General features: G+C 40.6%; 1 protein-coding gene and 1 pseudogene across 4 annotated transcripts; both read left to right on the top strand.

The window, feature by feature from the left end:
- The first annotated feature begins 153,700 nt into the window (after nucleotides 1–153,700).
- On the top strand, nucleotides 153,701–522,513 carry cntfr (ciliary neurotrophic factor receptor). 4 transcript variants are annotated; one of them, XM_060829263.1, is made up of 10 exons: nucleotides 153,701–153,779; nucleotides 210,984–211,040; nucleotides 294,789–294,867; nucleotides 321,467–321,703; nucleotides 422,787–422,904; nucleotides 436,373–436,539; nucleotides 450,438–450,601; nucleotides 505,033–505,216; nucleotides 507,742–507,862; nucleotides 520,157–522,513. In XM_060829263.1, coding segments are annotated over exons 3-10 (1,071 nt in total). In that variant the 5' UTR covers nucleotides 153,701–153,779; nucleotides 210,984–211,040; the 3' UTR covers nucleotides 520,158–522,513. The 4 variants fall into 4 exon arrangements, with proteins under 4 accessions (XP_060685246.1, XP_060685218.1, XP_060685228.1 ...); XM_060829235.1 differs by having other exon boundaries at nucleotides 321,464–321,703; XM_060829245.1 differs by lacking the exon at nucleotides 153,701–153,779 and adding an exon at nucleotides 154,520–154,689 and having other exon boundaries at nucleotides 321,464–321,703.
- LOC132819547 (heat shock protein HSP 90-alpha A2-like) lies at nucleotides 166,147–166,863 on the top strand (annotated as a pseudogene).
- Nucleotides 522,514–576,716: the final 54,203 nt, after the last annotated feature.

The following is a 576,716-nucleotide window of genomic DNA, read 5'->3' as shown; positions in this document are numbered from 1 at the left end:
CAATTTTGATATCATCTGCAAACTTACTAACCATGCTTCCTATATACTCATCAAAATCATTTATATGAATGACAAAAAATTGTGGACCCAGCACCAATCTTTGTGGCACACTGCTAGTCACAGGCCTCCAATCTAAAAAAACAACCCACCATCACCACCCTCTGTCTCCTAACTTTGAGCCAATTTTGGCTAGTTCTCCCTGTATTCTATTTGGGCTAATGTGGTGTAATTATTGTTGGCTAACGTGGTACACTATTTAAGAAAGGTGGTAAGGAAAAGCCAGGAAACTATTTACCGGTGAGGTTGACATTAATGGTGGGCAAGTTGTTGGAGGGAATCCAGGTGGACAGAATTTACTTGTGTTTGGAAAGGCAGGGACAGTTTAGGGATAGTCAGCATGGCTTTGTGAGTAGAAAATTTTGTCTCACTAACTTAACTGCATTTTTTGAAGAAGTGGTGAAGAAGATTAATGAACACAGAATGGTGGACATGATCAATATGGACCTCATTAAGGCATTCAACAAGGTAGAACTGGTTAGCAAGGTTGGATCACATGGACTACAGGGAGAACTAGCCATTTAGCTATGTCACGAGGTCCTACGTCAATGTTGAGGACTCCCAGGACAACTCCTTCCTGACTGTGCCACCACCCAAGCTTGGTCTACCCTGTTAGTGGGACAGAACATATCCAGGGATGGTGCTAGGGGTATCTGGGACATTGTCTGTGAGGTATGATTATTGTTGTTTGACTAGTCTGTGAGACAGGTCTCCTAAGTTTGGCCCCTAGCTGTTAATAAGGAGGCCTTCACAGGGTCAAAAGAGATGTTTCTGCCATGCCTTTTCTGGTTGATGCTAGTCTGTCTGGTTTAATTTCTTTGTTGAGACTTTATAATGATTGATCCAACTGAGTGGCTTGCTTAGCCATTTGAGGGACAGTTGAGAGACAACCACATTTATTTGGGTGTTGCCTGATTTGGAGAATATTAGTTATGAGGAGAGTTTGGACAAACTCACTTGGTTTTCTTTGAACATGGAGGCTGAGGGGCTATTTGATAGATGTTTACAAAATTACAACAGGCGAGCATAGAATAGATAGTTGGAGTCTTTTTCCCCAGGTAGAAGTGTCAATAATTAGGTGACATAGGTCTAACATAAAAGGGGGAAAGATTAAAGGAGATGTGAGAAGCAAGTTTTTTAGACAAGTGCCTGGAATGTACTGTTTGAGGAGATGGTAGACGCAGATAAAATAACAATATTTCAGAGCATCTTGATAGAAACATGAAGAGGCAGGGAACAGATGAATATGGAATGCTTAGAGGCAAAACGTTTTTAATTTAGCAGTCTTGGTGGCCCGAAGGGCCTGTTCCTACACTGTACTCTTTGTTCTTCGTAAGCATTTTATTTAATCATCAATTGGCTATTTAAGACATAGAGCAGATAAACAATCAGAATGATATGTGGCCTGAAAACATGCAAAGGAGTTGGTGACTCACCACCCACGAGTATTATTGGACCAGAAGCAAGCTCAGAAAGAGCAAAATGTTTTCAGAGAAACCACAGAAGAGCCCCAACTGACTACTAAATGCTTTTAAAAAGTAACTGCTACCATTATGGTGCTGAAAGCTTTAATTTAATTTTAGTAGTTACAATCTTTTGTTCCAATATTGTGGTCATTACTGACCTTAAAGTAGTAACCGCAATCTCCTCTCCAACATGATGTTTTTATACTGCCAATTTGTCAGAGGTTTTTAATGAAATAATAGGGCTAATTTTCATCCAGCATGCACTTTGGGTGGGCAGTGGGAGAACTGATTGGACCACCCGCCCAATGGCATGAATGACAGGCCACATCCAAGTTCATTGATAGGCTTCATTGAAATTCCTTTGATGCAATGCAAATGTTCAATGAAGTCTAGCAGCTCCCTTATGGACCTTAACTGGAAATTAAACAATAAGCAATCTGGAGGCCATGTGGAAGGGCTCGATTACGGTTTAGTAGTCAGCGGGCAGTAAAGTTTGTTTGAAGGCCAGGAATTCTTCTCCTGGTTACAAAACAATCAGTGGCACTGAGGTTTGTTCTGATCCTTGTTCAGTTTTCAAAAGAATTTTACCTCATAGCTGACAGGATAAAGTATTGAGATTTAATAATTTAAGACTGTATTATACAAAACAACATTGTTGTAAGCAACTTACACTTTAAACTGAGATGAGGAGGAGCCAATGTTGGACTGGGGTGGATAAAGTTAGAAATGTCACAACAGATTATAGTCCAACAGGTTTATTTGACATTACAAGCTTTCAAACTGCTGCTTCTTTGTAAGGTAGGTACATAGGACACAGAATTTATAAATAAAAGATCAAAGTGTCATACAACTGATCCGATGTAATAGACAAACTATATCCAGTCCCATTAGCTACCTTACGGAGGAGCAGTGCTACAAAAGCTTGTACTTTCAAATAAGTGTGTTGGAATATAACCTGGTCTGTCATTTTTAACTTTAAAATACAGAACAGATTTTTCCTGATTTCTTTTTAACAAAATTGAAAAATCATTTTTGCACTGTCCCTTATATAGTTGGTTGATTCTGTTGGATTCATGCAGTCCAAATGAAGCTTAGCTTGCTCATCTCCTGCTGATCCCATTGTCCAAGATCCTGGAAGATTGCCTGTGCTGATGAATTCTAAGAATATCTTAGACACTCTTCTCCTTTCAAAGCCATTCCTCACAAAACACAGGACTTAGTATCCAAGTAGAAATGCTAATTAGCTATCCCTTAGGCCCCAGCTCTCTTTAATCTTTGAAATGAATGGTTTTTCAAAAAAGTTTAACTATTTCCAAAATGATACTCTCACCAACATTTTGTACTTTGGAAACTGGGACTAGAATCTCATAAGGGTCTGAGTGATGTGGCGATGGAGGAATGTGACGACAAGCTAAGCAAAGTCAATCTCAACATTAGGGTAGCATCTTGTGTCATCCTTTATGTTTTTCACAAGCAGCAAGGCAAGTGTTGGCAAGGCTAGGCAATGGAGAGTTACCAGTGAAGGGGGATTATTGCTTGTTAAACACCTTGTTGATGCCACAACCTGCCTTACTAATATTCAACTTCCTATCTTACAAATCACAGCAAACAAGCTGGATCCTGTGATCAATTTAGTTCAGAGCATGACCCACAGGCAGTAGCCACATGACCCCTCATCCACACATATTGGCATCCTGCATTTGCCAACCCATTGCAAAAATCATGACATGTCTCCAATAATCTTGTAAGCCACTTGCAAAGCACAGATTTGCAATGCAGGATGCAACATTGAGCAGCATTGAAACACTGCAGCAGGGACACTTGGTGCAAATGGACATCACCTCTCATTGACTTATCTGACCTGCTACCATAAGGAACCAGTGGACATACACACCAAGGTCCCCCTGAACCTCAGTGATGCCTACAGCTCAAGTGCATCACCTCAAACTTACTTGCATTGAATTCCACCAGCTCGTTTATATCCTCCAGTAACCGAAGGTAATTCTCCCTACTATTTACCACTTCAGCAATTCTTGCATCAAGAATTAGGGGCGGCACAGTGGCTCAGTGGTTGTCACTGCAGCCTCACAGCACCAGGGGACCAGGTTCGATCCCAGCCTCAGGTGACAGTCTGTGTAGAGTTTGCACATTCTCCCCGTGTCTGCATGGGTTTCCTCCCACAGTTCAAAGATGTGTAGGTCAGGTGAATCGGCCATGCTAATTGCTCACAGTGTTAGCTGTATTAGTCAAAGTGAAATGGGTCTAGGTGGGTGACTCTTCAGAGGGTTGGTGTGGACTGGTTGGGCCGAAGGGCCAGTTTCCACACCGTAGGGAATCTAATCTAATTATAAGAAGTCAGAATGCAGTATATACAGCAAGTAAAATTGAACATAAATGGACTGCAATGAAAAAGAAGGAAATCATAGAATCATAGAGTGATGGGACGTACAATTTAGCCTTTCATACTTATTCTGGCTCTTTGAACGAGCTACAAATTTATCCCTCTTTCTTGGTCTGTAAATTTCTCCTCTGTAAGTATGTATCAAGATCCAATGTATTTGCATGAATATGCCAATATTCTGCTTCTGACTTTCCTTTATCTCTTTATGAAATGTTTTGCTATTAACTTTGATTTGGCTTATCTGATTTGTCTTTATATTCCATTTTTGCATATGTCATTAGCTTCTGCCTAATTCTTTGTGGCCTTAACGGCTCTTGGCTACTGGATTTCCAATTTTATTTGTGACAGACTATCCTAAGTTCAGTAATGTCTATCACTTCAGTTCTTGAGTAGGGTGGACATAAACAAGACGACCGAATGGGTTGGGAGGAGATGACATGTTCAAGGATGAGTTAGCTGTGCAGTGTTTGGCAAGACCAGAATCCAGATAGAATAGTGACAGTGAGGTGGATCATTAAGAACATAACTTTTCAAAGTTACTATTGAATCTGCCTCCATCACCCATTTAAGAAGTGCATTCCAGATTGTCTCAACTCACAAAGTAAAATAATTTTGCTTCGTTTTGTTTCTTTTGCTCACAAATGCTTTTACATTCCTGTCCTTTAGTTATCAATCCTTCTGTTGCTATAAACCTGTTCTTCCTATTTATTTGTCAAAGCTCTTCATGATTTTGAACACATCTATCAAATACCCCTTTACATAAAGTAACAGATTGTTCAATGTATTTTACGTTTGTTCTCAAAAACCACATCTTACATTTTTAAAACAAACATTTTCAGGATACTTCATAGATCAGGTCAAAATTGACACAAGGAGAGATTAAAACCAAAGAGTTGAAATTTGGTTAAAGTAGTAAGCTTTAAGGAGTGTCTTAAAAGATGAAAGGAGAATGGAAAGGCAAAGAGATTTAGGAAGGGATTTCCAGAGATTAGGTTCAAAATGGCTGAAGGCACAGCTGTCAATACTGGAGGAAAGGAAGCCAAGGATACACAAGAGGCCAGAAATGAGAAGAAAGATGAATTATTGGAGATTTACAATAAACCTGACTGAAAAATATGTCAGTATGAATTTCAAGAGGGGACGGGATTGAGATTATGGTAAAACAGCCTAAAGACACAGGTTGCCTAATCCTTTGTATCTTGTAGGCACAAGAATTATACTCCAGTGAATTGTTCGCTCTTTAGGAAAACTAGGCTTTGTTTTTTCTCTTTGTTAGACTTGACATACTGGTTAACACTCTTCCATTTGATTCCTGTTTGTTTTGTTAAAGTGGCTAATGTGCGGCAAACAGAATGTTGGAAGAAGGGAAAGAACCATCAGATTTTATTCCAGCACAAAATATTTACAGTCCTACACAGTTAACTTAATTAACACACTTCCCCTATTATATCTATATCTTATTAAGATTTCTCTTCATTAAATACTCATCATTGGACATGATGTCCTCACTGCCAAAATTGTAGTGGTGGAGTGGAATCATGAGTGTCCAGGACCATTATCTTTATTTAGTTAAAGAATGGACAAAACAAATGATTCCAGAATTTAATAATATTTCAAGATTTCAGACAATAGTGTCAGTAACAGAACAGTAATTCTGCCAGTTTGATCATAATGTGGACAAATGTCAGACAGAATTTCTTCTGCCTCTTTCTGTTTTACTGATACAGCAGCGGTATGTGTGATCGATTTACTATTTCAAGCTCATTGCAAAATATATTTTATTTTATAATTTATTTTATATTTCATAAATATACCATTGATCTTAAATAACAATACTGATTTTGAATGTTTTTGTCTATATAATGAGCACACTTATCACTGCAGACATTGATGTGTTGTTATCAAAATGTAATTTAATATTTAATTAGAAAGGGTTATTAATGTAGTTATTAACCTTTATACATTAGAAATTGAACTGATAGAGGACATACCATGCGATCATTTTTGTGTCCTAATAATTTTAATGATATTCACAAGCAAACAGCTCTTATTAAAAAGAAGATGGGTTAATATGAAAATTAAGTTTTAATTTTGGCTTTGAATCATTTGTTTCAGTTGAGATTGTAACTAGGTAAAGGCTTGGCGATGTTGCTGAGGGCACAGAGAAAGATCAAAGATTATGGCTTCAGCTTTCTCAATGAATAATTATGTGGGCAGATGAGGAAGTAGGAAAAAGCTCCCTTCTTTTTGATACCACTATTAGTCAATTGTAAAAGGTTATAAAAACAACTCTTTGCACATGCGTACAGCATGTGGTTAAGTAGGTCAAAATGTGGTTAACTAAGTCAAAATGAAGAATTCTCTTGAGTAGAAGAAAGAAGAATTTTATTAACCGCTAATCTTGAAAAATAATCAAAATGTGAAATCTAATACATGTAATAAGTGTAAAACTTAGGTGGGATAGGGTGTCCAGTGCAGACAGGAAGGTAAAGACAATTGCAGTTTAAAGTTCATCGTGTCCTTGAGTTGTGAAAGTGCCCTGAGTCCTGTCCATTTAGCTGTGATCTTGTTTGTTCAGAAGTGAAGTATGCAAACATCTTTAGTTATCAGTTAAATGTTGCCCTTTCAAGTTCCTCTTTTTATCAGGTTCTGATTATAAAGTTGAGAGAGAGAGAGATATAGAGAGGGAGAGAGAGAGAGAGAGAAAGAGAGGGAGAGAGAGAGAGAGAGACCGGGCCTTGCTGTGTCTTTGCCTTTATCTTTAAAGTTTCATTGACTCTGCTTTGTTGTTCAAAGCGGTTGTTGATATAAGTCTATTTGCATATTCCTCAAGCTTCTATATTGTCTTTCCAAGTTGACAGTTGCGAATAACCCTTTCTTGCCCAATATGCAACAAGTGACACAGAATGCTTTAAATTTTCTTGACACTGAGTCAGTTATCTGGTTCAGTTTTTAAGTGACATGGCAATCATAACCTACCCTTTTTTGATTACTAGTGGTATTATTGCTGAACCAGTAATCCAGAAGCTTAGTAAATGTTCTGGGGACCTAGGTACAAATCAATACATAGTGCTTTCAAAGTACCTTCACAAATAGACAGGAAGGAGTTGTTTAGTACACTTGCCACCATTGCTCAGAGCATTGAGTATAGGAGTTAAGACATTATGTGGCACTGAACGGGACATGGGTGAGGCTGAATTTGGAGTACTGTGTACAGTTCTGGTTGCTCTTCCATAGGAAGGATGTTATTAAATTGGAAAGGGTGCAGAAAAGATTTACAAGGATATCACCAGGACTGGAGAGGTTGAGTTATAAGGAGAAGCTAAATAGGCTGGGATATTTTTCCCTGAAGCACAGAAGGTTGAAGGGTGATTTTACAGAAGTTTATAAAATCATGAAAGGTATAGGTAAGGTGAATAACAAAGGAATTTTCCCAAGGATAGAGGAATTCAAAATTAGAGTGCGTTGGTTTACAGTAAGAGGAGGAAAGATTTAAAAGGGACCCGAAGGAAAATGTTTTCACATCGAAGGTAGTATGTGTATGGAATGAATTGCCAGAGGAAATGTTAGAGGCAGGTACAGTTATAACATTTAAAAGACATTTGGATAGGTACACGAATAGGAAAAGTTTGAGGGATACAGGCCAAACATAGGCAAGTGGGACTAGTTTAGTTTAGAAAACTGGTAAGGATGTATGGATTGGACCAAAGAGTGCTGCGTGATTCAATGCTTCTATACATCTCACCTCACCTGGTCTGGCAGCACAATGGAATCCAGTCAGGGGGAGATCTCTTGGCAGTCCCCAATATTGATTCCAGACCCAATGAGGTCTCACGGCTTCAAGTTAAAAACAAAAATAGAAATTGCTGGAAAAGCTCAGCAGGTCTGGCAGCATCAGGTTCTGAGGAAGGGTCACTGGACCCAAAACATTAATTATAAATTCTCTCCATAGATGCTGCTAGACCTGTTGAGTTTTTCCAGCAACTTCTATTTTTGTCTCTGATTTACAGCATCTGCAGTTCTTTTGGATATTATTTGTATCAGGTAAGCATAGGCAAGGAAATCTCTGAGTAATTACCATGTATTGTCCTCCCTCAGCTGATGAATCAATACTCCTCCATTTTGAACAACACTTTGTGGAAGCACTGAGGATGGCAAGAAAACAAAATGTACTCTGGATGGGGGTTTTATTGTCTACTACCAAGCGTGGCTCAGCAGCAGCACTACTGACTGAGCTGGTCAGGTACTAAAGGACACAGTTGCTGCACTGAGTCTGCAGTGGGAACCAACAAGAGGGAAAATTGCACTTGACCTCATCCTTACGAATCTGCCAGCTGCAGATGTATCAATCCATGATGGTATTGGTAAGAGAGACCACTGCACAGTCTTTGCAGAGATAAAGCCCTGCCTTCACATTGAGAATAACCTCTGTTGTGCTGTGTGGCACTATCACTGTGCTAAATGGGACACACTTTGAACAGATCAGGCAACTCAAGACTGGGAATCCATGAGGTGCTGTGGGCCATCAACAGCAGCAGAATTGCATTCCAGAACAAACTGAAGAATCATGGCTTGGCATATCATCAAGCCAGGGGATCAACTCTGGTTCAGTGGAGAGTACAGGAGGGCATGCCAAGAGCAGCACCAGGCACACCTGAAAATGGGATATCAACCTGCTGAAGCTACTAAACAGGACAACTTGCATGTTAAATAGCATAGCAAGCAAGTGATAATCAACTAAGTGATTCCATAACCAGTGGATCAGATCTAAGTTCTGCAGTCCTGCCACATCCAGATGTGAATGGTAATGGAGAAGGAAACACCGTGTGGGCGGCACGGTGGCACAGTGGTTATCACTGCTGCCTCACAGCGCCTGTAGACCCGGGTTCAATTCCCGACTCAGGCGACTGACTGTGTGGAGTTTGCACGTTCTCCCCGTGTCTGCGTGGGTTTCCTCCGGGTGCTCCGGTTTCCTCCCACAGTCACAAAGATGTGCGGGTCAGGTGAATCGGCCAAGCTAAATTGCCCGTAGTGTTAGGTAAGGGGTAAATGTAGGGGTATGGGTGGGTTGCGCTTCGGCGGGTCGGTGTGGACTTGTTGGGCCGAAGGGCCTGTTTCCACACTGTAAGTCTAGTCTAGTCTAGTCTAGTCTAGTCTAAACTCACTGGAGGAGGAGGCTCCACAAATATCCCCATCCTCAATAATGGAAGAGCCCAGCACATCAGTGCAAATGATGAGATTGAAGCTTTTGCAGCAATCTTCAGCCAGCAGTTCTGAGTGGATGATCCATCTCGGCCACCTCCAATGGTCCTCAGCATCATAGATACCAGTCTTCAATCAATTTGATTCACTCCATGTGCTATCAAGAAATGGTTGGAGGCATTGGATACTGCAAAGTCTACAGGGCCTGAAAGCGTTCTGGCATTATTTCTGAAGACTTGTGATCTAGAACTTGCTGTTCTCCTAAAACAGTTATAACACTGGCATATACCCAACAATATGGAAAACTGCTTAGGGTTGTCCTGGATACAAAAATCAGAACAAATCCAAAAGGCCAATAACAGCGGCATTTGTGTACTCTCGATCATCAGGAAAGTGATGGAAGGTGTCATCAACAGTGCTATCAAACAGCACCCGTTCAGCGATAACCTGCTCAGTGACACCCAGTTGGGTTCCACCACGGCCACTCAGCTCCTGACCTCATTATAGCCTTGATTCAAACATGGACAAAAAAGCTGAATTCCAGAAGTGGGGTGAGTGTGACAGCCATTGACATCAAGCTAGCATTTGACCGGGCGTAGCATCAAGGAGCCTTTGCAAGACAGGGCATTGGCGACAAACACTCTGTTGGCTGGAGTCATACCTGGCAGATAGGAAGATTGTTATAGTTGTTCAAGGTCAGACATCTCAGTGCCAGGATATCTCTGCAGTTCCTCAGAGTAGTGTCCTAGGCCAAACCATCTTCAGCAGCTTTAACAATAACCATTCCTTCCTCACAAACTGTGAATTGGGGATGTTCGTCGATGATTGCACAACATTCAACACTATTCACAACTCCTCAGATACTGAAGTTCATGTTCAAATGCAACAGAATCTGGACAATATCCAGGCTTAGGCTGACATGTAACAATCATGTCACCCAAATGTCAGGCAGTGACCATCTCCAAGAAGAGACAATCTAACCATTGACATTCAATGATACTACCATCACTGAATCCCCCACTGTAAACATCCTGGGGATTATCTTTGACCAAAAACTCAACTGGACTTGCCGCATTAACACAGTGTTGAAAAATGTGGTGCTGGAAAACCATAGCAGGCCAGGCAGCAACCGAGGAGGAGGAGAATCGACGTTTCGGGCATAAACCCTTATTCAGGCTACAAGGTTAGGGGCTAGGAATACTGCAGTGAGTAATTCACCTCCTGACTCCCGAAAGCCTGTCCACCATCTACAAGGCATAAATTAGGAGTGTGATGGGTGCCCTCTTGAGTGCAGTTCCAACAAGATTCAAGCTTGACACCAGCCAGGACAAAGCAGCCCACTTGATTGGGACTACATTCACAGTCATCTATTTGCTCCACCACCAACACTCAGTAGCAGCAGTAGGTACAATTTACAAGATACACTGCAAAACTTCACCAGAGATCCTTAGACAACACTTTCCAGACTCACAATTACTTCCATCTAGAAGGACAAAGGCAGCTGATACATGGGAACATCTTCGCTTTCAAATTTGCCTCCAAGCTACTCACCATCCTGACTTGGAAACCCATCGCTGTTCCTTCACTGTCACTGGGTCAAAATCCTGGTATTCCCTCCTTTGGGGCACTTCCTCCCTCACAGCACATGGACTGCAGCAGCTCAAGAAGGCAGCTCACTGCCACCTTCTCAACAGTAGCTAGGGACAGGCAATAAATGCCAATGACACCCATGACCTACAAATGAATACTTTAAAAGAAATTTAGGTCCATATTTGACCTTTTTTTTAAAATCACATGTCTTTGATGGCCGCAGATATTAAAAATCAGATGATGAAAGTTGTAAACAATAATCTCTGTTTATTAATGCCATATTGATAATAGAAGGAAATTTTATCTTGTCCAAAACTGGCAGTCAGGCATACAGGCATGGAGGCAATTGAGAACTGGTCACGAGAAAGATACCACATTGTTTCTGTAGTAATTCTGCTGATACCAGATTTGTTTTTATATTTTGCAAAGCTGTCAGTACAAATGCTGCATTGCTAATAATGCCATGTTAGCCGTGGTGAATGTATTGATGTTGCATTATTTACATTGCAGAGCTGCTGATAGAGACATCAGTGCTCTAATATTTATATTGCAATGCAGATACTGGAAGAAGGGCAGCCAACAAACGATAACACAAATATCGCAGAGAAGTTTATGTTTAATGTCAAGTTATTTGACAATAACAAAGTCTGAAATATTTATATGATCAGCCAATTTATCATGTTACTGGTTGTTTTTACACCCTGTCCTCACCAACTTCCATATTGTTACATTCTATTTACAGCAGAGAGAAAAAAAACAAGCCGCTTTGGTCTGCTCTGCCCAGTCCAGTGTTTATGCTTAACAAGAGCTTCCTTGCTTCCTTTCATCCTTCTTCATTTCATCCTATCAAAATATTCATTGATTCCTTTTTTTCCCACATGTCTTTATCTAGCTTTTCTTTAAACACATCTGTGCTGTTCTGCTTAAATATCACGATAGTGTTCGATACTTAAACACATCTGATTAACAAAATTAATATAGTTCCATGTCAGGCTCGTATGTGGCTTGGGCAGTAATTTGCAGATAGTGGTCATCTGCTGACCTTGTCTTTCAGGATGGTAGAGGTAATGGATTTGGAAGACACTGCCTTTAGAGCTTGGGTGAGTTGCTGTAATGCATCTTATAAATGATATGTACTGCTGACATTGTACGTTGGTGTCTAAGGGTATGAATGTTGAACATGTTGATGGGGTGCCAATAAAGTGCACTGCTTTGTCCAAGATGGTACCAAACATCTTGAATGCTGTTGGAGCTGCATCCATCCAAAAAAAATGAAGTATATTCCAATATACTCCTGACTTAGTGTCAGCAAGGTCTACATGGCAAAAAAGGACCATTTGGTCCACTGATTCTGCATTGTTCAAAATTAACGACCTAACTATTCCAATCTTACTTTCCAGCACTTTGGCCCATAATCTGTATGCCCTGGCATCGCAAGTACACATCTAACATTTCCAACATCTAAATATTTCTTAAATATTATGAGGGGGTTTGCCTCTAGGACCCTTGCAGACAGTGAGTTCCAGATTCCCAGCACCCTTTGGATTTAAAAAAAACTGTTTTTCCTCACATCCCATTTAATCCTCCAGGCTTTGCCTTAAAACTATGCTCCCTGGTCATTGAACCCTCCATGAATGACAGAGGTCACTTCCTGTCCAACCAATCTATTTCCCTGCTTACTTGAAAGGGAGAAGGATCTGGTGAAGACTCAGAGCTGCGCACTGCCCCTCCTCCTCCCTCTTTTATTGACACTGCCTGCTTGAGTCAATATTAGGAAGCTTCACCTGACAACCAATCAAGTGGTCAAGATTTTACTGGCTGGAAACCACAAACTAAAATTAAATAAAGATCTCTCTGCTGTAGGAAGGATATTGTGAAACTTAAAAGGGTTCAGAAAAGATTTACAAGGATGTTACAAGAGTTGGAGGATTTGAGTAATAGGGAGAGGTTGAATAGGCTAGGGCTGTTTTCCCTGCAGTGTCAGAAGCTGAGAAGTGACCTTACAGAAGTTTATAAAATCATGAGGGGCATGGATAGAATAAGTAGACAAGGTATTTTTCCTACAGTAGGGAAGTAGATTTAAGATGAGGGGGAAAGACTTAAAAGGCACCTAAGGGGCAACTTTTCCATGCAGCGTGTATGGAGTGAACTGTCAGAGAAAGTGGTGAAGGCTGGTACAATTGCAACATTTAAAAAGCATCTGGATGGGTATGGAAATAGGAAGAGTTTAGAGGGTATGGGTGAAGTGCTGGCAAATGGGACTAGATTAATTTAGGATATCTGGTCTTCATGGACAAAGTTGGACTGAAGGTCTGTTTCAGTGCTGTACATCTCTATGACTCTATGACATATTCCAGTGAGTAGAAATCACAGTTAAAGAAATCCAAGCAGCTGCATCACTGTATTTTCTGCATTCCAAAGCAATTAAAATGGAGACATTAAAATGCAAAGTCAGCATGATTGAGTTGGACTGAAGGGTCTGTTTCCGTGCTGGGTAGAACAGGAACAGGAATGGTTCGTGCTGTTCTGGGATTTAGTTATTTCAATAAGAACAGAGAAAATGGTAAAAGGGGGGAGGGGGGGTGTGGCATTGGACAGTATTACTGTGGCAGAAAGGATGTTTGAGGACTCCTCTATTGAGGTTGTATGACTGAGATTAGAAACAGGAAAGGAGAGGTCACCCTGTTGGGGGTTTTCTATAGGCCTCTGAATAGTTCCAGAGATGTAGAGGATAGGATAGCAAAGATGATCCTCGATGGGAGTGAGAGTGACACAATACTTGTTATAGGGAACTTGAACTTTCCAAATATTGGCTGGGAATACAATAATTCAAGTACTTTAGATGGGTCAGTTTTTGTCCAATGTGTGCAGGAGGGTTTCCTGACACAGTATGGAAGGGAAAAAGGGGCAAGGCCACATTGGATTTGTTTCTGGGTAATGAACTTGGCCAGATGTTATATTTGGAGGTAGGTGAACACTTTGGTGATAGTGACCACAATTCAGTAATGTTTACTTTAGTGGTGGAAAGGGATAGGTATATATTGCAGGGCAAGAGTTATAGCTGAGGGAAAGGCAATTGCGATGTAATTATGCAAGATTTAGGATGCATAGGATGGGGAAGAAACTACAGGGGATTGGCGCAATTGAAATGTGGAACTTATTCAAGGAATAGCTGCTGAGGGTCTTGATAAGTATGTACCAGTCAGGCAGGGAGGAAGTTGTCGAGTGCGGGAGCCGTGGTTTACTAAGGAAGTGAATCTCTTGTCAAGAGGAAGAAGAAGGCTTATGTTAGAATGAGACTTGATGGCTCAGTTAGGGAGCTTGAGAGTTACAAGTTAGCAAAGAAAGATGTAAAAAGTGAGCTTAGAAGAGCCAGGAGAGGACATGACAAGTCGTTGGCAGATAGGATCAAGAAAAACCTTCAGGTATCAGGAATAAAAGAATGAATAGAGTAAGATTAGGGCCAATCAAGGACAGGAGTGGGAAGTTGTGCTTGGAGTCAGAGGAGATGGGGAAGTGCTAAATGGATACGTTTTGTCAATATTCACACTAGAAAAGATAATGTTGTCGAGGAGAATATTGAGATACAGGCTACTAGACTTGATGGAATTGAGGTGCATAAGGAGGAGGTGTCTGGAAAGTGTAAAAATAAATAGTCCCCTGGGCAGGATGGGATTTACCCTAGGATTCTCTGGGAAGCCAGGGAGGAGATTGAAGAGCCTTTGGCTTTGATCTTTATGTCGTCATTGTCTACAGGAATAGTGCTAGAAATTGAGAGGATAGCAAATGCTGTTCCCTAGTTCAAGAAGGGGAGTAGAGACAACCCTGGAAATTACAGACCTGTGAGCCTTACTTTGGTTGTGAGTAAAGTGTTGGAAAGGGTTATAGGAGAAAAGATTTATAATCATCTAGAAAGAAATAAGTTGATTAGGGATGGTCAACACAGTTGTGTGAAGGGTAGATCATGCCTCACAAACTTTTATTGAGTTCTGTAAGAAGGTGACCAAATAGGTGGATGAGGGTAAAGCAGTTCATGTAGTATATATGGATTTCAGTAAGGTATTTGATAAGGTTTCCCATGGTAGGCTATGGCACAAAATACAGAGGCATGGGATTGAGGGTGATTTAGTAGTTTGGATCAGAAATTGGCTAGCTGAACGAAGACAGAAGATGGTAGTTGACAGGAAATATTCATCCTGGAGTTCTGTTACTAGAGGGGTACCGCAAGGATCTGTTTTGGGTCCACTGTTGTTTGTCATTTTTATAAATGATGTAGGTGAGAGCATAGAAGGATGGGTAAGTAAATTTGTGGATGAAACTAAGGTCGGTAGAGTTGTGGACAGTGACGAAGAGAGACAAATAAGCTGAGAGGTGGCAAATGGAGTTTAATGTGGAAAAGTGTGAGATAATTCACTTTGGAAGGAGAACAGGAATGCAGAGTACTGGGCTAATGGTAAGATTCTTGGTAGTGTAGATGGGCAGAGGGATCTTGGTGTCCAGGTACATAGATCTTTGAAAGTTGCCACCCAAGTTGATAGGGTTGTTAAGAAGGCATATGGTGTGTTAGCTTTTATTAGTAGAGGGATTGAGTTTCAGAACCATGAGACCATGCTGCAGCTGTACAAAACTCTGGTACATATAGTTCTGGTCATTGCATTATAAGAAGAATGTGGAAGCTTTTAAAAGGGTTCAGAGATTTACTAGGATATTGCCTGGTATGGAGGGAAAGTCTTACGAGGAAAGGCTGAGGGACTTGAAGCTGTTTTCATTCGAGAGAAGAAGTTTGAGAGGTGACTTAGTTGAGACATATAAGACAATCAGAGGGTCAATAGGTTTGACCGTGAGAGTATTTTTCCTTGGATGGAAATGAGACTTTGGCTGTGAAAATAATTTATTGTAATTGTGTAAGACAGACAGCTGGAATCCACGATGGCAAATTGTGACAAGATAGCTCAATCTTTGTGTGGTTAAGCATCTGTTTTTTCTTGAGACCAGCACAGCAAATGTGATATTAAAGAAGCAACTCTCTCTCCACAGTTAATTTGCAAGGTTTGAACCCTGTCTGTTGCTATTCATTAGCCATGTGCTGCAGAGAGAGCCACTTTTTAAACACTTAAACTCAGGTGATGTCTTCACGAGAACAGATAAATCACTCCTCTACACCTACAACCTGCTTTAATCATGAACCTACAAGGTCCACCAAGTTTAACCTGACATCAGCCAAGTTATCAACTTTCAAGAGTTGTATACCTTTACATCTAGGGCCTTTAAATTACCTAACCTATTGCCCCAATTTTGGAATCTGTTTGGATGTGCTGGTGACTTTGTAGTTTTTGGTTTGTGAAAGTTGATTGAAAATGGAAGTTTTTGCTCTTGAGGTCAAGAAATTCCTTGTTAGCTATTGAGCACAATTCTCCCTACTTTCTTACCAATGGCCACAGTGTCAGTAACTGGGGAGATTCAGCCCCGTGGGAGAGAATGCAGGTCCATCCCGAACATAATCTTGATTTTGCTTCGATGTAAGAGTGACCACTTCGTTCATGGAGGATGTTACATGTGAAGGTGGATGTGAGACCACATTTCTCATGGTCTGGATGGACATTTCCAGTGTCCATGTAGGGTGTGCTTTACCCTCTGAAAACTCCTCCAAGTCCTTATTCATCTTACTTTGAACATTCAACATCTGCACTTCCATACAACTCCTGGAGCTCATTACCAGCCTGAGGTTCAGTTGCTGCCTGGTCTCCCACATTACTCCATATGACAGTGACCTGGACTGTGGGTGCCACTGACTCCAACAGCTTGCCCACTGCATTTGTGATGCTTGAACCAGCTTGTGCTGCAATATCTACTGAAGCTTTCAAATCCACCGAGTATCTGAGCTTGCGTAAGGTACAGCGCATGAATGGGATGGGTCACTGTGAGGTCCTTGTTCTTCCTCTGAGTCCTTCAGGTTTGTGGCTGCCAGACACAATGACTGACCTGTCAAAGAGACCAAATAGATGTGTAGCATTCAACATTGCTGATGAACACTGAGAAAAGTCACCATATCTTTAATAGATGCATCCCAAAAATCAGACCATATTGAGAGAAGGTTTCTCAGATACCCAATAATCCTGGCATGAATTCTGGCCTCTTGTCCAACTGATCTGCTTCCCTCTTCACTGACTAGATCCAGCATGTCCTCCTCCTTCTTCATCAGCACTGCCAGGTTTCTCACTCACCTACCAATCCTTTTCTTCTTGGGCATTGTTGGCCCTCTTCTCCTGCAAAGACAGCAGAATACCAATGAGTTCCATAAGGCCATCAGACATAGGAGCAGAACTAGGCCATTCAGCCCATCAAGTCTGCTCTAACATTCAATGAGTTTACAGCTGATCTGATAATCCTCAACTCCACTAACATGACTTTTCCCACAACTTTTGCTTCCCTTATTGATTAAAAATCTTTTACATCATTGAACGACTTAATGAGCCAGCCTCAACAGCCCTTTGAATACATTAGTATTCCACAAATTCTCTTCCCTCTGAGAGAAAAAAAGTCCACTTCACCTCTATCTTAAATGTGCTACTACTTATTCTGAGATTATGTCATCTGGTGCTAGTCTCTCCCCCAAGGGAAAGTAACCTTTCTATAAGTACAGGACCAACCTACTCAGCATCCCTCCATAAAACAGTTCCTCCTATCTGGTGTCAGCCTAGTCAATTCCCTGCGTTGTCTCCAATGCCAGTACTGTATATCTTTCCTTAAATAAGGGGACCAAAACAGTTCACAGTACTCCAGCTGAAATCTGACTAGTGTCTTGCGTTGTTTTAGCAATAACTTCATACCTTTATACTCAATTTTCTTTGAAATAAAGCCTTACATTCCATTTGCATGGAAGGATCAAGCTTCAGTACTTGTGAGAAACAGAACTCACTCACAAATCAGCCTGAGACAAAGCCTTGGAAACAAGAACAATTTATTACGGCCTTGCAAGTACCGGACGCCTCTGCAATCAAGCAAAAATGCGCGCAAAAACAAAGCATGTAAGCATTCTTATTCAGTTTGCAAGTTGCGGAATCAAGCCTCCCTTTTCCCATCCTATCATAAGCCAATTACCTCACTTGTTTTTTTCTCTAGTTATTTTCTTATCTGGCCATCCTGCTGTCCTTGTATGTCTACATTCTTTGTTCCTTGTTTGTTACAGCTTGTTCTTTTATCCAGTTTCTCCTATCATACTATAAGCTTTATTGTAAAATGCTCCTCCTGCTTCTTTTGTGGTCAACTACAACACTTCAAAGTTATTTCTTAGTTTAAAACTATTTCTTAAACAAAAACCTCTATATTCGCTAAAATCTAAGCCTTAAGTATGCTGCAAGAATCCCGTGACCGTATGTGTAATGTTTGCCTTCCCCACCCCCACAACTCCCCCACCTGCAGAAACTACATTTCTAACCTCTCACAATTTCCCCTTTTCTTTTTCTAAAAACTGTTTCTGCACTTATTAAGTCTCCTTTAATCCATTTTCTTATATTCTGCCCTCTTACGCCTTTTGGCGATGAGGTTCACAATCTTACATTTTACATTTGTGTTGTTCGTCCCTCGAACTCTGGAAGCATTCTTTGACTGTCTCTTTGTTGCATATCACCTGTTGATTGTAAAAGCATCTGATGATTTATTTGGGTTCCTTCCCCAAGGGATGTCATCAGTCGGCACATTACCCATTTTAGGACATTGAACCCAACCACCAGACCCACTGATATCAATAATCCATAGATAGCTAGATTGACTAACCACATTCCCCAACCAGTCAATCCCCAATTCCCCTATTCCCATCCTTTTTCGTTCTGGTACCGATTACCATCCTCCCTAGTCTTGGTGATTTTGTCTCGCACATGTTTGGAGATATCAGTAATGTTAGAGGACACCTCAGGTATGTACGTACAACATTCCTCTCCAATTAGTGCACAAGTACCACCCTTCTGTTCTAGAATATAATCCAGAGCCATCCTGTTCTGAAGGGTCGTTAGCCTAGTGGCAATCATTTCGGTCGTTATGGCTGCTACTTGGGATTGGGTTTCAGCCAACGCATCAGCAGTATTGTTGGCCAACTCTTCCAGGGAAGCCGCTAACTTTTGTATTTCTACTCCTGCTCGAGCGGTCCCATACATACATATCAAAGTCCAGAGGAGGCAATCTCCTTTGGTTACTTTCCGGGTTACTCGCCTTCCTCCCTGTTTATTCTGAGGTATTTTTGGGGCTCTCTTTAACAGCCTCAAGTGGGAAATTATATAGGCGAGGTAGCAGCAACCACTCCAGCACTTTCTGACTTTGAGGCAGTGTTTGATCAACCTCATAACATGCATGCATTCCTATACATTCAGTCGCGCGAATGTATTTTTCCCCGGGAATAAATGGATAGGCCTTCAGGCCGCATACACAATATGTTCCGTTTAATATTCGGGGAATGGTCATGGCAGTGGCTTGGCTGGTGTAGACACAAGATGATTTTCTAAATCGGAAGGGTGAGGTATCATTCTGATTACAGAAACAAGTGGTATTTACTGCTCCTTTCGGTGGGGAAATTCTAAGGCCATCGATAGCACCCAGAGTTTTCGGGGCTGGCCGAGGGAACCATCCCGCAAAGTTATAATTACCCCTTTCAGATCTCCATTTTGTATTGTTTGAGCCCGAGTCAAATTGTTGTACATCGTACACTTCTTCTTTGGTAAGTGGTCTTACCGTGAGAGGAATTCCTGATTCCCCATGGTATGGGATCTCCGTACATACCCAACAGTCGGTATGCCCTTTTAGTTTAGCATAATTCTGACATAAAGTGGTAAAATGATTTTTCCCACCCCCACCCCCCCCCTTGGCAGCTAGCGCCAATATTATCGTGACAATATAAAGCTGACCACTCATTTCAGCTCACAACCCTATCTGTCTATTCCCTAACCCTTTGAATGCCAGGGAGGAGTGAGTCCATGCAACACTTACAATTGTTTCAGGATACAGTTTTTTTAACCAATACTAAATAGTCTCTGATCTCAGTCCATTCTTTTTGCTCAGCTTGACTTTCAGAGGGTTGTCTGTAGGATGAGCTTGCCACTCCGCAGAAGGGGAAGGAGCATCCACGGGGCTCTTAACACGTGTGTGATGACTCCACCCTTTTTCAGCAGTTGGGATGGCTGTTTCAGTAGTCAGGAGGGTTAGGAATGGTCCCTCCCAGCTTGGGTGCAGTTTGGTATCTTTCCAGGTCTTTATCAGGACCCAATCACCCGGTTGTATTCGATGCACTGTGAACTCAAGTGGAGGTGTCTAGGTCAACAGACCCTTCTTCCTAAGGACAAAGAAGAGCTGAGCACCACAATATAGTTCTTTAAAAACTTATCATTGAACTCTACAGTTGGTAATCCCCCTCTTCCACCCAAGAAAGGTAATCCAAACATCATCTCATAAGGAGAGAGGCCAATATCACACCTAGGCGCAGTCCTAATGCGTAGCAACGCGATAGGTAAACATTTTGTCCATGGCAATCGAGTCTTTAGGACTAGCCTAGACAATTGCTTATTTAAGGTTTGATTCATTCGTTCCACCCGTCCAGAGGAAGGCAGGTACCAAGGAGGTGTGGAATTCCCATGAGATTTCTAACCCCACTGTTAGCGCGGATGAAATGATCTTCAGTCCAAGCCCAGAGTGTGGTTCGACAATCAGTAACTTTATTAAAGTATGTAACGCCGGCGGAGACCAATTGAGGTTTGAATCTCGATTGCTTTAACGTTTCCTGTGAGATGTTACAAGTTATATACTTCATGAGTCAGGATGTAGGAGATTGGGTATGAAATGAGTGTGAATGGTGGTACTCATGGCTGGAGTAGGTGTGAATGTCAAGCTTCCTGCGGTCCTCGGAGAGTTGGCAGCATACACAAAAGATGTGTTGTTCATTTTTATGTGAATGGGTCCGGGTGCTATCGGCTTGTCTCTCCGTGAGAGCTAAAGGCTAGCATTTAGCTTTGTTACTTCCAAAGTGTTAGGTTCATCCTTTTGTGTAGGACTATTTTACATGATCAGGTTATGGGTGTGTGTCAGTTGGAGTCTTGACGAGATTATAAGGTGGGTTTCGATCTGTAAGTCATGACCATTGTCTGGTCTGGTGTGTATTTGGATCTGTCTCTGGGTCTCTTCTCCCAATACTGTTTGCTTTAAAATGGATACTGCTGGCTTAAAATGGATACTGCTGGCTTAAAATGGATACTGCTGGTTTCCCCGATGTGGGCCTTGCTCCACGGTAAACACGGGGCGGTTTATGCCTGCCTGCACCACCATTACTTCTTGTAGGATCTTAGAGGTAAAATGGCTACCTTGGTCTGAATCTATACTTTCCACCACACCATATCGATGAATTATATGTTCTAAAAGAGTTTTCACTACTCCCTTCGAGGTAGCTGAGGACATTGGAAATGCCTCCACCCACCCAGTTAGGTGATCCATTAGGACTAATAAGTACTTTTGTTTCCCTACTGGGGGTAATTCTGTGTAATCTACCTGTATTCTTTGAAAAGGTCTTATCCCAGGGTTTCTTCCACCTCTTGGCCCCCCCCTCTCGTTACTTTCTTATTAATCTTTTGGCAAGTCGGGCATCCTGCGCATTCCTGCTTGGCTAATGTGTATATCCCTTTACATTCGTACTTCCTTAACACTATGTCACACATAGCTTGGGAGCCCCAATGACTGCCTTGGTGCAAGGTGGTTAGGATGTTTCTCATGGCTCCATAGGAAGGTAGTTGGGTTTAGACAGGTGTCTGTTGCTAACACAAGGTCATCTCTCTCCATCAGGATGGCTTTGTATTTTAAGATTTGTGAATCTGTCAACCATCTCCCTGCCTTTTGGTTTAACACAGTTCTAACTTGATGAGGGGTACTAACGACTAGTGCCTCTCCAAAAGTAAGTTTACGGTTTCCTCTACCAGTATGGCAGTGGCTGCTACTGCCTGTATACGTTCAGGCCATCCTCTCGAGACAAGATCCAAGATCTTGGACAGGAAGGCTATGGTCTGTCTCTTTCTCCCTCCTTTCTGGGTTAACACTCCTTAGGCTGTTCCATCATTTACTGTCACAAAAAGGTGGAATGGTTTATCTAGGGAGGGAATACACCGGAGCTCGTATTAGACTACGCTTCAACTCATGTAACCCTTCCTTTTCCTCTTCTGTCCAGTGCAGTCTTTCATGTTCAGATTCTGTCAATATGTAATATGTAATATAACCCCTTCGTTTTCTGGGCGTATGCTTTTATCCATAATCTACAATAACCCATCAGCCCCAAGAACTTCCGTAGATCTCGTTCGGTGGTCGGAAGGGGCAGTTCTACTGTCCCTTTAATTCTCTCAGGGTTAATGTGCCTAGTGCCCTCACTAATGAGGTGTCCTAAGTATTTCACCTCTTTCTCTACGTATTGCAATTTATTCCTAGATACTCTTAAACCCTGTTGCCCTAGGAAATTTAACAGTGGTTAAACTCACGTCATCTCTCTTTTGTCCTGATACAAGTAAATTGTCCACATATTCTAACAATGATGTTCCCCGAGGCATTTTATGTTGTTTCATGAACTGTTCCAGTACTTGCTCGAATAGATTAGGTGATTCTGTGAATCCCTGGGGAAGTACCGTCCATCGGAACTGTTGTTTTCTACCAGTGTATGGGTTTTCCCACTCAAAAGCAAACATGGCGTGGCTTTCTGGGGCCAGAGGACAAGCCCAGAATGCATCTTTTAAATCTATTACACTAAACCAGCAGTTGTTACACGGTATTTTGCCTAGCAGAGTATATGGATTAAGTACCACCGGGTGTCATGTTCAAACCAATCGGTTCAATGCCCTAAGATCCTGCACCAATCGATAGGTTCCATCTGGTTTGCGGACGGGCAGTATTGGGGTATTAAAGGGCATCATACATGGTTCTAACGGTCCAGTTTTTACCAAAGAATCTATAACTGATTGCAGACCTCTACAGCCTTCCAACGATATAGGATATTGTCTAACCCGAACTGTCTCATCTTCTCGAGTCAATGTAATCACCAACGGAGTAATAGTTAGATGTCCTGTGTTATCCACTTTCGCCCACCCGTCAGGGCTGATTTGTTTTTCTTCACTAGTTGTTAACATAGCCATTGCTACAGTTACTGCACTATCCTCCACCCCAATTTTTAAGCCCAGCAATATAATCAAATCCCTATCTAATAGGTTACTTCCAATGTCAGGAATATATAGTAATTGTCCTATCACTTCCTCATTATTTCTTCTAATTAGGGTTGGTTCAAAAATAGGCACCAAGAATTCTTCGCCTTTTACTCTGGAAACCTTAAGATACTCCTTAGACAATTTAACACAGGTAGGTCTAAAACTTAGGGATGATTGTGCCTCTCCCGTGTCCACCAAAAATACTGCCTCCTCCCCTTCGGTCCAACCTTTAAATTTATCAAGGGTTCCCAGTGGGTCTCAGGAGGAAGGAACCCCTGACTCCCCTAATCTTCATCTAAGGTCATTAGGGAAACGGCTTCCCTTTCTCGTGCTAATTCCGGGCATTCCCGTTTAAAATGCCTCACTTTCCCACAATGGTAACACCCTGCCTGTTGCCTCCTTTCCCGGGTATCTGACCCTTGTCTTTCGTGTCCTCCCCTACCCTTCCTGTTATCCCTTGATCCCATTCTCCTTTTTGTTATTTCTTCTACTGCCACCCCCATCATTTTGGCTTTCTGTTTCTGCTTCTTGTCTTCCCTTTTCACATACACTTGCTGTGCCTCACATAATAGTTCCTCCATCTGTCTTTCACTCCATCCATCTAATTTCTGTAATTTCTTTTGTATGTCTGGCCATGATTTAGTTACAAACTGGACCTTTAAGAGTCCCTGTGCTATCAGATTATCGGGATCCATTCCAGAATACTTCCTTGTGGCCTCCTTGAGCCATTTAAGAAATGCAGAAGGAGTTTCATCCTTCTCTTGTCGTACTTCAAAGGCCTTAACAAAGTTTTGTGATCTAGGTGCCGCCTCTTTAATTCCTAATATTACCATTTCTCATACATCCTGCATTGACTCCGTATCTTCTCTATCATTATTTTCCCAAAGAGGGTCAACATTTGGGAATTTCTGTTCTGCTGGGACCCCTTCTTCCCCAACTGGGTGCTTCTTATCCCATTCCTATAAAGCTGCTCTCCTAATCATACCTCGTTCTTCCCCTGAAAATAAAGTTCCTAAAATTGCCATCAGTTCTCCCCAGGTATATAAATTAGGCCCTAGGAATTGATCTAATTGTTCGGCTAGTCCAACCGGATCCTCTATTAAACTTTTCATTTCCTTTTTAAAGACCCTAACTTCACTGCTAATTAAGAGAGCATTTACATATCCGATTGTACCTTCCCCAATCGGAACCTCTCTTAAGGGACATAATTTTATATTTTCCATTATCTCTGCCCCTCCTTTACGTGTGGTGGCTCTGGGCCCCCGCCCCCTAGGTTCTGCATCTTTTAGTTCAGAGTCCGTTCCCCTTTCTGTGTCTGGACTCGGTTCTACTTCGGGAGCTGTAGGCTCGTTCCGGGGAGTAGTATATGGGGGAGGCAAACACATTAAGGGATCCCATTGTGGCTTCCCTTTTTCATTCTTTTTCTGTTCTTTCCCTGATTCCTCCGTATTCATGGGACATAATTTCACTCCCGCACTCCCTATCCAACAAGCTGCATAATCGCACTCTTTTTGATTGTACGGTTCTTTTCGATTGACATATATATTAAGATCTTGACACAGCCAATCCTCATTGGACCTATGTTGGGCCAAAAAAAAATACCAGGCGCCTTAATACTTTCTCTAGTCCAAACGAAACAACAATAGTTTATCATTGTAGCCTTATCTTTCTCCCACGTCCGGGAGTTGTGTTCCCAATTACCCAACATTCTCCACAAAGAACTGTCGGGCAGGATATATCCCCCTTTAACGTTATTTGCAGATCGATCGTTACACAGGCAACTCCTCTTGCCTCCCATTATTGCAAATTTAATTAATCTGGCCAATTATATGCTTTTTGAGACTTCAACTATTAACATTCAATCACCAACAAACAGATGTGCATTCAAACCAAATCACAAAGGGTTCATCTTTCTACCAGCTCTTTCTCTCTCTTTCTCTCTCTCTCTCTCTCTCTCTCTCTCACACACACACACACACACACACACACACATACACACACAGACACCGTGTCTCACAGACAATTTGAGCTTCCCACAACGACTCCTCTAGCTTTTGAATATTTTTCTGGACGTCTGGCCATAAGTTAGTTATGAAGTGTACCCTCAGTAGCCCTTCAGCTACTAGCCGTTCTGACCTGGGTTGTTTTCCATTGACATATGCTTTATTTTATATGTCGCCAATTCCCCGTACTTTCCGTACGTCCCGGTCACCAAGGCAATACTTAAAGGTCTCTTTTCTTACCTTGGGCTGTGCACAGAGTTACCTGTTCATTTCAGTGCGCCCTGTCCCGCGGCAATTCCTGCAGCAAATATCGCTGCCCCCGGTCGCCCGGATGTATCATTTAAGACCTTTCCCTTCCCGGGTCTTGTGCACAAGAGTTGCCCAACCGAACCCGCCGCATCTGCCCGCCTTGTTTCCAGGGTCTCCCAGTCCAGATCGTACTCACCCAAACCGCGAATGACAAGCAAGGGAGTCGGAGATCTCCGAAATTGGTGAGGTGCACCTCTTCCCCGTCATCCCAAGAGTGTCGAGCAGTCGGAGTTTTGGATCCCAGAACGAGGCCCCCAATTGTGAGAAACAAAACTCACTCACAAATCAGCCTGAGACAAAGCCTTGGAAACAAGAACAATTTATTACAGCCTTGCAAGTACCGGACGCCTCTGCAATCAAGCAAAAATGCGCGCAAAAACAAAGCATGTAAGCATTCTTATTCAGTTTGCAAGTTGCGGAATCACACCTCCCTTTTCCCATCCTATCATAAGCCGATTACCACACTTGTTTTTTTTCTCTAGTTATTTTCTTATCTGGCCATCCTGCTGTCCTTGTATGTCTACATTCTTTGTTCCTTGTTTGTTACAGCTTGTTCTTTTATCCAGTTTCTCCTATCATACTATAAGCTTTATTGTAAAATGCTCCTCCTGCTTCTTTTGTGGTCAACTACAACACTTTAAAGTTATTTCTTAGTTTAAAACTATTTCTTAAACAAAAACCTCTAAATTCATTAAAATCTTAACCTTAAGTATGCTGCAAGAATCCTGCGATCATTTGTGTAATGTTCCTCTTTCCCTCCCCCCACAACACCCCCTCCCCCATCTGCAGAAACTACATTTCTAACCTCCCACATACTCTACCCCTGTGCATCGTAGGAACCCTCCCTTACCTTCCCAGCCTATGACACAGCCCTGGAAAGCCAGGCAGTATGTTAAGGCTCCTTGAGTTGGCAATCTGGCCAAGCGGGCTCTAATTAAGCCATTCTCCTGACGAACACTTCCCACTCACAATGTATGCATACCCTCTCATCGGGTGCGCCCACTTTGAGATTTGGTTTTCCAATCATCCTTGCAGCATGGAGAAGGTTGGTCCCCTTTATGTGGTTCTGTAGTCAAGTCCTATAGCTATTGCCTCCCTAAGCCAGGTTTTCCCCAGTGGGAGGAGAACCTCCTGCCATTCAGTCACAAGCTGGAGGAAGGTATGTAGGGAGACATCATGAAATTGCAGAGCAGCCCATGATATTTCCCCAGTCATTACTCTAGTCGTATATGATATTATCCAGAAGTGGTGAACTTACAGGAATAAATAACTGTGGTATGCACCTCAGATTCATTGCTTTAATGTTATCCAAACAGCTAATTCCACCATCAGTATATTACCTTGCTACCAATCAACCTTACCATTGCCAACCTTTCCATATGATCCATGCACCCAAATCATCATAAGAACATAGAACATGAGGAGGCCTTTCAGGCTGTTGAGCCTGCCCTGCCATTCAAAGCAATCATGACTGATCAAACACATCTTTACTCATCCCATCTCTTAACTCTGTATACCGCTTGTAATCAGAAATCTATAAATCTCCATTAGACATATTCAAAGACAAAGCTTTCACAGCCTTTCCGAATCTACACAATATTGGAACATAATCAACAATGCATTAATTCTCTCTATAGCTACCTCCTTCAACACTGAGATGTAAACCATCAGGTCATAGAGTCATAGAGATGTACAGCATGAAAACAGACCCTTTGGTCCAACCTGTCCATGCCGATCAGATATCCCAACCCAATCTAGTCCCATCTGCCAGCACCCGGCCTGTATCCCTCCAAACCCTTCCTATTAATATACCCATCCAAATACCTCTTAAATGTTGCATTGTACCAGCCTCCACCACTTCCTCTGGCAGCTCATTCCATACATGTACCACCCTCTGCATGAAATAGTTGCCGCTTAGGTCTCTTTTATATCTTTCCCCTCTCACTCTAAACCTATGCCCTCTAGTTCTGGACTCCCTGGCCCCAGGGAAAAGACTTTGCCTATTTACCCTATCTATGCTTCTCATAATTTTGTAAACCTCTGTAAGGCTACCCCTCAGCCTCCCACGCTCCAGGGAAAACAGCCCCAGCCTGTTCAGCCTCCCCCTATAGCTCAAATCCTCCAACCCTGGCAACATCCTTGTAAATCTCGGTCCTGAGGAATTATCAATTTTCAGCCCCCATTGACCTCTCCACAACAATCTTCCTACTACTACTAATTTCCTTCAACTCCTCATTCTCCTTAGAAACTTGGATCTTTCCTTCTGGGAGATTTTTTGTATCGTTCTCAGTAAAAACAGACACAGATAATAAATTAGCCTCATTGCCATTTCTCTATTCCACATTGAGAATTCTCCTGACTGCCTGTAATGAAGCCTCATTCGTTTTAGTCAAACATTTCCTTTTCACTTACCTATGGAAGCCTCTGGAGTCCATTTTTCAGATTTTTGCAGGTTTGCACATTATATTCTTTCCTAATCAGTATCTTGGTCATCCTTTGTTGGATTGTGATTTTGAGAATTACTCTTATTTCTGACAGTATTATAGGCCTTTTGCTGGAAATTTTATACAATCCTAAGCCATGGTTAGGCTGAGATTTTCAAAGATTTTGCACCTTGATTGCTGTAAAACATCAAATAGCTCTTGAAAGACAATCCATTGCTTGTGTACAATTATGCTTTTGAATGTATTTTTCCAGCCTGCCATCCTGTAACTTATTTGTTGCACTTTATGAACCGCCTATGAAAATGTAACAATCTCCTAAATGTAACAAATTTCACAGAAGAGAGAAAAGAAAATAGTCTCTTAAACACAAACTGGGAGAAAGTGAGGACTGCAGAGGCTGAAGATCAGAGTCGAAAGTGTGGTGCTGGAAAAGCACAGCAGGTCAGGCAACATCTGAGAAATAGGAAAATCGATGTTTCGGGCATAAGCTCTTCATCAGGAATGAGACTTGTGGGAGCTTCAAGCCTCATTCCTGATAAAGGGCTTATGCCCGAAACATCAATTCTCCTACTACTTGGATGCTGCCTGACCTGCTGTGCCTTTCCAGCACCACACTCTCGACTCTTAAACACAAACTCCTAACTTTCCCACTAAAGATTAGAAATGTTGACTCTTGCTCTGAAAATTTTACTTCTTGCAATAAAAGTTAATTAAAGCACCTCTGCCCCAAATTCCTATATTAATCCAATATTTCTGTGTCACCCTGGCTAAGTTACCCTCACTCTGACCATAGGCTTCGTATAATCAACAGTTTTGTAGTTCTCTATATGGTACTCCACAGAGATACATCTCCCTCTGACTTGGCAGCATCCACTTCCTAACCTAAAACTAACCCCTCAATCTTTAATTGTAGTTCCGCCAAAATTAGTGCATAGAATGTTGCAGGACTCTAGGGAAATCTTGTAAGATTTACAACAAATTCATTAGAATGAGTTCTGCTGTTAAAGTGCTGCAAGTAGTTACAAATACAAACAATTTCTTTAAAGCGTTCCTGCAATTAGCCTCCAGCTCCTAAGATATTAATCATATTGCTGCCAAAAGATAATTTTATCCCATTTTAGCAGTAATCCCTGACTAAGTCAGAAACTCATCCTTTTTGCTTTCATTTAGCCACAGAAAAAAAGACATCCTTGACTTTGTCAAGAGACCTGAGGCATTTATAAAGAGTTTTATGAGGATTATATTTTTGACAGTTATTAAATATGAGCTATGAAGTCTTCCACAATAGTTGATGCCTTTTCGAACATTGATTTTTTTTTAACACTTTTAATGTTATTGACAAGATAAGACTTGTCAAATTTCCTTTTGTATTCAAAGCAAATTCTTGCTTCGATGGAACTGGTTGCTGACATTCTAAGTCATGGTCAGCAAACAAGACAATCGTCCAAAATTTATATTTTGAAAACACTATGTTTTCTGAAGCAAATGAAGAAGAAACAATTATCCCAATTCAGCTTCATAACTTCAATATATAATAACTAAAGCTGTTCATATAATCATTGTTTGCAAAGTGTAGTCTATCCTAAGTTTTATTGGCAAATATGAAATCACCAATTAAAGTAATATACTGTTGGGTGCTGGGGATCTGAAATTTTTTTAAAAAGCCAAATTCTGGAGAAACTCAGCAGATCTGGCAGCATTTGTGGAGAGACAATAGTGTTAATGTTTCAAGTTCCACGACTCCCATTCTAGAGAAAAGTTATGGGACTCAAAGCATTTACTCTGTTTCTGTCAAAACAGATGCGGCCTGACCTGATGAGTTTCTCTAGTCCCTTCCTAAAAATCACCATGATTTTTGGAAAAACAAGTTTTGTGAAGTAAAAATATACTGGCAATGTTGCTTAGGGAAGATTACTGAAAGATTTTTGAAATTAATTGAAGATAATTAATTGGGAGAATTTCCTGTGTCTGACAGTGTTCCTGCTACACTGCATGTTACATGGCTATGTAGCCTTCTGGAAGATACTGTGTAAGTTTTTTTCTGTAGCAAGTACTGCTCCAGTGCACAGCTCTCATGCAAACTATTTGAAGTTCCATTTGTTGAAGAAACTCTTCCCAGATCAAAACTTTATACAAAATATAGGAGGTTCCCTGACATCTCAATATTTCCCAGTAACATTGTTAGAGGAGCTGTACTGTCTCTGAGTCTTTTACATACCACTGTAGCTTAAGCAATGCAGCTCAAGGGTCTATTTTCTGCTTGTTAATATTTTAAGAAAATTACATTAGCTTTATTAATACAGATTCAAAATGTAGCCATTGTTTTAATGGAGGAAATATGGCAGTTTGTTTGCAAATACAAACAGTAATGTGATAATGACTGAATATTATTTGTTCCTATGATGTCAGTAGAAGAATAGGTCTTGGACAAGACACAGAGGAGAGCTTTATTGCTTTCCTTTGGGATAATGTCATTAGAATTTTTTACGCCTACCTGATCCACATTATTACATAACTCAGCATGTAGCATGCCCACAGTACTGAGCTGAAGTATCTGTCTAGGTTATGTCCTTAAACCTCTGTATTGAGCCATGAATTCTCAGTCTTTGACTTAGAGGTGAATATATTCTCACTGAGTAATGGCTGATGGTGAGAAGAATGAATTGATGCCTATATTAATTAACAATTAAATCATTAATGCAAATTTTCAGAAACAATAACTAGGATTTTCCATTTGGGAGGTAAAGTATGGGTGATTAGGAACAATCCGGTTTCCCTTCCTTATTTAGCCATCCGCATTCCTTCCCTTGTGAATGTCTTTCTTCCAGACCCAAGTGGACTTGTAGGAGAAAGTGAGGACTGCAGATGCTGGAGATCAGAGCTGAAAATGTGTTGCTGGAAAAGTGCAGCAGGTACTTCCTGAAGAAGGGCTCATGCCTGAAACATCGACTCTCCTGCTCCTTGGATGCTGCCTAACCTGCTGCACTTTTCCAGCAACACATTTTCAGCCAAGTGGACTTGTGTTTTAAAATAAAATAATTTACCTGGTTTTCTTGAGTTAAGAGAGAGTTAAATGCAATAAGAATTCATAACACAGCACATAAACATGAATTAGACATAAAAGATGAATCCAAAAATTAAAAGCTAAAACAAAACACAGACAGATTTCTGACTTGTTCATGAAGGGTGGATAGTTAGACATTCTGAGTGTGTAATTGGAATTTGTTGCTAATGTTGTCATTGATAATTGAGCAGTCTGCATCATGATCCTTAGTTTCACAGATTGTTTGAGATTCTGAAGTTCTGATTCCTTTCAATCATAATTAAATTCTAGCATTCAGGGTGAGAGAGAGAGAGAGTCTTTTTGTTGTCCTGTTTTCCTTTTGGCTGGCTGCTAGCTAGCTGACCTCTCACATTCAGAGAGCAAGGGAGCATCTTTATTCGCAACACAAGAGTACGTCAGTGTTTGTTAATTGATTATGACCTTCACAGCATGCTATTGTTTGAACTCAGGCTTTTGAAAAAAAGGAACATTCAATCCCACTAGCATCCTACAGTAGAGCTGAAATTGGTTTATTAACCTTTGTCCTTGTATATTCTATGCAGGGAAAACACAAAATGTGCCTGAAGTTTTGGGCATAATCCACAGCAAATTATTAGCCCTTCGTTACATTTGTAATCACAAGAGATCAGTGTCCAGTCTGTTTTGCTTTGCCTCTTTCCTCTTATGAATGACTGTTCTTTCAAGTTCACTTTGCATCCACAGGTGTGACATTCTGTCTGTCTGTCTGTCTCTCTTTCTAAGCAGCCATACAATTTACATTTGCAGTCATTGTTGGCTGTATCACTCTTTAGGAAATTTTAGAAATATGTTTTAAAAATGTACACAGTACTTCTGAGTTCTGTTCCATCTTCATGACTCTGGAACAGTCCCTACAGATTGGAGAATAGCATCTCTATTTCGGAAGGCAGGCAGAGAGAAAACTGAAAATTATAGAGCAGTAATCCTAATATTGGTAGTGGGGAAAATTCTAGAGTGCATTACAAATGAAGTAATGGATAAGCATTTGGAAAATAGTGGCAGAATCAGACAGAGTCAGCATGGATATATGCTTGACAAATCTACTGAAATTCTTCGAGGACGTAAAATTCTTCAAGTACAAATAGGGAGCTCCAGCTACAGCTGCTAATCTCTAGTATGTCATTAATCTCCTGCTGAGCTTTGGCCAGCTTTCTTGGATGTAGCTGATAGTGATGTTGCCTTATGAGATAGGCTTCCCCCATGTCCACAACATGTAGAGCCAGGGTGATGCAGCCTGGCTTGTCTCACCATAGCCGTTAATGTATTGAGCAGTTTCATTAAGTCTGCCCACTGCTCTGCCTCTTATTGAGTGAATAAGGAGTCTAAGTTTGCCAGTATACTTTTTTTGCCAGGTAATAGGGGCTTCGAAGTCCCTTACATCTCCCTCCAGTTCATCACCACTGATATATTCATTCTCAAAGTATTTGCTTAATTGCCCAATCTGAGATCTGAATCAAGCAATTCACTTTCCCAAGCTTCTTTGCTAATCTATGGGGTTTTAAAAGGTTTACCTGGTGCTGGCAGGAGCATGAAGCTGCAGTGTCCTGATTGAAAGGTTCAGGCTGTGGCATTTTGCTAGCTTTTTGCTTCGTCACTACTTGAGGGATTTTCAAGTATCTTGGGCCACCTCACAGGCTCATGAGTGTCACTCTCAGAACTTGGCTATGTGGAGACTTGGAGCCATGGACACTTTCTCCTTCTGTTCTAAAAGCCTGTCTCAAAACCATGAGTAGTTGGGGTGGCACAGTGGCTCAATGGGGTTATCACTGTTTCTTCATAGCACCAAGGACTGAGGTTCAATTCCAGCCTTGCGTGAGTGTCTGTGTGGGTTTTCTCTGGGTGCTCCAATTTCATCCCACAGTCCAAAGATGTGAAGGTAGATGAATTGGTCATGGAAAATGCAGAGTTGTAAGCATGGGGTGGGTCGGGATGGGGTGCTCTTTGGAGGGTCAGTTTGGAGTTGATGGTTGAATCTGCTTTAAACATATCCCAGAGTCAGTCATGATTGAATGGTGGAGCAGACTCGATGGGCTGAATGGCCTAATTTTGGCTCCTATGTCTTATGCTCTAACTGAGAATCATTGTTTGAAAATAAGGGGTCACTCATTTAAGGGAGAGATAAGGAGAATTTTTTTTCTCTCATGGAGGACCATGCATCTTTGGAACTCTCTTCCTCAAAGGGTGGTGGAAGCAGAATCCTTGGGTATGTTTAAAGCAGAGGCAATTAGACTCTTCATTAGTATAGGGATGAAAGGTTATTAGAGGCATGGGAAAATGGAGTAATCAGATCAAAAATAATCATATTGAATCATGGGCAGTGTGGCCTAGCCCTACTCATAGTTCATAAGTTCATTAGCAAATATATTCTGATTGCTTTGTAGTAACAACTCTATTGGTGCAAGTGTATATAAATCTCAGGAGAAGGTAGAATTATGCTTGCCTGTGTTCTTCTCTCATCCACTGATTCAGTATTATGAGATAATCTTGCCACACACATATAAATTTGCTATTGAACAGAAACCAATAAACAAATAGCTGCAAGGATTTTAATACCATTTTAAATCAGTGCCTTCAAAAAAGACGAAAAAAGAAAGTTGGAGAGCATCCAACCTATTAGCAACTTAGGATTTAAAATGCAATTCACATTTTTCTCATCAATAGTAAATACAGCATTTATTCTATAGAAAAAAGATATTGGACATGTTAGAATGTGAGAACTATAAGAGAATCATTTTATTGTGCTACAGAACATTAATGCATGCTGCTTTCAGGGGCCTGAGCTAGATGAAGGATTGTATGAATTCTCCGTTAGGTTTCTCAATACTCAAGCAGAGGAATTATTGTACACCAGAGGTCACGTTTTCCAATTTAGAAGAAATATTATGTTGCTTTTTTGAAGCTTTTTCCCAGAAAAAGAACACCAGCGCTGTTTGTTTTATGGCTCCCTTGAGCAAAATCCCATGTCAAAAAGGAAAAGGAAGTCAGAAACACACATCTGGCCTAATGGTGGCAATTGTTTTAAGTACGTGTGTAGCTGTGTTGGTTGATGTCAAAGGGCAGAGGTCCTGCCTTAATGGTGTCAAAGGGCATGAGTCATAAAGCAGTTGACCTCTGGATAAAATTGCATAGAAACAGTGGGGATTTCTCAACTTTGAGTTATTGCATTTCTAGTGTTTCCAACAGTAATGTTCATGCATTGGTGTGGAATGTGAAAGTTCATTTGGGAAGCCTGTTGGTAACAAAAAACAAATTATTGCAGCAATTGTATTTCATTAAAAAGCATGCCCTATGTTGTATGTAACAAAGGAAAGTTTAAAGCTTCATTGTCTGCATTCCAATCATTTAAAGTCTGTAAATGCTAAGTTCCCACCAGAGTGACTGCTTCAGTGTTTGACACTGTAAGGGAAAAAGTTCATATCATCAATCACCAGACACTTGCAGGAAACGTAAAGAATTGCATATGAAAAAGTCTTTTGCTGCTTCATAGTCGGGAACGATATATACAGGGTTCACTGCTTTGCTCATTAGAAATAAACAAATGCCAAATTTTAAAGAGAGTCTCACCATCAGTGCAGCCTTCATTAAATAAAACCCATTACACAGCAGTATGATTAAAGGAATCCTCGAGGCTGCCCTTTTAAACATCAATAAACTAGACTTACTGCTAAATGCAAAAGATGCTGTGAAGTTTGACATATCTTAAAACTCTACAGCTGTGAGCAGAAAGGTTTTACTGTGATCTGTCCAAGTGTACATTTGCCTGTAGGCCAAATCTAAGTTCCTCTTGTATGTTGGCCGATTTTAACCTGTACAATTTAACTATTGAAAATCGAGACAAAATTTCTGAGCTATATTTATCTATTAAGAACTCAGTATTTAATATAGGTGTTGACAGCTTGCATATCCATAGAAAACTTAAGACTTAAAAAGTTGAAGATAAATGCAAAGATGTGTACGTCCACCATGCTGTGTGTTAACTTAATGATATTGCAATGATGGCATTGTTGAGACTTTCCCTTGTCTGGTTGATGTTCAATAACTAAAACCTAAAAAATATATTTCTAATAAAAGCCTCATTCTCACAAACAAGGCTGTAGACCAATTCACGTCCAACAACCTGCACTGAAAGACTGCTCATATTTTGGTCACTCTGGCAGATGAGACGACTCATAACATTCTAAATCAAACAACTCACAACCTTTCCCTTCCTAACCATGCTGTGGATGTACCTGTACTGCATGGACTGCAATATCTCAATAAGTGGGCTCAGCACCACCTTCTCAAGGACAGTTCGAAATGTTTGTCTAGCGATAAGTCCTATTTCACGTGAAAGAAGGGAAACAAATTAAAAAGTCAATACATCCCATCACCCAATATTAAAGAATATTTTTGAAAATGCCACGATCTGGATCTACATCTTCGCCAAAAGCCAGTTTCTTTGGGTCATACTCTAACAATGTACCAATCGTAACTGAAATCTGTCAATTAATTTTTAAAACATGTTTACAAATTGAGGTAGAAGAAGCTAAAGTATTACAGTAAAAATAATAATACTGTTTGGAAGTACACTTAACAAGAAAAGTAACCCACTAAAGATATCTTTTAAAATGGGCAAAACAATACAAAAACACAGCATTCTTTATTACAGAAGCTAAAAATCAATCCCTCCCACGGTTAGACACAACTGAAGAACAATCAGAAAATAATAAACTATTCCCAGCATCTGTCAATATTGTTAATTAGATTGTTTGACTAAATTTTATGTTAAAAAATTCTACTATCTTAACAATATTAAGAGGTCCTGTTGCACCTTGGGTAGTGTCTTTAGCTATGAGCCAAAACTCCAGGGCTTGATGGTCATGGAAGGTTTGAGCATATAGTGGCCAAATGGATTGATTATCAATCTATGAATTCTTCCAGTGCAAATGGCATGTGCAGGAGAGTTTCCTGGTTAATGTATGCATGATGTGGTTTGCAATCCCTCAAGCTCTAGGATTGTGACCTGTTGCTGGTAAACCTAGCAATCAAAACAAACATAAGCATGCGCCTTTTCTACATCATATTTCACTGACATGGGAAACCTTTGAGTCTAATGTTGAGAAATTTCCAGACTGTGCAAGCATAACAAGTAAGTGGAAAAATCATGTACCTAGAATGGAGGAATGCAGTTGCATGTGGAAATGTTATTCAATCCCAGAGCAGCTAACCTGGGATGAAGCTGAACCTCCTGTTTATTTTCTTTTGCTTGGAACTAAAAAAAATGACAGTGGTAAGCAAATTGCCATTCCCACTCTCTTACTGAGACAAACTTTTCTCTTCTGTCTGTTCATTGTTCAATACTGCAGGTACCTATTTTAATCCTGCACTTTCTCAATATTTAAAAAAAAAGTTGATCAATTATTTATCTAATGCTTCCTTAAATATCATGATTGCCTTCACTTCAGTAAGTGTAGTAATGCATTCTGTATTCTATTACCTTTTAGTTCTAAATGGGAAGCTATTGACTGTCAGCATTGATTCCGAGTTTATGCCACTGTGTTCCTGATACCATTTGGTATACTCTTTTACTAGTTACCCTCTCAGATTGTGAATACTTCCCTTTTATTCCCTCCTTAGCTTTGTAATCATCTCTAAAGATTTATGTAATACATTGATTATTAGTATGTTAGTCAAGAACAATGCGAGTGTAATGTTTAAGAACAACTACTCCAAATATCAACCACAGTAAACTCCAGTGAAGAAGGATCTGAGCTCAATCAGTATGCAGAGAGACTGACCTTAATGGTCCTTCCAGGAACCTTGTAATGTCAGGCCATTGTAATGACTAAGCCAGTAATTCCCTTTTCTCCCTACTCCTGGCACCTTTCTATGGCTCCTGTATGGAGGACTCCAACTTTGACTGAGTTGAGAGGGATTAGTTTCTTCTCTAATACAAAAGGAAAATACTGCAGATGTTGGAAAGCCGAAATAAAAATAGACAAGTTAAAATCTTATGATGTTCAACAGGTTAGGCAGCAGTTGTGGAGAGAGAGAGAGAGCAGTGAAACCAAATTAGAGATCAAATTCATTCTAAGTAAGTAGAGATGAAGGGAAGGCAGCAATCTACCCATCCTGAGTATCTTTGGGCTATGGGAGGAAACCCACACAGACACAGGGAGAACGTACAAATTACACACAGACCAAAGGTGGAATCAAACCCAAATCCCTGATGCTGTGTGGTAGCAGTGCTAACCACTGAGCTACCATACCATATGTATCACACATGTTTTTTTGTAAAGAAAGCTAACCTGTCTTCCATCTGGACCCAAGAACTCTTAGAAAATGGCCCTGAAAGGCACATGAAAGTAGACAATCAAGTCAGTGATATCTGAAAAGCCAACCACAAAGGGGCATTAATTAATTCATGAATTAGCACTGTTTCTTGAACCTATAAAATGTTTGAAGATTCAAATGCTTCTGTAGTTTTGAAAAGAAGAGGGAAGGATCACAAAGTTTCCAAAAAAAAACTTTGTTAATGGAACAACAATTCACCAAAAGTTAAAATTTGCAGTCATTTGTTTGAATGTGATTGAGCTACTGAAAGCGCTCATTTTGAGGAAAATGATCTGAATACCATGAAAAAGAAATCCTGAAGCAACAACTGCTTCTCAAAAGGAGACAAGAGCAAGGCATCCAGAACTGCTGTACTGAACTGAGCTACCAAAAGTAACAGCCTGCAGTGCCGTATAAGTGAAACAAAGGTGCCTTCACTCATTTCCAGGATGAGTTCAGGCTGCTCATTTCAACTGGGGAGAGATCACCAACTATGTGACTACAAAAGCCATTGAAGCTGCTGAAACTGACTTAAGGTTTAAATCTGTTCTCTTACAGGAAGAAACTACAAGCAAGCCAAACCTAAAACTATAATAAGGCTGATCATATTTTCATCTTTATACATAACATTTATTCCTCCTTACTTTAAATCTTTGCATTCATATTTTAGCTAATAATATTAACAGACCGTTGTTACATAGAATGCATATATAATACATGCAATAATTGTGGAATAAATTCACATTTTATATTCCTGAAGTATACAACTATGTTACTTTTTGTTTAAAAATTTAAACAATCAGTAATTAAAACAGGACTACAAATGAGTATCTATAGATTGTTAGCTTACAGACTACTCAGAGGACATAATTGATGTATTGTCATGCCATAGGTGAGGTACAGAAGGATTGGTTGATCCAGACAGGATAAGAACAAATGGGCACAGCATTTGTGAATACAGAAATGCTTTTCCTTTTATCCATTCTGCTTGTAGATACAAATACTTGTTTCTAAGTGTTTCTCTGATCATATTACAGAAAGTCGAACCCAACCATACCTTCAAGTCATGTTTCTTCAATTAGTTATAGTCAAACCTTCTTAGGAATTATTATACTTTTCCCTGTGGTCATAGTCCTGTATTCCATAATTATGGAGGATGAGCAGTGTCACTAGATGGAGCACAGGAGATTTAGGCAACATTTACTGCAAGAAATATCATCGCTCATGTCATCACTAAAATTGTCCTTTGCCACTGCCAGTTTGGGCTGGAAGGTGCACAGTATTAACACTCATTTGCTAGGTTTCAGAGCAAACTAGAATGTTGATGCAACGACCCAAAACTGGAGAGTATAACTTTGACATGAGAGGAGAAAGACTTAAAAAGCACATAAGGGCAATTTTTCACACAGAGGGTGATACATGTATGGAATGAACTGCCAGAGGATGTGGTGGACGCTGGTGCAATTACTACATTTAAAGACATCTGGATGGGTATATTATTGGGAAGGGTTTTCTGGGATATGGGCCAAATGCTGGCAAATAGGACTAGATTCATTTAGGATATCTGGTTGGCATGAATAAAGTGGACCGAAGGGTCTGTTTCCGTGCTGTACATCTCTATGACTATGACACTATGACTATGACTATGACCCACAATGGTGTTCTGGATGGCAAAAGATGTGTTGACAAAACATTTGACGTTCAGAACAAAAATGGAGACACAGTTGATACTTATTCTTTTCACCAGGAGGCAGAGATTAATATTTCAGGGATTTCTGTTCAATACACCCTCCGCTATTAACTTTGGCGAAGTGTGAAGTGATTTTACTTTTATGATATGGGTTCAGATCTCATTTCAGACATGTGAGTACAAAATCGAGGCCATCAGTCTAGTGCAGTATTGAAGGAATACTGCATTTACAAAGCTGACAAATCTTGCAGATGAGATTAAAAGGTAACGTCCTGTCTCCTGTCTCCAATAGATCTTACGGCACAATTTTGCAGAAGGGCAAGGGTGTGGCCTAGTCATAACTTATCCCTTATCCTTATTGGAGTATCTGTTCTTGCTATTTGTGAGATCATGTTGTATACAAATTTGGGTGCTGCATTTCCTGTATTACATGGTGACTTTATTATCTAGGCAGATATATGTTGGCTATAAAGGACATTGGAACATTATAAAATATGTTTTTAAAATGTAAATCTTTCCTTTTAATGTTAAGTTGAATCAAAGATTTGGAGGTGCTGGTGTTGGACGGGGGTGTACAAAGTTAAAAATCAGACAACATCAGGTTATAGATTAGCAGGTTTAGTTGGAAGCACTAGATTTCGGAGCATGCTCCTTCATCAGATGGTTGTGGTTATACTCCACAACCACCTGATGAAGGAGCAGTGCTCTGAAATCTAGCGCTTCCAAATAAACCTGTTGGACTATAACCTGTTGTGTGTTTTTTAACTTTGAATCAAAGAGGATAACAACAGTTTTCTCCAAGGGGGATGTTCAACCTTGATACTAGCAGTAAAGTAAGAAAGCAAAGGAGACATAGGAGCAAAGAAACTTTAGGTCAGGCAGCATCCGTGGAGAGAGAGCAAGCTAATGTTTTGTGTCTAGATGACTCTACATCACAGCAAATGACTGTGATGTTTTGAGTAAGGACTAATGGGCAAAAGGAGAAAGTGAGGACTGCAGATGCTGGAGATCAGAGCTGAAAATGTGTTGCTGGAAAAGCGCAGCAGATCAGGCAGCATCCAAAGAGCAGGAGAATCGATGTTTCGGGCATGAGAAGAAGGGCTGAAGAAGGGCTCATGCCCGAAACATCGATTCTTCTGCTCTTTGGATGCTGCCTGATCTGCTGCGCTTTTCCAGCAACACATTTTCAGCACTAATGGGCAAAATACATGAGAGGAGAAGTGAAAGATAGAATGGCCGAATGACAGGTGGGGGATGAGCGGGGAAAGAAATTGAGGGAATAAAAGAAGAATGGACCAGACCTGGCTCAGAATTGAGTGAATACAAGCTGAAAATAGTCCTTTTCTAACATCCCACTCCAGTATTAAATAAGTACAAAATGTGTTGCTGGAAAAGCGCAGCAGGTCAGGCAGCATCCAAGGAGAAGGAGAATCGACATTTCGGGCATGAGCCCTTCTTCAGGACTCCTGAAGAAGGGCTCATGCCCGAAACGTCGATTCTCCTGCTCCTTGGATGCTGCCTGACCTGCTGCGCTTTTCCAGCAACACATTTTCAGCTCTGATCTCCAGCATCTGCAGCCTCACTTTCTCCTTAAATAAGTACAACCTTTGTTTTATTAAAATAACCTATAATCACTGCAGAATTTCACCAAATTAGCATGAGTACCCCTAGACTACCTGCAAGAAATGTATGATCATGTTAACTTCCCAATGCACCTTTGAATTTTTCTGAGCTTCAGATTTAAGGTAGTCATCAATACCCTTGACATCAAAGCAATATTTAGACTAAATTTGCAACAAAACTTGCCACAAAGCTGAAGCCAGTAGGAACCAGGAGAATACTCTTCACTGTTTGGAGCTGTATTTAGCACAAAGAAAGATGGTTGGAGTTATTTTTGAGGTGATTTATCTCAGTGCAGAAGCTCCTCAAAGTAGCATCCTCGGCCCAACCATCTTAAAATGCTCTAACATTAGGAGTCATAAGCTGATTTTTATTTAATATTGATTGGACTCCTTAAGTTTTGAAGAATTGTGAAAATATCTTCATTTCACATTTTGTGGAAATACCTGGAATGGTTTCTTGAATAAAAGGCCATGGAAAGTTCACTGGGGGTCTTGAAAGTTTGTTTTTGTGAATGAAGTGACTGGTGCTAACTGTTTGTTTTGCTGGAAATGCCTGCTGGGTGTTACTGGGTGTGGAAGGTTTGAGTTACAAAGAAAGGCTCGATTTGCTGCGACTATTTTCACTGGATTATAGAAGATTGAGAGATGATCTTATAGAAGTTTCTAAAATAAGGAGGGTTATAGATAGCGTTAGTGGTAATTGTTTTTACCCAACGGAGTGATTTCAAAACCAGGAGGCACATTTTTAAGTTGAGAGGAGAAAGTTTTAAAAAAGACATGAGGGGTAGTTTGCATATGGAATGAACTTCCTGAGGAAGTGGTGGATGTGAGTACAATTATAAATTTTAAAAGACATTTGGATAAGTACCTGTATAAGAAATGTTTGGAGGGATATGGGCCAGCAGCAGACAGATGGAACTAGTTTAATTTGGGATTATGGTCAGCATGGACTGGTTTGACCACAGGGTCTGTTTCCATGCTACATGACTCTGTGGTGTTGTTTTGAACATTGACTAGCTTGGAAAAGTATTTGTTTTATCTGCTTCCATTGTACGAAAGCCTGTTAAATATGATCTGGAGGGAAATCTGTTAAGAACAAGTTGCCCAGCTGATCTCCTTCCAGTCTGAAAAAAGGAACCCTTTTGTTGATTTCAGAGTAAAGCTTATGTGTTCTTTTGAGAGTGTGATTGTCCTTCCTGAACAATTTGTGCCTGTAAGCTTTCAGACATAACCTTACATGAATAGTGACTTCACTACACTCGCCAGAATATCAAAGCAACAGACTCTGGAATATTCTATGATTTATTCTTTTGCCTTCAAGAATTGCACTTTTTTCCCCCTGAAAGCGAATCTCTGCAAGATTCTCTTTTTTCCTCTACGGAGATTGTGTGTGTGTGTGTGTGTGATAGTTAGAGGCATAGGCATTTATACTTTTACATCACTCAATCTGAAGGTTAGAAATTATTGTCTCCTCCTTCCCTAATGGTTTTCTCAGAACTCCTGTTATATATACTATAAGAGGCTCTTCTATCAACCTCTGAGGTTTTCCTCTACCAACCTCTGAGTTTCCTATACTTAAAGAGGATGGTAGCAGTAACCTTCATAATGAGCAGTTGCTCTTACAGTTTGGTAAGCTGGAATGCCAACACATTATTAATCATCTTCCTATGGCATTAAATAGCACTACCATCACTGAATCCCCTACTGTCCTAGGGGCTATCATTGACCACAAACTGAACTTGCTCAGCCAGTTAAGGGCAGGCAGAGATTAGGAATTCTGTGGTGGGTAACTTTCCTCCTAATCCTACATCTACAAGGCATAAATTGGAATTGCGATTGAATCCTCTCCACTATTGGTGGGTTAAGATCCAGAATTCCCTTCCAAACAACATGGTGTGGTACCACATAGATTGTAGCATTTCAAGTAGCTCACAACCACCTTATCCAGGGAAATTAGGGCCAAGAAATATTTGCTAATATAACCAGACATGCCTACCAGCCATAAACCAGTATTAAAATTAAGTGTGGGAGTTGGGAAAGTAGTGAATGTTACAATATTATTTCAAGAAGAATTGAATAGAAAATCAAGGAAGTATTGCCACAAGGCATTTATGAGAACTTACCTGGAGTAATGTATGAAATTTGTGTCTCTGTATTTATAGAAAGCTACCCAGAAGTTGGAAGCTGTTCAGAAAATGCTCAATGCACTGATCTTTGGGATGAAGGATTGACATCTGTAGACAGTTGAAGTAGGCTTGACCTGTACTCATTGATATTTATAAGAAGAATTGATCTGATTGAAACATGTAAGATTATGGGGTTGCTTGTCAGTGTAGAGGCTGGAATTAGGGAGACCAGTTTCAAAATAAATGTTTCCCCATTTAAGAAGGAGGTGAGGAAGAAATTGCTCTTTCAAAGATGATAATGTTTGGAATTCTCTTCCCAGAGACCAGTGAAGGCTAGATCATTGATTATATCAAGGCTGACTTAGACACACGTTTTCTTTTGTCAAGAAAATTGAGAGTTACAGGGAAAACGCAAGTGAGTGTGACAAATGTCAGATCAACCATGATCCAATTGAAAGATGGAGCAGGCTCAAGTTCCTATTTCTTATGGTCTTCTTAAAAGGTAGAGCTGACACAAGGGACTAATTGCCCACTCCTGTTCTAATTTCATATGTTCTTACATGTTCTGCTTGGTGATATAGAACTCTAAGAATCCAGAAAAGAATCCTGTGATGATTGCTACTTGATGCAATGCTAGTTGGTCTGAACCCATGTGACATTTAGGAATGTCAAGATCAGCTTCAATGCTCCTTGACTGTGTAGTTTTGAATGAAATGCTCCTGGTTTTTATCACCATCTAATGACCCCTGTTAGAGTATAAAACAATGTGACCCTTACACAGAAAAGGAGGGAGCACTGAGAAATACAACCAGATGCAAGACCACAGGAGTGTTAAGAGACTAATGGAGAATACATACGTATCTGATATTTTGTGCATGGTATATTCAATCAATATAATGCTATTTTGCACACAATTAGCACTGCACACATTTCCTGATATCAGTATGGTTGGTTGTAATTCAATGATATCCACTGTTAAGAGCAAAAGTGATTGAAGTTTGTCATTTTTTTGATCAAGTGTTTGTACAATCCACAACTAAACTGTATTTCCTGAGTACCTCTGCAGTACCTGTTAATGAGCTTTTAAACAGCTTAGTATTAAAACCAGCAATGGAAACAAGTTTTAAGCAACATTTCATAGTCTTTTCCACTGTTGGACACTATGTAAGTTAATTGGAATGTTCAAGGAAATGTCAAGTGTAAAAGTAAGCTGATCAAAGACTTTTGGAGAACCCTTTGAAGATTTATAAATGAAAATGGGAGCATGATTGTTTTGACACAAGTTTACAAATTTTATATCTTTGCATTGCAGACAGAAAATTCAACATTAACCAGTCTTCTAAATCAAATAATCAAAGCTGCAGCAAGTGTAGACGGAGTCAATGGAAGGAAGATTGGTTTTTGTGATGGACTGGGCTGTGTTCACAATTCTCTGTAATTTCTTGAGGTGTTGGGCAGAGCTATTGCCATACCAAGCTGTGATGCATCTGTTTAGGATACTTTCTATAAAAGTATCTATAAAAATTGGTAAGAATCATCGCGGACATGCTGAATTTCCTTAGTCTTCTAAGAAAGTAGAGGCGTTGGTGTGCTTTCTTCACTGCAGTGTCGACATAGATAGGCCAGGATAGATTGTTGGTGATATTTACTCCGAGGAACATGAAGCTCCTGACCACCTCAGCACCACTGATACAGACAGGGGCGGGTCCTCCACTCCGCTTCCTGAAGTCGATGACTAGTTCCTTTGCTTTGCTGACATTGAGGGAGAGATTGGTGTCTATATACCATACCACTAAGCTGATGATTGAGAATTGACAAATGGGTTAGGGTTAGGGTAAGGCTTTCATTATTTTGCTTTTATGAATTGGATATACCTGGGTAACTTCTCACAATGTTGGGTAAATGCAAAGTAGTAACTCTGCTAGAATGGTTTAGCTGGGGACATGGGGTAGTACTGGATCACATGTCCTCATTTCAGCAGCAAGGATGCTGTCTGGACCCATAACTTTTTCCACATCCAGTGCCTACAAGCTACTTTTTGGTCTGACTTGGATTGAATCAAATTGCATGAAGACTGAGCTGTTGGAGATCTCAGGAGGCAGTTACTGTGGTATTACTTAATAGAGGGTAATATTGAGTAGGAGTGTCTGAAGGACTCATGCCACAATGTTACTGATAATTATGTGTACAGTACTTTGTTCTTACTTGCTCTTTCTTTCAGACACCCATCAGCTAGAGCTGTGGACATTTTTATTGTGCTCATCATATTATTCTTTATCTTAGGTTTATATTTATTACCTGTTATAATATTACCTGAATATTTTCTCACTGTAAGTTGTACTTCAGTCAGTTAGAATTGAGAGGTGAGAATACGCCTTGATAGAAACTGATAAAAACATAGAAAATAGGTGCAAGAGTCGGCCATTTGGCTCTTCGAGCCTGCACCACCATTCAATATGATCATGGCTGATCATGCAATCTCAGTATCCTATTCCCACCCTCTCCCCATATCCCTTGATCCCTTTAGCTGCTAGGCCACATCCAACTCCCTCTTGAGTATATCTAACAAATTGGCCCTAACGGCTTTCTGTAGCAAAAAGTTCCACAGATTCACAACTTTGAGTCCTGAATAGCTTAGCCCTTACTTTTAGACTGTGATCCTTAGTTCTGGACTTCCTCAACATCAGGAACATTCTTCCCACATTACCTGTCCAGTCTCATCAGGATTTTATATGTCTCTATGCGATCCCCCCTCATTCTCCTACATTCCAGTGAGTACAAGCCCAGTCGGTCTAGTTTTTCTTCATATATCAGTCCCATTATCCAGGAATCAGGTTGGTGAACCTTCGTTGGACTTTGCTCAATAGTAAGAATGTCCTTTCTCACACTAGGAGACCAAACCTGCACACAATACTAAAGCTGTGGCCTCATCATAGCCCTGTATAACTGCAGCAAGACATCCTTACTCCAATACTCAAATCCTTTTGCTATGAGCCAGCATGCCATTAGCTTTTGTCACTCCTGCTGCACCTGCATGCCAACCTTCAGTGACTGTTCCACCATGACACCCAGGTCTCATTGCACCTCATCTTTTCCTAAACTGCCTCCATTCAGACAACAATCTGCAGTCTTGTTTTTGTGACCAAAGTAGCTAACCTCACATTTATCTACATTATATTGCGTTTGCCAAGTATTTGCCAACTCAGCCGATCTGTCCAACTTACCCTGCAGCCTTTTAGCGTCCTCCTCACAGCACACACTGCCACCCAACATAGTGTCATCTGCACATTTGGAGATGTTGCAGTCAATTTCTTTGGCCAAATCATTAATGTATATTGTGAACAGCTGGGGTCCCAGCACTGAATCCTGCGGCATCCCAATCATCTCCGCCTGCCACCCTGAAAAGGACCATTCATGATCTATATCCATAATGTGATGTAGTGTTTTTAGCTTTGGGAGAAATAAACCAGGCAGTCACTGAATGAATATACATACTTCCCATCACCTATGCCTCCAGTTAAATTTGTAGAGTTAAAATAATGCCTTGTATTCTTATCTGTCAGCTATACACAATACCTTTAACACAAAGTATATGTATGGATATTCCTGGTGTAGAGGGAACTAGCCTTTGACTTAGTGAGACAATTAGAATGAGAGGAAGCCAGCACTTCATATCTTTTTGTCCAAAGCTAAGGAACAAACAACAACATTGTTATGTGAAATCATGAAAAAAGTCCAAGCAAGGAGTACAGAATAGAAGAAAATAACTAGCATTTGTATAAAATCCACTCATCCTCTAAAATGCTTCCTTCACAGCAAATATATTGTTTTCAAAGTGCAATTAGTCTTGTCATGCAGGCAAATGCAGCAACCAGTTTGCAGGCAGCATGCCCTAACAGACAGTAAGTAAGTGAATGGCCAAACAAGCAGAGCCTGATAGTGTTGGCTGAAGGAACATTGTGGTCAATATATCAGGTTAACTCCTTTTCTTTTTTAAATAGTATTGTAAAAACTTTAAAGGCACCCAAATTAGGCATCCTAAAGAGGATACTTGCAATAATACATCACTCCCTGACAATACTGGTTTGGGCATGGGAATTATGTATTTAATAGAATCAGGAGTGGGACCATTCAGACTATTGGGTCTTTGTCTGTGAATATGTAACCGTCAGCCAAAACCCATGTTTCACCTCTTAGGAATGTTGTCAAAGGGGCTTGGGAATACTTGGCTATGAAACACAGAAAGCTAACATGCAGGTGCAGCAGATAATCAGAAAGGCTAATGGAATATTGTTCCAATTTCAAGGAGGTTGGAGTATAAGTGTAGGGTCGTCTAACTGCAACTCTACAAGGTGCTGGTGTGAATAAATCTGTGAGCAGTTTTGGCCCCCCATATTGAAGAAAAGGTATTGTTTCATTGGAAGCAGTTTGGAGAAGTTTTGTTGGAATGATAACCGGTATGGAAAGATTTGCCTTATGAGCAAAAGCTAAACAGTTTAGGATGTTATCGACTGGGGTTTATAAGAATGAGAGTTAATATCATCGCATCATATAGGAGTCTTATGGGGCTTGACAGGGTAAGTGCTGAGAGGAAATTTCCCTTATTTGGAGAGACTAGAACCAGGGGGCTTAGTGTTAGGAAAAAGTGTAATCAGTTTGGGACTAAGATGACAGGGAATTTGTGGTACACATCAATACCAATGACATAGCTAGAAAAAGGGTTGAGGACCTGAAAAGTTAATATAGGGAGTTAGGTTGGAAGCTAAAAGGCAGGACAAGCAGAGCATTAATCTCAGGATTGCTACCAGTGCCATGCGTTAGTGTGGCTAGGAACAGAGAACCAATGCAGCTGAACATGTGGCTGCAGAGCTGATGTAGGAGGGAGGGCTTCAAATATGTAGATCATTGGGATACCTTCTGGGGAAGATGTGACCTGTAGAGGGAAGATGGGTTGCACGCGAACTGGAGGGATAGCAATATCCTGGGCAGGAGTGTCGCTAGAGCTCTTCAGGATGGTTTAAATTAGTTTGGCAGGCAGGTGGGAACCTGAGTTATGGATCGGTGGATGGGGTAACTGGTGAACAGGCAGATACAGCATGCAGAGAGTCTGTGAGGAAGGATGGACTGTTGATAGGGCAAAGTTGCAGTCAGTGTGATGGATTGAAGTATGTCTATTGTAACACAAGCAGTGTCAGGAATAAGGGTGATGAACTTAGAGCATGGATCAATACTTGGAGCTATGATGTTGTGGTCTTTATGGAGACTTGGATATCACAGGGGCAGGAATGGTTGGTTTGATGCTCTGGGGTTTAGATATTTCAAAAGGAATGAGGAGGGAGGTAAAAGAGGTGGGGGAGTGGCATTGCTAATCAGGGATTGTATCACAGCTGCAGAAAAGGAGGTCATCGAGGAGGGTTTGTCTCCTGAATCATTATGGTGTAAGTCAGAAACAGGAAAGGAACAGTTACTTTCTTGGAAGATATCTGTAGACCCCACAACAGCAACAGAGACATAGAGGAGCAGATTGGGAGGCAGAGTTTGGAAAGGTGCAGAATTAACAAGGTGGTTGTCATGGGTGACTTCAACTTCCCTAATATTGATTTGAACCTCCTTAATGCAAATAGTTTGGATGGAGCAGACTTTGTCAGATGTGCCCAGCAAGGATTCCTGACTCAATATGGAGATCAGCCGACTAGAGGGGAGGCCATAAAGGATTTGGTGCTTGGCAACGAATTAGGTCAGATGTCAGATCTCTTGTTGGGAGACCATTTCGTTATAGTGATCACAACTCCCTGACCCTTACTATAATCGTGGAGAGTGATAGGATCAGTCCGTATGGAAAGTATTTAATTGGGGAAGGGGGAATTACAATGCTATATGGCAGGAACTGTGGTGCATACATTGTGAACAGACATTCTCAGGGAAATGCACAACACAAATGTAGAGGTTGTTTATGGAGCACTTGCTGTGAGTGCTGGATAAATTTGTCCCACAGAGGTAAGAAAGGGATGGTAAGGTGAAGGAACCTTGGATGATAAGAGATGTGGAACATCCAGTCAAGAGGAAGAAGGAAGCTTGCTTAAGGTTGAGGAAGCAAGGAACAGACAGGGCTCTAGAGGTTTACAAGGTAGCACAGGAAGGAACTGAAGAATGGACTTGGAAGAAGTAGTGAGGTTAGGCTGGTCAGGGATACTGGAATGAACATATGCCTGGAGTCGGAGGATGTATGGGGAGGTCCTTAATGAATACTTTGTTTCAGTATTCAGTAGTGAGAAGGACCTTGTCATTTGTGAGGGCAGTGTGAAACATACTGAAACACTGAAACAGGTTGATGTTAACAAGGAGGATGTGCTAGAAATTTTGAAAAACATGAGGATAGATAAGTCCCGTGGTGACTATGAGAAGTGAGGGAAGATATTGCTGCACCTTTGGCGATGATCTTTGCATCGTCACTGTCCACTGTAGTAGTACCAGATGATTGGATGGTGGCAAATGTTATTCCCTTGTTTAAGAAAAGGAATAGGGATAACTCTGGGAATCTGGATCAGTGATGCTGGAAGAGCACAGTGGTTCAGGCAGCATCCAACGAGCAGCAAAATCGACATTTCGGGCAAAAGCCCTTCATCGAGAATAAAGGCAGTGAGCCTGAACCGTGGAGAGATAAGCTAGGGGAGGGTGGGGATGGGGAGAGTGTAGCATAGAGTACAATGGGTGAGTGGGGGAGGAGATGAAGGTGATAGGTCAGGGAGGAGAGGTGGAGTGGATAGGTGGAAAAGGGGCTAGGTAGGTCAGACAAATCCGGACAAGTCATGGTGACAGTGCTGAGCTGGAAGTTTGAAACTAGGATGAGGTGGGTGAAGGGGAAATGAGGAAGCTGTTGAAGTCCACATTGATGCCCTGGGGTTGAAGTGTTCCGAGGTGGAAGATGAGGCGTTCTTCCTCCAGGCGTCTGGTGGTGAGGGAGCGGCGGTGAAGGAGGCCCAGGACCTCCATGTCCTCGGCAGAGCGGAAGGGGGATTTGAACTGTTGGCCACGGGGTGGTGTGGTTGCTTGGTGCGGGTGTCTCGGAGATGTTCCCTAAAGCGCTCTGCTAGGAGGCGCCCAGTCTCCCCATTGTAGAGGAGACCGCATTGGGAGCAACGGATACAATAAATGATATTAGTGGATGTGCAGGTAAAACTTTGATGGATGTGGAAGGCTCCTTTAGAGCCTTGGATAGAGGTGAGGGAGGAGGTGTGGGCACAGGTTTTACAGTTCCTGCGGTGGCAGGGGGAAGTGTCAGGATGGTAGGGTGGGTCGTAGAGGGGCGTGAACCTGACCAGGTAATCACGGAGGGAACGGTCTTTGTGGAAGGCGGAAAGGGGTGGGGAGGGAAATATATCCCTGGTGATGGAGTCTTTTTGGAGGTGGCAGAAATGTCGGCAGATGATTTGGTTTATGCGAAGGTTTGTAGGGTGGAAGGTGAGCACCAGGGGCGTTCTGTCCTTGTTACGGTTGGAGGGGTGGGGTCTGAGGGCGGAGGTGCGGGATGTGGATGAGATGCGTTGGAGGGCATCTTTAACCATGTGGGAAGGGAAATTGCGGTCTCTAAAGAAGGAGACCATCTGGTGTGCTCTATGGTGGAACTGGTCCTCCTGGGAGCAGATACAGCAGAGGCGGAGGAATTGGGAATACGGGATGGCATTTTTGCAAGAGATAGGATGGGAAGAGGTGTAATCCAGGTAGCTGTGGGAGTTGGTGAGTTTGTAAAAAATGTCAGTGTCAAGTCGGTCGTCTTTAATGGAGATGGAGAGGTCCAGGAAGGGGAGGAAGGTGTCAGAGATGGTCCAGGTAAATTTAAGGTCAGGGTGGAATGTGTTGGTGAAGTTGATGAATTGCTCAACCTCCTCGCAGGAGCACGAGGTGGCGCCAATGCAGTCATCAATGTAGCGGAAGAAGAGGTGGGGAGTGGTGTCGGTGTAATTACGGAAGATCAACTGTTCTACGTAGCCAACAAAGAGACAGGCATAGCTGGGGCCCATACGTGTGCCCATGGCTACCCTTTTGGCCTGGAGGAAGTGGGAGGATTCGAAGGAGAAATTGTTAAGGGTGAGGACCAGTTCGGCCAAACAAATGAGAGTGTCGGTGGAAGGGTACTGTTGGGGACGTCTGGAGAAGAAAAAACGGAGGGCTTGGAGGACCTGGTCATGGCAGATGGAGGTGTAGAGGGATTGGATATCCATGGTGAAGATGAGGGGTTGGGGGCGGGGGAAACGGAAGTCTTGGAGGAGGTGGAGGGCGTGGATGGTGTCTCGAATGTATGTGGGGAGTTCCTGGACTAGGGTGGATAGGACAGTGTCGAGATAGGTAGAGATGTGTTCAGTGGGGCAGGAGCATGCTGAGACAATGGGTCGGCCAGGGTGGTCAGGCTTGTGGATCTTGGGAAGGAGGTAGAACCAGGCAGTGCGGGGTTCCTGGACTATGAGGTTGGAAGCTGTGGGTAGGAGATCTCCTGAGGTGATGAGGTTCTGTATGGCCTGGGAGATGATGGTTTGGTGATGGGGGGGTGGGGTCATGGTCGAGGGGGCGGTAGGAAGAGGTGTCCTTGAGTTGGCATTTGGCTTCAGCGGTGTAGAGGTCAGTGCGCCAGACCACCACTGCGCCCCCTATATCTGCTGCTTAATGGTGAGGTTGGGATTGGAGCAGAGGGATTGTAGGGCTGCACGTTGTGAGGGTGAGAGGTTAGAGTGGGGGAGAGGGGGTAGACAGGTTGAGGCGGTTAATGTCCCGGCAGCAGTTGGAAATGAAGAGGTCGAGGGTGGGTAATAGGCCAGCACGGGGTGTCCAGGTGGATGCAGTGTATTGGAGGTGGGTGAAGGGGTCCTCGGAAGGTGGGTGGGAATCCTGATTGTGAAATTAAGCTTGGAGGTGGAGGCGACGGAAGAATTGTTCGACGTCACGGCGTGTATTAAATTCATTGATGTGTGGACGGAGGGGGATGAAGGTGAGTCCTTTGCTGAGGACTGATCGTTCGTCCTCAGTGAGGGGGAGGTCAGGAGGGATGGTGAAAACTCGGTAGGGCTGTGAGCTGGGATCTGGTCTGGATGTGGAGCTGGGAGTGGGTTCGGAGCCAGTACCTGGAGTGGGTGTGATGGTGGGGGGAATGAGGGTGGAGTCATGGGCAGGGGTAGTGTTCCCCTCAGGGTTCTGGGGGGTGGGGATAGTGACATTGGGGTCTGTGGGGGGCATGTCAGCAGAATGCAGGTGAGTGGCGCTGGTGGGGGCGGAAGTGGTGGCAGACACGGCAGTAGGGGTGGCGGAAGTCACTGAGCGTGTGGCATCAGCGATGATGTGAGGGCCGTCAGTGGCTGTGGGAGTGGCCATGATGAGGGCGGAAGTGACATCATCAATCAGTGTGGGGGTGGTAGCTGCAGCAGCCACATGGCTAATGGCGTTTCCAAGGTCAGGGGAATCTTCTGGAATGTTTGAGGAGCGCTGGTTATGGAGGTGGGTGGATAAAAGTTTGTTGTACTTACAGTTTTTGATGTTTGAGATGGAATTGAAATACTGTTTGTTGAGAGTATGAATTCTCCTGAGGATGTAGTACAGAGTGGGTCCTTTGCAATTCAGAGAGAGTATGGCCCTTAGCTGAGGTAGGGCTGACTGTAGAGAGGTTAGGTGCTGGTGCATTGCTGCAAGCATGGAGTGGAGGATCTTGAAGGAGAACTGTTGCTGGTGTTTTATAACCCTGGGAATTACAGACCTCTAAGTCTTATGTTAGTGGTGGGCAAATTATTGGAGAGGATAGTGAGAGATGGGATTTATGATTATTTGGAAAAGCATAGTTTGATTAGAGATAGTCAGCATGGCTTTGTGAGGGGCAGGTCATGTCTCACAAGCCTTATTGAAACCTTTGATGAAGGTAGAGCAGAGGACGTGGTTTATATGGATTTTAGCAAGGCATTTGATAAGGTTCCCTATGGTAGACTCTTTCAGAAATTAAGGAGGCACAGTATACAGAGAAATTTAACTCTCTGGATACAGAACTGACTGGCTCATAGAAGACAGAGGGTGATAGTCGATAGAAAGTATTCAGCCCAGAGCTTGGTGACCAGTGGTGTTTCACAGAGATCTGTTCTGGGACCTCTGCTCTTTGTAATTTTTATAAAGGACTTGGATGAGGAAGTGGAAGGGTGGGTTAGTAAGTTTGCTGATGGCACGAAGGTTGATAAAATTATGGATAGTGTGGAGGGTTTTTGTAGGTTGCAATGAGACAGAGACAGGATACAGTATTGGGCAGAGAATGGCAGGTAGAGTTCAACCTGGAAAAGTCTGAAGTGATTCATTTTGGAAGACCAAATTTAAATGCAGATAGAAAGCTTAAAAGCAGGATTCTTGGCAGTGTGGAGGAACAGATGGATGGTGGGGTACATGTCCATAGATCCCTCAAAGTTGCCATCCACATTGATTGGGTTGTTAAGAAGGCATGTGGTGTGTTGGATTCATTAGCAGGGGGATTGAGTTTAAGAGCCGCAAGGTTATGCTGCACTTCTGTTAAGCCCCAGTTAGACCACACTTGGAGTATTGTGTTCAGATCTGGTTGCTTCATTATTGGAAGGATACAGAAGTTTTAGAGAGGGTGCAGAGGAGATTTATCAGGAAACTGCCTGGACCAGAGGGCATGTCTTATGAAGAAAGATTGAGGGAAAAAGGGCTTTTCTCATTGGAACGAAGAAGGATGAGACATAACTTGATAGAGATGTACAAGATGACGAGAGGCATAGATAGAATGGATAGCCTCAGACTTCGTTCCAGGGCAGAAATGGCTATCACAAGGAGGCATAATTTTAAGGTGATTGGAGGAAGGTTTAGAGAAGATGTCAGAGGTAGGTTCTTTACACAGAGATTGGTGGGTGCATGAAATATACTGCCAGCTATGGTAGTAAAGTCAAATACATTAGAGACATTTAAGCAACTCTTGGATAGGCACATGGATGATAGTGAAATAAAGGGTATGAAGGTTAGTTTGATCTTAGAGTAGAATAAAAGATCGGCTCAACATTGCGTGCCGAAGGGCCTGTACTGTGTTGTAATGTTCTATGTTGTATGTTCTATATTCATCTTTGGAACTCCTTGCCAAAGAGTTCTATGGGGGCAGAGCCCTTGTGTATATTTAAGGCTGAAATATATCGATCTTGATCATAAGGAGAATCAAGTGTAGTGTGGAAAGGACAGGAAAGTGGACACGAGGAATGTCGGATCAGCAATGATCCTGTTGATTAGCAGAGCAGTCTTGAGGGATCCATTGCCTAATCCTATTCCTATTTTCTATGGTCTTACTATCTGTAACTTTTCAAATTATGGCAATTGAAGAGCAAATCCAAGAGCTTTACAAATATTATTATGGTTTCTGCCTCTAGCACTCTGTCAGGCTGTGAGTTCCAAATCTGCACCACTCTTTAGGGGAAAGACTTCCCCTTGGATTCCTCCTTCTTCTTACCCTAAAACTTTGCCTCAGATTTTCAATTTATCAATCAATGGAAGAAGGCCTTTCCTATTAATTTCATCTAGACTCCTCATTTATTTTATGCACTTCAGTTAGGTGTCCCCTCATATCTTTTGTTACAAAGAAAACGAGCCGAGCCTATCCAATCTTTCCTCATGACTAAAATGTATCAGCACAGTCAACATCCTCAGAAATCCCCGTTTGCAATGCAATTCCATCTTTCTTATATTGTGGTGACTAGAATAACTTGCATTCACCAGGTGTGTCTTGAATCATCTTTTATACAGTTGCAGCATAACTTTCCGGATCATATTAAATTACCTGTGATGTGACGGATTAATCACAAGATAGGGATAGGGAGCAGATCTGGGTGGAGTGCTTTCCAGAGAGTCTTTGCAGACTTGATGGGCCAAATGGCCTCCTTCCGCTTTGGCAGGATTCTATGATTCAGATATAGGGTTCCCTCAACAAATCCTGACAAACTGCCTTTGATTTGATTTCGCATTTAATCCCTGATTACAAGGTCTGCATCAACCCTTTCGTTTGTGAGAAAAGGTACAAATTAGTTGGAATCCTGCTTTTTATCCATGACAGCAGAACGCACGGGAAAATAAATTGTGACTTACATGATTAAATCAGTGGCTGAGATCCCCCAAGCCCCCTCAAGATTCTGTACACATTAAGAGCTGTACCAACACACTCTGTTTCTTCAGGCAGGTAACCCACATGGTATTTAACAGCTACAGAACCAGAGAAAAATTCCACCAAAGACAGATGTAATTCAATCCATCATGTCTGCACTGGCTGAATAAATTAGCTGCCCATTCTAATCCCAATTTTAGGCACTTGGTCCATTGCTTTACAAGTTATAGGCCTCAGGCTCCAGGTCCCTTTTAAAGAGTCCCCTTTTTGCCTCCACCACTAAGCCAGGCAGCAGTTTTCAAGTATCCACTGCTCTGTGGGTTTTTAAAATTAATTAATGGGATGTGGCCATCACTGACTAGATTGGTAATTATTGCCCACAGGGCAGTTAAGAACCAACCACATTTCTGTAGGTGTAGAGACACATATAGGCTAGACCAGGTAAGGACAGCAGTTTCCTTCCTGAAAGCACATTAGTGAACCAGATGGGTTTTTCTGACAATCAACATCATTAGACTCTTAATTCCAGATTTTTGTTGAATTCAAATTCTGCCAGCTACTATAGCAGGATTTTCACCTCAGTCTCCACACCATATTACCTGGGTCTCGCGACTAATAGTTTCACAATAATACCAGAATTCACCTCTCCCTTTTTCCTTATGCACCCTATTCCTTCCTTAGTCACTTGCTTGCTCTTTTAGTATTTGTTATTATAAATCTTCAGCTTTTCTTTGATTTTACTTGTCATCTGCCTCTGTTTGGCTAACATCTTGATTCCATCCTTATATTTTCTATTGAGTCCTTTGAATCTGCCATAAGCTTTCTTTTTCTCATTATCCTTCCCTTAAGTCTCTTGACATTGATTGAGTTTGGATTAGTTGGATCAACTCTTTTTTCTAGAATGCAATATAACCTTCACTTATACTTCATTGAATGCATTCCAGTGATCTGGGTCTGATTTTGCATAAATCAGCTGCATCCAGTCCACTTTAAAAAAGTTACATCTTCGATTATCTGTCTACCCGTTGAGAACTTTTATTCTTGGTCTATCCTTTTGTATGGCTACCCCATATGGTACGTGTATGGAATGAGCTGCCAGAGGATGTGGTGGAGGCTGGTACAATTGCAACATTTAAGAGGCATTTGGATGGGTATATGAATAGGAAGGGTTTGGAGGGATATGGGCCGGTTGCTGGCAGGTGGGACTAGATTGGGTTGGGATATCTGGTCGGCATGGACGGATTGGACCGAAGGGTCTGTTTCCATACTGTACATCTCTATGACTCTAAATGTAACTGAATAATGATCACTTTGCTGAAATGCTTTCCCACTGAAAGCATTTCCAAATAACTGACAGCTTCAATCCTTATACTTAAACTCAGGATTGTCGTCTCTCTTGTTGGGATTACTACATTCTGGCTAAGGAAGTTTACCTGAATTCATTTTAGGCAATGTGTTAGCAACAACTAAGAAGAAAATTAGCTCCACATTTGATATCACAGGAGATTCAAACATTGTCAGCTCTACACCATGCATGCACTAACTACTATGCTGTGGTATGCTTTCAAGTAGGAATCTTTTCTCTTGGCCTCCATAGATCCTCAGAAGTAGTGGGTGGTACTGCATCAAGTGAATCAATCATTTCATCAGTTTGCAAAACTGTCCTTGTCTTTGGGCGGGTTGATGGCACTGAACATTAATGTTTACATCATGACTTGTGTTTGTCATATGTCTCCCTATGGTAGGTGGTGGGCAACTCTCCAACCCTCATGAGTAATGATCCTGATTAGCTTGCTGAAGGATTACAAGGTGGGACATCCGATCGAGAGCAAGTCATGTAGAAACTGCTGTAAACAATTTGTATGGAAATTAAACTTAAATCATTAAAATGTGATGCAGATGGAATAGGTTTTAAGCTCTATCCTCGATCTAGTAGTGTGTAATTTGTTCGCTAGAACCAATTTTCTGCATTTTACAGTTAAGAGGAATGTTTTACATTAGGATAAATGACAAATTATTTTGGTACATTGAAAACACATGCAAACCAAGATTAAATCGCTTAACTGTTGAACCAGAAAATAAGTAAAATTAGCACTAATGAAAATGTAGTCACATCCTGTGCATGTTCTGTATGTCAGATTTCACAAAAAAATGAGTTTATTTTCCTCTCATGCAATTCTTCATTTTCAGATTAACGAAATTCTATTTACAGTTTATCGGGATAGTGTTACTGCCACATTAAAACAATTCCTTTTTTTGTTCCTTAAATTATCATTATAAAGATTAATCCTTTGTCAATGGAACCACCCCAAAGATCTTTCAGCTGGTAACTAATTTTCAAAATCCTCTGGAGGAACTTTCTGTGTGGGGTAAATGAATATGCTCACGGAGCAATGGCTTTCTATTGAGAAGATCTTGATTTGAAACTCAACAATTTATAATATTTAGTCAACACATCCCCCAGTTCCTCCTTCTCTCTGAGGAGGTGAGTTTACCTTTACTAAGAATCCTAGTTGAGAACACATATTCCTGAATACTGCTAAGCTAGGAGAGGTGTGGGCTTTATCAAGATGTAATATTTTGGTGGCTCCAGTAAGCTTTGAAGTGGTAATAGGTGAATAAGGGTTTGAAGGGATAGTAACACCAGACAAAAAGGAAAAATGATGGAATAATTAAGAAAATTTACAAGCACAGAAGATATCGTCATAGTTCAGGCAAATAGTCAGGGATTGTCAGAATGGGTTTGTGTGGAGGAGGTCTTGTCTCACAAATTTGATTGACTTTTTTGAGAAAGTGACAAAGATGATTGATGAGGGTAAGGGCAGTGGATGTTGTCTACATGGACTTTACTAAAGCATTCAACAAGGTCCCTCATGTAGATACAGTCACATGGGATCCCCAGTGAATTGGTAAATTGGATACAAAATTGACTTGGTCATAGAAGATAGAGAGTAGTTGTGGAGGGGTACTTTTCTGACTAGAGGTCTATGAGCAGTGGTGTTCTATAAGGATTAGTGCTGGGACTTCTGTAGTTTATAATTTGTACAAATGATTTGGGTAAAAATGTAGGTGGTCTGATTATTATGTTTTCAGACAACATTAAAATTGGTGGAGTTGCAAAGTGTGAAGAAGGTTCAAAGGATACTGCTGGAAATAGATCAGTTGGAGAGTGAGGTGTAGAAATGTCAGATGAAATTTAATCTGGACAGCTATAAGATACATTTTGGGAGATCAAATGCAAGAGGAAAGCATATAGTAAATGGCATTGATTAAAGGAGAGATCTAGGGGTGCATGTCAACATGCTCACTCCTGTTCTATTTCTTGTGTTTGATTAGACTTTGATTAGACTTTGATTAGACTTACAGTGTGGAAACAGGCCCTTCGGCCCAACAAGTCCACACCGACCCGCCGAAGCGAAACCCACCCATACCCCTACATTACCCCTTACCTAACACTACGGGCAATTTAGCATGGCCAATTCACCTGACCCGCACATCTTTGGACTGTGGGAGGAAACCGGAGCACCCGGAGGAAACCCACGCAGACACGGGGAGAATGTGCAAACTCCACACAGTCAGTCGCCTGAGTCGGGAATTGAACCCGGGTCTTCAGGCGCTGTGAGGCAGCAGTGCTAACCACTGTGCCACCGTGCCGCCCACAGGTTCTTATGACCTAAAATGTGAATTCTGTCTAATGATGATCATGAATCCATTGTTGATTGTCGGGAAATCCCATCTAGTTCCCTCATGTTCTTCAGGAAAGGAAACTGCTATCCTGACCTGGTCTGGCCTATATGTGACTCCAAACCCACAGCAATGTGGTTGACTCTTAACTGCCCTATAGGCAATTGGCGATGGGCAATAAATGAATTTTTAAAAAATCATTGTACCATCTTCAGAAGGGTTGTATTTTCCCCTGGCCTTACATCATGCTGGATTTAAGGGGAATAGTGTCATATGATCCATCAGAACCTGGAATCACACCATGGAAGGCCATAAAATTGCTAACTCTGGGATCATGATGTGTCAAAGCAAAATCCATGCACACAGTGTTCTTTTCTCCAAAATGAGCACGTGACATAACCAATAAAGGTTATGGAGGGTGAATGCTTAGAAAGTGAGAGTGATCCCACAGGAACAGTGGGTCTCAGTCTTAATGTCCTGCATTGTACCAAATTTCTCATCTGAGCACAATGATTTGGTTCAGACTAAATGTCAGGCCAGCCATGATGCATTGTGGGGAAAAGTGAGGAAAATGACAAAAAGACAGGCATCTCTCCATCTTGTACAATTGGTAATAATTAGAAGTGCTGATATTGCCTTTCCATCCTTGTGTCTCTTTTTATTATATCCTTGCTCATCATTGTAATCTTAAGAATCTTTCTTCCTTTATAATGTTAATTCCTACTGCATTGAATATTACATACATCACGCCTCTGTGGCATCAAAAGGTAACAATATTTTAATCAGTACAAATAGAATTCGCCATGGTGTCTGATCAAGGATCCATGCCCTTGTATTCTACTATATGTTTATGTAGCCCAGATTGAAAGGGACTGATAATTGTCTCAGAAAAAGGAGTGCCCATTCAAGACTGAGATGAGGAGGAATTTCTTCTCTCAGAGGTTTGTGAGTCTTTGGAACTCCTTGCCACAGAGAGCTGTGGGAGCAAAGTCCTACTTAAGGCCAAGGTAGGTAGGTTCTTGATCAGTTCGGGAATCAAGTTTTATGAGGAAAGGCAGGAAAATAATAATGACGCATGTTTGCCATGATCCTAATAGATAAAGGAGCAGGTTCAAGAGTCTGAATTGTTCATTTCTGTTCCTGTTTTTAATGGTCTTATGATCTAAAATGTGAACTCTGTTTGTCTCCTGACCTGCTGAGTGTTTCCAGCAGTATTTTGCTTTTGTCTTACTTGAGATTCTTGCTTTTCAAAATCAAATTTGTTTGCATTGCAAATTCAACATTGGGATGCAACTTGGAGAATAAGTTGCTAAAAGGATATCCATTTTCTTTAGGAACAAATCCCGCTCAATAACATCAGGCATGATGTTTTTTCTGTGGTATTTGTGTTCTTGTAAAGTAAAATAAATCACTGAATAATATTTTCCTTTCCTTTCCTTGCCAGTGAAAAGATGTTATCTGCCCAGATCAGCTTTGTGGTGTGCCATCCTCTATTTCAAAAGCATGCATTCTTCCTTCATGAAGGAATGACCAATGCCTGTGCTCCATGGGCCAAACTGTGCAGGAGACAGTGTACCACAAACATCTGGCATGAGACATGCACAGCACCTCCTGATCAGTGTAGGGCACTGAAGTGTACTTTAAACATTCCAAACATTATTTTGATCACTGAATCTGTGTTTCACAGGAGATTGTTGATCATTCTATTCAGTCTGTCAACTCATTCAAACATTTTGAGATGGTAAAGATTGGAACAGATTAAATAAGTCATGTGATACTTCTGGGTGTTTTTTTCATATCATGTGGTTATCATATGCTAAGCATTAGAAACCACTTGCCAACATTGAGTTTAATTTACAGGGCTCTGGTTTCCCCATCACAACACCAGCTCGGCAATCTAGCAGGGACCCCATCCAAATGGCTAACCTGTAGCAGTTTGATGTTGGGAGATATGCTTTAAGGTGAAACCTCTGCTTTTGAGAGCTGCTGGCCAAACAGATTGCCCAGTAACACTGTAGTCCATGCAGGATGGAGGGTGAGTGGCAAGAGGACGAAGAGAGGGTTAAAGTGAGGTTAGAACTGTGGAGGTAGGGTGCTTCCCAGGAAAGCACAACTAATTTATTCCGTTAGTCTTTCAGTTTCTCTTTCTCAAATCAGAAGTGCCAGCTGGGTGGAGCTGTGATTAAAAGCCTGTGGTTTTACAATAGAAAACAAGGTCAACTAGTAACATCAAGTAGAAGAACTTGCAGAACGAAATGACCCCTCTCTCTCACTCTGCAATTTTTATATTGGAACCCTATCTCTGTTACAAGTTGGAATACATCACAGCAGTAGAGAATTTCATAGAATTATGCATGCAGAGGAGGGCCCTTGGCCCACCAAAGGTACTCAACTACCTACACAAGTTCTGCTTACCTTTCATGTTATGAAACTTTAAGTGCTCATTGAAGTACTTTCTAAAGATTGTGAGGGTTCATGCCTCAGTTACAGTCCCAGGCAGTGCATTCCAGACACCCCACCCTGCCTCCATCTACTGGGTGAATAAGATTTTCCTCAAATCCCTCTAATCCTCCTACCTTTCAATTTAAAATTACATCCCCTTGTTATTGAACCTCTACCGAAGGGGAACAGCTATTTTTTAATTCACCACGTCAAGCTTCTCTGCTCTAAGAAAAACAACCCAGGCTTATCGACCATCTCTTCATGACTAAAATGCTCCATCCCAGGCAACAACCTGGTGCATCTCCCCTGCACCTCCTCCAGCGCTATCACATCCTCCCTATAGTGTGATGACCAGAAATGCACAAGTACTCCACCTAACCAATGTTCTGTAAAGCTCCCTGTTCTTATAATCTATGCTACAACTGATAAAGGCAAGTCTCCCCACATGCCTTTTTTAACTACACTATTACCCTGTTCTGCCACTTTCACGGATCTATGGACAAGTACCTCAAGATCCCTCTGTTTCTCTGAGCTTCCTTGTATCCTGCCATTCATTGAGTATTCTCTTGTCTTGTTCCTTCATCCAAAGTGCAACATCTTACATTTATCAGGATTAAATTCCACCTCTCATTGATCTGCCCATCTGACCAATTCATCTATATCTTTCTGCAACCTAGCACCTTCCTCCCATTGTCAACTACCTAGCCTAGTCATTCACAAACTTACTCATCATCGCCCCACATTCTCATCAATATCACCAACAACCATGGTCCCAGCATTGATTCCTGGTATGCCACTGCACACTGGATGTCAGACATCCAAGCAGCCTCCCACCACCACTCTCTGTCTCTTGCTGCTAGGCCTACTTAAAAATCAAAGATACTTCAAGAGCCATCACAACCACTCTGGGCAATGGACTGATTATCTCCAGGAGCTCAGCCAAAACCCCTATTGGAATGTGAGGGTCAATACTGGAATGTATCATTCTTTGAGTTATAAACAGTGTCTTTCATTTCAATACCCCCTGCCCTGTATTCTGAGCACTTGAAGAATACAAAGATAGCAGGAAAGAACACTTAAACAAGGAGTTAAGGGCATTAAAAAGGGCCATGAAATGTCCTTGGCAAACAGGATTAAGGAAAATCCCAAGCCATTTTATACATATCTAAGGGGCAAGAGGGTAGTTAAGGAAAGGTTAGGTCCACTCAAGGCCAAAGGAGGGAGTTTATGCACGGAGCCAGGGGAAGTACATTAGTTCCTTAACAAATATTTCATATTAGTATTCAAAAAGGAGAAGGACATGACGGATGGTGAATCTAAAAGGGTTATATTGATATTCTCGGGCATGTTGATATGAAAAAGGAAGAGGTGTTAGGTTTTTGTGAAGCACTAAGATAGACAAGCCTCCAGAACCTAGTGGGATCTATATCAGAAAAATGAAGGAGACAGGTGAAGAAATTGTTAGGACCTTGTACAAAATCTTTGTTTCATCTTATGTCAACAGGAGAGATGGATACAGAAGTGGATACACAGTTGAGATGGATACAGAATTGGCTTGTTCATATAGAAGAGTAATCTTGGTAAAGTGTTTTCTGACTGGAAATATGTGACCAATGATGTTCTGCAGGGATCAGTGCTGAGACCCCTGTTGCTTGTAATATATATATAAATGACTTTAAGAAGAATGTGTTGGTCTGATGAGTAAGTTTGTGGATGACACTAAAATTGAGGCATCTGTGCTTAGTGAGGAGGATTGCCAGCAAATACAGATAGACTGGAAAGTTGGGCAAAGAACGGGAAGATGGGAGTTAATCCAGACAAATGTGGAGTGATGCATTTTGGAAGGCCTAATGTAGGAGGAAAGTATACAGTAAATGGCAGAACCCTCAGTAGTATCAACATACAGAGGGATCCAGTCATAGAGATCCACAATTCCTTGAAAGTGGCAACACAGGTGGACAAGATGGTCATGAAGACATATGGCATACTTGTCTTCATTAGTTGGAGCATAGAGTATAACAATTGACAATCGTGTTGCTGTATAGAACTTTAGTTAGGTCACATTTGGAATATTATATGGAGCAGAGCGAAGGCTGAATGGAAGTGGAAGCAGACTTGGGACTGCGGGGTAAGTAATCTAATATATTTGAGCAGTGGCTAAACCTGAAACACTACACGAGTACTGTCTCCCACTCATCTTCCTCTAACCAAGAAAAAGTCTGTGTGGAGGGTTGGCTAAGGCAAGTTTTTAAAAAATATCTTCTGGCAATTTAGAACAAAGGAGAAGGAAGCTAGGGCAGTTGCATGCTCCTCTTGCAGGATGTGAGAGGTAAGGGTCACCATTAGTGAGAAGTGCACCCAACTCCATCTCCTCACAGACCACATTAGGGAATTGGAGCTGGAGCTGAAGCGATGTGAATGTCGGATCATTTGGGAGGCTGAGGGGTTGATAGAGTGGAGTTATGAGGTTGAAATCACACCTAAGTTGCAGGATAAAGATAGCCAGGTGACAGTTAGGAGAGGGAAAGGGGACAAACAGTCAATGCAGGAAGAATAGGAGAGTGATATTGATAGGAAATTCAATGGTTAGAGGAACAGACAAGAGATTCTGTGGTCGTGAGCGAGACTCCCAGATGATATGTTGTTTCCTGGGTTAAGGATGTCTCTGAGCGAGTCTACGGGCTTCATAAGGAGGAAGTGTGAGCAGCCAGAAGTTGTGGTACACATCAGTACCAGTGACATAGCTAAGAAAAGAAATGAGAACCTGAAAATTGAATATAGGGAGTTAGGTTGGAAGCTAAAAGGCAGGACAAACAGAGTAGTAATCTCAAAATTGCTACTGGTACCATGGACTAGTGAGGCAAGGAATAGAGAGCAAGTGCAGCTGAACACGTGGCTGCAGAGCTGGTGTAGAAGGGAGGGATTCAGATATGTGGATCATTGGGATATCTTCTAGAGAAAGTGAGACCTGTATAAGGAGGGCGAGTTGCACCTGAACTGGAGGGGCACCAATATCCTGGGCGGCAGTTTTTCTTGAGCTCTTCAGGATGGTTTAAATTAGTTTGGCAGTACGATGGGAGCCAGAGTTATGGATCAGAGGATGGGTTGATAGTGACTGGGCAGGTACAGCATGCAGAGAGTCTGTGAGGAAGGATTGACAGTTGATAGGGCAAAGTTGCAGTCAGTGTGATGGGTTGAAGTATGTCTATTGTAACACAAAAAAAATGTCAGGAATAAAGGTGATGAACTTAGAGCATGGATCAATATTTGGAGCTACAATGTTGTGGCCACTACCACATGGATATCACAGGGGCAGGAATGATTGTTTGATGTCCTGGGGTTTAGTTATTTCAAAAGGAATGAGGAGAGAGGTAAAAGAGGTGGGGGAGTGGCATTGCTAATCAGGGATTGTATCACAGCTGCAGAAAGGGAGATCATCGAGGAGGGTTTGTCTCCTGAGTCATTATGGTGTAAGTCAGAAACAGGAAAGGAACAGTCACCTTAATGGGAGTTTTCTATAGACCCCCAATAGCAACAAAGACATAGAGGAGCAGATTAGGAGGCATATTTTGGAAAGATGCAAAAGTAACAAGAATGTTGTCATGGGTGATTTCAACTTCTCTAATAGTGATTTGAACCTTCTTCGTGCAAATAGTTTGGATGGACCACATTTTGTCAGGTGTGTCCAGGAAGGATTCCATACTCAATATGTAGATAGAGACCAAAAAAAACTGCAGAAGCTGGATTCCAAGGTAGACAAGCAGGAGGCTGGAAGAACACAGCAAGTCAAACAGCATCAGGAGGTGGAGAAGTCAATATTGCAGATATAACCAGGTTATACCCGAAACATTGACTTCTTCACCTCCTGATGCTGCCTGGCTCAATATGTTGTAGGCTGACAAGAGGGGAGGCCATATTGGATTTGGTGCTTGGTAACAAATCAGGTCAGGTGCAGATCTCTCGGTGGAGAGCATTTCGGTGATAGTGCTCACAATTCGCTGACTTGCACTATCGTCATGGAGAGAGATAGGAGCAGACTGTACAGACAAGTATTTAATTGGGGGAGTGGAGATTACAATGATATTAGACAGGAACTGTGGAGCATAAATTGGGAGCGGTATTCTCAGGGAAATTAACAACAGAAGTGTGGAGATTGTTTAGGGAGCATTTGCTCTAAGTACTGGATAGGTTTGTGAAGGAACTTTGGATGACAAGAGATGTGGAATATCTAGTCAAGAGGAAGAATGAAACTTAATTAAGGTTGAGGAAGCAAGGATCAGACAGGGCTCTAGAGGGTAACAATGTAGCCAGGAAAGAACTGAAGAACAGTCTTAGGAGAGCTAGGAGGGCGAATGAAAAAGCCTTAGTGGGTAGGATTATGGAAAATCCCACAGCGTTTTAGACTTACGTGAGGAACAAGAGAATGACCACCAGAGTCAGTGCATGGCTGATCAGGGAAGTGGAGGGAACTTGTGCCTGGTAGAGCAGTGAATATGGATTGATAAGGTTCCCCATGATCGGCTCATTCAGAAAGTAAGGAGGTATGGGATATGGAGAAATTTGGCTGTCTGGATAAAGAATAGGCTGGTCATAGATGACAGAGAGTGGTATTAAATGGAAAGTATTCAGCCTGGAGCTCTGTGACAGGTGGTGTTCTGCAAGATCTGTTCTGGAATCTCTGCTCTTTATGATTTTTATAAATGACTTGGATCAGGAAATGGAAGGGTGGGTTAGTAAATTTGCCAATGACATGAAGATTGGTGGAGTTATGGATAGTGTGAAGGACTTTTGTAGGTTGCAACAGGACATTGACAGAGCTGGCCTGAGAAATGGCAGTGGAGTTCAACCTGGAAAAGTATGAAGTGATTCATGTTGGAAGGTTGAATTTGAATGCAGATTACAGGCTTAAAGGCAAGATTCTTGACTGTATGGAGGAACAGAGGCATCTTGGGGTCTACACCCATAGATTCCTCAAAGTTTCCACCCAAATTGATAGGTTGTTAAGAAGTTGTATGGTGTGTTGGCTTTCATTAGCAGGGGGATTAAGTTTAACAGAAGTGAGGTTATGCTGCAGCTCCATAAAGCTCTGGTTAGACCACACTTGGAATATTGTGTTCAGTTCTGGTTGCCTCATTATAGGAAGGATGTGGAAGCATGAAAGAGGGTGCAGAGGAGATTTACCAGGATGCTGCCTGGATTGGAGGGCATGTGTAATGAAGAAAAGTTGGGTGAGCTAGGGCTTTTCTCATTGGAGTAAAGAAGGATGAGAGGTGACTTGATAGAGGTGTACCGATGATGAGAGGTACAGATAGAGTGGATAGCCAGAGACTTTTTCACAAGGCAGAAACAGCTGTCACAAGGGGGCATAATTGCAGGAAGGTTTAGGGGAGATATCAGAGGTAGGTTCAGAGAGTGGTCAGTGCATGGGATGCACTGCCAGCAATGGTAGTAGAGTCAGATACATTAGGCCTGTTGAAGCAACTCTTGGATAGGAATGAGGATGATAGTAAAATGAAGAGTATGTATGTTAATATGATCTTAGAGTAGGATGAAAGGTTTGCACAATGTTGCGGGCTGAAGGGCCTGTACTGTGTTGTACTGTTCTATGTTCAGAATGATGCCAAAATTTTGGGGTGGGCACAGAAAAGGTTTACCATGGTGTTGCTGGTTTTGAAGAGTTTGAGCTATGACGAAAGATTGGACAAATTTGGTTTGTTTTCACTTGAACCTTGGTGGCTGAAGGATCACCTGATAGAAGTTTTCAAAATTATGAGTGGCATGGATAGAATCAAAAATCAGAAGCCTTTTTTTCCCCAAGAGTAGAAATATCAATTAGTAGGGGACATAGGCTTAAAGTAGAAAGGGGAAAGTTTAAAACATGGGTGAGAGATACATTTTTATACAGATGTGGGAAGTGCCTGAAATGCACTGCCAGACAAGGTGTTTGAAGCAGATATAAAACAATGTTTAAGAGGCATCTTGGCTTGATTTTTACTTAATAGTTTTACACCCAGTTGCGTACATACTGAAATGAAAAGCACATCTCTTTAACAACTCTGTTATACAACCTCAGGATTGGAAAGAGAGGAATGTATTCATTTTGCTGGATTTGGTCAGAACAGTATACCATATAAAATTGCCCCATTCCAAATGGGTTTCACTTGATACATGCCCAACACCTTCCACAGATGGAAGGATATCGACAACAATATTTTCTTGATGTAACCATTGCTGAAAGAACCTGGAGCTTGCCAAGTGGGGTGCTCGAATAACACAGCAGGTCAGGCAGCATCCAAGGAACAGGAGAATGCTGCCTGACATCTTGTGCTTTTCCAGCACCTCACTCTTGACTCTGATCTCCAGCATCTGCAGTCCTCACTTTCTCCTGCTTGCCAAGTTCTTATCTATTTACTAAAAAGCTATGCCTGGGCTCATAATTGTGGTGAATTGTACCTTGGTGGATGCAGGCAGTACACTCTAAATATATATTTCTGGCCTTCTTTGTCCTTTTCCATTCAATAAAGTGATTGGAAATCATTAAAAGTACTATCTTTGTGTGTCAGAAACAGCAAAGAGGAAAGGCTCTCTTTCTACTACTCATCTCATCATCCTATTTTTGACCTAATTTCCTATTTAAACCAAATTAGTAAGCTTTCCATGTCACCTCTATTTTCATTTCATTCCCACTACCAGTGAAATACTGGCCTCAGGGATTACACTTTGTGAAAACTCCAGTACATTCCACTTTTAGCCTGATCCTGAATTAGAAATAATTCACTCATTACCCCTGCACTTGCTAATCTCCAGTATTAAAAGCAAAATGCTAGAGATGTGGGAATCTGAAACAAACATAGAAAATGTTAGAATAAGTCAGTAGGACTGGCAAAATCTGTGGAAATAGAGAAACAGAGTTAGTGTTTTGACATTATGTCTCTTCTTCAGAATTAAAAGAGGTTGGCAAAGAATAGTTTTCATACATTTAACATAGGTGGAGGAGGAACAAGGAGTACAGATGGTGCAGAGGCCCAGTACATAGGCCAAAGGGGTTTCTGACAATGGTGAAAGAGAAATAGAGGTGTAAAATGGATGTCAATACAGGTATGAAAGGGAGGAAATTGGCCCTCACTGCTGAGAGCAAAGTAAATAAATATGAATAGGAACGGTTTGGACAGGCCAAGTGCAATAGGTAGGATGAGTTTAGTTTGGGATTATGTTTGGCATGGACTGATTGGACCAGAGTCCATTTCCTTGCTGTATGACTCTATGGCTCTATAAACAAGACACATACAAGACAAAGCCATAGTGAGGGAGAAATGTAAGCCTTGCAGCAGGCCCAGGATACCTCCATGCAGGCCATAGGAATGACCTTGACCTTTCAGTTGCTTGCCATTTAATAAACTGCCTTGCTCCCATGCTAACATTTCTGTCCTGACTCTGACTGTGAGCAGTGAATACGATAGACCAGATCAAAATAAGTAAAAGTAGAACACTGCTTCACTTGGAAGGTGTGTTTAAGACCTTGCACAGTAAGCAATGAGTACTGTGAGTGAAAACGAAAGAAGTGCAAGTGATTTGCTGCTGATGGTGCCATCTCCTCTACACTGGTGAGACCAAATGCAAACTGGATGACTGCTTTGTGGAACATGTCCCTGCTCTCCACCATGCCCACCCCCAGGAGGTGGCAATACATTAAAGTATTTTCTGTGTATGTCCCCTTTTTTCAATCAGTGAATTTAATTTTATACAATTCCATTGTGACCTTTTTTCAAACTGTCCTTCTGATGTCCTCAAGTGGTTCATCCCAGTCAGCACTTGTGCACACTTTTCTCCAACATTCCTCACTTGGTGCAGAAATATATGCCAAAACACCAAATAGGAACACAAGTAGGAACACAAGTAGGCCGTTCAACTCCTTGAGCCTGCTCTGACATTTATTAAGATCATGATTGGTCTAATTACAACCACAACTCAATATTGCCATCCCTAGCTCTGATAACGTTTCAGCTCTTTGCTTGCCAAGAACTTACCCACCTCGGCCTTAAACATTTTCAAAGAGTGTACTGCAATTGCGTTTTGAGGAAGACAGACCCAAAGACTCAAAACCCTCTGTGGCTAAAAACCAATCCTCATTAATTGGATCTTAACTTGGGGACACTGATGTTTTTAGATTCCTTCACATCCTTTCCACATTCAACTTGTTAAGATCTTTCAGGATCTTATATGTTTCAATCAAGTTGCTTCTGACTCTCTTAAACTCCAGCGGATACAAACCTAGCCTGTCCAAACCTTTCTCATGAGAAAACCTGTCCATTCCAGGTACTAGTCTGATAAACTTTTTCTGAACTGCATCCTTCCTTAAAGAAGATAAATGCTGTACACATATTCCAGATGGGCTCTCGCTACTGGATGTATAACTAATACCCTGTATAATCTTCAAAATGGTAGCAGAGTAGAGGGTGCTGAGCCTGGGGTTTCTCCGCTCTCATCGGCTTTCTTTCTCTTTTTTTCCTGTTTCTTTTTTTTCTTTGTACTTTTACTCTTTTTCTTTTCTTCATTTTCTTTCCTTTAAAACCTGGAGAGTGGCAGGTAAAGGAGAAGGCCTCCAGCAGCAGTGGCAGTGACAGCAGGCCAAGCTGGATACATCTCTGCCCCAACCCTGGGATTTCCTGGGGACCAGGTCCTGGGCTGATTCCCTCAGCCCAGAACTCGCAGCCTGCATCAAGGTACCAGATCCGAGCATCTGAAAGAGTGGAAGCATCTGCAAAAGGATCAGAGGCAGAGTCTTGTAAAAAATCGGATGACAAACAAAAGGCTTCTCTCAGCCCGACATTTCTCCTGGTGTCCTTCACCTTCATCTTCAGTTTCCAGTGGTCCAGCAGGCGGTTGCGTCCAGGAATGGTGGTCTTGGCCCAGCACGGTGGTCTTCTTTGGCAGAGGCTTCTAGCCTAGTATTTCAGTGACCCAACTTGGCGGTCTCATCCAGGAATGGCGGTCTCATCCCGGAATGGCGGTCTTATCCCGGAATAGCGGTCTCATCCCAGAATGTGGTCTGATCGCAGAATGACGGTCTCATCCCAGAATGGTGGTCTCGTCCTGGAATGGAGATCTCATCTTAAAATGGCAGTTTCCTCCCAGAATGATGGTCTCGTCACAGACTGATGCTCTCATCTCAGCGTGTCAGTCCCATCCTGACTATGTCTTCAGGTTACTCTATAGTTCCCCAATCAACTATCCCCAAATGTCGTTAACTGAACTATGATGAACTTTGTCTTAATTTTACTTTTTTTAATTATATATGACTTCTGTCATTAATATACTGTGGTAGGGTGACTTTAAGACTTTTCACTGTATTTTTCATATAAAATTAAATGTGGCAATAAATTTCTACTCTATTCTATTCTCTACTTTTGTTTCAATTCCCTTCATCATAAATGATAACATTCTGTTAGTTTTCCTATTTCCTTGTTTTGCCTGCATTCATGCACCAGGATACCCAGATCCCTCAGCATTTTAGACCTCTGAGTACGATGCATTCATCAGTTCCATTTCATCAACTACACATGTTACATTTTTAATAAGTTAGTTAAACGTGATTTCCATATCACAAAATCAAGTTGGCTCTGCCTGATTAACTTGAACATGTCAAAATGCCCTTCTGTAACATCTATAAAAGGAGCTTTTTACCTTTTCCTTATAATGTAAATGGCCTCTTGTTTCCTGCTTTCTATCTCCCTTCTTTTGAATAAAGAAGTTAGAGATAGGAGTTAGGAAATAGGAATTTCATTTGCTTTGGCTGCACGAAATGGAGCTATAGTCTTAAATCAATCCACATTTTAATTCCGTTAAGCCTTTAAAAGCTTTTTATTTAATTATATATTCCTGCATCTTTCCCACAATTTGGCCCATCCCTCATATATTGAGTGTGTTAAGATATTGAATTGAACAATTTATTATCACTTCCAGTTTAGAATTAATAACACAATAAAATACAGTGAAAAGCTTCGACTGTTGCCATAATCTGGTGCCATTTTGAATAGCTAAAGAATAAAAAGAGTAAAAAGATCTAACTGAAAGAGAGTCGATTTTTTTTCCGCTACCTCCATTATGAGTCCAGAGTCAGCTCACCAGCAACACCAGCACCATCACCCCTCCTCCAATGCTTCACCGCCGATTGTGCTGGACTCATCAATGTAGGAGTCACCACTCTTTGAGCATCATCTCTTCACCGCTGGACCCAGGTCGCTGCCGATAACCAGGAGTCCCAGCCAGACATCATGAGCTCTGCTGCTGCCTCAATGATGCCAGGAGTCCCCGATCTGGGCCTGCTGCAAACAAGAGTCCCTCACTGTTCTGCCAGTCCAGGCCAAGCCACCACCGGGACATGAGTCCCACTCCAGCAGCCCTCCTCCAAGTTATCACATTGCCGGCGCCGCCATATTGGAGAGTCTGCTGCTGCCTCCTCTGATCTCTGCAGGAACTTTGCTGCCGCTGCCGCTGGCTCTGAACACCAGGAGGCTGGCCTTGTTGCAGCTGCTGCCACTTCCAGTCACTGGGAGGAGCTGTAGCCTCTGCCACCGCCACCTCTGGCTGCATGGGGGAAGCTACTCCTGCTCCACGCATGGCGCACTCTCGCTGCTGCGTTGACAAGCCAACTAACCAGGCAAAGAAAAGAAACACTTAAAAAAAAAACAAAAGAAGAAGAGCAGAAGTAAATAGAATAAAAAAGAAAGCAGATGGGAGTGGATGAGCCCTGGGCACTAGCCTGGAAGCAGCCCTGTTACTCCACCGGCTGTTACATTTTTGTTTATTGTCCTTTTTGTTGAAATGTCAATTCATTACCTCCCAAATAGGAAAATTAACATGCTTAACATACAATGAGTGAAAACAGGAGAATTGCTGCCTCTATCATCAGGCAGTGAATTCATATTACTAATGAAAGTACTATGTATGTTGACAAAGCATGCAAAACCAGCAGGCATTCATAATATGTTAGCAGGCAGGAAGCAAAGGATTTCCACAAGTTACAATTTCCCAGTTCCATATGCTTATTCCCATCAAATAAGCACTTATGTCAGACAGAATTTCAAAACCAGTGCTAAGTGACATTCTGTGCAAAAATTTACTAATCTGTAACTACAAATTATCTTAATTGATGATTTGGTAATTTCCCACTAATGCAAACCATCTGTGCTAAATCAACTGTAGAAAATATAATTTTGTGGTAATTATGGTGAAAGAATTGTGAATAACAGCCTCACAATTTGGGCTAATAACATTACTATATAGTAAAGCTGATAATCTTTAATTTATATATTAAAAATTCAATTGCACTTTCTTTTGGACAATGGTCAAGTAAATCATTTTGTACCATGTTTTCAGCTTCATTTAAAGTTTATCCAAAGTGTTGATCATTTATTTTGTTGAAAAGGACACATGGACACAAGGCCAACATATGTTTTTGCCCCTGTCCCACTGTCCTGGCTTCATTGAAGTATTGTTTTACACTTCCATTTCTACACTGCTTACTGTTTCTCTTGCCTTCAAAAAATTGATTCTCAGTCACTTTCTTTCAAGGCAGAAAATGTTGTTAAATCAAAAGAAAATCGAGTGCAATATAGGATTTCATGTAGCCATTCTTCATAACTTAGCCTCTGACATTAGAGGCCTTTTCTGCATCACCTAATAGGTTTCAATGTCTCCCTTGTGTCTCAGTAATCTTGGACCATCATACAAAGCTGCCACTGTTTATGCCATTGAGCAAGTCTTCGAAAAAAATGTATTAATACACAGCAGTGAAATATACAACATACAGAGAGGAAGCAAAATGAAATAGATTAAATGGGAAAAAAATAAGGATTTTATACCAACACAAAAGTAAAAATGGTTAACCAAAGGGTAACTGTCTTAGGTTGTTATAGTCAATGGTAGAGTGGATTTTAACTCTTGAGGAGCAGTATTCGAAGAAAGGGGACAGAAATTGATAAAACCCATCTCATTTTGAGAGTGTGATATGAGAGAATTTAATTTGCTCAATAACATCATTGATATTGTACTGGCTAACCGTGGAACCAGCCAGAGCCCAATGGGCATCTTGCCAGGTAAGCAGAGCAAGAGAGAATTTGGAAATAGGATAGACAATCAGAAGGGTGGTGAAAAGTGACTGACAGTGTCAATTTTGCGTCAACAGGAACTATCCTATTAAAAAGGACAGGCCATTTAATTTGATAGAAAAAATTGGCTTCCCTCCAGTATGGACTCCCCTTTCCAAAACCATGTGATTGGTAAAGTCAGCTCTGAAGAGGAAATACTCGTACCCTCTAAGATCTGATGTAGGGTCAAATAGGTTTTCATTTTGGCTTTGACACCCTTTGACATATTCTTCTCTTGGATACTATCACGTGTCTTCAGTTCATTTAGAGAGTATTTCTGCTTACATACCAGAGCTGTGGAAAGCTATTCAACCTGAGATCCAAGAAAAGCGTGCACCAAGTCCTCATCAAAACATTGCTCTATACTGATGATGCTGAAATCTCATTCCATGCCAAAGCACATCTTCAATGGAAAATAGACAGACTTGCTCATGTCTTTAAAGAGTTTGGTTTGACCAACAACACCAGGAAGAAAAATGCTATACCAGAATCTATCAGCATTAACCATGTGATGCTGGATATTGTTGATTGTGAAGCCTTATATGCAAAACTATCACCAGCAATCTTTCACTTGATGTTAAAATCAACACACAGATTTCCTGATCTGTAGCAGTTCTGTCCACACTGAATAAGAGTGCGTGGAACAACAGTACTCTAACTGAAAACACCAAACTGTCAAACCTGTGTCTGTAGCACACTCCTCTGCAGGAGCGAGACATGAACAATATATGTTAGGCAGCGAAAAGAGAGAACCATCTTTGTTTTCTCAGATTCTCAGATTTTCTCATTGGCACCTGTTGACTCGACAAGGTCACCAAATCAACCAACCTGGAGTTTGTTAATCCATTAGCATATACTCATTGATATGCCACTGACACCTGTGTTGGCTTAGTCACATTAATCGAATGGATACATGAAGTCCTTCTATATGATGAACTGGCCCTCCAGTCATGATCTTTTCTAGGTACTTGCTTTCAATGCAAGGACACTGGTAATTCAGCTATGACGATGGATGACATTGACTGCAAATACCCAGTCAACAAGGGGTGTGGCCCCTGAAGGCTGACTAGCTTGGAAGGGAATTGAAAGGTGTAACTAGGACTGAGAAGAGGGCCCAGCAAATATAAAAGCTAATGAATCATACATCTTGTCAGCCCACTGTCTTACTCTGCAGGAAATATGTGAGAGGTGACCACGCATAGCTTATGAGCTTGTGAATTTGGGGTTTTCATTATAGCAGAGGAAGCTAAGAAGAGTTCCTTAGAGTTACTCAAATTGTGAAGAATTTTGATCAGCTGAGTGAAGATCATCATTTCCATTGATTGGGGAGTTTAAGGTCATCACTAAAATCTTAAGAACGAAGTTGGAAGATGATTTTCATGGGGGGGTTATAAGGTCATGAGATTCCCTACCAGTAGCAATGGTTAAAGTGAAAAGCATAATGGCTTTTAAATGTGACATAAATATTTGAAAAATACAAAAAATGGTATGGGAAAGGACAGATAAATAGAACTATAAATGGATTGTTCTTTCAAAAAGCTCATGCAAATGCAATAGTCTGAATGATGTCTTTCTGTGCTGTACAGTTCTATGATTCTATATGCATTCCTGCTTTTGCATTGTGTGACTTGTTTCTCATTTTCAGTCATTATTTTCCCCAACTCTAGGGAGTCAATACAGTTTTAGTGTGAAATCAACACTCATGATGGAATGAATATAGATGCCTTTTGACATTATGAACTGAACAATCATCATATAAATATTAAAACTACTGCTTGATGCATGTACACACTGAGTCTGCTCTTTCCTCCACGTTGTTTGAAAAGAAATGGCATCTCGGAATATACAACAAGGTTGAAGGGTAAGCAGGGGTTCATCAAACCACTTGCATGAAAACATTTACAAAGATTTGTTTCCTGTTTACTTTAATAAGACTGACAGTCTCAATTTTGAAGTTTAGGCTCATCTGGTTTATGATGATTTCATGGGCTTAACAGATCATGAAGTGTCAGAACTTGTCAGAACACACTTCATTTAGCTTAAAGACTATTTATATTTAACACATTCTAAATGTCATTATGAGAAACTGCATTGACAATTGCAGTGAACTCAACAAATTGATTGGCCATCTTATTGTGAAGTATAGAAGACACTTGCTACTTTTGAAATGGCTTTTTTTTTGAAGAAGCAAAGTTCACAGTGAAGGACTTTCTAAGATATGAAATGTATAAGACCAAGAAAAAGAATTCAAGCACAACAACATTTTGTGTAGATGCTTGAGATTGTACATGTGACAGAGAGGGAGTGTTCCCTGCTTGCTAAATACATTTGGATAAAACCTGCAGAATCTCAATCTAACATTAAATTATTCAACTCAAATTGTTTATATTTTATGCATGACATTCTCACGGTCTCAACAAGACTGAAACCATCTGTATTCTGCATAGTCTGTAAAGTGTCTGGTAGTCAACACAGACTTATTCCTGCAACATGCACTTCCATTCATAACTGGACTGTCAATCAACTTTTTTCAAATAGGGTTAATGGAAAACTTACTCATTACGTTCAAGGGAAATGATTCCATTTGCTTTAGTCTGTGGAGAAACCAATCAAATTTTGCCTGAGGCTTTTGCATTTTTCATCTTGTGTTCTGTATACATAGGATCACTGAGTAAATTCAAAATTTTGTCAAACCAAGTTTGTTTGGGTGCAAAGCGAGGTAACTCTGTTTCAGAGGATAGAGTTGGAGCTTCAGCCAGATACAACTGTTCTAAACAATGCACTGAAATCTGGTCAAACTCGCTGGTGACACTCCCAGTTTATATATTTCAGGGTAATGAAGCTCAAAGCTGCTGTCCCATGTTTCCATCATTTTGGGGAAGCAATGCCTTAGTGGTATTATCGCTAGATTAATCTGAAGACCCAGGTAATATTCTGGGGACCTGGGTTCGAGTCCTGCCATTGTAGATGTTGGATTTTGAATTCAATAAAAATCTGAAATTAAAAATCTAATGATGACAATGAATCATTGTCAATCACCAGGAAAAATCCAGTTGCTTCCTTTACCGAATGAAATTGACAGGTTGGGCAATAAATCCCAGCCTAGCCAGTAAAGCTCACATCCTGCGAATAAATAAAAATAAATTCCATCAGAGTATCACTTGATATCAGTTAACCCTCCAGGGGAGTGGCTCGAGTTCACAGTCATGAATGTTCACAAATTCTGTGCTAAGCAAAAATGTAATTTCTCAGTGCACAATAAAGAGAGATTTCTGCAAGTTGCCTTATGGCACTGTCTGACTGTCGATCCTTTTGTCTCCCCCAACATTCTGTCTGGAGAATTTAATGTGGTGTTATAATGACTGTTACCATTCATATCATTATGATTAGTGAATAAAGAGGAGCAGGAGAGAGAAGAATTGTATTTACTTTTTTATGAGCATCATTGGCTAGTCCAGCATTTATTGCACAGATAGAAGACAGAGGGTGGTGGTGGAGGGTTGTTTTTCGGGTTGGGGACCTGTGACCAGTGGAGTGCCACAAGGATCGGTGCTGGGCCCTCTACTTTTTGTCATTTACATAAATGATTTGGATGCGAGCATAAGAGGTACTGTTAGTAAGCTGGCAGGTGGGACTGGTTTGGGTTCTGATATCTGGTCGGCATGGACAGGTTGGACCAAAATGTCTGTTTCCATGCTCTACATCTCTATGACTCTATGACTCTAATTACTCTGAGAAAGTGGTAGTGAGCCCTTTCATGAATTGCTGCAGTCCATGTGGTGTGGGTACGCTCACAATGTTGTTACAAAGTGAGTGCCAGGATTTTGATATTGCAACAGTAATGTTCTTCCAAGACAGGATGGTGTGGCTTGGAGGCGAACTTGCAGATGGTAATATTCCCATACTTCTGCTGCCCTTGTCCTATTAGGTGGTAGATGCTGTGGGCTTGGAAAGTGCCATCGAGAAAGCAGTGTTTCTGCCACTGTGGATAGGACATCAATCAAAATGAAATTCTTGGTGAAAAAAGAAAATAAACGATATGGTAACAAGAAGTTAACTCAGTTTTTGCGCCAACCCCAATGAGGTTCCCTTGACCTATAAAATCTTATTTCCTCATAATGCAGTCATAGAAACATAGAAGGAGAAAGTGAGGTCTGCAGATGCTGGAGATTTACATTCAGAGCTGAAAATGTGTTGCTGGAAAAGCACAGCAGGTCAGGCAGCATCCAAGGAATAGGAGATTCAACGTTTCGGGCATAAGCATTTTGGGCATTCCTGAAGAAGGGCTTATGCCTGAAACGTCGAATCTCCTGTTCCTTGGATGCTGTCTAACCTGCTGCGCTTTTCCAGCAACACATTTTCGGCCCTGAATAGAAACATAGAAAGCAGGAGTAGACCATTTGACCCATTGAGTCTGCTCTACTATTTATTCTATGACCATGGCTGATCCTCGATCTCAATGCCATATGGCAATTTTCTCCCCATCCCCCTTGATGCCTTTAAAATCTGAAGGTTTTGTTCTTGGTCAAGGTTTGTTGAAAGATTTGTAGCTCGGGTGCCAGTTGCAGTTATGGGTATGTTTGCCAAGCTGGAAGGTTGATTTGCAGACGTTTCATCCCCTTTCTAAGTCACATCCTTTGGGGCTGTGAAGTCTCCTGTCTCCTGGTGTACTGTTGGTTGGAATTTATTTGGTTCCATTCCTCCTGCTTTCAGTTGCTGGTTCTGGTTGCTTGTTGCAGTGGTCAGTATGTTGGGCGTAGGTCAATGTGGATGAGTGCATTGTTCCAGAAATTCTCTGGCTGTCCTCTGTTTGGCTTGTCCTATTGTTGTGTTGGCTCAGTCGAATTTGTGGTCCTTGTTACCTGTGTGTGCGGCTACTAGGGACAGCTGGTCATGACATTTAGTGGCTAGTTGGTGTTCATGAATGCGGATCACTAATTCGGCAAAAGTGAGGACTGCAGATGCTGGAAACCAGAGTTTAGGTCAGAGTGGTGCTGAAAAGGCACAGCAGGTCAGGCAGCATCCGTGGAGCAGGAAAATCGATGTTTTGGGCAAAAGCCCTATTCCTGATAAAGGGCTTTTCCCCAAAACATCAATTTTCCTGCTCCTTGGATGCTGCCTGACCTGCTGTGCTGATCACTAGTTGTCTGCCTACTTGTCCTATATAATGTTTCATGGCATGGAATCAAGTAACCATATTTGCCCTGCATATGATGGGTATTAGGTCTTTGGTTCTGGTGAGTTGTTGTCTGAGCATGGCTGTCTGTTTATGGGCTGTCGGAGTAGTCGGAGAAGTCTGGCTGTCAGTTCTGAGATGTTTAGGACAAACAGGCAGACAACTAGCAATCCATATTCATGAACATAAACTAGCCACTAAATGCCATGACCAACTGTCCCTAGTAGCTATACACACAGATAACAAGCGCCACAAATTTGACTGAGATAACACAGCAATAACAGAGCAAACCAACAGAGAACAGCCAGAGAATTTCTAGAAACATGGCTCTCATTGGTAAACACATTGACCTAGACCCAATATACCAGCCATTGCAACAAACAACGGGAAGCAGTGGAAATGAAACCAAGCAAATTCCAACCGATACAATATAGCAGCACTTCACAGGAGGCTCCACAGCACTGAGGATGTCACCTAGAAAGGGGACAAAACACCTGCAAATTAACTTCCCAGCTTGGCAAACATACCCACGGCAACTGCATATTTTTCTTCAATATATTAAGTGACTCAGTTTCCACAGTCTTATGTATCTGTGAATTACGTAGGTTCATTATCCTTTGTGTGAAGAGATTTTTCCTCATCTAAGTCTTAAATAGTCTACACCGTACCCTTAGACTGTGTCCCTTGGTTTGAGTCAATCCAACCAGGGGACACATCCTTCCTGTATCTAAGCTATCCTATGTTAGGATTTTGTATGTTTCAATCAAATCCTCTCTCATTCTTTGAGGCAGCATGGTGGCTCAGTGGTGAGCACTGCTGCCTCACAGCACCAGGGACCTGGGTTCGATTCCAGCCTCGGACAGCTGTCTGGGTGGAGTCTGCACATTCTCCTTGTGTCTGTGTGGGTTTCCCCCCACAATCCAAAAGATGTGCACATCAGGTGAATTGGCCATACTAAATTGTTTGTAGTGTTTGGTGCATTAGGCAGGGGTAAACATAGGGTTGGTGTGGGTTACTCTTCGGAGGGTCGGTGTGGGGCTGAAGGACCTGTTTCCATATTGTAGGGAATCTAATATAATAGAATAAATTCAGGCCCAGTCAAAGCTATCTCCTCTAATGGACAGTCGTGCACCCCTGGTATCAGGTTTGTGAAACTCTGGTGCACTTCCTCTGTGGCAAAATTAGACTTTTTTAGGCAGGGGAACTAAAACTGCATGTAATACACCAGATCTGGCCACACCAAGGCCCAATGGATGCAGTAAGACATCCCCACTTCAAAATGCAAATCCTCTTGCAATGTCGGACAGTTTACCATTTGTCTGAAAAAAGATAAGACAATAAAAATAACAACAGGAGTAGGGTATTTCATTCCTCAAGGCAAAAGTGTGGACTGCAGATGCTGGAGATTAGAGTTGAGAGTGTGGTGCTGGAAAAGCACAGCAGGTCAGGCAGCGTCAGAGAAGCAGGAGAATTGATGTTTCAGGCAAAAGCCCTTCATCAGGAATGAGGTTCCTCATGCTTTGTTGCTCAAACCTGCTCCATCATTCAATAGGATCAAACCTGATTCAATATTTGTCATGCCTTTTTCCCATAACCTTTGATTCCCTTACTGATCAAGAATCTTTCAATCTCAACCTTATATGTGCACAAGGACTCTGTCTCCACAGCTCTCTGAGACAGAGTTCCAAAGACTCAAAACCCTCTGAAAGAAGAAATTCCACATCTGAATTTTAAATTGGCACCTTTTTTTTCTGAGATAATGTCCTCTTGTCTTAGACTCTCTCATGAGGGAAAGCATCCACTCCACATTTACCCTGTGAGCCCTGTAGGAATCCAGATGTTTCAATGAGATCATTTCTCATTCTTCTAAACACCAATCAGTAGAATGCCACTTTGTTTAGCCTTTGCTCATAACACAACCCCTCCATCCTCAGGATCATCCTAGTCAACCTTCTCTGAACTGTCTCCAATTAAAGGATAGCTTCTAAATAAGGGGACCAAAGCTGCTCAAAATGCTCGAGATGTGATCTCACCAAAACCTTGGACAGTAACAGTAAGACTTCTCTATTTTTATACTCCAACCCCCATGAAATAAGAAGGGTGGCACGGTGGCTCAGTGGTTAGCACTGCTGCCTCACAGCACCAGGGACCCAGGTTCGATTCCAGTCTCGGGTGACTGTCTGTGTGGAGTTTGCATATTCTCCCTGTGTCTGCATGGATTTCCTTCGGGTGCTCCGGTTTCCTCCCACAGTCCAAAGATGTGCAGGTTAGGTGAATTGGTCATACTAAAATTGCCCGTAGTGTTAGGTGCATTAATTAGGGGGAATGGGTTTGGGTGGGTTACTGTTCGGATGGTCGGTGTGGGCTAGTTGGGCTGAAGGGTCTGTTTCCACACTGTAGGGAATCTAATCTAAAAACTTTCTAATAGCTGACCGGATTACCTGTGTGCTAATATTTTGTGTTTCATGCACTAGTACTCCAAGTCCCTTTGAGTTTCTGTAGTTTTTTTTATTTAAATAATATTCTGTTCATTTGTTCTCACTTTCAAAATGAATGACTTTGCATTGTCACATATTATACTCCATTTGCCTACTTTTGGCCCATTTTCTTAACCTATATCTCTCCCTAAGCTGTTTGTTCCCTTCTCACAACTTGCCTTTCCACCTATTTTTGTGTTGTCTGTAAATTTGGCTACAGTACAATCACTTTCTTCTTCCAAGTCATTAATGTATATTGTAAGCAGTTGCAGACCCAGCACTGATCCCAATGGAACTCCACTGGTGACAGGCTGCCAACTTGAAAAAGAACTCCTTATCCCCCATTTGCTGTTTCTGCCCATTAGCCAATTCTCTTTCCTTGCCAGTAAACTACTTCCAACGCTGTGGGCTCTTACCTTTTGACTTAATCTTTTGTGTGGTACCTTGTCCAATGCCTTCTGGCAGTCCATATACACACACACACACACACACACACACACACACACACACACACACACACACATATATATATATATATATATATATGTGAGTGTGTGTGTGTGTGTGTGTGTGTGTGTGTATGTGTATGTGTATATATATATATATATATATAATTTTCCAACCATCCAGTCTATTTGAGACTTCCCTGAGAAGCTCTATTAATAATTAGTCAGACATGATACACCTTTCATGAAGCCATGCTGACTCTGCTTGGTTCAGTTGTGATTTTCTAAATGTGCTGCAATTGCTTACTTAATAATTATTCCAGTAGTTTTCCAACAATATATGTTAGGCTAATCAGCCTATAATTAACTGCTTTTTGCCTCACTGTTTTTTTGAATGGGGTGTCACATTGGCAGTTTTCCAAACTTCTGGTACTTCTCCAGAATCCAAGGATTTTTGGAAAGAAATAACCAATGCATCCATTATCACTGTAGCTACTTCTTTTAGGAGCCTAGGATTCAAGTTATCAGGGCCAGGAGATTTATCTGCCTTTAGCACTTTTGGCTGTCTAAGACTACTTCTTTTAGTGATAGTGATAGTATTAGGATAATTCCTCCCCAGTATTCTTCAGTATTAGTGAGATTTTTGAAGTACCTTGCACCAAAAGGATAGGTGCAAAGTGTCTACTTAACATCTCTGCCATTTCATTATTCCCTTTATGACCAAATTCATCAACTGATCAAGTTGCCTTCCCAACTGCTTGCTACACTTGCCTGTCTACTTTAATTGACTGATGTACAAGGACACCCAAATCTCTTTGTCCTATCCATAGTTTCCAATATATCGCCCTTTAACCAAAACCACGCCTTTCCGTTTCCAGAACCAAAGTGTATAACTTCACATATAGCTGTGTTGTATGGCAACTGCCATGTGTTTGTTCACTCACTCGATTTCTCTAAATAACTTGGAAGTCTCATTGCAGCCTCCTTGCAACTCACAATCCCACCCAATTTTGTGTTGTCAGCAGATTTGGAAATGTTATATTTGGTTCATTCATCCAGGTCATTTTTATATAATGCAAATCGCTGGGGCCCCAGCATTGTTCTTTGCAGTAACCCACTAGTCATAGCTTGCCATGTAAAAAATAGCCCTTTTATTCCCATTCTCTGTTTCCTGTCCATCAACCAATTCTTAATCAATGTCAATATATTAATTGCTATCCCACATGTTTGAACTTTTCCCACTGATTTCTTATGAAAAGCCTTATCAAAGCCTTCTGAAAATCCAAATACACCACATCCACTGATTCTGTTTTCTCTATTTTACAAGTTACATTTCAGAGAATGTTAGTCAATTTGTTAAGCATGATTTGCCTTTCAGAAATCCATGCTGCCAAGAGTAATCCCATTAATAATTGTCCAACGTTCTGTTATCATGTCTTATATAATAAACTGTAGCAGTTTCTGCACTACTGATGCTTTCTGTTCTTCGTCTTTTCTCTCCCTCACTTTTTAAAGAGAAGGATTACATTTACATAATCTGTAGAAACTGCTCCAGAGTCTATAGAATTTTGAAAGATGACCTGCAATGCATCCAATATTTCCACAGCCATTTCCTTCAGTATTCTGGAATGTCAGTTACCAGGCCTTGATGATCTGTGACTCTTTATTCCCATTAACTTTTCTTGCACCATTTTTTTTTACTAATACTGATTTCCTTTGATTCCACCATTTTACTCAGCCCTAGGTTCCCTGGCATTTCTGGGAAGTTATTTGTGCCACTTCTGCAAAGACAGAACTAAAGTGGATGTTCAATTCTTTCACCATTTATTTGTTCCCCATTTTAATTTTCCTGGATTTTATTGTAAAGGACCTACATTTGTCTTTAATCCACTTTTTTTCTCTGGACATCCATAGTAGGATGGATATCTAACAACGACAAGTCAAAATATAGAAAGGAGATAGAGGGTTTGGTGATATAGTGCCATGAGAACAACCTCTCTCTCAGTATCAGCAAAGCTAAAGAACTGATCACTGACTTCAGAAAGAAAGGAGGTAAACATCTATATCAATGGAGTTAAGCTTGAGAGAGTGGAGAGTGTCAAGTTCCTAGGCATGATGATAACCAACAACTTGACCTGGACTTTCTGTTTAGAAGCAACAGTCAAGAAGGCACAACAAAGCCTCTTCTTCCTCAGGCAGCACAGGAAATTTGGCATGTTCATAAGGACCCTCAACATCTTTTACAGGTGCACCATAGAAAGAACACAGTCTGGGTACATAACGGCCTGGTAATGGCATTGCCCTACCCAGGACCGTACCAAACTACAGAAAGTAGTGTGTACAGCCTAGACCATTATGGAAGTCAACCTACCATCCATGGACTCCATTTATATGGCTTATTGCTGCAGAAAGGCTGCCAACATCATCAAAGACCCTTCACACCCCAATAATGATCTCCCACAAACTCTTCCATCAGGTGGAAGATACAGAAGCTTGAACACATGCACCAGCAGGTTCAGGAACAGCTTCTTTCCAGTCATTATTAGACTGATGAATGGTCTCTTCAACTTACACTACTGTTGATCTTGTCTAGCACACGTCCTGTGCAACACAATCTGTATGCCTCTGTCTAAGAAGCTTTTTCACCCTATGATCTGCATGTCCTTGCTTACTATAATCTGCCTGTACTGCTCACAAACAAAGCTTCCTACTGTACTTAGGTACGTATGATAATAAATCAATCAAATCAAATATTTATAGAAACATTTCTGGTCACTTTCTATGTTCCCTACCATTGTAATCTCATACTCTATTTTCTCTCTCTTCATTGAACATATTGTTCACTTTTGCTGAATTCCAAAATCCTTCCAAACCAAAGGCTTTTGGAAATTTTTTCTGGTGATTTTATGTCTCTTCTTGGGATCTAATACTATTTAGATTTATTTTTGATTTATTTTTTAAGCCAGTTATCTCATTTGAATGGACCTTAACCTATAATGTTGATAAACATAATTTATTATTTCTTCACATTGGAAAATATGCATCTTTTCATGCTCTATCACCAATAAATAATATGGTCCAAAAACAGCATTGGGAATGTTGGTCAAGTTCTAACAAAAAAAACGTTTGAATCTAATGTCAGTTTAAATAGTTGTCCTTTGTTTATCTGGGCATTAAAAAGCTGGATAGTAGAGGATACGACAATGGTTAATGCCAGAGAATGTTACCAACTTACAGACTCACCTGATAACTTTTGGCTATGGTTTTTGAGGGTGCAAATTAATTTCTCTCTACGCTTCAGGCTCACTGCCTTTATTCCTGATGATGAGCTTTTGCCCGAAATGTCGATTTTGCTGCACTTTGAATGCTGCCTGAACTGCTGTGCTCTTCCAGCACCACTAATCCAGAATTTTAGTGTAAATAAGGTGAACCAAAACTTCGGGAATGCACAGCCTTTTGGAGTCAGCTATCTTAGATCACAGACTCTATCTCTGTTTTGTTCAATATATTTTTGTTGCTACTTTGCCTCCTTATGTTCTTCACAGCTTCATGTTGCATTCAGAGGGCTGGATACTTTTTATGTTTCCTTCTTATGTGCATTAGCACTCTCTTTGGCTTTTTCGCCATAACATGTTTGGTCATTTAATCTATCCTGTCACATAGATTATTTTATTGTCCTTCCCTTTTCACCTAATCCATTGGTTCAAAATCTTTTCATTTCCAGCTTCTTTTCAGTTCTGATAAATGGTCATATCAAGAATATGTAAAATGTTGTCTCTCTGAAATGCTATCTCTGTTTCTCTCTGCAGATGCTGCCTGACATGCTGAATATTTCCAGAAATTTTGTTTTTATTTATAAACCACAAGTTGTTTTTAATTTCAGTGATTTTCTTTTGTGCCAACTTATACATTGCGAAAAAAAATTTAAATGCCACAATCTTAGCGTTCCAAGTGTCATATCAAGTTTATTTTGTTAGCTTTTGAAATGTAAAGAAGGAACAACATTTACCTTCTGGGACATGCAGGTGAGGCTTGGTTTTACAGTGATTCAATCCTAAAGATCAGTTAAGGACAGGGAATAAATGTTGGCCCAGTCAGTAATGCCTGAACTCTGAGAACGAACTTTTAAATAGAATAAGCAGAAAGTGCAGTGGCCTAAAACGTCTCTTCTCACTTACCATTTCATTTGAGTATGTTGTTGATTTAGATTATTTCTTCTTGACATTAGAATGGCAATAAATGCACTTTGTTTTGACTTCCAGAACAACTTGATAGAGCTCATTGCAAAACATAATCTGCAACAAATGAGAGTATGCGGAGAAGATTATAATTTTGTGAAATGGATCAGAAATGGTTGGGAACTTGGAGACAAAGTGTCACGATGTACTTAGATTAGCAGAATGTTTCAAATGAAGTTCCTCAGAGTTACATTGTTAGGTAGGACAGTTAATCATGTGGATGAGAGCTGGTAGAAAGGGGAATTGACAGGTTATCAAAGTGGATAAGAGTACAGCAGATAGTGTTCAATGTCAACTGTAAGATTTGAAGTGTTAGGGTGCTTTGGAAGTCAGAATGACAAATGGAGTGTTTTCTCAAAGATGGTAACTAAGAGCTACGGAGAGGCAAGGGGATTTAGGTATAAACAAGCAGAACTTGTATGCAGTTATGGAAAGTATTTAAAATGTTAATGGAATGTTGGTCTTTATCTTGACAGGATTGCAATATAAAAGTGATGTACTCAATGTTTTAGTTACAAAAGACCCCCATCTGCAATAGGATATTCAGTCTTGGGCATCACACAGATGGAAAGATATTTCAGCTTTGGATTAGGTATGCACACTCACAAGGATTATAAAACATGAATGATTTAATCAAGATGTTTAAAACAAAAATGTAATTTAGTAGGGCAGTTAAAGAGAAACTATTTCCTCTGGTGGAGGAATTCAGAACAAGAGGGCGTAATCTTAAATTTAAAGCTATGAGATTTATGAATAAAATCAGGAAGCAATTTTCACAGAAGGGGTAATCTGATGCTAAAAATTGCTTTCTCAAAAAACTGTGGGTTATGAATGAATTGATTTATTTTTAAAAACTGAGATTGTTGTTTTCACATTGGTTAAAACAAGGAATATGGAACAAAGGTGGGTGAATGGCCTTTGGGTACAGATTAGCCATGATTGAGAGGCCTACTTCTATTGTCTTGTTCAAAGTCAGATATAAAGGTGGCAAGCAGAAGAATCAGGTTTTATTCTTTCACAAGATGCAGCCATTCCCATTTCAGTGCCCATTTGGTGCCTATCTTTAATTGCCTGAGAAGATGGTGGTGAGCTGTATTCTTGAACCAATTCAGTCTATATTGTGTAGGTATACCCACTGTACTGTTAGGAAGGGAGAGCCATCCACATTGAAGAAATGGTAATGCAGTTCCAAGTCAGGAAGTTGTGTGTTCTTGAAGAGGAGCTTGCTCATGGTGTGTTACCATGTATCTCTGCCCTTATCCTTCAAGTAGAGATCTTGTTGTTTGGCTGCTGAGGAGCTGCAGTGCATGTTGTAGATGTTGCACACTGCTACAACTTCATTAGTTGGAATATAGGGAGCCAATTAAACAGGTTGCTTTGTTTAGATTGTGTCAACTTTGTTAGTAGTTCTTAGAGGTGAATTCATCCAAGTAAATGGAAAATATTTCATTACACACCTGATGGTGTGGCTTGTAGATGATGGACAGGCTTTGGGGACTCAGATGCATTACCCGCCAAGGCATTCCCACATTCTGACCTATTTTTGTAGCTACAATATTTATATGGGGCCAGTCCAGTTTATTTTCTCATCAATGGTAGCTTCCAGAAGATTATTTGTGGGTAATACAGCAATGGTAAGATAATTGAATGTAAAAGGGATGTGTTTAAATTCTCTCTTGTTCGAGGTCACTGCCTGACATGGACATGGTGTTTGAGTATGAAAATAGACAAGTCCCCTGGGCCGGATGGGATCTATCATAAGATCCTCTGGGAAGCAAAAGAAGAGATTGCCAAGCCTTTGGCATTGATCTTCAAATCACCATTGTCTACAGGAATAGTGCCTGAGGACTGGAGAATAGCAAATGTAGTTCCCTTGTTCAAAAAGGGTAGTAGAGACAACCCTGGTAATTACAGACCAGTGAGTCTCACTTCAGTTGTTGGTAAAGTGTTGGAAAAGGTTATAAGAGATAGGATTTATAACCATCTAGAAAAGAAGAATCTGATCAGGGACAGTCAGCACGGTTTTGTGAAGGGTAGGTCGTGCCTAACAAATCTTATTGAGTTTTTTGACAAAGTGACCAAACAGGTAGATGAGAGTAAACTGGTTGATGTGATGTATATGGTTTTGAGCAAGGCGTTCGATAAAGTTCCCCACAGTAGGCTATTATACAAAATGCGGAGGAATGGGATTGTGGGAGACATAGCAGTTTGGATCAGTACTTGGCTTGCTGAAAGAAAACAGAGGGTTGTAGTTGATAGAGCATGTTCATTTTGGTGTCCAGTTACTAGTGGCGTACCACAAGGGTTAGTGTTGGGTCCACTGCTGTTTGTCATTTTTATAAATTGCATGGATGAGGGTTTAGAAGGGTGGATTAGTAAATTTGTAGGTGACACTAAGGTTGGTGGAGTTGTGGATAGTGATGAAGGATGTAGTAGGTTGCAGAGAGACATAGATAGGATGCCGAGCTGGGTTGAGAGGTGGTAAATGGAGTTTAATGTGGACAAGTGTGAGGTGATACACTTTGGACGGAGTAATCAGAATGCAAAGTACTAGGCTAATGGTAAGATTCTTGGGAGTGCAGATGAGCAGAGAGATCTCGGTGTCCATGTACACAGATCTCTGAAAGTTGCCATCCAAATTGACAGGGTTGTTAAGAAGGCATACAATGTTTTGGCCTTTATCCATAGAGGGATTGAGTTCCGGAACCAGGAGGTTATGCTGCAGCTGTACAAAACTCTGGTGCGGCCACACTTGGGGTATTGTGTACAGTTCTGGTCACTGCATTATAAGAAGCATGTGGAAACTTTGGAAAGGGTGCAGAGGAGATTTACTAGGATGTTGCCTGGTATGGAGGGAAGGTCTTACGAGGAAAGGCTGAGGGCCTTGAGGTTGTTCTCGTTAGAGAGAAGAAGGTTGAGAGGTGACTTAATAGAGACATACAAGATAATCAGAGGGTTAGATAGGGTGGGCAGGGAGAGCCTTTTTCCAAGTATGGGGATGGCAAACACGAGGGGACACAACTTTAAAGTGAGGGGAAATAGGTATAAGACAGATGTCAGAGGTAGCTTCTTTACTCAGAGAGTAGTAAGGATATGGAATGCTTTGGCTGCAACAGTAATAGATTCACCAAGTTTAAGTGCATTTAAGACGTCATTGGACAGGCATATGGATGTACATGGAATAGTGTAGGTGGGATGGGCTTTAGATTGGTATGACAGGGCAGTGCAACATCGAGGGCCGAAGGGCCTGTACTGCACTATAATGTTCTATGTTCTATGTGCTTAAGTGACATCATCTCTGTCACTCCCACCCCTTCTTCAATGTTAACTCCTACAGATGGCATACAGACAGCATCTGCTGAGAATCATGTAACTGTACTACAGGGCTAAAGATGCATCAATATATCAAGCATGATCAATTGTATTTAAGAGGTGATACTTTAGTTTATTTCTTCTCTGGTAAGGAAGTGACTATTGATTCTGTTTGCATTAGCTTCCAGAGGCATGCATTACCTATCAGAAAAGAAAGATCTACAAGGAGATTCAATACATGGTTTGAAATATATGAAGGGAATTATTAGGATAAAGAGGAAATTATTATTGACTTTGGTTGAGGAATTAGTGATGGATGTGTATTACTATCATATATCATAATGCACATATCTGCAGGTATGAATTCATGTCACAGAATGGAACCCTGTGGTGCTATAAAACTTATAGATAAAGAGTGGCAACACAGGTAATGTCAGAACCCGTAAAATCAGACTTTACACAATAATGTTTCTCTTTTTTAATTAAAATGGTATATGAATGGTTAATAACACACAGTTCTGACTTTGAATTGGATTTGGTATCATAACAAATATATGATGAGTGACGTTTGCAGTGATCTCCATCTTGAGCATAGGTCCCACACCAAATGAAACAAATAGCCTTGTATTGGATCCATTGGATTTAAGCATAATAAAAATATGTATTTAGACAATATGGCATGGTAGCAATTTATGTTAGAACACCAATGCAGTGTACTGCAAGTGGTCCCTAATGGAACATGAATTATCCCATTAGTTATGTGCAGCATGACTTATGATATTGCATAGAAATAAAGTAGTGTATTGCAGAGAAGGAGGCTATTTAATCCATCATGTCTATGCCAGCTGTGTGGTATAACACTCAGGATTATTCAATATGTCTTTGTTACTTTTAGTCTTGACTGTTCCAGTCCTCTTCTGGCCAGTATCCCATCTTCTCGTCTTCATTATGTTTAGTTCTTCCAACCCCTGCTGCCCATGTCCTAGTTTGTACTACGTCCTGTTTGCCTATCATCCTTATGTTTGTTGAAAAACATTGAGCAATGTCTGAACTTCAAAATTCTCATACTAGTTTTTTTTTTAAAAGTCCACCATTGCCCCAACCCTATCTAGGTAACCTCCTCAACCTTTAAAGTTTTCTGTTCTCTTCTAGTGCTGGTCTCTTAAGCTTTTTTCACTTTTAACCATTGGTGCCGTTAGACACCAACACTCTTCATTTGGTAATTCTCTTAACCTCTCTACTTCTGTCCATATACTCTTTTAAAAATAAAATAATTCCTTAAAATTGAGTATTTGGCCAAGTATTTGTCATCTGTCCTACATCACCTTATGTATATATTTTGTTTGACAATGTTCCCATGAAGTGCCTTGAGACAGTTTTATTTTTTTTTCACAGTGAATACGAACTAGGAGCAAGAGAGGCCGCTCTGTCATGTAATGAGATCATGGCTGATGGATTTTATCCTGAAGTCCACACTCCAGCATATTCCCCAACAATCTTTCATCCCTTTGGTAATCAAGGTTTTGGTAATTTCCCTCTGCCTTAAAAATATTTGAAGGATCTGCATACACTACCTTTTGTGGAAGGGAATTCCAAAACTCTCAGCTGTCTGGGAAAAATATGTTTTCTCATCTCAGTTTTAAGTATAAATATGACTTTTTTATTGTTGTTGACTAGTAAAGATTTCTGTGTGCATCTCCACTTAATGGTGTTCTTTGGATTAGGTAGACAAATTCATTCCTCTGATATCCATTGACTTCCTCACCAAGGTGGAAGTACTTGTGCTTGTATCACTGTTATTTTAGTATGTAAGGTAGGACAGAGGCCAGTGTGCATATCTTTGTATTTTTGTATTTCCAATATCTTACTTTCATACTGACACAAAATCAGCTTGGTTTTTGATGCTGCAGTAATGTGGCATTTCCTGGTTAGAAAGATGGACAGTAAATTCACCTGTTTGGAGGTGATAATTTGGAAGTGTACCTCCGAGTAACTTTCATGTTGATTGTGCTTCAGTGTTCTGGCAGCATTGTGTGAGAAAATAAATGGCAGAAATGGCTTTATATGCTGAAGGCCTTGGTCAGTTGAGTGCCCAAAAGCCAGTCTGGCAGCTATCCAGTTTCCATGACAACCATCAAAATGATTGGACATCACTGTCATGTTAATGGACCTGACCACTTGATCCATGTTTGGCAGTATGGCCACCTGCTTTGTGCAAAGTCCTGACACAGGTTGGAGTTGGGTTGTTCTACACTCTGTGACATTGTGTATAAGCCTGCTGGCAGACTGTCCTGTACTACCTTGTGGTCATCTGTCTTCTTATTTGGTTCTGAGTTCTCTGCATCTCTGCAGCAGAGATAATGCATTATCTCATTCTGTGACAGACTGGAATCTGCAGTGTCCTTTTCCCCCAGCTTCACTCTGACACACATCGAATATTTTTTTCACTTGGAAGTCTTAGCTGAAGATCTAAAAGACCAATGGCTGCAGTATCTAAAGTGCTGCTTGCTGTGTTGAGATCAAATTACATTATCACTTCAATTTCTAGCCTAGTAATTGTGTGATTTCGAAAAGCATCGGGAGCCTACAGTTTCGCATTGCTTTCTCCATAGCAATGCCTTGGTCAGTAAGAGTTAACTTGTCAACCAAACAACATGATGTTTCTCCTGTGGCATAAGTTGTTGTGATCATTTGAAGTTTGGTAATAGTTGCATTTCTACTGATGAATGTGATTAGATGAAAAGCTTCAGTAACATGTATTTCTTCACAGAAATCTGCTTCTCTACTACCAAGCAACAGTCTGATATTTCTCTTGCCAAGTGCCTTGGAACATTTTACAATACTGAAGACATGAACTGATTACAAGTTACTGGGGGAAGAAATGAGACCAATGGTTGCTGTCTGTCAGTGCTGTATCTCAGTGGCCTGGTTCCATTTTCTGTGGGGATTCCAATGAAGGTAATGTGACTTGAGTTGAAATAATTGCCTTGGGTGATACAGTTACCAACTTTACAGAATCCATTTGAGAAGGGGGTGAGATGGGAGGGGTTTGTGGCATGGTTACTGGGATGTGGAATTATTTTGAGAAATATCTTTGTTGTTAATGCCATCACCCGCCATTCTTGCTGTTGCTGGGCACTACCTCAGCATGGAAACAGATCTTTGTGGAGAGAGATGGTTTCTTGGCTGTAATTAAGGAAAACGTGCATCATAACTGCCATTTGGTGAGTCATTCACAAGGAGAATGTACAAAGGTACAGAATGTTACAGATTGTGGCTGACAGTCTGCAAAACACAAGCCAAAATATTCTTGGAAGAATCCAAATCTAAGACAAAATGGTAATGGACATTGAAGGTGTTGCTTTGTGAAATTAATGATTCTTCAACCTTCTGGAAAATTGGCACAATAATTGTTTACATAATTATCTTCGTATATAATTATGTTAACCCCTGTATGAATGTACTGAGTATATCTTTAATATAAATTTTGTTCAATAATATTATTTTAAGTAAAGGTGTTTGAAAATGATGTTTTATCTAAGAAATGAAGAAACACTTCAGGGAATATAAACATAGATTATGTTGTTAATTCCACTGACAAGTCAACACCATTCTGCCAAAGTACACATTTTGTCACACTCACAGGCAGTATGCCCAAATTCATCTCGAGTACAGTTTTGCTATTCCAACAAACATTTCACTCCTGGCTGTAAACTAAACTATGTGGAGTTAAAATTCAATGGATATTTATTTTTTGGTCTATGTTTCTGCCAGCTAAACATGCCAGAGATTTTCAGCAGAAGGTACATAGACAGCCTTTCAGTTTGTTCCCTATTTTTGGAAGGTGTTTCCTCTTTCCGGTTTTACCGTATTTTCTGTCCACTGCAGACGACTCCTACCATCAAACCTCCTGGAATCAAGAGACCAGGCAAAGCTGAGAAACCTCTGCTTTTGTGGTTAGCTTAAAAACAGACGTGATTTGAGAGAGTGACTGAAGTGACGTAATCTTTTCCTTCCCTTTCACCTCTTCACACCCAAGTACCAATGATTCACTTCTGTGTGATGTTACAATCTAGTGGTTTCTCAAGAACTTAATAAATGCAGACAACTGATTGACAAATTCATTCTGCTGATCTCTGTTGTCTTTCTTGCCAAGAGGGAAATACTCTCTCATACTTGTGCTTGTGTCACTGTCATTTTAGTGCGAACTGCTAAAATTTGAAATTTGCAATCTTGTGTGGGTTTTTACCATTGCTTTTCTTGGCAGAAAACTGATCTTCATTATTCATTGCTTCAGAAACCAGAGGCAGAAAACTGATGAGTTTTCTTTGTGCACACTGCCATAGGTGTTGGCTATTAGTGCAACAGCCACACAAGATAAAGACTTGGGGGTTTTAATGGCCAGCAGTGAAGGAACAGCTGGCACCATTTATCAAAAGAACCGAGAATGCTGTCAATCACAGACAAAAATAGAGATGGCTGGAAAAGCTGAACTCATGAAAAGCCAGAACTGCTCAGCTTTTCCAGCCATCTGTATTTTTGTTTTTCACCATTTTACACCATTTATTGGCTTATAGCTGCTCACAATTGCCACCCATTCTACTTCTTGTTATCAGCAAAATGATGGACATTGACAGTGCTCTCCAGCTGAGGAATATTCTATTTTCTGATCAGCAGTTTGGATCCACTTTTCTGGGCTTTTGAGTGGCAATGTAAAGCTATTGCAAACTCATGTCAGCATGGCATTCTCTACAGGGGCTCTAGGACCCATGTGATAGCTTGTGCTTTAACCAGGTAGACTGAAGGATCCTCATTGGTCTCGAAGTTGATCTACTTTGTTTTGGTATTGGGGGCTGCAATTCACAATCTGTTCATGCTCATGGTTCACAGTGTAGCTGCTCCTTCTCGTTTACCTGATTGTAACGTTGGTCTGGGCAGGACCAGTGCTGCTGGCTAGTAAGTGTTTAGGGGATCAAAAAGCATATGGTGAAGCCAGCATGCTCCTTTTAAAGGCAATCTGTCCCTCTGCCAGGTGCTATGTGATTGGATTGCTGCTGAATGCTACTTCTGCATAACTGAAGAAGAAAATTATGTATTGGGGAATGGAGAGGCCCCCACTAGATTCATGTATGAAGCTCTGGAGGCATTAGTCATAGAGGCAAACAGGATGACATGGTTCCCTGGAGAGCAGGAGGGCCACAAAGCTCTCAGTCAGAAGGAAATGGCAGTAGGTGGTGAAAGGTCCCTGCAAGAGCTTGGTCCAGAGAATAGTTCTGAGGAAGGGTCATTGGACCTGAAGCATTAACTCTGATTTCTCTTCACAGATGCTGCTAGACCTGCTGAACTTTTCCAGCAACCTCTGTTCTTGTCTCTGATTTACAGCATCTACAGTTCTTTTGGTTTTTATATAGGCCCTGTCTGTTTGGTACCATATAAAAATTGATTTAATACTTACCCTTTTAAGGGCAAATCTGTGGATTGGGCTGCTCACTGTCCTTAGGCCTAGCCTCTCTGTTGACTCCTTCATCATCTCCTCCTGAAAATGTCAAGGGGGATGGGGAAGTTCAATCTCCCACCAAAGTGGCTAGCAACCCCAGATATAATGTGACAATGAGACCTCCTCTGTTTCATCGAAGTCTCGCCTGGTTTCTCTCTCTGCACATGCTGTCAGACCTGTTGAGCAATTCCACCAATATCTCTTTATATTCCTAAAATGTAAACCTTGATATGCCTTTGGATTTCTGTAGCAAAACAGCCTATTGCATCACGCTGACATGAGGACAATTTAATCTGTATTTCTTCCAGGTGAATACATCATTGATAGGGAGAGATGAAATATCAGAATTTCAGAATGACCTGAACTAACTAAGAAATTAGTTTACTGTGTAATTGAAGGTAACTCATAAAGGAAATCAATTTTGAGAAGATTTGTAGCTCAGGTTGAGGTTCTGGAGATAGGTTTGCTCAAAACCTAAACGCATAAATAGAAAGTGGGTCTTGCAACAGTGCTTCATCCAGAGGCTCACTGATAATGTTACCTAGTATAGCGACGAAACATCTGAAAATGAACCTTCCAGCTCAGCGAGCAAACCTACGTCCAAGGAAATAAATTATCTATACATAAAAAAAATCTTACTGGGACATTTTATAATTTGAAATAAAATTTCTTGTGTCTGACATAATTGTGTCCATTGTATGGACATAGTACAGGAGTCCCACTTATTGGAGAAACCCATGAATAATCTTCCTGCTATTTGCAACAAAGAGTGATTGTGAGAAATACAGCTCTAACAGGCAAAGTTCCAGCTTCTTACAGTCCATAGTTTAGAACAGAGATGATGAACTTTTCACATGAAGAGCGCTATTTCCTAATTCACTTCTCCAAATAACTGAAATACCTTTGTTATTGTGTAACATGTTATTGTAGTTTGAAACCTTGTTTTGTATCGCTTAACTAGATATTTTAATTCTATGAAAACATGGTAACTGCATTTGTCACATTACAGATCAGTCTGACTGAAAGCTGGTGATCTCGTCATTTAGACTTGAAGCTTTGCGCTTTCTCTGGCTGGTTTGAGATTTCACAGATAACTCACTCAGAATGAATGAATTTGTATTTTTGTAATGCATTCATGTATATGAGATGAAGAGAGAAATATCATTGTGCTCTTCGTAACCCATTGCAAATCTGATGTGAGAATGTATACTGGCATGCCAATGTCTTTTTGCCTTTCACCATTAACCAGGCAGGTCAGCTGCAGTACATACTCGCTCGCTTGGGAGATCTCCCCACCTTGCACCAAAGTAATAGATGTGCCACTAGCTTTCATGTCCCTTCATACCTGCCTCTGTTTCATTCCAGGATGAAAACAGCAGCAATCAAACATGAAAGAGTCAAGTGGACTGCCTGACATTCGGCTCCTCACCCGTTATGTGGAGGGGATCCAGACTTTGACTGTTTGAACGGTTGGTTGACTGTGTCCAAGCACCTGGACTAGTATCAGAGGCTGTCCTTGATCAAGATAGGTACCCAGCCCGCTGACCAAAAGCTGTCTCACTTAACTTGACTGAGGAATGCTGAAAACCATGACACATTTCCTGGCTTTGTGTCTGCTAGATGACATGGCATTAAAGCAGTACTATTAACCTGATATCTCTGGCTGAGGGGCAAAGCACAAAAGGAAAGGAAAGACAACGCAAGATACTTTGAGCATTCAGGTAGGGTCAAAGTGAATGAGTGCTTTGAATGCAAGCAAACAGCCCAGAAATACAGCCTGGTCCAGCTATGTGCCTGTCCCGATATACAAAGTGTCCTTGCTTCAGCATTTTAATGATGGTTGCCACTGCACCAGGAGGTACAGTATTGAAGCACACATGCATTCTGAAAATAGACTGGAAATGTGCCATAAGGTATCTTGGAAGTAGGCACATGCTGGTTGCCAATGTCTGCTAATATGGGATATGTGTACCCATTGCCCACAGAGCATGTCCTGAAATGTTATACCCAATAGCCATATGGAGGCCCTGTTGGAGCAAGTCAGCAGATGCCTGCTCTAACTTCCATGTCAAGTATTCTGTGCACCTGGTTTACTCACAGCGAGTTGTAACGTGGGAAACGTGGTGAGACATGCTGTAAATAAGGGTTTTAATAGTCAATAATCCCCCTTGTAGGCAATTTTTCTCCCTAGCGAGAATTTCACCTTGATGCCTGGAACTTAGTTAAAAGATACAGCAAATTGCTTTTGACATCAAAATCGGCGTCAGCAAACTTCCTGCATTACTCTGTCACCACAGGTCTTTTAAGGTAAGTTACAACCAAGTTAGTAGATGAAATTTAGTGTTTACAAATAAAAATACACAAGATTCAATTTTTTTAAAGAAACAAACCAAAGTTAACTGGACAAGCTTAGAAAAGTAAGAATTGACAATAGATGGATAACTTACTCTAAAATCTGGAATTAACATCAGGTAAATATGAGTTAATAGACAAAATAGAGACATAGAGTCAAAGAGATGTGCAGCACGGAAAAAGGCCCTTTTGTCCAACTCGTCCATGTCAACAAAATAACCTAACCTAATCTAGTCCCATTTGCCAGCACTTGGCCCATATCCCTCCAAACCCTTCCTATTCATATACCCATCCATTGTAATTTTACCAGCTTCCACCACTTCCTCTGGCAGCTCATTCCATACACGTACCATCCTTTGCATGAAAATGTTGTCCCTTAGGTCCCTTTTAAACTTTTCCCCTCTCACCCTAAACCTATGTCCTCTAGTTCTGGCCTCTCCCACTCCAGGGAAAAGACCTTGTCTATTTATCCTATTCATGCCCCTCATGATTTTATAAACCTTTATAAGGTTACCCCTCAGCCTCCGACGCTCCAGGGAAAACAGCCCTAGCCTATTCAGCCTCTCCCTGTAGCTTAAGTGCTCCAACCCTCATAACATTGTTGTAAATCTTTTCTGAACCCATTCAAGTTTCACAATGTCCTTCCGATAGGAGGGAGAACAGAATCGCAATATTCCAAAAGTGGCCAAACCAATGTCCTGTGCAGCAGCAACATGACCTCCCAGCTCCTGTACTCAATATTCTGACAAATAAGGGAAAGCATACCAAATGCCGCTTTCACTATCCTATCTATGTGCAACTACACTTTTAAGGAACTATAAACCTGCATTCCAAGATTTCTTTGTTTAGCAATGCTCCCCAGGACCTTATCATTAAGTGTATAAGTCCTGCTCTGATTTGCCTTTCCAAAATGCAGCATCTCACATTTATGCAAATTAAACTCCATCTGCGACTCCTCAGCCCATTGGCCTATCTGATCAAAATCCTGTTGTAATTTGAAGTAATCTTCTTTGCTGTCCACTACACTTCCAATTTTGATGTCATCTGCAAACATACTAACTATACCTCCTATGTTCACATCCAAATCATTTATATAAATGATGAAATGCAGTGAACCCAGCACCGATCCTTGTGGTACACCACTGGTTACAGGCCTCCAGTCTGAAATGCAATCTTCCGCCACCACCCTCTGTCTTCCACCTTCAAGTCAGTCTGTATCAAAATGGCTAGTTCTCCCTGTATTTCATGAGCTCTAACCTTGCTAACCAGTCTACCATGAGGAACCTTGTTGAATGCCTGACTGAAGTCCATATAGATCATTTTCACTGCTCTATGTGGACATATATCTCACAGAGCACTTCAAATAGCACATGTGGTCAAAACAAATCTCATTCCTTTACTTATGCACTTACTCAGGTCGAACATGTGATGAGCTTCTTCCAGCAAATGCACATAATGTGATTGTGGTTTTCCCTGTGTTGGTGCATGTAATATATACCACAGAGAATTGGGATCTTATTGAGTTAGATATCTGGAAGTTTATTATAGTTAACAATTTACGCTACATTGATCTCACAGACTTGCACACCCAAATTGCATTATAGAATCATCAATCATACAGTACAGAAGTAGACCATTCAACCCTTTGTGTTTGTAGCATCACCAAAAAGAGCTACCCAGCTCATCCCACTCTCCAGCCCTCTCTCTATGGCTCTCTGACCATAGCTCTCTGGCTCTCACTTTTAAACATATTTCCAACACTCTTTGAAGCCTCCTATGGAATCTGCTTCTACCACTCTGCCAGACAGTGCATTTCAAATTCTATCAACTCTCTGAGTAAAAACATTTCTCCTTATCTCACTCCTAACTCTCTTGCTGACAACTGGTGGAAACATAATATCCTTCTTTACTCTGTCACAATTGTTCTTAATTTTGAACACCTCAATAAGGTCATCTCTTAATCTTCTCTGCTCCAATGAGAATAGGCCTAATTTCTCTCATCTTCTCTTGTACCCAAAATCCTTCATTCCTGGCATCATTCCAGTCAATATGTTTTGAACTTTCTCCAGGTTTTCACATCCTTCCTTAGATAAAGTGCCCAGAACCAAACACAATACTTCAAGTGTGGTCTGACCAATGACTTATAGATTAGTAAATGATTTGCATCTGACCTATTCACTGACTGGCTGAGTGACTGTTCACTGACTGAGTGCACAGAGTGAGATGCAGACCCTTTGTACCAGAACATCACATGGCATGATGTTATCTAGCTGTCTTAGAGGTATAGTGCTTTTCTGGGAGGCAATGTCCTCTTGTATTATCGCTGTACAGTTATCCAGAAACTCAGCTAATGTTCTGGAGACCTGGGTTTGGATCCTGCCATGGCAGATGGGTGGAAGTTGAATTCAATAAAAGAAAATATCTGGAATTAAGAATCTATTGCTACCATGAATCCATTGTCAGTTGTTGGGAAAAACCCATCTTGTTCACTAATGTCCATCAGGAAGGAAACTGCTATCCTTACCTGGTCTGGCCTACATATGACTCCAGACCCATACAATGTAGTTGATTTTCAGTTGCCCTCTGAAATAGTACAGCAACTAATTAAGTTGTACCAAAGTCTGTTCAAGGTTGTCTAGGGACAGACAATAAATGCTGGCTAGCCAGCAATGCCCACAATTCCACAAATGAATTGTTTAAATCACCAAATAAACTGAAACGAAGAAACCATCTTAAGCTCCACCTATCTTCGTGATGATGAAAGAAATCAAAGAATGTGCATTCTGGAAATGCTTCATTATCCTGACACAAAAACAGAAATTGCTGGTCAAACTCAGCAGGTCTGGCAGCATCTATGGAAAGAAAGCAGAGTCAACATTTTGGATTTAGTGACCTTCATCAGAACTGAAGAACAGTGACTAGACCGGGAATGTTAACTCTGCTTTCTCTCCACAGGTTCGGCTAGACTTTTACTGAGTTTCTATTTTTGTATCATGATGATGAAGCTTGCTCTGAGCTGTCCTTAATCTGGCCTTTAGAAATTACTGAACATCATTAAGTTATCATTACCGTAAGCTTTGAAAAAAATCACAGCTTTTCACCAAGCAAGCTCATCATCTGTTTCTATAATTCCAACACTTCAGTGCTGATCCAATAAACTAATATGGGCAACCTTCTGAACTGCCATTTGTTTTAGGCATTCTGACAATCACTTCTTAGCTATTAACTTCTTAAAATAATATGAGCCAAATCATGTAAGCGAATTTGACTTCAAGGTGGTGTAACACAATTAGCCAGTTTTCATCTTTTTGAAGTTTAATTTCTAAAATAAAAAATTACATTCTAAAATACTTGGCAAATAGTGTTAAGGAGAATCAAAAGGGATTCTAGAAATAAATTATGGAGAAAAGGGTAACTAGGGCCCCTTAAAGATCAGCAAGGCCACCTATGTGTGGAGCCACAGCAGAAGGGGGAGATACTAAGTGAGTATTTTAAGTCATTGTTTAGTGTAGAAGGACATGGAAGATAAAGAATGTGGGGAAATAAATAGCAACATCTTGAAAAATGTCCATATTACAGAGGAGGATGTGTTGGATGGCTTAAAACACATAAAGCTGGATAAATGCCCAAGACCTGATCAGGTGTACCCTAGAACTTTGCTTAGATAGTTGTATAATTGATAGTCACAAGTAAGTGAGAGGGGAAAAGCTTATAAGGGACCTGAGGAGCAGTTTTAGTTGTGATTGTATGGAATGAACTGCCAGAGGAAGTGGTGGAGATCGGTACAATTACAACATTTAAGGAGTATATGGATTGGTATATGAATAGGAAGGGTTTAGAGGGATATCGGCCAAATGCTGTCAAATGGGACTAGATTAGGATATTTGGTCAGCATGGACAAGTTGGACTGAAGGGTCTGTTTCTGTGCTGTGTATCTCTAACCCTGTGACATGACCTATGAATTAGATGAACAGACCAAATGGTAAATGGAAGCAGATTATCTGATTGCAATTGACACTCTAGCAGAACCTGACCCTATTACTTTGAACAAAGAAATCTGAAGTGGGAAAAAAATGAAAACCATAACATGCTAACAAAAATAAGTTTACATAGTGTTTCTAAGCATCTGATGTGAAGAAAGTAAAAGTTATCTCAAGTGTTGTTTTTGACAGTGAAGAAAAAACAACAGCAACATAAGACTGACATTTGATTGTACTATTGCAGGTTTGGCTTGTTCATTGGGTTCCATATTATATTTCAGTCCAATTATATAAAATTTTGTTATTCAGTTATGGACAATGCCATCTATATGGGTCATCCTTACTTGCATTAAAAATAGTAATGGTTGTGATGATATTCTCAATAAATGATTACTTTTTGAAAAAGAGTGGTTGACTAGGCCATTTTAAAGGCATTATTCTTCAATTATATAGCAAGGGAGCTGACTTGTAGGGCCCAGCTGATGGATACGAGAGCTTTCCTTTCTTGAATACCATTGCTGTCTTATGACTTGGCGTACACTGTTGATATGTATAATATACCAAAGTAGAGTAATAAATACTGGATTTCCCCTTGTCTACTTTGCCTTTGAAAAGTAATGGGTTAAAGAATTATTTATTAGAAACAAATGGGTGGCACGGTGGCTCAGTAGTTTGCACTGTTGCCTCACAGCACCAGGGTCCCAGGTTCAATTCTAGCCTCAGATGGCTGTCTGTGTGGAGTTTGCACATTCTCTCTGTGTCTGCGTGGGTTTCCTCCCACAATCCAAAAATGTGCAGGTCAGGTGAATTGGCTGTGCTAAATTGCCCATAGTGTTAGGTGCCTCACTCAGAGGGAAATGGGTCTGGGTGGGTTACTCTTTGGAGGGTCGGTGTGGACTGGTTGGGCCGAAGGGCTTGTTTCCACACTGTAGGTAATCTAATCAAAAGGACCATTGAACACCAGTGATTACATAGTATGGATTTACGATAGTTACAGACTTAACTATTCCTTGTCAAAGATAAAAAAAACCCTTCATTTGTTATGTTAAACTGCAATGTAAAATATTTGAGCTAAACGTGTCCCTGTTGGCAGCCCATGTACTCCCACTGGCTTACCCCCCGTGTTGGCCTCAAATGAACTGCATAATTTAAACAAGGCAGACTGAAAAATACATTTCAGAAATCAACTGGGAAAAATGGAACTCAAATATATACATTGCAAATGAAAAAAAAGCTACCAGTCAAACATTTTTACAGATGAAACATGTGAAAGAGAGCATGCCTTTATATAGTGCCTTTTATTGCTTTCCGGCTATTCCAAGGCACATGACAGATACAAGAAAACCTCTGAAGTGTGGACAGTTTTACTATGTAGGAAAATAAAGCAGCTAATTTGCACGTAGCAACATTTTACCAACAGTAATAAACAAAAGATGACTTGATCTGTTGAAAAGTAACAGCAGTATCGCAATTTAAGGTGTAGGTTTGCTCGCTGAGTTATAAGTTTGATATCCAGACGTTTCATTACCTGGCTAGGTAACATCATCAGTGGCGACCTCCAAGTGAAGCGAAGCTGTTGTTCTCCTGCTTTCTATTTATATCTTTCTCCTGGATGGGGTTCCTGGGGGTTGTGGTGATACAAACCCCAGTAACCCCATCCAGGGGAAAGTTATAAATAGAAAGCAGGAGACAACAGCTTCACTTCACTTGGAGGTTGCCGCTGATGATGTTACCTAGCCAGGTAATGAAACGTCTGGATATCAAACTTACAGCTCAGCGAGCAAACCTACACCATAAACCTCAACCTGAGCTACAAACCTTCACAAACCTTGCAAGTATCACAATTATGTGTAAATGATACAAGTGCCTACAGTTAGAGGAAAAAGCATATTAAAGGCATATGTTAATGGCATTGTTGCTTCTGAGAAATCCCACAGACAGCTTGTTGTGTAAGCTGAATCATCCCTTATTAAGGATGATGAATCAAGAATAGTCAAAGGGACAGGTAGAAATCCCATTCTGTCAGCCCACCAAAGGCTCAGTTTCAAATTAGACAGTGCACTTAGCAACTGGACCATCAGATGGAATTTTATTTATGCAAGCTACTTTACAGCAGGTAATGGAGTGTTAAAACATCTTAAGCATTGCACTTTAAAAGATCTCCTTAAGTGTATTTGTTCAATAAGGATTATAAATGTACAGGATGGTTAATCTTTCTGCCAATGAAAACATACAGTGTCATTTATAAATGTCTGTTTACCAACACTTACAAATTAGCTTGCAGTTGAAAGCTCACACATGTAACAGCTCTCAAGCATTTTTACTCTCACAAGGGCTGACCTGTTCACTGAAACAGCACTTCAAGAGTTGTGAGCACTAATTGAACCTTCAAGTTCATGCCAGAAGCACAAGTCAATGCAACATTCATAACTGGATTTTGCTTGTAACCAATGCATTTTATTTTATTAAGCACATCTTTGGTATTTCTCTCAACCCTTTCTGTATGAAACAATAACTGCTCTCTTCCCCAGTAAGGGAATTAATGAAAGTGTCATTCATGTTCAGAAATAGTTACAAATCAGCACAGGCATGAAATGTTTGTAAGGTTAACAATACGACCTGATTGAGACCAATAAGCATCATGACTTGACTTATGCAGTGAGTCCCAGGCATTAATAATTGCTTGTTTGGCATTATTTGGTTGTAGCACTTATATGTAGGATCAAATCTCTGGCACCAAAGCAGGGAACTCAAGTACAAAGCTACCTAGATTCAATACAATCTGCCTGCATGAAAATGACACCTCTCCAAATGTCTTTTAAATATTGCAACTGTATCTGCATCAGCCACTTTCTCTGGCATTTCATTCCACCAATGAACTACCTTCTGTCTGTAAAAGTTGCCCACTGGGTCCTTTTTAAATGTCTTTCGTCTCACCTTAAAAATAAACCCCAGGAGATCCAAGATTGCGGCAATCTACAAGGATCGCTGTGCTGAGCTCCGCAGCGACGGCAGATGCTCAACCCACCCCATTCAGTTCATTCAGTAAATTATGACTCTGGAAGAGTCACAGAGTCCTAGAACTTTACTTACCTCCATTTTTGCCACCCACAGATGTCAAAGAAAGAAGCTAGCTTGCCCGAGGCCGTGGCTGTGGCTCAACCCACAGACCCTGCTGACTCGATTACTTACCAGGCCTTAGTCTTGGAGCTCACAAAGTCTTGCGAGATGCTGGGGAAGCAGAGTGAGGACAAGCTGGCCCTGATCTCTGCTATGCTGCAGTAGCATGAACAGCAGCTGGGAGACCTCGGGAAAAGGCCGGATCACAAGCTGAGACTAACTCTTCTAAGGCCCAGATCCAGGTCCTAGAGACGCAAGTCCACAATTTGCTTGACTAGATTGATGATCTTGAGAATAGGGGCAGGAGGAAATATATTCGTATTATTGGTCTGCGGAAGGGAAAGAAGGTGAGCAACCAGTGGAATTTTTTGTGGATTGGCTGCTGGAATGGGAAGTCTGAAGATTGAAAGAGCTCACCAGATCACGGCATGGAGGCCAGGTCTGCACCAATGAAGGGTTTTTGCCCAAAACATCGAGTTCCTGCTCCTCGGATGCTGCCTGACCTGCTGTGCTTTTCCAGCACCACTCTAATTTGGACTCTGATCTCCAGCATCTGCAATCCTCACTTTCGCCTCACCAATATCTTTGTCCTATCCTGGTGTGGTTCCATAATTACAGAGATAAGCAGAGAATCATGGAAGCTTCCAGAACCCAGAGGTAAGATCCAAAGGCTTTAATTTACAAGGGCTCAGGATCATATATTTTCAGGACTTCTCCACAGCAGTGATCTGAAAAAGGAAATCCTATGATGGTATCAAGAAAAAATTGAAGGAGCTGGGGATCCAGTATTCTCGAAGGTACCTAACAGTGCTTTGGATTACTGTTAATGAATCCGTACACCTCAGCTGTGAATAAGAGTCCCTAGGAACTATCAGCAATGAAATATTAAAAGTATTAAAACACAGGAACACAGGGTGATAATTGCTTTTCTATACTGCACTAGATGGCCTGACCATCAGTACATTCAGTAGGGAGTGTTTGCTAGTTTAATTTATTTGACATTTGCATCATTTTTTTCCATAGTAGTGAGACAGAGATTTAAATAACCTCAGACCATGAGAATTAAACAGATAATATTGGTGCTTCTGAAAAAAGAACATCTCCCCCGTACAGTTTTGACCCTCACACTGCCAGAGAAGCTTGCAACAGTGGAAATTGAGTCATTTTTGAGTTTAGTGTGAATTTTAAATCGCCTTTCTTAGTTGGGGTTTCATTTCTAAGTGGTTCACAGTTTGATACTTGGGACCTTCCAGCAATGGGGGTTGGAACTCTGGATCCTGGACTCTCTGCAATATTTAAAGGCCTCCAAGCATAGCTTAGTCCAGAGTATTTTTAAAATTCTGCCATAGAATGTGAACATCACCAATAAGACCAGCATTAATTCTCTAGCACTAAGATTTATTGAAAAAGTGGTGGCTTGCTCTCTTGAGACACCGCAGACCATATGGTGTGGGTAAGGACATAGTGTGGTTAGGAAGGCAGTCCCAGCATTTTGATCCAGTGACAGAGATTAAGAAAATGGTGATATATTTCCAAGTCAGGATAATGTGATAATCAGTTTGTTGTTGCTGTGTAAGTGGTATTTCAAAGTACTATTGAAGGAATTGCTCTCAGTTGCTGATGATTATGATTAGAATGAGGTGGTAATCAGCTGGATTGGATTTATCCTGCTTTTTGTGAATATGACATGCTTGGGTGATTTTAAACATTCTTGAGTAAGTGTCTATGTTGTATCTGTAATGGAACAACCTAATTGGAGGATTAGATTAGATTAGATTACTTACAGTGTGGAAACAGGCCCTTCAGCCCAACAAGTCCACACCGACCCGCCGAAGCGCAACCCACCCATACCCATACATTTACCCCTTACCTAACACTACGGGCAATTTAGCATGGCCAATTCACCTGACCTACACATCTTTGGGAGGAAACCGGTGCACCCGGAGGAAACCCACGCAGACATGGGGAGAACGTGCAAACTCCACACAGTCAGTCACCTGAGGCGGGAATTGAACCCGGGTCTCTGGTGCTGTGAGGCAGCAGTGCTAACCACTGTGCCACCGTGCCACCCACGATCTCCCCATCTAACAGCACTATGGGTGAACCTACTTCGTGTGCACTGTGCAGTTTAAGAAGGTGGTTCACCACCACCTTCTCAAGGAGAATTAAGGATAGACAACAAATGCTGATCTCATGAACAAAGTAACATTCCATGAAAGGCAAAAACAATCAGAGCCTACAGCTTTTGCTGAATCAGTGCATTCAGCCAGTTCAGGAGTGAGTAGAGAATTGATTTCTGACATGTGTGTGAAGGTAGGAATCTGAGGAGGTCGTCAAGATAGATTATCTACTCAACACGTCAGGTGAACATGGTTGCAAAGATAAGACTGAAGCATCAGCTCATTATGGAGTATCCTCTTCTGGTTCGTTCATATAATCCCTACAGTTTTGAGAAGCAGGCCATTCAGCTCAATGAGTCTACACCAACTCTCTGGAGAGCATCGCACTCAGACCCACCTCATTCCTCTAATCTTGCATTTCCTATGGCTAACCCACCTAACCTGCACAATTTCCCATGGCCAATCTCAAACAGACATGGGGAGAATGTGCAAACTCTACACAGACAGTCACCCTAGGGTGGAGTTGAACCTAGATCACTGGTGTTGTGAGACTAACCACTGAGCCACTGTGTTGACATGCCACTGTTTGATTGTTCACCATCATACATGACTGGGTATTGTAGCTTCATCAGGTTAATACGTCATCTTTATGACTGGTTCTGCTCATTGGTTCCTTGGTAATATTGAGGGAGATGCCTAGTTGGGTAGATGAGTTGAATCTGCTGCTGCTGTTGGCTGGCAGCATCTGTGGATGTGCATCTTTGACCTTATAGATTTTCTCTGAGTCTATCTCAACTAACACAGTATAGTGCCATAAAACAGAGTGGAGGCTGTCACCCTAGCATGTGGACATTTATGAAAAGGCCAGCACTGACTGACCTGAATGCCCTTCAAATGATTGACTTACTAGGCCATTTTGAAGGGCAGTTGAGAGTCAACTATGATCATTTTTTTGGCCCATTGATACTACTCCTTACATTAGTCCCAGATTAGGCCATAGCCTTGAGTGTTACAACACATCAAGTGTTCATCCAAGTACTTTTTAAAGGTTATGAAGTTTTCCACCTCAACTACACTCCCAGGCAGTGCATTCCAGATCATCACCACCTACTGGGTAAAATGCTTTCCCCAAATTCCCTCTAAATTTCCTGCCTTTCACTTTAGTATTTTGAACTGAAAGGGTCAAAATCTTATACACCTGTCTCAGGTTCCCCCTTAAACATCGCTGCTCAAAAAGAAACTAACCCAAGCTTATCCAATCTCTTTTCATTGCCGAAGTTCTCCATTCTAGGCAATGTCCTGAAGAATTGCCTCCAGTATTGATTTGAGACTGGAGTCACAAGTAGGCCAGATGAGGTGAGAATGGCAGATTTCCTTCCCGGAAGAATATTAGTGAGATTTTCTATAACAAAAGAAATCGTCATTGCATGGCCATCATCACAGGTTTTATAATTCCAGATTTATTTATTGAATACAATTCCACCAGCTATCATGATGCAATTGAACACATATTCATGAAACACAGAAAATAATCACTCCGGTGCAGCATGTAATCAGGAAGGCTAGTGAAATGCCGGCCTTCATTTCAAGGGAATTGGAGTATAAGAGTAGAGACATCTTACTGCCACTTACAAGCTGTTGGTGAGATCACATCTGAGCACTGTGAGCAGTTTTGGTCCCCTTATTTAAGAGAAGACATCATTTGATTGGTGAAAATTTAGAGAAGGGTCACTAGGATGATCCTTAGTATGGTTGGATTATCTTATGAGCAAAGGCTAAACAGTTTAGACCGCTACTCATTAAAAGTTAGAACAATAAGAGGTGATCTCATTGGAACATGAGAATTTGCAAGGGCTTGGCAGGGTAAATGCTGAGACGAAGGTTCCCCTCATGGGAGCGTCTAGGATCAGAGGCCATGTTCTCAGAATAAAGAGATACCAATTTATGACTGAGATGAGGAGAAATCTCTTCTAATGGAGGGTTGTGAGTCTTTGGAACTCCTTGCCACAGAGAACTGTGGGTAAGAGTCCTACTATCCATTTAAGACTGAGATATATAGATCCTGGGGAATCTAGGGTTACAGGGAAAGTGCAGGAAAATGGATGTGAGAAATGTCTTATCAGTTGAGATCATATTGAATATTCGAGCTTTTGAGGGACTGAATGGCCTACTCCAGTTGCTATTTCTTATGGTCTTGTCCCCACAGCTTTAACATGGGCATCTGGATTACTCAGTCCAATGACATTACCATTGTGCCACTGTCTCCTCAAGTCAAGACAGTGAGATGATCATCCTGAACAATATATAATGCACAATGCTGCTATAAAGATTAGATTTCCATCATAGAAACCAGAATTTGGAGTAGACCATTTTGTTCATCGAATCTACTTATTCGATATGATCATGGCTGATCCTTTATCTCAATGCTTTACCCCAACTCTCCCCATACCCCTTGACATCTTTAATGTCTAGAAATCTATTCCTTTCTTAAACATATGACTGACACCAAATAGTAAAATTCCATTGCCATAACTTATCTTTCACTAATTTAGATTTGTGCGAACTACCTAAAGTTTTATTGATCATGATGTGATACTCTACAAAACCATGAGTCATCAGTTACATTGGATAGTCAGCTCTATTTTGTCATAATCAAGTGATGTTCTTCCCTTTCCAAGAACTGTGCTGATAGCGATGACCCACAGGGATCACACAATGAGTGACTCAGCATGATGTATGCTTAGCAAATCACTATTTCATGGGTTAGACTGTTTGTCCCCTCAAAGGAGATTACACAAAAGTTTAGTTTGCATAATCATAGTCATCATCTTTCAGTGAGCTCCTAACTTCCAATTGTTCTTCAGGACCGGAGTAAAGAATGTTTATAACCCTCTAACTCCTTTCATGATAAAATAATTTAATGACCATCACTTTAACTTCCATCACCTGCATGAAGCAAGGGAGACAGATTCTGGTTCTTAATGCAATGTAATAATTATCAGACAGTGCCAGCAGATCCACTATGATGTTGTTTATCAAAGGAGAATGAACCTTTCTAAATTTGCCAGCTGCAGCCTGCGTTGGTAAGATAAAAATGATCATGACTAATTTCCAGATGCTTAGTGGAAATTAAGGCAGTGTTTTTCCATAAAAGTTTCAGAAGTTTGTAAGGTTGAACAATTTCATTGGATCTCCTCATTGCCATTTCTGATTTGAGGAAAACAATCATCATTCATACCATTCTAATAAATTGGATTAGAATAGACATGATGGATTAATCAGTCTTTTGCTGCATGGTACATGATATAATATATCAAAAAGAGCATAGCACACTAAGATGATGGTGCACTCTGTCTGGAGTCTACTGCAGGGCTCCCTATGCCAATCCATGCATCAGAACCTCATCTCCAGTACTCCTGTCTTCTATTCCTGGTCAAAAAATAGGCTGCATTGTTTCTATGTTCCATCTCAAACAGTAGGTTGCATATCTGAATCACAGATATGGTTGGAGTGATTTGCATTTGCCTTTCAGTGATCATCTTTGTAAGACATCGAGATTCTCAAACACAACAGGAAAATTAGAGTTCTCAAGGGTGTAGCTATCATACTATCTCCCATTCTACCCATTGCAAAATATTTAAGAAGGAATTGATGATCATAAATCACTTGCATGTTGATGGAATGGCACCCATTTTCTACTCATGAGTTTGGCTGAGTTACAATATGTTCCTCTAAGCATGACATGTGTACAGTGTTTTGTTCCCTGCACTGGTGAGAATCAATGATATTGATAAATTCTACTGCTAGGCCTGCAGCTCTAAATTCATCACAGGGAAACAAATTGCAGGGGTGTGATGTGGCGTCAATAGCATCGGACACAGTGTTGATCCATCATCGGTGGTCAATTGACAGATTCCACACAGGGCACTAGTGGTTCCTTTAAAAGAGCCAGTCGCACAAAAGTTCAGTGCAGCTGTCACTTTGACAGCCACTATGACAGGATGGTCATCACATTGCTCGAGGTTGTGGGCCCCATCCAGCAGGTGGCATAGTTCAGTGAAGTGTCACTGAGAGCAATATTGACAGCTTGTCCCAACATTGCACCTCAATTATCTGGAGGAAATGGCATTGACAACAAAAGACTTTTGCTCCCTTATGCATCCTGTACATGCTCAGGGTCGCTTTGACTGCATCCAGATAGTATGTCCCTGTTAGGATGAACAGCAAAGATGGTGGGTGAAGAGAATGCTGGATGACTTGAGAAATTGAGGTTCTTACCAAGAAAAAAAAGGAAGCATATGTCAGATATAGACAACAGAGATCGAGTGGATCCCTAGAAGAGCATAAGGACAGTAGGAGTATACTTAAGAGGGAAATCAGGAGGGCAAAAAGAGGACATGAGATAGCTTTAGCAAATAGGGTTAAAGACAATCCAAAGCAATTCTATAAATACATTAAGGACAAAAGGATAACGAGGGAGAGAATAGGGCCCCATAATGATCAGCAAAGTATGGAACCACAGGAGATGAGGGAGATACTATGCAAGTGTTTTGCATTAATGTTTACTGTAAAGAAGGATATGGAAGATATAAAATGTGGGGAAATAAATAGCAACATCTTGAAAAATGTCCATTTTACAGAGGAGGTGTTGACCATATAAAGGTGAAAGATCAGGTGTACCCTAGAACTCTGTGGGAAGCTAGGGAAGTGATTGCTCAACCCCTTGCTGTGATACTTGTATCATCGATAGTCACAGAGGTGCCGGAAGACTGGAAGTTGGCTAACATGGTGCCAATGTTTTAAAAAGATGGTAAGAAAAATCCATGGAATATAGCCCAGTGAACCTGACATTGGTGGTGGTCATGTTGCTGCAGCAATAGCCTGGGTCTATCAGTCATACTAACAATGAACCTATGTGGGAAGCAGAAGAAACAGAACAGGACCTTAGCAACGTGAGCAGTGACAGCTTTGTATAACCGTCCATACAGTGAGTCATGGAGCATTCTGAAAAGGAGGACCATGGGATAACTCATCTCAGCATGTTGACATTGGGTCTTATTCCAATGAATGCACCATCAGTCATGTGGCAAAGAGCTAGTTCGGAGAGTGTATTACTGCATGAGTACTGAACCCATCCCCCAAGACCACATCATCACTGACATCATCATTACTTATGATGCAGTCTTGCATTATATATTTAATTCAGGTTGAAAGGAATAACTCATGCCCCCTGTGTACTCCAGGAGTTGTTCCATTAGCTGTGTGCACTGTGGCCTGCAGTCCCCATTCTAACGTGGCCTGAGATTACTTCTGCTTTGCAGAGATGCCTGTTTTCAATTTGTAAATGCCAATGACATGGTCGATTTGCTTGTGACCAGCATTTTCACCATACACACTTAGAGTCATAGAGATGTACAGCATGAAAACAGACCATTTGATTCAATTTATTCATGCCGACCAGATATCCTAACCTAGTCTAGTCCCATTTGCCAGCACTTGTTCTGTATCCCTCTAAACTCTTCCTATTCATATACCCATCCAGATGTGTTTTAAATGTTGTAATTGTACCAGCCTCCACCATCTCCTCTGGCAGCTCGTTCCAAACACACACCAATTTCTGTATAAAATGTTTCTCCTTAGGTCCCTTTTACATCTTTCCCCTCTCACCCCAAACCTATGCCCTCCGGTTCTGGATTCCCCCATCCCAGAGAAAAGACCTTATCTATTTACCCTATCCATGCCCCTCATGATTTTTATAAGCCTTTATAAGATAATCCCTCAGCTTCCGATGCTCCAGGGAAAACAGCCCTCCCTATTCAGCTTCTCCCTATAGCTCAAATCCTCCAATCCTGGCAATATCCTTATAAATCTTTTCTGAACCCTTTCAAGTTTCACAATATTCTTCCAATTGGAAGGAGACTAGAATTGAATGCAATATTCCAAAAGTAGCCTAACCAATGTCCTGTACAGCTGTAACATGACCTCCCAACCCCTATACTCAGTGCTCTGACCTATAAAGGAAAGCATATCAAATGGCTTCTTCACTATCCTATCTACCAGCGACTCCACTTTCAAGGAACTACCCACTTTCAAGGAAATATGAACTTGTCCACTGATGCCAGTGATAATGTTTGCAAATGATTTCAACCAGCACTCTGCAAGTGTTCGAATGATATAGTTGCTCTTTATAGGATCTCTCATCATTTAAAAATGGAGACTGCGTTTTTGCACTGAAAGCACACAGTGACTCTGTTCACTCATGGTCGCAATCATTTTCTATTCATGTTTAGGTCAATATTAGCACTCAATGAATTGTGGATTCCATTTAACACTAAAAGTACTTGGCTCAGGCTCGGTTGTTATATTCTCCTCCAAACCTTCATGTCTCTTTGCACTCCCTGGACTGTGCACCTTTCTTGAATCCCCACGTTCCCATCCACCATCTTGGAATACAACTTCAACTCTTAACCTGACCCCTGAGCCCCATGACTACACTTTGTAGATTCCTCCGGCCTCTGGGACTGCTCGGATGCCATTAGCTATGCAGCTGGTACAGCCACCATCCCCACGCTGATTGATGATGTCACTTTCGCCCCTATCACGGCCACTTCCACAGCCATTTCTGCCCCTCACAATTCCTCATGCACCACACATCATCACTGATGTCACACGCTCAGTGACTCCACCCACCTACTGCCATGTTCACCACCACTTCTGCCCCCACCAACGCCACTCACCTGCATTCTGCTGATATGCCCCCCACAGATCCCACTGTCACCATCCCTGCCCCCCAGAACCCCGAGGGGAACACCACCCCTGCTCATGACTCCACCCCCATTCCCTCCACAACCACACCCACTCCAGTTACAGGCTCCGCCCTCATTTCCAGCTCCACACCCACACCAGCTCCCAGCACTGCCGAATTTTCACCATCCCTCCAGACCTCCCCTTCACTGAGGACGAACAATCAGTCCTCAGCAAAGGACTCACCTTCATCCCCCTCCGCCCACACATCAATGAATTTAATACATGCCGTGACTTCGAACACTTCTTCCGCCCCCTCCGCCTCCGAGCTTACTTTCACAATCAGGATTCCCGCCCACCTTCCGAGGACCCCTTCGCCCACTTCCAACACAGTGCATCCACCTGGACACCCCTTGCTGGTCTATTACCCACCCTCGACCTCTTCATTTCCAACTGCCGCCGGGACATTAACCGCCTCGAACTGTCTACCCCCCCCCCCCCCTCCAACCTCTCACCCTCACAATGCGCAGCCCTCTAATCCTGACCTCACCATCAAGCCAGCAGATAGAGGGGGCGCAATGGTAGTCTGGCGCACTGACTTCTACACCACTGAAACCAGACGCCAACTCGAGGACACCTCTTCCTGCCGCCCCCTTCACCATTATCCCACCCCCCCCCATCACCAAACCATCATCTCCCAGACCATACAGAGCCTCATCACCTCAAGAGATCTCCCACCCACAGCTTCCATCCTCATAGTCCAGGAACCCCGCACTGCCCGGTTCTACCTCCTTCCCAAGATCCACAAGCCTGACCACCTTGGCCGACCCATTGTCTCAGCCTGCCCCACTGAACACCACCCACGCCCTCCACCTCCTCCAAGACTTCCGTTTCCCTAGCCCCCAACCCCTCATCTTCACCATGGACATCCAGTCCCTCTACACCTCCATCCGCCATGACCAGGGCCTCCAAGCCCTCCGTTTCTTCCTCTCCTGATGTCCCCAACAGTACCCTTCCACTGACACTCTCATTTGTTTGGCAGAACTGGTCCTCACCCTTAACAATTTCTCCTTGGAGTCCTCCCACTTCCTCCAGACCAAAGGAGCAGCCATGGGCACCCGTATGGGCCCCAGCTATGCCTGTCTCTTTGTTGGCTACGTAGAACAGTCCATCTTCTGTAATTACATCGGCACCACACCCACTTCTTCCTCCGCTACATTAATGACTGCATTGGCACCACCTCGTGCTCCTGCAAGGAGGTTGAGCAATTCATCAACTTCACCAATACATTCCACCCTGACCTTAAATTTACCTGGACCATCTCTGACACCTCCCTCCCCTTCCTGGAGCGCTCCATCTCCATTAATGACGACCGACTTGACACTGACATTTTTTACAAACCCACCAAATCCCACAACTACCTGGATTACACCTTTTCCCATGCTACCTCCTGCAAAAATGCCATCCCGTATTCCCAATTCCTCCGCCTCTGCTGTATCTGCTCCCAGGAGGACCAGTTCCACCACAGAACACATCAGATGGCCTCTTTCTTTAGAGACCGTAATTTCCCTTCCCACGTGGTTAAAGATGCCCTCTAACACATCTTGTCCACATCCCGCACCTCCGCCCTCAGACCCCACCCCTCCAACCGTAACAAGGACAGAACGCCCCTGGTGCTCACCTTCCACAATACCAACCTTCGCGTAAACCAAATCATTCGCTGACATTTCCGCCACCTCCAAACTGACCCCACCACCAGGGATGTATTTCCCTCCCCACCCCTTTCGCCTTCCACAAAGATCATTCCCTGGAAGGAAGAATGCCTCATCTTCTGCCTCAGAACACTTCAACCCCAGGGCATCAATGTGGACTTCACCAGTTTCCTCATTTCCCCTTCCCCCACCTGACCCCAGTTCCAAACTTCCAGCTCAGCACTGTCCCCATGACTTGTCCTACCTGCCCTATCTTCCTTTCCACCTATCTGCTCCACCCTCCTCCCTGATCTATCACCTTCATCCCCTTCCCCACTCACCTATTGTACTCTATGTTACTTTCTCCCCACCCCCACCCTCCTCTCATTTATCTTTCCACCCTTCAGGCACTCTGCCTATATTCCTGATGAAGTGCTTTTGCCCGAAATGTCGATTTTACTGCTCCTCGGATGCTGCCTGAACTGCTGTTCCACACCACTCTAATTTAAACTTTGGTCATGCCCACCATTGTGCTGAACAGTCTCATATTAAGATCACAGTGATAGTGACATCCTACCTACACACCCACTTCCCACAACAGTCCATATCCACATGATCACCAATGGTTCCCTGACGGTTTTTGTTAAACATTTCCCTCACTTCGCCATCCTCCACAACCCAATTTGTTGTCTGCAATCTACAGTGTTGAGTCCTTCCACTTCCCTCCCACAGCAGGGACCCCAAATACCACGATACATTCCATTGACTGACTTGAACAGACATCTCTGCTTGATGTGTGACCAGTTCCCTGACTTATCTCCATGATTCTCCCTGACTGATGATCCGCTAATGCCCTGAAAGCTTGCATTGGACCTCCAGGACTGACTGTGTCCCACTCCATGGACTAGTGAGATGACCTCCCAACCAAACTGCCCCCAGCAGTTGACTGACCATGCTGAAGTGTCTGGAGAGACAGTTGATACTGCCACTGACTGACTGCAATGGAATCCCAGTTACTGACAGTAGTCCTCCTTGATTTAACTGAACATCTTTCCCCTGAGACCCGGCCATTTGATTGAAGTAAATGTGGTGTGTTTGCTGCACAGGCTGCTAGCAAATAGGTGTGAGATTGACACATCACTGCACCATTCAGCAAGCCTATTGATTAATCACTGCTGATAGACATGACAAACTGCCTGGTTTTGTGTCTCCTCTAAACAGCAGTGCGAGTCAGACATACAATGGTACTTCAAAGTACAGCTGAGAAGACAAAGCAAGACAGGGCATGCAGGGATGTTGGGAACATGCCAGTAGGCAATAAAGAAATCAATGTCAACAGAGAAAGTGAGAAGCTCTGAGATGCATCCTGGTCCAATCTGCGAATTGGGTGTCTGTCTGTGCAAGTAAAGTATCCGTGAGTAGACTTGTATTTGAAAGCTGCCAGTGCATTCCAAGGTGCAACATTAAAGTACAGAAGTGTATCGTAATTGGATTGGAGATGTGTCATGATGGTGTGGAGAGGTTGAGAGTCCAAGTCCAGGGGCCCAGGGAGCATGCAGCAATTGGACTGGAATGTGTCTTGAGATGTTTGGTAAAAGGTGTCCAAAATAAAGGTCCTAGGAGCAGGCAGAGACCTGGAGTCACCAGATACGCTCACTGACTTTCAGCTTAGGAACTCTTGGTATTTGGTTTCTATCTGACGGTTGGTAGAATAAAGTGAGATTAAGTAATAATGAGGATGATAATGAGCCCTTCACAGGACTCACACGGTCACTTGCGAGAATTTAGTTCTGACATTCAGTACTTAGTTAAAAAATGTTGCTTGTTGGTATTGGCATCAAGAAAGGCCTGAATTGACCCAGAACCATAAAAATGATACAGCACAGAAGGGGTCATTCGGCCCATCTTGTTTATGTCAACTCAAAGACACCCAGATGCCCTTTATAATCCCAACTTCCTGCACACGACCCATAGCCCTGCAGCTTACAGCAGTTAAGGTGCAGATCCAGGTACTTTTTAAAGAGTTTAGGTTCTCTGCCTCCACCATCACCTCAGGCAGTGAGTTCCAGATACCAACCACCATTTGTAAAAAATATTTGTCCTCATGTCTCTAATCCTTCTGCTACTTAGCTTGAATCTGTACCTCTGGGTTTTGAACTCCCTGCCAAGGGAAACAGGTTTCCCCTGTCCATCTGTACCCTCACAATTTTGCATACCTCAAACATGTCACCCCTTAACCTTTTCTTGTTCTGAGGAAAACAACCTCAATCTCTCCAACCTCTCGTTGTAGCTACAATTTTGCAGACCTGGCAACGTTCTGGTTAATCTTGACTGCACTGTCTCCAGACCAGTTATGTCCTTCCTGTAATGTGGTGACCAGAACTTCACACAATACTCCAGTTGTGGCCTCACCAGTGTCTTATACTTTGTTGTGTTTGTTGTGTCACCGTGGTCTTGCCAGGACATAGGAACTGCTCCCTCATTAGAGATAAGTGACTGGTGATGATTTAACGTTTGGGGCATCAATAGACAATTGGTGCAGGAGTAGGCCATTCTGTCCTTCGAGCCTGCACCACCATTCAATATGATCATGGCTGATCCTTAATCAGTATCCTGTTCCTGCCTTATCTCCATAACCCTTGATTCCACTTTCCTTGAGGGCTCTATCCAACTCTTTCTTAAATGAATCCAGAGACTAGGCCTCCACTGCCCTCTGGGGCAGAGCATTCCACACAGCCACCACTCTCTGGGTGAAGAAGTTTCTCCTCATCCTTGTCCTAAATGGTCTACCCCGTATTTTTAAGCTGTGTCCTCTGGTTCAGCACTCACCCATCAGTGGAAACATGTTTCCTGCCTCCAGAGTGTCCAATCCTTTAATAATCTTATATGTCTCAATCAGATCCCCTCTCAGTCTTCTAAACTCCAGACCTCAGGCGAGGGAAGAGTTGAGAAGGAGAGTCCTTCATAGTAGCTCAAACCAGTGATAGGAACTGAACCTATGCTGTTGGCATCACGCTGCTCTGTAAACCAACATCACAGTCAACTGCATCATTAAGTCCCTACATTTGTATTCTATACCTCTGCCAATGAAGGAGAGTGTTCCAGATGCATTCTTTACAACCTTGTCTACCTGTACTGCTATCTTTAGGGACCTGTGCACTTGCATACCAAAATCTCTCACTTCATCGACCCCATCTCAGTATATTCCCATTTATTGTGTATTCCCTTTTGCTATTTTACCTCTCCAAATGCATTACCTCACACTAACCTGAATTAAATTCCATCTGCCACTTTCTTGTCCATTCCACAAATCCATCTTTATAATTTTGGAGCTCACAGGTATCCCTTACATTATCCACTACATGACCAATTTTTGTGTTGTCTGCAAATTTCCCAGTTGTGTCCCCACGTTCAAGTCCAAATTGTTAATGTTGCAGCAAGGATTCCAACACTGCACAGTGTGAAACACCACTTGAAACAGCTTTCCATTCACAAGTGTAGACTTCTCTCATGGTTCTAGGAGAAAGTGAGGACTGCAAATGCTGGAGATCAGAGTCAAAACGTGTGGCATTGGAAAAGGCACATCAGGTCAGGCAGCATCCGAGGAGCTGGTCTCTCCTGCTTTTCCAGCACCACATGGTTCTCCCAGAATTCTTGACACAGCACATCTGCCATCATGAAGGCCTCCAAGCCCCCCACTTCTTTCTCTCCTGCCGACCAAACCAGTACCCTTCCAGTGACACCCTCCTTTGACTGACTGAACTGGTCCTTACTCTTAACAACTTCTCCTTCCAATCCTCTCACTTCCTCCAAAGCAAAGGAGTAGCCATGGGCATCCGCATGGGCCCCAGCTATGCTTGCCTCTTCGTCGGATATGTGGAACAGTCCATCTTCCACAGCTGCACTGGCACCATCGCCCACCTTTTCCTCCGCTACATTGATGATTGTATTGGCGCTACCTCATGCTCCCACGAGGAGATTGAACAGTTCATTCACTTTACTAACACCTTCCACCCCGACCTCAAATTTACTGGACCATCTCAGACTCCGCCCTCCCCTTCCTAGACCTCTCCATTTCTATCTCGGGTGACCGACTCAACACAGACATTTACTACAAAACGACCGACCCCCACAGCTACCTGGACTACACCTCCTCCCACCTTGCCCCAATCCCATATTCCCAATTCCTTCGCCTCCACCGCATCTGCTCCCAGGTGGACCGATTCCACTACCGAACAGCCCAGATAGCCTCCTTCAAAGACCACAATTTCCCCTCCGACGTGGTCGACGATGCTCTCCACCGCATCTCCTGCACCCCCCACACCTCCGCCCTTGAACCCCACTCCTCCAATAGCCACCAGGACAGAACCCCACTGGTCTTCACCTTCCACCCCACCAACATCCATATATATCGTATCATCATCCGCCATTTCCGCCACCTCCAAACAGACACCACCACCAGGGATATGTTTCCCTCACCACCCCTATCAGCATTCCAGAGAGACTACTCCCTCCATGACTCTCTCGTCAGGTCCACACCGCCCCCCCACCAACCCAACCTCCACTCCCGGCACCTTCTCCTCACCTCCCTCCAAGACCCCAATGGATCCTTCCATAACCATCGCAAATTCACCTGCACCTCCACACACATCATTTACTGTATCCGCTGCACCCGATGTGGTCTCCTCTACGTTGAGGAGACAGGCCGCCTACTTGCAGAACGTTTCAGGGAACACCTCTGGGACACCTGCACCAACAGCCCCGTGGCTGAACACTTTAACTTCCCTTCCCACTCCATCAAGGACATGCAGGTCCTTGGCCTCCTCCATCACCAGACCCTGGCTGCACGACGCCTGGAGGAAGAGTGCCTCATCTTCCGCCTAGGATCCCTCCAACCAGCTTTGTAGATTTGTAGATTGTATGTAGATTTCTCCAGCTTCCTCATTTCCCCTCCCCCCACCTTATCTCAGTCCCAACCCCCGGATTCAGCACCGCCCTCCTGACCTGCAATCTTCTTCCTGACCTCTCCGCCCCCACCCCCTCTCCGGCCTATCCACCTCACCCTCACCTCCTTCCACCTATCGCATTCCCAGCGCCCCTCCCCCAAATCTCCCCCCCCCTTACCTTTTATCTCAGGCCGCTTAGCACACTAGCTTCATTCCTGAAGAAGGGCTTATGCCCGAAACGTCAATTCTCCTGCTCCTCGGATGCTGCCTGGCCTGCTGCGCTTTTCCAGCACCACATTTTTCAACTCTGGTCGCCAGCATCTGCAGTCCTCATTTTCTCATAGCACATGTTATTCAGGCTCTAGGAAGATTCCACCCTCCATCTCATTCCATTAGGATAGCTAGAAGTAATGAAACAAAATTCCAGATTATCTATCTCCACAACATTACAATTCTACTATGGCTGGTTATTTTCCATGGGAAATAGTGTAGAACAGAAATGATCCTATCCCATAGAGCACTTAATCGTTTCCAACAATAATTGTACTTAAGACCCTCAAACCAACTTTTAAATTGAGTTGGAAGTAGCAGAAGTTTCATTTGTTTATTTCTTAAGATTGAGTATATAACTTCAGCACAGACACAAAGGACATAATTTACTTTTATTACCACCAAAGCAGAATGCAAATTTCAAAATAAAACAGGGAAATCAAAAAGTTATAGAGATACCCTACTTTTTACTCATTTGTACTCTATCATTGGGCAAGTGTTTCTCCCCATTCAATTTTCCCCATGTCTAAATGATCCTTTATTGACTTTGCATCTAGTTCATTCCTGGATCAATGTAATATTGGCTGCTTTCATCGAAATTTGTTCCACATACCTATTATTCTGTGAGAAAAGCTCTTCTTCTAATCACTGATCTTGCTTCAGATTTATTAATTGCTGAGACCATTTTTTGCAATTAAGGAAAGAAAAGTTGATGCCAGAAATAAATTTTTGAAAATAACTCCTGCCAACAAACCCATGTGTAGAGTATATGGAAGCAGGCTGGTGATGAGCTTTAATTAGGTTTGAATTTAATTTCCACTTACATTGCTGTCACTTTGATTATGTTAAGCATATAAATATTAATATTGTACAGGATTGTACTTAGTACAAGTGTCATGCCAGCAAAATTACATGTTCAAACTTGATCTTTAATGCTTTAATCTTTTTATAATCAAGAAAACATCCAATTGTGGGGTGAACACAATTGAAAACTATGCATCTTATGTGAACTGTAAATAATTCAATTGCTGCGTTGATCAGTACAGCTTGATGCAGCAAACATTTATAACAGGGAAACTTTTAAAATCAGGGAACTCTATTTCTGGATGATTTATTCAAGGTACAAGATGGTATTGTCCAACATTTTAAGTGGTCAGTGTGCATTTGATAAATATATGAATCCCTCCTATAAGTAGTTTCCACTGTTACAGTGTGGTCTTCATCAGTAACATTCAGGAACAGGTCATTTTCAGCTAAGATATTTGAGCCTATGTATTATTACCTTTATCCTCACGTGTGGGACAAATTATGTGTGAGGGTCAGGTAGGTTATGAATTCAGAGGTTTGTAAGGAGCTTGACAAGGTAAATGCTGAGAGGATATTTCCCTTCATGGGCGAGTCTGGGTCCAGAATCTGGACATAATCTCAGAAATAAAGGGGTGCCAATTTAAAACGGATATGAGGCAGGAGATTTTCCCTCAGAGAGGTGAAAGATCTTTGGAACTCCTTGTCGCAGAATGCTGTTGGGGCAGAGTCCTTGTATATATTTGAGGGTGAGATGGATAGATTCTTGACTAGTAAGGGAATCAAGGACTATGCAGGTAAGTAGACGTGAGGAATATTGGATTAGCTGCAATCCTATTGAGTTGCAGAGCAGGTTCGAGGCATCTGAATGGGCTATTCCTGTTCTTATGGTATATGGGCTTATAGTCTTATTAAGTTTTCAAGTAGATTCCTACTTATTCTAAGGGTAAGAAATAGATTCAGAGTTATACAATTAAAGAAGGGCCAAGTGGAGTGTACACCCTGTGATATGTGTGAAGTCATGGACATATCATGTGTCACAGACAAACACATCTGGATGAAGCATCACCAGTAACACTAGCTTGGCTCTGGATTTAGGAATATTAGCAGCTGCTGGAGTTTTGCATCTGTGACACAGACTAATATGTGGAAAACTCATATAGGAAGGTGGTCTCACTGCAGATTAGAAGTGTACAGGCAGTTGTAAAATGTAAGGCTGCAGCACTGATCTATGTGACACATCATTTTTTACATCTTGCTAACTCGAAAAATCGCCTACGCTCTGTTTCCTGTTTGCCAATTGATCGTCTATCCACATCAATATGTTACCACTGTATAATCAGCTAAGAACCACAAGTTCCCCACCAAAGAATCTGCATTGCACTCACATGGACAAAACTGTCAACTCTCTTGCAGGATCTAAACTCCAATGCTAATCGGTTTTACCTAGAGTAGATGGTGATATCAGGAACACTGAAAGCCCCATAGCTAGAAAGGACTCTAATAGATTCTACAGACCTACCCTCAGAAATGATTTTCTCCAAATGGTTGTTCAAGGATTGGCCACAAATTTAGCAGCAGCATCTCAGATTCTGCAGGATCTAACTGATGGCATCAGGTTTGCAACTAAAATCCAGAATGCAGCAAAATCTTATTGTTAGAGTCCACTTTTATGACTGTCCTGATATTGGTGGGATCTCTCAAGGCAGAGTCTTCCAGTACTTTAAACATTTTATTAACTGGTACCTGTGGGACCAGGAGCGTGCTGGTTGATCACATACTCTGGATAATCAAGAGGTCCACATAATCAATGTAAAAACACACACTAAGTCATGGAAACGCAATGCAGAGGGTATACACATCATTTTATTTACAGCATAAATCATTTAAACAATAATACAACTTTGCCTTATATAAAAGTTACAATGGGCAGCCTTATCAGTTGTACCCTTAATTGACTATTCGGACATCGCTGAAATCATGATAATTAAGTAAATATCCTATCTATAATTTTCAAGAGCACCAGTTCATTAGGTGCTAGTTAAAATAAACTTTGCTGTACTAGCCCCATAGCAGAGTGGCCATGTGACTGCAGAGATGATGAAAACAGTAAATCCTGTTAACAGCTCTATTGCCAATTTTGAATCAAAGATCTCAACATTTCTGATTCTTAATTTTGACATAGTTATTTTGATTTTGATTTCAATTTTTTGGATTTTTAAGCATCTTATATGCTTCAATGAGATCACCTCTCATTCTTCTAACTCCAGTGAGCAGAGTCCCAATCTGTCCAGCCTTTGCTCATAAGACAATTCCTCCAAAGCAAGGGTCCTCCTGGTGAACCTTCTCTAAACTGCCTTCAGTAAAATATCTTTCCCTAAATAAGTGGATCAAAACTGTTTACAGTACCCTAGATGTGGTCTCAGCAGCACCTTGTACAGTTGCAGTGAGACTTCCTTACTCTTATACTCTAACCCCTTTGAAATAAGGGCCAACAATCCATTCACCTTCCTGATTACCTGCTGCAGCATGTGCTAGTTTTTTTGTGGTTCATGTACTAAAAACCCCAAGTCCCATTGTGATTCAGTTTTATGTATGTTTTTCTCCATTCTGGTCATTTGTTCCCCCTTCGAAACTGAGAGCTTCACATTGTCACATATTATACTCCATTTGTCAACATTTCACCCATTGACTTAACCTATCAATGCCTCTCTGCAAACCGTTTATATCCCTCCCACAACTTGTTTTTCCACCTACAATTGCAGAGTCAGCAAGTTTATCTACAGCACATACACTTCCTTCCTCCAAGTCATTAATGTGTGTTGTAAACAGTTGCAGGCTCAGCCCTGTGGAACTCCACTGGTCACAGATTGCCAACCTGAAAAAGAATCCCTTATCAATCATTTGCTGTTTCCTGCCCAATTATCTATCCTCGCCAATATTCTACCTCCAACACCATTGGGTCTTACCAGATGACATAACCTTTTGTGAGGTACTTTGTCGAATGCCTTCAGGAAGTCCAAATACAATACGTCTACTGACCCCCTCCATCCACTCTGATTCAGATTTCCTTAAAAACTCTAATAAATTAGTCAGACACCATTTCCTTTTCACCAACCCATGCTGACTCTGCTTGACTAGATTATTATTTTCCAAACGTACTAACATTACTTCCTTATAATTGATTCAATACATTTTCAACAATAAATGTTCTGCTGATTGCCCTATAATTAACAGCCTTTTGCCTCCCTCCCTTTTCGAATAGAGGTGTCGCATTATCAATTTTCCAATTCACTGGTACGTCTCCAGAATCCAAGGATTTTTTGGCAAGTTAAAACCAATGCATCCACTATCTCTATAGCTACCTCTTTTAGGAGACTAGGATGCAATCCCTCAGGGCCAAGGGATTTATCTGCCTTTAATTCCATTAGTTTGTCTAATACTACTTCTCTAGTGACGGTGATAGTACTATCCCGTACTCTTTAACTTTAATGGGATGTCGAAGTATCTTCCACTGTAAAGACTGATGCAAATATCTGTTTTAACTTCTCTGCCATTTCCTTGTTTCCCAAAACCATCTCCCCAGATCATTTTCTTCGGGGTCTATGTTCACTTCAACCTCTCAAGTGTTCTTAACAAGTTATTTCTCAGAAAGGTAGAGAAAAGAAAGTCTAGAGACTGAAATACAAACTAAATAGATTGGAAATACTGATTAAATCTTTGCACCAATTAGCTGCTTTCCATGCTGCTACTGCTGTAAGTACAGGTCGGCTTCTTGGTACATGCTTCATTTCCTCTTCGATTCCCCTCTCACTCCTTATTTCTTACAGTAAACTATAATTGTAGTACCATTTCTCCTCCCTGCCTAAAATTTCTTTAATTAAACTTTAAAAAGATATACCATTTGAATTCCTAGTTTGACCCAAATTTCTGGTTACCCACTCTGTCTCAGTCTCACTTTGCCTCAGTCTCCCTCAGTCTGACTGTGCAATCATTCTGACTTAGTGACATGCTGCCTAATGGAGACTATGTAACCACTGTTCTTGTCTTAAAAACCTAACTAGTTTCCTAGTGTCCTCTAGGGAAAGAAAATCGTCATGTTTACATGGCATGGTCGACATGTGATTCCAGAACCACAGCAATAGGGGAGGTGATGGCTAGTGGTATTACTGCTAAACTGTTAATCCTAAAACACAGGTAATGTTCTGGGAACCCAGGTTCAAATCCTGCCATGGCAGGTGATGGAATTTGAATTCAATAAAAAAATTCCGGAATTAGGAGTCCAATGATGACCATGAATCCATTGTTGATTCTTGGGAAAACCCATCTGGTTCATGAATGTCCTTTAAGGAAAGAAACTGCAATCCTTACCTGATCTGGCCTAATGTGATTCAGACTCATAGCAATGTAGTTGACTCTTAAGCATCCTCTGGGTAATTAAGGATGGCCAATAAATACCAGACAAGCCAGTGATATTCACATCCCACAAGCAAATTTAACATAGTCCATTTTGGTAGGAAGAATAAAAAGTATCATATTATCTAACTGGTGCGAGTTTGGATATTGATCCATATGACCTCACAAAATGTTGCTGTGCATTTATGTTGAGTAATTAGGAAAACTAATAGCTTGTTATCATATTGTGCAAGCTGAATTCAGTAGAATAATAAGGAGGTTATGTTACAGTTATAGAAAACATTGGTGTGATCATATCTGCAGTACTGTTTTCACAGCATTAATCTCCTTATTTAAGAAAGAAAGTAATGCATTGAAAACTGTTCAGATGGCTTGTCTTTGGAACTCTCTTCCTCAGGGATGACCTGGTTGGGTTATTGAATACTTTAGGCAGAGGTAGTTAGATTCTTGACTAGTGAAGGGAATCAAAGGATTCTGGAGATAATCAATAAAGTGAATTGAGGCCATAATACTCTGCTCCTAATCTGCACACTCCTTTATGTAGTAAGTTTTTTTGTACTTTTAATCCAGCTGTTGAAACAAATCCTGACCTCTCCTTCAAATATTTTATTCCTTAAAGCATTCTGCCCTCTCCCAAGGGCATGTGAGACATTTCAGGCTGTATTTGGACAGCTGGTGTCCCTCTGCCTATTATAATTTGTTAAGCGTGCTATTTATAGAACCTGTCAATAGCATGACTTGAACATGCGCACAGGTCCCATTTCATTCCCAGTATGGTGGTACAATGACCCAGGGTGATTTTTCTTCATCATGTTAGTTGTTTCGTTCTTCCAAGTGTCAATCCTGCCAGATTCAATTCTTTCTCCAGCCACTTGAGCACACATTTTGGACTTGACACTGCATTGCACAGTGAGGAACTGCTGTACTGTTGTAGATGCTATTGTTTGGAACACATGTTATGTCAAGGTCTGTCCCCTCGGTGAACACAAACCATTTCATGGCACTACTTAACTGAAAGAAAGCATTCTTCCTGGTGACTTGGCTAAGATTTAGTTCTCGTAAAACTGATTATCTGGTCACTAGCAGATTAATGTTTGTGAGAATTTGTGGTGTGCAAATTGACTACTATACTTCCTCCATTATAATATTGACTATAGTGCAAAAGTACTTCATTGTGTGACAACCCAAGCATTGGTGGCAATGGGGAGAGGTAGAGGTGAAAGATGCAACATTAGTGCAAGCCTTTCTTTCTTTTCTTTAAATTAAATTTCGTGGAGTAAAGGTTTAGCTTGACTTAATCAAGAAATTGTTATTGAGCATGTGCATAAGGACCTTTGTCATAATGACATTGGATCACATGGAAATGGAGCTTAGTCTGCAAAGATCCAGAAGATCTCCTGTCTTGCCATCCCTTGTTTAGAGCTGTCTTTAATAAAGCCTGTTAATGTTCATTTAGAATGGACTTGTTTTCACAGTATCTCCAGTCTAACAAGAAAGAATGCACTGTTACATAGTGACCGATATTGACGAGAACCACAGAGCTGAAGTCAAGCAATAAGGAGTATCTGAAGTACAGGCCAGAGTCACCAGTACTACTGGTGAAGAATGAGTATGGTCTAGAGATCTGACTCTCGAACTGGGGCAAAGCCTGAAGAGAAACTCAGCAATGACAGGAGGCAGAAAGTAATAGACTTCAAAGTCCACTAGTCTCTGACAGACAGGATGGAAAATCCACACAATATCTAAAAAGGCCCATAGCAGATAACATAGCAATTAACAATGAAAATGAATTGACAACACCAAGAAATAAATTTCTGTAGATCAGAAAGTCTTACAGAAAAGATAAAGGCAAATGCAAATTATTCATTCCTCAGCCCAGGCCTGTTGCCTTTATGTGTAAAATCCCCTCCTGGTCTCTAATCAGCCTTGATCCTCCTTCAACTACTCTTTAATCTCCCTGTTTAAGACACCCATTTTTGTTAGCTGCTTGTCTTTTCTCTTAATTACTCTTTGCTTGACTTATTTGCTTTTTTACATTCCCTCTGAACCTTCTATATTCCTTTTGGTTCTCAATTTCACCTATCATAAGCATACTGTTTTCTTTTTCTTAACATCTAAGATTAGATTAGATTACTTACAGTGTGGAAACAGGCCCTTCGGCCCAACAAGTCCACACCGACCCGCCGAAGCGCAACCCACCCATACCCCTACATTTACCCCTATTACCTAACACTACGAGCAATTTATCCTGGCCAATTCACCTGACCCGCACATCTTTGGACTGTGGGAGGAAACCGGAGCATCCGGAGGAAACCCACGCAGACACGGGGAGAACGTGCAAACTCCACACAGTTAGTCGCCTGAGTCGGGAATTGAACCTGGGTCTCCAGGCGCTGTGAGGCAGCAGTGCTAACCACTGTGCCACCGTGCCGCCCACATCTATCCTTTTTGTGTTTAAGGCACTCTGACTTTGTTTGTTCGACTTTTTCTAGTTAAGGCAAAATACCTTTGATGTACCCAAATAGCCTCCTCTTTGAAGGTAGCGCATTATTCAGTTACAGATTTTCCTGCCAACTGCTCATTCCAGTCCATCTTCCCCAGCTCTGTCCTTGCTCTATTGAAGGCAGCTCTCTGCCCATTGTTTTTCTGACTCTGGATTGACATTGGTCATTCTGCACCATAGTCTTGAAGCTTTTGATACAATGATCACTGCCTCCTAAATGTCCTCCCACTGAGACCTGATTCACTTATCCCTTTTCTATTCTGAGAATCAGGTCTAGCAGCTACATCCTTTCTTGATGACAGGAAACATAAGACAGGAAACACATAGGAAATGCTCTTGTCTGTAATTCAGGAACACTTGCTCCTTTCTGGCCCTTACACCACTAATATCCCAGTCTATGTTTGGGAATTAAAGTCCCCATTATAATTATGCAACAATGTTTGCATCTCACTATAATTTTGCTTCAGATTTGTTCCTCTATATTCTTTCCACTTGTTGGTGGTCTGGTAGCAATGTATTTGTAACTTTCTAGTTCCTTAGTTCTAGCAAATTGATTCTATCCTTGGACTCTCTGAGATAACTATGGTGGGGTGGTGGTAGTGTCCCTGTTATGTGGGCGGCACAGTGGCACAGTGGTTAGCACTGCTGCCTCACAGCACCTGAGACCCGGGTTCAATTCTCGACTCAGGCGACTGACTGTGTGGAGTTTGCACGTTCTCCCCGTGTCTGCATGGGTTTCCTCCGGGTGCTCCGGTTTCCTCCCACAGTCCAAAGATGTGTGGGTCAGGTGAATTGGCCATGCTAAATTGCCCGTAGTGTTAGGTTAGGGGTATGGATGGGTTGCGCTTCGTCGGGTCGGTGTGGACTTGTTGGGCCGAAGGGCCTGTTTCCACACTGTAAGTAATCTAATCTAATCTAATATCATCTTTCTCCAAGACTGCAATGCACTCCTTAATGAATACTTCCATTATTTTCCCCTGTCCTTTCTTTCATATCTTATCTGGACACCTTGTACCAAGGATTATTTAATACCCACTCTTGCCCTTCTATCAGCCAGGTCTCTGTTATCATCACATTATCAGATTTCCAATGGCAATCTGCACCTATAACTCCACAATTTTAATTACTAAACTCTGTGTGCCTTTACATGCATGCCCAGCAACTCGGATTTAGATTTCATTTATGTTTCCTTTATCTGTCTTCACTTATTAACCTGCTATGCTCTATGCTAATGCTAGCTGTCTCTCCAAGTATTTTGCAAAGCCTGGTATTTTTCTCTGTTATTCTCTCTTGATTCCTACATTCACGTCAAGTTAGTTTAAAGCCCTCCCAATACGACCAGCAAATCATCCAACAGGAATCTCATCTCAAATGAAATCCCAATGAAAGAAACTTAGAGGAGTGAAGGGTGCAAGTAGGAACAAAGAGTTAAATGTTCATGGTTAAATGTTAAATATCAACAGAGTCAAGGATAAGTCAGGGTAGGTAATATATAATTCATTAAATGGTGATGATTAAAAGGGTACAGTAAATAGCCTTGGTGGGGCATGCGGGTGGGGCAAGGGATATGGAGTGAAGGATTAACTATGTATTTACTCTAGGAATAGCTACTAAGCATGTATGTAAAGAACTATGATTATATGACATCAGATCACATGAAACAGGAATCTGTAAGGTTGCAAAAGATATCATCTCTGACCATCCCTCATACATGGTTATGCTTAATAAAGCCTAAATATCAATTGCTCCATGATTGGCTGCCATGGCTTCAACAGATGCAGCCCAATTTCTGGAATTACCTCCATAAACCTCTCCATGTCTCAATCACTTTCTCCTTTCAAACATTCTTTAAAGTTATTTCCCTCCACTAGCCTTTGATTTTTGGTTTTAATATCTCTTTAGATGACTCAGTGTCAAATCTTGTTTGCTATGATCCTGTGAAATACTTTGGGATGTTTTACTATGTTGTTGGTGCTACATAAATGCTAGTTGTCATTATTGATCTCTGGAACCATGTTCTTAAACTTATATTACTATCATTCACTGTGCTTTGAAAACCATCATGAAAATTTGTTCCATCCACAAAGCTTTGAATCCTTTTCTATATCATTTCAGTCTTCCTGCTCGAAGGTCTCTGTCCATTTAGAATAAAAATAGGAAAACATGCTTTTTAACACTCTAGAGACAAAATTACTCGAGGCCCTATTCATTATGGTCAGCAATTTCAACCAAGCCAAACTCAAAAGGGTGCAGCCAAAATACCACCACCACATCTCATACCAAAGGACCGAACATCCTGGACCACTGCTACACAACCATCAACACAACGTCTCCATCCCCCGCCCATAAAATCAGATCACACCTTGTGTTCCTCCTCCCAGCTTACAAGCAGAAGCTGAAATGGAATAACCCTTCACAAAAGCAAGTGCAATGCTGTTCTGTGGCTGTGGAAGAGAGTCCCCAGTTCTGCTTGGAATTGGCGGACTGGACATTGTTCAAGTACACAGTGGAAAACCTAGATGAGTACATCGCCACCGTAATGGACTTCATTAACAAATGCCTGGAGGACTGCGTATCAAAGAAGTCAATCTGAGTGTTCCCCAACTGTAAACCTTGGATGAACCAAGAAATCCACTCGCTACTGAAAACTAGACAAGCAGCATTCAAGTCAGACAACCTAGATCAATACAAAAATCCAGACATGATTTCCGCAAAGCTATTAGGGACGCCCAGGGGCATTACTGGACCAAGTTAGAGGCTGAAACCTACCAGACAGATTCCCGCTGCCAATGGCAAGGCCTAAACATCATTACAGGATACAAAATGAAGCAGAGCAACATAGTGGACAAAGACACATCCCTTCCATGATGCACTCAATGCTCGGTTCAGTCAGAATGCCAATGGCACGATGACACCTTCCCCGACAGCCCTAGACACATCCATCCCTTCGGTTACTGCTGTAGACGTCAGATCGGTCTTCCTGGGAAAGCGATAAGCCCGGACGGTGTCCCCAGTCGAGCACTCAGATCCTGTGGGGACCAACTAGCAGAGGTATTCATCAACAACTCCCTCCTACAACTGAAGTCCCCCCTGCTTCAAGAAGACCGCCATCATTCCTGTGCCTAAGAAAGCACATTTAACATACCTTAATGACAACCACACAGTGGCTCTGACCTTGATAATCATGAAGTGCTTTGAGGAGCTGATATGGCCCACATCAACTCTCATCTTCCAGCCTGCCTCAATCCCCTACAATTTGCCTGCTGATGAAACAGGTCCACAGCAGATGCCATATCCCTCACCCTGCTCTCATCCCTGGAACCTTTATGACAAACTCCTGCTCACTGACTACAGCTTTGCCTTCAATACCATTATCCTCTCCAGACTGATCTCAAAATTCCATGACCTTGGTCTCGGCTCTGCCCTCTGCAATGGGATCCTCAACTTCCTGACCTAAGGCCTGACATCAGTCAGGTAAACAACTGCACCTCCTGCACAATAACATTCAGCACTGGAACACCCCCCCCCTCCCCCACTGATGTGTCTTTAGTCCCTTACTGTACTCCCTGTACACCCATGACTGTGTTGCCAAATTACGAATGAACGCTATCTACACATTTGCTGACAACACCATCTTAGTAGGATAGATACCTAACACTGACCAGTCAAAATACACAAGGGAGATAGAGGTGACATGGTGAAATGAGAACAACCTCTCTCTCAGTATTGGCAGAACTAAAGAACTGGCCACTGACTTCAGAAAGAAAGGAGGAGAACACACCCCCATCGACATCAATGGAGCTGAGGCTGAGAGGCATCCAGACCCTCAGAGTGACAACAACAGAAAACCTGTCCTGGACCTCCCATGTAGATGCGATGGTTAAGAAGACACAACAACATTTCGTCTTCCTCATGTGGCTCAGGAAATTTAGCTGTCCATTTGAACCCTCACCATTGAAAGCATACTGTCTGGGTGCATAACAGCCTGGTAATAGCAACTGTTTTATCCAGGACCATAACAAACTACAGAAGATGGTGTGCACAGCCCTGACCAACCACAGAAGCCACCCCTACAATTCATGGACTCCATTTACATGACTTGCTGCCACAGAAAGGCTGCCAACATCTAATGTAACCAATATGCCTCTGTCTAAGTCCTTTTACAACCTCTAATCTGTACATCGTTGCTTATTACGGTCTGCCTGGTGGATTTCTAAACAAAGCTGTTCACTGTACTTTGGTACATGTAACAATCAATCAATCAATTATTTGGGATTTGCAAATGACCATTGGACCATTGAACTTGCTCATCATTGTGCTCTGTAGATGTGTGTACGTGACAGCAGAGCGGGAGTGTTTGTTTCAAATTTAGACGCAAATGGTACGCTTATCATATTTGGACACCTACATGAGGTAAAACAAAATGTCATCACTTTAACTTTGTTCATTTGTATTTATCCTTCCTGATATTTCATGACCCCTAGTGGTAGATACTGTTCACTACCACACAGCAATATTTATCCCAACATTACCAATAAATATCCAGACACAGCACAGATGCCAAGCATTACCAATAGCTTTCCTTGTAGATTTTAGACCAATTGTTAATATTGTTTAATCCTATTACAATTAGAGTGAGAATCAGATAGAGAATTTGTTTAGTGTAATTCTTTTTTGAAAAGCCCATGTTCGTATTATTGAACTCTTTGTCAGAATTACACACTTATACCATTATAAGCATTTTACAATAGACACTCATTAGAAATTAAGGTTTATCCACTACATTTCACAGTGGAATATTTTAAGGCAATTTTTTGTTGCTGTCTTTTCAAAATGTTTTCTGTGTGCGTATATTTTATTTAAGTCAAATAAATATTAATAACAAAGTTAATTGCACTCTAATATAGCCTAAGTTTGAGAAAATCAATTTATACTGTAAGCATCATTTACACCCAAGAAAGCAAGAAACTTTATCTAAAACTAGGAAACACAGTTTCAAAATAAGGGGTTTGTCACTTAAGTCAGAACTACAGTGTGGAAACAGGCCAGTAGGCCCATCAAGTCCACCCAACCCTCCAAAGAGTAGACCATCCATCCCCACCCCATCTCTGTAACCTTGCATTTCCCATGGTTAATCCACCGAGCCTACACATCCCTGGATACTATGGGCAATTTAGCATGACCCACCCACCTAAGTGAATACCACAGCACCCAGAGGAAACCTATGCAGAAATGGGGAGAATGTGCATACTCCACACAGACAGTCACCTGAGCAGTGCTAACCCATGAACCACCGTGATACCACAAAGATGTTCATCTCCCAGGGTCAGTAGCCTTTGGAATTCTACCACAGTCACCAGTGAAGGCTGAGACATTGAATGTATTAAGATGAGCAGATTGTTGATTGACCAGAGAGTCAAAGATTAGGAGCAGTAGGCAGGAAGATGGAGCTAGGGCCACAATCAAATCAGCCATGATCATAGTGAAGAGACAAAAAAAAACTGCAGATGCTGGAATCCAAAGTAGACAGCCAGGAGGCTGGAAAAACACAGCAATCCAGACAGCATCAGGAGGTGTAGAAGTCGATGTTTCAGGTGTTACCCTTCCTCAGGATCTTAGTGAAGGGCAGAGCAGGCTTGAGGGGCCAAAGGCCTACTCCTGCTCTTAATTCTTATGTGCTTGTGTTAAATGATAATATTATTAGCTACCTCATTTATCTGGCAGTACTTTTATGAGCACTTAATCCCAAGATAATAATATAAATTCGAAAGTAAAATTGAAGAATGTATGATCTTTGTTGTGGCTGTAGTTTCTTGATTTCCACTTTGATGATGGTATTTTCAAAATTATTATGCACAGAAGATAGTTGCAGTCTTGATTTCAAAGAATGATGTCATAGTACATGACATGAGTCAACCCTTGTTTGATGACCTCAGCCTACAGAGTCTATTGATATTGCTAAATTCAATGGGAATTGAAAACTGTTTGCTGGAGTGGAAAAAAATACTGTCCTTATCACAATGCTAAAGATGAACCAAGTCGTCCTAAAAAAAATCACATTTTCTTGTTCCCATCAGGCTGAAAGGCCATACAAATCATGTTATTTTTCTCAGTGTGGGTAGGTTGCACAAAGAGTGCACACTGTCACTGTGGGACCAAGCAATGGCAAACATCTGAGTATTTTCCTCAAATCTGAGGAACTTTTATAACCAAATCACCATGCAAAATATTTTGGACATTCATTTGGAAAAACTAATGAAAGAGACGTTTCGTACCTGTAATGTACTGCAATTTAGTAAAACGTCAAAATTATTCTAGCCTTGGATCAAACAAAGGGTTTTCTGAAGAAGGGTCACTGGACCTGAAATATTAATTCTGCTTTCTCTCCACAGATGCTGCCAGACTTGCTGAGTTTTTCCAATAAATTATGGTTTTGCTTCTGATTTCCAGCATCCACAGATATTTCGGGTTTAGGAGAAGTAACAAGCCTGAGGATTGAGAACTGTTTAGAATTTGGATATTGATTAAGAAGAAAAATTGGATATATTTGGATTTCCAAAAGGCATCAGATAAAGTGCCATGCAAAAGGTAATAAGGTAAGAGCCCATGGTGTTATATGCTAGTATGGATCAAGGAATGGCTAACAAGTAGAAGTCAGAAAGTTGGTATAAGGGTGACATTTTCGGAATTGCAACCTGTAAATAGTGGAATGTCACAGGGATCCATTTTGGGACCACCATTACTTAGAAAGTGCATTAATGACTTGTATGTAAACTAACTGGCCTATATTTAACTGATTTTTCTCACCTTCACTTTTTGAATAAGGGTGGTACATCAGCAGTTTTCCAGTTTTCAGGGAAATCTAAGAATTCTTACAATGCATTACCAGTGCATCCACTCTCTCTATAATTACTTTGTTAATAATCTAGGATTCAACTCATCCAGGAGTCTTATTTGTCTTTAGCCAGATTAGTCTCCCCATATATTTTCTCAAGTGATTTTCCTTGATATTGGCCAGCTGTTTCCTTTCTCCCCTTTTCCCTTTGATTACTTATTACTTCAGAAATGCAATTGATGTATTTTATTGTGAAGATTGATGCAAAGTATCTATACAACACTTCATCCATTTCATGATTTCCATTATTATTTCCCTAGTCTCATTCTCCAAGCTTCAGCTTTTATATATTTAAAGGAGCTCTTATAATCTGTTTGAAATTACATGCTAGTTTACACTCAAAGCATATTTTCTCCATTTTTTTCTTGATCTTCTTTAGGTTTTTTAGTAAACTATCCCAATCCTCTGGCTTAACACTATCCTTTACCACATTGTTGTTCCTTTCAATTTGATACTATCCTTAAATTTCTTGGTTCAGCATGGTTGGTTCTTAGAATCTTTCTTCCTCACTGGGAGAGATTGTTGTTATGAGGTATAAACTATTTTCTTAAATGTTTTCATTGGTCGTTAAATATTTTTTCTACTAATTTTTTTCCTCAATTCACTTCAGCTAACTCTGGCCTCATTCCTTTGTAATTAACTTAAATATTAAATTAATATTTAAGTTTAAAACAGTTTTTTCTGACCCAAGTGTCTCACTCTCAAAGTAAATAATAAATTCTACCAGGTTATGGTCATTACTTCTGAGGGGGTCTTTTGCTCTCGGGTCATTTATTAAACTTGCCACATTACACAGTACCAAATTCAAAATAACGTAAAATCTGGTTTCATCCACAACACTTTGTCATAGAAAGGAACAATTATCAGCAAATCTCAGAGAATTGTGAATCTGTAGAATTCTTTACCACAGAGAACTGTTGAGATTGAATCATTAACTATATTCTGAGATTAATAGATTTTTTATCAGGAAGGGAATCCAGCGTTATGGAAAAATGGCAGGGAAGTGGAATTGAGGATTATCAGATCAGCTATGATCTCAATGAATATCAGTGCAGGCTCCGTGGGCTGAATGGCCTGCTAATTACTTCTGTGTCTTACAATCTTGAGGTCTTAGAGAAATGGCTAAGTCAAGCTGAGTTAGAGGAAGTCTTGGGTTGTATGTTCTTTCCATCAGGAATTGGATTGACTCTAAACAAATTCATTTCAAATTAAGCTGTCAGATCCAACAGAAAAATTGACCCAGTAGTCTTGCTTCAATTTAAAGTAAGCCCCATGAACAATGTGATTCCAAATAAATTTTGATAAGTCACATTCCTCCAACAATTGGAAAAAGGCATTCTCCTAAGGTACATCAATTGTACTCAACCAGCACTCCATCAAACACAAAAAATGGTGAATTTTGCAAGGTGCATGTAGAGACTGAGGGAGAGAGATCACTTCGTTAATAGTCACCGCCGCTTTACAATTTTTAAAATCTGAGTATCATTACACACACTGAGGACAGAAAGAATTATTTTCAAGCTTCAAGGAAATTGAAGTGATGGTGATGATTTCATCACACATTTGGAATATCATGCTGTGTTAACCTGGCTCAGTGGTTAGCACTGCTGCCTCACAGTGTCAAGGACCCAGGTTCAATTCCATCATCAGGTGACTGTCTGTGTGGAGTTTGCACATTCTCCCCATGTCTGCGTGGGTTTCCTCCATGTGCTCTGGTTTCCTCCCACAGTCCGAAGGTGTGCGGGTTAGGTGAATTGACTATGCTGAATTGCCCGTAGCATTTTGGGATGTGTAGGTTAAGTGCATTAGTCAGGGGTAAATATAAGGTAGGGGGAATGTGTCTGGGTGGGTTACTCTTTGGAGGGTGGGTGTGGACTTGTTGAGCCGAAGGGCTTATTTCCACATTGTAGGGATGCTATGAAATTAATATTTTGAGGTGTAAGCATGTTGCAAAGAATAAATGTTTTCTTGAAAAGATATAACATTATAATTTCTTTACTTCCAAGACATCAGACGGTAAATTTTGGAGAGATAATGAATTTGATCATTATCTTAGCATTGGAGTAAAACCATGCACTTCTAAATTCTTTGACATAGTCAGACCTGGTAAAAATCAGAATTCATCCTGCATCACATTGGCTGGATCAGAGTTACAGTTGGGTCAGGTAGTCCAAGATTTTCATCTGTTAGTGGTCCATCAGATATATACGCATGTGGCAAGGGCAAGTAAAGACCGATCAAGAAAAATAAAGACCACTTTACAATTGGCATCTTTACGGTATATGTCATGGGGCTTTCAGAAGGGTGGATCCAATGTTAAAATAGCCATACCTTCATTTAATTTTGAAATATCAGCATCTGATTCCATGCTCTGAAGAAATCTTTAGTTTGTGAAAATGTACATTTTCATCCTCTAGGATAGGTGTGTTGTGGGTGATGGTGGATTACTGTGAGGACTATTGCACAAAACTTTAGGCATCATTCTTTTTCACACTATACATCTTGGGAAGGAATATTAGTTTAGATAGGCTGTGTCCTGTAAAAAAAGGAGCATTGGCTTATCAACAAAACAAATATTTACTATTTTTTCATGTGCCTACATTTTTTATAGTGAGGATATTGAATTTAAAGCACAGACAGCCACTGTGATATTATTCTGCCCAGCATGCTTTGCTTGAAGGAAAATCATTACTTCTCCCTCTAGTGGTTAGGTTCAAACAATGTTACAAACTCTATTTCCTCAAAGAACTTGACATGAATTTTTCCTGGTCACTCAGATCAGTCTACTATACAATGAATCATAAGTAGTGTCCCTACTTCTGGGTCACAAAGCCTGTGTGCAGCTCCCACTTGATACAGAAGTGTATTCTAACATGTTCAATCTGGAAAAATGTGAGGTACTTCACTTTGGTACGATAAACAAGGATAGGGCCGATGCTATTAATGATAGGACCTTGGGCAAAGTTTTGGAACAAAAGGGGTCTGGTACATAATTCTTCAAAGTTTCCATCACATATAGACAAGGTAATTAAAAAGACATTTAGCACACTTGCCTTTATAGCTCAGTCCTTTACATATAGGAGTTGGGAAGTCATGTTGAGGTTGTACAGGGCATTGGTGAAATCTCTTCTGGAATACTGTGTCCAGTTCTGGTTGCCCAGTTATAGGAAAGGTATCATTAGGCCGGAGAAGGTTCAGAAGAGATTTACAAGATAGTGCCAGGTATGGAAGGTTTGATTTATAAAGAAGGACTGGATAGACTGGAACCTTCTTCACTGGACAGTAAGAAGTTGAGAGGTGATCCGACAGAAGTTTATAAAATAACAAAGGATCTAGATAGAGTTAATGTTTGTTGTCTTTTCCCTAGGATAGAGGGATTTCAAGATAAGGGGCCATTTTGTTAGGGTAAGAGGAGAGAGATTTAAAAAAGGACTAGAGGGGCAAGTTTTTTTACACAGAGGGTGGTTCGCTTGTGGAATGAACTTCCTGAGGAAGTAATAGATGTGAGTACAATTACAAAATTTAAAAGACATTTGGATAAGTACATGAATTGGAAGCACTTGGAGGGATATAGGCCAGGGGCAGGCAGGTGGGACTAGTTCAGTTTGGGATTATATTTGGCATGGACTGGCTGGACCGAAGAACCTGTTTCCATGCTGATTGGCCCTATGACTTATGTCTGTATAGGCTGATTATAACTAACTGTAATAGGTCTGTTATGGGCCGACTAAATTTCCTCAAAATGCATTAAGAAAATCATCGCAATCCAAACTTTATCTTATTTTAGAGATAAGTGTAAGGCATTTTGATTGGTTAAACTACCAGACTTGAAACAAAATACACTTCTTACACTATGATTATAATATAGACAAAATAAAAATAAAATAAAAGAACTGCTTAACTGTAACTCTATTGAAATGCTTAATAAAATACTATGTATATTAACTGCTACTAACTAACTTTTCCAAAATAGCAACATCCCATAAACACACCCTTGGCAAAGGCAAATTCAGCAAAATAGATGGTCTCACATGTAGTTCTAGTCGCAGGAAGAGAATCCCAGCTTTTAGCTCTAACAGAGACAAGAATAAAACCTTCCACATCAAGCTTCAAGATTACAGCAACTGCTACTAAAGGCTTACATTAAAAAATCCTGTTTTTGTGGGAGCATGACCCCACCCATTCAGGCTGCTTCTATTGTTTAAATTTGAAAAAAGAAAACGGCAAGGCCTCACAAGCTGTTTAGTTTATTGGCTTTGAGCAGACCACTCTCTACATCTGCCTTAACCTCTCATCATAAAGAAAACCAAGGACAAACTACATCTTTTAAAGCCAGGGTATCATCAAAGAAAAACAAGGACCATCAATATACAAAGATGGCTTTATTCTTAAAAACCTTTAGTCTTACACTGTTAGTACATTATAATACATATTCATTACATTGACTCTAAACACGCAAATATTCGCTACTCCAGTCCATTTCAGTCAGTTTTTTCCCACCACCGAATACCTTCTACTTCCGTCATCAAAGTCACGACAAGGCATTGGCAATTATGTTCTCTCGTCCTGCCAATGTATAATTTTCAAATTGAATAGCTGCAATAATAAGCCCCATCTAAACATTTTTTTCCAAAAACTTGAAAAGTTAATAATCAGTATATACAATTGTCCCAGACACGTTACTGGTAATATAAATGTGAAATGTTGCATTGCCAACACCAGACTCAAGGTCTCCTTTTCAGTTGTGGAATATGTCTGTTGATGGTTATTAAATTTTCTGGAAAAATATCCAATAGATCTTTCTGCCTTCTTGTTGTCATCTTGTAAGAGCACAACAACACCCACCAACACTTGCATCGATAGCCATCTTGAATGACTTTACATAATTAGGTATGGCTAACACTGGGGCAGTGGTTAACACAGCTTTCGGGTTGCAAAGTGTCTTCTAACATTCCTCTGCCCACTGAAATTTTCTGCACTTCTTCAACAAGTCAGTCAGTGAAGCAACCACACTGCTAAAATTTGGTGCAAATTTATGATAAAAAACACTCAATCCCAGGAATTGTAGTATTTCCCTTTTTGTTGATGGCATGGGAAACTCTCCAATAACTTTAGTTTTCACATCCAATGGGGCCATCTTTCCATGTCCAATGACATGGCCCAGGAATATGACTTGGACTTCTATGAGCTCACTTTTTGCCAAGTTTGCCACCAAACCCTCCTCCTGAAGTCAATCGAACTATTCTAATTATATGCTCCAAATACTCCTTCTATGTGTGACTAAAAATCACCAGATCATCAATGTACACCACACAATTTGATAATCTCAAAAACACTTTATTAGTTAGTCATTGAAATATAGCTAGCACATATATCATGCCAAATGGCATGACTTTAAATTGTTGCAGTCCATTCGATGTCATGAAAACCAAACTTTCTTTCACTCTTTTGGATAAAGGTACCTGCCAGTATCCTCTGAATAAGTCCAATTTATAATATAACTTGCTTGTCCCACCTCCGAAATATTGTCTTCCAAATAGGAGATGGATCAGATTTTGTAATTGCATCGACTTTGCAATAGTCTACACATAATCATTGGGTGCTATCTGAGTTTGGCACAATTACTTTTGGTGAGGTCCAGTTGCCGCAACTCACTTCATTTGTGTTGCCTTTGAGCATCTGGTCAATCTCTTGTTGAACTTGTGCCAACTTTAAGAGGGTTAAGTCCATAAGGATGTTGTTTAATTGGAACAGTATTTCCTATATCAACATCATGCGTAGTAAGATCAGCACTTCCCAGCTTATACCCACATATCTCCTCATGTGATTGTAGTAATTCTTTCAGATCATTTTGATTTTCCTCTGGAAGATAGCTAAATAATTTCAGCTAATATTTGAGAACTTCCTCATTGTCCAATTTAATTTGAGGAATGTCTAATTCAGAACCATCAGAACTTGGTTCTTCACTCTGTGTTGTAACTAGCAACACATTCTCCTTTTGCTTTCCTTCCGTATCAAAATGCCTTTTGAGTATGTTCACATCACATACTCTGTGAGATTTCTTTCCATCTGGAATTCTTGTTAAATAATACATCTCACTCAATTTCCTTTTAATTTGAAAAGGCCCACTAAAAATTGCTTGAATATGTGATTGTCTCCATCTTCTCATTAAGATGTAATTTTTTAAGATAGTAACATTTTGGGATACACTTTTTGATGCAACTCCTTTAATTTTTCATCTTTCTATTGTAATTCAGCTAATTTCTCTGAACAAAAAATGTTCACTTTGTCATCCACTTGTTCTTGCTTTTTTGCTCAACTATTTGATCAAACATAATTTCTGATAATTTCAACTTCTTTACCTTTATTCTTTGATTTCTCCTCCTGTTTCCACCTGTGGCTTTATGACCTTGTTCCCACACAGTCAGGAAAAGTCCCAGGATATACTTTCTCTAACACCTCATTGCCTGATTTTCTGTTGGTCATTTCAACCACAGTAGGCATCATCCCACCTGTGATCCAACTATATCATTTGTGAGGATAAACTTAATGTCTGGAACAGAAAATTTCTCTATTATTCCTGTCACCACTTCACCACTTTTCACTAGACTCACAAATCTCACTTTGTATAATGGAACACTGTTCCTCACACCATGAGTTTCACATATTATCATCTTATACTAGCAATACTCCTTTTGAATTACATATCTCCTCATCTCTCACCATCAAAGATTGATTTTCTCCAGGATCTCATAAAATCTTAATTTCTTAACTACTCCTTCTGGCATACGTAAGCAAACCTTAGCCATGCAAGTAAATTCTTGAATGAGATTTGTCACTTTATTCTCAACCAAGAACTATTGCAACTATTTCGCTTCCTGTGTGAATTTCTTTACCACTTCAACAAACTCACTGGCTTATCCAGTTTTCCCACTTTCGTCTTCCCAGTGCTTTTCCTAAACCACCAACACTGCAATTTCATGTAGCCCACCTTATTACAGTGGAAATACCTGAGCTTTTTTACTTCTCTTTCCCCCTCATGAGTTTCCTTTTTACCCTGTGGTAAACAATTTGTATTATCTTCAGTGAGATCTCCTTTTCCCTTTTCACCTGAGGATTTTGCATTTGCTCAATGTCTATCTTTCACAGATTGAAATTGATATCAGAAGCCAAACTTTGATTTATGAACCAACTTATAATCATTGGCCATTTTCATTGCTAATGTTACAGTCTTAACTCTCTGCTCTTCCACATGAGGAAGTGAATTTTTGGACTCCTCCAAAATAACCGTCACTCTAAGAGCATCATATGTTTGATCTATTTTCAATGCCCTTCTCCACCAATCAAAATTACCTTGTTTGATCCTTTGAAACTCAATGTACATTTGACCAGGGTCCTTCCATAGGTTCCTTAAATGTTGTCTGTAGCCTTCTAGTACTAGCTCACAGGCACTTAAGATGGCTCTTTTTCAGCCATCTGCTCCCCAGATACTTCCTTTGATAGTAATGCAAATACTTCACTAGCTTTACCTACCAACTTTGTTTGAATCAACAATACCCACATGGTCACCAGACATTTCATTTGTACAGCCATTGTTGCTCAAAGGAAATGAAAAAGGCTTCTACATGCTTCTTGGTGATCTTTGGCATATTTAAACAGTTCCTGACCAATTCTTTGGCTATGATGGGATTGCTCTCCATCTCAGACCTCATGACTTCTCCTACCTTTCCTCTCTACCTCTGCCGTTTCAAGTTGGGTTTGAGTTTTCAGTAAAAAGTGAGGTCTGCAGATGCTGGAGATCAGAGCTGAAAATATGTTGCTGGTTAAAGCGCAGCAGGTCAGGCAGCATCCAAAGAGCAAGACATTCCTGATGAAGGGCTTTAGCCTGAAACATCGAATCTCTTGCTCCTTGGATGCTGCCTGACCTGCTGCGCTTTGAGTTTTCAGTTCCAACTTCTGAAGTTTAAAAACTCTCCCTTTCTCCTTTTTTTCTACTAGGGCCTTCCTTTCCTTTTATTTTTTCCTGTATTTTTAATCGTATTTCAAACTGTTACATTTCCTTTTCATGTTCAAGCTGCTTCATTTTTGATTGAATTTTAGCCATTTCCAATTGTTCCAATGGCATTTCAAGCAAACGTAAATGACAAGTTATTGCTGCAATTAGCTGCCCTTTCTGCATGAACAAAAGGCAAACCCAACTCCCACTTGTCTGCCAATTCCAAATGAGTAGGAAAACTACAACAAACTGCCATTCCTAGATGTCACAATCATGCGAACAGCCAATGGGGAACTTCAAACTAGCGTCTACAGGAAAACAACACATACAGACCAAATACTGAACTACAGAAGCAACCAACCCAACACCCACAAACAGAGCTACATTAGAATATTATTTCAATGAGCCACCACACACTACAGCACAGAGAAAATATGCAGAACAGAGGGAAATCACCGATACAGTGTATTAAATAAAACAGGTACCCAATGAACACAGTCCACCGATTTCTCAGCAACAAAACCAAACAAGCAGACAATATGCATCCAGCAACCTGAGCCACTCTTCTCTACATCAACGACATCTTGGAAATGACTGCCAGAATACTCAGACCCCTTTGCATCATGGTAGCCCACAAACCCACCAACACACTAAAACAGCAGCTAATGAACGTGAAAGACCCTATACATACAACAAGCAAAACTAATGTCATTCACAAAATACCTTGCAAGAACTATAAGAAACATTACATTGGACAAACGTTCAGAAAATGAGCCACTAGGATACATGAACATCAACTAGCCACAAAAAGACATGACCCATGCTCATTAGTAATTTTATATACAGATGAGGAAGGACTCCACTTTGACTGGGACAGCACATCCATCCTAGGAATACCCAAACAGAGACATGCACAAGAATTCCTAGAAGCATGGCACACAACTGGAACTCGATCAACAAACACATTGGCTTGGATCCCATTATCGCCCCCTGAGAAAAAGAACAGGAAATTACATCACCACAGGAAATGATATCACCACAGGAAATAGCATCACCAACACAAGGAAACCTAAACACAAATAAAAAGCAGATCATACCACCAGTGCTTCACTGGAGGCTCACTTATGATGTTACCTAGTACGGTGATGAAATGTCTGAAAACGAACCTTCTAGCTCAGAGAGCAAACTTACATCCAGAACCTCAGCCTGAGCTACAAATCTTCTCAAAACTCACTAATAAAAAAACACCATTCACTGCCTTTGAGTCAAATAATCTTAAATCCAAACTGGAATTCGGGATTATTATGGACCAGACCAATCTCCTCACAGTATATAAAGAAGACCCTAAGGGCAACTGTAAGGCATTGTTTTCTGGATGCAATTCAATTGGTCAAACTACCAGGCTTGAAACAAAGCACATTTTATTCAAAGGGTAAAAACAAGGACTGCAGATGCTGGAAACCAGAGTCTAGATTAGAGTGGTGCTGAAAAAGCACAGCAGGTCAAGCAGCATCCAAGGAGCAGGAAAATCGACGTTTCGGGCAAAGGCCCTTCATCAGGAATAGAGCAGCTCTATTCCTGATGAAGGGCTTTTGCCCAAAATGTCGATTTTCCTGCTCTTCAGATGCTGCTTGACCTGCTGTGCTTTTCCAGCACCACTCTAATCTAGACACTTTATTCACACACTATAATTAAAATACAGACCAGATAAAAATAAAATTAAAAATTGCTTAATTCTAAATCCATTGACATATTCTCTATGACTACATTAGCTACTACAAATGAACTGTTCCAATGTAGTAACAGCCAATTGGAGGACGTGGATAACATGCCAGTAATTGACATAGAGATGAAGATCGGTGAGGACCTGGAAACAATTATTATCACGGAAGAGGTAGTGTTGGACGAGATAATGGAGCTAAGGGTAGACAAGTCTCATGACCATTGTGGAACGCATCCCAGGGGACTAAAAGAGATGGCAGGAGAAATAACAAGTGTACTTGTGAAAATTTTCCAAAATTCGCAGGACTCTGAGGCAGTTTGAGCAGATTGGAAAACAGCAAATGTGATGCCAGTGTTTAAAAAGGGTGGTAAACAAAAGATGGAGAATTATAGATCAGTTAGCTTAACTTCTGTAGTGGGGAAGATACTTGAGTCTACTATCAAGGAAGGAATAGCAAGGCATCTAGTTAGAAATTGTCTCATTGGGCAGGGGCAGCATGGGGTCATGCTTAACTAATCGTTTGGAATTCTATGAAGACATCATATACATGATGGACAACGATCACCCACTGTGTGTGTCCCTGGATTTCCACACGGCCTTTGACAAAGTGTCGTAGAAAAGGCTGCTGCATAAGGTAAAGATTCATGGGGAAAGTATTAGCATGGATAATGAATTGGTTGACTAACAGGAAGCAAAGAGTGGGGATAAATGAGTGCTATTCTGGCAGGCAACCAGTAGCTAGTGGTATGCCTCAGGGATCAGTTTCAGGACTGCAATTATTTACAATTTATGTGGATGATTTGGATTTGGGGATGACGTGTAGTATGTCAAAGTTTGCAGATGATACTAAGATGAGTGGCAGAGCAAAGTATACAGAGGACTCTGAAACTTTGCAAAGGGACATAGATACTTTAAGTTAGTGGGCAAAGGTCCGGCAGATGGAATACAATGTTAATAAATCTGAACTCATCCATTTTGGTAGGAATAACAGTAAAAACGACTATTACTTGAATCGTAAAATGTTACAGCATGCTGCTGTGCAGAGGGACCTGGGTGTCCTTGTGCATGAAAAACTGAAGTTTCGTCTGAGGTACAACGGTAATTAGGAAGATAAATGGAATTTTGTCCTTCGTTGCTAAAGGGGGTTGAATTTAAAAGCAGAGAGGTTATGTTGCAGCTGTATAAGGTGCTGGTGAAGCCATACCTAGAATACTGTGTACATTTTTGGTCTCCTTATTTAAGAAAGGATGTACTGGCACCAGAACGGGTGCAGAGGAGGTTCACTAGGTTGAGTCCAGAGTTGAGAAGAGAGACTGAGTAGACTGGGATTATATTCATTAGAATTTAGAAGAATGAGGAGGATACAGAAACATATAAAATTATGAATGGAATTGATAGATAGAAGTAGAGAGGATGTTTCCACTGGTGGGTGAAACTAGGACAAAAGGGAATAGCCTCAAAATCAGGAGGAGCAGATTTAGGACTGAATTGAGAAGTTAACTTCTTCACCCAGAGGGTTGGGAATCTATGGAATTCCCTGCCCAGTGAAGTGGCTGAGACTGCTTCAGTAAATGTTTTTAAGGCTAAGGTAGATGCTTTTTTAACAGAAGAAGAATTAAGGGTTACAGTGAGAGGGTGGGTAAGTGGACACCACAAAAAGATCAGCCATGATCTTATTGAATGGCAGAGCAGGCTCGAAGGGCCAGAAGGCCTACTCCTGCTCCTAGTTCTTATATTCTTGTGTTCTAACCCTTGGCAAAAGTAAATTCAGTAAAATAGATTGTCTCACATGCAATTCTGGCAGCAGGAAGAGAACCTCAGCTTTTAGATAAAGCAGAGAGAGGAATAATAGCTTCAAGACCCCAACTGCTACTGAAGGCCAAAACTAAAAAAAAGTCTTGGTTCTGCGGGACTTGACCTCACTCATTCAGGCTGCTTCTATTGTTCTAACTTTAAAAAAAGGGTCTCAAGCTGTTTACTTTATTGACTTTGAAGCACAATGCTCGGCACCTCTGACTGAATCTCTCTTCATAAAAAAAAGGACAAAATGCACCTCTTAAAGTCATAGTATCATCACAGGTCACTGAGTTCTCAGTCACAATAATGATTGAAAGAAAATATTGGTGAATTAACATGTGAATAAACTCAAAAGTACAATTCTACAGTTCTTGAAAAAAAGCTGCCAAAAATATTTGATATTTTGAACAACCAGCAGGAAAGAATAATCGGAATAAGGCTCCCCAATGAATTTGTGGGTAAAGGCATTGTTCAGTATTAATGAAGGTTATGAGAAAGAAGAGAGAATGAGCTTACATTAATAAAGAGCATTTTATTGTCACAGGATATCCCAGAATACTTCCTAGCCAAGCAAATATTTTTGAACTGTAGCCACGCTTAAAGTGCAGGAAGCACAGCAGCCAATTTGTGCACAGCATGCTTTCATAAGCAGCAATGAGATGTGTGTAATAGAATTCCAAGTCCCTAGAATAACTCGATTCAATCTCAGTTCATGCTGATTCAGATGAGATGGGAGTTAAATATTGCCACCATCATCGTTACATAGGAAATAAGCATCAACCAAAAATCTTAGTCCAGATTTCTAAGCAAGTCTAGATAAAGCATTCATCTTAGTCCTTCAGGAGCCATCTTTAGTCAACTTCACCCGCTCACATTCACAATGAAATGATTGCTTTTTCCTTTGCTTTATTGTCTCTGTCCAATTAAGGTCTTGGTATTGCTGACATTTAACTGACTAAGTTAGCTTGATTCGCTTTCCATTCATTCTCAATTTATGCATTTCCCCACCATCTTCAAATAGCTGAGACCGTCACGCTAGCCAACTATCCATTGACTCCATTTACACTTCTTGTTGCTGCGCAAAGGTAGCCAACATCATCAAACACCCCTCCCACCCTGATTATAATCTTTTCCAGTCTCGTCTGTCAGATAGACAAGCTTAAACACATGTGCCAACAGATTCAAGAACAGCTTCTTCCCCGCTGTTAATAGATTGCTGAATGGATCACTCAAATTTCAAATCAGATGTTGATCTTATGTCTCCTGCACAGCTGTATGTTTGTATGCCTTGCTCTGTTCAATCATCCTGTGATCTGTATGTCCTTGTATGTTGTGATCTGCTGTGTTGCATGCAAAACAAAACTTTTCACTGTAGATACATGTGACAACAATAAATCGAATCAAATCAAAGATCAGCCAATTCTCATTTCTGAATGCTATTCAATCACTTCTACTAAAAAGAAATACATGTTTGTGTGTGCACATGTATAATATAACTAGATTCCTTTAACAATGGAAAGAAATAACCCAATCTCTTTCTTAACACAGTCCTCTCAACCTTCCAGTTGAATAGATTTTAGCTCTTGAGGCTATTACATTTATGTTTCTGGAGATCTGGTTAATACTTACTTTGCCTTCTTCTTTATTGTCTATACATGTACAGACTTTGTCACAAACTCCAATTCCAGCTATTTCTAGTAAATGACTATCCAGTCCGCCACTGTTAGATCTGGTTGGATCTGTGTAAATGGTATTGCAACTGTTTCTTTGCGAATCATCCGACTGCTCCAATTTGTTCCAATAGAGTAAAATAAAATAGAAACTCTTAATAACAATCTAAATACACAGCCTCACTTCCATCTCATCCTTTTATTTAAGTCTAGGAGGATGAGATGAGCTGTTTAACTGCCTCAGGATCCTCCACCTACATCTGCCCAACTTGAACCTACCCATTGACCCAGACTTGATTTCAAAATTACTGCATGCCTGCTTCCTCATTTCACACTGTTCTTTCCAGATTTAGCTTACCCATGACACCTTTGCAATGATTGTGTTCTATCCAAACTCATGACCACAAAGCCACACTTATCTCAATGCTTGCTGGCATTGTCAATGACTATCCTTCATCAGGTTCTGTTCCTCTACTATTCAAAAGTTTAAATTTCATATCTTCTTAAAAAAATGTTCAAATCTTCTCCTTCTTCAACTGCTTTTCTTTGCCCATTAACCTTTATTACCTCGTAGCCCTCTGGGCTCAACTTCCACAAACCTCTGTTCAGTTCAGTTTTTAACCTGTTCATAGCAAAACTTTGGTCAAAGTCAATAACAATACTGTGTGGGTGTGTATATGTTGTGTGTTGTGTATATATGTGTGTGTGTGTTTGAGTGTATGTTGTGTTTTGTGTATATGTATGTGTGCATGGTGTGTGGGTGTGTTTTGTTTGTGTGTGCATGTGTGTTTGTGTGTTGTGTGTGTGTTGTGTGTGTCTTCATTATGGTTGACCTTAATTTCTTTCTCTCTTTCTTTCAGTTGCATTACATAGCACTCATTTGGTTCAATGCATTCACTCATGACTAACTCCATCCCCCTATGCCAGTGTGAATAGGCCCGGTGTGATTTCTCCACACTTCTAATTTTTTTCTTTGTTCAATTTTCACTCGCAATGCCTCCAGTTGGAGAATATTGTGGAAGCTCATCGAGGCGAAATCGGGTGATGGTTGAATAATTTGTTGCCCTAATCTGCCAAGTTAAAATGAAGAATAATGACTTGTTGAGATACAGGAAAACTCAACACATCAGATCAGAATATTGAGTAAAGTAAGGTCAGATGTGCAATAAGCATTGATACTAAAGTATTGGTTCAATTAAAGAACAGGGAGGCAAACCATGGTTTCTTTGTAGGTAAAAACAATGACTGCAGATGCTGGAAACCAGTTTCTGGATCAGTGGTGCTGGAAGAGCACAGGAGTTCAGGCAGCATCCAACGAGCAGCGAAATCAACGTTTCGGGCAAAAGCCCTTCATCGATTTCGCTGCTCGTTGGATGGTTTCTTTGTGTTTGCCTGTAGTTCCAACCTTTTGTAATGCTCTTTTATTTTTGGCCTAAATAATGTAACTAATTTTCTACATATTGCTAGGTTCTCTCACCAGAAATGCAAAATCTTGTTGCCATCTGAAGGCACTCCACACCCTCCTGCCTGTAATCATTCATTAAATAGATGCTCTCTCTGAAATCAGCTACCTTGTTCTTCAATCCCTGATGGGTGAAAAATGGCATAAGACCATCAAACACATTATCTAAAATTAATCTACATTGTATGCTTAAACTGTAGACTTTATCACATGTAGGTTACACATAATTAGTTCAATACCTCATCAAGAGCAGTAAATCTTCAATCTTATGCATGGACAAATGTTTGGGATTGATGCTGACATGCCTTGTACTAACAAATGATGAAGTTAAATCTATTACTTGCTATTAAAGATGCAGCATGAATAGATATTACAAACTACACTACTGTTTCCCTTCAAATGTTGAAGATAGTAATTTTCTTCATTTCTCACTTGCACTCTTCTGTCATTCCTTGTTTTTTCAATGTCATTTCTCCTTCCCATTAGCTTTTCCTAATATTCTTCCCATTCTTTCTTCTCATGTTACTCTTCTTCAGTAGCCCGCTTCATTTGTGAGATATTATCAATATTGATAGATTATTTGACCATTATGGTCAATTTAGCTTAGTCTAATCTTACCCTTGCTCAGTGTTTGTACATTGGGCCTTCCAAACGGCGTCATTGCATAGCCAACTGGATTAAGATCCCTGGTTAATGTTCCTATCTGCTAATGATGGCCAAACACAGCATCCATTCAGTTAAAAAAGAATGATATAATAAAATCAGAGTGTGTTGTGAAAAGCACTCCCTGTTTTTTGTTTCAGCATTCAGAGTTCCTTGTGTTTATTTTACCTTTTAAATAACATTTTTCACATTCGGGGCAGCATGGTGGCAGAGTGGTTAGCACTGCTGCCTCACCGCGCCTGAGACCCGGGTTCAATTCCCGACTCAGGCGACTGACTGTGTGGAGTTTGCAAGTTCTCCCCGTGTCTGCGTGGGTTTCGTCCGGGTGCTCCGGTTTCCTCCCACAGTCCAAAGATGTGCGGGTCAGGTGAATTGGCTATGCTAAATTGCCCGCAGTGTTGGGTAAGGGGTAAATGTAGGGGTATGGGTGGGGTTGCGCTTCGGCGGGTCGGTGTGGACTTGTTGGGCCGAAGGGCCTGTTTCCACACTGTAAGTAATCTAATCTAATCTAATCTAAATACAGAATTGTACTTCGAAGTACTTTTGCAGCAGAGTTATTGCTGTGACATAGGACAAATGGCAACTAATTTGTACCTCGCCAATTCCCTCAAAGTCTAATGTGAAAATGATCAGATATTCAATTTTATTGATGTTAGTTGATGGATAAATATTGACCAAGATTCAAGGAAGAACTCTCCTCTTCAAACATTACTATGGGGTATTTTACATTAATTGAAAGGGTTACCCAATTTTAGGTTTAAACTTCTATCAGTTTAAGGTCTCATCTAAAAAAAGACATCAACACTCCAACTGTATTCTTTCAGCACAGCCCTTGAGTGGAAAAAATAGTTTTCAGGCCTTGTGACTTCTGCTGAAGTTGATAGAATCAACATAGACCAGGGATTAAACATGGGATGCTTCTAATCTGTTTGGCACTGTATGCCTATAATTCTAGTGTACTGGGACATGGGATCATGCTGCCGATCACTGATGAAGGATACATACAGCTGACACCAGATAAAGGAATCATACTGATCCAAGTGAATTTCAGTGCCAGCCCACTTCCTGTTCACTCCAGTTGTACCAATTTGGCCGAGAAACAATCAGGCTGTAATCCAGTTGTTTCCCTATGGAGTGTATATCTAGAACAGAGAGTCAGACATTATCAGAACCATGTGTGCATGCTTCTCTCTCATCCTAGCCCAGTGGTTTAACCTGCCTAAAGCTGAACTAGTGCTGATTTACCAGCATGCTTTAAAGCTGTGGTGGCTTACTGAGAACAGGCACCCATGTATCATTTGAAGTTTGTGAAACACCTGGAGTAGTTCCTTCATGCAGATTTGGTGAGGGATTTATTCACACACAGGAAAGATCTTGACTTCCATCTGGTATTGTCATAGTGAGAGTGTAACAGCTTCAAGTTGCAAGTACAGCAAGACTTTCTTCACATTGATCAATCTATTGCAGGCCAGGCACTACTTTGGTCCTCAATAAACTAGTTATGTATCAGGATAGGCAGTTTCCACAGTCACCACAATTCTAATTAATGATCCTATTGAGAAACTTGAAATCAGCTGACACCAGATAAAGGTAAGAACAGTTGTCATGTTTTAAATGATAAAGATCTATATCTGTAATTTTAAATCTAGATTACATTAACTAGTCTTAGTTTGGTGTGGCAATGTGCCACCCATATAAGGCCTCTGCTTTGAAGTTATGTTTGTGCTATGCTTCCTGATCTCAGCCAAGTCAGAGCTTGGGTCAGGAGACTGTGTATTTAAATGGGCCAAGAGCTCTTGAGCTAGGGTTAGGAGGATGCAAATCATCGGTCCTGCTTTCAGTCATCATCCAGTGGCACTTAGTCAGAGTGAATATACATGTGCATTGCTTAAGGACAATGTTAGGTCACGAGATGTCCATGATCCATAATTAAGCTGCAGATATTCACCATGTTGTTTATGAAATGGTAACTTGGCTAAGATCTGATGTTGTACAAAGGCTTTTATCTGTGGGAGTGGAAATGAGAAAATTGAAAAAATAAATTGCTTTTACAGCTGTTAATTAAAAGTTCATGTTCTCAAGCTTATTTTCCATTAATTTATTACCAAATATCTTCACATGCAGACCATCAATTCAAACAGCTGCCAACTAAATGAAGCATATGACTGAGACCTAAACTAGAGCACATCAAGAGTCCATTGAAATCATTGAAAAGCCAAGACTTTGTAATAGAATTGAAGCCACTCAGGACCTCAATCGTTATGAAACTTCCTTTTCCCTACTCAGTTTATTCCCATTTTGTCTCTCCTTTTTTTTTAGTAATTTAATACAGCTGGAATAAAACTCCTACAGTAACATTTTCATAATCTTGCCCTTGTGACAAATCTTTAAACGTCGATCCAGAACATATCAGCAAGCAACTTGATTGTAGTATGCATCACATGTTGGTATGCCCAAATATTGGCCAGACATTTATACTCAAGCTTACAACATGGAACAATAAGTAATGATCAAAAACTGGACTATATCTTCTTCCCACTTTAGCACAGAGATGATCAGATCAATTGTCACACTTCCACCCCACCTCAAACAAGATTGGATACCCCAGCTTTCTGTACCTGGGACCTCACCATTGTGTGTGGCTCGTTAGCATACCATCAATACGGTTAACCATCAAGAAGGCCCTCACTTCTTTAAATGTATTTTAAAGGAATTTTCTATGAGCAATGCAATTATGAAATGGAAAGCTAACAAAAATGTAAAAAAAAGTATTGTTTAACACATGCAAAGGGGAGCAGATAAAATGAGAGAAACTTGGATTATTATTGTAAAGTCTGGCAATAGTATTAGGGTATTACCACTCTGAGCATAAATTACTTGTTTGAGTTTTAATAGTTCTCCTGTTAGTAATTTAGCTTGGAGAATTTCTTTAATGATCAGCACATTAAATACACAAAATGCTGCCAAACTTCAAGCATGCTTTTAGAAGTCTAATCACTTTAGCGTGAAATACGATTTCTTAAGTGTTTTCTGCTATTACTGTTTAGATTGAATAGCTGAGTGAATGATTAAATGCAGTATAAAGATTTGCAAATTGGCTGTTTCATTCTGAAGATTAAAAATCCCCAGCCAAGCATAGCATTTCTTGGCAAAATGGCTATGCATTTATAAGATTCAAATACACCAACACCGCACAAGAGAAAGCATCTAATCCTGTCCCAATTTCAGATATCCTATGGAAATGTTATTGATGCTATCAAAACTTCCAACAATAATACAGAACAACAACATTCATATAACACCAACAAATATCAACTTCAGGAACTAGGAACTGGGATTAGAAACTATTTTTAGCTATGATGCATCCAGGTACTTCATGCCATTTTTATTGCGTTTTTAGAGAAACCTAGGTGAAGGATTAAGCAGACCTCCAGTAAAGTTGAAAAGAGCAATTGTGAAAATGAAACAAAGGAAGTAGAGAAAAGAAGAAAGGGTAAAATAAAAGATCTGTCAACCGTTTCAGGATGCCGGAACATCTTTGTATTGCTTAATAGTATCTACAAAGTTGACTTTCTTTTTGAATCTGTTTTGAAAGCCGGACTACATCACATTGATGGTCTACTAATGGTTTACTGTTGTTATAAGAGTGCGGCTGATAGTTAAATGTATATTAAATCTTGTAAGGAAAGTTTGTCAAAGAGCTATGGAACAAAGATGTTTGAAAGAACGTCAAGTTTTAAGACAGTTCAAATAAACAGCACTCTTAAGTATTTTGAGCAAATTAATACAGCAGCTGTGTGAGAAAACGCAGCAATCAGAAAAATAGATGTTATTTCCATATTTCTGGCATGTACATAAATATGTGTGTGTGCGTATATGCATACACATAATCTCCCCATGCTTGTCAGCTGAGGCAGCAGATAGTGCATTCTGAATGAGGTGGCAGGATCAGAGCTCAATTAGGATAAAGAGCTTCAGAAGAGGCTCATGTTTTATGCAGAGACTTGAAGACCTTTGTTTGTATTGATTTGTTAATGTGTACTGTGTGTTTAGCTGCTGCGCTTTAGAAACCGGCTCTGAGCTTGCATTCCAAGCAGAGAGGGTTAAAGAGAGAAACAAACACACACAAAGAAATAAACTTAAGACTTCCCCAATCAATTAAACATCCAACTCCACCCCATTCACTCTCCAAAATTCCTTCAATTTCTCGCAGGATTCAGTAACCTTGGAACAGTAGATACATATTTGCAATGTGTGTACTTAGAGATATTTTATCTTCCGTGTGTTTGACTGGAGACTGAGCTCGGGGAGGTTTGGCAGACACCAGGGATTTTTTTTCTCAAGAAAGCTACACTTCCCCAAACATTGGCTAGGGGGTGCAAAGCTCGTCTCATAATTTATTCTGCCCATCACAAATGACTGCCTGGTCACATGGTGAGGCTCTGGAGTTTAAAAGTGCTTTAATCTGCATCCAGTGCGGAGCAGCTGGTGGCAAAGTAGCAATAATCTGGCAACTTTCTCTTCTGCTGAGAGGTGCTACTGTGAGAGCGTTTTTCAGTAAGTTTAAAAAAAAATGACAGCAAGCTTGAATGTGCTGTTTATGTATATTTTATGGGCACAGCTTTATATTAAAAAGTGTTGTCTTGGAAATGCATTGATTTAAATGCAATTTTTAAAATCATTTTTGCCGGCACGTTTGCTGGTAAAACATAGAGAGTTAAGTGGGAAAAGCAAAAGAAAACATGAAATAATGAGGATGGAAGATGTTTCACCGGCTTGTCATGAAATGTGCGGGTGTGGTTGGAGCTGTGTTGCTGGATGAAAGTGAAGAAAGCATTGCACTGCTAGACAATTAGCTCGGATTCTCTCATCTTTTTTTGTAGTGCTGGTCTTGTGTTTAGGGGTCACAGAAGCTGCTGACCCAGTGTCAGCAGTTCTGCATGGAAGCTATTATACATTCCTGATTGATTAGACTTAGCGGAAATCCTCCTGGTTTTTCCTCCCTTTTTCTCTCTCCCTCTGCTGTAGTGCTCTATTACTTCCAAAACCTTCCGATCAAGGCACTGCTTAGCTTATCACTGCTAGCTGCTAATGCTAATCTTGCAACACTGTTTATTAACAGGACACGACTGTTAGCTAGTATTAAATAGAGCTTTTAAGCAAACATAAATGTACGCTGAAGGGGATTTTTTTTAAAATCCAGCTGCCAACAGCTTTAGAATATCCTGTTTTCTTTATTTTTCCAAACATGATGCTTTGAGTCAGGAGTGGGTGGACTGAAGGCTAAAGTGTTGAAACTAGATTTCAGTGCGTTCGAGATGGAGAGACATGGGGAAGTGTCTGTGCTTTTCCAACTGACCTGTTGTTATTTTCCGGTAGACTGAGGGGCCTTCTCGGATGCTGCAGTCCTATCATTTTAATAGGAATGACAACTAATTTTAGACATTTTTGGTGGAAAAGTCTACAGGTAATTAATTCTGTGCTATGCTTTTATTTAATGGGGAGCTGTAGTTCAAAACGGAATGACGTGATGCATGAATCACTCCGTTTCACTAACTTGCTGCAGTCAGTCTGCATCGGCAGGTGTATATAAAGAAAATGTCATTGTACTGGGATCGTACCATTCATTTTAAAGCCGGGAAGCGAAGATATCGGATAGGAGATCCGCGAATGAATATTTATTTTTCAAATGTCCCCAGTACCAATGAAAGTCTCTTTCTCATAGAAACACATCGTATGAATGGGGAAAACGTGTATCGTCTATTACAGTTAGGCACTCGGTTTCACGAAAGGAAATGTCTCTCATTGATTTATACTGATATTAGCTTTTCATGTGTCTTCCGGTGGTTTGGAATGTCTTGTGCTAAAATTTTATAACCGGTTGAATTCTTCCCCCCACCACCGACCCTGTCCCCCTACATGACGTGAATTATTTGAGCAGCTTTATAAGCGCAATTATTCAGCAGTTGGCTGCGACATGAAGGTTAACAAGAAGGTGGTTGTGAGAAGTGGGAAAGACTGAGGTTTTCTCTGCATGTGTCAATGGGGATTTGTGAGGGAGCCTGTTTGCACGGCGCAACGAGAGCAGTTGGAAGTGGAAACACTCCAACGGGAGCTGCAAGGTGGATTCCAGCACAAATACATCCCACCGAAATATCCAAATGGACAATTACAGCGGGCAACAGTTCGAGTTGGTTTTATTGCAGTTTCAGTTTATTTGAGATGCACGTGTCTTTTTTTTAGTTGCAATATAACGGCGAGTCGCTTTGATCCAAATGTCGCATCTGATGTTGAGGGCGACTTTTTTCGCTTTCTAATTATCCGGAATCGTAATGCTCATGGCTTCAGCCCCTGGACCATGTAAATGTTCCCCAAGAGGGAGCTCGGCACCCTCTCATTATGCTGCTTGCTCGGCACAGCTTCCACATTGTGGAATATTACCAACTCTAAAGTGTTTTAATGCGCACACGCCGTAGAAAAATCGGTTGCTTGTAGATTATTTAATATTAGAATGTTCTCCATAGATATTATGACCTGACATTTATTCCTGTCTGTTTTATACCTATCTTGTGCTTTGACTATTTGACGCGCTCTCAAATAGAGAAACCATATTAGTCACACTGTATTAGTGTAACATACAAACGAAGGTCTTGAGGTTGATTTATCAAGTTACATTGAACAAATATGGTTGAATTAAATCTGATCTGATCAGGTATATGATACCGACTTTATATATATTTTTAAAGGAGTCTTGAGATTGGTGAATAATTTGGACAGCACCTAAATGATTTGCAAAACTGCAATATCACCTTCACGGAACTGAAGAATTTGACTCGTGCTGATTCAAAGTTTGCAATCGCATAATTCCCCGCCTCTTTAGACGGGCAAACAGTTCCCATGTCTCTGCCAGTCTGCATCTCCGATATAGATTTTGTTGAGGGGCGGGGATGGTGGAGAGCTAAACAATGTCGAGGAAAGCTGCTGTGGTTTCACTTGGTTGAACCCAGTGCAAGCGGTACCCAAAACGTTAAATCGCCGATCCTTGGAACAGCTATCAGTTAAAAATACTGAGCGCACATTGCAGTCTCATTTTTCTTTATGCAACGTATTTCAAACTGTTGCAATGTATCGGGATAGAATCAGCTGACTTTTTTTGTTTGTTTGGACCAGACCATTTGCCTGCTGTCATTAAACTGTTTGTTTATTCCATAAACATAAAGCACATTGATTTTATGAAGCATTTTTTATATAGTTGATCACTGTAGATTGTAGAATCTCACAGAAGAGATTAGTTTGTCTACACCTGTCTCCCACAAGTGTTCAAGTCTTCAAATAGGGAGGAAGCCAAAACAAATCAACCATCACTGACTGATTACTTGTGACTGGTATGGAACAATTAAATGAAGATGGATTGGTAGCAGTCTCTCGGCAATGCTGTAGATGGCAAAGGCTGTGAAGTTTCAGAATATAAAAAATCAGCAGAAAGGCACACAACTGAGCTTGTAAGTAAATCCTAGCTCTTTAGCAGTACTGACTACTGTAAGACACAAAACTACTTTTGGAAAGCTGCAGATAGTGACAATCTTAGCAAGTTCAAATCTAATCTAATCAAAAGTGCCATATTAATGACAAAGGACAAAAATATTAAGACTGTATGTGTACACTGATTGGATGAAGGAGTGAAGACAAGTAGCCGACTTCCTATGACACTAAAATAGGAAGGTAGGTTGTGAAGAAGACACGAAGTTGCAGATAGGATCAGTTGGTGAGCAAAAATCCAACAGCTAGAACCTGACATGGGAGAATGTTGGAAAAAGATAAAAGATTACTTTAATGGAGACTGGTTGGGATCATGTACATGTATCCTAAGACTTGTACACAAATCACTGCACCTTGGAATTCCACAAAGGCGAAAGGGATGCTATCCTTTTGTCACAGGGACTGACAATAATTAAGATGTCAAATTTGTTATATAGGGCACTGGTGACACCATGTACTATTGGCCTCTTTTGAGGAAGGATGTTATGCAAAGGAGGTTAATTTAATACTTGGAGTGAATAGGTTGTCCTCCAAGAAATTGGCTGGCTGGGTTTGTGTCCACTGAAGTTTAGTGAGGGGTGACTTGAAGTGTATAAAATCTGGAATGAGATTGAATGTAGATGGGATGTTCCTTTTGTTGTTTTTTTTTGGGTGAGTCCAGAACATGGGACATGGCTGTTTAAAGTTAGGGATTACTCTATTAAGCCAAATGAGAACTTCCTCAAGAAAGGATTGGGGCTGGGTCCACTACTTTCTGTCATTTTATATAAATGATGTTGGATGTGAGCATAAATATAGTTAGTAAGTTTGCAGATGATACCAAAATTGGAGATGAAGTGGGCAGCAAAGAAGGTTACCTCCCATTACAATAGGATCCTGAGCAGATGAGCCAATAGGCTGAGAAGTAGCAGATGGAGTTCAATTCAGATAAATGTGAGGTGCTGCATTTTAGGAAAGCAAATCTTAGCAGGATTTATACACTTACTGGTAAGGTCCTCAAGAGTGTTGCTGAACAAAGAGACCTTGGAGTGCAGGGTCTTAGCTCTTTGAAAGTGGAGTCATAGGTAGATAGGATAGTGAAGGTGGCGTTTGGTTTGCCCTTCTTTTATTGGTCAGAGTATTGAGCACAGGAGTTGGGAGGACATGCTGCGGCTGTAAGGGACATTGGTTAGGCCACTGTTGGAATATTGCATGCAATTCTGGTCTTCTAATCAGAAGGATTAGATTAGATTCCCTACAGTGTGAAAACAGGCCCTTCAGCCCAACCAATCCACACTGACCCTCCGAGTAACCCTCCCTGACTAATGCACCTAACACGATGGGCAATTTAGCATGGCCAATTCACTTGGCCTGCTCATCTTTGGATTGTGCGAGGAAACCGGAGCAAAGCCACACAGTTGCCCTGGGATCCTGATGCTGGTGCAGTGCTAACCATTGAGCCAACGTGCCACTGTTCTGAAACTTGAAAGGGTTCAGAAAAGATTTAAAGGATTCCCTGGAGCACCAGAGGCTGAGGGTTGACCTTTGAGGTTTATAAAATCATGAGAATCATGGACAGGATAAATAGACAGTCTCTTCCCTGGGGAGACCAAAACTAGAGGGCATTGGTTTATAGTAAGAGATGAAAATGTGTTGCTGGAAAAGCACAGCAGGTCAGGCAGCACCCAAGGAGCAGGAGAGTTGACATTTCGGGCATGAGCCCTTCTTCAGGAATGAGGAAAGTGTCCAGCAGGCTAAGATAAAAGGTGGGGAGGGGTGTTGGAAATGTGATAGGTGGAAGGAGGTCAAGGTGAGGGTGATGGGGCGGAGAGGTCAGGAAAAAGATTGCAGGTTAGGAAGGTGGTGCTGAGACAAGGTGGGGGGAGGGGAAATGAGGAAACTGGAGAAATCTGAGTTCATCCCTTGTGGTTGGAGGGTTCCTAGGTGGAAGATGAGGCACTCTTTCTCCAGCCGTCATGTTGCTATAGTCTGGCGATGGAGGAGTCCAAGGACCTGCATGTCCTTGGTGGAGTGGGAGGGGGAGTTGAAGTGTTGGTTGGTCCGGGTGTCCCAGAGGTGTTCTCTGAAACGTTCCGCAAGTAGGCGGCCTGTCTCCCCAATATAGAGGAGGCCGCAGCGGATGCAGTAAATGATGTGTGTGGAGGTGCAGGTGAATTTGTGGTGGATATAGAAGGATTCCTTGGGGCCTTGGAGGGAAGTAAAGGGGGAGGTATGGGTGCAAGTTTTGGGTGTGTGGAGGTGCAAGTGAAGAGGGGAAAGATAAGAGACCGAAGTGACAACTCTTTCAGAGGATGGTGTGTGTGTGTGTGGAATGAGCTGCCAGATGAAGTTAAAAGTCAACATTTAAAAGACATCTGGATGGGTATAGGAATAGGAAGGGTTTGGAGGGTTATGGGCCAGGTGCTGGCAGGTGGGACTGGATTGGGTAGGGATATCTGGTCAGCATGGATGGGTTGGACCAAAGGATCTGTTTCCATGCTGTACATGTCATTGACTCTAAGTTGTGACTTTGGAACCATCTTAAGATAGGGAGACACTTTTGTTATGTAGAGAATCTAGGGTTATTGGAGGTATAAATGAATGGGAGATCATAACAAACAGATTTATCTTCAATTTCTTTGAATGGTGGAGCAAGTTCTGAGCTGTATCTACTTCTGCTGTTTCATATGTTCACAGCCAAAATGGAATCCCCTTACTGCCTTCAGATGACTCTTTACATAGTAAATTAAAGAGAAGTCGTGGATGTTATGAAGGTGTAGAGGTGTACTGTAACCTTTTTGAGAGAAAGCTAGCAAGGACTGACCAAGCAGTGTACTGAACAAGGTAAAAATGTAACATTGATTGAAACAAATAGTTGGAGTTGCATTGCCATGGAACAAAAACCAATTCATCTGCCAGTCAGTTTAAATTATGCCCCAGATACCAAAATCCAATTTAATTTGAAGTGTTTTGATGACTTTAAACAAATGAAATGATCTGATGTTTTGTGGTATAAAACCAGACATCTTGAACAGTTAGAGAGAAAACTGCAGAGAAAACCAACAAGTATCGATTGCTCACAAAATAGCTCTGAAAATACCTAGTCATATGAAAGACCTGGGAAGCAGAATGCTGAAGAAAAGATGAGCAGAAGATACTTTTCTGGAGGTGTACTGTACCTTTTCAGAGCTGAAGGAGTTAGCAAGCATTGTTGGAGAATTTACAATATGATACTTGATCTTTGAGAAAGAGGTTGTAAATAGTTATTTATTCTGTTAGATTTTAAGCAGTTTAATGTTTGCTTTAAGTAGTGACTAAGATAAGCAGTCATTTGTTTCAGTGAAGTCAGTTCTTGAGCAATCGTCCATCTTTCTCCTGTCACCATCTGCTTGATGAGGAAACCATTTGTTTAGTGTCCCATTGTGATCGACAGCAGAACATGCAATTCAGGAGTGGCAAATTTTGTTTATAAACACTATTCTTTCCTGTTAGTAAGTGGCTTTTTTTTTTATTGCTCAGAGTTGGAGTTTGTTGTCTCTCTTGAAGCTGTATAGAATGGGTAACAAGACAGCCAGATTAGAAGACCCACCTCCGTTAGCTGGGACGCCAATTCATTTCTACATGAGACCCTGAAGTTTCTCTTCTCTGCCACGATCACTATCAAACTCCCTCTCTACTACAAAGGGAACACTTAGTCTCTAGCACTAACTGGAGAAGCTCATGAAATTGGAAGAATCTCTTCTGTTTTTAAAGAAACTTTTTTATATTGTTCAAAACCATCAAGATGAACAAACATGCATTCAAACACCTTTTTTTTAGAGTCATTAAAGAGGATTATCAAGATGGATAAATTTCTTTCCCCCCAACTATAATCCCTGTTGAACTGAGTAATTATCGATGCTTAGATTGCAAGAATGAAATTCAACTGCACAGCTATTTAAACAAAGCCTCATACTAAATACTTTTTGGGAATGACTGTGTCTGTCTGAAATACTTTTTTTTCCATATTGTAAAACCTGAAGAATGAGGCTTTTCTATTTAATCTGTACCAATCAAGAAACTGTCTTAAATGCACTCAATGACTTGGTCTCCACGGCCCTCTGTGGCAGTGTTCCACAGATTCATAACCTTTGGCTGATGAAATTCCTCCTGATATCAGTTCTAAAGGGTTATCTCTTCACTGAGGCTGTGCCCAGATCCTTGTCCCTTCTACTAGTGAAAAGATCTCCACACCCACTCTATCCAGGCTTGTCAGTACTCTGAGAGTTTCAATCAAATCTCCCTCATCCTTCTAAACTCCATCAATTATAGAGCCAGAGTCGTCAATCACTGAGCTGAATAGCCCCTGATCCCTGGAGTCATCCTTGTAAAACCTCTCTGGACCCCCTCAGAGCCCAGCATCCATCCTTGTATATGGGGTCCAGAACTGTTCAATATTCCAATCAGAGCTTTGTACAGCCTTGAGTACATTTCTGCTCTTGTATTTTAGCTCTCTTTAAATGAATGCTGACAGTGCATTTGCCTTCCTAACGGTTAACTAAAACTGCATCGTAACCTTAAGAGAATCCTGAACAAGTGCTATCAAGTCTCAAACTAGATATTGCTGGAAAAGCTCAGGTCTAGCAGCATCTGTGGAAAGAAAGCAGAGTTAATGTTTTGGATCAAATGACCCTCCCTTTGAACTGATGGTAGCTAGAAAAATGGCAGTTTATATGCAGAAGATCAGGGAGGAGGTAAAGAGTGAACAACAGGTGGGATAGAGCCCAAAGAAAAAAGTTAGACAGACAAAGGAGTGGATGATCTGGCTCCAAAGGTGAATAGGTATTAATGGGGACTCAGTGGCTGACCCTCATAATTTTGTGAACCTCAAAGTCACCCCTCAGCCTCCAACGCTCCAGGGAAAACAGCCCCAGCCTGTTCAGCCTCTCCCTATAGCTCAAATCCTCCAACCCTGGCAACATCCTTGTAAATCTCTTCTGAACCCTTTCCAGTTTCTCAACATCTTTTCAATAGGAACGAGACCAGAATTGCACACAATATTCCAACAATGGCCTAACCAATGTCCTGTACAGCCGCAACATGACCTCCCAATGCTTGTACTCAATACTCTGACCAATAAAGGAAAGCATACCAAAGCCGCCTTCATATCCTATCTTATCTACTTGCGACTCCACTTTCAAGGAGCTATGACCCTGCACTCCAAGGGCTCGTTGTTCAGCAACACTCCCTAGGACCTTACCATTAAGTGTATCAGTCCTGCTAGGATTTGCTTTCCCAAAATACAGCACCTCACATTTATCTGAATTAAATTCCACCTGCAACTTCTCAGCCCATTGACCCATCTAGTCCAGATCCTGCTGTAATCTGAAGTAACCCTTTTCACTGTCCACTATACCTCCAATTTTGGTGTCATCTGCAAGCTTACTAACTGTACCACTTGTGTTTGCATCCAAATCATTTACATAAATGATAAAAAGTAGAGGACCCAGTGCGATCCTTGTGGCACTCCACTGGTCACAGGCCTCCAGTCTGAAAAACAACCCTCAACCACCACCCTCTGTCTTCTACCTTTGAGCCAGTTCAGTATCCAAATGACTAGTTCTCCCTGTATTCGGTGAGATCTAACCTTGCTAATCAACCTTCCATGGGGAACCTTGTCAAACACCTTATTGAACTCCATATAGATCACATCTACTGCTCTGCCCTCATCAATCCTCTTTGTAACTTCAAAAAACTCAGTCAAGTTTGTGAGACATGATTTTTCCCCACATAACGCCATGTTGACTATCCCTAATCAGTCCTTACCTTTCCAAATACATGTACATCCTGTCCCTCCGGATTCCCTCCAACTTGCCCACCACTAATGTCAGGCTCACTGGTCTATAGTTCCCTAGCTTATCTTTACCGCCCTTCTTAAACAGTGGCACCACGTTAGCCAACCTCCAGTCTTCCGGCACCTCACCTATGACTATCGATGATATAAATATCTCAGCAAAGGGCCCAGTGATCACTTTTCTCTAGCTTCCCACAGAGTTCAAGGTACACCTGATCAGGTCCTGGGGATTTATCCACCTTTGTGTTTCAAGACATCCAGCACTTCCTCCTCTATGTAATTTGGACATTTTGCAAGGTGTCACCATCTATTTGCCTACAGCCTATATCTTCCATATCCCTTTCCACAGTAAATACTGATGCAAAATACTTGTTTAGTGTCTCCCTCATTTTCTGCAGCTCTGCACAAAGACCGCCTTGCTGATCTTTTTGAGGGGCCCTATTCTCTCCTGAGTTACCCTTTTGACCTTAACATATATTTGTAAAAACCCTTTGGATTCTCCTTAATTCTATTTGCCAAAGTTATATCATGTCCCCGTTTTGCCCTCCTGATTTCCCTCTTAAGTATACTCTTACTGCCTTTATACTCTTCTAAGGATTCACTCGATCTATCCTGTCTATACCTGCCATTATGCTTCCTTTTTCTTAACTAAACCCGCAATTTCTTTAATCATCCAGCATTTCCCACACCTACCAGCCTTTCCTTTCATCCTAACAGGAATATACTTTCTCTGTTGCAGGGGAAGGTGCTGTGAGGCTTTTGTTTGACAGGTGGGGAAGAGGAATGCTGGGTGTGAAGGAAGAGTGGACAGGGGTATCCTGCGGAATGCTGACCAGTGAGGAGAGGGGAAATATAAGTCTCATCATAGAATCCCACTGGAGGTGGCAGAAATGACGGCTAATGATCCATTGGATGCTGGTGGAATGGTATGCAAGGTCAAGGGAGATGCTGCCGGACCTGCTGAGTTTCTCCAGCAACTTCTGTTTTTGTTGGATTTATAGCATCTCCAGTTTTCTTTTGGTTTTTATTGAGGTCTACACATCTATTCTTACCAAAGTGTATAACTTCGCACTTCCCCACATTTGTATTCTGTCTATCACTTTACCCACTCACCTAGCATGTTCTGCAGCCTCCTATCTTCCTCAACACTACCTGCCCCATCACCTATCTTTTATGCCATCTGCAAACTTGGCAACAATGCTCTCAGTTCCTTTTTTTTTTGTCCAGATCATAAATGTATAACATGACTAGTTGTGGTCCCAACACTGAACTCAACCAGACACTCTTTATCATCCTGAAAAAGACCATCTTATTCCTACTGTCTGCCTTCTACCAGTCAATCAATCCTCTATCCATACTAGTACCTTGCACCTAATACTGTGGGCTCTTATCTTAGCAACCTTCTATGCAACACTTTATCTATTAGAATTTTCAGAAGACCTTTTGACAATGTCCAGTAGCTCTCCTTTTGTCTAATTTGTTTGTTACCTCAGAATTCTAACAGATTTTCTGGCATGACCTTCCCTTGAGGAAACCATGTGGACTCTGCCTTATTTTCCAAGAATTGCCCAATCTTATTACTAATAATGGACTCTAAATCTTACCAACAACTGAGGTCAGACTAATTGGCCTGTAATTTCCTGTCTTCAGCCTCCCTCCCTTCAACAGGGGTATTACGTTAGCCATTTCCTAGTCCTCCGGGACACTTCCTGACTCCAGTGATTCCTGAAAGATCACCACAAATGCCTGTACAATCTCTTCTGCTATCTCCCTCAGAACTCTGGAGTATAGTCCATCTGGTCAGGGTGATTTTATCCATCTTCAGATATTTCAGCTTTCTTACTACCTTTTTTTGGTTTTGTGATGGCTACTACACTCTCCTCTGCCCCATGGACTCTCTTGAAGTTCTGGTGTGCAGCTGGTGCCTTCCATTGAAACTGATGCAAAATACATGTTCCTTTTTTGCCATTTCCCTTCCCCATTACTTAGTCCCCTTTTTTACAGCGGTCCAATGTCCCTTCTTGCCCCCCTCATCTTTGCAATTTTCTTTTTACATTAAGAGTCATTCTTCTTTGTCGTCTTCTCCCTGCTGTCCTCCAGTTTTTAAAGACTTCCCAATCCTCTGGCTTACCAATGGTGTTCCTGATTTTCTTCAGCCATGGTTGTCTTGACCTCTTAGTTTGTTTTTGTTTTTCCTCCTTTCTTGGGGATGGATGTGCTTCCCAGAAGCTCCTGCCACTCTACCATCTTCTCTGCTCGGTTTCCATTCCCATCCACTCTGGTCAGCTCCTCCCTCATGTCCTTTTGTAGTTGCCTTTTGCTCAATTATAATACCATTTACGTCTGATTCAAGCTTCTCACTTTTGAAAACTCTATGGTGAATTCTGTATCTATTTTGGTTACTGCCTCCTAGAGGTTTCTTCACCTCAACTCCCTAGTCCAATCTGCTTCATTACACATCCACAAATCCAGATTTGTGGTAAAGCCCAATAGAGGACAGACGAGCTGCTTTTTTTCCTTAAAAATAATCTTGCAGTCATTCACTAATTCCTTTTCTTAATCTGCTACCAACCTTATTTCCCAGTCAGTATGGTCCTGGAAATGCACAGCTGATCAGGCAGCATCCAAGGAGCAGGAGAATCGACATTTCGAGCATGATCTCTTCAGGGATAAGGCTAGTAGTTTCAGGGGGCTGAGAGATAAATGAGGTGTGGCTATGCAGAAGGTATCTGGGAATGTGATAGGTAGATGCAGGTGGGAGAGTAGCGAAGGTGATAAAATGGGTCGTTCAAGAGGGTGGTGCTAAGTTGGAAGGTTGGATCTGAGGTAAGTGGGGGAGGGAGTAGGGAAATGGGGAGAAACTGGTGAAATCTACAAAAGATGGAAGATGAGGCCCAGGCATTGGGTGGTTAGGGTTTGGTGATTGGTGGAGGCCCAGGACCTGCATCTCTTTGGGGGAGTTGGTGTTCAGCCACAGGGCAGTGGGGTAACTTGGTTCAGCCCAGAGATGTTATCTGAAATGATCAGCAAGTTGGTAATCTATCTCCCCAAAATAGAGGAGACCATGTCAGGAGCAACAGACGTAGTAGATGTCATGTGTGGAAGTACATGTGAATCTCTGAATGTGGAAGGAACCTTTTGGTGCCTTGGATGGAGGTGTGGGTAGAGTATAAGCTCTTCAGCCACATTCTGAAGCAGACAGAAGTACATCCACAACACCATCTCTGTCCAAGGCCCCAAAGGTTCCTTCTGAATTCAGAGATTCACCTGTACTTCCACACATACCATCTACTGTATCTGATGCTCCCAATGTGGTCTCCCCTAAACTGTGGAGACAGGATGTCCACTTACAGATCATTTCTGAGAATGTCTCCGGGACACCTGAGCACTTTAACTCCCCCTCCCGGCATCACCTAAGGTGCGAGCTGCACATTGAAAGTTGTTGTGTTTCTCTTTAAAAGAATTGTTGATTGCGAGTGTTTGTTTGTAAGGAAGATGCCTGAACAAACTCTAGTACCCACACATGATATGCCAATGGACTTTAGCCTTGTCATGTGGAAATTGCTAATTTGATGTCTGATCATCAACAGATTTTATTCCAACAAATTTCTGAGAGCTTATTTCCAAATCCTCTGCTTTTGATAAAATTCACTACGAAAGCTTAACTGATCCAAGCAAGCTGGATTCTAGCAAAGAACCCAATGTTCCAAATCGAAAGGCGCACACTTTGCCCATTTGGTCATCCAGATACCAGTATCCCAAAGCTGACCTTATTAACAACCTAGATACCATTGTCAAGTTTGGGGGGAAAAAACATTCATGGAGGCCTTGCAAGCTGGTGAGGATACATCAACAATTGGACAGTTTGGCATAGGCTTCTATTCTGCTTACATTGTTGCAGAAAAATTAACAATCATCACTAAGCACCATGATGATCAGTACATGTGGTAATCATCTGCTGGAGGGTCTTTCACAGTAAGATTAGAGCATGGTGAAGATGTTGACCGTGGAACTTTAAAGTAATCTTGCACTTGAAGGAAGGTCAGATGGAAATCTAGAAGAAAAGAAATTGTCAAGAAACCTTCCCAGTTTGTTGGCTGCCCATCACTTCATTTGTGGAGAATGACCATGATAAAGAATTCAATGATGAAGGGAAGACCAGGAGAGGACGATACTGCAGAGGCAGAAGACAAGCCAAAGGTTGAGGATGTTGGATTAGATGAAAATGGAAAAAGTGACAAAAGGAAAAATCTCTATCAAGAAGAGCTGAACAAAACCAAACCCATATGAGAATCCCATGATTGTAGTATTGGTCCTTTTTATTTCTGGCTCAATCCTTTTTTATTTTAATCCCCACATCCTGTCTACTGCTCGGAGGCCTGTACAGTACACTCAGGGTCTTTTTTTTTTCCTTTGCAGTTCCTCAACGCTACACAGACAGATCTACACCCTCCAACTCAAACATTTCTTGCTATTAATGTTGTTGATTATTGATGGACTATTCTTAACATTGTGGTTGGATAATTCATTTTGGGCAATTTTGCATCCCTGCAGAGGTGACAAATTGGTTCTAGTTTGGAGCTTACCTCCGTATCTCTTGTATTTTGTGGTAAGAGATTTGATTTGCCTTTGAAAAATGACCAACTGTGTTTCAAGTCCTGCCAAACTTCAGAAGTTTTTGTGGTGCTTTTTTCTAAAGCAACATGCTCAGTGTTCGTAAGTGCTGCATCTGCAAACTTCATTTCACATACATATACCAGAACCATTCCTAGTCCAAGAATGTAGACGTTTTTCACTATTTGCAATCATGTTAGATTTTTGTGGGATGCTTGTATTTACAATATATGCTTAGGTATAATGCTAAGCACATCTAAGTAAATGGTAGATTTGAGAACCAATTTGTCAATGTCACATGACTGGTTTTATTAAATACTTCCAACTGTTGAATATTTTATGACTCTATAACTGAATCCCTTAATTCAGACCTTCAGTAATCCTTTTCTGCTCTCTCCCTGAGGTTTAATGTTTTTAACATGATTCACCTATTTGGTTTTTTTTCTAATACCTTTTTTTACTACTAGACTAAAAAAGTCAAATGTTCCTCTTGTAAGTGTTAAAAATCTACAGTACTTTGGTTAGCATTTTGGTCTTTTGTAAGATTGCTGTTTTGGGATTTTTGTCCATCTTGCCCTAAAATGAAAGGAATGAAGAGTTTGTGTCCTGATCTGAATTCTGCTGTTAGCAAGCTTGTGGTTAACTGTGTACAACATATTCACCCCTCTGAACAATGTACCAGCTGTGCTCGCACGGCACCTGGTCCCTAAGCAAAGGAAGGAAGTAGGAGTATCAAGTTTTCTACTTTAACTGTATTCCATCTTTAAGTTTAAAACTAATTGTGGATCTAAAAGATTGGTTAGCATTTTTATCTGTGTACAAAATCTGCAATTCACACTTTTCAACACTACACTGGAGTTGGTGATAGCCCAGTGGTATTATCATACTGCTTTTTAATGTGGAGACCCCAGTAATGTTCTGCAAACCCACATTTCAATCCTGCCATGGCAGATGGTGACCACTAAACTGTTAGAGAAAAATCTATCTGGTTCACAAATGTGCTTTAGGATAGGAAACTGTTGTCCTTTTTACCAGTCTAGTCTACATATGACTAGACCCACAGCAATATTGTTGATTCCTAATTACCCCATGGGAAATGAGGGATTGACAATGAATGCTAGTAATAAACACCTACATCCTGTTAACAAGTAAAAAGCATTTGGGAAGGAGGGAGGCCTATTGTGGAATTACTTTTTAAAATTGTTTTTCTAACAAAACAACACATCCATGAACCTTCCATAATTACCCTGAATAGTCCTGCACCTTGAACAGAGAAAATGCTTGCTCTGCCAGTCAACACTCAATACAGATGGGAACTCACTCCTAAATGAAACTACAAAATTCAGCTTTTTCTTTGTTTTCTACTGCTGCCTAACTGTGGTAGTGCTTATATTTAAGATTTTCAGCTCCTTTGGCAACAGTTGAATCTCCAATTGGTTCCTCACCAAGGAAGTCATTTCTTGGATGAGGTATTCACTAGGGGTAAAAAAATGAGGTCTGCAGATGCTGGAGATCACAGCTGAAAATGTGTTGCTGGTTAAAGCACGGCAGGTTAGGCAGCATCCAAGGAACAGGAAATTCTATTCCTTGGATGCTGCCTAACCTGCCGTGCTTTAACCAGCAACACATTTTCAGCTGAGGTATTCACTAGCTGAGGAACAAAGTCGAACTTTCTGGAGTTGAAAATCATCCTGTTTCCTATCTGGAGAAAGGAGGGACAAAGTTAAATATAACAAAAAGGGATTTTAATCACTTACTGGTTTTTTTTTTAGAAAATGTGAAAAACCTGTTCTCAATTCAAATTTGTTACCCCAGTGAGGATGTTTGGTCAATGTTGCTTTTAATTTGTTTTAACTTAATCCTGTTTATGTTCTTTTGACTTAGTCACTGGAAATTTTGAACTCCTCTTGACAAGATCTTGTTAATATTTTCATTTCACAGCTCACTTTGGCTGAAATGTTAATCTCTAATTGCTGGAAATGCAAACTTCCGGCTTTGTCTTATTTAGATCTTCAGTTTCCCACTTTCTTTTCAACTGACATTTTTGAAGTTTATCAATCTCATTCAGTTTTCTCCTCCTACTGTTTAAAAGAAAAGCCTCCGGCTCACTTTTTTTTCTCTCTACTCAGGAACCCATACTGAAATCTCTAAGAATTTTTGTCAATGAACCAATAAGAATAGTCATCCATGAGCCAGATCAACTTCTTTCCCCCTCATCACATTGGTCCTTTTTATGATCGTCATCAGCTATTTGGGGTAGACACCTAGTTTTGAACTTTTTTAAAATCTATTTTCCTTATTTCATTGGCCTTGCTAGGGATTATCCCATCCAATGTCTGTTGCCCAAATCTAATTTTATTCTCTTCAGGACATAGTCTTCACTGGGCCAGCATTTATTACACATCATTGCTGCCTTTTTAAGTCAGTATCAAGATATCATGCAGTCCAATCCCAATGCTGTTGGGAAGGTCAGGGTGGGGGCCCAGCAATACTGCAGGAATAGTGATATCAGGCTGAATCTTGCTTTTTTTTAAGGCTCCATGCAAGTCACATTGATCTCATTTGGATTGGTTATTTGTTGCAAGACCTAGTGATTTATTTCTCCCTCCATCTCTCAGCCCACCCCATGGTACCACTTGTAGCCCATCTTTCTCTACACTATGTTCCAGACCAAATTACCATTTCACAAATGTAACTTGAGAAGAGGCAGATGGCAAGTCAGGCTGAGACCTGGCATTCCTGATGGAGTGTAGAAATTTTATCTCTGCTGTGCTTCAGAACTCTCTGCCACCAGATCCTGGTCAGAAATCTGCGTCTGGGTCACCTGCAGTCTCCATGGTGTGGAGTAACAGCCATCCGTGCATTTAAATCCATTACCTACACCACTCTACCTAGGGGTAAGTGTCATACTCTTCTCCCTGCCTCCTCTCTCACATGCTACCAGTACTACTGCACCAATGTCCACCAAGGGACATGTTCTGTCACTCTCTGCATGCAACATCTTCCTCACTGGCAGTCACTTTTTTTTTTCCCCCTCACCACGAACACTGCTCAACTTGCTCACTCGCCCAGGACACCTTGCCACCTGCACCAGCACTAACAGTTCTGCCACTGCCCTTCTCTCTCCTTCTAATAGACAGCCCATGATAGGGTGGAAAAGGTTGGGATTGGTGCTGAGCATGTGACTGATCCACAAAATAGATGAAGTGGTTGAGGACACACATGGGATACAGCCTTTGTTAACCAAGGCATAGCATTTTAAGAGCAGGGAGGTAATGCTGGAACAATATAAAGCTTTTTAGTCTGGCCACTGACAAAGAATTGTGTAGTTCTGGAATCTACTTAATAGGAGGACTATCACAGAACTGGAGAGCGTGCAGAGGAGATTCACCAGGATTTTGCCTGGACTGGAGAGCTTTCATTATGAAGAGTTGGATCAGACTGAGTTGCTTGCCTTTTAAAGCAGAGAAGACCGTGAGGTATGATTTGAGTTAGGGTAGACAGAAATATTTTCCCCTCGATGGGGGTATTAATGATCAGGGCTCGTAGCTTTAAAGGTACAGGACAAGTTTAGAGAAAATGGGAGAAATCTTTCCCATCCAGAGGATGGTGGGTATCTGGAACTCTAACTGTAAGAGGGTTTCTGCCTCTTCCACTCTTAATATTTCCTGAATAATTCAGATGGGCACTTTTTCTGTCAAGACATGCAAAGTTGAGCCAATCAAGCAGTAGGGCCACTTTGTTTGTCAGCTGTAGAGATTTGACAATGAGATGATGATCCTGGACCTTGTAAGAGAAGACCCAGGACCACTCCCTACTGAGTAAGTCCCATTCTTTTTACTGAAACCCACCCTGTTGTCAGTCTCTGTACACAATTAGCTACGAGTCCATATCTCCCTTGTGTCTTGCAGGTGCAGTTGGTACATTCACATCTGCAAAGAGGTGACCAAATCCATCAGCTCCATCTCTTACAGGAGTGTTGAAGTAAGCATCAGTAAGGCTGTGGCCTGTACCCCCACCAGCTCAAATTGACAGCTACTTTGGTACACATACCTTCTAGTTTGGGAGCACAGTATGGTGAGCACTTTCCATGACCGCTCCTCTGCAAGCACTGAGGACTGCCCCAGACTGGGCAGGAGTGGACACTAGTGGTATTGACAATTGGGGATGTCATTAGAATGAACGAGGAGTGTTGACAGATATGTAAGGCACAATAGCAAATGTTGCCACATACAGCAAGTCCATGCAGATATACAGACTGTTGGATGACCAGTTGAAAGCTATCTTAGAGCCAGGTCCAGTATGCCATATACTGTAGAATTGACCCCAACTATTTATCATAGGGACAGGGATCGGACAAGCAGTGCCCATAGTAACCTGGCAAAAACTCCTGCAAATGTCCTCTCGGGAAATGGCAGAGGTAGTGGAGTTCTTCACCCTGGCTACCCTCCTTGACTATGTGCTGATACAAAACACAGGGCTTACTTGCCTCCTTTGAGGAAGACCTCAAACGTCTGGGTTGCCCAAGCACACATGTCCCTGGGATTGCCCAACAAACCTCCATGGCCAATGGGCTGCATTTGTAGATCAGTCTCTCTCCACTCTAACTGCAGAGTTGGGACTGCCCAAATATAATGGGAGGGAAAGACCAGTTACTAGTGGTGATTCCGCAAGGATCTGTTTTGGGACCATTGCTGTTGGTCATTTTTATAAATGACCTAGAGGAGGGGCTAGAAGATTGGGTGAGCAAGTTTGCAGATGATACGAAAGTTGGTGGAGTTGTTGACAGTGAGGAAGGATGTGGCAGGTTACAGCGGGATATAGATAAGCTGCAGAGCTGGGCAGAAAGGTGGCAAATGGAGTTCAATGTAGCTAAGTGTGAAGTGATTCACTTTGGTAAGAGTAACAGGATGGGGTACTGGGCTAATGGTCAGATACTTGGTAGTGTGGATGAGCAGAGGGTTCTTGGTGTCCATGTAAACAGATCTCAAAGTTGCCACCTAGGTAAATAGTGCTGTGAAGAAGACATATAGTGTACTGGCTTTTATTGGTAGAGGAATTGAGTTCCGGAGTCCTGACGTCATGTTGCAGTTGTATAAGACTCTGGTGCAGCTGCATCTGGAGTATTGTGTGCAGTTTTGGTCGCCATACTATAGGAAGGATGTGGAGGCGCTGGAACGGGTGCAGAGGAGTTTTACCAGAATGTTGCCTGGTATGGTAGGAAGATCGTATGAGGAAAGGCTGAGGCTGTTTTCATTGAAGAAGAGAAGGTTTAGGGGTGACTTGATAGAGGTGTACAAGATGATTAGAGGTTTAGACAGGGTTGACAATGCTGGAGAACCTCCACAGGTCTGGCGACATCTGTAGAAAGAAACATCAAGTTGCCATTGAATTGATATGACTGTCCACTACTCACTACAGCTGGAAAATGGTGTTTAGCCTGACAGAAGGGGATCAGGAGCAGATAGCTCCGATGCCCATAACACCACAAAGACAGTGCAAATGGTACTAAAATGTGTAAATGAAGGAGTGGGAAAACTGGCTCCCTCTTGCACTGACATGTCCAATCTCTAACTAGCTTCTCGAATGTGGTGTGACTCCAATAGCAGATACCCTGATTTCTATTGACTCTGGTTTTGCTAAAAATCCTTAGTGTAACACCTTCAAGTAAGGTCTTTATGTCTCTGTCTACCTGTGGGATTCATTTGTTTTATCCTTTAATTGAGTGGGTTGCTCAGACATTTGAACAGTTAACTCAATCATACTGCTGTGACTCTCAGGTCATGTGTAGGTCAGAAGAAGGAAGGATTGCAGATTCCTTTTCTCTAAAGGACATGAGAGAACCAGATGGATTTTAAGTATTAATGGTTTCATAGTTACCATGTGATCTTGTTCCAGATCTTAATTGAATTTAAATTTAACCCATGTCCCCTAAATGTTTGCCTGGGTTACTAGTTCATAACTATTAACCAGACTGATCATGGTAATAGCTGAAAGCCTGACACTAACAGTTCATTATTTTAAATATCTTAGAGTGAGGAGTTATTTTAAGTACTTTTCTTTGCAGGGAAGTTATTCTTTAAACTCTAGAACAGAACTGGTGTTTTTTTTTTAAAGAAGGCTACAGATATTGGGTTTTGGTTAACCTACTTTTTAATAAGTAGGCATTCGATTATCTTGGTCCAGTATGATTCATTCTGAAGCATTACTTCTGTTCTATTCTCAGTCTGGTAACTTAAATCCCAGAACTGTGATTCAGTGAATACTCTTCTCTGGCAATTCTTTCTCCAGTGTAAGCCAAGTGTATCTCCCACCTTCCATTTGATTACTCATCAATTTGGTCTTGCTAAATCTAGCACCAGTTCCTACTCCTTCGTATGTCTGACCCATGAACTTGCTATTTTCAGCTTCTGTCATCTGGCAGACTGCATTAAATTTCAGGGATATCTTAAACGCTCCTCCTCACATTGATCTGAGTTTTTTTTATATATGGGTTTCCTATCGTGGTAGAAATGCTGATGGCTTTATCCAAATTCTTATGAATATAAGAAATGAGAACAAAAGGTAAGTCACTTGGCTTTGCAGGCCTGATCTTCTATATAATAAGATTGGAGTCCACTATGGTGCAGGAAATGCACAGCAGGCCAGGCAGCATCCGAGGAGCAGGTGAGTCAACGTTTCGGGCATATTCCTTTCATCAGGAATATATAAGACCAGTCATTCTGTTTTGTCAAGTTCAACATTCCTACCTGCCTCAATTAAACTCCATTCATTTTAATCCTCTAACCCACTCCTGTCGGTTCTGACTGATACCTGAGAAAGCATCCTCTTTTTTTTCAAATCAATCTTGTCATGACCATTGAAGCTTTAAGGATCCTGAATCAAATCAGTCCCTCAATCTTTACTCATTTGAATGGTAATGAGCCTTTTCTCTTCAAGCATCCATATATGAACAAGGAATGGTCTACTGATCCATGGCTGATTCTTACTTTGCATTTCATTTGGTCACCGTCCTCCATCTTGAATTGGGGAATGTTCTACCCTGCATCCAGACTCACCTGGCAGGGGGTTCTACATCCAGTCTGTCCAGCCCTGTTTTCACTTTTAGTCACTGATATTTTTTTTCTCTCTGTTGTTGACCCAGTAAATCTGACTTCCTAGAAATCTGTCCAATGAACCTTTTTTTTGCTGTACATGATGTATGGCAAGTAGCTCCCTTCCTTAGGTAAGGTGACCAATGCACATGACTGAACCTGCTGCAGGTATGGGGAGGGGGAGGAATGTAAATACCTTTAATTTTTGGAATGAGTTAGTTTGCACATAATGTTGACAGTGGACGCTAATTAATTACTTTAAAATCAGAACAAAACTTCTGCTTCATGGCTTAGTCATGAATAATAGTTAACAGAAAATTCCGCTTCCTCCCACTAACAGACAACCGGTGGTCAGTTCAGGTGTTTGACTGCTAAAGTATTGTGGCATTATTAGGGAAGGTAATCTTTCAGGTAGGGAATGGAGTTGAGGGATTTCCTGGGCTTTGAGCCTGCCTTCCAAATAGGTTGGAGTTTCAGTAACCCCTGCAAAGGAATTCCTGCAATTTGACCTTGCAGGCACTGTGCATTAGATCTGGAATGAGATCACATAGTAACTATGAAACCATTAATACTTAAAATCCATCTGGTTCTCTCAAGACCTTTAGAGAAAAAGAATCTGCAATCCTTCCTTGCAGGCACTGTGCATTGCTATTCTTAATCAGAACACTATGCATCCAAGTCCAAACCTAGAGACCTGAACTCCCAACCCAGGCTGACACTCCCAGTGACAGGTGCTGAACTGTCAGAGGTGCCATTGTCAGCCAGTTTTAAAGTGGCAAGTTAGCCAGGAAAGACCTAAAGAGAAAGCTAAGAAGAACCAGGAGGGGGCATGAGAAGTCACTGGCAGATAGGATCAAGGAAAATTCTAAGGCTTTCTGTAGGCATATCAGGAATAAAAGGAATGACTTGTAAGATTAGGGCTAATCAAGGATAGTGGTGGGTAGTTGTGCATGGAGTCATAGGAGAGAGGGGAAACGCTAAATGAATTTATTTTCCCAATATTCACACTAGGAAAAGACAATATTGTCGAGGTGAAGACCAAGATACAGGCTACTGGAGAAGATGTGTTTGAAGTTCATAAGGAGGAGGTGTTAGCAATTTTAGAAAGTATACAAATAGTCAAGTTGCCTGGGCCAGATGGGATTTATCTTAGAATTCTCTGGGAGGAGATTAGAGCCTTTGGCTTTGATCTTTTTGTTGTTGTCTACAGGAATGGTGGCAGAAGACTGGAGGATAGCAAATGTTGTTGTTGTTGTTGTTGTTGTTGTTCAGGAAGGGGAGTAGAGACAGCCCTAGTAATTACAGACCAGTGAGCTTTACTTTTGGTTGTGGGTAAAAGATTTATAATCATCTAGAGGGGAATAAGTTGATTAGGGAGAGTCAACATAGATTTTGTGAAGGGTAGATCGTGGCTCTCAAACCTTATTGCATTCTTTGAGAAGGTGACCAGACAGGTGGATGAGGGTAAAGCCATTGATGTGGGGTATATGGATTTCAGTCTGGCGTTTTGATAAGGTTCCCCACAGTAGGCTATTGGACTAAAATAGAGGCATGGGATTGAGGGTAATTTAGTAGTTTGGATCAGAACTTTCTTTTCTGAAAGAAAAGAGGGTGGTGGTTGAAGGGAAATGTTTATCTTGGAGTTCAGTTACTAGTGGGGTACCACAAAGGGTTGTCTCTTTATCATTTTCATAAATGATATAGGTGAGGGCATAGGTGAGTCAGTAAATTTGCAGATGACACGAAGGTCTGTGGATAGTGCTGAAGGATGTTAGAGATATAAGTTGCAGAGCTGGGCTGAGGGGTGGCCAATGTAGTTTAAAACAAAAGTGTGAGGTGATTCACTTTGGAAGGAGTAACAGGAATAGAGTACAGGGATAATGGTAAGATTCTTGGTAGTGTGGATGAGCAGCGAGATTTGTACATTGATCTGTCCATGTATATAGATCCCTGAGAGTTGCCACCCAGGATGATAGGGTTTATAAGAAGGCATAATTATGTGTAAGATTTTTATTATTAGAGGGATTGACTTTCGGGTCATGCTGCAGCTGCACTTGGAGTATTGCATACAGTTCTGGTCACCACATTAAGGATGTGGAGCTTTAGAAAGGGTTCTGAGGAGATTTACTCGGATGTTGCCTGATATGGAGGGAAGGTCTTGAGGAAAGGCTGAGGGACATCTTGACCAGATGGGCCAATGGGCTGAGAAGTGGCAGATGGAGTTTAATTCAGATAAATGCGACGTGCTGTATTTTGGGAAAGCAAATCTTAGCAGGACTTATACACTTAATGGTAAGGTCCTAGGGAGTGTTGCTGAACAAAGATCTTGGGGTACATGTTCATAGCTCGTTGAAAGTGGAGTCACAGAGTGAAGAAGGCGTTTGGTATGCTTTCTTTCATTGGTCAGAATATTGAGTACAGGAGTTGGGAGGTCATATTGTGGTTGTACAGGACGTTGGTTAGGCCACTGTTGGAATATTGCATGTAATTCTGGTCTCCTTCCTATCGGAAAGATGTTGCGAAACTTGAAAGGGTTCAAAAAAGATTTACAAGGATGTTGCCACCACTGGAGGATTTGAGCTACAGGGAGAGGCTGAACAGGCTGGGGATGTTTTCCCTGGAGCATCGGAGGCTGAGGGGTGATCTTATAGAGGTTTACAAATTTTAGGAGCATGGATAGGGTAAATAGGCAAAGTCTTTTCCCTGGGGTTGGGGAGTCCAGAACTAGAGGGTATGGGTTTTAGGAGAGAGGGAAAAGATGAGACCTATGGGGCAACTTGTTAACATGTATGGAATGAGTTGCCAGAGGAAGTGGTGGAGACTGGTAAAATTGCAACATTTTAAGAGGCATTTGGATGGGTATATGAATAGGAAGGGTTTGGAGGGATATGGGCCGGGTGCTGTCAGGTGGGACTAGATTGGGTTGGGATGTCTGGTCGGCATGGACAGGTTGGATTGAAGGGTCTGTTTTCATGCTGTACGTCTGACTCGAGGCTGTTTTCATTGGAGACAAGAAGGTTGAGAGGTAATTTAATTGAGACATATAATCAGAGGGTTAGATAGGGTGGACAGAGAGCCTTTTTCCTCAGATGGCAATGGCTAGCACGAGGGACATAGCTTTAAATTGAAGGGTGACAGCTGTCCGAGGTCGTATTTACTCTATGCTAGGAGTGTAGAACACCCTGCCTGCAACAGTAGTAGATTCACCAACTTTAAGGGTATTTAAATGGTCATTCCATAAACCTATGGATAAAAAAGAATGATTAGATTAGTGTGGAAACAGGCCCTTCGGCCCAACAAGTCCACACCGACCCTCCGAAGAGCAACCAACCCAGACCCATTCCCCTATATGTACCCCTTCACCGAACACTACAGGCAATTCAGCATAGCCAATTCACCTAACCTGCACATTTTTGGACTGTGGGAGGAAACCGGAGCACCTGGAGGAAACCCACGTGCAATTGAACCCATGTCTCTAGTGCTGAGGCAGCAGTGCTTACCACTGTGCCACCGTGCAGATTAGATGGGCTTCAGATGTGTTTCATAGTTAGCACAACATCAGGGGCCAAAGGGCCTGCACTGCGCTGTAACGTTCTATTACTGTTTCCTTCATTCAAATAGTTAATATTGAACAGCTGGGGCCCAGGCACAGACTCCTGCAGTACCCTGATAGTCACTGCCTTCTACCCTGAAAAAGACCTATTTATTGCTCTGGTTTCTGTCAGCTAATCTGTTCTGTTTATGCCATGCCAGTATGTCATTCCCATATCCATCTGTTGTATTCTTGCACAATGACCTGTTATGTACCATTCCAAGTGCTGTGGGGTGGCATGGTGGCTCAGTGGTTAGCGCTGCTGCCTCAGAGCACCAGGGTCCCAGGTTCAATTCCAGACTTGGGTGACTCTGCAAACTCCACACAAACCTTCTCCCTGTATCTGAGTGGGTTTGCTTCCACAATCCAAAGGTGTGCAGGTCAGGTGCATTGACCATGCTAAATTGCCTGTAGTGTTAGGTGCATTAGTCAGAGGAAAATGGGTTACTCTTCGGAGGGTTGGTGTGGACTGTTCAGGCAGAAGGGCCTGTTTCCATACTGTGTAGACTGTCCTATAACATTTGTAAAGGCATCTTTTGAAAATTAAACTGGGAAATATGGCTCTTTTTGGAGGAGAAAGTGAGGACTGGCGATCAGAGTTGAGTGTGTTGCTGCAAAGGCACAGCCAGTCTGGCAGCATTCGAGGAGCAGGAGAATTGACGTTTTGGACATAAACCATATCCAATGTGGAACTGTGGTGTGTGTGCTTGTAGTTAAGGTAACACAAGATGATCTAACTTTTTGTTGGGAACAGTTTGATATTTTTGAGAAGCTAGTTTTTGAGTTAAAGTTATCACATGGTCAGGGTTTAATTATAAATTGCAACTAGTCAGGCATATAACTATTTCACTTGGTGACCGTTGCAGTAGAATGGATTGATTACCAGCACACACCTCCCCATTAGCATTCTGATATCTTTTTACATTTCCTTACTAATGTTAGGTTGACCTGTAATCCCCTGTTTATTCCCCTTCTGCTTTTCAAAGTGAAGTTGCATTTCAACTATCAGCCATGACTGTGTAGCTCTACTTTTGAAAAGTGCATCAATTGTTCCCATGGCTAGTTTATTTAATACTCTGGGATCTAGATTATCAAGCCCTGGGAATTTCAGTTTTGTAGTCCCATTAATTTCTAGTTTTAAACAGAGTACAAATTTTCTTTTAGTTCCTTTTTAACTAACAAACTTCCCAGCACTACTGGGAAATTGTCTTCTGTGAAGACACAACAGTTTAATTGTTTTATTTCTGTGTTCTCTTTATCAATTCTCCAATTTGCTCTTGAACTGTATAGAAGCTTATGTTATGAGTCCTGCAAGATTAGTGGCTTAATTCTTTTCCTCTCAAATTCCTCCAGACTGCTCTGAATCCTCAGGGTTTGTACTTGTCCTAGCCCATCTTTAGAGGAAGTTTCAGGATATAAAAAACAGTGTAGCTACCTACAGTACATGAATTGCAGCAGTTCAAGAAGGCAACTCACCACCACCTTCTCAAGGGTCATGAGGGATGGGCAATAAATGCTAGTCCAGTCAGTGATGTCCAAGTCTCAAATGAATTTAAGGAGTTTGACTCCTAATAAGTGTAATTTTATCCTTAACATCTTAACTGTGTTTAGGCCACTTTGTAATCAATGACTTACAACTTTTATTCTTATATTTTAAAATGTTGAGGCTTCAAGCTCAGACCCTTGCAGGACCCACCAATCATATCCATCAACCTGAAAAGACCCATATTTGGCATATAGTTTTCTGCCAGCTGTCTGTTGATGTGCCCTCTGCACCATGAACTTTTAACTTTCACATTTAGCCTTTTTTATGTGCATCCTGTTAAATGCCTTTCTGGAAATCAAAGTACAGAATATTGATTTGGCTCCCCTTTCTCCACAGTACATATTAGTCAACTCTACTTTTATTTCGTTCTGCTTTTTTATCTATGACCAAGAAAAAAATTCTGTACTCTCTGGTACTTTTTGGAGGTTCATATTCTATTCTGTTAGAACACCAACTGGTGCCAGTTTTGTAAGTGTAATAGAAAATGGGAAGATTCCCATGTAGAGCGATCTCCATGCCTGGCCAGAAAATTAGCGTGTGTCCCAGCAGCAAATTGAAGAGTCAAGGTGAATGGTGTGCAGCAGCAGTCTGCATAAAAACCACCTCCTTGCAAGGTGAAAGGACACTAACCTTACCCAAAAGGCAACTCTGGGTTCATGGGTGCAGGTTTCATAGACATGATCCAAAATATAATCATGTGTAGAACGATACACAGAACACATACTTTTTGCTGTCCCACTTTTTCTGTTTACTTGGGAGCAAGGCAATATTTATCAAAAATGCCTTGAGCAGTTGGGAGTTTGTCTGCTTTCAAACTTTCTCCTGTGGATGAGATTTGTTTTTGTTTTGCTGTTAGTGGCTTTTCCTTCTGTTGTGGCAGATCTCAGTATTACCATCTAAGGTAAACAATTACATTTTTAGTCTAGTTTGTCAAGATGAGCTTGGCTGATTTATGATAATCCCTTTGGCTATTGAATACTATCAGTTTAAATGAGAGTTCCAGAAGAAATTCTGTCAGAATGCATTACTATTCTCTAGACCAGTAACTTTTTTTCTTTCTTCTGTAAAACCTAAATCTGTGTCTTCGTGGTGTGGCTTTTAACCTCAATCTTTGGGTCGTCATTCACATTCAGAGCTATAGGTTAAATGTCCATTTTTGAAGTCTCTGCCAATCAATCACAGAATTATAGTTCTCTGCTGTTTTACTACTCATTGAAGTGTCAATATTCTGATACTGCCCAGTCCTAACTAGTCTTGAATATCAACTAAACAAACTGATCAATGCTGCTATATTCTTCATGGAGTTTCCGCTTCCTTGCCAATATACCTGGAGGCTGGTATGCCATCAGATGAGCATAATGGCCTCCACGAGAAAGTAAACCCCAGCAATACAGTTCCTTGATCCTTTAAAGACAACAGGTATCATAACTTCTAAGTAGAAGTAAGCCATTCAGTACAGAGTCTGTTTTGCTATTCAATGAGTTTATGGCTGATCTGCTAATCCTCAACTCCACTTTCCTGTCCTATCCCCATAACACTGGATTCCCTTGTGATTTAAAAGTGTCATCTCAGAATTGACTGTACTTAATGATCCAGCCTCCACAGTCCTCTGCAGTAAAGAATTTCCAAGATTCAGTATCCTGAGAGAAGAAATTTTTCCTGACCACTGATTTAGTGGTTTTAATCAGGAAACCACTTCTTCTGAGATTGTCATCTGGCCCTAGTCTCTTCCAAAGGGGAAACAACCTTTCCACATAGACCTTGTTAAGTCTGCCAAGAATCCTGTATGTTTCAATAAAGTTGCCTTATTCTTAAGCTCTTCTTATCTGGAATCTGCTTAGTGAACATTCTCTGTACTCCAATCATTTCTTAGTTAAGGGGCCCGACACCGGTCACATTAAAAGGCAGCAGTCAGACCACAGCTGGTACTTAGTTTTAGTAAAACCTCCTGACTTTTATGCTCCATTGCCTTTGAAATAAAGGCCAACGCTCCCATTTACTTTCCATGTTACTTTGGGACCCTAAGATTATAGGAGCAAAATTGGTCCATTCGGCACATTGAGTCTCCTCCATCATTTGATCATAGCTAATACATGTTTCTCGACCCCATTCTCCTGCCTTCTCTTACTAATCAAGAACCTATATAGAGTCAGACATACAACACTGAAGAAGACCTTTTGGTCCAACTCGTCCATGTCGACCAGATATCCAACCTAATCTAGTCCCATTGCCAGCACTTTACCCATCTCTCTCTCAATCCTTCCTATTCATATACCCATCCAGATGTCTTTTAAATGTTGCAATTACACTAGCCTCTGCTTGCTCTGGTAGCTCATTCCTTACACACAACCTTCTGCTGAAGAATTTTTTATATTTCAATTTTTTCCCTCACACTAAACCTATGCCCTCTAGTTCTGGACTCCTACCCCAGGGAAAAGACTTTGTCTATTTATTCTACACTCAGGATTTTATAAACCACTATAAGGTCACCCCTCAGCCTCCTCTGCTCCAGGGAAAACTGCCCCAGCATATCCAGCCTCTCCCTATAGTTCAAACCCTCTATCTTTGGCAACATCTTTTATAAGTCTTTTCTGAACCCTTCCTTACATTTGTCCTAAATACACTCAATGACTATGGGTCCACAGCCTTCTGTGGCGGAGTTCCACAGATTCACCACACTCTGGCTGAAGAAATTTCTCCTTTATTACAGTTCTAATTCACACTGAGGCAATTCCCTCCAGTCCTAGTTTCTTCTATTAGCCCATGCCCATTCTATCCAAGTCTCTCTCAATATTGTCAGTACCAATTAACTACCACCCTGACCGTTCTACACAAAGAACAAAGAAAATATACAGCCCAGGAACAAGCGCTTCAGCCCTCCAAGCCTGAGCTGATCCAAATGTACTGTCTAAACCTGTCAGTCAATTCCTAAGCATTTGTATCCCTCTGCTCCCCACCTACTCATGTATCTGTCCAGACGCATCTTAAATGAATCTACCATGCCTGCCTCTACCACCTCTTTTGACAATGCATTCCAAACGCCCATCACCCTCTGTGTGAAATACTTGCCATGTGTATCCCCCTTAAACTTTCCACCTCTCACCTTGAAAGCATGACGTCCTCGTTATTGAATCCTTCACCCAGGGGGATAAAGCTTGTCTCTATCCACCCTGTCTATACCCTTCATGATTTTGTAAACCTCAATCAGGTTTCCCCCCTCAATCTCCTTTTTTTTTCTAGTGAAAACAAACCTAACCTACTCAACCCCTCTTCGTAGCTAGCACCTTCCATACCAGCCAACATCCTCGTAAACCTTCTCTGCACCCTCTCCAATGCATCCACATCCTTTTGGTAATGTGGCACCCAGACCTGTACACAGTATTCTAAATGTGACCGAACCAGTGTCTTGTACAATTTTAACAGAACTTGCCAGCTCTTACACTCAATACCCCATCCTATGTGCCTTCTTGACCACTTTATCCACCTGTGCAGCAACCTTCAGGGTACAATGGACTTGCATTCCCAGATCTCTCTGCCTATCAACTTTTCCCAAGGCTCTTCTGTTCTTTGAATAATTTGCTCTAGAATTAGACTTTCCTAAATGCATCACCTCACATTTTTCTGGATTGAAAGCCATCTGCCACTTTTCCGCCCAACTCTCCAGTCTATATTCGCCTGTATTCTGGCAATCCCTTATGCTTTCTGCTCCACCAATCTTTGTCATCTGCAAACTTGCTAATCATACCAATTGCCCTCTTCTAGATTATTTATGTATATTACCAACAACAGTGGCTCCAATATTGACCCCCGTGGAACACCACTGGTCACATTTCTCCATTTCAAGAAACTCCATTCAACTACTACTGTCTCCTATTGCTCAATGAGTTCAATCCATTCTGTCCAGACAGAGGATCCTCAACCACTCTTGAATTTTGATCCCAGCTTTTTTGAATCATGGATGAACACTCTTCAATCCCTCTGCTTTGTAGCTTTCCACAGTTTTTCTCAACTTAACTAATATTCAGCTCATCTATTCTTTCTGTCAAAATGCATAATCTCATTTCCCCACATGGTATTCCACCTGACTTTTTTTTTGTCCACCCACTTAACTTGTGTATCTTCCTCTGCCCATTGTCGTCCTCACCATTTGCCTTCCCATGTTTTCGGGCCATCAGTAAAATTGGCTATAGCATCTTCACTTGTCTAAGTCATTAAAATGTATTGTAAATATTTATGGCCCCAGCACTGATCCCTGTGGCATTCCATTAGTTGCTGGTCTCTGTTCTGATTCCAACACTCCCCTATTATAAAACAAAATTGCGAATGCTAGAAATCTGAAAGATATCAGCACAAACACAAATTGGTGGGGAAGCTGTTAGGAAGAAGTCACGGAACCTGCAGACATGATGGATTAAAAGCTGCCTCTGTACTGTAAAATACCTTGATTCTCAAGGTCAATATATATTGCCTAATTGCTGGTGAGCCACACTCTTGCACATTGTAGTCCATGTGGTATTGGAGAGTTCCAGGATTTTGTCACTCAGTCAATGAAGGAACTGCAATGTAGTTCCATGTCAAGATGGTGTGCGGGTTTGAGGAGAACTTGCAGGTTATGCTGTTTCCTAGGTACCTGCTGTCCTTTTTCCTCCTCCCAGTTTGTATAAGTAAAAGGGTTGGCAGGTGCTGGCCAAGGAAACTGGTGTCCAACTTCTAGGTTGTACATACTTCTAACATTGCTATGCTGTTGGTGAAATTTAATAATTGTCATTCCATCCGCCACCTTCAAGTGACTTTTTTTGACCTGGGTGGTGTTCAGCTTCTTGAGTGGTTTTGGAGCTGCACTTATCCAAGTAAGTGGGAAATAGTCCATTATGTGGGCAAGTTGTAGAGATGAAGTGAGTTACTCACCAAGAATTCCTAGTTTCTCACTGGCTTTTATTGCAGTAGTATTTGGCGAGTCCCGATCAGTTTCTGTCAATAGTAACCCCCAGCATGTTGATTTCCTTCAATATTAATGCTGTTCAATGTCAAGGGGAATAGTTAGTTATATTCTCTCTCATTGGCGATGGCCATTGTCCAGCGCTTGCATGCTGTGAATATTACTGGCAGTGCCTTCAGGTGAAACAGATTGGGAAAGACTTTGGCAAAGACCATCACTTCTATATAGGCAGTGAGTGATGTGACTTCCAACTGCATTAAGCAGAAGAATGCATCTGTAGTATCAAGGTGTCAGCCAGACCAATGCAATGGGGTTAATTCCCAATAGCCCTGTGCATTCTGGCTCAGAGTTGGTGCACAGTAACAGGATCTATTCTGGTGTAATTGGCAGGATCATAACTTTTAGCTTTCAGGCTTTGTCCTGGGTTGTTGACCCAGAGTTTCCTCCTTTTCAAGTCTTCTGATTTAGTTTTAATGTAGAATATAGTGTGACTACAAAAAGTAAAATTGCTCGGAATATTTAATATCCAAGAATTATCCATTCTTCAATTGATAAGATTATAATAATATGCTAATCCTGCATTATGTTAAAATATATCTAAACCTCATTAGCCATCTTGAGGCAAATAAAAATCTATTTTGACAAGACAGACTATAAGTGAGATTCAACAGTGAAAAGTCTACAAGATCTGGTGCGCATGTCCAAACATCATGCATTACCTATACTAGGGACTATGTGCTCTCCTGTGTTATCGGCAAGTGCAGTACACAACTACCAAAACATTCCAAATCTCCAAGATTTTTATTAAGCCTTCTGAGCTTCCAACTACCTTTTTAGAGCTTAAAATGGTTGTTTTTACTATCTTTTCCCACATCTAAACAGTAACAGATGTATAATAAATAGAATCTTGCACTGGTCGCGGTACATTACTAGGTTTAATTCGCTCATGAGAAAGAGCTGACAACTTATTCTTGCCCATGGCATTCATGAGTTATGCGTCTTTCATGCTGATGAAATCTCATCTATTTAGTGTACAAAATCTGAACTTGCATCAGAGGTTACTAAAGGATGAAACAATAAGGTAAAAAAATTCATCTTGAGGATGCACAAAAGAGTTGATAGTAGATTTTCTATTGAGCTGGGTAACTTTTCCCAAGATCCTAACCACGGAGTTGTTTTGGCAAGTACTAGATGTCAATTCACTGAACTGGCATCCTGTTGGATTTTCTAGGATATTTTTGAGTACACATTTTATTCCTGGTTGAATCATGTTGGTTTCCCATACCGCTGCCATTTCTTGGCCAATATAATCCCTTAATTGAGATGCCTTGGTACAAACCAAGAATCAAGAGTTTTCCTCTACAGTACTGTCAGAGTCCAACAGCACAGACACAGGCCCGTTGACCCAAACTGGTCCATGCTGACCAAAATATCCAACCACGCTAACCCCATTTCCCTGCATTTGGCCCATATCATTCTAAACCTTTCCAATTCATGTATTTGTTCAAATGCCTTTTTAAATGTTGTGAACCTGCCTCAACCACTTCTGCTAGCAGCTCATTCCATATGTATACCACCCTCTTTTCTTCTTAAAGAAAATTGTTGCCCTTCAAGTTTTTTCCTTAAACTGATGCCTTCTAGCCTTTGACTCCCCAACCCTGGGAGAAGGACCTGAGTGCATTCAACCTATCCATGCCTGTCATGATCCTATAGAAGTGTGTAAGTTCTCCACCTCCCCACCTCTTTCCCACCCTCCACCTCTGTCTCCTAAGCTCTTCAAAGAGAGAAGGTAAATATTGTAAGTGATAACAAAAAAAGTATTAAATATACATAGGTTGCAAATTAAAGCTTTTTAAAAAAGGGGCAGGGCAAAGTTTTACCAATCATGAATGAATTAAGACAAAACAAGATCTCTACTTCATAGCAAGTATGGAGGAAAGAGGAAGAATGAAATAGCCTTTTCAGTTTTTGGAACAGCATAGCTTGTAAGAAAATGGTGTCAGCTTTATTTCTGTTTTTAGGACTCCCTGTGAATCTTCAGATATGCACAATGAATGACCTGTTTAAAAATTGTTGTCTAATACCACTAGGCCTGTAATTCAAATTTGCTGTTTTCTACAGTCTTTCAGACAGTAGATTTAAAACTAAATTCATTTTGGAAATGTGATGAAGCACAAAGTTTGACATAAACATTTACAACGGCTTATTTTAGACCATTCATTTATGGAGAGATTGAGGCATGTTGAAGCCACTGGGCTGAATTTAATGCTGAGGAAAGGCTCCTGGCACCTCCACTGTTCATATCAGGTGTGACACTGGCCAGGGTGAGACACTTCATCCTACCTTAATTTTGTTTGGGTGATTTCTTTTCTTAAATTGGTGTGAAGTAGGACTTGTATTTGTGTCTTGGAGCATGGTCTTTCTTATTGATTTGCCAATCAATTGTAGGGCAGCAGTTCAGCACAGTGGCAGTGTCACTGCTGTTGCAGCAATAGGCAGAGATTGTGGTTCAGCAATTAGGTAAATCTGAGATCTTGCTGGGGCTAGGCTGATTGCTAACCAGCAACAGGGTGAGGGTATGAGGAGGCGATGATGGAATGTTGTGTAATGGGAAGTAGGATGGACAAAGTGATGCAAAGCTGTTGGAAGGAGCCCTAGTCCTTGAAAATTCACAGCTCTTTCACTGACCAGCAGTCTACAAGGTTATACCTGGTAGGCCACATATTGGACACTGACCTCTCTCGCCGTTGATTGATACAGAATAGCATTGGGATAAGAACCTCTTTAACTGCATGTTAATTGCCTTTTTTAAGGGCCTGAAATGGGCCACTGTGGATGACACCTGGAACCTTCCTGGCCACTGTACAATTATGGACAGGATGAGAATGGGCTACCAGCAGGGACACTAATACAGCACCCTAAGTTGCAAGTTCATCCACCTGCTATAACCTGATGTTGTGATTTTTAACTTTGTACACCCCAGTCCAACACCAGCATCTCCAAATCATCTTTTTCTTTGCCTGTGTACATTTATACCCACTATGTAAATTGCAGCTCCTTTCACTTTAGAGACTCTGAAATCTGCCAGCTAATCGGAAACTATTTCAAAATTCTTCTACCATCACTACCTCTCTTCTGCATATTCTAAATTTGTTTACCCCTATATATATTTTTTTGTAAGAAGGTAACTTAACCTTGCCTAAATATCTCTCTCTTTTTAATCCAACTGTTGTTCAATTACAGTTTTGCTTGAGTGTTTGGATCTAAACCAAATAAATTGGAATCATTCTTAAGCTGTTGAAAATGGCTTTCCATTAATTCTTCTAGATTACTTAGCCACCCTCAACTTATAGGATACAATAATAATTATCTCCTCCTTAACTGACGACCTTCCCAAGTTCAAAGTCAATTAGTGCCTCCTTTTTTTTATTGAATTGGAAGTATATCAATGTGGACATTTTTCTGCTGAACGTTCTCTTGGAATTTTGTCCTTTACAAGGATAAGGAGTAATTCAAGTTTTCCACTATAAATACTCAATATTTGCACAGGGTGGCTCAGTAGCTTTTTACTTGTCATAATAAAAAAAGAGATAGCGTTCCTCCAGGACAGAGGGTGCTACATGGACAGCACAAACTACAAAATCATACATGTCATGAAGTGCAAAGCATGCAAGTTATAGTGTAACAGAAGATTGAGTGGTCATTTTCTAGTAGGAAAATGAAAGGATTTCTGATGGGAAAGAGTCTAATCATACTGTGTTAATGAGCCAGATATCCTGGAATATGTTGCATAGTCTGGCTGTGAGAGACTGTATACTCTGGTATCTTCTGCCAGATGGCAGGTGGGAGAAGAGTTTGAGTGAGGGGTGTTTGGGGTCTTCCACAATGTTGTTAGCCTTTTGGATGCAACATGTGGAGTAAATGTCTATAATGGAGGGAAGAGTGACACTAATTTTCTCAGCTGTCTTCACTATCCGTTGTAAGGTCTTGAGATCCAAGATGGTGCAGTTGCTGAACCAGGCAGTGATGCAGCAGCTCAGGGTACTCTTGATGAAACTTCTGTAGAATGTGGTGAGGAAGGATGTTTGGGAGGTGGGCTTTCCTCTACCTGGGCAGAAAATAGAGATGATGCTAGACTTTCTTGGCTGTGGAGCTGGTGTTGAGGGTCCAGGTGAGATTCTCTGCCAGGTGTACACCAAGAAATTTGGTGCTCTTCACAATCTTCACAGGGGAGCTGTTGGTGTTCAACAGAGAGTGGTTGCTCTGTGCCTTCCTGAAGTCAACAACCATCTTTTTCATCATGTCCATGTTTAGACACACATTGTTGACTCTCCACCAGTCCATTAGCTGCTGCACTTCCTCTCTGTATACTGACTTGCCGTTCCTGCTGATGAAACCCACTACAGTTGTAAAAAGTTAAAAATTACACAACACCAGGTTATAGTCCAACACGTTTACTTGGAAGTACTACCTTTTTGGTGTGCTGCTCCTTCATCAGGTAGTTGTGAAGTATAAGATCATAAGACACAGAATTTATAGCAAAGGTTTACAGCGATGTAATGGAAGTTTTATATATTGAAAAAGACCTGGCTTGTTTAAGTTTCTCTTTTAGAATGACCATGTTGGTTTCTGTTCTTTCATATGGAAATCACAACTTTTTTTTAAGTTATATTTTCAAGAGAACTTTAACAATCGGTGTCATGTCGGCCCTTCAAAGGGGACCCTTCATTGTCCAGTACTTCCCAGCTGACAAAACACTACACCACGTTCTTCGCAACTTGCAACACATTGATAATGAGGTTGAGCACCTCTCCAAGACCTTCCCCACACTTCCTCTCTTCACCTTTTTTAAACAACCACTAAATCTCTAACAGATCATTGTTCGTAGTAAACTGTCCAGCTTTCAGGACAACACCTGTCCCTGTAGACACTGCAAGATGTGTCCGTGTTGACACGGATACCACCACCATGCATGGGGACACCACCCACCATGTACATGGCAGGTACATATGTGGCTTAGCCACGGTTGTCTATCTCCTACGCTGCAGGCAGACTGTTCCTGTCCCAAAGTCTGCCTTGGAAGACAATGAAAAGTGGCTGAGCAGAGGCTGATAGCCAAGTTTAGTACTTGTAGGCATGGCCTCAACCAGGACCTTGGGTTCACGTCACATTACAGGTGATGTCATTGCACTGTACACATTCACAGACAGATGTGCACACAGACACACCTACACATGCGTGCACACCCACACACACTCTTACAGACCCATGCACATTCTCTTACGCAGACCCCCTCATATGCTCACACATGCAGTCTCACATGCACCCTCTCAGATTTGTACCTCCTTATACTCTCTCTCTCTCACACACACATACACAAGTTTGGGGGGTGAATTTGTACTTTCAGAATTACATGGATTCATGCAGTTTTTGAGCAAAGTAAAATGTAAGATTTCGTGAATCTGTTTGTTTTTTAAAATAGAATCCGTCTTACCACTGGCACTGACAGTCTCTCACAGAGAAGCTCACACCTTAACTTCATTATCTGGGCTAACATGACACCAGTTTTTATCCCTTCACCGACCATGCTTAATAGCAGCACTGTATACAATCTGCAAGGCACACTGGAGAATTCACTAACTGTCCTTGCAGAGCACCTTCCAAGCCCACAACCATTTCCATCTGGAACGACAAAGGCAGCAGATATATGGGAGCAAAACTACCTGCAAGTTACTTTCCAAGGCCCTCGCTGTTGGGAATATATCGCTGTTCCTTTACTGTCGCTGTGTCAAAATCCTGGAATTCCCTCCATAATGGCATTGTACATCTATTTACAGCACATGGACTGCTGCGGTTTAAGTTGGCAGCTCACCTCATTTGTTTCAAGGGCAACTAGGGATAAGCAATAAAGGTGCTTGTCAGCCAGCAACACCCACACCTAATGAACAAATATCTTTTTAAAAAGCTGCTTACAAGATTTGAATGTTCAAATTGATCATTGACTCTGTAGTTTTCCACTCTACCAGAGTGGCCTTGAGGAATTGCCAATCTGTCCCAAATTGGGGGCAATGCTTTGCTTTTGCCCCATTTACTTGGAATAAGAGGGAGAGATTGAACAGTAGGTTTATAAGAGTATTCCTATTTATAGACCTTGGGAAGGAGGTAAAAGCTGACAGTATTCATTTGTTTATGGTTGAGAGATTATTGACTTTTTTTCAAATTCATTTGATTCGAAATATCCTACTGAAAGACTAGCAACATTCATTCAAGGATGTAAAGCTACAGAACACATCAATCTAATGCACCATGTGTTTCATGCATAACTGTCCCCTTGCCATAACATTTTAGTTTGTGCACTATTTCTATTTGGCAAATTGCTAGTGATGGAATAATATTAACAATTCCACTGCCAACAATGCTAACTGGAAACATTCTGCTTATTAATATAATTGTTTCTTCTAAATTAAACAATACTTTGTGCAACTTTGTTAAATTTAATGTATAAATACAGGAAACGTGTGTAATATATCCATTTGACTGCTGAGTCCTAATGGTATCACAAAATATATTTTTCTTTCTTGATGTCTGCTCATACCAAGCATGTTTCTATTAATTTTTGTTTCCTGTGTTGAACCAGTGTACAGTGCTGTTCTGCATCAATACAATTTGAAATGTAAAGATAATTATGTCGAGGAATTATGTTGTCAAAAAGTTTGTTCTGCTCTCTAGCTTGCCTCAAATCTCTCCAGGTGACTGATTTTTCCCTGATTAATGCCAAGAGCAAAGTGACCCCAGAAATAGGGTAACAGGAGGTACATGATACCATTTATTGTACTTTTGTTTTAGTTTACCGTCTTTGAATGCATCTGCCCTTTGCTTACTGCCCCATTCTTTCTTCTAGCCAAACTCTACACATCAGGTCCTGTAAATGAACATTTTTAGATGCAAACAGACATATATTTTGGACTTATTCAGAATCCCTCTCTCTGCTGAATTGTTCGAGACGTTAGTTACAGGCAGACTCCAGATTATGATCAGCGTTCATATGCAAGTCAGGATACAGTGCAGAACAATATAAAGCAGCCATTTGTAAGTACAGAAAACATTTGAATGTTGAGTCTTAAAATTACAATATCTGCAGTTCTTTCAGTTTTTGAGATTGTGGCTGATCTGTTTTTAACCACAACTCTATTAGGGAATGCAGGAATAATCTTTCATCTTTTGGTAATCAAGACTCGAGCAATCAATACCTTAAAAAGTATTTGAAGCTTCTACATTCACTAATTCTTAAAGAATTCCAAAGGCTCAACACAGAAAATATTTTCTCATCTGTCTTAAATGGTCAACCCCTTTATTTTTTAACTATGACCCCTAGTTCTGGAATCTCCCATAAGAAACTTTCTTTTGGCATCGAACCAGCCAGTGTTGACTACTGCTCCCAAATGGTGCTGCAAAGCCTCCAGTTGGCTGGCAGCACTTGGAGGCTGGATCACCGTCTTTAAAGGCCACAATGTCCCTGCAACATCCATTAACTGATGAAGGGTAATGTCTGAAATGTCAATTCTCCTGCTTCTCGTAATCTCTGACCAGCTGTGCTTTTCCAGCACCGCACTCTTGACTGATCTCCAGCATCTGCAGGTCTCACTTTCTCCTAAACATCCATTAAATGACTGACTGATTGGAATTGAATTTCACTGGGACTTTGAAAGTGGCCGCAGTGGGGTTGGCACATAGTTTTTCAGCCTGTGCATGTGGGCCATTACAGTCATTAAATTCAGTCTGTATATTTGCACCCTCTTTCATAAAAAGGATATGGAAGCACTGGAGATGGTTTGGAGGAGATTGTGGGCTTACAGATAAGAGCTGATAGGCTGGATCTTTTAATATTGAGAGGTGATCTAATAGAGGTCTTTGAAAAGTTATGCAAGGTTCTGATACTGGACACTGAGAATCTTTCATCGAGTGAGGTTGAGAAGAACTAGGATAAGAAACCATTGATATCTGAAGAAGGGATGTGGAACCTGTGGCAATTCTAAAGCAGTTAGTAGAAATGCTTTTAGGGAGAAATAGCCAAGCATATGAGACAGAGTGAATTTTTGGAAGTATGGTAGTTTTAAGAGGAGTAAAGATTTGAATGCAGCATATACACTAGCAGAGACCAGTTCTGCTGAATGACCTGTTTTATATTTCTTGTAATAGTCTTTGAGTAAAGTAAGGTTTATATTCTACCATTTGGGCTTGTGAAAAAAATCACAAAACCAATGCATGAAAATGGAACAAAGTTGATGTAAAGTGCATGCTGAAATTGGATTACACTAACATTGTCATTGGGCTCAACCCTGACTTCAGTGGAATGCTGTGGTGCAAGTGAGAACTTTGATTCCTCTGTGGTGACATTGGCAATAAAGCCAGCCAGTAATGTATAGGCTATTATATTCTTAGCACTGGCCATTATTATTTTCAAGACCAATGCTCTGAAGTTCAGCTCACATGCACAGATTAGGAATGATATCTTATCTCATTCTCAGTAACTGTGGACATCCATATCCAGAAAGGAACCTTTTGCCATCAAGATCTTCAGATGCACAATTTTATGTTGCTGCTATGTTATTGAATCTGCCTCACAGTACAAACCAGAGGTTTGCAGGTAGAGTCCTGGCATTACCAATACAGATTTTAATGAATTAATTTTTTCAGAGTTCCTGGGGCAAATGCTAATTTTCAAATATCTGGAGGAGTTTCAGAGATCATCAGTTTAATAACTGCAAAAATAAAATTTCAGCAGAATTAGCAAACCAACCCAGTGAATGGGAGTCTGAGTTGTGTTAGAGAACCATGAAGAATCAAATAGTAAACAACTTTTTTTCAAAGGACTTATTAAACGTGTGTATTAGATTGTTAAAGGCAGAAATGTTCCTGCGGAAATTACATACATGCAAATTTCATTATTACATATGAATCTGAATTACTGAATCTAAATGTGAAGAGGATGATTAAAACACATCTGAAATGACAAAGTAGTTTAAGCATGGTGAATTAGTAAGTTTAAAATGCATATGAACTGTCACTTATGGTTTTACTTTCAGATATAATGAAGTTGGGCATAATTTCATCAGTTTTCCAGTTCAGTAATACCTCATCAGTTTCCAGGATGAACAGTCTATGTATAGATCATATTAAATATATTGAAAACACTAATACCAGGAATGGTTTGGACAATTGTTGATACCGCAAGACAGCATTTAAAGAGTGCTAGAACTAATCATGAATCAGCTTAGGGTGGAGTGTAAGGCATTTGTAAGAGAAGGTGGAAAATCTCACGAATTAGCTATATACAAGCTACTTGGGATGGTGGGTAAGGATGTTAGCTCTGTCAGGAAGGCATGGTATTCCAATTCTCGGACTACTGCAGAAAGGCGAATGGAAAGCAGAAGGATCAGCAATACCATAGTTTGTTTGAAAGTTAATAAAATCATGTTTCCTAAATCAACCAGTGTTCTAGAATTTGGATCATTATTCTTGAAGTCGTGACTTCATTATTTCGGAAACTACATGGCCTTGATGATATTCTTTAATATGGATCAAAGTTAACATACCTAGTGTCCTACATGAGTATTCTGAATGTTTTCTTTCATTCTTTGCTAAAGATTTTTAAAGGTTGAGCAGGCTGGATAGAGGAATAGGAAAGAAGCTGTTCCTGCTCATGAAAGGAAAAAGAATGAGTGAGTGGGCATAGGTTTAAAGTGATGTGCACAGGAAGCAGATAGTGATGGTATGGAATGCATTGCCTAGAAATATGGATTTAGTTCAGGCATTTAAGAGGCCATTGAATGATATTTGGACAGAAATGGTGTGCAGGAATATGGCCAAAAGGCAGGAATTTGGCTCAAGCTAGTGCAGGCCTGATGAGTTGAAAAGCCGCCTCCTGCACCCCAATTATGCTGTGATTCTCCAACCCTTTTTGCCTTTCACTTTTCTTTTTGTCGTCGTCCTGCTGTCCACACTCTTTCCTCCTCAATATGCTATTGCTTGCTTGAATAAATTCAAGAATTTGTTGCTCATCATGACCCTGCTCAAGATATCACTTCGTATGCGTCTCCACCACAAGTACCAGCATGACGCTTAACTATAGACAGCATCATGGCTGGGTTTGAACTTGTGCACGTCTGAAACCCCATACATATCCACAATCAATTATGTATTTTGATAATAATCAACATTAAGAAATGTGCTGGTTTTACTTGCTGTAACTATATTACGCTGCCACTATATCACACCCCCATTACCCTCCAGACCAGTCTATTCAAAGGCATTAATCAGTTGTGGTGCTCTTGGCTGAGGGATGGATTGATTGATTGGGATTAGGCTCTGGATATTTCTAATTTGCACTTCTCTGCTAATACAAATTGTGAGTAAATATTTTGGACGTGGAGCAAAAACTTTTAACTGACTTTTTTTTCCTCTGTGCTAGCTGATATAGTTTATGATGGTAGCATACGCTGCAGGAGATATTGTTTAATATTTTTCAGTCAACACGAACAGAAAGCCTATGAACTGACAGCATCAGGAACACAAAGAACACACTTCAGCTCAAATTTTATTTTCCTTCCCTTCCCAGTGAAAGTTCAGGAACAACTATTTGAATACATTTTGACTGTATTTGCAAATCCCACGCTGCAAACATAATTCTTATCCCCTCAAGGAACATTTGATCATCAATAGCCATTCTAATCATTGAACAGGCAGCTTTAATTGTCCTTGATTTTAAAGATCTTGGCCAAAAGTTTCTGCTTTGGTTACAATCAGAAATCTGGATGCAAATTGTACTCAAAATTACACCAATTTTCTGAAGTGAAATTATGGGTCAGGTTTCCATTCAAAATCACTTGCATAATGACAAAGCTTGAAATACTTTATTAACCAACACATCCAGGTAGTGTTATATTTTGTCTAATAATATTTCTCTTTATAATAAAGTATTCCTTATTCAGAGCTGAAAATGTGTTGCTGGTTAAAGCACAGCAGGTCAGGCAGCATCCAAGGAACAGGAAATTCGACGTTTCGGGCCAGAGCCCTCCTTCAGGAATGAGGAGAGTGTGCCAGGCAGGCTAAGATAAAAGGTAGGGAGGAGGGACTTGGGGGAGGGGCGATGGAGATGTGATAGGTGGAAGGAGGTCAAGGTGAGGGTGATAGGCCAGAGTGGGGTGGGGGCGGAGAGGTCCGGAAGAAGATTGCAGGTTAGGAGGGCGGTGCTGAGTTCGAGGGAACCGACTGAGACAAGGTGGGGGGAGGGGAAATGAGGAAACTGGAGAAATCTGAGTTCATTCCTTGTGGTTGGAGGGTTCCCAGGCGGAAGATGAGGCGCTCTTCCTCCAACCATCATGTTGTTATGTTCTGCCAATGGAGGAGTCCTTATTTATTTTGGTAACCTTGTGCAGCTTTATTAAACTCAAAATAGATGTATCACAGAAGTTTTGATAAGCATGTCTAACTCACTTACTAACCTAATTTTTCAAACTTTATGGAAAATTGTTTCAAACTTAATAAAATCATTTATTCATTTCATTGTTTGGTAGTGATTTTCTCAGTAAATTAAATAACTTTTAAACATTCTTCAAAGATTTTAATAGAAAGTAGTCTCCTTGAGTCTTTTAAAAAATAAAGTCCTGAATTTCACCGATGTCCTGAGAGACCTGCAAAAAAGCATGATTTGCACAAATTTGCCACCATTGTGATTGACTTGATCTGGAGAGATTTTTTTTCTCTTTAAATCAGTGGAAATGATTGTGGTGGAATTTTGATGGCCTTGCTTTTGTGTTTTTGAAGGTAGTGAAGGCATTAATTAGGCAGGATGATCGTGTGCATGAGGGCCACCACTTTTCCACAACAAGAACGGAGTCATGGTCACAAAAGTCTGTGGTTGGACCTCCCATTCTGCCATTAAATGGAGTCCTAAATGGACAATTTATAGCTTTCTTTCAAGGCCTCATCGCACTACGATTGGTATTAACCCAATGGTAGTGGGACTGTTATGTACTATGTCACTGACTTTTTATCATCCAAGGGTGGCCGCTCATTCCAAGGCACTTGATACCTGATCAAGGAATGTAACATCAGAAAGGAGTAGCCTGGCAGAAGCCACCCTCTCCTTGCACTGAACACTAGGAGAAAGGTGAGGTTTTCAGATGCTGGAGAACAGAGTTGGAGTGTGGTTCTGGAAAAGCACAGCCAGTCAGGCAGCATCTGAGGAGCAGGAGAATCCAAATGTCAATTCTCCAGCTCCTCGGGTGCTGCCTGACCAGCTATGCTTTTCCAGCTCCACACTCCATTCTTGGCACTGAACACCCCAACCCATTCCATGCTAGAGCCGCCAGCCCCACAAAATATCTTTTACCATTGGTTACTACCTGTGTACTTTTTTTAGTTGTTCCTCAATCCTGAGTCTCCAGTGGGTGGTTGTGGCGACAATCTTGTCTGTTCCATTTGAACTACCTGCCTGATTGACGAGCAGCTCTCAGGCAGCCAGGAAAGACTTTAAGATGACCACTTCAGTGCCTGAGGGCTAGGCTGACAGACCTCCCCAGGGAAGCAGTGTGCCAGCCAGCAAGCAAGATCCTGGAAATTTCACAAAAACCCAATCCTTGTTTTGTTTGCTTGAGCTAGCTTTTTACTCTCCTATTTAGTCACAATCTGGAGAGGTGCACTGGAACAGAAACTATATCCCTTTTCTATTACCATTTAGATGTGAACAGGGAGACTTTCTGTTGTACTATCCAACGTAATATTCATCTGCAGATTGTGAAATCTTTGTGTAAAATGGCTGCTTAATTTGCCTGGTCCTCAAATAATTCATTATAGGTGAAGAATTTTGAAACATAACCATATAGCTGCACATTATTTAATTTTCACTTCCTGGTTATTGTTTTATTATTTCTCCTCTAACTTTTTTCTTCCCTCTTTGAAGGTGGCTCTTATGGGTGTACAGATATTAGCCACATTGCACTCTCTCAACCCAGCGGCTGCATTTCATCTACAAACTTGAATTTTCAATGCCATGCATCAAATATTCTGTAGATATTCCAATTTTAAAGACATCCTATTCCATTTTAAAACCTTAGATGGATAATTTATGGCACAGCCACTGACACCAGCCAAGAACTCTGGCTAAAATTTGTCCCCTCCTTTCGAGCTTAGCAGAACAGAAGACATGCTTTTATTATTGCCAAGTGATTAAGTATAGGCCTGGAGTCATATCTGGAACGTTTCCTATTGTTACGGCTTTATAACAAATACATTGACTCTCAAAGCCAAAGCTGACAGTAATACCATCGCCACGGATTACCCTATGCCCCAAAGAATGTAATTTGGTAGTGAACACTCATTGAGCCCTTTTAAACATTTTGGAAGTGGTGTGCAAGATGTGACATTGATGTTGGCATTTTTCCCAAAATTAATCTTGTGTGGATGGCACTTCAGTTGTTGGATTAAGTGCAAGCTTCACAAGTGTTGAAGGGATACAGCAAACATAATGTATGATTGGAGAGAGGAACATGATACATAATGTGCCTACTCCTGCAGAGCCCTTAATACAGACGTGGGTGATGTAAAGACTATAAAATCAACACCATAAATCTTTCTATCAGTGAAAATGAATTATTACACTCTTTAGATCTGCCAAGTGCATGATGTTGAGAAGACATTAAAGACGAGTAGAAAAACAAAGCTGATGGAAAATAAACAATTTCTGATGGACTCCTAAGGATAAACTCCTAAAAACGATGTAGCATTGTCAGAAGTCATCCAGAATTTTCCAGATGATAGGCAGACCCCTATGAGGCTGAAGCTGATGGATTGAAGTGTTTTACAAGTACCAAATTGGAGTTCTTTTCTTTTTATTTATGGGATTTGGATGTTGCTAGCTAAGTCAGCATTTATTGTTCATCTTTAAATATCCTTGCAACAATTTGTTTACCATTCATTTCAGAGGGCAGCAAAGTGGTAATTCATGTTGATTTGATTTTTCGTTTGATTTATTGTCGTCATATGTACTCAAGTATAGTGTAAAGCTTTGTTTTGCAAGCAGCACATGCAGATCATAGCAAACAAGAACATACAGATCACAGGGCACTTAGAGCGAGCATACAATGTTACAGCTACATAGGAGGTTCACAAAACAAAATCAACATTAGCAAGGTCAAAATTTTTTGAAGTTAGAGAGGTCCATCCAACAGTCTGATAACACCAGGGAAGAAGCTGGTCTTGAACCTGTTGGTGCATGTGTTCAATCTTCTGTATCTTCTGCCTAATGGAAGAGGTTGGAAGAGAGTATTACAGAGGTGGGACAGGTCTTTGGCAGCATTTCCACAGTTGCGAAAAGTATAAATGGAGTCTATGGATGGGAAGTTGGCTTCAATGATGGTCTGGGCTGTGCATATCACTTTCTCTAGTTTCTTATGGTTGGGCAAATCAGTTGCCATACCAGGCAGTTATGCATTCCGATAGAATGCTTTCTATGTTGCATCTGCAAAAGTTGGTGAATGTTCTTGTGGAAATGCTGAATTTCCTAAATTGTCTGAGGAAGCAAACATGTTGTTATGCTATCTTGACTGTTGCATCTACATGTAGGTCCAGAACAGATTGTCGGTTATTGTCACTCAGAGGAACTTGACACCTTTTTGATCCTTTTCTACCTCTACTCCAGATAGGTGTTGTTCTTCCTCATTCCTTCCTGAAGTCAATTATCAGTTCTTTTGTTTCGTCGATTTTGAGAGAGAGAGAGAGAGAGAAATTGTTATCATTGTACCATGACACCATTGCTGTGTCTGATGCCACATGTAGGCCAGAACAGATGAAGATGGCAGTTTCTTTCCCTAAAGGGCATTAGTGAATCATATGGATTTTTACAACAACTTGACATTGGTTGCACTGTCAAAGCTAGATTACAGTTTAAATTCCAAATTTTTCATTAATGTTTCACCAGCTATCATGATGGAATGCAAACCCATGTCCCTAAGCCATTAATCAAGGACCCTGATTTACTGACATCACCTCTCCTTTACTAATGCTTGGTTAGGTTTAACCCCTAACCAAATTTGTAAAGATCATTAGTGCTGTGATCTCGAAGAGCTTCCCCTCCACAGTGATATCCTGGCAATTACAGCCACTTCTGAATGGTTTTGAATGTTAAAAATAAGAAGATAATGCCATGTTGAGCTGCCCTTTCTTTCTCCTACCTGCAGTGGCAGTGCCTGCTTTTGGTGGGACTGCTAATCTTACAGTACTGAGGAGCCTGTGATGGTCTTCTACTCCTGGAAATTCAACTCTTGGAGGCAGCCACTTAATTGGTGGCTTCCTCACTCCTTCTGGACCTCACTGCCAGCATGTGGTCAATCCTGACACTGTATTTCATCCTGATAATTTTTGTGGCCAGATCCAAACACTCAGACCTTTTTAACTCAATAGCCTCCTTTGGCATGGTTTCTCAAACAATCATTAATTGCATCATTTCAGTGCGAGGGACTACATCTGGTACAGATATTTCACAACCACAATGCCAGTTTCTGAGGTATGTTTTCACAAGCCACTCACCATCCTGATTCCTGGAGTATCACTGGGTCAAAATCCAGGAACGCTCTCCCTAACAGCATTGTGGGTATCCCTACACCAAATGGACTGCAGCAGTTCAAGAAGGCTGATGCTGTCATCTTCTCCAGGGCAATTAGGGATGGTGAATAAATGCTAACACAGCTATATCTGCCTCTTATGAGTGAATAAAGAACTGACTCTGTTTGTCCTCCCTCCCCCCGCCTCAACATCACAAATTATTGTACAGATACAAATTCAGTCAAAGTCCCTTTGTCAGCATTTTAACAAAAAGTAGACATCTTGGTTATTTGCGGTTCCTCGAGGGGCTCAGATGTACATTGTCAAATTACCAGAGAGCTTTTATAAAATCTGCAGCTGCTGTCAGCTATAGTGATATGGGAAACACAAGACAATTACAAAAAAGGGTAACTAAAGGTCATGTGAATGGGAAGACAAATGAATTCTAATGGTAATGGCTCATCCTCTCTGAAGTGATAATGACACCATGCATGATTTCTTTCTGAAAGGTTACCTCCAACATTTGCAGTTGTTTAATTGCAACACCATGGTAGTCATTAATTCTTAATTTTAGGAATATCAAGGCTGTCTCTTCAACATTTTTATTTCTCTCTAAAAAGCATTATGCTAATTATGGCAACAAATATTTTGGAGATTAAAATGCTTCAGTATAGTGAAGCTGAGAGGGACAAAATTGCAATTTTTTAATAAATTGTCCACTAAGTGGGGCAAAATCAAGGCAATTAGAATTTGAGCATGATCAATCTGACTGAACAAATTAAATATCAACTGGACTCAGAAGATACTTGAATTAAACAGTTGCTTTTTAAAAAAACACTATCTACTTTCTTTTGATCAGTCAACCTAGCTGGTCACGCACTGAATTAGCATTTAATAGTATGGACAAGATTGCTCCATTGAGAGTTAGGCCTCATTTACATACAGCTGGAGGATTATAAATAAAAACTGGGTACCCAGTGTCATTATTCAATATATAATGTGAATGTTAACTGCCAGTTGTGATCTCCAACATGGGTGATATCCAAGTCTTACATGGTCTAAGTGGAGTTTAATACTACTGAACCAATAAGGTATAGCCTTGGTCCTGGTCTCATGACAGCTGGAGGATGATCTACTAAAGATGTTTACTGATGGAAATCAGCAGTGATGTTCTGGAGTTCTGACATTGCCTTCAACAGCCGCAGCTTTTTCCCTTTGAATCAGGAACAGTTCCTATCTCTCGAGGTTTTTAAAAAATGCCACTGATTTCAGTTTTACCAAGACTCCATGGTGCCAAACCTAATCAAATACCCTCTTGACGTTGGGGGAGTTATTCCACTCCTCCTGACAGTCAACACTTCTACTCATAACCATATCAAGACTGTTTGGGCCGCGAACCAAATTTTATTTTTTGTGAAAATAGAGCATTGTTAAGCACGTTATTGAGTAGTTAGGGATGCTTAAATGAAAGGAAGTGATTGTGTTATTATCTATTGTTCAGCATGGTAACAATCCAAGGTGGATTTATTCTATTTTTTGTGGAAAGGAGATACCCGCCCAAATCCCCAATGTTATTGTGTACTACTTGACACCAATTGCAGTCAAGTTATTCTCTTTATTTGTCACAATATCTTCAAATGGAGGAATTCTAGAATTAAATAGTCAAATCTTCTCACTCCAGGTGAAATAAAACTTGCTAAAACTGTTCGTGTTTTAAAAAAAAACATCTCTATACCAATATAAATTGTCAAGTACCTTATTTTATGACTTAATGATTTGATATTTTTAATCAACCAATTCAGGCATTTCATAGCACTTGTGGAGCAGATAGGACTTGACTAGGCCTAGAGGTATGGACACTACCACTGCACTACAAGGCCCTTGTTTCACAGATATAGTCATAGAGGCATAGAGATGTACAGCATGGAAACAGACCTTTCAGTCCAGCTCATCCACGCCAACCAGACATCCTACATTAATCTAGTCCCATTTGCCAGCACTTGACCCATAACCCTTCAAACCCTTCCTGTTCATGCAGCCGTCCAAATGTCTTTTAAATGTTGTAATTGTGCCAGCTTCCACCACTTCCTCTTGCAGCTGATTCCATACAAGCACCATCTTTTATGTGAAAATGTTGACCCTTAGGTCTGTTTTTAAATCTTTCCCTTATCATCCTAAACCTATGCCCTCTAGTTCTGGACTTCCCCAACCCAAGGAAAGGACCTAGTCTATTTACCCTATCCATGCCCTTCATGATTTTATAAACATCCATAAGGTCATCACTCAGTCTCTGCTGCTCCAGAGAAAATAGCTCCAACCTATTCAGCCTCTTCCTATAGCTCAAACCCTTCAACCCTTGCAACATCCTTGTAAATCTTTTCTGAACCCTTTCAAGTTTCACAATATCCTTTTTCCTATAACAGGGAGACCAGAATTGCATGCAGTATTCTAATAGTGGCCTGACCAATGCCCTGTATAGCCAGAACATGACATCCTAACTCTTGTACACAATGCACTGACAAGTAAAACGCAAGCATACCAAATGTTATCTTCACTATCCTATCTACCTGCGATTCTACTTTCAAGGGACTATGAACATGCACTCCAAGATCTCTTTGTTCACCAACACTCCCCAGGACCTTACTATTAAGTGTAAAAGTCCTGCCTTGATTTGCCTTTCCAAAATGCAGCACCTCACATTTATCTAAATTAAACTCTATCTGCCACTCATTGGCCCATCTGACTAAGATCCCATTGTACTATGAAACTTCTTTGCCATCCACTTCACCTCCAATTTCAGTGTCATTTGCAAGCTTACTAACTATATACCTCCTATGTTCACATCCAAATCATTTATATAAATGACTAAAAGCATTGGACACACATCACTGGGCACAGGCCTCTAGTCTGGGTAAAAACAATGACTGCAGATGCTGGAAACCAGAGTCTAGATTAGAATGGTGCTGGAAAACCACAGCAGTTCAGGCAGCTGCTGGAACAGCACCATTCTAATCTAGACACAGGCCTCTAGTCTGAAAAGCAACCCTCCACCACCACCCTCTGTCTCCTACCTTCGAGTCAGTTATCTATCCGGATAGCTAGTTCTCCCTCTATTTCACATAATATAACCTTACTAATCAGTCTACTATAGTCATTGTCTAACTGGGAATTGTTTATCTCCTGAGTTGAAAAGGCTGATTTGCATCTAGGTTCAATACTGTTCTTTGAAATCTGCCTGCAAGAACTTCAGCATCGAGTATTTGAAGAACCATATGTATGAATCATGTTTCATTACAATAATCCTCCTCTTGTCATCTCTAGTTTCAAAGCAATAATATAATTACCATTTCCTTGTATGGAAGTTTGTGAGGTTTTAAAGTTCAACTCCAAAGGTATGAACTGTGATTATTTTCTAATGGACTCAATTATTCAGTTGACAGCTTTTCTAAAACTTGCTCTTACATCCAGTGTATACAGACTTTTAACACAAATAGTGCTTTGAATAACTTGTATCAAATAATCGTCCCTGCCATTATGCCACATTTTAACGAATTCCATCATTTCCACCACCCCGCATATCATTTTCAGTTCATCAGCTGCAGAAGCAATTTTTTTATCCAGGGTAAATTGCTTATTGATACCCCTTGTATTTTGATGTTTTTATTTTCCGCCCCACTACCACTTACACTTTGCAGCATCATGGCTTCCACGCACTATAAGGATTGGGCATTGTCGGTCCGATAACCAGACCCTCATTCTTCCTTGCACTGATGAACGAAAAGGGTTCTGAAATGAAAACTCCATTTATGGTCTTTATTGGTGTTGTCAAGTGATTGGAACAGCTTTGCCGAGGTAGTGACTAGCTATGCCTTCAACATTACAGAGCAACATTGTCATAACTTTTGCTATATCAGGTGTATTCCTCTTAACATCACAGTGAAACTATTTCACTGGATTTTAATGTCTGTGATGCTGGAGAGACAGTCTTGTCGTGCAGTGGTAGTGTCCCTATCCTTGGATTGAGAGGCCCAGGTTCAAGTCTTGCCTGCTGTATTCACACCTCTGAACAAGTTGATTAGAGAAATAGATATCTGTGATATTCCATTTGATACTTTAAATGAAGATACGTACACAAATCTTCAGCCTTTTGAACTCTTTGCAGTCCTTAGGTGCAGTGACTGCAAAGCTCAAACAATTCCAGTTCTTTTAATCATTTGAAACCACACCCCCCTCAACTTTTTAAAAGTAGTTGCAAATAAGAACATTATCTCAAGACATCAACAATGAGCAACATTACCTTTTTTAAAGGGGGTAATTGTGAGAAATTTGGAAAATACAATGAATGAAAAGCTCAACCTCAATGTGTAGAAAACTGTTATCCTGCAATTTTGCTTTTTCTCGATCATGCTCTGCCGACAACTGGAGAACGCAACAGCTTTCAGCCTGCAGTGGTCTGATTTTGACAATCTAATCTCACCTTCTAATTGATCTGATTGGGTATATACCCAATCTCCAATCCTAACCATAAAATAGATTTTCCTTTTCTTCTCTGCCTCTCTCCTTGTGACATACAAACATTGATTTTATTGTAATGAATGCTGCTCATCAATCGTTATTTTCCCAAAATAGCCTGGTGCTTCATGTGTATGACTCATCACTTTTTTTTCTTTCATTCTCTGCTAGTTTGTTATTCAAAATGCTGCCTCAACACATACCTCCAGGTTCCAACCTCCATCTTGAATGCCATGTTGCTACCCTTACCTCCATACCCCCACCCATACAATAAATATATTCATAGACAAGAGTCTGGGCTGCTCGTAGACTATTTGGTGGAGCACATTTCTATTAGCATGTCATGTTTCAAATGAGCAGAATTGAGATGGAGTATTTGCTTTTTATATCCTTTGGTAGTGATGTCTCAAGCTTGCCCTTGAAAGAATAACACAGGCCAGGATTCTGAAATAGTAATGGACATTTTTAAAAAAAAACACTCATAGGATGTGGCCTTTGTTGCTGGGCCAGCAGTTATTGCCTATCCCTAGTTCTTCTTACGGTGTTGCTGAGCTGCCTTGAGCACTGCAGTCCCATGTGCTGTATGTAGAGCCCACATACTGCCAGGGAAGGAGCTTAGGGTTTTGATGCAGCAATACAAGCAACAGTACATTTCCAGATCAGGTGATGATGAGTGACTTGGAGTGGAACTTGCAACTGGTGATGTTCTCATGTGTCTCTACCCTTGTACCTCAAGATGGTAGTGTCATGGGCTTGGAAGTTGCGCTTTCAGGAGCCTTGATGGATTTTTGTAGTATATCTCGTAGATGGTATACAGTGCTACTACTGAGCATCTGGAGTGCCAATTGAATTGAATTTATTGTCACGTGTATCAAGGCACAGTGAAGAGCTTTATCTTGCGAGCAATACAGGTAGATCACATAGTTAAGTAGCATAGATAAGTAAATAATGGGTAAACTAAGTGGGCTGCTTTCTCCTGGATGGTGTCAAGCTTCTTGAGTTGCTGGAGCTTCACTCATTCAGGCTAGTGGGAAATATTAAATCACTCTCCTGATTTATGACTTGTAGATGGTGGACTGGCTTTGTCGAATCAGGAGGTGAATTACATGCTGCAAGTTTGACATAGGCTATTTAACCCGTTGATTATGACCTGCCATTCATTGAGATCATGCCTGATCAGATAATCCCCAACTCCACTTTCCTGCCTTTTCCTCAAAACCCTCAAATCAAGGGTTTGATTTGAAAAACAATCTGTTTCATCCTTGTATATACTTAGTGACCTAGCCTTGACAATTTTCTGTGGTAAAGAATTCCACAGGTTCATTACCTTCTGAGAAAATAACTTCCTCTTCCTCTCTGTCGGCCCTGCTGTTTTTGGCATCATTTTTGTCTAGCTAACTCAGTTCAATTTCTCAGTACTGATAGCACAGCATTCAACACTATTTCTGGAATGCGCTGCCTGGGAGGGTAGAAGAAGCAGGAATCTTCACAATCCCCACAACTCCCAATTATTGGATAGTTTAGCACTTGTAATTGAATGGCAAGAGACAATAGTTGGCTGCGCTGTTATTGGTGATGGGTTGAGCGTGTGGTGCTGGAAAAGCACAGCAAGTCAGGCAGCCGGAGAACCCTGCTCAGATGTTACCTGTCCTGCTGTGCTTTTCCAGCACCTCACACTCTCTCTAATCTGATCTGCAGCATCTGCAGTCCTCACTCTCTCTACCTGCTATTGGTGATGGCCTATGTGTGGCACTCGTGTCATGAATGTTACTTGCCACTTCATTCCTGATGAAGGCTCCTGCCTGAAATGTTGATTTTCCTGCTCCTCGGATGCTGCCTGACCTGCTGTGCATTTCCAGCACCACTCTAATCTTGACTCTAATCACCAGCATCTGCAGTCCTCACTGTTACTTGCCACTTGTCAGCCTAAGCCTGGATATTGCTCAGGTCCCACTTCATTTGTTCAGGACTCCTCAGATATTGAAGCAGTCTGCAAATGGTCATAAGGTCATACAACACAGAAGAGGCTGTTTGGCCCATTGAGTTTGTGATGATCTATCTACACTAATCCCACTTTCCAGCACTTGGCCCATAACTTTGAACATTATAACATTTCTACTGCTCATCCATATATCTTTTTTGAAGGTTCTGAGAATTCCTGCTTCTTCTACCCTCCCAGGCAGTGCATTCCAGAAATAGTGTTAAATGCTGTATTACCATCTTTTAGCACCTTCACTTTTTTGGAGGGAGGGTTATGACCACTACAGCTGTGATCTCCTAGAATTCTCTATTCCTGAGATGCTGCCTGGCCTGCTGTGCTTTGACCAGCAACACATTTGCAGCTGTGATCTCCAGCATCTGCAGACCTCATTTTTTACATCCTGTTATCTTGTCCATGTCACCATGCATTGAGTGAGTGAACACAGTGTAGGCAGCCATTTTGGATGAGGGGTACAATTCCATCATTTACAATATTGACTGCTTGCGTAAGACAGAAATTGAGTGTCTGACCACATTGTAGCTAGGGCAGGAAATCTGTTGGTGTTCTAATCCTGTATTAAGAAAGGAATAAGCTGGTGTGTGTAGCCACTCTGGCTCACCTCCATTAATTGAGCACAGATGAGTTGTCAGTAATTCACAAATCTAACTGACCAAGAACCTTGGGCAACACATGTAGACATTGTTTCTCTGAAACAGTGCCCAAAACTCAACCTCTTGAAAGGTTCCTTGCTAATACTGTATACATTCCTGAAGAAGGGTTTATGCCCGAAACGTCGAAACTCCTGCTCCTTGGATGCTGCCTGACCTGCTGCGCTTTTCCAGCAACACATTTTCAGCTCTGATCTCCAGCATCTGCAGACCTCACTTAATACTGTATAAGCACTGGAATGACTACTGTAGGAAACTTGAAAGTATCAACACATTCCTCTGAAAATTACCGCGCAGTTAATGTTTCTGTAAACTCAGCCAGAAAGCAAAATTGTCGGGGTATCCAAAATAATAGATAGAAGATCCTGGAAATATTTCACAGGTCTGGTAGCAGTTTTAGGAGATAAACTGAACTGGCATTTCAAGTTGATGACCTTTTCATCAGACCCAGAATAATGGAGAAGAGGCTGCTGTCATCATTGACCCAGTCGAAAACTGTAGAGCAATTTTTCCACAAACCGTAGCAGGAATTTGCTGCCCCAGAGGCAGCTCAGATCCATTGGCAAACTGGCTGGAAATGATGTCTTGTCTTGTGATGCAGTCCATTTGCAGGCAAAGTGAAGCCCTCTTTGATGTCACATAGCTGAAGACATGAGAGTTCAATGGCTCTCAGTTTAAATTATTTAATATCCTGTTAATTGCAGCTCCACCGTGAACCCTACAACAATCTCCCTCAAAATCCACTGTCTGTTGGAGCCGCATCATGAATAGGAAGTGCTGAGATATGTGCCGAATGCTGACAAGTGGGACTAGATAGTTAAGGATATCTGGTTGGCGTGGAGAAGTTAGATTGAAGGGTATGTTTCTTTGCTGTATAACTCTGAGGACTAAGTGAGGACTGCAGATGCTGGAGATCAGAGTCGAGAGTGTGGTGCTGGAAACACACAGCAGATCAGGCAGCATCCAAGGAGCAGGAGAATCAATGTTTTAGACATCACGCCTAAAATGTTAATTCGCCTGCTGCTCGGATGCTACCTGAAATGCTGTGTTTTTCCAGCTCTACATTCTCGACCCCATATAACTCTGACTCTAGGATCCAGGCTGTTAGCAATTTTTCTCTCTCCAGTGTTTTCTGTTATTTGCTTAATATTTTCATCTTCCACTGTACTTGAATATTTTGTGCCTGAATACAAAGTTGCCCAAAGTAGGAGACAAGACCCTGACTAGGACTACAAAATGGAATGCTGGGATGCCAAGCTGAGACAGCGGTGGTTGTCATGGAGCTCCGACCTAGTTGCATCAGCTGTGGTCTGTATTCTGACAGGCAACTGCTCTCACAGCTATCCTGGTTTCCACCACTCTATCTACACTTGACTTTTTTCACTGCCCAACACCCAGCACCCAAGTTCCTACTTCTCAATGGGGTGCTGACCATTTTCAAGCTCAGAGGGTCAGAATGGGAGAAAGTTTGGGAAGCACTCCTTAGTTTTTAACAGGCTTCATGTGCTTACGTGTATTTGCTGCATATTACCACAGTTCCTCAATTTGACATTATCCATTACACCAATATAAATATTAAACAAAATGATTATGAATTTGTTATGATGTTTCCTTCTGTGCTGCAGGATTAGAGATCTGAGTGGCTGATTCTGTAGGGATGATTGAAACATCAGCCTAAATCTAATAAGATACTGAGCAAACCCTTCAAGCACCATTAACGTTTTGAAAGTCAATTGTGAAAAAGTAATAAATATGAGGAACAACATTTTAAATCGGGGATTATAGTTTTATTGCACAATGGTCTGAAAGAGTTAACATGAGGAGTGACACAAGCACCACCCACAATGATGTCATATGGACTTGTGGGCAAAACTGGTTTGGATCTCAAAGGAGTGAGACCTAAATACCTGGCTGTCCACATTCTGAGGGGACTTGACCAGGTGGGTATCGATAGGATGTTTCTTTTTGCAGGAAAGCAGAGAACAGGGGGTCATAGTTTAAAAATAAGGAGTTGTCCATTTAAGACTGAGGTGAAGACCTCTTTTTTTCTGAGGGGTGTGAGCCTTTGCAATTCTCTTCTTAAAGCAACAGTGGATGCAGAACTTTAAATATTTTTATTTGTAAAGCAGACATAGGTAGATTCATCATTACCAAAGGAATTGAAAGATTATCGGGGGAGTTCAGCAACAGAATTGAGCTTAAGATCAGATCCGCAATTTTTTTTGAAACGCATAGCAAGTATGAAGGGCTGAGTGTCCTTCTCTTATTCCTTGTTCATCTGTTTGTTTGTATGGCCTCAAAGTCCCTGTAACAATGTCTCGCGTATCAATGTGGTATTATGACTCACTGGTGGTGTTATAACCCATTATTCCTGGACACATCACAAAATGAAAGTTAAGAAGTAAGCAAAGTTTCCCAATTTACCTGACTTCCAGACCTAGGTTTATGGAATGCACAGACAGGGCTTCTGTACTGAACAAGAATGACTCTTCATTACAATTTATTAGACCCCAGGCTACTTCTATAACCTGTTAGCATATAACATTACTAACTAACTAAAATGGTAATCCCCTTATCAACTTTCCCTTACACACTGACAACTCACTGACATGTTTTTAAAAAAAAAGATATAAACAAAAGGGAAAATCTAGAAAGACAGTTCAATAGTGTTTGTCCCACAGTTCTGTAGTTGAGATGATCCATATGACTCTTCTGAAGGCCAACACATTATTTCACTTGTCTTTCTCCAGGTGATTCCATTGGCTGGTAAGAGACACAAGGCAACTGGTTCACTCATAAAAGATTTCTGACTTGTCAGTTAACATCATACCTTACTTTAACTGAAGCATTTCTTTCAGTTGACAGTGAGTTTTGACTGCAGAGAAAAGAGACCACTCCATAGCTGGGAGTAACTCTCTCTCCAAGTATAAAAGGTCTCTGTAACTGGTAGCTGGTCACTAATCTGTAGACTAATCAACTTCACATTGCTAGTGAAAGCAGGATCTGTGTATCCCTCCAGACCAAGTTGTCTGCAATTCAAATTCCAATGACTGCTTGGTGAAACTGTTCTTTACTGCCATGGGTGTTAGATTACTTGCTTTCAAACCATGGAGCCACCCCTCAAATATTGGTGCTCTTCCTTATTTCAGTCCACAGTTTTAGAATAACAAAAACAAGAAGTCAGGCTGCTTGTAGCAGATATTTTAAATCAACCGATTGAGATGTTGTGATGCATGTCTCGGATAAGTGGGATTTGAACCCAAGCCTTCTGGTCTGCAGATAGACACCACCACTTTGCCAAAAAATACCTTTTTTATCATATCAATTTAGCCTGTAACTTGTTGCTGTCTTGCATAGTAGATCTTATTAAGTGTAAGAGGCTCTTCTCATTTGAACAGGCAGTAATTTGTCTCACTTAAACTATAGCAAGCAACCTCTGTAGTTTCCTAAAGAGGATGGTGGTAGCAACAACCTTCCTTCATGAGGAGAAGCTTACACAGATAAACTTGCAACCTAATTCCCTGGTAGAATTTAATTTTGGAGTCACAGTGGCCCTGACAGTTTATGACTTGATCATTTTCTCCTATAATTTTTAAAGTGCATTTGCCACAGAAAGTAAATGGAGCTTCCATTACAATGGTGATGATCAAAGTACCTTACCTAATCATGGCTATTTCATTTTAAATAGAAATTTTTGTACTGAATTTATTATTGAAATAAAATTTTGGTGATTGAGTTAACTCTTAATGGCCATGGGATGAGTACTTTTCACTTAAGCAATAGTCATAACTTAAATTGATCTGAATTGCTTAACACATCAGAATCAATAACTCATTAACCCTCTTCTGAATTATTTTCTAGGCCACTTTGAAATAACCATATTGGTGTCAGACTGCAGTCATTTGTAGCCCAGACCAGGTAAGGACAGCAGATTCTTTTATTTTGAAAGAATATGAATTAATCAATGTTTTATGACAATTCAAAAATATTATGCTCCTTTTTCTTTCCATTAATTTGTTCTACTAAATTGCAGTTTAGCATGGAAGGGGTTGAACGCCAGTACTACTGAATTATTTTGTTTTGACAACAAATATGCTGCTATACCAGTGCTCACCCCTTCATTGCAGGAGATACCATTTAGCAAGAAGCCAGGCGAAATAGAACGCATCATGGGCATCTATCGTAAGATTACAATTTATGATTTTACCACACAGACTTGTTTTTGTTTAGAAATGAACTTGTTAAATCTTATAACTACCCACAATTTTTTCCATGTTAATATGTTTTGATCCATCGATGTGACTCTAGATTACTAATTCAGTAACATAACCAGTAATAAGCAAACACTCCATCTCGCAGTCCATATTGTCAAAGTGTTTTCATCTCACTATCCTAGACACATGGAGGCCAATTGTTTTGCCCTACCAGGTTAGCTCGACATGAACCAAGACCGGAACCAAGAACCTTTCTGCTTTGTATAGATCAAATACAAATGGAGCAGCATGTTCAGCAACTGTATGCTTTTGTTAATTGAAATAACACTGCAGGAATTTGTGCTATAACAAATGTCTGTCAAGATTTTGAGGAAATTGCATTTTAAATGTATTTTTCCTCGGAAGCAGTGTTATCTAAGCAATTAGCACAGTGCTATCATCTCCCAATGGCAAGAAAATATGATCATGGAATAGAAATGTTTATCAATTCAGCAAGTTTTTAACACTTAGTCTGATCAGTAGACAATCGGACACATTTTATGGATTTTAAGATGATAGCTTTTAATGTACTTGGGCTGGCATAAATATAATACACTCCATGGTTCTCACATGCAGACACATGTGGAAATCATGCACAGAAATGGAATGGGGGGGATAGATTAAGTGAGTTAAGTACAGTAAACTTAACAGTTTATATATTTTGTGAATATTAATGGCTTGATGATTTCAGGCTAAAAACGCAGATCATGCATCTTCCAGTGTAGAAGTGATTTTTAAAATGCAGACAGTTTCATTTGTTCATTTGTGTATAGTGGTGCTGGGTTGATTTCAAATTCTGTCTGGAACCTGGAATAGTTACATGCAGAAGAAAATTACAAGTTAGGCAGAGAGGAAATTACACAGTCTGGGTCTTGTTCCTTCAATGCCTCAGCTGCTGGTGAAATTCTGCAGATAAAAACCAAAGTTTAAAACAAGGAATTAACTTGTCACAGACTTTTTCTTTCCAACTACCAAGGGATCCAAACAAGTTTGTGGCCAGTGTTTCCAATTCTAATTTGGATAAATCATGATTGAGAATCCTGAAATAACCAAGTTTCCATTGTTCAAGTGATAAATCTAATGGCTTGTCACCACCCAGTTGAGGTGACTCGCTGCTGTGCTCATTGTTTAGAGATCTACTTCATTCCTATTCCTTGAGTTTTATTGTGGTTTTTTTCTCTGGCGACAGGTTGACTCCACTCCAGCCCATTAGACTGTAGAAGTTACAGTGATGAAAATTGGCTGCCAGCTCAATTCAATAATGTAATTTGGTTTTAATTTCTCAAAAAATCAATTGGGGGTTTCAGTAGGAGAGACTGTTACCCAAGGGCACGACCCTTTAGGGTTACAATGAGGAAGGTTAATTTGTGAAACTCATTGCTGCAGGAGGCTGAGGTGGCTGAGTCATTGACTGTACTTGGAATATATACAAATAGAGTCTTGATTAGTAAGGAGATCAAGGGATATGGGAATAAGGCAGGAGAATGGGGTTGAGAAACATATCAGCCATGATCAAATGATAAAGTAGACTTGATGGGCCAAATAGTAGGGTAAAAAATGAGGTCTGCAGATGCTGGAGATCACAGCACCTTCCTGATGAAGGGCTTATGCCCGAAACGTCGAATTTCCTATTCCTTGGATGCTGCCTAACCTGCTGTGCTTTAACCAGCAACACATTTTCAGCCTTGATGGGCCAAATAGCCTAATTCTGCTCTTATGTTCTTTCAACCTGGCTCAAAATATATTTTGATGTACAGAATGGTTCCATAACATTTTGCAGTTGTCTTTTTTCTCTAATATACTAGACATTGACCAATATTAAAGGAAATAACAAGTTGTTTTAACTTGCTCATAAATCTCATTCTACTTGCATTTCTTTGCTTGCTGACCAAAATTGTGTGTGTATGACTAACAATTTTCTATCTCACCCTTGTCAATCCTTACTCTTTCCCATCTGAACAACTACCCCCTGACCAAAACCTTGTGGATAATTTTTCTGAATTTTGGCCTTGGTACATTTTTCCACCCAAAATTCCTTTTCCCTTCTATTGGTGAAGCAGCCCTCAGTGGGCTATCCTCTGAGCTCTGGATTTCTTTACATTCTGCATATTTCCTCCTTTTAAGATGTTTGTCAGTCTTTCAGAGAGCTATTGATAACATTTCCTAAACTCTGTTACTTTGGCTTATTTTGGTTGATTTTTGAATATATCTTGAGTATTGTCTAGAATATGTTACCATGTTGAAATTGTTATAATAAATGCGTTGTTGTGGAAGTATATATCTGCTACAGCAGAACCTGATCCTTCTTTATAGACATTACGTATGAGGTACTGCACAGGCAGGACACCTTTATACTCACTCTTTCCTGTGGGGAAATATTGCAATCTCTACTGTTTTCAAGCAGCTCAAGTAAAGAATTGAACAAAGGCAATCATATTGTCCTCTAAATCCAAATACTGCCACCATTGATGAAGGCTTTAATTAAAATTACATTCACTGTTTTACTAGAGTTTGAATAGAGTTTACAACAGGTGATTTGAATCCCTGATAGATGTAAAAAAACTGGGGGGTGGGTGGTGTGCAGCCAAGTACACCTTTATGGCCTTGATAGAAATAATTGATTAGACTGACTTATTAACTTTAGTCTGGCTTGATCATGTGTTTTATATCAGAACTATTCCCTTTAAAGTTTGCTCAGGTTGCAGACTAGCATCCTTTGGACAAAAGTGGTATTTTAACCTGCCGCCAACCTTTTCATTTCCTGCAGAGCTGGAACATATCTGTGGGGATTTAAGTCTTATCTGACTATCTGGAGGCCTATCTGACAAGATTTTATGTTAACTGTAGCAGACAACAGGAGCTTGCCTGTTTTGTACTTTCTTTATTATATGAAGTGAATATATCAACTTTTAATATGTCTACTGCATTCTCTTCAAAAAACAAACTATAAAAACGCATGAATATTGCATCTTTAGAAACTTGCAAACTATTAGGCATGGATTAACATGTAAGCCATATAATCTACTGTTAGATTTGTAACTTGTACTCTAGATGTGTAATCTTTTGAAATATATAATACAATCTGTCACCTTAGAGAATGAGCCTTGTGGAAGTTTTGACACCTTTGGGGCTGAACCTGAAAATAAAATGAAACTACTTTTTACTCTTTCTGTAGCTAATGAAATAAAGTTTTTTTTAAAGTACAATCCAAAGTAATCAGGCTGAACACACAAGAACTAGGCAAGGGTTCGTGAGAGATGGATAATTAAGATTGTTTTGCTGGTCATGGACACAAATTTAAATCTTTGTTTCTACATCATGAGGCTTATAAGTAAGTGGAAAAAATACTTTCTTGGTATCGGATTTACACCTTCAGATATTTCTACTTAGCTCACTCAACTGCATATTTCAAATCCTCATGCATTGGCAGTCCAAATTAGTGAGGCTACAAAATTATTTCTGCCCTTATGAAATTAGGGATTCATTCATTTAGGACATTCCTAAGATTGGACTGTTGTTAATAAATTAAGACTGCCTCATACTTTTAGGGTCAGGATCAGAAAGGAACAAATCCTATGATCTTGTAGGATTAATCTTTTAAAGCTTTTAAACAATAAACTTTATGTTACCTTGCCACTACTTTTTAAAATATCATATCCTTTCAACTGTTTGCTTTTAAACTGCTATTATGTACTGTTGACATGGGTTTCTCAACAGAGAAGTTTGATCATTATTCAAGATCATAGGTTTATATTTTCTGCCAATTTTCTCTTTATAAATTGTAAGTGATCTCTAGATCTCAAGGCTATGTGAAATGATTGATTAAATGAAGACTTAAAATACTTTCAAGCACACAGCTAGAATAATGAACATACTTGGAGATATTTTATATCCAATATCGATGTAATGTAAAGAAATTCCTTGCATGAATTTATTGAACAAGGGAAAATGTATTAGAAAATCCTATTACCTCCACGATTGATTTCAGCTGCTATTCTTGGCACCAGTCTGATGTTCACACAGGCTCCAAAAGCATAATACTTACAAGAATGGATTTGTTTGCTTGTCAGAAGAATCCTATAGAATACTTAATTTGTGACTAGACAGGATGTTGATATGCCCAGAAAAAGGCTGAATCAAAGTACAATCTTTAAATTGCATTTGTCAACTAAAGATAGATTATGAAGGAAGGTTCTTTTTTGAATTCTGAAAGCATAAATTGTCCAATAAAAATAAAATGACATTCTTCATGAAATTATAATTATATGGTATGCTTATCCCTTGACCTGCCAGTGATAGGAGGATTAAATGGCCATTCCTCCATGATACATTTGAATGGTAGCATAAGTATTTGTCAAATATTTGTCTCAACCTCAGTTCTTACTAAATTAGAGGTTCAACAGCAAGGCAGCTTTCACCTTTTATTTGTATCGGAACTATGATGATCATTTTGTATGATTGACTACAATATACTGAAACCTATTTAAAGTTACAATCTTTTTAATCTCCATCAGAAACCAGGTCCTCATTTCAGCTGTTTGCTTTAGATTCAACCCCATGTCTCAGGTGGAAAGTTTACATTTCTATATTCCGTGTCACTATTTGAAAGCTGCATTGTCTGCACTTAGAATTTCAATCCATTAGTAATCTCTAAAAGTTTTAACTTTTACATATACAATCCGGGATTCCTTCTACCTGTTCATCTCAAGTTAAAATCTCTCCAACATGTTTGATCACCAGTAGCTCAAGTATTGTGCTGCTTGGAAGCTATCTTCTGATGCTCTTTTTCTCCAAACTGCTTGACTTTCAACATTTTCTATATTGTGTTGACTTCAGAGCTGAGACATTGCACACTGTGAAGACAGTTGTAAGCAAGTGTAAAAGAATGGACTTTGGCAGGTCACAACATACACTGCTCTGATTGGCAGTCCTTAAAATGAAGGTGCAGAACTTGTACAATATAAATTAGGCACATGGGAATGAGAGGTAATTTTCAAAATCTTGCAGTTTTAATTCTGAACTTTATTGTAGTTACTGATGACCTACAGATTGTGCAAACCCAGATCTCCTTTATCCTCATTTTATCATTAATCTTTCTTTCTATTTTCTACTTTGTTTCTTAATGTCTTATTAAGTCCTCTGACTATAAACCTTTTGGAAATATCAATGAAATTCAGAAAATTATATGCTATTGGGCTTATAGAATATAGTGGATATTTGTAATGTTATACAGAAAGAAAAAAGATAACATTTTTCATCCTGTATAGCATCTTCAATTACCCTCAGTGAAAATATTCTTGAAGTGAAGTCAGGAGGATTGATGTTGAAGTAATAGCTTTTCAGTACTGTGAATACTTTGAGTGTTAAAATGTTGTGAGTCTACCTTTTACATTTTTCTAACCTGCGTTCCTGTAACAACCTAGTGTTAAAATTCACTGATCTATTACTGGAAAGTCTCCAGATTAGCTACATCTGATGGAGCTGTTTTACTACACTTGAGTTGAACATTGGCAAGCTCATGAAGGTACTTAAAAAAAGTCAAGGTTTTCCACTCTAGTGACTTGGAATAATTAAGTGGAAAAACAAGAAAATTCATCAATAAACATTAGGATACCTTAGTGATAAAGGGTAAATTTTGAGTGGCTCCATTCCCATTATGAAAGAAAATATGTCCACTTTGTCATGCTGGTGTTTAAGAACATCTGCTAGATCTTCAGCATCAAGAAATTATTCATAGGCTATTCAGAAGTTTCCTACAATAATGTCCTAGGCCCAACTATCAATTGGTAATCATGAGATGCTTCATCAGTAACTATCCTTCAGAAGAACAAATGCTGATTGTTCAGTTCCATTTGCAACTCCTCAGACATTAAAACTGACAATCGATAAAACAAGACTAGGATAATATTCTGGTTTAGGCTGACAAGTGGCAAGTACCATTAGTCATACAAAGCTGTTTGTCAATGACCATTTCAAAACCAGAGGAAACCCTTAGCAACTTTCATTTGACATTCAATGACATTACAACTCCCGATTCACCTGCCATCAACCTTTGAATTGATCATTGACCAGAAATTTTGCTGCCAAGGCTGCAAAAGATCAGAAGCTGACCTATAGAGTGGTGATTAATTTACTTTGCTACTCATGGCTTTTTCAACATCCACAAGTCAGGAATGTGATGAAATATACTGTACCCATCTGGATGAATACAATGCCAAAAACATTAGAAGGTCAACATATGCAGGATTTTAAAAGCCCACTTAATTGTATGCCCCATTCAACACCTTAAACACTGACCTTCCATTACCAATACATAATTAGTACAATGTTTACCGTCTACAGAATGCACTGTAGCAATTGGCAAATGTTTTACAACAATACCTGCCAAAAATATGGGCTACTACTTAAAAGGACCAGGCCAGCGATGAGATTGAACATCACCTGACACACCATGATGGCATAGAAATGTCACCTTCCCTTCACTGGCACTGGAGAAGAATTTTGGAACTCACTCACTAACAGCACTCTGAATACTTTCACCACACAGATTGTAAGAGTTCCACCACATTCTCTGACATCAGGATAGGCAATAATTATTGCTGTCACTAAAAGTGCGCATATTTCATCAATGAATAAAACTGAAATTATTGATTGCCTAACTACTACTCTGAAGTTGTGAAGAATTACACTTCCAACCAATTTAAGATTTGGTTGAGCCTCCAATGTGATGCTGTTACATGTACTGTACAGGTACCTGTCCTCAACAGAGGAAACATGTACATGCACTGTGTCTATCTCAGCTCAATGAAATGGGTGACAACCGTTCGGTTGATCATTTCTTAGCCAATGTCCTGAGAAATTAAACAAATTAAATTTATACAAAGACTGGCAGTAACTATCAACCATCGTTTAATGTATGCATTGGTAGAGGTATTGCCGTGGAGAATTTGCACTCTCCTCTCATGCAGTACAAGTGTTGGTTTTCCTTTGAATTCTTGTGAATTGTCCTGATGAGCACAAGACAAAAATATTCAGCAATTTCTTGCAGCAATAATAAAAATTCAAACTAACTGGACCATCATTGTTTGTTGTGATTGTCAAGATGCCAAACATTTGGTGATTCTATCTCTACATTTTTATATTGATAAAAAATATTTCAATTATGTTGACTACTTTTTGAAATTCTAATAAAATTCTGAGGAGACAATTGGATTAATGGATATGACCTCTTAAATGCATGTAATTTGTATTTTGGGAATGTGTAAGGGAATTTTGACATGAGGTGTTTTCAGAAAGATTAAGCTGTGCCAATGGCTTATTTGGAAATATTTTATGTGATATCGCATTGAGTCCCTCAGAACTGGTACTTTCATTAATGTTTGATTGATTAACAATTTATAGCAAAGACAATGGTAAGGGCTTTACAATTGGTTTAAAACTTTTGGAATAAGACAAGATCAGTTAGCTCCCTTTCATAATCAGTATCTAGTGACCCCTGCTGGAACTTGTTTGCCTGTAAGTTTGGCTTTATGGCACAAAATACAAAACATTAGTTACAGTGCTAAAATTAGCATGTAAGGGGTTAAAACAGAATTCCAAAGGGTATTTCTCAGTGTAGATAACACTTGTTGAATTCTAGATGAGCTGACTAAAAAATGATAAAATTGGAGTGTCAACTAGCCAGAAAAGTATAGACAATAGCAGTTGTTTTATGGCGGTGTCAGAGAGCACCTTCATTTAATATTGATGCATGGCTGTTTGTTTGAATTAAAACATAGCCAATATGCCATCTGCTATCATGTTTTAGGATCTATGGGTGTGTTTTAAGCCATCTTGTGAATTGAAGAGCATTAGATCTGATTGACAGCTGTTTATTAGACCATTTATTATAGGTGGATTCACTGTGTGGAGACCTATTGGTTGACAACTCGAGGTAACAGGTTTTTTGAACAGATTTTTATAATAGTAGGTCAAATTCAGACATCTCAACAAAAGCTTTTACATAGCTAATGCCTGCAAAACTAGTTGACTTAGCAGCATCCAATGTCCAACTAAGCAGGGAGGTTAACAACAATATGAGGAATTGAGAAACCCATCTTTAGAATTGCATCTTTTTTATATGTTGACTGTAGGGAAATATCAACATCTTTAAAGATGGGGCAGGACAAAAATCTGTCAAGTCCTGTCCTTTTATTTTGCTAAATAATATTTTTGCTTGCAGGGTGGTGAGGTGAAAGTGAATTGTGGCAAGAGATCTAAATACAGCAGCACCTTTTCAGATGAATAGACTTTAAACTGAATGCGTCTCTGCTTTCTCAAGGACCTTATCAGGGTGGTGGTGAGCTCATAAATTTGTGGCATAGACATAAACAATTGCCAAGCGAGGATAAAGGCTATATAAATGTTTTGATGTTTAAAATCTTCAGTTGGCATGGGGGAGGGGAGTGGGAGAATGGGGAGTGAACTGGGCTGACACTGCTTTGATTCACAAGACATAAGGTAGGGGTTTAAAAAAAACCCTGTTATTACTTGTTCCTGTATTTTCAAAAGCATGCACTATTGATAATTTCTCAGGATTATAGTGTTAGATCAATTCATTATGAATGCTTGGCTGAATTTCAAAAGCCCTCAGCTCCCACAAGCTGACAGTGGTTAACATTTTGACTCTTAAAGAGCCTATTAAAATTCATTTTCTTTTTGCTAGTGTATGGAATTTTATGTTATAACAGAATATTGGAGAGTTCAAAATCTTTGGGTTTCATGAATGCTGGTGTTCTTTTCTATATTGTGTATATGAATGAGAATACCTTTAATTTTTTTTAGATTAGATTACCTACTGTATGGAAACAGGCCCTTTTAGCCCAACAAGTCCACGCTGACCCTCCGAAGAGTGACCCACCCAGACCCATTCCCCCACCCTCTATTTACCCCTGACAAATGCGCCCAATACTGTGGGCAATTTAGCACAGCCAATTCACCAGACCGGCACATCTTTGGATTGTGGAAGGAAACCAGAGCACACCCATGCAGATACAGGGAGAATGTGCAAACTCCACACAGAGTCACCCAAGGCGGGAATTGAACCCAGCTCCCTGACGCTGTGAGGCAGCAGTGCTAACCAATGAGCCACTGTGCCGCGCTGAAATTCCTGAGTTCTGCCACTAAGTGAGGGACTATGGTAGTTGCATGTGGGTAACCGGTGGCTTGGAGAGTGGGTAGGAAAGAGGAGTGAGGGCAAGAGTGCCCAGGTTCTACAGAACTGAGGCAGACCTTCGAACGAACCCACCTCAATATTTGCTGACCTGAGTAGCTGTTTAAATTTGGTTCTGGTCAGCAGTCCCTCATATCAACAGAATGAACATTTTATAGGGAAGCATAGAAAAGAGCAGAATTAGTCTGTTTTGCTGTTCCAAGAATCAGTCTGGTGAATGGTTTGTTGCATTTCCTCAATGACGGCCATCTTTTCTTGGGTAAGGAGACCATTAGTGCACACAATGTGGTCTCACCAAGACCCTGAACTACTGCAGGAAAATATCTTACTCCTGTACATGAACTCTCTTGCAATGAAAACCAATGCAACATTTGTCTTCACAACAAAAATAGAAATTGCTGGTAAAACTCAGCAGGTTTGGCAGCCTCTACTGATGAAGAATCCCTTGACTTGACACATTAACATTGCTTTCTTCCCACAGATGCTGCCAGACCAGTTGAATTTTGCCAGCAATTCGTGTTTCAGAACTCCAACGTCCATAGTGCTTTGTTTTATTATAACATTTACCTTTCTACCTGCTTGACAGGTATACAAGGATACCCAGGCCCCTTTTTCTATGTCAGCATTTCTCAAACTATTTCCATTTACGTTTTCTGTCATTTTGTTTCTCAGACCCCAAGCTGCATAACTTCACATTTATCCACGTTGTACTGGATCTTCCATGTATTTGGCCACTCACTCAACTTGAGTAGACTTTCTTGAAGCCTCTTTACATCCTGCCCACCATTTCCAATTCTTCCTAGCTTTTTTAATCAGCAAACTTTGACATAATACATTTGATTCCTTCATCCAACTGGTTGATATTGTGAATAGTCTAGACCTGGACACCTGATCCCTTGCTACTCCACCAGTTACCTCTCCCCTCTTTATTGTTTCTATTCCTTTCTGCTAATCAGTTCTCAATCCATGCCATTATATACGCCCATGTTCATATGTTTCAGTCTTGCAGATTTACCTGCTTTGACAGACTTTATCAAAAGCCTTCCGAAAATCTAAATACACTCATATTCACTGATTCTCTCTTGTTTATTCTACTGGTAACATCTTCAACATTATTAGGTTTGTCAAGCATGATTTATCTTACATAAATACATGTTGATTTTGTTTAATTCTGTTGGTGTCAGATTCTTTATAATACTGCTTGTGATGTTAGGCTAAATTGTCAGTAATTCTTTCATTCTTTTTAAAAATAGGAACATCACATTTGCCAACCTCCCAATCTGGTGGGATTGTTGCAAAATATACAGCAAGGAAAATAACAATCAGTGTATCAACCATTTCCATAGCTACTTCTTTAAGTACCTAAATATTTTGATTATCGGGCCCTAACAGTTTATCAGCTTTCAGTCCCATTAATATCTCTAGTGTTTTTCTTAAACTAATTTCCTTCAATTCCTCCTTCTCAATTGACCTTTGCTTCCTTAAAGTTTGAGAAATTATTTGTGTCTTCTCCGAAGGCAAGGAACTAAAGTGCAGTAGGTTAATTTCTGCACCATTGTCTTGTCCTCTCTGATCATTTTTCCATTTCATGCTGAAAGAGGCCTTCATTTGATTTCAACAATCTCATTGGAAAAATTGGGCTTAATGGAGCCCTTTACAACAAGTAGTCTGTCCCCAACTCTAGCTGACCATTACAGGAGTGGAAATGTGCCCTACATCTGCATTTGATTTAAATATGCACCCAGTCAGCTTCCAAAGAGGACAATTTGTGTGATGCTATGTACAGAGGTACAAAGGTTCTCTGCAATAACCAGCTAATGCAATTGTTTGCTTGAATGCCCCAAAAAAACCACAGTAAAATTGAAGAATGAGATATATGGGTCTGACTTGTTTTGTATAATTAAAAATGTAAAACCAGTACATTGATTTCCTAGTCTTATCAGTTTTTCTCTCTCGGCATAAGAAAGAGGTGTGCTGTGGAACACAATTGTCTAATTATGGGAGGGACACTGAACCTCTGAAAATATTGCAATAATCATCATAGTGATTAATAACTTTTAAAAAGAGATGACTTTCTCAGTGACTGACAGAGAAGGCAGGAGAATAGGGTTGATTGAATAGAGGAGAGACTCGATGGGCTGAAGGGCCTAATTACTTCTAACTGTTTAATCTGCTCCTATATGTTATGTTCTTGCATATTTCCTGGTCAGGGTGAGGTGTAGCTGGAAGGAATGCTTGTTGGTGTTCACCTATATCTGCTTTACCACTAAATTGGTGAATCAAACAGTTTGGATGTTTCTTTTAAAAGAGTTTAGTTTAAACTAGTGATATATTGTGAAATAACTAACTGGTTGGTCTTTTCAGAACCTTAGCTTTAAACCAGTATGTGCTTCCTGAAGTATTAATGGAAGTTTGTTTATATTATGGAGATACAGAACAACAAAGAAAAAGAGTATTAAAATACATTGAATTTAGCTTGCATTTTGGTTTAGAATAATTGAGGATTGATTTTAGGTTAGAAACTCCCAATATTTTTTCTCCACGAATATTTTTGTGCAGTTTGAAGAAGACCTTGGGTCAGTCTCTTTGGAAAAGAAGATAAACCTTTTTTTATTCACTCATGGGACACGGGCGTCATTGGTGAGACTGACACTTCTTCTCAAGACAACAAGGGTAGACAACTAGTGAGCTGCCTTCTTTTACAGTGCCATCCCACCATTCATACAACAGAATGGCTTACTCAGCCATTACAGAGGACAGTAAAGAGCCAATCATGTTATTGTGAGTTCTAAACAGACCACAGCAGGTCAGGACAGCAGTTTCCTTTTCAAAAGGAAACCAGTTGGTTCACCATTAGACTTTAATTTTAGAATTGTAATGAATCCAATTTCCACTATCTGCTGTGGTCGGATCGAAGCTGGGTCCCCAGAAGGCCATCACCTCATCTTTTTTTTCTAAATTTTGAACAGGGGATGTCCTCCTTCTGAGAGGTACTATAAGAAGGTATCAAAAATGATTCCCCATTCTCAATAGGCTCCTTCTTGTATTTATTTCCTTGTGATAGCTGCATTATATGGACACTTATCCAAACTAGTGTTTATCATGACTTTATTGTATTCCCTTTTCAAAATATTCATGGATTTAGTTTTGGTATAGGAGAACCATTTTGTAACTTTCACCATACATCAAAATATTTAGTCATCTCAAAACAAAATAGCCAACGGTAATTCACTCTTCCCTCCACCATCCCATTCCACTCCATCCTTTAACACACAGTATCTGAGCTCACCTCATGAAATGTAAACTACTGGCCAAACCATACCCCAATATGAGTCACTGCTTTTGACAGAGGATGTATGGGAGGAGAGAAACATAAAAACGTATCCAAAGATTTTAAATCTCAAGAGCTAAAGACAAATGATCCAATTGTATTTAAATTATTTTGATTGTGAAAAACATGCTGGTGATTGACAACTATGATTCTTTTGAGGCAACAGCCAGTAAATGTGTATTCTTAGTCTCTGCCTAATTACAGTATTCCTAAATAGCATGGTCTAGAGTGGCGGTAACCTAATTTTTGATACTAAACCAAACAAATAAATGACAAGAAACAAGTAAGATTGACAGTGTTCAAAGAGTTTTGAATCAATTAGCAGATGGGTTAGGGAAAACAGGAAGAAGTTAGATGTTAAGTGTATATTGTAGAAGGGGCGATGAAAAGTGCATCCAGTACATGCAAATAGAGTGTTTATTGACAGAGGAAACAGGAAGAACACTTGGATGCTTTTTGAGCCATTAACTGTAAGTATACAGTCAATGCAAACTTGTTCTTCACAAATGCATCGCCTGGAGGTTTTAACACAAGGACTATTCATTAGAACTAGTTTCAACCTATATTACTCTGCACAGATCACTGACAGAGTAGCATTTGGTTGAATAATACAGGTTTTAAAGAACATTTTCAATAAGCACAATAGAGTTACAAACCTTGCTTTCATTAATACTAAAAAAAATCTAACTCTGTAGAAAAAGAACAAACAAATTGGGCTAATTTCTTTTAGCTTAGTAAAAGCTGCATGGGTTTTTTTTAGACAGCTTGAAGGGATAGCATGATTTCTCATCATATCTTGCCAAACTTGCCTCATTAACTACTTGTCCAGCTCCAGTTGTGTCCCCTACATACACTTCTAGTCCCATCTTAACACACGCCATTCCCAGGACAACATTCCACTCAGCTGATATCCACCAAAAGACAGTCATTCTTAACAGGCGAAAGCAAGGACTGCAGATGCTGGAGATTAGAGTCGAGAGTGTGGTGCTGGAAAAGCACAGCAGGTCGAGCAGCAAGAGAGTCGACATTTTGGGCAAAAGGCCTTCATCATTCATTACAATCATCAACCTTTTAAAGGCAGCAGCGCTGCACCTGGACAAACATTGCCAGTAAAAGTCAAAGCTGGATTGTCAATGTAATGGCCCAGCAGCCATCAAGCCATTCTGCCCATGGCATATAGCACAGCTGACACTCCCTTGCATATACTTACAGATCCAGTTCCTCACTGTAGTCACTGTTTAACCACTAGGCCACTTTACAGGTCCTGGATACATCCCATTTAAATACCCCCTGAGTCCCTGTTACTCTCTACCCGAGAACCATGAGTCACCTGCATCTTGTCTTTGTCCAATAGGGGAACATCACATATAGACAAACCACTCCAATAAATCCAAATATGATCATCTATTGACAACCTTCAAAAGGAACATAGCAGTCAATAGGCTGCAGGCCTCCCGCACAATGCAAGCAAAACGCTGATATCCTCATCCTGATGGTCTTTGGTGGTTTTCTGCATGTCAATGAGGTCCTGTCAGCTTCATAGGGCTTTATGCAGCTGATCCTGAAATGCACGAGAGCATCCTCCACCTCAATATGCTCCTCCTCCTCAGATGACTGCTCCAATTCCCTAGCTCCTCAGCCTCCATCACACTGGCTCATTATTTGCTTCAATTGTGCAGAGCACAGCACGCCAATTTGATGTGACACACAATGTGTATGCACAGATTAGACTGGAAGTTCCCCAACCCCCAGGTCATTTCAAACTATGGAACTAAATGTTCAGCAGCTCTGTACCACTGCTGTAGTTGCGGCATGTGCATCAGCTTGGTGAAGATGCCATGCTGACTGGGTGACCAACTCATTACATCCAAAGGGATTGCCTACGCCCTTCCTATCTCAGACCCATATTAACCACTCTATTTACCAGTGCACTGATTGGAGTCCATTACTTACACAACATTTGATGCGCTAGTGTTTTCCTCAACTAACACAACTTTTGAAAGTTCCAGAAATGATGGGGTGCTTTTGCCCACTATTTGCCACCATTTAAATTGGTGCCAATAACTTCTGCATCACAGAGGTGCCTATGTTAATTTAGCTAGCACAAATAACATTGTACAATTTACAATATTTAACACATTTAACACTCTGCAGACATTGTATATGTGCAAAGAAATGCTTGCAAATGAAATTGAGCTGGAGTTTTCAAACTCATGCTTCATGTATTTGTTGTTTCAATCCCCTGATGTCCAGCAGATGTGGATCCTGTGGCTTTCTTATAGCTCTCACCCATCAGTGACACTGACTTTGCCCATCTTGGGCATTATTCCAATCATCATTTTCCAATTACATTGCACATCGAGAGAACAGCAAGTGGTGGCAGGGAGCCTTGCCTGGCCACCAGGTACTGACCCTCACCCCCAAACCTCCATGCCCCATTTTGTCTCATGTTATCCTAAGAGTCCATTTCCACTGTCTCCTGAATGTGGAGACCAGTCACTTTGAACTGTGCCTCCACCTGTCCTCCATGCTTTCTGAATCTTATGATATTCACTCTGCTACTCTAATCTCCCACCGTAGAGACCGTGGTGGTTGTCAATGTCAATAACCTCCTTCCTCTCCATATTGCTTTGCCAATCCCCCATGCACTTTGAGCTTCCCTTGTCACTATCTTTGTTCCCACCTTCACATAAGCCTGTGCATTCCCCCTTTTTGCTGCCTTGATTTCCCAATCCCTTTTGACATTGATCCTGTTTCTGCCCCTGCAGGCCCCATTTGCATCTCCTTAACAAAAAATGGAGGGGAACCCAGGCCTTGTATTTGCCCCAGACCTTTGACTGACTTCCTTAAGCCGTATTCTGGACGTGACTGAGTACTGCCTTTGCAGCTCCCTGACTGTCCTCTTTTCCCTGGCTTTTTATTGTAAAGGAAAACATTTTTTATTTCAAACATATTCCTTATTAATAAAAAATATCTTTTATGTACATGTAAAGTCACTAAGTAGTTCAGTTCTGTACAGTAGTTTAGCAAGGAAAGAAACAAATATTGGAGTTTGACTCTACCCAAACAAACCAAAAGCACCTTTTACTTCAGCAGGAAAATCTTAGACTGATCTTTCCCCAACTGCACCTTGGTGGCAGCTACCCCAAGCTTTAGTGCATCCCTCAGCACTTGGTCCTGGACTTTGGGATGTACTAAACTGCAACATTGGGAAGACCCAGCAAGTTTTGGGCAAACCTAAGTGTCTTTCACTGAGTTGATGGTCCTCCAGACATAGTTGATGTTTGCCTTGTTGTGCATCCCTGGGAGCAGACTGTGGAGCACAGAGTGCTGCATCACTGAATTGCTCAGGCCAAACCTCTACAAAAACCACTGCATCTCCCTCCAGACTTCCTTCAGAGATGGACACAAACTTCTAGAAGTGGTGAAATGTGTTCACTCAAACCTCATGCTTCCAAACCGTCAGATAATTAGCCATAATAATGTTATTATTGGAAATATGCAGCCTGTCATGTTTCTCTCTCTCTCAATTTTCTGCCATTGTTTCTCTTTTGCTTTAAATTGTACACCTGCACCCTCTTCCACCAAAAAAGTGACCGGCCTCATAATTGAAAAATAGCCTGACTCTGACAAAAAGATTATGCATGTAAGAAAGAATGCACCAGTCATTGAGGATAGTTTTTTAAAATAATCTTTTATCCATGCATGTCTGTCTTGGATGGAAGAATGTCAAAAAATTCTGTGCGTGCACTCCCTCTAACTAATTGTAATAATGTTTAGAAAATTGTGTGCATGGTGCACAGGATTTCCTGTTCTATGCTCCCATAGGGTAGAAGTCTGTGCAGGGATCAAGCAAGCAGAAAATGTGTACATAAGTTATTAAACCATAAAGGAAAAATAAAACGCTATAATGGTATAAACTTTATTCTTCATGGTTCACTTCATATTAAAGTCCGTCTGTATTCCAGGGTTAATGGATTGTTCTGACTCTTGAATAATGCTTTTCTTGTCCCCAGCATCTGTCTTACATGTTAAACATGCGATGGAACATACTGACCACATTTTACAGGCAGTTTGTACACACAGTTATTCAGTGGTTGCTGGTGCAGTTTTGTTTTACACCAGTTTTTTTTTTCTCAAAAATCATTTGTGTCAAATGCTCACTTTTCTCTTTAAAGCTGCACATTTTTCCAGCAGATCGTGGCTATTCTGTACCTCAGTTCATCCTTTACATCCCTTGATATCCAAAAAACTCTGTCAAACTTAGTCTTGAGTACAACATAGTTTTCGAAGGAGCAAGTTCCTTATTTATATTTTGTGTTTAAAAAGTTGCCTCCTGAATTCACTTTAGAAAGGACTAGCTCTCTAATGATATGTCTTGTTTTATGTTCCCAATCAAATGAAGTAGGTCAAATAGAGAGAAACAATTGCAGAATTGTAAAATACGTTTAAAACTACTGTTTCTCAGGCTTTATTTGTAGGAATTGGAGGTAAAAGTAAAGGAAAATTTGAATTTACCTCTTTGTTTTAAACAACTTAAAACAATGTACATTTTGAACTTGAAGTTTATATCCTTCTAAATGGAAAATCTTCTGAAAATATGTACATGAACTGCAAACAAATCCGAGTTCCTGTGTGTGTTAAACTCAGTTAAATATTACAAATTAAAACAAAGCAGACCTACGCCAAACCACCTTCAGCTGTTGCATCAATGACCATCCCTCCATCATAATTTCAGAAGTGGGGATGTTCACCAATGCTCAACACCATTCACAACTCCTCATATTCTGATGCTGTCCAAGTTCAAATGCGACAAGAGCTGGACAATAACTAGGCTTTAGCTGGAAATAGCAAATAGCATTGCCTGGTATTTGTGTGGCATGAATGACCAACTTCAATAAGAGACGATCAAAACACTGAATGTTGACATTCAATGGTGTATCATCGCCACTATTAACAGCCTGGGGGTTATCATCTACTAAACCCTCATCTGGACTCACCATAGAAGTACAGTGGCTACAGGAGCAAACTAGAGGCTAGGAATACTGCAGCAAGTAACTCACTTCCTGATTTCCCAAATTTTGTCCAATACACAAGTCAAGAATGTGATAGTATAATCCCCACAGCACTCAAGAATATTGACTACATCCTGGACAGAGCAGCCCACTTGATTGGCACTACATAAACAAACATCTACTGATGCCCAATAACAGCAGATATAGCACATACTCCCCATCAGGGAATAGAATTCTGGTTTTAAGTGTGACGGATAAGGATACTTGCCACTACATTAATAAGGAGCTGATGCAGTTTGTACAACGTGCACTGCAGAAATTTGCCAGAGCTCCTGAGACAGCACCTTCCAAAACAATGTCTACTTGTGGGCGGCACGGTGGCACAGTGGTTAGCACTGCTGCCTCACAGCGCCTGAGACCCAGGTTCAATTCCCGCCTCACGTGACTGACTGTGTGGAGTTTGCATGTTCTCCCCGTGTCTGCATGGGTTTCCTCCGGGTGCTCCGGTTTCCTCCCACAGTCCAAAGATGTGCGGGTCAGGTGAATTGGCCATGCTAAATTGCCCGTAGTGTTAGGTAAGGGTTAAATGTAGGGGTATGGGTGAGTTGTGCTTCGGCGGGTTGGTATGGACTTGTTGGGCCGAAGGGCCTGTTTCCACACTAAGTAATCTAATCTAATCTAATCTACTTCCATCTAAAAGGACAAGGACAACAGAAACTTGGGAACACCACCACTTGCAAATTCCTCTTCAAGTCGCTCACTGTTCTGACTTGGAAATATATTGCCATTCCTTCTTTGGCATTTGGTCAAAATCCTAGAATTCCCTCCTTGACAGTATTGTGGATCTACCTACAGCACATGGACTACAATGGTTCATGAAGGCAGCTGACCATGACTTTCTCAAGGGCAGCTCAGGATGGATAATAAAATGCTGGCCAGCTAGTAATGCCTTTGTCTCACAAGTCAATTTAAAAAGGAGTCCAATGTGACTCTTTTGCAGAATCTAATGAATAATGGACAACCTCACCACATGCAGATTAGCATATACTGTTGAAATCAACAGTAAAGTAAATGGCATAAAATTATTATAGACCTTTTGCTACACCTGCTGGGAGTTTTAGTAGCTGAATTAAAGGTGAACATTCTCATGACTAATTTGGCTGAGTTGTGATTTGGAGATGCCAGTGTTGCACTTGGATGTACAAAGTTAAAAATCACCTGATGAAGGAGCGTCGCTCCGAAAGCTAGTGCTTCCGATTAAACCTGTTGGACTATAACCTGGTGTTGTATGATTTTTAACTTTGGCTGAGTTGGAGCTAGATCTTGCTAGAACACTAACAGTATTCTAACAATGATAATTATTAATCAACTACAAATCTGCCAGTAAATTCAGAGATTTAAAAGTTGCATCTTGAGTTGCAAATCTCCAGATCTTGCTGGTTTTTGTACTTTGTATAAACATCATCACACACTTGGCCTCCCTTCTATTTTTAAGAACTTGCTGGATTTGCACTTCAATTATCCATTAAACTCCACAGAGGAAGTATGCACTGGTGATTTGCTGTCTGAGTACCCTTTTAGCAATGTGATAATTGTTAATGGAATGCCAATCAATCTGCTTTGCTTAGAAAGAAAACAAATTTGAGATGCCAGAATCTCATACCTTCAGACAGCAAATCATTCTTGGATTTAAAATGTAAATTTTTAAGTTGGTATTTTCATCTCTTCTTTCTCTTTTGTTCTCCACAACATGTAATACTATTGCTAAAAGTCTGTCAGTGCTGATGAATAAATTTGAAGTGATGAATTTTGAATATCAAACTGCATTAAAGCTTTGAATTTGTTTACAATATATTGATGTCAAGATGTTAAATAACGTTAGATATAATTAAATATAATTAGGGATGTAATTAAAACTAAAACATGCATATTGCAGTCACAGATTAATTGCATCAGAACATTTTGTGAGACATTATTTTGATGAGAATTCAAGATAATCGTTGTGAGTTAGAGTTTTAATGACTATCAACATTGTAAATATCTTAGTAGGCTAGCAGGATTGTAGTAATCTTATTATAATAAGATGGTTGGTTGTCATAATAAAAAAAGGGCATATTATTCCATAAAATAAGAGGTTTAGTATTAACAATTTAAGTTACATATAACAAGACACAAGTTGTGTTCTTGACTATAGTCTTCAGCTTGTGATACCATCGCCAGCAAAAATTTGATTTGTCTACGTCAAATTGTGACATAAGTAGCTACAGACTGTGATTATCAACAATAACAGATATTAACTTTTCATTCAAAATACCCAAATGCTCATGCGAATCAGTCTTTCAGCATCAAATAATTTTGTTGTTCATTAATTTTGATTGATTTGATATAAAATAACTACCCCACTTTTTGCATTGTTCAGGTAACTAGAAACACTCTCCTGTGAGCTACACAGTGTGCTGGAAATATGTTCCTATGATGTGCTTATTGAAAAAGACTGTCTTGGATATTTGCTTTGAAAAGCCACAGGCAACAGGTGTTGTAGCATCCGAAGTAAAATCTAGAAATAGGGAATCAAAGCATTGTTTGATTGCATTGCAAAACAAATCTGTCAACTTCTCATTTACTAATGCTAACAGCAGGTCAAAGTTCTGACTAAAGGTGTTCACATTAAACCACTTCACTAAAGAACATTTTTTTTTCTGTTTTCTGCTTTCATTGTAAATCAATTGGGATAAGTTGTCCTCAGTGTAGAGTTGACAGCATTATTTTACAGAACTTAGTTACTGATTTTAGTAGTAGATTAAGAATAAATGGCTGGAGATTTGTTACTCCAAACCCAGGTGTGAGTTCATCGAAACAGTCAAAAACCAGGTTGTAATCCAGATCCACCAGGTGTGGTCTTATCCTGATGTATCTGTGATGGCCTGTTGGGGGAGCTATTAAAGTAATGCTGCAAATACTGAGATTCTTCTGCTTGATCTGGTGATGTGTAGCAGCTCAATTAAGGTGTCTTTTGCAACTAAAGGAGGAGTCTTTCTTTCACATCTCTAGAGGGAAATGATTCACTTTTACAATGTAATCAGTAAATGCAAAGAAATTTGAAATTCATTAATGACAGAAGAGTAACAGCAATCATATTGGATATCTTAAGAAGTAAAACTTAAGACCTACAAGATTCATTAGCAACATGTGAAACACTTTTCATACAATTGGCCTGCTATTTTATGGCCCCCATGCATAATAATAATTCAGGAACAAAAACAGATAAGGAATTAAAATCTTCCTCAATTCAGGGATACTCAATCTAACCCAACATGTACAGGATTTGGAAAGTTAATCCAATTTGTTTTCCTAAAGATTTCATTAACTAAATAATACAAAAGAAAATAATAACTTTTGATTTATGATTGTGTTTTGATGCATCATAGAGTCGTACAATATGGAAACAGACCCTCATGATTTTATGAACTTCTATAATATCACCCCTTAACCTCCTACGCTCCTGTGAAAAAAGTCCAGTCTATCCAACATCTCCTTACCCTCTATTCCTAGCAACATCCTGGTAAATCTTTTCTGAACTCTCCAGTTTAATAATATCCTTCCTATAATAGGGTCACCAGATCTGGACACAGCACTCCAGAAGAGGCCTCACCCATGTCCTGTGAAACCTCAACATAACATCCCAACACCTATACTGAAAGGTCTGAGAGCTGAAGGCCTTCTTACCCACTCTCTATAAATATGATGCAAATTTCAGAAAATTATGTATCTGAATCCCTAAGCCTCTGTGTTCTACAACACTGCCCAAGGCCCTACCTTTAACTGTATAAGTCCTGCCCTCATTTGTTTTACCAAAATAAAACTCCTCACATTTATCCAAATTACATTCCATCTGCTGCTCCCCAGCCCATTGACCCAAATCTATCTTTTTAAATGTATTCACAGGATGAGGGTGTAATTGGACTCTTATTTCCAGATTTGTATTGAATTCAAACTCTAACAACTGTTATAGTAGAATTTGAATCTGGCTACCCAGAAAATTGCCTGGGTCTCTGGACTAACAGTCTAGTGGTAATATCATTAGGCCATTTGTCTCTCCTTTGTAATCTTAGATAACATTCTTCATTGTTGACTATACCACCAATTTTGGTGTCATCTACAAACTTACCTCCTAAATTCTGATCCAATTAATTAAATAAATTACAAACAAAAGTCACTCAGAGAAAGTGAGGACTGCAGATGCTGGAGATCAGAGCTGAAAAATGTGTTGCTGGAAAAGCACAGCAGGCCAGGCAGCATCAAAGGAGCATGAGAAACGACGTTTCAGGCCTCCTGAAGAAGGGCTTATGCCCGAAACGTCGATTCTCCTGCTCCTTGATGCTGCCTGACCTGCTGCGCTTTTCCAGCAACACATTTTTCAGTTCAGACAAAAGTCACTGTATGAATTTGTATTTTTTTTTAACAGATTGGCTGGGGAGAAGGCATAGTTGGGATCTCTTCAAGCTTAGATTTCTAAGTAACATTTTATTTGTCTTACCATGTACCACAATATTTAGTCTATATCAAAACTGTAAGAGGTTCTGACTTTAGTTGCAAATGTGTTGCTGGTTAAAGCACAGCAGGTTAGGCAGCATCCAAGGAATAGGAAATTCGACGTTTCGGGCATAAGCCCTTCATCAGGAATGAGGAGAGTGTGCCAAGCAGGCTAAGATAAAAGGTAGGGAGGAGGGACTTGGGGGAGGGGCGATGGAGATGTGATAGGTGGAAGGAGGTCAAGGTGAGGGTGATAGGCCGGAGTGGGGTGGGGGCGGAGAGGTCAGGAAGAGGATTGCAGGTTAGGAGGGCGGTGCTGAGTTGAGGGAACCGACTGAGACAAGGTGGGGGGAGGGGAAATGAGGAAACTGGAGAAATCTGAGTTCATCCCTTGTGGTTGAAGGGTTCCCAGGCGGAAGATGAGGCGCTCCTCCTCCAGCTGTCGTGTTGTTATGTTCTGCCGGTGGAGGAGTCCAAGGACCTGCATGTCCTCGGTGGAGTGGGAGGGAGAGTTAAAGTGTTGAGCCACGGGGTGGTTGGGTTGGTTGGTCCGGGCATCCCTGAGGTGTTCTCTGAAGCGTTCCGCAAGTAAGCGGCCCGTCTTCCCAATATAGAGGAGGCCACATCGGGTGCAGCGGATGCAATAGATGATGTGTGTGGAGGTACAGGTGAACTTGTGGCGGATATGGAAGGATCCCTTGGGGCCTTGGAGGGAAGTGAGGGAGGAGGTGTGTGCGCAAGTTTTACATTTCCTGCGGTTGCAGGGGAAGGTGCCGGGAGTGGAGGTTAGGTTGGTGGGGGGTGTGGACCTGACGAGGGAGTCACGAAGGGAGTGGTCTTTGCGGAACGCTGATAGGGGAGGGGAGGGAAATATATCCCTGGTGGTGGGGTCCGTTTGGAGGTGGTGGAAATGACGGCGGATGATACGTTGTATACGGAGGTTGGTGGGGTGGTAGGTGAGAACCAGTGGGGTTCTGTCTTGGTGGCGGTTGGAGGAGCGGGGCTCAAGGGCGGAGGAGCGGGAAGTGGAGGAGATGCGGTGGAGGGCATCGTCGATCACGTTTGGGGGAATCTGCGGTCCTTGAAGAAGGAGGCCATCTGGGCTGTGCGGTGTTGGAACTGGTCCTCCTGGGAGCAGATGCGGCGGAGACGAAGGAATTGGGAATATGGGATGGAGTTTTTACAGGGGGCAGGGTGGGAGGAGGTGTAGTCCAGATAGCTGTGGGAGTCAGTCAGTTTATAGTAGATGTCTATGTTGAGTCGGTCGCCTGAGATAGAAATGGAAAGGTCTAGGAAGGGGAGGGAGGAGTCTGAGACAGTCCAGGTGAATTTGAGGTCGGGATGGAAGGTGTTAGTAAAGTTGATGAACTGTTCAACCTCCTCGTGGGAGCACGAGGCAGCGCCGATACAGTCATCGATGTAGCGGAGGAAAAGGTGGGGGGTGGTGCCAGTGTAGTTGCGGAAGATGGACTGTTCCACATATCCTAGGAAGAGACAGGCATAGCTGGGGCCCATGCGAGTGCCCGTGGCAACTCCTTTAGTTTGGAGGAAGTGGGAGGATTGAAAAGAGAAGTTATTCAGGGTGAGGACCAGTTCAGTCAGTCAAAGGAGGGTGTCAGTGGAAGGGTACTGGTTGGTGCGGCGGGAAAGGAAGAAGCGGAGGGCTTTGAGTCCTTCGTGATGGGGGATGGAGGTGTACAGGAACTGGATGTCCATCGTGAAAATAAGGTGTTGGGGACCGGGAAAGCGAAAGTCCTGGAGGAGGTGGAGGGCGTGGGTGGTGTCCCGAACGTAGGTGGGGAGTTCTTGGACTAAAGGGGACAGAACCGTGTCAAGGTATGCGGAGATGAGTTCGGTGGGGCAGGAGCAGGCTGAGACAATGGGTCGGCCAAGGCAGTCTGGTTTGTGGATTTTGGGCAGGAGGTAGAAACGGGCGGTGTGGGGCTGTGGGACTATGAGGTTGGAGGCGGTGGATGGGAGATCCCCTGAGGTGATGAGGTTATGGATGGTCTGGGAGATGATGGTTTGGTGGTGGGAGGTGGGGTCGTGGTCGAGGGGGCGATAAGAGGAGGTGTCCGCGAGCTGGCGTTTGGCCTCAGCGGTATAAAAGTTGGTGCGCCAAACTACTACCGCGCCTCCCTTGTCTGACTTTAGTTGCAGCAAGTCTATCTATCTTCCTGTTTTTACGTCCATATGCTCTCAGTCTTGTTGAGTGTTCTGGTGTGTAGTATTGTAATCTTCTTTCAGTGTTCCAGCTCCACTTGCTGTGATATTTATATCAAGTGAACTGTAGCACCATGACATCATCACAAGGCTCCTTTAGGGTACTAATTCCTATACACAATGTATAGACATATAAGCTGAAAGATTGTTCATTCAGTAAGGAAATCAAGGGGAAAGGCAGGAAAATTGAGTTGAATCTTATCAGATCAACCATGATCTCCTTGAAGTAGACTGGAAGGGCTGAATGGCTTACTTCTGCTCCTACTTTTACAATCTTATTTCACATCTTTGAGATATCAAAAGAAGTTGACTATAAAGCGATATAAATATAATTAATAATGCATGTCCTTTCTTGAAAATGTATATTGGGTTATTTTTCTTGCTCACAGGAGCTCTAAGATAACGTCATTTGAAGAAGGTTGAAATGGCGCTGGGATTTTAGATGGGTTAGATATGATGTGATCATGGTAATAAGGAATTCTAATCCTCTCTGTAATGCCTAATCTGGTGCTGGTATGCTCAAGTCAAATAGGCCCCTTATGTGTGAAAATTGGCCCATGACATTATATCTGTAAGTTTGATTCAATGAAATCCAATTCCTGCACAAGTATATTTTTGGACCTTTGTAGTGAAGTGATTTTTTAACTTTCCAAAAGTGTGTCAGGGTGAACTTTCCCTGCAATTTGTAATAATTCATCAGAGCATCAATTACATGTGTAAATGGAGTATCCACTTCAAATAGTGTGGCAGAGTGTGCGAAATCACTTGCAAAGATTACATTTTTAAAAGTGGAGTAAGTGAGCTTCAAATGTTGGTTTGGACTAGTAAGAAAAGGAGAGAATGGCCAAAACCAATAACTAGATCAATAATGATATTGCTGTAATGTAGCTCCTCTTGTAATTCAAAAATCCAAGCCAATATTCTAGGAACAGGGATTCAAATCCCTCCATGGTAGATGGTGAAATTTAAATTCAGTCTGGAATTAAAAGGAAGACTAATGACAATCGTGTATTTACTGTCAATTGTGAAAACCACCTGGTTCACTGTTCCTCTTGGAGAAGGAAATCTGTTGTCCTTACATGATCTTGGTCTATATGTGACTCCAGACAAACAAGAATGTGGCTGACTTCAAAATCATTTTAAGGGAATTTAGAATTGGGTGACAAATGTTGGCCTTGCCAGTGATACCTGCATCTTATGAAAAATAATGAATACATATTTTTATTCCTATCCAATGGTAGCACCTACGGATAATGCTGATGAATCCCATTGATTGAATTGGGTTGCTGAATTTCACTGACACTGACAGAATTACTATTGTGCCATTAGAATGTGCATTGCATTGATTTTGTAGGAGGAAGTTTTAGATTTTTAATTGACTCTTCAGGGGAAGAAACAGTGCCTTTTAGGATAAAAAAGAATTCCTGTGTCTTTGACTTTCATGTACGTAGAAGATATTCAGGTTTAATTCACTGTTAATTAAAGTCTCATGTATGCTATCAGAATCAACACTTGGCCAAAATTCTCCATAATATATTTACTTGTAACTGCATTACTAATAACAATGTATAAACAATAAACATTTCATTTTTCTCAGCAATGCCTGATGTCAATTGGTGCATGAATTTGACTGGCATATGAGCACAATTGCACCTAAATATTGTGTATAAGCGAGGCTCAGATGAAGAAACAGTTCTTCTGCAAGTGGGGATTTTGTAATTGGAACAAAAAGGATCAAAGCTGAAACAGATTAAAGCACAAATTACATGAATTTGTACAATTATATATTAATGGATAATTTTGTATTTGACTCACAGCAAGTGGACAAACTACATGCACTGATTATTCTCCAGGTCCAGCTATGTGGTGTCAGTTTTGATTGTGGGATTAACAAAGTCAGATGTAAACGTTGTATACAATGTAATTCTGAATTAAGGCAGAGAGATAATGAAGTCCCTGGTTTTCAGTTTCACTATTTCATGTTATGTGTGAGTGTACAATATGACATCAGTTACTCTAAAAGTTAGTTGTGTCCATCATGACACATTTTTCTTAAAATGAAACTGAGCTCATCTCATACTGAGCAGTTTGAAAACATCTGATGACCCTTTTAATTTTAATGACTCAGTCTAGACTTAATTATCCACTGTCCTGGTTAAGCCAATATGTAACTGTGGTGTGGTGGTAATGTCCCTACCCTGGGACATCTGGTCCCACCTGCCCTGGAGGGATGTCATGATATGTCTGAACAGGGTGATTTAAAAGCTTTTTGAGTGAGCTGCACAGAGCAGATGCTTCTCTGAATTGGTTGCCAGACTCTGAATTAACTGTCAGGTGGTGCAATGGTGGTGTTCACCAATCAACTTCCACACCCTTAGCAAAGGAAACTGGGAACAGGCCAGAGTTTTACTGCTGGCTCCTATCTGAGTGACCCATGGAGCATGCATGTGAATGGACTTTATTGGACGATAAACTCGGTTCAACATTGATGTCTCTGCACTTCAGGTCCAGAAGACCATAAGACATAGAAGTGGAAGTTAGGCCATTCGGCCCATCGAGTCCATTCTGCCATTTAATTATGGCTGATGGGCATTTCAACTCCACTTGTCCGCTTTCTCCCCATAGCCCTTAATTCCTTGTGACTAAAAATGATCAATCTCTGCCTTGAAGACATTTAGCGTCCCAGGACTCCACTGCACTCCGCGGCAATGAATTCCACAGGCCCACCACTCTCTGGCTGAAGAAATGTCTCCGCACTTCTGTTCTGAATTGACCCCCTCTAATTCTAAGGCTGTGCCCACGGGTCCTAGTCTCCTCACCTAAAGGAAACAATTTCTTAGCGTCCACCCTTTGCAAACCATATATTATCTTATAAGTTTCTATTAAGTCTCCCCTTAACCTTCTAAACTCCAATGAGTACAAGCCTAGGATCCTCAGGCGTTCCTCATATGTTAGACCTACCATTCCAGGGATCATCCGTGTGAATCTCCGCTGGACATGCTCCAGTGCCAGTATGTCCTTCCTGAGGTGTGGGGCCCAAGACTGGACACAGTATTCCAAATGGGGCCTAACCAGAGCTTTATAAAGTCTCAGTAGCACATCGCTGCTTTTATATTCCAACCCTCTTGAGATAAATGACAACATTGCATTCGCTTTCTTAATCATGGATTCAACCTGCATGTTTACCTTTAGAGAATCCTCAACTAGCACTCCCAGAACCCTTTGTACTTTGGCTTTATGAATTTTTTCACCGTTTAGAAAGTAGTCGATGCTTGTATTCTTTTTTCCAAAGTGCAAGACCAAGCATTTGCTCACATTGAACTTCATCAGCCATTTCCTGGACCACTCTCCCAAACTGTCTAAATTCTTCTGCAGCCTCCCCACTTCCTCAGTACTACTTGCCTGTCCACCTAACTTCATATCATCGGCAAACTTCGCTAGAATGCCCCCAGTCCCTTCATCCAGATCATTAATATATAACGTGAACAGCTGCGGCCCCAACACTGAACCCTGTGGGGCACCGCTTGTCACCAGCTGCCATTTCGAAAAAGAACCTCTTATCCCAACTCTCTGCCTTCTGTCAGACAGCCAATCCTCAATCCATGCCAGTAGCTCACCTCGAACACCAAGGGCCCTCACCTTACTCAGCAGCCTCCCATATGGCACCTTATCAAAGGCCTTTTGGAAGTCTTGATAGACCACATCCACTGGGTTTCCCTGGTCTAACCCATGTGTCACCTCTTCAAAGAATTCTAACAGGTTTGTCAGGCATGACCTTCCCTTACTAAATCCATGTTGACTTGTCCTAATCAAACCCTGCTCTTCCAAGAATTTAGAAACCTCATCCTTAATGATGGATTCTAGAATTTTACCAACAACCGAGGTTAGGCTAATTGGCCTATAATTTTCCATCTTTTGTCTTGATCCTTTCTTGAACGATAGGGTTACAACAGCAGTCTTCCAATCATCCGGGACTTTCCCTGACTCCAGTGACTTTTGAAAGATCTAAACCAACGCCTCCACTATTTCCTCAGCCACCTCTCTCAGAACTCTAGGGTGTATCCCATCGGGGCCAGGAGATTTGTCAATTTTAAGACCTTTTTAGCTTTTCTAGCACTATCTCTTTTGTAATGGCAACCATACTCAACTCATCCCCCTGACTCCTTTTAATTGTTGGGATATTACTCAAGTCTTCCACTGTGAAGACAAGCAAAGTACTTATAAAGTTTTTTTTAGATTAGATTAGATTTACAGTGTGGAAACAGGCCCTTCGGCCCAACAAGTCCACACCGACCCGCCGAAGCGCAACCCACCCATACCCCTACATTTACCCCTTACCTAATACTACGGGCAATTTAGCATGGCCAATTCACCTGACCCGCACATCTTTGGACAGTGGGAGGAAACCGGAGCACCCGGAGGAAACCCACGCAGACACGGGGAAAACGTGCAAACTCCACACAGTCAGTCGCCTGAGTCGGGAATTGAACCCGGGTCTCAGGCGCTGTGAGGCAGCAGTGCTAACCACTGTGCCACCGTGCCGCCCACCAAGTTCTCCAGCTATTTCCTTATCTCCCATCACTAGGCTTCCAGCATCGGTTTGATGTGGCCCAATGTCTACTTTTGCCTGTCGTTTGTTTCTTATGTATTGAAAGAAACTTTGTCTATCATTTCTAATATTGCTGGCTAGCCTACCTTCATATTTGATCCCCTCTTTCCTTATTTCTCTCTTTGTTATCCTCTGTTTGTTTTTGTAGCTTTCCCAATCTTATGTTTCCCAGTGCTTTTGGCCACTTTGTAGGATCTCTCTTTTTCTTTGATATGTTTCCTGACTTTCTTTGTCAGCCACGGCTGTCTAATCCCTCCCCGGATCATCTTTCTTTTGTTGGGGATGAACCTCTGTATAGTGTCCTCAATTATACCCACAAACTCCTGCCATTTTTGCTCTACGTGGTTTTGGATTTTTGTTGGAGTCTGTAGAATAATATTCCTTCAAGAGAGCACCTTCCAAAAAGGATGGGTGGGACAAAATAAAAGGGGGTATGTGTTTTGCATCCTACCAAATAATACATTTTATTGCAACTCTTGGTTGACAAACATGTTACAAAATGCTAGTTTCCTTTCCTACACCATGGTTGGCTTTGATTTAATATTTTTACCAAGCTTTAATTTTGCAAAGGACATTAGCTAAATAACATACTCCGGTTTTAATGGATTGCCTGAGTAATTTGCAGTGAAAGGTCTGGGCTATGGGAATAGAATCCTAATGGCCCTGTCAGATGTTGATGGGAAGAGCTTGGGAGGCCAGTACTTTCGGAGCACTGCTATAAGAAAATAAAACTTGTTTGCTTTCAAAATAGGATACACTTGAAACCCACTTTGAAAGAGATTATGAAAGTGAAACCAATATCTAAGGGTGGTTTCATCGGAAGAAATAGGGAGAGGCCAATAGGAAATAGTGCAGCAGAGGGAGTATATCATGAACAATAGAGTCAGAATTCTAAAAGAAAACATTAACTGTAATGGATACACTGAGATAATATCTCTTTTGTTAACTCTTAATGATCTATTTTAAAAATGGTAAATCTTTACAAATTACTTTTCTTTACGTGGGCATAGATTACAAGAATTGATCTCAATGCCCATTAAGGTACAAATCAAGAGTGCGATGGAATACTTTTCACTTCACTTGTCTGGATGAGTGCAAGTCCAATGATACTCCAAGAAGTTGACACCAACAAGACAAAGCAACCCCTTGATTGTTATCATAGTTACAAACATTCAGTCCTTTTACCACTGAGCAGAGTAGCTCAGTATGCACTATCTACAAGATGAACTGCAGAAATTCACCATGGCTCCTTAGACAGCACTTTCCAAGCCCGCAATCACTTCCATCTAGAATGACAAGAGTGACAGAAACAGAAAAATTGTACTTGTTCATGGGATGTAGTTGCCACGGGCCATTCCAGCATTTGTTGCCCATTGTTAATTGCCTGGAGGTCAGTTAAAAGTCAACCATATTGATATAGGTGGGGAGGTCAAATGTAGAGCAGACCAGATGAGGATGGCTGGTTTAATTCCCTAAAAGACATTAGTATACCGCCTATGTTTTTATAACCATTGACGAATGATACATGGTTATCATTAGACTAGTGTTTTAAAAAAATTGAATTAAAATTTCACCATCTGCCATAATGGGATTTCAACCCATGCCCCCAGGGTAGCCTGGGGTTCTGATTACTAGGCCAGTGACATTGCCACTATCTCCCTATGGGAACACCACCTCTGCAAGTTCCCTTCCAAATCACTCACTCTCCTGATTTGGAAATATATCGCTATTTGTTCATTGTCGCTGGGTTAATATTTTGGAATTCTCTGCCTAATGATATTGTGGGTCAATCTACATATATCAAATGGACTACAGCAGTTCAAGAAGGCAACTCACCTTCTCAAGGGCAATAGGAATGGGCAATAAGCACTCGTCCAACCAGCGATACCCTCATTCTATGAATGAATTTAAATGAAAAGGAAGATTGGCCAGGGTTCCCATGTCTAATTTTGATCAAAGTTCCCTGTAAGCTGCAAGGCCACACGGTCACTCTTCCAGAACAGATGGCTGCACATCGACCTTGGAGTTCTGTGCATTGGAAAGGAATGTTGATTATGATCATAGCATCGATTGACCTTTTCTTGGAAATGCTTGTGGGTATGTTGATTCCAAGAGCAAAAGTATTGGAAGATAGACTAACGTTCTTGGAATCCAACTGCAGGCAAGAATAATTTAACAATATTTTTAAAAACTGCAATTCCACTTGAATTGCATTGAAACTTCACTGTTCTTCACTGTTTAAGCTCACTGAATGTGTGTGTGGCCAAATAGACTCAACAAATACTGGTGCTCTGATTTTGTTTTTCTGCTATATGCCTCAAGCACTATTACAAAACTAAATTATTGCTGAGGCTGGAAAGCTGAGGTTTTTTTAAAAATCAGAAATACTAGAAAGCCTCTACAAGTCAAGCAACATCATCAAATTGTAACATTAATTCTTCAGATGCTGCCTGACCTGAGTGTATTTTTATATTTTCTGTTTCAATGCTATTGCATATGCATAGACATTTCCATGCTCCATTCTCTGTCATTTGCAGTGTATGTGTAGTGTTCTATATTTTGAAAGAGTAAAAGCACCAAAGGAGTTATTTAACTGATGTTGCTAAGTGAGTGATCATGGTTTAATAAAATGAAATGAAGACCTGCAGGTGTTCAAGATCTAAAACAAATTAAAATGGAATGTACTGGAGAATCTCAACAGGACTGGCAGCATCGGTGGAGAGAGAAGCAGAATTGGCATTCAGTGCATTGTTTAATCTTTGCTGTTCCTGTTAATATTCTGTCATTCCCTGTGCCACTTCCCTGTATCCCCTTCTCTCCACCATTTGTAAATGCAATTATATTTTGGGTTTCTTTTTAACTTGATAATCTTCAAGCAAAAAAAATTGCTGTGTCATAAAGACCATTAGACCCCTTGTTGAATCCTGGTTCAATTTTGAGTTAGCCAGTTCTCAATTAGTAATAGTGTTCTGATTTGGTTAAGGAAATTGTTTTCTGATTATCCTATCATATGTGTGGATGCAACTTTCAGTGTGGTATAGGAGGATGAGAACAATGTTGTGTTAAGCTATAATCAGACCAAGTTGTTCCACCTCAAGTTGAATCTCTTTTCATGAGGAGGTGACTTGTGTTGGGCTCACATTGCATGAAATAACGCGTTTGTGAACATATCAATACCCATTATCCACATGTACAAAAGCAAAAGCTAAGAATGTTGAAATTTCCTTTAAGTTGACCTTGTGGCAGTTCTAATGAATATTCATTATCCCACAGAGTTTACTGCCATCCACGTGTTCAGTGGGTAAGCCTGAGTGAGTTGATGGTACTCTAGAATCAGAGAGTACAAGGAAGAGGAAAAATAGTACAAAGAAGAGAATATGTAATTACGCTAATGCTCATACTTTGTTACAGGAGCAAAAAGATAACATAATTATAAAGAAATGCCTTAGTGCATGACCTTGCATCAGAACTCAAGATCATGACTTCAAACGTTAACACTGTTTCTTTTTCCACATATGCTACTAAATCTGTAGAATATTTCTAGCAGTTTCTGCTTTTATTTTTGATGTCCAATCTTCAAAGTATTGTACTTTTGGAGTAAATATTTTCTTAGTTGCTTGTAAAGGAACTTGAGACATTAAACTATGATGAAAATAGTGGAATGGGAGTCAGTCAGCCTTAAGACACTTTTCATTCTACTCAGGGCAAATCTTTCTCCATTTAATTTTCCTGTATTTTGGGTTAGTACACCCAACCAGCAAAAATCTATCTCAGTCTTAACTTCCAACTGGCCCAGTATCCACACACATGCCAGAGGAGAACAACAATGGATTTTCATTTGTCTTTTGTGTGAAAGGTACTGCTAATTTTCACTCCTAGACTTGCTTCAGAAAACTTCTGCCATCAAAGGGAATTTTTCCACATTGACTTTATTATGTCACTTTCAGTACATCAATCACATCATGCATTATTAACATTTTGAATTCGAGAGAAAACACCAAGATTTTCCCAGGCAAGTGGAGTCAGACATGGGTGCACATGAGCAGTTAAATTCCTGAAAGGAATTGAGATTCCTTAATTGAGATTCTAGCATCGCCCCATCGTCCTGTAGGATCCAAATCCCTTTGCACTGGTCATGTAAGTAACTTGAATGACTTAGGAGGCCAGTTAAAAACTACTGTAATCTTCTGTTTTGGATTTGTAAGCCAAGGTAGCTGTTTCCCAGCCTGCCAGTAACTTGCCACGGTCACTTGGGAGGAAGGAGGAGAAAAAGAGCTCCTTCAGCTGACACGTTCTAGCATTGAGAAAGTGGGATAGAGTCCTTATTGTGCAAATAATGGCCATACTGTCCATTGGGTCTGCACTAACCCTCTTAACACCATCCCACCAAGGTCTGTACCCCACCCCATAACCCCACAGGACAATTTAGTAACATCAATCCAGTTAATCTGCATTTCTTTGGACTGTGGGAGGAAATTGGAGTACCCGGCAGAAGCCCATGTAGGTCCGGGAAGTATGTGCAAACTCCACACAGACAGTCACCCAAGGCTGGAATTGATCTCATGTCTCTGGTGCTCTGAGGCAAGAGTGCTAACCACTGAGCCACCATGCTGTTTGGGCAGTCTGCACCTGAAACACGCTGGAACTTGTGTGCTTAGCAACCACATAATTAGAGACATACAGAGGGGTTTCAATTAACAAGGGGGTGAAGGGATCCAACTTGGGTAGGTGAAAGAAATCTTGGGGATAAATTCAAGATGGAAAGCAAAATACTAATGTAGAAAATAAAGGTCAGAGAATGGCAGGAAGGGAAAGAGTAAAATCCGACTATATCAGCAGTTAAGGCTTGATGACAAAAAGATAACAAACAGCTTTGCTTATGGATGTAGCATTCATAACAAAATGAGTGGTTTGGTAACGTAACTCAGAGGTTAAATATGATCTGATGACCATTATGAAGAAGTAGCTGCAGGTTGACAAGGATTGGGTCCTGTATATTGGGTCCTGTATATTGAGGAATATATGAAATTCAAGAAGAATAAGAATTGGAGGGATAGTGCTCCCAATCAATGATGATATTTGTGCAATTCTTGGAGATAACCCTGGTTCAGGAGATCAGGGTATAGAATTGGTTGCATGGAGATGAGGAATATAAGGGAATGAAGTCATTAGCATGAGTGATCTATGGACCACCGAGTAGTAAGCATTATGGGGCACAAGAAGTAGTATTCTATGTTTTTGTTCAAGGAATAGTAATCATGGGTAACTTTAATCGACATGAAAATTGGAAAACAAAATTAAGTCAGCTGGATGAGGAATTTGCTGAATGGTTTTGAGAGAGTTTCTTCCAGCAGTACATTCTACAACCGACCGGACAACAGGCAATACTAGAAAATAAAGAACTGTAGGTGCTGGACATCTGAAATAAAAACAGAAATTGCTGGCAAACTCAGCAGGTCTGGCATCATCTGTGGGGAGAAAATAGAGTTATATTTTGATTCTGGTAACTCTTCGTCAAAGCCTTCTTCTGAATTTTGCTAGCAATTTCTCAGTTTGTTGTGAATAGGCTATATTCGCACCATGTAATGTGGCAGTATCATCACACAATAAAGGCAACTCTAGGTAGGAGTGATCATAAAATTATACTTCCAGTTTTGAATAAAAGTACAGTATCTTGATCCTAAGTAAAGGCAACTCTGTCGGCATAAGCTAGCTGAAGTGAATGGGGATGTTGGCCTAGAGGTAGATCAGTCGAGAAGCAGTGGCAGACAATTGAACGTATACTTCAGAATACTTAGAGTCATAGAGTCACAGAGATGTACAGCATGGAAACAGACCCTTCAGTCCAACCCGTCCATGCCGACTAGATATCCCAACCCAATCTAGTCCCACCTGTCAGCACCCGGCCCATATCCCTCCAAACCCTTCCTATTCATATACCCATCCAAATGCCTCTTAAATGTTGCAATTGTACCAAACTCCACCACTTCCTCTGGCAACTCATTCCATACACGTACCACCCTCTGCATGAAAATGTTGCCCCTTAGGTCTCTTTTCTATCTTTCCCCTCTCACCTTAAACCTATGCCCTCTAGTTCTGGACTCCCCGATCCCAGGGAAAAGACTTTGTCCATTTAGCCTATCCATACCCCTCATAATATTGTAAACCTCTATAAGGTCACCCCTCAGCCTCCGATGCTCCAGGAAAAACAGCCCCAGCCTGTTCAGCCTCTCCCTGTAGCTCAAATCCTCCAACCCTGGCAACATCCTTGTAAATCTTTTCTGAACCCTTTCAAGTTTCACAGCATCTTTCCGATAGGAAGGAGAATAGAATTGCATGCAATATTCCAACACTGGCCTAATCAATGTCCTGTACAGCTGCGACATGACCTCCCAATTCCTGTACTCAATACTCTGACTAATAAAGGAAAGCATACCACACGCCTTCTTCACTATCCTATCTACCTGCAACTCCACTTTCAAGGAGTATGAACCTGCACTCCAAGGTCTCTCTGTTCAGCAACACTCCCTAGGACCTTACCATTAAGTGTATAAGTCCTGCTCAGATTTGCTTTCCCAAAATGCAGCACCTCACATTTATCTGCATTAAACTCCATCTGCCACTTCTCAGCCCATTGGCCGATCTGATCCAGTTCCTGTTGTAATCTGAGGTATCCCTCTTCGCTGTGCAGTACACCTCCAATTTTGGTGTCATCTGCAACTCTTATGCTCACATCTAAATCATTTATGTAAATGACAAAAGTAGAGGACCCAGCACCGATCCTTGTGGCACTCCACTGGTCACGGATCTCCAGTCTGAAAAACAACCTTCCACCACCACCCTTTGTCTTCTGCCTTTGAGCCAGTTCTGTATCCAAATGGCTAGTTGTCCCTGTATTCTGTGAGATCTAACCTTGCCAATCAGTGTCCCATGGGGAACCTTGTCGAACGCCTTACTGAAGTCTAAATAGATTACATCTACCACTTTGCCCTCATCAATCCTCTTTGTTGCTTCTTCAAAAAACTCAATCAAGTTTGTGAGACATGATTTACCCCGCACAAAACCATGTTGACTCTCCCTAATCAGTCCTTGCCTTTTCAAATACATGTACATCCTGTCCCTCAGGATTCCCTCCAACAACTTGCCCACAACCGACATCAGGCTCACTGGTCTGTAGTTCCCTGGTGTGTCCTTCCCACCCTTCTTAAACAATGGCACCACGTTAGCCAACCTCCAGTCTTCTGCAATCACCTGTGACTATCGATGATACAAATATCTCAGCAAGAGGCCCAGCAATCACTTCTCTAGCTTCGAACAGAGTTCTAGGGTATACCTGGACTCTGTGGGAAGTTACTTAATGTACATTCCTACCATAAAGAAAAAGCTCACAGGGAAGACTCACCGACTGTGATTACTGAAAGAAATTAAGGAAAGCAACACAAGTAAGGAGAAAGTAAAGCTGAATGGTAGTACAGATGATTAGTTAGAAAACCATGGACTGCAGAATGACTACAAGTTTAATTGGGATAAATAAATTGGTAAGAAAAGAATCTAACTACAAATCCAAAAAAAGACAGAAGTTTCTACGGGTATCTAAAAAGGAAAATTTATCTGTAAGGTGAGTGTTGGTTTTCTACAGATTTAAAATGGAATTAGGTGTGCATAATAAGAAAAGGATAAGTATAATGAAGAAATGTTCCCTATGTACCCTTTATCAATAAAGGCAAGGATACCAAATGCTGCCTTCACTTTTGCTTTGCTCTAATGCTTTGCTCTCCTGTAGATGCACTTTCTCATTGTCAGCCTTCATCATAACTGCATGGTGCACCTTTGAGGGACAAGTGCTTTAACAGCACCACTGTCAACAGCATCAGCAACAGCAGGAGCAATATTAGAATACTGACATTGTTTCACTTCCCAGTTTCTGTTGAAAATACTTGAGCTGTCATAGAGTCATAGACATGTATAGCCTCTTCGGAAACGGACCCTTTGGTCCAACTCGTCCATGCCAACCAGATATCCTAACCTAATCTAGGTCCCATTTACCAACACTTGGCCCACATCTCTCCAAACCCTTTCTATTCATGTACCCATCCAGATGCCTTTTAAATCTTGTAATCATACTAGTCTGCACCACTTCTTCTGGCAGCTCATTCCATACACACACCATCCTCTCCATAAAAAACTTGCCCCTTAGGCCCCTTTTAAATCTTGGTCCTCGCACCCTAAACCTGTGCCGTATAGGTTTGGACTCCCTTATCTTGGGGAATAGATCTTGTCTATTTACCCTTTACCAACGAAGACAAGCATACCAAATGCCACCTTCAATATTGCTTTGCTCTCCTGTAGATACACTTTCCCATTGTCAGCCTTCATCATAACTGTATGGTGCACCTTTGAGGGCAAGAGGCTAAACAGCACTACTATCACCAGCATCAACAATAGCAGGAGCAATATTACCAACAACACCTTATCCAGTTGTCTTTATTCATAGAATCTCTAAATTTGGCCTATCAAGCCCATACCATTGCTACGACCAGCATCCCACCCAGATCCAACCCTTACCCTATCCTCATAACTCCACATTTCCCATGGCTAATTCACCTAACCTGCACATAGATTAGATTAGATTACTTACAGTGTGCAAACAGGCCCTTCGGCCCAACAAGTCCACACCGACCCATCGAAGCGCAACCCACCCATACCCCTACATTTACCCCTTACCTAACACTACGGGCAATTTAGCATGGCCAATTCACCTGACCCGCACATCTTTGGACTGTGGGAGGAAACCGGAGCACCCGGAGGAAACCCACGCAGACACGGGGAGAACGTGCAAACTCCAACATATTTGGACTATGGGAGGAAACAGGAGCATCTAAAGGAAACCCACTCGGACACAGGGAAAATGTGCAAACTTGACACAGTCAGTCACTGGAAATAGAATCAAACCTGGTGCTGTGAGGCAGGAGTGCTAACTGCTGAGTCACTGCTCTGCCACTTGCCCCAGAAAGCAGAGATAATGGATAAATTAATTAGAATGAATACTGCACTCATCAAATATGAATCTTAATCTAATACTGGGATATAATAAAGAACATGAAATATAAAATATTGTTTGTAATAATAAACATCAGATGAATTATTTAATTATTTGCAGCACAGAAGTGTAAAGGATGGTTTAGTCAAGGGTTTGAAAGTTGTAAAGAATTTCAATACAGTAACAATAACCAGAGGAAATGGAGGTTGGAAATTTTGTTTTGTCACAGGTGAAGTATGATCTTTACTACATATCTTGAACGAACGAATGCCAAAGCAGATTCAATAGTGACTTTCAAAAAATAGTTGAATGAATAATTGAAGGGAAATTTCTAAAGCTATGGGGATTTGAGACTGATTGGATAACTCTTTAAAATACAAGCCCAAGCACTTGAAGAGTCACCCAGACTCAAAACAATAGCTTGCTCTGTCTCCACGGATGTTGCCTGACCTGCTGTGATTTCCAGCATTTTTTGTTTCCAGTACAGGTCCCAGCGTATATGGACTCCTTCCATTGTTCCATGAGTTAGATTCTATGCACTCCCTCACTCTTGGCTTTGAAGGTTGGTGGGGGGTGGGAACTGGAAAAGCTAGTGGGTGTCTTTCCCACTGCCTACATCATTCATGGCCAATCTGAAATGTTTATGGAGCGTGGAGATTTGGGGCAGCTCACATGTCTTTGAATCTATTAAGACCCTTGTGCTACAGAGTTAATGACTGCAAAAGCCTTCCACCACCAAGATTTTACCCTTAATGGGGCAAGGACCACACCATGCAGGAGGCCTGGCAGCTCTAACTCGAAGAATGTGTTGCCCCATACTGGTTCTTCCACTATATCCATGTTTTCAGCTTCCCCTCTGGGTTCTTGTGTCAGAGAGTTGAAGACATGTAGTAAAGATAGAGACATTTTATTTAGACAATCCCCATCTAGTTTCTGTGCATTTCCATCAAATTTTCTAATCCATTCTCTCCAAAACTTTATCTGAATTGAAGTTGTTCTCCTGATATTCAGAGCCGAGAACAATTTGTCCTCCTGAGGAGTAAGTCAATTCTGTTAAATCCTTTGGTGTAAATTGTCCCTGACCTGTGAAAACAATTTAAGTAAATGAAAATGTACAGAATTTTTAACATAATGGTCAAGAAAGACTTCCTTCATCCTCCCTAATAAAAGTAGATTTCAAAGCATTCAGAACCAGTGACTGTCTTTTTAGATTTTGGAATACTAATGTTGTTACAACTTTGTTTGCATATGAATATATGAATTAGGAGCAAGGACAGCCGTTCAGCCCATCAAGCCAGCTTCGTCAATTGAAAAGATCAGGCTGTTCTGATTGTGTATCAATTTTGTTTTCCAAGATAACATTGCTCTTGACATACTTGTGACTACATCTACCTGTACCTTGAAAAGATTTGTCACCCTGCCTTCATTCTGGGGAAGACATTCGACACGTTCACAACCCTTTTGAAAGAAAACATTTCTTCCCATCTCTGCCTTAAATATATTTTTCAACCATCTCCTTGTTCTCATCCCTTCAGAAAAGTCCATTGACTTCTCTTTGATCTTTTCTGTTTAAAAGCATGCTTTTTTTTCCTTCAAAATCTTTTACATCTTGTGCTTTTGTAGATTACGTTATGGAAACTGACATTCATCCAATGGCTCCCTGTACTGATTGTTAAATCCAGCTCCCCCATCTTTAGAAAAGGATCATAGACATATTTTTGTAAGTCTTGACTTTGCAATCTGTAAAAGAAGGCTGAATCTAACTACAAACCAAAACAATAAACTGTTATCGTCTACTCTCTCTTTACTGAACACTGTATACCCTTGTATATAATGTTTGCTTTCATCCTCATTTATTTAGTCATGTTTCTGATATTCTGCCTACATTGTTATTGCCTAATTGTCATAACAGTTTCCAATCTGACATTCTTATTATGCTTATTGCATTCATGCGTGTACATAACCTTACCTCATTTCAAGACTTTTAGTGCCTGCTGAATATTGCCTCCAGCCTATAAGCTTTTATGGGTTTCTATCTCCATGCCCAAATTAATTTACTTTTTTCCTGACAATCCATTACATTATGAAGCATTTTTGGATGATGTCCTTCTCCCCTCAATTCCCCCACTCCCAACCCTACTTAATCTCAATGATACTGAACAGCAGTCCCAATATTCTTTGCGAGAATCTTTAGGATTACTTGAATGAAGTGCAATTGGTTTCTGATTTTTATTTGAAATGCTGGTAATGTTCCCAATTATTTATGAAGGCAAAATTGGTAGGTTTTTAACAATGTTAGCAGCTAGTGATTCACTAAGAGAACTAAGAATGTTCATTCTTATCCTTTCCCAAACATTTGAGGTATCTCAGAATTTTACTTCATTGTTCTATCAATGTTGAGGAAATCCTTGTGTATTTGACTTTTAAAGGCAAATGTATTGTTGCTTCAGTGTGATTTACTCCATTTGAGAACTATCACTCATAAGTACCTTGGAATTTGCTTCTCAACTTTTTCCCAAAATTAATGTTTTAGTTCCAGATAAGAAACATTGTTTTATACCTATTGCCGTTATGAGAGAAATGGGTATCTACATAGCCATCACACATGCAGACTACTGAAATAGTGTCCGAGAGTATTACTGCATGGGAAGAGGCCTTTTGAACCATTGTGTCCACACCTATTATGTAGCATCTATCCCTTCTAATACAATTTAACAACACTTCACTGCATAGAATTATATACTATGCTGTTTCAAGTGTTCACCTAAATACTTAAATGTTGTACTGGTTCCTGCCTCTGCCATTCTTTTAGATGTGGAGTTCCTGATACCCACCACACTATAAGTGAAAATATTTCTTCTTAATTCCCAGAGAACATAAAACATTACAGCATAGGACAGGCCCTTCGGCTCTCGATATTGCATCGAACTCTGGAAACAGTCTGAAGCCCATCTAACCTACATTATTCCATTCTCATCCATATGCCTATTCAAAGGCCATTTAAATGCCCTTAATGTTGGCAAGTCAACTACTGTTGCAGGCAATGCGTTCCACGCCCCTACTATTCTCTGAGTAAAGAAACTACCTCTGACATCTGTCTTATACCTATCACCCCTCAGTTTGAAGCTATGTCCTCTTGTGCTAGCCATCACCATCTGAGGAAAAAGGCTCTCACTGTCCAACCTATCTAACTCCCTGATTATCTTATGTCTCAATTAAGTCACCTCTCAACTTTCTTTGCTCTAATGAAAACAGCCTCAAGACCCTCAGCATTTCCTCATAAGACCTTCCCTCCATACCACACAATATCCTAGTAAATCTCCTCCGAACTTCTTCCAAAGCTTCCACATCCTTCCTATAATGCTGTGACCAGAACTATGCAATACTCCAAATGTGGCCGCACCAGAGTTTTGTACAGCTGCAGCATAATCTCATAGTTCTGACACTCAATTCCTCTACCAATAAAGGCTAACACACTGTATGCTTTCTTAACAACCCTATCAACCTATATGATAACTTTCAAGGATCTATGTACCTGGACACTGAAATCTCTTTGCTCATCTACACGACCAAGAATCTTACCATTAGCCCAGTACTCTGCATTCCTGTCACTCCTTCCAAACTGAATCACCTCACACTTTTCTGCATTAAACTCCATTTGTCACCTCTCAGCCCAGCTCTGCAGCTTATCAATGTCTCTCTGTAACTTACAACATCCTTCGTCACTATCCACAGCTCTACCAACCTTAGTGTCATCCACAAATTTACTTACCCATCCTTCTATTCTCTCATCTGGGTCACTTATAAAAATGATAAACATCAGTGGACCCAAACCAGATCCTTGCTGTACCCCTCTAGTAACTGAACTCCACGATGAATATTTCCCATCAAGCATCACTCTGTCTTGCCAATTTCTGAACCAAACCGCGAAATCACCCTTAATCCCATGCCTCCATATTTTGTGCAATAGCCTACCGTGGGGAACCTTTCAAATGTTTTACTGAAATCCATATGCACCACATCCACTGCTTTACCTTCGTCCATCTATTTGGTCACCTTCTCAAAGGTTTGTGGGGCACGACCTACCCTTCACAAAACTGTGTTGAATATCCTTAATCAACTTATTCATCTCTAGATGATTATAAATCCTACTTCTGATAAACCTTTCCAACACTTTACCCAGAAACAAAGGCTCATAGTTCTATAATTTGCAGGGTTATCTCTACTCCCCTTCCTGAACAAGGGAACAACATTTTCTATCCTTCAGTCTTCTGGCACTATTCCTGTAGACAATTACGACATAAAGATTAAAGCCTAGGGCTTGGCAATCTCCTCCCTGTCTTCCCAGAGAACCCTAGAATAAATCCTGTCCGGCCCAGGGGAGTTATACATTTTTACATTTTCCAAATCTGCTAACACCCCCTCCGTATGTACCTCAATCCATCTAGTCTAGTAGCTTGTGTCTCAGTATTCTTCTTGACCACATTGTCTTTTTCTAGTGGGAATACTGACAAAAAGTATTCATTTAGTGCTTCACCTATCTCCTCTGACTCCATGCACAACTTTCCACTACTTTGGCCCTAATCTCACTCCAGTCATTCTTTTATTCATCTAAACCTCCTGCCCCTTGCCTTAAACCTATGACCCTGGTAACTGACCAGTCTACTAAGGGGAAACATTCATTTCTATCAAGCCTATGTGCCTTACAATTTTGTAAATCTCAATAAGGTTACACCTCAACAAGGAAAATGATTCCAGCCAATGTAGTTTCTCTTCACAATTGAAACATTCCAGCTCAGAAACTATCATTATGAATCTTCTCTGCAGTATTTCACATCCATTGCAATCACATTATTTATATAGTGCAGTGACCAGAACTGCATAACACTCAACCGTGGCCTAACCAACATCTGATACAACGCCATCATAACTTCCCAATTGTATTCAGTGACTCGACTAATAAGCCGAAGTCTACCTTCTTAAGCAATCATTCACCTGTCCTATTGCCTTCAAGGGTCTACAGGCTTCAAGGGTCTGCACTCAGCTACCTCTGATCCTACTATTTGTCATGTATTTCCTTGTCTTTTTAGTCTTCCTAAAGTGCATCAGTTCACACTTTGCAGGTTTGAACTCTATCAGCCACTGTTTTGCTCATCAGTCTTTCTATATCTTTCCTTAGTTAAAGCTTTCTTCGTCACTGTTAACCATGTCAATAATACTTGTCATCTGTACATTTACTAATAAAAGGTCCTCTATTTATATTTCCATCATTAACATGCACTATAAACAGCAAGGGACCCAACACTGAACCTTGCAATAAGCTACTAGACTCAGGTTTCCAGTCAAAAAAACACCCTTCAACCATCATCCTCTGATTCCTGCTGCCAAGCCAATTTTATATCCAGTTTGCCAAATTGTTCTGGATCATATGGGATCTCAGTTTCATAAACAAAGAGCCAGGCAAGATCTTGCCAAAAGTCTTGCTGAAGTCCATGTAGCCTATATCAATTGCATGATCCTCATCTGCAAACCTAGTTACCTGCTCAAAAAAGTTCAGTCTGCTCTAGCAGACTTGATCCCCCAACCCCTGACAATTTTGTCCCTCAGAATTTTTTCCAAGTGTTTCCCTCTCTCTGATGTTCAGCAATGGCCTATGGTATCCTCGTTTTTCTCTACAATGCTTGGTACCACATGAGCTGTCTTTCAATCTTATAGCTCCTCTCCTATGTCCATTGAAGATTTGAAAATTCATGCAATCTTCTTCTTTGCCTCCCAAAGCAGCCTAGGATACACCTCATCTGGACCTGGGAGTTTATCCAATGTTAAGCCCTCTAATACTTCCTCCATCTCCATACAAATTTGTTCAGTTATTTCACATTTATATCTTTACAAATTATAAACTGACTCTTAGCCCAAGCAGCCTTATCCCTCAAATAAAACAAAGAACTGAATTCTGGAGATCTGAAACAAACAGAAGCAAGAATTGTTGGAAAAATTCAGCAGATCTGGTAGCATCTGTGGAGAAAAAAAACAGTTTTGCATCCAATATGATACTTGTAAAGAACCCCCTTCAGTTCCAAAGTAAGGTCCATACTGGACTCAAGATTAACTCTGTTTTCTCTGCACAGATGCTGCCACAGCTGCTGAATTTCTCCAGCAGTTTCTGTTTCGGTTAAATTACAATAACAAGGGAGATAGAAGTGCTTGACACTGGTGAGACCTTCTGGCTTACATACTTCTGGTGCCATATTTAAAACCCATTTGCAGATCACTTTAGACACTGTAGCCAGAAACACTGCATTCCTCAATCCTCAATGTCTCTGAGGAAAATAAGCTATGTCTGCATTTCCAGGACAAGGAACTGAAGGCTCTGCTGGATAGGGAAATAGAGAGGAGGGACAGACTACTTCTGTTTACTGCTAGCTGTCAAAGGAGGCCATACCAACAGACCCAGCCAGCCTGGTCAGAACTTGCAGCATGAGTTAGTGTTAAATCCCACATTAAAAAGGACAACTAGCAATGCTGCAAGGAGCTCGGGGATCCTTTATGCACCACTTGACTGACTGTCACCATCTTTTTTTTCACTAGCTTTCAAACACAGGGACAGTTTTCACTCTAGCATTAGCTCAATGCGCACTTCTCACTAAGATTCCTGGACTACTGCACACGTCATGTCTATTCAAGGGTTTACATCTTCAGTCTCACAAACTACTAACCTTTCTTCACTTCACTTCAGTGCTTCCTACTCACTCATTGGGGTCACCTCACCACCTCTCCTGCTTTTCGCATCACCACTAACAGCTCTTGCATGATACTCAATCCACCCCTTTAATAATTGCACGAAAAACTATCTCCAACTCCCAGACTGACTCAACGGCTCCTGACTGACCTACCTGTAACCCTTGGACTGTTTACACATGTCCTACAGAACTGATGTGGTCAATCACCTATATTGTAATCAGATGAGCCCTTGACCTGCATCCCCTCACTGACAGTAGACCTCCTACACCCCAGAAAAGACTCTTGCCCATTGATAACACACAGCCATTTGCTGAAAACACATGCAGTATTTGGCACATACATTGTTAGCACATGTAGCTCTGTAGCAAAGTGACCATGCCACCTGACTGATGGATAAATTGACTCTGCAGAACTTCTTGCAGTCATAAATTGCGTGCTACCCTCTCCGTGCTAAGAACGTAATCTGAATCAGAGAGAGGCAGGCAGCCTCCAAAGACATGCTAACATGAATGAACTTACTTTCTCAGCCATAAGGAAAGTATATGTGTGCGATGTCAGTACAAAAGCTCTTACATGTGATGCATGGCTTTCCCTGACTACAAAGCAACCTGCAGAAACATGCAAATTGTAGGTGTCAAACAGCTCAAGTGAAGCACTGAAGGGCTGAAATGGTATTGAGTTGGTCCAAGAACAAGCATGAGGCAGGCAGGCAGATTGCTGACACAGAGTTACATTGATGAACGGTTGAGGAGAATAGTGGTTATGGACCAAACAGACACTTGTGTGTGAAGGTTGGTACAAGTATTTGGTGGAGGAGAAAGTGAGGACTGCAGATGCTGGAGACAAGAGTTGAAAATTGCAGTGCTGGAAAAACACAGCAGGCTAGGCAGATTCTCCTGCTCCTCGGATGCTGCCTGGCCTGCTATGTTTTTCCAGCACCACAGTATTTGGCAACCAGGTACCTGGTCTGTTTTCACCTGTGAGGAATTTACACTGTCTAGTTTCTCAGGGGAGGAGTGCAGAATAGAAAACGAGATGTGAATTGGGAGAAACAAACACAGAGAATGCTGGAGAAACTTAGCAGATGTGGCAGCATCTGTGGAGAGAGACACAACACTAATATTTTGAGCCCTATACAACTTTTCCCCTTTTATATAAAAATAGGCAGAGTTGAGTTTTTAATAAGGTAGAAATAATGTTATTGTCAGTCAAGGGCAGATTTGGAAGTCTCCATTTAAAGCTTGAGGGGAAAACTTTCCTCTGAAATCTACTTATTAATTATTTCACTATTTTCTCATTAGACTTACTATAATTTTCACCACATTGACAGGGGAAATGCTGACCCCTGTTTCCTTAAATGGCTTGTGGTTACTGTCTGATATATTGTTAACATATTCTCTCGTGTAAAGAAATGTGTGAAGCCACCCTTCTTTCTAATTTGACCAACCCATGATCTTGACACACCCCTCAGTATAGTTTTTTACATTTTGGAGCTAAACCATTTCTAATTTACCTACTCTGTCAGTCTGTTGCTGTTATGTTCTCAATCTAGTGATAACTTTTACTGAATAATGATGATTCCCTTAGAGACTATGATGTAATTTAATTCTCTTCACTAATTACCTAATTTATGTTCATGTTGTGCTTGGAGTATCATGTCTACAATGTTACAATCCTTCTTTAAGCTTGTTAATTAATAAGCAGTGCTCACATCTTTTAGCCCATCTATTAAAAACAGCATTTTATTAACATCTCCCAGGAATTAACTGTCATGAATGCTTTCTCAGTTTTATTCCCCTCCTTGGTTCTTTTTGAAATTAGATTAGATTACCTACAGTGTGGAAACCAGCCCTTCGGCCCAACAAGTCCACACCGACCCTCCAAAGAGTAACCCACCCAGACCCATTTCACTCTGACTAATGCATCTAACATTATGGGTAATTTAGCATGGCCAATTCACCTGACCTGCACTTCTTTGGACTGTGGGAGGAAACCCACACAGACACGAGGAGAATGTGCAAATGTTATCAATTTTTTTTTAAATGAAGATGGGGCTCCATATTTTACTGGCAAAAGTGAGGATTGCGGATGCTGGAAATTAGAGTCGAGAGTATGGTGCTGGAAAAGCACAGCTGGTCAGGCAGCATCTGAGGAGCAGGAGAATCAATGTTCGGGCAAAAGCCTTTATCAGAAATGAGGTTGTGAGCTGACGGGGTCTCATTCCTGATGAAGGGCTTTTGCCCAAAACATGGATTCTCTGCTTTTCAGATGCTACCTGACCTGCTGTGCTTTTCCAGCACCACACTCCCGACTCCATATTTTTTGTGCTCATTTCCTTTTTGATGATCTTGTGTTAGATACATCCCAAATGAGAAAAGGATAATTACCTACTCATGTGCGATGATGAGTTCTGGGAATTGTTTCTTTTATGAACAGTTATTGCTGTTAGCCCAGAACCTGGATCTGTTCTGTTATCACATTTGGCTGTGGATGGGCTTTTACTTTCAGTAGAGTATTCATATCTGATGATGTTATAGAAGTAATCTAAATATTACAACATAATAAGACATGGGGAACATAATGGATTCAGTAGACTACAATGACAGGCTATTGTGTATCTGGACTAAAGCCAAACAATTCAGATAAAACAAGCACAGCACACTTCCTTCAGTGTGTAATGCTACATGTATGATAGAGAATGAGATCTTTCATATCATCAGGCTGCATGCACTGATAATGTTGATGTTGTGAGCATGTCTCTTTTTATGTGGTGATTTGGAGATGCCGGTGTTGGACTGGGGTGTACAAAGTTAAAAATCACACAACACCAGGTTAAAGTCCAACAGGTTTAATTGGAAGCACACTAGCTTTCGGAGCGACGCTCCTTCACCTGGTGTTGTGTGATTTTTATCTTTTTATGTGCATTGCAAGACACAACACAAAACCTACCTCACCTTCCAAATTCTAATTGGAACCAAAGTTCTTCTCAATATTTGAAATTTTCAGTTGTTATGGCAGAAAATCATATATGGGTGGAATCTTCCCATTCACTGAAGAACGTGAACAATGGTGAGAAAGTTCATGTGGGAATGACAGTGAGGAACTCCTCAATATTGAAAGCAAACATTCCCATTTCCAACCAAATGTGGAATCATGATATGAGATTCTCACTGATAATTAATGGCCTATTTGCGAACATTAGCATACATCAATGTGAAGTTTTCCGTTCTCCCAACTGCCAAGGACAAACAAGGTACTGAGAATTTCTGACATGATGGTCTGAGCAGTAACTTGGTAACTCCAGCTGTCCATTTACTCTTCCAGTCCTCCATTGTGGACACAAGTCATTAAAATCTCAAGGCATGCTCCATTGGTAGCAACCATACACTCAGCCCTCTCCACAGAGTTTGTCAACAGGCACATAACAGTCTTGCACATCATTGTGGTACATAGAGTCATAGTCATACAGCATGGAAACAGACCCTCTGTCCCAGCCAGTCTATGCCAAACATAATCTCAAACTCAACTAGTCCCACCTGCCTGCTCCTGGCCTATATCTGTCCAAATCTTTTCTATTCATGTACTTATCCAAATGTCTTTAAAACGTTGTAATTGTACCCACATCCCCCACTTCCTCAGGTGGTTCTTTCCACACGTGAACCACCTTCTGTGTAAAAGCAAATTGCTCCTCATTTCTTTGATCTGCTTGCAACACAGTTCTGCACTTCAATGCTGCAATCTGAAGTGCATCAGACCTTTCCATTGCTTTTTCCAGGGCACCTTACATATAGGGACAGGTATCCGACTCCTGGATTGGACTGGGGTTATCTTAAGGTTCCTTGTTTGCATTCTCACCACTCACTGGCATTGCTGCCACTTTGATGTTCCTAGCCTCTCTGCATCCCCATTTTGCATTTTGGCCCCTCAGCCAGAGCTTAAAGACTCTCATTGATTCTGTCTTGACAGCAAAAGAGGAGTGGGCATGTTGTTGTATCTCATTGTGCTATATCAATCACACATCTTCACCATATGCCAGCAGCTTACTTGGCACAAACATCATCTGTTTCAACAAAATGGTCAGATCTCCAAGTAGACAAATTAAGGAAGCCACCCCTTACAGCCAGTGGTACATTAAGTCAAGTGTAGCCTCTGATTTCAGTCTTGGGGCCTTTGGCCTGGTCAACTGGCCAATTGGGACATTCAAGGTCAAGGTCCTGGGGATGAGGAACTGACACATGTCTGGTACCCCACACCAATCTTAACTCTTCCTGCCCTTTTGAGAGCCATTTTTCTTCTGAAGTGGGATAGACCCAGATTCAGTCAAACGAAAGTGGCTGGCTCAGGTGTTGCATGTGGGGGAAAGGTGATGAGGGGTCCCAATTGAATAGTTGATACAAGTTGTTAGTGGTATGATGGCATTTTGGTAGGTGAGACCAAATGAGGAAAGATGGTGCATCTGAGAGTGGCAGATCATTAGCCATGATTGGAGGTATGTGCAGTATCAGTGTTAGTGTGAGGCAGTGGAGAGCAGATGGTAGCACTTAAGAACATAGGAACAGGAATAGGCCATTCAGCCCCTCGTGCCTGTTGTGCTATTCAATGAGATTGCAGCTTATCTGTGACTTAACTCCCTATACCTGTCTTTCGCTCATATCCTTTTATACATTTGATTAACAAAAAAAAAATCAGATTTAAAATTAACAACTGATCTACTGCTGTTGTGGAAGAGAGATTCAACCTATCATCCTTTATGTAGTACTTCCTAATATCACTTCTAAACAATCGAGCCCTAATTCCCAGAAATTGCCCCCGGATTCGAGAATCCCCATTCAGTGGAAATAGTTTATCTTTGTGTACCCTGTCTTTTCCTGCTAATGTCTTGAAGACTTTGATCAAACCATCCGTTAAATGTCTAGCTGCTCCCTAAGGTAAGGCAAAAGCCTAGTGGAATTATCGCTGGGCTGTTACTCCTGAGACCCGGGTTCAAATCTCACCACGACAGACAGTAGAATTTGATTCCAATAAGAATCTGGAATTAAGAGTCTAATAACTTGTCAATTGTCAGAAAAGTCTATCTATTTCACTAATGTGTTTTAGGGAAGGGAACTGCCATCCCTACCTGGTCTGGCCTTCATGAGAGTCCAGACCCACAATAATATGGTTAACTCTTAACTTCTTTGTAGGCAGTAAATACTAGTCTGGCCAGTGATGCCCTCATCCTGTGAATGAATGAAAAAATATGAGAAGAAAAGAGGCCTAATCTGTACAGTCTGTTCTCATATCTTTGCCTGACAGATTGAAGAAGGTCTTCCAGACTATGAATGCCACCCTAATCTAAATGCATCCTCGGATGGGGATTTGGAAGTGGGTCATTTTGGGAATTTGGAGATTTTGGCGTTTCCACTTTGGGAAGTGGGTGGCCTTCCTTGGAACCATCACATCTAACAGGATCGCCGATGCCTGGCAGCAAAATGTCTTCTGGCTGGGGCAATTCCCATGGGCGTACAGCAAAACTCTGGACTGACAGCACTTGACCTGGTGCATTGTTGGGCTTTAGATATGGTACCAATGTCAGCAATCCTGGGAGGACCCACGAGTATGTTTGTCTGTAGTGAGGGGGAGAATATGTTGAGCCGTGTCCCATCAGGATGGTGCACAGAGGTGAGTTTGGGATGATAGTGGGATTGTGGAGAGTCATAGAGTCGCAGAGATGTACAGCATGGAAACAAACCCTTCGATCCAACCTGTCCATGCTGACCAGATATCCCAACCCAATGTAGTCCCATCTGCCAGCACCAGCCCATATCCCTCCAAACCCTTCCTATTCATATACCCATCCAAATGCCTCTTAAATGTTGCAATTGTACCAGCCTCCACCACATCCTCTGGCAGCTCATTTCATACACGTACCACCCTCTGCGTGAAAAAGTTGCCCCTTAGGTCTCTTTTATATCTTCCCCCTCTCACCCTAAACCTATGCCCTCTAGTTCTGGACTCCCCAACCCCAGGGAAAAGACTTTGCCTATTTATCCTATCCATGCCCCTCATAATTTTGTAAACCTCTGTAAGGTCACCCCTCAGCCTCTGATGCTCCAGAGAAAATAGCCCCAGCCTGTTCAGCCTCTCCCTATAGCTCAGATCCTCCAACCCTGACAACATCCTTGTAAATCTTTTCAGAACCCTTTCACATTTCACAACATCTTTCCGATAGGAAGGAAACCAGAATTGCACACAATATTCCAATAGTGGCCTTACCAATGTCCTGTACAGCTGCAACATGACCTCCCAACTCCTGTACTCAATACTCTGACCAACAAAGGAAAGCATACCAAATGCCTTCCTCATTATCTTATCTACCTGCAATTCCACTTTCAAGGAGCTATGAACCTGCACTCCATGATCTCTTTGTTCAGCAACACTCCCTAGGACCTTACCATTAAGTATATAAGTCCTGCTAAGATTTGCTTTCCCAAAATGCAGCACCTCGCATTTATCTGAATTAAACTCCACCTGCCACTTCTCAGCCCATTGGCCCATCTGATCCAGATCCTGTTGTAATCTGAGGTAACCCTCTTTGCTGTCCACTACACTTCCAATTTTGGTGTCATCTGCAAGCTTACTAACTGGACCTCTTATGCTCGCATCCAAATCATTTATGTAAATGACAAAAAGTAGAGGACCCAGCACTGATCCTTGTGGCACTCCACTGGTCACAGTCTTCCAGTCTGAAAAACAACCCTCCACCACCACCCTCTATCTTCTACCTTTGAGCCAGTTCTGTATACAAATGACTAGTTCTCCCTGTATTCTGCGAGATCTAACTGTGCCAATCAGTTTCCCATGGGGAACCTTGCCTAATGCCTTACTGAAGCCCATATAGATCACATCTACTGCTCTGCCCTCATCAATCTTCTTTGTTACTTCTTCAAAAAACTCAACCAAATTTGTGAGACATGATTTCCCACGCACAAATCCATGTTGACTATCCTTAAACAGTCCTTGCCTTTCCAAATACATGTACATCCTGTCCCTCAGGATTCCCTTAAATAACTTGCCCACCACTGAAGTCAGGCTATAGTTCCGTGGCTTGTCTTTACTGCCCTTCTTAAACAGTGGCACCACATTTGCCAACCTCCGGTCTTCCGGCACCTCACCTGTGACTATCGATGATACAAATATCTCAGCAAGAGGCCCAGCAATCACTTCTCTAGCTCCCCACAGAGTTCTCAGGTGCACTTGATCAGGTCCTGGGACATATCCACTTCTACGCGTTTCAAGACACCCAGCACTTCCTTCTCTGTAATGTGGACATTTTTCAAGGTGTTACCATCTATTTCCCTACATTCTATATCTTCCATATACTTTTCCACAGTAAATACTGATGCAAAATACTCCTTTAGCATCTCCCACATTTTCTGTGGCTCCACACAACCACCTTGCTGATCTTTGAGGGCCCTGTTCTCTCCCTCGTTACCCTTTTGTCCTTAATATATTTGTAAAAGCCCTTCAGATTCTCCTTAAGGGGAACCAGTCGATGTGTTGTATTTGGACTTCCAGAAGACATTAGACAAGGTACCTCACAAAAGGTTAAGTCACAGGACAAGAGCCCATGGTGTTGGAGATCACTTGTTGGCATGGATAGAGAATTGACTCAGAGGCAGGATACAGTGAGTGGGAATAAGGGTTTCTTTTCTGATTGGATATTTGTGACCAGGGGGATTCCACAAGGATCAGTGTTAGGACTGCAACTGTTTAGATATATTAATGACATGGAGGAAGGAAGTGATGGTTCTATAGCTAGATTTGCAGACAACACAATAATAGGTGGAAAGGAAGGCTGTGATAGAGATACAAACAGTTTACAGAGTGCTATTGGTAGGTTAAGCAAATGGACAGAAAGTTGTTTAAGGAGTATAATGTGGGAAAATGTGAAGCTGTTCATTTTGGAAGGGAAAACAAAAGAACAGTGTCTTATTTAAATTGAGAAGAACCTCAGAAAGCTGTAACACAAAGGGACCTGGGGGTTTCTTGCACTTAAAAGACAGACAGCTAGCACACAGGTGCAGCAGTTAATCAGGAAGACTCGTGGAATGTTGGCCTTTATTTCAAAGGCGTTGGAGTATAAGAGTTGGGAAATCTTACTGAAACTGTACAAGGTGCTGGTGAGACCACATCTGGAGAACTGTGAGCAATTTTGGTTCCCTTGTTTAAGAAAAAATATTGTTTCATTGGAGACAGTCCAGAGAAGGTTCTCTAGTGTGTCCCTTGCTTGGAAGGATTGTCTTATGATTCATAAGGGACTTGACAGGGTAAATGCTCTGAGACTGTTTCCACTTATGGAAGTGCCTAGGGCCAGAGGACATAGTCTCAGAATAAAGGGTTGCCAATTTAAGACTGAGATAAGGAGGAATTTCTTCTCAGAGGATTGTGTCCTTGGAACTCCGTACCACAGAGAGCTGTGGGGGCAATGTCCTTCTGTTTATTTAAAGCTGTGGTAGATAGATTCTTGATACTAGAAGAATCAAGAGTTATGGGGAAATGCAGGAAAGTGGATATGAGGATTGTTAGATTATCCATTACTGAATGGTGGAGCAGGCTTGAGGAGCTAAACAGCCTCTTCTTGTTTATATTTTTTATGACCTTATAAAGCGCAGTGAAATTGGGATTGGACCGAATTCCAGTAAACTTCAGCTTGATTAAATTGCAGTTTCAAAACTAGAGATTGAAAACAATAGTTCAGACATTTGACAATTTGTCTGGTGTACTGAACCATGTGAAAATATGCTTCAGTTATAATTTTTGAAGTTTGCAAACAAAATTGAATGGCCATTTTTGATTAGCTAGATGGGAACTATTAGGCAATATAATAAGATTCATTTGTAGACTTCAGCATGATTCCAGCCATAAACTGCACTCCATGTGCCAGAGAAAGAGATTATGGATATGTTTTTTTATGGAGCTTTGTTGGGACAGGAAGCAGAAGCAAGAGCGGGCTAAGAAACAAACAGTTGTGTATGCCTTGTCCCATGGGCCTGCAGTCTTGGCACAATTTCCTGTCAACAGGCCAATCTCTCACTGTGGCAGCATTGATTTTATTCAGACTCTTCAAAGCCACAATCTTATGCAACAGGAACTGAAACAATGGTTAAGACAATAAATAAGATTTTATTTTATCTTTGTTTCATAGACATAGACATTTTTGACAATAAGTAATTGTACTTAAACGATAGTCAATATTGGATGTGTCAAAGTACTAGTAGTTATCATACACCTTCTTACTCAGTCACAAATTTGTGTGAAATACCATACCACCATTTGGAAACCAATTCCAAATTCCTAATTACTGTCATACCTGATTTTTAGGGGCACCTGCTTTTTATTAATCTAAAATTGTCCATGGCCCTATTTAATGTGATTTGTGTCCTTGTGAAAGTTTTTGACAAATCCTTTATTAAGTGCTTACAAGAACAGAACATCTTGACATTAATCAGACGAAAATGTGCCATTTGCGATTCATTTTATCAATTTGAAAACAAGTAATTTGCTTAGCAATATTTTGTGCATGCAAATTCTTTTTAAAGCGACATCTAATTTCTCAACAGTTGTGTATGTAGTTATTTACTAGATTATTGCAGAGTTAGCTTTGTGCTGTGGAACAAAACAAACAAGACAATTTACGCCAACAATTTTCCTGCATAATTTCTTGGCACTATAAATGTGAGAATGTTTTGGATGAAGGTTTACAACAAAACATACTAAAAATAACTTACTGAGGAAAACAACAACAGCAAGTCACATTTCTGTAGAGCCTTTAACATGTAAAACAGCCCTTGATGTTCCAAAGGAATATTATCAATTATTAATTGATTCTGAGCAAATAAAGGAGATAGCAGGATAGGTGCCAAAACCTTGGTCAGAGAGGTGTGTATTAAAGTGTATTTTATAAAGAAAAGAGAGGCAGATACAGAGAAGAAATCTCACTGTTTAGGACTAAGGCAGCACAATAGGGCATGCTTGTCATGTTAGACAAAAACAAGAAGAAAATGCATGAGACCAAAACTGGAGCATTGAAAAATGTTAAAGTAGTAGGGTTGGGGGAATTAGTGACACATTTCATTGTAAGATCAATGCAGGCCAGTGAGAATAGAAGTACTAGATAAACAGAAATTGGTGCAAATTGGGAAACAGAAGCAGAATTTTAAGTGAATTCCAGTTTATGGAAGAAAGAATATGGGGAGCTGGCCCGAAGTATTGGAAGTAACAAAACCCATGCCTGATAGTTTCTGCAGCAGCTGAGCTGATTTAGGGGTGGAGATGGGCCACATTACAGAGTTGGAGGAGGGTGGTCTTTTGATTGCAATAGCATAAGGTCAGAAGCTTCACTGTGCTTCAGTAGGACGTGAAGACTTTGACTAGACAATAATTTCAGCATTCACAGTGTTTAAGTCGAGGTCATTTTGCTTCATTCAGTGATTGATGTCAGATGAGCAAGTGGTGGAGCGGTAGAGCCAATTGTGTGGAACCTGTTTTTCTATGATGACTGTATAGGTCAGCACTAAATGAAAAATAAGGAGGGAACTACTTCTACAGCCATCCAGAATGTCATTTGTGACTTTGACTCGGGACATCTTGGTAAAAATGGCCTTAATGCACTGCCCTTTTCTCTGTTCTGAAGTGTACGGGCAATGTAATGTTAAATTTTGCAATGTTCTTGGAGTGATTTGTTTAGATTTGATCACAACCCAGCTGGATTGTGCAGCCATCAGCCTCAGTTCTTTCCCCATAATCTTAATGCCAAGAAAAATCAAACCTTTCTCAGTTTCACCACATTGTGGCAATTCTAACCACATCAAAGTGAAACTGATAGAGTCCTCACATTTAACCAAAGAGTGGAGTCTTATTATTTTATTGGCATTGATTGCAACATCATCTCTGTCCTGAGTTGGGCAACCAATTGTGCTTTTGTGCCTGGGGAAGATATGCTGGATTGGAAAGATCACAAAGACCATTGCTTTAAATCTGTGGAGAACATTCCAGACATTCTAGACCCCAGGGTGTTCCTCATCATACTTCAACACCCACCTCCCCTTTCCACTCTCCACCAGCCAATTACAGCCTCCCAAAATTCCAAGCCCACAACCTACCCACCTTGCTGCAAATTTTAAATTCTTGTCGATTGGTTGCTTTGTTACACAGAACCCTCGGTTATACCCACCTTCCAAAATAGCCCTTTCTTTTATTTATGATTTTTCTCTTCACAGATGCTCCCTGATCCACTGAGTATTTCCAGCATTTTCTGCTTTTAATTGAACGTGATTTTTGAGAAACCTGTACTCAATTTGGAACTTGTTGGGCAATCACAGACTGTCATTAAAGCTGCAATTTTATTCCCTGGGCCTGGTTGGGATAGAGTCATTAAAACTGCAATTTTATTTCCTATGCCTCATTGAGATAGAGACAGTTGGGGACTTGGAATAATAGCAACATCCTTGCTTCCTCCCCCACATTCTTTTGACTTCTTGGTTTGATGGCGGAATTCAATTCACAGGCAATGTGTATTTTGTTCTGTGCTGATCACACTTAGATGGGCAGGATAGGATACAATGGTTTCTCATGTATTATTTGAGTAGTTGCATTTTGGATAACATCTTTGAATGTAGGGAATTGAAAGGCTGCTGACCTAAGGGTCCACTCTTCAGAATAAATATTGTGAGATTATCAGTTATATTTGAGGAACCTTATTACCTCCAGCAAGTCTGAACCCTCATGAATGCTACTGATGGTAACACTTACTATTAAGAAGTTTTTGAGACAATTATATCTATATTACCCTATAAGAGGAAAATATTCAGGAGCTAAGACATTATCTGACATGGACAGTATTCCCACACTGGGTGGCATATCAGTATATACTTTTTCTACATTTAGGTATCTCCTGCAATTTGCTGTCAGGGATTAGGTGGAATTTATTTTATGAGGGAGCAATAGAGAGAAATGTAATGAAAAGAACAGGCTGCTTTACTGATGTTCAGTATCCGATGAACAGATATTGTGTTTCTTGAATCACAATGTTGTTGAAATGAGACTGGAAGGCTTCAAAGAACAAAACATAGATTTTTTTTAGGAACAGGCAAACAACATGAGATTAATTCAAACTATTCCTTTATCATCGATAAATTCAGACTGCCTGTCAGACATCCACAATTTGATGGAAACTTCCTCTACTTTTATATTGTGAAGACTGAAGCCAGTTCCATTGCAGCAAGGGTTTGGGATTAAACCACGCTGCTTGTTGACTCATTGGTAGCACATTTTATCTTGAAATGAACCTCTGACTTCATTCATGCCATCTCTCAAAGTCAGAAGTCACATGACACCAGGTTATAGTCTAACAGGTTTACTTATAATCACACAAGCTTTTGGAGCATAGCCCCTTCATCTGGTGCAGTGAGAGAGTAGGGCACACCGACACAATTTTTATAGGCAGAGAGATCAAGGGCATAGAGATCAAAAGATCATTCAACTGGTGTGAGTGGAGTGTCAGATAATGTGTCTCCGCAGGTGACCAAGAGTGTTAGACAGTGTGTAAAGTGTATATAAAGTCAATCAGGCAGAGCGATAGGAATATACAGAAAGTCTTATCTCAGGTCAGACACTGAATTTTAAGTGTGAGGCTTTGTTCAGAACCTGTCTGAGTTTTAACTTGAAATCAGGTTGGTTTTATTCTCAGCTGGTATTTATAAGATGCTACATTTATTAACTGTGTCAACAAATTGTGTGTTTTTGAACAAAATAGAATGTATCTGCAAATAAACAAACATCTTGGATGGAATGATTCACTCCATAGATTTTTTTATATATGTATGTATGTATGTGTGAGAGAGAGAGAGAGTGGGTGTGAGGGAGGGAGAAAGTGTGTGTGGGCGAGTGTGTGTGCGTGTGTGTGGGGGGGGGGGGGTGTGAGACAGTATAATAAGTAATTCAAAACTGTACAAACTAACTAAGATAGAGTGAGCATAACAATTTATCAAGGTGATGCTTCAAAGATACAGAACAATGTGGTGGGGTGACCTGTAGCGTGTCATGAATTCAAGATCATAGTTGAAGCTGCCTTCATTGGTATGGAACTTGGCTGTCAGTTTCTGCTCAGAAATTCTGTTGTTGTGTATCTTGGAGTCCACCTTGGAGATCGGAGGCTAAATGTCTTTGACTGCTGAAGTATTCCCCCACTTAGATTATTGTGTGATGCCCATTCATCCGTTAGCGTAGCGTCTGCATGGTCTCACCGATATACCATGTCTCGGGGCATCCTTGCCTGCAGCATAAGAGATAGATAACATTGCCCGAGTCAAATGAGTACCTGCTGCATACATGGTGGGTGGTGTCCCCACGTGTAATGGCAGTATCCATTACGATCTGGCATGTCTTGCAGTAATTGCTGTGACAGGGTTGTATGGTGTTGTGGTCAATGTTGCCCTGAAGGCTGGGCAGTTTGCTGTGAACCAAGGTTTGTTTAAGGTTTGGCGGTTGTATGAAGCCGAGAAGTGGAGGTGTAGGGAAGATCTTGGTGAGATGCTTGTTGTCATTAATGATGGCTGCAAAGAACATGGCACAGTTTCTTCACTCTGGGGGAAGTACTGGACAATGAAGGGGGTACTCTATCGGTCGTATCCCACATCTGTCTCCTCAGGAAGTCATTACGGTTTCTCACTGTGGCACATCGGAATTGGCGATCAATGAGTTTACATTGTATCGTGTTCTTATGAGGATGTCCTTCAGCACCTTTAGATGACCATTGCACTCCTCCTCTTTCAAACAGCTCCTGTATATATAGGCTTGCCCATAGTGGGTGGCTGTTTTAGTATGTATAGGATGGAAGCTCGCAAAGTGCAGCATTGTGCGATGACTGTGGACTTGAGATAGAGTGAGATACTGAGGTATCCGTCCTTGATGAAGATGCTTGTGTCCCAGAATGAGACTGATTCTAAAGAGTAGTCCATGGTAAGTCTGATGCTGGGATGAAACTTGTTCACATAACTGTGTAGTTGTTTCACTGATTCCTCACCATGATTCCAAAGGAAGAAAATGTTGTCAACGAATCCAGTGCATAGCATTGATTGGAGGTCCTACTCAGCAAAGAAATCTTGCTTGAATATGTGTATGAAAATGTTGGCTTATTGGGGTCCAAATTTGGTCTCCGTGGCTGATTGTGTGTCTGGATGAAGAACTAGTTGTCAAAGGTGAAGATGTTGTGGTCAAGGATGAGGCAGATGAGTTTTAGGGTGGCACCTGGAAATTGATAGTTGTTGGTATTGATACTATCCATCCCAGTCTGACATCGGCACCGCCATATCCCCGACAGTATCGCTGTTCCATCTTCATTCCTATTGTAGCTCAGTTCCCACTGAAATCCATACACAGGCTTCTGTTACCTCTGAAGGTGACTACTCACTTGCACTTCTGGCTTGTCTCACACTTTCCACTCTGCATAAACTTGTTGCCATCGAAAACTGTATCTATGCTTAACTCACAGGTAATCCTGGGTCTGTATCACACCTCTACCCTTTATGTCCTGACCTCTATTGCTTCCTGCTCAAACAGCATCTCAATATTAAAATACCCATTTTTTTTATCAAATCCCTTCAAGCCTTTCCCCTCCCAATCTCTTCTCTCCCCCAACCCCATGACCTACCAAGACATTGTCACTCCTCTAATTCTGATTGCTTCACATCCACACAGAAGAAAGAACAGTACAGCACAGGAACAGGTCCTTCAGCGCACCAAAACTGCAACAATACATGATGACTTTCTAAACTAACAATCTTTTGCCTGCACACTGTCTGTATCCCTCTATTCCCTGTTTATTGATATATTTGTCAAGATGCCTCTTAAACATTGCTCTTGTATCCACCTTCGCACCTCCTCTGACAGTGCATTCCAGGCACTTAACACACTCTGTGTAAAAATAAAATGTGGCCACTCACATCTCCTTTAAACTTACCCCCTTTTACCTTAAACCTATACCCCCTAGTAATTGACATACCCATCCTGGGAAAAAAACTCCAACTATCTATGCCTCTGATAATTTTGTAAACTTCTATCAGGTCCACCTTCATCCTTCAAAGGTCAAATAAAAACAAGCCAAGTTTGTCCAATCTCTCAAAGCTAACAGCCTCCAAACCAAGCAACCTGGTAAATCATTTCTGCACCTTTCTGAAGCTTCCAAATCTTTTTGTTGGTGTGGTGACCAGAACTGGTCACAATATTCCAAATGTGGCCTAACTGAAAGTTCTATACAGCTGCAACATGACTTGCCAATTAAACTATTTGACCTGACTGATGAAGGCAAGCATGCCATATGCCTTCTTGACCACCTTTATCCACTTGTGTTGCCACTTGCAGGGAACTGTGGACCTAAATGCCTAGATGTCTGCTAATACTATGAAGGGTTCTGCCATTTTTATCCTACATTAGATCTCCCAAAATGCATCACCTTGCATTTGTCTGGATTAAACTTTATCTGCCATTCCTCTGCCCAACTCTCCAGTCTATCTGTATCATGCTGTGTCCCCTGGCAATCCTTTATCTGTAGCTCCTCAATTTTTGTGTCATCTGCAAACTTACTAGTTCAGCGACATACAAAATTCCTAACTTTAATACTTCACCATTGTGATGAAGCTTTCGCTTGTGGAGTTCCATGCTGTGAAGTCCAACACTCTATCCCTATTCCATCTTCTAAGCTATCTCTTTAAACCTACCTCTTGTCCAAGCCTTCAGTCATCTGCCCTAATAACTGATTGTGTGGCTTGGTCATACATTTTACTGCACCTTGGATTGCTCTGTGACAAATATAAATTGATTTTGATTTTGATTTTCCACTGACCTGTTTATACTCCTATTCATGAATTCCTCCTCTCCACACAAATACAGTGTGTGTGTCTAGGGCCTATATTTACTGTCAACTTCATTCTCCTTCCCAGGTAGCATTGGACAACTTTACTATCCTTTAAGTGAAAAGCGTCTGACTCTCTCTTCCTTCTTAACAAACTGATTTTTTATTAATATCTCCTGAAATTTGAATTATTTCCAGTTATGAACAATTTGCTAATTATGTGTTTACTAGGGTAGAAAACAATAATTTGAATCTATTTGTACTTAGAAGGGTTTGTTGTACTAAACCAGGTCAAAAACAACCTAGATCAAATGGAGCATATAAAATGGAACCCAATTTTGCTCTGGCCCTTCAAATAACAATGCTTTTCTGAATGCTGCAACTTCAATGTGTTTTTCATTAGGACATATTAATAAGAATTATATTTACTGCTCTGTAGTGGATTTAAGCATCTGGAAATTATCAGTTGCAAAGGAGGCATGTTATAAGCCAGAACAGATAAATCATATCACTTTTGTCATTTTTTCTCTCTGTGTCTTGGAATATTAAATAATCAATACAGATACCTCCTGACTTTTAAGAGCGGAATGATGTTTTTTTTATTTAGAAAATAACTCTATTTTGTCTTCATTCTTGAATAAGAATGCGTCTGTGTTGTGCTGTCATACAGTTGGTCTGGCAGAAACTTATCAGCTGGTTTGTTTTTGAAGCCTCTGAGAAAGATAACATCAATTTGAAAGAAACACAACTGCAGCTTAAAGCCCCTGAGCTGTGCAGTGAGATTGCAATCATTAACTCAGAGCAAGATGGTTGGCATGAAGTTAGATTCTGTTTAAGCAGTGATTCACTCTAGATATCTTTTTGTATTTAGCTGTCCAAGGTGCAGTTTTTATATATCACTTGTGTTTTAAATATTTCTCCCATGTTTCATTTTTTTAACAAAGGCCAATGTTTCTCTCATTGTTCTCCTTTTCTGAAGGTGTTAAATCCTGTTAAGATGTGCTTTCTACAGGTGAATCTATCTTTCAATATTTCATATTAATTGTCCATTTTAAGTATGAGTTATAACAGGGAGACCCAGAATTTTGTGGTGCTGGACTGACTCCGAAGGCCTTTAAGAAGGATAAGCTGGTCCTAATTTGTATGTTTCCTAGTGCTAGACATTTTTGCCCATCTGGAATACCATCTGGGTAACAATCGTGCACCCAGGTTGATAAGAAGCCTCTTGAGCGCTGTTGGAGCTGCAGTCATTCAGCCAAGTGGGGAGTATTTCATCACACTGCTGCCTTGAGCTTTGTAAATGATGGGCAGACTTTGGGGAATCAGAAGGTGAGTTTCTTGCCACAGAATTCTTAGCCACTGACCTACAATACCTGTACAGAAAATACAATATTTGTATGGCTTGTCCAGCTCAGTTTCTTTTCAATGGTTAGCCTCAGGATATTGATCACTAAAGGAAAGTTGCTGGAGTATAATATCTTGTGAAATTACTGTGTTTTCACGTTATGAAAACTGTGTATAATTAATTCTTTCAACTCAAAGTCTTTCTATTATGTTCTTGTGAAATAATCATTGACCTAGCTTCTTATTCAGCATTGTAATCATGTGAGGAGAGGGAAATCAGTTCACTGCTTTAATGCCTCTGAATCTCTCAGTTCATGGCAACATTTTATTTCTAGCACACAGCTAGCACATTTCCAGAACATAACAATCAAAAATATAGTTAACTAGATCAAAATGAAGTAGCCAGTTGCAAGGTTTTCTTGATCAAAAGATCAAAGAATTTCATTATCTACTAATACCAAGAGGGGTAAATTTATAATGAAATGTGACTTTTGTACAGGGAGAATAAAGGTTATGCAGTTTCAACAGCACTAAAGTCTTTGATAGTAATTGTTTTTAACCCGAGGGTACAGTTTTAGTTGTTGACTAGTTTCTTCAGCAGTGGCAAAATTTGTAGATAATCATTCATTTAAACTCTAGGATGTTTCCTCAAATTGTTTTTACACTAGATACTGATGTGAATCTGTTTATAAGATAGAGAGGCACAGAAAGAAGGTCCTTCTTGCTACCAGTTCTTATTCTTCTATGTTGCTGATAAGCATTTACTGAAGTATATTGTTTAGTTTGTATTCCTGAGTCTGGCTGTCTTGTATCTCTAAGCTACCTAACATATAAGTGAGCCTTTCAGCCTTCAATGTGGAAAATCATAATAATTACAATTTTTTTAGAAGTGCAATTGTTTTGACATTGGCTCAGCTGTTTCTATGTTTGTGATTATATAAAAAATGATAACTTCAATGCAGTAGTTGTATTTACTCCATATGGGTGTCATAAAGATTGCCTCAATCTGTTGTCAAGTGACCATTGCAGTCTTTTTCTATCCATGTTTCTTCCTTTCTTAAAAAAACCTGTCAGTCCCTGAACTACCTCTGGTATAACAATATGGATGGTAGTGGGCAGCACGGTGGCACAGTGGTTAGCACTGCTATCTCACAGCATCAGAGACCAGGCTTCAATTCCCGCCTTAGGTGACTGTCTGTGTGGAGTTTGTACATTCTCCCCGTGTCTGCGTAGGTTTCCTCCGGGTGCTCTGGTTTCCTCCCACAGTCCAAAGATGTGCAGGTCAGGTGAATTGGCCATGCTAAATTGCCTGTAGTGTTAGATGTAGGGGTATGGGTGAGTTGCACTTAGGCAGGTCGGTGTGGACTTGTTGGGCCGAAGGGCCTGTTTCCACACTGTAAGTAATCTAATCTAAATTAAAATTCAATACAACAGGTAGATGTGTTAAACATTTTCTGGTTCTGTTACAGGAGTAGACATCTCCTACCCCTACCCTGCAATTTCTGGGGGAGTTGGGACAATTTCTTGAGGACAAGTAATCAGAGGAGTATTTCCCTTTTGAGTGCTTGAGATTGCAACCTGTCAATTTTTCATCCATTTTATTTCTAAAACCATTTATGGTCAGGCTTGGTGGTCTTGGATTATTATTTTTGAATCATAAAGCAGAAAGGCTTGCAATAATTTAAGTTCAAGTTGTCATTTAATTCACAAAATCACTGGATTCTCAACTCACGATTCAAACACACCCAACCAGAGGAATCTCAAATGTTCATGAGCCTAGCCAAACGAGGAGAAAAATGTTGCATCCAATCCCGTATATGGGACAGCATGTATGAACACCCATGTGCGAACCCACCTCAATTCTTTCAGGTTGCTTATTGAAACAATACCACAAAGGGCAGATTAGAATGTTTCAGAACAAGCCTACCTTTTGATGAGAAATGCTGATATGTCGCAACTTGTCAGTTCACAAACTACGGTATTACGAAATAGAAGTACACTTTGACTAATTGATTAACTAACTAATAAACTACTTCCCTAAAGATGACCAATTACTGACCATGTAGAACAAAATGAAATAATGAAAAATATGCAATTCCTTAGAGGAAATATGGTTGTAGTATTCACGAAACAGGCAGAATCCTTGCCTTTCTTACTAGTGTGGCCTTTGCATTTGAATTCTGTTTTGTTCTTTAACCTCTTGTTACTGTTTCACTTTATCCAGCTCTTACGATAGTAAAGCTTTCATTGAAATTCCAGGCTCCAAGCACAGCACAGTATCAATGTAGGGCCGTTGCTTTAGATTAAAACATAAGTAGAAGGCAGCAGATGTCACTGCTTTGGTTTTCATCTTTTCTCAACAGTGATTTTCTCTCTAGGTGGCTGCAGTTAACATTGCCTTTGGCAGCTAGTAGCCTCAATGCTGTAATTTAATGCTTCTCAGACTGGGCAATGCATGAAACAAATGCTCTGTTTTCATGAGAGATCTTCACCTCATTTTCATTACAGAGCATGACTTGTATCACAACACACCTATCTCATCTGTTTTTGCCTCATTTTAATTATTCCATTTTTTGGCAGTTTAATAGAACAAGTAATTGTTTCCCTTCTCAGAATAATGACAATGACTGCAATCTGTTCCTTTTCTGGCGTATAAATTATTTGATCAAATAAATCATGGATAGCTTTATATGAGAAATCTCTTGCTTGCTGGGATCGAAGGAAGAGATTAGCATCTAACCTTTTTGCCTTTTATTGATTTGGTGACCTGGATTGTTAAATTGTGTGATCAGTATTCCACACATTGCCTCGATGAGTTATTTTTAAGAAAGAGGGTTTAATTAGACTTTCATATTCTGGAAAGTATTTTGTTACATAAGGAATTACACAGCAGGTTAACAGATGTATGCTATTATTGATTAATATAAGGCTTGCTTTCTCCCTAAGTGCACATACAGAAGTAATATTTCTAAAACAGTGTAGCTTTATGCAATCACCTCAGATTTACATTAGCAGTCATTTTACTCATTAACTCAGACAGTCCTGAAGAAGAGTCAGTGAACCCGAAATGTTAACTGTGCTTTCTCTCCACAGATGCTGAATCTTTCCAAAATTTCTGATTTTATTAAATTTTCTTTGAAGAAGTTAATCTAGTTAAATATAATATTTGTACTAGTGCTTAGGATTTAGTGTTTAGATGAGAAAAACTGAAACACAATCTTTCTTCCAATGAATTTTATGATTAGATAGAAGAGTCTGTCCATGGACTCAATCTTTCAAAAGGGACAGCAACGTTTCCATGAGAATCCTTACCATGTACCATGAGAGAGTAGGCAGTTCAGTTCAGAAGGCTGTAGATGCTGGGTCAATTAAACTTTCAAAGCAGAGATGTTTTATTAGATGTAGGTAACAAATTACAACTAAACGTTGGTAAATGGAGTGGGCTACATACAGACCAGCTATGATCAATTAAATTGTACAACAGCCTTAAAAGCTGAATGATTGATCAATTCCTGTTCCTATTTTCTTTGAAAAGTACAATTTCTGGTGATGACATTTTCCCAATGGATTGGAAAATGCAAGATTTGAAAATAGAAAACTTAGGATCTGAGGGAGTCAAGAAGTAGCAATGGTCAAGTACTAGACAAATCAGAAGGTTGTGTGATTTGGGGAATAATTTAGACATGATGTTGCTGCTTAAGACTGCTCTTTGTGGTCTAGGATTCTCTGGCAAGCTAGGGAGGAGATTGCAGAGTCTTTGACTTTGATCTTTATGTTATCATTGTCTACAGGAATAGTGCCAGAAGATTGGAAGAAGGAGAATAGAGACAACCCTGGTAATTATAGGCCAGTGAGCCTTACTTCAGTTGTCGGTAGAGTGTTGGAAAGGATTATAAGGGATAGGATTTATAATCATCGAGAAAGAAATAATTTGATCAGGGACAGTCAACATAGTTTTGTGAAGGGCAGGTCATGCCTCACAAACTTTATTGAGTTCTTTGAGAAGGTGACCAAACAGGTGGATGAGTGTAAAACGGTAATGGGATGTATATGGATTTCAGTAAAGCATTTGATAAGGTTCCCCATGGTAGGCTATTGCAGAAAATTCAGAGGCCTGAGATTGAGGGTGATATAGTGGTTTGAATCTGGTATTGGCTAGATGTAAGAAGACAGAGGGTGGTGCTTGATGGGAAATATTTATCCTGGAGTTCAGTTGCTAGTGGTTATTGCATGGTTTTGATTTTGGGCCACTGCTGTTTGTCATTTTTATAAATGACCTGGATGTTGGCATAGAAGGTTAGGTTAGTAAATTTACAGATGACACTAAAGTCGGTGGAATTGTGGACAGTGCCAAAGATGTTGCTGGTTACAGAGAGACATAGGTAAGCTGCAGAGCTGGGTTGAGAGATGGCAAATGGAGTTTAATGTGGAAAAGTGTGAGGTGATTAACTTTAGAAAGAGTAACAGGAATGCAGCATACTGGGCTAATGGTAAGATGCTTGGTAGTATGGATGAGCAGAGAGATCTCAGTGTCCATGTGCATAGATCCTTGAAAGTTGCCACCTAGGGTGATAGGGTTGTTAAGAAGGCATACAGTGTGTAATCTTTTATTGGTAGAGGGATTGAGTTTTGGAGCCATGGGGTCATGTTGCAGCTGTACAAAGCTATGCTGTGGCTGCCTTTGGGGTATTGCACGAAGTTCTGATCTCTGCATTATAGGTAGGATGTGGAAGCATTGGAAAGGGTGCAGAGGAGATTGAACAGGATTTTGCCTGGTATGGAGCAAAGGTCTAATGAGGAATGGCTGAGGGATTGGAGGCTGTTTTCATCAGAGAAAAGAAGGTTAAAAGGTGGTTTAATAGAGACATACAAGATGATCAGAGAATTAGATAGGGTGGGCAGTGGAAGCCTTTTTCCTCAGATAGTGATGGCTAGCATGAGGGCACGACTTTAAATTGAAGGGTGATAGACATAGAACAGATGTCAGAGGTAAGTTTTTTACTCAGAGAGTAGTAAGGGTGTGGAACGCCCTGCCTGCAACAGTAGTAGAGTCACCAACTTTAAGGGCTTTTAAATGATCATTGGATAAGCATAAGGATAATAATGAAACGGTGTCGAATAGATGGGTTTCAGAGTAGTTGACAGGTCGGCGCAACATTGAGGACCGAAGGGCCTGTGCTGCACTGTATTATTCTATGTTCTAGATGATCTAGGTTATCGGCGAAGAAGGTAGAATGCTTTAAATGAACAGAAAAGCTGCATGTTCCTTCAGTAGCTAAGGTGGAAAGAGCAGTTGTTGAGTACAATGGCAGAAGCACCAATGGTTTGTTCTATATATTTTCAAACTGACCTGTCTCTAGGTATGTTACGATACAGCCTCTGAAGCAGGCAGGACTTAAAAAATTATGAACATAGAAAATAGGTGAAAGAGTAGGCCATTCAGCCCTTCGAGCCTGCACCACCATTCAATATGATCATGGCTGATCCTGCAATCTCAGTATCCCATTCCCGCCCTCTCCCTATACCCCTTGATCCCTTTATCCACAAGGACCACATCCAGCTCCCTCTTGAGTATACCTAATGAACTGGCCCCAACTGATTTGTGTGGGAGAGAATTCCACAGGTTCACAACTCTGAGTGAAGCAATTCTTCCTCATTTCAGTCCTGAATGGCCTTCCCCTTATTCTTAGACTTCCCCAACATCAGGATCATTCTTCCCGCACCTAAACTGATCAGGATTTTACATGTTTCTATGAGATCTGCCCCCCCCCACCCCTCATTTTTCTAAATTCTACTGAATATAAGCCCAGTCAAACCAGTCTTTCCTCATATGTCAGTCCTGCCATCCTGGGAATCAGTCTGGTGAACCGGGACTCCCTCAGTAGCAAGAATACCCTTTCTCACACTAGGGACCAAATGTGCACACAATACTCAAAGTACCCGAGACATTCTTACTCCGATACTCAAATCCTCTCGCTATGAAGGAGCTTTCCTCACCACCTGCTGCACCTGCATGCTAACCTTCAGTGACTGTTCCACCATGACACTCTGGTCTTGTTGTGCCTCATCTTTTCCTAAACTGCCACCATTAAGATAATAATTCATTCCTGTTCCTTGGATGCTGCCTGACCTGCTGCTCTTTTCCAGCAACACATTTTTAAGCTCTGATCTCCAGCATCTGCAGTCCTCACTTTCGCCACCATTCAGATAATAAACTGCCTTCCTGTTTTTGCAACCAGAGTGGATAACCTCACATTTATCCACATTATATTGCATTTGCCAGTATTTGCCCACTCAGCCAGTCTGCCCAAGTCACCCTGCAGCCTCTTAGCATCCTCCTCACAGCACACACTGCCACCCAGCTTAATGTCATCTGCAAACTTGGAGATATGACATTCAATTCCTTCATCCAAATCATTAATATATATTGTGAACAGCTGAGGTCTCAGCACTGAACTATCGGCACCCCACTCATCACTGCTTGCCATTCTGAAAAGGACACATTTATTCCAACTCTCGGCTTCCTGTCTGCCAACCAGTTCTGTATCCATGTCAACACATTCCCTCCTATACCATTAGCTTTAATTTTGCTTACTAATCTCTTGTTTGGGACCTTGTCAAAAGTCTTTTGAATGTCCAGATAAACAACATTCACTGATTCACCATTGTCTACTCTACTGGTCTCACCCTCAAATAAAATTCCAGAACATTTGTCAAGCATGATTTCCCCTTTAGTGAATCCATGCTGACTAGGACCAATTCTCTCCCCACTTTCCAAATGCTCAGTTATTACATCCTTAATGGTTGACTCCAGCATTATCCCTATCACCTATGTCAGGCTAACTACCCAAAATTCTCCATTTTCTCTCTCCGCCTTTTTTTTTAAAGAGTCGAGTTACATTAGCTACCTCCAGTCCACTGGAAGTCTTCCAGAGTCTACAGAATGCTGGAAAATGATCACCAGTTCACCTGCTATTTCAAGGGCCACTTCCTTAAGTACTCTGGGATGCATAGCATGAGACCCTGGGGACTTATTGGGCTTTTGTCCCATCAATTTTCCCAATTCCATTTCCTGACTGATAAGGATTTCCTTCAGTTCCTTCTTCACGCTTGACCTTGTGTCCCCCAGCATTTCCAGAAGGTTCTTTGTGTCCTCCTTAGTCTGGCATTGCCATTATCCACCGTCAACCCCTTAAATATCCATCGCCAGTTTATCCTAACCAATGCATGGCCTCATACCATCAAAGTTAGCTTTGTTTAAGTTCAGGACCCTAATTTCAGATTTAATTGTGTCATTCTCTATCTTAATAAAGAATTCTATCATATTATGGTCACTCTTCCCCAAAGGATCTTGCACCACAATATTGCTAATTAATCCACACTCATTATACTATACCCAGTCTAGGATGGCTGGCTCTCTAGTTGGTTCCTTAACATATTGGTCAAGGAAATCATCCCTCATACATTGCAGGAAACCCTCCCCCATCGCATTGCTACCAGTTTGGTTAGCCCAATCAATATATACATTGCATCATCCTCCGCCATTTCCGCCACCTGCAAACAAACCTCACCACCAGAGATATATTTCCCTCCCCACCCTTATCCGCTTTCTATAAAGACCATTCCCTCTGCAACTCCCTCAACAGGTCCAGGCCTCCCACCAATACACCCTTCCCTCCCACACCCTTCTCTGCCAATGCAGAATTTGCAAAACCTGCACCCACACCTCCCCCTCACCTCCACCCAAGGCCCCAAAGGAGCCTTCCACATCCATCAAAGTTTTACCTGCAATCCTACACAGCCATTTACTGTATCCATTGCTCCTGATGCAGTCTCCTGTACACTGGGGAGACAGGACGGCTATTCGCAGAATGCTTCAAAGAACATCTACGGGACACCCGAACCAACCAATCCCACCATCCCATGGCCAAATACTTCAATTCCTGCTCCCACTCTGCCGAGGAATGAAGGTCCTGCACCTCCTCCATCGCTACTCCCTAACCACCCAATGCCTGGAGGAAGATCGCCTCATCTTCCGCCTCGGGACCCTCCAACCCTATGGCATCAATGTGGATTTTACCAGTTTCCTCATTTTCCCCTCCCCCCACTTTTATCCCAGATCCAACCTTTCAACTTGGCACCACCCTCATTACCTGTCCTATCTGTCCATCTTCCTTCCCACCTATCCACTCCACCCTCCCCTCTGATCTATCGCCATTACCTCCACTTCCATCTACTTATAGCACTTTCAGCTACCTTCACCCCCAGTTCCCCCCCTCCCATTTATCTCACCACCCCCTTGGCTCACAGACTCATTCCTGATGAAGGGTTTTTGCCTGAAACATTGACTCTCCTGCTCTTTGGATGCTGCCTGACCTGCAGTGCTTTTTCAGCACCACACTCTGGACTCTAATCTCCAGCATCTGCAGTCCTCACTTTCACTTAGTCCACTCAACATGTAGACTGAAGTCATCCATAATAACGGCTGTACCCGTACTGCATAGATCTCTAATTTCCTGTTTGATGCAGTCCTCAACATTGCAACTACTGTTTGGTGGTCTCCACACAACTCCCACTGACGTCTTTTTCCCTTTAGTGTTCTGTTCCACTCCTACTGATTCTACATTGTCCAGGCTAATGGATTGCCTTACTATTGTGTTAATCTCCTCCTTAACCAGCACCAGTATCCCATCTCCCTTTCTTTCTGTCTGTTTTTCCTGAAAATTGAATAACCGTATATGTTGAGCTGATGAAGGGCTTTTGACTGAAACGTTGATTCTCCAGCTCCTCTGATGCTGCCTGACCTGTTGTGCTTTTCCAGCACCACATTCTCGACTCTAATCTTCAGCATTTGCAGTCCTCACTTTTGCCTTGGACACGCTGGAGCCAGACCTCTGTGATCCCAATTATATCAGATGTATTAATAAATGTTACCAAAGCTAATTCATCCACTTTATTACATATGCTCCTTGCATTGCAACACCGAGCCTTCATGCCATTTGACATTTATTGCCCTTTTAGAATCATTGTGAACTGTAGCCCTTTTGATTTTTGTCTTTGTTTCCCTGCCTTCCACTTTTTCCCTTACTGTCCTTTACTCTTGTCCCCAATTTACTTCCCTCCAGCTTCCTGTGTTGGCTTCCATTCCCCTGCCATATTAGTTTAAATCCTCCCCAACTACACTAGCAAACACTCCCCCTAGGGCATTGGTTCTAGGTCCTGCCCAGGTTCTGACCATACAATTTGCACTAGTCCTACCTCCCCCAGAACTGGTTTCAATGTACCAGGAATTTGAATCCCTCCCTCTTGCACCAACCTTCAAGCCACATATTGATCTTAACTATCCTGCTATTTCTGCTCTGGCTAGCATTTGGCACTAGTCACAATCCCAAGATTATTATCTTTGAGGTCCTACTTTTTAGTTTAACACCTGACTCCCTAAATTCAGCAGTGCCCTCTGTTAGATCCAGGCCTTTTGCCCTGAATGGTGATGATATATTTGTTACAGTTGCAGTTGTGAATATTCCAAGCCCTATTGGACTTGCTCAGTAGATAGTGGTAAGACTATGACAGGGTCTGAAATTCAATCATTTATCATTGCCATTTTGCAGGGTCTGAACCCGTTTTGATCAGTTGTATCTTCGATTCAATCTTAACCTCCAGAATGTTTTGTATTTGGGGACTCAGCACTACAAGACCAACTGAAAATCAAAGGGGGTACTTCCTTATCTTTTTGATGGTCATTACCTAGCACACAGGTGAAATAAATGTAACTTGACACCTGTTGGAGCAAATCCTGGATGTATCATTTTCTCCTCCAGACTTGATGTGGAAGGGCTGGTGTTGGACTGGGGTGGATAAAGTTAAAAATCACACAGCACCAGGTTATAGACCAACAGGTTTGTTTGGAAACACTAGCTTTCGGAGTGCTGCACCTTCGTCAGGTAACTAGTCACTAGCTACCTGATGAAGAACCAGCGCTTTGAAAGCTAGTGCTTCCAAATAAACCGGTTAGACTTTAACCTGGTGTTGTGTGATTTTTAACTTTCTCCTATAGAGTGGCAGGGGCTGTATCATTATCAGAGATATTGAATGAATCTGAGCACTGTAAGAAAACAGTTCCTGACTGTGGAGAAAGACATGGAGGATAGGGAACTTGGAGAAATAAATATTGATGTTTTGAAAACAGTCCACATTACAGATGAGAAGGTGCCGAAGTCTTAAAAACATAAAGTTGGAAAAATCTCTGGGATCTGATCAGGTATACCCCAGGACATTGTGGGAGTTAGGGAAGAAATTGCAGGGCTCCGAGCAAATTTGTATCCTTTACAGCCATGGATAAGTTGCCGGAGGACTGGAGGGTGGCTAATGTTGGCCATTATTTAAGAAAGGCTATAAGGAGAAGTTTGGGAACTATGTAGCAGTGAGCCTGACATTAGTGATGGGTAAGTTATTGGAGGGAATTCTGAGAGATAGAATTTGCATGCATTTGGAGAGGCAAGGACTAATTAGGGATTGTCAGCATGGAATTGTGCATGAGAAATCCTGTCTCACAAATTGATTTTGTTTAAAGATATAATCAAAAAGATTGATGAGGACAGAGTGATGGACATCGTCTGCATGGACTTCAGTAAAACCTTTGACAAGGCTCCACATGGTAGCCTGATTAGTAAAGTCAGATCATGCAAGATTCAAAGAGAGCTTGTCAATTGGATACAAAACTGGCTTGACGGTCGGACACAGAGGATAGTGCTGGAGGGTTGTTTCTTGGACTGGAGGCCTGTGACCAGCAGTGTTCAGCAGGAATCGATGCTGGGTCCACTTTTGTTTGTCACTAATATGAACAATTCAGAGGCATGGTTAGTAACTTTGTGGATAACACCAAAATGACTGGCATAGTTGACTATGAAGGAAATTATCCAAGATTACAAAGGGATCTTGATCAATTGGGTCAATGGGCTGAGAAGTGGCAGATGGAGTTTAATTTGGATAAATGTGAGGCGTTACATGTTGATAAAAGAAACAAGAGCAGGACTTATACAATTAATGGTAGCGCCCTGGGTAGTGTTATCGAACAGAGAGACCTAGGGTTTCAGGTACATAGTTTCTTGAAAGTTGTGTCACAGATAGACAGGATGGTTAAGAAGGCATTTAGCATGCTTGCCTTCATTGCTCAAACCATTGAGTATCAGAGTTAGGATGTTACGTTGAAGCTGGACAGAACATTGGTGAGCTGAAAATGTGTTGCTGGAAAAGCGCAGCAGGTCAGGCAGCATCCAAGGAACAGGAAATTCGACGTTTCGGGCATAAGCCCTTCATCAGGAAATTTTATGCCCAAAACGTTGAATTTCCTGTTCCTTGGATGCTGCCTGACCTGCTGCGTTTTTCCAGCAACACATTTTCAGCTCTGATACTCCAGCATCTGCAGACCTCACTTTCTCCTCCCAAACATTGGTGAGGCCACTTTTTAAATACTATGTACAGTCCTGGTTGTCTTTCAATAAGAAGGATCTCATTTGATTTATTATTGTTGCACATACAGAGATACAATGAAAAGTATTGTGTTGCATGCTAATCAGACAAATCATACCTTACATAAGTACATCAGGGTAGTAGAACCGAATGCTACAGCTATTGTGTTACAGCTACAGAGAAAAGTGCACAAAAAGATTAACTCTAATATATGAGAGATCCATTTATAAATTTGATAACAGCAGGAAAGAAGCTGTTCTTAAATCTGCTGGATATTATTAAATTAGAGAGGGTTTGGAAAAGATTGAATAGGATGTTGTCAGTACTAGAGCATTTGAGTTATAAGGAGAGTTTGGATAAGCTGGGAAATAGTTCACTGGAGTGTAGGAGGTTGAGAAGTGACCTTATAAAGGTTTATAAAATCATGAGTCAAGGATGACCTTGTATTGGAAGGCTTTCTGTTGAGTCCCATTAACTTGATTTTTGCAAGAGCCCTTGATGCTAAATTGAGGTGCCAAACACTGGTGGCATGTGGGTGGGGTAGAGTGTTGTCAGCAATCCTCCTTCCAGCTTTTTTCTAAAATAAAATGTTAAGCAGGGTGGCATAGTGACACCTTGGTTAGAACTGCTGCCAGGGACCTGGGTTCAATTCCAGCCTCGGGTGACTGACTGTTTGGAGTTTGCACATGGGCATATTAGTGTGCTCTGGGTACTCTGGTTTTCTGGATTGCCCTTAGTGTCCAGGGAGGTGTACGTTAGATGGATTAGCCATGGGAGATGCAGGGTTACAGGATTGTGGGAGGTGAGTCTAGGTGGGATGCTCTTTGGAAAGTCGGTATGGACGTGTTGGGCCAAGTGGCTGAATTTTCCACACTGTACGGATTCTATAATTCAGATTAAAAGCCCTTGGTGTGATACTGCAAATTAAAAAGTTCTTATTTTTGTGTTGAGACAAAGGGTCATTCTCATTAGCAGTATGGAGGATAAACTATGACTGAATCATAATGAGAACAAGGCCTTTATTTTTCACAACACAATGTAGTTTATTATATGATAACAGTAGATACAAATTCCATTATGTAGTTTGGCTTCTAATAATCTGTGTAATTATGCCTGAGATGATATGTACCCATTGGGAACGTGATAGACTGCTACTTTTTCACCCGAAGATTTTGAGATCAAATTTGGTGGCGCTTGCTGTGGTTTAGTCACTTTTCAGAACCAGTGCCTTGCATGTCATCTTCTCAAACTGCATTTTGTTCAAATAAATGTTTGCACTCAAACGGCTAATGTGTAATGTTGAAGAGTGTAAACTTTTTAACTCGAGATGTTGATGAGGTTGGAAGACTTCTTTTATCATCCATGGTTGTCTTACTGGTGAACTAGACATTTTCATAACCTTCGATCTATTGCTGGAGGTCTGCTTGCTTACTTAACATTGCACTTGCCGCTGACTTCCTTTTTGGGAGATGAGGAATTAAAATATTGCTCTTAAACTTATGTTGACTCATAATCCATCAACAAAAAATCAAATCGACTGTATCAGTTTGTTCACTTGACAGTTTTGCCAAAATTTGGTCAATAGTTCAAGAGGATTGTACTGCTCATTCTTCACAATATTTGCTTCTTCTAGCAAACCTTTAGCTGGTTGTTGTCTTCTATATTTCCTTCAGTGGTGACAGGTATGGTGGGATTGCTTTCCTTTCCTGTAAAGTCTGCATTTTTACGATTTACAGTATGAACCAACTTTCTTCTGTCAACAAAGTAATATCAATAGGATATTTCATTTTGGGCTCTGCCATAAGTTTAAGAAACCCAATGGAATCTTCTACAGTTGTGCCTTGTTTCATGTAATTGATTGTTCCTGAGCCAGTTCTTCTCCTGAAACTAATTTAACTCCTCCTGCTCTTTCAAGGATGGTTCAGGTTAAAACGTGTGCAGGTTTAAGCTTTGATTGCAAACTGCGTGTGTATATTTTCACCTCTTTGTTCTGGAAAGTGTTTGTTTGTGTTGCTTGTAGCAATGCTTTGCTGTTTAGAGTTATTCCATCTATACCATGGAGATGAAATTACATGTGCATAACTTCAGTTTCTTCAGCCATAACAGGGTTCACCCAATGGGACAATGACACTTGCATTTGTATCAGCCTTAAATTTAATAGAATGTCCATTAACTTAGTTTCTGCCAATATTGAGTATATTGAATCACCAGTTTCAACTAGGAATGTGGAAAAAGTGAGGACTGCAGATGCTGGAGATCAGAGTCAAAAAGGGGGAGAGGAGGGTGGAGCAGATAAGTGGGAAGGGAGTTGAGGGAACTAGTAACATCAACATTGATTCCATGTGGTTGGAATCAACTGTCAATTTCACCAGTTTCCTCATTTCCCCTCCCTCCACCTTATCCCAGATCCAACCCTCCAACTCAGCACTGGCCTCTTGAACTGTCCTACCTATCTATCATCCTTCCCATCTATCCGCTCCACCCTCTGCTCTGACCTACCAGTCGCACCCCCATCCTTCATCTCTCTCTCTTTCTCTCGCATTACCAGCTACCTTTGCTCCCGGCCCCACCTCCCCATTTATCTTGAAGTTCCCTTTCCCCGCCACAACCTTTCCCACTCCCCGTGCCCCCCCCCCCCACACACACACACACATATTCTTGATGAAGAGTTTATGCTCAAAACCTCGATTCTCCTGCTCCTCAGATGCTGCCTGACCAGCTGTGCTTTTCCAGCACCACACTTTTTGACTCTGATCTCCAGCATCTGTAGTCCTCACTTTCTCCTGATGCAGAAAAGACCTGCATTAGATAATATGCTTCCTTTAGAAAAGATATCAGGCACATTCCTATTTGAGTTGAAGAGTGGAAAAGCACAACTGTCAGGCAGCATCCAAGGAACAGGAGAGTCGAAATTTTGGATGTAAGCCCTTCATTAAGAATGAGGCTTGTAAGTCGGGGGGCTGTGAGAGATAAATGGGAGAGGGGCAGAGCTGAGGGAAGGTAGCTGAGAATGCAATACGTAGTTGAAGGTGAGGAATGAAGGTGAAAGGTCAGAGAGGAGGGTGGAGCAGATAGATGGGAAGGAAGATGCACAGGTAAGACAGTTCAAGAGGGTGATGCCAAATTGGGGGTTTGGGACTGCGATAAAATGGGGGGAGGGGAAATGGGGAAATTGATGAAATCCACATTAATCTTGTGTGGTTGGAGAGTCCCAAGATGGAAGATGAGGTGTTCTTCTTCCAGGCATCAGGTGGTAAGTGTTTGGCAATGGAGGAGGCACAGAACCTACATGTCCTTGGTGAATTGGGAGGGGGAGTTAAGCTGTTCATCTACAGGGCGGCAGGGTTGGTTGGTGCGGGTATCCAAGAGATCTTCTCTGAAAGAATCCACAATTGATTGGTTGATGGGGTGGAAGGTGAGGCCTGGGGGTGGGGGTGGGGTTGTTGAGGGGGGGCGTTCTGTCCTTGTTGCGGTTGGAGGGGTGGGGTTCAAGGGTGGAGGTGCACTGGAGGAGATCGACTACATGGCAGAGAAAACTCCAGTCTTTGGAGGCCATCTGGGATGTTCTATGGTGAAATTGGTCATCCTGGGAGCAGATATGGCAGAGGCAGAGGAATTGGGAGTAAGGGATAGCATTTTTACAGGAGGCCTGTTGGGAGGGGAGTGTAGTCCAGTTTTTCTCTAAAATCACTCCTTCCACAATTCCCCAAGAAGTGCAAAACCTGCGCCCACACTTCCCACTCCCCTCACCTTCATCCAATGTTCCAAAGGATCTTTCCACATCCAACAAAGATTTACCTGCACTTCCACACATCATCTACTGTATCCATTGCACCTGATGTGGTCTCCTCTACATTGGGTAGACAGGACGCCAATCACTTCCATCGCATCATCCTCTGCCGTTTCTGCCACCTACAAACAGACCCCACCACCAGCAAAATATCTCCCTCCCCACCCCTATCTGCGTTCCGGAGAGACCATTCCTTCCACGATTCCCTAGTCAGGTCCATGCTCCGTTCCAGCACCTTCCCCTGCTACCACATAAAGTGTAAAACCTGCCCTCTCACCTCCATCCGAGATTCCAAAGGATCCTTGCACATCCAACAGAAATTTACCTGTACTTCCACACACACATCATCAACTGTATCCAATGCATCTGATGTGGTCTCCCGTACATCGGGGAGACAGGACGCCAACTTGTGGATCATTTCACAGAATATCTCTGGCACACTCGCACCAACCAACCGCACAGCCCTGAGGCCGAACACTTCAATTCCACCTCCCACTCCACCAAGGACATGCGGGTCTTGGGCCTCCTCCATCACCAAACCCTAACCACCCGACACCTTGAGGAAGAATACCTCATCTTCCACCATTGGACTCTCCAACCACATGGGATTAATGTGGATTTCACCAGTTTCCCCATTTTCCCTCCCCCCACCTTATCCCAGTCTCAAACTCCCACTCAGCACCACCTTCTTGAAAGGTCGATCTTTTCTGCATGAGCCTCTGACTAAGCATTTCTTTTTTCGCTACTCTGAAACTCTTATTTTGCCCCACTTGCGAAAGTGACCTATAGTTTTTCAGATTTACTTTGTGGTAGCTGGGCACTGCATGTCTGAAGATACTTTGTTCACAGTGCTGACACAGTATCTGCTGTCTGTTTGACATGTACTTTTGTTGGCTTGTCATATGTATCTGTATAGTATTATACTGTTGATGTAGGAACATAGAAAATAGGAGCAAGAATAGGTTATTGAATCCCTTAAGCCTGCTCCACCATTCAGTACTTTAATTCCACTCTCTGCTCCCCCCACCCTCGCAAACTCTTGATCCCTTTAGCCATAAAAGCTCTATCTACCTCCTTTTTGAAAACAGAATGTTATAGCCTCAAGATTTTAGTGCTTCCACAGTCTCACCACTCTCTCTGTGAAGAAATTCCTCCTCATCTCAGTCCTAAAGTGTTTACCCCTTATCCTTAAAATATAACTCCAGACTCCAAACTCCCCAACATCGAGAACATTCTTCCTGCTTCTAAACTCTCTAGTCATGTTTAGAATTTTCTAAATTTCTCTCTGTCTTCTAAACTCCAGTGAATACAATCCTTACCAACTCAATCCCTTCTCATGTGCCAGTCCTGCCATCCCCGTGCATCAATTTGGTTAACTTCTCTGCACTTCCTCAATGGTAAGAACATCCTTTCTCAGACAAGGAGAGCAAAACTGCCCACAAAATTCCAGTTGTGACCTCACCAATACTCTGCACATCTGCAGCAAAACATCCCTGCGTGGGTCTCATTGAGTATTCCCCTCTCTCAATTTACAGCTGTTCAAATAATAATTTGCATTCCTATTTTTGCTACTAAGGTGGATAACCTTACATTTAGCTACATTATACAGCATGGCCTGCCTAATCCACAGTTGTATTTCCTCCTCACTGTTTACCCTTCTGCCCAGCTTTGTGTCACCTGCAAATTTTGAGATATTGCATTTTGTTCCCTTATCTGAATCATTAACATATATTATGAATCTTTGGGATCCTAGTACTGATTCCTGCAGTACCCCACTGGTCACTGCCTTTCATTCAGAAAATCATTATTTATTCCTACTTTTTGTTTCTTGTCTGCTAACTGATTTTCTGTCCAACTCAATACACCATCTTCAATCCCATGCACTTTAGTTTTTATCAGTGTCTTCATCAAAAGCCTGCTTAATGTCCAAATAAACCACGTCTGCTGGCTTCCCTGATCAACTATACTACTTACATCCTGGAAGAATTCCAGTAGATTTGTCATGCATGATATCCCTTTTGTAAATTCATACTGACTGCATTAGATTCCACCATTGTTTCTAAATGCACTGCTATAAATTCCTTGATAATGGAATTCCTCGATGCTTTCCTATTACCTACATTATAAAGTAGATATGTTTTGCTGCTGTCCTGTGGTAAATTTGACCTTCTCTCAGGATTTGTCCCGGTTTTTCTGGTTTCTGCTTCCTAGCGTAATTTGAATAACTTTCTCTCATCCAATCATCTTTAGACTGTAATAAATTCAACCGATACTAATTCCGACAATTCCGGCTCTTATGAGTTATTATCCTAAAGCTCCATAGGCAATTCTCTACCATTCTGTTCATAGAATTATCTACAGTCTTCCCTGGATGCTATGCACTTCTGGAAAATCTTGCTCTTTGAATAATGTTATTTTGTTGTCCAATTAACATAATTAATATTAAGTATTTGAACCTCTTCAAAAGTATCTGTGCCTCCCTTATGTCATGGTGACTTATGTCATCTGCTGGAAGGCATTCTGTATCTACTTGTTCACCTTAAGATTTATTATGTAATTCTAAAAACTGTTTTCTCAACGATGTTCAATCTGGTATTTTGTCTATCTTTGACATTAAATCTTGATGGCAGAATTATTCCAAAAATCTGACAATTCTTATGAAATATTTATCCTTATCAATTAAAGCTGTTTTAAAATTATGTTTCAGTCACAGGATGTGGGCATCTTGGGTTAAGCTTGTATTTGGTTCCAATCACTCATTGGGCAACATGGTGGTTCAGCAGTTAGTACTGCTACCTCACAACATCAGGCACAAGTGTTCAATTCCACCCTTGGGCAAACATCTGTGTGGAGTTTGCACGTGTGTGTGTGGGTTTCCTCTGTGTCTCTAATTTTATTCGACAGTCCAAAAATGGTGGACTAGCCATAGAATATGAAGAGTTACAGGGATTGGGTGGTTGTGTGAATAGGTGAGTCTGTGTTTGGGTGGGATGCACTTTAGAAGGTCAGTGTAGACTCAATGGGTAGAATGGTCTGCTTCCACCTTGTAGGGATTCTATGATATTATTGAGGATGCTGGCGAGCTAGTATCTTGAACTGCAGTCCATGCAATGTATGAATGCTACTGGGGAGTGAGTTTCCGGCCTATCGCCAAACAACAATCAAGGAATGCTTGATAGTTCCAGGCCAGGATGTGTCTAGCTTGGAAGAAAACTTGCAGGCACTGGTATTCCCATGTAACTGCTGCCGTTGTAGCTCTAAGTACTAGAGGTCACTGGCTTGTAAATGCAGTTATAGAAGCCTCAGTAACTAATCACCATGCCCTTCTAGATAGTACACACTGCTGCTACTGAACATTGGTGGTGGAGTAAGTGAATGTTTATGGATGTCATTCCAATCAAACGGGTTTCCATATTCTGCCTGCATTCATCCAGGTAAATGAGAGTATTGCATCAAATTTCTGTCTTGGTTCATGTAGATGGTGTGCTAGTTCTAAGGCTACTCGCTGTAGAATTTCTAGCCTCTGTAGCCAAAATGATTATGTAACTGGTCCAGTTTTTTTTTGGTTCAGTAATAACCCACCCCCCCCCCAAGAATGTTAATTATTTTTGATAAATCTGTCACATCTAAAATATGTTTTGTCCTGTTAACCTTAAAGATTTAATGGCCTTAAAGCTGATCTTGCATTAAGTCAATGTGTTAATCCTCCTAAAATCTATTTAAACTTTTGAAACTCGATAATAGCAATGATCAAGTACATTGCAAATGTTTAAGCAGTACTAAAGCAATGATGCAATTTTTTTTACTAAATCGTCATTCTCTATGGCAATCCTGCAGTGTTTAACAGTATAAGCGATAAATTCAACTACATAGCAAAATTGTTTGGACTATATACAAAGGATTTTCTTGCATTTTTGTCTGGTCTCAATGGTTTTCTGCCCAGATCCTGCAGACAAGATGGATTCTTGCTTTTTTGAAGGCAAGATGGGCATATTTCTAAAATCTAAATTCTAATGCACACCATTTTAAAAATAAACTCATGGCTATAGCCTTAATAAATCTTCCTGCTGAAATTGCATCTTATATCATGAATGTCCTGGTCTTGGCACAATTGTAAAATGTCTTCTCTCTGCCATTCGACTCTGCTTAAAATATTTTAAATTCCCCTTTTATCACCTTAAATGTATTCTATAACATTTCCATTACTGGGCCTCTTTATAAATTAAGTTCTGGCCCTTGTTCTGTGCCTCTTGGAGCTTGCTTGTGATATTGGCAATGCTAGTTTTAATGAGTAAGTACCTCTTTCAACTTCTATACTTTGCAGCTTGAGGTTTTGTGTCATTATTTTGAAGTTGTATCCCCTTGCTTATAAGGATTTCTAACTTTAATCATATAGCTCCAATCTGCTCCCAGTGATTATTCCTCTGTTGGGAATCAATAATTTCAAAATCTGGCTCGTTTTTGTTCTCTTCTTAGCCAATTGTTATTCATGCACTTCCTACCATGTCTGAGACTCAAGTAAAATGAAACAAAGAACAGTGGATTCTGGAGATCTGAAACAAAATCAGAAGGTGCTGGAAAAGCTCAGCAGGTCTGGCAGTATCTGTGGAGAGAGATACAGAGTCAACGTTTCAGTTCCACTGACCCTTGATTAGGACTTCATAGTCTTTCTGAGTCGTCTTAAAGCAGCAATGTCCTTGATGGAAAATTTCCTCTCCTGGTTCAAATGGATTTTCTTTAACCATTGTCACCTTCAGGTATTTGTGCAACATCCTACCTCTGAATACTCTCTCATGGTGCGGAATCAACCATTAGCTTGAGGTTCAGATAAAGTGCTGCCACTAAATCTCCTTTCTACTTTTTAAAATCAGATGGCAACTTTGATAGCTTCTAAGAGGCATCTTCCTTTCTATGCTAAGGGCTATTTATTTTGCAGTGATAAAGGATAAATTGTTGTTGAGTAGTAATATGAAAAGGCACTTATCTTGGACAACAAGATGTAGTCTGTTACCCAATATCATACTGACTATAATTCGCCAGGCATGACAAATTTGTCTCCATTGGGATTTTGTGTTCAATTGCTCGTTCTCCCCACAAATATTGTGAGACATTACCAGATTGTTGAGGCTTGATACAGCTTCAACATTTACTTCTTTCTGGACCATTACCTCATGCAAATGGAGTAATACTCAGTTAAATGCTGTGATGATGTTGAAGGCACCCATTCTTCTTTGTCACATTTTTAGTATTGACATTAAAACTGTGCTGTAGTCTAGAGTTGAATGGTTCTGACAATTTTTTTTTCTGGTTATCCCTTGCATATTCTTCCCTTCCATGCTTAATGTACTTTTCTCATTTCTATTGATCCATTTTCTCTGCCTCACTGTACATTTTCTCTCTGTCAATTCAACTGTCAGCCTCACATACCATCCCCACCCACCCCACCGCTACCAATGGATCCAATCATTGCTTGTTGGCAGTGTCTGTGAATTCTTTTCCATTCTGGAATCTAAACCAATTTAGTTATAGAACAAATCCAAGAAAAGTTGCTGACAACTGTGGTTTTCCACTGCAAGAATTATCCCTATTCAGATGTATTTATTTTCAAAATTATTGTGATAGAACTCTTTATCCTTCCAATGGAAAAAGAACAAATAATTATAGGTTTATATTAACCTTAAAAAGGGCGATTGGGTGTGCTGTTTCCACAGGCAATTAACTTCAAATTTCTACCTGTCAATTTTTCTCATTAAAAGTATAACCAAAGAGGTTAGTTTTAATGCTCATTGTCATGTAGGATGACCTATTATTACTGGTAATTTGGTTTTAGTTCCTGGGGTTTGCAAGGGCAAATCTGAGCAAGAAGACCTTTTTTTTTAAAAAAGGGTGATCTTCTCAATTATAAAGTTTACAAATTAAACAACACCAGGTTATAGTCCAATAGATTTAATTGGAAACACAACAGCTTTCAGAGCGACGCTCCTTCATCAGGTGATAATCACCTGATGAAGGAGCCTCACTCCAAAAGCTAGTGTGCTTCCAATTAAACCTGTTGGACTATAACTATGGTATTGTGTGATTTTTAACTTTGTACACCCCAGTCCAACACCGGCATCTCCAAATCATTCTCTATTATAGCACTTCTCTGTAAATTGTGTCCCAGGATTTCTCTCCCTGACTGATACTAATGATTCCAACTGTTTTCTTGACAGATGGCAAATATTGTTGCTTCTGCCTGCTGTGTGGTGCTGGCTGTTTTGGTGATGTGTGCTGAAGGCCATGGTGGACAGGGTAAGTTGGTAAACAAAGTTTCCTTTAATTTCTCATTCCCAGAGGTTTTTTGATAATCATTTCTACTTGAAGGAGGAAGAAAATGTAATGCAAAATTACAAACAGATAGCAACTGCGTTTCCATTACCTAGTGGCTACTCTTTGAACTAGAACTAAACTATTCAGCTGATGTACATCCTGCTGCTGTCCTCACTGGTGTATTTCACTGATTAAAAAATTAATATTATGTTTGATACTTTTACTATTAATGTGTTTTAAAATTAAACTTATCAACAGATTAATAAAAAGTTGTTTCCATCTGCTTACTCAATAAATTACCCTGGTGTTTGTAAGACCTTTTATCTTAGCCTGCTGGACACTTTCCTCATTCCTGATGAAGAGCTTTTGCCTGAAACGTCGAATTTCCTGTTCCTTGGATGCTGCCTGACCTGCTGCGCTTTAACCAACAAAACATTTTCAGTTCTGTTTGTAACTAAATAAAAGACTACCTTTGGGGAAACACATCTTTCCTTAGATTTGTCATTATGCTTTTTTTTACCTTTTAATCACACTTTTCTAGTAAAAGCAAGTTGTCCATGATATAACTGGATAAGTTGTGAATTAATTCTCTGCTTCTGTACCTAAAACAGAAACATCTTGACATTGTTATTATTTTTTATGTTTTTACAAAAAGCTTTGACTCTTGGTTGCTGCTGGAGGAATCTGAATTTAGATTTTATTTTGAGAATTTGAAATGTTTGTCTATTTAACTCTAAACAACAGCACCTCAAGTCATGGTATCCAACCTGTAAGCTTTCCAGTAAAACTGTTGACACAGATTGAGAATGTTGCAATACTATGAAATTAAAATTCCATAATCTTATCCATGCACAGTTGTGTTAATAATTGTGTTGATGAAATATCAAAAAAGTTAAATCATTCTATGCCAGTTCCCTATCATTACTGAACATGCTATTAATCATTTTAAGTTCATCTTTGATACTTAGGAACATGGAAAAGTATTGGAACAAAATAGATGATTGGAAGAGAATAGATAATTTGAATCCATGGAATCAATATCTCAGCACACGATAAATATCATATTTCTTTGTTTTATAAACAGTTTATCTGATTCTCTATTGAATTTGCTGTGCCAATTTTGCTCACTTCAAACTTTGAGGAAATGCTTCTTGTGGAATCTTTAAAAATATTGAGTTGTAACTGTTTGAAAAATTTTTAGATACTTCATTTGGCAATTTTTTTTCACCAGAGCATTCATCCTTCAACTCAGGACCCTCTACTTGTAACTCTTATCAAATTTCAGCTGTCAATGCATTTGTATTTTGCAGAATCATTTTCGATACCAAAGTATAGTGTACCTAACTTGACAAATGAAGTTAAGTTTCTGTGGAAATATGTTCCATAAAATTTAGGAACAGAAGTAGTCCATTCAGCCCATTGGGTCTGTTTATCGTTCAGTGAAATCATGGCCACAATAATCCCTCAAATCACGTTCCTGCTTTTGCCCTATAACCCTTTAATGCCTTGTTGATTAATGTCTCTACAGCTCTTTCTGGTAAAGAATTCCACAGATTCATCACCCTACATGAGAAGAAATTCCTGTCTTAATTCTCTGTCTTAAATGAGTGATCCCTTATTCTAAGATTATGCACTCTGTTGCTAAGCTTTCCCATAAAGGGAAAACAATCTTTCCGCATCTACCCTGTCAAGGCACCTTTTATGTTTTATGTGTTTCAATAAGGTTACTCTCATTCTTCTAAAATTCAATGAGTACACACCCAACTTACTCAACCTTTCTTCATAAGACAGCCCCTCCTTACCCAAGATCAATGGAACAAACCTTTTCCGACTGCCAGTATACCTTTCCTTAGAAAAAGGGCCAAATTGTCCACGGTATTTCATGATTGGTCTAACCAGGACTTGGATAGATCTAGTAGGTATGCCAAATCTATGTACTCCATTTCCTTTAAAGACCAACATTTGATTTGTCTTCCAGATTAGCCACTGAACTTGGCTGCTTTTTTTTTTGTCATTTATGCACAAGAATCCCAAATCCCTCAGTCCTCTAGCTTTCTGCAGTCTTTCTCCACTTCGATAATGTTCAACGTCAGTATTCTTCATGCCAAAAACCTCACATTTTCCCACATTACAATCCATCTGCCAAGTGTTTTTTCCCCCATACGCTTAACCTGTCTCTGTAACCTTTGTTTATATTATTCTCAAACCTAGCTATAATATATTCACATTATTCATCAAAGTCATTAATACGTATTGTAAATATTTTTGGCCTTAAAGTGTGGTACTTTACTAATTATACTTGGCCAAACTGAAAACGCTCCCTTTATCTCAATTCTGTCTTGTACTCAATAGGTGATCCTCTCTCCTCCAACATAACCAGTCTTTATCTTATTAGCCTAACCTGTATCACCTTTTCAAAGGCTGGAATTAAACCTGGGTCCCCTGGTGCTGAGGCATCAGTGCTAACCACTGTGCCACCCCAAGGTATTGCAAAACAAAATTAGGACCAAGTCAAAGATACAACAGAAATAATGCACTTGTTGTTTGAATGACAATAACTGGATATTTAGTTCCTGAAGCAAAAAGTAAAAATCCTAGTTTTCCTGAAGGCTTAGTTGATGAATTGTGAAACTGACCCACAGAGGAATATAAAGATTTTCTCCCTCATGATTACCTTAGATGTGAATCTTTGCCTCTTAGTGAGACAAAGGAAGAGGAAAGTTAATCAGGTTATACATTGTCAATCGCATTCTGTTGATTCTTGCACATGGGGATTTGACATAAGAATAGAATAAGGATTGATACTGCTCACCTCTACGAGATTAGTTTATCTAAAATGCTCACCTTGGATATGAATCGTAACGTAACTGATCCAATAGAATTGATTCCTCATTCCCGAGATGGCAGACCGAAGTATGACGAGAGATTGGATTGGTTAAGAATACATTCACTGAAGTTTAGAAGAATGAGTGGACATCTCCTAGGAGTACACAGGATAAACACAAGAAGGATTTCAGACCGGACCAGACAAGGGGTCACAGGCTAAGAATATGGGGTAAGCCACTTAAGACTGAGGTGAAGAGATTTTTTTTCAAAGGGTGGAGTTCTCTGCTACTGAAAGCAGTTGAGACAAACACACTGAATTTATTCAAGAAGGAGTTAGATAAAGTTCTTGTGGATAAAAGGATCAAAAAGGATAGACAGAATGCAATAACAGAGTACTGAGTTGGATAATCAGCCTTGATTATATTGAATGGTTGAGTAGGCTCAAAGAGCTCTCATTTTCTATGTTTCTGTGTAACATGTTGGAGAAAGTCCTGTGTCTGTAAGTGCATATCTGATGAAGGGCTTTTGCCCGAAACGTCGATTTCGCTGCTCGTTGGATGCTGCCTGAACTGCTGTGCTCTTCCAGCACCACTGATCCAGAATCCAGCATATCAATCAGTACTTTATAATAATGAGGCAAACTGGTTGAGAAAAGAGTGCATCTTTTTTACAGCAATATGTTAACTGAAAAGCTATAGAAGCTAAAAATATAATGGTCAATTAAGATCGACAGACAGAATAGTTTTCATTTTTGTACCACTATGCTGCAATTGTTAGATGTCTTTGGAATTGTAACCCAAGCTACTGCGCTAGAGACATGAGTTCAAATCTCACCAGGACAGCAGGGGAAATTTAAATTCAGTAAAGCGATTAAGTAAGTATGAAGTGAAAAGCTAGTTACATTAATGGGTTTTTACAACAATCTGGTGGTTATTAATGTTCATTAATGCGCTTCTCCCCACCCAGAGTGCAGCCTGTGTCCTTGTTACCCTCCGTTCTTCTTCTAAGTGATGTTCAACATGAGATACTGATTTATCAGTTGAGGAAAGGGGGAGTGCATGAGAAAAGCAGGATGTTTCCTTATTTAAACATTTTACCTGTTATCTCATGGGATGTGTGCATAGCTGGTTAGGTGAACATTTAATACCTATTCTTAATTGTCCTTTAAAAGGTGGTGATGATGGTGAGTAACCTTCTTGAACATTGATCCTCGAATACTGTACAATTTTCACACTTGAGAGCCAAACTTCAGTGTATTTTGAGGTTCAGCCAGATCTGATGGATGGCTAAACCAGTGTCCACCTTTTTTTAAAATTCCGTGTCTTTTGGATTTAATGGACCAGAGATGAACCTAATACCCAGCAAAACGTCAAAGTGAGAGTGATGATTTTACTGGGAACTTGGTGTGATGTGAGAGTGACTCAAATGTAACCATCAAAATGCTAGTAAAAATGCTGTGGAAAATGCTAGATAATTAGGATTTTGTAGGTGTAGTAAAAAGTGTATTTGGAGATTATTTTTTCCCTTCAGGATAATACTGAAGGAAGTAGGGTTAAGGTGAAGGGAGGGAGGTGGATAATCTGTAATTTAGATTAGATTAGATTAGATTACTTACAGTATGGAAACAGGCCATTCGGCCCAACAAGTCCACACCAACCCGCCGAAGCACAACCCACCCATACACCTACATTTACCCCTTACCTAATACTACGGGCAATTTAGAATGGCCAATTCACCTGACCCGCACATCTTTGTGACTGTGGGAGGAAACCGGAGCACCCGGAGGAAACCCACGCAGACACGAGGAGCACGTGCAAACTCCACACAGTCTGTCACCTGAGTCGGGAATTGAACCCAGGTCTCAGGCGCTGTAATATAAGGAAATGATCTGTAATTGATCCAATGTGACTACCTATACCACATGGGATGACAAAGTCAAAGGGATTGCTGTAAGTACAGGTTGGGGTTCTGTGGTGTTTTACGTTTTAGGAGAACAGGAGAATGATGGAATACTCTGCACTTGCCCAGGTGAGTGCATCACTAAACACATCCTACACCACTGGCACATACATTGGGAGTGTGCAAAATGCACCGTAATAACTCACTGAGACACCCTCAGCAGAGTCTCCCAAATGTGTGACCTCCAATGCTTCGAACAAAAAGGACAGCAGACCATCATCTGTAAGTTCACACTTAAAACTTCCACTATCCTGACTTAGAACTGAATCGCTGTCCCTTGACTGTCACAGTTTTAAAATCTTGGAACAGCCTTCCTAACTGTACCTACATCAGTTGGATTGTAGCACTTCAAGAAAGTGGCTCTCCACCCTTTCACAGAGGAATTAAGGATGGGCAATAAATGTCAGTCCCTCATCTCGAGCGAATAATGAAAAGGTACGAAATAAGAACATCAGTCTGTTTCCCTAAAAACTGTTGCTTCACCTATTTTATATCTCAAGGTTTTGCTGTTTTTGTTTCAAATTTCCAGCATCAGTCTTTGAGTAAATTTCACTTCTGATATATCACTCAAATCACGTGAAGCTGGATTTGCACTCCTCTTCAATTTAGAGTTAAATATTCCAAAGCTGTCAACAACACAGCTTGGATTTGCCTCTCGGCTATGAAAATGGACTGATGAAATCTGATTCTGGGACGTCTTGAGAAGGGTTAAGTGATTCACAGAAGAAAGTGTGTGTCAAGTGGACTTAAAAGTTAAGGAGCTGCCAATGTTGACTGATGAGCTGCCTGAAGGGAATATGAACCAGATGTCTTTCTGTGTATCCTTGAGGAGCTTGTCCCTTAAAAACCAATTGCAAAGAGTTTTGTTTTGAATTTGTAATTAATAAATAAATTAAAATCTTTGCATTTTGGGGTTTCTCTTTTAGAATGCTTTGTGAAACATTTGCAGTTCTGCGAGATAGTCCCATTATTATCAAAATGCACTAAATTATGCAAATATTTGAAGAATTAATCGAATGATTTTTAGTATTATGTACAAAAAGACTGAATATAAAGGTAAAAAAGTAATGTTTAAGCTTTGCAAAACATCAGTTATGTTGCGATGGGTATTATGAGTAATTCTGTAACCTTACTATGGGAATGATATAAAGATCCCATTTACTAGACCGTTGCCAGAAGTAAGAAGATTATAGTTGTGAGAAAAGGTTCAAATGTTGCACTTGTTCCCAGCAACAAGAAAAGTTAATGGACATCTCATAGTATGCAATTTTGATGTTCTGAGGACATGAATAGGGAAAGATTTGCTGAGAAATCTGACTTGCAGCCAAAATGGGTATAAACTTGACAGAATAATGATTCTGTGTGCTGACCTGAAGCCCAGGCCAAATTTGGTATCAGTACCTCATGTAAATGCCATCTAAAAGCTGCACAGCATTGGTTGCACCAAGAGGAAACAATTCCAACACAGAGGCAGTTGGGAAGTCAATTTTGGGATTTGGGAGATAGCAGGAATTGAGGCACGAGTAAGATGATTCAGCACACCAAGATAATTGGAATGATAAGTCACTCACTCCAATATTTCAGATCCTACCTTTCACTTTAAATCAGTCCAGGGAAGCAGGCAGTGATACACTACTGGTATTATTGCTGACTGTCAATCCAGAAACCCAGGTGATGTTCAGGGAACCTGGGTTCAAATCCTGCCATAGCAGATGGTGGAATTTAAATTCAATAAAAATCTGGAATTAAGAGCTTGATGACAACGATCATGTCTGAGTATTGTTTGGAAAAAAAACAGCTGCTTCACTAATGTCCTTTAGGAAAGGCGTATATGTGACTCCAGACCCACAGCAATGTGGTTGACTCTTAACTGCCCTCTGAGCAATTAGGGATGGACAATTCTTGCTGGCTTAGCCAGGGACGCTCTCCTCCTGGGAATTAATTAAAAAAAAGTGGGAACTTTGAAAATTCAGTTGCACTGAGATACTGAGAAACTAAATACTGAAAATCTTAAATTATCAATAGAAGATGTTTAATATTTCAATGGGAAGGTCATTGATTTTGATGAATCAATCTGCCTTTTCCTCAGGCGTTCACTCATGGGGGATGTATCCTCGATCATACAAAGAACAGTATAGCACAGGAACAGGATTTTTGGTCCACCAAAATTGCACTGACGTGTGCTGCCTCTCTAAACTGAAAACCTGTTGCCTTTATGCTGCCCATATCCCTGCCAATTCATGTATTTGTCATGATGCCTCTTAAAGGCTATTGTATCAATCTCCACCTCGGGCAGCACACTCCAGGCTATTTCCATCCATTCTGCGTAAAGAAAAATCGCCTCTCACATCAACTCTTAAATTTTCCCCCATTTAGAACGTATAACTGTACAGCACAGGAATGGGTCCTTTGGCCCACAATGTTGTGCCAAATGTGATGCCAAATTAAACTAATCCCTTCAGCCTCCCCTTGGTTCATAACCCTCCATTCCTTATGTATTCATGTGCTTACCTAAACGTCCCTTAAATGCTCCTGTTGTACCTGCCTATACCACCACCCCAGGCAGCATGTTCCAGACTCCTACCACTCCCTGTGTAAAAAAAAAGCTGTCCCTTACGTCTCCTTTGAACTTTTCTCCTCTCACCTTGAATGCATGCCCCCTTGTATTAGACATTTCAACTCTGGGGAAAAAAGATTCTGACCACCAACCCTGTCTTTTCATCTTATAATTTTATTGGCTGCTGTCAAGTCTCCCCTCAGATTCCATCTCTCAAGAGGAAACAACCCAAGGTTTACTTAGTGCTAAAGCACATTACAGTCATAGTAGCAAACCAGTTGATTTCAATGTGTGTTGCTCACAAATCCAAAACCCAACTTCATGTTACGGCTGTAAAAGACTTTGGTTTGGCCACATTTGGAATACTGCATACAGTTCAGGTCGCCATATTACCAAAAGGATGTGGATGCTTTCGAGAGAGGGCAGAGGAGGTCCACCAGGATGTTGCCTGGTATGGAGGGTGCTAGCTGTGAGTAGACTTTGAGTAGACTAGGATTATTTTCATTAGAAAGACTGAGGTTGAGGGGGAACCTGATTGAGGCCTAGAAAATCATGAGAGGTGTAGACAGGGTGGATAGCCAGAAACTCTTTCCCAGAGTGGAGGACTCAATTACTAGGGGTCACGAGTTCAAAGTGAGAGGGGAAAAGTTTAAGGGAGATATGCAAAGAAAGTTCTTTACGCAGAGGGTGGTGGATGCCTGGAATGCGTTGCCAGAGGAGGTGGTAGGAGTGGGAAGGATAGCATCATTTAAAATGTATCAACAGATACATGAATAGGCAAGGAGCAAAGGGTTACAGATGATTAGAAAATAGGCAGCAGGTTTAGATAGAGGGTCTGGATTGGTGCAGGCTTGGTGGGCCTAAGCTGTAATGCTCTTTGTTCTTTTGTTCCAACAAATACCAGGCAGAGTCGTGACTCAGCACAAGGTGAGTTCAAGGTGGACTCTCCTAAAAGCAAGGTAAACATGTAACATTCAGTATATGCTGATTTTATTCTGATCATAATTATAGTGTTAAAATGGCTGAAATTTCATTTAATCCATTTATATTGTGCTTAATGAGCAGATAATGATGACATCCCGGGTGCAGATTGTTTATAATTACATTGGTAATGAATTGCAGGTAGCTTATTAGCCGAGGTGATCTGAAGGACAGTCCTCTATCTATTTAATTATGTAATAAATAAAGTGTGGAAATTATTGAAATGACCCAGCAGACATGAGATAGCAGGCAGTTTGCACTCTAAGAAATATTTCGAGGAGATTGACAGTGATTGATTGCCTGTGGCTGCAAATGCTGAAATAGTAACAATTTGTGCGACATTGACTAGTCTTAACAGAACTTGGAGCCAGTTACAAAATGATAATTATACTTGGCCTGAAATGTCTGACAAGAAGAGACAAATTGATTTACATATTGCAGTGCTTGTGCATTCAAGACCTTACCACCCTTTAGGAGGGAATAGTACCAGAAAGGATGTGGGGTGGTGGGTGGGCTGCCTTGATGGTTCAGTACTCAGCCAGACAAGCCAGTTTGGTTCCAGCTCTAATCACCTTCACCCTACGTTTTTCGTGATATTTTAAAGTAAGTTGATTTGGATTAAATTCAACACCCCGAAGGTGATTCCTGATTAGCTTTAGAAGGTAGGAATGTCAGGTGAGGACAGGGCCACCCTTGTTATTTTCTCACAGTTGGATCGCTGACTGTAACTTGTTGCTTGTGCTAGCTGTTTGGGAAAAAAAGTCCACTTGGGTAAAATTGCGTGAATGTTTTTAAAGTCTATTCTATTCTGGAATCCATCACACAAGCCAACCTTCCATCCATTGACTCCATTTATTCTTCTTCCTGCCTCAGAAAGCCAACATAATCAAAGATCCTTCCCACACCGGTTATAATCTCTTCCAACTCTTCCATCGGGCATGAGATACAAAAGCTTAAACACATGTACCAACAGATTCAAGAACAACTTCTTCCCTGCTGTTATTAGACTTCTGAATAGACTTCTCAAATTTCAAATTTAATGATCTCACTCTTTGGGCACATTCTCTACAGCCTGACCATTTTATTCCTCACTCTGTTCTTTTATCGTAATACACTTTGTAGGGTATGATCTGCCTGTACTGCGCACAAAACAAACATTTTCACTGCACCTAGGTACATGTGATAATAATAAATCAAATCAAATCAAATCAAAAGGGAATTTGAGATTCAATGACAAGACCAACACTTTTTGTCCATTGCTAGTTACCCGTGAACTGAATGGCTTGCTAGGCAATTTCAAAGGACAGTTAAAAGTCAACCATGGTGCTGTGGGCTCTAGACTCTGTAGGCAAAAGTGAGGACTGCAGATGCTGGAAATCAGAGTCTAGACTAGAGTGATGCTGGAAAAGCACAGCAGGTCAGGCAGCATCCGAGGAACAGGAAAATCAACGTTTTGGGCAAAAGCCCTTCATCAGGAATTCCTGATGAAGGGCTTTTGCCTGAAACATGGATTTTCCTGCTCCTCAGATGCTGCCTGACCTGCTGTGCTTTTCTAGCACCACTCTAATCTAGATTCTAGAGTCTGTAGGCCTGACCAGGTAACTTCCTACAAATGGATCCCCCCACCAGAGACATATTTCCCTCCCCACCCCATCCATTTTCCATAAAGACCGTTCCCTCCGTGACTCCTTTGTCACCAACCGACCCTCCCCTCCCGGCACCTTCCTCTGCCATTGCAAAACCTGAACCCACACTTCCCCCACACCTCCGTACAAGGCCCCAAAGGAACCTTCCACATCCATCAAAGTTTCAACTGTACTTCCACACATCATTTACTGTATCCGTTGCTCCTGACGCGGTCCCCTATACATTGGGAGACAGGACTCCTACTTGCAGAGCGCGTCAGAGAACATCTCCTGGACACCTGCACCAACCAACCCCACTGCCCTGTGGCGGAACACTTCAACTTCCCCCTCCCACTACACCAAGGACATGCAGGTCCTGGGTCTTCTCCATTGCCACACCCTAACAACCCATGCTTGGAGGAAGAATGCCTCATCTTATGCCTCGGGACCCTCCAACCCTATGGCATCAATGTGGATTCCACCAGTTTCCTCATTTCCCCTTCCCCCACTTTATCCCAGATCCAAGCTTCCAACTCAGTTTCACCCTCATTACCTGTCCTACCTGTCCATCTTCCTTCCCACCTATCCACTCCGCCCTCTCCTCTTACCCCCACTTCTATCTACCTATCGCACTCTCAGCTACCTCCACCCCCCCCCGCCCCACCCCCCTCCCATTTAGCTCACCACCCATTCGGCTCTCAGCCTCATTCCTGACGCAGGACTTTTGCCTGAAACATTGACTCTCCTGCTCCTCGGATGCTGCCCTACCTGTTGTGCCTTTCCAGCAACACACTCTCAACAGGTAACTTCCTTCTCTAGGGAGCATTAGTGAATGGATGGGTGTTTATGACAATTACGGTTACCATTACTGAGACTAACTTTCAATTCCAGATTTTATTAATGAAAAGTAAATTCCACCATTCTGCTGTTAGCCTGGGTCTCTAGATTATTTGTGACATTACCATTTAGATTAGATTAGATTAGATTACTTATAGTGTGGAAACAGGCCCTTCGGCCCAACAAGTCCACACCGACCCGCCGAAGCGCAACCCACCCATACCCCTATATTTACCCCTTACCTAACACTACGGGCAATTTAGCATGGCCAATTCACCTGACCCGCACATCTTTGGACTGTGGGAGGAAACCGGAGCACCCGGAGGAAACCCACGCAGATACGGGGAGAACGTGCAAACTCCACACAGTCAGTCGCCTGAGTTGGGAAATGAACCCGGGTCTCAGGCGCTGTGAGGCAGCAGTGCTAATCACTGTGCCACCATGCCGCCCATTGTGCGACCATTTTCCACAACAGTAGAAGTAGTGAAGGTCTTCTGGAGGAGAGTGTAAATTTGGAAAAGAAAATTCAACTGTTTGTTTTGGTTACTAAGCAAGAATGAAATAGCTTCATCTTTGAGATCACGGCCACTTGTATGTTTAACAATGAAGTGCCAAAATAAATGATTTTTTTAGACTAAAGCTTATTGTTCAATCTATTTCATAATGTTTGCAGTGCCCTATTTTATCCATGCCCTGGACTATATATTGTTTTCTTTTCAATTTCCTTTCAGTTTATTGGTATGTATTTTTAAAATCCATTTGGCCCTGCCCACCATTTCTGATTCATGCTACAGAGATGACAGACAACCTTTGGACCTACTGATTTGACTTAGTGGCTAATTGATAGCTGTGAAAATGTCTCACCATGTTCCAAAGCTATTTTACCTGCAGAAGGCCCACACTAGGTGTATGCTGCAGCAGCTTTTTTTAATTTAGTTGGTGTTGGGCAAGAACCCTCCTTTTTGTGAGTCAACTGTGTATATCCATGGCATCCCTGGCTTCCCAAACTCAGCTTCCCTTTCCCCCCCCACCCACCCCCGCTAAGAAAAAATGTTCATTGGAGGAGCATTGCTAAGATTCTGCCACTTGTCTGGCTACAGTGACACTTTCCATTGGCCGCTAACTATAGACTTCATCATGGCTATTCCTCTCACTTGGCACTGTTGGAAACATGGCTGCCAGCCATCCAATTGACCAAAAGTTCTCTGAGGTGGGACAATTTGGCCTTGAGGTGGGCAGTGAGATAGCCACATGTTGCATTTTGCAAGCTCCCTATCCCAATCCCATCTTCAAAGCTGCCAATGTAAAATCCAGTCCCTTGTGTACCAGCTCCAGACTCTTTCTTTCCCATTTCTTTTGATTTGGAAATAATTAGTATCAGCAAAGACAAGTAGAAATGACTGCTACTGCGACACTACAACTAGTATACTTTTGCATGCTGTATTGCAAACTCTCAATCCTGATGAAGGGCTTTTGCTTGAAACATAAATTCTCCTGCTCCTTGGATGCTGTCAGACCTGCTGTGTTTTTCCAGCACCACACTCTCAACTACTTTTGCATGCTAGTTGACTCTTTCCAAAGATTGAAAAATAAAGCATTTTTAACAATGTAAAACCTAACTGAAAGGCCCAGGTGTATGAATTTAGTTATGATTTGGTATATAAAATGTACAGTGAAGAATTTGCAGTCCATTTTACATCCGGTTCACGTTTTTCATTTTTTTGATCACTGCTCCTGTCTAATTTCATTCCCTCTCCCTCTCCTACACCCGTTGTGCAGTATACCATCAAGGCTAAGAGTATCTGGTGAGATAAAAGGCTAGAAATTCATGGCTTAAACAGACTAAAGACTTGAGAGATGAGGAAGGCTGATGGAGTTGAGGGGATCCACAGTTTTAGAAAATGTGGGAAAGAAGTGTTAAATTAGAGACATTACACTCTAATTTGATTTCAGTATGGACTTGGGAAGCAGGAAGATTAAAATGATGGTTTAATCATTCCCAGAGAACTTTTAAAGATTGGTTCACACCCTGTATAAAGTCAAAACCCTCTTGCAATGCCTTTCCATGGTTGGCTGACAATACTTCTCAGTTCATTTCAGGGAATTCAATTAAGTTGCATGTGCTTCTCATTGACACAGAATGCTTCAGCAAATCAAATTGGAAAATTATTAAAATGTCATGCTTTTGAATCAGTTTGCATTCATTATTTCAAATTATTATTAAGGACTGTGACTCTTCTTATTACACTCAGTTTAAAACAAACATGTCAGAAGATCACAGAAATCCACAATCTAACAGAAAATTGAGGGCAAATGTCAAATTGAAGTTTCAAATTTAGACATTCCATTAGTTTATTGTTTAAAATAGTGTCTTGTCAAAAAGTCCTAATTGGCTTTAATAGGATTGTTGAGAGTTTTTGCTTGTCCAAGTCAATTAGAAGTCCAAATTGCCATTTGGAAGTGATTGGAGTGACAGTGGTTTGACCTGTGCTTTTACAGATCATTACCAATCCCAATTATTGCGGAGAGATTTACAAAGGTCTAAGCATCAAAAGGGATATGCGTTGAAGGGACAGCTTTCACACTTTGTAGTAGGTAGTGCCATAGCACCATGAAGTTGTCAAGCATTTTGTTTCTTTAACTGATTTTTCTCCTTTGGAAACAGTGTAGGTTCTTGACATTTATGTTTAAAAGTGTAGTTACAACTTCATGTTTTACTCAAATGTTTTGAATTGTTACACTCACTAACAATTCAGTATTTGAAACATGAGTCATTGTACAAAAGCAATGTGGTCGTGACCTTGTAACCCATTCCACAAAATCATTCCCTTAAATTCCAATAGTCACATTTCATACCGCTTAAAACACACTTCGATTTGCCAAACCTGACCACAGTCCTGACTCTCCAATCAAGGTGATTCCATTTATCAACAATGAACTCATAATGTTTTGAATAAAGTGAACCCCAGTCAGCTAAATATAAATTGTCTGTATCTTTCATAAAGAAAGCTTCCTCAGATCCAAGATATAGGAGCAATGTGCGTAATACAGAATGATATCAAAGTTGAAAAAATATGAAAAGATAGATTAAAATAAAAACAGATTTAACCCAGGCATGAGTTTTAAAAGCTTCTAAATTTTAAAAGTAATGGGAGACAAGGGAAATTTGAACTTCTTGATGATGATGCTGAGAGTTTGGATTTTAACGGATGACTGTGCGTGTGTGAGCCAAGAAGAAGGGACATTTGTAGATGAAAATGTTCAGTCCCTGTTTAGGATGCTCATAATACTTTTTTTTCTGTTCATTTTTAATTGGTTGTACTTCAAGCAAAGGGCTTAGGTTTTCATTTTTATTGGAAGTTGACTTTCTTGAGTGAGATTCATTTAGTCCTGTACTTTAATGTTATATCAGACCACTTTCTCTGATCATTATAGAATATAGGGTAAGGGTAGATCTGTTTCTTAACTTATGTAATGCTTATAGATATAGATATTTGATGCTAAATAGAGTGGCAGCTTGAGTCATTGAAACATGAGCTGGATATTGGATCACTGCCTGATGTCTGATGGAAACAATAAGATGATGGTTGAGGTGGAGGTGATGGTCACCAATTGTTTATGAGGCATTTTTGGGTTGTAAAGATTTGTATTGTGTGTGAGGTCAAGTGTAATGGTGTGGATGGATCTTCTGCTTGGACTTTTTTTTATTACAATTTAACAATTCTTCTATCTATTATCAATTCTTCTCAAACATGCAAATTATCTATTCTGTGTATTCAGAAATATGCCTTAAATGGCCACGCAACATTTCAGACACCCTAACTTTTAACCTCATTTGCCAATTCACTTTAGTTGGCTGTAATTTATTGCCCTTGCAATTGTCCTTAACGTTAAAATGCTTGTCTTGAACCCACTCCTCTCTACTTCAAATTGAATGTGTACACTAAAAGTGTTATAAATAAGTATTAAGCTTCACAAAAAATATAATATTTCACAGAGCTTGGTAGCTGGTCAGACATTTGGGCAGAATATAAGAAACAGCAAAAAAAATGACTAAAAGATTAATTAAGAAAAAGCTGTTTATGAGGAAGCCCAGAAAAAAAATTAAAATGTAGTATGAGTCTTTATAGATATTTAGCAAAGAGTTAATAAAGTGAATATTGCTCCTGTTGAAAGTTAGTCTGGAAATTAATGATTGAAAATAAGGAGATGGCAGATGAACTGAACAGGTATTTTTCAACGTATTTCCCTATAAAAGTAGCATCCAAGAATTATCTGTAAATTAAGGAATAAGAGGAAGGAGCTAAAGAAAATTACAGTAACCAAGTGATAGTGAGCATATTGTTGGAGTCTTTCAAGTCCCTGAGTCCTGATGAACTTCATTTTTGGGTTTAAAAGATGTGACTAGTGAAATAGTGAGTTGATACATTATGTCTAATTTTACGAAATTTCTGAGATTTGTGGAATGTTCTATTAGACTGGAAGATATCAAATCTAACTGCTTTACTCAAAAAGGAGGAAACAGATTTGGATACTACAGACCAGTTAGGATAACATCTGTCACAGGGAAAACATTAGAACCTGTTATGAAAGATGTTATTGCAGGGAACTTGGGAGACTTCAAGGTCATCAAGCAGAGTCAACATGGTCTTGTGAAAGGGGAATCATGTATTATGAGTTTGTCGGGCTTCCTTGAGGAAGTTATGTGCAATGGATAAAGAGAGCTGGTGAATGTATGAACTTAAATTTCCAGAGGACATTTGATCAAGTGCCATATCAAGGTTAATGTGCAAAGTAAAGATTGGTATTCAATGGAGTAATATTTTGGCATGGATGAAAGAGTGGCTAGTTAACTTGAAACAGTACACAAAAAGGTGTCTTTTTCTGATTGACAAAATTTAATGTGTGTTGCGTGCCAGGGATCAGTGTTAGGAGTGCACCATTTTCAAATTATATAGAAAGGGAGGAGATGTGTGCTTGTTGAGTTTGTTGATAATGCAAAGTAAGTATGAAAATCAGTTATGAAGTTGGCATAAGGAGACTACGAAAGGATATAGATATACCATAATGCCGCATAATATCAGAAAATGTGCAATTTTCCATTTTCGCAGGAAGGACAAAGAAACAGGAAGATGCAAAAGATCTAGGTTTCACGGTGTGCGCTTAAGAGATTGCTGCCATTACCTTCTTGAAGTATTAAAAATCACAAAACCTATCTGGCCTAATGTAGTTGAGGAGAATCACTTCCTGATCTAACTCAAAGAAGCTCTTGGAGTTAACAAAATATGGTTTGTTACATGTTAGCAATTAGTTATAGGTAGCCATTCGGCCCATCAACACCACTGACTCATCCCACTCCACCCACCCTATCCGTTGCATTTCCCATGGCTAATCCACATAGCCTGCACATCCCCGGACTCTATGGGCAATGTAGCATGGCCAATCCACCTAACATGCACATCTTTGGATCGTGGGAGGAAACTGGAGCACCTGCAGGAAACTGGAGACACAAGGAGAATATACAAACTCCATACAGATAACTGTCTGAAGATAGAATCAAATCAGGGTCCCTGGTGCTGTGAGACAGCAGTGCTAACCACTGAGCCACTAAGCAACCCCTGATATGATAGAAACTTTGAGGTCAAGATGTTAGGCCTCCCTTCTTCAATATCCTAAGCTGTTCTGCCCACAACTCATATGACATTATCCTGGAGTGGTGCTCATGTGCTTCTTTAGTGTTAACCCTTTGAGATCCATAAAGAAGAATTAACCTTATTTCACCCACTCCAAATGATCTTATATCATTTCCCTGTCCCTATTATAACATTCAACAAATTCAACCCCAGGGTTGCCATTTCCACTGCTTTCTCCAGGGATCTTCCAATATATCTATGACTCTTTTTGTGGACATTTTGATATTGATCCAAAGTGTGACCTTTACCTAGCTTGTTCCTGTGGTCCATGTCCTCTTTGCAAATTGATTTAGTCATTCTCAGAACCTTTTTGTGTCTTATTTATGAAAAGTGTGAGATTTATAAAATTGCCTCAGAGAAATACTGTCAAGGCCTTGTAGTCTGATTTTCTAATTACCGTCATACCTGAGACCTTCAGTGCTGGTGCCTGTGGAAGTGGATTTTTTTGTCAGTGCTTCAATGTCTTCATTGTATGTCGGTGACAGAACTGCATCCAGTGTTCAAGTCTAACTGAACAGTATTTAGCTTGATCATGCCTTCTTCTGACTTGTCTTCTCATGTTTTTTGGCTATGTTATTCAATGTTTCATTAGCTGTTTTGATTGCTGCTGGAGATTTTGACCATTGAGCCTCCTCAACTCCAATGCCTCTTTCAACTTTAGCTTTGGCATTATCAGCATGGACCACTGTTTATTTTACTAATTCTCTCTTAGTCTTCATTGTACCTTATATTTCTGTTGGTTTTAAATTTCATCTGTCATTTCTCACACTTGCATATTTTGTCTGGACCTCAGTGTAGCTGCTGAACTGTCTCCTCTGATTCCGCTGTCTCTCCAAGTTTGGTACCATTTGCAAATATGTTCAATCTGCATTTGTTTTGGGAGTTTAGATTATTGTTGTGAATTAGAAACAGTGTTGGTCCACCATGGAGCATTTCACTCGGTGCTTATCCCACTAGCCTGGTCCTAAAGTGATTTGTCCAGAAGTGCCCAATTGGTTAATTGTTAAACTGGTTAATTCTCCTGATTTGTATCACTGCCCATGGTGCAAGACATTGCCTCTGATTGATATCCCATATAACTACGCAGTTAAGTAAATATGAAGGGTTGACTGTAAGCACACTCAGTGCCATATTTTATTATTGTTCCAACATGCTGTATCATTATAACATTCCAGTCTTAGAACTTTGACAACAACAACATTTTTGCAGCTGTCCTTGCATAACCCAGCACCAAGTGTTGTTTCCTGTGATTTGGAGGCTGGATAAATATCTAACTGCACATCAGCTCTACTCTTCTGTAATCTATGTTACACATAGTATTGATTGTCTTTAATACTGGCAGAAGAGAAGATGATTATTCTAAGAAAACATGAGTGGTATTTCCAGCCTGCATGCAGGCAGAAAACTAATGGCTTTGAATCGGTTGCACATTATCCACTGTATAAGGCACAGTAGACTATTACTGAGCATTTGGGACTTTAACTATCAGTCACCGTGCTAATATGCAGACTCAGTGATCAACATGAAAGTTTCAATAATGTGAAAGGAATTGATAAAGCTGGTTGTTCACCATGGCAATCAGTTCGAATACCATAACAGGGGATGTGGTAGCACAGTATTAGTATCCCTGGTTTAATAAACCAGAACTCCAGGCAGATGTTCTGGGATCATGGGTTTATCTCAGATCCATGGCAGATAGCAAAATTTGAATTCATAACGAAAAAGATAGATGTGGAATAAACTGAGAACCAAATGATGACCATGTAACCATTGTTGATTGTTGGAAAAATCCATCGAGTTCGCTGATATCCTTTAGGCAAGAAAAATCTGCTGTCCTTCCCTGTTCTGACCTTGCATGTAAATCTCCAGTCCCACAGCAATTTGGTTGACTATTAACAGCCCTCTGGGCAATGATGGATGGACAATAAATGCTGGCTTGTCCACATTCAGTGAACATTTTTTTTAAAAAAGCACCCAGGAAATGAAGGAAAGTACCACAGCAATGTTTCAATTTTATTATCTTAATTTGTGGGATGTGGGTGTTGCTGGCTGGCCAGTATTTATTGCCCATCCATAGTTGCCTTTTGAGAAGGTGGTGGTGAGCTCCCTTCTTGAACCATTGCAGTACACTTGCTGTGGGTTGACCCACAATTAAGTGAGGGAGGGAATTCCAGGATTTTGTCCCAGTGACACTGAAGGAATGATGATGTTTCCAAGTCAAGATGGGGAGTGGCTTGTAGGGGACCTTGAAGGTGGTGGTGTTCCCATATATCTGCTGCCCTTGTCCTTCCAAATGGAAGTGCTTGTAGGCTTGGAAGGTGCTGTCTGAGGATCTTTGGTGAATTTCTGCAGTGGATCTTGTAGATAGTACGCTGCTGCTACTGAGCATTGTTGGTGGAAGGAGTGGATGCTTTTGGATGTAATGCCAGTCAAGTGGGTTTCTTTGTCCTGGATAGTGTCAAGCTTCTTGAGTGGTGTTGGAGCTGTCCCTATCCAGACAAGTGGGGAGTATTCCATCACGCTCCTGACTTGTGATGTGTAGATGGTGGACAGGCTTTGAGGGTTCAGGAGGTAAGTTACTCTCCACAGCAACTGACCAGATGGCAGACTCATATTCGTAGGACTATACAGCATAGAAACAGACTCTTCAGTGAAAGTTGTCCATGCTGACCAGATATTCTAAGTTAATCTAGTCCCATTTGCTAACATTTGACCCATTTCTCTAGGCCTAAACTATTTATGTACCCATCCAAATGTTATAATTGTACCAGCCTCCACCACTTCCTTTGGCAGCTTATTCCATACACACATCACCCTCTGTATGAAAATGTTGCCCCTTAATTCCATTTTAAATCTTCCTTTTCTTATCTTAAACCTATGCCCTCTAATGTTTGACTTCGCTACCCCAGGGAAAAGACCTTGGCTCTTCACCTTATCCATGCCCTTCATGATTTTGTAAACTTCGATTAGGTCACCCCTCAGTCTCCAATGCTTCAGGGAAAATAACCCCAGCCTATTCAACCTCTCCCTTTTGCTTAAAATCTTGGAAATCTTTTCTGAACCCTTTCAAATTTCACAACATGCTACCTATAGCAGGAAGACCAGAACTGAATGTAATACTCCAAAAGTTCCCCAACCAATGTCCTGCACAGCTGCAAAATGACCTCCCAACTCCTATACTCAATGCATTGACCAATAAAGGCAAACGTACCGAATGCCTCCTTCATTATCCTTTCTACCTGCATCTCTACTTGCAAGGAGCTATGAACCTACACTCCAAGGTCTCTTTTTTTCAGCATTAAATGTATAAGTCCTGGTCTGATTTGCCTTTATAAAATGCAGCACCTCAAATTTATCTAGATTAAACTCCATGTGCCACTCCTCTGCCCACCAGCCCATCTGAACAAGGTCCTATTGTACTCTGAGATAACATTCTTGGCTGTCGGCTACATTGTCAATTTTGGTGTCATCTGCAAAGTTATTAACCATACCTCCTGTGTTCACATTCAAATCATTTACATAAATGACAAAAAAACAGTGGACCCAGCACCGATGCTTGTGGCACATGTTGGTCACCGGTCTGAAAAGGCCACCACTCCCCTCTGTCTCCTACATTCAAACCAGTTCTGTATCTAAATGGCTAGTTCTCCCTGTATTCCATGTGATCTAACATTGCTAACCAGTTTACCATTTAAAACTTATCAAACGCTTTACTGAAGTCCACATAGGTCACGTCCATTTCTGTTTCCAGCAGCAGGAAGAGTGGGAGCTTGGACTAGGGGCATGTCAGGAAAGGGGAGTCACTGATTTAAAACTTCAAGCAGTGGCAGCACCTCAGAGCAGAGGTGTTTGGGAAAGGAGAGACTTTTTTCCCCCTCAGCTATATAAGTGAGTGTTTTCTAAACCCAAGACCTTACCCTTGAAGGGCCTCCTACCCAAGCATCTCCTCTAACCTTAAACACCAAGGACACATTAGGTAAGCGTCTATTCTTTTTTTTTCACTTTTTGATAAAGGAATAGCATGGCTGGCAGTGCAGGGAGAGGACTGTTCCTCCTACATGATGTTTGAGGTGAGGGACACCAGTAGTGTCCCAGCCAAGTACATCTGCAGGAAGTGCACCCAACTCTTGCTCCTCCAAAACTGCGTAATGGAACTGGAATGGGAGCTGGATGAACTTCGGATCATTCGGGAGGCAGAGTCTGTGATAGAAAAGAGTTACAGGGAAGTAGGCTCTCCTAGGCATGAAGAAAGCTGACTAACTGTTAGAAGGGAGACAAAAACAGTCAGTGCAGGGATCCCCTGTGGTCGTTCTCCTGAAAAACAAGTATACCGATTTGGATACTGTTGGGGGGGGTGACGTACCAGGAGTATGCAGGGGGCCCAGGTCTCTGGCACAGAGTCTGCCCCTGTTGCAAAGAAGGGAAGGGGGGAAAATAGGATAGTGTTAGTCATTTGGGACTTAATAGAGGCTCAGATAGAAGGTTGTTGGGAAGGAAAGACACTCATGGTCAGTGTGTTGCCTCCCAGGTGCCATAGTCTGTGATGTTTCGGATCATGTCTTTGGAGCCCTGAAGGGAGAAGGTGACCAGCCCCAAGTCATGGTCCACATGGGTACCAACAACATAGGTAGAAGGAGGGATAGGGATGTAAGGCAGGATTTCAGAGAGCTAGGGTGAAAGTTGAGAGCTAGAACAGAGTTATTATCTCTGGATTGTTACCTATACCTTGGAATAGCAAGGCGAAGCACAGGGAGAGATATCAGCTGAACACGTGGCTGCATCGATGGTGCAGGATGGAGGGTTTCAGGGAGATGGATAATTCTCGAGAATGTGGGACCTCTACAAACAGGATGGTCTTCACTTGAACCAGAGGGGTTCTAATATCCTGGGTGGAAAATTTACTGGTGCTATTCGGGTGGGTTTAAACTAGCTCAACAGACTGATGGGAACCTGAGGTGTAGTTCCAGTACACAGGAGGATGAGAGTAGGGAGGACCTGGACAGATTATTTATTTCCCCAAGTTCTCTAGCTTCCATAACCTTCACTATAGCAAACACTGATGTACGTAACTCATTTAGGATGTCCCCCCATCTCCAGCTGTTTCACAAATAGGTGGCGTTGCTCTAATGGGCCCAATTCTCTCCCTAGCTACCCTTTTGTCCTTAATGTATTTGTAGAATCCCTTTGGATTCTCCTTATCCCTATTTGTCAAAGCTGTCTCATGTCCCCTTTTTGCCCTCCTGATTTCCCTCTTACGTATTCCCCTCCTGCCTTTATACTCTTCTAGGGATTCACTCGAACTCTGCTGTTTGTATCTGACATTTACTTCCTTCTTTTTCTTGACCAAAACGTCAATTTCTCTAGTCAGCCAGCATTCCCAACACCCACCCAGCTTTGCCTTTCACCCTCACAGGGACATACTGTCTCTGGAATCTCGTTACCTAATTTTTGAAGGCTTCCCATTTTCCAACTATCCCTTTATTTGCAAAAATCTGCCCCCAATCAACTTTTGAAAATTTTTGTCTCATACTGTCAAAATCGTCCTTCCTCCAATTTAGAACTTCAACTTTTAGATCTGGTGTATCCTTTTCCATCACTATTTTAAAACTAATAGAAGTATAGTCGCTGGTCCCAAAGTGCTCTCCCACTGACACCTCAGTCACCTGCCCTGCCTTATTTCCCAAGAGTAGGTCAAGCTTTGCACCTTTTCTAGTTCGAACATCCACATACTGAATCAGGAAATGTTCTTGTATACACTTAACAAATTCCCTTCCATCCAAACCCTTAACACCATGGCAGTCCCAAGTTATGTTTAGAAACTTAACATTCCCTACCACAACCACCCTATTATTCTTACAGATAATTGGGATCTCCTTACAAATTTACTTCTCAATTTCCTGCAGACTACTGGGGAGTCTGTAGTAGAATCCCAACAAGGTAATCATCCCTTTCTTATTTCTCACTTCCACCCAAATAACTTCCCTGGACATTCCATGGAATATCCTCTAGAAGTATAGCTGTAATGGTATTCCTAATCAAAAATGCCATTCCCTCTCCTCTCTTGCCCCTCTTTCTAACTTTCCTATAGCACCTAAACCCTGGAACATTCAGTTGCCAGTCCTGTCCAGCCCTGAGCCACATTTCTGAAACTGCTATGATATCCCTGTTCCCCGTTCCGAACCATGCCCTGCGTTCATCTGCCTTACCTGTCAGACCTCTCGCATTGAAATAAATGCAGTTTGTAGCCATTGTCTTTATGTGGTGAGTCCAGTTGAGTTTCTGATCAGTGATAATCCTCAGGATGTTAATAGTGGGGGAATTCAGTGATGGTAATACTGCTTAATGTCAAAGGGCAGTGGGTAGATTATCTGTCTCGTATTGGTGATGGTCATAGTCTGCCTTGAACATGAACTGCTTCAGTATCTGAGGAGTCATGAATGGTGCTGAACATTGTGCAATCCATGGTGAGCATCCTAACTTCTGACCTTATGATAGAGTGAAGGTCATTGGTAAAGCAGTTGAAGATGGTTGGGCCTGGGGCATTATTCTGAGGAACTCCTGCAAAGGTGATCTGGAGCTGAGATGACTGACCTCCAACAACCAAAACCATCTTCCTGTGTACCATGACTCCAACCATCGGAAACTTTGCCCCCAATACCCGTTGACTTTAGTTTTGCTACTGCTCCTTGCTGCCACATTCGATTGATGCCACATTGTTGTCAAGGACTGTCACTCCCATTTCATGAAGACTAATGAAAGCATTAGTGACTTAAACTAAATGATATGCTATCAGTGGAGAAATAATTAATACCTGTTGGCACGCATGTGGATCAATGTTGTATGACAATGGGAAGGGATTTGATGGTCTTAATGACCTTTATCTGTTCCTAAACGTTCTTACATTCTTGGTAAAGCCTGTGTTGTATTTATTCTTGGCACAGTCATAGAGCAAGATGCCTAAGGTAGTGGAAGCTTTGCCTGATAATGTATTCCTGTAATAATCACAACTGCCCATCATACACTTCAACCATTAGGAAATATTCTGAATGCATAATATTGCATGCTATGAAATATGGAAATATAAGAAAAAGATTTTTAAAATATTTTATTTCTCAGCACTGTGGTCCCATCCAGATGTTATGTGCTGAAGTCATAAATGTACTCATCTTTGAAGCAGCCCTTAACAACAGTATGGCTTCACCATCGCCACCTGTTCTTCTGATGATCTCATTCAAAAATGGAGTATGGGAAACTAGCCTTTAATTGTGCCCTTGACATTTCTTTCCTCTGACAGTAAGCATAATAAGATTTAATCAAACTGCCTGTGCTTTTTCTGGCAATTTTTCACTCAAGGCTCAATCATAGTCTCTCCATCTCCTACTTCCCAGGCACTATTCTGAAAGTAACCCTTTAATCTCTGTCATTGAACATCCAAACTAAATCAGCTTCCTCTATTTTTCATTGTGGTATAAGATTACATTTCAAAGCTGCTGCTTAATTAAATCCCAATGTAACCCTGCAGTGTGGGAGCTAGTTAGAAAGGAGGAAGAAAGGAAAGAAAAAAAAGAGACAAATGAAAGGATAGAAGAGTTACATGGAAGTGAAATAAATTGAGCATTTAAAGAAAACTAAATGTCATCATCAAACATCTATGAAGAATTTCACTGCAGTGATGGTCAAGCATTTTATAGATTCAGTTTTGTAATTACAATAAATATTTGTAAGTGTTATGGAACAATCTCCATGAACAGAGTTTTAGCTTTCTTCAATATTAGATCAGAATTATATTCCGTGACTCAAAGGCATACTGCACACTATGCAGACAAGATGATTTCAGGAGATTTATTGAATGATGTCTGGTGGTTAGTACATTGCTTGTTGCTATTCATAGTTTTGCAGACCAGGTTCAAAGCCTAGCTTTAGCTAATCATAAGAGCTTCAATTTAGCCAGAGTATCTCCAGACCCCAAATTTCAGACGTCCCATCGCAAACCGAGCACCTGCTATTTTGTCAGGGGCTATACTTTTCACATGTTCACAAAGGCATTCGCACAAGGTGAAGCATAAATTGTCTTCTGTCTTCAAACTGATTCAATTTTTGCCAAATATAACTTGTGGTCTTTACAGTTTTCCAGTGAGGTTGGATTTCTTTTCGAAGAGGCAAGGTTTCTTTGTGGATATTTCCAGTGACACTTTAGGAGAGGACAGGTGTTCTTTTGGGAGAGGGAATGTACTTTTATGTGGAAGTCGCTTCCTAATTGGGTTTTCTATAACTGAACCAAATGTATGTAAAACAGATATCAAGGAAACTGTCAAAGTCATTGGAACTAATAACCTTCCAAGGCATTTCAATTTCTTGGCCTTTTTCTTTGAAAACGAAGTCTGCATTAGAACAAAATATCAAGTTTGCTGTTTTTCTCTGTTCATTGACATCAGTTTGAGCATTATTAATCATAAGATTTATGATACTAAACCTATCATTATCACAAAAGAGTGCCTTAAAATTCAACATTTGGTTGAGATCTCCACATACTTAAAGCATTCGACAAGGGGCAATGAATGCAGGTGCTCATTTTTTTCAGATGATTAAGTAGTTGATGAAAGATCTATGTAATAAATGGGTTTCTACCAATTAGGTTTTATTTTAAAGAAAATCATTAATAGGTATTTGGATTTTTATCTTATTTTACCTCAGCCTGGGTATTGCAGTCTAACCATGGTGGAAAATAAATGAGTTGCCACGTGTGATGAAAGAGCTAAGAGTAATGACTGAGGATCTGGGTTGGCATACGTTGGCACAAAGAGTTAGAGAGGGCTATTGGGTTGGGTGGAAGGGGAAAAGGATGACATGGAGAGTAGGGATAGGGGCATGAGGTGACATGGGTAAGCACTGCTGGGGCATGGCCACTGTATGAAATATCAGGAGCGCTGGTAGGTCCTTTTGTTTTTATTATTTCATTAATAGCTATAACAATGTCGCAAATCATCCAAGTTAGCTTTTTGCCATCGCTCACCTCTGTGGTTACCAATGTCATTACCTCCACAATATTTTCAGGGTGATGAATCCAACAGCTGCTAACACTTGCGTCTCTCACCCCCAAATCTGAACCAAAATTCAAATATCCAGGACATTTTCTCCCAGTCAATTTTGCAAAGCTGGGAATTTTCCAAATTCTGCGTTATTGACCTGGGAACAAGAATTCGTGCTCTTGTAGAAATGAGAGAGGCCTTGGAGGTGTGGTTTGTTGTTCAATTGCTTTTAGTGCTAATGAATGCAAAAATCATACTAAACTCCTGCCCCAGATTGCTTCCAGTGAATTGCAGTTGTACAGGGCCTTGGTGATGCCACACCTAGAATATTGTGTGCAGTTTTGGTCTCCTTTTCTGAGGAAGGATGCGCTTGCTCTCGAGAGTGCAACATAGGTTTACCAAGCTGATTCCGGGGATGGTGGGATTGACAGATGAAGAGAGATTAACTAGGTTAAGATTGTTTCTGCTGGAGTTCAGATGAATGATGGGCAATCTGATAGAGACTTATAAAGTTCTAACAGGACTCAATAAGGTAAATGCAGAGAGGGTGTCCCCGATAGTGGGTGTGTCTAGAATCAGGGATTACAGTCTGAGGATTCAGGGTAGACCATTTAGGATGCAGATGAGGGGATACTTCTTTATGCAGAGAGTGGTGAACCTGTGGAATTCATTAGCACAGGAAGTAATTGATGCCAAAACATTGAATGTATTTAAGAGGTAGCTAAATACAGCACTTGGGGTAAATGAAATTAAAAGTTATGGGAAGAAAGCAGGATTAGGCTATTGAGTAGGATGATCAGCCATGATCATGATGAATGCCAGAACAGGCTCGAAGGGCCGAATGGCCTCCTCCTGCTCCTATCTTCTATGTTTCTATATAATTCTGTTTCTTACAGATGGTTTAGCCACTGAAGACTGCTTCTTTTGGTTCAGACAGTACAACTGGGAACCTGAAGACAGTAGAGGCAGCTCCAAGGATAGAAGTCTGTAACTTAGTGGAGAAAGTAGAAGCAGCTTTGGATAAGTAATCCATCTATGGTAACATCACAAATATTTTCTTTGTAATTTCAGAAGGAAGGAAATACTACAAAAGAATTGGCAGCAATGTAACCCTGCAGTGTGAGACATCTGACAGCCATACTCCTGTGGTATGGAGGTTTGGTGGGCATGTGATAGGCCATAAGGAAGAGAAGCTTCTTCAAGGCAGCAACCTCACCCTCCGAAACATCGAGACAGCACAAAGTGGAACCTATAGCTGCCATGAGAAACACAGCGGAAAGTTGAAAAATCAAATAACAATCCAAGTTGGAAGTAAGTGCTTTTTAAGTATTTGTTTTTGATGGAACCCAAAAAATGTGAAGTCTTTTAACGAAACTAGCCTATTGTGTGCATAAATAATCCTGGAATAATGTGACTGAAAAGTCTTATGAAGCAGCTATGGTGAAGGAAACTAAGCCTGTCAATGGCAGAATAATGACCTCATAATAACTGCTGACTATGTTGTCATAACTTTCACGTTTATTAGTAAGACATCAGCTCAGTACAAGAGTGTAAAGAAGCCATATCAATCCACTTTCGCTTAATAAGTTATAATGCCCCACTATTAAGTTATAATGCCCTAATGCATCTAATTGCTGGAGATTTTGGAATCCTATGTACTCTGAAAGATGAAATGCTTAAATTTTATTGAAAGCAAATGAAGCTTTAGGTTTTCCTTTTGAATGACGGTGGATTCCTGAGCTTGTGTCAACGTTAAAAGACAGAGCTTTAACTGTCGGAATTGTTCAGCAGCTTTGGGGTTACCGAGCTTTTATTGTTTAAAGACTGAAACAGTAATGCATACCAGACATGCCCAACAGGCCCATCAGTATCCATAAAAAGAAAAATCAGGTTAGTGTTTTGGCTATAGACGCCTTGTCAGAACTAAAGGGTCTGCACCTGAAACATTGATCTATCTTTTCTGCCTTCATCTACTGAGAGACCTGCATATTTCCAGCCTGTTTATATTTTAAGTTTCAACAGTTGAAGTGATTTTCTGCCTATACTTCATTTAAAGAGTTAGAATCAAGTTAGTTCCCAACTAGAGGTAAATTTACGCTGCTAAAATAAGAAAAACAAAAGAGGATAGAAAACATAAGAATAGACTGCTAAAAACAAAATAGAGAATAAGGCTAATTCTAACATTAAAAATTAAATAATCAATTGCTTGGAATAAACTAAAGTACAATATCCACAAACAATGTAGGATTCTGTGATTACTAAAGTGTGTGTGTGTGCGCGCGCGTTTCTGCAAAGGTAGGGGAGTGCAGTGGTTATGGGCGGTGTGGTTAGTTGCAAGGGGGACATGATTTACACATCTGAAAGTTACATCACATTTGATGGCCATAAGTTGTATAAAATTACCTGTCCCATTACGGCAATTGTCCTTCCATATTTGATTGGAGTGGCAATCTACATTGCTTGCTTAAAACCCAAGGTAAGGTTTGGAGTCGTAATTTTCTTTCGTCCCGCAGTGAAATACTACCACTGGGATGAGCTGACGTGCAAGTCAGGCAAACCCTCTTGACAATGTGTGACAATGACTTGTATTTCTGTAGCCTTCCTTGTTGCAGGGTCCTTTAAAGAGCAACAACAGAAAACAGTATTCGGAATAAGGGGAAAGAAAAGTAAGAGAAATGAGGGCACAAGCAGTTAAAGAGAAAAGCCAGTTTGTTTTGAACAGGGAAAGATACATGCTTCAGAAAAAAATGTTCCAGTAGATTTATATCAAGCTGAAAGAAAATCACTGTCTTTTGACTTGAGAGTTCCTGAGCAGCTTGGGGGAAAGAAAAGCACCTTTTTTAAGACTACTGTTTTATTACTATCAGAATTGGATTCACTTTGTTCCATTTTAGATAAATGTAAGGTGCTTCCTTTTTTTTAAGGCAAATCAGGGCAGGACTTTGTACACTTAATAGTAAGGTCCTAGGGAGTGTTGCTGAACAAAGAGACTTTGGAGTGCAGGGTTCATAATTTCTTGAAAGTAGAGTCACAATTAGATAAGATAGTGAAGAAGACATTTAATATGCTTTCCTTTTTTGGCCAGAGCATTGAGTACAGGAGTTGAGAAATCATGTTATGGTTATCCAGGACATTGGTTAGGCCACTTTTGGAATACTGCGTTCATTTCTGGTTTTCCTCTCACATGAAGGATACTATGAAACTTGAAAGGGTTCAGAAAAGATTTATAAGGATATTCCCAGAGTTGGAGGATTTGAGCTATAGGGAGAGGCTGAATAGGTTGTGGCTGTTTTCCCTGGAGCTTTGGTGGGTGAGGGGTGACCTTATAGAGGTTTATAAAATCATGAGGGGCATGGATAAGATAAATATACAAAGTCTTTCCCTGTGTTGGTGAAGTCCAGAACTAGAAGGCATAGGTTTAGGATGAGAGGAGAAAGATATAAAAAAAGACCAAACGGACAATGTTTTCCCACAAAAGGTAGTGTGTGTATGGAATGAGCTGCCAGAGGAAGTGGTTGAGGCTGATACAATTACAACATTTAAAAGGTATCTGGATGGGTATACGAATAGGAAGGATTTAGAAGGATCTGGTCAAGTGCTGGCTAATGGGACTAGATTAATTTAGGATATCTGATTGGCATGGATGAGTTGGACTGAAGGGTTCGTATCCGTGCTGTATATCTCTGACTCTATATGTCTGAATTTAAGTACTGCTCCTGTGGCAAACTTTGACATTGGAAGAGAAATGTGGTTCAGTTTTGAAGAGAAGCAATAACTACCACATAGCTATTGGTCCAGCTGAAAGTTATCTGATGATGGAAGTTGCTACAAGCCCATTAGTTCTAGAGTTGATAGCTCCATCATTTAATACTTTATTAATTAGTTTTCTTGTTGTTGTCATTTCCTCTGACCCCAAGTGGGACTCACTGTCAAATCTGTCACCAAAAACCTTTTTTTCTCAAAAGCTTTATTGAAGATCCATTCAGTTGAAAACTTGAAGACTACACCCACCCCAGTAATGTTGTTCTAGCATTGCTCAGACACTCTTGGAATGGATACAAGAAAATATTTGGTATTAGATAGATGATCTCTTTTTTGTCTTGCCTGCAACTGTTCTATACCATCAATGGAAGGAGGGTGATAGAACATAACCAAAAAAGGCATATTAACTGCATCTGAGCAGTTTGCTAAACCATCTTTGTTATCTGATAAATTTGTACTTCAAACATACAAAGTTTCAACCTTGATAGGTATCGCCCCTAAGCAAGAAAATTAAATTGCAGACACGTCCATTTGCACATAAACCCAATACACTTAAGCAAATAGACTTTAAATAAATGTTACTGAGAAATGAATGAAAAATGAAATAGGATCCCATTGTATGTCTGAACTTTCATATTCTTTTCTGTTGGCTGAAACATTTTGTTTGTGTTTTCTTCGTAAATTGATAGCTTTTTGTCTCCACAAGTCCTTTTACCACAACTTGAACTGAGAACAAGAATCAAGTTCTGCATGAAGCATGGTTTCTGCTCTTTTGAGTTTACCGAATCCATTAAAAGTGGTAATAGTATGAAACTGTTTGTATTTTGGGAAATTTTCCATTGTAATTATCTAAGTACAAGAAATTGTGCAACAGGAAATTCTTTGTTTAATTCATCTTAGTACACGCAAACTCTGGATAAGTAGATAATACTTGAGAAGAATTGACTTAAAACATTAAGTCCCAAGATTATCCTGTCAGAAGCCAAATTTTTAACAACACACAATTTTTGCTTTATTGAGCAACTTTGATGAAGAGCCAAGGACCATATTCCAGGACAATACCAAAGTCAAAAACAACAACTAAGATGAAAAGGTACATTTGATCATAGCTGTTTGATGACTTCAAGCTAAAGATTTAAGAGGTTGTAAACTGTAGGGCACTTATTCTTGATTTAGTCAGCATTAATACAAAACTGGTGTATAATAACCTTAGATGAGAAACAAAAACAGAAGTTGTTGGAAAAGCTCAGCAGGTGTGGCAGCATCTGTGAAGAATAATCAAAGTGGGTGGCACAATGGCTCAGTAGCTAGCACTGCTGCCAGGGACCTGGGTTCAACTCCAGCCTTGGGTGACTGTCTGTATGGAGCTTGCACATGCTGCCCATGTCTATGTGGGTTTCCTCCCACAATTGGTTTAAGTGAATTGGCCATTCTAAATTGCCTATAGTGTTCAAGGATAGAACAGTACAGGCCTTTGGCTCTTGATGTTGCTCTGACCTGTGAAACCAATCCGAAGCCTGTCTATCCTACACTATTCTGTTTTCATCCAAATGTTTATCCAATGACCATTTAATGCCCTTAAAGTTGGTGAGTCTACTACTGTTGCAGGCAGTGCATTCCACGTACCTACTACTTTGTGAGTAAGGAAACTTTCTCTGACATCTGTCCTATATCTATCATCCCTCAATCTAAAGCCATGCTCCCTCACGTTAGCCATCAGCATCCAAGGAAAAAGGCTCTGACTATCCATCCTATTTAACCCTCTGATTATCTTGTATATCTCAACTACGTCACGTCTCAATCTTATTCTCTCTAATGAAAACAGCCTCAAGTCCCTCAACCTTTCCTTATAAGACCTTCCCTCCATACCAGGCAACATCCTAGTAAATCTCCTCTGAACCCTTTCGAAAACTTTCACATCCTTCCTATAATATGGTGACCAGAACATTATGCAGTACTCCAAGTGTGGCCGCACCAGAGTTTTGTACAGCTGCAACATAACTTTGTGGCTCCAAAACTCAATCCTTCTAACAATAAAAGGTAACACACTGTATGTCTTCTTAAGGTGTGTACGTTAATTGTATTAGTTGGGGTAAATGTAGCGTAATATAATAGGGGAATGGATCTGCTTGAGTTACTCTTCGGAGGGTGGGTGTGGACTTGTTGGCCAAATGGCCTGTTTCCACACTGTAGGGGTTCTATGATTAATAGTTTGGATCTGATGACCCTTCCTCAGAACTGATGGTAGCTAGGAAAATTTATGTGCCATTTCTGTGCAGAAGATAGAAAGGGTTAGGGGGTAATATTTAAATGATAGGTAGGGATAGAGCACAAAGAGACACAAGTACAGTTAGACAAAGGAGTTGATGACGATCTGGCTGGAGGATGAATAGCTGTTTATGGAGACGGTGAGTGGCTAACAATAGGTAGCCTATTGGCAAGCTATGTGATAACAAGGCCTGGTGTGTGTAATAGAGAGCTAGGACATAGGGGAGTTCAGGTCCTAAATTAATTGAACTCGATTTTGAGTCCAAGGAACTGCAGGATTGCCAAGCAGATGTAAAAGCTCAGTATTCAAATTAAAAATATTACCCTCTGAATCAATAACAGTAACACTGTATCATGAAAGGCAATGTGTAAGTTCACATTCATGGTGTTTTCTATTTACTTATGGGTAATGAACATATTGAGTTAAGATTTCATAGAATTCAAACCACCAGAGACTGATGCTTATTAAAGTTGTATAGGTTTAATTGGGGATCCTCATAAATTCTGTGCATTCTTTGTATAATTGAATATCCATTGCATTAAAGACAGGATGCTGAATAATCTGGACAAATGGGAATGAGAGGAAGAAAAAGTAGATAAAGAAAAAAGAATGTGAGACAAATATACAGTTGTCATTCTGTCATTACCCAGAATGACCCAAGTGGGAGTCGGGTATTGTTGTTGTCTTGCATCAATCTTAAAATGGGAAGGACAGAACTCATTCAAACCAGATGATGGAAGTTACACGTTGACCTTCTACATTTACCAGTATTGAAGTAACAAATACACAGAAAAGCCGTCATTTGCAAGTTTGTTTCCAAACCACCCACCATTCTGAATTAGCACGCTGGCTCAGTAGTTAGCACTGTTGCCTCACAGTGCTGTACACCCAGATTCGATTCTCACCTTGGGCGACTGACTGTGGAGTTTGCACGTTCTCCCTGTGTCTACATGAGTTTTCTCCATTTCTCCAGTGCTCCAGTTTCCTCCCACAATACAAAGATGTGCAGATTGGGTGAATTGGCCATGCTAAATTGTCCATAGTATATAGGGATGTGTAGGTTAGGTGCATTAGTCAGGGGTAAATATAAGAAAATAAGGTAGGGGAATGGGTCTGGTTGGGTTATTCTTTGGACGGTCGGTGTGGACTTGTTGGGTCAAAAGGCCTGTTTCCACACTGTAGGGATTCTCTATCTATAACTACATATATTGCTGTCCCTTCAAAATGCTGGAATTCCTTTCATAATGACATTGTGGTCTTCATCAAATGGACTGCAGCGCATTAAGCCATATCTTTCCACCTCCTTCTTGAGGACAATTAGGAGTAAGCAATAAAATACTGGCCGAGCTAGCAATGGCTACATTTCATGAGTGAATAGAAAGCGGTCCCAATCAGCAAGCTTTCTTGTAATCTGCACGTGTGCATGTAGCCACTCCAAGCTTCCATGCATGGTGATTAGTTTTGGCATGGTGATTGTAGCACTGACTTCTGGTTCTAGACATCAGAGCCCTATGCAGTTGGAAGGAAAATGAATGGAAATACTGCTCAGGCCACATCTCTCTTCTCCTTAACTAATTCACTGACTATATCAATGCTACCTCTTACACTCACTATAAACCAGAAGTTTTATTTACTTTGTTTCCAATTTCCATCCTACCCTCACCTTCATTAGGTGTGTCTCTGACTCTGCTTTGCCTTCTTTATTTCTGTTTCCAGAGATAGTATCAACTAATACTCGTTGCAAGCCCAAAGACTCCCACCAGCTACAATTCAATCCATGTGTTCAAATCTCTGCTTCCAGTAAGGGTGATGCCACACTCCAGGTTCTTCGGTTGGGGAGAGGGGTTTCATGGCTTTGAAAGCGTGACTTTCGGTGCAGGGAATGGATGGGTGTAGGTTGTCATCAAGCTAGCCCATGCTGAAAGGTTTTAGAGGCAGCCACATGGGCTGCTGGATGTCAAGGCAAACAGTTTAAAAAGCTTGTCTCCATTGTCATAAAATCTAAGGGAACTCGGGAAGGGAAAGTTGGTGCTCAAGGCTGGGGAAGGTTGATGGGACCACCCCATGCATTACAAGGAGTGCAGAAAAATGCCTCCCATTCTCTGCTGGATTCCCCATCACGTATAGCAGAGACAGTCTCGCAACTGGCTCCAACATAAGTATATTCAATTGTTTGTCACACCTATCCAAGTCAGGGACACTCGAAACTGGATGAAAAAGACAGCAGGCATGAAATCAGTGCTTTGGGGATGTGTTTCTTGCATTTAATTCTTTCATCTTTCCATTGTAACTGCATGATACATCTCGTTTTCTCTCCCTTTTTTCTTTGCATGTGGTTTGTTATACAAATCCTCCAGATGGCTGTAATCCCAATCATTACAGCAGTGGTCCTATCCTGACATTAGAACATAAAAATTGTACCGCTCGTGAGTTCTTGAAAACCACAATGTTCTCTTTCTTTTCTCCCCAACAGCAAATACTGAATTTTATGAGACTCTGTTTCTTCAAGATATTGATGTGGTCGGATTCTGTTTTTTTGTTCCTGTTTAACCATGCTGCATGCCATTATGTACAGAAGGCAAGAAGTCATGTGTAATATTACAATTTACGAGAGTTTTCTATTTAATTGGCTTTCCAGAGGCTTCTGACTTTATTTTTGTTAACTTATAGACTCAGGAATGTCTGTTATTACTTTGATGCAAAGAGTCGTGAAATGACTATTATTAACAGAAAAGACTTGTGCATGTTCTTGATAAAACATCATAAAATATCATAATGAAGTATGAAATCACAGGGTCTGAAATTCTTGGCATGTTGTTGCAACATCAGAGATTTCACAAGCAGGCTTTCTGCCAACCATGATATTTTGGCATCAACGCCATAATCTGTTAAGGGTTCAGCCATGTAACACACAAGGTGTGCACATATTGGAAATCCAGACTACAGTACCGGAGGAAAGCTTGAGGATTGGGATGGGGATGAAAAACTTTGGATTGTTAGAACAATATCTTACCTATTTATTGGTGGGAGTAGCATGGTGAGATTTCTACTTGTGTCTCGGGAGGGAGTCCTGCCTTAGCAGCTCTGTAGAGCTTGCTGGTTGTTCCATCACACCAAGGAGCCCAGGTAAGTCTGTATTTGGAAGTTTAAATGAAAGGTTGAGAGGGGTGTCTGGATTGATTAGAAGAGAAGTTGAGTCTGGCCAGTTGGAGCAGGGAAGGGATGACTCTAATTGATCTAGAGTCCTGTGAAGGACGACATAGCCCCTTGGTTGATGATTTATCTACATGACAAGCAATTAAGCTACTGTTGAGGGGTAGGGTGAGATCTGTAAGTAGTCTTTCAGGGGCATTTAAGGTCAGAGGTGAATGCACTTCCCCTGCCCACACTTGTCTCCACCTCACCGCTTCCCAGCATTCTTTTTAAAATATCAAAGTCAGGGACAGTTGGGTAGGTCATGTAGCCCTTAGAACCTGCTAGAGGGAAGAGTTTAGAGGGTGTAGTAGCACTGTGTAAAACCTTTTGCTGTTAAAAAGAATCTTCTGCTGCTTAATATGGAATTGGCAATGCTATGTGAATACCAATGATCTTACATAGGATGGCAAAGGTGACCAAAGGAAGAACAGACCATTTCCAGGGATTTAGCTTGGATGTTTTCTTAATAGTGATTGGGAACCAGCAGTAGAGGATATTTGAGTCAGAATTTCAGAGACCCAATGCACCATGTCCCTTGAATAAAATGGCGGCTCTCTCTGTGAGTTCTAGATGTCCTATTAATTTACCAGGGCAGCCTATTTTCTATGCAAAACATCTATGTCGAATTTATTTTTAAAGCTTATTCATTTGTTCTTTAGTATCCAGCTTTAAAAAGGTTCTGGCATAAGTCATTGTACTCACATGGGCCTTCTTAGAGGCTATGAGAGATATGAAATCTCTCAGAAGAGCTCAACTATGCAGTACTACCTAGATGATGGTGATAGGAAAATGATTCTGGGACCAACACAAATCTCCAGACCAGAGTTAAGAGCCACCTTTGCTCACATTGAGTCAAGGAAACCATTCCTGACCAGCAGAACCATGAAGTGTTTAAGAAGAGCACAAAGGCATTAGGGTCAGGAGCATCAGTGAAAAGAGCAATTATATATGTGCACACAATAAAATTCACTTTGTGTAATGAGGTGTAGTGTTGAGAGGTATGATTCTATTTTGTTGAATGTTTGTGAGCACTCACTTCACTGAATCATCAATCAGATCTCTCCTAGTACCTCACTAAGGTAGTATTGTGAACTGTGTATTATAATGATGGAGTCATTCCTAATTGGCTACCTTCTGCATTGGTGTGGTCTTAGCCTTTTTCCCCTTCCTCCTGTGTCATTCTGCTTCCATCAGAAGGATGTATGAGAAAGGGCACCGAGAATCCCCAGATATAGGCTATCGGGACAGTAACTTGTGAAGAAAAATCGGCTTTACTTGAAATTGTTGAAGTACAATTTACAGAATTCTTTATTAAGCAGCACAACAGAGAAGAGACTTTTCTAATCAATTCAGTCAAGGCTGATGTTTATGATAGAGCTTGGGGACATTAAAGAGCCTTTAAACTCAATCATTTCCTGATTAGATGATTAATTGTTATTTTCTATGGATTGAAGTTGGCATTAATTAGTTATAAATGGAGGAGTGTCTGGAACTGGAACTATTAGATTTTGTTCCTCCTGTCCCTCCTCTGCATCAGTATGTTGCTTTGAGGACAGAGACCTCTTCTGCTGTAATTAATTCCATCAAAATTAAACATGTCAGAAGCGAGTAACTCCAGCAACACAGTTCACATTCACAGGTTCTTTGAAAGAGGAAAGATTTACTTATCATTTTTCTATTAAGCAAAAATTGTAGGTTTGGATTTGACATTGGAGTAAGAGTTTGCACATCTGAGAAAACTTTACATCCACAAGTGTCAAAAGTCAACGTTGAACAAAACACATTTAATTTCAATTCTACATCTGTGTTATTTGTCAAAATCTGTTGCAGCAATGTTACAATTGGTCCAATGCCCCTGAAAATTGAGGGAGGGGGAAAAATAATGAGCAAATAATGCTCATGATTACCATCAAGGAAGCTATGTAAAGACTGAAATCTTGTCTGTCAAGTGAAGATAGAATCAACTCTGAACTGAGACAAATGGCATGGGAGAGAGTTTTGTATTTTATGAAAATGAGATTGTTTCTGGATGAAACTGAAAAGTACTCTTTAAGATATAATTTTCATTTCTCTGGAGATTGCAAGAGAGGTAGTGAGAAAGGTCCACAATTGGGCGAATTGAACCCAGAGAGACACTTGCCTCCTCGGTAGCTAAATTCAGGTCCAAAGGCAACCTCTCAGTCTGCCACCAGTTCAAAACTGTTGAAGGTTCCATAAAAGTGGCTGATTTCCTGATGGGAAAAACAGGAGACCCTGCCTGCTGGGTGGAGGGGTCGGGGAGGGGGGGGGGGGGAGTGCACTGTATGCCCCAAACTGAGGGGAGCAGGAGATGGTTGGTGGGGTGGGGGTGGGGGGTGCTGGCTGCTAAAAACCAGCATCCTTCCCTTGCCACTGATGTCTCTCTCCCTCCATGGTCCCCTTAAAAGAAAGTCCACTCCCTTACTTGACATTTCAGCCTTTATGCGAGTTATCTCTAGCAGGATGTTTAACGTCAAATGACGATGCTTACTTTATCCCTCACACCACAAACTAGGCATAGATAAAGTAATAGAGTTCTGCAGCATGGAAACAAACCTTCGGTCTAACTCATCCATGCCAATCAGATATCCTAAATTAATCTGGTCCCATTTGCCATCATTTGACCCATATCCCTCTGAATCCTTCCTATTCATACCCCATCCAGTTGTGTTTTAAATGTCATAATTGTACCAGTCTCCACCACTTCCTCTGACAACTCTATACATGCACCACCCAATGTGTGAAAAAGTTGCCCCTTAGGTCCCTTTTAAATCTTTCCCCTCTCACCATAAATCTATGCTGTCTAGTTTTAGGCTTCCCTACACTGGGAAAAAGACCTTGTCTATTCCTCCTATCCATGCCCCTCAGGATTTTATAAACCTCATTCAGGTCAGTTCTCAGCTTCCCGACGCTCCAAGGAACGTAGCCCCAGCCTATGCAGCATCTCCCTATAGCTCAAACCCTCCAACCCTGTTGACATCCTTGTAAATCTTTTCTGAACCCTTTCAGGTTTAACAGTATCAGAATTGCACACAGTATTCCAAAAGTGGCCAAACCAATGCCCTGTACAGCTGCAACATAACCTCCCAACTCCCATACTCAACACTTGACCAATGAAGGCAAGTGTTCCAAATGTTGCCTTCACTAACCTGTCTATCTGTGACTCTACTTTGAAGGAACTGTGAAGCTGCACCCCAAGCTCTCTTTGTTTAGCAACACTCCCCCAATGTTGCGGACATTTATTGCAGTTACTCATAATGCCCTAACATTATATTCACAGACTCATCACTGATGAAGCTTAATAGTATGAAAAGCTTGCTAATCAGTTTATTAATTTCATAACTGGATCTTGGAACATCAAGTTTTCTCACTGGAAGGGTAGGAGTTAAGTAAACCTGAAGTTGCCTGCCTCTGCACTTAATGCTTTGATTCAGGTGTTATCTGACTACATCAACAGCCTAAGAAATTCACATTTTGCAATCTTAGACTTTGCGTTACATCTCACACATGGAATATTTCTGATCCCCAAATAGTTTTGTGGTTATACAAATCCTGCACAGTTCAGTTTATGTCTGACCTCGATGCACAAAAACATAAATTGCAGTTCAACCCAGAAAATTTTAAGCAGCAGTAAAGAATTTGTTTTCTTTCGTCTAATTGAGCAGATCTTTGTTTTAGAAACAGCAACATAATTTAGATTTATCAACTGGCTTGTGTTTGGTTGTCACAGAATATGATTAAGTAGAAACATTCTGCGCAAGAAACAATGGAAGTATAATGAATCTTGAATGACACAAGGGAACACTTGGGCAACAGCCAAGTATATTTGGGTACAATTTAACTTCAAATCAAACTTAGTATGCTAGTCGACCTCTTTAGTCTCTTATGTCCTTCTGTCCAGCCTACAGTCATCACTAAATTTGCAAGTATATGTTCCCTTGTATTTTTGATGATAGAAAGCAAATACTGACCAAACATTATAGATATTTATAACGCATCCATCCAGACATCATTCTTTATTCTGCACACCGCTATCCACCCATTGCTAGCTATTCTTTGTTTAAAAAAAATCTTCCAATTCACATTACTAGTTACTTTGTGTGTAACACAATCCCATCCTTCAGGCAGAAGTTATGCAATGTAAGTTGAGCTTTAGATGCGTTTCTATATCAATTTCAGGTCAGTTGTAGCTTGATGATGTACTTTAACCTAAATAAATTTCTACAACAGAACAAGTTATTTTATTACTTACAACAGGATTAAATTATACAAAAAATGAACAGGAAATTGGTGTTTTAAAATCTATAACATTAAGACAGCTGCTAGCTTCAGGGAATTCTCTACTCTCAAATCCAGCCAATTGGTGCCTTTTAAAGTTTCAGCTGGAAACTGCAGGACTGAATATTCCCCTACCCAGATGTCAAGGGTAGGTTTATGTAGCTTTGTTCATGTTACAATTTCATTTTAAATCAACACGCTACTGCTAAACATACTCATCAATGACATTATAAAAATATTAATACTGCATTCCTGCTTTCTCCTGCAAATTTGCTTCTTCTATTTGCACAGCCTTAACTTTCATTTAGATTATTCCTAAGCAATAGATCAGGCTTCAACTGTGCTATAAGTTTTGTTCTTTATATATGATGAAATATATAAATTATCCAGTAAATTTTCTAAAATTGGTCTACTAGCGTACTAAGTTTGATTTGAAGTTAAATTGTACCCAAATATACTTGGCTGTTGCCCAAATGTTCCCTTGTGTCATTCAAGATCCATTATACTTCCATTGTTTCTTGTGCAGAATGTTTCTACTTAATCATATTCTGTGACAACCAAACACAAGCCAGTTGATAAATCTAAATTATGTTGCTGTTTCTAAAACAAAGATCTGCTCAATTAGACGAAAGAAAACAAATTCTTTACTGCTTAAAATTTTCTGGGTTGAACTGCAATTTACGTTTTTGTGCATCGGGATCAGGCATAAACTGAACTGTGCAGGATTTGTATAATCACAAAACTATTTGGGGATCAGAAATATTCCATGTGTGAGATGTAACGCAAAGTCTAAGATTGCAAAATGTGAATTTCTTAGGCTGTTGATGTAGTCAGATAACACCTGAATCAAAGCAAGAAGCATTTTACTGAATTATATTACAATTCTAGTTAGAACCAGAAACAATAATCAAATTATTTGTTTTTAATGATGCATTGTTTCTGTAAAGTACAAAGTATTGCCTTAGTATGTAGTGTTATTAAAGGCAGTCAGCATGGCTTTGTGAGGGGCAGGCCATGCTTCACAAATCTTATTGAGTTCTTTGAGGAGGTGTCAAGATAGGTCAACGATGGTCGAGCAGTGGATGTGGTGTATGTGGACTTCAGCAAGACATTTGATAGGGTTCCCTGTGCACATGGATAGCAATGAGTTGAGGGGTGCGTAAGTTAAGTTACTATATTTTACATTAGGATTAAATCTCGGCACAACATTGTGGGCCAAAGGGCCTGTTCTGTGCTATACTTTTCTATGTTCTATGTGTAATGATCTCCGTTTTAATTCACTTTCCAACTTATAAATTGCAACTGAAATGTGCAAATTGTTTTGTAGCCAAATATGATAGCCATTTTGCACACATAGTTCCACAAACATAAATTAAAGTTAATTGATGGTGTTGCTGGAGGGTGTTCTAATGGCCAGAATACTGAAGTGACTGCCTTCAAATATGACCTTAATTTTCACAGAGCTAAACAATTAGATTGGACTTTTGTCTTATCCAAAAGACAAACGTCTGTTTGCATAAGTCCCTTGCTACCACACCAAATTACCAGTCCGAGTGATTTGCTCAGAATATACTGGGATTGATTCCTCAACTTGCTGAATCAGCCAAGCTGACAAAAACAGAGCTCTTGTCGTCTTCTCTTAAACCGTGATATTGGTTTTCGAATAAATAGAGAACTTTCCCTTTTGAGGTGCAATATTTTAAAGCTAACATAAAACTTCAGATGTAGTAATAAAGGATAAACTAAGCCGCCAAGGTGATTATGTTTAGTTTTTTGTCACTTCGTAGATTTTTATTAGGTGGTGATAAGGCACTAGGTCTTTCATTTCCACACTGTTCCACACGCATGTGTAAATTTCTATCAGGAGGGAAGGGCATTTCTTTATTGATAGGGTAAGTGTCAGAGCAGTCCTGATTACTCAATTATTAATTTTGATCTGCAGTGATACTTGAGTTCAATTCATTATAGGCAATACGGAAATTTCTCAGAAATACTTTGAACTGTAACTGCATCTCAAGGAAGGGCTGGAAAATGTCATGTAGCATATAAATATCAATTAATCCCTCCTAGTTTCCAGCTTGTGTGTGGTTGTGCCTGCCCTATTCCCATTTAGCTGCTGCAGACCATAGCACATCAGTAATGACAGCTGTCAGGCAGCAAGGAGAGGAGTGCCTTTCCCCTGTTTGGTTTGCCCCTTGCTGCCAGTTGTATGTGACCTTGTCTTACAAATGAGAGGGAAGACCGCCTGGGAGTGTTGTGTAATCTGTTTGTCTGCTGTGGTTATCATGATTGAATAACTGGAAGAGATTAAACTGAAGCTATGAATGTAAGAGATTGTTGCTGGGAGGTGGGAATGTGGTGCACCAAGCATTGTCAGTTTGGTGGGATATGGCACTTGGAGATGCATTCATCTGACCTTGACCACATGTAGAACCATTAAACCTACTGTGATGTCTCAAGCAGATCTTTGTAGCTTCCTACCTGGCAGTAATGCACATGGTTATTTGGCCGCACTGCTTTCTGTGATATTGTGTGCAGAACCTCCTGCTCCACTCTCACCCTGTAGATAGGATTACCCCTTCTCCACATCACCTCAGCCAAGGCCTTGAGTGCAGTATCAATAAAAATGAGAACCCACCCTTTCTAATAGTATGCCTTTGGGTGTGTTACAAGGTCAGAATCAGCTGTGGAATGATTTCCAGCTCCTGCAACACCATATTATACTTCTTCTTTATGTAATAATAGCTATTTTTAATTGGCTTTAATTAGTACAGGCTGAATTTACCTAATGTGAGTTTCAGTTATGGATGCCATGTGGAAATGTACTGTTGTTCCACAGCATGGCTAGGGCCGATCACAAACAACAATCATAGAACTAGCAGGCAGCTCAAAGCTAGGGCACTGTTTACATCAGAAGCCGTGGATACTGGCAAATCCCATAGCACAATCCCAGCTTGCTTTTGGGGGCCATTGAAATTAAGGCCCCTTTATATTTAAATTAGAATGTTTATAAAAATGCAGTTTTGAGCATCTGCACATCAGCCAATTTAATCACACGCTTTGCAAGAATCTGGAATGAACATAATTTCTTGGTGAAACATAATCTTTCAGATTGCAAGTGGCAGAAAGTAGACCCAGATAGATCAATGGTAAAAAAAAATTGAGGAATAAAAGCCAGAGTAATTTAAAAGATTTTGATCTGAAAGCCAGATTATATAAGCAAGTGCTGTATCCCTCTGAACGAGGAATTTTGAGTGTCTGAGAGTGAATGGAAAGCGATATGGTTCACTGCATTTCTGTTGCTGCATCAGAATTCCAGTTGGGATCAGTTTCCTTTATCTGGAGTCAGCTGCACCCCGATGAGCATTGCATAGATGTCTCCAAAGATCTGAGCACAAGTTGATTGTTTTGATTTTGTTCTCTTGTCCATATTTCAATGAAACGTGCTGACCACAGGCTGCCAATTCACAATCAAGTGCATGGTTGGCAGCATTTCAGCCATGGTGTAGGACTGAGCTACATTCAACAAAAGAGAACATTGTTTTTTTTTTGTTGGCAACCAAGATGATTTATATTTTTTTGATTATGCCTAGCAGCTGAAAGAAAAGAATAATGAATGAATTGATCAACTAATTTATCAGAATATCTTCCCTCACTTAGTGTTCATAGGATTATGAGTCTGATTTCCTTATCAATGTCCATTCTTCCAAACAAGTTGTTATGATGCTCTTGTAAATATGGAGAAAACAGTAAACATCTTAATCAAAATTAAATAATAGTGTCTGGCCCAGTGACACTGTCCAGATGTACAGAATTAGGTTGGCAGGGGAGTGCTGCTGAAAGACTAGAATGCTAGAGGATTGTTTCCATTTTTTATGTGTGTATTTTTTATGCTTTCTGGTATAGTTCCAAGTGCTTGTAAGAAATGACTTTTATGTTCTGTATTAACACAATGATGTTAGTATCGTAGATCATGCTCTAGTAATCAGCTCGGGGCGTAAGATGACCCCACTTTTTCAGGCCCCAAAAATCGTGTTTTTATATATTCTCAGAATATAAGTCCTTCTCCCCTCTCACTCGGAGTAACATTTTGTTACTCCCATTAGCAGTAAGCATAAACTTTTTGCCCCAAGCGATAATATTTTACTTACCAGTACTTTTATAACTGGGCATAATGCATCAAACGTTTAGAGCTGTATTACCAAGCAGATCTGCCAAAGTTTAAGCCATGCCCATGTGGAACGGACTACGCTTTAGTGAATCCTGAGAAGAAATTTTATTCTTCCAACAAAATGAATGAAAGTATGAAGCCAGTTTCCAAGTTAAGAGTCATAATGTTGATCAATGCGCTGCAGCAAGGAATTCAGTGTTAATGAAAAGTTAGTGCAGGAATGGTGAAATGATGCCCAAAACCAAAAGTACCATCAAAACAGGGAGTAGTTACTTGAACCCCATATGTTGCAACATTCCAGGGGTTCACCTAGGGACTCATTTAGCAGGCAGCAAATTCCATTCCTGGAGGTTAACTTTTCAACTCTGTATTGCTTGCATTCATTTTTTTCTCTTAAAAATCTTGCCCAAAAGTTTAATATATTTGAAAATAATTCTAGTCCTAATTTGTTGTCATGACAATGATAATGTTCAAAACTAAAAATGCAGTTGAGCCAAGTTGTCCAACTTTTGTAGTTCAACCTTTGGATGGGTTCCTTAACAAGCACTTCAACTATCGTGTTCATTCAGAATGAGATCAGTGGGCAATGTTGAGGTGGAAATAATGTCTGCTGCCCACTTGATACTTTGCATGATCTTAGTGTGGAATCTTGGGATGCTTTTAATGCACCTTGTCATTAGATCATAAGAAAATGCAACTTACACAATGTAGGGGATGGTATGGAAGAAGATTTGTTTTCAAAGGGTGATTGAAGCCTCTTATGGGTGGTGACAGATAATCATAATATCTTTTCCTCCTTTTGTTCATTTCACAACTGAGTTCAACATTATCTATTTTTGAGAAGGTATATATTATAACCATTTTCAATGCTGTTATTGTTAAAGAAGGAAAATAAACATGCTCTCTTATAAATTTAAATCAAAATGGATTAATGCGTGTTCTCCCAAGATCGATAATGTAAATGCAACAAAACACCCACTGACCAAATCTGTAATCTGAATTGCCTCTTTCTGCACTGTATGGATTCTATGATTCAGTATATATATATAGCTCATTGAAGTTCATATCCTTGGGAGTTTCCAAACAGAAAGCAAGCTGATGGAGTTAGCTCCCTGTGTGACACTTCTCCCGATGGAAGCTGGTTCATTACTGGCAGTGATAGAAAAAGGCCCAGAATTGCCTACTTGTGAGTTTCTACAAATGCCTAGCAGGAAGGCCATGCAGAAGCCACACTGCCCTGGACTTGATTGGGCAGATATTACAATGGAAATGATCTCCATCCCCCATTCTCCCAGCTGATGAAATGCTGATGAATTCTTCCATTACGTTTTGCCCATTGAGTCTGCAGTCTTCTCCACAAAGTTGTGGAGAAGCACAGTTTGGAGAGCAGACTGAACAAAATGGTCCAAACTGTTGAGAGCCATTTAGCCAGTGGAGTTTTTATTTGAACTGGTAATTGAAAGTGAGGCTAAGAATGCCTGTCAGTCCTTCACTGTAATTGCTGGCAGTGAGCAAGTTCATGCACTGATCTTATTTTGAAAAGTCACCGTGTAGTTCTAAGAAATAACAGATACCCTGGAGTGATTTTAAAGTTGTAATCTATTTGTGTGGTTGAGGTGCTTGTTAGGTACTATTTGAACTTTGATCTACTGGTGCAGAATATCATCTGCAACCATCAGTTAGATTGTTGCCTTGTAATAGAATTAGAATTTGGTTTATTGTGCATGTGCTCACATGAATGAAGTCCGGGTCACCACTTAAGGCATTGTATAATGTATGAAGATACCTAGATACAGATTCTTAGTTACAAAGCAGAAAAATAAAGAGACAAGATTGAAATTTTTAACGTTACAGGCTTTATTATTAAAAAATAGAGACAAAGAAGCACAGTTAAATGTGCCTGGCTGTGATGGGCTCACTCTCCCCAGTCTGGGGTCAACCTCCCCTGCTTCAAGCTCATCTTTGCCCCCGACAGTCACCCCCCTCCCCCGGCTCTCTGCCCTCACTGCCTTGCAGCCTATTCCTGCTCTTGCTCTCACCACTGGCTCCCACTCTCCCTGCTCCCACTCTCCCACTCTCCCAGCTCCAGGCTGCATGTTCCCGCTCTCTCCACTGGCTGTCCCAGGCTGCATGCTGCCACTTTCCCCGCTGGCTGTTCCAGGCTGCATGTTCCCATTCTCAGTGCTGCTCAGGATGACTGCCACTGACATCGAGGACCTCTCTCACTGCCACATTAGCTTCACACTTCCTATGCCAGCTTGACCTCCTCCACTCTGCACAAACCCACCCCTTTACGGTGTTTAATCTGGCGGTAGCTCCTTAGGATACTTCTCTGAAACAACGTGAGTTAACAGCCACCATCTTCAGAGGAGCTGGTGAACAGCATGGCCTGAGATCTGAGATGCATGCTGTCACTGAGCCAGCTCCTCAGCCCTTGCTTTCAGCTTTGAAAGAGATGCAAAGTACAAAGTTTACTTCAGTTCCTGTATTCTGCTGGTTCATTATTTCCCTTTAAATCCATACACAATAGTCAACATTAGTAAAGTTGCAAATTTAAATGAATGGCAGGGTTTTTCGTCCACCACTGAAAAGGTTGATGGAGCATGCCCCAGCTCTGAACGGATTCGATGCAGTCATTTAACTCACTGAGGAATGACAGTTAGCTGGGCCCTCTGTCCCATCTGGGGAGGGTCAGTGTAAGTAGACTTCAGGCACATCTCAAAACTTCACTGTTCTCTGTAAAAAGAATAAGAATCCCGAAGAGTATGTTGCCTCCACAGTGGCGAAGTTCAGGATGTACATTCAGGGCTACAGAGGAACTTGCGACAGGGCAAGGAAAGATGTTTTGCATAGTCAACATGAAGACTTATGCACCGAATTAAGAAGGAGAACCTCAAAGGATATGATCTTGGCATTATTCTCTGCGTTACATGCAAAGTAGCATAGGGCAAATAACATCGGAGAAATCAATGCATAGTTCAAAGTCAGAAACATAGAATCCCTACAGTGTGGAAGCAGGCCATTCAGCCCAATCAAGTCCATGCTAACCCTTCGAAGAGTATCCCATTCACACTCACCCACACTCTCTTCCCCACCCTGAATTTTCCATTGTTACTCCACCTGGACTGCATATCCCTGGTCACTATGGGCAATTTAGCCTGGCCAATCCGCCTAACTTGCATATCTTTGGACTGTGGAAGGAAACTGGAGCAAGCCTTCGCAGACATGGGGAGAACTCCACAGTCGCCAGAGGCTGGAATCAAAGCCGGATCCCTGGCGCTGTGAGGCAATAGTACTAACTTCTGATGTGGTAAAAGTGGGTTCTGGTTTGTTGCTGGCACCAGTGCTAGGGAATGTGGTGTCTATACCATTGTGATGTCAGAAACATCCTGGATCAGTGTTTTAGTGAGTTGCATAACTGAGGGAAGTAGAGAACAGTTTACTTCAATTACTGGCGATGGGGGATGGGGGAAGAGATAAAAATGGGAAGATGTACTAAATCAAAGAGCAAAGACAGGTAAGAAAGAAAGATATTCATATGAGAAATTATAAACAGACTGTCAGGAAAGGCTAGAAAGTACAAATTTAAGCGTAAATCAACAGATAAACTTGCAGTTTACAAATAATAGAATGAAACAAAAGGCTGCATGTGAATTTATACGACAATCAAAAGAAAGTAGATAAAGTGATATTGTAAATAGAAATAAATACGTAAGACATAGCAATTACAGAGACATGGCTGCAGAATGATACAGATTGGGACTTGAATATTGAAAGATGCATGACGTTTAGGAAGGACAGGAGGCTGGAAAAACAGTGCAAGCTAGAAAATGGTGGAGGCTGGCTCTGTAAATTAGTGATAGAGATTCTGGAATCCAAGGTATTAGTGATGGCATTACCAATATAGGGAGATGACCCAAGTTTAGGAAAGCAGGAAGGTAGAGTGTTTTAAATTGTGAGAAATGATAAAGTCACTTGTGGGAGAGGTGTGCAGACAGCTTAACATAAACAATATGATGGAGTATAAAACGATAAATAATGGGAGGTTTTCACAAAGGGGGATCATGGGAGATTTTAGTTTACATTTAGACGAGAATATCAGTTATCCAAGGAAGTGAGGAGTTCGTAAAGTGTTTTCAGAATAGTTTATTTAAAAAAAAACATGATCTGGAGCAGATCAGAGAGCAGGCTACATTAAATCAGGTTCGTGCTACAAGATAGGATTCATTAATAATCTCATAGCGAAGCCACCCATAGGTAGCAGTGACTATAACATAACAGGCAATTTTCTATTCAGTTTATGATAGAGAGGTGTGTACACAAGGCAATTATTTTAACCTTAAATAAGGGCAATTATGAGAACTTGAAAACAGTAAATTGGCAAATTACATTAAAGTTTAGGTCACTAGAAATGCAGTAACAATCATTCAGGGGATATTTCAGAAAATACAGAATAAGGGAGAGGGAGAGTACTTGCAAAGGGACAATTCACCATCCCGGATTAACTAAAAGAAAAGCTTATAGAGAAACATAAAATTATGCAAAGATGGGGGCAGGTCAGTGATTTGGACAGGCATTAATAAAAAAACAAAGAATGACTCAAAATTTAACAAAGTGGGAAAAGCCAGATCACAAAATAAATCTGGATAAAAATATGAAAGCAGTTAGGATTTCTATAGACTATTAAAAAAGGTTGTGAGCATTGGTCTTATAGAAAGTCAGTCTGGGGAATTAATAATGGAAAATGAGGAGCCAGCAGATGAATTGAACAGGTAACTTGCTTTGGTTCTCACTGTAATGGATCCGAGTCACAACCCAGAAATAGCTTTAAATTAGGAAATAGGAGGAAAGAACTCATGAAAATTACAATCAACAGGGAAATGTTACTGAGCAAATTGTTGGAGCTGTAGTTCCTTGTCGTAATGGACTTCATCCTTGGGTCTTAAATAGCTGGTGAGATAGTTAATTGTTTTTGAGGGTCCAAGGTTCCCATCAGGGAGGATTTCATTAGATTGCAAAGTAATATATGCAACTTATTTTATCTAAGCAGGAGGAACACAGCAGACAGATTACTACAGGCCAGTCAGTTTAACATTTATCATAATGAAGATGTTAGCAGCTGTTATTAAAGAGATTGCCTATTAGGCTATGAAAGTTATTACCAATACGCTTAGAAAAATTCAAGGTAATTAGGAAGCCAACATCATTTTGAGTAATGGAAATCATATTTACCCAATGTATTGAACTTCCTGGAAGAAGTCACAAATACTGTGGAAAATGGGGATCTGTGAATTGGCTGTCTTTGGATTTTTGGGAGGCACTTGTTAAGGTACATTAAAGGTTACTGTGTAAAATATAAGCTTTGCTGTCCATGGTAGTTTATTGGTATGGATTGAAGATGTGCTAGCTAACAGAAAACCTAAAAGTACAATTTCTAGTTGGCTCTCCAGAGAGTGGTGTCCCTCAAGAATCAGTGTTGGGGCCTCAACTGTTTACAATTTATATAAATAACTTAGATGAAGGAATGGAAGAAATGGTAGCCAAATTTGCTAATGATACAAATGTATGTAAAAATCACACCACACCAGGTTAAAAATCTAACAGATTTATTTGGAAGTGCAAACTTTTGGAGCGCTTCTCCTTTGTTAGGTAGCTACTGGCGTAGGATCATAGAGCACAGAACTTATAGCAAAAGATCATATTGTCATACACTGACACGATATATTGAACAAACCTAGATTGCTGTTAAGTCTTTCATCTTTTTAGAATGAGTTGCAGGTTTTGATTCATTAATATGTAAATCATTGCAACCCATTCTAAATGATGGATTTAACAGCAATCTAGGTTTGTTCAATATATTGCATCAGTAGCATGACACTATGATCTTTTGCTATAAATTCTGTGACCTATGATCCTATTCCACTAGCTACCTGACAAAGGAGCAACACTCTGAAAGAGAGTGCTTCCCAATAAACGTGTTGGACTATAACCTGGTATCATGTGACTTTTAACTTTGTCCACCCATGTCCAACATCGGCACTTCCACATGATGATACAAATGTAGATAGGGAAGTAAGTTGTGAAGAGGACATAAGGAGGTTACAAAAGGATATGCATAGGTCAGATAAGTGAACAAAGATCTGTGAAGTGGAGTACAATGTGGCAAAATTGTGAAATTGTCTATTTTGATAAGAAGAATAATAAAGTGGAATGGTTAGAAATTGCAGAGGTCTGAGATGAAGAAGAATCTGGATGTTCTTGTGTATGAACCTCAAAGGCTAATCTGCCATTACAAAAAGTAATTAGGAAAGCTAAAATACTGTTGTCCTTTGAGAGGGGATTGAATTAAAAAAAAGTGAGGTTTATGCATCAGTTATACAAGACATTAGTGAGACCACTTTGTATTTTCATTCATGAGGTGAGAGTATGACTGGAAAGACCAGCATATGTAGCCCATTCCGTATTGTCCAGAGGGCAGTTAGGAGACAACCATGTTGCTGTCTGGATGGAATTACAAAATAGGTCGGATCAGGTAAGGATGGCAGTTTTCCTTTCCTAAAGGACATCTAAAAAAAAATTACATTCATTTCTGGCATGTGGGCATTGCTGGCTGGCTAGTATTTATTGTCCATCCCTAGCTACTCTTGAGAAGGTGGTGGTGAGCTGCCTTCTTGAACTGCTGGAGTCGACCTGCTGTGGATTGACCCACAATACCATTAGAGAAGGAATTCCAGAATTTTGACTCAGTGACAAGGAATGGCAATATGCTTCTAAGTCTTAGAGGTGTATAGCAGAGATTGATAGATTCTTGTTGTCTTGAGGAATTAAGGGCTACGGCGAGAACACTGGTAAGTGGAGTTGAAATGCCCATCAGCCATGATTGAATGGCGGAGTAGACTCAATGGGCCGAATGGCCTTACCTCCACTCCTATGTCTTATGGTCTTAAACAGACCCATCGGTCAACTCGTCCACACCAACTAGGTATCCCAACCCAATCTAGTCCCACCTGCCAGCACCTGGCCCATATACTTCCAAACCCTTCCTATTCATATACCCATCCAGATGCCTTTTAAATATTGCAATTGTACTAACCTCCACCACTTCTTCTGGCAGCTCATTCCATACACATACCACCCTCTGTTTTAAAAGGCTGCCCATTAGGTCTCTGTTATATCTTTTCCCTCTCACCCTAAACTTATGCCCTCTAGTTCTGGACTCCCTGACCCCAGGGAAGAAAATTTGTCTACTTACCCTATCCATGCCCATCATGATCTTATAGGCCTCTATAAGGTCACCCCTCAGCCCCTGATGCTCCAGGGAAAACAGCCCTAGCCTATTCAACATCTCCCTATAGATCAAATCCTCCAACTCGGGTATCATCTTTGTAGATCTTTTCTGAACCCTTTCAAGTTTCACACCATCCTTCTGGTAGGAAGGAGACCAGAATTGCATGCAGTATTCCAAAAGTGGCCTAACCAATGTCCTGTACAGCCACATCATGACCTCCCAACGCCTGTATTCAATACTCTGACCAATAAAGGAAATTATACCACCTTCACTATCCTATCTACCTGCAACTCCACTTTCAAGGAGCTATGAACCTGCACTCCAAGGTCTTTCTGTTCAGAATCACTCCTAGGCCCTTACCATTAAGTGTATAAGTCTTGCTAAGATTAGGTTTCCCAAAATGCAGCACCTCACATTTATCTAAATTAAACTCCATCCTCCACTTCTCAGCCCATTGGCCCATCTGATCAAGATCCTGTTGTAATCTGAGGTAACCTCCTTCACTGTCCACCACACCTCCAATTTTCATGTCATCTGCAAACTTACTAACTATACCTCTTATGTTCACATCCAAATCATTTTTATAAATGATGAAAAGGAGTGGACCCAGCACCGACCCTTGTAGCGCTCCACTGGTCACAGGCCTCCAGACTGAAAAATAACCCTCCACCACCACCCTCTGTCTTCTACCTTTGCGCCAGTTCTGTATTCAAATGGCCAGTTCTCCCTGTATTCCATGAGATCTAACCTTGCTAACTAGTTTCCCATGGGGAACCTTGTCGAATGCCTTACTGAAGTCTATATAGATTACGTCCACCACTCTGCCCTCATCAATCCTCTTTGTTACTTCTTCAAAGACTCTATCAAGTATGTGAGACATGATTTCCCATGCACAAAGCCATGTTGACAATCTCTAAGTATGTGTACATCCTGTCCCACAGGATTCCCTTCAACAACTTGCCCACCACTGAGGTCAGGCTCACTGATCTATAGATCCCTGGCTTGTACTTACCACCCTTCTTAAACAGTGGCACCACGTTACCCAAACTCCAGTCTTCTGGCACCTCACCTATGACTATCAATGATACAAGTATCTCAGCAAGAGGCTCAGCAATCACTTCCCTTGCATCCCACAGAGTTGTAGGGTACACCTGATCAGGTTCTGGGGACTTATCCAGTTTATGCATCAGAATGATGAATGGCTTGAATGGGCATTAGATTAGATTAGATTACTTACAGTGTGGAAACAGGCCCTTCGGCCCAACAAGTCCACACCAACCCGCCGAAGCGCAACCCACCCAGACCCATTCCCCTACATTTACCCCTTTACCTAACACTACGGGCAATTTAGTATGGCCAATTCACCTAACCTGCACATCTTTGGACTGTGGGAGGAAACCGAAGCACCCAGAGGAAACCCACGCAGACACGGGGAGAATGTGCAAACTCCACACAGTCAGTCGCCTGAGTCGGGAATTGAACCCAGGTCTCAGGCGCTGTGAGACAGCAGTGCTAACCACTGTGCCACCGTGCCTCATGTGAAGGTGGTGGTATTCCCATACTTCTATCTTTATCCTTTCAGGTGGAAGTGCTCATGGATTTGAAAGAAGCTGTCTAAGGACCTTTGGTGAATTTTTGCAGTGCATCTTATAGATTGTGCACACTGCTGCTACTGAGCCTCAGTGATGGTGGGAGGGCATACTGGTGGATGTGGTACTAATCAATGTGCTTTGTCCTGGATGGTGTCAAGCTTCTTGTTGTTGGAGCTACATTAATCCAGGCAAGTGGGGAAGTGTTCCATCACACTTCTGACTTGCACCTTGTAGATGGTGGACATGCTTGGGGGAGTAAGAAGGTTTGTTATTTGCAATAGTATTCCTAGGAGAAAGTGGGGACTGCAGATGCTGGAGATCACGGCTGAAAAATGTGTTGCTGGAAAAGCGCAGCAGGTCAGGCAGCATCCAAGGAGCAGGAGAATTGACGTTTCGGGCATAAGCCCTTCTTCAGGAATGAAGAAGGTCTTATGCCCAAAACGTCGATTCTCCTGCTTCTTGGATGCTGCCTGACCTGCTGCGCTTTTCCAATAGTGTTCCTAGCCTCTGTCAAAAGATAGGAAGCTGGAAAAGCATAGCAAATCACATAGCATCCAAGAGCAGGAAAGTCAATGTTTCATGCCGAAACCCTTTGTCAGGACTGCAGCATCTGTAGTCCTTACTGATTCCTGAACTCTGACCTGCTTGTGTAGCCATTATGTTTACGTGGTGAATCCGGTTGAGTTTCTGGTCAATGATGACTCCCCAGATGTTGTTTGTGGGGGATTCAGTGATGGTAATACTACTGAAGGTCATGGGGTGATGGTTAGATTGTCTCTTACTTGCGATTGTCATAACCTGGCACTTATATCACATAAATGTTACTTGCCACTTATCAGCCCAACCCTGGATAGCGCCCAGATTTTGTTGCATTTGAAGATGGATTGCTTCAGTATATAAGGATTAGTGAATGGTACCGTACCTTGTGCAATTACCAGCAAACATCCCCACATCTGACCTTATGATGGAGGGAAAGTCGATGAAACAACTGAAGGTGGTTGGTGCTAGGAAGTTGCCCACTAGTGAACCAAGTGGGATTTTACAACCATCAGCAGCGATTATGTACATGCCAATTTCATCATCTGTCATGACAGATTCAAATCTATATCCCTAGCCTGCTTTACAATGCAGTGATATTACCACAATCCACCACTTTCCCTTACATCTAGAATACTATGTGCACTATTGATCTCTTTATTTAATGAAGGTTGTAAATGCATTGGAAATGGGACAGAAATGCTTTCTGAGGAAAGGTCTGCCAAATATGCTACCAAATATGCCAAGATTCTCCACCAATTTCTGGTTTTGTTTTAGAGATTGGACTAATACCCCTGGTATGTATGGGTTGTCTTGTGTAGAAGGGTTGGACAGTCTATTGTTGACTGGAATCTAGAAGGGTTGGGTGGAATCTAGATAAGCAAGAGGTAACTTGTATGAAACATCCTGAGGGGTTTTGACAGACTGCATGTGGAGCTTTTATGGGTGAAACTTGGATAAGCGATACTGTTTAAAAATACGTGGTCACTCATTTAAGACAGAACTGAGGAGATTCCTATTCAGAACTCTTTTTCAATAACTGATGGAAACAGTGTATTTGAATATTTTTAAGGCAGTGGTAGATAGTTTCTTGATAAAGCATGAATGAAAGGTGGTCATCTGTAGACAGGAATGTGGAGTACACAGGTTAGACATTATTTTATTAAGTGGCAGAACAGGCTTAATGGATCCAGTATTATCCTCCTGCTTCTAATGTGTGTGTTTGTCTGAATGTGGTCCATCTTTTTTTTTTAATCAGTGAGAACTCTCTCTCATTACTTCCCCAACAACACATTAATCAGAATATACCATAACAAAATCCCTAGCTTCTCAAACCTATCTTCATGGCAGTAATCCCTCCAGGACTGATATGAATGACTTTATGGTGTACTATTTTCCACTGTTTTCTATAAGAGATGTTCAAAGTTATTACACAATACTTCAATTGATGACTGAGATCTTGGACAAGTTAAAGTAAAAATCCTTTCTTTAGCTAGATGCCCATTCTTTTATGTGGACCTTATGATAGGGTTAACATTTAATGAGAAATTTCCAAAACCAAAACCACCCCAGGATGGGGTATCTTTTCATTACAATTGTGAGCTGTTTTGCAGTTTTATTTTGTGTAGGACAAATTTGCTTCTATGTTTCATAAAATACATCATTTTACTGTTTTAAGAAGAATGATAAATATTCCAGAATATTTATATAAATATATATTCCGGTCAGTGTGACTTACTCAGATAGTATTAATAAAATGCAGTAGATGTTTACCCACGTCTTGCTGTTCTGTGATATTACTACATGAAAGTTAGCTGCTGAGTTTGCCTGTATTACAAAAATGATTGCACACATAAAATTCTTTTCAATTCTTATGAATTGATTATGATGTTCTCAGAATGAGAAAGCTGCTAAATGAGTTCAAATTATTTTACTAAAAAAACTAAAGACTCATTTATTGCCCCAACTCAAACAGCTATGATTCTGCAGTGGGTAGTCTAACAATTTAGATGTAAGAATAATCAGAGTCAATATAAAGTAACAGATACAACTCTGAAGAGGATGTAGGAGAATGATAATTGGGGAGTTCTTGTGCACAATTCATTGAAGATGGCATGCTAGGTTCAGATAATGGTTAAATAAAAGGCATGGACCATCCTCGGCTTTACAAATAGAGGCATGATGTAGTACAAAAGCAAAGATTTATTATGAACGGTAGCTGCAGTATGTCAGAGTTGCTGGACACTAAAGTGATCTATAGCGAACATATGTTTGCAGCTCAAGCAACTTCGAATCCAAGTTGTGGAGCTGGAGTCTGTGCTGTGGACACTGTTTCACATCAAGGTGGGAAAAGGTACATGAATACTTTGTTGCAGGAAGTGATCACACCTCTTATTTTAGGTAATACAAACTTAGTCTGTGATCGAGGACAGGAGGGTATGATTGTTTGCGGATTCATGGAGTAGATCTCAAGGAGCCTCTGTCCCTGAAGTTGTCCAACAGTTACAAGTTTCTTGCAAGCTGTTTGGATGACTGCAGAGAGGATGAACAAAGTGACCATGGCACTGCGGTACCTGCATTACAGGGACCATTAAAGTTGAAGGAGAAAATATGAAAGTAGTTTTGGTAGAGGACAGTATGACTGGGGGAAAGATACTATTCTCTCCAGCCTGAGTCCCAAATGGTGTATTATCTGGTGGTAGGGTTCAGGACATCTCAGGATCAGAGAGGACTTAAGAGCGGCAGTAGAGGGATTAAGTTGTTGTTATCCATGTTGATCCCAACAATATTGATAAAGCTGGAAAGGAGGTTCTGCTAAAAGATTTTGAACATTCAGGAGCTAAATGGAAAAGCAGAACCTTCAAGATAATCTCAGGATTACTACCTGAGGCATGGGTAAACTGGCACAGAATAAATAAAGTCCCACATTAAAGGAACAAGACATGGTGGGAGAAGATTTCACTTCATGGGACACTGGCTTCAGTATTGGGGCAGAAAGGAGCTGTTCAGGTAGGATGGATTCCCTTGAACTGTGCTGGGACCAGTGTCCTGTACAATCAAATAACATCCGCCAGGAAGTGACAGCATGTACAAAACATAAGGTCAAAGAGGGAAATGTCGTAAGGCAAAATTAATGGTTCTTTACAAGATGTGTATTGGATTCAGAGTAAAATAAATGAACTAGTAGTTCAAATAGTGGTTAATGGGGATAATCTTATAAGCAATTATAGTGTTACAAGGAGATCAAAGGTAAAAACTAAATATTCAGTGGAAGGGGTCTTTTTGAAAGGACCAGAAGTAAAGAAAGTGTAATGGAGTATCTATGCGAGTGGAAGAAGACTAAGTACAATAGCAAGAGAGAATCTAGGCAGATTCTCTAGAATCAGATGATATTGTATATGTATGCGTGGAAATAACAAGGAGAGGAAGACATTGGTGGTAATAGTCTATGGGCCCCTGTTCTGTAGGCTGAGAATAAATCAGATGGGAGGCTATGTTAAAAAAGGCAGTAATTTGATCATAATTTTCTTGTACAGTAGAAAAGCCCAATTTAAAAAAATTAGCCCCAAAGAGTAACTCATTTGACAGTTTCTTAGAACAATATATTGCAGCTCAAACCATGAATAAAGCTGCTTTGCATCTGATCACATCCAGAATGAGGCAACTTTAATAAATGATGTCAGAGTAAAAATCTCCTAGGGAACAGTGACAACAGCAGGAATAGAATTAACATTTTGCTCAGAGGGAGAACGTTGGGTCAGAGGCAACCATACTAAACTTAAATAAGGGTAATTACACAGAGATAATGGCAGACTTGACTGGAATGGACTAGGAAAGGAGTTTAATAGAAAATGTGATTAAGAAACAATGGAAGATGTTGAAGATAAGTTCATAACTTTCAGCAAAGATATGTCCCAGTGAGTAAGATGGCAAATCATGAAATGGAAAACCAAACAATTTCCCCAAAGGCAGAAAAGGAAATCATGGTGATCTTATGGTTAAATGGTATTGTCCCTGTCTCTCAGCTGGAAGGTTTGTATTCAAATTTCACACCAGGACTTAATGGTCAAGAAAGGTCTCTTCATAATGTGACCAAGGAGATTGGCATTGCATTTCTCCAATGTGTGTCACTGGCTGGGAGAAGGACCAGTTGAGAGTCTTGATTGGAATCAACTTGGCGAAAGTGAGGACTGCAGATGCTGGAGATTAGAGTCAAGATGATTTGGATGCGAGCATAAGAGGTACAGTTAGTAAGTTTGCAGATGACATCAAAATTGGAGGTGTAGTGGGCACCGAAGAGGGTTACCTCAGATTACAACAGGATCTGGACCAGATGGACCAATGGGCTGAGAAGTGGCAGATGGAGTTTAGTTCAGATAAATGCGGGGTGCTGCATTTTGGGAAAGCAAATCTTAGCAGGACTTATACACTAAATGGTAAGGTCCTAGGGAGTGTTGCTGAACAAAGAGACCTTGGAGTGCAGTTTCATAGCTCCTTGAAAGTGGAGTCGCAGGTAGATAGGATAGTGAAGAAGGCGTTTGGTATGCTTTCTTTTATTGGTCAGAGTATTGAGTACAGGAATTGGGAGGTCATGTTGCGGCTGTACGGGACATTGGTTAGGCCACTGTTGGAATATTGCGTGCAATTCTGGTGTCCTTCGTATCGGAAAGGGTTCAGAAAAGATTTACAAGGATGTTACCTGGGTTGGAGGATTTGAGCTATAGGGAGAGGTTGAACAGGCTAGGGCTGTTTTCCCTGGAGCATCAGAGGCTGAGGGGTGACCTTCTAGAGGTTTACAAAATTATGAGGGGCATGGATAGGATAAATAGACAAAGTCTTTTCCCTGGGGTCGGGGAGTCCAGAACTAGAGAGCATAGGTTTAGGGTGAGAGGGGAAAGATATAAAAAAGACCTAAGGGGCAACTTTTTCACGCAGAGGGTGGTATGTGTATGGAATGAGCTGCCAGAGGATGTGGTGGAAGCTGGTACAATTGCAACATTTAAGAGGCATTTGGATGGGTATATGAATAGGAAGGGTTTGGAGGGATATGGGCTGGGTGCTGGCAGGTGGGACTAGATTGGGTTGGGATATCTGGTCAGTGTGGACAGGTTGCATGCTGTACACCTCTATGACTCTATGAGAAATATTGACAGGTCAGGCTAAATTTTAAAAATAATAGTAATTCTTAGAATATTGATGCTATTGTCAAATATAGCAATTTCTCTAATTACCCTGAGAAAATGACGGTATGCCTTCCTCTTGTGCCATTGGGAGCAGCTTGGCTCTTGGGTCACCTCAGATAGTAGTTGAGAATCAACACATTGGTACATGACTAGAGTTACATTGAGGTCAGATTGTGTAAGAACAGCAGGTCTGTATTCCCAAAGGTTATTGAAGGACCTGGACCAGATGGGCCAATGGGCTGAGAAGTGGCAGATGCGTGCAATTCTGGCGTCCTTCCTATCGGAAAGATGTTGTGAAACTTGAAAGGGTTCTGAAAAGATTTACAAGGATGTTACCTGGGTTGGAGGATCTGAGCTATAGGAGAGGCTGAACAGGCTGGGGCTGTTTTCCTGGAGCGTCGGAGGCTGAGGGGTGACCTTATAGAGGTTTACAAAATTATGAGGGGCATGGATAGGATAAATAGGCAAAGTCTTTTCCCTGGGGTCTGGGAGTCTGGAACTAGAAGGCATAAGTTTAGGGTGAGAGGGGAAAGATATAAAAGAGACCTAAGGGGCAATGTTTTCACACAGAGGGTGGTACGTGTATGGAATGAGCTGCCAGAGGATGTGGTGGAGGCTGGTACAATTGCAACATTTAAGAGGCATTTGGATGGGTGTATGAATAGGAAGGGTTTGGAGGGATATGGGCTGGGTGCTGGCAGGTGGGACTAGATTGGGTTGGGATATCTGGCCGGCATGGATGGGTTGGACCGAAGGGTCTGTTTCCATGCTGTACATCTCTATGACTCTATGGTGCTGGAAAAGCACAGTAGGTCAGGCAGCATCCGAGGTGCAGGAAAATCGATGTTTCAGGCAGGTGCCCTGATTTTAACATTCACCAGGAGTCTTTATTAGAATTCGACTGTTGCTCTCCATAGGCTCCAGTCTATAACATCATGTTCGTGGGATGTGAACATCATTGGTTAATCAAGCATTTGTTTCCCATGTCTAATTGCCCTGAAGCACTGCAGAGCTTCAGACATATGGGCACCCATTGTCCTGTCAGGAAGGGAGTTCCAGAATTTTGACCCAGCGACAATGAAGCAATTTGTGCTATTATTTCAAATGAGGATAGTGTATGGCTTGGTATGGAATTTGCAGATGGTGGTATTTTCATATATCTGTTATCCTTGACCTTCAGTGTGGGAAAATTCATGGATTTGAAAGGCACGTTCAGAGAAGCCTTGGTGAGTTATTGTAGTTGCTACAAACTGCTACACTATACATAAGTTGTGCTCGGAGCAAATGTTAATGGTGGTGGACTGGGTGCCAATATAGTTGTCTGTTTTGGATGGTTTGAAGCTTCTTGAATATGTTCGGAGCTACACACATCCAAGCACATGAGAATTATTCCATCACCCTCTTGACTTGTGCCTTGTAGGTGGTGGACACAATTTGCAGAATTGAGTCCCTGCCAAATTCCTGGCTTCAGACCTGCTCTTGTAACCACTCTACTTATGTGGCTAGTCCAGTTTCAGATTCTGGTGATTGGTAACCCTTAAATGTTGATCAGTGAAAGATTCAGTGAAAAGGCTTTTGAATGTCATGCACAACAGTTGTACACCTTCCTGCAGTGATGTTCTGGGAATCAGATGATTGACCTCCAACAACTACAATGACCTTCCTCTGTGCCAGATATGACTCCAACCAGTAGAGAGTTTCCCACCTGATTCCCACCAACTCAAGTTTGACCAGAGCTGTTTGATGACACCTTCAGAAGAATGCTGCCTTGATATCGAGGACAGATGTTCTCATCTGATCTCTGGATTTGAACTCTTTTCTCCATGTTTCGACGAAGACTTCATGAGGTCAGAAGTTGAATGGCTTGGAAAACCCAGATTGAATATGAGTGAGCAGTTTATTCCGTTGCAGGTGCTGATTGTCAAAAGGACAGACCCTGGCTTGCACTTTAAAGGAAGAAGCATGTAAAATATCGATGTTACAGAAGGATGTAAGGCAAATTGGAAAGTTTTCTGTTCCTTGATGCCTCTTGGACACATTCTAACGCAGATCTGATTTAAGAGTCCTCACCTAACTTTCCAATCTCACACAGACTTTCAAGTAGGTTCATAAAGCATACTTGAAAAATGTTACAATTCAAGTAATATAATTTAGTTTACTAAGAATCCCAGTTTAAAGATTGAATTTGATCCCAGATTTCCAAGATTGTAATATACAGTGGTGTGAAGTATTTGACTCTGTACCCAATTATTAATGAATTAGATATCAAAATCTTATTGTAAAATGACCCTATACATTGTTATTATACAAAAAATATATATCATTGCAAGTTGTTTTAAATATTCAAAAGATTACACATCAAGCAACAGTTATTGCCTTTGGAGAAGGTGGGACCTTCACGGTAACCTCAGGATGCAGGAAGTGGACGCACGCAGTTGGAACAACTCTGCACCACAAGCTAGCAGACCAACCAACTGAACTAACCAGCCAGTAGGGCTGTGATAAATGGCAAATATGAGTGTTGTTTCTTTGACCCAAATATTTTGTCAGTGATTGATTAAGTTCTCGGACTGATCATTCAGGACAGCAGTGCACTTTTGCCACTGTCTGCCTGTCCAAATGTTCCTTCCTTGGCAGCAAAAGTCTTCAAACAAAAAACCAATTTACATGCAAATAGTCTGTGTTGAATCCAACTTGTTGAGCAAAATAAAGAGAACACATACATATTAGGAAGTCAAGTTCATTGAAATGCATATTAATCATTTAATAGTGTCAATGTAAATAATTCGAAAATAAAGTATTAAAAATAAATATGTATTGACAATATGACTGAACTACAAGTGCATCAGATGTGTACTATTTTGATGGCACCACCATCTTTGCAGTAACTTTTCAGGATGGTTTTCTAATTATCTTCACAGATCGAGCAATGGTCAACATCATTTTATTCACATTTCTTGTAACTAATTGCTTTCAGTTTTGATCTTGTTCATGATCTCAGATGAAAACTATGACCTCACACATTTATGCTGTAGTATGACAGTGGGCATTTCTTTTAGTGAACAATGAAGAGAGCTCACAATCAGAAAACTATCTCAACCGCCTGTCTTAACTGGCTGGTGAGTGGGTTAAAAGCTAGTGGCTGCACTGCATAAATACAAGTGTGTTTAATTAATGTTTCTAAAATCAGACAAATTAAAACAATATGCAGTGATACAGATATGGGATGATTCAGACTTCAAGTGATTCATAAAATAAATGCAATGCCCATTGTTTATCATCTGTACATGAGTCAATAGGAAATGCTAACCTTTGATGACTGATCTCTCTGCTGGTTTCAAAATGTATACATTTTCCTTTGCATAACATCTGGAAAGAAGATTGTGAACAAGTTGGGATGCTGACTATTGCACTGTATGAAAGAGGATACATGTAGAGGATGCATATAAAAGTAGTTTTTCTAAACACAAGAGCTGAATGAAAATGACCAGATGTTAAATTGGAGTTAAACTTTTTTCTGTTATGGTGAGTCTAATGATTGAATTATTGTCATTTAATTGACCGTTCAACTAAAATTGTACTCATTTTAAAGGCTGTCAAGTAAAATAATTTCCTTCATCAAAACATTAGTGAGAAAATGAAGAAGTGTTGAGTATTAGTGAAGTTAAAATGATAAGGAGTGGAATTAGATAAATTAAGGAGTAATGGCTTGGCTGTTAGGGTTAAAAAAACCTTGTGCATTTCTTTTTTGTTGTTTATGAACATTGCTGACAAGGTGCTTCATCTCTGCTGTCCCCTGTGATGGTGATTCACTGCTGCTGATTTGGTGTCGGTACACTCATAGTGCCTATCCAGAAGGAGGTGTTTGGTTTTCAACCCAGTACTAATGATGATTGACAAGGTGTACATCTCCATGACTCTGTGACATGGTGGCTCGCACTGCTAACTTAAAACTCCAGAGACCCAGGTTTGATTTCACCCTTGGATGACTGTCTTTGTGGAGTTTGTGCTTTCTCCTCATGGGTTTTTATTGCTTGCTCTGGTTTTGTTTCGCAGTCCAAAGATGTGCAGGTTAGGTAGATTGGCCATGGTTAATGTGGCATTATGGGTATAGAGTAGGGGGGTGCTGGATCTGTATGGATACTCTTCAGGGGGTTGGTGCAGATTTGATGGGTTGAATGGTCTACTTCCACACTGCAGGAATTCCAGATTCAGTGACCCTTGCAGATGATGGTGTTGCCATTTGTTTGTTTTCTTCATCATTTTGAAGTGGTGGAAGTAACTGGTTTGCAAGGTACTGTGAAGGAAGGCTGGGCAAATTGCTGCAGTGCATCTAAAAGTGCATCTGAATGATATTAAGCTACTTGAGTTTTATTGGATCTGCAGTTAAGCAGGCAAGTGGGTGATATTCCATCACATTGCTGACCCATGACTTTTGGATGATGGACAGGCTTTTGGGAATTCGGGAAAATGTTGAGGAACTCCGACATTGGTGTTCTGGGACTGAGATCATGTGGAGCTACTGGTGTTGGACTGGGTTGGGCAAATTCAGAAGTCACACCACACCATGTTATTGTCCAACAGCTTTATTTGAAATCACAAGCTTACAGAGCACTGCTCCTTTGTCAGGTGACTTTGCTATTGGGCTATAACCTGGTCTCGTGTGACTTCTGACTGGGACTGAGGTGAGTGACCTCCAGTAGCTCCGACCAGCTTCCTTTGTGCTCGTTATGACTCCAAACTATGAAGCATTTTTCTTCTGTTTCCCATTAAGTATATGGTTCCTGGCTTGCAAATACTGTCAGAAGCAATCACTATCACCTCACCTCTACAATTCTGCTCCTTCCTGCACAATTCAATCAAGACTGTCTTGGGGTCTGGTGCAAAAAGGCTCTGCTGAAATCTAAACTGAGCATCAGGGCTCAGAGTATTGTTGAGATAAGTGCTTCTCTGCCTCCCCTTGACACCCACATTCTCCCCACTCACATTTTGAAGGTAGAGGTAATCTCCTCCCTCTCCGAAACCTCCTGAAAATACCTCCTGCCATCCTTGCCCTCCTCTGGTCGATGCCCTCCGCTGAAATCCAGTGAATGAAACTCCAGGATACAGCAAAGAGCCCAATGACCACCAAGCTCCCATTCCAGAACTCTGCCAACCATATTCCACCTCTCGGAACCCCAACACTCAATTATCAAAACCCTTGCCCCATTTCTCCCACCCTCACTGAAAGGCCCTCCCCCTAGTGACCCTATCAATACCGACACTGACATTCTAAGCCACTCACTACTAGTCCAATCACAAGTTGAAACTCTTCTGTGTTTGCTGCTGCCGTTTTCAGCTTGGGAGAGAACCAACCTGTGATTGGAAGAATGACTGTTCACTACTATATTTCCTTCTGTTATGTTTGTGGGGGCTAGTTCTGTCTGATTGATCTCTGCTGTAGCTGGATTTTGGAAACTTTCAGGGACAGGTTTGCTCACCATTACTGTATATGTTGAGTGTTGCTAAAAACCTCAAATGGAAGTTGAAATGGATTATCCTCCTAGCACTTCAACTTCATGATGGCTGGAAATACTGGAGCTCATTGCCACATTATAAGACCTAAAAGATATAGGAGCAGAATTGGGCCATTTTGTCTATCGAGTCTTCTCCACTATTCAATCATGGCTGATACGTTTCTCAATCCCATCCTCTTGCCTTCTCCCCGTAACATGGCAAAAGTGAGGACTGCACTTGCTGGAAACCAGAGTCTATATTAGAATGATGCTAGAAAAGCACAGCAGGTCAGGCAGCATCCAAGGAGAAGAAAAATCAACATTTCGGGCAAAAGCCCTTCATCAGGATCTAATCTGGACACCTTCTCCCCATAACGCTTGATCTCCTCACTGATCAAAAACCTGTCTATGACCTGGCATCCACAGCCTTCTGTGGCAATAAATTCCACAGATTAACCACCTTCTGGTTGAAGAAATTCCTTCTCGTCTCAGTTCAAAAAGATTGTATCTTCACTCTGAAACTGTGCCTTTGGGTCCAAGTCTTTCCTCCTAGTGTAAACATTTTCTCCACATTCACTCTATCCAGGCCTCTCAGTGCTCTGAAATCCCCCCTCATCCTTCTAAATTCCATTTAGTACAGAGTCCTCAACCATTCCTCATTTGACAGGCCCTTCATCCGAGGATCGTTTTTGTAAACCTGCATTAGACCCCCTCCAAGGCATCACATCCTTCCATAGATAATGGGCCCAAAATTGCTCATAATATTCCACATGGGGTCTGACCAGAGTCTTATGCAATCTCAATAGTATATTTCTGTTCTTCTATTTGAACCCTCTGGGAATGAGAATACAAGGCAAATTGCATTTGCCTTCCTAATTGCATGTTGACCTTAAGAGAACTGGAACTAGTATTCTCAATTTCCTTTTGTGCTTCAGATTTCTGAATCCTATCATTGTTAGAAAATACACCCCTAACCATCCTCCCAAGGTGCAAAACCTCCCACTTTCCCCTGTTGTATTCTATCTTCCACTTCTTTGCCCACTCTCCCAGCCTCCCCAAATCCTTTTGCTTCCTCAATGCCACTGTCCCTCCACCTATCTTTGTGTCATTTGCAAACTTGATAATTGGAATATTTGTGGAATTTGATTGTTGCTTAATTGTCTGCTTAAGTTAGTTGCTTAATTGTCCACCACCAATCACAACTGGATGTGGCAGGATTGCAGAGCATTGATTTGAGTGATTAGTTGTGGAATTGCTTAGGTCTCTTACTGTTGTTTAGCATGCACGTCATTCTGTATTGTAGTTTCACTACATGTGGTCCGTCCAGCCTTGGTCTCCTGTCCTGTAATCCACATTGAACATGCTTGGGGGAGCAAAGGACATAGGATTGACACAAATTCAATAGCCACTGGGAAAAGTTACAGAGATCATGATGCCAATTAGCCCATATGCGCAAGTAATCAAGGTCAGTGCTGATGTCTAAAAATGCAATATCGGATCAACTGCACGAAAGGCCTCAGATGTTACTCAATGCATGATGACGCAGTACCCTACCAATAATTTTTGTCAGTCAGTCTCATACATGGCATTCATATGATTCACCTCACCTGCCTGCTTTATACAGATGCCAACCTCACATCCACACCTTATAGCCTGCACTTTCACAAACATGACAGCCACATCAGCTGAACAGGTTGCGTGACACACATAGGTGAGAAATGTCTTTCATTAGCAATTTTGGAGAAAATTTGAAACTCTGGTTAATAATAAATATGTAAGTTAGCTTGCTGAGCTTCCAACACATTTAAACAGTGACTAATGAACCTGAAGGATCCATTAAATACTACCAGCAAAACTAACATCATTTACAAAATACCATGCAAGAACTTTAAAAAACACTACAACGGACAAACAAGCAGGAAACTTGCCACCAAAAGACATGACCCACTATCACTAGTTTCTATACATGCAGACAAAGAACGACACCACTTTGACTGGGACAATACACACATGAAAGACATGCATGAGAATTCTTAGAGGCATGGCATTCTAACCAGAACTCCATCAATAAGCACATCAACTTAGATCTCATCTACCTTCCCTTGAAAAAAAGAACTGGAAATAGAATCACCCACCTTAAGAACCTAAGACCTATAAATAAAGAAGCAATACATACTACCAGTGCTTCACCAGAGATGTTCACTGATGATGTTACTTGGTCATGATGAGGAAATGTCTGAAAACAAACCTTCCAGCTCAGCCAGATAACTTACAAACTTAAATTTCTTTCATCTTGCAACACATGTTGGTAACTGGAGTTAACCGCAGGGATTCAGGCAGGCCTACAAGTCCTGGACTCCATGGTGAAGGTGGTGATAGCTAATACTGAGACTTGCATTGCTGCAGCCACAGCCAGCAGAGGGCTGAGCACATCAAAGATGACGTCATCCTTACACCTAATCCGCCTGTTCACATGCCAGTACTCCTGTCATTCCAAAATTGCTAAAGCACACTCTTGCACACAAGAATGTTGTAAAGAGTTCAGAGGAAGGCATTAATGGGAAAGCCCACAGCTACAAGTTGATGGCTGTGCACAATGATGTATGTGAAGAAATCTTCCATTCAGGCAAATAACATGGGGCCATTATTGGATATGCTTTTTATGCAAGGAAAAGGAATATTTATTGAAAGCAAAAGGCTGATTAATCATCGTCAATCAATGAGAGTAATTTGTTTATAGACATGGTTTGGAATGTTAATTTTTTATTCAGATCTATTTTTGCACTGAGACGAAGCAGATGCTGTGATGGGCAGTGACACAGGGAAGGTACGGTGTGGGACTGTAGGTGAGCAGGGAATTCAGGTTGTAATTATTGAAAATGCACTCAGATGTTCATAGTCAGTCTGGGTAGAGAAAGGGCTTTCAAGATGACCCTTCCTCTTCCTCCTCAACTTTTTGTTTGAGAGTAGATGGCAAGTGCTGCCCCCATTGAAGGTGAAGCTGCACAGCATGTAGACCACCATGAATCTTTGACATCCATTCTCTCAAGTACTGTGAGATCCATCCAGGGTGGTCCAGTCTCTGGAGGCAATGTTTAGCAAGCCAATGTTTTCACATTTTAGGAGGTAGGATGAGGAGAGGACATGCTTTCACACATTGTGCACACATTGTTTCACAAAACAACAGATGCCTTTGGCATCCAGTGTTTATGAGGTGGTTGAAGTATAGCGGGCACAGAATGAAAGCTCCATGATTGTTGCCAGGATACTGGGCATGATTCACGGTCACATAGAACATGGAAAAGTACAGCACAGAACAGGCCCTTAGGCCCACGATGTTGTGTCAAATATTAATCCTAATGTAAAATAAAAAAACTCAACCTGCACACCTCTTGACAACCCTGTTCACTTGGGTGGCAGCTTTGAGAGATCTATGTACTTGCAGACCCAGACCCCTCTGTTCTTCCACATCACCAAGAATCTTATCTTTAATCCTATAATCACCATTCGAGTTCAGTCTTCCAAAATGCATCACTTCGCATTTATCCAGGTTAAATTCTATCTGCCATTTCTCAGCCCACCTCTGCATCCTGTCTGTCATGCTGTAGCCTGCAATAGCCCTTGATACTATCAATGACATCTCCAACCTTTGTGTCATTACACACTAGCTCAATACCGAGCAGATAGAATTACTTACAGTTCCTGTATGAGGCAGAGTTGATGTGGTGCCTGATCTTTCTAGAATATTTCTAAGAGTAGAGGTGAACATATGAGGTGGTTATAAACTTGCTGCTGCCCACGGTCTCCATTGGGAAGAAAGGTAACCTGATCACCCACAATCAGCTTGCTGAGAGGTGACAGGCAAGTGAGATCAAGGATTTTGTTCAATCGCAGGCCTTGACACAGGCAACCTTTGAGTGTCACCAGAAGCTGCCAGCTAGTTGGAGATAGTAAGTTCTGGATCCTAAAGTCCACCAATTGAGATACACTCCTTTGGTGCTCAAGTCTTTTTTCCCTTTTGCAGGGTTTGGAGGTCATGGGGAGAGGTGTTTGTGGGTGGCCTTTCTCCACTATCTGAAATGCTAATTGTCCCCATATTGTTGCAATTGGCCCTTCCCACTCCCCAACCTACCCAGGCTCAATAGATTGGTTACCATTGTTTCATCGTCAGGAAACTAATCACATCTCCTCGCTTTGGAGGCAGGTGATCAGTGCAGTGGTAAGTTGAGGTGTGAAAGTTTTCCATGGACCGTCTCACCTAGAAGGCATGGCAGGAAGATTCATTTTGGAAGGCTGAATTTGAATGCTGAATACAGGGTTAAAGACTGGACTCTTGACAGTGTGGAGGAACAACAGGATCTTGGGGTCCATGTACATAGATCCCTCAAAGTTGCTACCCAAGTTGATAGGGTTGTTAAGAAGGTGTATGAGTGTTTTGGCTTTCATTAACAGGGGATTGAGTTTAAGAGCTGCAAGGTTTTGTTGCAGCTCTATAAAACCTTGCTTAGACCACACTTGGAATATTATGTCCAGGTCTGGTCACCTCCTTATAGGAAGGAGAAAGTGCAGAGGAGATTTACCAAGGTGCAGTCTGGATTGGAGGGCTTTTCTTATGAAGAGAGATTGAATGAGCTAGGGCTTTTCACAACTGGAGAGAAGAAGGAAGAGAGGTGACTTGATAGAAGTGTACATTGTAATGAGAGACATAGATAGAGGAAATAACCAAAGACATTCACCCAGAGCAGAAATGGCTGTCACAAGGGGTCATAGCTTTAAGGTGATTGGAGGAAGGTATATGGGAGATGTCAGAGATAGGTTCTTTATGCAGAGAGTGGAATGGTGCTTGGAATGCACTGCCAGCGGTGGTAGCACAATCACAGACATTTAAGTGGCTGCTGAACAAGCACAAGACGGCATTAAATTAAGGGATGTGTAATTTAGGTTGATCTTAGGTTAAGAGCCTTAACTGTGCTGTACTGTTCGTTGTTCTGTTCTAACTAATCATATTGGTCTTCAAACTGGATGTTTTGAGTATAAAAGCATGAACACTACGCTGAAAATTTATCAAGCTCTGCTTGGGTCTAGTTCTGGTGCTGGGAAGGCACAACAGGTCAGGCAGCATCCAAGGAACAGGAGAATGGATGTTTTGGGCATAAGCCCTTCATCAGGAATGATGAGGGGCTTATACCCGAAACGTCAATTCTCCTGCTCTTCGGATGCTGCCTGACCGGCTGTGCTTTTCCAGCACCACACTTTTCGACTCTGATCTCCAGCACCTGCAGTCCTCACTTTCTCCTTGGGTCCAGTTCTGGTCACCGTACTTTCGGAGGAATGTATGGTCCTTGTGTCGTCACATGGCACAGCTTGGTAGACTGGTCCAATGATCTACCTGCTTTTTATATTTCTGCCCAATTTTCACAACATGCACATTATGGAACCTGGCACAATTTGCAACAAAAATGTGCAAGACTATCATTTTGGGTATCAAAGAGCACCCTTACTGCACTATCAACAGGAATTATCAATCTGAATTTCACCCTTATCATGTTCCATTTCTCCTTGACAAATGGAACACCTTCAACAGAACAATATGTATAGAATGAAATAAAAGCAACAGCAATAGAATTATGTATCCGCAGTATCTCATGTTTCTTAGTGTGAATAGTATGTTTTCTCATGCTTCTGCGAAGCAGACTGTTTGTGTGACTCTGCCTTGCAATGTAACACTGTCTTCTCGATAAGAGTTTTGAAATCAGACCAGGGCCACCGAAATATACCAATAACAATAGGGATCCCTAAGTAGTTTGTTCAAAGCTGATAGTCACTTGATTGTATTCCCAGATATTGGAAACTGACAATTTTGTACCATACCCCATGGAAAATGACTTGGTTCTAAGCAAGTGAACAGAAATAAAGGTTTCAACGTGCCAAGTTAAACGACTGCTATCATACATCTTTATCTTGGTTCATGACACTGAAATGCTAAATAATTTTTTATTGTGGACAGTGGGGAAATCAAAATTCTGTATCTTTCCTCGTCATCGCATTCAGCTGTATTTCCTGTTGATTCAAGAAACTACATTAGGTTTTCATTTTACACTTAATGCAATTTATCCTACAGCGAAAATTCAAGCACTGGAATAATGAAAGAAAAAGTGGTCGCTGCTCCTGTCTGATTTAATTTGTCTGATGCTGTGCATTGTTGCAGTGTCTTACATCTGCTCAGAGGGAGAAGTAAAGAGAGCCTGGCTTGGAACCTGGGTAGCCAACAGGAGATGCCTCAGAGAAGCTTTGTGATGTTATTTTTTTTTTCTAGTTATCGAAATTTTCTTGTTAATGCTAAATTTGATTTCAAACAGGACTGCAGTGTCAGCAGAAAAAAACGACACCCACAATGGTGTGACCAATCTGACCTGGAGTGGGAAAGATGCAGAGTGGCTCAGTTGCTCAACAAAGTTGTACAAAAGCAGCAAAGGTTTTCACAATTAGATCCAACATCTTTTGCACAGCTCTAACCATTGGGAAGGAGGGAGAGATAGAAAGAATTAATTTTATTTTTCTGTGACAAGCCTCATTTTCCAGCAGTATACACTAAATTAAAGCTGATAACAGAGAGAGTTTAATTTTGAACAGAACAGCAAAATAAAATGTTGAGTTGACTTTATTCATTCTCTCTGCCCAAGCTAAAGTAGCACTAGCTCTCTGATTATGAGCGTTACATCCCTGAACCTGGTACTCATCATATTTGCTGGGGATCAAGGACGAGTTGTACTTCGTAAATCTATGGTGCATGGAGGCAGTTGCACATGTCTAAATGCAGCTGCCTGCAAACAGATCCAATTTTTGTTCCCGGAATTTTCAAAGCACACTCAAGGACTCCAGCAGCTTTAGTCATTTTCCTCAAATGTCTAGAGTGGCTGTGGAGGCCTGGTGCCCTTTCCCTTTTGAGGAGAATTCACAGTAGACAAGAAAGTGCATAATAAATAGGTAACTATCAAATACCTTTCTCTGGAATTCGCAAACTGTCAAATTGTTTTAATTAACTGCCCTTTTAAATGGGGTGGGGGGGGGGGGGGGAAGGAGCAAGAAAAATCAACTACCAGTTGAAAGAAAATGTAGTGATTACTATTTCAGTGTTTGTTGACATAAGTGCTACTTGACTGTTTGTTTTTGCAACAAAATCTAAAAAGGGACCTGTAAATTCACAGTTTGATCAACAGTTCCAATTGATCAAAACAAGATTAATTTATTTGGGTCTGTAAGTACTAATGCATATTTTGATGATTGATTAAATACTTGAAGAAAATGTGTATTTTATAAGGGATTAAGTATTTGAAGAGACATGTTTATAATTGGATTTTAAAGAAGATAGTGAAGTCTGCAATACTTAGAAATTCAGAAATGTATTTTTTTCACTTTACCATGGCACCTGACGTCTGCTCATGTTGAATATTATGTGAACTATCATGGTCTTGAAAAGGGTGGTAGGTAAACCACTAAGTATTTGTATGGAGGGGGACACAGGGGTGGTAGATTAGCATAGAGACTATGATGGAGCATATGCAGGAGGATGGGGCACATGTGGTAGCAAGACCTATCATGGGATAGGCTGTGGAGAGTGTTAGTGGTGAGGGCTGGAAGGTATTTTCTCATTCTGTTTTTAAGTATTTGGGAGTATGGATTAGAGCACTGAGGCAGGCCTTTTAAACAGTCTGGCTCCCTCCTAACTCTTTTCAGCCTGATAGGCACAACTCCAATCAATATCCACATACTGGAATGGCAGTCTGCATATTTGGGCAACTTCCTTCGAAGTCATGTTTCAGAAGGTGGGAAATTTCCTGACTCAGCAGTGACAATTCAGTGTTTTGTAAAATGTTCTGCAGATAATAGTGTAAGTTTTGAAACCTGACAGAAGAATTAACAAAGAAAATCAAGTAAATTATTGTTAACTACATTGCAGTGTATCAAGAGTAACATTCTATTTCTTTCTGTCTGTATGTAAGTTACTACTAGGAAAACAAATTTGACCAATAGTTAAAATTTTCTGGAAATGTTTTTCTGTGAGAATTTTTTTTTCCCTATGAACTTTAGCTTCAATATTATAATTCATGATATTGCTTTATCTCTTGTCATAACATGCTGAGGGATTTATTGTTCTATCAATAACTCATGTCCAACGTGTTCACTGATTCATACTGTGCTGCACAGTCTTCATGTTGAAATGTAAGATAATGCTTTACAGATATGTGTTTCCAAACAAGATGCTGTTCCCCCCCCCCCAACACCCCCCTTTGAAAAGCTTTACAAATTGTTCGGTAAATCTTTGCAAAAGTGTATGGACAATTTATAAAGGACAATTTTACAAGAAAGTTGTGCTTAAGGTCAGTAAAATTGGTTCATTTGTCAACTTGACATGATCAAATGAATAATGTATGAAGGAAAAGCTGATTGACTATCAGTCTAAATAAAGAGGACAAGGAAGCAGGTTTCCATGCAATATGAGAACCTTTTAGAAATGCAAACCTTGAGACTGTACACTGGTAACAATAACCCATCCTCTTTTCAACAAACTGCAAGATGAAAGCTTGATTGATTTTGCTCTGTCAAAAGAAGCTTTGATTGGGTTGTAGTCTTGTACAAGACTTGAGTTTTAGTATTAGAATTTTGAGTAATGGACAGACATGTTCACATACTGCCACCACTGTAGCAGACAAAGAACATGAGTGCAGAACATGAACGACAGAGTGAACAAATAAATAAAAAGAAGCAAATGAGACCAGAGATGTCAGAATGAACAGCAGGTGAATGCGGTCCCTTGAGTAAGCTCCATTACCATTCTGTACAATGGCCCATGCATTTATGATGGATCCTATTGCTTTCAGTCCCCAAATAGTGAGATAAATTTGAGATGTTCTTTTTTTATCAAGTACACAGTCTGCTTTAGCACCTATAGTGTGTGGCAAATGACATTGTGAATTTTTCCTCTTAAGATGACTGTATCGTCATAGGTAGTCTAGAACAAAATAAAGGAGGTTATGGCTTTAGCAAAGAGAAAGTGAGGACTGCAGATGCTGGAGATCAGAGCTGAAAATGTGTTGCTGGAAAAGCACAGCAGGTCAGGCAGCATCCAAGGAGCAGGAGAATCGACGTTTTGGGCATGAGCCCTGATTCCTAAAGAAAGACTCATGCCCGAAACGTCGATTCTCCTGCTCTTTGGATGCTGCCTGACCTGCTGCGCTTTTCCAGCAACACATTTTCAGCTCTGGCTTTAGCAACACATGCGATCTGATTCTGACTGCTGCTTACTGAATATTTTTGTTTCTTCCCAAGAACATCGTAGTACCTTTGTTGTTATGTTTTCCCACATTATGTTACTGTTGAATGAAGGTGTATTATTTAACTTCCCTCGTCTTTATTTGTTTTTAAACCTATTACTTTGGTACTTCAGCCTTTCAACAAAGTGAATAAAATAATTAGATAACAGTTGCCAGTTCACTTCATAACTTACATAATTTGGTAAAGTTCAACTAATCTACTTCAGAATTTCTTTTTCTTGGAAAGGAAACCCATAGTTTTTGATCTTTCCTGGGGAAAGGTTGTCAGATTTTGCAAGGTCATTATATCTTCTCATGACTTACTAGTCAGTATTACATACAAGACTATAAAATGAATAATATCCATTACTGTTTGGTCTTGGAAGATCTAAATAATGAACCAATAGACCACTAATTTTTAAATTACTCATGTTATGGACCAGTGGCTACAAATAACATCTAGAGTGGGGTGCTGGAAAAGCACAGCAGGTCAGGAAGCCCCACTCTCGACTCTGATCTCCAGCATCTGCAATCCTCACTTTCTCCTATAAATAATGTCTGCTAGTGCTGAACTTTGGCTCAGAAACAAACAACAGAAGTTGCTGGAAAAGCTCAGCAGGTCTGGCAGCATCTGTGCAGAGAAATCAAAGTGAACGTTTTGGGCCCGGTTACTCTTCCTGCTGAGCTTTTCCAGCAACTCCTGCTTTTGTTTCTGATTTACAGCATCCTCAGTTCTTTCAGTTTTTATTTAGTCCTGAACTTTGGCTCACTGCTACATTAAAATTATTTGAGTAACAAAGCTAACTTCTTCATCTCAAGTCTGCATTATTCTTAAGTTCCAGTTCCAGAGGTGTTCCATAAAGACAAAAGGGTGCAGAGATTTGGAAATTTGTCCATTTTATTTGTGGACTATTTGGTTATGTGAAATTATTTTGTCACGCAGAGTAAACCGTTTTTTTAGAACTCTATATAAATGTAGTTTATTGTGTTTTGTCTGCGATTATTTCATTGCAGTGTCTTGACTGAAAATTGTCACTTTATGAACAATTTGGCAAAGAAAAACACAAACAATAACAATGCTGAAGATCTACAAAGCTTTTTAAGTAAGGATCTGTATCAGAAATAAATTTATTTTAAAATGTATTAATTGTTTCTCTCTGTACTCTCTTATATAATCAATTATATAATCTGTTCTATCTCCTCCATCTCTTTTCTTTGTCCCGTTTCAACTGAAAGCAATGACATTGCCTTGGGCATAGGCAGCCTTCAGATCTCCTGACTTGGAAACCTGGACAGTTAACATCTGCAGTGTTTTCAATCATGTGGATTATTGCAGCTCACACCTGGCCTTGTTTGTATCTGACGCTCAGCAGTCATGTCAGCCACAGGGTAGTGATCATTTAATAATGATTAAAAGAAGGGGATATTGGCCATTTGCCTTCCCTTCTGAAAAGCCTGGAAAACTGGATCATTGCATTGAAATGTGGTTCCCATTGTCCTTCCTGGGACGAGGTGCTGATCAGAGGACAGAGATTAAAGGTATAAGTTAAAAGGAGAAGGCGAGGAACAAAGATGAAGATCAAGTATAATACTTTCAATAAACTTGGTAATATAGTTGTGAACGTAGTTTGCAAGATAAAGGTGTTTATTCTAGCATGATTTGGAGATGCCGGTGTTGGATTGGGGTGTACAAAGTTAAAAATCACACAACACCAGGTTTACACATGAAAGAAGTGAAACTATCACTGTATTCTAACAGATGAAAGGCTTAATAGACAATCAATTTTTCAATGTATGATTTCAGTTACATTACACTGCAAATTTTTGCTATAAATTCTGTTACAATCGAGCCCTCCACAATCACCTGATGAAGGAGCGTCGCTCCAAAAGCTAGTGTGCTTCCAATTAAGCCTGTTGGACTATAACCTGGTGTTGTGTGATTTTTAACTTTATTTTAGCAAGCAGTGAAGTAGATTAAATAATACATTTCTGGACGACATTGATTTAAAGGTAGAGCTGGCTGGGGTTGCATTTTGAAAAGTATGATTTGTTGGGTCCAATAACATGTTACAGTTGTTGCTAATGTGTATCATTATGCTTTCATTCATTGCTTAATTTGTTTTGCTTGTGTTTGAAAATAAAACCATTCTCTTCAATTTTACATTGGAGGGGCAAGCTGGGCAATGCTAAAATACAAACATTTGGCTGATGGTGACAATTGACTATCGAACCTTAGCAATATAGGTTCCGTTCGTTCACTGTCAATCTGCCAGTTTAAATGTGACATTAGAATAATACGTTTCATAATTTTATCAAGGGAAATGGTAAAGCTCAAAGTGTTGACACCCTGTTGCCTTGTAATCGCCTTTCAAAGGCTACATTCTGAGTGTCATTCCTGGCAATGGAAAACCCACAGCCAAATGGAGTTTCATGGGGAAAATTGTGAGGTGATTCACTTTGGAAGGAGTAACAGGAATGCAGAATACTGGGTTAATGGTATGATTCTTGGTAGTGTAGATGAGCAGAGAGGTCTCAGTGTGTCTGTACATAGATCCCTGAAAGTTGCCACCCAAGTTGATAGGGTTGTTAAGAAGGTGTGTTAGCTTTGATTAGTAGAGGGATTGAGTTTCGGAACCATGAGGTCATGCTGCAGCTGTACAAAACTCCGGTGCAGACGCACTTGGAGTATTGCGTACATTTCTGATCACTGCATTACAGGAAGGACGTGGAAGCTTTGGAAAGGGTTCACAGGACATTTATTAGGTTGTTGTCTGGTATGGAGGGAAGGTCTTATGATGAAAAGCTGAGGGTTTTGAGGCCGTTTTCGTTAGAGAGAAGGTTGACAGGTGGCTTAATTGAGACATATAATCAATGTTAGATAGAGTGGATAGTGAGAGCCTTTTTCCCCAGATGGTGATAACTAGCACAAGAGGACATAGTTTAAAATTGTGGAGTGATAGATATAGGACAGAGATCAGAGGTAGTTCATTGACTCAGAATAGTAGGGGTGTGGAACACACTGCTTGCAGCAGTTGTAGACTCACCAAATTTAAGGGCATTTAAATAGTCATTGGATAGACATATGGACAAAAATGGAATAGCGTAGGTTAGATGGGCTTCGGATTGGTTTCACAGGTCAGCGCAACATTGAGGGCCAAAGGACCTGTACTATGATATAATGTTCTATGTTCTAAATTATAAACAACTGCAGTCCCAACACTGATCCCTGAGGCACACCACTGACCACTGATTGCCAACCAGAAAAACATCCATTTATCCCCACTCTTTGCTTTCTGTTAGTTAACCATTCTTCTATCCATGCTAATATGTTACCCGTAATGCCGTCCACCTTTATCTTATGCAGCAGCCTTCTATGTGGCATCTTGTCGAATGCCTTCTGGAAGTCCAGATTCATCCAGCTTGCCATTGTCAACCACGTTCATAATGTCCTCAAAGAATTCCAGTAAATGAGTTAAACATGACCTGTTTACATGAGCCCATCTGCTTCATGGGACAATTTCTATAAGATGGCTTGCTATTTCTTCCTTGATTATAGATTCAAGCATTTTCCCCACTATAGAATGATGAGGGCAGAGTGGTGGACATGATCTGTTTGGACTTCAGTAAGGCATTCGACAAGGTTCCCCATGGGAGAATGGTTAGCAAGGTTAGATCACATGGAATGCACGAAGAACTAGCCATTTGGATACAGAACTGGCTCAAAGGTAGAAATCAGAGGGTGGTTGTGGAGGGTTGTTTTTCTGATTGGAGGTCTGTGACAGGTGGACCGCCACAAGGATAGGTGCTGGGTCCACTCCTTTTCGTCATTTATATAAATGATTTGGATATGAGCTTTAGAGGAATAGTTAGTAAGTTTACAGGTTACACCAAAATTGGAGGTGTAGTGAACAGTGAAAAAGGTTACCTCTGATTACAACAGAATCTTGATCAGATGATTTTATAAACCTCTATAAGGTCACCCCTCAGCTTCTGACGCTTCAGATAAAATAGCCCCAGCCTATTCAACCTCTCCCCATAGCTCAAATCCTCCAACCCTGGCAACATTCTTGTAAATCTTTTCTGAACCCTTTCAAGTTTCACAAAATCCTTCTGATAGGAAAGAGATGAGGGGCATGGATAGGATAAATAGGCATGGTCTTTTCCCTGGGGTGGGAGAGTCCAGAACTCAAGGCCACTAGTTTAGAGTGAGAGAGGAAAGATATAAAAGGGACCTAAGGGGCATTTTTTTCATGCAGAGGGTGGTGTGTGTATGGAATGAGCTGCCAGAAGAAGTGGTGGAGGCTAGTAGAATTGGACTAGATTGGGATGGGATATCTGGTCAGCATGGACGGGTTGAACTAAAGGGTTTGTTTCATGCTGTACATTTCTATGACTCTGTGACTCTAAGTGTGTTGCACCTTTTGACCACAGAATAAAATGTGGCAAATAGAAGCATAGAAATTTTAACAAACTGGTCTGCAAACTCAGGCAGTGTTTTGAGGTTAGGCGCTATATGAATATTTTTGATTTTTATCAGTTTGACTTTGACGACAAATTGCCTCCTTAACATCTGTATTGTTTGATCTGTACTTGCTTGATTCTAGCTTGTAATGTACACAAAGACCAGTGCATGCACCACGGCTGCCAGTAATGTTGTGTTCACAACCAGACACCCCCATGTGAAACATCAAAAGGAACATTGTGCTGACAATATTCACAACTGAATTAATCACCTTTCTAATGTCATACAACAATTATTTAGGTACTTGGTCATTTCAAGGTGTCTCCCCTGTGCAGAAACAATCCTTTCCCAGACCTCACTGCTCAAGATCTAGCTGTCGATTCCTCTCACAGGACTGCAGGGTTTGGCTTTACAACTTCGGCCCCTCATTTAATTCTTTTTTTCCTGGTTGTTTTTGTACCTGTTGTGAGGGTTAAACTCCCTCTTAGTCAAAAAGTTTGGCGCTGGAAAAACACAGCAGGTCAGGCAGCATCCAAGGAGCAGGAGAGTCTATGTTTTGGGCATAAGAGCTTCATCAGGAATGCTGCTTCTTAAGCTCCCTCTTACCTTTGATTGGCTTCCTGCGGTATGGAGATGTGATCGCTTGATGGCCAATCTTGATCCATGTTGATTCTTGCTTTGTCCAAGGTTGATTCCCCCATTGTTATGTGTGTGTTTGGGGGAGGGGGTGCGGAATCCCAGTCTTTTGTGATAAATGTGATTTGGAGGTGCCGGTGTTGGATTGGGGTGTACGAAGTTAAAAATCCGACAACACCAGATAATAGTCCAACAGGTTCATTTGGAAGCACTCGTTTTCAGAGAGGTACCACAACCACCTGATAAAGGAGCAATTCTCTGAAAGCTAGTGCTTCCAAGTAAACCTGTTGGACTGTAAACTGGTGTTGTGCGATTTTTAACTTTTCTGATAAAAGTTTTTAAAAAAATTATCTTAGAAATAAGTCATAGAAAAAAACATTTTACACAACAGTTCAGGTTATAACATGTCACATCCAAAAGACAGCACCTCCACTCATGCAATTCTCCCTTAGAAGTACACTGAGATGTCTCACTGTACATTGTATTGAAGCCAGATTTGAACACACAACCATTTGACATGCAGGTAAGAGTTACAAACCACTGAACCACAGCTGATGACCATCTTGATAAACTGTGCTGTAAATAGAACTCATTGCAGCATCCCATATGTTTCCTACTTCCAAGGATTTGGAAACTTTCCATCACTTGACCATTTTTGAAATTAGCTAATATAATTTCCTATTCATTTTAACAATGAGTATTTTAAGCCACAGTTTTGTATGTTTACTGCGATAATTTTGCAGTGACTTAGTGTGTTTTTTTTCTCAGTATTACCACGAAAACACTGAGTTAGGTGTTGAGGTTCTATGTAAATGTTGCATCCTTGTTTGAATTTTTTTTAAAAATTTGTTGGTTTATTCTAATTGTATTAATTTTCCTGATTTATTTTCTGCCTGTAATAAGCAATTTTCTACGATACTGCACATATGATGAAAGACCAATGTATAAGAGTCATAGATATCCCAAGCATAGAAATAGATCTTTCGGTCCAATTAGCCCATGCCAACCATGTTCCCAATATAAAGCCACTCCCACTTACCTACATTTGACCCAAACCCCTCCTATTCATGTACTTATCCAAATTTCATTTAAATCTTGTAACTGTACCTGCATTCACCATTTCCACTGGCAGTTCATTCCTCACATGAACCACTCTCTGTGTAAAACAGTTACACTTCACGTCCTTTTTAAAACTTTATCATCTCACCAGAAAAATATGTCCCCTAGTTTTGAACTCACCCACTCGAGTGGAAAGATCCTTGCTATTCACCTTATCTATATCCCTCATGATTTTATAGACCTCTATAAGACCACTTAACTTCCTATATTCCAGTGAAAAAAGTCCCAGCCTATCCAGCCTATTTTTTATAACTGGAACTCTCCATTCCCAGCAACGTCAAAGTAAATCTTTTCTCAACCCTCTCCAGTTTAGTAATGTTCTTCCTACAGCAAGGCAGCAATACTCCAGAAAAGGCCTTTCCAATGTCCTGCACAAACTTAACATGGCGTCCCAACTCCAATACTTAAAGGTCTGAGCAATGAAGGCAAGCATGCCAAATGCCTTTTTAACCATTCTGTCTACCTGTGATGTAAATTTCAAAGATTATATAACTGAACCACTGGATCTCTCTGTTCAAAAACACTACCCAGGGCCAGACTATTAATTGTATCTATCCTGTCTTTGTTTGTTTTACCAAAATGCAATTCCTCGCATTTATCCAAATTAAACTCTCTCTGCCACTCCTCCGCCCCATTGACCCAATTAATCAAGATCTCTTTGCAATCTTAGATAACCTTCTTCACTGTCCACTATCCCACCAATCCTGGTGTCATCCACAAGCTTATTAACCATGCTTTCTACATTCTCATCTAAAGCATTGATATGAATGACAAATAAAAGTGGACCTCAAACTGATCCCTCTGGAACACCTCTAGTCACAGAACGCCAGTCCAAAAAATAACTCTCCACCACCACCCTGAATCCCATGCGAACCAATTTTACTAATTAGTCTACCATGCGGAAACTTGTCAAAGGCTTCACTAAAATCCACTGTAAACAACATCTACCACTCTACCCTCATCAATCTTTTTGGTTACTTCCTCAAAAAACTCAATAAAGTTTGTGAAACATGATTTCCCTTGCACAAAACCATGCTGACTATCCTTAATCAGTCCTTGTCTCTCCAATGCAAATAAATCCTATCTTTCAGAATCACCTCCAACAATTTACCCACCACCGATGTAAGGCTCACAGGTCTGAAATTCTTTGGCTTCTCCTTACAATCTTTCTTAAATAAAAGCACATCATTAACCACCCTCCAGTCCTCCGGCACCTCAGTCCTGGTTATACATGATAGATATATTTCTGCTAGATGTCTTGCAATTTCTTCCCAAACTTCCCACAATGTCCTGGGATACACTTGATCACATACCAGAGATTTATTCACCTTTACATTTTCTAAGATCTCTCCAGCACTTCCTCTTCCGGAGTGTGAACTGTTTTGAAAGCATCAATATTTAGTTCTCTGAGCTCTCTCATTTCGTACTTCATATGCAGATTAGATTACAGGGCAAGAAATGAGTGGAGTTCCAACAACACTCAAGAAACTCAACAATGCTTAACACACATCCTGCATGATCCACATTTCATCCATCTCCTTAAACATTCACTCCCTCCACCATCGGTGCACAGTAACAACAGTGTGTGCAACATACAAGATGGACTGTAGCAATTTACTATGGGGCCTTGACTGTACCTTCTGAACTCGCAAGCTCTACTACCTAGAGGGAAAGATCAGCAGGCAAATAGGAATGCCATCACCTGCAAGTTCCTCTCCAAGACTCTGTTGTCTTGACGTGGAACTATATCACCATATAAAATATGTACCAAAGTCAAAATTCTGCAACACTGGTCCAATAGCACTGTGGATTTAACTACATAACATGGACTGCAGCAGTTCAACAAGGTGGTTACCTTCATCACTCAAAATTATGTATCTATATTATTTCTCTTAAAACTTTGCACATCTATATTTATAGTGGTAAAATTGCAAGAGGGTACAATTGGAGTCTATTTACTTAGGATTTGGACTTGGAAATCTATTTAAGAAAAGTTGACAAATCTATACATTTAGCTTCTTTAGTCTAGAGATGTGTACTTTTGTTTTTAAATCCACTACCTTTGCATCTTCCTTTCAAGTTGTAGAAAGATGAGAGGGGACTTGAGAAAGCTCCCTCTTTTTTTTCATCTCGAGGGAGTTGGGTGTTTGGAATTCGTTACCCTGCTTGGTGATTGAGGCAGAATCTCTGAACTCATTTAGAAGGACCCTGGATCTGCACGTGAAGCACTGTAAACTGCAAGACTACAGAGCCCAGACAGTGGAAAGTGAAATCAGAATATGGGGCTGGTTTATAAAAGCCAGCAATGCCATGCCCCACAAATGAATGAAAAATTATATCCTGCTGTGCTGCGACTTCTCTTTTTTATGTAGTTCTATGTATCAGCAGTATTTGCTGTTTTCCAGTTGAGAGATTGGATAAATCTTCTCACAGGCACCATTTTACCCAAGCAATGCACTGATAAATAGTTTAAATGACTTCAGTGTTCCATTCATTTCTTTATGGAAAGGCCTAATGTGTTGTCTACGTGTTCCTTCCTCATACAAGATTGGTATCTCTCCACGTGTTGCAATATGAATCTGTGTCCTATATTGAGTGCTGTACAGAGATCACAATATTTTAGTACTGTGGACTGGAAACAGTTAGCAGGATACAATTTAGCCTATTTTCTTGCACAATAAGATTTAAAAGGTTGTGCAACACAATGTCCAGTCTAACAAGCATGAGTTCATATGGAGGAGAGAACTGTAAAATTTTAACAGACCTTTCAAAAGAGAAACATATGAGGATCCAAAATGGTCTTGTCTTCAAGTTGCAGGCATTGTCACAATTTCTTTTCACATGGCACATAACAGTTGCTTAACTTATAACCTGCAGTGATAATGGAGAGTGAGGATTATGAGTGTAGTAACCTTTTATTTTGATGTGATGCAGTTTATCAATTAGAAAGTCATTTTGATTGAAAGCATTCTTCAGCCGAACTAGCTGTGAACGTACAAAGGGACAGTCAGCATCTGAAGAAAGATTCACAAATGTTTCAAGTCACAGTATCCCTTCAAGAGCAAGCCATTGTGCATTTCCAACATTCTCAATTCTTGTCTCAGATTTCCAGCACATGTTGCTTTTATCTCTGAAACACTCTTCGATTTATGTGCTTTCATTGTCAGGCACACATTGATCTCAACATGTTGACTAATAGTGAGGTTTTTAAAAAAATTACAAATTGGATAAACCAATCGAGAAGTGAGATACCTGAAGTACTTACTTTCCTCCCAGTGTCTCTAGTGAGTTGAAAGGCATTTCCTGTTTTCTGTTTGCCTCAGATCTGTTGTATGGAATTGAATTGAATTGAATTGAAAGCAGAAGGTGTCCCACAGTGAACAGACATTTATCAGAAGTCTGGGAGCATGCAGACTAAGATGTAGATGTTGAGAGCGTTGCAGCCAGCTGTGACCAGTCGCAGCAGCAATGTAATGAATACATTCAGCTGGTTCTTGGGTTGCAGGGAGGACAACTTTGAACAATCATGGATAAAAATAAGACAAATTAATGGAGGGAAATTGGACCATGAAATATCCATGTTTAAGTGAATTTAGTCGAATGAAATGTCTTAAATTGTTTGCTTCTGTATATTAAATTTAAAAAAAGAATTTACATATGCTGATTGTTTTTTCAGATGTTGAGTGATCCTAAATGTTGTCCTTTCCAGCCTTTAAAAATGAATGAAACGTGTCAAAACTAGGTAAATGATCAAAAGCATTTACATAGAAAATAGTGATTAAACCAAAACAAAGCAGTAGTTTTTATTAATGAATAAAGCCAGTTAAAGCAGCCACTACAATTTAATGCTGCTGAACAGACCTATTGCTGAAGCTTTTCATTTTGCATTCATCAGGACTACCTCAAGAATGTCAAATTTCAAGCAATCACAGCAATTTATGCTGAAGAAGAAAAGGGTGCTGTGTGTTTGGGAAGCTGACTCTGATTTCTCATGGTTGAGACATGGATAAATCAGTGCGGATGTATGTACTCACCAAATCATGAGTGATTCAAAAAAGTCGTGCGATTTAACATATTATTTTTGATTTTTAAAGATAGGATCCTACGATAAATGTTTGTCACATCTTGCAAGCATAAACGAGCCATGTTACAAGCTCCGCTAGCTTTTTTATGTTGGTTTTCATTTCAGCTAATATAGTGGACTCAGGACTGCTGAATTGCAGAATCACAACAAATAACAAACATTTTGTTTTGAGTTTTGCAGGCGCTGGTTGAACAAATCAAACAACATGTTATTTCAGTTACTTGTAAAAGGCACCATACAGATCATAATCATCTAGCCTGTGTTTGCAAACAAAATCAGAATGTCCACTGTTAGATGTTTCCTGTGGTATAAATTGTTGCGATTGTTTGAAATTTGGCTTTGGTACATTTGTCTTAATGAGTGCAGGATGAAAAATTGCAGAAATGTGACTGCAGCAATATTCAAGTTCTGTACTACTACAGGACTGAAACTAGTCTTTGTTAAGCAAAAGATTTGACATCTTTCTTCAAAATGCTCGCTGTCAAAAATGCAACAGTGATATGTTTCATGAGTTTGTCTTGGGTTGTAATGATGATATATTCATAGAAAATCAGCAGTTTAAAAGGCAATTTCAGTGTCACTATAAAGTATTCATTTTGTCTGCAGGAACAATAGAGGTGGAAGAGAGATTTAAAATGGTCTGTGTGGGCTTTGGTCAAGGATTGACTTCCCATTAAAAGCCTTAGAGGCTGAAGAGTTTTCTTTCTTCATTTTTGCCTTCTGAAGTGTCCTCATGAGTGACTGAGAACAGCTTTTAACACCATTAACTCTTAAGTGAACATTAATGTGAGTGCATCGAGATAAGTGATATGTTTTTTTTCTCGCCTGAAGCCTTGTATTACAGTATCGTCCCATGATGGCAATCAGATCATCTTCTGCTACCCTGCTGGTATCAGCAATCCTCATGAATATTAGAAAGCAATTTCACTATGGGGTTTATCAGAAAAGAGTGCAACTGCTATTCATGAATTTGTACTCTCCAAAAGGAGTCACTGGATTATGCTCACTCCTTGCCACCTGACATTCTGCATATTTTTTCAGAGATTAATTGTTCTACAGGGCATTGACTATTATGTCATCTCCCACCAGATGAAAACTGCACATTATAGACTGACCTTCAAATGAACTTTTAGATTATTCAGAACTCATCAATCTAATGGTGTCCCTTATCATTCCCAGGACTGTAGAGTTCAAGACAAATTATGCAGACCTAAAGATTGTTCACCCTGGATATATTTCTCAGTTGAATAAAGGGACAGTTACTTATTCTGCTAACAATCGGAAAATTCACTAGCCTAAGAGCTACGTTAGTGAATAAGTATCAGTTGGGAGAGGATTTGCTGAGAGCAATCTTTAGTGACAGACAAGTATTATTATGATTAAAAACTTGGCTAGAAAAATTAAAAAAAGGAAAATTAAACTGTGGCTCAATCAGTATCTTAAAAGAAAAAAAGACTGATGACAGATCCCACATAAAACATTAGTTTACTGTTTTGTTTTTTTGCAATTGTTTGATCTCTTGAAGATCTGCAGCATTGGTTAATTTTAAATCCCGTCAGTGTCATCAGTTCATGAGGCTTTTCAGGTTTTAGGACAACCTGCACCAAATCTAGCATCTTAATAGATGAGCTGCTGAAGTAGCAACTTTGCCAGACGTCTGGTGGGAGGTTGTCAACTGTATCTGACTCTCGGCATCATGTTCATGTCCGATTTGTAAATATAATCAGGTTTATTCAGCTCAAAGGCTCCATCATGGCTGCAATTGTCCAATTCTTCTGTCACTAACTCTAACTGAGACTGACAGTTTTGTTGCATTTTAATAAACAACATAGTTTGCTCTTTGCATGTGGCTGGTAGCTACATTGCTAAGTTGCATTACAGAGCATAATTTACGGAGATAAATTTCAGATTTTGTCTTAATCTGAGATGTGTGACATTGATTCAATTCACATCAACCTACTAGGACTAACATTGATTTTTCAGTGTATGACTTTGCTGTAAATGTTTGTGGGTTTTAGAAGAATGTTACAAAATGTAAATTTCTGAACTCTGGGGACAATGAATGCTTTCTTTTATTGGACACTTCCTTTGGTTACAGCAAGTAGTCATTATATTTGATTATGTTGTGACATTTATGTTGCACAGCAAGGTGCAGTGTACAAGTTGAATTGAATCATTTGAAATGATTTTATGGATGACTGCATTGGACACAGAAATCTAATGTCTGCTCAGTCGTTGTTGAGTTTTGATATTTAGATGTGGTGAGAAATTACTCTTCCGCATTGTGCTTTAATTATATATAAACTCTAGCTGCAGTGCTGGCAGGAAGCCAGGAAAGGGAAACCAGATTTTGGAAAAGTTCTTTGACAGACTCCATCTGAAGTAAATCCCTAGTGCAGAGACAACATTATGGGAAGCCCCAGACTCCCACATGTCATTGTAGGAAACATTTGTGTACAGAGTGTTACTTTTCTGAACTTTAGGGCCAAGCTCAATGGTATGATTATATTAGTTTGAGTGTTTCCATGTAACTAATAACAAACACAAAATAAGGTTTTTTCTACAATTGGTGACTTTTTTTACCCTTGGCAGTTGAAATATCACAATAATTTACTCTTTGTGGTATAGCACTTGCTTGGAAACCAGCATAAGTGTCTGCATCCCATCATAAAGATTAACAACAGAATTTTAGGCAAATTCTACATTATTTCGGTCACAACTAATGCCATTTGTGAAGTGAACAGAGATATTTGAATCTCAGAAAGCTATCATTTCTGAGGCACTGTTAGTCCTGTTAAGAGGGAAGAGACCAGGTAACCCCAGTTGTTCTGAGTCCCTCTCACAAACTGCAGTCTCCTGAATGAACTATAACATTGCTATTCCATTATCTACTGCAAGATACCCAGGACATTGAAATTGCTAGAAAAGCTCCGCAGGTCTGGCAGCATATTTGGAGAGAAGTCAGTGTTAACATTTTGGGTCAAGCGATCCTTCCTCAGAACTGAGCATTTGCTGTGCTTTCACAGCAACTTCTATCTTTGTTTCTCATTTGCAAGCATTACTTGCAAGGTTTGTGAAGGTTTGTAGCTCAGGTTGAGGTTTAGGAAGTAGGTTTGCTCACTGAGCTGTAGGTTTGATAACCAGACGTTTCATTACCTGGCTAGGTAACATCATCAGTGGCAACCTCCAAGTGAAGTGAAGCTGTTGTCTCCTGCTTTCTATTTATATCTTTCTTCTGGATGGGGTTCCTGGGGTTTGTGGTGATGTCATTTCCTGTTCATTTTCTGAGGGGTTGATAGATGGCATCTAGATCTATGTGTTTGTTTATGGCGTTGTGGTTGGAGTGCCAGGCCTCTAGGAATTCTCTGGTATGTCTTTGCTTAGCTTGTCCCAGGATAGATGTGTTGTCCCAGTCAAAATGGTGTTTTTTTTCATCCGTGTGTAGGGCTACCTCTGTTGGGATGGGACATTGTTATGAACAGCCATGGTGTTGGGAGACGATATTGAACAGTAAAAAATAATTATTATATTGATATATCACATTTATATTGCTCCATATTTAAAAATAAGCATTTGTTTGAGGAGGTGATGTCAACCAAGGAAAGAAAGACTTGCATTTAGATAGCATTTCTCAGGACTACCTGACAAATCAAAGAGTGTTATAGCCAAGGAAATATTTTTGAGTGAAATTGTTGTTGCATTGTAGTAATATTGATTAGAAAGTATTTCTTTTATTTAAAGATATTTTGTTTAATGGTTATTTTATTTATAAATGAAGGTATATAGGAATGTACAGTATTTCAACTTGATGTTTTAAATCTGTTTCTTATGGGAAAGGTCCTGAAGTACCTAACTGTGGAGTATTGCTTTTACATTTAATAATTTAGGTCTGAAAGTTATTTTAGCAAGAAATAGCGAATATTGCTTATGTACAATACAAGTTTCAATCTGTATACGTTTTCTTCCAAACCAAAAACATTTGCAGGAACCTAACTCTAACTATAACATTGATTCACATTAAGCTGCTTCACTTGAAGTCATGATGTTTGCAAACATAGTCACAACTTGAAATGAGGGCTCCCTTTGGTGTCACCATTGTACTACGTTTCTGATGATTTGTGCATCTGGTCTCTCAATGGTTTGGCTCTGTAAAGGTAAATTGGCCATAGCCCTAATGGACCAGAGGGCGGCTCTCATTTAGCAGAGAACTGGTGGTTAGTTTAACCTCAGCATCACTATACCTCACGTGTTTGAAAAGGTGGGATCTTCATAGTAGCCTCACTTAGTGGCTTTCTAGTGTTTGCTGTGTGGGACTAAATTTTAAATTTTACAGTGAGAGTTTTGAAGTAGTTACATTCATTGCTTATTTTGGAACACTGTTAAAATGTCAAAGGAATAACAAAAGTGGAGAAGGACGATTTCTGTTCGTCAATTAGCTTTCAAATTTAGAAGAAAGTGAGGACTGCAGATGCTGGAGACCAGAATTGAGAGTGTGATGCTGGAAAAGCACAGCAGGTCAGGCAGCATCAGAGGAGCAGGAGTATCGACGTTTCGGGCATAAGCCCTTCATCGACAACTTTCAAATTTAAACAAACTATCGTTTTATATTATGGTATCTCAACTCCTGAGAAAGTTCACATTTCCTTTTCCTCGTTTTTTGTATATTGAATTTGATGTGCTTTTTTAAATGAAAAGCAGATGAAAGCATTAATACATTTCTTCAAATTTATAAGTTGCAAGCCAGAGAGGAGAGATAAATATTAATAAAATCAGCATTTCTTGGAAAGGTTCAACGCAATTGTGCTGTAAGCATGAATTTGACCTGGATTTTACCACAAAAAAGTGCATGAACTGATCCACACCAGTTTTACAACAAAAGTAAATCGGTATATACACTGACTTTCTCAAATTGATCTGTTAGTCTAAGTTGGTCTAAGGCTATGAAAGCCATTTGTTGCTCATTTATGTAATTCTGTCCATTATGCAAAAGACCACTGTGCTGGAAAATAAATTCTGAGAAAGATCCATCTAATGCTTACTGAAAGGTTAAGTACAGTAGCAAATTAAGCAAGGAAATTTATACATTGACAAAAAAGTTGTAGGAAATGTGACGATTGGGAATGCTTTAGAAATTAGTAAAGGGGATCACCAGAAATCTAATTTTCACTTTGCAAATTTAAGGAAAAGCTCTTATAACCTGTTTTTATGTTCCTGGCTAGTTTACCCTCATTTTTCATCCTTTCAGAGGGCTTTTACATGTTTATGAACAAAGGAAGGGAAAGCTAAAGTAAATATTGGATCATCGGAAGTGGAGACAAAAGAAATTATAATTGGCAAAAAGGAAATGACAGACATTGAACAAAGACTTTGGCCTGAATATTCACTGCCAGGTCTGGTACACAGAGTTAGGAACATTCCTATCTCTGTGAACCCAACCTCTAACAATAGTTGCCTAAACTGGTTTTTCTATCACGTGAGGGGAGACTGAGTTAGATGTTGGTGTGGGTGACTCCAGAAGAGCAAAAGGTTTGAGAGTAGAGGTGAGCAAAACGGGGAATGCAGGAATTTGACAGTGTGTTACAAGTAATGCAAGCGATACCCTCGTTCTGCGAATGAATAAAACAATGTACAGTGCAGAAATTTGCTAAGACTCCTTAGATAGCACTTTCCCAACCTACAGCAAGTTCTCCTTCAAGCTGCTCGCTATCCTGACATGAAACAAATCAGTGAGTCTAAATCCTGGAACTTCCTCACTAATGGCATTGTAGCTTGACCTACAACAAATGGATTACAGTAGTTCAAGAAGGCAACTCACTACCACCTTCTGAAAAACAAGACAAACGTACAATAGCACGGGCTATTACAGCTAGTAACACCCATATCTCATGAATTAATATTAAAAGAAAACACTCAGGACTGTTTAGCAAATACTGTTCAATCATAAAGTCACATATAATTTTAGACATTGTTTTGAGTTTAGCAAGTGCATCTTTCCTGGTATGATCGCTTCCTTGCTGATTATGAATTGCAGATGTGAAATGCTGTTTGATACACTCCATCAGTCTTTGGGACATACTGCCTACATACCAGGCATCACACCAACAGTGAAATACATCTACCACATTACTCATCTGTGTGATAGGCAAAACGTCGTTTTAGCTTGACAGCAGTATTCTGCTAATTGTGAACAGCACTAGTATTGCTACTGCATCGTAGCAGTTAGGTTCATCTTTTGACTTTTCAAAACTTTACACTTCATCCCTTTGTACAGCATAAATGTTATTTTGCCTTTTTTTTAATTTTTCTTACAAAATTACTGTGATGTGTGCAAGGCAAACATTCAAAAACAGTTTCTTTCTTCACGAATGCTCCAGTTCTGTGCTCCCAATCCCGACTATTCATTGATTTATTTCAAAGTGGCAATTTAGCAAAGTTTAATTTGTATAGGTAAATGAGATTTATTACAAACAGTAAACATTTTAAATAATAGTGTGATTCCACCATCTGTGAATAACCCAATTTTAAATTATTGACAACAGTTTCAAAAGAGATTCTGTAACTTTATGGTTGAAATGAAATTACAGAAATTAGTTCTTTAGTAAATTAAAAAAGTGACATTTCAAAAAGTGTATCTAACTTTTTTTTAGATTCTTGTAAAAGGTGCGCAAACAAGTGGAATTAGTGGACGCAATCATGATAAATTCACGCTGGGACAGGTTTTGTTTGTGGATAGCACCTGGTTCTAATGCAATCTCTCTAAACTAACACAAATGAGCTCAAACTCTTGATACACTGAATGCTGTTTGCGATTACAAATCTACAGTCTTATGTGTTGGCTACACTCTGTCAGGCAAATTACGCTGAAGCAAACAACAAAGTCAAATGGAAACTCGAGGCCATATTGTATTTTATTTCTTTCAGATCAATGTAAAGATTAACACACCAAAGACCAACCTATAAATAGCTTTATAAACAAAACAAAATTATTTTCTTCCGTGTGTATTTTAATTTGTCCTGTGATGTTGCCTAATACTATTTGCCCCGAACAACACTGAGTATTGTTCTGCTCCAAATGATCTTAGATAACTGCAAATTGCTAACCACTTCAGTATTGCATCGAAAGTTAAGCCAAAAGTTTTGCATCAGCCGTAGGCCAAATTAAGTAGATCAGCAAGTTACCTGACTTGAAATATCCAAATTTCTTAAACTCTGGGCATTTTTACATTGTTTAAATTTTTGCATATGTAACTAAATCTACTGAATGCAGTCTTACAACGGGCAAGGTTCAAGCTTTGAATTGTGGTGTACTAATCCAGTACCATAATTGTTGTACTTCTACACACTCCACTCTGGTTGAGGTGGTGTTCCTTCTCTTTCATGTGGGTTTAGGTTCATGTTAGGAGTATATATGGTAATTTTAAAAGTCTGTTTGCCTTTTGCCATAATAGAGACACCAATTAGTCCAACAAGGGAATTAGAATAAACAGCTTGCCCTCAGGCCTTGTTGGTAGTGGAGGGACTGGATGTTTGCAATGCCATTCAAGCAGACCACTTTGTCTTGACTAGTGTCAAAACTTCTTCAGTGATTCTGGAACTGTACCCATCCAGGCAATTGGGGTGTATTCCATCACTCTCCTGACTTATGCCTTGTAGATGGTGGGGAGGTGATAGGGAGTCATGAGGTGACTTAATTGCTGCAGGATTCCTAGTCTCTGATATGCTCAGTATGACTAGTCAACTACAGTTTCTGGTAAATGGTAACCCCCAGATGTTAGTACAGGGAAAGTCAATTATTGCAGTGCCATTGAAAGTCATGAAGAAATGGTTAGATTCTTGTGAGGTGCAAATGTTGCTTTTCACTTGTTGACCTAACATTGAATATTGTCTATATCATGTTGCATTGGGCATAGAAAGCTTCAGTATCTATGAATCAGTGAACATCTTTACTTCTGATCTTCTAATGGATGGATGAAGTAACTGAAGCTGGTTGGACCTCAGGCCTGAGAAAGTCCTATAGTGATATCCTAGCTCTGAGATGATTGACCGTCAAAAATCACAACTATCTACCTATGTGCCTGAAAGATTCTTCCTGATTTCCAATGATGTCAGTTCTATGATGCCACAATGACTTCAGGTTAAATGCAGACATTCTCATCTGATCTCTGTAACTCAGCTCTTTTCTCCATGCTTGAACCAAGGCTACAGTGATTTTGGCGATCAGTGTTTATGGCAGAACCTGAACTATTGAAGCAGGTTATTGATGAGCAAGTGCCGGTTTGGGATAGCATTGTTTATGACCCTTCCCATCACTTTACCAATAATCAGGAGTAGATTAATGAGGTGGTAATTGGTCAGGTTGGTTTTGACCTGCTGTTTGCATGCAGAGTATACCTGGATGCCATTCCTCATTGCTGGATGGATGCCAATAGTGTAGCTATTCCGAAAGAAGTTTGATGAGAGAAATGAACTTGGCTAGTTCTGAAATACGTATCTTCTTTGTTATTGTTGGAATATTGTGAGGAGCCATAGTATCCAGTGCCTTCAGTACTTTTTTTTGAAAAAATATACTTTATTCATAAACTACCTATAAGTTATTACAAGTTCAAAACAGCTCCATTTAGACTTTGCAGAAAGTACGTGGAAGTTTGATGTTCCTCATTAGAGCTTCACTCCAGAAGGAGATGTGCAATGGTCTCTTCCCCCTAACAGCCACTTGAAGGACAGTGTGCAGTAGCTGACAGAGTCCAGGTGTGCCTTTCTCAGCACTAGGTAAAAACAAGGACTGCAGATGCTGGAAACCAAAGTCTAGATTAGAATGGTGCTGGAAAAGCACAGCAGGTCAGGCAGATTCCAATGAGCAGGAAAATCGATGTTTTGGGCAAAAGCCCTTCATCAGGAATAGATGAAGGGCTTTTACCATTTCTCAGCACTAGCCAAACTACGTCTTGATGCTTGTTGGAAAGTTCTGGAAATGAGACAGTCTGCTCAGGGAACCAACTGATAGGATCTACCCTCTCCGCAGGGTCTTGAGGACATTGCATGCTGACCATTTCCTAATGCACTTGTCATCAAAGACATTTCCTTTGCACATTTTTCCATCAGACACAAGTGACATAGAATAGTCCAACTGGTTGGAGCGTTCTGCAGCAACCTCAGTATGCAGTGACACTTGATGGTTACGTACCTAGGGTCTATGCATAGTCTGATGCAGCACACACAAAGGTGGCTATGAAGATGAGGGCAGAATTGGGTCGTCCTCCTCCACCTTCACTAGAGTTTTGTACATGATGTCCCTGTGGACAGGATCCATCTTTGATCTCAAGTTGAAGTGGAAGATGGCTCAGGTGACTGATGAAGCTCAGGTTCTGGGAATGGACCAGACCTGTGCCGTGTGCAGCAACACTGAGCATACCTCACACCTGAAGACCAAGTTTTTATCTGCAATGGAGATGAAATAGTGCTCCCATATGCCCAGTTTCTGTCAATTCTTTCAATCATTTCTTGATATCACATAGAGTGATTAGCTGAAGACTGTTATTAGTGATGCAGGAGATGTTAGATGGAGGCCATTATTTGACTAATGATGCCTCTAGCCATTTGCAATAATTTGCTTGGTCACCCCATCATTGGAGATGGAAATTTGTGGTGCCAGGGCCAGTGTTGAGTTTAGGTTTGGTCCGTCATTTTGTGGGATTTTTTAACTCTGCATGTCATAAGTTACATCCACTGTCTGGTGTGCATCTGATTCCATGTTATGGTTTCTCCAATTTCACAACTCATTCACTTGATGCTACTCCTGCACACTTCACTGAGTTGGTGTTGATCCCCTAAGTTGATGGTAATGGTAGATTTTATGATGTATGATGTTGCAGATAGTCCTAGAGATTTTCAGCACAGAAAAATGTCCTCTGACCTATTATGTCTGGTCAAAACCAGCCTAACTAGTCTAATCTTATTTTCCAGCATTTGGCCTTGGTGTCACAAGTGCACACCTAAATACTTTGTAAATGTAATGAGGACTTCTGTCTCTACCACTCTTACAGGCAGTGAGTCTCAGATTCCCACCACCCTCTGTGAAAGTTTTTCCTCACAATCTCTCTAAAACTCCTGTCCCTAACCTTAAATCTATGCCCCCAGTCTTTGATGCCTCTATCCTTGCAATCTGGTTGAGTATGATTCTGCTTATGACTCACAACACCTCATGATGGCTGGTTTTGTATTGGTAGATCTGTTCAAAATCTACCCAACATAATGGAGTAACATGAAAATGGGAATTCATCTTCTTAAAGGTTGTTTGTTGTCACACCTTTCTTGTGGACAAATGCATCTGTGACAGGCAGATTGGTGAGTCAGAGCTGAAAATGTGTTGCTGGTTAAAGCACAGCAGGTTAGGCAGCATCCAAGGAACAGGAAATTCGACGTTTCGGGCCAGAGCCCTTCATCAAGGGCTCTGGCCCGAAACGTCGAATTTCCTGTTCCTTGGATGCTGCCTAACCTGCTGTGTTTTAACCAGCAACACATTTTCAGCTCTGATCTCCAGCATCTGCAGACCTCACTTTTTACTCGAAGATTGGTGAGACATAAATCATGTAAGCTTTTCCCTCCTGTAGGTTCCCTCATCTCCTGCTACCAATGCAGTCTAGCAGCTATGGCCTTTGTCACTCAACCAGCTCAAACAATAAAGGCACTGCTGAACTACACTTGGTGATGGCCATTGAAATCTTCCACCCAGAGCCCTTTCTATGACCTTGTCACCTCAGTGTTTTTTTCCAATTGATGCTCAATGTGGAAGTATACTGATTCTCAGCTGAGGGAAGTGGATTAGCTGATGATGGGTAGCAATCATCAGGATGATGGATTCCAAGCACATGTTTAACTTAATGTTATATTAGATTTATGGGGTCTAAAGACAATTTTGTAGAGTCCCTCCTGATATCTACCCCTGTAAAGGGGGTTGATTTTCTTAGTTGTATTGATGGCTGGTTTGTTGCACAAATTGGCACCAACAGTGTGGGTTCAATGCCTGTACCAACTGAGGTTACTGTGAAAGAGTCTCCTTCTCAACTGCTCCCTTCACCTGAGGCATGGTGGCCTTCAGGATAAACTGCCACAAGTCATCTGTCTCTAATATGAGAGCAGCTATATGTCTGATAAGACCATGGCAACTTCACCTTTCCACTGCGTCGCCACCTCCAGTGCAACCTCCCTGCTGGTGGGACAGTACGTATCAGGGATCATGCTGATAGTATTAAGGACAGTGTCTATAAGGTGTAATGTGGTGAGGACGTATGTCAGGCTATTGCTATATAACAGCCTTTTTGAGGAATGGCCCAGGATGTCCACCTTTGCAGGGTTGACTCAGGGCTGGCTTTGTCATTGTCATTTTCAATTGATGTTGGGTGATCTATGTGGTTTCATTCCTGTTTTTGACTATTGTAGCCAATGAATACAATTGAATGGCTCTTTTGTTCATTTCAGAGGACGGTTAAGACTAAAAACACATAACTGTGGGTCTAAAGTGACCTGTAAACCAAACCAGGTAGCCTGGCAGATTTTCTTCCATAAGAAAGGTTATGTTCAAGGATGTGAGGTCAGGAACAGAAGAGGAGAGGTCACACTGTTGGGAGTTTTCTATAGGCCTCCACAAAGTTCCAGGGATGTGGAGGAGAGGATTGGCAAATTGATTCTGAGCAGGAATGAAAGGAACGAGGTGGTCATTATGGGGGACTCCAACTTCCCTAACATGGATTCTCGTACATCAGATGGATCAGTTTTTGTCCAATGTGTACAAGAAGGTTTCCTAACACAGTATGTCGAAGGGCCGATAAGAGGGGAGGCCACACTAGATCTGGTGCTTGGTAATGAACTAGGCCAGGTGTTTGATTTAGTAATAGGTGAGCACTTTGGAGAGAGTAACCATAATTCAGTAACGTTGAGTTTAATGATGGAAAGGAATAGGTATATGCCACAGGGCAAGAGTTACAGATGGAGAAAGGACAATTGTAATGCAATTAGGCAAGACTTAGGAGGCATAGAATGGGGCAGCAAAATGCAGGGGATGGGGACAATCGAAATGTGGAGCTGGTTTAAGAAACAGATATTGTGTGTCTTTGATAGGTATGTCCCTATCAGACAGAGAGGAAGTGATATGGTAAGGGAACTGTGGTTTACTAAAGAAACTGTGTTTCTTGTTAAGTGGAAAAGGAAGGCTTATGTGACATTGAAGCGAGATGGTTCAGATGAGGCGATGGAGAGTTCCAGAGTAGCTAGGAAGGATTTAAAGAGAGAGTTAAGAAGAGTTGGGTGGGTACATGATTAGTCTTTAGCAGGTAGAATAAAGGAGAACTTTGAAGCTTTCTGTAGGTATGTGAGGAATAAAAGGATTACTAGGGTAGGAATAGGGCCTGTCAAAGACAGAAGTGGGAAGCTGTGCATGGACCCTGTGGAGATCAGAGAGGTGCTTAATGAGTATTTCTCATCTGTTTTCACTCAAGCAAAGGAGGATATTGCAGAGGAAAAGACTGAGATACAGGCTATTAGACTTGAAAGGATTGAGGTTAGTAAGGAGGAGATGTTATCAATTCTAGAAGATGTGAAAGTAGATAAGTTCCCTGAGCCACATGGAATTTTTCCATGAATTCTCTGGGAAGCTAGGGAGGAGAGGGGGACACCTTGGCTTTGATCTTTGAGTCATCATTGTCTGCAGGTTTAGTACCAAAGGACTGGAGGATTGCAAATGTTATGTCCTTGTTCAAGAAAGGCAGTAGACATGACCCAGTGAGCCTTATGTCTGTTGTAGGAAACGTTTTGGAAATGATTATAAGAGGTAGGATATATAATCACCTAGCAATCAACAATTTAATTGGAAATAGTCAACATCAATTCGTCAAGGACAAGTCATGTCTCACAAACCTCATTGAATTTTTTGAGAAGGTGACCAAGCATGTGGATGAGGGTAGGACAGTTGACGTGGTGTACATGGACTTTATAAAGCCTTTGATAAGGCTCCACATGATAGTCTATTAGACAAAATGTGGAGGCATGGGATTAAAGGTGATTTTGCAGTTTGGATTAGAAACTGGCTTTCTGTAAGAAGGCAACAAGTGGTGGTTGATGGAAAATATTCAGCCTGGATTCCAGTTACGAGTGGTGTGCCACAAGGATCTGCTTTTGGGACCGTTGCTGTTTGTCATTTTTATAAATGACTTGGATGCAGGCATAGGTGGATGGATTAGTAAATTTGCAGATGATAAAGTCAGTGGAGTAGTGGACAGTGTGGAAGAATGTTGCAGAGACACTTGGATAAACTGCAGAATTGGGCTGAAAGGTAGCAAATGGAGTTCAATGCAACGAAATGTGAGGTGATTCATTTTGGAAAGTATAACAGGAAGGCAGAATTCTGGGTCAATGGAAAGATTATTGGTAGTGTGGATGTGCAGAGGGATCTTGGAGTCCATGTACATAGATCCCTGAAAGTTGTCACCCAGGTTGATAGTGCTGTTAAGAAGGCATGCGGTGTGTTAGGTTTTATTGGTGGAGGGATTAAGTTCTGGAGCTATAATGTCATGCTGCAACTGTTCAAAATGCTAGTGCAGCCTCACTTGGAATACTGTGTGCAGTCCTGGTCGCCCCATTAAGGAAGGATGTGGAAGCATTGGAAAAGGTGCAGAGGAGATTTACCAGGACATTGCCTGGTCTGGAGTGAAGGTCTTATGAGGAAAAGCTGAGGGACTTGGATCTGTTCTTATTGGAGAGAAGAGGCTAAGAGGGAATTTAGAAGAGATATACAAGATGATCAGAGGGTTAGATAGGGTGGATAATGAGAGTCTTTTTCCGAGGGTGATGTCATCTGCTTGTACGAGGGTGCATAGCTGCAAATTGAGGGGTAATAGATTTAAGATAGATGTCAGAGGCAGATTCTTGACTCAGTGGTAAGGGTGTGGAATGCCCTGCCTGCCAATGCAGTCAACTCAACCACTTTAGGGGCATTTAAACAGTGCTTAGATAAGAACATGGGTGATAATTGGATAGTGTAGGGAGATGGGCTTAGATTAGTTTGCAGGTCAGCACAACATTGAGGGTCGAAGGGCCTGTTCTGTGCTGTATTGTTCTATGTTCTGTGTTCTGGGAGATGAGATTCCATAGTGATGTTATGGTCACCAAAAAGTTAACTTTTAATTCCATATTTATTCATTGATTTTATATTTCACCAGCTGCCATGGTGGGATTTGAACATGACCCCAGAACTTCTACCATTTTTAACTGAACATTACCACTATGAATCATTGTTGTTTCAGTCACAATTTTAGGTTTAATTAATAAATCTTCAATCAAGAATTTGAATTTAATGTCTAAATATTTTAAATCAGTAAAACTATATCAAGTAAAACTATAACTCGAGCTCTTGTACTGCTATTAACCTGCTCCAATTTGAATTGCCATAAGTTGTTAACCCTGCAGTTGAGTTGTGGCTAATGTTGGCATGTTAGTTAATCACGTTTGTATGTTTCTATGCACTCTCATACTAGCTAACTGTAGACTTCTTAACCCGAAGAAATAAGGCCAATAGACCATAGGACATAGGAGCAGAAGTAGGCCATTCAGCCCACTGAATGTGTTCCGCCATTCAATGAGATCATGGCTGATCCGATAATGATCAATCCACTCTGCTGCCTTTCCTTACTGATTAAAATTTTGTCTCTTTCAGACTCAAATACATACAATGATCCAACTTCGACAGCCATCTGCCATAAAGAATTCCACAAATTCACTACCGTTTGAGAGAAGAAGTTCCTCTTCATCTCTGTCTTCAATCTGTGACACACATTCTAAGATTATGACCTCTCGTCATAGACATACCATAAAGGGAAACAACCTTTCCACATCTATCCTGTCAAGTCCTCTAAGAATCTTATATATTTCAAAAAGATAGTCTCTCATTCATCTGTATTTCAATATGGTTTTGGCCCAATCCAGTCAATCTCTCCTTGTGAGACAATCCCTCCATTCCTAGTATCAGTCTAGTGATCCTCCTCGGGATTTCTTCCAATACTAATATACATTCCTTAGACAGTAGGGGCTCAGAATTATTCACAGTATTCCAGCTGTGGATTTGACTGGTGTCTTGTATAGTTTTAGCAAAACCATCCTATTTTTGTACTACATTCCATTTAAAATAGATGCCAACAATACATATGCCTTCTGTGTTACCTTTTGGATTTAAATGCTAGCTTTTTGTATTCATGGGCCAGGATTCCAAAATTCCTCAGTTCTGTAACTATCTGCAGGCTTTCTACATTTAAATAATATTCAGCTCCTCCATTCTTCCTGCCAAAATGCAGAACCTCACATTTCCCCACATTATGTTCTATCTCCCAAGATTTTACGCACTCACCTAAGGTGTCTATGTCTTTCTGCAGATTCTTTGTGTCATCCACCACACTTGACTTCCCACCTATTTTTGTGCCATTCACAAACTTGGCTGTAGTATATTCACTTTCCTGAGCCAAGTCAATAATATATATTGTAAATAATTATGGCCCTAGCACTGATACCTGTAGCACATCATTAATAACAGGTTGCCATCTTGAAAATGACCCCCCCCCCCCATCCCAACTTTAGTTAGCTTATCCTCTCTCCATGCTTAACCCTACCTCCAACATCTTGTTAGCCTGAAATAATTAGTCTGAGCCAAAGTTATCTCTTGTATGAACAAGCCTGTCCAGCTCGACCTCCGTCCCAGCTGCAGAGGACTGCAGGGAGGTGAGCAGCTGGTGAAAGAACAAAACAAAGGGAAGAAGGAAAATCGAAAAATAATTAAATAAGACTGCTTAAATAGATTTGGGCATTTTTTTTCTCTCTGATTTCTGGAACTAATTAACCCCATCCTCCCTTTTAAAGAGATGCAGGTGATAATGGTGCTACGTTCTCTCAGCTCTGCCAAAAAAACAAATAGCGCCAGTTCCTCACATCAATAAATTTTCTGACAACATTGTTCCTCAGATCAATGAACTATCCGCAAAATGCAGCTCATCAGTCTCTGCAGCTTGTTGAAAATGTGCTGCGCAACATCAGGTGGATAATTAAGGACTTCTTTCTATTTGAAGCTTGAGTTTTGGCATAGATCCATCCCCAGTATTCACCCCTATCAGGTTTTAACTATAAGTAAAGAATTGATGTTGGTGAAACACTGACCTGCTTATAATCTCTTGTCTGCATCTAAAATTCTCCAGATGTTGGGGCTCTGGCCCATGTCCACTATACTCAGTGATGCTTCCGGAAACATTTGGTGCTCATGTGAGCCCATTTGCTGTGTGTTTTTGAGTGTGTGTATTTGTGTCATTTCCTTGATTTCTCTGCACGCAAACTCCACTTTCATAAGTAATGTAAGTGTTGCTTTATTGGGTTGCTTTTGCTTAAATCCTTACAACAAAGGGTGGCATGGTGGCTCAGTGGTTAGACTGCTGCCACACAGTGCCAGGGCCCAATTCCAGTTTCGGGCAACTGGCTGTGTGGAGTTTGCACATTCTCTCCATGTCTGTGTGGGTTTTCTCCAGGTCCTCCGGTTTCCTCCCACAATCCAAAAGATGTACAGGTCAGGTGAATTGGCCATGGTAAATTGTGCATAGTATTCAGGGATATGTGGGTTAGGTGCATTAGTCAGGGACAAATAGAGGGGAATGAACTTGGGTGGGATATTCTTCGGAGGGTCAGTGTGGACTTGTTGGGCCTAAGGGCCTGTTTCCACGCTGTAAGGATTCTAAGATTCTAAGAAAACAGAATCCATTATTGTTGTGTTTGAACTCTAGTCTACTAGCACTGAGGTTTGTAATCTTAATAACTTAGTCAATGTTCTTAGATCCACAAAAGTCACTTATAGAAGGGGCATCAGTCTGCTGACTGGGAGCACAGGACAAACAGTAGAGCAAGTTGAACCAGTTTGTTGCCTGATCATGCAGTGTATTTTGTTTTTGCCCTTGGAATCTACCTGGCAATCAGAAATTCTGAGAGTGTAATCAGCAATCCGGGTATCAGATCCGAGTGCCATTTCCAAACAAAATGGCTCCCAAGTCAAATTAGATTTGTTAAGTTAGATTCCCTACAGTGTGGAAACAGGCCTTTCAGCCAAACAAGTCCACACCGACCCTCCGAAGAGCAACCCACCCCACCTCTGACTAATGCACCTAACACAATGGGCAATTCACCTGACTTGCACATCCTTGGACTGTGGGAGGAAACTAGAGCACCCAGAGAAAACCCACGCAGACATGAGGAGAATGTACAAACTCCACACAGACAGTCAGCCCGAGGCTGGAATTGAACCTGGGATCCTGGTGCTGTGAGGCAGCAGTACTAACCACGCAAAACAAAAAGATACTTCATCTGAGAAATAGAAACCTGATACAGCTGATAATCTTGTACCTTGAGATTTAAAGAGCCATTTCTGGACCACACTATAAAAGCTACCTTCAAAACTTTACTTCAGTTTTTCACCTCCCCAAGGGGATCAGCAAGAATTTAGAGGCCTCAATCAGATCTGCCATTATGTCATCAAAAGGTGACATGAGGGGCTGAATGGCCTCTACCTGTGCTTTGTTTGGATGTTCCTGAGAGGTTGCTGTATGTGCACTGAACAATTACTATGGCTGGCTAAAACTCAGGCAGCAGCTTGTATTGAGTGGCTGTGTTTGGAATAAAAGTGAACACTACAAATTAGGTTTTAAAATCATTTTTCTTCTATTTTTGATATTTTAAATATTTTTGTGAATGCCAAAACATTGATTATTTAGTATTGTTATGGTTTTTAATAAATTGTCATCAGTGACAAAGAACCCCCTCCACCCATTTTTTTTATATTTTGACAGCAAAATTGACACCTCTCACAAATAATAAGTGTCTAATTTTAATTTTCAAAATTACTGCAGTAACTGATAGTTTTGACGCCAGGCATGTATAAGGCAATATGACAGAAGACTGAAGCAGACCAGTTAGTAAATGTTGGCAACTGGGCAATTAAGAGTCTGGCTCTGGTTTTGCTGAGCTCATTAAGTTGTACAATTCCCTCGGGGAGTTTGGTTAATAGCCTGCTCTGAAATATTGCAGAACAGGTATCCCCTGCTTTTTGAATGTTCATTTTACACAATTCTGCTTTTACAAAAGACTTACATTAGTACCTGTTTTCACGAATCTGTAGAGGATTTTCGCTTTTACGAGAAACCATATAAATCATGCACCTTCGCTTTACGCCATTTTCGGTTTACAAAAGATTTCCTGAGAATGCTGTACTTTTGAATAGCAGGGACAACCTGTAATGTATTTTGTAAATTTTTATCTAGCTAAGAATCAGACTTTAAATGTCCATGTAAAAATCTATTTTGTATGCAATACACAAAGTTTTTTGTTTGGTTTTATTTGGTTGTTGTTGTAAATTAATAATTGTCTTTAAATAAGTAAAGTTATAACCTAATATTACTTGAGGAAGAAATAAACCCTTCTCTAACATTGTTTCCTTCATGTTAACTCTTCCTCTTACCGGACCTTCTGATTACATCTTCTGATTGCATCACAACTTGCCAACTTGATAATATTTATTGTAGTAATGAAGATGGTGACACAGGATAATGTAGCAAATCCTACTCCAGAGTAATAGACTATTGACAGCTGCAGAAACACCATTTAAGAAAACGTCAAGAGGAAAAAACATCTTAATGCTATTAGCAAGATTGATGGACTACAATAATGACAAAGCTTTGTGATAATTATTTTACAAAGCTGCTAATAAACATAGTCAAGGAACAGATAGTACAGGTTCATAAATTCATCTAGTTATTCTATAATCATATATAGAGTCACTGAAAATAAAAGTTAGGAGATATGTAACTCAGCCTGATAACTACATCTTTATATTACTTCATTTTATACTATTTCACAAAGTCAAATTCATTTCTGTTGAATTTCAAGTTTAGCATACACTCTTCATTGGGATATCTTAATGAAAGTGAAAGAACACATACAATTACCTAAATTAATTGTTTTAAGAACCTTCATTAAAATACATAGGACAGACTATCTCTAAAACAAACCTAATATAAAATGTGAATATTAAGTTAAATAATAGAAATCGGAAGAACTGTTACTCTTGCTGCAAAGCCAGAGATGTTCTGGAGTGTTTAATACAATTTTGGATATCTAATCAGAGAATGCATTTTTTAAGATGCAGTGATGACTCAAGGAATGTTGAATTCAAGTTGTGAGGAATCATTAAGAAATATATGTTTTTGTCCAGACAGTAAATACATTAGTTTAAGAAATTTAAGCAATTTTACAAAGTTGATCCTGGAAAATAGCCAGAAATTTCCAGATTTGCAGATTCCACAATGGTGGTAAAGAAGGTTTCTGCCATAATAATATTCATCTGTTGACAAAAAGAATGTGGTTCAGTTTACTTGAAAATCTCTTGATTTATTTTAAAGCTTTATTTTAAATTAAACTAATTCACACAGGAAAGTGCTATCCAGATACAGAATGTGCCAGAGTGTAGAGAACCTGTCATCATTGGATAACATCTGGATAATTGGCTCATTTTGTACATTATGCTCTTAGATGAGCATCAGTCCAAAGATGAAGGCCTTTTTTTTTCCAAAGGTGGTTCTCAAATGCTACACATAAACATTGGTTAATAACAAAATTGGTTACACTGTGATATGATCTGAAAAAAAAAACTGAGTGAGTATAGAAATATCCATATATCATTTTGGCAGTTTGACAACTCTTCCAGATTTGTTGTGGTGTAACATTGTGTAAGTGAAGATTTTGCCCTTGACATGCATTGACCAATAATATGTTGGTTGTTGTCTTGGTATTTCCTAATATCATGTGGAAAATGTGAGATCATGCACTTTGACAGAAAGAATAGAGGAGATGAATATTATTTAAATGGAGAAAGACTGTATAAAGCCTTAGAAGAAGGTTCCCCCAATCCCTCTGTGCTGCAGTTTATTTTTGTTGGTGTCCTCCATTTTAATAACAAAATGTTTAATAGTAACATGTTTAATAACATGTTTGCCTTCATCAGTTAGGGCATTGAATATAAAGGTTGGCAAAACATGTTGGAACTTTATAAGATTTTGGTCAGGCCACATTGGAAATATTATGTGTAGTTTGGGCTGCCAAACTACAGGAAGGATGTGGAGGCTTTGGAGAGGGTGCAGAAGAGGTTTAGCAGGATGTTGCCTGGATTAGCAATAAGGAGAGTTTGAACAACTCACTGGACCCAAAATGTTGACTCTGATTTCTCTCCATAGATGCTGCCTGACATGCTGAGCTTTTCCAGCAATTTCTGATTTTGTTGGACAAACTTGGATGTTTTTGATAGAGGGGCTACCTGATAGAAATATAAAATTAAGAGAGGCATGGATAAGGGTGGATAATTGGAGACATAGAACTGTCAAATACCAAAGAGTACCGGTTTAAGATGTGAGGGAGAATTTTAAAGGAGATGTGTGAGGAAAGTTTTTTACAGAGAGGATAATAGATACCTGGAAGGTTTTACCAGGGGAGGTGGTAGTTGCAGATAGAAGAGCAAAGTTTAAGACAAGTTTAGACAGGTACATGAACAAACAGGGAAGAGAGGGAAATGGGCCATGTGCAGTCAGCTGGGATTAATTTATAATAGCATTGTGATCGGCACAGGCGTGGTGGACCGAAGTATGTGTTTCTGTACTTCACTGTTCTATATTCTATGTTCTATGTGAAGCTTGAAGCTTGAAGTCACCGATGATTGATGTCTTATCTACTTTACATACCCTCATTATAGCCAGATTTATTTTCTGTCTTACTATTAAGGGACTGAAAGACCACTCCCACCAGTGTTTTCTTCTCCTTATTATTTCTGATTTTCCATTTCAAGAATGTTTCTTCTCTAAGATACTTAGTCCATTGCATGCAAGTAAAGTCTTGCCTGTCCTTTCAAAAGTTATATATCCTTAAATATTTGGTTCCCACCTTCTATCCACAGCTCCATACTGGCTATAAGATTACAACAAACGTTCATCTCTCTTTGTGCCATTAATTGTTTGTTTTGTTCCAAATTGCATGTGCATTTTGGTAAAGAGGCAACTAATTTTGCCTTCTTTACCATTTTCCAGCTTTGATCCTAATAGCTGTTTTTTCTTTACTGTCTGCATTCTGCCCATCCCTGTGGTGTTCTGGGTATCATTTACCCAAATAGCTTCTCTACAATGCTGCCATATCCATTTGCTTTGAAAGCCATCATATCCACTCTTCAGAGCTCCTTACACCATTCCATTTAAAACTTTCTCTACCACCATAATTATTCAATTTAGCAAAATACCAGTAGCAGCAGTACTGGTATCAGTGTCCCATCAACTGAGATCCATTCCTTCACACTAATCTTTCAGCCATGAGGTGATCTGTCTTGCATTCAGCTGGCACTACTTACTGTTGAAACCTAGCTTTCCAGTGAGCTGCAACCATCAATAAATGAAAGTTCCGGTCATACTCTTCTTTGGATTTACCCATTGCAATTATGTATTAGGCAGTGCATATCCAGGCAAGTACGTTTGCTGTAATTCTGTGCATATGTTGCTGGAACACCTCTTGATTGACAGATAAAATGTCTCTGGACACAGTATCTTCCAAATTCTGTAGGTAGGGACTTCCTGAGATTCCTCGGCTATATATAATAACCAATATCCATGATTGGTGTCCAGCATGAAGAAATCTGCACTTGCCACACAACTTGGCTGTTTTCTTTTTCCAGGCTACATGGTCAATCCTGCTTTCTGCACCCTGTAGATCCTGTTGTCCAGCTACAACAACCTGACATTTTCTACTAAAACAAAACAAGCGGATGCTGGAGATTTAAAACCAAAACAGAAATTGCTGGTGAAACTCAGCAGGTCTGGCAGCATCTGTGGAGAGGAGGCAGAGTTACCGTCATGAGTTCTGATGAAGAGTCACTGGACTCAAAATGTTAACTCTCTGCTTTCTCTACACAGATGCTGCCAGACCCCATGCAGCTTTGCCAGAAATTTATGGTTTTGTTTTATATTTTGTGCCATTTGCTAACATTGAATCAATGTTATGCCTTTGATTTTCCTTTCATTAGGAATCCTTCAATACACCTTAAAGCAAATCAACTTCATTATTTGCCCTGACAGTTCAGCCTTGTTTTGATATCCATTGACAAATTGACCTATTGGTTTCTGTGGCTTTGGCCCATAGGACATTAATTCTAAGCGTTGAAAACCAAAGTTGATTCTTACATTCAGCTTATCTTCAATGACTTTCCATGTATTTGCAGAATCTTTTCCTGGTGCTTTTCAGATAAGCCCAAGCTATTGACTCTGTATAGCTGCCCATGATCATATGCTCTGAGTATTTTCACATCTTGTCTAAGCAGTTCAGTAACGAACTGCTTGGTCTGTGAAACTTAGCTACACGTTTTGCTTAAAAATTTTGAATACAGATCTACAGCTTTCCAAATCATGTTGAGGATTTTGCTTGTTTCTGAAGAATGAAATCATATGAAGAATTACTCTGGGGGGCATTTCACATGTTTTTATAAAGCATTATCTCTGTGAAAGTAATTGAGTGGCTTCATAGTGCCAAGAACCAGAAACAGAACCAAGAAGCAGAGCACGAGCTACCACTTCATCTGTGAATGAAGCTGGTCTAGTCGGGAAAATAGAACAAAAATAGTGAAAGAGAAACAAAGTTAATTCAGTAATCAGGAAATTAGACAGAAGTATAATTTTTGCAAAAGCTATATCCCAAATAATATGTAGTTCGTGAGACTGGACTGGATGATGCATTACATAAAAACATAAGAAATAGGAAAAGAAATGGCCCATTCAGCCCTTCAAGCCTGCCCCACCATTCTGTAAAATCTTGGCTGATTTACCTCAACTCTTCTTTTGTGCCAGCACCTCTTAGCCCTCAACACCTCAATTACTCAAAAATTCTATCTAGCTCCTCTTTAAGTATTTCCAGCGATCCGGTCTCCACAACTCCCTGGACAGAGAATTCAAGACATTCATTTCCATCTGATTGAAGGAATTCCATTGAATCCCAATTTTAGATGAATGTCCCCTTATTCTGTCAGAGGTCAGTTAACTCAACTGGACGGTTGGTTAATGATGCAGAATGATGCCAACAGCATGTGTTCAAGACTCTCCTTCCCTACCTCACCCGCACCTGAGCTGTAGTTACCCTCAGGTTAATCTACCACCAGTCATCTCTAATGAGAGAGCAGCCCTAAAGCCAAATAGTTCTAAAACTTTGTTTACCTTCATTCCATGTTTGTGTGCCTGGAAGAGGTCCCCCCAATAGTGGAAACATCTTTTCAACATCTACCCTGTCACCATCTCAAAACATTGTATGTTTCATGACATATTTATTGATCCTGACATAGCTTAATAAATGGATTTGTAGCCCCAAATGGCTTGTCTATGAGGTAAGGCTCACTGTCTTGATAAATTAGACCAGACTTGACAGAATGAATTAAGTGGATCCACAGTGATAACAGCACATCTTTATAAATATATCTAAAAGGGATTTGATGCAAAGAAGCATAAAATTCTGATTATTAAATTGGAGAAAATTCTAGGGATCTCCTTTGTGCTAACCAATGGTTATGGTCACTCGTGATAATCTGAAACAAAAGAGTAAAGCTAGATAAATGAACTCTGGGGTGTCAGCGAGAGAATACTATAAATAGGTCTACAGTTAGACTTAGTACAACTGAATGACTTGAAAGCATTTATACTCAACCATCACTTGATTGCCCTGTAAATGATTTCACAGTAAACCAAATTGTATACAATGCAGGCTGCAAGAAGAGCGACATCATACGCGTAAACAAGCAGTAAAAGGAAAAGCTGGAAATGATCGCAGAGAAGACCCATGAAATACTTACAAGAATTCAGAAGTCTGTGCTAAATTTCCAACTAGATTTATTCACACAGGTGGAAAATGAGGATTGTTGAGATATGGAGGCCAATGAGGAATCAACAAATAATATGTATGTAGAACGTTAGCTGTGCGTTTTTCTATTATTTTATCAGCACTCATTTTAAATGATGGACAGCAGTTCAACAGCTCTAGTTTTAACAATATCTCTGGGAAAAATGTTGCTTGAACAACAGTTTTACATGTGTCTCACTATGTTTGACATTCTGTGCAAGTATTGAAGTAAGTTACCTAACTTTAAGGAGGCTGGGCAACAAACTGAGGTGGCGTCTCACTGAAACAATGCATCCAGCCTGAGCTGAACTGGCACTCCTCAGTTGGTGACAGCAAAGCTTTAGGTATTTTCATGTGCACCCTAATTAAACTGTAATTAGCTATTTTTGTCATGAGCAATACATAGCCGGTCAACAAAGTTTCCTCGAGTCAAATCAAGGCCAAACATATTGACTTAAATTCAAAGGGCCTCATACAAAATGCAATGTCAAGAATACAACCTTCATGCATTCACTTGGGCCCGGAAAAATTTTCTTGAGTGAAAGGGAATGAAATTTTATTACCTACTAACCGTGATAAAAATAAAATTCACACCAAGCGCAGGTAATATGTTTGAAAGTGAGAAAGTGTGTGATAAGGGCAGGAAGCATAGCTTACAATTTTTCTTTTGACAAAATGTCTTATGAAAATGTTGATTAGAAAATATCTCAGATGTTACTACAGGCCCCTGTCACAGATAGGACTTGAACTTGGTTCAGAAATGGGGTCACTATCAGCATGCCCCAAAAACCCTCTCAAGGTTTGTAGAGTGTTTGCAGAGTTAGATTTTAAACCTGAGGCCAGTTTAATTATTAACCCATATTCTGTCTCTGGGGAGTTTGTAGTTCTTGACTTCTCAGTGAATGGTTGTTGATACAAGTCCTTTTCCACAGTAAGAAATAGGCTTACAGAGCCCCTGCTGTTATCAGTTCTTAGTACTATTCCAGTTATTCCAGGTTCTCTTTCCATATTGCTTCTTGAATTGAATTGAATTTCATGTCACGTGTACTGAGGCAGAGTGAAAAGCTTTGCTTCTCAAAGGCTTGACATTTAGTTCCTTTGTGGACTCTAGTATCTGGCATCATTATCTTTAAAGCTGGAAGATCTGCAGGTGATTTCCATCCCAACTTCCAGAAAAGTGTTAATCAGCTAGGAGATACACATCTGCATCTCAGTGCCCTTTTGGCTCACATGGATCTTTTTGACTAACAGTTTTGTGAGCTTGGCTCAAGCTGGTCAGGTGATCACAGAGCCACTGTTGGTCCATATTTGTCCTTTTTCAAATTCATTTCAGTCCATTTCAGCTACAAAAACAAATGTAGAAAGTTGAATATCAATAGCACTTCAATGCCATTATTGTAACACTTTCAAAATGTTCTCAAAATGTTATCCCTTGGAATAATAGTCCCATTGTGTGTTAAAGGGATGCTTTGTTTGGGTCTGTATATGATAGCCATCATATTGGTGCCCAGGACTTTTCAACTAATCTACTCAAATCTAATCAACTGTTAGAAGTTTCCCGAGACTGTGACAGGTTTGGATTATGGGCCAACAGCTAGTGTTTCAATAATGATTTGGAGGGACTGGTGTTGGTCTGGAGTGAACACAGTCAAAAGTCACATAACACCAGGTTATAGTCCCAACAGGTTAATTTGAAATCACAAACTTTCGAAGCGCTGCTCTTTTGTCACATGTGCTTCATCTGACAAAGGAGCAGCACTCTGAAAGCTTGTGATTTAAAATACATCTGGTGAACTATAACCTGGTGTCATGTGACTTTTGACCTTCAATTATGAGGCCAATCAATTTTATTTACAAGGAGTTTTGATAATCCATTGTCAGGATTCCCTTGTTATCCTTTCGTGCTGCTGGGGTAAAGGGGACAGCGGAAGTGGAGAGAGATGGGAGCAGATGGATTGCTGTGGCAGAGAAGAGTATGGGATTGTATATTTGTTCCAGAAATGCTGTACTTTTTCATTCCTAAAAGCAGTTGAAAGTCTCATTCAATTCCAGATGATGCATTTTAATGTCCAGTTAATTATCATGACGATAGTCTTTTTTTTTCTGGATCTGTTAGAGTTCCACAAATTATGCATTAGTTTGAAGAGTTTGGCTCCTTTCAGGTCAGGTGACATTGGCACCATTTCAAAGTATCCCAGCTCATTAATTTCTCACAACTCCAAAGTTTGAGGCTTTTAAGCTAGTTGATGAAATTTCATAGATTAACAGTCCATATTGTCATAGTAGCATGACCATTCTTTGCCTCTCACAATTATTGGCAAATGAAGGAATTAAAAAGAGCACTTAAACAAATTAAAAGAAGGGTAGAAAGGCTGAACCAGGTTGGACAGTTCAAGAAATATTTTCTGCTTAGAAGAATTGATGCAAGCTCAGTTTAGCAGCAGCCATCCACTTGATGCAGAACTTCCTGCATTACTATTAGAAGCAGCAGCCACGATTGATTTCCTTTTTACCAATTTATCTCCATGATGCTGAGGCCAGTTGCAGCACCCGAATTATTGCCTATCAGACTTGATAGCCTAGTAGAGATTGACTGCCTTCCTGTTGTGCATGGTTAAGTTCTACAGTGGGCAATGCATTTACTAATTGAGTCATTGGAAAGGTAAATTGCTGAATCTTTAAATCAATTTAAAACTGAGCTAATTGTTTACTGTAACAGATGTAAATTGTGTTGTAATTTGTCAAGCTTTCAGTCAATAAATTCCAATCAGCCAACACATGATTTGGAGAATCTCCCCAGATAGTTGCCATTTCAACAACAACTGTGAAATGATTTGGCTGGGTTAATGCATGGAGCATTAAGGTATCTCGGTCGGTGCAATGAGTTTTACACTGGCTGTTTCTGTCTAGACCTGAGCTTTATATACAGCATGTCTACTTGTGACTTCTTATTTGAACTGAATTTCGGCTCAGTCAATGGTTAACACCCACAGAATGAGAAAGCTGCTCATCACCTTTACAGAATTATGCATAGACTAACATGAAGGGAAGATGGGAGTATATTTTCCATCTGTGTAAAGGAATTACAAGACCTCAGTGGATAAAAAGAAATATATGGGATGTAAAAAGAGTTGCAATAAAGTACTGTAGGATGCAAGGGCAGAAGTAGGCCATTCCAGCCAATAGGTCTGCTCCATTATTCAATGAGATTATCATTGATCTGATCATTCTCAATTCCACTTCCTTCTCTTTTCCCCATAACCCTTGATTCCCTTACTGTTTAAAAATCTGTCCATCTCAGCCCTGAATGTATTAAGCAACTCAGCCTTAACAGCCCTTTACAGTAAGAATTTCCCACAGATTCACTACCCTGTGAGGGGGAAAAAGACCTGTTGATCTGTCTTAAACATGATCTCTTACTCTGATATTATGCCTGCTGGTCCTAGACTTGGACAATAATCTGTCCTGTCAAGCCACTAATGTGTTTCAGTAGGACCCCTCTCATTCTTCCAGTGCATACAGGCCTAATTTATCAATCTATCTTTGTAAGGAAATCCTTCCATACTTGGAACCAATTCAGTGAACATTCTCTGGACAGCCTCTGATGCCAGTATAGTTAATGGAAACAAAACTGTTCACAGGATTCCAGGTGTGGTCTAACTAGTGTTTGGTATAGTTCTAGCAAGGTCTCCATACTTTTGCATTCCCTTTTGCATTTTCCCTTCCCTTTGAAATAAAAGCCAACAATCTATCTGCCTTTTTTTTATTACCAGCTGAACCTGGATGCTAGCTTTTTGTGATTTATGCATTAGCACTTCAGATCTCTCTGTGCTGCAGCTTCAGTAGTCCTTCCCTAGTTTAGTTTGTGTCCACTTACTTAACCTGTCTGTATACTTCTGCAGATTCTTTGTGTTATCCTCATCATTTACCTTCCCACCTATTTTTGTGTTCCACAGTCTCAACAGTAGTGCATTTCATTATGCAGTATTATAGTTAAAAGGACTGTCGAAGAGTTACTCATTTTTTTACTAGATGCAGACTGCCTGAATATATATTGTAAATAATTTGAGCTCAGCAAGGAATCCTGTGGTATTTTAATTGTTACAGGTAATGTATCTTTAATGTATCTCTAATCCCAACTCTTTCTTCTATTAGTTAGCCAATTCTCTATCCATGTTAATGTATTGGCCCCAATATGCTGGACTGTATGTATTGGGTTTGAAAGACAACTCCTAAGTAACCTACTGGATTCCGTTGTATCTTTTGTGATCATCAGTATGCAATGGAAGATCAAAGAAATTATCACAGAATGAATTTTATCATGGCAAGATGTTATTGAAACAATCCATCATGGTAGATGCACACAACGATGACAAAAGCTTATAATAGAACTTTTAAAATTTGCTTGCAACACCAGGCAATATGAAAACAAATGTTACAGATGTTGTTTTTGCTTTTATGAAGAGATTTTAAGAACATCAGTTTCCACCTTTGAATTAGCAAAGGCAATGAGGGGAAATCGGGAAAATGTAGCGCAAATGTAAAATCAGAACCTCACCATCAAGACAAAATTATCCAATCTTCTCCTTAAGCTTTAAAATTTGGCTACAGTGTTAAGAGTGATGACCTTATGTTAATGCATTTGCATCTTCCTAAGAGTCTAACTCACTTCACTTATATGAAGCTTCCAATTTTCCACTCTGTCCCAGATAGAGTAGACGATGCCTACTCCCAATAGGAAAGTCAGAACAGTATCTGGTGGCTGCTGGTTCAAACTTTCATTCAACTCTTCACCCCAGCATCCCTGAGTCCTTTATGTGCGCTGTCCTCTTCTACCCTTCAGTCAGAATTGGTAATCCACCAACTTTATCATATCATTATACTTGCCGTTGGTGCAACTCTGACACCATTTCAACACTTTAACACTTCACTTTGGAGCTCAGAGACACCTACATCTTCTGCCAGGTTGCTTTGTGCACACACAGGCATTTTCTTCACCCGCACACAATGCACCTTACATTTCTTAGCTTTATCTTTTAGCACTCACTCGCTCACTTTATGCTTGCTTGGAGTTTACCACCCTCTTTAGCTTGCATTGCTTTTTTGCACTTACCGAGAGGCAGGTAGCTTGTCAGAATTCACATCACACAGCAGTCAAAGGGATGGGCATGTTGCTGTATACCACTGTGCAACGTCAGTGTCACACTTCTAGCACAGGCCAGTAGCTGGCATCCATTGCATATGCTTCAAGCAAATGACCATCTGAAAGACAAAAGGAAGCAGTCATTAGTTGGGCCAGTGAGACTACCCTCAGTCAGGGGGTAATGATAAAGTGTCTGATTCCAATCCAGGGGTTTGGCCACAATCTGTTTAGCACTTAATCCAGACAGAGTTCCTGGGGATCTGTATCTCCTCAGGACAGGGATTGGGCCACGATTAGTCCTGAAGTTCAAGTGCAACAAATCTGGGGAACGTCAGTATGTCAGTCAGGGAGCTGTGACTACAACAGTCCAGAGTGTGGATCAATATTTTCCTACAATGAGATAAAGGGAGGATGACAGAAGAGCAGTTAGTGGTGATGCATGAGCAAGAGAGATTGTGAACTGTCCCTAGTGAGTGTGTAGGAGGTGCAAAGGAGAAAATTGGTTAGTAGTTTGGGAGCACTGGATAGGTAAAAATTTTTAAGTGGATATAATGTATACAATAGTGAGAGTTGTAATCCATTAGCCTTGATGAGATACATGCACAGTGGCAGAGTTCAAGTCAGCGATGACCTGCGAGGAAGAAGATGATGGCACTGAACTTGGCAGTGTAGAGAAGATCACTGATCTTCTTTTTGAACTGCTGTACATTCTATTGTATTCAGCCCGGCTGCTATCTCTATTAAAGCAGGCTGGGTCTGGTGGTGACGCCTTCTTTACTAGTCGACAGGAAAATACACTTCACTACACTGTTCACTGGCAGCTCCAGGTCCTTGTTGGTGAAGTCGGGAGCTAACTTGTCTTTCCGGGCCTTGTCCTTTGCGATTACAATGCAGCAGCAAGGGTGAAGTACTGTTCCTGGCTCACATTGTGCAAAGTGGTGTGCAGCTGAATTTGAAAAAGGTGCCAGAGACATGAATGCCAGAAGATCTCTGCAGTGGCAAATACTTCATCTTCTCCTGACATGTGATTCCACATGAAGGGTGCCATGGAGCCTGGGAATGTAACTAATATGATAAGAGTGGAAGGTGTGAGAAAAATTTCTTCGAACTGTGGTAAACTCACTTGAAACTGAAAATGGGAAAATTCAGCACCAAGTCTCTCGATGCCCACGTTGAGAACCTTAATAGGTGTGTCTCCTAACTAGGCCATTTCTTAGATTTGTTCTTATGGTTGCTGTTGAATGTTGTGTCCCACTCCATAACAAAAACACGTTTTTAATGCTGTGCCTTGAAGAAATTGATGCCAGTCTGATGGATTTTCCACAACATTGACACAGTATTGCACTGTTCACACTCCAGGATCTTGAGGACAACTTATACTCTTCTGCCCAACATGTAATACTTTTTGAGTCTGCCTGTTGGAGTAGCTATGCATCTGATGGGAGATTTCCCACATTTAAGTCAAAATATTTACCGCACATGATAATGACTAAACCCTAACAGCAACAGAGGGAGAATATGTTTTCAGGATAGTTTCTACAAATATTGCTCTCATTTCTTTAATAACTCTCAAAGAAAGGAAATCAAGAGAATCCATAAAATAGTCCATAGGATCAACCAAGTATAACCTAGAGTTTAGTGAGTGAAATAAATACGTTTCTTTGCAAGCTGCAGGATTTTTTGGATTGACTGCTTTAAGACATGCTTCAAGACAAGATTAACTTTAAGCCAGAAAGCTGGATATTTAAGTTTTTCAGTTCGAGAGAGCTATAAGTAGTCTATTTTTTCTTAAATGAGTCATTAATAACTTACAATTTTTGATTTTCAATTTTCTCTATTTCTGGAAGTACATTTTCCACATGTAAGGAGTGATGTATTTTGAAAGAAAACAATAGTACCTGATCAAAAATAGGGTTCCACTTCCTATATTATTTCAATGTAGGTGATAATATTTCATTATTCTACACTTTGTCCATTCTGATGTATTTCAACAAATTAAAGTATCTTCTTGGTCACTGCTCAGTTACCACCATAAGTGAGCCATGTGTTTGAAATCCTTCCTCTAAATGATGCAAGGTTCATGCACTCAGTCTTCAGTTCACAAGCATTTCCAGCTGTTTAGGTGATTCTCCAAGTCTTTCTTAATTGTTGGACAAAACAGAAGTTTTCATACTTGAACTACATAGTTATAACTTTAACTACTTACTGTCCTTCTGAGGATGTAATGGAAAATGTTGATATTTAAGATTCTTGTATTCAGTATCCTTTAACAAGAGTGCAGCAGGAATTTCTGCATTAAACAGTAAGTTGACAGAACAACTAGACTGATGACAAAGATTAGAAAATTAAACTTAACAATTGAAGTCATTCCTCCAGTTGCAGCCATAACAATAAAACACAAAAAGAGATTTTTTTCAGCTGAGTGTTCTGGCCAGATTGCGAGATTTAAAACCAATCTCTCTCCCTATTCTCACCACTTATCTGTAAGCAGATCGCAATTTAATTTTCCTTTTTTGTAACACAGCGGCAGTGTATCTCCTCCAGTCTGATTGTGTGAGCATCATAACAGCATGAGAGTCATAGAGATGTACAGCAAGGAAAAGGACGCTTCGATCCAACTCGTCCATGCCAACCAGATATCCCAACCCAATCTAGTCCCACCTGCCAGCACACGGCCCATATCCCTCTCAACCCTTCCTATTCATATACCCATCCAGATGCCTTTTAAATGTTATAATTGTACTAGCTTCCACCACTTCCTCTGGCAGCCCATTCCACACATGCACCACCCTCTGCATGAAAAAATTGTCTCTTGGGTATCTTTTACATTTTTCCCCTCTCACCCTAAACCTTTGCCCTCTAGTTCTGCTCCCCACCCCACCCCTCGGGAAAAGACCTTGTCTACCTACTCTATCCATGCTCCTCATAATTTTACAAACCTCCTGAAGGTCACCCCGCAGCCTCCGCTGCTCCAGGAAAAACAGCCCTAGCCTATTCCATCTCTCCCTGTAGCTCAAATCCTCCAACTCTGGCAACATCCTTGTCAATCTTTTCTGAACCCTTTCAAGTTTCACAATATCCTTCAAATAGGAAGGAGACCAGAATTGCACGCAATATTCCAACAGTGGCCTAACCAATGTCCTGTACAGCCTCAACATGACCTCTCCAGCTACTGTCCTCAATACTCTGACCAGTAAAGGAAAGCATACCAAACACCTTCTCCACTGTCCTATCTACCTGCGACTCTACTTTCTAGGAACTATGAACCTACACTCCAAGGTCTTTTTGTTCAGCAATACTCCCTGTGTATAAGTCCTGCTAAGGTTTGCTTTCCCAAATTGCAGCACCTCGCATTTATCTAAATTAAACTTCATCTGCCACTCCTCAGCCCATTTGCCATCTGATCAAGATCCCATTGTACTCTAAGATAACCTTCTTCACTGTCCACCACACCTCCAATTTTGGTGTCATGTGCAAATTTACGCACTATACCTCTTATGCTCACATCCAAAACATTTATATAAATGATGAAAGGCAATGGACCCAGCAATGATCCTTGTTGCACTCCACTTGTCACAGGCCTCCAGTCTGAAAAACAACTCTCTGCGACCGCCCTCTGTCTTCTACCTTTGAGCCAGTTCTGTGTCCAAATGGCTAGTTATCGCTGTATTTCATGAGATCTAACCTTGCTAACCAGTCTCCCATGAGAAATCTTGTCAAATACCTTACAAGCCCATACATATCATGTCTACTGCTCTACGCTCATCAATCCTCTTTGTTACTTCAAAAAAATACAGTCAAGTTTGTGAGACATGACTTCCCATGCACAAAGCCATGTTAACTGTCCTTAATCAGTCCTTGCCTTTCCAAATACATGTACATCCTGTCCTTCAGAGTTCCCTCCAACAATTTGGTGGGCAAATTAGAACATAGAACATTTTCTATGTTCTAATTTGCCCACCACCGACATCAGGCTCACTGGCCCATAGTTCCCTGGTTTGTCCTTACTACCTTTCATAAGTAGTGGCACCACATTAGCCAACCTCCAACCTTCCGGCACCTCACTTGTGACTATCGATGATACAAATATCTCAGCAAGAGGCCCAGCAATCACTTCCCTAGCTGGCCATAGAGTTCTAGGGTACACCTGATCAAGTCCTGGGGATTTATCTACTTCTGTGCATTTCAAGACATCCAACACTTCCTCCTCTGTAATATGGACATTTTTCAAGACGTCACCATCTATTTCCCTACATTCTATGTCTTCCCTGTCCTTTTCCACAAGCAAAACACCCCCATTTTCTGTGGCTCCACATAAAGGCCATCTTGCTGATCTTTGAGGGGGCCCTATTCTCTGCCTAGTTACCCTCTTGTCCTTAATATATTTGTAAAAACCCTTAAGGATTCTCCTTAATTCTGTTTGCCAAAGCTATCTCATGTCCCCTTTTCGTCCTCCTGATTTTCCTCTTAAGTGTACTCCAACTGCCTTTATACTCTTCTAAGAATTCACTCGATCTATCCTGTCTATCCCTAACATATGCTTCCTTCTTTTCCTTAACCAAACCCTCAATTTCTCTCGTCATCCAGCATTACAATGGAAAAGTTACGTCAGAAATTGGGTGTATTTCACACAATCTTGAACATGGAGAACACTTGCAACTCTGGCATGCTTACAATCATAAACAGGGAGACTGAAAGGGTAGAGAAATTCTTCAATTAGTAAACCTTAAATACAAAACAATTGAGAGCTATCATCTTAGTAATGTCCTCGCTTTTAAGATGGAGTTCAAAAGTGCAAAACTGAAGTTAGCAGTCTGGAATCACTTTGGGGAGTTGGCTCAGTGGCTAGGCAGCAGCTGAACAGTTGTAGGCAGTTTGAAACAAAGATAGAAATTGCTGGAGAAACTCAGCAGATCTGGCAGAATATGTGAAGATAATCTGTGAAGAGAAAGCAGAGTTACTGTTTTGAGTTCTCTGACCCTTCTTCGGAACTGACGGCAGTTTCTTCTGTATTAAAAATCTCTTTTGAAAGTTTTATGAAGATGTTTTGCTGAAACAGAACTTCTACTTCACTGTTTGTTGAAGAGAACACAAATTCAGTTATTTGCTGTGTCTTTATTAGCCAGACGCATTTTCTTTGTAGTCGGATGTTGATATTGTCAGTAGATGTTATGTAGGGTGGTGCTGATCCACGAAACAGACTGCTATTTCAAAATTATGGTTGAATGGATTTTAAAATTGCAGTTAAATTCAGCATCATGGGAGTCATATGACCAAGCTTCCCGGAGAGGGTACTTACCGTGAAGATAAAGGGTTGTATTTCAAGTAACCTCTGCAATGGGACGTACAGTTGATTAATTGGAATGTCATTTATACATCTTCTGATAGAATTGTGATTTGCAATTTTACTATGTCGGGACTTTTAAATTTCTTTAAGATGATCATTTCAGTCGCATAGTATAAGCTCAGCTGGTTAGAGTCTGGTGCTAATAATCACGAGATTGCTGGCTCAGTCCCTGTTTAGAGAAGCTGTTGTGGTAGCGTTCCTACTTCTGGACCATGAGGTTCAAGTTCAAGGGCCATCTGCTCTGGAGATGCATCATAACAACTCTGAACAGATTGCTTTAAAAAAAATCAAACAATTGTTAGCATGCCAGATCCATCAAGAACAAAATAAAATTGAAAGGACTGCAGAAACAAAACCAGAAATTGTTGGAAAAACTCAGCAGCGCAGGCAGCATCTTTGGAGAGAAATCAGTTAATATTTTAGGTCCAGTGGCCCTTCTCGAGGGTGTCCTGTTCTGAAAAAGTACATGAGTATTGATTGTTTTACTGATGATGATGTTTGAGAATTTTCTGAAAGGTGACTGTTAGGTCTGGTCATGTGATTCTATATATCATTGTTGGGCTTATGTATTAACATTGGTTTTTGCTCTGTTCATGATACTTATGAACAGTCCTCAAGCCTTAAATATGTCACTTTGGCCTCTAGTCACTATTTTGCAACACTGAGCTCTCTTTTTATTAATTGTTAGCTCTAATTGAATTGTTTTGGTGTTGCTTAGTTTGCATTCCAGTATGGCAATCAATAGCATCTTGGAAGTGGGCAGCACGGTGGCACAGTGGTTAGCACTGCTGCCTCACAGTGCCAGAGACCTGGGTTCAATTCCCGCCTCAGGCTGGGAAGACTGTGTGGAGTTTGCACATTCTCCTCGTGTCTGCGTGGGTTTGCTCCAGTTTCCTCCCACAGTCCAAAAATGTGCAGGTTAGGTGAATTGGCCACACTAGAGGTAAATGTAGGGGAATGGGTCTGGGTGGGTTGCTCTTCGGAGGGTCGGTGTGGACTTGTTGGGCTGAAGGGCCTGTTTCCATACTGTAAGTAATCTAATCTAAAACTGTCATTTTTGTTTTGATTTAAGTGAGTTGATTGGTTGACCTTCTTTATTCACATTATGATTTGTTTTTCACAATTGGAAGACTGTATTTTAATTTTACTTCCGTTGTAATAGAAAATTATTCTAGTTGCAGAGTGGCAGTAAACACTATGAAGCTGAGACTTGAAAATTAACATATTATTGCACCTGCTGCAGATTATGATGACAAATCAGGTTAGACAGTATCTATTTTATCATCATGTTTATACGTTAAGTTTTTGTGTTCCGAGTGTTTTTACATAACAAACTTACACTTATGCCATCTGATATTGGAGCTAACATAAGTAATTTGGTACTGAAATTTTCAGTGGGTATTTATGACTGCTCCTGACATCTACACATACCGCAATCATAGGTGCTTCTGTGTCTGGTCTAATAATATGTCATGCTGCAAGTGACTATATAAGATGGAGATTGAGACTTTTGAACCATCAGGTGACATGCCCCATGGTATAGTAATGATACCATGAGCATGTCTGTTAAAAGTATATTGCATACTAACTTCAAGGCATAGCACAACACAGTCTAAGTGAATTGTAAAAGGGTCGAGAACTGAGTACTTATGAGACTGTAGATTTTGTAAAAAGAAATTCTACTGTTGCATGCACACAAATAACTTTAAAAAGTGAATGGCAAAAATCACCTAACCTTTGCAACTGCAATTTTGTCAAGCTCATAGAAGCATCCAAGTGATAGCCATTGCACATTTTTGGCAGGTTAAACCTAACTCATTGAAAATAACTTCCTTAGAGGTGTGGATAGCTCTTGCTTACCTCAATGAAACGGAAAGGTTAAGTAGCATTCAACTTAGTGGTTAAGACACTGAAATAATTAATCTAAAAGACAATGGATGGGACATGCTATATAATCTAATGTCTAAAACTGAAACATGATTTGACAGTTTGTGGTTTGAGGGGAGCATGGTAGCTCAGTTGTTAGAACCACTGCCTCAGTGCCAGGGACCTGAGTTCGATTCCACCCTCTGGGAACTGTCTGTATTGAGTTTGCATATTTTTCCACATGTCTGTATCGGTTTCCTCTGGATGCTGTGGTTTCCTTCCACAGTCGAAAGATATGCAGTTTAGGTAGGTTAACTGTGCTAAATTTCCCATAGTGTCTAGGAATGTGCAGGTTAGGTGGATTAGCCATGGAAAATGCAGGATGGGTGTGGGGTGGATCTGGGTGGGATGATTTTCAGAGGGTCCATGTGGATGCAATGGGCCCAACGGCATCCTTTCACACTGTAGGGATTCTGTGATACAATGATCGTAGCTGTGTTGTGGTTTGTACTGCATAAGGCCACCATTTTGTGCAGAGACGTCCGGAGTACCTAGAAAGACTAATCCAGACCACAGTTCTAGTATGAGCAAAGCTATATACAATGTCTTAGAGCTGGGCTTTTCCTGTGTCACTGGCAATCACAGAAGAACATGTCCAGAAAGAATTCTGATTAAGGAATCCAGGCAATCTTCAAGCATTGTGCCAGCAAAATCAATAAGGAAAAGCTTCAGTCATTTCACTAAAGCTGCTTTATCTGCTGAGTCCACCAACAAGACAAGCTCTAGATGATTGCTGCTGCTAAGCACAGCTCTTTGACACCAATCCTTCACTACAAGGATTGAACTAAATTTCCTCTTCATAGGTTTTTTAATCTGTATTTAATCCTTCTATATATTAAGTAAAAGGAGAAAAGCTATTCTCTAAAGTAATTTACAGCAGTGTTGTGTAATGAACTTCTAAAACATTTTTTATTCATTTATGGGATGTGGGTGTTGCTGGCTGGTCAGCATTTATTGCCTGTCCCTATTTACCCTTGAGAAGGTGATGGGGAGCTGACTTGTTGAACTGCTGCAATCCACCTGCTGTGGGTTGACGCACAGTGCCATTAGGGAATGAATTCCCGGATATTGACCGAGCAACACTGAAGGACCAATAATATATTTCCAAGTCAGGAGCTTGAGGTCGTGGCGTTCCCATATATCTGCTCCCCTGTCCTTCTAGGTGGAAGTGGTCGTGGGTTTGGAAGGTGCTGTCATGATGAATTTCTGCCATGCATCTTGTAGATTGTACACACTGCTGCTCCTGAACATTGGTGGTGGAAGAAGTGAATGCTTGTGGATGTACTGCCAATCACATGGGTTGCTTTGTCCTGGATGGTGTCAAGCTTCTTGAGTTTGATACGTAATAAAGTAAATAATAACAACAGTAAAAGTCCTAAACCTTTATCTTGTTTTGGACTAAAGCCTTGCCTTGTTGTGTTCTGCACAGTGGGCAAGGAAACTGACATAATGTACTGAGCTAATGATTTTGAGCCAATGAAAACAGAAGGCCTAGATTCCAATTCTGACTGGTATGTGAGGTAATCTTGGGCAGACAAATAATTGAGAATTTATGGCCTCAGGATCTCCATACAGTCAATGAGGAATCTTGATTATATGTGGACATATTGATACTGAGGAAGTATGGCATGTGTCTAATTGTGATGCATCCACAGTGGTACAGCCTATTGAAGGGGAGGAATATGGAAGGTGTGGAGGTGAGATGGGGCTTTGGAGAGATAGCAGCATCAGATCCTCACACATATGGAAAGCAACAGCTGAACGGAAATGACCTCAATGTGGCAGGTACCATCCAACTGGAAGCCTCATGTCTTAAGAAAAAAATGTCATACCAATGAACTAAACACAGAGATTTCACGTAAAATGAACACATCAGCTGCCCTCATTCCTGGTCTGAAACAATTGATTTAGCTCACCTTCATGTTAAGATGTCATCACGACCTTGCTCTCTGACCTGAATGTTTGTGGATGAAATTCGCATCAAGTGGGCTGCTTTGTCCTGGAGATTGTCAAGCTTCTTGAGTATAACACTTAATAATAAAAGTAATAAACTTTTATTTGTTTTGGATTAAAGCTTTGTGGCTTTGTCATGTAGCCATGATATAATCAGCTGTGATTTTCCAGCACTATACTCTTCGACCATGCGACAATCTTTCTTGCTTTTCTGATGCCTTAATTGTGATTAAGACAATTGACACCATATACCCACCTTGGAGAAAATGGGGACTGCAGATGCTGAAGATCAGAGTCAAAAAGGAGTGGTACTGGAAAAGCACAGCCAGTCAGGCAGCATCCAAGGAGCAAAAGAGTTGACATTTTGAGAATAAGCTTTTCCTGATGAAGAGATTATGCTTGAAACAATGACTCTCCTGCACCTTGGACGCTGCCTGACCAGTTGTACTTTTCCAGCACCAAGTTTTTGACCATATACCCAGTACCACTACGGCCCCACTCCTCTCAACAGTGGCATCCCTTCCTGTTGTTTCCACTGACTGTCTAAAGCTGCAAGCTCTCTGATTGAACTGGAATCATTAGGGACCCTCCTGAATATGTGATCACAAATTGCCAGTTGGGACGCTGCTCCCAGGAAACTAGCTTGATGGATTACCCTATTGGCAAGTGCTGTCTCAGGACTCCCAATTGTCCCTGATTTTGGAGTCCCAAAGCCTGCAGCAAAACCCCAGTATTCACTCTCAGAGACCAGGAATGAACAGTAACGTAAATTTACATAGCCCTTTTAGGCAGCCAAGCACCCCAAGCCACTGGACAGGAATGTAATGTGGCAAAATCTATCACTGAGGTAAGGAAGGAAATACCAGAGCACGCATCTAAAAGCTTGGTCAAAGTGGTAAATTTTAGGTTGGATCTCAAAAGCAGAAAGAGGTGCAGAAGGTTAGGGAAGGATTCCTGCATTGAGTGTAGTGTGTAGATGGCTGAACTCAAGCCAGTCAATGGTGGTGAACAAGGGTGACACAATTGAATGGATAAAATGAGGCTGTATCAATTGAGAAATTTTGAGAACAACTTGGGCCAGAGTTTCTTGGGCCTCACTGAGACCAAATAGGACTGGGACTGTTCTCGTGAGGGCAGGGGAGGGAGTAGTCCATAGAACTCACAACTAAATGGGATTCATAGGTTATTGGTAGAAGGCAGGCATATGGAGTTGATTAGATTAGATTTCCTACAGTGTGGAAACAGGTCCTTCGGCCCAACCAGTCCACACCGACCCTCCAAAGAGTAACCCACCCAGACCTATTTCCCTCTGACTAATGCACCTAACACTATGAGCAGTTTAGCATGGCTAATCCACCTAACCAGCACATCTTTGGACTGTGGGAGGAAAGCCACACAGACATGGGGAGAATGTGCAAACTCCACACAGTCACCCAAGGCTGGAATTGAACCTGGGTCCCTTGTGCTGTGAGGCAGCAGTGCTAATCACTGAGCCAGATTAGCAATGATTTTACTGAGTAGGCTGAAAGGCCTAATGCTGCTCCTAATTCATATGTACATGTGTAACCTATCCAGTTCCATTAACGAGGCAATAGACAGCACTGTGGACTCATTGAGCGTGTGCCCAGGGAAGTTTGTTAATTCTTATGGAGGTGGCCAAACTTCAGTGACACTTGGATTTTACATCAACTGTGTGAAGCTGTGAAGTATGAATTCGAGGCAGGAATGTTTAAACGAGAAATAAAATAGTTCAGTGTCCTTCTCCATTCTAAACTGAATGAGTTGTATGTGTGTTCACTGAGATGAGCTCTAGCAGTGCTATAATTCGATGATGTAACTACCATTAAGCAATGTGTTTGCCAGATTGTCACTCCTGCCAACAGACAAGCTGTCAAATTAAAGATCAACATTGTAAATGTGGGAAGCTGTAAAGATGAGTTAAAAAGATTTTAGAACAATGGAAAATTTACCGTATGGGAAGAGGCCACTGTGTCTGGTGACTGAATAAAGCAGCCACCAATTCCAATCCTAGTTTCCAGCATCTGGCTCGTACCCTTACAGGTTACAGGATTTCAGTTCCTGATTCTTTCTGCATGCATTAAGGGTTCCATTCTCAACCACCAAGCAAGGCAGCAGATTCCAGGCACCCATTACCCTTTGGATAACTATCCTCGTTCCCTTCCGGAACCCCCTCAAATCCCTTCTACCAATTCTTCCACCAAGCATCTTAATGCATTCTGGTAATTTACCCCCTGCTAGGGGATACAGGTCTTCCTGTCTACTCTAACTAAGCCACTCATTGGTTTGTACACCTTTTAAAAGTTTTGTTTTATGGGATGTGAGCATTGATGGCAACTCCGGTGTTTATTGTCTATCCTTGATTGCCCCTGAACTCAGTGGCTTTCCAGGCCATGTCAGAGGGCACGTAAGGGTCAACAGAGTCACATGTATGCCAGACCTCAGAGAATGGTGGGAGTTTCCTTTCCTAAAAGGTATTAGTGAACCAGATGGCTTTTTATGACAATTGACCATGCTTAGACAGTAACCATTAAGGTAGCTTTTCAGTCCAGATTTTTACTGAATTCAAAATTCGTCATCTACCACAGTAGGTTTTGAATCCATGGCTTCAGAACATGAGCCTGACGTGCTGGATCACTGATTCAATGTCATTATCTCCTGCCACCATCTCCTTCAAGCAGATTTAACGGATTTCCTCGTGTTTCGCTTCTGAACAATGTTCAATATTGCAATGATTAGAAACCAAAGTGTTTGCAAAAAAAAAGCTTTGCTTTGAACTTCCTACCATAGTTGACAGCAATTTAAATGTAAGTGTTGGGAGTTTAGAATGTGTTGTAGAGCTAGTGTGCAGAACTCTTAAGAACTTTGTATTATTACTTGGATAATTGAAAATCTTGTGCAATACATTGCTTCGTACAATGATGTTAGTTAATGGTAAAATATACTGCTGAGCTCTAAGTGAGATCAGGCTTGCAGGGAACTGCATAATTGCTGCGAATACTTTCAACTGCAGAATATGCATTCATTATCATCAGCGGAATTCAATGGATTAGGCTCTATAAGGGAATTAACCCCCTGAGGGGCAGAGAGTTTAGTGAACATGCTCTGTATGCAATGGTATGTCAGGTCATGCACTTAATTGTTCCTAGGTATGCACTGTTAAGTCTTGGGGGAATAATTTTCAAGGTAATTTATTTTGCTTAATTGCAGGATATAATATGAAATCCTTGCTAAAAATGCATACTCTAGTCTGGCTTTCATATTTTTGGCACATGTTTTGCATGAATAAAGCTATTTTTGACAAAAAATGGTAGCAAATTAAAACAAACCGTTACATGTTCAATAAATAATGACTTTGAACTTTCCCCTCATTTCACCAAAGTTTTGAAGAGAGAAAAAAACAAGTAAATACTGTAATGACTAATTTTCTTCTTTTCAGATCCTGTGTTGTAATCCATATTGATCACACTGTTTCAAGGTGTGACTCAGTCTTCCACTAGAATCTCAAAATTGCAGAAGCTCTTCCTCCCTTCCCAGGTTACAAATTTGCATAACATATCTTCTTTTGAATGAATATCTGCTAAATATTTTTCAGGCTACTTAGGCTGCACTTATTACTGTCAGAGGAAAGTTCTGTTGAACAATCCAATGGTTTTCCCCATGTGGCAAGTAGCATTCATGCCACACAAATGCCAAACCATGACCATCTTCAAAAATAATCTAATCGCTGCCCTTGACATTCAATGATGATATTGTAACTGAATCCCCCATGATCAACATCCTAGGAGTTACCATTGACCAGAACTGGATTCACTACTTAAGCACAGTAGCTACAAGAGCAGGTCAGAGGCTGGGAATACTGCAAAGGGTAACTTATCTCATGACTCCCCAGCGCCTGTCCACCATCTATATGGTACAAGTCAGGGGTGTGATTGAATATTCCCCATGTCATCCTGGACGTGTATACCATCCAGGACAAAGCAGCCTGCTTGACTGCCACCACACTCAAAAACAATAAGTCCCTGCATCACCTCCGCTCAGTAGCAGCAGTGTGTACCATCTACACGATACATTACAGAAATTCACCAAAGGTCCTTAGATAGCACCTTCCAAACCCACTTCCATCTAGAAGGACAAGGATAGCAGCTACATGAGAACCTGAAAAGCTGCCCTCAAATCACTCACCATCTTGACTTGGAAATATATCACCATTTGTTGACTAACGCTGGGTTAAAATCCTGGAATTGCCTCCCTAATGGCATTGTTAAATGACCTATAGGAAATGAACTTCAACTGTTCAAGAATACAGCTCACCACCACCTTCTCAAAGGCAACTAGGATGGGCGATAATTGCTGGCCCAGCTAGCAATGCCCACAACCTATGACTGAATTTTTAAAAAAATGCTGGCTGAGCTACCCATTATAAACCAGAAAACAAAATAAAAACAAAGAACTGCACATTTTGGAAATCAGAAACAAAATAAGATTTTGCTGGAAAAACTCAGCAGGTCTGGTAGCATCTGTGGAGAGAAATCAGAGTTACTGTTTAGGGTCCAGTGACTCTTCTGAAGAAGGGTCTGATTTTGTTCATTCTCAAACCATTATCATTTCCTTCATAGCTCTAAGCACACTGAGAAATGATTTTTCTTTTCCCAATGACATTAGGGTAGACACTTCAACAGCTGATTGGTATATCTGTATTTGGCAGAGCTCAGATTCTAAACAGATCAAATTACATTACTGTTTGTTCTTAGCCCTGAGTTCTACTGCTAATATCCAGAGCAAATACCTAGTGCCCCATCGATAACTTCTCGATACTATTCGTTCCTGCCACCTGTGGTGAGAGGGTTTTATTATAAAATGATAAGTTGCCATAGGCATAATAACATGAGAGTGAGGAGCAGGAGTGGGCAATTCAGCCTACTGAGCTAGCTCTGCCTGATTCAAAAGGATTTATAATGAAATTACAACGTCAATTAGGTTCCTCAACACCTGGTACAAGTATGTACACTCACTCCTTTTTAAAATTTGAAAATTGCTGTCAGTATCCCATATACATAATCATAGAATCATAAGCATGGAAACAGACCCTTCGGTCAAACAGTCCATGCCAATTATATTCCCAAACTAAACTAGTCCCACCTGCCTAAGAATGGCCCATAACACTGCAAACCTTTCCGATTCATGAACTTATCTAAAGATATTCTAAACATTTCAACTGTACCTGCAACCATCACTTGCATTCCACACATGAACCACTCTCTATTTTTTTAAAAAAGGGTTGCCTCTAATGACCTTTCTAAATCCTTCATCTCTCACTTTAAAAATATGTCCCCTAGTTTTGAACTCACCTAGCCTACGTAAAGAACACTTGTCATTAACCTTATCTGTGCCCCCCATGATTTTATAAACCACATTAAGTTCACCCCTCAACCTCCTGCACTCCAGTGAAAAATATCCCAGCCTATCCAAAGAATGCAAGCCTCCCATACACAACAACATCCTTGTAAATCTTTTCTGAACCCTACCCAGTTTAATAATATCCTTTCCTGTAATTGGCCTCATCAATGTCCTGTACAATCTCAATATGACATCCCAACTCCTTTATTTAAAGTTCTGAGTAATGAAGGCAAGCATGCTGAATGCCTTCTCTGACCATTACAAGTGACCTCTCAATAGAAAAAGTTGAGCTCTCCAACGTTCCATCCTGGTAGCTTATCCTGGAATGTAGTAGCTGGTGCCTCAGCATAATGAGGCAGAAAGGAACACAATTTAAGTTATTACTCTTGCCAATTTGGTTTATGTTTTGAATCCATTTTGAGGTTATAAATATTTGTTGGACATGGACATCTCTGGCTAGGCTAGCATCTATTGCCCATCCCAACTTAACCTTGCAAAGGTGGTGGGGGAGCTACCTGTCTGAACCACTGCAATCCATATGTGTTGATCCCCGCATTGCACTGTTGGGGATGGAATTGCAGCGCAGACAGAGGCCATGCAGTCTATTGTCTCCTTGCTATCTCTTTGAAATAACAGTAGTGCTTAGTCTCATACCCTGTTTTTTGTTGTAAGAATATAAGAGATAGAAGCAGGCCATCCGACCCTTCCAGCCGGCTCTGCCACTCAATAAGATTATGGCTGATCTTTTCATGGACTCAGCTCCACTTACCTGCCCGCTTGCCATAAACCTTTATTCCTTTACTTTTCAAAAATCTATCTTTGCTTTAAAAAAATCCAATGAGGTAGCCTGAACTGCTTCTCAAGGAATTTCACAGATTCACAACTTTTGTATGAAGAAATACCCCCTCAACTCAGTCCTAAGTCTGCTCCTCCTTTTATTAATGCTATGCGCCAAAGTTCTAATTTCACCTGCCAGTGTAAACAACTTTCCTGCTTCTATCTAATCAAATCCCTTCATAATTTTATATGTTTCTATAAGATCATCCCCTCATTCTTCTGCAATGTATGCCTGTTATGTTGTGTAAGTCTCAACTTTACTTTAAAAGAGAGTTGGTAAATGGATGAATATTTTGAACTTCAGAAGAAATAGTTTTGAATGAATTGTGTCAATTACAAGTTGCATTCATTTTGAATATTCTTTTTTTTTGTTCAAAACTAGATCCTCCAGTGTCACCAACCATACTATGCAGATCCAATGCTTACCCAGAGACCTTCTACTGCACATGGCAGCTATCAAGTCCAACTTACATCCCAACTGAATTCGACATCTCTGTAAGGTCTGTCCTGGCCTAACCACCCTGTTTATTCTGGTTTCATTTTCTTATATTTTAAAACTCAAGGAAAAAAAATGCTCTTTATTGATATGGTTAAGGGTAGTAACTTGGTGCAATTTAATGAATACCACTGAAAATGGAATTAACCATAAGAAGTATGAATTTCAATCAGTGTGTGGTCTAGCACCAGTGAGGAATAAATTTTTAAATCAAAAATCACTTCCAGGATTCTATGTAGCACAAGTTACTAGTCATATTGAATCAAAAGTACTTTTTTTTTCAATAAATTAAGAAATACAGTTGAACAGGTTTAAAACAAGTTAAAACAGCCTACTTAAAAGCTCAGAAACAGAGATCCCATGAGTGACAACAGTGATTAAATTCATCTCCAGTGAAACAGGTTAGGGAGCTCAGCATGCTATTCATGCAAGTTTTTTAATGTCTACTGCAAAAATTGTAGAAACTCAATTTACACTGAACATTGCTTTCTGCTTATAAGTTCACAATCAATTTTTGACAGTATCAGGTAAATTCCTTCAACACAACTGTCAAATGTTTAATGATGACTCTTGAATGATAAGTCTGAATAAATACTTAATTTCAAAACAAGGATTTTATGAAAGCCCAAAAGACTTTCCAGGGTGCAATTGAAGAACTTGGTGCCAACAAGATTTGACGTGCGACTATGGTTGACCAATTAGCTGAGATTTTAAGCACACGGCCCATTGTGGAACTGAAGTATGTAGACACTATTGGTTTTGGCTAATCTAATCACCATTGGGGTAGCAGGGCACGCAGTGTCACTGACTTTTGAACCTCTGTGCAAGGAGAACACCAGCCAAACTTTCAGGTCTGTATCACAATTCATTAATTACATCTGGAAAGTACATATTTGTGAGTGCTTGAGAGAAGGATCTGGCTTAAAAATGATGCCACCAGAAGTTAGCAATCACAGTACAAAAAGTACAAAGAATGAGTATGTGGGTGAGATATAAAAAGCAGACAATATTTTGACAATGCATAATCCCGAGGCCGCTTCAATTTTTACCATATTTCCAGAATTTTATAAACTTCTGCAAGGTCATCCCTTAGCCTGCAATGCTCAAAGGGGACTACTCCACCCTATTTAGCCTCTCACTGTAGCTCAAACCCTCCAACCCTGGCAACATCTTTGTAAATCTGTTCTGAACTATTTCAAGTTTTGCAGCACACTTCCTATAGCAGGGAGACCAAAATTGAATGCAGTATTCCAACAGTGGACTAACCAATATCCTGTACAGCCACAACATGACCTCCCAGTGCCTGTACTCAGTGAAAGGTGAAAGCGAAATTCAAGAGTACAGCAATACTCAGGTTTCAGGCTTCAGGCTCAACTTAATTTTTCCACAGGGTTACCTCCCCTTTACGTTTGAATAAATTATATGCACAGAAAAAGGAAGTGAAAAAGAGTCATCCTCGTCTATGAGGGACTGCCAATGAGTCTCATATGTTTCCACAAACAGCAGTGTGCTAATGACCAGATAGTCTCTTTTTGTTTGTGATGTTGGTTTAATACATAAATATTGACCAGGATACCAGTTCAACTCTTTCATAATTACCTTACATTATGGAATATAACTTGAGAAAATGTAAGGTTGTGTTCATTGGAAAAATAGGAGAGTTGAATATTATTTAAATGGAGAAAGACAGCTACAGAACAGAGGGATTTGGGAGTTCTCATGCATAAATCTTCAGAAGCTAGTACTCAAGTTCAACAGGTATTAGGGAAAGCAAATGGAATGCTTTCCTTTATTTCAAAGGGAATAGAGTATAGAAGCAGGGCTATTTTGCTAAAACCACACAAGGCATGAGTCAGACCACAGTTGGAATAGTGTCAACAATTTTAGGCCCCTTATCAAAAGAAAGATATAATGGCATTGGATGAAATCCAGAGAAGGTTCACTTGGCTGATACCAGATAGAACAGGTTTGGTGCTCATTGGATTTTAGGAGGATAAGAGGGAACCTTCTTGAAACATATCACATTCTTGGAGCCGTGACAGGTTAGATGCAGAAAAATTGTTTTCCCACATCACGGAAGCAGACCCTTTTGTTCCACTCATCCATACCAACCTGATATTGTAGAAAAGAATTAATCCTATTTGTCAGCATTTGTCCCCAGATCCTTCTAAACTCTTCTTATTCATGTACCCATCCAGATGCCTTTTAAATGTTGTAATTGTACCAGCCTCCACTACTTCCTCTGGCAGCTCATTCCATGAACACACCACCATCTGCATTACAAAGTTGGCCCTTTTAAATCTTTCCCCCTCACCTTAAACCTATGCCCTCTTGTTTGGATTTCACTACCTTGGGGAAAAAACCTTGGATATTCACCCTATCTATGCCTCTAATGATTTTATAAACTTCTGCAAGGTCATCCCTTAGCCTGCAACGCTTGAAGGAGACTACTCCACCCTATTTAGCCTCTCAATGTAGCTGAAACACTCCAACTCTGACAACATCCTTGTAAATCTGTTCTGAACTATTTCAAGTTTCACAGCACACTTCCTATAGCAGGGAGACCAAAATTGAATGCAGTATTCCAAAAGTGGACTAACCAATATCCCGTACAGCCACAACATGACCTCCCAGTGCCTGTACTCAGTACTCTGACCGATAAAGGAAAGCATACCAAATGCCTCCTTCTCTATCCTATCTACCTGCGACTTTACTTTCAAGAAGCTGTGAACCTGCACTCCAAGGTCTCTTTGTTCAGCAACACTCCCTGATAAGTCCTGATAAGACGTGCTTTCCCAAAATGCAGCACCTCGTATTTATCTAAGTTAAACTCCATCTGCCATTTCTCAGCCCATTGGCCCATCTGGTCAAGATCCTTTTATAGTCTGAGGTAACCTTCTTTGACTACATCTCCAATTTTGGTAAAAAGCTTTGACAAAGGGTCAGTTAGACTCGAAATGTCTTTTCTCTCACAGATGCTGCCAGACTTGCTGAGATTTTCCATCATTTTCTCTTTTTTAGTCTCCAATTTTGATGTCGTCTGCAAACTTACTAACTGTACCTCTTATGCTTGCATCCAAATCCTTTATATAAATTGCGAAAAGTACTGGACCCAACACCGATCCTTGTGGCACTCCACTGGTCACAGGCGTCCAGTCTGAAAAACAACCCTCTACCACCACCCTCTGTTGTCTACCTTTGAACCAGTTCTGTATCCAAATGGCTAGTTCTCCCTGTATTCCATGAGATTTAACCTTGCTAACCAGTCCCCCGGGAGAACCTTGTCCAACGCCTTACTGAAGCCCATATAGATCACGTCCACCGCTCTGCCCTCACCAATGCTCTTGGTTACTTCTTCAAAAAGCTCAACCAAATTTGTGAGACATGATTTCACACGCACGAAGCCATGTTGACTATCCCTAATCAGTCAGTGTCATAGAGTCATAGAGATGTACAGCATGGAAACAGACCCTTTGGTCCAACCCGTCCATGCCGACCAGATATCCCAACCCAATCTAGTCCCACCTGCCAGCACTTGGCCCATATCCCTCCAAACCCTTCCTATTCATATACCCATCCAAGTGCCTCTTAAATGTTGCTATTGTACCAGCCTCCACCACTTCCTCTGGCAGCTCATTCCATACACATACCACCCTCTGTGTGAAAACATTGCCTCTTAGGTCTCTTTTATATCTTTCTCCTCTCATCCTAAACCTATACCCTCTAGTTCTGGAGTCCCTGGCCCCAGGGAAGAGACTTTGTCTATTTACCCTATCTATGCCCCTCATAATTTTGTAAACCTCTATAAGGTCACTCCTCAGCCTCCCACACTCCAGGGAAAACTGCCCCAGCCTGTTTAGCCTCTCCCTATAGCTCAAATCCTCCAACCCTGGCAACATCCTTGTAAATCTTTTCTGAACCCTTTCAAGTTTCACAACATCTTTCCGATAGGAAGGAGACCAGAATTTCACGCAATATTCCAACAGTGGCCTAACCAATATCCCATACAGCCGCAACATGACCTCCCAACTTCTATATTCAATACTGACAAATAAAGGAAAGCATACCAAACACCACCTTCATTATCCTATCTACCTGCGACTCCACATTCAAGGAGCTATGAACCTGCACTCCAAGGTCTCTTTGTTCAGCAACACTCCCTCGGACCTTACCATCAAGTGTACAAGTCCTGCTAAGATTTGCTTTCCCAAAATGCAGCACCTCGCATTTATCTGAATTAAACTCTATTTGCCAGTTCTCAGCTCATTGGCCCATCTGGTCAAGATCCTGTTATAAACTGAGGTAACCCTCTTCGCTGTCGACTACACCTCCAATTTTGGTGTCATCTGCAAACTTACTAATTGTACCTCTTATGCTTGCATCCAAATCATTTATGTAAATGACAATAAGTAGAGGACCCAGCACCGATCCTTGTTGTACTCCACTGGTCACAGGCCTCCAGTCTGAAAAACAACCCTCCACCACCACCCTCTGTCTTCTACCTTTGAGCAAGTTCTGTATCCAAATGGCTAGTTGTCCCTGTATTCCATGAGATCTAACCTTGCTAATCAGTCCCCCATGGGGAACCTTGTTGAATGCCTTACTAAAGTCCATATAGATCACATATACCGCTCTATGGTCATAAATCCTCTTTGTTACTTATTCAAAAAACTCAATCAAGTTTGTGAAACATGATTTCCCACACACAAAGCCATGTTGACTATCCCTAATCAGTCCTTGCCTTTCCAAATACATGTACATCCTGTCCCTCAGGATTCCCTCCAACAACTTGCCTACCACCGAGGTCAGACTCACTAGTCTATTGTTCCCTGGCTTGTCCTTACCACCCTTCTTAAACAGTGGCATCACGTGAGCCAACCTCCGGTCTTCCGGCACCTCACCTGTGACTATCGGTAATACAAATATCTCAGCAAGAGGCTCAGCAATCATTTCCCTGGCTTCCCACAAAGTTCTAGGGTACACCTGATCGGTCCTGGGGATTTATCCCCTTTTATGTATTACAAGACATCCAGCACTTCCTCCTCTATAATATGGACCTTTTTCAAGATGTCACCATCTATTTCCCTATATTCTTTATCTTCCATGTCCTTTTACACAGTAAACACTGATGCAAAATACTCATTTAGTATCTCCCCCATCTCCTGTGATGCACACAAAGGCTGCCTTGCGGATCTTTGAGGGGCCCTGTTCTCTCCCTAGTTGCCCTTTTGTCCTTAATGTATTTGTAAAAACCCTTTGGGTTCTCCTTAACTCTATTTGCTAAAGCTATCTCATGTCCCCTTTTTGCCTTCCTGATTTCCCTCATAAGTATACTCCTACTGCCTTTATACTCTTCTAAGGATTCACTCAGTCTGTCCTGTTTATACCTGTCATATGCTTCCTTCTGGTTCTCAACCAAAACCCTCAATTTCTTCAGTCATCCAGCATTCCCTACATCTGCCTTCTTTTCGCTTTAACCTAACACTTGCCTCCAATCAGCTTTTGAAAGTTCTTGCCTAATACCGTCAAAATTAGCCTTCCTCCAATTTAGAACTTCAACTTGTGGATCTGGTCTGTCCTTTTCCATCACTATTTTAAAACAAATAGAATTATGGTCACTGGCCCCAAAGTGCTCCCACACTGACACCTCAGTCACCTGCTTTGCCTTATTTCCCAAGAGAGGTCATGTTTTGCACCTTCTCTAGTAGGTAAAGAGGAATTTCTTCTCTTAGAGGGCAGTTAATCTGTAGAATTCTTTGCTGCTGAGGGCTGTTGACCCTGAGATTAAGTATACTCAAAGCTGAGGCAGATATTTTTAATCAGTGAGGGAACCAGCATGATAGGGAAAAGGCAGGAAAGTGGAGTTGAGGATGATCAGATCAGCCATGATCTCTTTGAATGGTGCAGCAGACTCAATACCAGAATGGCTTACATCTGGAGAACCTGATCAGTAGTATGTGTTGTCTGGAAGTACACAATCTACAAGATCTCAAAGAGCTGCAACGTTTAAAGAGAAAAAAGGCAAAATAATGGATTATTTTTCCACACTGGTACAGCACAGACATGTGAATATCAGGCCCCTTTAATCCTCTATCAATAACATGAAACTCAGTGAGGCGTTCTCCTTAGTATATGTCACCTATCAAATGAACCAAGTATACTGATTGCTTCTATATTCTGCAAAGACACCACACTGCCAACAGAGCTTCATAAAAATGGACTTTAAAGCACAATTTGGGTTGTAGATCACTTCAATTCTAAGGAATGGTTTCTGTTGGTAAAGTTTGATGTGAATTATTTTATGCTGTGTAATAGAAAGTGTATGGTAAAGTATTTGGAACTTTAAAGGTTAATATTTTTGCGGTTTGTTTGCCACAGTAATAGTCACCTTCCTGCCTGGCTAGCACTCACTGGCTTTGCTTCATTAGTATTTCTCAAATGTGAGTCTGCTTAATGATACTGTCAACTCCTATGCTAATGGAAAGTAATGCAGCCCACTATCCCCATATGTAGAACAACCATTGTCTGAGGAGACACCGAGTGTGCTGTCTGCTAGATGATCATTAGTCTGTGGGTTCCTGAGCTTGAATTATACATATAAAATGTTAATTTCTATTTGAAGCCATTCTGGTGCCAAGACCCTAAATGTGTTTCAATGCAAATTACTATATCAAGGTCATTCTTTAGTAATAGTAATGTCTGTACTGCATTAAAAAAACACAGATCTTAGCTTTCTTTTGCTTCTCAGGTTTTTGAGAGCTGAAAGAGTCTGGTGTTAATGAAAGAAAACTGTATCAATGATATATATCAGATATGGATAAGAAAACTTAAAAATAGTTACATACTACATTAGAAATGTTTAATTATTATTTTCTAACTAAATACATGTTTGACACCTAGGAAACCTTTGTTCATGTGCAAGAACTTCCAAACCAAATTACTGATATATGTAAAAAAAAATGGACCATTTCTACAGACCTTATATGCAATGTATAGCCTTTCCCTTTATGCTTGTACTCCTCAGTACAGCAAGACAGGGAGCTTATTTATAAATAATGAAACACTGACCATAGTGTTAAGCATCTCTCGCTGGGATCATGCAGTTTTTTTGGACACTAATTTTTGGTGATATCTGGAGATGAGTGGAAAGAATTCCAGCTCCAAAGTGAAGGCTTATTTATTTGGGTTCTGTGAACAAGCCAGTTCCCTGTGACAGCAATTAGCCTTCTCTTGGTGCATTGTTTGTTTGTTCAAGCATCTTTGATCTGGAGATCTTGTCAGAAGGCTTTGCTGGATGAGAGGTGAGCAGATTGAGCCATTGTATTGTGCTCAGGTAGCAGCTGTCCAGGGAGGTGGGTCACAGTCACCTGAGGGAGGAAGATTGGGTCATGGCGATCGTAAGGAAGGTCAGAGAGGATGGAGGGAGCTAGCAGGATAATAAAGTCAATCTCTACAAAAGGCAATTCAAACATAACAGAGGAGATAGATGGAGATTTAGGGCATTCAAGTGTGGCACCAAGACTTTTGACTCTGTGAGGTAACAGAGTGCCTGCAACATCCTACCCACGTTGCCATATAATTGCGCAACCATTTGACTATGGACATTTAAGTTGGAGTAGCCATGTGATTCCATATGCCGAGCTAACCTGCCTCCAAGCAGAAGTCGCATTCATCTGCAATCCCACAATTGTCAAAATCGCCACTTCACAATTGTATCTCAGTTTTTCCCTTTATCCGTTCCTACAGATTAGAGGGATAGTGTTTGGTCTTTAAATAACTGATTTGAGCCCTCACTAGATAGATGGTGTGTGGACAAGAGCTATGATGCCTGGTACAACTCAGTAGCCTCTTGAACACTCATGTACATATACCCTGTGATTGAACAGCATTAAGAGCATTTTGGAAATGTAAGCACATGTTTATACTTTTACATAACAGCTGTGCTCCTGCGTAATGCTCAAAGTCAAGCTATATAATAGACAACTAACTTTATCCCTTAGAGCAATTTTAGCAGGGCAGCATGCAAGGTACCAACCATTGTAATGTTCTAGATGTCGAAGTCCAATACAATACACTTTGTTCTCATAATACCTATTATGTTATTCCAGGCCCTTGTGCCAAGGCTTTCCCAAAGAGGTATACAATCACTAGTGCTATTGTCCTCCAAGGTGCTGAGCAACTAATTGATGCAGGCAACAGCCTTCTTTTACTACAACCAGTTACAATTTTTTGGTGTAAATCTTTTTGATTTGCACATCACCTCAGATACAATTCTTATTATATTTAGGTATTAGCTGGAAGACCTTCAAGTCCTCCCTTCTAACCAAGCTGTCACCGAATAGTGTAATGTCTAGTATTGTTTACTGATGAGTTGATAAAAACATCTTTGGTTCCACATTGCATTTCCAGGATATAATATTATACATTCTGTGATGTCCTTTGGGAGAAGAATTAAGAATAATTTGACCTTAGTTTAACCTATTAATTGCAGCTTGTTTTCATTAGAAATAATAGGTAAGCCATAGAAGGAGAAAATATAAAAACTTTTGCTCCTTTTGCAAGATTTTTAATACATTGGTTGTTTGTAATTAATCATAAAGTTCCTCAAGATTATCTCCACACAAACTGCAATACAGTATTACAAGAACTAGTGAGGCAAGGAAAACAGCCCCAAGCATATCGCCAAATGCATTGCCATTGACCCCTCTGCCTGAAGACATTGCCCAACTGGCAAAGCCTGTTCACATCTTTGTATTATTCTCAGACAATGAAAATCTAAATCCTGCAAAGCAAATTTAGCTATTACTTGTGATGAGGTTCAAAAGTATTGTAGTTTCTAGTCATATGTAAAAGATATGATGTTCACTTAATTCAATCAGGGCTGTGAATGAAAAGCCTTTTTGCATATATTTAATTGATATTGGCTTACCTATTATCTGAATTATACGCAAGCCCCCTTTGTCACAACCCTTCTTTTGCCTGCTTAGAAGCACTGAACAATGGAGGAGAACTATTTAAATTGAACTCTAAAGGGGTATAAAATTAATCTAGTATTAGTTTAGTTCAATTGACATCTCTTTTATTTTAAAAATATACATTCATAGTCACTGGAGCAGTTCAATTCTGTATCGTCTTTACGTATGTAGAACAAAGAAACTCAAGGCATTTGTTAATTATACTAGACTATATTTACATGCATTTGAGGTACTGGGAAGTTCTAATAACTGAATGGACCCCCATTGTTCTTTGGCAGAAAGACTTCAGACAGTGGTCTTTCCCCACTGTGCCTCGGCGCTGTCTGCTCCAGACTTTAGTGTGTCCCTCAGCACATAGTCCTTAACCTTGAAATATGCCAGTCTGCAATACTCATTCGAGGTAAACTCATTGCTATGGAAGACCAACAAGTTTCAGGAAGACCAAACAGCAAATTTCACCAGTTGATGGTTCTCAGGCACAGTCGATATTTGGCTCGGTGTGTGTCCTGGTGAACAGACAGTAGGGACAGAATCCTGCATCGTAGTGTTGCTCAGAATGAACCTCGACAAAAGCTATTGCATTTCTCACCAGATTTTCTTTTTGTAAAGACGCATTCCGGTCACAACCCTCTCCACAGCCACTTTGAGGGCAGCATGCAGTGGCAGAGACGGATGGGGTGTAAGTGAAGGATCTCACAGGCAGTACCTTTCTCATGACCAGCCAAGTGTTGTCCCGATGCTGGTTGGAAAATTCTGCCAACTGACTTTGACAGTCTACTCGGGGAATAATCTGACAGGATCCACCCTCTCCTTTCCCTATCGGGTCTCAAGGGCACTATATTTTAACTACTCCCTGATGGACTGGTGGTCAAAGATGTATATCTTAGCAAATTTCTCCACAAAAGATAGGTGATATGGATTGGTCCAAATACTTGGAGTGAGGTCAGACACTTCCTTTGCAACAGCAGGGATAGGTAGAACCTCAAAACATAGTGACACTTGGTATTTGTGTATCGAGAGGCTATGCACATACAAAGATGAACATCAGGATGAGGGCAGCATTGCGTATATTCTTCCTCCTCTTATCGAGAGTTTTATGCATGGTACCTTGTGGACACAGTCCATCTTAGATCCCCCAATGGAATGGAAGATGGCTCAGCTGGCAATGGTGCAGGTTCTGGGAATGGGTCATTGCAAAGTTTGATGGAATTAGACAGGAGCTTGCAGGGGTTGATTGGAGTAGTTTGTTTGCAGGCAAAGGAACCTTTAAGATAGCTAGAGTTCAAGGTCTGTTTGTTCCTGTGAGGGTGAACAGCAAGGTTGGCAGGAATAGAGAACCCTGGATGACAAGATATATTGAGGCTTTGACCAGAAAAAAAAGGACATGGCTCAGGTATAGGCAGCGGGGATCAAAGAATCCCTGGAGCTATATAGTGATTACAGGAGTTTACTGAAGAAGGAAATCAGGAGGGTGAAAAGGGTGCACGAGATAGCCTTGGCTGAGAAGATGAGGATGAATCCAAAGAGGTTCTTTCAGTATATTAAAGGAAAATGAATAACTAGAGAGAGAATAGGATTCCTCAAGGACCAAAGTGGACATGTATGTGTAGAACTGCAGGAGATGGGTGAGGTGCTCAATGAATATTTTTCCTCTGTGTTTATTGTGAAGATATGAAGACTTGGGAACTTGGAGAAGTTGGTAGTGATATCTTGGGGACTGTCCATATCACAGTACAGTAGGTGTTGGATGTATTAGAATGTATGAAGGTGGATAAATCTCCTGGCCCTGACCAGATATATCCAAGAACACTGCTAGAGGCTAGAGAAGAAATTACAGGGGCCCTGGCTGATACTTTTGCATCATTGTTAGCTTCGGGTGAAATCCTGGAGGACTGTAGGGTAGCAAATGTTGTGCCCTTAATCAAGAAGGGCTGCAAAAAAAACCCTTGGGACCTATGGGCCAGTAAGCCTAATATCTGTGGTAGGTAAATTACTTGAGAAGATTCTGAGAGATAAGGTATATATGCATTTAGAAAGACAGGGTTTGATTAGGCATAGTCAGCATAGCTTTGTGCGTGGGAGATCATGCCTATCAAATTTGTTAAAGTTCTTTGAGGAAGTGACCAGGAATGTTGACGAGGGCAAGCTGGTAGACGTCGTCCATATGGATTTCAGTAAGGCCTTTGATAAGGTTCCACATGGAGGGCTGCTATGGAAAGTTACATTGCATGGATTCCAGGGGGAGTTGGCAAATTGGACGCACAATTAGCTTGATGGTAGGAAGCAGAGGGTAATAGTGGAAGGATACTTGTTGTACTGGAGGCCTGTGACTAGTGGAGTATCTCAGGGGTCAGTGCTGGTCCCATTTCTGTTTGGCATCTATATCAACGATTTGAATGAGAATGTCCAAGACATGATTAGTAAGTTTGCAGATGACACTAAAATAGGAGGGATCGTGGACAGTCAGGAAGGTTCTCAGAAATTGCAGCAGGGTCTTGATCAGGGGAGGTGGACCAAGAAATGGCAAATGGAGTTTAATATAGATAAGTGTGAGGTCTGGTAGCTTGGAAAGTCAAATCAAAGTAGGAGTTTTGTGGTGAATGGTCGAGCCTTAAGGAGTGGAGTGGAACAGAGGGACCTTGGAGTTCAGGCTCACAGATGGAGTTACAGGTAGACAGAGCAGTGAATCAAGCTTTTGGCACACTGGCCTTCATCATTCAGGGCATTCAGTATAGAAGTTGGGAAGTTATGTTGCAGTTATACAGGATGTTGGTGAGGCTGCACTTGGAGTATTGTGTTCAGTTTTGGTCACATTGTTATAAGAAGGACGTTATTAAACTGGAAAGAATGCAGAAGAAATTTACAAGGATGTAACCAGGATTCAACAGTCTGAGGTATAGGGTGGGTTCAGGTAAGCTAGGACATTTTTCTTTAGAGCATGGGAGACTGAAGGGGGATATTACGGAAATGTATAAGATCATGAGAGGCATGGATAGGGTGAATGCACTCAGTCTTTTTCCCAAGGCTGGGGAATCAAGGACTAGAGGGCATCAGTTTAAGGTTAGAGGGGAAAAAATAAAAGAGAATCTGGGGGGGCAACATTTTTATACAAAGGGTGGTATGCATATGGAATGAGCTGCAAGTGGAAGTGGTTGAGACATGTATATTAAAAACATTTAAAAGACGTTTAGACTAATACATGGATAGGTAAGGTTTAGAAGTATATGGGTTCAGTGCAGGGAAATGGGGTTAGTGTTGATGGACATTTTGGTCAGCATGGACCAGTTTTGACACCAGGGCCTGTCTCGGTGTTGTAGGACGCTACGACTCTATGAGCTTTACCATGTCCACCAACAGAGAAAGTGCCTCACAACTGATGACGAGGTTTTTGCCAACAATGGAGAGGGAGTGCTGTTTCCAAATGCCCACTTTCTGCCTCTACTTGACGATATACTTCTCTCAAGTTTTTACGCATACCTTGGCTTCTCTGAATCGTATTCCCAACACCCTCAGGTAATCTGATCTGACTGTGTAAAGAATTAAGAATCAGTCAGCCCTGTTTCTAAAGAACATGGCCTTGTTCTAGTCTCAATTTACCTTGGCTCCTGAGGCCAGTTTGATCAGGTTGCACATGCTCAGGGGTCTGTGCACTGACAGCGGAACCGAGCAGAAAATGGTAATATCATCCATGAACAGGGAGGCTTTGATCTTTTGGACTCCACTGCCTGGAATAGTCAACCTCCTCAGGCTCACATCTTTCCTGATGAACTCTGTAAAAGGCTCTGTGCAACACACAAAGAAGGCAGCCTTGCCTGACTCCAGATCTGAATGGAAAGCTTTCTGACTCCCAACCATTCACTAACGATGTTGATGTAGAGTAGTTGGGTCCAATTGCAGAGTCCCTTCCCAAAACCTATTTTGGAGAGCATGTCCCATATATAGGTGTGCAACATCAGGTCAGAGACCTTCTCCAGGTCCAAGCTGATGAGGCAGCCATCCACCCCCTGCCAGGCATGTAGGCAACCATTTCACTAAGGAGCACAAGTCTCTCTGAGATCGTCCTGCCCAGTATAGCACAGGTTTGTTCAGGGTGAATCACCAATTCCAAAGGCAGCACTGCTACTTGGTCGAAAGATGCACCCCCTGGATTTGAATACATAATCTGTGTTAGTTTGTCCGATATACCACTTCAACTGTTCCAATTTTCTCTGCTTGGATCTAGGACATTATTAAACCATTAGCTTTAGTACAACACTCAGTAGTGTTCTTACGAAGGTTTGCATTTCCATTACTTTTTCAAATATTTGTAGAATAGATTTTGTTCGTGATGCGTGAGCTGTACTATGTTAACAAACATGTTATAATGCATCATGACAACTGCACAGTTAGATTTCAGCCCCCAATGAAGATAAATTATTTGAAATTTCTTCTGTAGGAAAATGATAATGGCTTACATAGTATGCTTATTTTCTGACAGCATGACAATTTTTTTTGCAGACATGGGGAGAAGGAAATTGAGACGACTATGGATCCCAACCATAAAAATAGGTGCAACATCAGATTTCTGGAAATGTTTTCTACAAGCAAATACACTGTGACCGTGACCGCAAAGAACGCACTGGGATCCAACTCTTCATCCATCTCATTCAATGAAAATACTATAGGTGATTTTTGACATCTGAACATGCTAAGTGAGGCTTGAATGTGAATGTTAAGGCAATTTTACAATGATGCTAGTTTGTTACGGATCATATGAAATAACATCCATGTGCGAGCTGTGTTTATAACAATAAAACTGACTCATTTCTGATTGTAGTATCAACCACCCATGAAAGTGTAGTTTGAATCTGTCATAAGGATCATGATACCTTGTAAAGAAGAGGAGCTGACACACATCAGTTGTTCTTCACAATTTAAACTAAACAAAAGGGGAGGCAATGGCTGATTAGTAATTAATCCAGAGACCCAGGTAATGTTCGGGGGCGCTGGGCATGAATCTCGCCACGGCAGATGGTTGAGTTTGAATTTAATTGGGAAAAGAAAGTCTAGAATTAATCATCTAAGGATGACTGTGAATCCATTGCCAATTGTCAGAAAAGCCCATCTGGTTCACTAATGTCCTTTAGGGGAGGAAACTGCTGTGCTTACCTGGTTTGGCCTATATGTGACTCCAGACCTACAGCAATGTGGTTGACTCTTAGGGGCAGTTAGAGATGGGCACAAATGCTGGCCTAGAAGCCATGCCCTCATCTCATAAATGAGTTTAAAAAAACAGTACAAGAGTACCATTAGGGAGGAATGCTGCTATTATAGGAGCTGATGAATGAATGAATTGAATTTATTGCCACGTGTACCCAGGCATAGTGAAAAGCTTTGTCTTGCGAGCAATACAGGCGGATCACATAGCTCTTTATATTGTTGTGAGTTCTTAATTTAACCTCGATGAACCAGGTAACAGGTAAGTAAATGTGAATTTAAAAACTTAAGAGAACACTTACTGCAAATGCTGGCGTTTGCACCCCACTGTCCATAACTCAGTGCAAGAGAGGATACTCCCTCCACCCCTTGGCTTCTGTGCATTATTTCGTAATCCCTACCTATATCTGAAAGGATATGAATGCGCTTATGTTGCTGTACCTAGAAAAGCATAAGCATATGGGAAAACTGAAGAGAGTATCCAAAAAGGTGCAACATTAGTGGCACATTTCTATTAAAATTTGGTGACTTGGCCTCTTAGAATGGCTTTTAACTTTGTAGATCTGTGTGTTTCACTCAGTTAAGCAGACTGTATGTTTAATTGGTACATTGTGCATAAGCAGAATTAAGAGATGTTCATTGATTAAGATTGACCTTAGTCAATCCTTGATGAATTTAAGACATTGCTGCTGTCCTTTGCAGCTACTCCTACCAGGAGCTCTGCTGGATTTGTATGCCACACTCTCAACATTGTGCATTATCTTCACATACCCACTGAAGCTTGTTTGCAGCTTCTCTGTGACATGCAGTTTGATTTTATTGTCACACATAATCAAGTACAAAACTACAGGAGTATAGTGAAAAGTGTATAATGTCATCAAATAAGGCACCATCTTGGGTACAAGTACCTAGGTATAGAATCTTAAGAACAAGGCAGATAGAAAGAACACATTTAAAAATTAAACATTGCCTCTGGACAAAATTTCTGCAGCTTTTCAGCTTTGATCAATGATTAAAATGTTGACTTTTTTTGTCCTGGATGTTGTTTTTTGTAAGATTTCATTTTTATATTACAATTTCAAGTACCTCTCCAATAGGCAAGAAAGAGATAAATGCAGGGTTGAATTGTATGTATGTAAATTACAGTATATCAAAAACAAAACTGGAGAACTGGACAGAAGTGTGGCCAAGCCAGAAGAAGACTGGATACTTAACATGCCAGGTTATAAAGCTTTTAGTCAAAATCAGGTGAGTAAAAAGGGAGGAGATACAGCAGGCTTGGTCAAACATTCCATAAACAGTGCTGAAGACTTGTGCTGCCGAACATACCACTCCCCTAGCCAAGCTGTTCCATTACAAGTACAACACTGACATCTAACCGACAATGTGGAAAATTGTCCAGGTATGTCCTGAACACAAAAGCAGACCAAATCCCACCCGGCCAATTACCATTCCATCAGTCTACTCTCAATGATCAGTAAAGTGATGGAAGGTGTCATCAAGTACTATCAAGCAGAGCCTGCTCAGCAATAACCTACTCACTGGTGCCCAGTCTGGGTTCCACCAAGGCCACTCAGCTCCTGACCTCATTCCAGTCTTGGTCCAAGCATGGACAAAAGAAATAAATTCCAGAGATGAGGGAAGAGTGACAGCCCTTGACATTGAGGCCACATTCGACCAAGTGTGGCATTAGGAGCCCTGGCAAAACTGGAATCAATGGGTATCGTGGGCAAATGTCCTGTGTGGTGTAACCTGTATGCCTTATTCTGTCCAAGTTTTTTTTTCATCCTATGATCTGTATGTCCTTGCTTACTGTGATCTGCCTGTACTGCTCGTGAACAAAACGTTTCACTGTACTTAGGTACACATGACAATAAATCAAATCAAATCAAAGTTGCATTGCAGAAATTTACCAAAGATCCTTAGACAGCACCTTCCAAACCTATGACCACTTCCGTCTCGGAGGACAACAGATATATAGAGATACCACCAGCTTCAGGTTCCCCTCCAAAACATTCATCATGACTTGGAAATATATTGGGCAAAAGTGAGGACTGCAGATGGTGGAAATCAGAGTCTAGATTAGAGTTGGTGCATCCAAGGAGCTGCCTGACCTGCTGTGCTTTTCCAGTACCACTCTAATCTAGACTTGGAAATATATTGTCCAAGGCTGGACTCGAATCCAGGTCCCTGGTGGCGTGAGTTATTGTGCCACCCCAGCTTTATGCCAATTTGTTCCTCTTTTAACTTGATGTTTTTTCTTTTCCCCAAAAATAAACTTTAGATAAATCTCACATCTTTGCTGTCAATATCATATTACAGCAACATGTTGATCAACATAATTGAATGCTAATTGGGCATCTGTCTTTGAGAAATCACACTTCATGTTTAGTATACCAGGTTCCTTACAAATTGACTGAATATTTGGACTAACGAGATGGAATTATTTGTTCAGATGCATTGACCTATGTGAATTTGAACTGAGAAATTGACCTGGTGAGGAGGGTCAGTTTAAGTGTTTGGGTAGGTCTCCCAGCAATCATTCAATGTTACCCCTGTCTGCCTGAGTACAGGAGCAGTCTCCATCACCCTGCAGAAAAGTTTCTTCACTCTACAAGCTAAACTCCTTGAAGAGAGTTCACCTCCATCCTGAAGCATCCTGTCTCTTACTTGCATCTCATTACAATCTGCTGCCTGTTAAAAGTTGGAAACCTTCAGATTGGGCCTCGATTTTCAAGAACTCAAAATGACAAACTTGACTCCGGGCCAATTAAGGTGTTTGTGTGTGGGTATGGGGAAGGGTGGTTGGGGTGGAGGTCAAAAAGTGACTGTTTACTTCGTATGGATACTGAAATATTCCAGAGCTCCGTGTCTATTGAGGGACAATCCAGCCCATAGATTTTCCTCTGTTGATCTGAAACTCAGCAGGAATATTATGAACCAATAATTTCTATCCAGTTTATTGTGTAATCTTTTCCTTCGAAGGTCATGTTTTCACTTGTTCCCTTGCCATGCTATTAGAAATGTACTTTTTATCTGGCACTTGGAGCAAAATGTGTCTCTAACATATCAAGGACACTTAATTTATAATTCCCACAAGCCTGACTCCCAATTAAAAAATCTGCTGTACTCTTATTAATGACACATTTTAAATGACAAAATTTCCATACTTCCATCCCACAAGAAAACACCGCCACTCATTCATGAAGATGCTCCAAAAGTTGACTTTATTTTGCCAGTGAGACATTGTGGGATTAGAATATTGCAGTGTGTTTTCAATAAGAGATCTCACCAAAGTAAATTACATTGGAAATATCAATCAGGCCATGAGGCCTTTGTTAGTTACCATGATTCATCCAATTCCACTGTCTTTTTGGATGGTTCAGAAACATTTCTCCATGAAAAGTATCATCTTGCAATTTTTATGTTGTTTGATCTACACCGTCATGAATATGTAGCAAAAAATACTTCAAAAAAGCAATTCAAGCTGCTTTTGCATCTGTTGGAATCCATGCTATGCTCATCCCAGGAAGGACCACTTTGTTTTAAATTTGTCTGACCAGACTTCATAGGCATTTAACAGATTATATTTCTAATGGATTTCATCCAGCAGTTCAATTTAGAAGGTTATCTGAGTGATTTGTATTCAGCTGGCAAAATACTTTTATTTCCGATTAACTTCTTGTAGCAAGTGTCAATACCTTCATATCTTTGTTCTGCTTTCTGATTGAGCTCACATGCTCACATATCCACCTCATTTTTCACATTACTGATCAGACTTCAAGAACATCGAATGACAACCATATCCCAACAAATTTTACTTGGATTTTGGCATTTTCTGCAGTGTCTGTGAATATTGTCCAGGTTTTACTGCATTGTGGACATTATGTTTGACTTGATGTCATGAGATTTTGTGGAGTCCAAGATTAATGCTGAAAACTCCCCAGGCAACTCCCTCCTAACTGTAGACCTCTGTGTTGCCACCTCTGGTGACGTATCCTATTGGTGGTGGGATGATGATGGTCATGTTGAGGATATAGTCATTCCCATAGAATCTGTATGTTAAGGACAATATCAGGCTGTTTCTTGAATATGGCTGAAAATGTGTTGCTGGAAAAGCGCAGCAGGTCAGGCAGCATCCAAGGAGCAGGAGAATCGATGTTTCAGACATGAGCCCTTCTTCAGGAATTCCTCAAGAAGAGCTCATGCCCGAAACATCGATTCTCCTGCTCCTTGGATGCTGCCTGACCTGCTGCGCTTTTCCAGCAACACATTTTCAGCTCTGATCTCTAGCATCTACAGTCCTCACTTTCTCCTGTTTCTTGAATATGTCTCATTTGTGGCATGGACCCCAGAATTTAGCAAAGAGGACTTCCAATGGGCAACAGAGCTGTGAGTGCTGTTGTCATTTTTATTGTCTTTGTAAATAGCACATGGTCTGTCCAGTTCCATTCTTTTATCAGATTTTTTTTAGTGGCTAGTTCAATTAAGTGGATTATTTGGCCATTTCAGAGGGCAGTAAAGAGTCAACCACATTTGCTGTGGTCTGAATTACTAATCTTATAACGTAACCACTGTGCTACCATACCATTAGATTTTCACAAACCCTTTTTAATCCAATAAATTAAGTCTCAAAATCTTTAACAATGCTCTGTCAATTACTTGAAAGAGATCATGATCTGACTGTGCCTATCTTTGAAAGAAGGCATTAATAGCCCCAAGAGCTCAACAGCATTAGCAAAGTTCATGGTGCTTTTACAAGTCTACAGCATTCAAGATATTGAAATTCTAAATATAATACTGACAATGTTTCATGTTACCGCCGTAGATTCTATTGGACGATCCTATACACTGCGTACTATATCTCATCCATAACCCTTGTCTTAACTTCAATTTATGACATCATGCACTTCCAAACATCACTTGACATGAGGGTCCTGTACATACATTTAATAAAAATAATATAATGAAATATGACATCCTCAGAATATTTCTCAAACTTTGAACAATATTTCAACAATAGACTAAAGGATTGAAGAACCATTTCAAATCTGCTGTTAATTCAACAAGAGTGGTAGACAAATATGAAGATTTTGTATCACATGGCATGTTATCTGTACATTCAACCTAATCAGTCTCATGACCATATTTATACTCCACTCAAAGTTAAAGTAGTATTAGCTGAATATCACTGGCATCTTACCAGTACCGGAAGTAGGCATCCCAATAATTGGTAGTCTTCTCCAAAATTAATGCATAGCATCGTTCAGTCAGATGTACTTGGATATTAATTAGGGTTATGTAAATGGGTGGAGAAGAATTTCAGAGAAACCCCTAACTTTGAGTTGAAACTTCCGTCATTGATAAGATCCTCACCCAGAAGTCAGACCTGAATGGAACTTAGACAAACTAAGGGAAGGAACATAGTGTAATATTGCAGTGATGTTGCATGGCCCCCAGTCATAAACTTAGCTGACACTAACTATTCCTTTCTTCCAATAATATATCTCAGCCCTAACTTCACTCTCATCTTTCTTTGTAAGCCTTCCTATAATGTCTGCATAATCCAACAAAGCTGGTCTTGGACCTAACTATCATTTCCTCATATTTGAATTAAAAGGAATATCAATCTCTGATTTGAAATACAAACCTAATGAACATCAATCACCACTAGTGGAAGAGTTGCTACCATCCTCTGTGTATAATACTACTTTCTAATTTTACTTCTAAATGATTTGACTCTTAATTTTTGGTCTATGCCCACTAACTTGTCCTAGACTCCCAAACTAGCAGAAATAGTTCTCTCTCTCTCTTTCTCTGTACCTTAACTGTTTGCCTTAACATCTTGAACTTCAATCAAATTAGAATTAAGTTCTAGGGTTGACAAGGTCAGAAGTCACACAACACCAGCTTATAGTCTAATGGTTTATTTGAAATTACAAGCTTTCGGGTGCTGCTCCTTCATCAGGTCACTTCACATGACAAAGGAGCAGTGCTCCAAAAGCTTGTGATTTCAAATAAACTTGGGGACTGTAACCTGGTGCCGTGATGCAGAGCTGAGAAATAAAGGGTGATTATCCTGCTGGGATTATACTACATGCCTCTCAAGTTTGTGAGGGAGAGAAAGGATTAACTATGTAGGCAAATCACAGAAAGCTGTGAGAGAAACAGGGTTATAGTTGTTGGGGACTTCAACTTTGTTAATATTAATGAGGATCACCTTTATGTGAAAGGATTAGATGGGGTGAAATGTTTAGGAGTGGCAGATGGAGTTTAATGGAGGAAAGATGTTGTTAAACTTGAAAGGGATCAGAAAAGATTTACAAGCATGTTGCTGGGGTTGGAAGTCTTGAGCCTTAGAAAGAGGCTGAATTGGCTGGAACATCAGGAGGTGAGGGGTGACCTTATCGAGGTTTATAAAATCATGAGGGGCATGGATAGGGTGAATAGCCAAGGTCTTTTTCAAGAGTAGGGGTGTCCACAACTAGAGGGTATACTTTTAAGGTGAGAGGGGAAAGATTTAAAAGGGATCTAAGGGCAGTTTTTCACACAGAGGGTGGTGTGTGTATGAAATGAGCTGCCAGAAGATGCGGTGGAGGCTGGTACCATTACATTTAAAAGGCATCTGGATGGATACATGAAGAATTTGGAGGGTAATGGGTCAAATGCTAAATGGGAATAGATTAATTTAGGATATCTGGTTGGCATGGACAAATTGGATAAAGGGTCTGTTCTGAGGAAAGGCCACACAACCTGAAACGTTAACTCTGATTTCTCTCCACAGGTGCTGCCAGACTTGCTGAGCTTTTTCAGCAATTTCTATTTTTTTGTCGAAGGGGTTGTTTCTGTGCTGTACAACTCTATGATTCCATGATTCTAAAGTGTATTCAGTCAAGCTGTTTGAGCCAGTGCATTGATAGTCTTTTAGAGATGGGGCAATACTAGACCTAATCCTAGGAAATGAAGCTGTTGAAGTTTCAGAGGGCAAGCATTTTGTGGATAGTGACCATAAATGTAAGTTTCAAAGTCATTTTAGAAATGGATGAGGGTAGGCAGAAGTTAAGTTTCTAAACTGGAAGAAGGCTGATTTTTAGTGTCATTAGACAGTATCTGGCAAACATAAACTGAGAACAGCTACTTGCAGATAAGACTACATTTGGAAAATGGAGTCTTTTAAGACGTAATAATGTGAGAATCTGGGACCAACTTGTTCTTCGAAAAATGAAGAACAAGTCCAACAAATCCAGCGAATCTTATATGTCAAGAGATATTGAGAGTTTGATAAAGAGAACAAGGGAAGCATATGTCAGATATAGGGCATTAAAAACAGGGAAGCCCTTCAAAAACATAGAGAGTGTAGGAGGTTACTTAAAAATGAAATTAAGTGAGCAAATAGGGGCATAAAGTATCTTTGGCTGCTAAGATCATGAGAAATAGAGCATAGAACAGTACACCACGATGTTATGCCGACCATTGATCCTCATGTATGCACCCTCAAATTTCTGTGACCATATGCATGTCCAGCAGTCTCTTAAATGTCCCCAATGACCTTGCTTCCACAACTGCTGCTGGCAACGCATTCCATGCTCTCTCAACTCTCTGCATAAAGAACCCGCCTCTGACATCCCCTCTATACTTTCCTCCAACCAGCTTAAAACTATGACCCCTCGTGTTAGTCATTTCTGCCCTGGGAAATAGTCTCTGGCTATCGACTCTATCTATGCCTCTCATTATCTTGTATACCTCAATTAGGTCCCCTCTTCCCCTCCTTTTCTCCAATGAAAAAAGTCCGAACTCAGTCGACCTTTCTTCATAAGATAAGTCCAGGCAGCATCCTGTAAACCTCCTCTGAACCCTCTCCAAAGCATTCACATCTTTCCTATAGTAGGGCGACCAGAACAGGATGCAGTATTCCAAGTGCTGTCTAACCAAAGTTTTATAGAGCTGCAACAAGATCTCACGATTCTTAAACTCAATCCCCCTGTTAATGAAAACCAAAACACCATATACTTGCTTAACAACCCTGTCCACTTGGGTGGCCATTTTAAGGGATCCATGTACCTGCACACCAAGACCCCTCTGTTCCTCCACACTGCCAAGAATCCTATTCTTAATCCTGTACTCAGCTTTCAAATTCGACCTTCCAAAATGCATCACCTCACATTTATCCAGGTTGAACTCCACCTGCCACCTCTCAGCCCATCTCTGCATCCTGTCAATGTCCCGCTGCAGCCTACAACAGCCGTCTATACTGTCAACGACACCTCCAACCTTTGTGTCGTCTGCAAACTTGCTGACCAATCCTTTAATCCCCTCATCCAAGTCATTAATAAAAATTACAAACAATAGAGGCCCCAGGACAGAGCCCTGTGGAACACCACTCACCACAGACTTCCAGGCAGAATATTTTCCTTCTACTACCACGCGCTGTCTTCTGTTGGCCAGCCAATTCTGTATCCAGACAGCTAGGTTCCCCTGTATCCCATTCCTCCTGACCTTCTGAATGAGCCTACCATGGGGAACCTTATCAATCACATTTTCTGATAGTGTGGTGAACCAGAACTGCACACAGCATTCCTTCTATGGCCTAACCAATGTTTATAATGTGACTAAATACATTGATAAGGGTAGTGCTGTTGATTTAGTTTACATGGATTTTAGTAAGGCCTTTAATAAGGTTCCACACAGAAAGCTGGTTCGAGCCAATAGGATAGAAACATTTGACCAGTGTGTAGCACAGGGATTAGCCCTGGGACCCTTGCTATTTATTCTGTACAGTAATGACTTGGATGTGAATGTTGAAGATTTAATTAGGAACTTTTTATAAATGACATGAACATTGGAGCTGTTTTTGATAGTGAGGAGGACTGTCTCAGGCTATTGCCTGATATTGTCCAGCCTGTAAATTGGGTGGAGCAATGGCAGATACAGTTTAATCTAGTGTGAAATGGTGCATTTTGGGGAGGTGTAATAGGGAAAGATATGCACAATGAGATTCCTAGTGAGTACTGACGAACAAAGGGACCTTGGTGTACAAGTCCATAGTTCCCTGAAGGTGTCAGTGCAGGTAGGCAGGGAGGTGAAGAAGGCTTATGGGATGCTTGCCTTCATTAATTGGGGCATAGAATGTAGGAGTGAGGAAGTCTTGTTACGACTTTATAAAACATTGGTTAGTCCATAGATGGAATACTGTTTGCAGTTCTGGTTCACCACACTATCAGAAAATGTGATTGCACTGGAGAAGGTACAGGGAGATTCACCAGGATGCTGCCTGGGATGGAAAGTCTCCATTATGAGCAGAGAACGGATAGGCTGGGTTTGTTTTCATTGGAACAGAGGAGGCTGAGGGGGGGATCTGATTGAAGTATACAAAATCATCAGAGGCATAAAGATGAGTAGTTCGTGAGTATATTTAAACTTTGCCAAATGCGCGTAAGCCCAGAGGGCATAAGTTTAAGGCGAGGGGCAAGTGGTTTCAAGGAGATCGGAGAATCCTTTTTTCATCCCAAGGGTGTTAGAAATATGGAACACACTGCCTGAGAGAGTAGTGGAGGCAGGTATTCTCTCAACATTCAAGAAGCATCTGGATATGCACTTAAAATGCCAAGGAATAGTAGGTTGTGGATCAAGTGCAAGTAATGGGATTAATGTGGTTTAGTGTTTGTCGGCAGCATTGACATGGTGGACTGAGGGGCCTGTTTCTACGTTGTGTGACTCTATGACTCTAGTTGGTGCAACCTTTAGAATCCAGTTCTCACTCTTGTGAATCTGTACTGAACTACTTTGAAGATCAATAAATCTTTCCCTAAGGTGTGGTCACTCTTTACTTCTAATGTGATGGGTAGTGTATGTGGTTCTGATCAAAAAGTTCTAGGTTTGAGCTCTAATCCAGAACTTGATGGCTCTGACACATGCATTTGTAAAACATGGTAACTGCAGGAGAGTCTCCTGATCTTCTATTTTTGATATGTAGTGAAATCCTTCAAGTTGTAGCCGCTGATTATAATCTAGCTATGGAAACAGATGTAAGCACATCCTTTTCTCATTCATGCTCTGCCAGGCATAAGAAAAGGGAAGGTGTGTTCTAACAAAGGCTTGAATAGTTTGAAGATGACATTTAACCCTTGTGATCTAGTTCACCGTGTAAAAAGACCAGCATCTCATTAGCCTTTTTGATTTTTTTTCATATGTGTTCATTGCATTTCAATGATCAATAGGTGTGCGTTCACTACTTTTGTGCTTTCATGTGACTAGTTTTTTTCCATTTCAGCATTTAGGAAGTACTTTGTGCTGTCTGTTTTAGGTGACAGACCTCCCATTTGCCTCAGTTTTGCCCATTTACTCAATCTATCAATAATGCTTTGTAATTTTATGCATTTTCCTGCTCACATTACCTTCTAACTCGATGTCATGGCCAAAGTTTGACATGTAGCTTCCAATCCCATTATCTATGTCGTTAATAGATTGGGTAAATAGCTGAGGTCATAACATTAGTCACATCTTGTCAATTTAAACAATTGTCCATTATTTGTACTCAGTCACTTGCCATTCATTCAATTTCTTAACCAGGCCAAACTTTTTCCTGAAATTCCATAGAGCTTTAAATGTCTCCTGTAAGGGTCTTTATCAAATGCCTTCTGGAAACTCCTAAAAATAGTATTCATAAAAGTTCCCTGTCCTTTTCGAACACTCAGTCAGGTTTGACGTCATGATCTATAACGTACAGACTGATGCTGGCTGTCTCTGAGCAGGTGAAGATTTTCAAGGCTTTTAGTCACCTTATCATTATTATAGACTTGAGTTATTTTCTGATTCCCGATGTTAGTCTAATTAGTCCATAATTCCCTCGTTTCCTCTCTTACATATTTTAATTAGAAGACTAGCATTCACAATTTTCCAATCTAAAGGAAAGGTTCTAGAATCAAGAGAACTTCTAATCGCATAGTTTAGGCTGTCAATGTCCTCACCCACTTCATTTAAATCCCTAGAATGGGAGCCAGTGATCTTGGGAATGTATCAACCGTGGTGCTTTTCCTACCTTTCTCATTTGTAAGTGTTCAGAAGTTATTTCATGTAGAACATCAATAACCAACAGAGAAAAGAGAAGAAGCCTAAATGATTGAAGATGAGCTGTCAAGCACAGAAACAAAAGTAGCAAGACAGTGTACTAACTCAGTGAGCTAACCATTCCCACCAGTGGGCAATCTCAATCTTATTCCTAGAATTTATGAACCCAAAGGCCTTAAGTGGGTATGATTCAGCAAAGGTTAGTACTCAATTGGGTTTTACAGTCTCGATTGATATATAGAAAGGAAAAAGAAATCATACTAATATGGTTGGGTCTATTTGCATGCATGAACTAATCATTGAGGAGTTGATAAAAGCTGTGAAAAAAATGTGCAGAAAATGGGAAGATGTTCTATTTCAAAGGCCCTCACTTTTGAAGCCGAAAAGTGCCAAATCCACCTCTACTTTCCCTGGAAAAGCAGTGTCTCAAAGATTTGAATAGGTTAGGCAAGCTATTTCATACTGCTACAATGCAGTTGCTACTAGAATGTTATTTTCTGCTAATAGAAAGCTTTCATCAGTCCAGAAAGATATTCTATCTACAATGCGATTGAGTGGCATTGTGTATGCAGTTCAGTGCTGGTGCAGTGCCAGGTATGTGGGCCATATGTCACATCAATTAAATTGAATTTCGAGCTGAAACCATTCTTTTTCCTTACTGCTGGGCAAATTCTTGCAATGTGCCATGTGTAGATCTACTACCCATTTCAGGAAAGGTTCCAATGCAAGGTGAGTAATTCTCTCCTTTATAATCTAAGGATGAGAGTTGGCTTGTGTCCCTATTAGCCCCTGTAATCAGTCAGCTTAAGAGAAATAAGGCATATCTGGGAAGTGATCTTAATTACCTACTTTCCTGTGGTATGGCCCCCATTGGGACAGAATATTTTTTGAGGCCACATTTATTCTGTGAAGGAAAAGCATACATGTATCCAAAATGAAGTAGCTATGTCATGTTTACTTTCCCATCTTTCTATATAAATTTGCCTACACATGTTGACAGATAACCCTTAACTTTGCCATTTCTTGTGGCCTTTGTACTTGATTGGTCGCAATAACATCTCTGACCATTTCCTAGTCACACATATTTTCCTTAATCTTTTACCTTTCTGCATGCATCTAACCACCCCCAAAATCAAATCAACTGTTCCAAAGTAGCATTTAGAACTGCACTTTCAAATTTCCAGCTTCTAGCCTTTGTTGGAACTTCAATTTATCATGATAATACTGGAGTTGTTAACCTGTTCTGACTTATCTGTTCCTTTACTTCCTTTGTCACTGACAAAACCTTTCCTTTCTTCTATCTTGGTCATGCAACACTGGCTTACCCATAATCAAGGTCAGGACTTTATCAAACTTTTCTGAGCCTCTTTATCGGAGAAAGTGAGGACTGCAGATGCTGGAGATCAGAGCTGAAAATGTGTTGCTGGAAAAGCGCAGCAGGTCAGGCAGCATCCAAGGAGCAGGAGAGTCGACATTTTGGGCATGAGTCCTGAAGAAGGGCTCATGCCCGAAACGTCGACTCTCCTGCTCCTTGGATGCTGCCTGACCTGCTGTGCTTTTCCAGCAACACATTTTCAGCTCTGAGCCTCTTTATCGCCTGTTAAAAACTGCATTAAGGCAGGTCCATCCTGCACACCAAGGAGAATCCCTCTCCTATTCTAGTTTTCAGTCTTGATGACATTCTGCATTTATTGGCATTGCTGATCCTCTAAGATACCTTTTATTTTGTGTTTGTTCAGCTCAAAAGGGGAGGCAATGGTCTCGTAGTATTATCGCTAGACCTTTTGCGTATTCATTCCTGAGATGTGGGTGTCAGTGGCGAAGCCAACATTTATTGTCCATTTACCTGTTGGTAATTATTGATTCAAGCAATGTTAAGATGTTGACGTGCTCCCATTGTGAGCTGCTGATGTTGATGCAAGGTGGGGTCTCTGCATCCAGACACTGCCTGTCAGTCCAATCTCCTTGTAATCTGGGGAACCAATCTACAGACTGTAAACATCAGAATGCGAAAAGCTTCCCTATCAACCAAATAGCCTCTTTTGACCATGTGGTGGCCATGGTGGTGGGAGAGCAGTAGTAAGATTTACAGTTTATGTAGAAATGAAAAAAATTATGACAGAGAAGGTTACAACAAAATATTAGGAATTGATGAGAACAAAAATTTTAATTTTATGCCATTTAAAATTGCTTCACTTCTCAGGGGTGACATTGAATTGAATGTTTTTAAAATATCATGTAATCACGTCTTAAATTTAAAAAAAAGTCCTATTGAGCTGATTTTGTTTTCTCTTTCTAGTGAAACCAGACCCTCCAGAGATAATTGAAGTCAATACAATTCCTGACTCCCCTCGCAAACTGGAAGTTAAATGGAGGAATCCATTAACATGGCCGGAGCCAGATTCAATTCCCCTGAAGTACTTCCTGAGGTATAAACCAGTTATTCTGGATGACTGGCAACATGTGAGTGCGTCTTGTCTCTTATTTCAGCTGCAATGAGTAAAATGGTTTTTTTTTCCCTCTTACCCTCATGTCATTTGATGATTTTATTTTAGACAAAAGAAATGTTCCAGATCTTCGGGGATCTGCATTAGAGAGGGAGCACCTGACACTAACTGTGATTTAATCTGCTAATTTCCCTCTTCAGTTAGATTCTTTGCACTTCATTGCCGACTCTAGCTGCGATGAGTGGAGTTGGGCAGTCAAGTGTTGAGCATGATTCCAGACAAGCAGCACTGTTTTCACTGTTTAAGGTCTACTTTCAATTCATTGACTTACATTGTTCTAAAAGGATCTGTCAATATCAAACTGTCGACCCTCCCTCCATTGATATTGCTAACTCCCCCTGCTCACCTTCCCCTCCACCCCCAATATAGCTCGAAGCCATCCCTCACAGCCCCACACCTCTACCCACCCAGTGCGTGCCATAGTGCCATACCTCCATGTCATGAGGGAAATGAGCATCATCAGAGTGCTGCTGCTGACCTTGTGCTTTGATGCTTCAGCTGAATTATTAGAGTTGTGCTCCAGAGCAGATTTTACATCTGTTTTGAAAAATTCTTAGTAAATTTGTATATAAATCAAGCTAAATTTAGGGCCAATGACTTGTGTACCCCTAGATCTGCCTATCTGACCCACTGTTGTAAGAAGTGTGCATCAGTCTGAGCAGAGCAAAACCAGGCATCAGAAATTTAATCTTCCTGCATGGATATTGTGGATATTGAACATCTTGAGGTCTCGGCACACCTCAGTGATATAACTCACAGTGTCCGCTATTGGAAAATTTGGGCAATTGTTTTTAGTGCACAAAAGAAGATGTTAGAAGTAAACAAGGAAATTATTCATATAAGAGTGTATTGATGATTAATCTTTCTGCACTAGGACAATCCTGGAGAAAGTAATGCAGAATGAGCCGTTGGCATAACCATGTCAATCAAGTACTTTATACTTATAACAGAAACAAAGATCTCTGAAGCAACTCACCAGGTCTGGTAGCATCTGTGGAGAGAAAGCAGAGTTAACATTTCAAGCCTTATATGACTTTTTCAGAACTAAACAAGGGTTACTGAACTTGAAATGTTAACTCTGCTTTCTCTCCACAGATCAAAGTCTTCAAGATATTAACTGGAAAAGACAATGTTGATAAATCTAAATCATTTCCACTGGTTGGAGATTCTAGAACGAGGGGAAACAGTCTAAAATTAGGACCAGACTATTCAGCAGAGAATTTAGGAAGCACTTCTACACATAGAGTATAATAGACTTTTGGAAATCTTTTCCACAGACAGCAATTGATGCTTGATAAGTTACTAATTTAAAATCAGGCCGCAGTTGGAATAGTGCATGCAATTCTGGTCTCCTTCCTATCGGAAAGATGTTATGAAACTCGAAAGGGTTCAGAAAAGATTTACAAGGATGTTGCCAGGATTGGGGGATTTGAGCCATAGGGAGAGGCTGAACAGGCTGGGGCTATTTTCCCTGGAGCATCGGAGGCTGAGTGGTGACCTTATAGAGGTTTACAAAATTATGAGGGGCATGGATAGGATAAATAGACAAAGTCTTTTCCCTGGGGTGGGGAAGTCCAAAATTAGAGGGCATAGGTTTAGGGTCAGAGGGGAAAGATAGAAAAGAGACCTAAGGGGCAACTTTTTCACGCAAAGGGTGGTACGTGTATGGAATGAGCTACCAGAGGAAGTGGTTGAGGCTAGTACAATTGCAACATTAAAAAGGCATTTGGATGGGTATATGAATAGGAAGGGTGTGGAGGGATATAGGCCAAGTGCTGGCAAGTGGGACTAGATTGGGTTGGGATATGTGGTCGGCATGGACGGGTTGGACCGAAGGGTCTGTTTCCATGCTGTACATCTCTATGACTCTATGACTCTTATCTAAGATAGACAAACTTTTGTAAAACAAAAGTACTAAGGGATATAGGCCAAAGATCGGTATGGAGTTAGGCTGCAGATCAGCCATGATCTAATTGAATGATGGCACAGGTTCAAGGGGCTGAATGTCCTACTCCTGTTTCTGTGTTCCTTGGCCCTGAAGGTGGAATTTACTTTACAGGGCTATAGACAGTGGAAGCCTTATTTAAAAAGGTGTAATTCTTCAGAATTTCTAATGCCCACCTGGTTTTCATGACTTTTTTTGTTTTAAAAGGTTTTCTGTCAGAATCATAATTAGATACTTCAGCTCTGATGAAGAGTCATCTAGACTTGATACATTAGTTTGCTGTCTCTCTCTCTCTCTCTCTCCATGGATGCTGCCACACCCGCTGTGATTGCCAGCACTTTTTGTTTTCAGCATATTTAAAGACAGCTCTGTAAGGTTTTATTGAATCCCTACAGAAATTTATCTTACTGTTCCATTAAACCTGTTCAACAGCTACAATGTTGAATGATTTGGAACTGATTAAGCATGATTGGAATCTTGGAACCTCATCTTTCACTTACATTCAGTTGCAACATATTCTGGTGACTAGGCTTCCAGCTATCTTGGTCCAACTGTGTTGTCTGGAGAGGAAATTGTTGGAGTGAGGGCATGAGATAATAGGGCTCCCAAAAAGGTAAGAGGAAAAAAATTTTAAAAGGACACGAGGGGCAACTATTTCACACAGAGAAAGGTTTGTATGTGGAATGAACTTCCAGAGGAAGTGGTAGACGCAGGTACAGTTACAACATTTTAAAAACTTTTGTATATGTACGTGCATAAGAAAGGTTTGAAGGGATACGGGCTAAGCGCAGGCAAGTGGGATTAGATTGGTTTGGGATTGTGGTTGGTGTGGACTGGTAGCACTGAATGGTCTGTTTCTGCGCTATATGACTCTATAACGCAAACTTGCCACACATAACATCCGTGAAAATATCTGGTAGCATGATGATTCTAGCTTTGAAGCTGAGATGGCATCTTTCACTATTCTGGAATAAAAGAGGTAAAGTGGATAGTCAGGATCTAAGGGAAATGATGAAAGGACTAATAGTTATGAAGAACTGGTATTGGAATCATGAACAGTAGCTCCAGTAAGTCTTTACTTTTGGCCAATTGGATATGCTATAATGGTTAAACTTTGAATATTAAGGAAAAGCTAAATGTCGGTACTGGTTGGAATGCTGAAGATGTGTACTTAATTAATAGCCTTGGTGCGCCACTAGTTGTTCCAGTCTAGCTAACATATTCCTGACAAAGGAGAAGATTGCCACATTTACATCATGTCTACAAATAAAGGTAGGACAATTCTAATCTGATCAACTACTTTCACATCAGTCTACACTCCGTCATCAATAAAGCTGTAGGAAAACGTTCATTGTAAAATATTTATCATTTACCTGCACATTGATATTCAGTTTAGGTTCTGTCAGCTCCAAAGGAGTAGATGGCATTATCAATGGTGACACTTGCAGTTTGCATTGTAAGTGGACCAAATGGCTCTAGGTCTCACTCCAGTCTTGTTCCATATGTGGATAAGAGAGTAGAACTAGGGCTGTATATTGCCTAACTTCAAATCAGAAGGTCCAGGTTCAAGTTTCAGCTGCCCCATAGGTGTTTCATACAATGTCCAAACATGCTTTGTTTTAAAAAGCTGAAAGAGTGGATTATAGAGGTGAGGTTAGATTGACTGACATTGACATCAATGCAACATATTATCAATCCTTAAACTAAGGAAACCTAATGAAATAGAGAAACAAAACATTTTGGAAATACTCAGCAGGATCTGTGAAGAGAGAAATTAAGTTATTGTTTCAGGTCATGACCTGGCATTATTATCCATTTATTCAAGAATTCAAGAAAGGAATCTTTTCACTGGTTATAATCATAGCTAATGCAAAGGACAGTGGTTGTGCTTGTTGCAGGACGATCATATCAGTCCCAGAACATCACTGCAGATGACTCTCAGGGAAGTGTCTGAGACTCAGTTGCTTTATCCCTCAATGTATCTTTAGAAATAGGATATTCACTGATGATTACATAGCATTCACATAATGAAGCTGACAGTACCTGCATCTGAGACCTGGTCAATGTCCAGGCTTGCGTTGATGTGTTGCACAAATATTGTTTTCTACTTAAGTGTCAGGCAATGACCATCGCCAAAAAGATAAAGACAAACCATCTCCTCTTAACATTCAGCAGCAACATTACGAACATTATGTAAATTTAAGTTGACATGAAACTTGATTCAAGCCACATACATTTTATCATTCCGAGACCAGGTCTAAGGCTAGATAGAAATGTAGGAGTAGGCCCTTCAGCCCCTCAAACATCCAGTGTAATGCTGGATAATGGCTGACCATCTACCTCATTACCATAATCTCATGCTATACTGGTAAAGCACCATATAATATAGGAGTAGAGTTAGGCCCATTGAGCCAGCTCCACCTTTCAATCATGGCTGATATAGTTCTCAACTCTATTCTCCTGCCTTCTCCCCGTAACCCTTTATCCCCTTACTAATCAAGAACCTATCTGTCTCTGTCTTAAATCCATTCAATGACGTAGCCTGTAAAGCCATCTGTGGTAATGAGTTCCACAGATTAACCATCTTTTGGCTGAAGAAATTCCTTCTCATCTCAGTTCTAAAGAGTTGTCCCTTCAGTCTGAGGCCATGCCCTCAGGTCCTAGTCTCTCCTACTCGTGGAATCATTTTCTCCATGTCCACTCTATGCACTCCTCTCGGAGGTTTCAATCAGATCCCATTCCCCTCATCCTTCTAAACTCCATCAAGCACAGACCCACAGTCATCAACTGCTTCTTATATAATGGCCACTATTCTAGAAAAGTCCTTTTGCAACAAGATTATTGATTAGCTCTTTCTGGTTGCATAATACTAAAGCTAAAATGCCCTGTGCCTTAGTTGACTCCTCAACAGATTTCTCCAGAAAGCTATCTTGAATATATTCCAGGAATTCATCCTCCTTAGCATTTATACTCATTGATTTTACCCAGTTTATTCTGCAGCAAGCAAGTAGGACTCCCCAGAACTTTTCTCATATTTACAAAGCATAGTTACATTAGGTTTGAGAGAATATTTCATTTCTCTCAATGAGTGCAGCTGCTTAAGATTGTGCATACCATTCGGGGCAGAGTAGTACATTTGGTTGATACCCCATCCACCTTCTTAAAAATCATTTTGTGCCGTTATTGAAACATGGTCGTAATCTGCACCAGCTTGAAGAAAAAATTGCTTAAGAACAGAAAGCACCATATTATGTTAAATACTGATTTTTCAGAGTAGAATATGATGTGCATTGGTTTCCCCTGGATTCAGTGCTAAGATTCTTTTGATATCCATAATTGACTTGTATACGGAATATAAATAAAAGATGTTATAAACTTGGAGATGTCATTGACAGTGAGGGTGATACCAATTGACTGAAACAGTATGGGAAGGGAAGTGTCATATTGAAAATAATACAGTTAAATTTGGCACAAGGGAAAGGAAGTAGCAATAGAGACTTAATGGCACAGTTCTAATGAGTATGAAGGAACAATGGGACCTTGAAGTTCATTTGCATAAAACTTCAAAAGCAGGATATATTGGAAAATAATTTGCAAAGTATATGTTTTAGCTTCATAAATAGAGGTTTTGAATAAAAGTGAGGCTAAGCTGAATCGTTATTCAGCCTTGATAAAACCATAAATTGTGCATTGCATCCAGTTCGGATAACCATGTTTTAGGACTGATTGAAGGCATTTAAGATGACACAGAAGAGATCTAATGGAATAACTCCACTGCTGTGGAATTTTAGCCACAACATTAAATGAAGAAGTTGGACTTATCATCCTTGGATAGTTACTGCTTTATCTCTGTTGAACATGTTGATGTGTCATCATAGACTCAACATAATTTTACAGGCAAGGGACTTGTTGATCAAATGGGGAGTTGAAGGCTGTAAGCCGAGCTCCATTCCTTCGTTGTCTCTGTGGTAGACGTTGTGACTTTGGAACAAAGTAAATTGAGAGGTGATTTCATAGCGCTGGACACATTTAGACAAAGGTAGACAAAGGAAAACTGTTTCCTATTAGTTAATGGTGCAAGTACTGGGTGGCAAAGGTCCAAGATTTTGGTTAAGAGCTGCAAAGTGATGGGAGGAAGAACTTTTTTACACAGTGACTGATAATGCCCTGGGATTCATCCCTGCAAGCTTGGCGGAAATGATACGATTGATTATTTCTGCAGGAAGCTGGATGGCACTTGAGGCACCTGCATACAACAGGAAAATTGGACTGACTCAATTTATTACAGAGTCACCTTGGGCTGATGGGCTGAATAGACTCTGTATGTGCCATTATGTCTTTATGGCCGTATCTGCAAGGTACACTGCAATAATTTGTTGAGGTTTTAAACCATCGGTTTACATTGTTGTCCTCAGGACAAGAGCAGCAAGCAGATGGAAATACCACAAGTTTCAAGTTCACTACTTTCATGTTCCATGACATCCAAACTTGAAATACATCACACTGATCATCACTGTGTAAAACATTCTGAAATTTCCGACATACCAACACTATGGGAGCATCTTCACCACATGGACTACGGGAGTCCACGCAGACAACTTAGCAACACCACCTCAAGAGCAATTAGATATGAGCAATAAATGCTCCCCTTGCCAATGATACTGACTTTCCTACTCTGAATTGATTTTTTTAAAAAAAACTCCTGTAATGGCTTCTTCTAACATATAAATTTGGTAAATATAGGCAAATAGTTCTGTGTTATCCACTTTGGTATTGAACAGTACAGTACAGTTAATCTGTGGTCTGAGATGAGTTCATACATCTTCATCTGAACAGCAGTGGAGAGATATAATTTGCCTCCGCCCACTTGAGCCAGAAAGGAGAAGAATCAGCAAATGTTAGCTTCTGGAAGTAAATTCTGAAGTAGAGGATTATTTTCACCTTTGACATCATGTATATCTAAAGAGTTGTTCCAATATTCCTGTCTAATGTCCCACCATAGAATGGTCACTTGGAAAGCTACTCATCCTCCTGAAATCACATCCAAGCAACAGTAAGTTGTTTCAGGGGATGAGTGGAGATATTTTGACAAAAGAAAAATGCAATAGTCTAATATTAATTTTTTAGAGCCAGAAGCAGTTTACAGGAATGTGCAGCCTAAACTGGGCATAAAAGCTTACGTGGCAAGCCCACATGGGATCAGGCATCGTTTAAAACAAAACACAAATAATTAAATATGATGAAAAATTGATTTTACTTAACTAAGCCCTTAAAAAGGGCAAAATAATCCTCAAAGTTAGGTGCAATTTATTAACCATTAAGTATGTTTAAATGTTTGGCATGTATAACAAATTGATCATGCACACAGGATGAATGAACTATATCTAGTCATCAGTTCTGTAACGAATTAACTGAAACACAAAACGCAATGGCAAGAGACACCGCAACAGACATGACTTTGATTTAATGTTTTTCATTAAAAGAATCCTACCAAAATGTCATCTGTTATCAAATTGATGCGTTTTCATATCCCTTGCTTTATCCAGTTTCTTCTTTTAAAACCGGTACATCATAGAAGATAAATGAATGATTACCATGGAAACAGTTTCAGACTGAAGCCTAGGACAATGTGCACATGAACAAAGAAGTAAAATAAAGGTTAAAGAACACAAACAAAAAGGGAAATGTGACAGTTGAGCATTAAAGCCACATATTTTAGTCCGGGACTGGGTGACATAAGATACCTTGCCCAAGTTGCAATGGGATTTAGGCCTTTCAGGACCATCTGGATGTCAGTCTGCGGTGATAATGATCATACATCTCTTGGTAGGAATAATGGCTACCTGCCAAAACTGTATTATTAATGCACACTTGGCAAAATGACATTAGCATGGTTTTTATCCCCTGTGTAGTGCTGGTTGATGTAGAAATCGTCTCCTAGAAAATGGGGGGTTGGGGAGGGGAAGGAAAGACTTTCATGAGATAGCTGTCACAGGAGACAGCTGAATAACTGATTTTTGCAATGCTAATGGTTCCGCAATGCACTGGGTATTGATTACCCATTAATCTGACTGTTGATGGTTGGGCAAAGTGACTTTTGGCAGCAGCACAAAGCCTTTAAGAAACAGACCCAGGAAGAGAGATAGAAAAACATACATCAGAGGCATGTGACTTTGTAAGTCTGTGGCTACGGCCAGATTAAAGAAATGTGCAGTTCTTTGATATAACCTCCGCATTGGCCTTTTCCATTTTTAAAATGACCCTTAGATGATCGGAGCCGTTGTAGTCCAGATGATATAGTTTAACTCCCAGGCTTTTGAGAATTGCAATTCTGAATTGAATTGCTAAATATTTACAAATGTTATTTACTCGGGAAACAAAACCTTATTCTGTTAAAAAGCACACTTTATAAAATCACTACAGACCTTAAAATGCTCATTGGACTGCAGTTTAAATTGCTAAATAAAATAGATACAATTTTTACTCTTATTTTTGAGAAAGGCAGGTTAGGAAGATTTCCAGATCTTAGCAAAGATCATGACATGTGTACACCCCATGCAGTGATCCATTTGTGTGTGTGCGTGCATCTGTCCGTCTGTCCACCCATTGAGGACAATATTAGGTTTGGATGTGTTGCCTGAGCACGCCCATCTCCTGACTCTTTGGAAAGATAGGGAAAGTCAACAAAGTGCTCATGCAAAAATATATTAAAGGAAGTCAGCTCTTTCACAGAATTAGGCATAAAATTAGAAACAAAGGAGAATGAAATAAAAGTAATAAAAATAATTATTTGGATTTTATCATTTCATACCTTGGCCGCATACATATTCAATTTCTAATAGGGTAGAATCAAAATGCTACTTAGTTGGTGGAGGAAAACTCATAGCAACTCATCGAAATGTTAATTTGACTATATTCAGTTATTTTTGAGCTAAATAAATATTTAGTGTGGCTTTGCTGACTAAATCTGTCATGAATTGCTCAGAAAGTAATATCAACTACCATTGTAAATGTCATATTATGAGACAGTGAGTTTAAATGGTTGCAGTAGCTTCTCTATGGATACAATGAATAACTTGCAATAATGTATTTTTTGGCCTTCTAATTCTTTCTTCACTATTCTTGTAGTTCTAGAATGAATTTGCACCAAAGATCTGTGGAACTAGCCATCTCTAATATTGTTGCCGAGACTCTAAGAGGTTATTCTTTGTGCAAAATTGGACAATAAGTGATAGTGACCCAGAAGCATGTTTTCCAATCTCTCCCAATTGCAATTCCAAATGCCAAAAAGCAATAAGACCGCAGCAGTGGGTAAAGTCCCAGCTAAACAATATCCTGTTCTCACCCAATATCCAGACATACCTGCTTTTGACTCAGTGCAGCTTTGTGTAACTTTTTCACTTTCTAGCCCGGTGATACTGAAAAGCAATTGTAGATGCCTATTGGTTCTTAACCAGCTAACTCAACGCAGACTGGAAACTTAAATGTGGGATGTTCCTTGTTCAAATGGCTCAGTTCCATACTGGCTATTTTACTTACCAGCAGAGCCAAAGGGAGAGCTTATAAATTGCCATAATTACCCCTTTCAGCACTGAACGTCTTTTTCAGCTTTGAAGACACACACACCTGTTACGTCATAAAACATCTGCCAGACTGATGTTCTGCACCATTTGAGGGAGGAAAGTTATGATGTAGAATTAGAGAAATGTATAAAACCAAAGACCAGACCTAACTCATTCTGTTCTCAAATAAGCAATATTTAATTTTTAAATATTGACACAATATCACTACTGCAGAACTGACCTATTAGAATCACGCATCTGTGTTTAAAATAGAAACGTTCATCTATCATGAAAATACCCCTGCAAACCTTGCAAAAGAGAATGATTGTACTTTTTCCTGTGAGCGTCATGGGACAATAGAAGAAGTTGAAAAATGGAACAGAATCCCTCATATGAAAGCAATATGTTCCCACACATCAATTTTTCAAAAGAATCGCGAGCATAGTGCAAAACCACCAGAAGCTTTAACGCCGGATGTGATTCTGGTAATATTTTACTATAACTCAAATGACTGTGAACTCAGTCACTCCCATTATGGAACAATAGAGGAAACATTCTGAAATGCTTAAACATTTAAACAAAGAAAAGTGGCTTGGTAGGGAAGGCTCCAATTGTACAGAAACAGATTACTAAGAAGAGGATGCCTGAAACAAAGTGTTTTAGACAGTTTCTGGTATATGGACCCTGTTATATTGCCATCACAGCCTATACCGCATAACAGAATTCCACTGTATTTGTAGCTAATTCAACGCAGATTGGAAAGTTGAACCTGGGATTTAGCCTTTTTCTTGTATTCCTTATTTTGCTTATCCTAATATTGTATTTTTTTTCCCTTCTACAAAAAGACATTTCTGTTGTTAGACAATTCAGTATGGGTGGCCACATTTCACCATATTGCCCAGGTGTTCTTTTAGCATTTGTTGGCCTGCTCAATGAATGTTAAGTTATTCAACAATAGAAGGATCACAGTGATACTCGAACCTGTCTATTACAAATCTGTGGGGAAGTGGGTTCACTAGGAATTCAATTAAAGTGGTCAGTCTTCATTTGTGAGGCCATAAGTTGTTACTCATGGCAGATTTGAGGAGGGACACAGCATCGCAGGCAAAGTGGTTCCTGTCCTCCTCTGAAATGAACACATGCTCATTTTCCATTAAAGATCACTAAATGGTAAAAGCTCCTGCTGATCTTTTTACCTATCTTAACCCAAGGACTTTGAGGCTAACTCTCAAATCTGCCCTCTTCCCTGCATCATCACCCCAGCTAATGTCAGATATCTTAGCACACATCGGGGATCAAATCTGAGACCTTCTTGTCTGTATATCACAAATTGATTTATTTTAAAACAGAAACATGATCTATGCTGTCTTTTTCGCAATAGATAGTACAGTAGTGTTGATGGCAGATTTTGTGACTCTGACATTTTCTTTGAATAGGTTTAACATACAGAAAAGTTGGATAACAGCATCTTGCTTTCACAGTCATGTTTTTGATTAGATGAAATCTCAAGTTAAATGTTAGAATAATTATGGTGCTAATTTTTCTAACCATTGAAACTATTTTATTTAAATATAATACAGCATTATATATTTCAAAATGATGAAATAAATTCACATATTTAAACATCGAGAGGAACAATTTACAAAGGAATGGTGACTTTTAACTTTCCTGTAAGGAGTAAAAGCCTGACCTTCACTCTCTTTTTCATATTTTCTGAGGTATAATGAGATTTATATATATCATGATGAGGTGACTGATGACATGATCTTGAAATCAGGAAGAGAGGAGACACGAGTCTGGAATGAACTTGTGGAGAGAAGTCTTATATATTTGTTAAGTGTTTGTATTTGATAACCTGCAGTGTACAGATTGTAAATAAAGGAGTGTCACAGTACCTAAGAAATGGGAAGTGCCTTACTTAGAGACAAGGAACAAGCAGCCTCAAGGACAGTGTATGTGCAAGATACAACAATCCAGAAAAAGCCCTAAACTAGGATGTTAATATGCAGTTTGCAGTAATAGCTTAAAGCTGAAGATAGAGCACTGTGCACTTTTTCTATTGCCATTCCCTGAGTAAGGTAATTAGATTTCCTACAGTGTGGAAACAGGCCGCTCAGCTCAACAAGTCCACACCAACCCTCCAAAGAGTAATCCATACTGACCTATTTCCCCACCCTATATTTACCCCTGACTAATGCACTAGGGCAATTTAGCATGGCCAATTCACCTAACCTGCACATGCTTGGATTGTGAGAGGAAACCAGGAAACCCACACAGACACAGGGAGAACGTGCAAACTCCACACAGACTGTCACTCATTGATTTGAACCCAGGTCCCTAGTGCTGTGAGGCAGCAGTGCTAACCACTGAGCCACCATGCCACCCATAATGGCTAAGGGATTTGCTGTTTGGCATCAACAAACCTCACCTATTTACTTTATCACAAATTCCAGTATTTTCTGGAACACACTGGTATTTTCCCTTCACAGAAATTCCCATGCCCTGCTGGTATCTCTTTCTGATAGTTTGGCTGAGCTTGAGAATTCAGCTCTCCTGCCTTAGCATGACATTATCAATTTTAGAACTTCACCTTGCCATGCTAATCAGAAGAGCTTCACTCTCGCTAATGCTTTGGCAGCATCAAATTACATGGTGGATCCATACTTTCTAATATTAAAATATGTACATTGAAGATAAGTACAGTGTGAACTGTGTAAGATGTATGTTAATGTTGATTTGTTCACTTTGTCCAATAGTTGCTGAGGGATTGCAGAGAGTTGGGAGCTTCAGGTATTATATTGAGGGGAGAAGATGGCCTAGAGGTATTATTGCTTGTTGATCCAGAGTCCCAAGTGATATTGATTAGATTAGACTTACAGTGTGGAAACAGGCCCTCCGGCCCAACAAGTCCACACCGACCCGCCGAAGCGCAACCCACCCATACCCCTACATTTACCCCTTACCTAACACTACGGGCAATTTAGCATGGCCAATTCACCTGAGCCGCACATCTTTGGACTGTGGGAGGAAACCGGAGCACCCGGAGGAAACCCACGCAGACACGGGGAGAACGTGCAAACTCCACACAGTCAGTCGCCTGAGTCGGGAATTGAACCCGGGTCTGCAGGCGCTGTGAGGCAGCAGTGCTAACCACTGTGCCACCGTGCCGCCCACAATATTCTGGGGACCTGCATTCAAATCACGCTATGCCATATGGTGGAGTTTGAATTTGATAAAAATCTGCAATTAAGAGTCTAATGAGAACCATGAAACCACTGTTGATTGTCAGAAAAATCCACCTGTTTTACTAATGTCCTTGAGTGAAGAATAATTCTGTCCTTATTAGGTCTGGCCTATATGTAACGGCAATGTGATTGACATTGTAACTCTTACCTGCCCTCTGAGCAATAAGTGCTGGTCCAGCCTGTCATGTCTCCAACCCATGAATGAATATGAAAATTAATAAACAACAATGGAAAATATCCAATGTTCCATGCTCCACCTAGGCACTCCACCATTTTCCTCATCAAACTCTATTAGCATTGCCCTCTATGCCCTTCTCCCTAAGAAGCTTATCCAAATTTTTTAAAATACATTTTACTATTCACCTCAATTACTCCCTCTGGTAAACAGTTCCACAGTCTCATTTCTGGTTATCTAAAGAAGTTTCTTCTAAATTCCTCAGTTAATTTCTTGAATTCTCTGATTTCTGAATTGGGCTTTGCTCAATGTTAAAAGTGCATGAAGCGTGTTTGTTTGAACTAATATATCTGTTTAGATTAACAAAAAAGAAAATAACTTACACTTACATAATACCATTCCCATTCTTCAGTATTCCAAAGCAAATGCACAGCTGATTCCTTTTGAAGTGCAGTCTCAACTATAATCAATGGGAAAAATCAACAGAAACTTTGCTGTTTGTGAAACCTTGCTACGTGTGATGAGAAAGATGAACATCTAGGTTTTTAGTGGTATTAGCTGAGGAATAAATAATGGAAAGATATAGTGAGAACTTTCTTGTTATTCCATGAATTGTGCAATGAAAGTTTAATACCTGTTGTCAGTCTATTATAGTCAATTTTAGCCAAATCTTACCTGTTATATTGATCTGGCATCATGAGAATTGTTTTAATAAAGACATGAAAGTGAGCTGAATGAAGCATTTAAATTAAAAAGTGAGAGAGTTTTATACTGTACTTCACTTTTAATGACCGATAATTAGCTGGCAGCAAGCCCAAGTATCAAGTATAATATTTATCTCTTATCTGACATCTACAAAACCAAATCTTTGCTTGTTTACATATTGATTTCTTTGGGACCTAAATGTACAGACTGGCTGCTGGGATTCCCGACAGTGCTCCATGTTTGCTGCTGCATTTTGTTTAGCACAAAGGAAGTTTCACTCAGTCAGTATCTCATTTGAGGTAGTCATGGAGCTATTCCTAACACACTCACCCACACTGTATTGAACCAGTGGTGGTTTTGAGCTTAATGATGAGAAAAGGTATCCAAAATGTTTGGAACTGTGGTTTTATATGTTGTGATCATGTAAAATCTCTACCATTTCACATGCCATGAGTGTATGTGGAAATCTGAGTGACCAAATTGCTGGTACAGTTAATAAATCCCAAGAATTGAATCCTAAGCTAACATATATAGATACTGTTCTGAGGTAGTGTCACTCGACCTAAAACATTAATTCTGATTTTTCTCCATAGATGCTGCCAGACCAGCCGAGATTTTCCAGCAATTTCTATTTATGTGCGGATACAGTTATTTTTAAGTTTGGCTAAAACAATATTTGCCATCATTAAGCTTTTCCTTAGGATTACTATTTTACTTACTCAAAGACTAAAATATTCAAGCATTGTAAACCCCAGTTGCATATACTTTATTTTTTAAAAAACCCCACACTCAACATTTCTCAGTTTAGTCAGCTGCACATTCAGGAAAAACAATTTTCATTTAGTTAAGGCCATGCTTTTCTGACTGAGACTGTGACCTTCACGCACCCTTGCTATCTTCATGAGAGCAGGTGGAAAAATGTGACTCTCAATCATTATCTTAGTATGTGCCACCATTTTCCCTGAAATAAATTTATGTCAAGTTTGAGTGTTCGGTTTTTGAGAGGTGGTGACTTATTTGCATGTTTAACTCAGATTTTAGCTAAATAACAAGAAGCCTGATTTTAAATTGAAGGATTAGTGCATGTTTTCTCAACTTGCAGGATATCTGGGAGAACACAGAAGGCAGATGTTGCTGTCTGTGAAAAAAAAAGTGTCTTTAAAACACATTTTGTGGGCTAGGAGTCACCTTAGAATCCTTGAATAGCTACAGTGTGGAAACAGGCAATTTGACCGAACAAGTCCACACTGACTTTCCGAATAGTAACCCACCCAGACCCATTTCCCTCCCCTAGGTTTACCCCTGACTAATGCACCTAACCTACATATCCCTGAACACAATAGGCAATTTAGCATGGCCAATTCATCTGACCTGCACACCTTTGGATTGTGGGAGGAAGCCGGAGCATCCAGAGGAAACGCACACAGACATGGAGAGAATATGCAAACTCCAAACAGACAGTCGCCCAAGACAGGAATTAAACTCGGGTCCCTGATGCTGTGAGGCAGCAGTGCTAACCACTGACCCACCATGTCGCCCATAAGGGAGTGGAAGAGTTTTTATCCCAGTCCCTCTCCATCAGGGAAGCCCTCAAATTATCTATGCTAGCTCCTCCCAGCCAACCACCTCTGCAAATGGCTTCTCTCTCCCCCCATTCTATGCCACAATCAACCACCGTGAATCCAAGTTCTAATCTGCAGCTCATCCACTTTTCATTGCCAGGGTCCAACCTCAAAGGTCACCAGCTGACTAAGCCAATGGTCTGAATGGTCCACCTTTACAACTTGAATCCCTACTGGCAATTGCTTTCCTTCCTCAGAGTTTGCTAACATTTGAATATGTCTGGATGCTGTATATGATAGAAAGTGAGAACTGCAGTTGCTGGAGATCAGAGTCAAGATTTCCAGCAGGTCAGGCAGCATCAGAAGAGCAGGAGAATCGACTTTTCGGGCATAAGCCCTTCATCAGGAATGAGGCTTATGGGCCTGTGGCTGAGAGATAAATGGGAGGGTGGTGGGGCTACATAGAACATAGAACATAGAAAGATACAGCGCAGTACAGGCCCTTCGGCCCTCGATGTTGCGCTAACCTGCTGTGCTTTTCCAGTGCCACACTCTCTGGCTACTGCATATGGAACAGTATTTTAAAGTTGTTAATGTGGTCCAAATAGGTTCATTTTAACAGAATCCTCCAGGTCCTTCTATACTTTTGGGTTATCTCCAACTGCTGGGATGGTGATCTGTCCCAGACAATGACCTCCATTTTGTTTCTGTTGCACTTCCACTCTTACTGAAAGAATGGGGATTTTTTTGCTTAGTTTCCAATTTTCTTTCTGCTCTGCTGAATGCTTTCTCTGAAACCATAGTCAGGAATCACAAGACGCCAGGTTATCATCCAATAAGTTATTTTGAAATCACAAACTTTCAGAGCTTAGCTCCTTATTCAGGGAAGGGGCCAAGCTCCGAAAGCTTATGATTACATATAAATCTGTTGGACGATAACCAGGTATTGTGTGATTCCTCACTTTGTCCATCCCAGTCCAACACTGCCAACGCCACATCATAGTAACTTACATTTTGTAGCACTTTTAGTCTTATAAATACACCAAGAAAATTCAGTTAAATATTATCAGACAAAACTCAACAGCGAACCACTTAAAACATTGTAAGACAATCAGCAAAGAGCTTAGTCAAAGTGATCAGTTTTAAAAAGTGTCCTGAAGGATGAAAGAGAGGTGTTGGAAATGAATTCTAAAGCACAGGAACTAGTAAAGTTCCTGAAGTCACAGCCAGCAATGCCAGAGCAATTAGCATCAAAAATGTTCAAATACATGGAATGTAGAAAACATGGTTAGTATGTTTGCAGATGACACCAAAATTGGTAGCATAGTGGACAGATAAGAAAGTTATCTCAGATTACAAAGAGGTTTTGATCAACTGAGCCAATGGGCTGAGGAGTGGCAGATGGAGTTTAATTTGGATAAATGCAAGATATTGTATTTTGATACAACAAACAAGGGCATGCATTTGTACAATTAATGGTAGGGTCCTGGGTTGTATTGTAGAACAGAGACACCTTGGGGTTCAGGTACATAATTCTTTGAAATGTTTGTCACAGATAGACAGGGTGATTAAGAAGCTTTCCGTACGCTTGCCTTCATTGCTCAGACTTTTGAGTATAGGAGTTGGGACGTTATGTTGAGGTTGTACGGGCCTCTTGGTGAGACCTGTTCTGCAGTACTGTGTGCAGTTCTGGTCACCCTGCTGTAGGAAAGATACTATGAACTTGGAGACGGTTTAGAAACGATTTCCCTGAATGTAGCCAGGAATGGAGGGTTTGAGTTACAAGGAGATGCTAGATAAGCTGGGACTTTTTTCACTGACGTGCAGGAGGCTAAGGGGTGACAATACAAGTTTATAAACTCATGAAGGGAATAGATGAGGTGAATAGCAAAGATTCATTCCCTGGGGTAGAGGGAGTTCAAAACTAGGAGGCGTATTCTTAAGATGAGAAAAGAAAATTTTACAAAGGACGTGATGGACAAGATTTTACGCAGACAGTGGTTAGTGTGTGGAATGAACTGCCGGTGGCAGTGTTGGATGCAGGTACAGCTTTAATGTTTAAAAAAGCATTGAGATAAATACATGAATAGGAATGGTTTGGAGTGATATGGGCCAAATGCAGGCAAATGGGACGAGATTAGTTTGGGAACATGGTTGGCATGGACTAGTTGGACTGAAGGGTCTGATTACATGCCATATGACACTATGATTCTCCAGCTATCCTCAGGAGTTTTGGGTCTGGTGGTGTTTAAACAGATAGGGAGGAAATGAGAACTTGAAAAAAAAATTAGAATTTTAGAATGCAGTGACTTTTTTGCAAACATTACTAATCAGAATTGTGTCAAAATACGTTTTGCTGCAATTATGACATAGCTGTAGTAGCCTGTGTCAATATTGTGTACTCTCTCTCAAATCTTTGGAGTCAAATAGTGTCTTGATGTTTGTTGCTGTAAATTGTTGAGCCACGAAGTATGTATGAGCCAGAAACATGACCCTTCCACCATTCAATAAAGTTTTCTTTGATTTGATTTTAGCCTCAATTCTACAGCCTTTCAGATCCCCAACATTCTTTCATCCACTTGGTAACCATTGCAAACATGTGTTTGAGTGAAATGGAAATTGAGGAGAAGAGGAAAAGCCAGCCATTGTGGGGGTGATTCTTGGCCACCTTGCTTGACTGATTTGTAGGATCAACTCATCGTTCTTTGTCTTTGTTGGACAAACTGATGGGCCCAAGGGATATAAAGTCAAGAATGAAAGAAGAGTCACCAATTGGGTACTGTCATATCTAATGTTTGACATATGGAAAAAAATCATCAGAAGGTATTTTAGAAAATTGATATTGAACGGAACCAGTCTGATTGGAAACAGGGCACACATCCCATCCAACTTCTAGAAATAGAGAGCCTACCAAACCAATTGAGAGCACACTATAATATGTTGGCTATTGAATCCTTAATTAATGTAAAAATGTTCATGGAATCTGAGATAGAGTCATAGAGATGGACAGCACGGAAACAGACCCTTTGGTCCAACTTGTCCATGCCGACCAAATATCCCAACCCAATCTAGTCCCGCCTGCCAGCACCCAGCCCATATCCCTCCAAACCCTTCCTATTCATACACCCATCCAAATGCCTCTTAAATGTTGCAATTGTACCAGCCTCCACCACTTCCTCTGGCAGCTCATTCCATACACATACCACCCTCTGTGTGAAAACATTGCCCCTTAGTCTCTTTTATATCTTTCCCCCCTCACCCTAAACCTATGCCCTCTAGTTCTGGACTCCCCGACCCCAGGGAAAAGACTTTGCCTATTTACCCTATCCATGACCCTCATAATTTTGTAAACCTCTATAAAGTCATCCTTCAGCCTCCGACGTTCCAGGGAAAACAGCCCCAGCCTTTTCAGCTTCTCTTTATAGCTCAAATCCTCCAAACCTGGCAACATCCTTGTAAATCTTTTCTGAATCCTTTCAAGTTTCACAACATCTTTTCAATAGGAAGGAGACGAGAATAGCCCGCAATATTCCAACAGTGGCCTCACCAATATCCTGTACAGCTGCAACATGACCTCCCAATCCTGCACTCAATACTCTGACCAATAAAAGAAGGCATACCAAATGCCTTCTTCACTATCCTATCTCCTCTTGACACTCAACAGACACAGCATAAGCTAGAAGAACATAGTCTGCTATTACACACCAACCCATTGTTAGCCACTAACAATCTTCATTAATAGCTATTCATTCTCCTAGCCAGATTATTATCCACTCCTTTATCTAGCCAACTGTTCTTCTCTCTCTTTGACCTCTATCCCTTACATTTAGTTATTTTCCCCTCTCCCCACACTATCTTCTGCATAAAAACAGACACTTTCTTAGCTACCATCATGTTCTAAGGAAGGGTTGCCAGACCCCAAATGTTAACTCTGATTTCTCTCCACAGATGCTGCCAGTCCTGCTGAGCTTTTCCAGCAATTTCTGTTTTTGTTTCTGATTTACAGCATCTGTAGTTATTTCAGTTTTTACTCAAAAGATTTTATCAGTTAAGAAATGGTTTTCTTATAAACTAAAAGGAGGTGATCTTCTGGATGTAAGCTTACTTGGTGAGCTGGAAGGTTCATTTTCAGATGTTTCATCGTCATACTAGGTCACATCATCAGTGAGCTTCCAGTAAAACATTGGTGTTAGGGATCCACCATCTATTTGTGTGTTTAGATTCCCTATTGTGTGGAACAGACTCTTCGGCCCAACAAGTCCACACCAACCCTCCGAAGAGCAACCCACCCAGTCCTATTTCCCTACGACTAACACCCCTCACAATGGGGGAAATTTAGCCTGGTCAATTCACCTGACCTGCATGTCTTTGAACTGTGGGAGGGAAGCCACGCAGACACGGGGGGAATTTACAAACTCCACACAGACAGTTGCCCGAGGCTGGAATCGAACCTGAGCCACAATGCCACCCAATAGGTTTCCTTATGTTGGTGATGTAAGTTCCTGTGATACTGTCAATTCCTATTGTGACCTTAGCATTAAAAAAGCAAGATGTAGAATCAGTTGGGTAGAGATAAGAAAAAGGGAAGGTCAGCTGTGGGAGTGATTTATAGCCCCTCCCTTCCCAACAATAATTACACAGTAGGGCAGAGTATGCAGGAAGAACTAAATAGGGTGTGTAAGAAAAGTACTGAAATAAAATCTAAAATCTTTAATCTACATGTAGACTGGCCAAATCAGATTGACAAAGGTTATGTGTAAAATGAATTCAGAGAGTATATTAGGGTCAACAATGAACCAGCTATTTAAGATCTGGTGATAAGCAATGAGATAGGATTAATCCATCACATCATGATAAAATAAATGTACTTTTACATCATAATGATCATAACGCAATAGAATTTAATGTTCAGTCTGGAGGAGGAGAGTGTGCATCTGGAACTCATGGTTTAAACCTTAGTAAAATTAGTTTTGATGGAATGAAGGTAGAGCCAACTAAAGTGAACTGTAATGGAAGGATGCACTGATAGATTATTAAGGAGATATTTAATAACATTCAGCAAATTTCTATCTCAGCAAATAAAATAATCTTCAGAAGGATGCAAATTGAAATAATTGATCAAATTGAAAGAAATATTCTTTAATTCTGCAGTTTAATGGTAGGTCAAAAGATTTGTCATATTGTAAAAGAATGACCAAAACAAATAAAGAGGGAGCAAGTAGAGCATGAGAGAAAGTGAACCAATAATATAAAAAACTAATCGTTAGAGTTTTTGTGAGTATTTGAAGAGGAAATAAGTAACAGGTAGTGCTTATTCTCTGGAAAGAGAGAGAGTTTGAGGAAATGATAATGGAAAACAATAAATGACAGACACTTTGAACAGGTATTTTATGTTTGTCTTTATTATAGAAGACTTAGAAAACTTCCCACAGATATCTGAAAATTAAGATGTGATGGAGAGGAAGGAATTTAAAGCATTCTCTATCATTGGGACAAGGTGATGGAAAAATCATGAGACTTAATGACTGAAAAGTCCTCAGGACCAGAGAGCACGAATACTAGTGATTTAAAATAAGTGGCCTCAGCTTGCACGTATTGGTTATAAACTTCTATAGGTCTTTAGATTATTGAAGGAACTCAGCAGATTGGAAGGTAGCCAATAAAACTGTGTTCATTCAAGAAAGGAGTGAGAAGAAAGCTGGAAACCATTGGCCAATTAGTCCAACACCTACCATCAGGAAATTCCTAAAATCTAATATTAAGATGATTATTGTAGAACATTTGAATTGTAATATGATCAGGCAGAATAAACATACCTTTATGAAAAATTAAATTGCACTAAACTAATTTAGTTGAGCTTTTTGAGGAAGGAACAAGCAAGACGGATGAAGGTGAACCTGCCCTTGGATTTTTAAAGAAACTTAATAAGGTGCCTATCAAAGGTTACTACACAAGCTCTGCAGTAATTTACTCCTACAAGATAAGAGCACTTTGTATAGCAAGTAACAGGTTCACATGGATAATGGACTTATTGACTAACAAACAACATAAAGATGAGATAGATGGATATTTTTCAGGTTATGAACAGACATATTAATATAAGAATAAGGAGCTGAAATGGACCACTGTGCTTCTTGAGTATGCTTTGCCATTTAATTAGACCAGCCATAATTGTTCCATATTTCCAATAACAGTTACTCCTTTGCATACCAAGAATCTATCAACACCAGTCTTAAACATTTTCAAAGACTGCACTTTCACTGCCTTTTAGGAGAGGGAGTTCCAAAGATTCTCATCTCCTAAGAGCAGAATTTTTTCCACATCTATATCTTAAATAGCCAATCTGTTACATTAATTCACTCATGGGCATCACTGGCTAGTCCAGTATTTATTGCCTGTGCCCAGTTGCCCACAAGAAAGTGACGATGAGCTGCCTTCCTGACCTTTAATCCATGAGTTATAGGTAGACCCACAATGATGTGGGGACTGAATTCCAGGATTCTGACCCAACGACAGTGTTTCCAAGTCAGGATGGTGAGTGGCTTGGAGGGGAAATTGTGGGTGGCCCCATTTATCTGATCCCCTTGTCCTTCGAGTTGGAAGTGTTTGTGGGGTTTTAAGATGTTTTTAAAAAAGTCTTGGTGAATTTCTGCAATGACTCTTGTAAATGGTACACAGCTACTGAACATTTGTGGTGGAGAGAATGAATGTTTGTGGAAATGTTGAAAAAGTAAAAACCCTGGTTTTATATTCTCCCACAAAGTAAACCTACTTTCATTGAAATATAGAAAATATGAGCAGCAACAGGGCATTATTAACATGGTTAATCATCCAATTCAATAGTCTATTCCCGTTTGTCCTCTGCATCCTTTGATACCTTTAGCCCCAAGTGCAACATCCAACTTTTTCTTAAAATCTAACAATGTTTTGACTGTGACTGTTTTCTGTGGCAGTGAATTCCACAAGTTTGACACTGTGCGGGTGAAGAAATTTCTCCTCATCTTAAATGGTTTACCCCATATCCTTAGACTATGACTCCTGGTTCTGGGTGCTCTGACAACAATCAGTGCTGTCCTTCCTGCATCCACCCTCTCTAAATTCTGTTAGACTTTTATAGGCTTCCATGAGATCCTTTCATTATTTTGAATCCCAGCAAATTTAATCCTGACTGACTTTCCTCATACATCAGTCCTGCCATCCCAGTGTAAGCCTTTGCTCCACTCTCTCTTTCGGAAGAGCTTGCTTCCTCCAATCAGGTGATCGAGCCTGCCCACATTGTTCCAGGTGTGGTATCAGCAAACCCTTGTATAATTGCAGCAAATTATCTCTGATTCTGAGCTGAATTGAATTGAATTAGCTTTATTGTCACATGTACTGACATGAGTGCAGTGAAAAGTTTTATAAAAACAGAATCCCTGCAGTGTGAAAGCAGGCCATACTGACCCTCTGAAGAGCATCCCACCCCCTCCCTGGAATCTTGGATTTCCCATGGCCACTCTATCTAGCCTGCATATCTTTGGACTGTGAGAGGAAACCCACACAGATGCAGGGAGAACATGCAAACTTCACACAGTCGCCAGAGGCTAGAGTCAAACCCAGGTTCCTGCTGCTGTGAGGCAGCAGTGCTAACCACTGAGCTGCCATGTCGCCTTGAAGTTTGACTGGTGCAGTTTGTGCAGACCTTTCTGATCAGCTTGGTTACAAAAACTCCCTTAGAGCACCATGTTGTTTCCTTTGAGGTGTCCCTCAAGTCCTCCTAAGAACAGGCATTACACCCAACTCGTGCTAAATGTAGATATCGCAAATCCAAGGTATCCCAAAACTCCTCAATTATTTCACTGCTGTAAATGAACAGTGTGCCAATTGCCTCAGGGATTATGAAATTGTGTTATCCATAATTGTCTTTCTCACTGCTATTGTATGTGTTGAGATGATGGCTGTTAGATTTTTATAATTTTCTGTTACTTTTAAACTGCCACTTACAGAGCCATCTTAGGTACAGAGGTACCTAATTACAGCCCACATGCAATTAGATTCTGTCCACAAAATCCCTGTCAAGACCCCTCAGGATCTCATATGTTTCATTCAAGTTGCCTTTTGAATTCATGCAGATATACACCAAACCAATCTAACCTTTATCCAAGAGAAAGTGAGGACTGCAGATGCTGGAGATCAGAACTGAAAATGTGTTGCTGGAAAAGTGCAGCAGGTCAGGCAGCATCCAAGGAGCAGGAGAATCGACGTTTCGGGCCTGAGCCCTTCTTCAGGAATTCTCCTGCTTCTTGGATGCTGCCTGACCTGCTGCACTTTTCCAGCAACACATTTTCAACCTTTATCTACGACAATCCACTTATTTCCAGATATTAGTCCAGTACCTCTTCTCTGAACTATTTCTAGCACATATAAATCACTCTTTAGACAAGGAGACCAATACTGCACACAGTACTCCAAATGTGATCTCATCAATGCCCTGTAAAACTAAAGCATGACCTTCCTCCTTTTGTTTGCAGCTTCCTTGATAGTAAGCCCTAACATTGTGTTAGCCTTTGAATATTTGTGAACCTGCAATTTGTGTATTATGATAACCAAAACTTTTTGCATCTCAGAACATTTCAGTCTCACACAATTTGGATAATCTTTTATCCTTTCTATCTTTTTTTATTTTTCTTGTTAAGATAGATAAGTTCGCATTTACCTGTAATACAATACATGTATTAGATCATTACCTAAAGTATTTGTCTTTCTACTGAACTAAAACTCACATTGTCAATTCTTGTTTCTTTTCTAAAATCTAAAGAAACTCTTACTAACTGATTTCACATTTCTGTCTAGCATTTTCTCATGGACTAATGTTTTTAGATTAGATTTCCTACAGTGTGGAAACAGGCCCTTTAGCCCGACAAGTTACTCCTTATAACTTTTTTATACCTTGTTTTTTTTAAATATTTTGTCCAATCTTCTGACATGTCACTTGCCTTTGCACAACCATATGCCTTTTCTTTAAGTTACTTGCTTGAGATCTTCTTCAAGTTTCTTTCTTGACCTTTTTGCATCCCTTTGCAGCCTCCTTATGTCTTCACAACATACATTAATACCTATTATTGTGCCATCAGCAAATTTAGTAATCTTACTTTGGTCCCTTTGTCCAAGTCATTTGTCTACATTGTAACACTTTGAGGACAGTACTGATCCTTATGTTACATCATGTCATTCAGAAAATTTCCAATTTAAGTTTACTGTCTGAGTCCTGTTAGTTTGGAATCTTCTGTCTGTGCTAATGTGTTATTTTCCATACCATGAGCTTTCATTTTCTGCCTTTGATGTGGCACCTTATCAAATTACTTCTAGAAATCATGTACAGTATTTTTAAATAGCCCTGCCTGTATCCGCAGCACAATACATCCTCAAAGAATTATAGTAAATAGGTTAAATACGATTTGCTGAAAACGTGTTGCTGGAAAAGCGCAGCAGGCCAGGCAGCATCCAAGGAGCAGGAGAGTCGACGCCTCGGGCATGAGCCTGAGGAAGGGCTCATGCCCGAGGCATCGACTCTCCTGCTCCTTGGATGCTGCCTGGCCTGCTGCGCTTTTCCAGCAACACGTTTTCGGCTCTGATCTCCAGCATCTGCAGTCCTCACTTTCTCCTAAATACGATTTGCACCTGTTTATTAACTCGGTTTGATTACCTTGAAAAATGTGCCTTACTATAACATCTTTAAAAATAGGATCTTGTGGTAATGTCTCAGCTTCAGAATCAACATGTTCCCATTCAACTCCCACCTGATCCAATGGTGTGTCATATGTCTGAGCCAATTGCTTTAACATAGCTAATACCTTTAATAATCAATCCTAATATCTTCCCAATGACAGATGCAAAACTAACTGGCTGACAACTTCCTGCTTACTGACTTCCTCTGTTTTTGAATAAAGTAGTTGCACTCACAATTTTCCAGTCTAATGAAACGTCCATGAATCTAGGAACTTTTGTAAAATTAAAACAATGTACAGAGAATTCTGATTTATGAACATCAAAATTAACAAACGCTTGTAGTTACTAATACAGTCCTATACAGGGGTGTAATTATAAAGTCGGGACATACAAACATTTCCTCTACTTCCAAACAGCTGTTTTCCATTGTCCTGCATTATGTTCAAACTTGCAGACAAATCAGCTCATGAACAGACCCCAGAACAGAACCCATTCACAACTCAGGGACTGGCTATATTAGTGGGCGGCATGGTGGCACAGTGGTTAGCACTGCTGCCTCACAGCGCCAGAGATCCGGGTTCAATTCCCGCCTCAGGCGACTGACTGTGTGGAGTTTGCACGTTCTCCCCGTGTCTGCGTGGGTTTCCTCCGGGTGCTCCGGTTTCCTCCCACATTCCAAAGATGTGCGGGTCAGGTGAATTGGCCATGCTAAATTGTCCGTAGTGTTAGGCAGGGGGTAAATGTAGGGGTATGGGTGGGTTACGCTTCGGTGGGTCGGTGTGGACTTGTTGGGCCGAAGGGCCTGTTTCCACACTGTAAGTAATCTAAAGTATGTTTCTTATCGCTTTCTCTTAAGACCCTAAAATGAAATCCATCAGGATCTGGGAACATGTCAGCCACAGCTGCAATAATTTGCCCAGTACTGCTTCTCTGTAATTTTCTTTAATTGTTCTTCCTTTCCATTTCCAGATTTACACCTGTCTCTGTGACGTAACAGCCATCCTCTACAATGAAGATCGATACAAAATACCTGTTCAGTTTATCTCCTGTCTCGCTATTCTCCAGCACTCATATTGTCAGTTTTTGTTTCTTTTCTAAACATCGCCAGAAACTCTTACTAACTGTTTTCACATTTCTATCTAGCCTTTTCTCATATACTAATGCTTTCCTCCTTATTACTTTACTGGATCTTGGCTTTTTAAAAATATTTTGTCCAATCTTCTGACATGTCACTTGTCTTTGGACAAGTGCCTTTTCTTTAAGTTGGTCCTCCTATTGGAATTTTTATTTCTCTTTAGAATGTATCTATTTTGTATATTCCAAATATTTGCCACTGCAGCTCCACCGAGCTATCCCTTAACCTATTTTGTTGACTTTGTAATGTGTTAATGAAAGCTTCCATCAAAACTGTTCGATACACTTTTGGGGGATGTGGGTGATGTTGGTGTGGTAATAATTAGTCTGTTGTTGATATTTTGTTAGTGACTCTTCCCTTTTTCAATATGGTAATCAGAGTTCCAGAAAGGACAACAATGCATTCAGTATTTTGTGGTCCGTGAGCAATCTCTGGATAATAATAATTATTATATGTAATAGCAGAAACTACAGGACATACCCTGCTAGTCAGAGAGCACCTGTGAGTAGAAAGAATTTTTAAAATCTGTCCATTGGATGTGAGCAAACCAACATTTATTACCCATTCCTGTTTGGCCAGAGGGCAATTAAGAAGTATACGCGTTGCAATGGCCTGGAGTAAATGCAAGCTACATTTCCTCCACCAAAAGACATTAGTGGATCAGATGGGCTTTTACCGACAATCAACAGTGACTATATTGTAGCCATTGGGTAGCTTTATATTCCAGATTGTGCTGGATTCAAATGTATCCATTCCCTGTGTAGGGATTCAAACCCACGGCTCTAGAACATTACCTGAATGTCTGATTTACTAGTCCAGTGATGTTACCACAAGGCCAATACCTCCATATGATTTGTGATAAACAGGCAACATTAAATCGTCACATTTTTGGCCCATTCATTTGCTACAGAGCTTGGCAATCATGCCACTGCTATCTGGGTTCAGAGAACATTCCTACGTGTAATTTATTATCACTCAAGCAGTCACGTGAATAGGAACTTTATCATAGTCAGTTGGAAGCCTTGACTGTAAGATCTGCTGTTCAATCAAAAGCTGGCAATTCTCAGGTAGTAATAGGGCAACTAAGAGCAGTAGTGAGAGGTGAGGCCAACCCATACCCCAGCAAGATCACATGGCCATTAAGGTCAACTCTGTTTCTCTCAACAGATGCTACCTGACTGGCTGAGCCTATTACCAGCATTTACTGTGTTTAATTTAACATTTCCAGTGTGCATAGTATTTTCATTTTGTACTACTGTGCATTGTGTACTTTGGATTTAACCCAGTATGTGAAACCTTTGTTGATATCTAATTATGAGAGAGACATTTTTGAGGACATTTGGGAGCAGATACATTGGTGTGTGCTGGAAGAGATAATTTCAAGAAATTAATACTGCAAATCAAGAAAGACTTGTACATCTGTTGTGGAAAAAGAATGGTTCAAGAGAAAGTGAAGCCTAAATAGCCAGAGAGGAGTCACAGTTCAAACAAAGGTTTCAAGTTATGCAAAATGAATATGGTTCTGTTGCAAGAATGCAGCATAAAGAAATCCTGAGCATCACTGAATCAACATTAAGAATGCTAAGCATTAGAGAAAAAGATTGCAGACAGTTACACATTGTTGGCGAGCTTGTTTCTGCTCACACTAGAATTTTTAAAAAAACCAAGGATTGCATTGGTCCGATGTAGTTATTTGTCAAAGTAAGTTATGTATAACGATTAAAGGTATGGCTGACAACTTAAACAGATATTTGGCATCACATTTCACTTCTGCCATAGCACCACGATTACGGAATAGGCTTGTAGCTAAAACTGCTTCATTAGAAGTAACTTTAGAAATGGTCTGAGCTAAGATTAAAGCACTTAAAAGTAATAGTGCCTCCAACTTGATGCCATTAACCCCAAAGTGCACAGCAAAATAGGGGGGATTGTATATGAGCCATTGGCTCTTATTTATTCAATAATTCACAGATTCTCTGTTGCTTCCTATGGATTGGATTGTGGTTCATGTGCTCGAATTATTTAGGAATGGGAAGAAATTGTATCCTGGAAATTACATGCCAGTGAATTTGACTTGAGTATTAGCGATTAGAGGTCAGCAGTTATAAGGAAACGTAGATCCTGTTTCATTAAGCTAATTTAAGTTATTTGAGAAGGTGACCAAAGTGGGGGATTCAAGATAACCTGATTGATATTGTTTATTTTAATTTCCAAAGTAGCCTTTATAAAGTATCACATACACATATATTAGAAAATATGTGTAACTCCTAGGACAGTTGTACTGAATATGTGATTGATTTAAATCACAAAAAGCAGCATACTGGTATAAATCATTTTAAAATTATGAATGTCACAAAAATATGGACATAGATAAGTAATTTGGACCAGGTCATTGGATTACAGGCTGATGAATAAGTTAGCACATTGGCTGGAAGCAAAGGGGAGTGAGGAGTGAAGCTGGGAGCAGAGGAAAGAGAGGGGCGAGGCTGAGAGCAGAGGGGAGAGAGGGATGAGGCTGGAAGCAGAGGGGAGAGAGGTGTGAGGGGGTGAGGGGAGAGCAGGGGGGAGAGAGGGGAGAGGCTGGGCGCAGAGGGGAAAGAGAGGGGCGAGGGTGGTAGCAGAGGGGAAAGAGAGGCGAGGGTAGTAGCAGAGTGGAGAGAGGGGCAAGGCTGGGAGCAGAGGGGAGGGAGGGGCGAGGGCGGGAGCAGAGGGGACGGAGGGGCGAGGGTGGGAGCAGAAAGGAGAGAGGGACGAGGCTGGGAGCAGAGGGGAGGGAGGGGCGAGGGCGGGAGCAGAGGGGACGGAGGGGCGAGGGTGGGAGCAGAAAGGAGAGAGGGACGAGGCTGGGAGCAGAGGGGAGAGAGGGGCGAGGCTGGGAGCAGAGGGGCGAGGGTGGGAGCAGAGGGGCGAGGGTGGGAGCAGAGGAGACTGAGGTGCGAGGCTGGGAGCAGAGGGGCGAGGGTGGGAGCAGAGGAGACTGAGGGGCGAGGCTGGGAGCAGAGGGGAGAGATTGGTGAGGGTGGGAGCAGAGGAGAGTGAGGGGTGAGGGTGGCAGCAGAGGGGAAAGAGAGGGACGAGGCTGGGAGCAGAGGGGAGGGAGGGGCAAGGGTGGGAACAGAGGAGCGAGAGTGGGAGCAGAGAGGAGAGAGGGGTGACGGTGGGAGCGGGGGAGAGGGGAGTGAGGCTGGGAGCGGGGGAGAGAGGAGTGAGGCTAGGAGCGCGGAGAGGGGAGTGAGGCTAGGAGCGCGGAGAGGGGAGTGAAGCTGGGAGCGGGGGAGAGGGGAGTGAGGCTGGGTGTGATTCTTGATGCTGTGGTCACAAAAAAAAACACTTGATTTTGCATTACAATTTTAAGTGGTTAATTGGACAGGTAAGAATGTAATTTAATCAAGCTGAAGCAATTACTCCGGATAAAAATTAAAGAGTCTATTCAATAACACATAATTAATGTTATCACATTTTGTAGATTGTATAATTTATGAAATGATTATTAATAGTATTTAAATCATTATATCTAGGTGGATAAAAGTAAAATGTAGGCCAAATAGTAAGACTGAAGGGTTCGTATCTTTTTTGTTGATTTAAAATGTGTGAAATCTTAATAAGGATTAAGTAGAATATTTAAGTTAATCTACTGATTAAAACAAAGTGCTATCATCACATGCTTAGTACCTGATTGATGTGTAACCAGTGAGTGTTTATTTAACACTTAGGTTAATTTGTTTTGACTTAATTCTGCTAATTCGAGTGTTTCATCCCATGAAATACTCATCCTGTTCCATGTTGGAATTCAATATGTCCAGGAAGCATCATCAGTTGGAGTAGCTGAAGTACCAGGATGCTGAATTTCAGCAATAACTAACATCACTGAACAGCACATTTCGAATGGTGATCATCTTGAAGCTTATGATGTGCAGGCAGAAAAGATTTGGCTAATAATTCGATGGTCAAAGAGGAGAGGGCAGATTGCACATTAACTCCAGAATGCATCATGGTCTCTGACTAGTATTTGCTTCTGAAATCTGGTGCATGTGGTGGCTATTGCAGGAAGTGTAGCTGGTGCTAACCCCATGGTACCACTTAGCCATGCAGGGAGGCAGGAGAAATAATAGAAAAGGACTGGTGGCGGGTGATTCTATAGCTAGGGACAAGCCAGAGTGGAGGTTGAATGATCAGAAGTTGTGATCCATATCAGTACCAGTGACATAGGTAGAAAAAGGAGTGAATCCTGAAGGGAGAGTAGATGGAGATAGGAAACAAATAAACAAGCAGGACCTCAAATGTATTAGCCCCATATGTTCCCAGTATCATGTTCTAGGGCATACTCAAATAAGAGGATAGAATAGATGCATGTGTAATTAGAAAGATGAGGCAGGACATTGGGTTTTGGATACCTGTGATACTGGGGCTGGGTCTTGGAGATGGGTGACATGTAGAAGACAAGAAATCTATGACTCAATTCCTCTGGGGGAGTTTGCTAGTGCTGTAATAGAGGGTTTAAATTAATTGATGGGGAATAGGCACCAGGTCATAACATAAGAATGGGAAGTGAGACACAGAAAAGAGCCATCTTTAGCATTTTATAGGTGGTCTAAATGTAAAATAAAATACATGTTTAAGTAGTGTCTTCCACTAACCAGCTCACCCACCCTTAGACCTACTGAGGACTTACCCTGTCATAATATTTGAGGCTTGAGAAAAACAGAATGAAGGAGACCAATTTGTTACTTTCGCAACTGTGGCTAAATGGTGGGAAGGAATGGGGGTCTTCATTATGGGGCAGGCCCCTTATATGTCCCCCAAGTGCATACTTCCACATTATCCTGCTTTGAAACCCCACTTCCCTCTTGATTCACCGTGTTCTGAATCTCACAACAAGCAAAATTTTTGACTTCCTTGTATCCCTGGCATCACTGGATGATCCTCTCATAGCTCCCCGCAGTCACCCAGTAGTGCTCACTGCTGTATTCATATCATATATTAATAGTTGCAGGCAAGAATGTAGCGCTGAGACCACAATCCCAATCAGAGTTTAGATCAGAGTGGTGCTGGAAGTGCACAGCAGGTCAGGCAGCATCCGAGGAGCAGGAAAATTGACGTTTCGGGCAAAAGCCCTTCATCAGGAATAGATGCATGGAGCCTCCAGGGTGGAGAGATAAAAAGTTGGGGGGGGTGAAGCACGGCCTTGTCAAATAAAGTTTGTGCCTACTCCTGCTTTTAATTCATTCATTCATCTGTTCTGCGTTTATGGAATCACTCAGTTGCCAGCCAAACAGACAGGGTTGGCACCTCTTTAGGGTAGGCTTACTTTCCTTAAGATTTGAGAGGTATAAATCCCATTCTCCCCTTGTGGAGAATGACTCAGCATATCGTCACTGCAGTAGTAACCCTTTTGAAGCTGACAGGATCAAGACTGACTTTTCTACCCTTGAGGTGAACAGTGTGCTCCTCAACCACCACACCACACTCCATAAAACTAACCCCGCAGGGAAGAGAAGGGAGTACTGAGGTGTGTTAAGAGACTTTTATTGAGCAATGTATTTCCAAACCAATGAGGAACAAAGCATTGCTGAATCTGATTTTGACAATGAACTGGGTAAAGAGGATTAAATGTTTGTTGGGGACTTTCTTAAGGAACAGTGATCATTATATCATAAGGTTTTGATTAGCTGTGGAAAAGGCCAAGGAGCTGTCTGAAGTAAAACATACTTAATTAGAGAAAGGCCAATTTCAGTGACTTGAGAATTGAGAACAGGTAAATTGAAACCAAATATTGGCATGCAAAGCTCAGATCATAAGACCATAAGACATAGGAGTGGAAGGAAAGCCATTCGGCCCATCGAGTCCACTCCACCATTAAATCATCGCTGATGGGCATTTCAACTCCATTACCCGCATTCTCCCCGTAGCTCTTAATTCCTTGTGACATCAAGAATTTATCAATCTCTGCTTTGAAGACATTTAGCGTCCCGGCCTCCACTGCACTCTGCGGCAATGAATTCCACAGGCCCACCACTCTCTGGCTGAAGAAATATCTCCGCATTTCTGTTCTGAATTGACCCCCTCTAATTCTAAGTCTGTGTCCACAGGTCCTAGTCTCCTCGCCTAACGGAAACAATTTCCCAGCGTCCACCCTTTCCAAGCCATGTATTATCTTGTAAGTTTCTATTAGATCTCCCCTTAATCTTCTAAACTCCAATGAATACAATCCCAATCAATACAATTCCACTATCAAACTATGATCAAACTATGGACTGCATTTAAGAGAAAGCCAGTGTGCAGACAAGGTACAATCTGACAAGAAAAATGAATCATGCAACCAAACCATCTGCACAATGACTTGGCAAGGTTCTGTCAACAAAACTGTTGTAAAATCTGACTCCAAACTTCTGTCTCTCTAGGACCTGAATATCTGTAATGATCCAGCCTTGACAGCCCTCTGAGGTAAAGAATTCCACAGATTCACCTTATTCAGAGTGAAGAAATTCTTCCTTATTTCCATCTTAAATGGGCAACCACTTATTATGAGATGATGCCCTCTGGTCCTGGACTCTCCCAAAAGGCAAAGTAATTGTTCTGTGTCTACCCCGTCAAGTCCACTAAGAATCTTGAATGTTTCATTATGGCCTCCTCTCATTCTTTTGAATTCCAATGAGTATAGGCCCAACCTACTCAACCTTTCTCTATAAGACAGTATCTCCATACCTGGGCCTAGTGAACATTCTCTAGATTACTGCCAATGCAGGTATATATTTCCTTAGATAAGGGAACCACAACTGCATTTCAGTTGGGATCCGACTTGTGCCATGTGTAGTTTTAGCAAGACTTTCCTATTTTTATATTCATAAAGCCATAGCGTCTTAAAGATGCATAGCATGGAAACAGACACTTCAGTACAATTTCGCAAATGTGAGGACAGCAAATGCGAGAGTGCGGTGCTGGAAAAGCACAGCAAGTCAGGCAGCATCAGGAATGAAGGGCTTTTGCCCGGCACGTCGATTTTCCTGCTCCTTGTATGCTGCCTGACCTGCTGTGCTTTTCCAGCACCATACTCTTGACTTCGGTCCAACTTGTCCATGCCAACCAGACATCCTAACCTAATCTACTCCCATTGCCAGCACTTGGCCCATATCCCTCTAAACCCTTCCTATTCATAAACCCATCCAGATGCCTTTTAAATGCTGTAATTGTACCAGCCTCCACCACTTCCTCTGGCAGCTTGTTCCATACACACACCACCCTCTGTGTGAAAAGGTTGCCCCTTAGGTCTCTTTTATATCTTTCCTTTCTCACGCTAAACCTATGCCCTCCAGTTCTGGACTCCACAAACCCAGGGAAAAGACTTTGCCTATTTACCCTATTCCATGCCCCTCACGATTTTATAAACCTCTATAAGGTCACCCCTCAGACTCCGACACTTGAAGGAAAACAGCCCCAGTCTTTTCAATCTTAGCCTATAGCTCAAATCCTCCAACCCTGGCAACATCCTTGTAAATCCTTTCTAAACCCTTTCAAGTTTCACAATATCCTTCCGATAGGGAGTCCAGAATTGCACATAATATTCCAAAACTGGCCCAACCAATGTCCTGTACAGCTACAACATGACCTTCTAACTGCTATATTCAATGCTCTGACCAATAAAGAAAAGCATACTAAACTTCTTCTTCACTATCCTATCTATCTGCGACTCTACTTTTCAGGAACCAAGAACCTGCACTTCAAGGTCTCTTTGTTCAGCAATGCTCCCCAGGACCTTACCATTAAGTGTATAAGTCCTGCTCTGATTTGTTTTTCCAAAATGCAGCACCTTGCATTTATTTAAATTAAATTCCATCTGCCACTTCTCAGCCCATTGGCCCATTTGATCAATATCCTGTTGTACTCTGCGGTAACCTTCTTCGCTGTCTACAACACCTCCAATTTTGATGTCATTTGCAAACTTACTAACTATACCTCCTCTGTTCACATCCAAAACATTTATATAAATGACAAAAAGTAGTGAACCCAGCATCGATCCTTGTGGCACTCCACTGGTCACAGGCCTCCAGTCTGAAAAGCAACCCTCCGCCACGACCACCTGTCTTCTACAATTCAGCTGGTTCTGTATCCAAATGGCTAGTTCTCCCTGTATTCCATGAGACGTAACCTTGCTAAGCAGTCTTCCATGGGTTACCTTGTCAAATGCAATACTGAAGTCCAAATAGATCACTTCTACCGCTCTGCCCTCATCAATCCTTTGTTATTCTTCAAAAAGCTCAATCAAGTTTCTGAAACATGATTCCTTTCTCTTTAAAATAAAGGCAAACATTCCATTTGCCTTACCTATTATCTATTAAATCTTTGTGATAGTTTCTTGAGATTTCTGCATGAGGATTCATAAACCCCTCTCTGCTGTAAATTATATTTTATCTGCCAGGTTTTTTGATCATTTACTTAAGCCACCTGCCAGGTACACTCCTTATACATATGGTCAGGTTTGCAAATACAGTACATATTTTACCCAACAAGATTGTGAGCATGACTATAATTCCCTCAGAATGGGTGATTAAGGAGTATTCATGGCATGCTTAGGAATGCAAAAAGAGATTTCCAACCATACTGGTCAGGAAAGTTGATGCACCTGAGAACCTGATATTGAGAATCTAAATTTTAGCCGTCCAACCAATTAAGTTAAATCACTTCACCTTTCTATATGCTCCAGTGGGCTTTGAAGATTCTGTCTAGAGAGACCGAGCACTTGGACATTAATAAGCAAATAGACTTCTATTGAAGTCTGGGAGTTTCACAATCATCAGTATAGAGACTATTCTTTTTTAAACCAGATTTATGAATTATCTGAATTTAAATTTCACCAACTGCCATGGTGGGATTTAAACTCTTGTTGAGACAGCATTGTTCAAAGTCTCAGACTACTGTAAGTAACATCACTGCTATGCTGCAAGAGGTTATCAACATGAAAAAAAAAGTTTCATAATTAAGCAGCACTCTGGCTGAAGAACCTGGATTTGATTATTGGGCGGCATGGTGGCTCAGTGGATAGCACTGCTGCTTCACAGCGCCAGGAATCCCCATGTTCTTCCCATGTCTGCGTGTGTTTCCTCCGGTACTCCAGTTTTCTCCAACAGTGCAGAGATATGCAAGTTAGGTGGATTGCCCATAATGTCTAGGGATGTGTGGTTTAGGTGGATTAGCAATGGAAGGTAATGGAATTACAGGGATAGAGTAGGGGATGATGTTCTCTTCAGAGGTTCGGTGTAGACTTAATGGCCTGAACGGCCTGCTTTCACACTGTAGGAATTCTGTGATATCTATGATTATTTCTAGGGGAGTAGGATATGCTTTTGATGCAGTTCACATTCCATGATCTGTTAACATTGGGAGTGAGAGAAAGATAAAAATCAGGCAGCATTATGGACACTGTTGGTGGTCCGAGATCTGGCAACACTGCCCTCGGAGATTAAAATGCAATCTCTGCGAGCAATTAATAGAGAATTTTGTAATTGGTTCTTGGGGAGTTGAGTGAAGGAAATATTCTTCTTAGAAAAAAATCACAACTGCATACCTGGATATAGATTGCTTGTTTATTCTAATTCTTTGGAATGGTTACTAAATATACGGTTGCTTTAGTGACATTTACAGGCAGTTCTCCTATAATGAACGTTTATTAAACGTGATTTGTTTGCAACATATTTTGTGAATTACAGACCTTTTCTTTAATAAAGCAAATTCCCATTCACTGTTATGCGAATGCATCCCTGGCACAAGCTGAACAGCAAAACCCAGCCTCAGGGTCCTCCATCTGCTAAATGCAAATTCAGTGTGTTCAGCTAAAACAGGAATGCAATCAGCTCTACAAGTATTGAAACTTCGCTTGAAGCTGGGAATTGTATACAACATTTAGAAGGAACTTTATTTCAAACTGGGGGAGAATCTTAAGGAGAACTGGACTTCCGCATCAGCATCACGTGGTCAGTTGGCTCATGTGTTTTCTGGTAAGGAGCTTCATGAAAGGTGCCATGCTGTAGGCAGTGATTTTAGTGTTAAAGTTTTACATTCACGATATTATTTCATTAATATATACGATTTGAAGATTTACTTAGGCTGTGCTATTGTTTGTGTTAGGCTAACAACTATTTTTGTTTCAATTTTTGCTGATAATTTTGATGGTTCACCCCAACCCTGTTTTTCCCATAGGCCCCATTATTTATGTTTCAATAAGACTCTGTTGCACGGGAGTGCAACGACAGCATTGTAGGAGAACTACCTGTATTTTTATTTTCAAGTGGCAATGCTTAGCAATTTTTGCAACACCAAGGCTCGTTTTCCTATCAGTTGTGATTACCTCAGGAAATTATTTTGGAAATTACAAATGACCTGAGCAATAAATTTTCAATGTTTTAATTCACATCCCTGATGCTTTGCTGTTTGTGGTGTACATTAATGATTTACACTTAAATTGAGAGGTATGATCAAGAGAATTGCTGGTGTCATGAAAACTTGGTAGGTTGTTGAATAGTGAAGGGAAAGCCAAATACAGTGAGAAGATATCAACAGACTGTCAGATGAGCAGAGCAGTGGCAAATGGAATTCCAACTGGAAAGGTGTGAGCTAAGACACATGGACAGGTAGATTGGTGGCTCTGGTTAGTACTGCTGCCTACATCACTAGGGCCAAAGCTTCAGTTCCAGCCACAGGCGACTGTCTGTGTGGAATTTGCATATTCTTCCTGTGTCTGCATGGATATCCACTGGCTGCTTCGGTTTCCTCCCGCAGTCACTGATATTCAGGTTTTGTGGATTGGCCATGCTAATTTGGCCCATAGCGTCTAGGCAGGTGATGTGCAGGCCAGGTGGAATAGTCATGATAAATGCGGGATGAAGGGGATTGGGGTGGATTGTCTGGGAGGATGTGCTCTTTGGTGGGTCGGTGCAGACTCAATGGGCCAAATGGAGGAGCTGCATCGAATGGATTCTATGATTCTGAAACAAGGCAAGGTTTTGAAGGGTTGGACTGTGGATAGTACTGAAGATAGGATGGGCCATTGTGTGTGTAGCCACCGACCTCAGAAGAGAAGGTAGTTAAGAAGGTATATGAGATACTTGCCTTTATTAATCAAAGCATAGAACGCAAGAGCAAGGGCATATGCTGAAACTGTTTAAAACACTTGTTGTAACACAACTCGAGTACTGCACAGAGTTCTGCTCGCCACATTATAGGAAGTATGTAATTGTGTTCAAGTGGATGCTGAGAAAATTTACCAGGAGGGCTGAAATATAAGGGACGATTAGATAGACTGGGATTTCGTTCCTTGGCCAACGAAGAATGAAAAGGGATCTGATGGAGCTTTATAAGCATAGGACATTAGAGTGGAAAGGAAGGCACTTTTTATGTTAATAAGAATAAGTAAGATAAGAGGTAGATTGCTATGGGGAGAGTTGCGTTGTTTTTCACTGGTGATTGTGCGAGTCTGGAGCTCACTGCCTGAAAGTGTGGTTGAGGCAAGGACTCTTGAAACATTTAAGCAACATTTCAAAATTAACTTAGATTGCTATAGCCTCAAGGGCTAAGTTACAAAAGCTGGAAAATGTGATTATTTTGGTGAGATCTTTATTTATTAGTGTGTGGACACATGGGCCAACCAGTCTTGTTTTGTAAATATCTGAGTCTATGAGTTCCTGAGAGCAACAAATGTGCTTTAAGCTCGAATCTGATTGTTAAATGCCCCCTTACAACAGAGACAGTTTTATGGCTCCTGCAAAAGCAGAAAACAGAGTGAGCAAGGTAACCGAATGAGACAGGAGCTGAAATTTCACTTTTTTGATAGTAGATCCAAATGTAGTGATTTACTTAGCGGTGTGATTATGGTGGATTGTATCTCTCACAGTACCCTGGCAGGTTCCTACATGAATACATGTGCATGTCATGAATACTTATATTACTAAAATGTTTGTAATTGCATCCTACATATTGATAAAGTCAGTGAATGTATCTCTCTTGCAGCACCTGGTTCATTTTTGTCCAACAGTGGTTTCAGCAGTGTCGTGAATTTGTGTCTGATGCTAGTGATTTTTCTTGTTAAAATCTGTGGCATGGTGGAGGGGAACAGGAGAATGGCAGTTTGCATGAAGTCTCAGGACCAGCACTATTGTTGACTGGAGGTGGTGGCGTGGGAGTTCCATGGAGGAGTGTGAGAGGAATCCAAGGTCTGACAAGAGAGTGTTTTAGGGGCATAAGAGGTGTGAAGTGGGCTAGTGTCCTGGGTATGGTGGGAGCAATCAGCCACATTATGAAAATTAGGGGCTTAAACATTGAAGGTTCATCTCATGCCATATTCTTACAGCAATTTGAGTCTAACTATGACTTTCCAATTATACTCAGTGAGTGTGCTCTCAGGCAGTGTCCTTTACAATACATAGGAGAGGGCCAACTGAGCCTACAGGTAATGTCATGTTCCATAGAGTGATGAATACAACACTGGACATAAGCACAACCATTCAACAAAGGATGAATGCAAAAATGTGGCATAACTTGACATTTTATATATTGTATTAAACTAAATAGAAATGTTCAGATTGAGGAATTTTGATAGAGTGACTAGGTGGAAACTGTTTCGACAGGCTGGAGGATTGGTAACCAGAGGACACAGACTTATGTTTGTTGTCAAAATAACCAAAGGGAGTTGAGTTTGTCTTTAATATATCTGTAATGAGTTACGATGCCCGACAGGCCCTGACTGAAGGAAGATGATTCCAGAGTAACTTTCAAATTGAAATTGGGGCAATACATCTACAGAGAAAAAAAATATTGAAGGGCTTTGGTGAAAGAGGATTGGGTCTAGTTACCATTGGCAAATTGTGTCCTGTACTATTTGATTCTATGCATTCCAGTCTATATCAGAAAAGGAAAAGTCAATAAAATTGCAAGGAAGAAAATTCATTAAAATATGACATAGAAATAACAAGTGTTTTTGCATAGCTAGGTAGTACTGCAATTCAACCTGCAGAAAAAAAGGCTATGTGGACTTGTGCTTCTAAATTAAATTTGAAAATTGCCTGTTGTGGCAGGAAAGTTATTGATGGATTCATGACACATCACCTTGCTTGAGATTTGTGCTTTAGAGTTTTTCATGACAAAATCATCATCTCTTTCTGTTTGCTTCATTTGAACTGATGAATTAGTGGAAGTAATTATCTTTCTATTTGAACCTTATCATAAAATTGCAATTTACTTGATGTACAGTATTTTTGATTGCACTGACAAGCTAATATCCAAACAGCACCAAGACCTTCCCTGAACAAAAAACAGTCCTGCACTGTTAGAGGTAAATTTTACTCACCCAATGTTATCTCACAGCAGGAGAAAGAATAAGATTAACACAATAGGCACCTATTTAATAAGCACTTTGCTGATTCTTTGTTTATTTTATTGACCTTATTTCTTTGTTGATGAGCTTGTAGTGGTGGAGATAACTGAAAATGTACCCCATCCCTCATTTAAAACAAATGAAAATATTTCCAATTTTAGAAAGAAATACACATGTTTGAAGGATATAACAATCATTAAGTGAAAATTGACAGGAATGACCAGGTCATGAGAAAACTATTACCAAAGAGATAGTAAATGACAAACCTTTATGAAATAATTGAAAAATATTCTTTTACATTGGTGTAAATTTCAGGGAGTTTAGTGATTCAAGGTCGAGGGTGCGATACATGTAAAGTTGAATTTTAAAAATAGCTGTATATCAGATGTACATGCAAGTAAAGTATTATTTCAAGATAAACGATTGTTTTCCTCTAGGGAAGCTGTTGATTTACTCTCTTTCTTGAACAATAACTTAGCTTACAGATTTAACAGAAAAGCAACATTAATTTCTGGAAATGTCGCTTTCTTATGACCACATTATAATCAAATAACATACAGTAATCTGATTTCTTTTTTCTCTCCTAAGGCATGGTGAGCTAATAGGTATGTTGTTCACATGTGACCTGGTACTTTTGACTATTCCTTACCGCACCCTAACCCTTTCTCAGCCAGTCACTGTTCTTTTTTTCTTCACTTCACAGCCATTCTGAGTCTAAGAGTAATCATGCAATTGTAGAAGTCAGTTTATCATGCTATATTAAGGCCACTCTTGGGTAGTTAATGGTTAACAGAAGTTAAATTGAAGGGAGCAAACATGCCCTGATCAGTTCCGACCTGTATTTAATTCATACTGTTATGCTCAGAGGCTTTTTTTTTCTGACTTGATTGAATATAGTTTAAGGTTGTTCATCTCTGCTTTCATAACTAAGAAGGATCGCAGTTAGCTCTCATTCCACAGGATTGCGGGACGAGTTGGGGTAAGGTCTGCAGGGAGTGGAGCAGGTGGTTGTCGAGGAGATTTGGAATTATAACCCCTGACTGCAGTGAACTTTTGTTCACCCTGGCCAAACAGATTAAGGAGAGGTTTTTTTTAGTTCACCCAGTGAGCGTGACCCTTCTACATTAATCATAACGTCAATCGAGCATTTCATACACTTCCTTTGAATAATTGAAATGCATTAGTCCTTGGTCTACACATATTTTCTTTGCCACTTCCAAAAAATATCCATTAAATCTACTGTTGGAACATTTTCCATAATCTAGGATACAAAGGATTAGAAAAGGTCACTGCTCCAAACTTCAGAACCCTTCTTCTTTTATGGTATTCCATTGTCAGTGTTTTTAACTTGCTGGGATTGTTTTTTATGCTATGCTTGGACATAATGTCCTGACATTTCCTCGGAGCTTCTATTATTGTTCAATAGTGCTGTTGGTGTAAGTACAGCAGAAATCCCACACTCCTTGAGAACTCCTGCAGTGGGGACATTCCTTAGGGCAGCATCCTGGAGTCTAACTTCCTTCAACTACACCATCAATGTCCTTCCTATAATTACTGTATCAAATGTGGGAGAGTTTGCTCGTGATTACAGTGTACAGTGCCATTCACAATTCTTATGACATGAAACAGCACCCACATGCATAGCACAGAATGACATCTGGCTGGTAAATGACAAATAATATGCACACCACCCATGTGCCGGTGACCATTTCCAACAAGAAAAGCCCAACTGCTACCTTTTGATATTCATTCACAGGGATTTCTTGTCATTCATTTCTTGTCCCTGAGAAGGTGGTGGTGAGCTGCCTTCTTGAACCGCTATAGTTAGTGAAGAAGTTCCAGGCTTTTGACCCCGTGATACTGAAGAAATAGCAATATATTTACAAGGCAGGATGGTGAGTAGCTTAGAGAGGAACTTGCAGGTGAAGGTGGTCTCATGTATCTGCTGCCTTGCCTTCTTAAGTTAAAATGGTTGTGGGTTTGGAAAGTGATGTCTAAGAATCTTTAGTTAATTTCCGCATTGCTTGTAGATGGTACATACTGCTGCTACTGAGCATCATAGACACCAAACAAAAGGTGGTGCTAAGTATTTTGAGTGTTGTTGGACCTGCACTGTTTCAGGCAAGTGGGGAGTATTCCATCAAACTCCTATTTTACCACTTTAGATAGTAGACAGGTTTTTGGGATTCAGGCAGTGAGCTACAGGTTGCAGGATCCCTAGCCTCTAAGTTGCTGTTATAGCCACAGCATTTATACAGTTGGTCCTGTACAGTTTCTGGTCAATGATACCCCCTCGATGTAGATAATGGAGGATTCTGTGATGATAATGCATTGATTGCCCAGAAGCGCTGGTTAGATTCTCTCTCATTTGAAATGGTCATTTCCTGGCACTTGTGTGGCATGAATGTTTCTTGACTGCAAGTGTAAACTCAGATATTAACAAGGAAAATAGAATTTGCTGGAAAAACTCAGCAGGTCTGGCAGCTTCTGTGGAGAAAAAACAGAGTTAAGGTTTTGGATCGAGTGACCCTTCCCCAAAACTCAGATATTGTCCAGGTCTTGCTGCATTTGGACAATAGCTGCTTCAGTATCTGAGGAGTCAGAAATGGTGCTGAACATTGTGCAATCATCAGTGAACATCCTCACATGATGGAGGGAAGGCCATTGCTGAAGCACCTAAAGATGATTGAGCCAAATATTAAGCTACTCTGTTACAAAGACAAGCCTACTTTCATTAGCATATCATTCTTCAAGTGATCCAAGCTGAGATGAAGTCTGAAACTTTTATACCATCAGGTTTACATGTTATGTAACAATAATGATATCATGAGCATGTCTCTTAAAGGTATACTGACACACTGTACCCCATAAAGGAATGCTAATGCACGATGAAACATAACACAGCAGACTGTCCATCAGCATCCTAAAAGTTACCATTCATTAAAGTCCATGGATAGGACAGAAGCTGGTATTCTGTGGTGAGTGGTTCATCTCCTGACTCTTCAAAGCATCTCCGCCACTCACAAAGAAGAAGTTCTGAATTGCATCCAATACTTACCATTTGCTTGATATAGCTACATTAATCTGACACCATCCGGGACATTTGATCAGTACTCAGTTATTACTCCATGGATGTTAAGTCAAAATCATGGAACTCCCCAACTGACAGCACTGTCATGTATGTTTGTCAAATGGGCTGCTGAATGTAAAGATAGAAATCCACCTTCTCAAGGCAACAAAGGATTGGTAATAATACAACTCTTGTCAGCAAGCTTCATAACTTTAAAATGAACAAAAGGGATGGTTTTGGAATACTGTCCATTCATGGTGAATAATACTGCTGATCTGACCAAGGCTGATGGTCAGGAATTAGGGAAAATAAGAAGTTGAGAGGCAAGTCATTTCCATATCCAGTTATGTTCAACAGAGCAGGAAGGTGACCGGATTGGGTGCCCCACATGCTGCTCTTTGAAAACCTTCCTAAAGTAACACCTGGAGAGTGAAGTTATAAACAGTGGTTGGAGATGGGAAGGATATAGATATAAAATTGTTTTGCCTCCTTTACAAGCCATCACAAAATGCTGTAATTCCTGTAATCTCTTTATTAAATAACTAATGACTGTGCTATGATTAAAAAAGATCTGACTGTTAAATATTCTGGTTATCTGGTTATTTCTGACGATTAGCAAACTGTCAAGTGAAAGAGCAGCATTTTGCCAGCTTCCAAAGATGGTATTGGTTTTCTAATGTCTATTCAGGTGATGGTTATTTATTTTGACAGGTTTAGAGTCATCTAATAACTTCCAAATGTTATTGTAGGGTTTAAGAGTTCTGTTTAGAAAATGAATATGTGGAGGGTGGGGAAATAAAAGATTGGGTATGAAGTAGGGTGAGGGCATGAATGAGCTTTTGGATGTGAGTCACGGGGACTTTGCGCTGATGTGAAGAATGGGCTTAATGTCTCTGGGAATGGAAGTGAGTCCTTTAACCTTGGCATTGACTTCTGCTCTGACTTCACATTTAAACTATCTCCCTCTCCAGGAGAGCAAGTCTCCCTCTGCCGACATTATCAGGAATGAGTTGACATCTAACTCGATGAGATTGACTTTTTATTTTCTGTACCTCCAAGTGGAATCTGTAGTCCACTAACCTCTGATGCAATTGAAGCTGAATTGTTCTGTAGAAACCAGAGATTGCGTAGAGGCTCTTACCGTTTGTGTTGCTTAGTGCATTTACAAAGCCATTAGGATTTGATTCTCAGAGAAATCAAAACTGAGTAAGTAAATTTATTGATTGAACTATTGGGTGAGCTATCTTAATGCATTGAGTCATACATATTGCTTTATAATAAATGTATTCATAACTTAATGTTATTTTTACAAAAACAAAGGTGTACATTATTTTAAATATATGACTAGTCCAAAAAAACCCAGAGCATTCAATTCCAATTTTGTTCAAACCTTGTACTGTATATTTTTAAATATAATCTAAATTATGAAATGCACAGCTTTTGCTATCCTGTTAGAAACCCATTTTACAATAAAATGAATCTGTCTGGATATATCAATGGAGTAGGAATTGCGTAAAAACGAAGTACAGCGTATTCTGGAATTCTGGAATAAACCAGAAAGTTTGGAAAAATTCAGCAGATTTGGCAGCACCTTTGGAGACAGAAACTGAATTAATGTTTCAAATCCAATGACCTTTCATTGACTCAAAGTTAATGGATTCAAAATGCTAACTCTGTTTCTCTGTTCTACTGCTGCCAGATCTGCTGAGTTTCTCCAGCCTTTTATATCTTACTTAGAAATTGGAATTCCTTTCCACTTCTCACTCTAATAGTGAGCTTATTTTTAACTGAATAGGATGGATTCAGTTTCCGAGTTGTGCTCGACTACATTCAGAATGACTTTTGTAAAACAAACGCGTTCTTTTTTTATAGATGTTTGCTAAACCATAAATACATCAATATCTGGCTCTCGTGCTAAACATGAAATAAAAATATAAATTTCAAGTGTCGTTATTTGTCTTGGATGCACTGCATTAAACAAAAACTTGGAGAGTTCTAAACACAATTAGTAGAATGTATTCATGAAATCACTTTTACATGCCAGAGGAATTATGTAAACTCAGTCCCTTTTAATTTAAAGGAAGACCCAGTTTGTGTATTCTGAGGTCTGTTTTCCTTGTGGCATACTCAAAGGCATCAAGTTTTTATAAATAGTATCTTTAGAATCCACACCATGGGAACAGACTCTTCATTCCCCATTTCCCTCCCAAAAATCTAAAATAGCAACTGAAAATGCTTGAAACATATCACAGAGGTTATAGCTGTATAGTAACTATTTCATAGATTTCCTACAGTGTGGAAGCAGACCATTCAGCCCACACCAATCCTCTGAAGAGCATCCTACACCCCTACCCTATGGCTAGAGTGTGGTGCTGGAAAAGCACAGCAGGTCCCACAGCGTCCAAACAGCAGGAGAGTTGATGTTTCGGACAAAAGCCCTTCATCAGGAATTTGTCTAAAACATCAACTCTCCTGCTTCTTGGATGCTGTCTGACCTGCTATGCTTTTCCAGCACCATACTTGCGACTCTAATCTCCAGCATCTGCTGTCTTCACTTTCACCTATTTTCTATGGCTAATCCATCTAGCTTATACATCTATGAATACTCTGGCAATTTAGCACAGCAAATCTATCTAACCTGCACATCTTTGGACTGTGGGAGGAAATTAGAGAAAACTCACACATACACAGGAAAAGTGTGCAGACTCCACACAGGCCATCACCTGAGTGTGGAATTGAACCTGGGACCTTTGTGCTGTGAGGCAGCAGTGATAACCACTGAGCTATCGTGCTGTGATGCAGAAGGTTAGGAATTTCAAGTTTATGTGCTTGGTGGGGGTTGGTTGGAGTGGTGGGCAAGGTGATAGTTAGAGTCGAGCAGGAGCCCAAAGCAACAGTACTATTTACCAAAAAGGCTAGTGAATTACTAACCTTTTTCACAAGATTGTTGGAATTGAAAAATGAGGAAATAATGTTTCATTAGTACAGGGTTTTTTAACCTTATCCAGAGCATTGTTTTTAGGCACTGAATCTCATCAGAGATATATTGGCCTTGGAGTTTATACATTGCAGATTCACATTGCAGGGAGAAGAGTTTATTATTAGGACAGGTTATAGAAAGTTGGTTTTTATTCCCTGAAGCATGTTTGAGGGTAATCTTATCAAGTTGTTTAAAATGATCCAGGAACTTGATAGAGTATATATGCAGAGAAATTATTTCCTCCGGATGACTCCGGAGCAGGAGCGCATAATCTTAAAATTAGGGCCAGGTCATTTGGGAATGAAATCAGGAAGCACTTTTTCATTCAAAGGATTATGGAAATATGGAATTCACTCCCCCAAAAGGACATTAATGCTGGGACAACTGAAATTTTCAAAATCATTGGTCTTTTTGTGCAATGCAAGTGCATCGAGGTATATGGACCAAAGGTATATGGGCAAATGAAATTGAATTACAGCTCATCCGTGAACGAAAAGGATTTTGGAAAAAACACAGAGGGGCTAAATGCCCATTTTCTGTGAATTTGCCACTTTGTTTAACACCCAGGATCGAATGTGATCTAATTGTGTGGTAATTTCTGGAGCAGTTATGTTGACCATCTCAATTTTAAATTTGCTAGCATCCTGTTTCTGCTGGACAGAGGAGCTTAAATTCACCCCTCAAATCTTGCCTGAATTCAATAAAATCTGTTAATCTGCCAACAAGCATCAGTGGAACATCTAGGGTACAGCTGGATTGTCTTCAGTTGGTTTAAGTTAAGACTGGAAAACTGCTCGACCAACCTGGTCTGCCAGAGGTGTGACTCTAGCGCACACTAGATGGTAGATGCCATTTCAGGTCCCTGAATTATTCAGGTCAACTAGCAGTCACCCAGATCCAGAAATAAAATGTTACCATGCAACATTTAAAAGGTCACAATGTTACTTAATTCATTTAATTCATGATTGTACTACCAATGTTAATATATATTTTTATTTTTAATTCAGTTGTCAACTAAAGCATCCTGTGGTTCTAGCATTTTCTACACCTATTTCCAGATACTTTTAAGTTGATTCTTTCCACAAAGAATGAGTCTAAATCTCGTCTGGAAATCCAAGCTTATCTGAATTTCTCCTGTACAGCTGAAATTAAGCCTTGCTGGCTGGGGAATACTAATTTTCTGCTGAATGCTGTATCTTCTAAGATATCAGAGTTGAAGCAAAGCTTGGAGTTGAGCCAAGTTTCCACTGTTAGTACTGATTATGATGGTTATTAGCATTTTGAATATGGCTATGAGATAAGTAGCAGAGAGCGGTGGGAGCTGGGCGGAAGTTCAGGCGGAGTGCAAAGCCAGTCGGGAAGATAAGTGATTGCTATTAGAGTGGGTGTGTTCTAAACCCCAGGTCCTACAAAGTAGGGTCTCCCTCCCTCCCTCCTCCTTAACCTAAATTAAGAGTCCACAGACTTGCCACAAAAAGAGGGTCTAAGGAAGTTTGGATCAAAGAGTGAGGCTTCAGCTCAGTAGTCTTTGACAAGGAGGTTGAGTGAAGTGATTACGCCACAGTTGAAGAGGGTGAAGACATGACTGCCCAGCTGGTTCAGTGCGCTACGTGCTTGATGTGGGAGGTCAACGACTCTGATGTGTCTGGCTCGTATATGTGTGGAAAGTGTGTGCACATTCAGCTATTGACCGAGCATATTGCAGCGCTGATGAAAGAACCCGAGGACCTTAGGCTCATCCGAGAGAACGAGATCTTTCTGGACAAGACTTTCAGTGAGGTTATTACACCAATCATGCCAGAAGAGAGCAGAAGAGAGCAGACGATGAGGAAGGCAAAGAGGAGACAGGTGCAAAAGACCCCGGGGGGAATACCTGTCAGGAACAAGTTGAAGCTTTTGGAAACAGTAGAGACTGATGACACTGCCAGTTCGCAAGGTGGCTAGGTTTGTCAATCAAAAGTTGGCGCAGAGGCAGAGCAGAAGGGTCAGACATTGCACAGAGCCGTGGTAATAGGGGACTCCATCGTGAGAAGAACTGACCGGGGTTTATGTGGCAGCAGATGGGACTTAAGGATGGTGTGTTGCCTTCCTGGTGCCAGGGTGAAAGACATCGCGGACAAAGTGTGGGAAATCCTCAAGGACGAGGGTAAAGAGCCAGAGGTGGTGGTACATATCGGCACAAATGATGTTGGGAAGAAGAGGAGGAACATACTACAGCGGGACTTCGGAGAACTAGGAAGAAGGCTGAAAAGCAGGACGTCCAAGATGGTTATCTCCGGTTTGCTTCCAGTTCTTCGGGCTGGTGTGGCCAGAAACAGAGAGATAATGGACTTGAACATGTGGTTGGGGAACTGGTGCAGGAAGCAAGGATTTAAGTTCTTGGATCACTGGGGTATATTTTGTGGTAAACATAAATTATACAAGAGAGATGGTTTTCACCTTAATAGGTTAGGGACCAGCATTCTGGCAGGCAGGTTTGCTACTGCAACACCGCTACGTTTAAACTAATTAGCAGGGGGGAGGGGACAAACTGGATGTTTAAAAAGGAAATTGAAGGGAAAGTTAGAACAAGAGAAGTCAAGAAAGACAACTGTATCAATGAGGCAGAAAACTTGGAAAGGGATCATGCTGTAAGCTTGAATGAAATAGGGGTTGATGGGAAGGGTGAGAGCAGTAACAAATTAAAATACTATATATGAGTGCACGAAGCATTAGACGTAAGATGGATGAGCTTGAGGCTCTTTTGGAAATTGGCAGATACGATATTGTGGGGATAACTGAGACGTGGCTTCAAGTGGACAGGGCCTGGGAAATGAATATTTAAGGCTACATGTGCTATCGTAAGGACAGACTGACGGGCAGAGGGGATGGGGTGGCCTTGTTGGTAAGGGAGGATATTCAGTCCCTTGCGCGGGGGGACCTAGAATCAGGGGATGTAGAGTCAGTGTGGATAGAGCTGCGAAATACTAAGAGTAAAAAGACTCTCCTGGGAGTCATCTACAGGCCCCCAAACAGTAGTCTGGATGTCAGATGTAAGATGAATCAGGAGCTGAAATTGGCCTGTCGCAAAGATGTTACTACAGTTGTTATGGGGGATTTTAACATGCAGGTAGACTGGGAGAATCAGGATGGAATTGTACCTCAAGAAAGAGATTTTGTGGAGTGCCTCAGAGATGGATTCTTAGAGCAGCTGGTGCTGGAGCCGACCAGGGAGAAAGCAATTCTGGATCTAGTGTTGTGTAACGAACCAGAATTGGTCAGAGAGCTCGAAGTGAAGGAGCCATTAGGAAGTAGTGACCATAATACATTAAGCTTCAATCTGCAATTTGAGAGGGAGAGGGTACAGTCGGAAGTGACAGTACTTCTGTTGAATAAAGGGAACTATGGAGCTATGAGGGAGGAGCTGGCCGAAGTTCAATGGTGCAATATCTTAGCAGGGATGACCGTGAAGGAACAACGGTGGATATTTCTGTGTATAATGCAGAAGTTGCAGGATCAGTTCATTCCTAAAAGGAAGAAAGATCCCATAGGTGGCCGTGGCTGACGAGGGAAGTTAAGAAACATATAAAGTTAAAAGAGAAAAAGTATAATATAGCAAAGATAAGTGGGAAAACTGAGGACTGGGAAGCTTTTAAAGAGCAACAGAGGATTACTAAGAAGGAAATATGCAGAGGAAAAATAAGGTACGAAGGTAAACTGGCCAATAATATAAAGGAGGATAGTAAAAGCTTTTTTAAGTATGTGCAAGGCAAAAAAATGGTTAGGACTAAAATTGGGCCCTTGAAGACAGAAACAGGGGAATATATTATGGGGAACAAAGAAATGGCAGAAGAATTAAATGGGTATTTCAGATCTGTGTTCACTGAGGTAACAGTGGCTGAAGGACCTGAACTTAAGGGAATCTATATTTGCCCGGGTTTGGTGCTGGAGAGACTGTTAGGTCTGAAGGTTGATAAGTCTCCGGGGACTGATGGTCTACATCCCAGGGTACTGAAGGAGGTGGCTCGGGAAATCGTGGATGTGTTGGTGAATATTTTCCAGAGTTTGATAGATTCGGGGTCAGTTCCTGAGGATTGGAGGGTGGCTAATGTTGTACCACTTTTTAAGAAAGGTGGGAGAGAGAAAACAGGAAATTATAGACCAGTTAGTCTGACCTCAGTGGTGGGAAAGATGATGGAGTCTATTATAAAGGATGAAATTATGGCACATCTGGATAGTAATAACAGGATAGAACAGAGTCAGCATGGATTTATGAAGGGGAAATCATGCTTGACTAATCTTCTTGAATTTTTTGAGGATGTAACTCTGAAGATGGACGAGGGAGATCCAGTAGATGTAGTGTACCTGGACTTTCAGAAAGCTTTTGATAAAGTCCCACACAGGAGGTTAGTGAGTAAACTTAGGGCGCATGGTATTGGGGGCAAAGTACTAGATTGGATTGAAAATTGATTGGCTGATAGGAAACAAAGGTTGGTGATAAACAGCTCCATTTCGGAATGGCAGGCAGTGACCAGTGGGGAACCGCAGGGATCCGTGCTGGGACCGCAGCTTTTTACAGTATATGTTAATGATATAGAAGATGGTATCAGCAATAAGATTAGCAAATTTGCTGATGATACAAAGCTGGGTGACAGGGTGAAATGTGATGAGGATGTTAGGAGATTACAGGGTGACCTGGACAGGTTAGGTGAGTGGGCAGATGCATGGCAGATGCAGTTTAATGTGGATAAATGTATGGTTATCCACTTTGGTGGCAAGAACAGGAAGGCAGATTATTACCTCAATGGAATCAGTTTAGGTAAAGAGGCAGTACAGAGAGATCTGGGTGTTCTTGTACACCAGTCAATGAAGGCAAGCATGCAGGTACAGCAGGTAGTGAAGAAGGCTAATAGCATGCTGGCCTTCCTAACAAGAGGAATTGAATATAGAAGCAAAGAGGTGCTTCCGCAGCTGTACAGGGCCCTGGTGAGACCACACCTGGAGTAGTGTGTGCAGTTCTGGTCTCCAAATTTGAGGAAAGACATTCTGACTATTGAGGGAGTGCAGTGTAGGTTCACAAGGTCAATTCCTGGAATGGCGGGATTACCTTACACTGAAAGACTAAAGCGACTGGGCTTGTATATTCTTGAGTTTAGAAGACTGAGAGGGGATCTGATTGAGACATATAAGATTAAGAAAGATTGGACACTCTGGCAGCAGGAAACATGTTTCCGCTGATGGGTGAGTGCCGAACCAGAGGACACAGCTTAAAAATACGGAGTAGACCATTTAGGACAAAGATGAGGAGAAACTTTTTCACCCAGAGAGTGATAGCTGTGTGGAATGCTCTGACCCAGAGGGCAGTGGAGGCCCAGTCTCTGGATTCATTTAAGAAAGAGTTGGATTGAGCTCTCAAGGATAGTGGAATCAAGGGTTATGGAGATAAGGCAGGAAGAGGATACTAATTAGGAATGATCAGCCATGATCATATTGAATGGCGGTGCAGGCTCGAAGGGCTGAATGGCCTACTCCTGCACCTATTGTTAATTTTCTATTATCTAAGTACAAACATACATCTAACCAAAACCAGGTCATCATCCCATTCCTACTTATGATTTGGAGATGCCGGTGTTGAACTGGGGTGTACAAAGTTAAAAATCACACAACACCAGGTTATAGTCCAACAGGTTTATTTGGAAGCACTAGCTTTCGGAGTGCTGCTCCTCCACACCTGATGAAGGAGCAGCGCTCCGAAAGCTAGTGCTTCCAAATAAACCTGTTGGACTATAACCTGGTAGTGTGTGATTTTTAACTTTGCACATTTCTATTGTTAATTTATTTTTTCTACAGTTGAGATCAAAATTTTTTATTTATTTGTGGGATGTGGGAGTAACTGGCCAGCCAGCATTTATTGCCTGTCCTTGAGAAGATGGTGGGGAGCTCCTTTTTGAACAGCTACAGTCCACCTCTTGTGGGTTGACCCACAATGCCATTAGGGAGGGGATTCCAGGATTTTGCCACAGCGACAATGAAAAAGTGATGATATAGTTCCAAGTCAGGATGGTAACTGGCTTGGAGGAGAACTTGCAGATGGTAGTGTTCCCATGTATCTGCTACCTTGTCCTTCTACGTGGAAGTGGTTGTGGGTTTGGAAGGTGCTATCTCAAAATCTTTGGTGAATTTCTGCAGTGCATTTTGTAGATAGTACACACTGCTGCTACTGAGCATCAGCTGTAGAAGGAATGAATGCTTGTGGATGTGGTACCATTCAAATAGGCTGCATTATCCTGGATGATGTCTAGGTTTTTGTGTTGTTGGAGCTGCATCCATCCAGGCAAGTGGGAAGTATTCCATCACACTCCTGACTTGAGCCTTGTAGATGCTGGAAATTGGGAAGTCAGGAGGTGAGTTACATGCTGCAGTGTTCCTAGCCTCTGGCCTGCTCTTGTAGCCATTGTGTTTATGTGGTGAGTCCAATTGATTTTCTGCTCAATGGTTGCCCCAGGATATTGATAGTGAGGGATTCAGTGATGGTACCACCATTGAATATCAAGCGATGGAGTTTAGATTTCATGGTGATGATCATAGCCTGGCATTTTCATATCATGATTTCCACATCAATTTGGTGTGGAATGGATTGCTAATTTTATTAGAAATATTCTCATAATATAATTCTTGGGCAATGTAAACATGTTGTACAACAACATTGGTAAGTTCCTCTAAATGGTTGGTTCCCACCAATTTAAAATTATCATTCATTTATTGAAGAAGCCATTTCAAAGAACAAAACAATTTAGTGTTGGGAAGCGCAAAGGTTGAAGAGGTTACGAGTTGAGATATTTGTGGTGTTTCCCTGAAATGAATTGAATGAGTTATTGTCACTTGTATTTATCAAATCAATAGTGAAAAGTGTAATGTTTTGCCATGCTCTCAATAATTTATAGAAGATATTAAGATATAGGACTGAAATTAAGATCTAAGACTTAAATATAAGTAAAAGCGAGATCCAAGATGGCGGCGACTCAGCAAGTCTGAGTTTACAGTGCTCTTCCCAAAACCTGGGTAAAGTGAGTTACTCACCCCCACCACACTTACCAAACCACCCAAAAAAAAATTTCTAACCTTAATTAGCTGTTTACTATTATATTTAAGCAGTTTAATATTAAGTGGATAATGAGTAAACCAAAGGGATCCCGCAGCTCTCAGAAAACAAAGACCCCTCCCCCACCCTCCTCTCCTCCTCCGGCTGCAGCTGATGTAAAAACAGGCCTTGAAGAGATGATTGCCAGGCTGGAAACGACACTCGTCAATTTCATTGCAGAATCCAGACAGAGATGGAATGCATTCGAAGAAAAGCTACAAAAGTACAGCCAGGCTCTCGAGGAATTACAGGGCCGAGTGAAGGGGGCGGAGCTAAAGGCCACGACCTCCGAGGCTGCAGCACAAACAGCTGCAGAACAGGTGCGAGCTCTGGAGCAGAGAGTCCGGGCCTTTGAAATCTACATGGATGACCTGGATAATAGAAATCGGAGAAAGAATATCCGTCTTCTGGGCCTCCCTGAACAAGAAGAGAAGGGACAGTTAGCAGTATTTCTGGAGCGATGGTTGCCCCAGCTTTTAAACCTGGGGGCTGAAACTGACCGGGTAAGGGTGGAGTGGGCCTACCGGGTCGCAGTACGCGGATCTGGCCCAAACCAGCGCCCACGCCCGGTCCTGTTCCGGCTGCAGAGTTATAGGGAGAGGCAGATACTCCTGGACGTCTCCAGAAAGCTTGGAAAGGATCCTAAAGCTATGATTCATGAAGGATCCAAGATTATGTTATTTCAGGACTTCTCCCCGGCTTTGGCACGAAGGAGGAAGGCGTTTGATGAGGTGAAGAAATGTCTAAGGAACTTAAATATTCAATACACCTTACGCTACCCAGCGACGTTATGCTTTAACCACGAAGGATCCGAGTATAATTTTAGATCACCAGAAGAGGCTAAGGAACTTTTAGACTCGTTTAAATAAATCGTAAGAGACAATTTATGTTGGCTTGCCTCTTCCACACTCCGTGGGGAGAAATGGATACTTTACTCTACTTTACTTTTGCTTCTGGGAGCAGGGTTGTCTTCCCTTGCTATTTTATGTTATTATACTTAACTGTAATTTGTTGGAGTTGTAATTTTATAGTTATGTGTGTTTGTACGTGGCATTGATGCTATCAGATATACTCAGGTATGGGTGGGGAGGGGTGGGGGTGGGGCGCTCACTGTTAACTCTAGCTCGGTATTATATCTAAATCCTATTAAGGAGCGCCCGGGTCAAGGGTGGGACACTGTTTGGGAGAGGATATGGTGGACCTTTAGAAAGGAAGTAAGGCCCCCTGAGAATAAGGGGGAGGATCTCCATTCAAACATGTTTTTTTTTGTTCTTATTGTTTGGAAATAGTTTCCTTTTTATTATACTGTTATGAGTGTATTAGAGAACATTTTTTCTTGTTTGAAGGATGTAAGTGACTCAACTATACACTCTGGATAATTGTGGATTAGATTAGTAGTTAACTGAGTTTCATTGTTTTTCTTTCTTCTTTAGTATCATTCCTTTGAATTTTGATGATTATATATTTAAGATCTATTTTTATATTAATGTTTGTGCTTGAAAGTTCTGTTTATTTTTGTAAATCTGTCAAAATATTAAATTTCTAATAAAAATATCTTTTTTAAAAAAAATATAAGTAAAAGCAGAGTTCATCTTCCTCCCTTCGTGTGCTCCGCTCAACATCCGTGAGTGGGTGGAGGTGTCTGTTGCTGTTGGTAGCAACATTTGGAAACACTAAGAGTCGCAGTTTGCTGGACAATGATTTCTGATCACTATGGGATGTGGAGGGGTTGGCAGAAAGGTGAAAACCATTTTAAAACTAGTTGAAAATCAGTGAGATGTATTCATAGCTGCTGAATTGTTTCTTGTTGCTTCTAGGTCGAGGTAACAGATGTTCCATTTCATACAATTACTGATGCATATATGGGAAAAGAACACATTATACAAGTTGCTGCTAAGGACAGCGAGGTTGGCACTTGGAGTGAATGGAGTAAAGCTGTACATGCTACGCCATGGACACAACTGATGCCAACGAATGAGCCTGTAAAGAAACCCAACAATGGTAATGGAGCTGTCAGATTCTTTGTTTCATACCTCATCTGAAGGTCTAGTGAAGCTTTAACATGACAAACATTGGCAACAGCTTAAAATTGTGTCTTTGGTGAAAGAGAGAGAAATTTGCTGGTGTCTACTATTGGTGCAACTGTATGTGAAAATGTCTTTATGTGTGCTTGTGCGCATGTGTACATGCATGCTTACCTAATTTTTTGAAAAATTCATTCACAAGCTGAGGGCATCTCTGGCTCGATGGGCGGCATTTATTGCCCATTCCAGAGGACAGTTAAGAGTCACCCACATTGCTGTGGGTCTGAAGTCACATGCAGACCAAACAAGGTAGGAAAGCACTTCCCTTCCCTAAAAGATATTAAACCATATAGGTTTTCCCAACAATCGATATGGTCATCTGTAGATTCTTAATTCCAGATTCTAATTTTATTAAAATTGCACTATCTGCCATGGTGAGATTCAAATTCAGATCCACAGAACATTATCTGTGTCTCTAGATTAAAACATTTCAACAATAATACCACTAGGCCATTGCCTCCATGGAATACATTATATGATATTTTTTAAAATATTGAACAATCAAAAATGTTATTTTAAGACCTGGCATTAAATTTATTCTGTGTGTTTGCTGTTCTGATTAATAGCACTTACTCAGAATGGAACCTGAGATTTTCCTAACTTTTGTAGTTTAGTGGCATGATTGACCATAACAACACATCTTTTAGGAGGAATTTTTGTCTATTTTACCAACATAAACTGGGTGGGGGACTTGGCAAATTCTAAATGATATGCTTCCTTTTGCATCCTGTGGCTTATTTCAACAATTTATTTTTATGAATGGTTGCAATCGCATCTGACTGAGTTAGAAGACACATGAATAAATGTAAGTTTAGCTGGTTAGTAATCTCATTCGTAAGCAATATAATTTTTTGAGTGTCCGTTTGGGACAACTATATTAAGACTCAGTTAGATATTGCAAGCACACAATAGAGATCCCATCTCATCAATATAAAACCTATCTTTGTGATCCTAGGGTAAGGAGCAAACACAGAAGCTGCTGGAAACACTCAGTGGGTCTGGCACCATCTTGAAGGGCCACTAAACCTGAAACATTAATTCTGCTTTCTCTCCAGAGATGTTGACATATCCGCTGAGTTTTTCCAGCAGTTTCTGTTTTTGCTTCTGATTTCCAGTATCATCAGTTCTTTGGGTTTTTTTTTCATCAAAAAATCACACGACACCAGCTTATAGACCAACAAGTTTATTCAAAAACACATGCTTTTGGAGCCTTCTGTAGTACCTGAGAAGGAGCGAGGCTCCCAAAGCTTGTGTTTTCAAATAAACCTGTTGGACTATAAACTGGTGTCGTGTGATTTTTTACCTTGTCCAAAACCGGCATATCCACATCATGGTTTGTTTTGTCTAGGGTAAGGAATGTTCACCCAAACTCCATAAAACTTTGGTTTGTTGCATTCATAAGCATTCCCCAGTCTGCAATAAAATGCCAATCACAGTGATTTACATAGCTATTGGCCTAGGCCGCACAATTCTCCAAGCAACAATTTGGCAAGCTACCTCTGAGTGCTGTTTCAAGCAAGTGCTTTATTGCCAGAATGTGTCCCAAGACCCAACCTTTATATGGTTTGAATCTCACAGTGCATGCAGCCCAGGGGATTGCCTGTATGTCCCATGCAAGTGTCATCACCATCATCATCAGCACCACCTCATTGCCTCCAATTGGGTGTACAATTAAATTTCTTTAAAAATTTAAATAACAAGTTGAAAGGTGCAGCACTGTACAAGATGTGGATTTGCTGAAGCGATTAATGTTAATTTGGATAGAAATTATGTTCAGCGTGTTGGGGAAATGTACGAGATTGGAATAGAACTGGTATAGGAACAATGGACAGAGTGGCCTGTTTCTGTGCTGCAACAGTCTCGTGTTTCTATGAGTTGGTTATTGCAGTTGCTCGCAAATCCCCTGTTGGACTTCAGAGCGAGTGTGTCCTTTCTGAGAGATTCAGTAAACCGCTAAATAAATGAAAGTTGTGCTTTAGCTACTAGCATGGGGCTCACATTGCTGGGGTAATAAAGAAAGAGAAAAATAATCATGCTGTAACAGATTCTTTGGGGCTGTATAGCATGCTGTCCTATATGCTCAGTCATCATTTCTAGTTCATGTATCATAAAATTCCCAAAACATGTAGCAATCTAATCTATTAATGGTGGTGATGGTGATTGAGAGAAATGTTGATCAGAACACGAAGGAAGCATTTTGCTTTCCTTTTTATGGTACCATGTAGTCGTTTAAATTTACGCCCACTGTAAAATAGGACACCTCCAGTAATGCAGCACTATTCCAGTACCATAGGCAACTTAAATTTATATGAGCCTAAACCTGGAGTGAGACTTGAACTCATGACTTGAGAGGCAATAGCAACAGGACTGACCTGGCAACTGTTATTTGGATACTAAAAAAAGGATGCTGTTGATTGAATGAATCTTTCATTGTTTTGACAGTTTCAGAACCTTTTCATAGTACAACTCCAAGTGTTACAGCCATTGGGCCAGGGAACAGTTCTGTGAGAGTGGAATCATCTGCGACACTGTTCCTCAGCATAATCGTGATTTTATTTATCTGGTAAGATGCACTACTCTTTTACTTCCTGAATTATATTTTCATACAAAAGATGCTTGCAGAGTGAAGCTGTTATATAATCTTTCAAACAAATGTTCCAATTATGAGTTGAATTGCAATTTTTGGAACTATACAATTACTGCATTGTGGGTGTAACTTTAATAGTGTCCCTGACCTTGACCTTACATTTGGCAATCTTGGCACAGAGATCGACGTAGCTGACATTCTTCATCCATTACTTGGAATGAGCAAACTTTCCAGCTGGCTGTCAATCCAGAATGACATCTGACATCTGTGTTTCAGTTCCCACCATACATTGCTGTCATACAGAGCTCTGCATGGGGATAGGAAAGGAGGGGCTAATTCATAAAGGTTAGCTTTTAATTTACTGACGTGCTGACAACTATATAGTTGACTTTGCTGACAGGTTGCTTGAGTAAGGAGTTTTGAAGGGTGAGATCGAAATTTCGCACTAGCAGCTGGAAAGTCTGTTTGCCTGCAGTATCACACACCCCAATCCATTTTCAAGAAGGACAGATTGCTGCAGAATAGCCACTTATTGAATTACATAAGAAGCCGATGAAGGCCTCTCTCCAATGATGACTGGAATTTTCTAGATAGCAAGCAGGTCCAACACTGCAAGACCAACATTTATTTACTATCTCAAAGTATCCTTGAAATTAGCGAAGCACATAGTGAACTACCATGATATGATTTTTATACAGATATAAAAGATTTCTGAGGTTTGTACATTGAAAAGATATTGTTGAATACCATGAATTGATGTTTTACTTAAGTATGGATTGCCAGCCGAATCTCTAGAGTTGCCAACTATCATTTTAATCAATATCATCCACCTTAACAACGTAATTTGAAAGACAAGTATTTGAAGCTGTGAGTTTGATCCTCTTCCTGTATAAAATAACTGTTGAACACGTGAAGCTTATTTGTTCTATGTATTCTGGTTTTTCTGGAAGGTTATATTTGTTACCAGCTATTTGCCTTGATAGAATGATGGTCAGCCTTCTTTTGTAGATACTGGCACTGGTTTTTATACGCTAGCGTGAGGGCCTGCCTGAGAAAAAAAAAGGTTTATGTTTAAATCAACATGATGTGTAACTTGATGGTGATGACATTCCCACAATTTCACTTCCATTGTTGTCTTTGATGATAACCTATAAGATGCTATTGATGTAGGAATTGCAAATTGCTACAGTGCAACTTATACAGATGCCACAATATTCTGATGATAGAGTAGGTGGACATTCAACCTGCAGTTTTTAGAGGCTTGTGGTGACAGTCAACAGTATTGTTTGACCTCAAAACCATCTCGAGTGTGGCTGGAGCTCCCCCATAATTCTTTAAGCCGCCTCTAATCTTAACCATAAAATTCCTACAGTGTGGAAACAGACCATTTGGCCCAACAAGTCCACATCGACCCTCTGAAGAGTATCCCTTCCAGACCCATTTCCCTCCCCTATTACTCTACATTTGCCCTGAATAATGCACCTAACCGAAACATCTCCGAGCACTATGGGCAATATAGCATGGCCAGTTCACCTAACTTGCACATCTTTGGGTTGTGGGAGGAAACTGGAGCACCCAGAGAAACCCATGCAGACACGGGGAGAATGTACAAATTCCACACAGTCACCCAAGGTTGGAATCAAATCTGGGTCCCTGCACTGTGAGGCAGCAGTGCTAACACTGAGCCAATGTGCAGCCAACAACCATATAGTTGATCTGCCTGGTTCAGCTGAGTGTATGTTTAATGGTTACAAGTTGGACATCAGTTTTGCTCGAATTCCTTGGTAGCCTACTTGGTCAAAATCCTGAAATGATTACCTCTCCTTGTGTGTTCACGACTTGTATTTATGGCTAGATCAGTGTCATCATGAACTGAGTAGCTCTGGTGGAAAAGGTTGGAGAACAGTTTAGGAGCTATCTGATGAAAAACATTTTAATTGTTTTACTGATAGGAAAGGCCAGCACAGCAATTCATATATTCCATTGCTTATGGAAAGATTATACCTCAGCAATGTTCCCTGAATAGATACCAGTGTTGTAGAGTAGCCAGAGAGATAACTGTTGAAGGCTTTCAAATACTTTCGTCTGATGCTCCTGATAAAAATTATGGTATGCACATATGCCCAGTTGATCTTTGTGCCTTCACTCAAGTCTCGCTCATGCCACATTTCATTGTCAGTAATAAATATAAATCATAATAAGTTTATTCAGTGCTTCTCAAACGTTCTTGGGCTTTCCACAAATTCTCAGAATTTAATGCCCATATGCCCAGTGTAGAGGAGAGTGGGTGTCGTGGTGAAAAAGTATGGAGCTGGAAAAGCACAGCAGGTCAGGCAGCATCCAAGGAGCGGGAGATTCAATGTTTCGGATGCTGCCTGAGCTGTTGTGCTTTTCCAGCGGCACAAGTTTTGACTCTGACTCTCCAGCATCTGTTGTCCTCACTTTCTCTTAGTTATATGGGAGAGCGAATTCAACATGGGGGAAAGCGAGCTCTGAGGCAACATTGGCAAGGTAGGTCCAGCAGCAAAAGATGATGCCTAAGAATCAATGATTTTGTCACATTGGTTGAGTCTGGCAGTAGCAGAAGGGCATCATGGAAACATCGAAGTGGACCACAATGAGAGATTCCCAGGGCAGTGTGGAGGTGAATTGGCCCAGCAGTGAAAGATGTTGCCTGAGGATTGTCGGCATCGATATTGATTGGGTCCTGCGTCAAGGCAGTGGGGCGGTGATGGTTCTGAGCTGGCTCAAAACTCAAATGTAGATGGACTTCTCTGTAAGCTATTCTTTTCTCTTATTCTTAAACTATCCAAATGGTGCCATATTGTGGCGACAAATGAAAGCTTTTTGCTGTATTTTCTTGTATTTCTCAGGCTAAAATACATGTGACAACAAAAATCATTCATTGCTTCAAGCTAATAGTTCATATTGGCAGACGTTTCGCTGTCTTCCTTCAGTTCTGTTTGGCTCTTATTCTCTCCATTTTCAACTCTGTTTGATTTCTTTCTCTCTTCTTCTGGAACCAGAGGATTGCATGTCAGTAATTTGCTGTTTGGATTTCCTGAGCAGAAAGCCAGCACAAATACAATGGACTGATGGTCTCCTGTACTTAATGTTGTCTTTTTCTCCAACTTTTTTCCCCCTTTTTTCCTCCTCCTTCTCTCCACATTTTTCCTATCTTGGTACGTTCCAGAATTGTAGCAGATCTGGTGAGCAAAAGCTTGGGCAGAGAGAATTTTTAAGTGTCATAAAGTAAGAAAGTAGGGTAATGAGGTGAAAAGGTATACCGAATGTGTTCCAGAGTTTAGTTTCTAGGCAACAGATTTTGAGGAGTGTAAATATATTGTTTTAGTGGCTTGTGGGGTTGGAGCAGATTACGGATATAGGGATATAATGAGAAATTTGAAACCAAGCCATTGCTTGACCAAGAGTCAATGCAGGCCCGTAAGCACAGGGTGAAAGGGAAAGAGTACTCACTGTGAATTTAGACACAGCATCAGAGTTTTGGATGACCTCAACTTGACAGATGCTGGAATATTGGAGACCCATTCACAAGTGTATTGGAGTCATTTAGTCTGGAGATAGTTATTATGTCTGGACTCAGTTATTACATTAAGAGAGCATCATGGAGGTATCAAGGAAACAAAACAGTTTTAATCAGGCAGCAAGCACCGAGAGAGATATTGTAAAGGCCACGGATTGAGATTATTAAAGAAGCCAGACTGCAAGATAGTAAAGCAATTGGAGAGTAGACCACTGGAAGAGCTGCAGAGATGACAATAAAAAGGAAGTGAAATAGGTTGCTGAAGATTAGTTGTGGTCATTGTTGCATGGGATATTCCAGGCAGAGGTTGTGCCGATGATGTGACTCAAATTGCCACTTAAATATCATATTAATTTTTATTCAATCAAAATTTGTAAACATTTATCCTAAAAAGTATCTTCACAAATTTGACATGATAGAAAATGAATATGTCTTTGTATTGTTTACTTTGGTGATAGAAAGGGATAGGTGTATACCACTGAGTAAGAGTTACAGCTGGGGGAAAGGCGGTTACGATCTGATTAGGCAAGATTTAGGAAGCATAGGATGGAGAAGGAAACTGCAGGGGATGGGCACATTAGAAATGTGAAGCTTATTCAAGGAAAGTCTACTGTGTGTCCTAGATAAGAATGTACCTGTCAGGTAGGGAGGAAGCTCTAGAGTGCGGGAGCCGCAGTTTACGAAGGAATTGGAATCTCTGGTCAAGAGGAAGAAGAAAGCTTATGTTAGGATGAGATGTGAAGGCTCAGTTAGGGCGCTTGAGGTAGCCAGGAAAGACCTAAAGAGAGAGCTCAGAAGAGCCAGGAGGAGACATGAGAAGTTGTTGGCGGATAGGAGCAGGGTAAACCCTAAGGCTTTCTATAGGTATTTAAGGAATAAAAGAATGACGAGAGTAAGATTAGAGCCAATCAGCGATAGTAATGGGAAGTTGTGTGTGGAGTCAGAAGAGATAGGGGAAGCACTAAATGAATATTTTTCGACAGTATTCACGCTAGAAAATGACAATGTTGTCAAGGAGATTACAGAGGTACAGGCTACTAGACTAGATGGGATTGAGGTTCACAAGGAGGAGGTATTAGAAATCCTGCGGAGTGTTAAAATAGATAAGTCCCCTGGGCCGGATGGGATTTATCCCAAGATCCTCTGGGAAGTTAGGGAGGAAATTGCTGAGCCTTTGGCATTGATCTTTAAATCGTCGTTGTCTACAGGAATAGCACCAGCAGACTGGAGGATAGCAAATGTGGTTCCCCTGTTCAAGAAGGGGAGTAGAGATAACCCTGGTAATTATAGACCAGTGAGCCTTACTTCAGTTGTTGGTAAAGTGTTGGAAAAGGTTATAAGAGATAGGATTTATAATCATTGAGAAAAGAATAATTTGATTAGGGATAGTCAGCATGGTTTTGTGAAGGGTAGGTCATGCCTCACAAACCTTATTGAGTTCTTTGAGAAGGTGACCGAACAGGTAGATGAGAGTAAACCGGTTGATGTGGTGTATATGGATTTCAGCAAGGCTTTCGATAAGGTTTCCCACAGTAGGCAATTGTACAAAATGCGGAGGACTGGGATTGTGGGAAATATAGCAGTTTGGATCAGTAATTGGCTTGCTGAAAGAAGACAGAGGGTGGTGGTTGATGGGAAATGTTCATCCTGGAGTCCAGTTACCAGTGGTGTACCGCAAGGATTGGTGGTGGGCCCACTGCTATTTGTCATTTTTATAAACGACCTGGATGAGGGCGTAGAAGGGTGGGTTAGTAAATTTGCAGGTCGGTGGAGTTGTGGATAGTGACGAAGGATGTTATAGGTTACAGAGAGACATAGATAAGCTGCAGAGCTGGGCTGAGACATGTCAAATGGAGTTTAATGCGGACAAGTGTGAGGTGATTCACTTTGGTCAGAGTAACCGGAATGTAAGATTCTCGGTAGTGTAGATGAGCAGAGAGATCTCGGTGTCCAGTACACAGATCCTTGAAAGTTGCCACCCAGGTTGACAGGGTTGTTAAGAAGGCATACAGTATTTTTTAGCTTTTATTAATAGAGGGATCGAGTTCCGGAACCATGAGGTTATGCTACAGCGGCCTCATTTGGAGTATTGTATGCAGTTCTGGTCACCGCATTATAAGAAGGACGTGGAAGCTTTGGAAAGGATGCAGAGGAGATTTACTAGGATGTTGCCTCGTATGGAGGGAATGCTGAGGCACTTGAGGCTGTTTTCGTTAGAGAGGAGAAGGTTGAGAGGTGACTTAATAGAGACATATAAGATAATCCGAGGGTTAGATAGGGTGGACAGGGAGAGCCTTTTTCCAAGAATGGTGACGGCGAGCACGAGGGGGCATAGGTTACTCTGACCAAAGTGAATCACCTCACACTTGTCCGCATTAAACTCCATTTGACATGTCTCAGCCCAGCTCTGCAGCTTATCTATGTCTCTCTGTAACCTATAACATCCTTCGTCACTATCCACAACTCCACCGACCTGCAAATTTACTAACCCACCCTTCTACGCCCTCATCCAGGTCGCTTATAAAAATGACAAATAGCAGTGGGCCCAACACCAATCCTTGCGGTACACCACTGGTAACTGGACTCCAGGATGAACATTTCCCATAAACCACCACCCTCTGTCTTCTTTCAGCAAGCCAATTACTGATCCAAACTGCTATATCTCCCACAATCCCAGTCCTCCACATTTTGTACAATTCCCTACTGTGGGGAACCTTATCGAAAGCCTTGCTGAAATCCATTGAGGCGTGATAGATATAGGACAGCTGTCAGAGGTAATTTCTTTACTCAGAGACATAAGGGTATGGAATGCTTTGCCTGCAATGGTAGTAGATTTGCCAACTTTAAGTACATTTAAGTCGTCATTGGACAAGCATTTGGATGTACATGGAATAGTGTAGGTTAGATGGGTTTCAGACTGGTATGACAGGTCGGCGCAATACCGAAGGCCGAAGGACCTGTACTGCACTGTAATGTTCTATGAAAGCTCTGAATTCCTTTTAACTCTAAATTGTTATCCTTGTTGATACTTCTCAGTACAAATTTGTTAAAATGCCCAGTGGATTAAAAGCATCGGTGGAAACTGCATGTTATACTTGTGAGAAAATAGTTATGCAAGCAGTTGTTGACAATGCTGCTGTGCCATTCTGCAGCTGATTACATTCCAGTAAAGTGTTTTTTTGTGTGTGTTGTACAAAACACAGCTGCAGCAGCTGGAGATCTGTTTGGAGAGGTTTAACAGCCAAAAATGTTACAATGGCTTTTTGTCAAAAGTACACACAGGTACAGCTTCAAGTTATTCATTCTACATTAATTCTTAAAATCAGCTCAACAATGGCAGGGGGTCAGAGATCCCATAGTGCAACATGGGATGCAGTGGCCACCATTCCGAGTTATATATCACCATTATTTCACTGTCACTGCTTCAGAGCCTTGGAAGTCCCTCCCTGATGCTGCTTGGAGATCAACATCATCAAAAAAGACTGCAGTAGTTCACAAAGAAGATCTATTTCTAAGATTTCAGGATAATTAGAAATAAGCAAAAAAAAAAACCTTTTCTTCAGACAAACTTTATCTTAGAGCATTCAAGACTCCCACAGTACCATATGACTAACTGCCGAGAGGCAAAGCTATGTCTCCCAAAACAGGGCATCCATGCAGAAGGTAAGGTGTTGGGGAAGACCTGGATTGTGAACCTGCAGGGTCCACCTTTTCCAGCCCTCAGAATGTTTTGGAAGTTCAATGTCAGGGGTATACTCAAGATGCAGTGGCCCATACTCTTCAAAGAGGAAACACATTAATTTTTCTTAGATTAATTATTGAACTGCTACTTTCTTTTAAATGAAGTCTTTAGGATCAGTTTCCAGTTTATTTTGGTTGCCTGAAGGACTCCTAACTCCCTGGCCAGACAGCCACTTTCAGTGTTGGTGGCCTGGTTCTTATGCCAAGCAGCCTAGCTGCAAGACGACTGATATAAGTGCCCCCCACTGACATTTAAAACAAGACAAGTGATGGTCAGCCCTTCAACCAGAAAGCACCTGTTTGATAAGCTTATGAAGGTACAGACAGAAAAAGACTGGCTGGTCCATCAAGTGTGCTCCAAACTTCACATTTTAGTTCATTCACTTAAATAGATGAAATATTGAAGACAGTACCTTTCTGAGTTAGGATTATGTGCAACTTGGAGGGAAAGATACAGGTGGTTGTATTTCTGTGTGTGTGCTACCCTTGCCCTTCAATATGATAGAGGTCGAAGTTTGGAAAGTGCTGTTGAAAAGGTTTTGGTGAGTTCCTGCAGTACATATTGAATATATGTATTCACAGCAGCATGGTGGCTCAGTGGTTAGCCGTACTGTCTCACAGCGCCAGGGACCCAGGTTTAATTCCAACTTTGGGTGACTGTCTGTGTGGAGTTTGCACGTTCTCTTTATGTCTGCGTGGGTTTGCTCCGGTTTCTTCCCACAGTCCAAAGATGTGCAAGTTCAGTGAATTGGCCGTGCTAAATTGCCCATAGTGTTCAGGGATGTGTAGGTTAGGTGCATTAGTCAGGGGTAAATGTAGAGTAATAGGGAAATGGGTCGGGATGGGATTCTCTTCAGAGGGTCAGTGTGGACTTGCTGGGCCGAAGGTCCTTTTTCCACACTGTAGGGATTCTTTTCTATAAATATGGTACATAATGTTTCCACTGAGTATCAATGGTGGAGAAGATGAATGATTAAGGTGGTGGAGGGGTTGCCAATCAGGCTGTTCTTCCTGCATGCTCGTGTCAGGCTTCTTGAGTGTTCTTGGAACCTCAATCTTCCAAGCAAATGGAAAGTATTCCATCACCCTCTTGCCTTGTGTCTAGTATATGTTGACAGACTTTGGGAAGTCAGGAGATGAGTTACTCACTGCAGACTTTTCTAGTCTTGTGCTTGTATTTAGTTGGCTGGCCCAATTAAACTTCCATTCAATGACAACCCTCAGAATGTTCATGTTGAGGGGATCAGCAACAGTAGTGTTATTGAATATCATGTGAGCATGGTCAGATTCTCTCTTGAATTGACTACCTGTTCATCTTCCTTACCACCGATCTGCTCCTAACTGTCACCATCACATCCCACCCTGCATCTACCTTTTGCCTTGCCCCTTTGAAATGAGCTTGTTGTTCAGCCAATGTTCCTTCACCAACTTTTCATTCCAGTCTATCCAGACCAACTCTCTTTGTGCCCCAGTGACATCTGCCAACTGCCAGTTGGCTATTCTTACTCTGGATTGACCAATGTCATTTTCTGCATATTTCTAAACCTTCTGATACAATGATCTCTGTCCCTCAAATGTTCTCCCATGGCCACTTGAACTACTTGGCCCACCTCATTCCCAAGATTCAGGTCTAACAGTGCCTCCTTTCTTACTGATGCTGTAGGAAATTCTCCTGAACATGATGTAAGAACATCTAATCTTCACTGTTCCTTACACTACCACTATCCATCTGCATATGGGTAAATAATGACCCCATTATAACTACTCCACAATGCTCCTTACAGATTTGTTCCTCTATGTCTGTGCTGCTAGTTGGTGATTGATAGATTATACCAAATCATGTAATTGCATCCTTGTTCTTTAGCTGAAAATGTGTTGCTGGAAAAGCACAGCAGGTCAGGCAGCATCCAAGGAGCAGGAGATTCAACGTTTCGGGCAGAAGCCCTTCTTCAGGAATGTTTCCTGAAGAAGGACTTATGCCCGAAATGTCGAATCTCCTGCTCCTTGGATGCTGCCTGACCTGCTGTGCTTTTCTAGCAACACATTTTCAGCTCTGATCTCCAGCATCTGCAGACCTCACTTTCTCCTTCTTTTTCTTTAGCACTAGCCTGTGCTAAATTCAGGATTTTGTCCTGAATCAACTGAAACTTACTCTTTCTCAAAAACTGCAATGCTCTTCTTAACCAAAAATGAAACACCTCATTTTATTCTTTTTCCTATCTTTTCTAAATACTCTCTAATCAGGAGTATTTATCATCTAAACCTATCCTTCCTTATGAGGTATACAAGATAATGAGAGGCATACGTAGAGTCGATAGCCAGAGACTATTTCCCAGGGCAGAAATGGCTAACATGAGGGGTCATAGTTTTAAGCTGGTTGGAGGAAAGTATAGAGCGGATGTCAGAGGCGGGTTCTTTACACAGAGAGTTGTGAGAGCATGGAATGCGTTGCCAGCAGCAGTTGTGGAAGCAAGGTCATTGGGGACATTTAAAAGACTGCTGAACATGCATATGGTCACAGAAATTTAAGGGTGCATACGTGAGGATCAATGGTAGGCACCACATCGTGGGCTGAAGGGCCTGTTCTGTGCTGTACTGTTCTATGTTCAATGGCAGGTCTTTGTAATGGCCACAACATTTTAATTCCACATTCATCATGGGAGATGTACATATAACTTCCCAATCTTATTAACTCTACTCCAGACATTCACAGACATTCGGTGTATCCCTGATTTAGATTACATTACTTTCTTTCTTACTCTGCCTCCATCTATTCACTCACTATTTTCTATTTTAATGCTATCTGCCTCTCCCAGCATTTTATGCATCCAATATTGCATTCTAATGTTCTCTCCTGGTTCCCACAATCCTTTCTAAATTAATTTAAACCCTTGCAATATCATTAATAAAAAGACTCACAAGAAACTCAATCTTGAATCTGTTCAGATGCTAGCCATCCACCTTCTCCAGGTGCTGTCCTACTCAGAGCCAGTCCCAGGGCCTGACAATCTAAAATCCTTCTTCATACGCCACCTTTCCAGCTACCCATTTATCTGTCTTTCTTCCTATTTCTGAATTCACTTACATATACCATTAGGAGTAATCCAGAGAGGTGACTCGTTTTGGGCAATGAATATAGACCGAGCCAGTGATGCCCACATCCCATAAATGAATCAATGCAACGTCAATAATGTCATATCATTTATGAGTCACAGAGCTTGAAGATGTTGTTTGACAGCAATACTCAATTCTTCCCAGCAACAGGGGGAGGTCAGGAACAAGGAGTTTAAATACTATGTGCAAGGTGTGAGGATGTGAGACAATAGCAGGCTCTATGTTGGAGAAAGGCTGTCGTAAACTGTGCCTTTGAGAAGGCAGATGAACTGCACACATTCTATGTAGGGGACTCGGTGATGGGTCAATGATACCTGGATGGCTGTGCTGTCAGAACGCAGAACAAGAACTCTGGGGAACTGAGCAAGTGAGAAGGATACTTGGTCTTGGTTGAGGAAAGTTATGAGGTGCTTGGAAGTAGCCTGTGAGTATTAATATTTCAGTATAGCTACGAAGGGTTTGAAAAGCCAGCCAGAGTTCAATGAGTAATATTGAAACTCAAAGAAAAACTCAGAGACTTCTGCCGGATGAAACCAGCTGTCAGTGAAGAGCTCATGCTTGTGAATGTAACTTCTGAGCCAGTGGAACGTAAACCTTGGAAAGGAGAGCAATGAACCAGACTGGAAGTGGATCGTTGAGGCAGTCCATAATGGAATGGCTTTTGAGAGGACGCTTCAAGGTCAGCTCAGCAAAAATGCACAATGTAATCCTTGTAAAGTTTAAATGAGAGTTGATGACTGTGTCATTAACATCTGGGGTGTGTTGCTGAGAAGTCCATGAGATCTGCCTTGATTGCATTTGCTATTTGATGTGTGCTGTGGGATGTTTGATTATATTCTATTACCCATACATACCACACAGTAATTGTTGCTGTTCACAATAAGTTGTAAATGTATAGTAGAATGCCTATTGTTCTAATTTTGTATAGTTAATTTATAGTTGTTTATTAAAAATGGTGGAATCTTATGCCTTTATTTTCTCAGTAAGTTCCCTGGATCTCTCACTTTACGCCCTTTAAAAATAAAAATATCTTGGTCCAAGTCAGATCCTAACATAAATTTGGCAGACTGCTTTGAGATCATAATAAATGATGATAGTGGTCTGTCATCATGTCGCCATCGAACTATTTTCTGTGATACGTCAGGGGTCAAAATCTCAGTAGCAATAAATCTACCAACACATGGAACTGAATTTGTTGCTGAATTATACCGCCAGAAAGTATGTTGATCTAAACAATTGGTCAGTCTCACTTTTATTTTATGAACCTCTGGTTTGTTATTTCAAGATACTTTTTGCACAAAAAGATACACAAGAATATAGCAAAACAGGATTTTAAATGGATGTACACGATAAGTCGTAAGCATATGAAAGAGATCATTGTTGATACATTGCTGAAGTAGGACTTTTTGGTTTTCATTTTACAGTGAAGGAACAGATCAGAAAACGAATCAGACAGTTTTCAGACTCAGCCAGATTCAGTAAAAGGGAAATGTATTAATAAGTAGAATGATGTATATATATTTAGTGCCAGATCACTCATGGAACATAACCTATATAATCTCTGCTCTGATTTTAAATTATGGATGAAATAAGTAATATTCAGCAATGTCTTATAGAGTTTGCTTTACTGTCAATAACTTAGCATCCGAAGTTTGCATGTCTTTATTTATGAAGAATAATGATTGCATTCAGTACTAGAAATGTCTTAGATGAAAACAGTCAACGTAGATCAAAGTAGATCACAGAATGAGATCTATATATATGCACCACACCTACGACTAGTGCATACACTAGAAACAAATTTTAAAATGCAAATTAACATTACCTTTGCTTGAAAACTATTTCTAACAACACTTTATTTTGTTTCACAGATGATTAAGCAAAAGCAACTATGAGAATCCATGCTTTTTATTTTGCACATGTGTATGTGGATCCAATGCATCTTCTTTTCAACATAATTCCTGAAAAAAATTCCTAGGAATGTGAAGCTCAGATCCCTGTGAAAGTTCACTGCACACAGACACGTAAACTGAAGGAAAACAAAAGCATGGATACCTACCGGACACATCATTCTGCAGATATATTTTTGAAGGGCAAATGAATACCATTTAATCTTGCATCTGATGAGGAAAATATTTCAAAATTAACGAGAAAGACACCAACCACATACAGCTAAACCATCATGCCAAAGACACCGTGATCTCCATGAACTTTTAACCACAATGCTCTGCTTTCTAAAATGCCTGCATCTTTGTAGTGATAGGACGCTAATAGATGGTGGGATACTGTTGATAACAGTACTGTGAAATTTTTGAACGTAAGAATTTGGCCTGTAATTTTATCACAGTTGTTTTAAAACAATTTTTTGTACTAATGGCTGATATGAAACGATGGGACTGTAATGCTCCACTATGATCATTATATCCTAATATGCCTGTGATGGACTGCATTGATTTTTTTTACTGGAAAACATATTTGTATGCTAGTCAGTTATAACAGTAGTAGTGTTGTGTAAAAAAAATTCAAACACTCTCATTGCTTGTTAGCTTTCCTTTTTAAAAAAATTAAAAATATAAAAACATTATAGGGAGCATTTGAACTATTCATGTACTTTCCAATAATACAATTTGCATAAACTGGACATTACATAAAATTTAGTTGTGCAGGGAAAATGTCAGGAGTCCTGTATCTGTCTATGAATTAATAATCAGCATAGAATTGGTCTTACAGAAGTCAGTAGTTCACATCACAAATATCTTCTGTAAAGAATTTAACAATTTATCTTAAATGTGCAAAGATTACTTATTTAACAAATAGTAGTTAGAATTAGAATATTGTAGGAATTAGAAACTTGATCATTTTAATAAAAAAAAGAGCTCACTTAGAAATCATCCAACAATGATGCTTCATTGAATATAGGGGTTTGTTTTATTTCCAATGTTCTTTATGTAAATAAAAGCAACTAACATGTTCATCAAACCTATTTCAATCTTATGCATTACTCCATGATAATGCACTTATCAGATATTATTTCTTATTTAGGCAAAATTAATTTCCCCAAATCATTTTGTATACTTTTTACAGTTAAATAAAAATCCAACTTTGTACGGCATCATTAGTGTAATTTAAATTTCCAAAATTTGCTCAGTATTTTCTGAGACTATGTCCATCACATTTGGATAACTGCAAACACTTTGTAAAGTTGGTTACAATTTTACTTCTAAAGGGACAGGTCTTGTTTCCCATCTTTTAATATCGAGTGGTTCATGCTAAATGTTTCACATTATTATCCATACAGGGATAATTCCAACTCCGGTCAAAATCAGTGAAAATTCACCCAAAGGATCCCATTGCTTTTTGCACTGGGTTAGATTTTTTCAAACTTAATCTCTGGCTATCTGCAAACCTACAATAAAACAATTAGATTTATTTGTATGTCTGTGTTGTAACAAGTGTTCAAAAGCAAACCACAACTACCTACCTGAAGACTTTTTGAAGTTGCTATGGGTCAGAATTCTGCCTGGCTACCTCTGCATCCAATCTATTGTAGCATGCTCCTTCAGGCATGTTATTTGGTGGATTGCACATCTCCATCTCTCACAGTTTCTACATTCTGTGGAGTCCTATTAAAGTTAATTCTATTATACCAAAGGGAAAATCACTCTGAACAGGGATTTATTCTCATCAAAGATCATTGCCATTATATTTATTGAAGCTAAGCTAACTCTTCTTATTTCCCTTGAATTGTGTTATGGTTGTATTTGTTTGCATGTGGTTAAATATGTCACAGATATGCCTGATGGAATCTACCCTACTGTGAACTGATGAAATGGACACATTGTATTAAAAAGAACAGCATGAAGTAATGATTGCATTCTAAGTTACTCGCCACAATATCCGTATTGTTTCAATTGCAGTAGCTTCTTCTTGAAACATCTCGTAAATCACCAGTTGCAACAATGCTTAGACACCCTCAGTCATAGATAATGTGCTAATGATATGACACATATTTGCATCAGTCCCAAAACACACTTCTGGAAGAGCTTTTACTGCGTGTGGCTCCTCCTACTTAATTTTGCGAATTACTGCATCCTATGAATCAACCAAAATACAACATGTGTGCTTAACATTTTTCTGTGAGAATACTTCTTACCAGTGTTAACTTCTTACCAGTTCTATTGTATTCCATGTATCAATTTTGAACAGTAAAGTTGAGTTTTTTGACCTATGTACCTTAACCTGTTTTTCATTGAGTAAATAGAAATTGTTGTTACCTCAAACAAATTAGATAAAGCTGATCTATCTGTGGATGATTTGGAGGTGCCGGTGTTGGTCTGGGTGGTCAAAGTTAAAAATTACACAATACCAGGTTATAGTCCATCAGGTTTGTTTGGAATCACTAGCTTTCAAACCACCTGATGAAGACACAGCATTTCAAAAGCCAGTGATTCCAAATAAACCTGTTGAAGCTGGTGTTGTGTAATATTTAACTCTGTCTACCTGAGGATGTATTTAAACAAGCTCCAAGTATAATTTTGAGTAAGTAGGACTTATTCATTTGGAACAGCAAAATCTTTGGTTCAACTTTTGATCTGCATTGATTTGATTTTTCTCAAGCAGTGAAAAGTCTGAGTAAACCATTTGGACTTAGTTCATCTGGAAAGTAAGGCCTAAGGTAGGGTGGAGGGGAGGGAAGTCACTCAAATTCCAATTAATCTTGTTGTAAGGTACATTTCAGAAAGTATTGGAAGTCAACTGGCAACAACAGAAGCATACAGAGGCACCACGTGCAGGAGAGGTTGGAGACAATATTTACACATTAGGAACTTAGGAACAGAGGTAGGCCATTCAGCCTCTTGATCCTGTTCTGCCATTCAATGAAATCATGGCTGATCTGTGGCCTACTATCCCTAAATATCTTTGCTTAACAAAAATTAATGTATCTCAGATATAACATTAACAAGTGACCTAGCATCCAGCGCCATTTGTGAAAGAGACCTGCAACCATTTATCAGTATTTGTGCGTAGAAGTGCTTTCAAACATCTTTCCTATATGGTCTGGCCCTCATTTTTAGACTGTCCACGAGTTCTAGAATCTCCAACCAATGAAAATTGTTTATCTACCCTGCCATTTCCTGGTGATATATTGAAGACTTCATCTCTTAACCTTTTAATTTTGAGAAAAACAGCCCTAATTTGGGTAATCTCTCCTCATAATTTAAACCCTGATGTCCAGGTATCATTCTTGTAAACTACATTGCATTCCCTCCAAGACCAATACATCCTTTCCAAGGTGTAGTGCCCAGTTCTGCTCTCAGTACCCCCCAAGTGGAGTCCTACCAGGTTTTTGTATAATTCAGCATTATCTCTGCATCCTTATCACCAGTTTTAGTCTTAGAGTCATTCTGCACAGAAACAGATCCTTTGGTCTAACCAATCCATGTCGAACATAATCCCAAACTAAAATAGCCTGCTCCTGACTCTTATCCCTCCAAACCTTTCTTATTCATATATTTATCCAAATGTCTTTACAACATTGTAACTGTACCTGTATCCACCACTTCGTTCTTCCAGTCCATTCCATTTTTTTTTATGTATACATTTTTTTTAAAAATTGTCCCTTATGTCTTTTTTTAAATCTCTCCCCTCTAAGGCCAGGATTCCATGAGCACTTATTGATTATTTTTTGTTCCTGTCCACAGCATTTTAAAGATCTGTGGACCTGAAACCCCAGTTCTCTTTGGGCATCCATTGTATTTAACTTCACACCAGCTGGAAAGCACCATGATTAATCCTTTTTCAGTTTAAAATAAATAATCTCACATTTACTTGTATTGGAATCCATCTGCCAAATTTTTGCCCATTCACCTAGTCTACCAATATCCCTTTGTAATTTTACGATATTATAAAGTTATAACTTGTGTAAGTGAAATAATACAAATAGTAATTTTTGCAAGCTCTCTCACTGTTAAGATACAATTAAGAGTATAGAGATATATTTTTGCATTCCTTGTCAATAAAGTGGCCATTTATTCCATTTGTCCAAAAGAGTCCACTGCAGTTTAAGCCCATTTCAGTGCTGGTGGACACTTTTCACTTGCTGTGCTTTTTACAGACACTTTGCCAAGCTGGAGCAGAAAATCTAGTGAGGTAGCTCGTGATCCATGGATTAAGAAGCGTGAAAATGCCAAGGAATCAAACTGAGGACCAGCTTTGAAGCAGAAGCAACATTCATTACAGCATTTATACCAGCAAATGCAATAAACGTGGAAATCTTTAAGATTAATAACCTAAACTAAAAACAGTAAAAATGAGTATCACATCTGCTTCAAGTGTTCCCTGATTGCAATTAAAGATCCCTTTAAAACAGGCTTACAACAGTTGTTTTCCCCCATTCACACCACCCATTTTAGATGGAATGAATCAGTTGAGGTTATTTTGTTGTTTAATGAGCTGCAGGCATCACTGATAATGTCTCAATTTCTTCTGAATGCCTAGTTGCCATTTTGAAAGCATAAGTGATTTGATTAGATTTTATTTATTGTCACATGCTGAGATACAGTGCAAAGTATTTTTTGTGTGTGTGCTATCCAGGCAAATCATCCCATACAAACCTACATCGGGGTATTCGAACAAAACGCAGAATATAGTGTTACGGTTACAGAGAAGATGCAGAGAAAGATCAGCTTTAATATATGAGGTCCATTCAAAGGTCTGATAACAGCAGGAAAGAAGATGTTCTTGAATCTGTTGGTCCCTTCCTTTATGTAGTAAGGGTAAATGCACAGTGCTGACAGAGAGGGAATTATAGCATTGTGACCCAACAGTGTTGAAGGATGGCAAGATAAGGCTAAATCTTGCAATTTTTGACTATGTTCAATTTATATCAGGTTATTTGGACGGATTTACACCACAAGGCCTAGCAGGTTTTCTCAACATTACCTTAACTCACCTCATTACCTAACTTCCCCCACTCTTATAACATCCCACATGTCTGATTCATGCCTCCATCTTACCAAATGTCATTTCCAGAACAATGCACCATTCAATGGATATCTGCCAAAAGATCAACATCTTTTACACTCACTCCATCTTTAAGGACGACTGTGTGGTTTATTATTGACACACGCAATACAGTGAAAAGTGTTGTTCTGTGTGTTTTTCTGACAAATCGTGCCTTACCTAAGTACATCACGGTAATAGAACAGAATACAGCAGATGGTGTTATAGCTATAAAGAAGGTGCAGAGAAAGATACATTCTCATATATGAGAGGTCCATTCATAAGTCTGGAAACATCAGGGAAGAAGCTGTTCTTGAATCTTGTTGGAACGTTTTCAACCTTTTGTTAATTAAGTCCAATGGAAGAGAGTATAACCAGGGTGGGAGGGATTTTTCATTAAAGAATAAATGAAATATTATTACATATCTTTAGGGAGATACAGTGACAAGTATTTTGTCACCAAAATCTGGCACCATTTGGAGGTACAAAAGAATAAAAAGAAAGTACTTAAATTGAGTTTGTCTTCATCAGCTGGGGTCCCAAACATGGCTCCAGGACTCTTATGAGGTCCCTGCTCTGGGTCTACTGCAGCCAGAAGCCTTTGTTCCAGGTACCAACACTGCCACAGTTGATGACCCCACACTCCACTCTCCACTGCCAAAAGAGTCCGTGCTCTGGGCCTACTGCAGCCAGGAGTCGCAGCTCCACCATTGCTGCAGCCAATGCCCCACCACCATTCCACGAGCCCATACATCGGACCTACAAGCCAGGAGTTACTGCTGACACTGCTCCAGCCTTCTCATGAAGTCAGGAAGATGAAGAAAGGAAAAAGAAAGAAAAGGATGAATAGGAGAGAGAGAGTAAAAGAATGTGGATGGCCTGGAGTGGACTGGCTCAGCCCAAACATTACCTACATTGCTGGCACTGCCATTTTGAAATGTGCAGTCAAGAAACTTCACTAATGCCTCTACTTCCTAAAAGCTATGGAAGTTTGGCATGTCCACAATGATACCAATTTTTGTAGACACCACAGAAAGCATCCTATACAGATGCATCACAGCTTGGTATGGCAACTGTGGCTGCTTTTCTGAGGCAGCAAATGTCAATGGAGTTAATGAAAGGAAGACTGGTTTTCATGATGGACTGGGCTGCGTTCACAACTCTCTGTAATTTCTTGCCATCTTAGGCATAGTGGGGAACATAGCTGACTCCTCTTCAGCAGAGTGCTCCCGTTCCCCCAGTTCCTCAGCATCCAGCACATCACTTGATTACTAATACGTATTGTGCAGGGCACAGCAGGCCACGATAAAGTGATGCACTCTGTCTGGACTATACTGGAGGGACCCGCTGCCCAAAGATCAGTCCAAGCTGTGGAGCTGAGTTTTCAATTACCCTATTGTCTGCTCCGTTGCTGGATGAAGCACAAGTGATGTTGGATCTGTGTTTCACATAAGTCTGGGGCATTGGTTGTGCAATGGAGTCATGTCAGAGACCACCTGAGTATTAAACAAATGGAGTACCTCCTTGTTGATGAATTCTGCAGTACTGTGATACAGCCCTTTCAGTGCACTGCATGACTGCATGTGCAGTTGACAGCAGCCTGCACCAGCTGAGAGAGTGAGGAAGGATTGAAGAGGCCAGCCAGCTACATTCCTGAATCCTGCAACACAGTCTTCAGCATTGTCCTCACCTTGAGGGAAAGGAATGAACCAGTGTGATTATTGCTTGGATGTTATCGGTCATGGTCCGGATACATTACAGGGTGTGTTACTGACAGATCCCACACAGGTCATCCATTGCTCTCAGGAGGGAACTAGTAGCAGAGACGTTCAGAGCAGCTGCCACCTTCACAGCCAACACTCCTGCAGACCTCAGGACCCCACTCTAGCATCCAGCAAAGTTTAACATACGGAGCCAGTGCCAGCACTGTACTTCACTCATCTTCACAAAATGGAGCCAGGTACTAAAAACACTGGGCCTCCTGCAGACCCCATACATCCTGAGGGGACCTGTAGCTGTGACCTCTCCCTGAGCTGTGTGTTCCTTATTCTCTGCACTGCCCTGCTGCTGCTCCTCGGCTTGACATTAGCCTTGGTCATCCTGTACTGGCAGCCGCAGTGACCAACATACCATCAGTGACAGGGAACAGAACATAGTTAGTGGAATTGATCCATGCTGGGAAAGAAAGGAGTGAAGAATTAGCTGTGACGCACCCTATAGATGAGGGTTACACAAACTCTTCCACACAGGAATGCTGCAGTTCATTAATGAGGACCATGTCTCCACCATTCAGTCAGATTCAGCCTCAGCAGCAACTCTGTAAAATGTCTCACTGGCTGACTGCTGTGTTTGCAGCTCCTGACTGACAATACTCCATTCCCCTAAGTACAAGGCAGATTGCTGTTCACTCCCTGGTTTGTACACTAACCATTCCCCTCACTATAAGTGTCCCAAGCAGATAACTGGCAATGGTCAAGCCCCTAGACAGTGGTGGGGTTGTGGATGGTGAGGACAGTTATCAAAGGTAACAGCAGAAAGTTGGGTGGAGAAATGGCAAATGAAGTTTAATCTGGACAAGTGTGAGATGATTTTGGGAGGTTAAATGCAAGAGGAAAGTATATAGTAAATGATAGGACCTTGATTTGGTGATGCCGGTGTTGGACTGGGGTGTACAAAGTTAAAAATCACACAACACCAGGTTATAGTCCAACAGGTTTAATTGGAAGCACATTAGCTTTCGGAGTGACGCTCCTTCATGTGCTTCCAATTAAACCTGTTGGACTATAACCTGGTGTTGTGTGATTTTTAACTTTGATAGGACCTTTGTGAGCATTGATATACAGAGCGATTTTCGAATGAAAGTCCATAGCTCCCTGAAAGTGGCAGCAAATTGGATAACATTGTGAAGAAGGTGTACTGCATGCAGAACATTGAGTATAAAAGTTGGCAAATGATGTGCAGCTGTATAAAATTTTTGTGAGACCATGCAGATCTGGTCACCACACTGCAGGAGAGATGTGGAGGCCTTGGAAAAGGTGTAAAAGTGCCAGGATGTTGCCTGTATTGGAGTGCATTAACTATAAGGAGAGGTTAGATCAACTAGAGCATTGGAGGCTGAGGGATGACCTGAGAAAAGTATGAGGAATGGGGTTCATCTGAACTGGAAAGGGGCCAATAGCCTGGTAGGGAGATCTGTTATTCTGTTTTGGGAGCTATAAACTTTTGAGGGAGAGGTTCCTAAGCAGCAGTGAAAATGGAAGATAGATGAGGATGGTGCTGAATCAGAAAAGATCAAGCTAATTAGAAAAGACAGACAAGAACAAATCAGAGAATGAGCTAACTCTGAAGAATTAAATTGCATTTATTTGAATGCAAGGGATCTTACAAGTAGGGCTCATGAACTCAGGGCAGGTATCAGAACATGGAACTGGGATGTTATAGCTATTACAGAAACTCAGCTGAGGGAAAGACAGAGACGAAAAGTGTGGCGCTGAAAACTCACAGCAAATCTGGCAGCATCCGAGGAGCAGGACAATCGACGGTGAAGGGCTTATGCTAGGATGCTGCCTGACCTGCTGTGCTTTTCCAGTGCCACACCTTTCAACTCTGATCTCTAGCATCTGCAATCCTCACTTTTTCTTGAGGGAAAAACAGAACTGGCAGCTCAATATTCCAGGTACTAGATGCTATAGGAAAGATAGAAAGATAGAAAGGGAGGCAAGAGAGGAGGAGATGTGCTTTAAATTAAGGAATTACTACTGTACTTAGAGACAACATATCTGAGAGATTGTCCAATGAAAATATATGGGTTGAAATTAGAAATAATAAAGCAATGGCAATTTTGATGGGATTCTACAATAGGTTCCCCAGTAGTAAGAGGGAGATCGAGGAGTAAATATGTAGAGAGATCTGAGATATGAGTAAGAATAATAGAGTTGTAATAGTAGGGAATTTTAATTTTCCAAACACTGACAGGGACTGTGATAGTATTAAAGATTTGGATGGTGAGGAATTTGTTAAATGTGTTCAAGAAAATTTTCTGTATCATTATGTAAACGTTCCACTAGAGAAGGAGCAAAACTTGAGCTTCTCTGGGAAATAAGGCAGGGCAAGTGACTGAAGTGTTAGTACAGCAAACACTTTGGGACTAGTGATCAAAATTCTATAAGTTTTAAAATATGGAAAAGGATAAGCCTTCCATAAAAGTTAAAGTCCTTAATTAGAATAAGGCAATTTTTAATGGTAATGAATGTGAACTTTCAAAATTTGAGTGGTGCAGATTGTTTGCAGGTCAAGGGATGACTGACAACTGGGAGGTTTCCAAAAGCATGATAATGAGAGTTCAAAGTGAAAGGTAAAAACACAGGACTTGAGGAAAGATTCCAATCTGAACCATCGACTCCTATCCACCTCTTGACCTGAATGAGCTTTTTCCAGCTCCACTCTTTATCCACTCTGATCTCCAGCGTCTGCAGTTCTCACTTTCTGTAAAAGTGAAAGGTAAGATTGGTAAGATAAGGGAACAATGGATGATTAAAGACATTGACATTCTAAGTCAAGAATGAGAAAGAATCATTTAATAGATATGGACAACATTGATCAAATAAATCTCTTGAAGGGTATAAAGAATGCAGGGGCATTGTGAAGAGGGAAATCAGGAAGGCCCAGCCGGTAAAGGAGAAAGCCTTGGTGGATAAGGTTAAAGATAATCCAAAGAGATCCGGCCAGTACATTAACAGCAAAAGATCAACTCGCGTGGGGCCTCTTAAAGAACAACAAGGTCATCTTTGTGTTGAACCATAGAACATAGGAGAGATATTAAATGAGTCTTTCACATCAGTTTGTACAGTGGAGAAAGAAATAGAGACCAAAGAATTAAGGGAAATAAATATTGATGTTTTGAAAAAGTTCACATTATAGAAGAGGAAGTACTAGAGTTCTTAGAAAACATAAAGGTGGATAAATCTCAGGGACCTGATCAGGTATATTGTAGGACATTGTGGGAAATTAGGGATCAAATTGTGGGGTTCCTATCCGAAATAGTTGTATCATCTCTAACCATGGGTGAGGTGCCGGAGGACAGGTCGGTAGCCAATGTTATGCCTTTATTTAAGAAAGGCTGTAAAGAGAAGCCTCTGAACTAAAAACATGTGAGCCTGACATTGGTGGAGGGTAAGTTGTTGAAGGTGATTCTGAAAGATAAGATTTACATGCATTGGAGAGACAAGGACTGATTAAGGATAGTCAGCATGGTTTTGTGCAAGGGAAATCATGTCTCACAAACTGGTTGAGTTTTTTGATGAAGTAACCAAAAAGATTGATGAGGGCGAAGCAATAGATATTGTTTACTTAGACTTTAGTAAAGCCTTTGATTAGGTTCCACATGGTAGACTAAATAGAAATGCTAGGTCACATGGGATTCAGGTTGAGCTTGCCAACTCGATCTAAAACTGGCTTTAAAGTAGGAGAGAGTGATGGCGGAGAGTTGTTTTACAGCCTGGAGGCCTGTGACCAGCGGTGTTGCACAGGAATCAGTGCTGGGTCTGCTTTTGTATGTCATTTATACAAACGATTTGGGTGAGAATATGGGAGGCATGGTTAGTATGTTTGTGGATGGCCCTGAAATTGGTGGTAATGTGGACAGTGAAGAGGGTTATCTAAAATTGGAAAGACATCTTGCTCAATTAGGTCAATGGACTGTGGAATGATAGATGGAGCTTAATTTAGATAAATGTGAGGTATTGTATTTTGGTAAAAGAAACAAGGGCAAGAATTATACAATTAACAACAAGGAGAAAGTGAGGACTGCAGATGCTGGAGACCAGAGTTGAAAAGTGTGATGCTGGAAAAACACAGCAGGCCAGGCAGCATCCGAGGAGCAGAAGAATCGACGTTTTGGACATAAGCCCTTCTTCAGGAATGAGGCTGGTGTGCGAAGTGGGCTGAGATAAAAGGTAGGGGGGAGGGAATTTGGGGGAGGGGTGCTGGGAATATGATAGGTGGAAGGAGGTGAGGGAGTGGATCAAGGTCAGTCGGATTGTTTGGAAAGTCAGAGTCTTTTCCCCAGTGTGGAAATGTTAAAAACTGGGGGGCATAGGTTTAAGTTGAGAGGGGAAAAGTTTAAAAGAGATGTGATAAAAGGGTGGTAGTTGCCTGGAGCATACTGGCACAGAGGTGGTAGAAACAGGTCTGATAACAATGATTAAAAGGCATTTAGACGGAAAAATGAACAGGGAAGAAGCAGAAATTATGGACTATGTGCAGGCTGATGAGATTAGTTTAGAATGGCATCATGGTCAGCACAGACATGGTGGGTCAAATGGCCTATTCCTGTGCTGCACTGGTCTATGTTCGATGCTGTAGATTGACATCTTGGTGTGTCAGGAATCAAGATGCCCTCCCCATCTGCAGACCGCTACTGATAAGCACGGCGTGCAGAAAGTCTGTGTTTCCGCATGAAAGAGCGCATCAATATGGCAGTACTAATAGCAATTAGCTCGGGCTGAAGCATTAATGTATGATAAGTACGATAGTCCAATTCATGACCAGGGACTGGTGCACCTTGCAATACAAACTTTGCCTGCTAAGTGTCATGGAGGTGCTAAGATGGCCATTTGGGATAGGTAGATGCTGGATGTTGTGGACAAACATTGCATGGAGCCTATGTATTTTGCCCTGAGATGCAGCTTGGTCCTAAGCAATGTTAAGGTCCTTTGGAGCTAACGATGAACTGAAATCAACAGCTACCAACTCTGATTCCGTGCAACTTGCTTGTTTGGCATCTTTGGTAAGATAGGAAGCTGAACATGAGGTGAGTTAGATATTCAACAAACCACAATTCCCCTTAAACAGCAACTTGCTGCTGCCTAGTGAAAAACTTATCATGCTGCTCAACAAAGTAATAAAAGATTAAACAAGCTGCTCCAGCAATCAATATTGACCTAAATGGACCTCATCTGATTCTGCCAAAAATTCTACCATAACCCACATCACTCAGACATCTAAGATTTTGCCCAAAATTTCAAATCACATCCACATGTATGAGTGGTTTGGAATCTAAGTGACTGGAGAAGTAGTGAGAGCCCCGTGCTGTCTTCTTTGGGAAAATCCTCTGCAACAAGTGCCAGCAGTAGGCTGCACTATGATCAAGGACCCAGCCACCTCAGTTAAGGAGGACAATCCCAACAGCGCAGCCTTTCATGGTCATCAGCACCACTGCAGGAAGTGGCAGATGCTGGTAATCAGCAAGGCTCCCGGATCACAGCTGAGTGAGGGCAGAATGAGCGATAGTGGGGAGGAGTTTTCTGGTTAGGGGGGAGGCATTGGGTTAAAACAAAGGGCAAAAATATGAAGGTAGTGCAGGAAGGTGGTGCTAAGATTGAAAAACAACCATGATTTTATTAAAAGGCACAGCACCTGACTCAGCTTCCATTTCTTACATTGATATTGGGTGTTGGATCAGTAAACTAAAAACAAAGCAAAGGGTTTGAAGCAGATGGTGATATCTGAGTATTTCCGGTGTACGTGTGGAAGGTGACTGTATTTCTTTAGACATTGTTACCAAAAGGGAGTATGTGAAGGAGGGGATCAAGATATATTTGATAAATCCTTGGGGAATTAAACATTGAATAATGTGAATGTGAAGGTGGTGGGTTGGAATGCTGTGGGCTAGTACTGGATGTCCTGGCTATATTTGAATAGTTGAGACAAGAACTAAAAAAGGTTGAGTTCCACTAAGCTGCGCAAAAGAGCAGAGGTGCTGAAGGATGATGGTTTAGCTGAATGCAGAAAGGTGAAGGTGCATGATGAGGGATAATGCAGTACAGTCATAAGAGAGTACAGTAACATTATTAACAACCATGACAGTCTTGTTCCATTTGTGAAAGTGAAAATATGACACCACTTTCTCACGCATCCAACTTGCCACTGCCCCTGCCCAGCCCCAAACACTGACTGGCTGTGACTTCACCTAATCTTTAAATCTTAAAAGTCTATACTTTTGAAAATGTATATGATATTGTATTTATTGATGAGTTGCACATTTTTGTTTTCAACTGTTCCTCTGTGATCGTTTGAATTCCCAGAAGGTAGTATTATGAATCTGAAAAGTGATCAAAACACTAATTCAATCTAGCATTTCAGTAGTCAAGGAATAGATATCAGAGAGACTGAAGTTCAACTGAATACATATTTTTTTCCCTATTGTTCACTTCAACCCAGGAGATTCAACTAGACATCATTGGTTTGGGGTTCCAGTTACCTCCACTACAAAGAAATGCACTTTGACCAAAAATACCTCATAACTCACTTACACTGGTAGTCAAAACTCAGAAGTATAAAATAACAAAAGTACAACCTTCTGAAGTCCTTAGCCTTTTATGTTGGTCTATGCCCCCTGTGGTGTGGATCTATGAAAATGTCTCTGTTTATTTACCCAGGAATATTTTCTTTTTGTGTTTGATTTCCATTAAAATAATCAGTTATGAAAGACTTGAATCACCCAATAAAGAGAAAGAAATCTTTGAAGTTTCTTGAAAAGAAACACAAACATGTCACCTTCCTTAATGAAACACAACTGACTAAAACTTCCAGGTGAAGGTGGAAATTTTCCTACTTGCCCTATCAAGCTTTTCAAAGGAATGCCAATTCACTATTGATCACATATCAGAGTCTGAAATTAAACCATTAATTAAAACTCTACGTAGCAAGGGCAAGTTGTTCCTAAAAGTCAGAATCATTTATTATGATTTCTTATTAAAACTGTACTTCTGAAATCTTTTATTATTGTTTAACTTTTAAATGTTTCTTCTAAATGGAGCACCTTAAATAACTGTATCACAGAAAGTGATAACCCTCAAATAACCTTTATACATAGCTTTCTTTTCAGAAATATGTTTTAACAATATGTTATTAATATTCACCTTTTGCAGCAAGCACAAACACGCTTGCTATTGTTTTCATCTGACATTCATTGACCTCCCAAGATACTGACTGCTGGATAATTCTCATAAGAAAAGTTCGTGATTGAGCTCAACATAACAATTGGGGGGAGGGGACAAACTGGATGTTGAAAAAGGAAATTGAAGGGAAAGTTAGAACAAGAGAAGTCAAGAAAGACAACTGTATCAATGAGGCAGAAAACTTGGAAAGGGATCATGCTGTAAGGTTGAATGAAATAGGGGTTGATGGGAAGGGTGAGAGCAGTAACAAATTAAAAATACTATATATGAGTGCACGAAGCATTAGACATAAGATGGATGAGCTTGAGGCTCTTTTGGAAATTGGCAGATACAATATTGTGGGGATAACTGAGACGTGGCTTCAAGTGGACAGGGCCTGGGAAATGAATATTCAAGGCTACACGTGCTATCGAAAGGACAGACTGACGGGCAGAGGGGGTGGAGTGGCCTTGATGGTAAGGGAGGATATTCAGTCCCTTGCGCGGGGGGACCTAGAGTCAGGGGATGTAGAGTCAGTGTGGATAGAGCTGTGAAATACTAAGGGTAAAAAGACCCTCTTGGGAGTCATCTACAGGACCCTAAACAATACTCTGGATGTTGGATGAAAGATGAATCAGGAGCTGAAATTGGCCTGTCGCAAAGATGTTACTACAGTTGTTATGGGGGATTTTAACATGCAGGTAGACTGGGAGAAACAGGATGGAATTGGACCTCAAGAAAGAGACTTTGTGGAGTGCCTCAGAGATGGATTCTTAGAGCAGCTGGTGTTGGAGCCGACCAGGGAGAAAGCAATTCTGGATCTGGTATTGTGTAACAAACCAGAATTGGTCAGAGAGCTCGAAGTGAAGGAGCCATTGGGAAGTAGTGACCATAATACATTAAGCTTCAATCTGCAATTTGAGAGGGAGAGGGTACAGTCGGAAGAGACAGTACTTCTGTTGAATAAAGGGAACTATGGAGCTATGAGGGAGGAGCTGGCCAAAGTTTAATGGTGCAATATCTTAACAGGGATGACCGTGGAGGAACAATGGTGGATATTTCTGTGTATAATGCAGAAGTTGCAGGATCAGTTCATTCCTAAAAGGAAGAAAGGTCCCAGGAGGAGGCATGGGCGGCCGTGGCTGATGAGGGAAGTTAAGAAACGTATAAAGTTAAAAGACAAAAAATATAACATAGCAAAGATAGTGGGAAAACTGAGGACTAGGAAGCTTTTAAAGAGCTACAGAGGATAACTAAGAAGGAAATATGCAGAGGAAAAATGAGGTACGAAGGTAAACTGGCCAATAATATAAAGGAGAATATTAAAAGCTTTTTTAAGTATGTGCAAGGCAAAAAAAATGGTTAGGACTAAAATTGAGCCCTTGAAGACACAAACAGGGGAATATATTATGGGAAACAAAGAACTAGCAGAAGAATTAAATGGGTACTTCAGATCTGTGTTCACTGGGGAAGACACAAGCAATCTCCCTGAGGTAACAGTGCCTGAAGGACCTGAACTTAAGGGAATCTATATTTGCCCGGGTTTGGTGCTGGAGAGACTGTTAGGTCTGAAGGTTGATAAGTCTCCGGGGCCTGATGGTCTACATCCCAGGGTACTGAAGGAGGTGGCTCGGGAAATCGTGGATGCGTTGGTGATTATTTTCCAGAGTTCGATAGATTCGGGGTCGGTTCCTGAGGATTGGAGGGTAGCTAATGTTATACCACATTTTAAGAAAGGTGGGAGAGAGAAAGCAGGAAATTATAGACCAGTTAGTCTGACCTCAGTGGTGGGAAAGATGCTGGCGTCTATTATAAAGGATGAAATTATGGCACATCTGGATAGTAGTAACAGGATAGGACAGAGTCAGCATGGATTTATGAAGGGGAAATCATGCTTGACTAATCTTCTTGAATTTTTTGAGGATGTAACTCTGAAGATGGACGAGGGAGATCCAGTAGATGTAGTGTACCTGGACTTTCAGAAAGCTTTTGATAAAGTCCCACACAGGAGGTGAGTGAGTAAAATTAGGGCACATGGTATTGGGGGCAAAGTACTAACTTGGATTGAAAATTGGTTGGCTGATAGCAAACAAAGGAATGCAGCGTAGGTTCACAAGGTCAATTCCTGGAATGGCGGGATTATCTTACACTAAAAGACTGAAGCGACTGGGCTTGTATACCCTTGAGTTTAGAAGACTGAGAGGGGATCTGATTGAGACATATAAGATTATGAAAGGATTGGACACTCTGGCAGCAGGAAACATGTTTCCGCTGATGGGTGAGTGCCGAACCAGAGGACACAGTTTAAAAATATGGAGTAGACCATTTAGGACAGAGATGAGGAGAGACATCTTCACCCAGAGAGTGGTGGCTGTGTGGAGTGCTCTGCCCCAGAGGGCAGTGGAGACCCAGTCTCTGGATTCATTTAAGAAAGAGTTGGATAGAGCTCTCAAAGATTGTGGAATCAAGGGTTATGGAGATAAGGCAGGAAGAGGATACTAATTAGGAATGATCAGCCATGATCATATTGAATGGTGGTGCAGGCTGAATGGCCTACTCCTGCACCTATTGTCTATTATCTATTGTCTAATTATGGCTGTGGCATTTTTGAAAACCCCAAGAGGAGTCAATACAGCAACTAGGGAAATAACTGGTCACCAGTGGTGGCCCCTGCTGGTACTGCAGCAGACCCAGACTAGGTAACATCGAGGAGGATTTGAAGATGCTGGTGTTGCACTAGGATGTACAAAGTTAAAAATCACACAACACCAGGTTATAGTCCAACAGGTTTATTTAGAAGTACCAGCTTTCAGAGCGCTGCTCCTTCATCAGGTGGTTCAGAGTGCAACTGAGTTTGTGGAGCTTGGCAGGGCCAGTAAGGCAAAATCCAGCCAGGAATGGACATCAAGGAAGGGGATCTTTTAGCAGGGGTCCCCATTGTCCGAACCCACGAGGACCCACAGCATACCTGATCAGGTGTATCCTCCTTGTAAAGACATAGAGGAATCACCAAGCTGTGGCTTACAGCTCTCCTGCCATTATTGAATACTGTGTAGACAGGCAGTAGGCTGGAAGAACACAGCAAGCTAGGCAGCATCAGGAGGTACAGAAGTCGACGTTTTGGTGTAACCCTTCTTCAGGACTTGGGGTAGGTGTGGGGGGAGCGGCAGATAAAGCGGATAACTGGGCAGGGTGGTGAAGTGGGGATAGGTGAAGACAGGTAGAGGCTACCACCTGGTTGGTCAATGGGAGGAATGAATCCAGTGAACTGGGAAATGTGGGAATTCTATTGAATACTGTGGCAGCAGGATAAAGCCCTTCGGTGGCAATTCATTATCTCAATTGGTGTTCAATCAGAATGCCAAGCTCAACCTTCAACACATCTCACTTAATCAGGTGAGTGACTCCTTCCATGTCTTTCCCCTATTTCTACTCCTCACCCAGCCTGCTGCTGCTGCAAAAAACTAAGTGACCATATTGGAAATATAGCAAACTCCATTGCCGCATTGATACATTGCATTGATGAGGCCACACATGAGTATTGTGTGCAGTTACGGTCTCCCAGTCTGAGGAAGGACATTCTTGCTATTGAGAGATTCCAGTGAAGTTTCACAACTGAATCCTGGGATGGCAGGACTCTCATATGAACAAAGATTGGGTCAACTGGCTTGTACTCATTGGAATTTAAAAGAATGAAGAGGGATCTCATAGAAAGATATAAAATCCTGGCAAGGCTAGACAGGTTAAACGTGTGAAGAATGTTCCTGATGTTAGGGAAGTCCAGAACTAGGGGTCACAGTCTAAGGATAAGGGGTAAGCCATTCAGGACTGAGATGAAGAAGACTTTCTTCATTCAAAGAGTTCTGAACCTGTGAAATGCTATACCACAGAAAGCTGTTGAGGCCAGGTCATTAGATATATTCAAGAGGGTTCTGGATGTAATCCTTGCAGCCAAAATGATCAAGGGGTATGTGAAGAAAACAGGAGTGGGATACTGAAATTGCTTGATCAGCGATGATCGTATTGAATGGTGCTGCACCTACTCCTGCACCTATTTTCTATGTTTCTATGTTTACTTCAGCTGGCTTAGCACAAGTAAGGGATCAAAGATAAGACATTCTTGATCTCTAGAGCTTACAACATAACATAGTACATCAACATCAAGGTATTTATCTACAGCAGTACATTGGTTCTAAGGTACTACATACTAAAGAGTTTCAAGGTGTAGTTAGATCACAAATACAAAAACAACCAGAATTTCAGATAATGAGTTTCGTGAAGTGATTGAGGTCTGTTTGAACAGATACATTTTGGTAAGATTTCAGAAGGATAGGAGAAAAGAATTACAGAAAAAAAGGCCTTGATAGAACACAGTGAGGATTGCATTAGCTAAAACGTAGATAAGATTGGAGGAGGAGCGATAAAGTTTTAAATTTGGTAGGCATTTATAGTTGAGTTGAGGATTTTGAAGTTACTCAAAATGCTTTCACAAAGAAGTTAACATTGAGTTATAAAGACAGAAATTGTCCTGTAGAGGGATAAAAGCAAAGGGGTTTTCTGGGATGAATGTAAGACAAGAGTAGAAGCACAGTGAAAGGGTAAGCAGAGGGACAAAAGCAAACTTGGAAAAAGGCAAAATACCTGAGGCTAAATACAATAACAGAGTACATTTTCCTTACCACAAGAGGATAAAAGCAGTCTGACAAGAAGTGAAAACCACAAAAGAATTAAATAAATTCCAAACTAGAGGGAAGTATAATGTGATAAATATTCAGAAAGTTTACTTCCTTCAAGTATTCAAAAGAAAAGGCACAGTATCAAGCTCACACTAGACAAATAAATCACATGATAAATCAATTGGCTTCATTATTAATGAGATTGAAATCCTAGACAGGCTAAATGGGCTCTAAACAAATAATTCCCAAGGGATAGATGGTATTTATTCTAAACTTCTGAGCTAAACTAGCAAGGAGATTTGTGTGGCACTGACAATCATTATTAGTGCATCAATGGAGACTGGAGAGGTACCAGCAGGTTGCAAAGAAGCCAATGTGCTAACAATATTCAAAAAGCATGACACAACAGACACAGGCAACTGCAAACCCATCAGTCTCACTTCATTCCGTGTAAGATAATAGAATCAATTATCAGAAGTAAATTTGAGAATAATCTTACAACAATAACCTAGGTAACAGCAGTCAGCATTGTCTTCAGCAGGAGAAAATCCTGACTGACCAATCTTCTTGTCTTCTTTGAGGCAGTGACAACCCAAGTGGACAGTGACAAGCCCAATGACATGGTGTGCTTCAACTTCGAAAAGGCTTTTGATACAGTTTTAAGAAAAGGGTATTAATTAAACTCAAAGCTGAGTTGAGTTTTAGGAGAGACCCTGGGAATGCATAACAAACTGGTTCAAGGGTGAGAAACAGCGAGCATTCATTAAAAGAGTTATGTCGGGGCAGGGGTAAGGACTGAATGGTGTAGTTCAAGGCTCAGTGCTGGGAACTTCGCAATATTTAATTTGCATTAATAAGCTGGTTTGAAAAACTCAGTGCAAAATGGTCAAATTTGCAGATGCTCCCAAAGTAGGTAAGGCCCTAGAAACATGGGGAACAGGTCACAATGAGAAAATAAATTGAACAATGTGTCCAGAACAATTAACATAAAATGCTACCTATAGATAAAACACATGCATACTCTTTAAGACTAGTTTTAAAATGGCAAAGGAAAAAACTACACACGATTTAATAATCTCGTAGACTCAATGTTGAACATACATAGCCCGTGTAAAACAGCAAATCCTGAAGTTAATAAATTATGAAACTGTACTGCAGACATCGTAGAATTGTGGATTTCATTTGTGCATTCATTCAGTGCTTCAACTGCTCCCATGTTATCCTCTCAAACTACTAAACCTTCCCTCCTTCTGCACTTTCTACTCATGCACCGAAGACAACTCACCACCATCTCTTGCATCACCACTAACTACTTTTCCATTCACTTCAATCACACTCAATCCCACCACTTGTATCACTGCAGGAGAAAAATGGCCATAAACAGGTCAAAAGACACAAGACCTCAGTCCTTGAGGAGAAAATCCTGGATCCAACCAGAGAAACATAAGTACTAATGTGTGGACAATGGCTAACTGATCCATAAGATTAGACAATGAGGCAAAGTCTGGTCAGCACAGCACTGACATGTCTCCACAGCCAATGAAGGAAGGAAGGCCTGCTCAAGTCACTGCAACCAAATAGAGAAATAAGGATCATGTGTAGGCAGATGGGATTAGTGGGTCAAAGGCCTGGGCCTGTACTGTACCATTCTATGTTATATGTTCTAATGACCACATATTGTAGCTCACTTTTGTTGCATGGAGACTTCCTAAGAAGGTTATTTTCAAATATCCACCAGGAATTCCAAAGTGTTTGACATTGTCCAGTTACACTTTCCACAACCAAAGATCTAAACCTACATTAGAACTGAATTCTGCCAGCAAGTTACTATGGTAGTTCCGCCAAACTCCGAACAAAAGACAGCCTCCCATAATACACACTAAGTCCTTGCATATTTATGGTTCAGTGTCTGAATCAGGTAATTGCAAAGTGATGTCTTCCAATGGTTATTATGGTGCGTGATTATGAAATAGCCTATTCAGGTTCTGTTTTTAAATGGTTTTGGTTGTTCACAGTTGCTTTTCAGGAAAGACATAGAGTCACTTAGTATGCACAATGCCTGATTGCTAGAGGCCAAGTTTTGGAAAATGCATTATGGGCATAGAATATATGCTGAAAATGTGTTGCTGGAAAAGCGCAGCAGGTCAGGCAGCATCCAAGGAGCAGGAGAGTTGATGTTTCGGGCATGAGCTAATAAAGTTCAAACTGATGGATGGCACAGGTTAAGTGAATAGGCAAGGATCTGGCAGATGGAGAACAATGTTGGTAAGTATGAGGTTATCCACTTTGGAAGTAAAACAGTCAGTCAGAGTATTATTTAAATGGTAAAAGATTGCAGCATGCTGTTATGCAGAGGAACTTAGGAGTGCTCGGACATAAATCACTAAAAGTTGATTTTCAGATGCAACAGGTAATTAGGAAGGTAAACGGAATACTGGCTTTCATTGCTCAAGGGATTGAATTTAAGAGTAGGGAGGTTCTGTTGCAATTGTACAAAGCGTTGGTAAGGCCACACCTGGAGTATTGTATGTAGTTCTGGACTCTGTACCTGAGGAAGGGTATACTGGCTTTGGAGATGGTGCAGAACAGGTTCACCAGGCTGATTCCGAAGCTGAGGGGGTTACCCTGTGAGGAAAAATTGAGCTGCCTGGGACTGGACTCACTAGAATTTAGAAGAATGAGAGGGGATCTTATAGAAACATGTAAAATTATGAATGGAATAGATAAGATAGAGACGGGACGTTGTTTCCGCTGGTGGGTGAGACAAGGGCTAAGGGGCATGGCCTCAAGATTAGGGGGAATAAATTTCGGACAGAGATGAGAGAAACTACTTTTCCCAGAGAGTAATGAATGGATTGAATTCTCTGCCCAATAAAGCAGTAGAAACAGCTTCAATAAACATATTGAAGACACATTTGGATGGGTTTTTGCATGGGAGGGGAATTAACGGTTATAGGCAAAATGCAGATAAGAGGAGCTGAGATGGTGGATAGATCAGCTATGATCTTAAAGAATGGAGGAGCAGGTTCAATGCGCCAAATGGCCTACTGCTGCTTCTGTAACTATAACTATGAAACTATCACTGAACAGTAGTGACATCGCATCCAGCAAAGCCTCCAAAAGATAAAGAGGAACTAGTAGATGTAGTATATTTGAATTTACAGAAAGCATTTGATGAAATGCTACATAAAAGATTATAGCACCAGCCGGATTTCACACAATTTAACATAATGCATCAACATGGATTCAGAGTCAGTTAACACACAGAAGACAGAATGTTGAAATTAATGACTTTCTTTCAGACTGGGAAGACATATCTCATGGATCAATTCTAAGGCCTCAATTATTTATCTATAATAATGACATGGAGCACAGGGTCAAGTATAACATTACTAGATTTGCTGAGATTCTAATGTTGCCACTTAAAGGTGAAAGGGAAAATCAGAAAATAACATTCTAAATGTCATGATTCTGACTATTTTTCCTTTCCCACCATGTTTTCTCAACTTTCCTAATCCTCTCAGGGAGGGGTAATTTCACTTGTGGCATTAAAAAGCCATCTGGGTCCCTGATATCGTTTTCAGGAAGGCAATCTGCCAGCCTTACCTGGTCTGACTTACATGTGATTCTAGGACCACAGCAGATCTTAACTACACATAGAGACGTACAGCACAGAAGCAGACCCTTCGGTCTGAATCATCCAAGCCAATCACACACCCCAATCAAATCCAGTTCCATTTGCCAGGACTTGGCCCATATCTCACTAAATCCTTCCTATTCATATATCCATCCAGGTGCCTTTTAAATGTTGTAATTGTACCAGTCTCCATCTGGCAACTCCCTCTGGCAACTTATTCCATACATGCACCACCCTCTGTGTGAAAAGGTTATCCCAAAGATTCCTTTTAAATTTTCCCACTCTCACACTAAACCTATACCCTCTAGTTCTGGATTCCCCCACCCAAAGGAAAAGACATAGTTTATTTATCCTATCCATGCCCATCATGATTTCATAAACTTCTTTCAGGTCACCCCTCAGCCTCCGACGCTCCAGGGAAAACAACTCCAGCCTATTCAGCCTCTCCCTATAGCTCAAATCCTCCAACCCTGGCAACATTCTTGTAAATCGTTTTTCAACCCTTTCAAGTTTCACAACATCCCTCTGATAGGAAGGAGACCAGAATTGCGCAATTCCAAAAGTGGGCTAGCCAACTGTACAGCTGCAACATGACCTCCCAACTCTGACCAACAAAGGAAAGCATACCAAATGTCTCCTTCAGTATCCTATCTACCTGCGACTCTACTTTCAAGGAGCTATGAACCTGCACTCCAAGGGCTCTTTGTTCAGCAACGCTCCCCAGGACCTTACCATTAAATGTGCAAGTCCTGACCTGATTCATCTTTCCAAAATGCTGCACCTTACATTATTTTTTCATCATTCAATTAAGATTATGCAGCTAAACCTCGGTATTAAAGGCCTGTGTAATGCAAAATAATTCACAGCTCTACAATCAATTAATCATTTTTGTGAGACTGTCCAGCAGTTTGGCCAATAACAGATCATGTTTTCCTATCTGAGCCAGCCAGTGTTATTAGCAGCATAATCCTCAGTATTTTCTTGCATTAATTTTTGTTCTTGATATGAGGACCTGGATATAAAACAGTTTGTTAGTACCACAATCATTGCCACAATGTTGAAAGTCTAGTACGTCTCAGTTTCAGGGAAGTTTTACTTAGCTCAAAATGTTAACATTATTTCTCTCTCCACAGATTTTGCCAGGCCTGCTGAATTTCTCCAGAACTTTGTTTTTATTATACTTGAGATGACCATCCAGTTCATATGTGCACAATAGTGAGGTATACATTGGCCAGGATATTGGGTCAACTCTCTGTTATTCCTCAAATTTTGCCATGAGATAGAGTCATAGAGTAACAGACGCTCAGTCCAACTCAATCGCGCTGACCAAATTTCCCAAATCCATCTAGTCCTATTTACCAGCATTCGGCCCATAGCCCTCTAAACCCATGCTATTCATATACCCATCCAGATAGCTAACCCTGGCAACATCCTTGTAAATCTTTTGAGAACCCTTTCAAGTTTCACAACATCCTTTCTATAGCAAGGAGGCCAGAATTGAATGCAATATTCCAAAAGTGAAAATGACTATCTTTTGGAGGATTCCAAAATCTCCATAATATGATCAGCAGAAATCCGAGAGGCGGCATAGATGGACATTTATGCCATTTCTCCAGGTCTTTGTCAGCTATAATTGGAAGCGTTTCAATATTTCCATAGAAATTAGAGGCAGGAAATTTAAATGTGCTATTGAAGTTTATGATTAGTGTTGGCATTGAATTTACATCAGTAAAGATACAAACATGAACTTCAACACTGATGGACATGAAAATTCAAGTACCCCAACTAATTAAGCGCAGAATCAGATCAGCGACTGCTCTCCCTGATACTTAATCAAAAATATATACATTCTAAAAGTAGATGAGGCAGCACTTATTTTAGCTCCTATAAGAACTAAATGATGATAATATGGTATTGATATTTACATGTGTTTCAATCACAGGGTTAATGCTGTTATTTGGTTATAAACGGTGAGTGGCATGCTGCAAGAGGCCGCAATTAAGGTAGAGACTGAGACTTTTACAGCACCTCAGGTGGTGTGCTACAATATTGTGATGATATCATATCTCATCAGGGTATCCCAGACACTAGCTGTGCAACATAGTACTGCATTCAATCACAATTGATTGTATCAGCTTGATTCTTAGAGTCCTGCAGTCAATCTCTTCTGTTAATAGGTTTTGCTAGATTTTGTTACAATGATTTTTTTACACATTGCTGAATATTTGAAGTAAGTCATAAGGAAAATGGCTGGTGTGGACTGGAATAACTAATAATGACTTGCGAAATGCCAAAAATGCTGTAAGTCTCATATGATGGAGTTCAGGATTCAAACAGATGGAGTCCATTTGGAGTCAATATTAAGACATCTGACTGATGAATGTTTGGAGATCACTGAACTACTTTTCTTCCAGTCATATAATATATGCACTCATTCATTTTTTAAAAATCAAATTGGACCAAGTTGAATGGGTGTCAGTTATTATCCCATTGGATAGAATCTTATTGAGGTGACGGGACTCTCAGTCACCAGCTGGAGAACCAGCGAGAATTCCACGTCACCTTTTATCGAAGGCCTGCCATATCTTGTTCTACTCTGGCTCTTTACAGGTTAATGGTGCACCTTCTCCCAGAATCCAGGGCACTAGAGCAGAAATCCCACCTTCAGAGAGCTATCAGCCATTCAAAGACTGAGGCTTCATTGAAAGCCAATGGCCCTGGGAGAGTGGTGTCTGCTGCTGGTACAATATCCACCAGAGGTCTGGGATTGTCACTGCTGTAAGGAGGGCCATGAGGTAGGAGTTGCAAGAGATGTGGGAGGGCAGGTTAGCAAGGTTCCGATCAAACACTAAGTGCCTTTGCATTAGTAGCTGAAAAGGAACCCTGCGCGGGTTTTCTTGTCATGCTCCCTGTCATTGGGTATACACCAGTGGCTGCAGAATAAGTCCCTTAATTGGACAAACACTGTCCTCACTTGGAAATACATTGTCGTTTCTTCTCTGTCACTGGTCAATGTTGTCAAATTCCATCCCTAAAGTACTGTGGGAGTACCTACACTAAATGACTGTCTTTCAGAAGGGCAGTTTGGGATGGGCAACAAAGCCCATATCCCCAAAGTAATAAAAAAGACAAATTGTCCATTTAAATCTCCATTTGATATTGCAGAGGAAAACATTCCACCATGGACTAATAGGGGTGAAACTAGCAAGGTGACAGAATTCCTATCTGCCACTATCCCAACTGATTAAATGTCCCTTCCCCAATAAACCTACCACAGGAAGAGGCAGAAGAAAGCATGATTAAGTGAATTATTAAATCAGAAGTCATGAGCCTGAATTCCACTGACAGGGTTTCAGCAAATATCTTTTTTCCCTTGCCACCACACAAAACTTCATTTCTTCCTACATGGGGTGTGAGGCTCACTGACAGTGTCAGCATTTGTTGTCCTTGATTTTTTTTTTGGAATCTATTTGCAATTACACGTAGTCCTTCCTTGTGATTGTATCAATGATATTTGACTTTTGGTTCCCAAATGTTGCTGCTGCTCAGGCAGGCTGCCTCAGAACAAACCAATCTTGGATAATGGACTTCAAAGGAGAAAGGATTTCCTGAAGAAGGTCTCATGCCTGAAACGTCGATTCTCCTTGGATGCTGCCTGACCTGCTGCGCTTTTCCAGCAACACATTTTCAGCTCTAATGGACTTCAAAGCAGAGTTAGGTCCTTCAATACATTTGCTTCAGGCTTGTATAAATATTCTTTGTCTTTTCACATTATGATCGACAGAATGCTTCCCAATAAAAGCATACATACACACACTTACTTCCCCTCAACATGAAGTAGTGCTAATGTGTACACAAGTTTCCAGACCGAACATTACCAATCCTTAGATAAACCAGGAAACAAATCATGACTATAAGCTCTCCAAATCAAAGTACCATCATCTGATTCAAACTGAAAGAGGCAAAACAGAGAAAATTATCAATAAAAGGACATCAGAAACAACTAAGAGAGAATTCATTGCCTAGAAGTGTGTTGGTGTTTGCAATTATATTGCCTGATGTCTGCTTTTAGAATTCTCTTCAGAAAATTGGATGTGCCAAATGCACCCAATATGTTTAATACAATTTACCAATCCTGAGTAGGATACTTAGGATTCGTAAAAGGGAAGATAGAAGCAACGAGTGAAAAATATAAGGCTCTGGTGGTGCCAGCATAACAACTGTATTTGTGCACATTAGCCCCAGTAGCTCCCTCCCACTCCTTCCCCAGCCCACTGCATCCTGAACATCCCTTCCCACAATCTACTTAAACCTGATGAGTACAGATACAAGTAATGCATCTGTAAGTTGCAAACAAACATAATAAAGGTCTTAAGTCCAGTGTAAGTGTTAGATCTTGTGTATCCAACACATTCTGACACATAAGTCATCCCTGCATGCAATTGACACTGCCCTGTATCATTCAGTTTTTGCCTCCATTTTCTTAAAGTTACTGTGTACAACATCACAAGTGAGAGGCAAATATATGCCTTCTCATGTCCAATTTACCCTGTTGAAATATATGACCACCTCAATGGTCCTCCACTTGAGCCAAGTAGAATTTTATTGTTTCTTCAATTTAAAGCAACTTTTGAATATTACTTATATTGAGCAAATTTTATCAATGGTTTCACTTTATTTCCAGATCTATTTTAGCATGGATAGACCTTTTACTACTCAGTGTGTAACATCATAGTAATATTGTATATTGAAGGCATTAGTCACTTTTGTAACTTGAATGGTAAATTGGTGGAATGGATTGCCTACTCTTTCTAGCACTCATCTGATTTTCATTTATGTTAAAGTTGGGCAGATTCTACAAGAAATTTGTAATCCTCTGCCAAATATTAAAAATGGTAAAATAGAACTAGGAAAGAACTCAAAAATGGACTGAGGGGAGCTAGGAAGTCGGCATGAAAAAACCTTGGCAGGAAGGATTAGGAAAAACCCAAAGGTGTTCTACACTTACATAAAGAATAAGAGAATGATCAAAGACAGAGGATAGGGCTGATCAGGGATAGTGAAAGGAACTTGCGCCTGGAGTCTGAAGAAGTAGGGGAGGCCCTAAATGAATTTTTTGCTTCAGTATTCACTAGAGAGCAGGACCTTGTTGATAATGACAATAGAGTACAGATAGATTAATAGGCTTGAACAGATTGATATTAAGAAAGTGAATGTGCTGAAACTCTGGAAAGTATCAAGATAGATAAGTTCTCAGGGCCAGACCAGATATATCTAAGGTTACTATGGGAAGTGAAGAATGAGATTGTTGCACCTCTGGCTATGATCTTTGCATCCTCATTCTCCATGGGAGTAGTGCTGGATGAGTGGAGGGAGATAATATCATTTCTCTGTGCAAGAAAGGGTATAGGGAAATCCCTGGGAATTATAGACCCATCAGTCTTACGTCTGTGGTAAGCAAGGTACTGGAAAGGATTCTGAGAGATACAATTTAGGACAATTTGGAAAAACATAGTTTGATTAAAGATAGTCAGGATGGCTTTGTGAGGAGCAGGTCATGTCTCACAAGCCTTATTGTGACAAGACAAGTTGTCAAAGGTTGAGCAGTGGATGTGGTGCATATGGATTTCATATGAATGCTAAGATGTGCAGAACATAGAACATAGAATAGTACAGCACAGTACAGGCCTTTTGGCCCATGTATTGTCCCGAGCATTTATCTTAGTCTACGATTAACCTTACCTGCACACCCCTCAATTTACTGCCATCCATATGCTTGTCCAGCAGTCACATAAATGTCCCTAATGTCTCTGATTTCAGTAAAGCATTTGATAAGGTTCCCCACAGTAGGCTTATGCAGAATTTTAGGAGATATGGGATATAAGAAAATTTAGCTGTCTGGACATAGAATTGGCAGTCTGAAAGAAGACAGTAAGTGGGAGTGGATGGAAAGTATTCCGCGTGAAAGTTGGTGATCAGTGGTGTCCCGCAGGGATCTGCTCTTGGACTTCTGCTATTTGTAGTTTTTATAAGTGACTTGGATGAAGAAGTGGAAGGGTGGGTTAGTAAGTTTGCCGATGACACAAAGGTCAGTGGTGTTGTAGATAGTGTCGAGGGCTGTTGCAGGCTACAACATGACATTGACAGGATGCAGAGCTGGGATGAGAAGTGGCAGATGGAGTTCAACCTGGATAAATGTGAAGTGATTCATTTTGGAAAGTTGAATTTGAATGCTGAATACAGGGTTAAAGACAGGATTCTTGGCAGTGTGGAGGAACAGTGGGATCTTGGGGTCCACATACATAGATTCCTCAAAGTTGCCACCCAAGTGGATAGGATTGTTAAGAAGTCATATGGTGTTTTGGCTTTCATTATCGGGGGGTTTGATTTTAAGAGCCACAAGGTTTTAATGCAGCCCTGGTTAATAAAACCCTGGTTAGATCACACTTGGAGAATATTGTGTCCATTTCTGGTCACCTCATTATTGGAAGGATCTAGTTGCTTTGGAAAAGATACATAGAAAATTTACCAGGATGCTGCCTGGATTAGAGGATTTGTCTTATGAAGAGAGGTTGAGTGAGCTAGGGCTTTTCACATTGGAAAGAAGGAAGAGAGATGACTTGATAGAGGTGTACGAGGTAATGGGAGGCATAGGTAGAGGAGATAACCAGAAACTTTTCCCCACGGTACAAATGGTTGTCACGAGGCGTCATAATTTTAAGGTGATTAGAGAAATGGATAGGGGAGTTGTCGGAGGTAGGTTCTTTATGCAGAGTGTGATGGGTGCGTGGAATGCACTGCCAGCAGTGGTGGTAGAGTCAGAGACATTAGGGACATTTATGTGACTGCTGGACAAGCATATGGATGGCAGTAAATTGAGGGGTGTGCAGGTAAGGTTAATCGTAGACTAAGATAAATGCTCGGGACAATACATGGGCCAAAAGGCCTGTACTGTGCTGTACTATTCTATGTTCTATGTTCTGCACATCTTAGCATTCATTTTTTTGTTGTTTGACACTTCCTGTGTCAGTCACACATTTTTGTATCACAGCTATGGCACAAACTATTAGTATCTGTTGCCTAGCCCGCTCTTTGTGTTGATTTGTCGTGGTATGTGTTGAGAATTTATACCAATAAAGTGAATGAGTTCAATTGATTTTCTATGGAAAGGTTGTCCTTCTTTTTTGCTGTTTTGTCTGAGAGTCTTGCTGGTTTCTGTTACATATTTTATATTTTAGCAATTTATGTTGTTAGCTATTTGAATATAGGTGGGTAATTACTTGCTCATCTTGAGATTTAGTATTTTGTTTTGAAGCAATTATGCAAGCAAAGAATTGTTTTGTTCCTAGATGTCCAATTTTGTGTATTATTTGGGCCATTTCTGACATTAAGTGTTTGAGGTCTGTATTGTAATATATCAATCAATATTCTATACACATAGATATATCTGGGGTGACAAGAGCAGGTCAGATGAATCCTATAATGAGTAGCTCACCTCCTAACTCTCCAAAGCCTGTCTACCATTTACAAGGCACAAGTCGAGAGTACACCTGCCTGGATGAATGCAGCTCCAAAATCATTTTTAAAACTTGATACCATTAAGACAAAACACCCCATTTGATTGGCCATATCCACATTTATTCACTCCCTCCACTACTAATGCTCAGAACACACTGCTGCTACTACCTACAAGTTGAACTGCAGACATTCACCAAGTCTCATTCAATAGCATCTACCAAATGCATGCTCACTACCATCTAGAAGAAGAGAGAAGCAGACATATGGAAACTGCCATCACCTTCAGGTTCCCCTCAAGCCACTCAACATCCTGACTTGGAAGTTATCACCTTCATTGTCGTTGAATCAAATTTCCGGAACTCCTGCTTTCATGGCATTATGGGTCTACTTACACGAAATGGACAGCATGAGTTCCAGGAAGGCATCTTCTGTTCCAGAAGTTCCACCATCACCACCACCTCAAGTGCAATAAGAGATGAGCAATCAATGCTGGCCCAGCCAGTGATATCTACATCCCATGAATGAATAAAACAGATTCGCCTGCATCTGCACCTCCTGCACAGGAAATGACATCACCAGCCCAAGGAACTCTAAACACACACAAAAAAAGCAGGCCATACCAGTACTTCACTGGAGGCTTACTGATGATGTTACCTAGTATGGTGACAAAACGACTGAAAACAAATCTTCCAGCTCAGCAAGCAAATTTACATCCACATTCTCCTGAAATTGCTTCTTTTGGTTATTTATTCTTATTACTTAAAGGATGTTTTAAAATTGCACCATGCAATTTGCAACAGTTAGTAATCTGCTGGGGCTTTAAAATTTCTATTCTTACAAGACGTCAATGTTGTTTTAAAGTCCCTTCAAGCTTTTAAACCTATTATAGTAATATTGTAGTTTTGACTTCGAAGAGACATTTAGTCTGTATAATGGCAATGTTGTAGTGCTTTACAGAAAATATAACAAAGTGCTGGAGAATCTCAGCAGGTCCAGCAGCATCTGTGGAGAGAGAAACAAAGTCAACATTTTGAGTCCAATATGACTTTTTAGCGTACTATGTACTGGAGACATTTCTGTCATTTTTGCGTTCAATTTCTGAGAGCAAAATGAAGATTTCTGTTTGCTTGTTTTCAAACGAAAGCTTTCCTACCTCTCCAGCTTAAAAGATACTAGAAATATCCTGGAAAGTGTCAAAATAGGTAAGTCCCATGGGCTAGATGGGATTTATCCTAGAATTCTCTGGGAAGCAAGGGAAGAGATTGTCTACAGGAATAGTGCCAGAAGACTGGAGAATAGCAAATGTTGTCCCCTTGTTCAAGAAGGGGAGGAGAGACAACCCAGATAATTATAGACCAGTGAGCCTTACTTCAGTTGTGGGTAAAGTGTTGGAAAGGATTATAAGAGATAGGATTTATAATCATCTAGAAAGGAATAATTTGATTAGGGATAGTCAACACGATTTTTGTTAGGTTGTGCCTTACAAACATTTTTGACCTCTTTGAGAAGGTGACCAAACAGGTGGATGAGAGTAAAATATTTCAGTAAAGCATTTGATAAGGTTCCCCATGGTCGGCTATTGCAGAAAATACAGAGGCATGGGATTGAGGGTGATTTAGTGGTTTGGATCAGAAATTGGAAAGATGTAAGAAGAGAGAGGGTGGTCATCGATAGGAAATGTTCATCTTGGAGTTCAGTTATTTGTCATGTACTGCAAGATTCTTTTTTGGGTCCACTGTTTGTCATTTTTATTACTGCCTTGAATGAGGGCATAGAAAGATGGGTTAGTAAATTTGTGGATGACTCTAAGGTTGATAGAGTTGTGGACAGTGTGGAAGGATGTTGCAGGTTACAGAGAGATATAGATAAGCTGCAGATCTGGGCTGAGAGGTGGAAAATGGAGTTTAATGTGGAAAAGTGTGAGGTGATTCACTTTAGAAGGAGTAACAAGAATACAGAGTACTGGGCTAATAGTGAGATTCTTGGTAGTGTGGATGAGCAGAGATCTCTGCGTTCATATGCATAGATCCCTGAAAGTTACCACTCAGATTGATATGGTTGTTAAGAAGGCATAAGCTGTGCAAGCTTTTATTGGTAGAGGAACCATGAGATCATGCTGCAGCTATACAAAACCCTGGTGCGGCTACACTTGGAATATTGCGTACAGTTCTGGTCACCGTATTATAGGAAGAATGTGGAAGCATTGGAAAGGGTGCAGAGATTTACTAGGATGTTGCCTGGTATGGAGCGAAGGTCTTATAAAGAAAGGCTGAGGGATTTGAGGCTATTTTCACTAGAGGGAAGGTTGAGAGATGAGTTAGTAGACATATAAGATGATCAGAGAGTTAGATTGGGTGGATAGTCAGAGCCTTTTTCCTCAAATGGTGATGGCTAGCACGAGGAGACATAGGGGTGATAGATATAGGACAGATGGCAGAGGCAGGTTCTTTACTCAGAGAGTAAAAAGGGCATGGAACGCCCTGCCTGAAACAGCAGTAGACTCAACAACTTTAAGGGCACTTCAATGGTCATTGGATAAACATATGAATGATAATGGAATAGTGTGGGTTAGATGGGTTTCAGATTGATTTCACAGGTTGGTACAGCATCGGCAACCGAAGGGCCTTTACTGCGTTGTAATGTTCTATGTTCTACACACTGTCCTTGGTTTTTCAAATAGAGTCTATGGCTATAGCCTTAATAAATCATTCTGCTAAATCTGCAGTTTAAATTAAATATCTCCTGAAGTTATATCACTCTTGAAATTCTTCTATCCTCTGGCAGACTTCGAGTTCCAAGTCTTTCAATTTGCCCTTTTATTACAATATATCTGCTCCGCAAATTTCCTCATACTCTGCTCTCAATTAATTAACAATCGTTGACTTTGTTCTATAACTGTGCCTTGTGAACTGTGCTCACTGGATATGACACATGCTTGTTGTGAACAATAAGTGCTCTTCTCTTACTTCATTACTTCCTTAGTTACAAATCACACAACACCAGGTTATAATCCAACAGGGTTAATTGGAAGCATTAGCTTTCAGAGCACTGCTCATTACTTTCTCCTATGATTTTTTACACCGTTAATTAAAATATTTTCCCCTTTCCTAACAGGATGCTTAACTTTATTTACACAGCTCCAAAAGAGTTATTTTTCAACTGAAGCTCAAATTGGGACTACCTGCAAATCCCTTCTTCAGAATGTAACTGACAAATGTGACTAATCTTTTCCTTCTTTTTCTAGAGTTATTTCAGGCTTGTCTACAAAGAGTCAACAAAGTGTGGCGCTGGAAAAAGCACATCAGGTCAGGCAGCATTTAAGGAGGAGGAGAGTCAACATTTTAGGCAGAACCCTTCATTGGGAAAGATCCTTACCAATTTTTATAGATGCACCATAGAAAGCACTCTATCTGAATGCATCAAAATATGGTTGGCAACTGCTCTTCCCAAGATCTGGAGAGACTCTTGAACACAACCCAGTCCATCATGGAAACTAGCCTTCCTTCCATTGATTCTGTCTACACTTCCTGTTGCCTTGGAAAGCAGCCAGTATAATCAAATATCTTTCTGACCCCAGTTATAATCACTTCCACCCTCTTCTATAGACAGAAGATATAAAAGTTTGAATATATGCACAGATTCAAAAACAGTTTCTTCTCTGCTGTAATCTGAATTTTGAATGGATGTCCCAAATGTTAATGTTGATTTCTCTCTCTCTGTGCACCTTCTCTGCAGCTGTAACACTGTATTCTGCATTCTGTTCTGCTACCCTAATGCAGTTTGTATGGAATGATCTGCCATTATTGCATGCAAAACAACACTTTTCCCTGTATCTCGATAAATGTGACAACAACAAATCAAACTTAAACTCAAGACTCAAACTACCTGGTTGCTGTCAATCCCAAGGGACTATTAAAGAAGAAGAATAGCAGACTGAGCAGGATGAAAGCCTGTTAGAGTATGAACTAAGAGATCTCATATAAAGATGCATTCAATGACTTTGACCACAGTCTTATAGAGTTATAGAGATGTACAGCACAGAAACAGACCTTTCAGTCTAATTCGTCCATGTCAAAACGATATCTGAAACTGATCTAGTCCCATTTGCCAGCATTTGGCCCATATCCCTCCAAACCCTTCCCATTCATGTATCCATCCAGATGCCTTTTTAAATGTTGCAATTGTACCAGCCTCCACCACTTCCTCTGGCAGCTCATTCCATACATGCACCACTGCATGAAAAAGTTGTCCCTGAGATTGTCTTTAAATCTTTCCCCTCTCACCTTAAACTTATGCCCTCTAGTTTTGGACTCCCCTACATTGTGGAAAAAATCATTAACTATTTACCCTATCCATGTCCCTGATAATTTTATAAACCTCTATAAGCTCACCCCTCAGCCTCCGACGCTCCAGGGAAAACAGCCCCAGTCTATTCAATCTCTCCCGATAGCTCAAATCCTCCAACCCTGGCAGCATCCTTGCAAATCTTTTCTGAGCCCTTTCAAGTTTAAGAACATGTTTCCTATAGTAAGGAGACCAGATCTGAACACAGTATTGCAAAAATGACTTCACCAATGTCCTGTACAGCCACAATATGACCACCCACCTACTATACTCAATGCACTGACCAATAAAGGCAAGCATAGTGAATGCCTTCTTCACTATTCTATCTACCTGCGACTCCACTTTCAAGGAACTATGAACCTGGTCTCCAAGATCTCCTTGTTCGGCCACACTCCCCAGGTCCTTGCCATCAAGTGTATAAGTCCTGCCCTGATTTACTTCAGAAAATGTAGCACCTCACACTTCTCTAGATTAAATTCCATCTGCCACTCCTCAGCTCGTCGGCCCATCTCATTCAGGTCCCATTGTACTCTGAGGTAACTTTCTTTGCTGCCCACTACATCATCAATTTTGGTGTCATCTGCAAATTTACTAACCATACCTCCTACATTCACATCCAAATCATGCATACAAATGACAAAAAGAAGTAGACCTAGCACTGATCCATGTGGCACACTCCTGGTCACAGGCCTCCAGTCTGAAAAACAGGCCTTCAGTCTGTTACTTTCAAGCCAATTTTGTTGCCAAATGGCTAATTCGCCATGTATTTCATGTGATTTAACTTTGCTAATCAGACTACTATGCTTGAGAGTTCCGGGAATGTGGAGCGAGAAAAAACACAGCAGGTCAGACAACACCGGAGGAGTCGCAAAGTCAACATTTTGGGTCAGGACTCTTCATCAGCTCCTCCGAAGCTTTCTGACCTGTTGTGTTTATGTAGCTCCATGTTTTATCGAATCTGACTTCCAGCATCTGCAGTCCTTACTATCTACTGTACTTCAGATCGTTATTGCACTGCTGCTAGGTCCTCAGATCCGAATGCTTGGAATTGTCCTCAAACTGCCTGCCCCAAATCCCTACGTAGATTTAATTTGAGGGTTTCCTGACTGCCAGCAGAATGATGCTTCTGCTCACCTTTGTTGAAAAGGTCTCCAGCATAGCATCTGATTCAGGAGCCCTTCCCTTGGCCCTGAAGTTTCATTCTCTTCGTTGAGATTTGGAGCACAACATAGCATGAAATGTTCCAGATGGTTCTCAGCCCTTGCACAAGTAGATGGATGGTACTAGACACATGCAGCCCTCATTGGTATTTTCTCCGAGGCAGTAAGTTCAGGAGATGTCATGAGGAAGTCTTCCAGAAACCCATCAGAAAGAGTAGCAGTTTAAATATTTCAATTGTCACACAAGATTCTCAAGAACATTCCACAGAAAGGTGGCAAAGGCTAAGATTTGGTTCTTATCCTTCACAGGTCGCACCCTAACTGAATGAATGCCAAATAATATCAAAATAGCCACAACTCCTGACAGCCAGAAACTCAGACAGGTGACTTAAATATAGAGTCATAAATTCCTACAGCACAAAGACAGGTCCTTTTGGCCAATCCGATCCATGCTGATCACAATGTCCATTCACGCTTACCCCATTTCCCTCTAATCCTTTCCTATCCATATACTTCTCCAAATACCATTTGTGGGTTGTTAATGTACCCGCCTCAACCACTTCTGCTGGTAGCTTATTCCATATGTGTACCACCCTCTGTGTAAAAAAGTTGCCCCCAGGTTCCGTTTTATTCTTTCTCCTCTAACCTTAAACTGATGCCTCTAGTCCTTGATTCCCCAACCCTGCGAAAACGACTGAGTGCATTCACCCTATCCATGCCTCTCATGATCTTATACACTTTCATAAGATCTCCCCTCAATCTCCGACACTCTAAAGAAAAATGTCCTAGCTTACAAACTCTCCCTACAACTCAGACCATTGAGTCCAGGCAACATTCTTGTAAACTTCTTCTGCACTCTTTCCTGTTTAATAACATCCTTCCTACAGCAAGGTGACCAAAAGTGAACACAATACTCCAAGTCTGGCATTACCAACATCCTGTATAACTGCAACGTAACTTCCCAACTTCTATATTCAATGCCTTAACTGATGAAGGCCAGTGTGCCAAAAGCCTTCTTCACTGCCCTGTCTACCTATAACTCCGTTTTCAGAGAACTGTGCACCTGAACTCCAAGGCCCCTCTGTCCCATTACACTCCTAATGCCCTACCATTCACCATGGAACTCCTACGTAAATCTGACTTTCCAAAATGTAAGACCTTATCTATATTAAGATTCATTTGCCATTTCTTGGCACACTTCCCCAGATGATCAAAGTCCTGCTGCTGCAATTTCTGATAACTTTCTTCACTGTCCATGATTCCACCTATTTTAGTGTCATCTGCAAATTTACTAATCATTCCTTGTATATTTTCATCCAAATGATTGATATAGATAATAAACAACAATGGTCCATGATGCAGTCAACTAGTCACAGGATTCCAGTCCAATATGCATCCTTCCACTTTTGTCCTGTGCCTCCTACCATTAAGCCAATTCTGTATCCAATTTGACAGCTCCACCTGGATTCCATTATCTAACCTTCTAAAGCAACCTACCATTTTGATCCTTATCAAAGGCCCTATTGACATCCATATAGATTATGTCTACTACACTGCCCTAATCAATCCTCCTGATCACTTCTTCAAAGAACTCTACTAAATTTGTGAGGCATGATCTCCAACATACAAAGCCATGCTGCTACTCCTAATCAGACCCTGTCTTTCCAAATGCACGTACAACTTATCTCTCAGAATCTTCTCAAATAATTTATCTACCACAAATGTTAGGCTTACTGGTTTATAGTTCCCAGGTTTGTCTTTGCAGTTCTTTTTGAATAAGGGCATAACATTTGCTACAAGATCTTTTCTCTCGGGTGGGAGAGTCCAGAACTCAAGGGCATAGGTTTAGGGTGAGAGGGGCAAGAGACAAGTATTTCATGCAGAGGGTGTTGCATACATGGAATGAACTGCCAGAGAAAGTGGTGGAGGCTAGTACAATTGCAACAGTTAAAAGACATCTGTTTGGGTCCATGAAAAGGAAGGGTTCAGAAGGGAATGGGCCAAGTGCTGGCAAATGGGAGTAGATCAGTTTTGGATATCTAGTCCGTATGGGTAAGTTGGACCGAAGGGTCTGTTTCCACGCTGTACATTCCCATGACTTTATGCTTCTATGACTCTACCCTCCAGTCTTCTGGGACCTCACCCATGGCTAACGATGATGCAAAAATATCAGTCAGGGCCCCTGCAATTTCTTCTCTAGTCTCTTGCAGTGTTCTTGGATATATGTGGTTAGGATGAGGAGATTTATCCACCTTCATACACTCTAATATACATCCAACACCTCCTTTACTGTGATAGGGACTGTCCCCAAGATATGACCACCAACTTACCCAAGTCTTCATGTCTTTCTTCAGAGTAAACAAGAGGAGGAATATTCATTGAGCACCTCCCCATCTCCTATGGTTGTACACATACATGTCCACTTTCATCCTTGAGGGGTCCTATTCTACCTATAGTTATTCTTTTTCCTTTAATATACTTAAATAATCTCTTTAGATTCACCCTAACCTTCTCAGCCAAGGCTATCTTGTGCCCCCTTTTCACCCTCCTGATTTCCTTCTTCAGTAAACTCCTATATCCCGTATATAGCTCCAAGGACTCCTTGGTCACAGCTGTCTGTACCTGAGCCATGCTTCCATCTTTATTCTGGTTAAAGCCTCAAAATCACTTGTCATCCAAACTTCCCTATTCCTGTCAACCTTGTCCATCAACCTCACTGGAATACATAGACCTTGAACTCTAGTGATCTCACTTTTAAAGGTCTCCCACTTGTCGGAGGACCCTTTGCCTGCAAACAAACTACTCCAATCAACCCCTACAACCTCCTGTCTAACTTCATCAAAATTCACCTTGCCAAAATTTAGAACTTGAACCTGTGGACCAGTTTTGTCTCTCTCCATAACTCTTTTAAAATTAATAGAACAATGGTCACTGGTCCCAAAGTGCTCCCCCAATGTCACCTCAGTCTGCCCTATTTCCCAAGAGTAGGTGGAGTTTTGACCCTTCCCAAGTAGGACCCTTTATATACTGCTTGATGAAACTTTCCTGGACACAATTAACAAATTCCACCCTATCTAAATCCTTAATGCTATGTAACATCCATTAAATGATTTAGTGAAATAAACTGTTTCACAGTGTCTTATCAGTGAACATTTTTTAAAAATCTCCAGGAATCAGTAAAGCAATCGAGTAATAGAATTATACAGTGGGAAACAGACCCTTCAGTCCAACTTGTCAACGCAGACCAGATTTCCTAAACTGATCCTACACTATTTGCTAGCATTTGGCCCATATCCTTCTAAACCTTTCCTATTCATGTACCCAAGCAGATTCCTTTTAAATGTTGCAATTGGACCTGCTTCCACCACTTCATCTGACAGTTCTTTCCATATATACACCACCCTCTGCATGAAAATGTTGCCTCTTAGGTCCTTTTTAAATCTTTACCCTCTCACCTTAAATCTACACCCTCTAGTTTTAGACTTCCCTATCCTTGGTTATTCACCTATTGATGTCCCTCATGATTTTATAATTCTTGATAAGGTCACCCCTCAACCTCCAATACTCACAGGAAAAAAAATCACCAGCCAACGTGACCTCTCTCTATAGTTCAAACCTTCCAACCCAGCAATATCTTTGTAAATCTTTTCTGAATCCTTTTAAGTTTCACAATACCTTTTCTATAGTAGGGAGAACTGTTGAATGGAGTATTCCAGAAGTTGCCTAGCCAATGTCCTGTACAATCGCAACATGACATCCCAACTCCTATACTCAATGCATTGATCATAGAATCCCTACAGTGAGGTAACATGCCCTTCAGCCCAACAAGTCCATACCGACCCTCTGAAGAGTAATCCACCCAGATTCATTCCCCCTACGCTATATTTACCCTTAACTAATGCACTTCACCTATACATCGCTGAGTACTATAAGCAATTTAACGTAGCTAATTCACCTAACCTGCACATCTTTGGACTGTGGGAGGAAACCGGTACATCCTGAGGAAATCCACGCAGACACAGGGAGAATATGCAAACTCCACACAGGCAGTCACCGGAGGCTGGGATTGAACCTGGGTGCCTGGCGTCGTGAGGCAGCACTACTGACCACTGAGCCACCGTGCCGCCCCAAACATGCCAAACGGTTTCTTCACCACTTTATCTACTTCTCACTCCACTTTCAAGTAACTATAAACCTGCTCCCCACTCCCTAGTTCTTTTTGTTCAGCAACACTCCCCAAGGCTTACTATTTACTATCTAAGTCCTGCCCTGGTTTGCCTTACCAAAATGCAACACCTCACATTTATTTAAATTAAACTCTATCTGCCACGCCTCAGACCATCTGATCAAATTAGTGTTATACTCTGCAATAACGTTCTTTATTGTGCACTACACCATTAATTTTGGTGTCATCTGCAAATTTACTCACCGTACCTCCCATTTTCACATCCAAATCATTTATATAAAGAAAAGCAATGGACCCAGCACTGATCCTTGCTGTACTTTTCACAATCATTCAGACAGGAAAAATATTAATACTGAATGTGTCTTCATAACAATATCCACATCAACGTATAGCTTTAATGTCTGAATGGTGTGTAAAACACAACTCTATAGACTTTATTGTATCTGATTATAAAGTAGTGTTACAGTTGCAATGGTTGTAGCTAATCAGGAAGGTCTATTGTACAATACTGTAGTTAATGGCAATTGTATTCAAGAGTTACAGATTTTTCAAAATCAAATGAGAATGCTTTTATTGTCATTAATATTTAAAAAGGTCATTGCAAAAATCTTCTGAAAGTCCAGTTGATAAATATATCATATGAATGTGAATTATTAAGTTCTAGTTTCAAAATGCATTAACTAGTCTCATGAACAGTGACAATAGTTGGACTGCTAACAGTCTCTCAGGGCTTCTGACAGACTAATGATAATGAAGGTAGTCAGCTTGGATTTCCTTTTGGTTACTTGCTGTGATCTCTGTTAGAAACATTGGAACAGATAGACTGTGGCATTAATTGCCTGTTGAATTTTACAGAATGCCATAGTCCTTGCCACTCCTAAGCTGACCCAGCAGGAGAAAGAGTAAGTCATATTCATGTAGTGCTTGTGAAGGGTTTGTGCCCTTCAGAGACAGGGATGCCTCTCTTAGGGAGTAATAAGACCAATCAGAGGCAGCAGCCCTTGAGATAGGCTGGAGCAATACTGTACTCTGACAATGAGGAGACAAATAGCAATGGTTTGGTAATCTATTCATGTTTGGGGACCAGTTTAGGGCCCAGGATTTGAAAGGCCATGGTGGAAGAAGGCAAACTGGGCATAATTACATCTTGCAGGTGCAAAATGGATGGACCCAAAGGCCATTTAAGGAGGGACCCCTCCTGTCCACCACCCGCCTATACAAAGAAACCAATTGACACAAGCCTTTCTTGCCACTAGATAATTGCTGTTTATGGGATAAGGTCATTAAGTAAGTATTAACTACACACTTGAGAGCCTCAAATAGCCCACTGACAAGCAGGCAATCCAGTACAATACCTGCCACTGGTGCAGTGGCAGTGGAGGCACAGCTGAACGCTGAAGTTAACATACCTCTACAAAACCTGCTAATGGAGGAGCATTACATCCCATCCTATGATTGGGAATCTCCCTGCCAACATCACAGCTTAGGGTCAGCAACAAACAATTGGCCACAAGTGTGAAATGACTGATGTTGCCTCTACATCTTCATGAGAGGAAAAGAGAGGAGAACATTATGTAGAGAATGGAACTACAATTATTAAATTAATCATCATTTGTATCCATTCATATCAGCAGTGATCCCCCATACAACCTACAATTAGGTGTCAGAATTAATTCTTGGCAGTAACTGAGCTTTGATGTGCAAAATGTATGGCTGATGAAGTGTAAGCTAAAGCCCACTCCATCTTAACATGGCATGCCTCCTGCTGGCCATTATAAGCAGGATTTTCTGTTGTGTTATAAAATCAATAAAACTGAAAAAACTACAGCAGGTCTATCAGTGTCTAAAAATGAACGGCGACTGCGCATTTCAGGTCGAACCTTTCAACGCAACTCATGAATAACATTAATCTCAATAAACTCAATTACTGAACAGCTCACTCTCTACTTCCAGCAGATTCTTTGTTTTATTTCTGATTTCCAGCCATCCAATTATTCTTTTTATAACTCCAGTATTGCGTTTCCTTTTCGTAGACCACATTTAAAGAGATTGCTTAATTAGGACAAAAGGGAGGGCCAAGTTCAATTATAGGCCACTTTTCTATACTTTTACTCAATGTTATGCACATGCACCATATTAAGCATTAATTTAAAAATTATTGTAGCCTTGAAGTGGAAGGAAGGTTCACATTAGCTTTAATACAACTAATAACACTGTAATAAGGGACTGTCCCTACTGGAGAAGCATCATAATCTTTGAAAATCCACAACTGAACATATTCTATTTTAAAAAATTATGTCATCCACAGGCTACTTGCATTGGCTGTGATGAGACACCCAAACATTGGTCATCCTGTAGCAGTCACAGCTTATGCCAGGTACAATGTAATTATTTTTTGTTGAGAAACTTAGGTGGTGGTGTTTAAGGACACAGTCACCATGCAAAGAAAGCCAAAGGTCAGGATTATGTGGGAAGGCTCTGAATAAGGGTCACTGGATCCAAAAATATTAACTCTGATTTCTCTTCACAGATGCTGCCAGACCTACTGAGCTTTTCCAGCAATTTCTGTTTTTGTTTCAGAATTATGTTGGGGTTTGAGTGACGTGGTCAATGGTGAGGTGTGAGGCAGAATCTGGCAACAAGTTTGGTGCAGGCAATCTTAATGATGGGAGCAAACCATGCCATTTTTCATCAAGTGGCGTGATAATAATCCTACGAGGCAGCAGTGAGATGCCAATTGATAGGGATTAAAGCTCATTAAATGCCTTGTTAACACCATAACTACCTCATTAATATTCAGCTCTCCCATCTCACCAAACAAACTCAACATCAGAAAAACTTAAAGGAAACCAAACCGAGCATTTGGCAGACCCAGCTCACGACTTGCCCCCTGTGACCTCCAAATTGGAAACTGAGCACCAATGTCTTAGCGCATGCTCCATTGGGCACTAATTAGATGAACCATGTGGTGGATACTTACTGAGGCAAGTTGTTCATCTATGGCAAGAGAACTCAAGGGCATAGGTTTAGGGTGAGAGGGGAAAGATATGAAAGAGACCTAAGGGGCAACTTTTTCACACAGAGGGTGGTACATGTATGGAATGAGCTGCCAGAGGAAGTGGTGGAGGCTGGTACAATTGCAACATGTATGACGCATTTGGATGGGTCTATGAATAGGAAGGGTTTGGAGGGATATGGGCCGGGTGCTGGCAGGTAGGACTAGATTGGGTTGGGATATCTGGTCAGCATGCTCGGGTTGGATCGAAGGGTCTGTTTCCATGCTGTACATCTCTATGACTCTATAACTCATTCGGCCTCATGGAGAAATACTGTGCAATCCTTCGACGCAACTAAGCCTGAGCCAAAATGACATAAGACTCAGCTTAAAATCATTCTAAATGATAGAGGATTGTCAGAAAAAAAGAAAGCAAAGGAGTTCCAGACCTTCAGTTCTTAGCCTGTTACAATTTCTAGCTTAGTCTGTAGGCACTGGCTGAACTTGCAGAACCAATTGTCCCTTCCGTCTATACATTATCAAGGACACATTATCCAAAATTACTTTTTGTAGGGATAATTGAAAATTTTAGATATACTTTAAGCCCTATAGGAACATTGCCCTTGAACACCCTGAGATGGACCCATGTTTATACACCACCTGACACCACCTTTCAAGACTTTTTCTTACTTTACCATGCCCAGGAAGTCTGGGACTTTCTCCTTCACTTGTCCATTATTCCTATATGCCACCAATCCCACACCACATTGCACAGCCCTTTGCTGATTCCAGGCCTCTCCATTTTCCTGTTCCCTCCCATCTCCTTATGCTATTGAGTTAGGCAAGGGAAAATGCTAACCTTGTGCATAGCTGCACAAAGCCAACCAGAGCACAGTACCTTTAAAACAAAAACATGAACTGGTTGTGATGAGATGCTGGACCATCATTAACTTCACCTCAAAGGTAATTTTTAAAATGTTTATGTAATTCATGGCATGCAAATACAAGTACAAATGTGCTTCCAGCTGACAGGAGGCCCAACATGCTGCAAATATGTCACCATATGGCAAATATATCTCCACCCACAGTTGGGAATGCAAAATTCTGCAACCCACACTAATTCGGTCACCCCGTGGAATGTATTTGCCACTCGTGAGGCTCTAGTAAATCTATGCAAGCACACATCATGCCAAGTCAAACATTTTGGTAGAAAGAATGAGAAAAGCCCATATAAAGTGAGATTTTCTCTGTGTAGCACCGTTCACCATGTCAGGATGTTTTAAGTTAATTTTCAGTCAAAAAATGATATCATAAGTGTAGCTACCACTGTAATACAGGAATTATGGCTCCTAAATTACACACAGCAAACTCCTACAACTAGCAATATGATAATGGCCAGATAATTTTTGTGATGTTGATTGAAATACAAATATTAGACAGACCACCAGGGACAACCCCATGCTTCTTAAAAATAGGCCCATAGGATTCTTTACATCCATCTGAGTGGGCAGAGAAAATCCTGGTTGACACTTAATCTGAAAACTATCTCTTCTGATAGTGTAGCACTCCCTTCATACTGTACAAGATAGTCAGCCTCAACTTCTGTGCTCAATTCTCTGGAGTGAGATGTAAAACCACAAGCATTTGATTCACCTACCATCTGAATCATAGCTGACAGACAGTTTAATCTAACTAGTATAGTTATAAACAACATTTTAAGTAAAAGAGAGTACCTTCGGTGCATGTACACAAATCTTTATGTGAGCTGAGAAGGCTGTTTTAAACTATATATGATCATTGGCTTATATTGAATGTTAAAGAAGATAAGTTGCTAATGTGTTATAAATCTTTGGTTAATCCCTTTACTTTAAGAGAGGCATTAAAGCCTTAAACTGGGTGTAAAGGAGATTTACTACATCACCTAGTTCTAGTCATCATTGCACAAGGAATCTTGCTCCTGGTATCAAGTCTTCTCAGGATCTTATATACTTCAATAAGATCACCTCTCATTCTTCTAAACTCCAATAGATAAAGGTCAACCTGTTCAATGAGGTTTCATGAGATATGTTCTTCATCCCTGAATATGTCAAGTGAACATTCTCTGAACTGCTTCCAAGAAATGATGTTTCAAATAATTTCACATAGTACAAGTACTCCTGAAGTGATCTCATTAATGACCAGTACAGTTGGAATAAATGTTTGTCATTTTATACTCCATTACCCTTGCAATAAATGTCAGCATTCCATTTGCATTGGATATTGGTCAAATGCAGGCAAATGGGCACAGTTTAGTTTGGGAAAGTTGGTCAACATGGACAAGTTGTACCGAGAGGTCTGCTTCTGTGCTGTATTACTCTATGCCTCTATTTCATGTACCTTTTTGGAGATCATTTTTGTGCAACAGTGTTCTACAACCTCTCTCTACTTAAATAGTATATTGCTTTTCTGTTCTTCCTGCCAAAGTAGACAAAAGGTATGTCCTTTTGAAACTAATTTTCCAGACATAATGGAGTACCAATTTGCACAGTTGGGCGACTTAAGTACCTACCATTATTAATGGCAATTGCTTTAAGCTTCATCTTTGCTAATTATCAGGCACAGGAAAAGATAAATAGCATAATTAGGTTTAGCAGCAAGAAGAAAGGCCATTGTACTTGTGTATCCTTTGCGTAAAATTTACTTAAGGGTGTGCATAATTAATGTACATATTTTATTCATTGTTATTTTGAGAACACTTTCCGGCCATGAGAGTCAAGCATTCATCAACTTTGCTTCACTGATTAATAGCAAAGCATGCATATTGCTCCTTATGATATATCGAGAATGAGTCAGACAGAGGTCTATAAGAAATAATTTTAAGTTTGTAGATGTCATGGAGCCACTGAAATATAGTAAACAATGGGGGGTGATTGTAAATGTTTCAAAGAGGAGAGAGAGATAGATTTAAGTTAGTTAGAGACAGTGCAGATGAAATTTAATAACGCACGGTTTGAAATAATATATTTTAGAAAGCAAAATGCAAAGAAGAAATATAAAACTAAAGTGTACAGTTTTAAAAGGAGTTCAGGTACTGAAACACCTGGAGCACAATTACATACATCTTTAAAGGTGGTAGGAGAGGCTGAGAAGGCTGGCAAAAAAGAAAGCATGTGGAATCCATGACTGTTAATAGAAGAATAGAGTGACAAGGAAATTATGCTAAACCTTTATACACACTGATCGGCCCTGGAAGGAGTGCTGTTTTCAATTCTGGTCGAGAAAGAATACCAAAGTTTTGGACAGGTTACAAAAAACATTTACCAAAATTAGTTATGTAAAGAGCCTGGAAAAGCTGGATTTGTGAATACTTTATTTAATGACCTTTGCTCAATTGTTATCAGAATAATATTTCGAATCTATATTTAGAGTAGATTTGAAAAAAAATATTTGGGGTAAATCAGAAGATTGATTGGGATTTTGAATTTCAGGTATTGAAATTAAACTGAGACCAACATTATCAAGCTTGAGGAGGTAAATTAATGAATTCAGAAGTAATGGCTAAGCAAAGGTAATCTAAGGCTTTCAAAAAGGGTAGTTTGTAAGAGTAAAGCAAGAGTTAGGATTGTTTTGAGTTCGGGAGAAAGAATATGTTACATTAAGAGATGATACAATAGGTCTTAATTTCAGCAGAAAAAAAAAGTTCCACAAAGGTGGGACAATGTGTAGCTTGTTTTTTTTTAATTTGGTAATTTGAAGGAACAAGAGAGAAAAGCTGAGTCAGGTATCGGCCAATTCCGATATTGATAAATGCTTTTATTAGGGAGAGACTTGAGAACAGAGATCATTCATTTACCCCAGAAGTTTGTTGAACCTTGTATCAGAATATAAAGGGATACATATCTCAGTTTGTGTGGATAAAATAAGTTAGAAATCTTTGTAGTACAGAAATGCAAATTTCAACCAGAAACCATGAAGAGAAATAGTACTGAAATACTGTAGAATATCCTTTCAGGATATCCTTTTATCGTCACATGTACTCAAGTACAGAAGTATGGGATTACAGTGAAATGTTTACAAAATCGCCTCTTATGGTGCCATCTTAGGTATAAAGTACTTAGGTGCAAATCTTAAATACAAAAGAAGGAATAAAAGAAGAAAAGTAGTTGCATTGTTTACTAATCGATCATAAAACTGGGAAACATAATAAACCACTGAAAATTCTTCTTATCTGTCCTTTGAGGCAATGATAACTATTGGTTATTATCTGGGACATTTGGTAGCATTCCAACAGGTGAGAGGCTAATCTGCACTCGAAGAGTTTTGCTGGAGATAGGATAAGACACTTCAGATAATTGAATTTTCAATGATTGGCTGGCTCGGGATTTTCTCCTTGCGTATTTTCTCTCTGCTCCTGATGTTTCTTATTTTTTAACGAAGACTGCATTATCTTTTTGATCTGGGGTTGTGCCAATTGCTGTGATCATAGACCCTTGTAGCTCTTGCTTTGAGTAGCTGATAGGTCAGTCAATGGAGTTTCAGACTCTTGTGGTGCAGACATAGTGTTGCTACATCTGGGTTCAAATCCCTTCCAGAAGCTTAACATATCCAAATGGATAGATTAAAAATAATTTTGTTTTTCCTTTGACTGCTATGACAGCACATCCAAAATATAAGTTTATGACAGAATATTCATAATTACGTCAGGCATAATGATCAACTCAGCTGCGACTTTTGCTACAGCAAGGTAACAAATAGGTAAAGAAAATAAGCAAGCAAGCTGGTAGAATGCTGGCCTTTATATCTGGAAGACTGGAGTGTGAGGATGCAGGTGTTATGCTGCAATTATTCCAAACTCTTTGTTAGACCCCGCTTGGACTACTGTGAACAGATCTGACAACCGTAAATTAGGAAGGATATATTAGGCTTAGAGGAGTAAAATGTAGGTTTACATGAATTAGAATTAGAATTAGAATTAGAATTAGCATTAGAGTTAGATTTATTGTCACATGTATTTAAGTATAGGAATATAGGAGTGCAGTGAAAAGTCTACAAAGTTGACATTCTCTGGTGCCATCTTAGTTACACGCTTGATTATAAAACCGGAGTTAAAAAGATAAACGTAAATAAAGGAAACCAATCAAAAAGGAATGAGAAACGTCCAAAAATTAAAGTCGTATTTAAATCTTATCTCCATGTAGGTACCCCGGCCAAAGCACAGTCTGGAGTCTTGTGAGGAGGTAAGTGTTTTCTGCCACTGACGTTAATGAAATAACTCCACAAAAGCTGGTACCCCATCATCAAAACACTCCTTATTCAAACATGGAGAGTTCTTGGCACTGGTCCAGTTTCCTCAGAGCCAGCTCAGAGCGTGAACAGAGCCTATGACACTCCTACTTATATCTGTCAGCCACGGTTCCCTGATTGAACCAGATTAACAGCCCCCGTCAGGAAACTCCTATTCTATGAGGTCCACCTGGCTGATGTTGTTACAATTACTGCATCACTCCCCCTCTGAGTCCAAGGACATAGGCTAGTTCTTTTTAATTGTTGCTCATTCTGGGGCATTTTTGCACCAGCTCTGGTTCCTCCAACTCTGCCCCTGATACGGGCGGAGTGTAATACACAGTAGCTCGCTCCTTGTGCCCAGAGTGACTTGGAAGAAATTCACTCTCCTCTTCATTTGGCAAAAGTGCCGAGGTGGCAACATCCACTGTGTCCATCTCAGATTCCGAGGTATATTTAGTGCTTAACAGAGAGGGAGAACTCATGGGTGCTGGAACAATCAAAAAGGCTGTCAAGGACCCGGCGTATTTTTCTCCCACACTGTTTGCGAATTTGCAGCTTTCATATGGTCCATATATTTGTTCAGGAATGTTGCACGTACCTGAACTTTGTATGTCACTGAACCTGACCTTGGGTCAACCATGCCTATTTACCCATGCAGGAAGATTCCCATGGTTCCAACACAAAACTTCATCCTCTAAAGTAAACTGTCTCTCTCACTTAGTGGACTCATAAATCCAGCATTGACATTCCTGATGTTGTTCCATTCTTCCCCCTCCCAGATCTGAAAAGATCAGATTTAACCTGCCGCCACATATTCATCTTGACCATGCTCCAGTTTCTATATTCATTGGCATGTGGACAGCTAGAGTGATCTCGAGATTGTGAGTTTTAAAATCCACGTTTGCTGACCTGTGTTTGGCTGAACCAACTATGATGCCATGGACTTGACACTGGCTACATACCACAGAGGAACCATCATTCTCATCTTTGATACTGATTGGTGAATGAAAAGCAATCAGAAGATGCTTGCATTAGCTACCTGATCCTCTTCTAATGTCAGTTGGTCCACCCATTCTGACTGCCCTCTCCTAAGTTGCCTGGTGACCTAATCTAGAAATGTCTCACCCACATAATTCTCTGAATGGAAACAACCTTACAGAACTTTCAACTGCAGCTAATCTCCAAAACCTGAAGCTCCAGCTATTCAAGCAAATGATATTTCCTGCACATGTGGCTATCCAAGACCCAACAAATATCCTGGAGTTTCTATATGGGACAGAATGAAAATTCCATGTGATTGAGTTTCTGTCGTATCACTATTTAACTTAATTAAGAGCAATAAACTTAAGTTTAAATAAATACTCTCCAGCCACTTACTTGTGCTACTTATTTGTGGTGATGTCACTTCATTCTGTATAGGGTTGCTCAGTTGGCTGGATAGCTGGTTTGCAACAAAGAGTGATGCTAACAGCACGAGTCCAATTCCTATGCCAGTTGATGTTACCATAAGATCCTACCTTCTCAACCTCTCCCTCATCTATGATATGGTTATCCTGAGGTTAAACAACCATTAATCACCACTCTCTAACGAGAGAGCAACTCTATGGTCTGGTAAGAATGTGATGACTTTATTTGCACAAAAATGTGTCATTCAAGCTTTTCTGCATTCAATTTCATCTTCCACATTTCTACTATTTCCACCTATTCTATTTATGTCCTTTAGAAGTCTAGTAAAACCTCCTTACAAATTTCTACACTTCAACATTTCATGTTAATTTGAAAAGTTCAAAATTGTTCCCTATGACTCCCAAGACTAATTTGTTATTTTTAAAAATGTATTCATAGGATGTGCGTGTCTGATTGAACTGATGATGATGATGAGGGCCTGGGGCCTGAGGAGAAGGTCATCCACTTGGCACTTTAGTCGGAAGAGGCTGATGGTTCCAGTTAATTGATAACGTCTATGTTGTTTTGATGTACTGTTTGTATAAATCTTTGCATTACTTTATAAGAAATTTAAACTTGACCCGTCTAGTACAGGGAAAGATGACTGCTGAAAGTCAAAAATGAGTGCACGTTTTGCAAATAAATAGCAAACTTTTCTTCCACTTTGTATGCATTCAATTCTTGGTCAAATAACCAAAAGAATTTTTGATTATTTGTAATGGAATCCTTATATACATTAGAGGTTTCCTGATTATTCACTTCATAGTTCTATGTTCTCAAGTTTCTTTGCCAGATGTCTGCACATAGTTGTCAAAATTTCAGTTGAATGATGGCACCCACTATTATTTGAGAAATATTTTCTATGAATTTGAAGTCTAACATTTAAACTGTCAAAGTTAGCAAATGAATACGTTTAGTAAAATTGCCAGTATGCCAATATTTAATTTTTTCATTTTGACTAAATTTTGTTTTCCTATTTTTGCTCTAAGAATTGAAGGGCCCAATTTGGATTGCTTTTACCTGACTTGAATCAGGCTGTAACTGTCTCAAAATGGGGCTCAAAATAGTTTTAATATTCCTGCTAATATCACTGACACAGCTAACTATGTTTTGAAAAGTATCGGCCAGTTGCAGCCTTTTCAGATGGTGAGATTATTTTTATATGGAATCTGAGATCCTATGTCGCAGCTGTGACTTTCTTGTTTCATGTCAGATTGGGTCAGGCCCTGTGTTGTGCACCATGTGACAAGCAATGGGATCAAAGGGACCTACCAAAGATAAGTGTTCTAATTCATTGCTGCTATCCCAGGAACTCTACCTGTAGTAATTGCATTGAGGTCAGAAAGGTAGCCGTCATACAATATGAGTTCCCTCATTGGTGCTGTTCATCTGGTCCAATCAGGGTGCCCTGCTGACAGGTATAAACAGCAGGATCAGATATCCTGTCACTCTGGAAGTTGACTCTGATGAATCTGTACCAGAGCCAAGAACCTTTCACATGTAAATAAATGGTGATTTGTAGACGCTGGTGTTGGACTGGCGTGTACAAAGTTAAAGATCACACAAAACCTGGTTACAGTCCAACAGATTTAATTGGAAGCACTAGCTTTCGGCGTGCTTTCGGAACTTACAGAGCTTTTTACCACAACCACCTGATGAAGGAGCAGGGCTCTGAAAGCTAGTGCTTCCAAATAAACCTGTTGGACTATAACCTGGCGTTGTGTGATTTTTAACTAAATAAAGGGCAAACTTGGTGATAGGATACTGGCCTCTCTGGAGTTATTTCGCTATAATTTGTAAATGTGCAGCTAGTCCTGTCAGCAACGTAACTTGTCTGGCATCTTGCAGTTTGTCTGCCAAATGTAAATGCGTTCAAAAGTAAAGAGATCATGTCATCACCAGATTGGGTGACTTCAGTTAATTAAATTTAGGAAGATAGTGCTGCTCGCATCAGCGAGAGAAGGTCAAGAGGAGAATTGACAGAAGAATTCAAAACCATGAGGATAGAGAGAGAGAGGGAAAATGAACTGGATTTTGTCTTATTCTCAAAGTATCCGACTGTAGGCCAAGAAGGTATCTGACACAGGTCTGTGGTGAATATCTGTACCCAAGTCCCAAGCATTGTGTTTGCAGGAAGGATGGGTTTGCCATTAGATCACATGGCAGGATTGTTCTAACATCAGAAAGCCTCCATGACTGATAGCTGTGCAGGAACTGGCACCACATTTCAAGGAAGGTCAGCCCTGTATTAGAGGAAGAAAGTTCAGCAACATTTTCTCAAGGACTCCAACCTGTGAATAGCCAGGATCAAACATGTACTGCCCGAGTGTATGACTATGAGATTCAATCATGGCTTTCAAAAGGGAATTGGATAAGCTTCCAAATGGAAACTAAATTGTAGGTTACAGGTAAGGGCAGGGCTATATGGCTTGCTAAATTTTTATTGCAGTCAGCTAGCATGGACACAAGAGGCCAAATAATCTCTTTCTGTGCTTGAGCTATTTTATGATTTGATGACTCTACTATTGATTACCACCCATAAAAGAAAAAAAGAATGAAAGGGCATAGATTTAAAGTGATGTGCAAACAAAGTACTAGTAATGTAAGAAAAATACTTTTTAACACAGTAAATAGTTATGCATAGAATGCACTGGTGGGAAAAGGCAGGAGGTTGATAATAGGTAATAGAGCTGGTGCAGGTTCAATGGGCAGAATTATCTCTTTTTATGCCACATAAGTAGCATGGTGGCTCAATGGTTAGCACTGCTGCCTCAGAGCACCAGGGACTTGGATTTCATTCCAGCTTTGGGTGACTGTGTGGAGTTTGTACATTCTCCTTGAGTCTGCATGGGTTACTTCTGAGTTCTCTGGTTTCCTCCCAGAGTCCAAAGATGTGCAGGTTAGGTGGATTGGCCATGCTAAATTTCCCATTGTGTCCAGGGATGTGCAGGATAGCTGGGTTAGCCATGGAAAAGGCAGGGTTATAGGGTAGGGGGGTGGGTACACATGGAATGTTTTTTTGAAGGTCGGTGTGGACTAGGTTGGCTGAATGGCCTGCTTCCACACTGTATGGATTCTGTGAATTATTTTGTATTTCCGCAATTAATAAAGATGCATCAATCCCACGTGAAAAAACGACTGCTGATCTCGCATCAATTGAACTTTCAGTGAGAATTCCAGACATTTATCACTTTTTATATTCAGAAGTGTTTCCACGTTTCCTCCTGAAAGATCTGATTTTGTCTTTTAGATTATAGCCCCCTAGTCCAAGACTCCCAATGAGCAGAAACATCCTTTTCCTCAATCTACCTTATCTGTTCCCCTCAATAGCATGAACAACTCTATAAAATTATTTTTGTATAAAGGCCTGTGTTCTGTTGGCTGCTTTGATTATTTTCACAGCCAAACACTTTTGACATATGGTTAACATTATTCTGTGACACCCAATTTGTAATAAATTGAGGAAACAGGAACTACTTTAATTCATGAAAATGATGGAATTATTGGCATTATTATTTCTTCTGTTGAAGATAAAAGCATGGTTTGAGAAAAATAGGAGATTTGCACTTCAATTGCTACAAACGCCAAAGCTGCAAAATTGCAGCAAATCTACCAGTGACAAATTCCTTCCTTGAGTAAAATCTGAGAAATTACTGGCAATTTAATGTGTCACTGTAGCATTTGGTATTATGTTGATCCATGCAGGCTGGTAACATTCCAGATTCTTTAACTAGTTTGTGTGGAGTTACCTGATTCCATTAGGGGCAGTAATTGAAAGCTAATTTGCTCAGCACCTAGGGTTTAAGCAGTCCAACATTTATTAAGGTTTCCAGAGTTTCACTTGAGTCAGTTGTCCACTGATCCTTGCCAAAGCATAGATGGGTGAACACATTAAGCTACATAATCTGTATTTTATCCCTGTAATGAAACAACATTTCCAGCAAAGAGACTGGGTGGAAATTTTTCTTTCCCTGTGATGAAACTGGTTATGTCTTCCTTTTTTTTAGGAAAGTCATAAAAACAAAGATTTCGAAAAGTCAAAGTTGTAGGGTTTTAGGGCCAGTTTGATTATAGCTAACAGATACTGCATCAAACAAGAGGCTTCCAAGTTTTTGAAAAAAACACTTGTAAAATGAAAGGGGAGTGGCCAGTTGTACGGGTTCAGCTTTCCTCTGGCTTGGTTTGGGTTTTAGCAGTCGTGTTTAAAAAGCTGCTGGACTCCAAGGAAGAAGGTCCAGGCTGATCTTCCTCTCTCTCTGACTTCTCTCCTGAAAGATCCTGGGTTTAATTTTACCCTTTGTGCCAAGAGCTGTTTCTGGGCAGTGTTGCAAGTTTTGTGAACAGCATCATAAAGTTAGGATAATCCGTTGGATTTTCAGATGGATTAAGTTATTCGGTATTTTGTTCTCTGTTGCTAGTGTTTCACAGAGTCATAGAGATGTACAGCGTGGAAACAGACCCCTTTGGTCCAACCTGTCCATGCCAACCAGATAACGGTGGCACAGTGGTTAGCACTGCTGCCTCACAGCGCCTGAAACCCGGGTTCAATTCCCGACTCAGGCGACTGACTGTGTGGAGTTTGCACGTTCTCCCCGTGTCTGCGTGGGTTTCCTCTGGGTGCTCCGGTTTCCTCCCACAGTCCAAAGATGTGTGGGTCAGGTGAATTGGCCATGCTAAATTGCCCATAGTGTTAGGTAAGGGGTAAATGTAGGGGTATGGGTGGGTTGCGCTTCGGCGGGTCAGTGTGGACTTGTTGGGCCAAAGGGCCTGTTTCCTCACTTGTAAGTAATCTAATCTAATCTAATCTAATAACCCAACTCAATCAAGCACTTGGCCCATATCCCTCCAAACCCTTCCTATTCATATACCCATCCAAATGCCTCTTAAATGTTGCATTTGTACCAGCCTCCACCAATTCCTCTAGCAGCTTATTCCATACACGTACCACCCTCTGCATGAAAACGTTACCCCTTAGGTCTCTTTTGTATCTTTCCCCTCTCACCCTAAACCTATGCCCTCTAGTTCTGAACTCCCCCACCCCAGGGAAAAGACTTTATCTATTTATCTTATCCATGCCCCTCCTGAATTTGTAAACCTCGATAAGATCACTCCTCAGCCTCCGACGCTCCAGGGAAAACAGCCCCAGCCTGTTCAGCCTCTCCCTATAGCTCAATTCCTCCAACCCTGGCAGCATCCCTGTAAATCTTTTCTGAACACTTTCAAGTTTCACAACATCCTTTCGATAGGAAGGAGATCAGAATTGCATGCAATATTCCAACAGTGGCCTAACCAATGTCCTTATTGCCATAATTTGACCTCTCAACTCCTATACTCAATATTCTGACCAATAAAAGAAAGCATACCAAATGCCTTCTTCACTATCCTATCTACCTGCGACTCCACTTTCAAGGAGCTATGAAGCTGCACTCCAAGGTCTTTTTATTCAACAGCACTCCCCAGGACCTTACCATTAAGTGTATAAGCCCTGCTAAGATTTACTTTTGCAAACTGCAGTACCTTGCATTTATCTAAATTGAACTCCATCTGCCACTTCTCAGTCCATTGGCCCAACTGGTCAAGATCCCATTGTAATCAGAGGTCATTTGGTAATCTTATAAATAAATTCTGTTTTATTAAAACACAGAGGATTGACCAGTGCATCTCTCCTGGAATATCCACTTTACACCTGCTTAAAACAACTAGCAGAGTTAAGGTCTGGGTGACCTTCTTGAAATGTTTTGAGGTGGTTTGGCCTGGTCCATAACAAATGAGAGTAATGGCGACTGACACCGCTAAATAGGGTGAGAATGAAAAGCATTAGATTCTTGACATCAAGAAAAACCCATGATTTTCCACACATGCCTTTAATGACAACATGAGAAACTTATTTTGATATCCATTAATACACCAAATTGCCCAATTCATATAAAACATCCAATTCTCCTCTCCTTCATTGAGACGTTAGGTGGGGCAAAATCCAACAAGTAAAACAGAGTGAGGTACATGGCAACTGCAACTCACTGAATGCCTGTGAAGTCCATTATGCAATTGCGGCTTCAGAGCCACAGCCCATCATACTGGTACAATCATGCCCACCATCCTCCAACCATGCAACTCCATCAACAAACCACCAGCCTCACCACATCATCATGGTTGCTTTCAGACCAGTTCAGCAAGCATACCAGCCTTTAACACTCTACTCTGGAGCTGAGAAACACCTATGACCTGCATACTCCTGCCAGGTCAATTTGCATGTAGAGAAAGCCAGGCATCTCATGCACACAGAATGCTTTTGCAACAACAGTGTTGTCAAGTCAGACCAGGTCATGAATGCTGAGTTATAGACTGCCAGCCTCTTTATCACAGAAAGAGAGGTGGGCAGCTTGGGATGGTGGGGAGCACTAAAGAGTAAATGCAGTAGTCAAGACAGAGGGTGGACATGTTCTTGTACAGCATTGTGCTATATCAATGTCACATCTGTAACATGTTAATGGTGCAAGTAAAACTATATTGACAAAGTTGATGGGTTATTTACAATAATGCTTCACAATGACATGTCATTTATGTCCTTAGTTCATTTTTTATTTCCTCTCCCTCCCACTGTATCTAAGTGTAATGTCAACTTCCACAGCTGAGGTGGAGGAGTCTGATCAGTGATGGCTTCTGTTGACTGAACAGCTATACGCTGGTGCCTTTGAACCTAGAGGGCCCAGACCTGCTGAGAGTCTCCTGTCAAATATAGGTTCGCCCTGAGACACCCATTGGCACCACCTTGACTTCCAAGAGGAAGAGTCATCTGCAGTGAAGTCAAGGTCTCTTGACCCCTCTTGCCTTGCCATTGATGCTGAGCACAGGAGTTTAGGCCCAAACACGTGTCAAGCTGCCACTGAGCACTCTACTGGACCGGAATCTCAAGATCATCGCATGGAGACAGTCAGGCACACACATTCTGGAGCCAATACAGTACTGAGGACATTGCTGGACTCCTCCATCTTTCAATTCAGGTCATCAACCACCATATATTAGTTGGCGGATGAGGTAGTGGAACATATTTAAGGACAAAGTCATTAAATGAGACTTGAAGGTGATGGTGGGAAACTCATGCGTGATCAAGGAACAGTGCACATTTATGGTTTCTATTTCCATGGTCACCACTTCTGAGTCCAGGCACATGTCTACATCAACACAAAGTGACCTCAGCAGTTATACCCCAAGAGAGAATTGATCACAGAAGGGAGTCTGGAAAACAGAGTGCATGCAATT

Source organism: Hemiscyllium ocellatum, chromosome 1, assembly GCF_020745735.1.
Source record: "Hemiscyllium ocellatum isolate sHemOce1 chromosome 1, sHemOce1.pat.X.cur, whole genome shotgun sequence".
NCBI lineage: Eukaryota > Metazoa > Chordata > Chondrichthyes > Orectolobiformes > Hemiscylliidae > Hemiscyllium > Hemiscyllium ocellatum.
This window is presented reverse-complemented; position numbering and strand designations above follow the sequence as displayed.

Bases quoted from the DNA above. Each gene is read 5' to 3' on its own strand.
- cntfr (XM_060829235.1), top strand. From the start codon at position 294,789: ATGGCAAATATTGTTGCTTCTGCCTGCTGTGTGGTGCTGGCTGTTTTG. The intron at 321,704-422,786 runs GTAAGTGCTTTT...GTTCAAAACTAG, and splicing joins AATAACAATCCAAGTTGGAA to ATCCTCCAGTGTCACCAACC. The intron at 505,217-507,741 runs GTAATGGAGCTG...TTGTTTTGACAG, and splicing joins TGTAAAGAAACCCAACAATG to TTTCAGAACCTTTTCATAGT.